The 576,716-nt window shown below is 49.1% G+C and overlaps 1 long non-coding RNA gene across 3 annotated transcripts; it reads left to right on the top strand.

Moving 5' to 3' along the window:
- The first annotated feature begins 100,052 nt into the window (after positions 1–100,052).
- LOC146788774 (uncharacterized) lies at positions 100,053–326,318 on the top strand. 3 transcript variants are annotated; one of them, XR_014969979.1, is made up of 4 exons: positions 100,053–100,299; positions 245,543–245,606; positions 249,071–249,163; positions 325,254–326,318. It is a non-coding gene; the product is annotated as an uncharacterized LOC146788774 (long non-coding RNA). The 3 variants fall into 3 exon arrangements; XR_014969980.1 differs by lacking the exon at positions 100,053–100,299 and adding an exon at positions 153,248–153,272; XR_014969978.1 differs by lacking the exon at positions 100,053–100,299 and adding an exon at positions 224,746–224,842.
- The last annotated feature ends 250,398 nt before the right edge of the window (positions 326,319–576,716 follow it).

Here is a 576,716-nt window from a genome sequence, read left to right as displayed (position 1 = left end):
GAAATAACACCAGATTATGGCGCTTTGATAGCACGCAACCATAATAATGTTTTGTGGGCATGTTTCATCTTCCTAGAGCCTGGAAAGTTGGTAAGAAAGATACTGGATGACCAACTGTTTGATGATTACCCTTAGAAAACAGTCGTACTCTTTCAGGAAGACATACCACTAAGGACAGTGTCAGAACACCCACACCAAACAGTATGTTTGATTCAATAAAGGGAGCAGATCTGTCCCAAATACAAGACACCTTGTAGAATAAGGGTCCCCACAATGTTGGTATCATCCGCACTGTCGCACCTTTCCAGATTACATTGAAGGAAGGTACCCTCTTACCCAGAGTGAAGCAACATCCCCTGTCCAAGGAAGCAGATGAGGGCATTGCCCCTACTATAAAGGCATTTGTGGAGCAAGGAGTGATTTACTCTGGAGTGTCTCCTTGGAACACCCCGATTTACCAAGTCAAGAAAACTAAGGGTAATACTTGGCGTATGGTTCTAGACCTGTGCCCTCTGAATAACATAGTGGTACCAGAATTCCTAATTGTCCCTGACCCCTCCATCATCTTAACAAATATTCCCAAGGATGCCAGTTATTGATCTGAAGAATGTCCCCTTCAGCATTCCTTTCCATCCAGACAATTACTATCTGACAGTATTCTCAGATCGTAGCACTCGGTATGTGTACTCTTGTTTACCCCAAGGGTATTGCAAGCTCCCCAGCGTGCTCAATGGAGCGATAAAGAATGATCTGTCAAAATTTCAATTCTGCTGCAATATGTTGATGACATATTTATTTATAATCCCACTGGACAATAGTTTAGAAGAGACACTTTATCTCTTCTAACCCCTCCTGCCCAGAGAGGATACAAGGTAGAGAGAGAGAAGATTCAGTACTGCCAGGAGGAAGTCATATATTTAGAACAATTACTGTCAGTGGCATGTAACACCTGAAAGGGCAGCCTCTATCCACCAAATGACAGAGCCTGAAACTGTCAAAGGAATGCAGACGTTTCTGGGTGTCTGTAGCTATGTAAGATAGTGGGTTTTTGACTATAGCATGCTAACATTCCCCTTATTAACAGACAAGAGACAAAGAGGACAGGAATACATGGACGAAGGAGACTTTTAAGAAACTGAAAAGTGAAATAACAAATGCTCCGGTCTTTGCAACTCCGGATTACACCAAGGAGTTGTATTTATTCTGCCATTGCAACGGTCAGGTGATGACAGCTTTCCTCACACAGAAGTATCTGCTAAGGCACAAACCGATTGCATACTTCAGTGGGCTGCTGCACTCAGTCTTGAAAGGACACCATCCATGTGAGCAGGGTCTTGCCACCGCAGCCTTGGCAGTGCTGAAGAGCACCCCCATAGTTATGGGAGCACCCTTGACCGTCTACGTAGAACGTACAGTATTTGCCATAATTCAGAAGGCGAAAACCACTCTGACTACTCAGAGAGTGTCCTGATACGAGGTGATGCTGTCACTCCTATCTTTGAAGGCCGCAAAGTTTCACACTGTAAATCCTGTGACATTCTTTGCCCATCCAATTTAGACCCTGAGGAGGATTCACATGACTGTGCAACATACAGTCCCAACGAGTGCAGTCAATCCACAGAGGATCCAATGCCAGGCAGCATCGCCTTCTCTGTTGACGGTTTGTCCACGGTTGACCAGACTGCAGGAATTAGACACATAGGGGCAGCCGTAGTCGAGGCTCAACAGCACGGGTCCTCTGATTCCCTGCAGGCCGTTGAACAATTGACATTACCCGCACATCATTCCAGTCAGGCAGCAGAACTAACAGCATTAATAGTATCCCTTAAGTCCGGAGCAGGAAAAGTAGTTACCATATACTCAAATTCAGCGTATGGAACAACCACTGTGCGCTCAAGCATCATGAGCAGCAGCGGCCCGTGCAGGCAGCGGTGGGGCGATGGGACCGGGTGGGGGTGATTTCAACAGACGAAGGCGAGAAAAATTATTAATTTATTTCCCCTCATGGCAAATCCCCCCAACCCGGCCCGACCGCTATTTCCTGCACGGCCGCACCTGATCATGAGGTGGAGCAGCAGAGGGTTCCTTAAATATTATGGTAGTCCTGCGATGCATAGAAACCTCTTAGAGAGATTGCCATGTATCTGCACAATTGTTCAATCTGACAGCAGTATTACCCTAATCCCACCCTAAAAGTGATACGTTCTACCATCCCACGACCACAGTCCCTTCAAAGTCTTTCATCTGGACTTTGTGGATATGATTGATAGGCGCAGTAACTCCAGGTACCTCATCGTGGTGGTCTACCCATTTTACCAATGGATCGAAGCAGGACCATGCGCCAACTGTGATGCCAAAACAGCAGCCCCATTCCTAGTTCTGAAAGTGATTCCTTGATGGGGAATCTCAGAAGGTATAAGATGTGGCAATGGCCCTCATTTTTCCATTACATTATTTGAATATATTACAACACTATTAGGGATTAGGCACATATTATCCTCTGTGTACCACTCCCAAAGTAATGGTATTGTTGAATGACTAAATGACCTCTTGAAATGCAAGATCAGAAAATGATGTCCTAATTTCAACATAAATTGGTTATACTGTTTGCCAATAGGACTATTTTCCCTGAGAAATACGCCATGTTCAGACCAACACTTTGACACCCCATCAAATAGTGACAGAATAGTCTATCAATGTCCAAGTCCCTGCCACGAGGTGTAAAATTCAGGGAGAAAGCTCCTCACAAGCACTGAATGATGACATGCATATGTATTTGTGTGAACTGATGAAGTGTGCAAGGTTCATCTTCAAACCAAAGAAAAATAAAAGTGTGCCAATGCCGAGCTCAACCTCCCAGCTGTGTAAGTAGGAGATCAAGGGTTTGCACGCAACTGGATCCAAAAAATGGAGGGAGAAACGTTTTGAGGATGCCTACACAGTCACCACAGTCACACCAACTGCCTTCAAGGTAGACAGCAGGAAGTCCCAGCTACACCACAGCCATGTGCGTCTCAACCCAGCTACTCACCAAAAACAATAAACAATGCAAATGGAACAAGAGGGGGAACTAAAATTGTTGTCATGAAAGCACCCCATTGCAACTATGCTTTTTGGCTATTTTTTAAAAGGACAGAAAAAAAAAGATATGTATTTTTGTTTTCATGCTTCTTTTTTGTCACTCAGTTCCATACTTTCTTCTCTTTGCTTGCAAAGTACCCTCCAATTCCAATGTTTTCGACATCCGGAGAGAGTTCTCTAATAAAAATGTGACCCATAACGCCCACGCTAAATTGTAAGATAACATGTGGTATCAGCACATGTCAGAAATAGGTTTAAAGACCACAAATGAGTTGTGCTTCATGTGCTCCTAATTCCCCATGTGAATGGTTCAGATAGACTGCACTCACAAAAGAAGTACCCCCAGACATAGCTCAATGTTTATTACATCTTTACTTGTTCGGAATTAAGGCTCAAATGTGAACACATTTCAAAATAGTATGCTTCCTAGTTAATGTCACAAAAGGTGACTCTTTACCAGAAGGGCTATACTTTTTCTCAGATAGACAGGGCATCAGGGAAGAAATATCATGCCTGAGAAAGACAATTTGCCCCACCACTGTAGATTGGACCCAGATGGTCCTAGTTCTAGGATTTCTACGAGTAACGCGCCCACCAACTGAGTGTAACAAGTATTTTAAAAATCCATTACCCCTAGACTGTGTTGGAAGGCCAGGCTTTAGAGTAACAGAGTCAGTCTTTGCCCATGATCAGTGGCATTCCAACATTGGATTTTCCTATTGGGCCATATCTTTATGGAATGGCACCACCCCAGTTTAGACATGGCCATATGCAAATCAGTCTTGACCCTGTGCCTCATGGGAACAGTCCAGCCCGAACTGCCAAGCCATGTCTTCCCTGGACCGGAATCAAGCATCCTAGGACCGGTTTCTGGCTATCAGCCGTCATCAGCCAGGATAGCTTGACTCCAGTGGCGTAGTGAGCACGGGTCCCACGTCTGGGAATACCCAGCCCACTTAGGGCGTCCATCATTTGTTTGTTGTAACGCTTTTCGCCCTAAGTGGGATGGGTATGCCCAGACGTGGGTCCCGTGCTGACTATGCTTGGCTTGGCAGTTCAGGCTGGACTGTTCCCTTGAGGCACAGGGTCAAGACTGATTTGCATATGGCCATGTCTGAACTGGGGTGGCGTAGTGGGCAAAAGAACGATGGATTTAACCCAGATCTCTTGACTGGGGGAGAATGTCTGCATTGTCAGCATTCCGTCCATCATTTGTTTGTTGTAAATCAATGGTTAGAGCGGCAGACCCTGATGCAGAGGTTTGGCCCAGGACCGGGGTTCAATTCCCCGCCCCGGCGGGTCTTGGGCTCAAAATTCCACGGACCCGATAATTCTCGCCTCGGTGTCTATTCCAATCATGGAGTCCCACTCTGCAACTCTGGGCAATAGCTTGCTTAATCTCCACAACGGCCCCCACAACACTAAAGGATGCCTGGCCTCCACCTTGGGGGTGCCCAGGAGTGGACGCCTCACAGGGAAAGCCAGGATGGGTTCCACAGCGGTATTCGTACAAGCGCCTTGATACCCTCGTGGGTGAGTAGTGCGCTATACAAGTATCAAATTTACATTTATTTTTTACATTTACAAAGAGCAGTCAGGCTTCACTAAAGGAGCATGTGTTAAGCATTTCAGAGCACCAACATGGACGATAAGTAATTGACATGACTCGAGGACAATCCAACACATGTTTATAAAAATAACACAGATTTTTCTATAATTTAGACAACAAAATGAATTAAATTGGATACATATACCAGAGTTATGGATTTTAGAACGAATCATTAAAAAATGCACTTTGATGATGAAACTTTAACATTATGGTCAATACGAAAAGGTACTGGTGACAATTGGTAACTTGCAAGTCGCGTTACGTTGAAGTTACGTTGGCGGTAAGACGATGCAGGCACCAGGACCAAGCCACAACAGTCAGTTTGATTTTACCCGGCCCGTGAGGCCCGGGTGCAGAGTTGTTCTGGTTGTTCTTGGTGCTGAAATTGGAGCCGCAAGGGTGCTGGAGATAAAATTGATGGAAAATCTTGAAAACAGGCTCAACAGCTGTGGTCAATTGAAGGTGTTGCAGGGTTCCCACTTGATGCAGCATCGAGCAAAGTGGGTGGTAACTGGACTGGTCATCAACAAGTCTTGAAAGCGGTAAGGCCAGAGAATCGGTACTTTGGCATCCTGAGGTCCGGGGAACACAGTAGCCGTGTGAGACGTGTTTGAAAGCAGTACTACATTTCCCACAATGCACTGGACTATCTACTTTTGGGCAATCCCTCAGAGGGCTCGATGACAAGAGATTTGTTAGGTCTGGGTTGTTGTTTTTACCTGCAGTATGCAGGGGGCTAGTGCTCTTAGTTTAAGGGAGTCTGGAGTTGCCTTTGGATTACAGAGTGGCCCCTGTGTCTGAGGGAGCCAAACCTTGGACCTTGGCGAGTCGTAGTCGTGCAATTCTAGGAGCGTTGCCACTGGTGCAGAGTATCATGCCTTGGATTTGTGCAGCTCTGTTTTCGCAGACTCGGTCTCTTCTTTGTCCTCTTGTTGCAGTCTTCACAGATCTGAGGTTTTGGTGCCAGGAGTGCCCCTTAAATCCTAGATTTAGGGGAATTAGGGTAGGGCTGTGAGTGCAAATGGCCAATGGGGTTCTTGCTGTAGTGGCTAATTTGCCAGTGAGGTAGGTCATTTTTACTACCCCGAACCCTCTATTTTGCCACTTCTAAAAATGGCCGAAACCTTCCTTTGCCATACATACTGGGTAGCCCACCTTAGGGGTGTGCCTACCCTTCTGGTGGTGGACACCCTCTGACTATCCCGTTTTTCCACCAGCCTGGGTGCAAATGTGCCCGTGGCTGGGGCAGGGTGTCTTCCTACTTTGGGAGTCGGCCTGCATGCATATCTGAGACGGTGCATCTCTTGAAGCTCACCTCCTTGATGTGCCACTTCACTAGCCATCCTGTCAGGCAAGGAGGTGTCACCTCCTTCCTAGCCAGGTCTTTGTCTCTGACTCCTGGGAGTGTTCACGTTGCATGGCAGGATTCAAATTCTTGTCTTGGAGGCAGCAAGTTCAGGCTGCCAGTCAGAGCACGGGAACGGCTGGGGAAAGCAGGTGGGCAACCTCTAAGGTAGCCACCTGGGTGCATGTCACATTTCACCTTGACATGGGAATCATATCAGGGGTGAGGAGGCACATTGTTTACACAAAACATTACCTCATTTGATGATACCATAATGGAGCTGGCAACTTTGAGTGTGCCCGGGTGCCATCCCATGTTATCCTATGGACCACTGACACTTACTGCAGTCCTTTATGGAAAGGATTAATATAGGGCCATGTAAACATACATTTAATCCATACCTTTAGTATCCTGCACCCTGCATCTTGGGTGTTAGGAGTCCTTACTTAGGAGTGAATGACATATATTAAAGAAAGTGCTGTGACTTTGCCAAACAGGGGGAGGGCAAAGTCGCGATGGAGCAGTTTACACTGTTACTCCAATCCAATTTAGACCCTGAGGAGGATTCACATGACTGTGCAACATACAGTCCCAACGAGTGCAGTCAATCCACAGAGGATCCAATGCCAGGCAGCATCGCCTTCTCTGTTGACGGTTTGTCCACGGTTGACCAGACTGCAGGAATTAGACACATAGGGGCAGCCGTAGTCGAGGCTCAACAGCACGGGTCCTCTGATTCCCTGCAGGTCGTTGAACAATTGACATTACCCGCACATCATTCCAGTCAGGCAGCAGAACTAACAGCATTAATAGTATCCCTTAAGTCCGGAGCAGGAAAAGTAGTTACGATATACTCAAATTCAGCGTATGGAACTACCACTGTGCACTCAAGCATCATGAGCGGCAGCGGCCCGTGCAGGTAGCGGTGGGGCGATGGGACCGGGTGGGGGTGATTTCAACAGACGAAGGCGAGAACAATTCTTAATTTATTTTATTTCCCCTCATGGTCATCTGGCAAATCCCCCCAACCCGGCCCGACCGCTATTTCCTGCACGGCCGCACCTGATCATGAGGTGGAGCAGCAGAGGGTTCCTTAAATATTATGGTAGTCCTGCGATGCATAGAAACCTCTTAGAGAGATTGCCATGTATCTGCACAATTGTTCAATCTGACAGCAGTATTACCCTAATCCCACCCTAAAAGTGATACGTTCTACCATCCCACGACCACAAAGTCCCTTCAAAGTCTTTCATCTGGACTTTGTGGATATGATTGATAGGCACAGTAACTCCAGGTACCTCATCGTGGTGGTCAACCCATTTTACCAATGGATCGAAGCAGGACCATGCGCCAACTGTGATGCCAAAACAGCAGCCCCATTCCTAGTTCTGAAAGTGATTCCTTGATGGGGAATCTCAGAAGGTATAAGATGTGGCAATGGCCCTCATTTTTCCATTACATTATTTGAATATATTACAACACTATTAGGGATTAGGCACATATTATCCTCTGTGTACCACTCCCAAAGTAATGGTATTGTTGAGTGACTAAATGACCTCTTGAAATGCAAGATCAGAAAATGATGTCCTAATTTCAACATAAATTGGTTATACTGTTTGCCAATAGGACTATTTTCCCTGAGAAATACGCCATGTTCAGACCAACACTTTGACACCCCATCAAATAGTGACAGAATAGTCTATCAATGTCCAAGTCCCTGCCACGAGGTGTAAAATTCAGGGCGAAAGCTCATCACAAGCACTGAATGATGAAATGCATATGTATTTGTGTGAACTGATGAAGTGTGCAAGGTTCATCTTCAAACCAAAGAAAAAGAAAAGTGTGCCAATGCCGAGCTCAACCTCCCAGCTGTGTAAGTAGGAGATCAAGGGTTTGCACGCAACTGGATCCGAAAAATGGAGGGAGAAACGTTTGGAGGATGCCTACACAGTCACCACAGTCACACCAACTGCCTTCAAGGTAAACAGCAGGAAGTCCCAGCTATACCACAGCCATGTGCGTCTCAACCCAGCTACTCACCAAAAACAATGAACAATGCAAATGGAACAAGAGGGGGAACTAAACTTGTTGTCATGAAAGCACCCCATTGCAACTATGCATTTTGGCTATTTTTTAAAAGGACAGAAAAAAAAGATATGTATTTTTGTTTTCATGCTTCTTTTTTGTCTCTCAGTTCCATACTTACTTCTCTTTGCTTGCAAAGTACCCTCCAATTCCAATGTTTTCGACATCCGGAGAGAGTTCTCTAATAAAAATGTGACCCATAACGCCCACGCTAAATTGTAAGATAACATGTGGTATCAGCACATGTCAGAAATAGGATTAAAGACCACAAATGAGTGGTGCTTCATGTGCTCCTAATTCCCCATGTGAATGGTTCAGATAGACTGCACTCACAAAAGAAGTACCCCCAGACATAGCTCAATGTTTATGACATCTTTACTTGTTCGGAAATAAGGCTCAAATGTGAACACATTTCAAAATAGTATGCTTCCTAGTTAATGTCACAAAAGGTGACTCTTTACCAGAAGTGCTATACATTTTCTCAGATAGACAGGGCATCAGGGAAGAAATATCATGCCTGAGAAAGACAATTTGCCCCACCACTGTAGATTGGACCCAGATGGTCCTAGTTCTAGGATTTCTACAAGTAACGCGCCCACCAACTGAGTGTAACAAGTATTTTAAAAATCCATTACCCCTAGACTGTGTTCGAAGGCCAGGCTTTAGAGTAACAGAGTCAGTCTTTGCCCATGATCAGTGGCATTCCAACATTGGATTTTCCTATAGGGCCATATCTTTATGGAATGGAACTGATGTCAGCCCGGATGCAATAGGGAAATGTAGACCTACCTCTGACAAAAACATCTTGTGTTACACTTAGGTAGATAGCACTGTAAGTCTCAGGACTGTCATGAAACTAACTTCTGCCTCCATATATTTCTGGGGAAATGGCACCATCAATATAGGCCAGAATACTGCTTGTGGGATAACAGTATTCCACGCTAACATGCAGGGGGGCACCTCAAGCCTCATGGATTTGCTCTGGCAGTGTGGAGACCTACTGTACGCCCAGTTACTACCAAACTGGGGAGGGAATTGTTCCATTATGGAAGAGGTGTGGCGCCACGGCCAGGGCGACTGACTCCGGAAGATGGGGATCACGGTTTGATCCCCGGCACCGGCAGCAGATTAGCCCAGCACCATGTGACTCTGGGCAATAGCTTCCTTAATCTTCCCGACGGCCCCCAGCACCTAGAGACCCTTACGGGTGATTGTTCGCACTGTACAAATGTGGATATTATTATCATTGTGACTTTGCATGCTCCAGTTTTGGTAATTCCTGGAATAAACATATTGACTTTGCATAAACACCCCTTGAGCCATTCAACTACTTTGCTACACCATAGCGAAAGTAAGAAAACTGCAGAGTATTATGGCACATCACCTGGAAGGATGTTAGCCCAAGAGTATCACCTGTTCAACAATGCCAAACTTTTCTTTGGGATCATCTTGCCATTTTGTCGAGCTAAAGCAACAGCTCTTTGGCTCCAGATTACACAGTGGGAGCTCCTCAAAGTCATCAACACTACCAACGATGGCTTCAACGTCATAAAAGAAGAACTATGTGCCATAAGAATGATGGTGCTACAACACCGTTATGTACTTGACCTTATGACGGCCATATAGGGAGGGGTTTGCAAGAAAATAGGGACTGCGTGCTTCACCTTCATTCCAGGAAATGATGCAGAAAATCAAACTTTGTCAGAGGCAATACAGACACAGCATAATTTACAGACTAAAATGACAGATAAAGGAGGTGCTCCAGATAGTTGGCTCACTGGTTGGTTTGGCTCGCAGCCATCCTGTATGTTGGTGGCCTTGTTGCCCACGACTGTGGTCTTACTACTGATATACTGTTTGATGCAAGTAATTCTGGCATGTGTTAGGAGAATTTGACACTTTACATCGCTGTTTTTACACCGCGATGCAATCACAACGCGGTTGTTACAATGACTGCATTGTTACAACGCAGTGCCATTACAACGCAAGTCATTACAACGACTTGCACTAGATGGCTTGCTGGACTTAGGAATAGTATGATTTACTACTCCAACTCCAGTGTGTGCAACACCAGGGAAGGTGTTGGAATATTAAATCATACCATTCCTTAGTCTAGTGCGCCATCTAGTGCAAGTCATTGTAACGACTTGTGTAGTAATGACACTGCATTGTAATAACACAGTCGTTGTAACAACTGCGTTGTGATTGCTTTGTGGTGTAAAATCCATGATGTAAACGTTGTTTCCCGTGTTAGGAGAATAGGCTTCAAGGAAGGAGGAATGTTTTCAGTTAGCACACCAACACAAGTAGTAGAAAGTGTATCACCAGGTATCAAGGATAGACCAAGAGCTAAATGAAGTAGTTGAAATATCAACTACAGGGGGAGCGTTGTAGGAAATGTAAAAAATTACCACGCTGTTGAAAATGTGAAACATGAAAATATTGAGCCGCATCAAGTGCAAGCAGATACCACACAGCTGTTTGTGGTTAAAAAACAGTTCAGTCCCAAATCCTACACAGACACAAGCAAGGTAAAATTTAATTCAAGGATGTTGTGGAATTAGAAACTTGAAAGGGTTTTTAGTTAAAAGCCAACTCATGTCTACCACACTCGAAAGCATTTATGGCATCAGCACACAATTCCCCCGGCACACACCATACCTTCAAACAGATTGTACCCTGACTAGACAATGGGTTCATAATCTAATTAGCCCATAGCATACAGGTGCTTGATTAGACAATGGGTTCATAATCTAATTAGCTCATAGCATACAGGTGCTTGATTAGACAATGGGTTCAGGGAAGAAACGAAGGGGCAGATTCACAAGCCCCTTGCGCCACTTTTGCGTCATTTTTAACACGGAAAAAGTGGCGCAAAAATGGCGCCAGGGTCTTGTAAATCTGCACTTAAGTTCTGAGCACATGAAGATCTCAGGCACACAATGCTGCCAGCACACACTTCAAGTCAATTACATCTACCATGAAACGCGCACACATTCATACGTCAAAGAATGATATGTCATGAAGCATTGTCATGAGTACAACGAAGAATGTGTAATTGTTCAGGAATTCGGGGTTATGAGGTCACATGTCTGAGGATTTTGCCACATCTTAAATCTGTATCTTGCAAGTCCGCTATTATTTACTATGTGTTATAATGTATTCTATTAATTTGTATAAAAAGGTCTGTCTGCGAACAAGCATTTGAGAAACACCGCAGCGATGGCCCGAGCAGGGCTGAGGTGCGTGCAGTCTTATCGTTTTTCTCCCTGTTGCACAGTTAGTAAATACTGTCCTTGCATTGCCAAGAAGAGTCTGTGTGTTTATTCCAGTATTGGGAATTTTTGTCACGCGACAACACTCTTCATCATCCTCTACTCAGGAAGTTGTTATTGGCAGGGCCGTCAGAAAGGGGGCAGAGGAGGCCTAATGCCCCAGGATCCGTGGTTTCCATGACCACACGGTCCTTCTGAAAATTTATTTATAGAACTGTAAGGATCCCTGCACTATTTAATAATAAAGAGGCAACGTACACAACCAGACCACTAGATAACGGCAGAAGCCATGTTTTTATGACTTCTTAAAAGCAGGTACCTGTTTTACTTGCCAACATTGGAAGAAATGCTTGAGAATAATGCCCGACAACTGATGATTTACATATAGCGATCAGGGCATTCCCAAATATCTGCAAAGATCATTAGAGCCACAAATTATAATCCTGAGAATAGATTCAAGTGCACAAACAACAGAGAGAAGGATCCACCAGAAACCCAAGTATGAAGGCAGCAAAGGCTGAGCTACTAAACAGTTCACCCACTGGACTCAGCACATCCCAAATAACATGATTTGGGTCAAAATAAATCAATCTATATTAGAGCACACATCAAGTCAAAGTCTCTTGGGCAAAGTTCATGACAGTCTAAAAGTCCAGTAAACAACTGTGTCCTTTATGCGTTGCAAAACATTTGCAAATGGATTGTAGCATATGTAGCATTCTGTCAGTCACCTTTGCACTCTAGTATCGATTCACACATCCACTGGCTCATTCTTGCACTCACCCCCTCACACCACCATCATAAAGCATACACTCAACAACATATGCGAGATAAGTTAAACAAATATGAGTAGAACGAAGACGACTTGCTGCTATCTAAAAACAGCAGACATTGCTTGCAAAAATGAAACTAAACAAAGCAGCTGCTGTCCGTCTTGCAGTGCTATTTTACATAGTCTTTTGCTCTTTTAAAGTTCCACCATGTTGTCACATTCGGAACTAATGTGTTGGCCATATTGGAATGGTAAAACAATGATACACTATGGATACCAGCATTCGATAATGGTCACCTGGTTTAGAGGGAGAAGCGTCCGAGATGCGGCGCACCCCAAATGACAGTGGAGCTGTGGTATGCTCTTAAAGATTAAAACAATAACAAGAGAAGCAAAGAAATGAACAGGCAACTAAAACAGGAAGAAACTGAAAACGAAAGGACTGGCCCATCAGCCCTGATACTGACGTGCCCTCGTTTGCAGGTGGATGTACACATGTGATCAGAAACCACCGTCATTCACAGGGCAAGAGAGTCAATGACAGATGTGGACTGCACGCTACGCGGTCAGTACATAGCCATGGAGGGAGCAGAGTGTAACTAACTCTCATACAGATCAGTGGCAACAGAGGGCTGAGCCAAAGGCTCTCTCATTTCTGTATCCGTATATATTTATACATATACGGACGTATGCGCTGACAAATGACTTATTTCATTATAAGATCCTGGCAGACAGCTAAGCCTGCCAGGCCTTCAGAAAAGATTCTAGCAAGAAATATTCCGCTGCAAGTCTTCAATCCCTAGGGTTTGTCAAAGGGGGTCGACAACATCAAAATCCTTCCGTACGAAGGTACTCTGTGAGATTTCATGTAACAAAGCACCTGACTACAGACTTTTACATGGTGCAAAAACAATACACCATTAAAGGCTTAGTGGCTGTAATGTGTGTTATATAATAAATAAATTAAGCCTACTGCCTTTGATGTAACATTTCACGATAAACAGAGCATCTGAAATACCTCTTCCTAGTGAACCAATCCGGTATACAGCTGTCATCGTTGGCTTGTCACCATAATCAAATATGGCCACCTGTATTGAGTTTAAGTTTTTTCACAAAATAACCATCAGACATACAGTCATAAAATTGCAAACATATGCAGCATAGTTTTCCTAGCAAAATGCTAAGGGCCAGATGTACGACCCTATTTTGCATGCGCAGATGAGTTTGCGAACCGTTTGCGCATGCAAAATACAAAAGGGCCATGTACGATCCCTATTTAGCGAGTCACACTTTATTTGCGACTCGCTAAATAGGAATTGCGAGTCCCTATTAGGAAGAGGCCTTTGTAAGAATGTTTTGCGACCGCAATTGCGGTGGCAAAACACTCGCAATTTACCGCCTTCTTCAAGAGGGTGGTAAATCACTCGCAAATGGGACCCCTTCCCCTTTGCAAATGCAGGGGGAAATATTTTTCAGGGGCATGCAGTGGTCCCAGGGACCACTACCTGCCCTTAAAAGATTAAACGAAAACGTTTAATTTTTCTTTTTTTAAATGCGGCCCGTTTTCCTTTAAAGAAAACGTGCTGCATTTTTAAAAAACTGCTTTTTTTAAAAGCAGTCCCTGACATGGAGGTCTGCTGAGGTCTGCTGAGCCCAGCAGGCCACCATGCCTGGGAGGGCTAGCCATTCCCAATGGGGTTGCAAATTGCGAGAGACTCATTAATATTCATGAGGCATGCAATTTGCGACCCCATTGGGAGTCGCAAACAGTGTCTCAGACACTGTTGCAAACAGCATTTTGCGACTCACAAATTGTGACTCGCAATTGAGCGCAATTTGCGAGTCGCAAAATGCTATGATCGTACATCTGGCCCTAACTCTCCTTAGAGGGTATAAAAGATTTTTACAGTGCAATTCTTCTACAGCCGTGGTTTGTCTGGGGACGTGGGAGGTTCATCCATTAAATGCCTATTGAATTTATTTACAGTTGTCAAAACAATATAAAATCCCTCCCAAAAGAGCGTAACAAGGATTACCAAACTGAAAATTGTCTATCTCCATAGTTTGTTCCAGTAGATTGCAAACACCAAAACCCTTGCCTACTTCTGCTATCTGTGAGATTCTTTGTAACTAAATGCCTGCCTACAGGCTTTAGCGCAATGTCACAGTCCAATCTTAAAAGAACATTTCCTTTAACACATGTTTTTTCATAATAAGTAAATTCAGGCTTGCTTGCTTTGTTATAACTTTTCATTATAAGCAGATCACACTTAAGGAATCTGATATAACCATCCTCAGTGAACCAATAAAGCTTCTATCCTTTACCAATTGCTTGACACCATAACCAGCACCGGGCTACGTAAGTAAGTAAGCGACTTATAAAGCACACGAAGGACTGAAGGCGTCTTGGCACTAGCGACAAACGAGCCAATCCAATGGCAAACCTAATGTGAGAAGGAAGACGAGCCAGCTCTTTAGCTGTTTCCTGAATAGAGTTAGCTCGGATTGAGTTTAAGTTTCATGCGTAGAGAATTCCAGAGTTTGCGCTCTGAGATGGAGAAACGTCTGCCTCCCCAGCAGGCCCTGGTACATCTGGGGACAGCCACCATTTTAGCCTCTGAGGATCGAAGCACGCGCTAGGAATGTACATGGGAATGTTTTCCTGAAATGTTCTGGACCGCCTTGTGAAGCGCTTTGAGCGCCATACAAAGCGCTTTGAAATCGACCCGCTCACGAGGTGGCGGCCAGTGAAGGGTAATGATGGCTTGGGAAACCGAGCTGAATTTTGGAATTTTCATGATCAGACGAGCTGCGGCTTTCTGGAGTCTTGAGTGTTCTCAAAAGACGTTGTTGGACGCCCACATTTAGAGCACTGAAGTCGTCAACCCTAGAAACGACGAAAGCAGTAACAACAGATTTTTAGAGCTCTTGGGGGATGAAGGGAAAAACTTCCTCAAGACTCTGAGCAGGAAAAAGCAGGATGAAGTGACCTGACTTATTTGGTCGAAGAATTCGTTTTTTGCCAAAGAGAACACCTATGTTTTTGGCTTTATCAACTGAGCATGGAAGTAGGCCAGTGTTGAGGCCACCAGGAGGCCGACCGAATAGATGTATCCTTGCCAAACAGAAGCAGCTCTGCTTTGTTTGACTTTAACTTTAAACAATGTTCTCGCATCCAGACAGCATTTTGTTCCACACAGTTGTCATAGTGCCAATATCGGCCACACTCACCAGCCCTCCCGCAGCAACGTACAGGTAGCATAAATAAGCAGACAAGACAACTTTTTTGTGGAGAAAATTGCTGCAGGTTTATTAGCACACCAAATATGCCAACATAGTGGGTAATCTTACAGGCGATCCAAAGGCAAGCCGCCCCTCGCGGCCTACCACCTGATGGGCCAACTTGCATCGTGGTCTTAGCCAATCTGTGCTTAGCAGTTGTGGTGAGGGGATAGCCCCTCCCACTTCCGGTGAAACATTGGTCCACCATATAACTCACGGCCCCCCCGTACGAGGGGCAGAGCGTTCAAGCCACCCCCGGTTGTACAGGTTTCCAACCGCCCGTAGGACAGATGGGGCGGCGTTGCAGCCCAGGGTCCACCGCACAGACTTCCTGGGGATATTCGGCCTCAGCACCCTTTGTGGTCCTGAAGAGGATACCCCTGAGTACCTTTCCGCCTCTGGATCGCCCTGTAACTCCGCCTGCAACACAAATAAAAAGATTAGAACATCCTTCACCCCACCCTGATTACACCGGGTAAGCAGTAGGGAGGGAATCGGCGTCAGGGCGAGGGGACAAAGAGTCCGTCAGGTGGGCGGGGGAGGAATTTATACCTCTCCCTGAACCCCACCCCGGCTGGATGTGATGAGCGGGACGACAAAAAGGGGTCTCTGGACAAGACAGTAGGCTGCCCAGTGTGTCATCTTGTCGCACTAAAGGGAACGCCCACTTATGAGGGTCCCCTGCGGTGACTTTGTCGGTCAGCCCGCAAACTGTTTGGGCACCACTTCAACATCACACGAGACTAGGCCCTCAATCTGTGTGTCATCCGCATATGAAATCACAGAGAAACCAAATGACCCAATCCGGTTCACCAGCGGGCCACGGAGATATTAAAAAGGGTGGGACTTAAAGAAGTACCTTGAGGGACCCCCACAAGGGAGTGAAGAAGACTCAGACGGAAGGTAGCCCAGAGATACCACTTGTTCTCTATCCGCCAGGAGGGCAGGAGAGGCTCCTCCGCTGAGGCGGAGAAGCGTTGTCCCACTGCTCTGGAAGGCAGGGGAGGCTCCTCTGCTAAGGCGGAGAAGCGGTGTCCCGCTGCTCTTTGAGCAGGAAAAATAAAATGATAATAAAGTTATTATCATTTTATTTTTGGCAGATTCAAGGCTCGGTTAGGGCGGGGCTGGAGGCACAGGGGAGGTGTAGTTTGCACACTCCAAGTGCCCATGACTACTTGGCCGGCCATCTGGGGCCGGCCAAACAGCCATGCGCACTTTGCATGTTCCCCATCTGGCTGCATTATACAGCAAGGTGGGGAACATGCCCCAGTCCCCATCTGAGCACCTTTCCACAGTGCTCAGACCAATCATAACACTGCATTGAAGCGTTGTGATTGACTTAGGGGAGCCAATGTTTTGATTGGCTATGGGGAGCCTGGGTGCTTCCTGGTTCTGGACTCACCGAAAAGCAGAGAAGAGACGTGACCAGCAGAATAGATAAGTGGGGTTTTTTTTGTACACCTCCACACCTCACCCTCTATCCTCACTCCCTGCCAGCCGCTACTGCAGGAAGGAACGCAAAAGAGAGAGGTCAGAGTCTGTGACCCCATGGACTCCAGCTGCTCGACTAGCACAGAGTGGTTGACAGTATCAAAGGCGGCTGATAGGTCCAGGGGGATCAGAGCCGCACCGCCCCCCCTGTCGGTCAAGAGTCTGACTTCTTTCATAGGGGTCCCCAGGGCAGATTCAGTACAATGATTGGACCTGAAACCGAACTGGGACCCATCCAGGATCTGGAGGCTTTCAAGGACAGCCATCAGATCCGTGCTTAATGCGTTCTCATGGAGAAAGGCAAGAGACGGTTTTTCACATCTAAGGGGTCAAGAGAGGGTTTTATGAGCAGGGGAATATCTGGCAGCCATCAGGCATACCGGTATGAAATTACAAATATGTAGAAAATGACAGCTGAAAAAAAATGTATTACTTCTCCTGAGGCTTGAGCCGGGAGAGAGAGGGGGCCATTACCTTATCAAAAGAAGCTGTGAGGTTTGTGATACCATTACGCTACTGTTTGTATTGTTCTTATCTTTGCACATTTTGCACACGGGAGGGAGAAGCTCCCCCTGAGTCGTTTTATTAAAGCTTTTTAATCCTGATTTTATTCTTGATTTTAAGGGGCTTGGAAAATAAAACGCACATTTATCTATTTTTTACTAAGTGCTCTCAGCAGCAGGGGCTCACTCCGCTGACCTGTGCGCTCTGTCTCCCGAGTGGACAGTCATTGGGGTGTTGAGCTCGGGAGCGGAGGCAGCCATCTTGATAGGACGGAAGGGGTCAGTCTAGTTGGTAGCTCGCTTGCCTATTTAGGGCTACGCTGGCGCGAGCGTGCGCAGCGGGCACGCCGCAGGCGCGCCAAAGGCGCGCCTAAGGCAAGCCCGTCTGCCCCCGTCCGCGCTCCGGCCGCGCTCAGCGCACAAACCCCTGGTTTAGTTTTACCAGGAGAACGTAGGCAATACTCATATTCCAGAGAGGCCTTACTGGAACTGAGAGGTACGTCTAAGAAGGCGGCTTGCATGTGCCTGGTTATGGATGCAAGGGACACATTTTCTTCTGGGGCATGTTTAAACTGTAAAATGATACTCCCCAAGATTTTGCACCAACAGATTAAGACTAAGAAGGTCCTTATTCCTTGTGCCAGTATTTCTGATAAGACGATTAGCTGTATTTTGATTAATGCCAGGTCATTGGTAAAGCATAATCTCGAATGTGCCAATCTGTTGGAAGATAATGGGATAAAGCTGGCATTCATTACGGAAACCTGGACGGACGAGGCGTCCGGACCTGACCTAGTCAAAGCCACCCCACCAGGTTTCCAATGTGAGGTCTTGAACAGACCTATTAGGAAAGGAGGGGAGCTGGCCATCATCTATCATAATTCCATTCAGGGGATTTTCAAACCGGTAAATTTGCCCACATGCGAAGCCCTTTCCTTTAACCTTAATTTGACACATCACCACTCTTTTAAGGGCACGCTAGTATATAGGCCTCCAGGAGCCAGACTTTCCTTTTTTTCTTCCTTGGGGAATCTCCTAGAAGAAGCCCTTCTGGGCGATGCCTACACTATTATTGGAGATTTTAATTTCCACTTGGAACTCTCCAATGACCTGGAGACAGCCCGGTTAAAGGACTTGATGGAAGCAGCGGGGCTCACACAGCATGTTAAAGGACCGTCTCACCAAGCTGGCCACACCTTGGACGGGGATTTTTCTAACTTCCCAGGTCTGTCCTTGGTTGGTCTATTGCCTTTGGTCTGGTCAGATCATGCCGCGGTGTTGTTTAATCTTAACCTGATAAAGCATAAGATTAATGGCAGAAATCGGAGAGAACAGATCGAAACTAGAGCATGGAATAGGGTGGAGGCGGGAAGCCTGCATATCGCTCTGACCTCCTCAGGAGCCCATATTCCAGCTGGTTCGGACGATGCAGCAGCCTCATACACAAGATGGCTTGCGCAGGCATGTGAAGAACTAGCTCCACATAAATGTATTACGCCTAAAAGATTTCTTCCTTCGGCTCCTTGGTATTCAGAGGAGTTAAAACGGTTAAAATGTACGTGCAAACGACTGGAGCGGAATTGGAGGAAGGGGTATCTCGATAAGGAGAGGCTGCTATACAAATCTAGTTTGCACACTTATAAGCAAACGGTACGGTTGGCCAAACAGAAATACTATGCAGTCCAAATAGAGTCGGCCAATAACTCCTCTAGAGAGCTCTTTCATACGGTCTCCATGCTGGCCACTCCCAAGCCAGCTACTATCCTGTCCAGCCCGGAGCTTTGCGAAGAGATCGCGTTGTTCTTTCAATCTAAGGTTACTAAAATCTACTCTAGCCTCTGTGATCCAATAGACAAGGCCTTGTCTGAAGGTACGGAATTGGTAGAATTGGAACCTCTGGAAGAATCCTTGCAGGTCTTTAATTCACTCACAGTGCAAGACACGTTGGAGCTTTTAACTGGTGCTAAATCTGGATCACCTTTAGACCCATGTCCTGTGAAAATCATCAAAATGGTCCCGGACCCTATTGCTCGATATCTAACCCCCATTTTTAACGGTATGTTTGAGGGTGGGCAGTTTCCTAAACAATGGAAGACGGCCTCCATACTACCTCTGTTAAAAAAGCCCAGTTTAGACCCTCAGGATCCGAATAACTTTCAGCCTATTTCCCGCCTGCCTCTGCCTGCCAAGTTGGTTGAAAAAGCAATGAATAGACAACTCAGTGCCTTTCTTAAGAAAACTCATAAGTTAGATCCATCCCAATATGGTTTTAGGGAAGGACACAGTACTGAGTCCGCTTTAATTAAAGCCACAGAGGATATTAGAGCTGCAGTGGACCAGGGAGGTAGGGCAGCCTTGATCCTGTTAGATCTTTCAGCCGCATTTGACACGGTCCATCATGGGCTTCTGATGGACCGTCTAAGGAAATGCGGGGTTCAGGGCAAAGCCTGGGAGTTGATTAACTCCTTCCTCTCGGACAGAAGCCAGATAGTTGCACTTGGTAAATTTCATTCAGAATATTTCATGTATGGTAGAAGTAGGACATTGGATGGCAAGCAATTGCCTAAAGTTGAACTCGGATAAAACCGAGGTGATGTTGTTTGGAAACAACCCTAACTTCTGGACTCCCTCTTGGTGGCCGGCTTCTCTGGGGCCCCTCCCTACCCCAGTGGAGAAAGTTAAAAACTTGGGTATCCTGTTAGATGTGAAACTTTCCATGGGTCCCCAGGTCAAGGCGGTTGTTTCCAAAACAGGTTACATCTTAAGAACATTGAAAAAATCCTGAACCTGCTGCCACCAGATAGCCGTAGAACAGTGGTCTCGGCCTTAGTTTTATCAAGGCTGGACTACTGTAATAGTCTATATTTAAACATACAGCAAAAACTCTTGCACAAGCTTCAGATGCTCCAAAATGCTGCGGCCAGACTTATCACGGGTACTCCAATGTGATCAAAAAGCTGCACTGGCTCCCGGTCGGGAACCGGGTTCAGTTTAAATCTCTATGCCTGGTGTTTAAAGCTCTGCATGGAGAAGGGCCTGACCATCTTAAAAAGCATTTTCAATGGTACACCCCACCGCGTCTGCTCCGTTCATTGGAAGCAAAGTTGATCACAATCCCGACTACTAAAAAGGCCCATTGGGGCGGTCGTAGTTTCATTTTTGGCGCAGTAAAATCCTGGAATAAACTGCCCTTTCATCTAAGAAATGCCAAAAATCTGCTTCATTTCAGAAAGGACCTGAAGACGTGGCTTTTTATAAATTAACCCTCCCTCTCTTGGTCTCGCCCTTGGAGAAGTCGTTTTTAGCGCCAGGACACCTATCGGGTAATCGCGCGCTTTAAAAATCACCATAACATAACATATAACTCCTCTCAACAGGGCCTCAGGCGAAGCATCACAGTGACAATCTTTTACTTCAGGGTCTGTTCGAGTGAGTGACGACATCAGGACACGCCCACTGTGGCAATGTGTGGGATTATTTGTAGCAAAATACTTGTCTACACTTGTAACAGAGGGATAACAATCCAGTGTTGGAGTCCTATTGGCTTTAACAGATGCTTCCTTCCACAATAAATAAGACGGGCGGCCTGCTGCCGGTGTCATAACTTTTGTCAGTAAACAGACCAGACCTGTGGCATGAGACAGAACTTTCCCCCGTGCAGCATTCACGCAGCAGCTTGTCGCCATAACATGAAGCCCAGTGCTTTGAGCGTGACCTTTCCCGTAAGGCACCATCAGGCACATGCTCATGGAAAATGTACGAGTTGGATTGGCCCAGGGTCACACGGTGCAGCTCCTCAGCTGTTCTTTGCATTCTTTGCAAGATATGAACTATGTCTTAAGTCAATTTTGCTGAGGGCGCAGCTGTTTGTTTGCAGAGAGGGCGCGCCCAAGAGCGGGGCGGGGGGGGGGGGGGGGGGGGGGGGAGGCGAGAACCTCATTCCACTGGCACACTTGTCTGGCAGGTGAGTTTAGTGAACCAGTGGTGGCTGGGGGCGGTCAGGGGGCGTCTCAACTGATCCAATGTGCACTTCATCCATTCTGCCTTAAACCCAGGAGCCCATTGCATTCTGGGACGTGCACGTTCCATTTGTAAGTGTGACCTCAAAACTGTTGTTGGGTGAAAGCCAAGCCTGAACAAAAGTATCAGAGTTGAAACAGGGCAGCATGGCCCCTGCTACCCCAACAGGGTTGTGCTTTAGACAAACCCGGCCAGACGGCATGATTTGGGGGGTGGGTCTGGTCTGGCCAAGTGTACTGGTAAAAAGCCTGTCACCTCTAGTGTGAAGTGAAGCCTTCCTCTAGGAGGGAGCCAATGACGTCAGAGGAAGCACCAGTTTGAGCTCGTGAAACAAGGAGACGGGGGAGCTGAGGTCTGGCCTGGGGCACAGCGGCCCCACTGTGACAGGGGATAACTAGACATACATGGATGAACACTCCCAGGGCGGATCCCAAACCTTTCTTCAAAAGGTAGAGCTCGGCAGGTTCCCCTGTCCCTCTCAGCAATCACTACATTTGCTCAGTTGGTTTCACTTTAACCCAGTGACCCCTTCGCACTTTCACAAATCACATGCAGTGAAGGGATCTGTCTGCCGTCGTCTCCATGGTTACCATCCAAACTGGGATACTCTAAGTGGAGAACAAGAAGCTGGAATCTCGAATCCTTCTGGCCGGGGGCCTTGAAAATATTAACAAGCATTTACAATGCAATGGTCTCGGCATTGGTAAAGTTAGAGCTATTGGCATTGCTCATGACATTATTTTTGTTTATGTTTTTGTTTTTAAAACATTTAAAGAAACGGCATTGTCATGAGCAATGCCAATAGCTCTAACTTTAACAATGCCGAGACCGTTGCATTGTATATGCTTGTTTAATTTTTTTTATTTTGTGTATCTTTTGCTGGTTTGGGAAGAGTGGATCTGGCCACTGTGTTTCCCCAAACAGCGGTGTTTGTGCAGTTCCCCCTATGTATGCCAGTCCCGATAGTCACGACCAGGCGCGCAACACCCATTGGACTCAAAGGGCTTCAGCCCCCCCCCCGTCGTGTGTGGCAGCCCGGGCTGAGACACCTTCCCGGGCAAAAAAGCAGCCGCACCCGAGCACTTCACAGGTCTTTAAAAGACCATTTGCATGTTAATGAGGCTTCGCTGTTGTTTCACCCCTTCTAAGAGCCACTGCAGCTCCACTCTGCCTATTGCTTAAAGTTCAGCCCCCCCTGAAATTTTTGCTCAGCCCCCCCCGAAATTTGGCTCTAGTTGCGCCTCTGGTCACGACTGTGACCTAGGGACGTGGGGAAGGAATAAACGGGACTCGGCAGGGCTCACGCTCCGGCTGACAGCAGCTGAAGCCGCGCGTTCGCAGTGCATGCTGTAATTGTCAGCCGGCTGAGAGTCAGCGGAGAGGTGGTGGAGCTCCCGGGGGTGGCAGCAGGGACCCAAGGGGACAAACGGCGAGAGGAAAGGGCCGCCCCCGGATGATGCCCCGTTGCACATAACCACATGGCTCTGGTCACCGTGCAGAGGTCGCCTACCCCCAGCACCACCTCCAGCCCCTGCGTGTCGGTGATTCGGGGGCGTGTTTTGCTGTTGTCTCCTCCCTGAGACTTCTCGCAAAAAACACGCCCCCCGATCCGAAAAGGACGGGGCTAATGGGAGTGACTGACCTCTTCTCCAGTGGCTGGCCAGCATTTACGAGGCCAGCCAATGGAGAACAGGGGAGAAGAGGGGCGGGTTCAAGCCCCTCTTCTCCAAGTCATTAAATCTCCGGACTTCCGGTCTGCCGACCGGATGGTCCCGAGACCTAAAAAGGCCAGGAGACCAAGAGGGGCCCAAGGAAGACCACATGGCCAGGAGACCAGGAGAGGCCCAGAGAAACACCACAAGGCCAGGAGACCAAGAGGGGCCCAGAGAAACACCAAAGGGCCAGGACACCAAGAGAGGCCCAGAGAAACACCACACGGCCAGGGGACGAAGAGGGGCCAAAGGAACACCACAGGGCCAGGAGACCAAGAGGGGTCCATAGAAACACCACACGGCCAAGGGACCAAGAGGGGCCCAAGGAAGACCACACAGCCAGGGGACCAAGAGGGGCCCAGAGAAACACCACAGAGCCAGGACACCAAGAGAGGCCCAGAGAAACACCACATGGCCAGGAGACCAAGAGAGGCCCAGAGGAACACCACACGGCCAGGAGACCAAGAGGGGCCCAGAGTAACACCACATGGCCAGGAGACCAAGAGAGGCCCAGAGGAACACCACACGGCCAGGAGACCAAGAGGGGCCCAGAGGAACACAACACAGCCAGGAGACCAAGAGAGGCCCAGAGGAACACCACACGGCCAGGAGACCAAGAGGGGCCCAGAGGAACACCACATGGCCAGGAGACCAAGAGAGGCCCAGGGGAACACAACACAGCCAGGAGACCAAGAGAGGCCCAGAGGAACACCACACGGCCAGGAGACCAAGAGGGGCCCAGAGGAACACCACATGGCCAGGAGACCAAGAGAAGCCCAGGGGAAGACCACACGGCCAGGAGACCAAGAGGGGCCCAGAGGAACACAACACAGCCAGGAGACCAAGAGAGGCCCAGAGGAACACCACACGGCCAGGAGACCAAGAGGGGCCCAGAGGAACACTACACGGCCAGGAGACCAAGAGGGGCCCAAGGAAGACCACATGGCCAGGAGACCAAGAGGGGCCCAGAGGAACACCACACGGCCAGGAGATCAAGAGAGGCGCAGAGAAACACCACAGTGCCAGGACACCAAGAGAGGCCCAGAGAAACACCACACGGCCAGGGGACCAAGAGGGGCCAAAGGAACACCTCAGGGCCAGGAGACCAAGAGGGTTCCAGAGGAACACCACACGGCCAGGAGATCAAGAGAGGCACGGAGGAACACAACACAGTCAGAAGGCCCAGAGGAACACCACACGGCCAGAAGACCAAGAGGGGCCCAGAGGAACACCACACGGCCAGGAGATCAAGAGAGGCACGGAGGAACACAACACAGCCAGAAGGCCCAGAGGAACACCACACGGCCAGAAGACCAAGAGGGGCCCAGAGGAACACAACACAGCCAGAAGACCAAGAGGGGCCCAGAGGAACTCCACACGACCAGAAGACCAAGAGGGGCCCAGAGGAACACCACACGGCCAGAAGACCAAGAGGGGCCCAAGGAAGACCACATGGCCAGGAGACCGATAGAGGCCCAGAGAAACACCACACGGCCAGGAGACCAAGAGAGGCCCAGAGACACACCACAGTGCCAGGACACCAAGAGAGGCCAAGAGAAACACCACACGGCCAGGAGACCAAGAGAGGCCCAGAGAAACACCACACTGCCAGGGGACCAAGAGGGGCCAAAGGAACACCTCAGGGCCAGGAGACCAAGAGGGGTCCAGAGGAACACCACACGGCCAGGAGACCAAGAGGGGCCCAGAGGAACACCACACGGCCAGGAGATCAAGAGGGGCCCAGGGGAACTCCACACGTCCAGGAGACCAAGAGGGGCCCAGAAGAAGACCACACAGCCAGGAGACCAAGAGCGGCCCAGAGGAACACCACACGGCCAGCAGACCAAGAGGGGCCTAAGGAACACCACACAGCCAGGAGACCAAGATGGGCCCAGAGGAATACCACACGGCCAGGAGACCAAGTGGGGCCCAGGGGAACACCACACGGCCAGGAGACCAAGAGGGGCCCAGAAGAAGACCATACGGCCAGGAGACCAAGAGGAGCCCAGAGTGTAGGAGAGTAGGATTTGCTTCTTATTGTTCCCCCCACTTTTTACTGATGTTTCACTGTTTTTCAACTTTAGTATGGCTGGGGCCCTGCTAATCAGGACCCCAGCCTAGCTGCTTCCTCTCTGAAATGATTCCCAGTATTTTAGGTACACTCCAGATTGGAACCTGGGGTACCCTTATAAGTCCCTAGTATATGGTAGACTATGTACCCAGGGCATAGGAACCCTAGAGGCCTACCAGGGGCTGCAGCATGTATTATGCCACCCCTGGGAAGCCTTCCAAAATGGCACCACAGGACTGCTACTGCAGCCTGGGTAAGGTGGTGCATGCACCACTTACTGAGCTTTAGGTTCACTATATATATCTCAATATCACTGCACATATAAACCAATCAATCACCCCTATGGCAGGCCTTACTAATCCTGAAGGAAGGGTGCTGGGTTTTATGTGAGAGGGTGCCCATGCATGAGCAGAGCCCCTCTGCAACCTTCGAAACCTTTATTCTGGGGTTGTTTGTGATGCAGCCAAACCATATACTCTTAAGTGCATTATAACCAAACGGTAAATGCTAACTTTGTTGCCCTCCTGCTGCTGAACGAAACTCCGGCAGGGGAGGCCTGGACAATAGGTTTCCTGTCACAAGGAGGTGTCAGCACCTCCGAGACAGGCTTAAGTGTATTAGGGCTGGGTGGGTGCACTCCAAGAGTGCTTTGAAGTTCAGCACGTGGGACACAATTGGTGTCCCTGTCCATAGTCCAGTTCAAACCGGTTGCAGGGGCTACCAGCCCCTGCTCTGGCGTGAAACTGGACAAAGGAAATGGGTGTAGCAACCCCTCTTTCCTGACCCTCCCATAAGTGGGTCCCCAGAGTATGTCCAACCCCTTCCTTGGGTATAAAGAAGGAACCCCTGACTACAGGACTTTAGATTACACCTTGACGAAACTCTGATACTGAATCCTGGAACTTCAACGATCTACCCTGAACTAGATGACTGAAGAATCACCCTTGAAATAATGGAGTTACTCCCCTGCTTGGCAGGCACCAAAGACGCATCTGTCCGGTTTGCATCTCCGAAGCTCCCGCCGGACTCCAAAGAATTTTGCAACACAGGAGGTAGATTTCCGTGGCCTCTGAGGTTGATATTTGTACTCAGCAATTCTGAGGCCTGTATCCCTTGTGGGAGACCATGCAACCCGAACCCCTGGGCGCCTTGACTATTTGCAGAAGCATCAGCTTTCCAACAACTCCTACAGCTAGGCTTTGTGATACTTGTAGCCCTGACCCCAAGCAGTATTTGCACTGACGATTGCCTGCCTGCACCCCACGAGTGTTACGTGAGCTGGCCCTTTGTGTTTTCTCTTGAGGTCCCTTTGCGACCCATGGTCCGTCAACTGGTGGGTCCCTGTGAGGGTAACTTTAACTTTAATTGAGCTTTCCTGGTTGCTCCAGATGTGTCCTGACTCTCCATTGCTTGGGGTGTCCCCAAGGCCTTGCTGAGCCGCACCAAAGCATCTTTTCTCTTCCTGCGTGGGTTGCTGTTGCCAAGGCTTGTTGGGTCCAATCCAGGCACCAACACCGCAGCACTCGACATACTTTGTGGGTCATCTCGACTCCAGCTCCTGGTTGTCATCGACGCCTTCTGGTCCTCGTGGCTGCAGAGTCGAGCTTCACCTCTTCGCACCTGAAACACCTGGCATTGGTGGGCATTCGTCTATTGTGCCCCTGGTCACTGGCCAGTGACCCAGACTCTGGCCCCTCTGCCTTCAGATTCTTCTGATCTTGGATCCAGGCTTGGATCATGCCGGACACTCTTCTTCATCCCGGCAGCAGCACTTTGCAGCAGATCGCCATTGAAATCAACGACGATTCATGACACCATTTGACACCTATGCGCCCGGCTTCCCTGGGTGAGGTAACTCGAGTACTCCAGTGCTCCCGTGGGTGTTGATCCTAGAACCCCCTAAGTCTAAAGGGGTTTGTTCAAAGTCCTCTCCTAAGTGTCCTTAACTTCTAAAATTCCAACCGTGACTTTCCTATAGAATAGTCCACACTGCACGCATCCCCCGTGGTTCTCCTGTGTCACTACCTTAAATGTAAGTCCGTTTTTATATAGCGCAGCTACTCACCCTTACGGGTCTCAAGGCGCTGAGGGCCGTAGTGGAAATTAAGTGAGCTATTGCCCAGAGTCACACGGTGCTGAGCTGAGCTGCCACCGGAGCCGGGGATCGAACCGTGAACCCTGTGCTCCGAGGTCAGCTGCCCTGGCCGCTGCACCACACCTCTCCACCTTGGGTGGTTCCTTTGGGTCCCAGCGATTCTACGTGCTCTGGGCACTGTGTCTAGTTAAGTCGTGGTTCTTATACCACTTTCTTAATATATGGTTTGGTCTGCCCCTCTGGCCCATTGTATATTGTGCTATTTACTGTCGTTTTAGAACTGTATTATTGTGTGCCTTGCTCTCTAACTTCATAAAGGGGTTAGTAGGGAGGGTTTAGAAATAAATACGTATATTTTATATATATACCTTGTGTTGTTCTCCTTTCATTTAGTAATTCAAGAGGTTATAATCTGGTAAACCAAGCTGCTTTACACTCCTTCAAGACTTAGCCTAAAGGCTGCTCTCCATAGCTACCACTAGAATCGCTTTCAATAAAGGTTGTCTTTGAACCTATCATCAATAAGGGTTGTTTGGACTGGTGCAAGGTGCCCACTATAACTAGTGGACAGCAGATGCCAGGCCAACTTCTCACATTGGTGTGCAGCGGTTGGATTCAAGCTTGCTATTGTTTTATCAGATACTCTCTTTGAGTGACTAACTGAAAACCACTATAGGTACATAGGTACGTATAAATGAAGTTTAGAATACAGTAAGTTCTACTGAACTTAGAGTTGTGTGCCAAGGGCTTAGCACACCCTTTCTTCAACTCAAGAGAGTGTATTAGGCCTCACTAGAGTAGGTAGGTGCATACACCACACCACACTAGTCATGTCTTCAAGGGCAGACCACAGTGGGTCTCTCCCCTCTAAGTGTGATCATATGACATACCAAGAGTCGAGGACAATGTGTTCCTCAAGGAAATTGAAGACAGGGAAAAGCCCAACAGCACAACATCTCATACAGATGTTGCTTGCAGATGCCTTAGGAAGACCCCAGGGTCTGATGAGTTAGGCAAGATGGGTGGGGCAGCAGAAGGGGAAAGGCCAAGAGGTGACAACACCTGTGACCAGGACTCTGAGGCTGACCAGGAGGATCAAGATGATTCTAACCTGGAACATCCAATCCATCCTGAAGGTGAGGAAGAAGGCCTCAGTGGCCCTCTTTATACACCACCTAGAAGGGTTGGTGGTATGCCAAGAAGATCAAGATCTCCTTCACTAGAGTCTAATCATTCTGGTGCATCTGAAGGGACCTCTGTCTCTCATAGGACCATTTTCCCCCAGAGGAGGGAGTCCTCTTATGAGAGAAAATGCAGACTAATCCAGTTTGAGGAAGCTATGCTTAGGATCAAGTGAGAACAGTTAGCATTGGACAGGGAATCCCTGGAGCTCCAGAGAGCTTCACATAAATGGGGGCTAGAGCCCCATGGTGGCAGCAACAGTGTCCCTAGAGGTAGAGATCATACTCATGACCATAGGAACATGAACAAGATTGTCCCACCCTACCAGAGTGGGATGACATCCACAAATGGATAAATGCACTGGAAAGGGCCTGTAAAGTACAGAGGGTCCCTCAGGAGCAGTGGGCAGCAATCTTGTGGCTCTCCATTGCAAAAATAGGTAGAGACATGCTCCTCACTGTTAGCTAAGAGGATGCTGACAATTACAACGTCTTGAAGAGTGCACTGATAGATGGGTTTGGCCTAACCACTGAACAGTACAGGTTGAAGTTCAGAGATACCCAAAAGGTACAGACTCAGGACTGGGTTGACTTTGTAGATTGTGCTACTAAGGCTCTGGGGGGCTGGTTACTTGGCAGTAAAGTGTGTGATTTTAAAGGATTAGACAATTTGATTATGAGGGAGCAGATCCTTCATAATTGTCAAAATCAGCAGTTGCATCAGTACCTGGTGGACTCTTATCTGACCTCTCCCCAAGAAATGGGTCATAAGGCGTACAAATGGGTCAGAACCAGGGTGAGGTAGAAGGTTCAGAACCAAGGTGGTAACTCCAAGAAGCAGGATTTCAAAAACTCTGACAAGGGTGGGGACAAGGGTAAAGACGAAAAGTCTTCTCAAGGGCCCCAAAAATCTGCATCTGGTGGGGAGTCCCTATCTAACAAAGGAAAAGGCCAAAAGAAACCATGGTGTCACATCTGTAAACCGAAAACCCATTGGACAAGTGATTGTGGAGAGGTGTGGCTCACTGGTTAGAGGCGGCAGATCCGCAAGCAGAGAATCGGCCAGGGACCAGGGTTCAATTCCCGATGCGGCAGGGTCGTGGACCAGGGTCAAAACGGACTCGATAATTCTCGCCTCGGTACCTACTCTAACCAGGAACACACTCGGCAACTCTGGGCATTAGCTTGCCTCATCTCCACAACGGCCCCCCACATTCGCCGGGGATGCCTGGTTTCACCTTGGAGATACCCAGGAGGGACCATCTCACAGGGATAGCCAGGACGGGTTCCCCAGCGGTCTACAGCGCCACGACGCCTCAGGGCAGCAGTGCGCTTTAACAAGACACATACATTTACATTTACATTGTACCATGTCCAAAGACTCAACTCCAGCCACCATTGCCCCTAAGGCAACTGTTCTCCCTAGTTCAGCTCCAAGTGGTGGTACTCAGAATAAGGGTGTAGTAGTGTTAACCCTGGGTTCTGAGGTGGACTCTGGCCTAGTCAGAGTTCCAACTCAGGCTGTACTGATCTGTGATTTAAGCATAGATATGTCCTCCTTTGTGAGTCCCAGTCATCTGGGCAAATACAGACAGCAGCCTTTGATAAATGGAAAAGAGGGTTTGGCATTCAGGGACACAGGAGAAAGTGTTACCATGGTGACAAAAGATCTTGTGGCTCCTGAGCAGATCATACTTGGTGAGATGTACCAAGTGACCAATGCTAGCAATGTCAGGACAGACCATTCCTTGGCTGTTGTTAATTTCTCCTGGGGAGGGGTAACTGGCCCTAAGAAAGTTGTGTTAAGTGCAGACATCCCTGTTAAATGCTTGCTTGGCAATGATTTAGAAACCTCAGCTTGGGCTGAAGTGGAGCTCAGGACACATGCAGAAATGTTGGAGATCCCTGCACATGTCTTTGCTGTGACCAGGTCACAGTCAAAAATGTCAAAAGCTGAACAGGCCATGGATCCTGGAATAATGGACCAGGCGCCGTCCAAGAAAAGGAGCAGCAGCGGTAAGGCAGTGTCTTCCCCCTGGCTCAGGAAGCAGATCAGTCTCTTGAGGGACATGATCTCAGGCCTGAAGAAGGAAATATCCCAGATGAGCTTGAACCTGACCAGGTTGAGTTCTTGGGGACGGGGGGCCCTTCCAAAACAGATCTGAGCCAGGAGCAGCTGACCTGCCCTTCTCTCGAACCCCTCAGAAAGCAAGCTGCTGATGAGGCTGCTAGGAATGCTAGTGGAACCCATAAGATATATTGAGATGATGGACTCCTATATTCAGAGAGTAGAGACCCCAAGCCTGGTGCCTCAGGAGGTTGTTTATACCTCTGAAGTTCAGGGGCTTCCTATTGACACACTAGTCCATGATATTCCATTAGCAGGACACCTCGGCCAAAACAAGACTTGGGACAGAATTGTCCCTCACTTTCATTAGCCCCACATGTCTGAAGACACCAAGGAGTTTTGTCGCTCCTGTGTCACCTGTCAAGCCAGTGGTAAGGCAGGTGGTACAACAAAGGCTCCCTTGTAGGAGAGTAGGATCTGCTTCTTATAGTTACCCCCACTTTTAGCTGTTTCACTCTTTTTCGACTTTAGTCTGGCTTGGGCCCTGCTAATCAGGACCTCAGCCTAGCTGCTTCCTCTCTAAAATGATTTCCAGTATTTTAGGTACACTCCAGATTGGAACCTGGGATAACCGTATAAGTCCCTAGTATATGGTATACTATGTACCCAGGGCATAGATATCCCAGAGGCCTACCAGGGGCTGCAGCATGTATTTTGCCACCCCTTGGAAGCCTTCCAAAATGACACCACAGGACTGCTACTGCAGCCTGGGTAAGGTGGTGCATGCACCCCTTACTGAGATATAGGTTCACTATACCTCTCAATATCACTGCACATATAAAGCTATCAGTCACCCCTATAGCAGGCTTTACTAATCTTGAAGGCAGGGTGCTGGGTTTTATGTGAGAGGGTGCCCATGCATGAGCAGAGCCCCTCTGCAACCTTCAGAACCTTTTTTCCAGGGTTGTTTGTGATGCAGCCAAACCATATACTCTTAAGTGACTTATAACCAAACGGTAAATGCTAACTTTGGGATGGCAACACGGAAACATGTTGTGTTTGGTGTCAAACACCTTGGAATCATACCCCCACACCAGTAACTGGTGTGGGAGTATTATCCCACCCTTCTAGAGGGAGAGACATGACAGCACCGGCATACCCGGTACCAGCTAACAGAGCCCTGGCATCACAAATTGTATGCTGCCAGCCACAGACACGGGTCTGCCCACCTGCTGCTGGACAAAACTCCAGCAGGGGAGGCCTGGACAATAGGTTTCCTTTCACAAGGAGGTGTCACCACCTCCCGGACAGGCTTTAGTGTGTTGGGGCTGGGTAGGTGCACTCCAAGAGTGCTTTGAAGTTCAGCACTGGGGGCACATTTGGTATCCCTGTGCATAGTCCAGTTCAAACCGGTTGCAGGGACTACCAGCCCCTGCTCTGGTGTGACACTGGACAAAGGAAATGGGTGTAGCCATCCCTCTTTCCTGACCCTCCCATAGGTGGGTCCCCAGAGTATGTCCAACCCCTTCCTTGGGTATAAAGAAGGAACCCCTGACTACAGGACTTTAGATTACACCTGGACGAAGCTCTGATACTGAATCCTGGAACTTCGACGATCTACCCTGAACTAGATGACTGAAGAATCTCCCTTGGAGTAAAGGAGTTACTTCCCTGCTTGGCAGGCACCAAAGACGCATCTGTCCGGTTTGCATCTCCGAAGCTCCCGCCAGACTCCGAAGAATTTTGCAACACAGGAGGTGGGTTTCTGTGATCTCTGAGGTGGATCTGTGCACTCAGCAATTCTGAGGCCTGTACCCCTCGTGGAAGACCATGCAACCCAAACCGCTGGGTACCGCGACCATTTGCATAATCATCAGCTTTCCAACGACTCCTACAACTGAGCTTTGGGTTACTTGTATTTCTGTCCCCGAGCAGCATTTACACCGAAGATTGGCCGCCTACACTCCACGAGTGTTCCGTAAGCTGGCCCTTTGTGTTTTCTCTCGAGGTCCATTCGCGATCCCTGGTCCGTCAACTGGTGGGTTCCTGTGAAGGCAAATTTATCTTTAAATGGGCTTACCTGGTTGCTCTAGACATGCCCTGACTTTTCGTTGCTTGGTGAGTCCCCAGGACCTTGCTGGTCTGCACCGAAGCATCTTTTCTCTTCCTGATTGGGTTGCTGTTGCCAAGGCTTGTTGGGTCCAATCCGGGCACCGACACTGCAGCACTCAACATCCTTTATGGGACAGCTCGAATCCAGCTCCTGGGTGTCCTCGACGCCTCATGGTCCTCGTGGCTGCAGAGTCAAGCTTCACCTCTTCGCACCTGAAACACCCGACATCGGTGGGCATTAGCTTATCATGCCCCTGGTCACTGGCAAGTGACCCTGACTCTGTCCCGTCTGCTTTCAGGTTCTTCTGATCTTCGATCCAGGCTTGGATCATACCAGACAATCTTTTACTTCCCCGGCAGCAGCACTTTGCAGCAGATCGCCATTGAAATCAACGACGATTCCTGACACCATTTGACACCTATGCACCCGGCTTTCCTGGGTGAGGTAACTTGAGTACTACGGTGCTCCCGTGGGTGCTGGCCCTATAACCCGCTAAATCTAAAGGGGTTTGCTCAAAGTCCTCTCCAACCGTGACTTTCCCATAGAATAGTACGGGGCTGGCAGCTGTGTTCCCACACTGCACACGTCCCCCGTGGATCTCCTGTGTCACTACCGTGGGTGGTTCCTTGAGGTCCCAGCGATTCTACGTGCTCTAGGCACTGTCTCTATTCAAGTCGTGGTTCTTATACCACTTTCTTAATATATGGTTTGATTCTCCCCTAGGGTCCATTGTATATTGTGCTATTTACTGTTGTTTTAGAACTGTATTATTGTGTGCCTTGCTCTCTAACTTCATTAAGAGGTTAGTAGAGAGTGTTTAGAAATAAATACATATGTTATATATATATATACCTTGTGTGGTTATCCTTTCATTTAGTGATTCAAGAGGTTATTATCTGCTAAACCAAGCTGCTCTACACTCCTTCAAGACTTAGCCTGAAGGCTGCTCTCCATAGCTACCACTATGATAGCTTTCAATAAAGGTTGTCTTTAAACATATCATCAATAAGGGTTGTTTGCACTGGTGCAAGGTGCCCACTATAACTGGTGGACAGCATAAGCCAGGCCAACTTCTCACAGGGCCCAGAGGAACACCACACGGCTAGGAGACCAAAAGGGGCCCAAGGAAGACCACATGGCCAGGACACCAAGAGGGGCCCAAGGAAGACCACATGGCCAGGACACCAAGAGGGGCCCAAGGAAGACCACATGGCCAGGAGACCAAGAGGGTCCCAGAGGAACACCACATGGCCAGGAGACCTGGAGGGGCCCAGAGGAACACCACACGGCCAGGAGACCAAAAGGGGCCCAGAGGAACACCACACAGCCAGGAGACCAAGAGGGGCCCAGAGGAACACAACACGGCCAGGAGACCAAGAGGGGACAAGAGGAACACCACACGGCCAGGAGACCAAAAGGGGCCCAGAGGAACACCACACAGCCAGGAGACCAAGAGGGGCCCAGAGGAACACAACACGGCCAGGAGACCAAGAGGGGACAAGAGGAACATCACACGACCAGGAGACCAAGTAGGACCAGGGGAAGACCACACGGCCAGGAGACCAAGAGGGGCCCGGACGAACACCACATGGCCAGGAGACCAAGAGAGGCCCAGAGGAAGATCACACGGCCAGGGGACCAAAAGGTGCCCAGAGGAAGACCACAGAGCCAGGAGACCAAAAGGGGCCCAAAGGAACACCACACGGCAAGGAGACCGAGAGGGGCCCAGAGGAATACCACACGTTCCGGAGATCAAGGGAAAACACCATATGGCCAGGAGACCAAGAGGGGTCCAGAGGAACACCACATGGCTAGGAGACCTGGAGGAGCCCAGAGGAACACCACACGACCAATAGACCAAGAGAGACCCAAGGAAGACCACATGGCCAGGAGACCAAGAGGGGCCCAAGAAAGACCATATGGCCAGGAGACCAAGAGGGGCCCAAAGGAACACCACACTGCCAGGAGACCAAGTGGGACCCAGAGGAACACCACACTGCCAGGAGACCAACAGGGGCCCAAGGAAGACCACATGGCCAGGAGACCAAGAGGGGCATAGAGGAATACCACACGACCAGGAGACCAAGAGGGGTCCAGAGGAAGACGAGACAGCCAGGAGACCAAGAGGGGCCCAAAGAAAGATACAGCAGTGAGGCTGATCCCCAATGCCTCCAGATGTCCTTCAGCTCACCCTCTTCCATGACTGCATGGGCTCCCATCACGCAGAGGACCCATTATACATCAATATGCGTTACACTGGAAGCTGTTCATGTGCTGCCCCTAAGTTCAACTCTGGTCGCGTTTGTCCCTAGGATCAGGAAGGCCAGACGTGGAGGTTGCTTCTTTCCTTATTGTGCCCCAAATCTGTGTATCTTTTGTCCAACTGCGGCCATATGGGATCTGGTCTCCTATATTTTAGACGAACTTTTGAAACTTTGCTCATTTGCCAATAATAATGTACTTTATGGTCCAACACATTTGCTTAACTCACCTGTTAGCGCCAAGAAACCTGTAGGTGAGCGTGCGCTCCTCAAATATGATTATCATAATATAATATAACAACATGATGTACAACAGGATGAGGAAAAAAATGGTCTTCTTTTTTTTCAATACTTTTTTATTTTTATTTTAATTTAAGCAAAACTACAGCATTAAGGTAGGGCAGAGTTGGTGGTGGTAATATAACAATCGCATATAAATGGACATCTTCCCTAGCGAAAAACAGAAAGGGAAGCGAGAGTGGGGGTTAGGGGCGAGCGGGTAGATGAGAGCAAAAGGGGAGGGGGGTAGGGAGGGAGAGGAAGAGGAAGAGGAAGAGGGGAAAAGGCGAAGGGGGAGAGGAATGCAGACCCAAACGTCATAATACTTTAGGACACCCCAGACAGCACATCAAATATACAGGATTCAAATATGAAAGAATAATGAAGAGGTGGACGGATGAAGTAAGAATCCCGGGGCAGGAGACAATTAGTCCCATCAGCGGTGGCCGCACCTATGTGTGGAAGGGCAGTAGCACAGGGGTGCAGGGGTCTGGTGGTGTCCCACACATATGTGTGGAGGGCAGTAGCACAGGGGTGCAGGGGTCCGGTGGTGTCCCGCACCTACATGTGGAGGGCAGTAGCACAGGGTGTGAGAAGGTGGCCTGATATATGCTGTCCACTAGTTCTAGTGGGCACCTTGTATCAGTCCAAACAACCCCTTATGGTGATAGGTTAAAGACAACCTTTATTGAAAGCTATCCTAGTGGTAGCTATGGAGAGCAGCCTTCAGGCTAAGTCTTGAAGGAATGTAAAGCAGCTTGTTTTACTAGTCTATCATCTCTTGAATGACCAAATGAAAGGACAACCACACCAGGTATAGATTTAAAATATATGTATTTAGGTTAAAACACACCCCTCTAGTCTCTTTATGAGACTGGAGTTCGAAGTACTTAAGTTACAAGTGAGCAATCATCAGTAATAGCACAAATACACGTTTGGGCCCTAGGGGCGTACCAAACCATATACCAAAAAAGTGGTATAAGAACCACGACTGAACTAGACACAAGGCCTAGAGCCTGTAGAATCCCTGGGACCCCAAGGAACCACCCAAGGTAGTGACACAGGGGACCCATGGGGACTGTATGCAGTGTGTGAACACAACCGTGGGTTCCCGTTATCTTCTGTGGGCAATGTGGCGGTTGGAATTTTAAAGATTAGGGACTCTTAGAATTGAGTCAGGACCAAACACTTTTGGACTTAAGAAGTTCGAGGGCTAGCACCCACGGGAGCACTGGAGTACTCGAGTTACCTCACCGAGGGAAGCCGGCTGCATAGGTGTCTTTTGGTGTCGGGTCGCGTCGTCAATTTCAATGGAAGCCTGCAAAGAACTGCTGCTGCCGTGAAGAGGAGAAGTGTCCGAAGAGATCCAAGCCTGGATCTGGGATGGAAGGAACCTGAAAGCAGAGGGGACAGAGTCTGGGTCACTTGCCAGTGACGAGGGCAGGATGGACCATTGCCCACAGATGTCGGGTGCTTCAGGTGAGTTGATGGGTGTCTTGACTCTTCAGCCACGAGGTCCAGGATGCCTCGCCGAAGTCCACGAGCCGGATTCGAGCTGTCCCACAAAGTCTGTCGAGTGCTGCAGTGTCGGCGACCAGAATGGAACCAACAAGCCTTGGCAATGGCAAGTCACTGGAATTCAGAGAAAGGACTGCGGTGCAGACCAGCAAGGTCTGAGGGACTCACCCAGTGACGGTAAGTCACGGCACATCTGGAGAAACCAGGAAAGCCCAAGCAAAAGAGGAGTTGCCTTCGTGGGGACCTGCTAGCCAGCGGGCTAGTGATCGCAAAGGAGCCTCGAGCGGTCGCACTTGAAACTGACCCACGGGTCACTCGTGGAGTGGAGGCCAGCAATCTTCAGTGCAGGAGGTGCTCACGGCTGGGGCTACTTGAAGCCCAAAGCACAATTTCGAAGAAGCCCAGGAAGATGCTGTTGCTGCAAAAGATTACAGTGTCCAGGGGTCACGGTTCCACGTCACCCACGATAGCCACGGACCTGAGCTTTGCAGTGGACTCAGAGTAGCCTCGCAAAAGTCTGGAAATCCACCCCTGGTGATGCAAAGACTTTGGCGTCTGACGGGAGCTTCAGCGATGCAGACCAGTCAGTTGCTTCTTTGGTGCCTGCCAAGCTGGGGAGTCACTCCTTGACCCCAAGGGAGATTTCTTCAGTCTTCTAATCAGGATAGAACGTCGAAGGTCCAGGATGTACGTTGCAGAGTTTTGTCCAGGGTAATATATAGTCCTAGGATCTGGATTCCTATACTTATAGTAAGTTTAGGGATGGACTAACTGTAAGGCCCCACCTATGGGTGGGCCTGGAAAGAGGGTTGGTTACACCCATTTCCTTTGTCCAGTTTCATACCAGAGCAGGGGCAAGTAGCCCCTTCAACCGGTTTGAACTGGACTATGCACAGGGACACCAAACGTGCCCCCAGTGCAGGACTTCAAAGCACCAGAGAGTGCTCCCGCCAAGCCCCAATACACATCTACCTGTCTGGGGAGGTGGTTACACCCCCCTTCAACAGGAAGCCTATTGTCCAGGCCTCCCCTGCCGCAGTTTCAGTCAGCAGCAGGATGCCAGACCCGTGTCTGTGGCAGAGGCATCCATTTTGTGATGCCAGGGCTCAGGAAAGTCCTACCAGGTTTGACCAGTGTGAACATGTCTCCTCCTCTAGAAGGGTGGAATGCTACTCCCGGCACCAGAACTGGCGGGGGGGGGTTAGTATTCCAAGATGTTTGACACCAGACATGACATGTTTTGATACAGCCGTTCCAAAGTTAGCATTTACCGCGAGGTTATAATGCACTTATGAGTATATGGTATGGCTGTATCACAGAACAGCCATAAGGAAGTATTTCCGAAAGCTGCAGAGGGGCTCAGCTCATGCTTGGGCACCCTCTCACACAAAACCAAGCACTCTGCCTTCAGGATTGTCAAGGCCTGCCATAGGAGTGACTTATAGGTTTATATGTGTCTGTATATTTATGTGGATATAGGTAGCCTATACCACTGTAAGGGGTGCAAGCACACCCTTACCCAGGTTGCAGTAGCAGACCTGTGGTGCCATTTTGTAGTGCTTCCCAGGGGTGGCATAATACATGCTTCAGCCCCTGGTAGGCCTCTGAGGTACCTATGACCTAGGTAAATAGTATACCATATACTAGGGGCTTATAAGGCACTCCAGAATCCAATTAGATATATACCTAATGTACATGCAAACCATTTTAGAGAGGAAGCAGCTAGGCTGTGGGCCTGATTAGCAGGACCACAGCCAGACTAAGGTCGAAAAACAGTGAAACACCAGCAAAAAAGTGGGGTACCCATGTGAAGCAGATCCTACTCTCCTACACAGGGGTGCAGGGGTCCGGTGGTGTCCCACACATACGTGTGGAGGGGCAGTAGCATAGGCGTGCAGAGGTCCGGTGAAATGCTGGGGAGCAGGGGATGGTGTTATGTCCAGTATAATGCGGCCTCACCAGTATTGATTGTGGTAACTGGGTACAGCGAGTGGGCAACCCTCTGGGGGTGCTGACCGGTGAATCATCCAGCTGTGGAGTCTCACGAGGGGTCCCAGATGTCTTTGGGTCTGGAGGCTCAGGGCATGTGGGCTCAGCTGATCCTGACAGTAGATCGCACTGCGAATCCACGAGACACGATCTTAGGCGCTGGCTTTCGTCCCCAGTGCATGGCCACTCTTCGCTTTGCCTGGGGTAATAGTAGGGCCGCTAATCCATGAGTTTCAGGTGGGAGGTCCCGCACGTAACCCAGGAGGCACCGCAGTGGCCTCTGGGCATTTGGTAGCTTAGGGCTTGTGTGAGAGCGTGGGTGATGGCTTGCTTGCCAATATTTGCCATCAGAGGACAGGTCCACGAAAGGTTTAGGATCGTGGCCTACGGGGTCGCACATCTCTTGCAACTGGCGCCCTGTGCGAGCCCATGTGACGTACAAGATGGAGCCAAAGGATTGTTTAATAAATGATCCCAGGGTGGTAATGTTGCATACACCATAAGGGCAAGCCACAGAATTGTAAAAGTTAATTAAGCTCCAACTAGTCTCCTCCTTTTTGGCGGTCAATCTCAGTATTCCTGGATTTGTGGTTGACACAGCCTGTATCTTACAATTGACAGCCACAGATATATAAACGGCGAGACCACCCTTGGGCCTTCCACTCACAGAGGGGGTAGCTGGGACAAAAAAAGGCCTTATAGCCTTCAAGAAATAGGCCACAATCCACCAACCATGTTTCCTGAAGGCAGATTACCGAAAATTGCTTCACGAATTGCACCCACATTGGAATCTGTTAGTTAAATCCAAAGAGGGGCCGACACCAGTGTCAGACCCTCGGTTTCAGAGGATGAGTGAGCCAAAAGAGTATGCTGTTGTCCTGGTGCTATTCTATTTGACCGCCCACCAGGTGAGGCTGCCGCAGGAATATTATGAAATGTGTCCCTAAGGGGTCTGGTTTATAAAAAAGGCCCAGTGGTAAAACCCTGATGACAGATCCAGAAGAGGGAGCAAGGCAGGTGTCTCTGGATAAAAGCCTACCCACATTGTGAGGGTTATCAAAGTTTACGATGACACAGTCGCCCAAACCCATTTCACGCGAGCTCCCAATCCAACTCACCCTACGGGCCATGAGGATGTTTCTAGTCGCACGGGCACCCATGGTGGTGTTATGTGTAAACCAGTGAGTTAATTTATTTATTAGCTGCCTATAGTCTTCAATAGCCCCTTGGGGGAGGGACGGGATGCTCTCTAACACCACTACAGAGGGGGTGGATTCTGGGGGCAGATCAATAATTGGGAGACTCGTTGTTTGAAACTCCAATCTCTCTCGATTCCTGACCCTTGAAGGAATAGAGGAGCCGACTCTTGGGAGGACTGACCAGTGGAAGCAGGTATATCAGCACTTCTGGGCATAGGAATATTAGAGCTACTCTTATCTGAGGTCCCTCTATTTACAACGGGGCTGGCAGATGAGCCTAGCCCCGTTCCCATTCCCCTGATTGCTGAATGATCTGTACTGGTCTTTGAACTAACTGCCAATATAGCCTGCGGTTTGCAGCTAACTATCCCCTCTAGTTTGAATAATCTAGCTTCTACTGAGCTTATTTTTTGCAGGATAGGATCTAGTAAGGTTGTCATCATAATTTCTAGCCTGCCCCAAAAATTCCCTTCCTGTTTGCTATCGTCAAGCTGTTCTATCCCCGTATGGGCCGCAGGGGTAGGATGGCCCTTGTTGGATTGGGTGGGATGACGGGTGATTTATTCTGTCCAGTTCTCTGACCGGGTTTGCCTTGTTTCACCAATCCACGGCTTTTACTTTTTAGAGGGGGGGATTCATTGGTACGACCTCGCCTTGATCTAGCTTTCTGCCCTCTAGTTGTACCTTTGAGTTTGGCAGGGCTGAGTTCTTGGTCAGAAACTGGACAGGAAACAATACTTATCACTGGGTTTAAAGCAACATGTGGGGACTGACTAGTCTGAGGTTGAGATACTTCATGATTAGATACCACCAAGGATTCAGCAATTCCAGAAGATAAAGAAAGTCTATTCTGCGAGGATAGTGCTTCAAGAGATGGCTTACTCTTGTTAACGAGGGCTGATTCTGCCCTCAGTAAGAAAGCATCTAAAGTTCCAACCACACTTTTACCAATACTAGGCTGAGGCTTACTCATAGTAGCCGTCTATCCGCACACAAACCTATTATCAATTCCCCGTTAAGATATTTCACAGCTGATAAGACAAGTACAATATGCAGAAAATACAATACTAGCTCGTAAATCAAAAGTTGCCAAGTGTTGCAAACTATCCTATATCCTTGCTTTATCAAAAGAAAAAAAAGTGCAACATACATTTGATTATGTACCAACAATAATACGGATAGGGGCGTTTTTGGAGAGCGTATTGACCCTGAAGTGCAGCGTGCGGTACAGTGTCCTGGATTAATGGGGGGGCTGGATCGGGGAAGTCCAATTAAAACAAGTTTAATAAAAAGTTCACTCACAACTGGTCGTATTTGGCCATAGAACATGTGAGTTTTACATGTAGAGTTAAGGTGCGGTTACTGCAAACACACAGATGAAAGGGGCGGCGAAGAGACAAGCTCACAGTACCTGTTTTGCCGACACCAGATGAAGAACAATGCCCAGGGCCTGAGATGAAAGGGGGATGGCCCTGCCCTGCGTCTTCCTGTCAATGATGGGCAAGGATGGGCCCGCCCTTGGCCCGGGCTTTGCCCGGGCACGGCCAGTGTGTCCCACGCTGCGGGAGACTTGCGGAGTTTAAATCGCGCCACCAGGTGCGCTGGTGGGCATCCGCGCGGAACGACAATGCCGGGAATTCTGGGTGATGTAGTTCTAAAAAGCCATTCCCCTCACGCCGGCAAAGACAGAAGCAAGCCCTGCAACGCTGGCCGTTTCCTTCACGGCGGTGATGGTATGGTGCTGGTGGTGGTATGAAGCAGTGCCTTCTGTGCTCTTGCCCCAAGTGTAGAACTGCTGTTTACGTGACGTGACGTACTTGCACCACGTGTGGCATAGATGGTGTAGAACTCTAAAATTAATGGGTCGCATTCTGTAGTTGGAGAGAGGACAGCGATATTTCCACTTGTCCTCTGTAATTGCAATGCCCAGGGCATCTTTCCAACTCGCTCGTGCGTTGGAGGCGCGCCTCGGGTCATATGGTCTGGTACTTACCCATGTCCCCTACTCTAAAACGACCGACCCTGTGATTATGGATAACATTTCCCTCACCCTCAGAGTAACACTTGTGAGACCACACAGATAGTTTTACTTTTTTGATTAGGGGGGAGTAACCCCCCCCCCGGCCGTGTTTATTAACATTTAACAAAACAAATGAAAAAACATTATATACAGAACCTTTACGCAGAAAGTACAGATACATTTACAGATACATTTTGACAGTCAGATATTCCACGGCTAACCTTAACACAGTCTAATACAGAAGACACTCCTGCCGTAAATCTATCAATACATGTTATTTACTTTCTATGTGTCCCCTCTAGAGCCTACGGCTAAGTCAATGACTGGCAGCTCCCCCGGTCTCCATGTACTAATAAGGTTGCGCTGGGGGTTACAGCTTATCGGATGGATACTTTCCCCTAGGCCCCCACTACGCCCTGTGCCTTACATTCCATTACGTGGTGGCTGCAGACATCTGCATAGTGGCGCCTTAATGCGCATGCGCATGCGGGGGTGGCCCCAGGCCCACTGGGAAGGATGACTCCCCTGGCCCCCGCACCCTGACAGCCTACCTACCGGCTGTCACTACCCCCTGGAGTTATATGGTGCTGACCGTTGAGGACCGAAGACTATGCTTACCCATCATGACCTTACCGCCTGACCAGAGACACTCTAAATACGACAATATCTAATTAAAAGAGAAATTCAAAGTTGTGCTTTATTTATACTTTACTACAGAAACGCGGATACCATTGCTTTTGTTCCCTGCCAATACTTTGGTAAAAAAGGGGGCAAAATAATCGGACACAATACCCAACCCTGAAAAAACCAACCTTCAAACAATACCTGTCTTAGGGGATGGTGGGTGGGCAAAAAAGAAAGACACGTTACGGGCCCGCAGCCGGCCCGGGGATCCTATCTTTGGGGAGCAAGAACAAGAGACTGTTCTGCTCCCCACCACCTCTTTTAAAGAGGGCGCCCAGGCCGACCGGCTGAGACCGGTCAGCCTGGACGCTAGCAAGACGTTTCTGCGCCGGAAGCACTGGAGTGCTTCCGGCGCACAAACAAACCTGACAGCGTAATGGCTGATGCGGGGGGGGGAGGAGGAGAGCCGCGGCCTCCCCCCTACCCCACCCTTCGGGGAGGCTGGGGACTGGTGCGACCGCCATAATGGCGGCGCGCCCTAGTCAGCCCGCGCCTTCTCCAGAGTCCTGCAGTGTTATACAGTCTGGGGATCAGTTTGCAGCGGAGGCAGAGGTGGGCTTGTGTCGGTGTGGTGCGTGGTGGCAGCGGCTCAGGGAAGGTGGCCTACAGTGTTTGACATCCGGGTCACAACTGCTGATAGAGTCTGATGAGTTTGGCGCATCTGCGGTGCCACCCCACGCCCAGCCACGCACTCCACTGTGTCAGCGATCCCCACCGACTTTTATAGTGCTGGTAGCAGCTGTGTGCAAGGGGCCGGGAGAGGCCTCTGCTGCTCTGTGAGGTGAAACTGTCCTGAGTAGAGCCAGCAGTGTAACTACTGGTCCTGGGTGCAAAGTGCTTAGAGGTGTAAGTCGGGTGCCCCAGACCACCCTGGTGCAATGGGACAGTCAGACTGCTCTGCGAGGTGGCTTACCAGCCCACACTAGGGATATAAGATTGGAGCGCAGTGAGGGGAACCCGCACATTATTAAAGAGATGAAGGAATTCGGGCAGTACTACCATCTTGTCTGTCGCAAACGTCTTGTTGAGGAGAGGGGGAGTCTGTTCCATGTCGGGATTTTCCCTTCGAGCCACGCCGTGGCCCTCCCAACTTTTCCCTCCACAATTCCTCAATATCTCTGCTCAGCCAAATTCCCAGGTAGCGCGCCGGTTCCCTCGCCCAGCAAACTGGAATCTCCGAGGGAACTATGGAGGTGGCTTCTGTTAACGGAAATAATATGGATTTAGCCCACTTGATGCATATGCCGGAGAGGCCACCACACTAAACGATCTCCCGGATAATGGGATCTAGATGAGTGTGAGGATTGCGTATATATAAAGCCATATCATCTGAGTACATCGAGACGATAAGAGTGCGCATTGTAGAATGCAAGCCTCGATGCGCAGTGTGTTGGCTTAATTGCGCCGCCAAAGGCTCCATAGCGATCGCAAATAGGATCGGCGATATGGGGTAGCAGGTGCCTCTGGTTACAGGAAACGGATCAGATAGCATGCCGTTAAGGCGAAGTCTGGCCGTGGGACGTGTGTATAATAATTTAATGAGGCGAACATATTTGGGGCTTAAGCCTAAACGGGTTAGGGGAAAGAAAAGGTATGGCGACTCCAGCAAGTCAAATGCCTTAGTGGCGTCCAGAAGGGAAGCGAGCGCAGGGAGGTCGAGGTCTATACTATGGATGACAGAAAAAGGGTAGATAAATGATGTGCGCTAGACTGACCCGGCACAAAGCCCGATGGATTGGGCATACGATGTCAGGTAGGAGCATCAGCGTGATTGGCAATAATTTGGCCTGGATCTTGTTTTCGGCGTTAATCATGGAGAGCGATCAGTAAGAGTCACAGCGATTCGCTGGCCTGTCAGGTTCGAGTATTGAGACAATAACAGCCTCAAGCAGCGATGGGGGGAGCTCACCAGCTGAGAGAGATGCTTCAAACATGTGCTGTAAGTGCGGTATAAGCAAGGGGGCGAATTCTTTGTAAATGGAGGCGGTCAGGCCATCTAAGCTAGGTGCTTGTCATAGCTAGGCTCTGTATAACACTCAAGATTTCCTCCTCAGTGAAAGGGGAGTCTAGAAATTCCAGATGAGAGCAATTGAGCCAGAGAAGTGTGGTGAGGGCTGTCCAGCTGTCAATCGTTGGCTTCAGGGTGTCTGGGGTGGTTGGTGAGGGTTCTGCGTGTTGACTGTCTTCGCCAAATTTGCCGTAGATGTTCTTCATTTTGTGGTGGAAGAAGGTGCGGAGTTTGTCGCAGAGGTCTTGTGAGGGAGGGATGTCTGTAGACCCGCTGATGGGTTGGGCGATCTCCTTGATAATTCTGAAGAGTTCCTTGTTATTTTGCACGTGCGTGGAGATTCTGTCTTTGATCAGTGTCTTTCTCGTATTTCTGATGAGTTGGTGGTGGGCGTTGGTGGCGGCTCTGATGTTGTTGTGGGCTTCTGTGGATTTGGAGTTCCTCCAGGCCTTTTCGAGGCGGCGGCATGTGCGGCTGGACTCTCGGAGTTCGGTGGTAAACCATCTGGCTTTCCTGCCGTGTGTGTTGTTGTTCTTTTTGAGGGGGGCTATGGTGTTGGCGCTGTCAGAGATCCATCTGTGCAGGGTTCGAGCTGCGGTGTTGGGGTTGTCGCTGTCTGCGATGGTTGGGGTGGAGTTGCTGAGTGAGGAGGTGAGCTGGTCATCAGAGATTTTGGTCCAGTTTCTTTGTGGGAGCAGGTGCTGGGTTCTGTGGGTGGTGGCTGTTCTGAAAGTGAAGTGGATGCAGCGATGGTCTGTCCACTGGAGTTCAGTGGTGTGGCTGAAAGTCATGGAGTTTCCTATTGTGAAGAGGGGGTCAGGGGTGTGTCCTTCTGAGTGCGTTGGTTTAGTCACGATCTGGGGTAGTCCTATGTTGTGGAGGTTGTCCAGGAGGGATATGGTGTTGGGGTCTAGTTGGTTGTCGAGGTGGAAGTTGAGGTCTTCCAGCAAGGTGTAGTTGGTGGATGCGATGGCTTGTGGGGTGATGATGTCTGTGATGGAGTTGGTGAATGGTCTGCTGGGCCTGGGGGGTCTGTAGATGAGGGTTACCCTGAGGGTGGGGGTAGGGCTGGCCTGTATCTTGAAGTGAAGGTGTTCCATCAGGTCTGTGGGCTCGTCGGGGAGTGTGCTCAGGCGGAGGGTGGATTTGTGGACGGTGGCGATTCCCCCCCCCCGGGAGGGTGGGGTGGTCCTTCCAGGAGATCTTGTATCCTTCGGGAATGGCAATGGCAATGTCAGGTCCCGAGGTGGTGTTGGTCCAGGTTTCAGTGACGAATGCGATGTCTGGGTGGTGCTGGCGAGGAGGCCCCAGATTTCAGTGGCATGTTTGTGGAGGGATCGGACGTTGAGGAGGATGCATTGCAGGGTCTTTGGGGCAGTTGCGTTCTTGTGGGTGAGTTGTGCTGGATTTGTGGTCTCGGAGGTGCCGCAGGAGTGGCGGCAGCGGTGACAGCTGAAGGGCCCGGGGGTGTCCGCTGGTGATGCTACCTTGCAGTAGTTGTTGCGACCTGGGCTGAGTGCGTAGAGTGCCGCTGGGTTGTAGCGTTGACGGTCCGGAGGTCCAGGGTTCCTGGCGCTGGTCGCGTTTAGGTCACGTACGGGCACAGACAGGCTTGCCTTTGGCACGCCTTTGCCGCCATTAAGTAGGGGTCGGGGAGGGCTGGACAGCTAGGAGGCGGGAGCGGGGAGGGGAACTGGCTGGGTTGGTCGCACAGGGGAGGGGCCACGGGGCAGCAGCAGCGGAAAAAACGGACGAGAGGTGCCCAGAAAAAGGAGCAAAAACAGCACAAAGTATGAAAAATAAAAAAAGTGATAGAAAAAGTGATAGGAAGAGAGTAAGAGGCTAAAAAAGCGAAGGTGAAAGTAGAGAAGCTAAAGAAAGAGGTAGGCAGAAAAATGGAGTGAGAGAAGGGGTGAGAGGTCCACTGAACCACCAGGGATGAGGCGCAGGTATAGCCTGCAGGTGAAGGAGGGCCTCGAACACCAACACTTGAGAGGGCAGGGGCTCAAGAGGGCCTCACTTGATAGTGGAGCTGCGAGGGTTGGAGAGTAATTTCACTGAAAATGAGTCAGTGGTCTTGCTCGCCTATCCCCGCAGCGGCCACCATTAAGTAGGGGTCGGGAGGGCTGTACAGCAGGGTGGCGGGAGCAGGTGACGGGAACTCGCTTGGGCTGGTCATGCTAGGGGGGAGGAGCTGCGGAGGCAGCAGCAGTGGGAAAAACAGGCGGGAGTGCACAGCGCAAAGTATGAAAAATAAATAAAAGTGATAGAAAAAGTGAAAAAGTGATAAGAGTGATAGGAAGAGAGTAAGAGGCTAAAAAAAAGGAAGGTGAAAGTAGAGAGGCTAAAGAAAGAGGTAGGCAGAAAAACAGAGCAAGATAAGGGGTGAGAGGTCCATTGAACCACCAGGGATGAGGCGCAGATATAGCCTGCGGGTGGAAAAGGGCCTAGCACACCAACACTTGTTAGTGCAGGGGCTCAGGAGGGCCTCACTTGATGGTGGAGTTGCGAGTGTGGGAGAGCAATTTCACTGACAATGAGTCGGTGGTCCTGCTCGCCTGTACCCGCAGCATGTGTTTCTGTGCACCAGGTCACCTCAAGGCACCCTGTGGTGGCCGTTGTGAGATGCAGTTCTTGTAGAAAACGTATCTCTCTTTGTGTCATGTGATATAAGCTTGGACTAGACTCACCATGTGCATGTCATTGAGGCCTCTCACATTCCAGGAGAGGCAGCGTATCGTGGCAGTCGTGTTAGAAGAAGGGCAAGACTGGTAGCTATGGGAGTGGAGCTCGAAGCATGAATCATGTGAAACAAGCAAAGTAGAGGCAGTGGCGGTTTGTTAACCTCTGCACTAGGTAGTGGCGCATCTGGTGTGCTCGTGCGAGTGGCAGAAAAGAGGGCGCATCGTGTATGAAAGAGCAAGGGATCTGGGGGAGAGGAAAACTGGAAAACCCATCAAATTCAAATAAGAACCAGGCAACCCACCCCCACCCACGTCCGTTCCTGAACACAGTGGAGTTCAACATCCTAGCCCCCTACCCCAAACCCTGAAGGAACAGTATATATGGAAAACATCCCTGTGGGCAGAGACCAGCCGAGCGAACTTCCCAATCCAGGTTCGACCGGGTGGCTGAAGGGGCAGGAGTGCCCTGCGAAGTCTTCCATGGGTCATCAGAGTATACAGTAGATAGGCCAGTGCTTTCGCGGCCCAGTGGACTGGATCAATCTGGCTCAACCCCGGCGACATAGAAAGGTCTGCAGCTGGGCATGATATGACCAAAGCTAGGGGGAGAATTTATTTAACATCGTCCGCATACTCCCCTTCCTCTTGCAGCTGCGAGGAAGCACGCGCCGATATAGATTCCCTGGTCAGAAGTTTAGCGAACTTGAATGCTGTTTTCAGATCTGTAAAATGGTATGGCTTGCCCCTATGTGTGATGTGCAGTTTGGCAGGATACATCAGGACGAAGGGGACGTCAATTGTTTTTGAAGTAGTCGCTTAGTTCCCAGGTCAAACAGGATGACTTTAGAAGCCATCACAGAGTCATTGGATGATCATCCAACTACTCTAGAAGTCATTTTCACATCATGAGACATCATCAAGCTCTTGAAGTCATCAGCAGAGTTTAGAAACTTGAGCCTGATGACTCAGGAATGACTTGAAAATGATTATCTGATGACTTCACAAGGTGTGACTATTCCTGATGACTTCAGGAGGGTTTCACAATGAGTATCCGATGACTTCACAAGGTGTGACTATTCCTGATGACTTCAGGAGGGTTTCACAATGAGTATCCGATGACTTCACAAGGTGTGACTATTCCTGATAACTTCAGGAGGGTTTCAAAATGAGTATCCGATGACTTCACAAGGTGTGACTATTCCTGATGACTTCAGGAGGGTTTAAGAATGAGTATCCGATGACTTCACAGGGTGTGACTATTCCTGATGACTTCATGAGGATTTAAGAATGAGTATCTGATTACTTCATATGGACCAGTTGTTATTGATGATGATTTGAAAATAAACATCCAAAACTCCACAAACATCATTTCTTTTTAACATGATGAAATTGCTCCTGGTGTTTTAAGAATGATTTGACGATTACCCCAAGAATATACCCACTATTTTGGTTTCATTTTTTGTCAGACAGGTCCAACCTGCTGACTGCTTTCAGAATTATTAGCTGATTATTACTACTCAGTGAACACTATTTAGGTATTAAACAAGTGTTCTTTAAATGGAAATTAGCATACAGTGTGCTGCACAAGACTATGAAAAAAAGCCACAGCTAAATATGTTGATTTTTTTAATTTTACATCAGTTTTATTTATAATAATCCATATAAACAAGTATTTTGTAATAAAATGTTCGAAACATGGTAATTGTGATTCCACTTGATCAATTCTAGGTAGGGCCAATGGAATCAAGCAGCAATGGAGTACGGAATTATCGGGCATTATTGTCTAAACCACGCAGCTGGGTAAAACAAAGTATGAATTCAAAGAATGCAAATTATACAGCACCTTCTGTGAATTTGCGAAATTTGGCTCCTTGACATTTTAAAAAGAGATTACAGGCTTGGGCAACTTGGAACGTTACATACATTTGTATTGTGCAAAGTGCGATACTGCAAAGTAATAAAAAATATAGCAGCTTCTGCAGAATTCTGAAGCAGTGAGAAACCATTCCTACTATGGCGACTTTTGGTGGGTGGTCTCCAGCAGAGACCCTCCCTGAAACATGTTTGATAATCAGATTCTGAGTCTAACATTATGCACCATCTCCTTCTACCGAGCTAAGTCACTTGCTCCTACACCCTTATAGACTTTGCTTCCAGAGCCGGAGCGTCACCCCACTCTCCACCTTTTCACTGTCAACTGTCCAACCGTGGAAAACCAAAGGTTGGAACACCCTGTGGCTGGAAAAAAGCCTAATGTGCAGATTTCAGGTTACGTGGCTAAAACTTTGCCTTGGTGAATTTTCTCGACTTTGTGGCTGAAGGGTGAATATTCACCTGCCTCTATTTTCATCACATAGAGAGATTGATACAAAGTGCATTACGGAGCTTTAAGAACTATACACCTACTCACCCACCAATTACAAAGCCCTTTACTAATCAAAAGTGAAACCGATTGACTTTATCACTGCTTGCAATTCATACTGCATTTTCAATCTTTCACATGAAAATAGTCTGTCTAAATCATGTGCATGTACGTGTATATAAGGGGGTGTAAAATCTGCATAATTGTTTTATGATTAATTACACAAAATTATGGCAAAATTACACAAAATTGTGTTAATTACTTGAAATGCAAATCCATACTTTGTATGTTGTGCTGTTTTTAGTGCAAGGACGCATTTACACAAATGCATCGTGAGCAACGGCTACTCGCGTTCTGTTGTCCACATGCGTTTGCGGTCAGTTTTTTACCACAAATTGCATGTGTAATGGTGCATCATTTCAAGCAGCAGGCGTAAAATTCCACAAAATACGTAATTGATGGCAACCTAATTTTTACTTTGCCCAGGCCTAGTGTATATATTTGGTATTTGTATAACACAAACCTGGGCAACAGTTTGAAAGGCAAAAATACCGTCAAAAGATTGTATGGGAGGGAAAGAGAGTTTCTGGCAGCACGAGACTGTAACTTATAGAAGACAACATTCCATTATTTAGAGGCAAACGGCGGCCTTTACTGAGCTCCTGACCCGTATGCAAATATTCCGACAGAGATGGCTGGTTTCCTGTTCTGTCAGCCCAGTCAGCCCAATGCTTGGCGTCGGGAATTGCGAGGGAATTTCTGCACGTGGCTGATTCTTTCATCCTCTTCAGCAAGAACAGGGAAAAGATCAGAACCTTGGTTTAATTAACAAGGACAAGTATGAAATGATGGCGAGAGACACAGGTTGTTGTGTGAACTCTACGAGTAACTCATGATATTAATTGCTTCCAAATGATGTATTCGGTAAAATGTCTAACCCCAAGAGCAACTCTCATTCTGGAACCATGAACCGACCTGGAAGGACAGGGCCCTCAGAACTCCTGTAAAAGCCACAGCGCACAAGGTTCAAAATCTTGAAGGCCACTCTCCAGGGCTTCTGGGAGCTGTTTGAGGCCACTGAGCGTGAAGAGTAGTAACCCCCCAAATCCAAACAGAACCCAATCTTCATCAAGAGGATGCTGATCCTATTTGAAGCACAGCACAGCCTAGCACGGTGGAGCGCCCCCTATTGCGACCCCAACCTTTTGACACGCTGGCCTCTGCGGCCAGCAACTATGCGCGAAGCTGCTACGAGACAGAAGAGGCCATTGAGAGGGAAGGGTGTCAGCGGCACACCGTTTCACTCCTACGGCTGCTTTCGTCATCAGCGCAGTGGGGCCGAGGCTCGCCGTTACATTTGGAAACATTAATAACACTCGTATAGCAGTCTAGGGTCATGTGATAGCCCTTGACCATGGAAAGTATAAACCGTTCAACGAAATTCGAAATACATTTAATTTATGGACGGAATGCTGTGCCCACAACTGTACTTTATAATATTTAAGTCACTGGAAGAAATTGGTACCACACAAAGCGAGAGCCACCAGATCAAGTGCTTTACATAAGTTCCAAGGTGACTACTACGCACTTGATGAGGGTACGACGTTCTATAAATTAAAAAGTGGTAACGCTATTCTTTTTAGAGCAGTCACTGGAAATCTTTATGTTGGAAGCATGCTACAGTGTTTGAGAATGAGACATGCTATTCCTGTAGAGTATGACTATCTGTGGCTTCACTCAACATTTTATCTTTTCTGAAATGCTTGTTGCATTCTGGGGTTTTGAGTCATTAAAAGTGAAACTATCAGTTCCAGACGTAATATGCTGCACATAAAAAGTCAGACATGCATATCTTAATTGGTACATAAACATAAGTGCCAGTAGACCAGATCCAGAAAGGAGACTCCCGATTTTTTGAAGGCACAAATGACTATTGATGGAGCAGGATTTCACAAAAAGAAACCTGCTCGAATGAACCTCCCCATAATAGGTACTAACAGTAAGTAGAAATAGAATATTAATGTGCATTTTACACTACACGTGGGAAATCTGCTTTGCATATGCATGTGCTAACTCAGAATAATACGTAAATAACCAGAGATGTAATAAAATGGTGTTTAGAATAAAATGAGAAAACTTACACGGCCAGGCCGCATGTGCATTTAGTAAAAAGCATGGTGTGTGTTGCTTTAAAACTAATAAATAATGCTGTTTTCCTGCGTAAGCTATGCTAGGTTAACATATAACATGAAGCAGAGCTGAGACGGGTGGTAAGCAGTGAAATTGCATTGTCACATAATTAATAAATGTCTGTTTTTCGTTCATTTAGTATCGGGTGAATCCTCCATCTTGCTAAAGTTGGCAGTGGTGCGGGTGGGGGCCATGCGAGAGAGCGAGTCTATGATGGCAGATCAGCTGAAAGCGCTGAGCACAGCAGAAAGGGCTTGACACAGTGAAGGCCAGAACATTCAACTTTCGCCAAGAAACAGAGCGAACGTGGGAACCATCAATTATGACAACGGATGTCCAAATGTGTTTAATAAAATTGTAATATTTGTATCCCACAGGTACTTATGAGAGAGAACTAAATGCCGGCTTATGTAAAAAGTTTAAGAACAATGGGGTAGTCAAAAAGTAGATGAGCACTTGGTGGGGTGACACCCCACCCCCAGAAATTAACCAACCCCTTAGCTAGAAAAGTGAAGATTTGCAACTGTTGTGGGATGGACTTGTGTTCTTTAGGTAGAACAAGGGGTGCATTTTGGGGTGTGGTTAACGCTTAGGCTGGAAGGTGTGCGAGAGGGAGATGCGTCGCTGTCCGTCGGTTTGCAGAGAGGCCTAGCTGTTTCTGTCCTGTCACGTTCCCGTCACTTTAAGTCTTAGCTCCCTGATTCTACTCCAGGGAACCCCCACCACGTCTTAGGCCTGCGGGATGGTTTTCTCTATCGATTTCTTATAGGTTTGTATCTTCTGAACTGTATCCTGCCTAATTAAGATGCAAATGTATTTTGTCTCTGAAAGTTTGGACTCTCCATCTATCCACTCCGATATTTGATCTATGTTGATAATTTGCCTGTACTTTATATCTCAGCATAAACAACAGGGGTATACCAAATTAACCCTGGGTATGGGAATGTAATTTTATAAAAGAAAAAAAGGCATCAAGGAATCAATACTAATCAATTTAGTGAGTAGAGCACATTTAATTACCCTCTCAAACATATTTGCTATTCATAATGAGTATATCAAAATCAATTTCTAACACACACGGGCAATGGCGCTTATTCAAAGAGAAACAAATAACAAATATCACAAAATCTCATACATATCAGTAAAATCAAACATAAAACAAATAACAATAACCCTAAGAAAATGATTCACACTAGTGTTCCCCTTGTACTTCCAGGCGAACCACTTAGAGGTAGTCAAACAAGAAACACTAAAAGGCTTATATACTAATTGGCCTAGTTCTAGTGTGACACAACATCAATATAAGAATCACTATCAGTCCAGTGACTCCTCCTTCAAAGGGTCGACGTGACCACGTTTCAGCCTTTTCTTCTTAGGCCTCTTCAGGACAGGGGTTATATAAAAATGGTCAAAAAACTGGAGAGCTCTAATTCTCTTGTGCTGTAGAAATAAACGTGAGGCCGGTCCGCTGGCAATCTCTCGCTACGCTACAATTCTCTGCGGTCGCTCGAGTGCATCTGTACCACGAAAGACGCACTCGAGCGACCGCGGAGAATTGTAGTGCAGCGAGGGATTGCCAGCGGATCGGCCTCACATTTATCCTGTTTAAATCGGGAACCTTGTGGACGGATCGATCTGAAGGAAAGCTTTGGAGTTGGTGGGCTCACCTATTGATAGGGAGGTATTGTACCAGGAGCAATGTCATTTCAAGTGTCGACGTGACCACGTTTCAGCCTTTTCTTCTTAGGCCTCTTCAGGACAGGGGTTATACAAAAATGGTCAAAAAACTGGAGGGCGCTAATTCTCTTGTGCACCTGAATATACTGAATATAAGGCCGCTTTTATTGTTGCCTGAAAACTGCTGGATATACAAGGAGCTTTGCAGTGCCAACCAGCAGTACCAAAACTACCCCCCCCCCCACCATTACAGCCTCCCAGGGAAACGCCTGATGCCCGGTCCAGCCAGTCGGGCCTTGCTACCACCCTCCAATGGTGCCCCTCATCTTCACATAGAGCCTCTCTCATGTGTATTTAATTTCTTTTATAGTGTTACTCATCCCAGTTATGTAGGGCAGGGTGTCGGAGTGCGTTACGTCACACACACATTATATACAGACAATGACTCATAAATGTAAAAGTCAGTGTATAGGAAATGTTGCTTAAGGTAATGGGGGTTACGAGGTGTAATCATTCTTTCATCCATCATTCGGTCTTTCACCATTCATTCCGTCCTTCCATCTGTGTGCCCATCCATGTCCATATTCAACCATTGACAAACCTATCCATCATGTATCCTTTCATCCATCATTTCACTCATCCATCCCTCCATCCACCCTTTTACTCATCCATCCATTAAGCCTTTCACCCTATCCATCTATACTCATCGATCCACTCTTCCACCCATCCATCCATTCATTCATCCATGCAGCCATGCTTTCACTTACTCATTCATCCACTGAGTCACTCATTCTTCCACCCCTTCACCCATTCAGTCATCCATCCACCCATCCTCCCTTTCTCTCTCCATCCCCCTTTCACTTAGCCATCCATCCTTCCATCCACCCACCCATCCATCTACTCATCCACTTATGACTCCATCCACTGTCCCTAACACTCATCTATTCTTTCTCTCATTCATCCAACCTTTCACTCCTTCACTCATCTATCCATCCTTTTGTCCATCTACCCACCCCTTCACTCACTCATCCAGCCTTACATTCACCCTTTAACTCATCCGTCCATCCATTCACCCTTTCTCTTATCAATTCATCAATCCATAAATCATTTCACTCATCTATCCATCCATTCACTCACCCATCATCCACCCTTTCACTCATCCATCCATCCATCCTTTTACCCATCCATCCTTTTACCCATCCATCTACCATTCCACCCATACATCCTTCTATTTACCTTTTCTCTCATCCATCCTTCCACTCTCCCATCCATTCATGCTTTCTCTCACAATCCATCCATCCTTTCATTCATCCATACACCCTTTCACTATTCCATTCACCTATCCACCCATCCCTTCACTTACTTACTCACTCACCTTTTCACATTAATTATGAGCTGAGCCTTTGTCTGCAGAGTTGCAGACAGAAGAGACCCATCAAGAACTCCACCCTCGCTGTAGTTCCTAAAGCAAGGGGTGGGGTGGGGGAGGGCTCACTCTGCCCCTGCACATAGGCAATCTGAAAAAGTGTAAGGCATGAGTCATGTATGATGCACAGTGCCAGGATGTGTGGCGACTGTGACATAGTGTTGTTTCCAGAGCTTTAAGTGGGATGAATAAACTAGGGGGGGGAGGTCTCACCAAAGGGGGTGTTCGATGTAATTAAGGGCGCGGCTTAAAACATCTAAGCTAAAAATCTGTGTTTAGCATAGTGAGCAGCTCGACTGGTATTTTTGTTGCTTCTGTCATTGCATCCAGATATATAATACAAGTAACGTTACACCTATAACAAGCCAGAACCATTGGCTTTGTCAATGGTTGTTAGTTGCATAAAATTAAAAAGCAGCAACCATGGCTTCCTTGAATATAATCTTGAAAATGCGTCCGTTCTACAAGGACGAGACTCTGAGAGAACTATCATCCTTTCCTTTGAACTTCTTTCACCCCTTCCTTTGGTGAACTGGACTCTCAGGTGGCAGCAGCCTGGGCGTCTTTGTACATTTCTTCCAGGTGACAGAATGCCCTGCCCTGGACCGAGGCTGGAGGAGGCCACCGCATGCTGTGCCAGCCCAGACTGACCCATCGCCATTCTGTATGTGGCAATCAGCCCCACACAGAATGACAATGGGCGGGGGGGGGGGGGCGGGGGGGGGCTGCTCTTGTGCTCAGAGGGGTGCGAGGCGCCCCATCAGGGGGGCTGAGGCCTCTCGCAGGGGAGCAGCGCTGCTCTCGGAAAGGCCCAAAATTACGGATGAAAGGCGTCCGTAAAAGGGATTCTCACGGACAACGGACGTGAGGTCCAAATTATTGACGGTCCTTGAAATGTACCCTCGTCGCCAGGTCGTGAGACGTCAGCAGTGAATAGTCACTGAGATGGTTCACCTGTGAGTTTACTCTTTGTGCAACAAACACAGCTCAGCGGAGGTGCTGAAAGAACCAGTGATGGAAACCAAGAGCTCTCGCCTCATGGGTAGGGGCAACTACTGGGGCAGGGCATGGGCGGACGCGGTCCCCGGGCTCTAAACCCCTGGGGGAGACGGGGAAGGGGTACCTCTGGGCTCTGACCACTTGTGAGGGGCGGCCGGGAGGTCATCTGGGCTCTGAACCCCTGTGAGGGGCAGCCGGGGGTCCTCTGGGCAATAAACCCCTGTGAGGGGTGGCTGGGGGGTCCTCCAGGCACTAAACCCCTGGGGGGAGGTGCTCTGAGCCCCTGGGGGAGACGGGGAGGGGTACCTCTGGGCTCTGACCACTTGTGAGGGGCGGCCGGGAGGTCCTCTGGGCTCTGAACCCCTGTGAGGGGCAGCCGGGGGTCCTCTGGGCTATAAACCCCTGTGAGGGGTGGCCAGGGGTCCTCCAGGCACTAAACCCCTGGGGGGAGGTGCTCTGAGCCCCTGGGGGAGACGGGGAGGGGTACCTCTGGGCTCTGAACACTTGTGAGGGGCGGCCGGGAGGTCCTCTGGGCCCTGAACCCCTGTGAGGGGCAGCCGGCGGTCCTATGGGTTGTAAACCCCTGTGAGGGGTGGCCGGGGGATCCTCTGGGCTCTGAACCCCTGTGAGGGGCAGCCAGGGGTCCTCTGGGCTGTAAACCCCTGTGAGGGGTGGCCGGGGTGTCCTCCAGGCACTAAACCCCTGGGGGGAGGTGCTCTAAACCCCTGGGGGTGACGGGAAGGGGTACATCTGGGCTCTGAACACTTGTGAGGGGCGGCCGGGGGTCCTCTGGGCTGTAAATCCCTGTGAGGGGTGGCCGGGGGGTCCTCTGGGCTCTGACCCCTGTGAGGGGCAGCCGGAAGGGCCTCTGGGCTGTAAACCCCTGTGAGGGGCGGCCGGGGTGTCCTCCAGGCGCTAAACCCCTGGGGGGAGGTGCTCTGAGCCCCTGGGGGTGACGGGGGAGGGGTACCGCTGGGCTCTGAACACTTGTGAGGGGCAGCCTGGGGTCCTCTGGGCTCTGAACCCCTGTGAGGGGCAGCCGTGGGGTCCTCTGGGCTCTGAACCCCTGTGAGGGGCAGCCGTGGGGTCCTCTGGGCTGTAAACCCCTGGGAGGGGTGCCCGGGGGGTCCTCTGGAATCTAAACACCTGTGAGGGTCGGCCGGGGGGTCCTCCAGGAGCTAAACCCCTGGGGGGAGGTGCTCTAAACCCCAGAGGGTGGAAGAGGAGCTCTGGGCTCTAAACCCCTTTAGGGGTGGCCCTAGGGCCCTCTGGGCTGTAAACTCCTGTGAGGGGCCAGCTCTGCTCCCTGAAAGGCCCAAAATTACGGATGAAAGGCGTCCGTAAAAGGGATCCTCATGGACAACGGACATGAGGTCCAAATTACGGACAGTCCGTGAAATTTACCCTCGTCGCCAGGTCGTGAGACGTAAGCAGTGAATAATCACTGAGATGGTTCACCTGTGAGTTTACTCTTTGTGCAACAAAAACAGCACAGCGGAGGTGCTGAAAGAGCCAGTTGTGAGGAGTTGGCCTGGTATCTGCTGTCCACTAGTTATAGTGGGCACCTTGCACCAGTCCAAACAACCCTTATTGATGATAGGTTTAAAGACAAACTTTATTGAAAGCTATCCTAGTGGTAGCTATGGAGAGCAGCCTTCAGGCTAAGTCTTGAAGGAGAGTAAAGCAGCTTGGTTTACCAGATTATAACCTCTTGAATTACTATGAAAGTAGAACCACACAAGGTATATATATAAAATATATGTATTTATTTCTAAACACTTTCTACTAACCCCTTTATGAAGTTAGAGAGCAAGGCACACAATAATACAGTTGTAAAACGACAGTAAATAGCACAATATACAATGGGCCCTGGGGCAGGACCAAACCATATATTAAGAAAGTGGTATAAAAACTATGACTTGACTAGACACAGTGCCTAGAGCACGTAGAATCGCTGGGACCCCAAGGAACCACCCAAGGAACCACCCAAGGTAGTGACACAGGAGACCCACGGGGGACGCGTGCAGTGTGAGAGCACAGGCGCGAGTCCCGTACTATTCTATGGGAAAGTCGCGGTTGGAATTTTAGAAGTTAACGACACTTAGGAGAGGACTTTGAGCAAACCACTTTAGACTTAAGGGGTTCGAGGGCCAGCACCTACGGGAGCACCAGAGTACTCGAGTTACCTCACCCAGGGAAGCCGGGTGCATAGGTGTCAAATGGTGTCGGGAATCATTATTAATTTCAATGGCGATCTGCTGCAAAGTGCTGCTGCCGGGAAGGAGAGAAGTGTCCGGTGTGATCCAAGCCTGGATCGAAGATCAGAAGAACCTGAAATCAGAGGGGACAGAGGATGCCCACCGATGTCGGGTGTTTCAGGTGCGAAGAGGTGAAGCTTGACTCTACAGCCACAAGGACTAGGAGGCGTCGACGACGACCAGAAGCTGGATTCGAGCTGTCTCACAAAGGATGTTGAGTCCTGCAGTGTCGATGCCCGGATTGGACCTAACAAGCCTTGGCAACAGCAACCCACACAGGAAGAGAAAAGATGCTTCGGTGCGGACCAGCAAGGTCCTGGGGACTTCACAAGCAATGGAGAGTCAGGGCACGTCTGGAGTAACCAGGTAAGCCCAACGAGAAGTAAAGTTGCCCTCACAGAGACCCACCAGTCGACAGACTATGGATCGCGAAAGAACCTCGAGAGAAGACACAAAGAGCCAGCTCACGGAATACTCGTGGAGTGTAAGCGGGCAATCTTCAGTGCAAATGCTGCTTGGGGTCAGGGCTATAAGCAACTCAAAGCTAAGCTGCAGGAGTCGCTGGAAAGCTGATGCTTCTGCAAATGGTTGCAGTGTCCAGGGGTTCGGGTTACACGGTCTTCAACGAGGGATACAGGCCTCAGAATTGCTGAGTGCACAGATCAACCTCAAAGACCACGGAAACCCACTTCCTGTGTTGCAAAATTCTCCGGAGTCCGGCGGGAGCTTCGGAGATGCAAACCGGACAGATGCGTTTTTGGTGCCTGCCTTGCAGGAGAGTAACTCCTTTACTCCAAGGGAGATTCTTCAGTCATCTAGTTCAATGCAGATCGTCAAAGTTTCAGGATTCAGTATCAGAGTTTTGTACAGGTGTAATCTAAAGTCCTGTAGCCAGGGGTTCCTTCTTTATACCCAAGGAAGGGGTTGGACATACTCTGAGGACCCACCTATGGAAGGGTCAGGAAAGAGGTGTGGCTACACCCATTTCCTTTGTCCAGTTTCGCGCCAGAGCAGGGGCTGGTAGCCCCTGCAACTGGTTTGAACTGGACTATGCACAGGGACACCAAATGTGCCCCCAGTGATGAACTTCAAAGCACTCTTGGAGTGCACCCACCCAGCCCTGATACACTAAAGCCTGTCTGGGAGGTGGTGACACCTCCCTGTGACAGGAAACCTATTGTCCAGGCCTCCTCTGCCGGAGTTTCATCTAGCAGCAGGAGGGCTGACCCGTGTCTGTGGCTGGCAGCATCCATTTTGTGATGCCAGGGCTCTGTTAGCTGGTACCGGGTATACCGGGCTGTCATGCCTCTCCCTCTAGAAGGGTGGGATCATACTCCCACACCAGTTACTGGTGTGGGGGTATGATTCCAAGGTGTTTGACATCAAACATGACATGTTTCTGTGCAGCCATCTCAAAGTTAGCATTTACTGGAGAGGTGTGGCTCACTGGTTAGAGGCGGCAGATCCGCAAGCAGAGAATCGGCCAGGGACCAGGGTTCAATTCCCGACGCGGCAGGGTTGTGGACCAGGGTCAAAACGGACTCGATAATTCTCGCCTCGGTACCTACTCTAACCAGGAACACACTCGGCAACTCTGGGCATTAGCTTGCCTCATCTCCACAACGGCCCCCCACATTCGCCGGGGATGCCTGGTTTCACCTTGGAGATACCCAGGAGGGACCATCTCACAGGGATAGCCAGGACGGGTTCCCCAGCGGTCTACAGCACCACGACGCCTCAGGGCAGCAGTGCGCTTTACAAGACACATAGATTTACATAGATTTTTACTGTTTGGTTATAATGCACTTAGGAGTATATGGTTTAGCTGCATCACAAACAGCCCCGGAATAAAGGTTCCAAAGGCTGCAGAGGGGCTCTTCTCATGCATGGGCACCCTCTCACATAAAACCCAGCACCCTGCCTTCGGAATTAGTAAGGCCTGTCATAGGGGTGACTGATAGGTTTATATGTGCAGTGATAGGGAGAGATTTATTGAACCTATATCTCAGTATGGGGTGCATGCACCACCTTACACAGGCTGCTGTAGCAGTCCTGTGGTGTCATTTTTGAAGGCTTCCCAGAGGTGGCATAATACATGCTGCAGCCCCTGGTAGGCCTCTGGCGGACCTATACCCTGGGTACATAGTATACCATATACTAGGGACTTATAAGGGTACCCCAGAATCTAATCTGGAGTGTACCTAAAGTACTTGTAATGAATTTAAGGGAGAAAACAGATAGATTGGGGTCCTGAACAGCAGGATCCCAGCCAAACTAAGTCAAAAACCAGCAAAACACCGGTAAAAAAGTGGGGCAACCATCCAGTCAGATTCCACCTTCCTACATACCCCCTCCCCCCAAACGAAAGGAGATAAGGCTAACCTTGGCCAGTTGAGCCTTCTATTTGACTAAGTGGCCAATTAAGGAAGAACATGCACTAGCATGGTTACCCCCTCTCTTATGGTCCACTATGCAATCCCTAACCCCAAGGGTATGGGATGATCTCCACCATTTGGAGTTACTACCTGCAGTGTGTTTTGGCAAAGTAAAAGGCTGGTGGGGTGGCTGAGTAAAGAAGTGAGGCCCTAATAATGTTGGTCTCAGCTTCCTCAGGTCACTCGTCACCATGGAGGCCTTTCTTTACATGACTGAGTTTATTTGGTCCAACGGACACCGGCATACCTGAAGGACACCTGTGATGTCCTCAAACTTATACAAGATATTAATGATGATAACACTGAGAAGATCAATGTACTGCTCACCCTCGATGTTGTGGTGTTATACATGAACATCCCGCAGGATGCCACCATCGAGGTCGTGGGCAACCTCCTACGAGAGACCCCCCTTCCCAGCAACACCCCAGCGGAACTCGTCATCGATAGCATTACCATGGCCCTGAAGAACAAGTTCTTCCAATATGAGACTATCATCTTCCATCAAGTGCAGGGCACAAGTATGGGGAGCACTTTCACGGGCGGGCTTCTATATGGCGCATTTTGAAGACGTCAACATCTTTACTGAAACCAACCCCTTTCATTGAAATATGATTACCTGGAAGAGGTATATCGATGATGTCATCATCTTTTGGAATGGGTCTGCCCTCCTGCTGCTGACCGAAACTCCGGCAGGGGAGGCCTGGACAATAGGTTTCCTGTCGAAACCACCTCCCCAGAAAGGAGGATGTGTATTGGGGCTGGGCAGGAGCACTCTCGGGTGCTTTGAAGTCCTGCACTGGGGGCACGTTTGCTGACCCTGTGCATAGTGTAGTTCAAACCGGTTGCAGGGGCTACCTGCCCCTGCTCTGGTGCGAAACTGGACAAAGGAAATGGTTGTAACCACCCCTCTTTCCAAACCCTCCCATAGGTGGGTTCCTAGAGTATGTCCAACCCCCAAACTTAGTATAGGTCTGGAAACCCAGTCCATGCAACTTTAGATCACCCTGGACGAAACTCTGCAACATAAATCCTGGACCTTTGACGTTCTATCCTGACTAGAAGACTGAAGAAATCTCCCTTGGGGTCAAGGAGTGACTTCGCTGCTTGGCAGGCACCAAAGAAGCAACTGACCGGTCTGTATCACTGAAGCTCCCGCCGGACGCCGAAGTCTTTGCATCACCAGAGGTGGATTTCCAGACTTCCACGAGGCTACTCTGAGTCCACAGCAAAGCAGAGGCTTGTGGCTATTGTGGATGATGTGGAACCATGACCCCTGGACACCATGATCTTTTGCAGCAACAGCATCTTCCTGGTCGTCTTCAAAGTTGCGCTTTGGGCTCCGAGTAGCCCCAGCCTTGAGCACATCCTGCACCGAAGATTTCTGGCCTCCACTCCACGAGTAACCTGTGGGCCAGTTTCAAGTGCGACCACTCGAGACTCCTTCACGATCACTAGCCGGTTGGCTAGCAGGTCCCCACGAAGGCAACTCCTCTTCTACTTGGGCTTTTCAGGTTGCTCCAGACGTGCCCTGACTTACCCTTGCTGGGTGAGTCCCTCAGACGTTGCTGGTCTGCACCGCAGTCCTTTCTCTGAATTCCAATGACTTGCCATTGCCAAGGCTTGTTGGGTCCAATCTGGTCACCGACACCGCAGCACTCGACACACTTTGTGGGACAGCTCGAATCCGACTCAGGGACTTCATCGACGCCTCCTGGACCTCGTGGCTGAAGAGTCAAGACACCCATCAACTCACCTGAAGCACCCGACATCTGTGGGCATTGGTCCATCCTGCCCTTGGTCACTGGCTAGTGACCTAGACTCTGTCCCCTCTGCTTTCAGGTTCCTTCCATCCTAGATCCAGGCTTGGATCTCTTCGGACACTTCTCCTCTTCACGGCAGCAGCAGTTCTTTGCAGGCTCCCATTGAAATCGACGACGCGACCCGACACCAAAAGACACCTATGCACCCGGCTTCCCTGGGTGAGGTAACTCGAGTACTCCGGTGCTCCCGTGGGTGCTAGCCCTAGAACTACTTAAGTCCAAAAGGGTTTGGTCCTGACTCGATTCTAAGTGTCCCTAATCTTTACATTTCAACTGCAACATTGCCCATAGAAGCTAACGGGAACCCACGGTTGTGTTTACACACTGCATACAGTCCCCGTGGGTCCCCTGTGTCACTACTTTGGGTGGTTCCTTGGGGTCCCGGCGATTCTACAGGCTCTAGGCCTTGTGTCTATTCAAGTTGTGGTTCTTATACCATTTTTTTGGTATATGGTTTGGTACGCCCCTAGGGCCCAAACGTGTATTTGTGCTATTACTGATGATTGCTATCTTGTAACTTAAGTACTTCGAACTCCAGTCTCATAAAGAGACTAGAGGGGTGTGATCTATCTTAAATACATATATTTTTAATATATACCTGGTGTGGTTGTCCTTTCATTTGATCATTCAAGAGATTATAGACTGGTAAAACAAGCTGCTTTACATTCCTTCAAGACTTAGCCTGAAGGCTGCTCTCCATAGTTACCGCTAGGATAGCTTTCAATAAAGGTTGTCTTTAACCTATAACCACTAAGGGGTTGTTTGGACTGATACAAGGTGCCCACTAGAACTAGTGGACAGCATATATCAGGCCACCTTCTCACAGAGGTGTTCTAAACCCCTGGGGGTGGAAGAGGAGCTCTGGGCTCTAAACCCCTTGAGGGGGTCGGGGAGCCCTCAGGGCTCCTGCCCACTGCTCAGCCTGTCCCTGCTCCCCAGCAGGGTCTGTCATATGAAGTCCCTGTACATACATACCTTCTGGGTCAGGCGCCTGGTTTCCAGGTATCCCAGGTACCCCTGGTGGTATGGGGTGAAGATAGATTCCCCCCACTATAACCCCTGATGGTGAATCTCCCTGTCCCCGTCTGTCAGTGAGGCTGGAGGTCTCGGCCAGTCTGCGTGTGAGGCTGGCACAGGCGCACGTGCCCTGGGCGTGAGCTCGTGGCCTGCACACTCAGCTGATCCCAACCGCACTTCGTGGCTCTTTATAGCATCCAAAGGTCAAACCCTTGGAGTTTATTGGCCAGTCCCAGGCAAGGGGCCAAGGGCATCAGCTGAGAGAGTATTTATCACTCAGTAATCGATACTCATCTCAAGGAGACTCAAGCAAGCACTGGCAGCTGCCAGGAGACTGGAGAAACACCCTGCCTGGCTGTGAACGTTGACCCCCGCCCATTCTGTGCATCCCAGGCACCCTGCTAATCCTGCGCGAGGCCACGCAGCTGGAGATCACTGGGGTGAATCAGGGTGACACTGGTGGGGACCCCTTGGCGTGCAGCAGGGTGCTCCCAGAACTAGCGCTTAATTTGAGAGCGAGGAAAGGCAGCGGAGGGGTTAAGAAGGAGGAACAGGCCCGGCTCCATGAATCTTTATTTGGGTGGGCCAAGGGTGCATTCGGATGGGCCACTGCGTGCCCGATTTGTCTTTTATATGTCTAGGCAGGCCTGCTTCAGGGCCCTACTTTATCTCTCTTTAGTCTTACGAGGCCCAGTAAAACGCACTCTTTTCCAAGTCTCTTTCTACATGTTATCACTCTCAAAAAGTGCTTTTTTTTCCATGTAATGTCCCTTTGACAGGAAGAGAAGGTTTCTACGTTGGGAGTATCAGGCAAGTGACACTACTTGGGCTCCCTCTGTGCGAGCCTTCGGGAGAGACCCTCTTCATTACAAGCTCCCCCTGACCCCTGACTCCGCAGCGCGCTCCCTTATATGCTCCCTCTGTACGTTCTTCAGGGGGAATCCCTCTTCATTACTACCTCCACCTGACCCCAGACTCTGCAGCGGACTCCATTACAGGCTCCCTCTGTGCGAGCCGTCAGGGAGAATCCCACTTCATTACTACCTCCCCCTGACCCCTGACTCTGCAGCGCGCTCCCTTATATGCTCCCTCTGTGCGAGCCTTCAGGGAGAATGCCTCTTCATTACTACCTCCACCTGACCCCAGACTCTGCAGCGGACTCCCTGACAGGCTCCCTCTGTACGAGCCTTCAGGGAGAATCCCTCTTCATTACTACCTCCTCCTGACCCTGGACTCTGCAGCGCACTCCCTTACAGGCTCCCTCTGTGCGAGCCTTCAGGGAGAAACCCTCTTCATTACTACCTCCACCTGACCCCAGACTCTGCAGCGGACTCCATTACAGGCTCCCTCTGTGCGAGCCGTCAGGGAGAATCCCACTTCATTACTGCCTCCACCTGACCCCTGACTCTGAAGCGCACTCCCTTACAGGCTTCCTCTGTGCCAGCCTTCAGGGAGAATCCCTCTTCATTATTACCTCCACCTGACCCCGGACTCTGAAGCGCACTCCCTTCCAGGCTCCCTCTGTGAGAGCCTTCAGGGAGAGTCCCTCTTCATTACTGCCTCCACCTGACCCCTGACTCTGCAGCGCACTCCCTTACAGGCTCTCTCTGTGAGAGCCTTCAGGGAGAATCCCTCTTCATTACTACCTCCACCTGACCCCAGACTCTGCAGCGTGCTCCCATACAGGCCTGATTATCCACTTTTCTACCACCCCTCTCCAGTGCATCTTATCTCACAGCCAACCTTGGGCCCCAGCCCCATATCAGCCACTATCCGGTTCCAAAAAAAAAGATTAGTAAAATCACCTTCAAACTTGAAACATTGAATATAGCAGTAAATGTAATTAGCATGCACTTTAAAGTATGCTCCACAGTTGTCCTAATCACCCCACTGTTAATTAAATAAACGAAAACAGAGAGGTCATGACAGGGCCCGCTTTCGTGTTATGTTATGTTATGTTATGTTATGTTATTGATATTTGTAAAGCGCGACAAATACCCGAAGGTGTCCTGGCGTTGTCTAGAATATCCTTGAATTCCTGAGTCAGAGTGACTTAGGAGATAGATGACGGGATTACTCATTGAGGAAAAGCCAAGTCTTAAGTTCCTTTCTAAATGACAGAATATCTGTCATGATCCTCAGATAGAGAGGCAGGTCGTTCCAAGCCTTGGCGGCACCATAGATAAAACTTCTGCCACCCCAGCGAGCTTTCTTAATGCGCGGGACTCGGGCCAATTTAGCCTCTCTTGACCGCAAGCTTCTTCCCGGGACATACCATTGTAGTCGGTCCTTTAGAAATTCTGGACCTAGGCCGTGCAGAGCCTTGAAAGCCATAGACAGTGCCTTGAAGCGTATACGGCTTTTGACAGGGAGCCAGTGCAGGGTTTTTCTTTCCAAAGTAACCGGGGTAAATCTCGAGGAGCCTGTAAGTAATCAGACTGCCGCATTCTGTAGAATCTGTAGTTTACTCAGTGCTCTTTGCTGCACGTTCAAATAGAGTCCATTACAGTAATCCAGTCTAGCCAAAACCAGCCCCCTGACCACCATATGCCTACTATAGTGGGACAGCAGGGGTAACACTTTCCTCAGCATTCTAATGATGTACATAGTTTTTGAGGTCACCTCCTTTATTTGATGCTCTAACGTCAATCTGTTGTCGAGTATTATGCTGAGGTTTTTTGCCTTTCCAGCTGGAACTGGAAGCGTGCCCATAGAACCGGGCCAGCAGGCAGGGGTCCAGAAATTGGAGGTATTGCCGAACAGAATTACCTCTGTTTTGTCCGAGTTCAATTTAAGACAGTTCTGGGCCATCCAGCTCCCCACTGCTAGCATACACTCCCGCAGACGTCCTTCCGTATCAGCCTCCCCCCCTGGGATCAGAGAAACCACTATTTGTGTATCATCTGCGTAGGAGGTGATACCAAATCCATATGAGCTTATAACAGGTGCCAGTGCGCTCACATAAATGTTAAAAAGAGTAGGGCTAAGCGATGACCCCTGAGGGACCCCACAAGGTGCAGAAAATGGTTTCGACTGGAATTCCCCCAGAGTCACCACTTGTTTTCTGTCTGCCAAGAAGGAATTAATAAGGTCCCATGCATTCCCACCAATCCCACACGCCTTTAAGCGACTAAGGAGTATTGAGTGGTGGACCGTGTCGAATGCCGCGGACAAATCAAGCAGAATCAGCGCTGCCTTACCTCCCTGATCCACCGCCTCCCTAATCTCTTCAGTGGCTTTCATCAATGCAGACTCTGTACTATGACCTGGCCTAAAGCCATATTGAGTGGGGTCAAGCACCTGGGTGTCATCCAAGAAGAGACTGAGTTGTCTGTTCATGAGTTTTTTCGACCAGCTTGGCCGGAAGGGGAAGTCTAGCTATTGGGCGAAAACTATTGGGATCATGAATAGGAAGTGTTAGACGGACCGGGAGGGTCGGCCGAGGACAAAGGGAGAGGTCTCCGGGGAGAGCCGTCTCCAGCGCTCGTACAGACGAATAACTTCCCCCCCACAGAAGTACATCCACACAATGATAAGGTTTAACGTTCTTTATAAGCAATCTTTAGGTACGATAGAATGGTACAAGGAGGTCAGGACTCAGGGGTCCCCTCGATTCTAGTCTCTTGGTTGGGAAAGGGGGTAGCGGGACAGTCTTGTTACCAATCAGGTAGATGCGATGGTATGATGGATAGCTCACAATCCTCGAGCTCGGCGTTCGAGATGGACGGACCGCGGCAGCGCCAGCAGGTCCCGGTGAAGGTGGTAGTTACAACGGTCCGCGGCAGCGCCAGCAGGTCCCGGCGAGGATGGTAGTTACAATGGTCCGCGGCAGCGCCAGCAGGTCCCGACGAGGATGGTAGTTACAACGGTCCGCGGCAGCGCCAGCAGGTCCCGACGAGGATGGTAGTTACAACGGTCCGCGGCAGCGCCAGCAGGTCCCGACGAGGATGAAGGATGCAGAAGGTTGCGGCAGCGCCAGCAGGCAGGATGATAGTTCACAAGGCAGGACTACGGCAGCGCCAGTAGTCCGTCAAGGATGAGTTCTTCACGGTGTCTCTCGACTCCAGGATACAACTCCCTTCCTGCTCTGGAGCTGCCCCAGTTATAGGTCTGGCGCCCTTTGATGTCCGGACCCTCGCACTTGGAGGTCGGGAGGTCCGGGATGAGGGAGTCCAGACACCCAGCAGGGGGGTGGAGCCAGCGCCCGGGGGAGCTGGGGGCGATCGGCACCTGGCGGGGGAGAGCCATCGACACTTCTTTCTCCCATTGACCTGCCAAGTGGTCCGTTCACCTCCTGGGTGGATGGTGGTGCCGGGATGTCGGGGCCTGGCCAGGCCCAGGGTTAGGGTCGAGCTGAGGCCATGCGGCCTCGTGGTGCAGTGTCCAAGATGGCGGCCGGGCCGGGCGAGGGAGCCGGTAGTGGTTCGGCCCCATGATACAGAGATGTCCGGGGGCAGGAATCCCGTCTTGGGACGGGGTGCGGGTTGCTTCTGTGGGTAACACCTGGGGGGCCGGGGCTCGGGCCCTGTCATGTGGGGAGGGGGCAAGCCCTTCATGTGGCCTGTCCAACATGCGTCCCCCCCAGCTGAAGGCGGGGAGAGTCACCCATCCTCTTGGGGACTCTCCTCGTCGAGGCGGAAAAAGCGTGACAGGCCATCCGCGTTGGCGTGGTCTTGGCCCGGTCGGTGTTCCACAGTGAAGTCCATCCCCTGCAGGGAGATGGACCAACGCAATAGTTTGGGGTTTTCCCCCCGCATCTGCATTAGCCACTGCAGGGGCCGATGATATGTTTGCACCCGGAAGTGGGTACCGAAGAGATAGGGCCGGAGCTTTTTGAGGGCCCACACCACTGCGAAGGCCTCCCTCTCGATGGTGCTCCAGCGCTGTTCTCGGGCCAGGAGGCGTCTGCTGATGAAGGCCACTGGTTGGTCAAGTCCCTCGGAGTTCAACTGGGAGAGGACCGCCCCGATGCCATGGTCGGAGGCATCTGTTTGTACGATGAATTCCCGACTGTAGTCGGGGGCCTGGAGCACAGGGGCAGTGCACATGGCGGCTTTCAGCTTCTCGAAGGCCGCTTGACAGTCTGGGGTCCAGTTGAACTTCTTCGGGTGGTTTTTGGATGTGAGTCCCGTGAGGGGCCCCACAATCCTGCCATAGTCCCTCACGAACCGCCGGTAGTAGCTGGTGAGCCCCAAGAAGGCTCGGACCTCGGTCTGCGTGACTGGAGGCTGCCAGGACTGGATGGCAGCGATCTTGAGTTGTAGAGGGGCCACCAGACCGCTTCCCACCTGGTGTCCGAGATAGGTCACGGACCCCTGACCAATTTGGCACTTGCCAGCCTTGATTGTAAGGCCGGCTCGTTGGAGGGCCTGCAGGACCTCTCGGAGGTGGTGGAGGTGGTCGGACCAGTGGCGGCTGTACACAGCGATATCGTCCAGGTAGGCGGCGCTGAACTCCTCGAGTCCCGCCAAGACCTGGTTCACTACTCGCTGAAAAGTAGCTGGGGCATTCTTCATGCCGAATGGCATGACTTTGAAGTGGTAGTGGCCATCGGGGGTAGAAAAGGCGGATCGTTCTTGGGCCCGGGGTGTGAGACCGATCTGCCAGTAGCCCGCTGTCAGGTCGAAGATGCTGAGGTAGCGGGCAGCCCCCATGCGGTCGATCAGTTCATCCGCTCGGGGGATGGGATGAGCGTCGGTTCTGGTGACAGCATTCAAGCCCCGATAGTTGACGCAGAATCGGAGCTCAGGAGTGGTGCCGGGGGCAGCAGCTTTGGGGACCAGCACGACCGGGCTGGCCCAGGGGCTGTCCGAGGGCTCGATGACCCGAGCGTGAGCATCTTTGATACCTCCTCTTGGATGCAGGCCCGTACCCGATCTGGTACGCGGTACGCCCGGTGTCTGATAGGGGGACTGTCCCCAGTGTCCACGTCGTGCAAGCACCAGGGGGTGACCCCTGGGGTAAGGGAAAACAAGGTCGCAAACTGCAGCAGGAGGTCCCGGCAGCCTTGGCGCTGTTCCGGGGTGAGGGCATCTGAGAGTAGGACCCCGTCCACGGAACCATCTTTCTCACGAGTCTTCAGGAGATCAGGGAGAGGCTCGGAGTCTTCTTCCGCTCCACTGTCTGTAGCCATCAGGAGGCTGAGCTCCGAGCCCACAAATTGGGGTTTGAGTCTGTTGGTGTGGAGGACCCGGAGGGGGTTCCGTGGAGATTCCACATCGATGAGATAGGTGACGGGGCTCTTGCGCTCGACCACTTTGAAGGGCCCCGTCCACTTGTCCTGCAAGGCACATGGCTCGGTGGGGGACATCACCCACACTTGTTGGCCAGGTTCGAATTCGATGGAGGAGGCATTTTGATCGTACCATTTTTTCATGTCCTCCTGACTGGCCTCAAGGTTCGCTTTCGCCTTTTCTCTGAATCGCCTGGTCTGATTGCGTAGGGTCAGGAGGTACTTGAAGACGTCTGGAGGGGTCTTTAGGGGGGCCATCTCCCAACCTTCTTTGACTAGGCTGAGGGGCCCTCGCACAGGGTGCCCGTACAAGAGTTCGAAAGGGCTAAAGCCGAGGGACTTCTGGGGGACTTCTCGATATGCGAAGAGGAGGCACGGAAGTAGCACATCCCACTGGCGACGGAGGGGCTCTTCCAACCCCCCAATCATTCCCTTGAGCGTGCGGTTGAACCGCTCGACTAGTCCGTTTCCTTGAGGGTGATAGGGGGTCGTGAATCGGTAGGTGTTGGACCCGGCCTCGTAGAATGGCCCTCCGTGCCCCCGCACCACCGAAACCTGGTGCCTGCAGCCCAAGCACGCGGCCCAGCCGACCTTTCCCACCAGGACACCCGCACCAACCCCGGACATCCCCGTCCATGGCCTCTCTCCTTTCGGCCACCCCGGGCCCGCGTGCCCACTCCCTGCAACAAGATGGCCGCCCGGCTCCAGCGCGACCCGGGCCTCGAGGCGCCACCCCGGCTGGAGGACATCACGCTTCCAGGGGATGAGAGAGGGAGGAGCAGTTTCTATCGCACCTCTGAACTCCCCTGGGACGATGGGTTTCGATCGGCCCTCCGGCCTCCCTGCGGGCTGGCTCCGTGCCTGCTGGGTGTCTGGGACTCCTCCCGACCCGGCCCTGAAAGGATCAAAAGACAATAGCAGGAAACCCCGACAAGCGGCCCCCAGGTGACAAGACCCCTGCCTGCGCAGACTCCGGACATCAAAGCGGGGTCGACCTATAACAAGGGGTGCTCTGAGACTGTCCGGCAGATTCGACGCTGGAACAACGAGAGCCTGCTGACGTGGTCGCGGCTCCTGGAACTTGAACCCACCTGAGCCCTGCTGAGTGACTCGCGGCTCCCTGAAGATCGTAAGACCTCCGAACTTGTACCTGAGCCCTGCTGAGTGACTCGCGGCTCCCTGAAGATCGTAAGACCTCCGAACTTGTACCTGAGCCCTGCTGAGTGACTCGCGGCTCCTTGAAGATCGTAAAGACCTCCGAACCTGTACCTGCGCCCGCTGAGTGACTCGCGGCTCCCCCAGACTCTCACGGTCCCGCCGGACCCCGACTCCGACCACGTATCCCCCAGCTCGAGGATTGTGAGCTGTGCGCCGGATACGTCCCTGCTTGGAACCGTTACCAGAGACAGTCCCGCTACCCCCTACCTTTCCGAGACTCTTGAGCCCGTGCTCACCTTGTACATATTTGCAGTGATACCTATTTGATAAAGCTTGTTTCTGAGAATACCCAGTGTGGTCTCTCTGTGTCGTGTGGTGCCAGAAGTACGATCCTAGTTGCGAGATTCCTCCCCCTGGGGAATCTCTCGCCAGTGCCCGGCTACAATACTACACTGGTGGGACTCAGGGAAGTCAGGACCCCTTTCCGGGCTCCTCTGAGGTCGCCGTCTAACAGTAGGTGACCCCGCACTGTTGCCAGAGGGACTTCATATATTTCGAAATAAAGTTTGTGCCTCTGTCGCTGACGACTTCTCGGGGGAAGCCCACCCGGGAGAAGATCCCCATTAAGGCCCGGCCGACCACCGGGGCTGTTACAGTTCGCAGGGGCACAGCCTCGGGCTAGCGGGTGGCGTGGTCCACCAGTACCAGGATGAACCGATGTCCTTGTGCGGTACGGGGGTCCAGGGGCCCCACAATGTCTATTCCCACCCTCTCGAACGGGGTGGTGACAACTGGGAAGGGTTGCAGAGGTGCTTTAAGTTTGCGGCCGCTCTTCCCGCTGGCCTGGCACGTGGGGCAGGACCGGCAGTGGTTGAGGACGTCGTTTCTCATCTTTGGCCAGAAAAAGTGGGTCACCAGGCGACTGTAGGTTTTGTCCTGGCCCAGGTGTCCAGCCAGAGGGACATCGTGGGCCAAATTTAACAGGAAGTCTCTAAAACGGAGGGGCACCACCAGCACTCGACTGGCCCCTAACTCTGCGATTCTCTGTTCACTGTACAATAGGTTGTTGTCCCAATAGATCCAATGGGCTCCGGTGGTGTCCCCTGCGCTCTGGGCGAGGGCTTGCTGGTGGAGTCCCTCGAGGGAGGGACAGGTCTTCTCTTCTTGACGGAACTGTTCCTGGGTGGGCCCCCCTTCTTGACGCCACTGAGCCAGGTTGGGAAGGTCCTGGGGCTGAGCGAGCCCTTCGGGGGTTTGCTCTGGGGGGTCGGTATGGTCGGTGTCCTCTACTGGAGCGATCGGGGGAGGAGGTGCTGGCCATTCTGGTTCTTCTGATCGGGGGATGGCCCGGGCGGCCATGGACCGGGTGGTTACGCACGCCCAGTCCGGGAGGCCCAACATCCCCAGGTGCTCTCTTCTTTCTACGGCGGCCCACGGGGAACTCTCAAGATCATTCCCCAGGAGACAGTCCACGGGGGCATCATCTCGGACCGTCACCTTCAACATGCCGGAGACTCCTCCCCATTCGAAGGGGACGCAGGCCATCCGACATAGACTCTCCGAGTTGTCGGCTGAACGGACGGGGCAGAGAATGTTCGGCAGGATCTGCTCTGGTTTTACCAGGTGACAGCGGACGGCCGTCACACTGGCCCCCGTGTCACGTAGTGCTTCGGCCCGGCGTCCATTAATGTTCACCCACTGACTATATTTTCTGGTGTTGGCGGGTAGGGGAGCCCGCGGGACCATGTCTCTTCCCCCTAGGCATGCTAGAACCATGGCGGCCGGTTCCCACTCTTGTCGTTCCTGTTCGCATTCTTCCTGTTCTTCGGAGATTTGTTCTCCCCCCAGGGCGGCGGCAGCTACCTGGCGGGGTCTCGGAGTTTGGTTCTGTGGACAGTTCGGGTCATTGGCGTAGTGGCCGACTCGCTCTCATCGGTGACACGTGACATTGGCTCGGAACCCCGGGCGCATCGGGGGGTTGCCCCGGCTGGCCGGGGGCGGGGTGCTGGCAGCGGGAGCGGCCGGGACGGTGTCTCTTCCTGTCCCTGACCTCCTCCTCCTCCTCGGGGACGGTGCTGACCTTGATTGTTCCGGTTCTGTTCGTGCGGCCCTCTCCGGCCTACTCGGGTGCTTTCCCACCGGTCAGCTTCGGCGGCGAGTTGCCGTGGGTCAGTCAATTTACTGTCGAGGAGGTGCTGCCTGAGCTCGATGAAGCAGTTGTTAGAGAGGTGCTCCCACACCATGAGATTAAAAAGTTGCTCGTAGGTCGTTACGTGGCTTCCCTTGATCCAACCCTCGAAGGCTCGGCTGAAATAGTTGACATATTCCACCCAAGTTGTACCCGGGATCCGGGTGCAGTCTCGGAACCTCTGGCGGTACATTTCGGGTGTGAGCCCATATCGGGTGAGGAGGGCAGCCTTCATGTGATCATAGGATGACATCAGATGGTCTGGGAGCTGTAACAGGGCATCGCGGCCTTCATTGACGAACCTCCCCCATAGACCGGCTCCCCAGTCACTTCGATCGATCCGGTGGGAGGTCATGGCGATCTCGTAGGCCTTGAACCACTGTTGTATGTCGTCCTCTCGGACATACTCTCGAACGACATCCTTGGGGATGTGGACTTTCTTTTCTGTCGCTCCTGGGGTGCGCGGTTGCTCGGGCACCTCCAGTTCTTTGTTCTGCTTCCGTAGGTCTATTTCTGCCAGTTTGCGCTCGTGCTCGTACGCTAATCTCTTTTCTTCGAGCTCTCTCTGCCTCTGTTTTTCTTCCCGTTCTTCTCGGAGCCGCAGATGTTCTAGGTTCAGTTTTTGTTCGGCTAATTTTAGTTCACCGTCCATTTTGAGCCGTGCCATTTCTAACTCATGTAGTCTGTTTTTCTCTCTCTCTTGGATCTCTTCCTGCGAGAGGCCCGTTCTTCGCTCCTCGGGAGCCGTGGTGTTCCTCTCTGATGCTGCAATGTTTTGGTCCGGGGGTCTGGCGGCCCCGGTTTCTGCCCACGACTCAATGGCGTGCTTGAAATCGTCTTTAGTACTCAGACCGGTGGTAGCAATGCCTAGTTCAATGCAGAATTGTTTCAACTCACGATGGCTGTACTCTTCCAATTTCTCCATTTGGAATTTCTCGGTGGATCCGCTCTCTTTGGTTGTCATTGTGGTTTCGTCGTGGGGTGAGTTACTCTCTGTACGATTACGCGTTGATTCGGATCGCGCCGCTGCCACCAATGTTAGACGGACCGGGAGGGTCGGCCGAGGACAAAGGGAGAGGTCTCCGGGGAGAGCCGTCTCCAGCGCTCGTACAGACGAATAACTTCCCCCCCACAGAGGTACACCACACAATGATAAGGTTTAACGTTCTTTATAAGCAATCTTTAGGTACGATAGAATGGTACAAGGAGGTCAGGACTCAGGGGTCCCCTCGATTCTAGTCTCTTGGTTGGGAAAGGGGGTAGCGGGACAGTCTTGTTACCAATCAGGTAGATGCGATGGTATGATGGATAGCTCACAATCCTCGAGCTCGGCGTTCGAGATGGACGGACCGCGGCAGCGCCAGCAGGTCCCGGTGAAGGTGGTAGTTACAACGGTCCGCGGCAGCGCCAGCAGGTCCCGGCGAGGATGGTAGTTACAACGGTCCGCGGCAGCGCCAGCAGGTCCCGACGAGGATGGTAGTTACAACGGTCCGCGGCAGCGCCAGCAGGTCCCGACGAGGATGGTAGTTACAACGGTCCGCGGCAGCGCCAGCAGGTCCCGACGAGGATGAAGGATGCAGAAGGTTGCGGCAGCGCCAGCAGGCAGGATGATAGTTCACAAGGCAGGACTACGGCAGCGCCAGTAGTCCGTCAAGGATGAGTTCTTCACGGTGTCTCTCGACTCCAGGATACAACTCCCTTCCTGCTCTGGAGCTGCCCCAGTTATAGGTCTGGCGCCCTTTGATGTCCGGACCCTCGCACTTGGAGGTCGGGAGGTCCGGGATGAGGGAGTCCAGACACCCAGCAGGGGGGTGGAGCCAGCGCCCGGGGGAGCTGGGGGCGATCGGCACCTGGCGGGGGAGAGCCATCGACACTTCTTTCTCCCATTGACCTGCCAAGTGGTCCGTTCACCTCCTGGGTGGATGGTGGTGCCGGGATGTCGGGGCCTGGCCAGGCCCAGGGTTAGGGTCGAGCTGAGGCCATGCGGCCTCGTGGTGCAGTGTCCAAGATGGCGGCCGGGCGAGGGAGCCGGTAGTGGTTCGGCCCCATGATACAGAGATGTCCGGGGGCAGGAATCCCGTCTTGGGACGGGGTGCGGGTTGCTTCTGTGGGTAACACCTGGGGGGCCGGGGCTCGGGCCCTGTCATGCGGGGAGGGAGCAAGCCCTTCATGTGGCCTGTCCAACAGGAAGGTTGGGTTTTTTTAGTAAAGGTAAAATCGATGCTAGTTACATTGCCTTGGAAAGAGACCGGTTTCAAACATAAGATTGAATATACCTGTAAGCCTATTCGCAATCGGACCCGAGGCTAATTTAGCCACCTTACTGGGGCAGGGGTCAAAAGGAGAACCTGGGTTAGTCTCCATCAAAAAATTTTGTGTGTCCAGTGAAGAAACTGACCGGAATTTATCAAAGGTCGGGCAGGAAGCGCGATCTAACCTCGGGCCCTCGCTGCTCAAGTCCATAATACCGGTACTTCCCTCACTGAAAACCCCAAAAATGACTTCCACCTTAGCCAAGAAAAATTCAGCCAGGTCTTCGCATAGCCGTTGGCTCGGTTGAACCGGCCTCGGCTTCGGTGCTGCCAACATAGCCACTGTGTTGGTGCGAAAGTCCTTTTTGGCACCCCACTAATGCCTTTCTCTGTAGATAACTTTACTACCACCCTCCAACAGTGCCCTTCATCTATCTGTAGCCCCTCCCCCTCATGACTTCCTCCTCAGACTCCCTAACTACCACCCTCCACCGGTGCACCACATCTCTCCATAGCTCACCCCCACCCCATGACCTCCTCCTTAGATTCCCTCACTGCCACCCTCCACCAGCACCCCTCATCTCTCTGTAGTTCCCCCCCACCCCATGACCTACTCCTCAGATTCCCTAACTGCCACCCTCCACCAGCGCCCCTCATGTCTCTGTAGTTCCCCCCACCCCATGACCTCCTCCTCTGACTCCCTCACTGCCACCCTCCTCCAGTGTTCCCATCTTTCCGTAGCCCCTCCCCCTCATGACCTCCTCCTCAGATTCCCTCACTGCCACCCTCCACCAGCACCCCTCATCTCTCCGTAGCCCCTCCCACCCCATGACCTCCTCCTCAGATTCCCTCACTGCTTTCTCCACCAGCGCCCCTCATCTCTCTGTAGTTCCCCCCACCCCATGACCTCCTCCTCTGACTCCCTCACTGCCACCCTCCTCCAGTGTTCCCATCTCTCTGTAGACCCTCCCCCTCATGACCTCCTCCTCTGACTCCCTCACTGCCACCCTCCTCCAGTGTTCCCATCTCTCTGTAGCCCCTCCCCCTCATGACCTCCTCCTCTGACTCCCTCAATGCCACCCTCCTCGGTGCCCCTCATCTCTCGGTTGCCCCTCTCTCATATGCATTTCATTTGTTGTATAGCGCTACTCATATCAGTGCAGGGTGTCACAGTACTTTATACCACACACACATTATACGGAGACAATAAATCAGTCTACGGGGAATGTCACATAGGCCAATGAGGATTACAAGTGTAGGAGTCACATGTCATCCATACTGGTGGGCAGTATATTTTACGAGGGTTTGGTCTGGAGAAGCACAAACTCAGGATTTAAAGAGTACTCCAGTGGTTGGGGGTTGGCTTTACTGATAAAAATGTATAACTGCCCAAACAAACTCTTTTTAGCAACATTAGAATAATGAAAGACTGGAGACGTTCTATCTATATCACAAAAAAAGAAAGCGAAGTTTGTCTGCAGCTCTTTGATGACAGTTCATAGGTCACTGTCCTATGTTGGGATAGTAACTTCTGAACTGCAAGTAACACAAGGATATCTGTGACAAAGGCAGTAACCCACTGAGCTATCCGCATACAATTCAGCTTATCTGCATTTAAACACTACCAACAGACAAATGGTTGCTGTCCAGCAGGATCATTAATCACCAGGTATCTGAATATTTTTTATTGTTGTTGTACATCGGTGGCAGATTCACTGCGAGGGCCAAGGCTCATGTTTGGGTGGGCCTGGCCACCCGGCCCACCCGCTGGAACCGGGCCTGAGGAGGAAGGCGATGGAAAGGTAGTGACAATGGATTAAAATATGAAAAGCAACATCAAGTGGAACAAAGGGGCGGGAAGCGCGGGTGAAGGGCGTAGGAGGCACAAGAGGGATACCAGACTAGCAGCAGCCTTGGTGTCCGCTGACCCCACATTCAGCAGCACCGGCCGTGGCTTCCGAGACAATCTTTGGGCTCCGGCACTTACTGCTTTACAAAACAAGGGGCATATCAGCAACAACCGGCGATAATTATCGCTAAGCACACCTAGCACTAGGATAATTATCGCCGGCTAGCGTGGATTTTTATCGCTGAGATAGCGTGCTATTAGCAACGCTTATATCAAAAGCGATAAAAATCCTAGCGCTAACTGCCTAACATGAGATTATCGCTGGAAACCCAGAGATAATCTCACGTAGTGTGGCGTTAGCTTGCTGATAGGGACTCACAAACTTAGCCATGATATCCACCTTCCATAGGATATCATGGCTAAGTCAGTCCTGAAGCAGGCATAAGGAAAGTAGCGATAACAGGGGTTATCGCTACTTTTCCTGCCGCTATGCTTCATAGCGTGGGGCTTGATGATAGGAGAAATGTCGCTTAGCGACATTTCTCCTGTCATGTTAGGTCAGAAACGCCCACTTTGCATCTCATTAGTGATGCATGGCTGGGCGTTAGGAATCCAGACGCTAAAGCAAGGTTTCACGCGCTAGCGTGGCCTTGCTAATTAGGCGATACAATTATCGCCGCTTTTCGGCCGAAAACGGCCGCAAAAGCGGCGATAATTTTTTATCGCCAGCTTGTAAATATGCCCCTAATCCCTAGCAGCTATGGTGTTCGGTGACCCACTCCTCCCTGGCAGTACCGGCAGGGGCTTCCGAGACAATCTTTAGGCTCCGGCACTTACTGCTTTACAAATCAAGCCCTAGCAGCCGTGGTGTTCAGTGACCCACTCCTCCCTGGCAGTACCGGCAGGGGCTTGCGAGACAATCTTTGGGCTCCGGCACTTACTGCTTTACAAATCAAGCCCTAGCAGCCATGGTGTTCGGTGACCCACTCATCCCTTGGCAGTACCGGCCGTGGCTTCCGAGACAATCTTTGGGCTCCGGCACTTACTGCTTTACAAATCAAGCCCTAGCAGCCGTGGTGTTCGGTGACCCACCCATCCCCCGGCAGCACTGGCAGGGGCTTCTGAGACAATCTTTGGGCTCCAGCACTTACTGCTTTACAAATCAAGCCCTAGCAGCCTTGGTGTTCGGTGACCCACCCATCCCCCGGCAGCACCGGCAGGGGCTTCTGAGACAATCTTTGGGCTCCAGCACTTACTGCTTTACAAATCAAGCCCTAGCAGCCTTGGTGTTCGGTGACCCACCCATCCCCCGACAGCACCGGTAGGGGCGTCCGAGACAAGCTTCGGTCCCTGGCACTTATTGACACCTTCAGCCCTGGGTGCACCCGTTTGCACCCCGGCTCACGGCACACTGTCACCACTGAGAGAGAGTCCTGTCTTTGCCTGTCCATGCCTTCTGACAGTGATGAATTTTGGATGCCAAGGTGGTAGCCTCATTGCTCCACATTCATTTTGAGTTTTTTTAGTCGCTGTTTCGGTTTCACAAGGTCAGCCCTGTCAAGGGGTGTCACTACTGTGGTTCTTTTTTGGTATTTTTAGTCACTGTTCCTCCACTCCCTGCGGTTTCTTGCTTTGCCTCAGGTCACACGGCGCGCACACGTCAGTCTTGACCTTGTGCTCACTATTGACTGAGCTAAAAATAAGTTACTTTTACTATCCAACGATGATAAGAAAGTAAAACACGAAACAATCTTGGGAATGTAAACCGCGCCTCCTCCTCGTGCCTCGACCTTGTGTTGGAAGGTGTGGAGAGGCGAGTCTAGGAGCTGTGTGGGACTCGAGGCGCTTCACGGGGATGTCCAGGAAGGAGAGAGCGGGGCCCGCTGCTGCTTCTTACACTTTACCACTTGTGATGGTGAAAGCACAGCTCGGGCTCGTGGGGGACGTGCCAGAGCGAAACAGGGGTTTACCGGGCCCCAGATGTACGAGGTGATTAGTTTACACACGGATGTGCACGTACACAAGTGCACATGCAACTACAGACGCTCACACACACACACAAATATACACACACCCCCACCCCCCGCCAGGGGCACAACAAGACCCGAGCTTCAGGGGTGGGGGGCGGCTAAGACTCCCAGCCAGGGCCAGCTCGAGCGCTGGAGGCGGCCCTTAGGACAGTCGTTTTTTGGCGCGCTCCTCCCCCATAGCCTCCTTCTCAATGAATTCCCTCACCACCACTCTCCAACAGTGCACCTCACCTGTCCACCGCCTCTCTCTGACATACATTTAATTTTTTATAGTGCTACTCGTAGTTCACTCACACTCAGTCCTGTGATCTGCATGGTACACCTTCTTTGCAACAGGCACATTAACCCTCTGAGCTACTTTACCATGAGCCAAAACTGCTACTAGACACAATTCTGAACTCTCACTAGTAAGAACAGCAATCACCAGTCATCTGGACATTTTTTATTGTTGACTGCTGCACAAAGAAAGTCATGTGCTTTTAAACCAAAAATTATTGTTAAACACATGCCCTCACCAAAGTCAATGCAAGGTGCGGCTGCACCAGACACACTGCCCTAAAGCCAGTCCTGCTCCCAGCAATAAGCATCACAAGTATTTCCAGAAATGGGGTGAGAGCTTACCTCATACCCGCTAACAGAGGAAAAAAGTTCTATGTAATTGGGGTGTGATACTTCCCCAAAATTCCAGCAAAGCAAGCAAAACAAGTTAACAGATTTCTTGTAGGTGGTTTTAGGGTGAGTAGACTTCTCCCCTGAGAATTCTTTGAAACTTTTGGGATCACATTTCTAGAACGCCGCAGACCCTTATGGGCACTCATGAAATATTCCAGGGAAGCCTGGCCTTTCCCAGGAGTAGATCTCCTTTTTTTAAATTACTTTCTATATACCAAGGTCATCATTTTTTCATGAGTGAGCCCCTTATGCCAAGGAGTACCTTCAATGTGACGGTGCCAGGAATTTACCATGGATGCGTCAGCCACAGTCATGGGTACCTCTAAAAATTCCCTCCGGTATACAAGAGTCAGCATTTTGCCATTGAACCCTCCCCCCTATAAACTGAGTACTGGAAATCGTATGAGAAGAGTTACCGCAAATATCAGTTCCAACATTGTGCTACGGATCCACCCCAAATGCTAAGAATTAAGTGCAACATGTCAGGGCCTTCGGCAGGTGTGGTAGTGCATGATCTCTGTCCCTGTCGCTGAGCATGACTGGGCTGGCAGCTTCCTCAGACAGTTCGAATCCCCACAGCCAATGATGGTGTCTTCGTAGAAGCCCGTCAGGGCCTGCAGGTTGCCGTAAGTAACACCTCCGATCCATATTCTATTAGTGCCCTTGTCCATAAGGCAAGAATAACCTCCAGTATGCCAGACCAGCTGCACACGTGCACGCATGACACACATGCAATGACACACTGCCACTCACACACTCATTCTCACTATATCTCCTGCACTCTTTCGTTCCTTTGTACTTTGTCCCACACACAGACACACTGCCACTCACACATTCATTCTCACTATGGGCCTCATGTAGGTAGCATACCAGTTACCACTTCTAAAATACCGAACGATACCGAATCGGTATTTTAGAAGTGGTAACTCGTATGTAGGTAATGAGTCGGTATTTTTTACCGATTCGTTACAATTCGGTAATTACCGAATCGGTATTTACCGATTCGGTAATGAGGCATACCTTCCCATTGAGGGGAAGGTATGCCTCATTACCGAATCGGTAAATACCGATTCGGTAATGGTGGAGAAAATGCAAGGGTGGCAGGGTGTCACATTGACACCCTGTTGCACCCCTGATTCGGCCATGTGTGCACATGTGGCACACATACATGCCCTAAGGGCATGTATGTATGCCACATTGCACACTGCTACGCGCTTCCAAATGCATACACACATACATTAATTATTAAATACCGACTCATAAACACACACACACACTCCCCCTACATATCATTTCTGAAATCGGAATTTACCGATTCGGTAAAATTACCGAATCGGTAAAATTACCACATCGGTAACATTACCGATTCGGTAATTTTACCGATTCGGTAGTTTTACCGATTCGGTAAATTCCGATTTCAGAAATTGACCCCCTACATACCAATAGCCAATATACCGGTTGGTAACGGTATAATTACCGAAAATCGGCCGTTACCGACCGGTATATGGCTACCTACATGAGGCCCTATATCTCTTGCACTCTTTCGTTCCTTTGTACTTTGTCACACTCACACACAGACACACTGCCACTCACACACTCATTCTCACTATATCGCTTGCACTCTTTCGTTCATTTGTACTCTGTCAATCACACACTCACACACAGACACACTGCCACTCACACACTCATTCTCACTATATCGCTTGCACTCTTTCGTTCATTTGAACTCTGTCAATCACACACTCACACACAGACACACTGCCACTCGCACTTCCATTAGTCAATCTGCTTTTATTGTGTTAGAAAAGCTCGCCCTGCTACTGGTCTTAACTTTTAGTGAAGCTTTTTTTTTTTTTTTTTTTTAGAGTTTTATATAGTGCGAACTAGACCTGAAGATATCGGGTATCAGAGCGCTTTACATAGCACTAGTTTCGCTACACAAGGACACATTCATTTTTGTTAGGCACAGGGAGATTAAGTGATTTGCCCAGAATCACAGGATGTTGAGCGTCGTTGCCGAGACTCGAACCCGGTTCCCCAGCTTCGACGTCGACCGCTCTAGCCGTAAGGCTACATCCTCTCCCCAAGCTTATTAAAACATATTCTCTAGACGCTATTCAAAAATAATAACATATTGCCTTGTCAATGTTGTTACAAGTATGATGTGAATGAAAAGTGCATTTCCTTAAAATAGCTGTACGGGGCTTATGTTTGGTTTCATGTAGTTTCAAAAAACGGCATACAAGATGGCCGTCTGGTGAGGAGCTGCGGCCGGGAGCTTCCGGCCAGGGATTGCCGTTTTGGGCTTTAATCCCTAATCTCCCCCCACCCCATACCCTCTTTACTCACCAGGGTCGTGCTCAGACTTCTGTCATCATCTCTCCAATCTCCTTTCCTTGATTCGAGCTCTTCGGAGGGAATCGGGAGCATTTCCATGACCGGCGGAGCCCGAGCAACATGGCCGATGTCTGGTGGAGCTGCAGCGACAGCTAAAGGGAAGACTAGCTCCGGTGCACCGCCTGGGCCGTCACCTACCCAGCCGGACATCTGGCATAGTTTCTATGCGTTTTCTTCGCTGCTGTTGCCTTTTACTCCCCCTGCATACTGATGAATCGATGATGGCAGGCCGTCGAAGGAATTCAATCTTGGCAATGCAGATTCTTGGTGGTGTTTCTCCGGTTGGTGGGGATGAGGTTTCACCGCCCGATGCCTTCCGGACTCGACACCTGCCATCCTGCTTCACCTCCCGTGGGATGTCCGGGACTCGCTAGTCCTATTGTCAGGTACGGGGGTGCAGTCGCGGGGAGAATTCCGACTCTCAGCGTGATGCCCCCGGGCTCTTCCTTGCTTTCACAGCCTGAGAGGTGCAACCTCCTGGACCGCTTTGCTGCCTCCCTCTATTTGGGACAGCTGTCCCCGGCACCTAGGCGTAGTTCCCCAGACATTTGGCATGCAGCTCGACCGCAATGCTGCCCTTCCGACCCAGGGCCTGTCCATCCGGACATACTGTTTGGGTTCAACACCCTCGACGACTCTGCAACCCCAGCAACCCTACACGTTGGATTGTTTGTCTGTGTTTGGCGACCCCCGAACCCCTTCCACTCCTGTTCCCGTGACTGCACCCCCGATCCGTAGTTCCAGCGCCCTCGCTATTTTGCGGAGTTGATCTCTTGAGCTGCATTGCCATTTTGTGACTTTGCTTACGGTGCCCATATCCCGGGTCATCCATTTTGGAGGATTCATCCGCCTCACCTAATGCCGGACTACACACTTTTGTCCACTGACTATACCTTTACTCTGTCCCGCCCCCCCCCTCCCCCCGGTCTCCCTCCTTTCCCTTTCAGTCACTGTGCTTCCAGATATGTTGACTTCTGACCCCCGTTTGAACTTTCTTATTGTCTTTTGGTCCCCCTAGAGCAACTCCATCCCTACCTGTACCTCCTGGCGCGATCCTCCGTCCTCCCCTTTTTTTATTTTTCCCCCTTCCTTACATACCCATTTGGACATGTCTATATTTTGTGCTAAGTTATTGTAACTGCTGTTATTGTGCAACACTGTTTTTAATTTGTAACTCGCTGTTCCTTATGTAAAGCGCTTTGATACCTCCGGGTCTAGCCAGCGCTATAGAAAACTCAAATAAATAAAATAAATGTGTGAATCAAGCACTTACAGTATTGGAAAGGAACGAATCCACTTTCTAACATGTAATATCACAGCATCCAACTGATCTTATGAAATGCCTGACTTCTTCGGCAACCATGGATTTTATTCAGTAACACTTTGCATTTTGGGGTTTTTGAGACCCAACTTACAATGTAAAAAACAAAACCTAGAAGTCCCGGAATGAAGCGTTGTGGTGAATGGACAGCCAGGAAGGGCTGAGGGAGTCGCACGATCCTCAGTCCATCACCATACCCCAAAGCCTCAGCCCTGGTCTGTCCCCTCGTGCCATCCCACAGTCTCAGTCCACTCTACCCCATTGCACCAGCCCCGCTCTTGCAGATGGAATTAAGCAGGCATTTTGCACTATGGAAAGAGCAGGTATTCTGTGGGTGCCTTTCTAGAAATATGTGTAGATTTATGAGAGTTGTGCAATGTTTCTATGTGCCGAGTAAGACGTGTGCTCATGTAAATGCTGGGTGATGGTGAATAGTGTGAATGGATGACGCATGAGTGGAACGAGTGTAGGGTAAAACAAATGTGCCAAGTTGAGTGTCGGGTGAGCTGCATGAATGCCTGGAGAGGAGTGCCTGCAGAGTGAGAGGAGGACGTGCAGGATAGTGTGAGCGGTGTAAAAACAGGGAGAGCAGTGTGCCTGTGTGTGGTGAAGGGTGATCTGTGACTGAGTGGTGAGTGCATGGTGAGAGAAGTTTGTGCAGAGTGAGTGCTGTGTCCCTATGAGTTTCAATAGACCATTGTCCCTGTGTGCAGGCAAGATGAACAGAGTGCCTAAATGAATGCAGGATGCAGGGTGAGAGGAGGAAGTGCAGGGTGAGTGTTCTGACTCCAGGGTGAGTGCTGTCCTTGAATGCATGGTGTGAGTGCAGGGTGAGTGCTGTGCCCATGTGAATGAAGGAGGATCTGTGTGAGTAACTGGAGTGCCTATGTGAGTGTGCAGTGAGCAATGTGACAGTGTAAGTAGGGTGAGTGGAGTGACTGCAGGGTAAGTGATGTGACATACGAGTTTGGGTGAAAGTGCAGAGTGGAAGAAATGACTGCATGGCGAGTGATGTGCTTGTTTGACAGATTACACAGTGAGCAGTGAGAATGACAGGTGAGTGAAGTTCACATGAGTGTAGGTTGTGTAATGTGCTTGTGTACGTGCAGGGCAAAAAGCGTGAGTTCATGGTGGGTGGTGGGAGTGCAATGTGATCACTGTGAGCGCATGGTGAGCGATGCGCTCATGTGATTGCAGCTAAGTGGATGGAGAATTATGTGAATTCATAGTAAGGGGCAGGAGTGCAGCGGGATCGCAGTGAGTGCAGGGTGAGAGGTGTGCTCATGTGAGTGCAGGGTAGGAGAAGGGTGAATGGCATGAGTGCATGGGGAGCAGTGTGAGTGCAGTGTGATGACAGTGAGTGGTGCAGGGTGAGAGGTGTGCTTATGTGAGCACGGTGTGAGAGGGCGATGAATGGTGTGAGTTCACAGTAACAGAGTGAATGCACTGTGGTCACTGGGAGTGTACTGTGAGTGGTAAAAGTGACGAGTGAGTGGAGTGTCATGTGCATGCAGGGTAAGCGGTGTGCTCAGGTGAGTTCAGGGTATGATTGGGGTTAATGACATGAGTGCATGCTGAGCAGTGTGAGTGCAGTGTGATGACAGTGAGTGGTGCAGGGTGAGAGGTGTGCTTATGTGAGCACGGTGTGAGAGGGCGATGAATGGTGTGAGTTCACAGTAACAGAGTGAATGCACTGTCTGTCACCACTGGGAGTGTACTGTGAGTGGTAAAAGTGACGAGTGAGTGGCGTGTCATGTGCATGCAGGGTAAGCGGTGTGCTCAGGTGAGTTCAGGGTAGGATTGGGGTTAATGACATGAGTGCATGCTGAGCAGTGTGAGTGCAGTGTGATGACAGTGAGTGGTGCAGGGTGAGAGGTGTGCTTATGTGAGCACGGTGTGTGAGGGCGATGAATGGTGTGAGTTCACAGTAACAGAGTGAATGCACTGTGGCCACTGGGAGTGTACTGTGAGTGGTAAAAGTGACGAGTGAGTGGCGTGTCATGTGCATGCAGGGTAAGCGGTGTGCTCAAGTGAGTTCAGGGTAGGAGAAGGGTTAATGACATGAGTGCATGCTGAGCCGTGTGAGTGCAGTGTGATGACAGTGAGTGGTGCAGGGTGAGAGGTGTGCTTATGTGAGCACGGTGTGTGAGGGCGATGAATGGTGTGAGTTCACAGTAACAGAGTGAATGCACTGTGGCCACTGGGAGTGTACTGTGAGTGGTAAAAGTGACGAGTGAGTGGCGTGTCATGTGCATGCAGGGTAAGCGGTGTGCTCAAGTGAGTTCAAGGTAGGAGAAGGGTTAATGACATGAGTGTATGCTGAGCCGTGTGAGTGCAGTGTGATGACAGTGAGTGCAGGGTGAACATGAAAGTGAAGGGTGAGCGGTGAGACTGAGGAGGGAGTTGTCTGAATGCAGGATGGATTCCCAGACCCCTGGAGTAACTCAGCATTGTATTGACGGCTGGCGTAGGGTTCAAGATATAAGTTAAACTATTGTTATTCCTGCATCGATGACGGACGGAGGGCGGAGGAATTAATGTGCTGATCCTGCAACAACCTTTCAGCCTCCTGACTAGGGTTGCCAGCTGATGTCCCTGGTATTTTTTGCACTTCTCTGAGCCTGCTCTGTTCTAGGGCTGCTTTAATGATTAAAGGACACACAGACAGAAACGCCATGTTACAAATCGAATACAAATGAAAGGAATAGGCAGGGTGGGGACACAGGGGGTCCTAGAACCAGTGGGAAAAAACACAAACAACGCCTCCTTAACCCGTCCACAAAATGCATGGAAAGAGTCTTTTAAAGACCAGTGGAAACCTTAGGAGTGGTGGAGCTAAGGCCCCAGACACTGCCCGGCCGAGTCCACAGCAGCTCAAGATGCAGCAGCCCGGGCTGAGACACACGACGGGGGCGAGGGGGCTCTGTAGCCCTGTGGGCGTGGCACCCCTGCACAGTGCCACAAGGGTGTCTTCTCAGTGCTGTACTTGGAGGTGTCTCTGTAGGGATAACCTTGAAGAGAGATGACACCACTGTATCTAACTATAGTTTTAGGGGTGCCCCAGAACTATATAAAAACATACGATGTACCCCCCAAAACTGAGTAAAATATCCTAATGGCGACCCCTCGAGCTGGACCCTCCCCCAGATGTGCCCTAAGGGTGTGACCCAACGAGCTAGGCAACGTACTCCATGTGTGCCACCAGAGCTGGACGGATATCCAGATGTGCCACCCAAAGCATGGCTCATTACCCCAGATGTACCAAACGGGGCTTGGCTCATTTCTCCAGATGTGCTGCATAGCAAAGCTTGTCTCATTATCCCAGGTGTGCTGCCACATACCAAAGCTTGCCTCATTACCCCAGACATGCCACATACCAAAGCTTGTCTCATTACCCCAGACATGCCACATACCAAAGCTTGTCTCATTACCCCATGCGTGCCGTCACATACCAAAGCTTGTCTCATTACCCCATGCGTGCCATCACATACCAAAGCTTGTCTCATTACCCCAGGCGTGCCGCATACCAAAGCTTGTCTCATTACCCCAGGCGTGCCGCATACCAAAGCTTGTCTCATTACCCCAGATGTGCCACATACCATAGCTTGGCTCATTATCCCAGGTGTGCTGCCACATACCAAAGCTTGTCTCATTACCCCAGGCGTGCCACATACCAAAGCTTGTCTCATTACCCCATGCGTGCCGTCACATACCAAAGCTTGTCTCATTACCCCAGGCGTGCCGCATACCAAAGCTTGTCTCATTACCCCAGATGTGCCACATACCATAGCTTGGCTCATTATCCCAGGTGTGCTGCCACATACCAAAGCTTGTCTCATTACCCCAGGCGTGCCGCATACCAAAGCTTGTCTCATTACCCCAGGCGTGCCATCACATACCAAAGCTTGTCTCATTACCCCAGGCGTGCCGTCACATACCAAAGCTTGTCTCATTACCCCAGGCGTGCCGTCACATACCAAAGCTTGTCTCATTACCCCAGGCGTGCCATCACATACCAAAGCTTGTCTCATTACCCCAGGCGTGCCGCATACCAAAGCTTGTCTCATTACCCCAGGCGTGCCGCATACCAAAGCTTGTCTCATTACCCCAGATGTGACACATACCATAGCTTGGCTCATTATCCCAGGTGTGCTGCCACATACCAAAGCTTGTCTCATTACCCCAGGCGTGCCACATACCAAAGCTTGTCTCATTACCCCATGCGTGCCGTCACATACCAAAGCTTGTCTCATTACCCCAGGCGTGCCGCATACCAAAGCTTGTCTCATTACCCCAGATGTGCCACATACCATAGCTTGGCTCATTATCCCAGGTGTGCTGCCACATACCAAAGCTTGTCTCATTACCCCAGGCGTGCCGCATACCAAAGCTTGTCTCATTACCCCAGGCGTGCCATCACATACCAAAGCTTGTCTCATTACCCCAGGCGTGCCGTCACATACCAAAGCTTGTCTCATTACCCCAGGCGTGCCGTCACATACCAAAGCTTGTCTCATTACCCCAGGCGTGCCGTCACATACCAAAGCTTGTCTCATTACCCCAGGCGTGCCGCATACCAAAGCTTGGCTCATCGCCTGATCATTAGAAGACCTGTGAATCGAGAGTGTCTAGCTGGCTGTTCAGATTAGTTGGGATCAACAAACTAACGGGGGGTGAATTGCTCGCAGCATCACGCTCATACCTGCACTTTAAAAAACGCTTATTTGCACATTCGAAAGGGCTTTCCTTTCCACCTCTTTTTTAAAAATCGAACTTTTTATATTGTATTGTATGTTTTATAATTGTATTGCTGTTCGCTGTAACAGTATTTAGGGTGTGCTGTAATCCTCACCTGCCTACTCTCACGTTATCGGATCGCGCTGACTTGCCTGTTTCCAGCGCCATTTTTTGAACGTTAGCGCTCTAGCCTTTTCGCGCCTCTGTCTATTTCTTCGATGGAGACGCAAGTACGCAGCGCGCTGGCGCAGCGGGCGCGCCGATGGCGCGCCGGAGGCCGCGACCTGCTCGCGACTAGCGCTAGCCATGCTGTCCAAGTTGTACCAAACGGGGGAATCGCCTGGACGAGAGAGGAACTGTTAGCCCTCGCGGCGGGCAACTGCCCTATGCGCCACAATTTGTTTGTTGGGACTAGAAAAAAGAGGAAAGGTAAAGTGGGGGAAGAGATATGCAAGGTTTGCAATTTCGCTTTTATGCCTTTGTTGAAGCCGTCTGAGTCAGCCGTACCCTTTCTTCAGCTGGAACAGAGAGGTGGGGACAGTATTAAGGCGGGTTATATTAATTGTAGGTCCCTTCCCAAGCATGCTGACGATATATGGTTAAGTATGAAATGTGAAGCCTGGGATATAGTCTTTCTGACGGAAACTTGGCTGAGAGAAAGTTCTCAGCCGGATATTGCGTTGGCAGTTCCCTTTGGATACAGACTTGTGGCTGCAAATCGAGCTAGGGATCGAGTGGGAGGCGGGGTAGCGATCATTGTACGGGATAAGTGGGACGTCTCCTTCAAGAAGTTGGTCCCATTGAGGCCTTATCCTTTAATGTCTCCTGCCCTTCCTACCCCATAATGGCGGGCCTACTTATATATAGGCCACCCTCATCTCCTGTTAGGTATTTAACTGGTTTGTACGAGTGGATTAGTAGCTCAATTTTAAATTTCCCCTCATTCACGGTCTTAGGGGACTTTAATTTCCATGTGGATGATAGTGAAAGTGTGGATGCCAGTAAACTTATTAGTACGTTCCAGGGGTTTAATCTTGTACAGAAGGTCCAGAGTGCGACTCACAGAGGAGGTCATATGTTGGACCTGGTGTTTACAAATGACCTGTCCCTGGTAATGAGTTCTCCTCAAGAAGTTACCTGGTCTGACCATTATTTTATTCCTTTTTCTTTCAAAAGAAACTATAAACTCAAGACAGGCCCTCACGCTATGATTGAGACTAGAGATTGGCGGAAGGTGTTGCCCACTACCTTCACTCATAACTGGGGAATGTTTTCTTCCCACCTGACGGGGGACGTCAATCAGGATGTTTTAGCTTTCAAGAAGCAAGTAACCCAAACTCTAGATAACATTGCTCCAAGGGTGTTGAGGAATACTGTTCGTAATCGTCCTTCCGCCTCTTGGTTTACCGATGATCTTAAAGCTAGAAAGAGTGCCTGTAAGAAGCTGGAAAGAGTCTGGCGACGGAATTATTCCTTAGAAGCCAAACTCATTTATAAAAACGCCATTAGGACTTTCCATCGGATTAAGCAGTCAGCCATGAGAAATTATTTTGCCGATCAGATTCGAGCGGCAAATAATTCAAATAAAGAAATCTTCAAGATTGTAGAAGGTTTCACTAATCCCCGGGTCTCCTTAAGTTCCATACCTGTGTCTCAAATCTTATGCGAGAATCTGGCAACCTTTTTTTATGAGAAAATTGCAGAAATATATTCTTCATTTCCTCCTTGCAAAGAACCGGAGTCAATTATGAGTAATGGGTATGGAAATCTGGCCTGGACAAATTTTGCCATTTTTGAAGACATTCAATCTCTGGTTGACCTTGAACTTGTAAAATCGGGTTCTCCGGCAGACCCTCTCCCTGCCAGATTCTACAAGACTCTTGCTCAGGGGCTAAATCCGGTCCTGAATATTATCTGGAACCAGTCGTTGAAAACTGGAAACTATCCAGCGGATTGGAAGAAAGCCTTGGTTAGGCCCATCTTAAAAAAAGAAGGAGCCGATCCTTTGGTATTAAAAAATTACCGCCCCATATCTTTACTCTCAGCTCCAGCTAAGGTTTTGGAGAAGGAAGTACAGAGGCAACTCTCGAGATTTTTGGATTCCAACAACCTGTTGCATGACTCAATTTCAATTTCAATTTATAATCTTTATTCGGTTCTTAAAAAGACACCATAAAAGCACAAATACAATATAAATATACGCAAGTTAAAAAACACAGCAAATGATAATCAAGTTAAAAAAAAAAATATATATATAAATATTTAAAATTTCTGTACTCAAGTAGAGGGCCAGGGGATTTATAAAATTTGGAATGTTCAGATCACGTTTGGGGACCAATGTCTCTGGTATTCCTCAATCTGGTTGCAATTCGAATAAAGTTTATCGTGCAAAACAGGGTGTAAGCGTCCTCCGCTTCCTGTAAGAATCTCAGAGCCAATTTTGCGTGTTTGAATTTTAGCTCTTTCAGGATTCCCACCAGGAACTTGCGTCTTGGCATTGTATAAAAAGGACACAGTAAAACAAAATGAAGGGTATCCTGCGGAGATCTAAGATCGCAGCCGCAGGTACCCTTCTCCTCTATTGTATGAGTGAACCCAGATGGCACTGCAAGGATATGGTGTAACATGTTAAATCTGAAGCGGGTCATGAGGTAGCGATCCTGCGCGTTATACATGACCCTCAGATAGGGTTCCATCCCTTGCTTCGCAGTGAGGTCGTTGTACAAGTGATTAGTGGCTTTGTGCTTCTCCTTTTCAGCCCTTGACGTTTTCAGATGTGTAAGAAAAAGTTTTTTCACCAGGGTCTTACTCTCCCGGGACAGAGAGTGTGGGGCTAAAAAGTATTGTGGGCAGCCAATCTCTATTAACGACTTCTTAACAAATTTCAGCCAAGGGATTTCGTGTCCTTTATCTCTTTTGAGGCAGTCCTCGATAATCTGTCTCGTAAGGGCCGCCTCAGGGTTGGTCCATGCTTTCACCCATGCCAGGAGGGGTTTGGATTTAATTTTGTCCTCTAAAAATGGTTCTCCTACCTCTTCATGTATGATGTGGGCCGAAACGCTCTGTGGGACTTTTAATATTCTTCGTAAGAATTTATTTTCTTCAGTCTGGAGCGGCTGTACTTTTTTGCCCAGAAAGCCCCACACTTCTGCCCCGTAGCTTACTTTCGCACAACAGATGGATCTGTATAAGGTCATAATTTGTTCGGGGGACCATTTACCTAATCTTTGCCCATACCCCATGATTGCCCCAACTGCACTTGCCAGTTTGGAAGAGTGCTTCTCAATCAGGGGTTTGAACGATAAGGCGTAGTCAAATAGCACCCCCAAGTATGTAAAAGACTTGACCTGATCTATTTTGTGTGACCCAATGTTGTAGGTAAATGTTCCTTTTATGGATTTCCCCGATGACATAATGTAGGACTTTTCCAGATTTGTGGCCAGGTCCAGTTTCTCCATAAAATTGACAAACCCGTCGATTAATTTTTGCAGTCCCAATGGTGTTCTGGAGAGCAGGACCGCGTCATCGGCGTAGAGTAGTACGGGCACTGCTCGATGACCAATTTGGGGTGAGTCAACTTTGAGCTTGAGGAGATCCTTTTCCAAAGCGTTGATATAAATAGAGAAAAGGAAGGGCGCAAGGATGCATCCCTGTCTGACTCCACTATTACAGGTAAAGGGATCGGTCTTATTGCCTTCCTGACTGTACCTTACACTTGCAGAGGTGTTCCGATGTAGGTTTTGTAAAGTGTCGACTAGGGATTGGTCCACACCTAGCTCCTTTAGCATGGCCCAGAGCTTTCTCCTGTTTACGCGGTCAAAGGCCGCAGAAAGGTCCATAAACCCCATGTGTATTGACCCCCTCCCGGCGATGGTATATTTTGCAATCAGGAGATATAAATTTAGGCATTGATCGGTGGTAGATCTGCCTTTCCTGAAGCCGTATTGAATTTCTGAGAGGATTTGTTGCTCCTCTGCCCAATCTTGCAATCTCGATAGGATGACTCGCCCCAAGACCTTAGCTGACACATCAATGAGGGAAATGGGTCGATAGCATTGGGGGTCATCACGGTTGCCTTTTTTGTAAATAGGGACTATGGTCGCCGTTGACCAGGACTGGGGGAGGCCTACCTCCCCTGCCTCATTTAACACCCTCATCAGTAACGGAGCCCATAGTTCGGGTCTACTTAGGAATAGATCTGGTGGAATTCCGTCCGGGCCCGCGGCTTTGTTTTTGCTGAGTCCGGTGATTCCTAATTCGACCTCCTTCAAGGTGAACTTTAGCTTTACTGGCCGGTGGGCCTCCGCTGACTCCTCCTGGGGTTCCTTGTTTGAATGATTGTATAAACCCTGGAAGTGTTTCTGCCATTGTTCCGGCAGAATGGAATTCATGATTTTAGGAGCCCCTTGATCCTGAAAGAGGGGGGCATTAATCACTTTCCAAAAGGCGATAGAATCTTTTCTTTCTGCGGCGTCCCTTAAGTCTTCCCAGGCCTGATTTTGTATGCTTTGCTTGCGAGCCTTCAGAGCTTTTTTATATTCAGCTCTGTTCCGTGCCACCTTCATTTTATCCCTTGGTTGGGCATGAAGACTATCCTTCAGGTTTTTCAGCGCCTTTGTACAATTTGAATCAAACCAACGGGGGTTTAGGGGCATTTTGTTTTTAGTTCCTGGGGTGTATAAGGAATTACTTACAGCCTGTGCGATTTCTTCAAATGCCTTCACCACCTCAGCTCCAGTTACACAGAGGTCGAGACATTTATCAATTGCTGCTGGGGCTTCGGAAAATAGTTTTTTATAAAAACTGTCCGCATCAATTTTGGCCCATTTAATTCTTCTGCCCTGGTCGACTACTCTTTCTGTAATGGGAGGTTTCTTTTGAGTTGGAAAAACGAAACCCTCCATTTTAATGATTACCGGGTTGTGATCACTGAAACTACTGGCCTCTATAATGATTGTGCTGATGCTTCTTTTTAGATTGGGAGAGACTAGTGCGAAATCGATGTAAGAGTGACAACCTCTTCCTTTGAATGTTGGGGTTAACTCTCCTTTGTCGTTGAGTGTGGCGAGATCTAGGATTTGTATTAGGTTGTACCTTTTCATAAGTCTTTCCAAACCCCAGCCCTCAGTTGAATGGGTGAAGTGAGGGCCTTTCAAGATCGTACATCTAGACCAGTCATTATTAAATGGCATTAGTTTCTCACAGAGATGACAATTAAAATCTCCCATTAGTATTATATCCGTGATGTTTGGTGTCATGGTTAAAAAGCTCAAACAGTTTTCTAATTCATTTATGGCTATTCCCTTCTCCGTTATAGCCGGTGCATTGTACCAGTTCATAAGCAGAAATGATAGACTTGGTGAAGTGAACCTTAAAACTTGGAGGTTAGCTGTGACCCATTTGGTGTTAGACCAGGTGCCCTTGATATCTAAATTGACATAGATCGCGAGCCCCCCACTTGCTCTCCCCGAGATGGCTTTTTTTGCAGGGACAAAAAAGCCTTTGTAGCCTTCCAGGATGTAAGCATGGGATTCAGTGGCCCAGGTCTCTTGCAGGCACAAGATGTGAAATTTACTTATATAGCTGCGCCAGTCCTGAGATGCGAACTTGGCCGCTAGCCCTGCAATATTCCAGGTAGCTATTAATAGGTTGTCATGAATCGTGACCTTGGGTGTTCTTTTTCCCTTGCCTAGCAAAAGCTTTGATAGGCTGTCCGTTGCGGGTGCAACAGCCCGGCTTAATTGCGGCCTGTAGGGGGTGGCGATTCTTCTGTGGGTAAGATGGGAATTGTCTAATGAGGGATTTATCCACTCCCCTCTACCCCGGTTAGTGATCAATGGTGTGTTGCTGCCTCCTAAGAATTGCACAGGATCCGGAACGTCAATTTGGCCCTGGTCGCCTCCATCTTTTATCCCAGTAGATGGTAGGGTGGGCTCCTTCCTATGTTTAATTTTTGAAAATGAGCGGTCCAGTCTCAGTCAGTCCACCCCTTCAAGTGTACTGAACCTATTCCAGTGAGCGTACTGTGTAATGGGGGAATCATAAATTGGGAATACAGTATTTGGCCTTTGCCATTGCAGTAGGCCGGTTTGAAAACCCAAGTGCGATATTCTGTCAGGGCCGATATTCGGCCTGGGCCTTTGGGGTGCGAAGGGGTAGAAGTAGGATAGGCGAACCGGGTGGATTTGTGAACTTATGTGACTCGGGGGGGCGTTACAGATAAAATTCACGGCCGCCCTGTCTCTAAAGTTGACTGTAATGATGTCCCCTGCGATGGTCTTAATACCTTTGCCAATCCACTCACCCCTTCTCACTGCAAGGATTTCCCCGTGGATGTTAGGGGGTAAGGGTCGATGTGTTTGCAGCCACTGTATGCATTTATTTTTTAATTCAGTCTGTGATTCCCGTTGGCCCTCCTTTAAGGGGGGAATTCCTGTTAGGACGACTACAAGGGGCAGAGCCTCAGGCGGGAGATTGATAGTCTTGAAGCATGTTGCAGTGTTCTTATCGTCAGAAGTTGACGCTATATCACGCCGTGGAGACTTAGGAACCGCCTTATGGATTAGGGCCTTGTTCTTTTCCATCGTTTGTAAAGATGCGGATGGAGGTTTATTATTGCCCATGGGTATTTGATTTTTATTTTTGCCTGCTTGCGGGGTAGAGACAACCTTTTGTTTTTCCTGGGCTCCTTTCTGCGGGACACTGGTGTTATTTAGTTTGTCCCCCCCATTGATTACTAGAGAGGCCTTATCTCTTGGTGGGCTACTTAATGTAGGGTCCTTTCGATTTGTCAAATCCCGTTCCTGCACAGGATAGGTTTTCGGGCTGGTCCCCTTATTATTGACCAATGAGGTCAGTCTATCAATTTTTGATATGAGGGGTTTTAACAGCACCGAGATAGAGTGCTCCAGGTCTAATTTAAGATCCGCCACCATGTTGGTTATCCAGCATGGTATTCCCGGTGTGGATGGGTTTATGGGCGTGATCAAGTTGTGGTTACTGGGTTTTACGTGACCTTTTTTCCTCACTTGTTTGTGGACTTCCTTATTCAACATTGTTTCCGCGAGGGATATGTCGTCATCATTAGTATTTTGTTGAGTGCTTGTTTGTGCACCATGTCTAGCCCTGCTGATTTCGGCGGGTGGCTGGGCGCAAGGAAGGTCAACAAAAGATGGTGGGGTAATGGGCCGGCTAGTATCCATCTCCTCTACCAGGTCTTTGGAAGCTTCTGACAGGTTAATCAATGAATCCTGGGTGTCTTGAATGATAGTTACCGGGGGTAAGGACATTCTTCTCTCGGTGTTGGCTATGGCATCGGAAACCGCCCCTATAGTCCGTTTAAGCATCTTGTCAATAGCAGTAAAAGTCGGCAGTGGAGATGAATGAACCGATTTGGTTTTTGAGCTCGACCTTAGGGTAGGCATCCTTGTTTTCTTGGTAGGTTTCCTCATTACGACGAGTGCTATATTAGATGGTAACGGGCAGATATAAATTGTGTCAAGGGAATGGCCAGTGATCCAACTGGCTGTCGAGGAACTAATAGCAATATATTATTAATGGGGGGGCAGTTTTAAGGGGCTGGCCCAGCCCAGCCTCTTCTGGCCCCTGAGGGCCACAGAGGGCCCGCCCTTTGCCCGGGCTTCGCTCGGCGTCCCGCTCGCGTCCCGCTAAGCGTTACCGCGCTTTGTTTGTAGGGGGAGTTGCGGCCGGGGGCGTGGCTTGCTGGGGGTGCGGCCGTACGCACCTGTGCGGCGCAGGGGCTCCTGGTCTCTGTGGTCCCTGCTTCACTCGCCCCAATTGCCTTGCACGATGGTTTCTTCCTCCCGGGTGCTGGATGCTAAGTTTACACCTGCTGCCTCAACCCCACACCTGAGCGCCGCGCAGCGGCACCCGCGAAGCGGGTGCTGCAAGCTGTTGAAGCGGAACTCAGGTGGTCAGTCCCTCCTGGGATACGGGGAGGCTGCGAGCGCCAGTAGCGGTTTCCTTTGGTGAGTAAGTCCCACTGAGCTCTGGGAGGGTTCGCTTTTCTACAGTGCTTGGACGGCCGGGGGCGTGGCTTGCTGGGGGTGCGGCCGTACGCACCTGTGCGGCGCAGGGGCTCCTGGTCTCTGTGGTCCCTGCTTCACTCGCCCCAATTGCCTTGCACGATGGTTTCTTCCTCCCGGGTGCTGGATGCTAAGTTTACACCTGCTGCCTCAACCCCACACCTGAGCGCCGCGCAGCGGCACCCGCGAAGCGGGTGCTGCAAGCTGTTGAAGCGGAGCTCAGGCGGTCAGTCCCTCCTGGGATACGGGGAGGCTGCGAGCGACAGTAGCGGTTTCCTTTGGTGAGTAAGTCCCACTGAGCTCTGGGAGGGTTCGCTTTTCTACAGTGCTTGGACGGCCGGGGGCGTGGCTTGCTGGGGGTGCGGCCGTACGCACCTGTGCGGCGCAGGGGCTCCTGGTCTCTGTGGTCCCTGCTTCACTCGCCCCAATTGCCTTGCACGATGGTTTCTTCCTCCCGGGTGCTGGATGCTAAGTTTACACCTGCTGCCTCAACCCCACACCTGAGCGCCGCGCAGCGGCACCCGCGAAGCGGGTGCTGCAAGCTGTTGAAGCGGAACTCAGGCGGTCAGTCCCTCCTGGGATACGGGGAGGCTGCGAGCGCCAGTAGCGGTTTCCTTTGGTGAGTAAGTCCCACTGAGCTCTGGGAGGGTTCGCTTTTCTACAGTGCTTGGACGGCCGGGGGCGTGGCTTGCTGGGGGTGCGGCCGTACGCACCTGTGCGGCGCAGGGGCTCCTGGTCTCTGTGGTCCCTGCTTCACTCGCCCCAATTGCCTTGCACGATGGTTTCTTCCTCCCGGGTGCTGGATGCTAAGTTTACACCTGCTGCCTCAACCCCACACCTGAGCGCCGCGCAGCGGCACCCGCGAAGCGGGTGCTGCAAGCTGTTGAAGCGGAGCTCAGGCGGTCAGTCCCTCCTGGGATACGGGGAGGCTGCGAGCGCCAGTAGCGGTTTCCTTTGGTGAGTAAGTCCCCATGTTGCATGACTCCCAATCTGGTTTCAGAGCCACTTTTAGCACTGAGACCGCGCTCCTGGAGACTACGGAGATTCTGAGAGAAACTGTGGACAAGGGACACTGTGCTATGCTCGTGTTATTAGATCTTTCTGCGGCATTTGATACTGTGTCCCATAAAATCTTAATGCACAGATTAAAGAACATTGGTCTATCAGGAGCAGTTCTGTCGTGGTTTCAGTCTTTTTTGGAGGGACGCTCGCAGCAGGTGGTCTTGGGTCCGCACTCTTCACAAACAAAAATGCTGTCATGCGGAGTGCCTCAGGGCTCTGCATTGAGCCCAACATTGTTTAATGTTTACTTGGCTCCCTTAGCCCCTATAATTGAGAAACATGGCCTACGTGTTGTCAACTATGCTGATGACACTCAGCTCCTTTTCTCGTTTCATGAAAAGGATGAGGGAAGGATGTTGAGTGTTAAGAGATGTATGTTGGACATAGTATCTTGGATGTCGGACAACTGTTTAAAGTTGAACACAGAAAAGACGGAGGTCCTATTTTTCAATAATCACTCTCCACTGTCCTCAGACTATTGGTGGCCGACCACCCTAAATCCCGCGCCGTCCCCAGTTAGGGTGGCTCGGAACCTAGGCGTTAAGATGGATACAGAGCTTTCAGGAAAGGATCACATTGCTCAGCTCTCCGCAGTTTGCTTTTGGAAGCTTAGAATGTTGCGCCGTCTTCTTCACTTTCTGCCTGTAGACTGTGGTCAAACGGTGGTACATGCCACCATTACTTCACGTCTGGATTACGCAAATAGTCTATTTATTGGACTTCCAGACTATCTGATAGCCAGGCTTCAGCTAATTCAAAATGCAGCAGCCAGATTAATCAGAAATATCCCTGTCCGCCACAGAATTTCCCCTCATCTGGCCAGTCTACACTGGTTACCCATAAAGAAAAGAGTGATTTTTAAGGCGATGGTACTAACCCATCGTGCCTTGTATAACACCGGCCCTCCATATCTCAGAGCTAGAATTCAAAGGTACGTACAAAACAGATCTCTAAGATCTAACAATTTGAATCTTCTTAAGGACCCTAAATTTAGAAGGGTCAGAATGGGTGGTCGGTCATTTTCTGTCCGGGCACCTACCATTTGGAACTCCATGCCAAAGGATCTTAGAGCACTTGAGAAAGAAAATGTTTTCCGAAAGACCTTGAAAACCTGGCTCTTTCTCTTGCATTGATTCTCCACCCTACTGATCACAGCTCCTGTTTTTTTTTTTCTGTTCAGGTCCACATGATTGGTAACAGCGCCGGGACACTTCCGTTGAAGGTAGCTGCGCGCTATACAAGCTTTTATAACATAACATAACATAACAACATAACCACAGGCGTGCCACATACCATAGCTTGGCTCATTATCCCAGGTGTGCTGCCACATACCAAAGCTTGTCTCATTACCCCAGGCGTGCCACATACCAAAGCTTGTCTCATTACCCCAGGCGTGCCACATACCAAAGCTTGTCTCATTACCCCAGGCGTGCCGTCACATACCAAAGCTTGTCTCATTACCCCAGACGTGCCACATACCAAAGCTTGTCTCATTACCCCAGGCGTGCCGTCACATACCAAAGCTTGTCTCATTACCCCAGGCGTGCCGTCACATACCAAAGCTTGTCTCATTACCCCAGGCGTGCCACATACTAAAGCTTGTTTCATTACCCCAGGCGTGCCGCATACCAAAGCTTGCCTCATTACCCCAGGCGTGCCACATACCAAAGCTTGTCTCATTACCCCAGGCGTGCCGTCACATACCAAAGCTTGTCTCATTACCCCAGGCGTGCCGCATACCAAAGCTTGTCTCATTACCCCAGACGTGCCGCATACCAAAGCTTGTCTCATTACCCCAGACGTGCCGCATACCAAAGCTTGTCTCATTACCTCAGGCGTACCGCATACCAAAGCTTGTCTCATTACCCCAGACGTGCCGCATACCAAAGCTTGTCTCATTACCCCCGGCGTGCCACATACCAAAGCTTGTCTCATTACCCCAGACGTGCCGCATACCAAAGCGGGGATGAGTCAGTCAGAGTGAACCGGCAGGCTCTGTGGGTAACCAGCAGGGCCAGGTTCTGGTGCTAGTAAGATATCACAGTGAGTTAAGTGTCTGAAAAAGAGGACTTTGAATTGTAATTGTATTTATGTAGCGCTTACTGCCCCTGGCGAGGCGCCGATCGAATACCGTGCAGCTCAGGGCTCTGAAGGCGGTGGAGATGCTCAGTGGACTGAGCGCTTGCTGCTGTGGTCTTTGTAAATACGAGGTGCGCCATAACTGAGTGGTGCAGTCAAAGGGGCGCTTCCGGTGCAGTCAGGGGGCCGCTTTTGGTGCAGTCGTGTGGTTAACACGCAGGCTGCGGGATCGAATCCATTCTCAGTACATAGCTCAGAGGATTGAGCGCCTGCTGCGGAGGTCCGTGCCGCCGTCACTCGAGGGTTCCCTTGCAGTAGAATAGCTCAGTGCTCTGGGCGCCTGCTGCATAGGTTTTGGGGAAATCCGTGGGTTCCAATGTCTAGCTCTTTATCTAACCGGTCGTAATAAACCCATGTCGAACTCGAAATGCCGGGTGTGCGGAATCAGACTTTCATCCTCCCGAGTTTCTAGTAAGGTAAATACAGCCTCCTCCTCACAGGTGGACCCCTTGAGATCCGCTAACTCCCTGTCACCCGAAGCAGGACATGAAACCTGTAGGCGAGGTCACCCGAGCCAGGAGCTCTCAGCTCTTTCCTTACCCTGTGGCAGGGAGGCGGGGCAGGGCCAGGGAGGGCCTTCATGCTATCAGGGAGGGGTTGCTACAACAGCTCCCTGGCACCCAGAGAAGTGCAAAGCTGAGCTCGGAGCACGGAAGGATGAGCAGTTCACCGACAGGCACAGTGACAGGTAAAGAGAGCCCTAACCGGGAGGGGCCCTATGGGGGGGGCTGATGGGAGGGGACTTGTCTAGACGTGGGAGGGGCGGGGGGGGGGGCCTTGGGGCCGTCATGGGCGTTGAGGTGGGTTACCATCAGCGTTCTCGGAAGCGCCTTAGTGTGTTATGATATTTCCAGTGGTATAGCGCACAGGGTGTCATTTGTATGGCTTTGTAGCGCTCTGAGCTGCGCATGAGGATTGTAGTGCACGAGGCATAGCGTATTATACCCCGGTCAGAAAGCGCATTATCAGACTAGTATGGCTACACTAGGGCATAGTAAGTGGTCTCATAGAAGAACCGGGAATCCACATGGAAACAGGGCCTGGTAGGGGGCGGCAGAAGTGTAAAATGATGCCTGTCAGAGACTGTTTTTTTATTTTTTATTTTATGCGTTTTTATATAGCTCGGACTTTACCCGAAGGTGTCAGAGCGCTTCACAATAGGAACAGCAGCGTTACATGAGAAGACAATTACAAGTGGGTATGATACACAAGCAAACGTTACATTACATGAGGCAAAAGTGACAAATGTGCATGTATCAAAAGCAAACAAAATACAAGAAGAGGTAGCGTTCCAAGAGGAAAAAGTGAAATTTGTGCAAGTTATATAAGCGTACAAGATACAAGTAGAGATATAAAGCTGCAATAAATGGCAGACACACAAAACACAAGAACACACTGGGAAGGCACTTCTATAGGCATGGAGAACAGAATTTCCTATAATGGAAGGCAAGCGCGCAACACCCATTGGACTCAAAGGGCTTCAGCCCCCCCCCCCGTCGTGTGTGGCAGCCCGGGATGAGACACCTTCCCGGGCAAAAAAAGCAGCTGCACCCGAGCACTTCACAGGTCTTTAAAAGACCATTTGCATGTTAATGAGGCCTCGCTGATGTTTCACCCCTTCTAAGAGCCCCTGCAGCTCCACTCTGCCTATCGCTTAAAGTTCAGCCCCCCCCCGAAATTTTTGCTCAGCCCCCCCCGAAATTTGGCTCTAGTTGCGCCTCTGATGGAAGGACTTCCTTCAGAAAAGAGAGGGCGTGAATTAAATTTGGAAGTGTCTTTGAAGGAGGAGAGCTTTGAGGTCAGTTTTGAAGGCCTGGGAAGAGGGGGTGGTCCGGAGCTGAGGCGGAAGTGAGTTCCAGATTCTCACCGCGTTGCCTGAAAAGGATTGGGCCATCGATCGTTCCTTCTTGAAAGTGGGAGGTTCAAGCAATACATTTTCTGCATTACGTGATGGTCTGGAGCCTCCAGAGAGTTTCAGTTTATCCGCCAGGTAGCGAGGGGAGGATGAGTGCAAGGCTTTGTGGGTGATACAGGCAGTCTTGTAGATAGATCTTGTCTCGATGGGAAGCCAACGGAGGGTGGATAAAATGGGTGTGATGTGGTCGCTTCTTTTGGCCCCATATATGAAACGAGCTGCTGAATGGAGAACAGATTTAAGGGGGGACAGGTGGGATTTGGGGAGGCCAGTAAGAAGAGAAATGCAGTAGACCAATCTGGAGAGAACCAGCGATTGGACCAGGGTTTTAAGGTCGTGCTCCGGGAAGAAGCGACGAATCCTCCAAAGAAGGCGCAGTTGGTATCGAGCAGACTTTGCAATGGATTGATGTGGGAGAGTAGATTACGTTTTTTGTTGAGTATGACACCAAGGGATTTTGCGCTGTCGACAATGATGGGTTTATTGTTAAGTAGATTCATCTGATCCATCCATGATTGAACCGGGGGAGGAGAAAGTGAGGAGGAGAGGAGGAGGAATTCAGTTTTGGAGGGATTCAGAATCAGTTGATGAGTTAACATCTAGTTTTGAATGGAGTCGAGAGTAGAGCTTAGGATGGAGAGATCGTGAGTGGAGGCCACCTTGAGGTAGATTTGAGTGTCGTCCGCATAGAGATGATAGTGGATCCCGGATTTACTTAGGAGATTTCCCAACGGTTCTAAATAGAGATTGAACAGTGTGGGTGCAAGTATAGAGCCTTGAGGAACACCTTGACCGACCGCCAAAGGAGATGAAAGACTGTTCGCTATTTTGATCATTTGGGATCTATCAGAGAGGAAGGAGGCAAGCCATGGAGGGCACCACAGTGCCCTCCATGCTTATTCCCTGTTGAAGAGTGTTAAGGAGAGTTTTGTGATTGACAGTGTCAAAGGCTGCAGAAAGGTCAAGAAGAATTAGAAGACAAGACTCCCCCAAATCGAGTATCCGCAGCGCGTCATCAATCACTAGCAGCAGGGCTGTTTCAGTGCTGCAGTTTTGAAAGAAGCCAGACTGGGAATTGTCAAGAAGATCATTGTCCTTGATATGGCGAGAGAGTTGTTTCGCTACACATCTTTCTGTGATTTTCGCAAGAAAAGGGAGGTTAGTGATGGGGCGGAAGGTGTTGAGGTCGTTCGCATCAGCGGTGGGTTTTTTAAGCAGAGGGGTGACCTGCCCAGGTTTGAAGGAAACAGGAAGGGAGCCTTGACAGAGGGAGAGGTTGACGTGAGTCGTCCAATAGGAAAGAGAATGGGTATAGAAGTCAAAGGCAATGAAGGGATGGGGTCAAGAGAATGGTTGGAGGGCTTTGTATCGAGGATGCATTTGAGGAGGGCATTTTCAGAGATGGGGTCAAAGTTCTGCCAAATGGTTAAGGATTTGCGCTCCTCTGTAGGGGTAGGATGAATGACCTGATCCACAAGTGATTTCACTTTTTCGTCAAAGAATATAGCGAATTCCGCTGCTTTCTTAGTAGAATCGTCCAACTTGGAGGTTGGGGAGAGCAGTTTGGGTTCTTGATGAGGTCGAATCATTTTTTGGGTCTATTTAGACCTATGCTGGGTCCTACCATGTGTTAGTGGCCTTATTGCCAGTGGCAGACCTACATTTGCCCCTACCAATAACTTCCTATGCTCAACCCTTGGTAACGTGGCTGCGAGCAGACAGGCTTAACTTCAAAGACAGGTATGTAAAGCATTTAAAAACACCATTTCAGTAAATAATTAAGACACAACACAAAATAAAATCCAACACCAATTTATAAAAAATAGTTAATATGTTTATCTTTTAAATGACACCAAAACGAAACAACAGCCTTCTAAAGACAGGGTGACCGGTCACTGCTGAACACAAACACCTCCCCAGCCAGGAAAGAACCTTCTAAAGACAGGGTGACCGGTCACTGCCGAACACCAACACCTCCCGAGCAAGGAAAGAACCTTCTAAAGACAGGGTGACCGGTCACTGCCGAACACAAACACCTCCCGAGCCAGGAAAGAACCTTCTAAAGACAGGGTGACCGGTCACTGCCGAACACAAACACCTCCCGAGCCAGGAAAGAACCTTCTAAAGACAGGTTGACTGGTCACTGCCGAACACAAACACCTCCCGAGCCAGGAAAGAACCTTCTAAAGACAGGGTGACCGGTCACTGCTGAACACAAACACCTCTGGAGCTAGGAAAGACCTTCTAAAGACAGGGTGACCGGTCACTGCTGAACACAAACACCTCCTGAGCCAGGAAAGAACCTATGAGAAATCAGGGCTGGGGATCTGAGCAGAAACTACACACTCCAAAGGCCAGAGGTCGAAGGGCATTACACAAAGTACAGGAACTGTGATGCTGCGAGAAACGGGGCTGGGTCAAAGGGTGGCTAAAAAAATAAACTTTTCTGTAACTTCTTATGTTTGGTGCCACAAGGTCCCAGTCTCTGACAGAGGGCACTGCAAACATGTAAACCATTATTTTAAACTTACATCACACACAGTATAAGAAAGGCTGCTGTAAAAAGGTTTAGGATGAAAAAGTGATTCCAAAATATAGATTTCAGTAATACTCAGACTATACGTAGTGCACATATTTTTTGTAAATGTCTTTTATAAGCACGCACTTCGCAGCTTCGCAGGTAACGTCCTCACAGCACCTCTCAAAAGAATGAACGTGCATCATTGGGAAGCATTTTTTTTTTATAACTGTCTTTTAAAACCAAACTTCACAGCTGTAAGCTCCAATACAGAACCTCTCAAAAGGAAAACATATGTGTCATCAGGAAGCTTCAAGTGATTCTATCAAAGCCAAGACCGGCTTCCAAGCACCCTTTGCATTTGCAGACTAAAGTTGTCACATTTACATTTCTTTCATGCAGCAGCAGCCTGGCAGGAAGGCTCTTTAGCTGTCTGCCTTCCCTCGGTTTCACCCTGACAGGAAGGCTCTTTAGCTGTCTGTCCCTCCCTCGGTTTCACCCTGGCAGGAAGGCTTGTTTAGCTGTCTGTCCCTCCCTCTGTTTCACCCGGGCAGGAAGGCTCTTTAGCTGTCTGTCCCTCCCTCGGTTTCACCTGGGCAGGAAGGCTTGTTTAGCTGTCTGTCCCTCCCTCGGTTTCACCCTGGCAGGAAGGCTTGTTTAGCTACCTGTCCGTCCCTCGGTTTCACCCTGGCAGGAAGGCTTGTTTAGCTGTATGTCCCTCCCTCGGTTTCACCCGGACAGGAATGCTTGTCCAGCTGTCTGCCCATCCCTCGGTTTCACCCGGGCAGGAAGACTTGTTTAACAGTCTGCCAGTCCCTCGGTTTCACCCGGGCAGGAAGGCTTGTTTAGCTGTCTGTCCCTCCCTCGATTTTACCCTGGCAGGAAGGCTTGTTTAGCTGTCTGTCCCTCCCTCGGTTTCACCCTGGCAGGAAGGCTTGTTTAGCTGTCTGTCCCTCCCTCGGTTTCACCCGGGCAGGAAGGCTCTTTAGATGTCTGTCGCTCCATCGGTTTCACCTGGGCAGGAAGGCTTGTTTAGCTGTCTACCCGTCCCTCGGTTTAAATCGGGCAGGAAGGCTTGTTTAGCTGTCTGTCCCTCTCTCGGTTTCACCCTGGCAGGAAGGCTTGTTTAGCTGTCTGTCCGTCCCTCGGTTTCACCCTGGCAGGAAGGCTTCTTTAGTTGTCTGTCCCTCCCTTGGTTTCAACCGGACAGGAATGCTTGTTCAGCTGTCTGCCCGTCCCTCGGTTTCACCCGGGCAGGAAGACTTGTTTAGCTGTCTGCCAGTCCCTCGGTTTCACCCGGGCAGGAAGGCTTGTTTAGCTGTCTGTCCCTCCCTCGATTTCACCCTGGCAGGTAGGCTTGTTTAGCTGTCTGTCCCTCCCTCGGTTTCACCCTGGCAGAAAGGCTTGTTTAGCTGTCTGCCCGTCTCTCGGTTTCACCCGGGCAGGAAGGCTTGTTTAGCTGTCTGTCCCTCCCTCAGTTTCACCTGGGCAGGAAGGCTTGTTTAGCTGTCTGCCAGTCCCTCGGTTTCACCCGGGCAGGAAGGCTTGTTTAGCTGTCTGTCCCTCACTCGGTTTCACCATGGCAGGAAGGCTTGTTTAGCTGTGTGTCCCTCCCTCGGTTTCACCCTGGCAGAAAGGCTTGTTTAGCTGTCTGCCCGTCCCTCGGTTTCACCCAGGCAGAAAGGCTTGTTTAGCTGTCTGCCCTCCCTCGGTTTCTCCCTGGCAGGAAGACTTGTTTAGCTGTCTGTCCCTCCCTCGGTTTCACCCGGGCATGAAGGCTTGTTTAGCTGTCTGTCCCTCCCTCGGTTTCACCCGGGCAGGAAGGCTTGTTTAGCTGTCTGCCAGTCCCTCCGTTTCACCCGGGCAGGAAGGCTTGTTTAGCTGTCTGTCCCTCCCTCGATTTCACCCTGGCAGGAAGGATTGTTTAGCTGTCTGTCCCTCCCTCGGTTTCACCCTGGCAGAAAGGCTTGTTTAGCTGTCTGCCCGTCCCTCGGTTTCACCCGGGCAGGAAGGCTTGTTTAGCTGTCTGTCCCTCCCTCAGTTTCACCCGGGCAGGAAGGCTTGTTTAGCTGTCTGTCCCTCCCTCGGTTTCACCCGGGCAGGAAGGCTTGTTTAGCTGTCTGTCCCTCCCTCGGTTTCACCCATGCAGGAAGGCTTGTTTAGCGGTCTGCCCGTCCCTCGGTTTCACCCGGGCAGGAAGGCTTGTTTAACTGTCTGTCCCTCCATCGGTTTCACCCAGGCAGGAAGGCGTGTTTAACTGTATGTCGCTCCCTCGGTTTCACCCGGGCAGGAAGGCTTGTTTAGCTGTCCTCCCCTCCCACGGTTTCACTGGGGCAGGAAGTGCTTGTTTACCTGTCTGTCCCTCCCTCGGTTTCACCCGGGCAGGAAGGCTTGTTTAGCTGTCTGCCCTCCCTCTGTTTCACGCTGGCAGACAGGCTTGTTTAGCTGTCTGCCCTCCCTCGGTTTCACCCGGGCAGGAAGGCTTGTTTAGCTGTCTGCCCTCCCTCTGTTTCACGCTGGCAGACAGGCTTGTTTAGCTGTCCTCCCCTCCCACGTTTTCACCGGGGTAGGAAGTGCTTGTTTAGCTGTCTGCCCTTTTCTCGGTTTCACCCGGGCAGGAAGGCTTTCTTTAGCTGTCTGCCATCCCTCGATTTCACCCTGGCAGGAAGGTTTGTTTAGCTGTTTGCCCTCCCTCGGTTTCACCCAGGCAGGAAGGCTTGTTTAGCTGTCCTCCCCTCCCACGGTTTCACTGGGGCAGGAAGTGATTGTTTAGCTATCTGCCCTCCCTCGGTTTCACCCTGGCAGGAAGGCTTGTTTAAGTGTCTGCCCTTCCCTCGGTTTCACCCTGGCAGTAAGGCTTGTTTAGCTGTCTGCCAGTCCCTCGGTTTCACCCTGGCAGGAAGTCTTGTTTAGCTGTCTGCCCTTCCCTCGGTTTCACCCTGGCAGTAAGGCTTGTTTAGCGTTCTGCCCTTCCCTCGGTTTCACCCTGGCAGTAAGGCTTGCTTAGCTGTCTGCCCTCCCTCGGTTTCACCTGGGCAGGAAGGTTTGTTTAGCTGTCCCCCCCTCGCATGGTTTCACCTAGGGCAGGAAGTGCTTGTTTAGCTGTCTGCCCTCCCTTGGTTTCACCCAGGCAGGAAGGCTTGTTTAGCTGTCTGCCCTCCCTCGGTTTCACCCTGACAGGAAGGCTTGTTTAGCTGTTTGTCCCTCCCTCGGTTTCACCCGGGCAGGAAGGCTTGTTTAGCTGTCTGCCCTTCCCTCGGTTTCACCCTGGCAGTAAGGCTTGTTTAGCTGTCTGCCAGTCCCTCGGTTTCACCCTGGCAGTAAGGCTTGTTTAGCTGTCTGCCCTTTCCTCGGTTTCACCCTGGCAGTAAGGCTTGTTTAGCTGTCTGCCAGTCCCTCGGTTTCACCCTGGCAGGAAGGCTTGTTTAGCTGTCTAGGCTTGTTTAGCTGTCTGTCCCTCCCTCGGTTTCACCGTGGCAGTAAGGCTTGTTTAGCTGTCTGCCCTCCCTCTGTTTCACGCTGGCAGACAGGCTTGTTTAGCTGTCCTCCCCTCCCACGTTTTCACCGGGGAAGGAAGTGCTTGTTTAGCTGTCTGCCCTTTTCTCGGTTTCACCCGGGCAGGAAGGCTTTCTTTAGCTGTCTGCCATCCCTCGGTTTCACCCTGGCAGGAAGTGCTTGTTTAGCTGTCTGTCCCTTCCTCGGTTTCACCCGGGCAGGAAGGCTTGTTTAGCTGTCTGCCCTCCCTCTGTTTCACGCTGGCAGACAGGCTTGTTTAGCTGTCCTCCCCTCCCACGTTTTCACCGGGGTAGGAAGTGCTTGTTTAGCGGTCTGCCCTTTTCTCGGTTTCACCCGGGCAGGAAGGCTTTCTTTAGCTGTCTGCCATCCCTCAGTTTCACCCTGGCAGGAAGGTTTGTTTAGCTGTTTGTCCTCCCTCGGTTTCACCCAGGCAGGAAGTCTTGTTTAGCTGTCCTCCCCTCCCACGGTTTCACTGGGGCAGGAAGTGCTTGTTTAGCTATCTGCCCTCCCTCGGTTTCACCCTGGCAGGAAGGCTTGTTTAAGTGTCTGCCCTTCCCTCGGTTTCACCCTGGCAGTAAGGCTTGTTTAGCTGTCTGCCAGTCCCTCGGTTTCACCCTGGCAGGAAATCTTGTTTAGCTGTCTGCCCTTCCCTCGGTTTCACCCTGGCAGTAAGGCTTGTTTAGCATTCTGCCCTTCCCTCGGTTTCACCCTGGCAGTAAGGCTTGCTTAGCTGTCTGCCCTCCCTCGGTTTCACCTGGGCAGGAAGGTTTGTTTAGCTGTCCCCCCCTCCCATGGTTTCACCGAGGGCAGGAAATGCTTGTTTAGCTGTCTGCCCTCCCTCGGTTTCACCCAGGCAGGAAGGCTTGTTTAGCTGTCTGCCCTCCCTCGGTTTCACCCTGACAGGAAGGCTTGTTTAGCTGTCTGCCCGTCTCTCGGTTTCACCCGGGCAGGAAGGCTTGTTTAGCTGTCTGTCCCTCCCTCAGTTTCACCTGGGCAGGAAGGCTTGTTTAGCTGTCTGCCAGTCCCTCGGTTTCACCCGGGCAGGAAGGCTTGTTTAGCTGTCTGTCCCTCACTCGGTTTCACCATGGCAGGAAGGCTTGTTTAGCTGTGTGTCCCTCCCTCGGTTTCACCCTGGCAAAAAGGCTTGTTTAGCTGTCTGCCCGTCCCTCGGTTTCACCCAGGCAGAAAGGCTTGTTTAGCTGTCTGCCCTCCCTCGGTTGCTCCCTGGCAGGAAGACTTGTTTAGCTGTCTGTCCCTCCCTCGGTTTCACCCGGGCATGAAGGCTTGTTTAGCTGTCTGTCACTCCCTCGGTTTCACCCGGGCTGGAAGGCTTGTTTAGCTGTCTGCCAGTCCTTCCGTTTCACCCGGGCAGGAAGGCTTGTTTAGCTGTCTGTCCCTCCCTCGATTTCACCCTGGCAGGAAGGATTGTTTAGCTGTCTGTCCCTCCCTCGGTTTCACCCTGGCAGAAAGGCTTGTTTAGCTGTCTGCCCGTCCCTCGGTTTCACCCGGGCAGGAAGGCTTGTTTAGCTGTCTGTCCCTCCCTCAGTTTCACCCGGGCAGGAAGGCTTGTTTAGCTGTCTGTCCCTACCTCGGTTTCACCCGGGCAGGAAGGCTTGTTTAGCTGTCTGTCCCTCCCTCGGTTTCACCCATGCAGGAAGGCTTGTTTAGCGGTCTGCCCGTCCCTCGGTGACACCCGGGCAGGAAGGCTTGTTTAACTGTCTGTCCCTCCCTCGGTTTCAGCCAGGCAGGAAGGCGTGTTTAGCTGTATGTCGCTCCCTCGGTTTTACCCGGGCAGGAAGGCTTGTTTAGCTGTCCTCCCCTCCCACGGTTTCACTGGGGCAGGAAGTGCTTGTTTAGCTGTCTGTCCCTCCCTCGGATTCACCCGGGCAGGAAGGCTTGTTTAGCTGTCTGCCCTCCCTCTGTTTCACGCTGGCAGACAGGCTTGTTTAGCTGTCTGCCCTCCCTCGGTTTCACCCGGGCAGGAAGGCTTGTTTAGCTGTCTGCCCTCCCTCTGTTTCACGCTGGCAGAAAGGCTTGTTTAGCTGTCCTCCCCTCCCACGTTTTCACCGGGGTAGGAAGTGCTTGTTTAGCTGTCTGCCCTTTTCTCGGTTTCACCCGGGCAGGAAGGCTTTCTTTAGCTGTCTGCCATCCCTCGGTTTCACACTGGCAGGAAGGTTTGTTTAGCTGTTTGCCCTCCCTCGGTTTCACCCAGGCAGGAAGGCTTGTTTAGCTGTCCTCCCCTCCCACGGTTTCACTGGGGCAGGAAGTGCTTGTTTAGCTATCTGCCCTCCCTCGGTTTCACCCTGGCAGGAAGGCTTGTTTAAGTGTCTGCCCTTCCCTCGGTTTCACCCTGGCAGTAAGGCTTGTTTAGCTGTCTGCCAGTCCCTCGGTTTCACCCTGGCAGGAAGTCTTGTTTAGCTGTCTGCCCTTCCCTCGGTTTCACCCTGGCAGTAAGGCTTGTTTAGCGTTCTGCCCTTCCCTCGGTTTCACCCTGGCAGTAAGGCTTGCTTAGCTGTCTGCCCTCCCTCGGTTTCACCTGGGCAGGAAGGTTTGTTTAGCTGTCCCCCCCTCGCATGGTTTCACCGAGGGCAGGAAGTGCTTGTTTAGCTGTCTGCCCTCCCTCGGTTTCACCCAGGTAGGAAGGCTTGTTTAGCTGTCTGCCCTCCCTCGGTTTCACCCTGACAGGAAGGCTTGTTTAGCTGTTTGTCCCTCCCTCGGTTTCACCCGGGCAGGAAGGCTTGTTTAGCTGTCTGCCCTTCCCTCGGTTTCACCCTGGCAGTAAGGCTTGTTTAGCTGTCTGCCAGTCCCTCGGTTTCACCCTGGCAGTAAGGCTTGTTTAGCTGTCTGCCCTTTCCTCGGTTTCACCCTGGCAGTAAGGCTTGTTTAGCTGTCTGCCAGTCCCTCGGTTTCACCCTGGCAGGAAGGCTTGTTTAGCTGTCTAGGCTTGTTTAGCTGTCTGTCCCTCCCTCGGTTTCACCGTGGCAGTAAGGCTTGTTTAGCTGTCTGCCCTTCCCTCGGTTTCACCCTGGCAGTAAGGCTTGTTTAGCTGTCTGCCAGTCCCTCGGTTTTACCCTGGCAGGAAGGCTTGTTTAGCTGTCTGCCCTTCCCTCGGTTTCACCCTGGCAGTAAGGCTTGTTTAGCTATCTGCCTTTCCCTCGGTTTCACCCTGGCAGTAAGGCTTGTTTAGCTGTCTGCCAGTCCCTCGGTTTCACCCTGGCAGGAAGGCTTGTTTAGCTGTCTAGGCTTGTTTAGCTGTCTGTCCCTCCCTCGGTTTCACCCTGGCAGTAAGGCTTGTTTAGCTGTCTGCCCTTCCCTCGGTTTCACCCTGGCAGTAAGGCTTGTTTAGCTGTCTGCCAGTCCCTCGGTTTCACCCTGGCAGGAAGGCTTGTTTAGCTGTCTGCCCTTCCCTCGGTTTCACCCTGGCAGTAAGGCTTGTTTAGCTGTCTGCCTTTCCCTCGGTTTCACCCTGGCAGTAAGGCTTGTTTAGCTGTCTGCCCTTTCCTCGGTTTCACCCTGGCAGTAAGGCTTGTTTAGCTGTCTGCCAATCCCTCGGTTTCACCCTGGCAGGAAGGCTTGTTTAGCTGTCTAGGCTTGTTTAGCTGTCTGTCCCTCCCTCGGTTTCACCGTGGCAGTAAGGCTTGTTTAGCTGTCTGCCCTTCCCTCGGTTTCACCCTGGCAGTAAGGCTTGTTTAGCTGTCTGCCAGTCCCTCGGTTTCACCCTGGCAGGAAGGCTTGTTTAGCTGTCTGCCCTTCCCTCGGTTTCACCCTGGCAGTAAGGCTTGTTTAGCTATCTGCCTTTCCCTCGGTTTCTCCCTGGCAGTAAGGCTTGTTTAGCTGTCTGCCAGTCCCTCGGTTTCACCCTGGCAGGAAGGCTTGTTTAGCTGTCTAGGCTTGTTTAGCTGTCTGTCCCTCCCTCGGTTTCACCCTGGCAGTAAGGCTTGTTTAGCTGTCTGCCCTTCCCTCGGTTTCACCCTGGCAGTAAGGCTTGTTTAGCTGTCTGCCAGTCCCTCGGTTTCACCCTGGCAGGAAGGCTTGTTTAGCTGTCTGCCCTTCCCTCGGTTTCACCCTGGCAGTAAGGCTTGTTTAGCTGTCTGCCTTTCCCTCGGTTTCACCCTGGCAGTAAGGCTTGTTTAGCTGTCTGCCCTCCCTCGGTTTCACCTGGGCAGGAAGGTATGTTTAGCTGTCCTCCCCTCCCACGGTTTCACCGGGGCAGAAAGTGCTTGATTAGCTGTTTGTCCCTCCCTTGGTTTCACCCAGGCAGGAAGTCTTGTTTAGCTGTCTGTCCCTTCCTTGGTTTCACCCGGGCAGGAAGGCTTGTTTAGCTGTCTGCCCCTCCCTTGGTTTCACCCTGGCAGGAAGGCTTGTTTAGCTGTCTGCCCTTCCCTCGGTTTCACCCTGGCAGTAAGGCTTGTTTAGCTGTCTGCCCTCCCTCGGTTTCACCCTGGCAGTAAGGCTTGTTTAGCTGTCTGTCCTCCCTCGGTTTCACCTGGGCAGGAAGGTTTGTTTAGCTGTCCTCCCCTCCCACGGTTTCACGAGGGCAGAAAGTGCTTGTTTCGCTGTCTGTGCCTCCCTTGGTTTCACTCGGGCAGGAACGCTTGTTTAGCTGTCTGTCCCTACCTCGGTTTCACCCGGGCAGGAAGGCTTGTTTAGCTGTCTGTCCCTACCTCGGTTTCACCCGGGCGGGAAGGCTTGTTTAGCTGTCTGCCCTTCCCTCGGTTTCACCATGGCAGTAAGGCTTGTTTAGCTGTCTGCCCTCCCTCGGTTTCACCTGGGCAGGAAGGTTTGTTTAGCTGTCCTCCCCTCCCACGGTTTCACCAGGGCAGAAAGTGCTTGTTTAGCTGTCCGTCCCTCCCTTGGTTTTACCCGGGCAGGAAGTCTTGTTTAGCTGTCTGTCCCTCCCTTGGTTTCACCCGGGCAGAAAGGCTTGTTTAGCTGTCTGCCCCTCCCTTGGTTTCACCCTGGCAGGAAGGCTTGCTTAGCTGTCTGCCCTTCCCTCGGTTTCACCATGGCAGTAAGGCTTGTTTAGCTGTCTGCCCTCCCTCGGTTTCACCTGGGCAGGAAGGTTTGTTTAGCTGTCCTCCCCTCCCACGGTTTCACCGGGGCTGAAAGTGCTTGTTTAGCTGTCTGTCCCTCCCTTGGTTTCACCCGGGCAGGAAGTCTTGTTTAGCTGTCTGTCCCTCCCTTGGTTTCACCCGGGCAGGAAGGCTTGTTTAGCTATCTGCCCCTCCCTTGGTTTCACCCTGGCAGGAAGGCTTGTTTAGCTGTCTGCCCTTCCCTCGGTTTCACCCTGGCAGTAAGGCTTGTTTAGCTGTCTGCCCTCCCTCGGTTTCACGCCCGCAGGAAGGCTTGTTTAGCTGTCTGTCCCTCCCTTGGTTTCACTCGGGCAGGAAGGCTTGTTTAGCTGTCTGTCCCTACCTCAGTTTCACCCGGGCAGGAAGGCTTGTTTAGCTGTCTGTCCCTACCTCGGTTTCACCCGGTCAGGAACGCTTGTTTAGCTGTCTGCCCTTCCTCGGTTTCACCCGGGCAGGAAGGCTTGTTTAGCTGTCTGTCCCTCCCTCGGTTTCACCCGGGCAGGAAGTCTTGTTTAGCTGTCTGTCCCTCCCTCGGTTTCATCCGGGCAGGATGGCTTGTTTAGCTGTCTGCCCTCCCTCGGTTTCACCCGGAGGCTTGTTTAGCTGTCTGTCCCTCCCTCGGTTTCACCCTGGCAGGAAGGCTTGTTTAGCTGTCTGCCCTTCCCTCGGTTTCACCCGGGCAGGAAGGCTTGTTTAGCTGTCTGCCTTCCCTCTGTTTCACGCTGGCAGAAAGGCTTGTTTAGCTGTCCTCCCCTCCCACGTTTTCACCGGGGTAGGAAGTGCTTGTTTAGCTGTCTGCCCTTTTCTCGGTTTCACCCGGGCAGGAAGGCTTTCTTTAGCTGTCTGCCATCCCTCGGTTTCACCCTGGCAGGAAGGTTTGTTTAGCTGTTTGCCCTCCCTCGGTTTCACCCAGGCAGGAAGGCTTGTTTAGCTGTCCTCCCCTCCCACGGTTTCACTGGGGCAGGAAGTGCTTGTTTAGCTATCTGCCCTCCCTCGGTTTCACCCTGGCAGGAAGGCTTGTTTAAGTGTCTGCCCTTCCCTCGGTTTCACCCTGGCAGTAAGGCTTGTTTAGCTGTCTGCCAGTCCCTCGGTTTCACCCTGGCAGGAAGTCTTGTTTAGCTGTCTGCCCTTCCCTCAGTTTCACCCTGGCAGTAAGGCTTGTTTAGCGTTCTGCCCTTCCCTCGGTTTCACCCTGGCAGTAAGGCTTGCTTAGCTGTCTGCCCTCCCTCGGTTTCACCTGGGCAGGAAGGTTTGTTTAGCTGTCCCCCCCCCCCAATGGTTTCACCGAGGGCAGGAAGTGCTTGTTTAGCTGTCTGCCCTCCCTCGGTTTCACCCAGGCAGGAAGGCTTGTTTAGCTGTCTGCCCTCCCTCGGTTTCACCCTGACAGGAAGGCTTGTTTAGCTGTTTGTCCCTCCCTCGGTTTCACCCGGGCAGGAAGGCTTGTTTAGCTGTCTGCCCTTCCCTCGGTTTTACCCTGGCAGTAAGGCTTGTTTAGCTGTCTGCCAGTCCCTCGGTTTCACCCTGGCAGTAAGGCTTGTTTAGCTGTCTGCCCTTTCCTCGGTTTCACCCTGGCAGTAAGGCTTGTTTAGCTGTCTGCCAGTCCCTCGGTTTCACCCTGGCAGGAAGGCTTGTTTAGCTGTCTAGGCTTGTTTAGCTGTCTGTCCCTCCCTTGGTTTCACCGTGGCAGTAAGGCTTGTTTAGCTGTCTGCCCTTCCCTCAGTTTCACCCTGGCAGTAAGGCTTGTTTAGCTGTCTGCCAGTCCCTCGGTTTCACCCTGGCAGGAAGGCTTGTTTAGCTGTCTGCCCTTCCCTCGGTTTCACCCTGGCAGTAAGGCTTGTTTAGCTATCTGCCTTTCCCTCGGTTTCACCCTGGCAGTAAGGCTTGTTTAGCTGTCTGCCAGTCCCTCGGTTTCACCCTGGCAGGAAGGCTTGTTTAGCTGTCTAGGCTTGTTTAGCTGTCTGTCCCTCCCTCGGTTTCACCCTGGCAGTAAGGCTTGTTTAGCTGTCTGCCCTTCCCTCGGTTTCACCCTGGCAGTAAGGCTTGTTTAGCTGTCTGCCAGTCCCTCGGTTTCACCCTGGCAGGAAGGCTTGTTTAGCTGTCTGCCAGTCCCTCGGTTTCACCCTGGCAGGAAGGCTTGTTTAGCTGTCTGCCCTTCCCTCGGTTTCACCCTGGCAGTAAGGCTTGTTTAGCTATCTGCCTTTCCCTCGGTTTCACCCTGGCAGTAAGGCTTGTTTAGCTGTCTGCCAGTCCCTCGGTTTCACCCTGGCAGGAAGGCTTGTTTAGCTGTCTAGGCTTGTTTAGCTGTCTGTCCCTCCCTCGGTTTCACCCTGGCAGTAAGGCTTGTTTAGCTGTCTGCCCTTCCCTCGGTTTCACCCTGGCAGTAAGGCTTGTTTAGCTGTCTGCCAGTCCCTCGGTTTCACCCTGGCAGGAAGGCTTGTTTAGCTGTCTGCCCTTCCCTCGGTTTCACCCTGGCAGTAAGGCTTGTTTAGCTGTCTGCCTTTCCCTCGGTTTCACCCTGGCAGTAAGGCTTGTTTAGCTGTCTGCCCTTTCCTCGGTTTCACCCTGGCAGTAAGGCTTGTTTAGCTGTCTGCCAATCCCTCGGTTTCACCCTGGCAGTAAGGCTTGTTTAGCTGTCTGCCCTTCCCCCGGTTTCACCCTGGCAGTAAGGCTTGTTTAGCTGTCTGCCATTCCCTCGGTTTCACCCTGGCAGGAAGGCTTGTTTAGCTGTCTGCCCTTCCCTCGGTTTCACCCTGGCAGTAAGGCTTGTTTAGCTATCTGCCTTTCCCTCGGTTTCACCCTGGCAGTAAGACTTGTTTAGCTGTCTGCCAGTCCCTCGGTTTCACCCTGGCAGGAAGGCTTGTTTAGCTGTCTAGGCTTGTTTAGCTGTCTGTCCCTCCCTCGGTTTCACCCTGGCAGTAAGGCTTGTTTAGCTGTCTGCCCTTCCCTCGGTTTCACCCTGGCAGTAAGGCTTGTTTAGCTGTCTGCCAGTCCCTCGGTTTCACCCTGGCAGGAAGGCTTGTTTAGCTGTCTGCCCTTCCCTCGGTTTCACCCTGGCAGTAAGGCTTGTTTAGCTGTCTGCCTTTCCCTCGGTTTCACCCTGGCAGTAAGGCTTGTTTAGCTGTCTGCCCTTTCCTCGGTTTCACCCTGGCAGTAAGGCTTGTTTAGCTGTCTGCCAATCCCTCGGTTTCACCCTGGCAGGAAGGCTTGTTTAGCTGTCTAGGCTTGTTTAGCTGTCTGTCCCTCCCTCGGTTTCACCGTGGCAGTAAGGCTTGTTTAGCTGTCTGCCCTTCCCTCGGTTTCACCCTGGCAGTAAGTCTTGTTTAGCTGTCTGCCAGTCGCTCGGTTTCACCCTGGCAGGAAGCCTTGTTTAGCTGTCTGCCCTTCCCTCGGTTTCACCCTGGCAGTAAGGCTTGTTTAGCTATCTGCCTTTCCCTCGGTTTCACCCTGGCAGTAAGGCTTGTTTAGCTGTCTGCCAGTCCCTCGGTTTCACCCTGGCAGGAAGGCTTGTTTAGCTGTCTAGGCTTGTTTAGCTGTCTGTCCCTCCCTCGGTTTCACCCTGGCAGTAAGGCTTGTTTAGCTGTCTGCCCTTCCCTCGGTTTCACCCTGGCAGTAAGGCTTAATTAGCTGTCTGCCAGGCCCTCGGTTTCACCCTGGCAGGAAGGCTTGTTTAGCTGTCTGCCCTTCCCTCGGTTTCACCCTGGCAGGTAGGCTTGTTTAGCTGTCTGCCTTTCCCTCGGTTTCACCCTGGCAGTAAGGCTTGTTTAGCTGTCTGCCCTCCCTCGGTTTCACCTGGGCAGGAAGGTATGTTTAGCTGTCCTCCCCTCCCACGGTTTCACCGGGGCAGAAAGTGCTTGTTTAGCTGTTTGTCCCTCCCTTGGTTTCACCCGGGCAGGAAGTCTTGTTTAGCTGTCTGTCCCTTCCTTGGTTTCACCCGGGCAGGAAGGCTTGTTTAGCTGTCTGCCCCTCCCTTGGTTTCACCCTGGCAGGAAGGCTTGTTTAGCTGTCTGCCCTTCCCTCGGTTTCACCCTGGCAGTAAGGCTTGTTTAGCTGTCTGCCCTCCCTCGGTTTCACCCTGGCAGTAAGGCTTGTTTAGCTGTCTGTCCTCCCTCGGTTTCACCTGGGCAGGAAGGTTTGTTTAGCTGTCCACCCCTCCCACGGTTTCACCGGGGCAGAAAGTGCTTGTTTCGCTGTCTGTCCCTCCCTTGGTTTCACCCGGGCAGGAAGTCTTGTTTAGCTGTCTGTCCCTCCCTCGGTTTCACCGGGGCAGGAAGGCTTGTTTAGCTGTCTGCCCTCCCTCGGTTTCACCCGGGCAGGAAGGCTTGTTTAGCTGTCTGTGCCTCCCTTGGTTTCACTCGGGCAGGAACGCTTGTTTAGCTGTCTGTCCCTACCTCGGTTTCACCCGGGCAGGAAGGCTTGTTAAGCTGTCTGTCCCTACCTCGGTTTCACCCGGGCAGGAAGGCTTGTTTAGCTGTCTGCCCTTCCCTCGGTTTCACCATGGCAGTAAGGCTTGTTTAGCTGTCTGCCCTCCCTCGGTTTCACCTGGGCAGGAAGGTTTGTTTAGCTGTCCTCCCCTCCCACGGTTTCACCAGGGCAGAAAGTGCTTGTTTAGCTGTCTGTCCCTCCCTTGGTTTTACCCGGGCAGGAAGTCTTGTTTAGCTGTCTGTCCCTCCCTTGGTTTCACCCGGGCAGAAAGGCTTGTTTAGCTGTCTGCCCCTCCCTTGGTTTCACCCTGGCAGGAAGGCTTGTTTAGCTGTCTGCCCTTCCCTCGGTTTCACCATGGCAGTAAGGCTTGTTTAGCTGTCTGCCCTTCCTCGGTTTCACCTGGGCAGGAAGGTTTGTTTAGCTGTCCTCCCCTCCCATGGTTTCACCGGGGCTGAAAGTGCTTGTTTAGCTGTCTGTCCCTCCCTTGGTTTCACCCGGGCAGGAAGTCTTGTTTAGCTGTCTGTCCCTCCCTTGGTTTCACCCGGGCAGGAAGGCTTGTTTAGCTATCTGCCCCTCCCTTGGTTTCACCCTGGCAGGAAGGCTTGTTTAGCTGTCTGCCCTTCCCTCGGTTTCACCCTGGCAGTCAGGCTTGTTTAGCTGTCTGCCCTCCCTCGGTTTCACCCCCGCAGGAAGGCTTGTTTAGCTGTCTGTCCCTCCCTTGGTTTCACTCGGGCAGGAAGGCTTGTTTAGCTGTCTGTCCCTACCTCAGTTTCACCCGGGCAGGAAGTCTTGTTTAGCTGTCTGTCCCTCCCTCGGTTTCATCCGGGCAGGATGGCTTGTTTAGCTGTCTGCCCTCCCTCGGTTTCACCCGGAGGCTTGTTTAGCTGTCTGTCCCTCCCTCGGTTTCACCCTGGCAGGAAGGCTTGTTTAGCTGTCTGCCCTTCCCTCGGTTTCACCCGGGCAGGAAGGCTTGTTTAGCTGTCTGTCCCTCCCTCGGTTTCACCGGGGCAGGAAGGCTTGTTTAGCTGTCTGTCCCTACCTCGGTTTCACCCGGGCATGAAGGCTTGTTTAGCTGTCTGCCCTTCCCTCGGTTTCACCATGGCAGTAAGGCTTGTTTAGCTGTCTGCCCTCCCTCGGTTTCACCTGGGCAGGAAGGTTTGTTTAGCTGTCCTCCCCTCCCACGGTTTCACCAGGGCAGAAAGTGCTTGTTTAGCTGTCTGTCCCTCCCTTGGTTTTACCCGGGCAGGAAGTCTTGTTTAGCTGTCTGTCCCTCCCTTGGTTTCACCCGGGCAGAAAGGCTTGTTCAGTTGTCTGCCCCTCCCTTGGTTTCACCCTGGCAGGAAGGCTTGTTTAGCTGTCTGCCCATCCCTCGGTTTCACCATGGCAGTAAGGCTTGTTTAGCTGTCTGCCCTCCCTCGGTTTCACCTGGGCAGGAAGTTTTGTTTAGCTGTCCTCCCCTCCCACGGTTTCACCGGGGCTGAAAGTGCTTGTTTAGCTGTCTGTCCCTCCCTTGGTTTCACCCGGGCAGGAAGTCTTGTTTAGCTGTCTGTCCCTCCCTTGGTTTCACCCGGGCAGGAAGGCTTGTTTAGCTGTCTGCCCCTCCCTTGGTTTCACCCTGGCAGGAAGGCTTGTTTAGCTGTCTGCCCTTCCCTCGGTTTCACCCTGGCAGTAAGGCTTGTTTAGCTGTCTGCCCTCCCTCGGTTTCACCCCCGCAGGAAGGTTTGTTTAGCTGTCTGTCCCTCCCTTGGTTTCACTCGGGCAGGAAGGCTTGTTTAGCTGTCTGTCCCTACCTCAGTTTCACCCGGGCAGGAAGGCTTGTTTAGCTGTCTGTCCCTACCTCGGTTTCACCCGGTCAGGAACACTTGTTTAGCTGTCTGCCCTTCCTCGGTTTCACCCGGGCAGGAAGGCTTGTTTAGCTGTCTGTCCCTCCCTCGGTTTCACCCGGGCAGGAAGTCTTGTTTAGCTGTCTGTCCCTCCCTCGGTTACATCCGGGCAGGATGGCTTGTTTAGCTGTCTGCCCTCCCTCGGTTTCACCCGGAGGCTTGTTTAGCTGTCTGCCCTTCCCTCGGTTTCACCCGGGCAGGAAGGCTTGTTTAGCTGTCTGTCCCTCCCTCGGTTTCACCGGGGCAGGAAGGCTTGTTTAGCTGTCTGCCCTCCCTCGGTTTCACCCGGGCAGGAAGGCTTGTTTAGCTGTCTGCCCCTCCCTCGGTTTCACAACACAGGAGATTCCCTCCCTTCCACTTCGCCCGAAGCAGTTCAAGTTTAGGAATTAACCATCCACGATGGGTTTTTTTTCTCACAAAAAGTACGGAACTGTGTTTTTAAAATGTATAACTGAAGCTCAGCTCCCCATACTTCGACCACAGCTAAAGGCCCAGATCTCACCTACTCCCACGAGGCCATCTTTCTGAGTAGAGGTGGGCGAGGCACTGAAGGCTCGAGCCAGGCTGGAGCCTGAGGAGAAGCGGGGCTCTGACTCGGCTCGAGGTCCTGTGGGAACCTCGAGCCTATGACAAGCCGAGCTTTCATGTCACTTCTGCATAGCTGCCTCCCTCTATGGGCAGATGTGGCCTTGCGGTCAGAGCTGCCGACTTTGGTTTGATTCTGGACTTCAGTTCAACATCCTGTGATTCTGAGCGAATCTTCCCAACTTTTCAGACCTCTCAACAATGAATGTGACCTTGTGTAATGTGACTGGTGCTCATGTGAAGCGCGCGGATGCCTTCAGGTCAAGATCGCGATATAAAAAGACCCGCTGAAAGAGGTAACAAGCATTTACAATGCAATGGTCTCGGCATTGTTAAAGTTAGAGCTATTGGCATTGCTCATGACATTATTTTTGTTTATGTTTTTTTTTTAAAAACACATGTTGTAAACAAAGAAGTAAGGGTACGGAATCGATTGAATTTAAGAAGTAGGGGCACGCCGTACCCTGCCGATCCCAACCACTTCGATCACTGAGTACATACTAGATATGCAAGGAATATTACATCAATTTAAACAAACGGTATTGTCAAAGTTGAAAAAATAATAACTCCGAAGCATCAGATGTGCATTCTCAATGTGAAGGGCTGAACACTGGGGCGGTGTGTTGAGAGAGACCCTTCTTGAATCTAGTCTACATGTGCCTGGAGAGCATGGGGCGAGTGTACATTACCCTGGACAGGTCATGGGTCCGGGCCTGCCTGGACAGGCGCTTGAAAGACCAAGTGGTGTAGAGATTCCTATCCAGCAAGCGGCTTGTAAATAAGCCCATAGTCTTTCAGCAGCAAACCTCCCCGCTTGCTGTTACCAAATCGCGCTTGACCTGCACGTATACTTAAGGGATACATTTTTTTTATACAAATGCATGGCCTTTCGTGGATAATGTATGGAGAGGTTCACACCATGAGCAACAACATATGATTCAAATCGAACTAATCTCCCTTCAGCCAAAATTAGATGCCGAAAAAACAGAGAACAATGCGCGCTGCGGTAACTTTGCCCCTAGTGTACAACTCGCTGGAGGTTGTGTTTACACTAAGGGTCCTTCAGCTCTCCTCCCAGCAGTGTGGACCCATCCCCCACCCTGCAGGGCGCAGAGGTGCCGATAAGGGAACAATGGGAGCCGGGCCAGGCAGACTGACAGACTGAGTGCTGGCCAGACAACAATGTGGGCCCGTCGTAAAAAGAGCCCAAACAAGCACTCGATGTCAGATAAAAGGCCGGCCGTGTGGTTTTGTTGACTTCAACATGGGACACGGGTTTGTGGCGCATTGTGTGCAGTTGTTACCAGCGCAGGTACAATACCGTGCGCTTTGCCCTGAAACAGTAGCCTCCCAAACAAGTACACCACTGCCTGTCTGGAATATGGCGTTAGTCGGACACATTACTAACCAATCAGCAGAAATCGAGCAAAAAGCGTTACAGCACTACAGTGAAAAAACAGAAATTTATGTCATAGACTGTGACACGCGTGCACACTTACTTTTTCTCTCTACACCTCTCTCCTTTTTTTCTCATTTTCTCCTTTATTATACTGTGTAGTTTATGGAGATTCCGTGATAATTAACAATGCGTCCTAACTAAATGCACCACTATCTAGAACAGGAGGCCGAGGCAGAGTCAGACGGTTCTCCTTTGTAAGTGTCTGCATTCCTGGAAAGAGAAGGCAGTTTGTTTTCCCACTGCGTCACTCACTATTCCCCGCCTCCGTTCTGTGTGGATTTGTACCTCATGAGCATTGCTAATCAAGCCCTTTTGTTTACAGATCACCGAGTTCGTATGTAAGGGTGCAATACCTGCAGGCTTAGGCCTTGGGAATTCAGCTCACCACAGGCAGCGCGCCGTCTGCAGTAATTCCCCTCAGACAATCATCCACGCTCTGAATTAATGCCCGGAGTTCCCGCCAACATCTCTCTTGCACTAAAGCCCCTAATTTCTCGCGACTGACAAATGACGTGTCCCTGCTGAACCCTCCAAACCAGTAAATATCCTGTCCTTGTTTGTTGTGCGGGCAAAATATCTATTTAAGCAGCTCTCGCCTGACCTGAAACAGTAGCCTCCCAAACAAGCACACCGCCGCCTTTCTCCGACGCAGAGCAGAAATGCCTCGGAGAAAGGCAGCGTCCTTTTCGGATTCGGGGGCGTGTTTTGCTGTTGTCTCCTCCCTGAGACTTCTCGCAAAAAACCCGCCCCCCCCGATCCGAAAAGAACGGGGCCTAATGTGAATGACGGACCTCTTCTCCAATGGCTGGCCAGCATTCAAGAGGCCAGCCAATGGAGAACAGGGGAAAAGAGGGGCGGGTTCAAGCCCCTCTTCTCCAAGTCATTATCTCTCGCGAGCGAGACTGCGCAAGCGCAGCCTTCGCTAGCCGAGACCTAAAAACATAAGGAAAGACACATCAATACCCATTAACTGGCAGATCGGTGCAAAGTGAAGCCAAGAAACCTGGATACATCGCAGCTTCCCAGGATACACTTTGTGATCTTAGGCAAATATTTAATTTCAAGGACTTCATGTCTTATTTCAGAAACTTTATCATATTTTAGGTGATGTTTGTTGCATGAGTTACACAGCAAACATTTTCCAGGCTTGGCTTGTCCACAGGCTCTACGATCCAAGCAAGACCTTTGGCTCGGCTCCTGCACAGGCTCTACCATCAAAGCCACCGCTCGGCTCGGTCTGACTCGGCTCATGCACAGGCTGTACGACCCAAGCCAGGCCCTTCGCTCGGTTCTGACTCGGCTCATGCACAGGCTCTACGATCCAAGCCAGGCCCTTGGCTCGGTTGTGGCTCGGCTCATGCACATGCTCTACGATCCAGGCCAGTCCCTTGGCTCGGTTCGTGCTCGGCTCGTGCACAGGCTCTACGAGCCAAGCCAGGCCCTTGGCTCGGTTGTGGCTCCACTCGTGCACAGGCTCTACGATCCAAGCCACGCCCATGGCTCGATTCTGGCTCGGCTCGTGCACAGGGTCTACGATCCAGGCCAGGCCCATGGCTCGGTTGTGGCTCAGCTCATGCACATGCTCTACGATCCAGGCCAGTCCCTTGACTCGGTTCGTGCTCGGCTCGTGTACAGGTTTTACGAGCCAAGCCAGGCCCTTGACTTGGTTCTGGGTCCGCTCCTGCAAAGGCTCTACGACCCAGGCCAGGCCCATGGCTCGGTTCTGGCTCCACTCGTGCACAGGCTCTACGATACAAGCCACGCCCATGGCTCTATTCTGGCTCCGCTCGTGTACAGGGTCTACGATCCAGGCCAGGCCCATGCTCGGTTGTGGCTCGGCTCATGCACATGCTCTACGATCCAGGCCAGTCCCTTGGCTCGGTTCTGAATCAGCTCCTGCACAGGCTCTACGATTCAAGCCACACCCATGGCTCGGTTCTGGCTCAGCTCCGGCACAGGTTCTACGATCCAAGCCAGGCCCTTGGCTCGGTTCTGGCTCCGCTCATGCACAGGTTCTACGATCCAAGCCAGGCCCTTGGCTCGGTTCTGGCTCCGCTCAGACACAGGTTCTACGATCAAAGCCAGGCCCTTGGTTCGGTTGTGGCTCCGCTCGTGCACAGACTCCACGATCCAAGCCAAGCCCTTGACTCGGTTCTGGCTTGGCTCGGGCACAGGCTCTACGATCCAAGCCAGGCCCTTGACTCGGTTCTGGCTCGGCTATTACAAAGGCTCTACGATCCAAGCCACGCCCTTGGCTCGGTTCTGGCTCGGCTCGTGCACAGTCTCTACGATCCAAGCCACGCCCTTGGCTCGGTTCTGGCTCGGCTATTACAAAGGCTCTACGATCCAAGCCACGCCCTTGGCTCGGTTCTGGCTCGGCTCATGCACAGTCTCTACGATCCAAGCCACGCCCTTGGCTCGGTTCTGGCTCCGCTCATGCACAGGTTCTACGATCCAAGCCAAGCCCTTGACTCGGTTCTGGCTTGGCTCGGGCACAGGCTCTACGATCCAAGCCAGGCCCTTGACTCGGTTCTGGCTCGGCTATTACAAAGGCTCTACGATCCAAGCCACGCCCTTGGCTCGGTTCTGGCTCGGCTCGTGCACAGTCTCTACGATCCAAGCCACGCCCTTGGCTCGGTTCTGGCTCGGCTATTACAAAGGCTCTACGATCCAAGCCACGCCCTTGGCTCGGTTCTGGCTCGGCTCGTGCACAGTCTCTACGATCCAAGCCACTCCCTTGGCTCGGTTCTGGCTCGGCTCATGCACAGGCTCTATCATCCAAGCCACGCACTTGGCTCGGTCCTGGCTCGGCTCATGCACAGGCTCTATCATCCAAGCCACGCACTTGGCTCGGTTCTGGCTCGGCTCGTGCACAGTCTCTACGATCCAAGCCACGCCCTTGGCTCGGTTCTGGCTCGGCTATTACAAAGGCTCTACGATCCAAGCCACGCCCTTGGCTCGGTTCTGGCTCGGCTCGTGCACAGTCTCTACGATCCAAGCCACGCCCTTGGCTCGGTTCTGGCTCGGCTCATGCACAGGCTCTATCATCCAAGCCACGCACTTGGCTCGGTCCTGGCTCGGCTCTCCCTGTTAATTTGTTGGCTCACCCATCTCTAATTTTGAGCAGGGGTTTACTCCGCAAGCACCTCTTATGCTTCTACATGCAGACAAGCCCAGACTGGCCCCCGGTACACACAAGGGTGAGAAGGAAATGATTGGCAGGTGGAATCAGTCCCCCTACCCTTTTGTCCCCCCCCCCCTCCTCGCGAGCCCAGTACTTTTCTCAGATCTCAGAGATCCTTGTTCTTTCTTGTTGCACGAGGAGGCATCATCCAACCTTCCAAGAACATCCTCCCAGACAATTCCCACGTATGCTATTAGCAGGGAGGACATTACAGGATAGAGAAAGAGGCGATGCGGCGGAAAGAGATGGTCCTTACAGGTTAGAGAATGAGACAACACGGCGATACAAGGTGCTCCTTACAGGCTAGAGAGAAAGATATGATACAGTGATGGGAGAGGCTCCTTACAGGCTAAAGAGAAAGAGATGATTCAGTGATACAAGATGCCACTTACAGGCTAGAGAAAGAGATGATGTGGTGAGAGGAGATGGTCCTTACAAGCTAGAGAAAGAGAGAGTGTAGTGAGAGGAGATGCTCCCCATAGGTTAGAGAAAGAGACAATGCGGTGATACAAGATGCTCCTTACAGGTTAGAGAGAAAGAGACGATGCAATGATGGGAGATGCTCCTTACAGGCTAGAGAAAGAGAGAGACGATGCAGTGAGAGGAGATGGTGCTTACAGGCTAGAGAAAGAGAGAGGCGGTGTGGTGAGAGGAGATGGTCCTTACAGGCTAGAGAAAGAAAGAGATGATGCGGTGATAGGAGATGCTGCTTACAGGCTAAATAAAGAGATGATGTAGTGAGAGGAGATGGTCCTTCTAGGTTGGAGAAAGAGAGGATGTGGTGAGAGGAGATGGTCATTACAGGCTAGAGAGAGAGATAATTCGGTGAGAAGAGATGCTCCTTGCAGGCTAGAGAGAAAGAGGCGATGAGAGGAAATTCTTCTTACAGGCTAGAGAGAGAGAGACAATGAGGTGAGAGAAGATGCTTCTTACAGGCTTGAGAGAGATGTTGCGGTGATGGGAGATGCTCCTTACAGTCTACAGAGAAAGAGGTGATGCAGTGAGAAGAGATGCTTCTTACAGGCTAGAGAGAGAGAGTGAGAGAGAGACAATGAGGTGAGAGGAGATGCTTCTTACAGGCTAGAGAGAGATGTTGCGGTGAGAGAATATGCTCCTTACAGGCTAGAGAAAAAGAGGTGCTGCAGTGAGAGGAGATGCTCCGTATAGGTTAGAGAAAGAGGCGGTGAGAGGAGATGCTCCTTACAGGCTAGAGAGAGAGAGGAGATGTGGTGAGAGGAGATGCTCCTTGCAGGCTGGCGAAAGAGACAATGCAGTAATGGGAGATGCTTAAAACAGGCCAGAGAAAGAGATAATGCATTAATGGGAGATACTCTTTATAGGCTAGAGAAAGAGACAATGCAGTGAGAGGGGATGATCCTTACAGGCTACAGAGAGAGAGAGAGAATGCGGTGAGAGGAGGTGCATCCTTATTGGTTAGAGAAAGAAATGATGCAGTGAGAGGAGATACTCCTTACAGGCTAGAGAGAAAGAGATGATGCGATGAGAGGAGATTCTCCGTGGAGGCTAGAGAAATAGACGATGTGGTGAGAGGCAATGCTCTTTACAGGCTAAAGAGAGAGAGATGATGCGATGAGAGGAGATGCTCCTTACAGGCTACAGAGAGAGAGAGAGATGATGCGATGAGAGGAGATGCTCCTTACAGGCTAGAGAGCAAGAGAGACGATGCCGGGAGAGGAGATGCCCTTTATAGGCTAGAGAAAGAGGTGATGCGGTGAGAGGCGATGCCCTTTATAGGCTAGAGAAAGAGACGATGTGATGAGTGGCGATGCTCTTTATAGGCTAGAGAAAGAGGCGATGAGGTGAGAGGCGATGCTCTTTATAGGCTAGAGAAAGAGGCGATGCGGCGAGTGGCGATGCTCTTTATAGGCTAGAGAAAGAGGCGATGCGGCGAGTGGCGATGCTCTTTATAGGCTAGAGAAAGAGGCGATGCGGTGAGAGGCGATGCTCTTTATAGGCTAGAGAAAGAGGCGATGCGGCGAGTGGCGATGCTCTTTATAGGCTAGAGAAAGAGGCGATGCGGTGAGAGGCGATGCTCTTTATAGGCTAGAGAAAGAGGCGATGCGGTGAGAGGCGATGCTCTTTATAGGCTAGAGAAAGAGGCGATGCGGTGAGAGGCGATGCTCTTTATAGGCTAGAGAAAGAGACAAGAGACAAAGTGGTGATCGGGGGGCTCCCCCTCCCATTATTTCGGCCGGGCAGCAGCGGGGGCAGCTTTTGTAGTTCTCATTTTGTTCAGTCTCAGCCCAGCTCTTCTCCGACTCGGATTTGTGAGCCTCGTGTAAACTCCTTTTAACTTTCCTTCAGATCCCCCATGTCTGGCTGTTTCCACTACACCCCCTCCCCCTTCACCCCAGTACCTTTGCTCTCACGTATAGCAAGAGGCCTTTGTTCCAAACCATAGCAGTCAAACACTGACGCAGCCCCCCCCCCCCCCCTCCGAGTGACGCTCTTGAAAGCAACGAGCATTAGTTGAGTCCAGGGGCGCAGCCGGTGGGGGCCCAGAGGTGGGAGGAGCCTGGCCACAACAGGCCCTGGGGCCCTTGACTCCACAGTCCCCATGCTGGAGAGGACCCCTGAGGATGGATGAGCAGTAAAGATGCTTTACATTCTGTTCGCATCTTGTCACATTTCTTGTGCGTTCAGGGACAGCGTCCAATGTCAGGCTCCGTCTTCTGACAAATGGCTGCTTCTGTTTTTAACACAGGGATTGGTGTTTATTTTCTTGGCTCTTCCTGCAAAGTGAGAGGATTTTGTAAAGTGAAACTTGCGACAATCTTGCTGGTGTGTGAGGACTGGCCGGAGGATGCTTTCTTTAACACAACAACATTTAAATACCTATAAATCAACTGTACAAATATTTCAAAATAAGTAAACAGTTAGGAAAGCAGAAACAAAGCTCTTTTTTTATATTTCTGAAGTTGATGTGTTCAAAGAATTTAATAGGACCGAAGCACATCAACGCTGCGGGGGTGGGGGTGGAGGGGGGCGCGGGGGGGGGGGGGCGCAAATGGCGAATATAAGATGAAACCCAGTTTCCACACATTATCCTTTGTGTGCCATATAGGTTTATTATTAAACCTATGTGCCTGTGCATATTTAATGGCCATTTCATGGAACAAGGCTGTATGGAAATGACAATTGTTGCAAAGTCATCCTGTGTCCTGGGCACCCCCCTTTTCTTTTGCTGACTGGTTCTGGTGGTATCTGTCTCTGACTGTCCCTGGGCTCTGCCTAACCAGGCCCAGGGCTCGTGCTATGGAGAAAACACAGTGAAAACACACACCTACATTAGGGTACACTATGTGTTAGGGTGCCCCTTTCATCGGCATGACCTAGCCTATACGTCCCTAGTACATCATAGGGCAGGGGATTGAAACTACCTTTAAGTCCCTGGTATATAGTAGTTCATGGCATTTTCGAGGCCAGCGGCCCTTTCTGCGCTGGCATGTGTGCGCTGCTGAAGCCTGAGGTCAGTTTAAAAGCAGCCCTGTGTCGCAGCACTGCTGTTAAAAAGTAAATTATGCCCAAAGTCGACTTTCGTGGTAGGGGCACTTACAAATTGATAGTCTACAATACGTTGGCATATCAGGTACCCCCAGGGTCTCCCCTAGGTGTCCCAGGGGTGGAGGCGTGTCAGGTACGTATAAGGAGGACCCTTATAAAAGAGAGTTTACCTGCCCTGTGGATATAGAGATTGCACATTTCATTTCCCTCATTGTAGTAAAGTGCCTCCTAAAATTCACTTTTGTGCTGGGGCACTGCGGAGTGAGGATCTACACACTGTTGTGCATATTCAGGCCCCCTAAAGTCTCCCCTAGGGGTGCCAGGTGTGGGGGTCATGCAACTCTCAGCAGGGTCCTTCAAAAGAGGTTGTATACGCCCTGATGTTGGAGAGATGACACCTTTCAGTGTTCCCACGTTAGATCCCCGGCCACATAGGTTTACATTGCAATAGTTTACAAACTCACAACTATCGCTTAGGATTACCCCAAAAATATGATTCAAGGACTTCGGAGAATGGCATTGATACGTCCAACAGTATGCCGCTGCTCAATTTATACAGAAAAGAAGTCATAAGACGTTCTTGTCCGTAAGCCAAAATGCAGCCTTCGTCCCCTCTGCCCTGATTGGTCAGAGTTAGGCTCTGATATACAAGTATGCCAGAGCAGGGAGCAGGGGGGGTCGTAAACCATGAGCTTCAAAGGAAGAAGGGGACAGGCAGAAAAGGCCAGGCCCATCTACCCCCATTCCCTCTGAGCCCAGCCAGATGGCAGGCTTAAGGAAGGAATTTGCAGATGTCTGAGGGGGGGGGCGCTTTTGAAATGAGCCACACTAGAGGTTGGTTTAGCTAATTCTTGCTCCTCTGCCGAAACTTCAGCCGTATTGAATTTTGGAGGAATAGTGCTTTCCGGGACACCATTAGGCCACACTTTGGAGGAAGTGGTCATGCTCTGGTGTGTTGCCCTGAACCTCATTGGTCATGAGTGCCCTCCTGCTTGATCCCAGAGAATTCTGACTAAGTATCTGAGAGGAGCAGATCCTCTGAGCTCTGCTGCTTGAAACTAAGAGAAGAAGAAGGATTGCCAAGCTGGAAACTTGATTGTCATCACCAGGCCATGCATTCTGACTGACTTCACCTACTGCATTATCTGGAACTGCAGCCGTTCGGATGTACGTTGCTTCAAGAAGAATAACTAGTGGAGTCCCTGAAAGCTACAGGTTAACAGAGCTCACCTGCATCAGCTCCACCAAGAGTCCCCTGCCTGGAGTGCATCCAGTAGACTTTTGAGGGTTTTGAGAAGGTGCATTGTGGGAATTGTGGTCCCAAACTTTCCAGGACTATCTTGGAGCTTCCAGTCCCTTAGATTGTGTTTTGGACCCTTTAGACCCTTAAGAGGAACGTCGGGAAGTATTTCAAGAAGTTTGGAGAAGTTTGGAGCAACTTTGAAAATAAAAACTCCATAAGGTGACTAAGTGCTAGAAAGTGTTAATTCTTCAAAAATTCATATCTCCGTTTCCCTACATTGGATGTTTGTCCTTTTGGTGTCATTTTTATTGTGTGTTGTGTCTTAATTATTTAATGATTTGCCATTTTTAAGTGCTTTGCATACCTGTCTCCTCGGTTCAGCCTGCTGCTCACAGCCAAGCCACCAAGGGTTGAGCACGGGAATACTTTACTGAGACCTGGACTGAGCCCTAGACCATGTTAGTGACCTTACTGCGAGTGGCAGATGCACATTTGCCCGTACTAATGACCCACTTTCGAAACAACAATGCACTCCTACACCCTGCTTTAGTGGCAGTGCAACTAAATGCAACACCAGCTCCGTATCACCTCCACTTCACTCTCCTTCTGAGTGGGTGCGGCTCATTTGCAGCACTTGTTCGTCGTGTGATGCTTGGATTATTCAGAATCCACATGAAATCAGTGCTGTAACCGAGATGACAGCGCCCAGACTGAACATTGCTCCAGCACCAGTGCCTAGAAGGGCCACAGGAGCTTGAATAGCACTGTGAGCTTGTTGTTAAGCAGTCTGATTCTCTCAGTTGTAGGAGCCAGTCTCCGAGCAGCAGAATCCACTGAATACCATTAGTGAACTAAAGAGGCAATTCATTTGTCAGGGGCACCCTATATGTGAGCTCTATCCTTAATTTACAAGGAGCAACATTATAGTCTATTAAGTCAAACACATGAGAGATTTTTCTGAAGCAAACACTCTCACCTATTTCAAAGTTTTCTCGTATGCAATAATGAAAACTATAGAAGCACAATAAAACTAAATAATTGCCTAGGATCACACAGTTTGGTCAAGTGGACAAGCCGGGATTGATTCCAGGGTTTCTTACTTCAGACTGTGTAATTCAGCCACAGGAGTGAAAAAGGGAAATTAATGTTTAATGCTTTACATTTAATTCTTGATGCATGATATTAGAAGGGAACATGGACACCAGGCAGAAGCCACTTGAAATCTCAACTCATTTTGAGCTCCAGGGTTCAAAAAGAACTCAAGCTGAAGACAAGCCTGAAATTTGGCTTGAGCCTCCAGTGGCTCACTCATCTCTGTGTTTAACTCTAGATATTCTGTGCCTACAATAGGCTGAGATGCTCTTGCAAGAGGAGATATCTGTTTTTAAAGTGAGGATATCTTAGCTTGCACTGCTGCCATCCATCTTGTATTTGTGCTCTATGTGAGGGGAACTTGCACTGCTTCCAAACGCTGCATATTGTATGTGTGTGTTTACACACAGGCTTGGACTGCTGCTGTAGATGCTGTCCATGTTCTGTGCATGCAACGGAAGCATGCATTGTTTCTGGCCGGATCGGTATATGTTCAATGGATGTGAGGAAAGCATGGACTCTTTCCATGTGCTGTCCCTGTTTTGTGTGTGGAAATCTTGCTGTGTGTGAATCAAGCTTGCACTCATACACCCCAGTACTGTTCCTTACAATTGTACCATATCTGAATTTTTGCTTGCTCGTTGTATCTAAGAGAGGCGTTAAATGACGCTGCTCATAGCCAAACTTGTTCCATGTATTTGAAGGAAGCTTGCAGTGGTCCTGCTTTTCCACACTTTTGCCATGTCTTTAAGAAACTTGCACTGGTTGGCACTGCAGTACCACATTTGCACCATGCCTTTAAGAAGCTTGCACTGGCCATGCAGTAGTACACTTGTTCCATGTCTTTGAATGAAGCTTGAGCGGGCCTGCAGTTCCACACTTTTCAATGTCTTTAAGAAGCTTGCACTGGCTGGCACTGTAGTGCCACATTTGTTCCATGTCTTAAGAAACTTGCTCTGGCCCTGCAGTAGCACACTTGTTCCATGTCTTTCAATGAAGCTTGCAATGGGCCTGAGGTTCCACACTTTTTCCATGTCTTTAAGAAGGTTGCACTGGCTGGCAGTGCAGCACCACATTTGTTCTATGTTGTTAAGGAGTTTGATCTCTGGCTGGCACTAAGGTACCACACTTGTTCTCTGTCTTTAAGAAGCTTGCACTGGCCCAGCAGTAGCACACTTGTTCCATGTCTTTGAATGAAGCTTGCAGTGGGACTGCAGTTCCACACTTTGTCCATGCCTTTAAAAAGCTCGCACTGGCTGGCACTGCAGTACCATACTTGTTCCATGCCTTTAAGAAGCTGGCACTGACCCTGCAGTAGCACCATTGTTCCATGTCTTTGAATGAAACTTGCATTGGGCCTGCAGTTCCACACTTTTTCCATTTCTTTAAAAAGCTTCCACTGGCTGGCACTGAAGTACCACATTTGTTCTATGTCTTTAAGAAGCTTACTCTAACTGGCCATATAGTACTGCACATGTTCCTTGTCTTTAAGAAGCTTGTACTGGCCCTGCAGCAGCACAGTTGTTCCATGTCTTTGAATGAAGCTTGCAGTGGGCCTACAGTTCCACACGTTTTCCTTGTCTTTAAGAAGCTTGCACTGGCTGGCACTGCAGTGCCACACTTGTTCCATGTCTTTAAGGAGCTTGCACTGGCCCTGCAGTACCACACTTGTTCCATGTCTTTGAATGAAGATTGCAGTGGGCCTACAGTTCCACACTTTTTCCATGTCTTTAAGAAGGTTGCACTGGGTGGCAGTGCAGTACCACATTTGTTCCATGTCTTTAAGAAGCTTCCTTTGGGTGGCATTGCAGTCCCACACTTGTTCCAAGTCTTTAAAGGAAGCTTGATCTAGCTGGCCCTGCAGTACTACGCCTGTTCCTTGTCTTTAAGAAGCTTGCTCTGGATGGCACTGCAGTACCACACTTGTTCCATGTCCTTAAGGAGCTTGCACTGGCCCAGCAGTACCACACTTGTTCCATGTCTTTTAATGAAGCTTCCAGTGAGCCTATAGTTCCACACCTTTTCCTTGTCTTTAAGAAACTTGCACTGGCTGGCACTGCAGTACTTCTTTTGATCCATGTCTTTAAGAAGCTTGCTCTGGCTGGCACTACAGTACCACACTTGTTCCATGACTTTAAGCAAGCTTGCACTGGCCATGCAGTGCAACTCTAGACTTATGGTTTTGAAGGAAGCTCACAGTTGCCCGGCAGCACCACATTTGTTCTGTGTCTTTGAAGGAAGCTTGCACTGACTGGCACTGCAGTACCACACTTGTTCTATGTCTTTGAAGGAAGCTTGCACTGACTGGCACTGCAGTACCAAACTTGTTCTATGTCTTTGAAGGAAACTTGCACTGGCCCCGCAGTGCAACTCTCGTTCCATGTATATGAAAGAAGCTTGCAGTGGCCCGACAGCAGCACATTGGTTCTATGTCTTTGAAGGAAGCTTGCACTGGCTTCCACTGCAGTACCACACTCGTTCCATATCTTTGAAGGAAGCTTGCACTGGCTGTCACTGAAGTAGCACACTTGTTCCAAATTTTTGAAAGAAGCTTGCACTGGCTGGCCCTGCAGTGCCACACTTGTTCCATGTTTTCAAGAAGCTTGCACTGGCTGGCCCTGCAGTGCCACACTTGTTCCATGTCTTTAAAGGAAGCTAACACTGGCTGTCCCTGCAGTACCACACTTCTTCCCTATCTTTGAAGGAAGCTTTCACTGGCCTGCACTCCAGTACCATACTTGTTTCATGTCTTTGAAGCTAGTTTGCACTGGCTGGCACTGCAGTACCACACTCGTTCCATATCTTTGAAGGAAGCTTGCACTGGCTGGCACTGCAGTAGCACACATGTTCCATGTCTTTGAAGGAAGCTTACACTGGCTGGCACTGCAGTACTGTACTTGTTTCATGTCTTTGAATAAAGCTTGCACTGACTGGCACTGCAGTACCACACTTGTTACATGTCCTTGAAACACGTTTGCACTAGGACTTACTACACTACTTTTTCAATGTATGTAAATGAACCTTGCACTGGCCCTGCAGTGCCACACTTGTTCCATGTCTTTAAGAAGCTTGCACTGGCTGGCCCTGCAGTGCCACACTTCTTCCCTATCTTTGAAGGAAGCTTTCACTGGCCTGCACTCCAGTACCATACTTGTGTCATGTCTTTGAAGCTAGTTTGCACTGGCTGGCACTGCAGTAGCACACTCATTCCATATCTTTGAAGGAAGCTTGCACTGGCTGGCACTGCAGTAGCACACTCGTTCCAAATCTTGTAAGGAAGCTTGCACTGGCTGGCACTGCAGTACCACACTCGTTCCATATCTTGTAAGGAAGCTTGCACTGGCTGGCACTGCAGTAGCACACAAGTTCCATATCTTTGAATGAAGCTTGCACTGGCTGGCACTGCAGTACCACACTCGTTCCATATCTTTGAAGGAATCTTGCACTGGCTTGCACTGCAGTACCACACTCGTTCCATATCTTTGAAGGAAGCTTGCACTGGCTGGCACTGCAGTACCACACTCGTTCCATATCCTGTAAGGAAGCTTGCACTAGCTGGCACTGCAGTAGCACACTCGTTCCATATCTTTGAAGGAAGCTTGCACTGGCTGGCACTGCAGTACCACACTCGTTCCATATCTTGTAAAGAAGCTTGCACTAGCTGGCACTGCAGTAGCACACTCGTTCCATATCTTTGAAGGAAGCTTGCACTGGCTGGCACTGCAGTACCACACTCATTCCATATCTTTGAAGAAAGCTTGCACTGGCTGGCACTGCAGTACCACACTTGTTACATATCTTTGAAGGAAGCTTGCACTGGCTGGCACTGCATTAGCACACTCGTTCCATATCTTTGAAGGAAGCTTGCACTGGCTGGCCCTGCAGTGCCACACGTGTTCCATGTCTTCAAGAAGCTTGCACTGGCTGTGCCTGCAGTGCCACACTTGTTCTATGTCTTTAAAGGAATCTAACACTGGCTGTCCCTGCAGTACCACACTTGTTCCATAACTTGTAAGGAAGCTTGCATTGGCTGGCACTGCAGTACCACACTTGTTCCATATCTTTGAAGGAAGCTTGCACTGGCTGGCACTGCAGTAGCACACTCGTTCCATATCTTTGAAGGAAGCTTGCACTGGCTGGCACTGCAGTACCACACTCGTTCCATATCTTGTAAGGAAGCTTGCACTGGCTGGCACTGCAGTAGCACACTTGTTCCATATCTTTGAAGGAAGCTTGCACTGGCTGCTACTGCAGTACCACACTCGTTCCATATCTTTGAAGGAAGCTTGCACTGGCTTGCACTGCAGTACCACACTCGTTCCATATCTTTGAAGGAAGCTTGCACTGGCTGGCACTGCAGTACCACACTCGTTCCATATCTTGTAAGGAAGCTTGCACTAGCTGGCACTGCAGTAGCACACTCGTTCCATATCTTTGAAGGAAGCTTGCACTGACTGCACTGCAGTACCACACTCGTTCCATATCTTGTAAAGAAGCTTGCACTAGCTGGCACTGCAGTAGCACACTCGTTCCATATCTTTGAAGGAAGTTTGCACTGGCTGGCACTGCAATACCACACTCATTCCATATCTTTGAAGGAAGCTTGCACTGGCTGGCACTGCAGTACCACACTTGTTCCATATCTTTGAAGGAAGCTTGCATTGGCTGGCACTGCAGTAGCACACTCTTTCCATATCTTTGAAGGAAGCTTGCACTGGCTGGCACTGCAGTACCACACTTGTTCCATATTTTTGAAGGAAGCTTGCACTGGCTGGCACTGCAGTAGCACACTCTTTCCATATCTTTGAAGGAAGCTTGCACTGGCTGGCCCTGCAGTGCCACACGTGTTCCATGTCTTCAAGAAGCTTGCACTGGCTGGCCCTGCAGTGCCACACTTGTTCTATGTCTTTAAAGGAAGCTAACACTGACTGTCCCTGCAGTACCACACTTCTTCTCTATCTTTGAAGGAAGATTTCACTGGCCTGCACTCCAGTACCATACTTGTTTCATGTCTTTGAAGCTAGTTTGCACTGGCTGGCACTGCAGTGCCACACTTGTTCCATGTCTTTAAGAAGCTTGCACTGGCTGGCCCTGCAGTGCCACACTTGTTCTATGTCTTTAAAGGAAGATAACACTGGCTGACCCTGCAGTACCACACTCGTTCCATGTCTTTAAGAAGTTTGCACTGGCGGGCCCTGCAGTGACACACTTGTTCCATGTCTTTAAGAAGCTTGCACTGGCTGGCCCTGCAGTGCCACACTTGTTCTATGTCTTTAAAGGAAGCTAACACTGGCTGGCCCTGCAGTACCACACTCGTTTCAAGTCTTTGATGGAAGCTAACACTGGCTTGCCCTGCAGTACCACACTCGTACCATGTCTTTGATGGAAGCTTGCACTGGCTGGCCCTGCAGTAGCACACATGTTTCATGTCTTTGAAGGAAGCTTGCACTGGCCCTGCAGTAGCACACCTGTTTCATGTCTTTGAAGGAAGATTGTGATGCTCTTGAACAGTTCTGTATGTCTTATGCGTGTGAGCCAAAGGTGCCTGCTGCTCCTGCGCCTGTGCTCTATCTATTTTTGTGTGTTTTAGATCTTACCAAAATACTTTTTTTGCTATCGCACCATCATCATGTTTTCTTAAAAATAATCTGCAATCTTGTTTAGAAAAAAATTGCTTTATGAAAGCCCACTTCACTTGTTCATCAGCCAGAGTGTCCTTCACATATTAGTTCAGCCTTTTCAGAACAGCATCCATACGACTGGGCGGTGAATCTGCCCTTCAGCCGTTGGCTTTGTTGCCAATGTTTGGCTCTGCCTAGTAGACAACGCTGGTCTTTAGGATGTCAGGGAGTCTGAGCAGCAGTAATGTGTCTGCATACTCTGTGTTACTCTGCACCCAGAGGAGTCAGACCTCAGAAGATAGTTCCTTTAGTGCACCACCCAGCAGCTCAGCAGCAACTGCAGACGTCTGCTAGTTGAGCAAAGAGAGTACCAGCAGCTCTGCTGCCATTGCTACAGAGGCCACAACTTTCTTATGCAGAGAACCAGACGTCACTGCTGCAAGCTTCAAAACTAGGCCACTATTGTGAAATGGAATTCTGCAAACTCTACCATCCTCTTCAGTCCAAGATGGAGAACAGCTTTACGCAGAGCAATGTACAACGAGTATGCAGTTCCTAAATGTGTGTGAGGCAGATACCATTGGCATCACACCCATACCAAAATAGGTCGGAGGAATGTGAAAATTCAGGAGCCAGAGCCCTCGCCACCCGGTGGGGGTGGGGGGGGGGGGGGGGTGATGCTTCATCGCCAGGCAGCTCCTTGTTGGGCCGGCGCTGCAATACCCAATGGGCCCCTCGAGTGAGCTCTCTACCGGAGATCTTTTAAGACGTTTCTGCCACGATGAGCCTCAGGTGAGGGTGTTAAAGTGTAGATTGAAGAATCTAAAAATGGCAAGGGGCCGCCTGATCATGATTGTATGATGGTGGAGGATCCTGCCCGATCTAAAAAAATATGTGAAAAAGAGGCAGAAAAAAATGCCCTTCGCATCTCAAGGGATCAGTTTTAAAAGAGGTCAACATGTGGTCACAAATAATTTAAGGCACTTTGCCAGGACCATTCAAAAACCCTAATCTACATGGGATCGGGACAGTGGTTCGGACTGGTCAGGTGTCCAATCCGAAAACCACCCAGAAAGTGTGGTGAAACGGATGCCTTCCGTAAGCTAGTCAAATGATGGCAAGATAGACCCTATCGGAAAAGAATCCGCGCACCTCAGGCATTGCAGATCAAAACCACAATAACTCATGGAATGTAAACTCATTACAACACCCCCCCCCTTAAAATATGGAAGGAAAGAAAATATCAGTGGCAAGTACTATCTTACCAGTTATGGAATATATTTCCATACTTGCTGGGAGCCCGCCTGCTCCTACCCCTGTTCTTCACCCTGTCAGCCACTGACTCCCACACATGCGCACTACAGTCACAACTCTGCTGACGCGCCACTTCACCCTCATTGTGCAGTCCCAAAAGTTTCTTTCCACCCACTCTATGTTGTGTCACTTCAACTCTAGTGTCCACTCTACCGCCTTCATCACCATAGACATTCACAACTTACCCCCGGTACAATGTTGTCAACCTTTTCATCACAACTCTGCACACAATCCATTCTATCTCAATTTGTCATACTTTTTCATTTAGTGACCCTTCTAACATTCCACATTTAACCATCTTGCGTAACAACGCTGCTGGCAATGTCCTTCCTCACCGTGCCATATTTGGCCTCAACTTTATGGAGTATCCCAGGTTTGGGCACTCTCACCGAATCTCTTACAACAAACATGGGTTCTTTAACATCCATTTGACATCACACCATGCTTTAGTCTTCATCTGCTTCTCTTGCCCTCGCTGCTCACAAGTGTCCACATCATACTCCTGCCTGCTATTACCACTTCTTTTTCTGTCCCACCATGGACACAACTTGGAAATAGGATCTTTTCCTTTCAGTAATTTAAACAGACTAACTTCCGTAACGGTATGAGGTGTAATGAGATACATCAAGAATTTTTCCCTTAACAAATTCCATTGTCAACCACTCTTGTATTCTGTTACCACATAATCCTTTAAAACACAGTTTATTCTCTCTAGTAATCTAAAAATGTGAGGTTCACATAACATGGTAGTGACGTGGTGTATTCCACATTGTTTGAGAAAACTCTCCATTACTCTCGACTTAAGCTGAGTTTCATTATCCGTAATTAAAACATGAGGACATCCTTCTCTAGCAAAAGTCTCCTTAAAAAACTCAATTAAAGCTCAAGCGGTGATTTGTGCAAGACACCTTACCTCTGGTCACTTGGAGTGATAAGCTATCATCACTAAAGCAAACCTAGCTTCTTGAGGTAAAGAAGAAAATGGGCCAGAAAGGTCAAAGGCTATTTTCCCTACAGGAACTTTGGCCATGGAACAGGTTTCAAAGGTTAACCTTCAAGGTTTTCTCACCATTAACACATTGATCACACTCTCTTACGACCCTGTCTGCCATCCTGTCCATGCCCCGCACCACCAACAAGTTGTGATGTCTCTTCAGAGCTGACTTGGCCATAAGCTCCTCATGAGCCAGATGCAAACCCACTTTTATATATCAACCTCTCAGGAACCCTCTTGCCTTCTTTGAATGATAATCCACCTTCCACATTCAATTCTCCTGAAAACTTCCAAAATAATAATAAGTCTGGAGAAATCAACTCCTTCCTAGGCCAACCTTCCATCGTGCAATTCCTTCCCTGTTGCCATAGCGTATCCCTCATTTCACTCTCTGCCCACTTCTCCTCCATGATGGCATCAAACGTCCCAGCAACCACAACTTTTACACTGCAATCCTGTGCACTCTGCTCACCCATACACACATTCATACCTTCCAACCAGCAAGGCAGCCTTGGAAGCAATTGTCCATCATGTTCCAAGTTCCACGAACAACTTCGGCTTTAAAACAATACTCTTGCAGCCTTGAAGTTAATCTGACAATGCACACAGCAGCGATCCACTCTCCACCAGGTGATAATATGTTAATCATCAGTTTGTGATCTGTCCTTAATGTGAATCGACTTCTCCACACGCAATTTCTGAAATGTTCAATAACCCACATGCACGGCAACAACCTCTTCAATCACAACATAACTCCACCTAGGATCATTTAAGGTTCTGGATGCAAAAGCCTCATTCCACGCTTCTTTTCCACACCTCTGTGATAACGCATCACCTACTCCATACATGCTAGCGTACTGATGCATTCCTTGTCAAACAGAAAAGCTGCTACGTAGGTACCGCCACTATATCTCTCTTAGCACACTGAAATGCAAGTTGCTGCTTTTCAGACCAACCAAATTCCACATTTTTCCTTGTCAATTCCTTCAAAGGTTCCATTTTGGTGGAAACAATCCTAATGCATTTTCTGTGATACGCACACCACCCCATGAATGAGAGAAGCTGCTCTCTATTGTCTCGTGCAGGAGCATTGGTGAAAGCATCTACAATAGATTTCTTGGGAACACCTCCATTATTCCACAAAGAATGTTATAAATAATCCACAGAATTGTGGAACAATTTGCATTTGGAGCTCTTGAGAGTTTTTCTAGCCTTTTACCTATTTCATTAATATGTTCTAAATGTTCTTGTTCATCCTTTTAAAATATCAAAATGTCATCTTGGCAACACTTCACAAAGTTGTCCACAGCTCCGAAAATATGGAACGTGGCCCTTTGGAACGCTGATGCCGCAGAAGCTAACCCAAATGGCATAATTTTAATCGATACCATCCCAGCACGTAAGGAACGCAGTTAAACGTTTCGAGTGTTCTGTAAGATCAATCTGCTGGGAGGCAGATCCTAAATCTAATGTGGGAAATATTTTAGCACCTTCGCTCCAAGCATACATACCACTTCATTGATATTAGGCAAGGGATGGCAATCTACTACCATATTAACATTTTGGGCCAGATGTACAAAAGGTCCATTTTAATTTCCTTAAAAGTGAATCCCAAGAAATCGCTATTTAGGAAATGCAAAATGGAATGTACAAAAATAGAGATTTCCCAATAGCGATTTCTACAGAGTAGAAATCGCTATTACGGAATCTCTATTTAGGAAATGCTAAACCATTCATTCCTCATAGGAAAGAATAGTTTTGTATTTACAAAGTTGCGATTTCCTAAAAGAAAATCTCAAACTTGGAAATGCAAAACCAAGGTTGCCTATGGGCCTAAGGCCCCCCTTTATGCACCACAAACATAAATAGTGCACATGTAAAGCGTACAAAGGCCCTAGGGGCACGTGTGCTCTTTATGCACTTTTTGGGGTGCTTTTTTTTTTTTTATTGCACTTGGGTACCATCGACTTGGAGTGATGGTAATAGCATTTCCTAAATGCCCATATCTCATTTATGAAATGCTTTGTGCACTTGCTTAGAAAATCGCAAATACTCAATCCCTAAGATTCTAGGAGCTTCTGGGAGGTAATAAACCGCCCATTGTTCTCAAAGGATGTAAGGGGTATGGATTCAGTGACAGCTGGGGATGTATGGGTATCTCACTTTTCAAACATGTTTAACCCGAAGGGAATTACCCACCAGAAGGTAAGTCTAGATGTCCCATTTGACTTAAGTTCCGCACATCAACTGAGTTCTTCCCTGACAGTAGCTGAGGTAGAGGAAGCTTTGGAGAAGGGGATATGCTTGAAAGCCCCAGGTCCGGATGGGGTTCCCCTCTATTTGTTTAAGGCTAATCCTCCCCTCTGGGCACCCTTCCTGACAAATGTTTTCAGAGCAGCAATATTTGGACCCATTCCATCATCTTGGAAAGAGGCAATAGTGGTGCTGGTGTTTAAAAAGGGAAACAAGGATGACCCGGCCTGCTATAGGCCTATTTCTCTAATAGACGCAACTGTTAAGGTTTTGGGGAGGGTTATTTTGGCGCTTCTTGAGGCTTGGGCGGATTCCACTGGGCTTCTGTCCCAAACACAATATGGGGTGCGGAGGGGCAGGGGGACGAATGAACAGTGCTTAAATTTGGCATTGATCATGGGCACGAAGGCAAGGAGGGGGTCACCTTGCCTTCGTGGACTTTTGATATGCTCAATAGAGAGAAATTGTGGGTCCAGTTGGGGGAAATGCGCTTTGAAGAGCCCCTTATTACCCTCTTATGTAGGCTACACGCGTCCACTACAGTCACCATACGATTTGGCCCTGGGGGAGAGAGGACTGAGGCTATCGCTTCTACTGACGGAGTTCGCCAGGGATGCATACTGGCCCCTTTTCTTTTTCTTTTATATACAAATGGGTTAGAGTCATCTCTGGTAGAGCAGGCCCTTGATTTTCCCAAGATTGGAGGCAAGCCGGTTCCTTTGCTATCGTATGCCGACGATACAGTCCTAATGGCTTTAACAGCCAACAGCCTGCAGAAATCTTTGAATGTTTTTAATGATTATATGACAGCACTTGACCTAATTGTAAATTTTACCAAATCCTATGTAATGGTGTGTGGCCCGAGTCAAACCAAAACTAGAAAATTCATAGTCAAGGGCAAGACCATTGACAAACTGTCCAATTTGACATATTTGGGAAATCTTTTTAACAATAAATTGAATTGGGATCACCTCATCACGGCCAGGGTACAGCACACTAGCCGGGCAGCTGAAGGCTTATTTTGTTTCGCCTGCAAGTTGGGTCATAAGCCGGTTGCAGAACTAGTTACCCTATATAAGGCAAAATGCTTGTCTGACGCAACCTACGGGGCAGGTGTGTGGGGGCATCAAAAAAGCACCCAGCTTCAAATCTTAGAAAATAAGTTCATAAAAAGATTGCTGATGACCCCAAAAACTGCCCCCACGGCCTTTTGCCACTCTGAGGTAGGGTTGGGTTTGATTGAGGACCGAATTAATATTGGTCCACCCGTCCTCTGGGTCAGGATTTGGTTGTCAGAGACAGTTCTCAAGGGATATTATCAGGGTCTGCACGGCTATGTATAATCCCTTGGCCATTCCATGGCTCCGATTTGTTAAATGTAAATTTTAAGAAATAGGGCTAGGGTATTATTACGACTGCCCTGCCAGTATCCATGCAAACTCGAAATTGATTATAAAAGATGCATATTTTGCAGAGTCAACTAAATATCATCAGCAACCGGGTTTGCTAGGTCAGTAACCTTTACACCAACACTTGTATCTGTTTTTTACTAAGAACACATAGTATCGATTTCTTTTGACTAGGTTTCGCCTTGGCACGTTGCACTTTCTTGTGGTCTTCCTCAACCCGGCTGGCTGGTGTGAGAATCTCACCCGATGCCCTTGAAATAATTCGGCCGTCAAAGCACCTTGCACTTCATGCTATTTTGCACACTCTACAAAGAGCCACGGGCAAGGTTTCTCGTCCCAATTTTAAGAGAAATGCGCCCTACTAACTACCAGGAGGGTTTTTATATCCCACGCTCTCTGTCTACTGTGGCGATTTGCACTGCTGTATTAAACGTCATTAGATCCGCACTTGCTATAAGGAAACGGTATGGATTGTAAATGTAAATTGTGTTTTATTGGTTTTAAAACAAATTCCTTTTAAATCTGTCTTTTAATCTCCTCGATTTTAAGTTGCCGAGGTATGACCAATATTATGGTATAAATTGGACATGAAATTGAAAGATATTTGTTTGTAAATTACTTTTATGGTCCATCTAATGAACCAAATAAAGTTATTTTGAATTTGAATTTAATCCCTATTTGTGATTTCCTATTTAGTGAATTGCAAAATGCAGTTTTTACTGGGTAGAAATCACATTTTGCGATTCCCTGTCTGCATTTGTATAGTAGGAAAGGCTGTTTTGCATTTTTTAATGGGCAGAATTTGCGATTTGGCCCATTAAGAAATGCAAAAAGCTTTTGTACATATGTCCCTTAGTGCTCTCAAATTTATACACAATCTAAGGGGCATATTAACAAGCCAGGCGATAAAATTATCTCCGCTTTAGCGGCAGAAGACTGCCGCTAAAACGGCGATAATGGGCTTGATAATATGCTCTATGGAATTCCAATTGAAGCCCATGTTAGGCGTCCTTCACATCTAACATGGGTTTCAATTGGAATTCCATAGAGCATATTATCAAGCCCATTATCGCAGTTTTAGCGGCAGTTTTCTGCCGCTAAAGCGGCGATAATTTTATCGCCTGGCTTGTTAATATGCCCCTTAGTTTGTAGTACACCTTGCAAGACAAAACTATGGGAGACACCCATTCAGATGACTCAGTCTCATCAATTATGCCTTCATCCACCATTTCATTCAACATATTCTTGAGTTCTTGTCTCACATTAATTGGTAGCCCCTAGCTTTTGATTAACAAGTATCGCACCTTTCTCAATTTTAATTCTATGAGAAAAGTCAGTCAGCTGTCCTAAAATGTCATTGAATACTTTTGGAAATTTCTCAATTATGTAAGATTCCTTAAACCCATCCATAATAACTGCCACTGATTATTTACATCTGGGATTCAAAATGATTCCCAACTTCCAGTGGTCCATCCACTCTAATACATAGCCTCCCTTTTCAGCCACATTCAACTTTATATTAGCACTCCTACCTTTAAATTCACTCTTGAACCATTCAAAACCAATGATATGACTAGTGGCACCGTCAAATATTTCAGCAATTATATCAGAACTTCATAGTTTCTTAAGATCTAAAACACATTCCAACTTCTCCATATAGTAGTTCTTGGTGATGATGGTGCAGGGTGAGCCAGATTTAGCCACGAGCTCCAGTTCAATTACCAAGATCACGACTTTACATTTAGGAGGTTTCCTGATTAGCGGACTCTCCTCGCCAACACAGCATTCATTGACAGCATCACAGTACCGCAATTTTCCATGTTCTTACCACACTCACCTTTACACTTAGAATCCTCATTGCTGGTAATTCAAAAAACCTTCCCTCTCTGTGGCATAATATATTTGTTTACATCCTTACACGCATGGGCGAAATGACCCACGCGTCCACACTTTTTACACTCCTGCCTTATTGAAGGACACCACGCAAACAAAGCAATAAGATTATTATCACCGAATCTGCAACGCACACCACCCATCCCAACATTCTTCACACAGGTCCCAGTGTTGTGGCGAACATTGTTCACGCGACACACATCAGTTTTACCCACATTACACACTTCTTCAGGACTGTTGATATTTACACTCCTATTATTCATCGAAGACACGTCCACTTTGCTGATTACTCTAATGCCTTAGCGGTGTCAATGGCATTCTGCAATTTGGAATCACCCATGACTCACCGCTGTTCCTATATGTTTTTTTTAACTTTTGACACGTACAATTATTCTATCCCTTCTCATTTCATCCGTCAGAGGACCAACATTGCATGCCAGGGAAAAGGCCTTCAATGCAGTGAGAAACTCATCAAAAGACTCCCTTCCATCAGAGCCTGGGAATAGCATTCACATCTATTCACTGCAATGCTCATAGTGAGTTTGACCTGATACTCCATCCTCAAAAGTGCCTCCTCATAAGCATCAGTATTTCCTGACCTTGCAGCGTTACAACTGGTGGTAAAGTTCTGAATACGACTTGACCCTCAAACCGCAAACAGTGGAGCAACATGATTTCTTCCACCTCTGCTCCCATTGCCCTTTCCCCATCAGTTGCCTTCATCTACGTCATAAAGTCTTTCTTCCATCTTGTCCATGGAATGGGAGGGTCTCCCTTATTCTGTAACAAATTCATAGGAGGCTAAACCTGCATGATGTTTATTTCACTCCCCAAAGAAATAAAGGAAAAATACCTTCAGAGTCCAGGCACGTACATACATATAAGCCAAGGAAAAGGAGCTGTGTTGTTTTACTAAAAAAGAAACTGAAAATATTATCTAATAAACACAACAAAAAGGTCCCTCTTGCAATACCACTGCAGTTTACTCCCCTGCTGCCCAGAATCCAATAGAATAGGTAGTAGTTTCTGTAGGAAGGTGACACTTTTTGACATGGCCACCTCCACGTTTTGCCCACTGGTACTGATGTTGTTGATTGGTAGTGCCCTGCCAACCAGTCCCCTTGCAAGAGCTCTTTCCCTAAAACAAGGCAAATGCTAAACTGTTACCTAACTGGCAAAGACTTTAGCACCCCTTTAAGCCCTTGGTAAATGCTACCTCTGGTACCCAGGGCATGTGTACTAAAGAGGGTCCCTCAGGGCTGAAGTATGCTACCCTAAGGGACCCACACACAAACTGCATGCAGACTGCCACTGCTGGATACGTGAAATGATGCAAGCCGTTCGAAAAACACAACATTGACCACTCCCTATTTGCAATGCCTAAGTACACTGCACGCACTATATGTAAGTCACCCCTACAGCAGGCCTTAGAGCACAAAGGCAGGGTGTAATATATTACATGTTAAGGCACACCTGCCTGAGCAGAAATGCCCCTGTGATGCCTAGATCCATTGCTAGACATCACAAGTGTGAAAGATATGTACTGAGCAGTGGTCATTATGAGTTACCCAGGTGCATGATGGCTACACTGAAAATGCTGATGTTTGGTATCAAACATCGTGTCATAATAAGTCTGTACTGATGCCAGTGGAGGATTTATGAAGACATGCATCCAGTGGACACTTTAGAGGTGCCCTCTGTATCCCTACTACTCACCTGGTGGGTTGGCTGACTGGTATCGTCCAGCATGCCACCAGAGATGAGATTCTGACTCCCTGCAGGTGACAGCCCGTGCTCTCAGAGGCAGGAAAGAATGCCTGCTCGACGGAAGGTTATCATACCTCCTCCAGCAGGATGGCTAGTGAATTTAGCATATCAATGCCAGAGGCTTAAACGCCTCTGCCACCTTTGATATGTGACCCTGGCTTTCCCCCAGACCTGTGAAACACCACCCCTTGCCCCGAGGCCCATTTGGCACCAGATCAAGCAGCAAATAAGATGTTAAGGAGACGTGTTCCTCTTAAAGGCTAGTCACACCTCTAAGGTGGGCTACCTGAAGTGCACAGCAAGAGAAGGGTTTCACCATCTTAGTTTTGGTGAAACTAAAGAATTCTGGGTCAGGGTTATGCCCACTTGCCACAGGAGGTAGTCTTATATGGTTGTTGTCACCCTAGTGGTAGGTAGCCCATTGGCTGCAACCAAATACTCCTCTTAATGCCACTAAATTGAGTCTTTTGGGGTCTCCTTGATGATCAGAGCCTCAGATTCAACTTCCTGGGAACTGAAGAGAATACAGATGAGCCAGCACTGCAAGAACTAAATTGGGGGCAAACCCTTCCTGTCTGCTTGCTCCTTGACAATTGCAAAGACCGGATGTATGACGTTACAACGCATACTTTTACAACGCATGCACTTACAACGCAATTTTTACAACGCAACATCCACTACAACGCATTCCATTACATCGCATGACACTACAACGTATTTTTAAAAACTACCTTTACAACGCATTCCATTACATCGCATACCACCTTTACAACGCATACAATTACAACGCATAATATTACATTGCATTTAAGGTAAGTATTGGATAGTATAGGGGTAAAAATTACTATTCTAACTCCAGGGGGTGCAACAGTAGGGTAAGTGTTGGATAGTATAGGGGTAAAAATTACTATTCTAACTCCAGGGGGTGCAACAGTAGGGTAAGTGTTGGATAGTATAGGGGTAAAAATTACTATTCTAACTCCAGGGGGTGCAATAGGAGGGTAAGTGTTGGATAGTATAGGGGTAAAAATTACTATTCTAACTCCAGGGGGAGCAACAGTAGGGTAAGTGTTGGATAGTATAGGGGTAAAAATTACTATTCTAACTCCAGGGGGTGCAACAGTAGGGTAAGTGTTGGATAGTATAGGGGTAAAAATTACTATTCTAACTCCAGGGGGTGCAATAGTAGGGTAAGTGTTGGATAGTATAGGGGTAAAAATTACTATTCTAACTCCAGGGGGTGCAACAGTAGGGTAAGTGTTGGATAGTATAGGGGTAAAAATTACTATTCTAACTCCAGGGGGTGCAACAGTAGGGTAAATGTTGGATAGTATAGGGGTAAAAATGACTATTCTGACTCCAGGGGGTGCAACAGTAGGGTAAATGTTGGATAGTATAGGGGTAAAAATTACTATTCTAACTCCAGGGGGTGCAACAGTAGGGTAAGTGTTGGATAGTATAGGGGTAAAAATTACTATTCTAACTCCAGGGGGTGCAACAGTAGGGTAAGTGTTGGATAGTATAGGGGTAACAATTACTATTCTAACTCCAGGGGGTGCAACAGTAGGGTAAGTGTTGGATAGTGTAGTGTAATATTATGCGTTGTAATGGTATGCGTTGTAAAGGTAGTATGCGATGTAATGGAATGCGTTGTAAAGGTAGTTTTTAAACATGCGTTGTAGTGTCATGCGATGTAATGGAATGCGTTGTAGTGGATGTTGCGTTGTAAAAATTGCGTTGTAAGTGTAGTGCGTTGTAAAAGTTGCGTTGTAAAGGTTGTTCCCCGCAAAGACCTGACTCGGCCTATAGCTGTGCATCATCCCCATCACTTGGAGGACTCCCCAGCACGTCAACAACCAGCTATCAACTCCCTTGGGGTGGAGAAGCCATCTTACTACATCTTCAGGCATTAACCACATCTGCCTGGTTCACTTTGTTGCTGGCCATCGGGCCCAATGAGGGAGCATCACTTCAGGAGGAAGCCTTCGTAGCTCTAGGTGGTCAGCCCCATCGCTCTGCTGAGTTTTGAGATGCTAGACCCTCTAGGGGCCTCCACTGCATCAATACCCTGAGTGCTGGGGCAATTGTATCAGCTAAGGCTTGTTTGTCGTCCAGACACCACCACTTTGGAAGCCTTTGTTTTTCATGAGGGACTTTAGAACAGATGAGATCCTTGACCAGAGTGGCCCTGCTGTCTTGTTCTCCTTTCTTCTGAGAAACTGACTGACAACTATGAGTGCCTCAACCTCCAGTGGCCAGTCAGCCAAGACCCTCTGCCCTGAGCTCGCTCCATGGCCTGGGGACGTGACTCCTGACTGTGTCATGTTGGCCTAGGGGTCCTCTTGACCTGAACCTCCACCCAAAAAGTCCCTCCTGGCAGCCTTTGATTTACAGGTACTAGAGGCTACCAATCAGACCAGCCCGTCTACACCCAGACACCCGAAAGCAGCTAACCTCATACTGCTGGTGGGACTTTGGACCTTGGCACCCAAGCACCTTAACTCCCAGAGAGCACCTCTGACATTAGACCGCAAGTATATGTTTGCTCTGTATGTGTTCGCTCCTCAAACATCACCTTCCGTATTCTCAACTATTGAGAGTTAAAAGGATTGTCTCAGGCCCCACAAAAGAATCAGCACAAACCAACAACATGTTACAGAGATTTAGACAAAGAGGATACCCAGAAGACATACTAACACAAGCCACAAAACGCAGTAAGGGAAAAACAAGACAAGAACTACTGGCGACACAACCCAGATCAAAGGAAGATCGAATAACATGCGTATGTAAATATTCCACCATGAGTCAGCACTATAAAAAAAAGAGTAAAGAGACATTGTATGTTACTAAAACTGGAAGAGGATTTTAGGAACATATTTGACCAGGAACCAATTTTAGCGTATACCAGGAGTAAAAATATAGGTGAACTAATAAGACACCCCATTAAGGATGTTTTACAAATTCCGTACAACGGCACCATACCATGTTGGAATTGCAACAGTTTTAATAACATATTCAAAGGAGCTCACATCACCCACCCTATGAAAGGGTATAAGATAAAACTACGGGTCAATGCCACATGCGATACATCCAACATAGTCTACATGCTCAAGTGCCCATGTGGGAAAGCCTACATAGGTCAAACAAACGTAAATTGAAGACTCGGATGAATGAACACAAGAGTAACATCAGGACTAAACAAATGAAGTCAGCAGTGGCAAATCAATTCATCGAAGCGCATCGTCACATCAGTGAACTGAAATGTTGTGTGTTAGAGATCATAGAAAACCAAGAAGGAAAAGACACTCGTAACATTTTATTACAACAAGAGAATTATTGGATTTATCATTTGAACACCCTACAACCGAATGGGATGAATGGAAGAGTGGAATTCCAATGTTACTTATAACTGACGCATAAACAGGATTGAACTCAGCCTAGGCGCTGACGGACATACTTGTAAAAAGCCTTGAGGATGTTAAAACATATATTTGTTTACTTTAAGATTGTGAGAAATATACAGTAGCAGTGTCCTCTAGACGCAAATGCAGAAGGTGCAAGCGCTTTTTACATAGGTTTCTTTCAAGACTGCTGGATTGACGTGTAGGTCTTGACTTTTCACTTATTAAGTTGCAATGGCACTATTATTTATAATGACATGACATCTGCTCTCAGAGCGCATTTTTGAAAAAACTCTCACCACAACTTTATTAATTTGCAAAGCCGTTCACATTAGGCATACGATAGTCCACTTTAAATTTCTAGTATAGGACGTAAGCGCGTAACCCGACAGCTACCATTTAACAGGAAGTCACGGCAGTGTACTAACAAACGTGGAATGCCGCTGCCCGCGTCCCACGCAGAGGGACATCAGCAGGGCAGCCCTCTAGTGGCCACCCGTCGGAGCCTCCCCCCCCCCCCCCTGCTCCGCCTCTCTCGTGAGGCCGCGCCTCGGGGAGGGGAGGCCCCCAATGGGTCTGGTTTGTGGAGGCGTGCATCGGGGTTGGGCGAGGCTGACCCCCCCCCCTTTATAAGCGTCTCACCCTCTCTGATCGCCCTCTGCTTCCCGCGCTCCTCCTGGCCACGCGAATTTGTTGTCGGCGCGGTCGTCGTCAGGGTTGTCGTCGGCATTTCCCACTACCCTTGCCACCGTTTGGACGTGGGACCTCCTGGAGCTGTTCTGCGGTGAGTGCATTTCTCCTCCCCACCCCTTCGGGGGCAAGGCTGCTAAGCCCGGCCATTGCTGTGGCTACGGCCGCCTGGGAGGGGGGGCAGGACAGCTCCAGGGGGCTTAGGGGAGCAGCTCCCTTCGCCGGTTGTTTCAGCTTTCTTTAGACCGGAGAGGGGATGGGGGGGGGGGGGGGGGCGGAGGCTCCATGCCGTCTAATGCGGCCTACCTGACTCCAGGGCCCTGGCACTCACTGGCCAGTTGTAGGGGGGGCGGCGAGCACCTCATGGCCACCTCCCGGCCTTATTCTGTTCGAGGCCGAGGCCTGAGCCTCATGTTGCGTGTGGGGGGAGCAGCGAGCGTCGCATGGCTTTCCCCCGCAGACCATTCCTGGCAGTGCCGATCTCATGACTCCGTTGGAGCAGTCACGGGGTGGCCTATCCTGGCACTAATGAACCTAGTGTTGGTATGAGAGTGGCGCGGGGTGGCACACTAGGGCAGTCCTTGGACGCATTGCAAGCGGATGTGTTTTAGAGCAGTCCATGAATTATCTTCGCAGGGGGGTGGGGGGGCGGCACGCGTCAGGTTGCTCCCACCCTTCGGTGCGCACCCAGCTCCTGGGCCCCGGTCCGCAGGGACTTGTGGTTGTGTGGGAGGGGAGGGCAGCGAGTGCCAGGTTGCTCCCCCCTGATGTGGCTCACCAATGCTGTGTCCCGGCGTGGGGTGCTGGGGAGGAGGGCGTTGAGCGGCGCAGTACTTCCCCCTCCGATGCTGCCCCCGCTCTTCCTCCTTCAATGCGTGCAGCCGCCATCCTTTTGAGAGGGCGGGAGTAGGCGCCTGGGTCAGATTGAATGTGCACCTTGTGCACTGATGCAAAGGACCCACCCTGACAACTTTCTACACCACGTGTGCAGGAGTGGAGCCGGAGTGCAAGTGCCTCCGGTGGGGGCTAGAGACTGCGTGGACCGGCCTTTAGCTGTAGACCATTAGAGTGCATTATGTCACGGTTAAACTCTTTCCTATCGAGGAAAACAACAGACAATGCTTTCCATTGCTGTTCTGCTGTCCTAGCGGCAGTAGGTACCATATGGTCGGGTCGGTGTTTGAGCCTAGACTTAGCACATGACCTTGCTCGCTTATTTATCCAAAAGGCAAGACTCGAGACTATACGGCTGTGCCGGTTTAAATTCTCATAGTCGGACAGCCCTTTAACCTGATTTGCGACTGCGGTAGCGCGCCCCTACAGCCAATGAACAGCTAGGTTTCCCGGGTACAATATTCATCTAAAAAAGTGTTTTGTGTTCTCATGTGCTCGTGTGACCCTAAAATAGCCGGGGAATCATAAATCCAACCGGCACTTTGAATTTCTTTTCTTTTGATTTGAATAGAGGGGGGCCTGACTGTTGTGAGGGAGCGGTGCGTACCAAGCTGGGCGGTCGCATGGGTCCCTCGCCCCCCACCCGGTCTGCCTGTAGGTTCCAGCCTTTGTCCCAGCCCTGGTCTGCTCTAGCGGGAGTAAGGATTGTGGCCCATCTCGAGTGCTACTTATTTATCTTATGTAACTACAACCATTGACAAAGCAACAGTCCTGATTTGTTGTAGGTATGATGTTACTTGTTATATTTACAAGTCTGGCGGCACACTAGTCAAAGCATAGATCCTGAGCGTACGTGGGCGACGGCGACGGGAGCCTCCCCAGAGCTGTGGCGGAGTTACAGGGCGATCTGGAGGCAGAAGGGTACAGTAAGGGTACCTCTGCGACAGGCGGTACAGTAAGGGTACCCCTGTCCGGCACAGTAAGGGTGCCCGAGCCAAGGTCCAGGAGCCAAAGGAGGTTCTGGGAAGACCACGATGGCGCCCCGTTAGTCCTTCGGGCGGTTGGGGGGCCTGACCAACCGGGGGTGTGCAATAACACGCTCCGCCCCCGTTAAAAGGGGCGGGAGTATTACACAGATCACGTGATCCAAAGGAGGATCTGGAAAATGTGCCGCACTGCCGGGCATCGACCCACCGTGCGTGCTGGCTCGTTAGGCGGGCGGAGCAGCGAGGGGCTGCTTGCCCTGGATCGCCCGTAAGATAACCCACTTATCGTCATACGTATGTTGTATGAAATAAACCTGCAGCAGTTCTTCACCCATAACGAATGTGTCAGTGTAATCTTTGGGTGACGTCTGTGCATGCGTGTTGAGTGGAGCGGATGACGGTGTGGTCACTATTAGTTTGCAGAGAGGAGTACGTAACTAACACTACCAGTAAGTCCGGCGGTTTTGGAGAATGTGAATGCAGCATTTGAGGTCACGCAATGGACTCAGTGAATCACGTATTTTAAGCCGTAACTGTAGGACTAAATAACTCTCACCACAACTTTATTAACACGCAAAGTGTTCACATTAGGCAAACGATAGTCCTCTTTCAATATCCAATATAGGACGTAAGCGAGTAAATCGACAGCCACCATTTAACAGGAAGTCACGACAGTGCACTAACAAACGCAGAATTATTTTGAAGAGAGGAGCATGTAACTTATACGGCCAGTAAGTTAGGCGGTTTGGGAGAGTGTCCATGCAGCATTTGAGGTCACGCGATGAACCCAGTGAACCACGTATTTTAAGCCGTAACCGTAGGACTCAAATATCAGCCGGCATGAGAGGGACGCGTCTAACACAATATAGGTACCCCGATTTAATAAGCATGAAACTCGCGCAGATATAGCAGCATGTTATATACAGTATGCACAAAATCTAGGCACTTTAGACACATCATGAAGGTTAGGTGGTCATATAAATTCAGTGGAGATTCCCCATCATTAAACAATGATTAATTTTGATTTTGCAGACAGTCCCCTGATGAAGGCTTCAGGCCGAAATGCATAGGGATGATGGAACGATGTTGGATTAATCAACCCAGGAATGTTGCATTTTGGGAAATGAAGTTTCAACAAATGATTGTGTAAAAAACAATTAATACAAAAAAGAATTCTTGAAAATAACTTTTTGACAAGTGTATTTATTTAAATATGGATAAGCTGACCTTTCAGCTTTTTTGACCTGTGCCCAGGGAAACACCCCATGGATATGGGGATGCTACCACATTACAATGCTGTTCAGCAGGGAGCGATACCCAGGAGCACGGCACACACGATAAACCTTGCATCACAAAACGGCAGTGCACGTTCCACCATACAAGTGCCCTCCTAAAGAATAACATTACAGCATTCGAGGTTCATAATTCAAAAAACATGAATTTTGTATTTTTACTGTTTTCTTGTAAAATTGATAACTCCTAAAGTATTTACCTGATTCTGGAGTTCTGGGTGTCTAAATTCCTATACAATCTGTGTTATTTTTAAAAAATTCCTCTCGGATTTCTTCTTGAGTGTGTGTCTCATTTACTGACTCTGTGTGTACAAGAAATGCTTAACACTCACCTCAGATCAGCAGTAGCTGCTTTCCCACACTACCACAAATAGAGCACTTGGGATTATTAAAGTAAGCCCTATAGCCCAATAAGGGTTGTGTGGACGTTTTGCATCGTGTGCCCTTACATTGGCACTGCTGCATAAAAAGCTGTCTTCCTACAGTTTGCACCAATCAGAGTGCATGATACACTAGAGCAGGTCCTTCCATGCTCTCAAGCAATCATCCAATGAAAATGCACTTCCTCGCGCTCCGCACAGTATGAGGTACGCTCCAGCCGGTCCTCCTGTGCTCATGAGCGTGTTTCAGGTGACGCACTTGAAACGCTGCTCTTGCCAATTAAAACAGTGTGCTCAAGCTGGTAACGCCGTGCTCTCCAGCGATCCCAAAATGGCCACGGTGGAAAAGAAAGGTAAGCCAGTCTCCAGTAGTAGTAGTAGTTCATCTACTGTTATCACCAAACGGTTCCTTGAAAGTATACACAGGCAACCATCGTCACACATTTAAATCGAAGATGAGTCCATTAATTGAGATGGTATCGTTCCCGTGCCACTTTGACGACAGATACACCTTTACAACTTGTCGCCAAGTGTTGCAAAGTAATAAAATCCAAGATAAAGGTGACAGCTCTTTCTTAGTGCAGGACAGCACCTGCTTTCAGCCAGGCAGTCAAAAGAGAAATGAATCTAAACATTCTTCACTCTAAAAGGGAACCGTGGAGACAGTCCCTCAGTTAAACATAAACAATGCATGAACCACAATAGCTAATTGAATGTAAACTTATTACAACACCCCCATTCTCCTGTTCCACTAACATGTTCTCCCCTCACCCTGTCCCCTCCATCCCCAGGGGGTTCCACCTAAATGGTTTGTTCTAATGTTGGGGTTATGAGGTCCTGGGCCAGCTGTGAAGAAAGTGTTAATGTTCCTATCTCATTTTCATGTTGTTGTGATAATAAACCACAATTCAACTTTAATTGCACCGGTGCGATCCTTTCAACACTTCCTATTACAGATATGAGCAGAAACTGAAGTTCCTGCCCAAAAGGTATTGCAGATAATGAGGTCATTTCACACACCATGTTGCTGCATGTGGAAATACTACATCCAGAATTACCATAAGTTTTTCTGGAGACAAATTGACTAGGTGACAAAAAACGTACGGAAATTGGTGTGGAAACACAGATCATTTTTGTTACTGTGCATTGCATATGGGATAGCTTGGATTCCCGTATAAGTGGTAGGGATAATTCCTCAAGCAAAATTACCTCACGGGTATTTCCAACAGCCTAGAAAAGTGGGCTGTATGCATTGGACTTGTGATATGTTCTGCCTAACGTGTCTTCCAATGCTCATCTATTCAAAGGTCAAATATATTCTGTGCTGTTTTGTATGTAAGATGTGTGGTGGCTAGTAGTATTAACAATCTGTAGTATTGTCATGTTATGTCTTTATGTTCCCTTTCACCTTATCGCTAGCTGCTCAGCCAGTGTGAGTGTTCCGTGTAGAAAGTTAGTGTGAGTGACATGAGTGGAATGCTTGGGTGCCTGCCGTGAGTGTGGTCAGTCGGAAGATGGGCTGAGCAGCTAGCTGGCTGCTCCTGCTGGGGCTTGCTGTAACTTCTACTTCTGGACTTAATAAATTGCATCAAACTCAACTTGGCTACATCATCTATGTCTCCTGAACACGTGGGGCCAGCACACTACATTTTGGCGACGAGCTTGATTAAATTTATCCTCGCTCTACGTGCCAACCAAGAGGAGTTAAGCTAAAGCTGATGGGTCTAAGAAGGAAGGAATTTGAAACAAGCAACAAGAAAATCAAGATAAAGAATCTGGTCAACACGCCTCGCAGCCCCACCAGTGTCCACTACACCGGACAGCCCCGGCGTGCTGTGCTCTGATGCTGCTTCTTTCATCTCCTGGATATGTGTTACTAAAGCATCCTACATCTTGTTGGAAATTTTACGCTTCATGAAACGTCTTTAGTTCCTCAAGAATCCAGGTAACCTGTTGCTGCATATGTGTTACTGTCTACATCATCACATTTAATGGAGTCATAGGGGATAAACGTTTGTGCGCTACTTCAGGCTCAAGGAAAATGCTGGTGGCATTACAATCTGCATTACGTTTTTTTTATGGTCTTCCTTTTTTTATGCTGGCGTGCTCAGCGTGCAGCCATCTTTAGGTTGGAGGCTCCTGCTTTTCAACATTGCTTGTGTGGTCTGTGATTTGCTGTTCTTCCAGTACTTTGCCAACCACGTTTTCAATAAAGATTGAACAATGTTGAAGCTAACCGGGAACGGTCTTTACTTCTGGCTTCTTGCTTGTTTCTTGGTAGTTAATGGTGATCAGCTTGAAGACAAAGGTACTTTTCTCTTGGTTATTACTACAACAATTTTCATTCAAGCCATGTCCTGGCCGGAATTCACTTTTTGGTAGATTCGAGGTTTGGGTCAAGCTTCGTTTTTAGGTCTCGCCTGGCGTAGGCTGCGCACATGCGCAGTCTCGCTGGCGAGATTTAATGAGATGGGGTATTTTCTGTAAGGGGCATTAAGCTCCGCACCTCTTTTCCATTGGCTGGCGTCACCGTTTATGCTAAACGGTGGCCAGCCATTGGAAAAGAGCTTGTTGTGATGTTTTCGCTCGGCTTTTTCTGCCGTCCCACTTGGACGGCCTCGCCCGCTTTCCTGCTGTAGTAAAAGGTTTATCATCTTTATGGGGCCAAACACATGGCCCCAAAAAGATAAGAAACCTTTAAGCAGGCGAGGCCACGGCATAAAAAGCGAAACGAAAATGTCATGGCGAGCCCATGTCTATGTCCATGCTTTCAGGGTTGCCTCGGAACGCTCATGCTCAGTAGCCCTGCTTGTCCTTTTTTGATGTCCATGCCTTAAACTCTGCTTCGTAATGCGCATGCTTACCCCTCCACGGCCCTGTGTTACTGAGGCAGCAGTTGTAGACATTCTTTGAGCAGACATGAAACAAAAGCAACCCGGTCTGGGGCCGCCCGGTAGCGACTGCAACTGCAGCAGCGAGAGCGGTGCCAAACAGTTGGGGGTGCGTGGCGGAGGCGGGGGGGCACACAAGCCTTAGGAGCCGGAGGAGAGCAGCAGCCCAGTTGCCTGGGCCCCCGAGCAGGAGGCCGCCCAGCCCGACGAAGACGATGAAGAGGACGGTGAGACTAGCCCCGCAGTTCCCGGGAAAGAGGAGGAGGATGAGGTAGATGAGGAGTAGGACAAGGAATCCGCTCCCTGCCTGAAGATACCCCCGTACAGCCCTCCGCGCCTCCTGCAGCTGCCCGCAAGACTTGGAACCTGTACGGGCCTGGCTGGGCAAGCACTACAAGAAGGTGAGAGTCCTTAATTCACAGAGGGCTTGTAATACCCGGGGAGGTGGGGTCTTGCATCTACAAAGGATATCAACAAGTGCCAAGAGAGCCCGTGGTTTTGTGAAGTTGAGGGAGGTATGACTTCAGTAGAGCAGCTATTCAATAGAGCGCAGGAGTTTCATAATGGCCCCACATTACCTCCCAAGGAACTGTCTGATGCACGCTACAGTTTAATCGCACATTCATCACCTCCCACCAGCATTACATCACAGAACCTTAAATCAAAGTTCAGCCTAACTACTGCATACCACGACCAATGGCAGATCCTATGGGAGTGATGGCAACGGGAGCCCAAACCTATGCCAAAGAGACTTATATCTCACTTATTATACACTGCATACCTGGCCTCCTAAAGCACCAATGAGAGTCAGTGATATCAACCTTTAATATTTTCTGTACATGCAATAGGTCTCGCATTATTAAAGTTTGAGCTATTGGTGTTGCATTATTTAGCAATGCCAATAGCTCAAACTTTAATAATGCGAGACCTATTGCATTGCAAATGCTTGTTTTCAAAGGATTTCAACACTCGTAGGAGACTGGACTTCAAATGTTGCTACAAGCATCTTCAGTGGGCGTCATCTATTCACCATTGGGCTATTCCTTCTTAAGTTTGTGTGACACTCTTTTGCATCTTAGTGCTCTTTGGTGATTTGGACCGCCTGTCCCACTAGATCGGGGTGACAGGCACACCATTGACATTTTTGTCATACAAGTTTTTGGTGCATGTCTACATGATTTAACGCTAAAATGTTTTCTTTCATAGGAAAAAGAAACTTATGAATTTACAGTGAATTGTTATTGCTGTATGCCAATATTGTTGTTTTGCATTCCACATGTACATTTCTGACATTGTATCCTTGCCTAAGGGATGGGAATGGGTCTTAGTCCCATGTCTCTTCTTCACGTTATTGTCACTGATTAAGGGGTGTATTCCCTTGCTACGTTTGGTATGGGTGTCAGCCCCATTTCCATGTCATTAGTCTCCACATCTTTGCTGTTAACCCTCTTGCTGTTTGGGTTATGGGGTGTTCACCCCGTTTACATGTGTTGGGCACTTCTTTGATTTTTGGGTGTGTTTGAGGTGTCAGTCCCGCCACCTCGTTGTACGTCATGTTGTGTGTAAGTCGCCCCATGCCTCACCTTGCTGTGTCCAGTGTGTAAGCTGCCCTGCGCCTCACTTTGCCTTTTTGTTTGTAAGTCGCCCAGCACCTCACTTTGTCCTGTTGTGTGTAAGTCACCCCGTGCCTCACGTTGTCAAGTTGTGTATAAGTCTCCCTGCGCCTCACTTTGCCTTGTTGTGTTTAAGTCGCCCTGCGCTTCACCCTGTGCTTTTGCGTCAACCTGTTGTGTGTAAGTCACCCTGTGCTTCACGTTGACGTAATGTGTGCGTGTGTCACACTGTGCTGCACCTGTGTTCTTTTCTTGTGCTGCACATGTTCTTGGGTGCTAGTCCTGTGCAACATTAGTCTTTACCCTGCTTAGCCTATGGGTTAGTCCCATCTTAGCATGGTCCCTTACATGAGGGGTGGCGTTTTGGCCACAGTCTCCTTAGTTGAGGAGTACTTCCTTGGATGTCATCCATCCATTGTGTGGAGTCTTGGGGTACGTTTTTCTCTTTACTCTTTTCACGTGTGTCTTGCTCACTTGTCATTTGTGAGTTCTTCTTGTGTTATTTACCTTTTCTTTGTTCACTATAAAAGGAGGAGGATGGTGTTAGTATGTGTTTCTATTCTTTCATCCTTCTTTCCTCCTTTGTTTGTCTGTTTTTCCTCTCGTGATGTGGTTTTACCATTCATCCCAGGGTTTATGGACTGCTTTCATCTTTTGTACATTGCTGTGTATAGTTGTTTTAATTTTAATGTGTTTCTATTTATTTTTCAATATAAAAGGGAGAGGATATGCAGTATTCTCATGTTATCCTTCATTAGGATTTCCAGTCTTAGCCAAGTAATTGTGCCTAGCTCATTGCCACCACAGTGCACAATCATGGAATGGAACGGAACAGTATTTGTTGTGTGCACTTAGCCCAAAGGCGGCAGAGTGCTGAGTCCGGAAAGAAAGCATCTTCTGAAACCAAGAGAGCTGCAATCACAGGAGGAAAAAGAGACAGGTTTTCAGTTGCTTGGGAAAAACCCCAAAGGAGTCCAACCTCGCAATGTGTGCCAGCTGAGTGTTTCACAATTCAGCTGCTGTGACTGAAATGGAATGACCGCCACGCCAGGCTTTGCAGAATCTGGGGATGGACACCTTCCTAAGAGATGTGGATCAGAGCTGTCTTCTAACAATGGAGTGCTGTTCTCGGATGCGCAGGTCCTTGATGATGGCGAACCAAATAGACCATGCAGAGTGCTTTATATATCACTCGCTTCCTGACCGGCAGTCAATGGAGGAAGGGAATGCCTTCCCTCACTGAAAGCTGTGTAGGTCCATTTAGTGCCGGACTAGCCGCATTCGGGATGACCTGCAGTCTATTCTATGAGGTCTTTTTGATGTTAAGGTAGAAAGCGTTGCAATGGTCTAAGTGCGATGTAACTAAGGCAAAGATCACTGCTGCTTTGAGTTCAGTAGGAATAAGCGGGAAAATGTTTTCAGGGTTTTGATAATGAAAAACAGGAGCTAATTGGTCCTGCTGACCAAAATGTTAAAGGTGAGGGTGTTATCAAAAAACCCCCGCATTTTTTACAGATTCAACTGGTGTAGGTAGGGGCACACAGGCCTCTGGCCACTAGTGTTCTGACCATACTGAATGCTGTACCTCAAAGACCAAGATCTCAGTTTGCTCAGCATTCAATTTTCAGCAGTTATCCTTCGTTCAGTTGCTAATGCCTTTCATACAGAGTTTGAAACTATTTTCTACCAGTGGCAGATCATCTGATATGTAGATGATGATTTTGGTGTCTTCCGCACAGGATAACCCTTAAAAGCCAAACAAACGCACCAATTCAGCTGGGGACAACATTCAGGTTGAACAAAGAGGGGCTGAGGGGGGATCCCTGCGGAACTGCACAGTGGAGCTGCGATGCCTCTGCTCTGAAATCAGCACGAGGTCTGGATGTTGCAAACTGCAATCCTTTCAAATCAAGGCACCAACTGATGCCACTTTAACCCTCTCTGGCCAACCCAAGTGATGTCTATATTAGATAATCCTAGATTCCTGTCAGTGCCACTCTTTCTAGCACTCTCTCTGACCCAAAACACAAAACTATGGCCCAGAATCAAGACTCTGACCATTTTGGAGACAAGCAGGAGCAGTACACTGGAAAAGGCTGCAGGAGAAGGGGCAGTTTTGAAGATGAAAGGCAGCTAAAATTGAGGAGAGCAAGTAAGATATCAAAGGACATATTAGATTTAATGGTGGAGATGTGCAGGGAACTAAAATTAGGTAGTGACTTTAATTTTAAAAAAACGACCTTTGTGATTGGCTTTCAAAAAATCAAAAGAAGTTATGTTGCTTGGGATATGTTTGGAATTGCTAACAGTCAACTACAGCTGCTACACTTAATGGGAAGTTAGTATGCTGCTTAGAGACAGTCATGTGAACTTTTCACCTACTTATACACAGAGACTACTGGTAACATGGTTACTATGGTAACAGGGCTAAAAGAGTGTGGGGGAAGGGAACAAAAGGGACTGCAGTGTGAAACTGAGAAGCAGACTGGTGTAAATAAATTGCTCAGTAGAGAGTGCATGTGTTGTAATTGGTAATATTTTAGAACACCAAATTAGAAATGCTATGCATTAACAGCAAATTGTTGAATCTGCTGTTAATTGGGAGCAGATTCAACAATCCTCTAAGGACTCATGTCAATCTGCTGTTCCTTCACAGATTTACAATGGGACCATGCTGAGCACAGAGGTGGATCAGCAGATGCACACAAAATCCTACCGGATTGGGCATCTTTACAGGAAACATGGAAGGGGTTACAAATAGTGACCATTTAGGAGTGGTATAACAAAAATAAAAGATGAAAGGAAATCTTTGATTTGCTAAGCATAGGCGTATGAGTAAGAGCACATTAAGAAGGGCGGCCATTTTAGGTGTTTTCTATTGAGAGGGGAGGAGATTGCCATAGGTCTGACTGGAGAAGTTGGACAACTGCAAAGAGATTTTACAGGCATGTTAATTAGGTTGTACTATACAGAAGAATACATTTTGTTTTTAAAAGTGTGAGTGTATGTACACTGAAAGAAAAAGCGTAGCCTCTGCAAACTCCAGTAAAAGGCAAAATAGAAGGGAGCTTAGTGGAGAGCATTAACTCAAATGTAGTGAGCAAGAAACGAGGCAGAGGAATTGCTATACTGAAAATATAAATATTTTAGAGAGCCAGAATGAATGAATGTGTTGGAAATTAGATGTGTGTGCTTGCTTATAGTATGTATTTTATTAGTATGTAATCTGCAGCTAGTCACACACTCAGGCAGGCACTTACACACCCGATTACACTCCCACAAAAGAACATATGTACCCACCACTCATATAGCCAGACAGTGACTGACACACTCAGTTTTTCACCCTTAAGACCATTCATATACCCATTTACTCACCTATACATCCACTTTCATAGTCATTCACACACCCATAAAGACACTGTCAAACCCACTCACACATCTATCCACCCATTTGTGTATTCAACACTCAGTCAGTTACACATGTACTAATACACTCATACACCCAGTTATACAGTCAGTCAACCACTCATACAGCCAGTTGCACACACAGTTACAGTCAGCTTTCAATCCATAGAGCCAATCACATATCCATTTAGAAACCCATACAGTCACCAACACACCCAGTCATACACCAACACAGCTATATACACATCCAGTGACACACCAACAGAGCCACAGATACATTCACGGATATATCCACTCAAACACTCACACACCCAGTCACCCACTCATACAGCCACTGATATACCCATTCATACACACATACTAAAGCACTTAATCAGCCTGTTACACACTGACATAGGTACTTATGTAGCTATTGATTTGCTTATAGTATGTAATTGTAATACTCTGTTTGTGCCACATGCCTGCTCATGCTTTCATGAACAGGTCTCTTTAAACATTCTGAGATGGAAAGCCATGATGTATGTGGTGTTGGAACTGTTGGAACATTGTGAAGGGGTCGACAGTTGAACTGATTTATTGTGGATGAGCTCCTGCATGTGCTCACCCCACCACTGAGCAGCTCTGTTTATAAATAAACGTGTGCGGAGCGCTGCCCCTGATGTGTGTGGAGTGGGACGTCGGGCAGTCGTTGCTCCTGCCAGGACTGGACTGTTCTTCACCTTTTTAAAAGAAAGCCCACAAGAGTGCTTTATTTTCCAGCATAGTGCAAGTGGAGCGCTGCTGTGTACTCCTGGTTTATGCATCTTAGCGTGTGGTGAAGCTCTACCACCTATGCCGTTCTTTTGATTTGGAGTCGCTGGTGGAGGATTGAGAACGCCGCAAGCATGCACAAGGCAGTGCCCCCGGGGCACAAGTGGGCGCCTGCTCCAGCTCGCATGGTTTACAGTCTGCGCTGCCCCGGATCTCGAAGCCCCTCCTGCCTGCAAGTTAGAAGCTCTCAACCCCGCAGAGACCGACACAGTTGAAGAAACAGATGGCGGGAGAATGGAGTGACGTCAGTGCCATCTCCTCACAACGATGCATTGCCTGTGTACCAGGACCGGCCCAGGTACACCTAGCAAGTCTGCCTGCCCCCGCCCCCAGGACTGCAGTGTAAGGTGAGGGGCGGCACGGGCTCTTGATGTGAAGCAGCCTGCCCTGATCTACCGAAGAAATTTCACAGAAAAACAGTCAATGGTTTCCTATGTAAGAAAATTTGGTTAGCGGTAAGTATGGTTGTGATAGCTTTTCAGGGTCAGTGCTGGCCACCAAGATCCAGCACTGGGATCTCTCCTAATAGCAGGTGAGCATTTTCGATTTTGTTACTCGGTTGATTTTAGGTGAATATTTTAAAGTTTAGAAACTCCACACAGAAGAATTTTCAAGTGAAACCAGTCAATGTTACCCTATGGAAGAAAAGTGAGTTATTGGCTGTTGGGTAAGTACTCGACTGGCAGAGTTAAGGTTCTGGGCATAGACTCAGGGGTCTCTCAGGGTCAGGTAAGTATAGTTGTTACACCCTCAGCGGCACAGGGGCAGCCGGGTGCAGAGTGAGGTAGGCCCAATGTTATCCTATGGGAGGTAGGGGGCCCGTGGTTGGTGACTGCTGGCTAGCAGGCCACGCGGCTGTGGGAGCTGGGCTCCTGGTCACTTGCTCAGGGCAAATGGGGAAGTAGGTTAGAGTAGAAGTTGCACTGCCAGGGCCACTCGGGCGGCTGGGTGCAGGGTGTTTTTGAGCCTTCGGGCGCTCAATGGATTGCAATGGAGAAGCTCAAGAACGAACAAAGGCTGCAAGCTCGGGGACGAAGATTCTTCAGGTGCGACCACCACTTGGAGAGGTAAGTTGGGTAGTTGGAGGATAGGTAGGTACCCAGGAGTTGGGCACAGGGGACCGCAGGGCGTCGGGTGCAGGGGTGCCTTTTGGTGTCTGGAAATCTTACCCTCTGTTGATCGTGGTTGGTGGGGTCCCTGTTTCTGAGGCTGCAGGCGTCGTCAGAAGCGTCGAGGTGGGTCTTTGGGTGCCAGATTCGGGGTCACAGTCGCCGGGGGACGTCCTTGTGGTCTTTGTCCACTCCGGCACAGGCCAGGCTTGGCAGGTGCAGAATGTGCAGGGTTTGCGGTTGCTGGCTGCTGCCAGGGGTCAGTTACTTGCTTTGAGCAGTACCACTGCTCGTGTGAGTCCCAGATGCTTAGAGTCACAAGGTAGCCAGGTCCTCCGGAGTTTGAGGTTGCTAGCCACGGGAGATGCCGGGATTTAGCAGGAGCAGGTTCGAGGGTAGACAGGCCGGTAGGGCTGGGGCCAAAGCAGTTGGTGTCTTCCTCTTGTTAGTAGCTGCACTGCAGGTCTTCTTTCTCCTTGATCTTCTTTGCTGTTTCGGAATCTGGATCTAAGGAAGGAAGGTTCAGGGTGCCCCTAAATACTAGATTTAGGGGCGTTACAGGTAGGTAAAGGGCAGGGACCAATGGGTCCCCGCCCTGGGGTGGGTACACCCCCTATCCTGCCACTCTCCTGTGGGAGGGGGGCAGTAGCCTAGTCCTGATTGGGCAGGGCTTCCCATCTTCAAGATGGCGAGAGCCCGGAGATGTGCTTCACCTCGCCTCCCCCACCTGAGGGGTGGGGTTGGCAGAGGCTGGCACACCCCCTTTCTTTCCTTGGGGTTTCCGGCCTATCTTCCCACCAGAGTGGTGGGTCAGAACCAGTAAGGGCCAGTTGCTGAGTAGAGCAAGTGGCCTGGAGAAGCTCACAAAGGTGGCATGCCTTTGAAGCTTCCCCTGCCCATCCTGGGGGAGGAGACTTAGCACCTCACTCAGGATGTGCATTGTAGCAGGCCCCGGAGAGCAGATGGCTCTCTACCCAGGGGTCCAGCAACATGTCTGCTGTGTGGCAGCCTAGGCAGCCCCTCAGACAAGACGTGGATTGTGGGTTAGGTTCAGGGGGCATCTCTAAGATGCCCTCTGTCGTGCATCTTACAGTAAATCCCACACTGGCATCAGTGTGGGTTTACTGTGCTGAGAGGTTTGATACCAAACTTCTCAGTCTTCAGTGTAGCCATCATGGTGCTGTGAAGTTCGTGTTGACGACCTCCCAGCACCATATACTCTTAAGGGCAGCACTGCAATTACAGTGCCCTGGAATGGACCTGGGTACTGTAGGGGCACAGGGCTCATGCACCTGTGCCCACACCACTGGCATAGGGCACCCAGCTAGAGGGGTGACTGAGGTATGCCAGGGCAGTGTGTGTTGTGGGCATGGCACACAGGGATGTGTGCCATGTCGACTCTTTGTTTTGTTCTCCACCAAGACACTCAGCCTGCAAAGGCAGTGTGTGTTTCAGGGTACAGGGCCTCTAAGGGTGGCACAATAAGTGCTGCTGCCCTTAGGGGCCTTCTCTGGTCACAGGGCCCTGGGTACCTAGGGTACCATTTACAATGGTCTGACATGTGGCCAGAGATGCCAATTGGGTTTTGGCTGTTAGGCAGTTTTTAGGGAAGGAACACAGGCCCTGGGCACCTGATTGGCAGGAGTTCAGGGCACAACAAGGAAAAGTGCATCAGTTATGAGGCAAAAAGTGGAGGGGTTACTGCAACAGAAACCCACTTCCTTACACCATGTTGTAGTAGCATGGCTTAAAGCAACGTGGGAGGCAGTGGGTGGTGGGAGGAGGAGAAGCAGTAAGTGTCTCTACTGCAGAACTGCAGACTTCGGAGCTTAGGTACCAGGTTCTAGTCTCAACATCGGTTCAACAAGCTGTGATTCTGGGCAAATCACTTAAGGCCTAAATTAGAGTTTGGCGAATATCCCGTCCACCATATCACAAGTCTATTATATCCTACGGCACTTGTAATATAGTGGACGGGATATCAGTCACGTTTGTGATGGAGTAACTCATCAGCAGAACTCTGAGTCAGGCTCTTAATGTCCCCGGCCTTAAAAAGCAGAAAGAATGTGAACTGCTTGTGGAATGCGACTGGTGCTTAATGAATGCTCTAAAACAGAAAGAATGTGAACTTGTGGATTTTAACTGGTGCTCATGTAAAGCACTGATACCTTTGGGGCAGGTTGAGTTTGCTAAATAATGGAAGTAGTACCTTAATAACAGCGCGAGCCGTGGGTGGACATTAATTAAGATTAATTCATCAGTACTTGGTCCATGCTCCACACAAGCAATAGGAAATGAGTCCTCACACGCACTGCCCAATCAGAAGGCAGCAGAGAAGAGTGATAATGATGCCAACCAATGGTAGGTAATGGCCGGGCTAAAAGCCCCTTTTTTAGAGATACAAGAAATCGTCGCCATAGCGACAGCACATGCTCGCTGCCTGCAGGTAAGACCTACAAGTTAGGTCACTGATCATGCAGTTATATGGTAGCTGCAGGGTGACTGGTTACAGTGGCAGGTGAGCTGTGGGGCCCTGCTCCTCTCTTTCAGTCAGGAAGGCAGAGAACCACTGACACTCCATCCTAGGACCAGCCAGGCCTCGGGCACACACTTTACAGCGGTGCCCCCCTTCTGAGTCGATGAAACACAACCATCGGCTGCTCAGGGCCTGGGCCAGCCACATGCACTGTGCCCTGCAGTGACACACCCCACACACACCTCCTCCTCTGCAGGCGTGATGCGTCATCCTGCCATAAAAAGTACGTGTTTGTGAGTGTTTGTGATATCTGGGTAAACTAGGGTCCAAGGTCAACCCTAATTAATCGAGATGAAGTCATGATAATTCGTGACAGCAGGAAAGCTCATGTTTGCTTTCCTCACCTTTTACTTCACCTCCTTGCTTTTTCCAGAATGTTGTTTTTCTCAGACCAGAGCACATTAACCCTGCATTGCTGTGCTGTGGCCACGGCTCAGTGGTGGGTTCTGTGTGGGTTCAGATTGTGGGCTGGTGTTTCTACAGGGCCATAACTGACAGGTGTGGGGTTGAGGCTGAGAGCAGTGCGTGTTTCTCACAGGGCCGATCAGTGCGTCTTTAATGTGTTCCGGGTATTAGAACATCCAATCCTTGGCCTCTTTGTGGAGTGCACAGAGAAATGGTGCGATGTGCGCTTGTAATTGTGATTATATGTGGAGGAGGTAAAAAGCTGCTCAATTATTGACCGAGTCAGAGTCAAAGTGTTTACAGTTTAATGAGCGTGTCGTGTGTGTCGTGTCGTGTGTGTGTATCGTGTGTGTGTGTGTGTGTGTCTTTCTGTCTCTCTGAGGACCGGTGGACTTGTGTGCCTGTGTGTGGGGGAGGAGTTGGGTACGTGTATGAGATGCAAGGAAGTATGTGCAGAAGGAGAGAGAGAAAAGAGGGGGCAGAAGAAGAAAGCAATGAGGTGTTAAACATGAAAATGGAGGCTTTCTGAATAAGGTGGGGGGGGGGGGGGGTGCGTAAGTGCTGCAGAGGAAAGAGGTGTGAGTGGGGGAACGGGTGTGATTCCCACCTCGGTACAACACTAATACTTCCACCTCACTAAAGGTAATTCGGGCTCTCCTCTTTCCAAAACTCAAATATTATTCATTCTAATTATTCTCAAGAGTGCTATTACTGTTACTCACGTATCTAATACTGCTAACAAACATTGGTAAAGCGAATAAGTCTAGCTTGTCTTTGGCACATCTCCATTGTTCTGTGATACGCTTGGGTGCAATAACAGAAAACTCACAGAGAGGCACTCGAATAGCAGTCAGGTGGAGTGCTGCTTGAAGCACAGTATTGCAGTTTGCAATACACTACAAGTCCCAGAATACAATTGTCTGTTGGGTATAAGGCTATAAGTTTCTGAAAATATTACAGCAGCTGTGTTTGCTATACACATTTTTCTTCCCTCTTTTTTTGTCGCACAGCTCTTATTAAATTTTTCACTACCTTGCTTTATGTGTTTTTTGCCTGACTCATCAGTCAGTCAGTCAGTCAACACCTTATTTCGATTTATAAAATCACAAAAGTTAATACATTGTACATAGATGTGAGAATATATAAAAATATAGCCAAGTAAACATACCGGTGTGTTACATGGATTTCAAACACTCCTTCCTTCAAAAAATACATAATTGAAGAATAAATAGTTAAAAAGAACTAAAACAAACCAATTTAGAGGGTCAACCCTGAAATACTACCTCCTAGGGTGACAATTTTTCCTTAATTCGTATACAATCAAATTTGGTTCATTAGAAAATCATACTAAAAAAATGCATGGTACATAATCAATCATCAGAGGTGAAACTATTGAGCATAAAACATCTGCTGGCAGCTCCCCTTCTTTGAACGAATCACCCAAACCCAGCCCCAGAACTTAGCGACAGCAATCACAATACGGTCTTCAGTGGACGTTTTTAAAATCCTGAAAGCCTCGCTACTTGACCTAGTCTCTAGGTTTAAACATACGGGTTTCAACCATCTAGACCTGGGTTTTCTATAGGCTGGACAAGCAAAAAGAATGTGAGCCAGTGATTCGTGAGGGTTAAGACAAAATAGACAATTGCTACTATTCGAGCTGCACCAGTTGCTGGTAAATACATTAGTAGGGAGCGAACCCACCCTAAACTGCTGATACAGTTTTCTGTCTTTATGGGTGGTTATCAGATCCCAATACCCCTCATATTTCACTTCGTGCTTAAGATCGAGAAAGTCTCTAGACAGGGAGGGGCCCATTAGGGCAGCACATCGCCTCATAACTAGCATAGTCCAATATGCTGCCTTAAATTCATTTTTTGACGAAAAAACATTGTCAGCTGGGGAAGCCCATAGACGAATCATTCCCATATCACAAAGAGTGGACTTTACTCGTTTTAGCCACATGATTTTGCTCATACCAACAGCCTCCCTAACTTCCATTAGGGCTTGGGCATAATGCGAAAGCTCTGGTGTAACCCATAGCCTTTTCCAATAGGCCACAGGCCTACAGTGTGCCACATCAAGGGCAACAGTGGGGTGGATTGCGGGAGGCCAATCAAAGACCTTAAGAATTTATTTTGCGCTGTTACCAAAGAGTCTATGTTGCCGTAACCCCACAATTCAGCCCCATACAGTATCGAAGCGCTGATTTTTGAGGAATACATTTGTAATGCCGGAGCAATGGGTTTAGTATGGGATAGTCGCTGTTCCTTTAGCAAAGCTCCTGAAAGTTGGGCATGCTTGACGGAGAGCAAGTCTATTTGGGGCTTCCAACTTAATTTATTACCAGTGGTTATCCCTAAATAAGTAAAAAACTGGGTTTGTTCCAGAGTACCTTCCCTTATCTCTACTCTACCCTTGATAGTCCTGTGTTTATGGAGGACCATATATTTTGTTTTGTCAACATTGACTACAAGGTCATGGTCCGGGCAGAACTCCTCAAATCTTGAGAGGGCACGCTGAAGGCCCTTTCGTGTCTTGGAAATTATAAGGGTATCGTCCGCAAACATAAGCAACGGGATTTTCATCCCTGCTAGAGATGGTGCATCCGTGGGATAATTGTTGAAATATTGCACTACCCCGTTGATATATAGTGAAAAGAGGGTTGGTGCTAGAACGCACCCCAGTCTAACACCCTTCTCTACTGGGAACGTTTTGGTAGTACTCCCCTGCGCATCCCATCTCACCTGCGCATAATTGGCAACATGTAGCTTAAATGCCAGAAGATCTCGTTGCATTCCCAGTGCCAAAAAGGTTCGCCACATCTTGGTACGGGGGACAAGGTCAAAAGCCGACTTAAGGTCGACAAATGCTGCATAAATTGTACCTCCCCCTAGTAATACAACACGCCAGTATATCAGGATGAACCTGAACACCTGATCAATAGTGCTAGTACAAGCACGAAAACCCGCCTGCAGAGGAGACAGAATATTACATTCCTCAATCCAAGCCTGGATTCTGTTCAGTACCAACCTAGCCGCCACCTTTTGTATATAATCTATAAGGCTTATCGGCCTATAGTTTCCAGGTTGTGAACGGTCCCCTTTCTTATAAATGGGGAGTAATTCCGCTCCTGCCCAAGTAGTGGGCACTGATGCTCCACTTGCAATAGCATTCACAAGTAACTGAATATACTGTACCCAATTTGAAATATCATGAAGGAACAGGTCGGCGGGAATACAATCGGGCCCAGGCGCCCTCCCTCTGGGCACTAAAAGTAAAGCATTTTCCACATCTTTCTTGGTGAGGTGCAATGTAGAAGTGGGAGATAGCATATCAAATCAATCTTGCTCGTCCCCGTTACGTGCAAACTGAGCCTTGAAAAGCGATACCCACTGATCTGGATCTACAAAGTTTGTAGGTACCTTACTAGGTACCCCACTCCCCCATTTCACCAAGTGCCAGAAGGTAGTCATATTTCTACCTAAACAGGCCTTAAGCAAATCTGACCAGTGTTGTTCATCCTAATCCCTTTTGGCACGCTATTGGGCTGCCTTGTAATCAACCCTGGCCCTACGAATGTCATCCCTGTTTTTTGACCTGATTGCACGAGCTAGGGTTTTATAGGTCATACGACATGAAGTGTTATACCATGCTGTAGCCTTAAACCCCGAATCAATCAGGGTTTTTTTAGCTTTGGAAGTAAAAAAACCTTTAAGATTATTAAATAATTCCTGGTGGACCTGTACAACAATGGTGTTAAGGTCCTCCAGTGAAGCACATGACTGAAGAATACCCCGGGCATTAACCATCATACCACTCATTTGCTTCAAGTGCTCCTCTTTTTAATCACATTTGCCCATTTGACTCGTCTGGTGTCATTTGTCTGTACGGCCTCCACATAATCTTTCTCTGGATCCTTTCCAATTTCATTTAGGGAACATGCGGGTTGAAGCGAGAGCACTAACGGATTGTGGTCACTCTCTATGCGTTCACAGACCGCCATATCAATTAAATTGGACCAGAATGCCTTATTAAGCAGGAAAAAACCAATGTGACCACTACGTAAACCAGAGCTATAGGTATGCGAGCCCTGCTTATGTGAGGCCGATCTCCCATTAACAGCTCGGACTCCCTGTTCCAAACAGAGCACTTTTAGCTGTAAAGCCGCTCTTGTCCATTTTTTAATTGGGGGAAGATCCAACGATGGGATAGACCACTGGGCATCCTCCTCTGCACTGATGTTTACATCATAAAGGTCCAGAGGTTCAAACGTACAATTAAAATCACCAGCTATTATCAAATTATTGTCACCTCTATGTTCTGTTAAAAGTATCAATAATGGGAGAGGCTTTCCCGCCTTGCAGACCCCTTGAGTAGACATTAATGAGAAGCAGGTCAGGTACATTTACCTACTGTGACCTAATTATAAGGATGTCCCTGGAATTAATATAAATCTCCTCCACCTTATAGTTGTTTGATTGTCTGACCCAGGTTGTAAGGCCCCCCCTCGGTCTACCACGCTGCCCACCTTCCGCAACCTTTGCAAAATTTAAGTAACCCTGTCGAAATACATGCTCCAACGCCCACGTCTCTTGAAAAAACAGTATATCGTGGCCCTCGATGAAGGCGGACCACTCCACTGAAACAGTTTTTGGTTGGAGACCCGCTACATTCCAAGAGACTAATGTGCGTCCTTCATTAGCATATTGATTACAGTTATAACTCTGCAACTTAGACGAACCACTCGCCTCCTCTGGGCCACTTACACCTACATTCAAATAATTACCTGCAGGTTGGATGCTACACTCCCCTGCCTTATCCACCATGGATACAACTTGGGTACTGACACATTTTTACCATACTGTATGGGTGGGGATGGACCTCCTGCGTTGTTAAAACCTAAATCCCAATCTCCCTCACCCAACTCAACCATAGGGGCAAAGGCTTATTAATGCCCATACATGAACCTAGTCAGTCAATATCTTCCAAGTTGGAGAAAAGCTCAAATCTATTGTGTGTGGGAACCGTATAACCGTAGGGTCCTGGGGGTGACGCGACATTCCTAAAGTCATCTCTTCGTTTTACATTGGGTGGAATATTCCGATAGAAGAAGCCTAGCGGCAATATGTTAATATTATCGCTGCTTATGTGTCCCGCCCCAGCCCTGTCTTAAATGGTTCTGACTAAGCGCGGAGACCCAAAGCTCAGGACCACTCAATCACCTCTAAAGATTTTTGGGGTTTTCCCTACCCATGGAATTCTACGTATCATTTTGAATTCTGTAAATAAATGGTTACCCAACCCAGTTCTGTTATCCAACAAATGGAGGGCCTTATTCTTAAGTGATGACCAGTGCTCATCACTACTTGAAGAAGGTACTGGCACATTCGATAAAATAATGGTGTATGGTGTAGCTTCAGGGGGAAGATTGGGAGTTTTGTTAGGACTCACTACACCTGCTGGTAACGGCCTTGAGACTTGGCACTCTACTCGCCCACTACGGGAGGTGACATTGGTTGTAGGTGCATGAATACTCTGTGAGTTTACTGTAGGAGCCTTTGTTTTAGTCAGGGTAGGGCGACGAATCACATCAGTGGAAATGCTAACTTCAGGGACACTCGCTAATCTGTGTCCAACCGGTCTGTCAGACACACCCTCTCTCACCATGGGGCTGTAGTAAAAACATATTGCTCAATCTTTGCTAATCTTAAATCAATGCTCGACAGTTTTATCAACGGCGGGTCGAGCATACCGCAATTTTCTCTTCCAGTTTAGCAAAGATGACATCCTCAGGATCATTAGGTACCTGGGTTTCAGTATCCCCAGTTCTTACGGAGATCGAAACACCCTCGCTTCCCAAGGTAGTTGCTTTAGTTTTTGTTATCTTGCATACCTGGTGTGTGGTTTTGGGCAGGCCGCGTGCCTTCCTTTTTTTATTTATACCCTCCCCACCTGTGTGTTGTAACGACTTTTGATGGCGAGTAAGTATCTTAGCAGGGGGTGTGGGTAAAAGAGAAGGGATATTAACTGCCACAGACAGCTCGCTGGATTGGAGCGCATAGGATGGGGAGTTTACCATAGGCATGCAATCGGGTACTATGCCTGGCTCCGGGATGAGTAATGGTGGAGGTGGAAAAGCCTCAAGGGAGGTTCTACGTGGATCTAGTGAGAGTCTCCTTTCTGTCAACTCTATTTCATGTGTTAAAACAGACTCTGCCCGTGTCCAACGTACCCACCACCCCTGGCCCCCCGCCCCCTTACGTTTAACCTTACTTATAATACTGGTGACAGATACTCAAGAACACTTCAATAAATAGTTTTCAACAGAAATGCTGACCAGTATAGCGGGAGTACAATGAAAGGGGGGTGGCCCAGCCAAGTCTCCTCCTGGCACAGACGGGCACAGACGGGCCAGTCCTTGGTCCGGGCTTCTTCGTGGTGGGAGAGGCAGCGCTTTAGGCGCGATAGACCACGCCTCCCCCCTCACTTGCGGCAGCTGTGTGCGGTCTGGTGCACCCTGGGAACTGGAGTCCTCACCCCGAGTGCAGCACAGGGCTGTGGGGAGTAATTGTGGAAAAGCGTCCCTAAAAGTTACTGAAGCAGGGCGTCCCCTATTCCCGACTTTGGCCTCTCAGCAAGGCTCGAAACGGCAGGTATGTCCCCCCAACTAGTCACAGTTCACTACTGCCTCAGCTCTTCCCAACAGCCTCCCAGCACGCAGCACACAACACACTCCTTCTCACATTTTCTGAGTTTACAGAAGTCTGGCTGCGGGTTGCAGACTATCTGATAAAGTTCAGGGATGTCAGATCACAAGGTTTTGCGGGGCTGTGGGGTTGCTTCAGCCACAACACCTCCTGTTTCAGTCCCAAGAGCAGCTCAATTCTAATTCTAATTTCAGAGCTTGCGGGATCACACGCTTCTTTATGCCTCACTGCTTGCAGTTGCAATTGTAATTACAGCCATTCCCTGTTCTCTGTAGGGGTCACAGGGGCCACAAGGGCCTCAGGAACCACAGGGAGCCTGAGAGGCTCTCAAACTGCTGGCTCCAGTCCCCCCTGCATAGGGTGACCAGACGTCCCCGTTTTCCCAGGACGGTCCCCGTTTTTGGGGAAGTGTCCCGTGTACCGACACTTTTCTCCAAGTGACTCAAATGTCCCTGTTTTCAAACAGTGTCCCGGTTAAACACAGAAATGTCCCTGTTTTTCATTGTTCCGGTTGAGCATGCGCGCGCATGCTCTCTTTGCACTGTTTACAGCATGTGTTGTCACTGTAGCAAGAAGGGAAATCCTTTGAAGAGAGACATTTTACACGCAGCGCTACCTACGTCATCGTGCCAGCCAAAGTTTCTACTTTAGATAAAACAATGTTTCTTCGTCCTGTAGTTTGTATTCATAGCCATACAAACTTTTCAGTATCCCTTATGCATACCGTGCAAGGGTTAATGCATTGCTCATTGCATGTTTTATTCCTAACCAATTGATGCATGCTCTGTGTTCTCCATATCAAAGCTATGACTTGACCTTTTGACTGACCTTTCAGATCACGGCAAAATGTTTAGCTGGAAAGGACTTAAAGGAGCCGGGTTAACGCCTGTGGGAGAGGCGAGCAGCGCTGCTCGAGCTTTTTGCTCAGGTCTTCACACTATTGCACTATGAGATGATACCAATGGCTAGAGTGCACTATACATACCCCAGTAAGGTAACATGACATCCCAGCAGTGACCACGCAAATGTAGGAGGAGTGTGTTGGTCGACCAGCCTTTGCGACCCTTAAGACATAAAGGCAGTAATACCTGGAGAGAAGTGTTTTTTTTTACATTGGTCCATGGCTGCCACTTGGCAATTTAGCATTCCGCAGTTTACCTCCCATGCTTTTCTGTCATGAGCAATTAAGCAACATTGGTTGTACTTTACGTGGTGCTGATGCTCAGCTATAGAAACGAGCATTGATAAAGCTAGTAAATCTGGCGTTTGCTAGCCTGTGATGTTTTATTAATTTTTGTCAAATATATGCTATAGTCCTTCAAAGTGTAAATGTAATAAAAAGTACTAATGCTGCTGTGTAAAGGAGAGGGGTGCCAATAAAAGACCGTGGATTTGTTGTCTGTAATGCTTCCTCTCGGTCTGTGGAGGGAGCTGTCATTGTAGTCCCTTTTCTATGTCTATGACAGCTGTCAAATTGTCCTACTTTTATGTCGAGGGATACTGCAAACCATAGTCCTACTTCTATGTCTATGACCTGTCCCTGTTTTTTGTTTTGAGAATCTGGTCACCCTGCCCCTGCATGATATAGGATGATGTAGCAGCTGTTGTACCATACGTTGTTCTGCCCCACATCCACGTCCACATCCACGTTTTCATGCAGCGTTTTCAAATAGCTCCGATACTCCGGGTCTCAATTCACTGTTCAGGTACGCGCGGTCCTCCTCTCTGCAGTACAAGGCAGAGACAGACCAAACGTCACTGGCCCAACCGTGGGTTTTCGGCAGTCACCGCCAAACCGAGCCGCCAGCTCCAGCCACCAACCGCCAGCCACCAGGCCGATCCGGGCCGACAGGGGAAGCCCGTCTCCGCCCCGCCCGTCTCGGCACATCACCACTTGCTCCTCGCTCCTCACTCTCCGCTCACCGCCAATCGCCGATGTCAGCGGCGGTCAAAGCAGTAGAAGGGAACGGCGGGCGGGCGTGGAACGGCGAGCTCCTTCTCTGCTCCTCGCACTCAACCACAATGGCCACAACCTCTACGGGCCCACAAAAACCTGGACTCGTCAGTCATAAACTGCACAGCTGTGGTTTGGGGATTTCTGAACAGTACAATGCTTCCCGGCTCTTTTGTGGCACACTCTGCTGAGACAGACTTCACAGCTGCTGTGACAAGCAGCCTGTAGTTGTGTGCAGTGCAGCTCTGTTATGGAGGTGCACTGTCTAGCGGTATGCTGCACAGCTTAACTTTGTGAAACACCCCACCCATAATCTATTCTACAGAACATTGTCCATTTTTAGGTCGAGCCTAGAGCCAGCGCGCATGCGCTGCTCTGCGAGACTTCTTGTGGTTGAGTAGCGAATAGAAGCCCCGCCCACTCTACGCCCATATTTACCATTGGTTTCTGTTGTTGTCTGTCCCAAATGCTGCCGTCTGATTCATCAACAGGCTTGTTGCTCCCTCCATAGTACGGCCTTGTCTTCATTTGTCACCTCCCATGCCGACTGGCCCCTTTACCTCTAGAGTTACACGGTCCGTGTTATTTGGACTGTGAGCACAACTTTTGGTATTCAGTCTCCCCACCGCCCATTGTCCATACATTCTCCCCCTGCCCGCCCTCCCATTGTCTATGCCTTTTTGTCCCCACCCACCCACTGTCCTTGCTTCTCCACCCCGCGAAAAGAAGCCTGCTGCGCCCCTTTACATTTTCTGTATTTGTATTTCAAATCAAATCAAATCAGGTGTTTGTTAAGCGCAACTACTCACCCGTAAGAGTCTCAAGGCGCTGGTGGGTGTGGGGGGTTCGCAGGTTCCACTCCATTTAGGAGGGGGTCTGTTAAAGAGCCAGGTTTTGAGGTTTCTTGTGAAGATGGGGATCGATATTATCTGTCTGAGGTGGAGCGGAAGGTCGTTCCAGGCTTAGGGTGCAAGGAAGGAGAAGGAGCGACCTCCCGATCTGGTCTTTCTGGTGTGGGGGACCACGGCGTAGGAAAGCTGGGCTGATCGTAGGGTCCTTTGGGGTGCGTGGAATTTGAGTCAACTATTCGGGTATGCTGGTCCGGTGTCGTGGGGGGCCTTGTGAGTGTGGGTTAGCATCTTGAAGGTGACTCTAGCTTCGATGGGGAGCCAGTGGAGTGTGCCCAGGTGCTAGGAGATGTGGCAGTGTCTTGGCAGGTTGAGGACCAGTCTTGCGGCGGCATTTTGGATGTTCTGTAGCTTGCGGGTGAGGTTTTTGTTTATTCCGGCGTAGAGTGCGCTGCCGTAGTCGAGTCTGCTGGTGACCAGGGCGTGAGTGACAGTCTTTCTGTGTTCGAGGGGGATCCATTTGAAGGTCTTACGTAGGAGTCGGAGGGTTCTTTTTGAAACGGAGATTTGTGTTTTTGTTTTAGTTTAATCTTCGTGTGCAAGCTCCCGTTGCCACATTTTTATGGGATGGTGTGTTTTTTTGTACCTAATCTTTCAGTAAGTGCATTTTTTGTCACAGTGTGCAGTATTTTTTTTTTTTAAGTCCGACAACGGGTTACATCTAACATAAACAAAATGAGCACAACAAACGTGTGTAGTTTAAACCAGGCACCTCGGAGAAACAGCAGAAAAAAGATGTGTTTATGGATAAATATTGGAGAGGCTCCTTGTGACCAGGAACCGGGTAAAGTGGTAAACAACACTTAACACACAGCAGCACTGCAAGCCGTCTGCCATGCTAATACAACCGCTGCATTGTTTATCAGACTCCCGAATAACCACGGACGAGCACCCTGGATTAAGCAACGTGAAACAGAGTCAATAACGCTTTTTATTTGTAATGGATGTGGGTGACTAGCACCTAATATCCACTGTGCCCCCCACTAACACAGCCCCCCAGGAAACACAAGTTTGGACGTTTTTTGTTTCCAATTTAGAGAGACCATACCTGAAATTAGTCAAGTCCTAGTTAAGGTAATATTTTCATTAACACACATTACTTTTATAATTTTCTGATGTATGTCAAGGGGCGTTTGAGGATGGTTTGATTCATGTTATGGACGCAGGGAGGGGGTGTACTACCCAAATCATTTTTAGGGACGTTTTTGATGGCATAGTGTAGGTTTCTATGTCATTTCTTAAGGCATACATTCATATTCATGATTTTAATAGCAGAATACAGTCATGCAGATCAGAATTAAAGGTCTGTTCATTTCCATCATTTTCAGAACGAATGAGGGTGACCTGAAGAAGTGTGTGTGGGGTGCGGGGAGGAGGGGTGTCTGCTCTTGCCCCTCCCCTCGAGTTTTCCATCATCGGATGAAGGGAGCTATTGAAAGGCTCTCTGGTCGCTTTACACACTCCTTAAATCATAAACTGCCCCAAAAACAATAATGCGGCATGAACTGCGTTTTCCTAAAATACAGAAAACAAGCAGCTCGTTCACCCATGGAAGGAATGAGCGAAATGTAATAAACGTGGCTAATCACAGATGCATTCAATGTTTGTTTGCAGTTAGCAGACTTTTAAGAAAATAAATCTGAGTTCACGTCTTGTCTGAATGTCGGCATATTAGGGGTTGTGTGGCAACAGAAAGAAATGAAGGTTTTTTTTTTTAACTTCAGTCATTCAAGTTCCACAAAAGCAACAATGAATCCCTCCCCCCACTCACTCATCATCTGAACAATCCCTGGACCTGCTCTTAATAGTGTTTCATGTAAAAATATAGGGGCAGATTTATGTTAGACTTGCGCCACTTTTACGCCGCCGTTGCGTCACTCCTGTGACGCAGCGGCGGCGTAAACCCTGCGCCACGTTTCGCCCCATTTACATCGTGACGCATCTATGGACATGCATCACGGTGTAAAGCCCTGTGCCACATTAAACCTGCGTCAGGTTTAATGTATGCAGGGTGGGCGTTCCGTTGGAAAAAGCCTCGGAAAAGTGACGCTGCTGCGTCAAAACCTTGCACCTGCTTGAAGCAGGCGTAAGGCATGACACAGCATGTTAGGTATGGGCAGCCCCTAAACATTGCTGGAGTTGCGTCGTGCTTGCGACACGACTCCAGCAATGCGGCGCCCTTACGCCATCAGATGCGTCACGCATCTGTTTATCCTTGCGACACGATGCGCTGCATTGTAAATGCGGCGCATCTGTGGTGGCGCAAGGGTAAACTTGCGTGACGCATCTTTCCTGGCGCATCCCTGCTGATTTGCAGGGATGCGCCAGGAAACATAAATCTGCCCCATTGACCCTAGTCACAGTACACTTCTGCAAGAATGTATGCAAGCCCAGGTCTGGTGCTAAGGACTGTCTTAACTCCATGGCGTGTGATGAGACCCACCCTCTGACCCTCATGCTGCTTGAAGCCCTCTTCTGACGCTGCAGCGCTCTGCTAAATCATGCAGTGCCATGCTTCGGTGAGAACTCATGCCTTTCAAGAATAATCTAACTCCATGCCCATACACTCACTCAACGTCATGGCCCCCTAAGAACCTACCCAATGCCACGCCTTTGGAAGAAAACTCCAATACCAAGCAGTGATTTCTCAAGTTAGACTGCAATGTGGTATATAACCTTTGCACTGTACAAATAAACATTTGAATTTTGTTAGATTTGGGGGTCTCTAGTAGTCAAAGGTAGGTACCTTTGACCAATTAGGGGCCCTTGCGTCTTGTCAGTGTAAAGGGGTACACTCCTAAAATAACCCCTGCTCATCGCCTTGGTAGCTTGGCACGAGCAGAAAGGCTTATCTCAGAGGCAGTGTGTAAAGCATTTGTGAACACATACATTAATCAAGTGACAACGCTACAGATGGACACCACACAAGTTTTATATAAAAAATAAGTATTCTTTATATAGACTTATCACAAGACCACAAACGACAAAATTCCACAATACTGTAGTTAAAATGGTAGAATTAGCTCAGTTCTCTTTAGATGTTAAAATGCGACACTTTGAATTAAATGTACCTTTGGATGCGGAACGCCATACAACGAAAGTGTTGCAGGGAAAGTGATGTGTCGGTTCCTTACACGCAGGAACGGTGATGCGTCAGTTTCTTACTGCACTTGTGTGGCGATGCAGCCCGCAACGCCGTGATGCAATGAAGATCCTGTGCAATGAAACAAAGATGGTGTCTTCTTCTTGATGCAACACGATGCGTGCACGCCCAACGGGCGTGCGACGACTCAACGATTCTTCTAAGCCACGACAGGCCCTGCGACACGCTTCTCCGGAAATGCGAGACGCTTCGGCGATGCGACAACTGCAGCGGCGACACCTTTGTTCAGTGATGCGACGACAGCGGCTGCAGCGGCGACACTCTTCTCCGGTGATGCAAGATGCTTCTGCGATGCGACAGCTACAGTGGTGACACCCTTGTTCAGTGATGCGACGAAAGCGGCTGCGGAGGCGACACGCTCCTTTGGTGATGTGGGATGCTTCTGCGATGCGACAGCTACAACGGCGACACCCTTCTTCAGTGATGCGACGACAGCAGCTGCGGCGATGACACTCTTCTTCGGTGTTGCGAGACGCTTCTGCGATGCGACAGCTACAGCAGCGACACCCTAGTTCAGTGATGCAACGACAGCGGCTGCGGCGGCGACACGCTTCTTCGTGAGTCGCACTTCCAGCTCCTTGTGACACGCAGTCACTCAGAAAGCCCAATACAACTGCAGGCACTTCCAAATAACTCTTGGGGAGCTGGTGGTTGAAGTCTGTTGTCCCTGAGACTTCAGCAGGTGGCAAGCTCTTTCTCAAGCCCTTGGAGATCCTTCACAAGTTGAATAAAGTACACACAGAGTTCCTTTCTCCTCTCTTTGGCAGTCAGGCAACCACTGCAGAACAATGTCTCAAGCTTAGGGATAGTCTGTCCTCAGTCTCTCAGTTTCCTCTCCTCAGCAAAGGTTTCTTCTTGTTTCCCAAAAGTGATCTAAAGTTCTGGGGTCTGGGTACCCCTTTTTATACACAGTTTATTAGGTATCGCCTGAGCTAGCGCTTGCGCTGCTCTGTGCGAGACATTTTGTAAGTGGGATTTTCAAAGTGCTACCCACAGTCTTTTGGCTGGCCTAAAGCTTGAGTGCACGATCACATGCACGTGCACAGCTGGCATCTAATGGCTCCTCAGCTCCCACTCCCCCCTCCTTTCTCCAAAGCTTTGGCCCCAGCCACCATCTGCCTTTCTTATCTACGAGCCATCATGGCTCATTAAGTGCTTTCCTACGAGCCGTCATGGCTCATTAAGTGCTTTCGCGCGCCAATGCTTGTTTTAAGAATGCAGCAATACTTCTAAAATACAGCAGAGGGCGCCATTGTTCTTTCTTTTAATAGGTCTCACCTTTTGTTGGTTAGCCTGGCCGCACCCGCCCACTTCCGCCCTGCTTGTACTTCCTGATAAACACATGTAAAAGCATTCACGTCCAGGAATACAAAATGCTGCGTGTGCAATTTGTTTTTATTACCGCCGTTCCTCACTACTCGTGGATTCACAGGGCTGCCTCCAGACCCAGTCTCTAAATCTCCCCTCCAGGCGTGGCTGCAAAAAGGTAAGTATTCAGCAAATGTTAGACTTGCCTATAAAATATACATCCCATTTACTACATGGCCAACAACAAACCAATGGAAAATCTACATTTCCGCTGGCTGCTCAGTTTCTGTCTCCTTTGCCCGCCGCTCTTGGTACAGCCTCACTGATTGCCACAGTTACCTCTTGACGTGAGTCTTACGCCCACCCCTGAGTTACAGGCGTCAGTAGTAACCAGAATGACTGCTTCGCACCCTCACTCTCCCTGCTGTTCTTCAAAGGTCTGCAGATCACAGGTTTATGTCCCAGCAACGCAGGCTCTGCCATCCATCCTTCGGTGATGGGTAAATCGTGTACCATTAACTTGGGTAAAAGTAACACCTATTATTTATAAACAGCCGATTGCAGTATGAAACGCTATACGAAACGCGTTATTTCCGCTGTGCAGAGATCTTGACCACATAAACGAGAATTAATTTCCTGCATATTACTGAAACAGCAGGGGTAGGTCGAGAGACCATGTAAGGACTGCAAATAGGATATGGAAAGGGGCAGTCAGCACCAGCCCCGCAGTCCTTGCCTCCTGCAAAATTGCAGGCTGGAACTCAGAGTAGCTAATGACCATTCACCAGAGTGATGTCATGCCTCCAGGTGCACAAAGCACTACAAATGGACTCGGCTTGCTTGAGAGGGAACAGGGTGTGATCAAAGGCGCGCATTCCTTACGTCCTAAACCCAAATTATGAAAAGTATTCAGGCTGAATGAGGATGAAAACATGAATAAATAAATAATCCGAGTCTTCAGATTATGAGAACCTAACCAAAAGGGTGTGAGGAAAGCACTTGTTTCCCGAAAGAACACCCAAGCAAAAGAAAGAAAGGGCAATTCCTTTCTTTAGTCCCCTCACTCACCAGGGTTTCCCCACGGTGACATGCTTCATCATTGGGGTCCTCTCAGTCCTCTACGGGCTGAGGCGTGCTGCGACTTACGGATTTACGTAGGAGCACTGAACAAGACTATGTGTTGTGCAAGTGTTGTGGTGTGGAGTGGTTTAAAGTGAGTTAAAATAATCAACTAGTGGGCCAATATAAATTTTAATGTTGCTCCTAGCTAATTAATTAAAAAGTGGGTGATATGCTAGAGAAAACTACTATAATGGGTAAGTGTACCTAGCATACGGTCCTCACACCCTTTTGGTTAGGTTCTCATAATCTGAAGACTCGGATTATTTATTTAGTCATGTACACAATGGGAGGGTGAACCTAACCGTTAAAAAACCTCTCTTTCCCCCTTCTTTTTGATATACGATGAAAACATGAAACCATTCTACACTTCAAAGAGTTTTACTTTGAAGTCCGTTGGCCACAAAAGAAGTCCCCTGGTAAAAAAAAAAAGAGTGCACACTTCTAACTTGCTCAACGTCAAGCACGTCTAGTCACGTGGCAAAGAGCTTCTCTCCACATGCTGTGCGTAAAAGCGAATGATGCACCCTGCCTTGTTCCACAGTGTGTTCCAATAATGGGAGATGGAACATGACAAAGCCCTCTAGGCGCACTCTCTCCGCCAGCTCTTTACACATTACTAACGCTCCGAGAGGGGCATGATGTCTCTCTGTGACAGGGCTGTTCAAAGGCACTTTCCTCATGACACCTACTTAGTCATCGGTCAACGTATCTGTCTCGGCGTTTATCTTATCTTCCCCGTCCTGCTATGTGGCTTAGTCTCCTATTCTCGCTGTTTCTCCCTGGGTCTTTATCTGTGCTTTTTGACATTTCTTTCTGTCTGGCCCTGCTTTCTCATTTTCCAGGCTGCACAGACATACCTGCACTGCTGCCACCTGCGTGTCTACCCATCGGCCTCGTGCCCGTCTAATCAACGTGCATGTCTCTCCATTGTACACCGTTTCGCTTGCCTTTGTCCATCTGCTCTCACTGCCTGTCTCTCTAGTGTTCTCTGCCTCTTGCATTGTGGGTCTCACCACACAGGTTTCTGAGTCGCAGTCGCTGTCTCTCCTCACTGTGCTTCTATGCATCGTTCTCAGTCTCTATCCTTAGCTGTTTCTCAGTCGCTTACTTTGCCTGCTCACTCCACCAAATAGCAGTCGGTTTCATTAGTCCAATAGGTCTCCCCTTTGAGACCTTATAAGCGTTTAGCCATGCAACAGTTAATGTTGTTGCACCAAGGATATTGTGCTGCATAACTAAACACTTATAAGGTTCCAAAGGCGAGACCTATTGGCTATGCCAATGCTTGTCTTTGTTCTCTGAAGGCAGAGAGGCCTTTGCCTAGTCCAAACCTGTTCTGGTCAGTCCTGGAGCACTTTGTTGACATGACTCTTTCTTTCCTTTCACAGTGCAGGGCAGAGACATCAGACGCACCACAGGAGGTGGAGCCAGAATTGTGGAGGGAAGGCACAGCCCTATTCAGGTCCCAGGTGCAACTCCTCCTACCCATCTACATGCAGATCTTTCTATTCAGCCCTGTGCTGACTCACCCTGTCTCCTGGAATCCCCCAGTCCCTGTCACTCAAACTCCAGACAAGGAATACACAACCTAGCAGAGGCAGGCTTGGATGGTTAGACAAGAAAATACCTACTTTCTAAAAGTGGTATTTTCAAACACAGAATGTTAAAACCAACTTCACTAAAAGATGCATTTTATCATTCTGAGTTCAGGCATACTAAACACGAATTTCTACCTAGTTCCCTTAGTCAGTTAGGATTATAGGATGTAATAATCAAACTGCCCATTCTGGCCTATGGGCAACAGATAGCCTTGCAATAGTGAAAAACAAAAATGGCTGTAATTCACTATTAGGACATGTCATACACACCAGGGCATGTCCTACCTTATACATACAATGCACCCTGCCCTAGGGCCTACAATAGGGGTGTCTGATATGCAGAAAAGGGAAGGTTTAGGGACTGACAAGTAGGTGCACTTGCCCAGTCAGCATGGCAGTACCAGACTGCACACAGGCTCTGCAGTGGCAGTCCTTAGACATACTGTGACAGGCTGCTTCTGTGGGTGGCACAAACAGTGCTGCAAGCCCACTAGCAGCATTTGGATTACCAGCCCTGGGCACTCCTGGTGCACTGTACTAGGGTCTGACAAGTAATCCAAATAAGCCAATCATGGAATCACTAATCCATACATCAATTTACAAAAGGGAGCACTTGCACTTTGGCACTCAATAGCAGTGGCACAGTGCCCAAAGCATCTAACACCAGCAAAAACATGAGGCAATAGCAAATAAATGGAAGGGAGACCCCCGCCAAGGTGCCAGGTCTAACAGGTGTCCCCTCCAGCTGAAATATGGGGAGAACTACCATACCTCCTGGGCAGAAAAATCTGGACAGACCATCAGCATTGGCGTGCTCTGTACATGGGCGGTGTTCCACCGTGAAATCCATCCCCTGTAGGGGAATGGACCACCTCAACAGCTTTGGATTCTCACCCCTCATCTGCATCAGCCATCTGAGGGTCCTGTGGTCTGTCTGAACCCGGAAGTGAGTCCCAAACAGGTATGGTCTCAGCTTCTTCAGTTCCCAGACCACAGCAAATGCCTCACTCTCAATTGCACTCCACCTCTGTTCCTGTGGAAGTAACCTTCTACTGATGAAGGCTACGGGTTGGTCTAGGCCCTCCTCATCATTCATCTGTGACAAAACAGCCCCCACCACATCCTCTGAAGCATCTGTCTGAATGATAAATTCTCTGGAGAAGTTGGGTGCCAGGAGCATGGGCGCCGTGCACATGGCAGTTTTCAGGGCCTCAAAAGCTTTCTGACAGGTGTCAGTCCAAATCACTTTCCTAGGCTGCTTCCTGGATGTCAGCTCTGTCAAGGGTGCAACGATGCTGCCATCCCCCTTGACAAACCTCCTGTAATACCCAGTGAGTCCTAAAAAGGCTCTCCCCTCTGTCTGGGTTTTGGGGGGTTCCCAAGCCAGGATGGTTTCAATCTTGGGCTGTAGGGGCGCCACCTGGTCTCTCCCAACCTGGTGTCCCAAATACACCACGGAACCCTGCCCGATCTGGCACTTGCTTGCCTTGATCGCGAGGCCTGCCCTCCACAGCGCCATCAACACTTCCCAGAGGTGGCACAGAAGTTCTTCCCAAATGGCACTGTACACTGCAATGTCATCCAGGTAGGCGGCAATGAACTCTTCCAGTCCAGCCAACACCTGGTTGACCAACCTCTGAAAGGTGGCAGGGGCATTCTTCATCCCAAAGGGCATAACCCTGAACTGGTAGTGCCCATCTGGTGTGGAGAATGCTGATCTCTCTCTTGCCCCATCAGTCAAGGCGATCTGCCAGTACCCAGACGTTAAGTCAAACGTGCTGAGGTACCGGGCAGTCCCTAACCGATCTATGAGTTCATCAGCTCTGGGGATGGGGTGCGTGTCAGTCCTCGTAACTGAATTGAGCCCTCAGTAGTCCACACAGAACCAGAGTTCTAGCGTGGCACCCGGTGCGGCAGCCTTTGGGACCAAGACCACGGGCTGGCCCAAGGACTGTTAGAGGACTCAATCACCCCTAACGCAAGCATCTTGGAGACCTCCTCCTTAATGCAAACCCTCACCCTGTCAGTAACCTTGTAAGTTTTGTGATCACAGGAGGACTATCTCCAGTGTCCACATCATGGATGCACCAATCAGTGACACTGGGAATCAGGGAGAACAGATCAGAACACTGTCCCAGCAACTGGCGGCAGTCATTCTGTTGCTCAGGGGTCAGGGTGGAAGAGAGGTTTACACCATCCACTGACCCATCTTGCTCTGTCGCCGACAGTAGGTAAGGAAGAGGCTCAGACTCCTCCTCCATTCCAGCATCTGTCGCTAAGAGCATTCCCACTTCGGACTTCTCCAAGTGGGAAACATCCTTAACAACGAAGTTTTTATAACGACTTACCTGAACAACGAATCCTGAACCACGACTTTCCTAAACCACAACTTTCCTAAACCGCGAGTCTCTCCCCTCCGCTCCTTCTGTCCTGACACGATCTTTGCCCCCTTCATCCTGCAAGCTTGGTAATGCGTGGCACGTATCTGCCAAGGGATTTCCCATGAATCATCCCATGAACTTTGGGCTTCTGGGTCATGTAGTGGCTATGTGTGATTACAGACATCGGGGAATACGCTAGGCCGAAATTGTATTTACACTATCTTAAAATGACCGTCATAATTATTGAGGCGAAGTTCATTTACTGTGCTTACACGATGAAGACGCCGTTCATAATCAATCAATCAATCATGGAATTTATATCGCGCACTACTCACCCGGAAGGGTCTCAAGGCGCTTGGGGGAGGGGGTCTGCTACTGCTCGAACAGCCTGGTCTTGAGCTGTTTCCTGAAGGCGAGGTGGTCCTGGGTCAGCCGCAGGTGGACGGGCAGGGAGTTCCATGTCTTAGCCGCCAGGTAGGAGAAGGATCTTCCTCCGGCGGTGGCTCTCTGGATGCGAGGGACGACGGCGAGGGCGAGGTTCGCGGATCGTAGCTGTCGGGTGGGCGAGTAGTAGAAGGTCAGGCGGTCGTTGAGGTACCTTGGGCCCAGGTCGTGGAGGGATTTGTGTGCATGGGTGAGGAGTCTGAACGTGATCCTCTTGTTGACAGGGAGCCAGTGCAGGTCTCTCAGGTGGCTCGAGATGTGGCTGCGTCGGGGGGCGTCCAGGATGAGACGGGCGGAGGCGTTCTGGATACGCTGAAGTCTTTTCTGAAGCTTGGCTGTTGTACCGGCGTAGAGGGTGTTTCCGTAGTCTAGTCTGCTGGTGACGAGGGCCTGGGTGACAGTCTTCCTGGTCTCGGTCGGGATCCATCTGAAGATCTTGCGGAGCATGCGGAGGTTGTGGAAGCAGGATGAGGAGACGGCGTTGACTTGTCTGGTCATCGATAGGGAGGAGTCCAGGATGACGCCCAAGTTGCGTGCGTGGTCCGTTGGCTTGGGTGCGGTGCCCAGGGCCGGGGGCCACCAGGAGTCGTCCCATGCGGAGGGCGACGGTCCCAGGATGAGGACTTCTGTCTTGTCCGTGTTCAACTTCAGGCGGCTGATGTTCATCCATTCGGCGACATCTTTCATCCCTTTGTGTAGGTCGGCTTTGGCGGTGTCGGGGTCTCTGGTGAGGGAGAGAATCAGCTGGGTGTCATCGGCGTAGGAAATGATGTTGAGGTTGTGTTGGCGTGCGATGGCAGCGAGGGGTTTCATGTAGATGTTGAAGAGAGTGGGGCTGAGCGATGATCCTTGCGGGACGCCGCAGATGACTTCGGTGGCCTCAGAGCGGAACGGAGGGAGGTGTACTCTCTGTGTTCTGCCGGAGAGGTATGAGATGATCCATTCCAGAGCAATCCCCTGGATGCCGGTGTCGTTGAGGCGTTGGACTAGGGTGCGGTGGCAGACAGTGTCAAATGCTGCGGAGAGGTCAAGGAGGATGAGTGCCGCTGTTTCACCTTTGTCGAGCAGGGCTCGGATGTCGTCGGTGGCTGCGATGAGGGCGGTCTCGGTGCTGTGGTTGGCTCTGAATCCGGATTGCGATGGGTCGAGGGATCCCTTCGTCTCGAGGAAGGCGGCCAGCTGCTTGTTGACGACCTTCTCGATGACTTTGGCAGGGAATGGAAGGAGCGAGATTGGGCGGAAGTTCTTGAGGTCGGTCGGGTCCGCTGTTGGTTTCTTCAGTAGTGCGCTGAGCTCGGCGTGCTTCCAGCTCTCCGGGAAGGTGGCTGTGTCGAAGGAGGCGTTGATGATGTCTCGGAGGTGGGGTGCGATGGTAGAGGCGGCCTTGTTGAAGACATGGTGGGGGCATGGGTCGGTCGGAGATCCGGAGTGGATGGTGTTCATCATGCGTGTCGTGTCTTCGGGGGTCACTTTGGTCCATGTCTGGAGGATAGCGGCGGGGTGCGTAGGTTCGGTCAATGGGTGCGGGGGTGGAGCGCCGAAACTGTTGTGGATGTCGGCGATCTTGCGGTGGAAGTACGAGGCGAGGGAGTCGCAGAGGTCCTGCGAGGGAGTGATGTCGTTGTTGCCGGTGCTGGGGTTGGAGAACTCCTTGACGATGTTGAAGAGCTCCTTGCTGTCATGGGCGTTCTTGTCCAGTCGTTCCTTCAAAGATTTCTTCTTGGTGGTGCGGATGAGCTGGTGATGTCTGCGGGTGGCGAGTTTGAGGGCGGTCATGTTGTCGGTGGTCTTGTCGAGGAGCCAGGCCTTCTCGAGGGTGCGGCAGGCCTTCTTGGAGTCCTTGAGTTCGTCGGTGAACCAGGGGGCCTTCTTGCTTCTGGGCCTGGTGAGTGGGTTCTTCAGTGGGGCGAGGTCATTGGCACAGGAGGTCAGCCATTGCGTGAGGTCGAGGGCTGCTGTGTTAGGGTCCGTTGTCCTGACCAGTGGGTTCTGGCTGAGGGAGGTGGTGAGCTGGTCGACGGTGATCTTGCTCCAGTTTCTGTGGGGAACCTGCTGCGGGTGGTGGTGGACCGTGTTCTTCTTGAAGCTGAAGTGGACGCAGCTGTGGTCAGTCCAGTGGAGTCCGGTGCAGTGGCTGAAGGTGACGTGCTTGCTGGATGAGAAGAGGGGGTCGAGCGTGTGGCCGGCGTAGTGGGTGGGGGTGTTGACCAGTTGCTGGAGTCCGAGGTTGGCGAGGTTGTCCAGCAGGGTGGTCGTGTTGCGGTCGTTGTTGTTCTCCAGGTGGAAGTTGAGGTCCCCGAGGAGGATATAGTCGGTGGAGGGGAGGGCGTGAGGGCTGATGAAGTCCGTGATGTCTTCGCAGAACTGTGCGCGTGGTCCCGGGGGTCTGTAGATGAGGGTGCCTCTGAGGGTAGTCTTGGGGTCGGTGTGGATCTGGAAGTGCAGGTATTCGGCGGTGTTGAATGCGTCGGTGGAGTCAGTCGAGATGCGAATGGTGCTTTTGTGAGCGATGGCGATGCCCCCTCCGGTCTGGTTGTTGCGATCCCTCCTGATGATCTTGTAGCCGTCCGGGATGGCTATGGCGATGTCGGGGGCTGAGGAGGCGTTCATCCAGGTTTCCGTGAGGAAGGCGACGTCTGGAGATGCGGTGTCGAGGAGGTTCCAGAGTTCCACGGCGTGTCTGTGGACGGAGCGGGTGTTGATCAGGATGCACTTGAGGTGGTTGCTGTTGTCCGTCTTGGTGGGCGTGGTGCTTGTTCGGAGGCAGGAGAAGTTGCAGGATCGGCAGACGAAGGGTCCATGGGTGCGTCGCGGGGACGCTCGGTAGCATCCGGGGGCTCGGGCGGTTTTGAGTGCGATGAGCGTAGCGAAGTCGTAGGTCCTGCGGGGGGGCTGGCGGGCGCGGGGGCCAGGGCGTCTGGCGCTGGGCGCGGTCCAGACGCGGACGGGCGCAGACGGGCTTACCTTTGGCGCACCTTCGGCGCTCAATCGGCGCTCCCGCTGCGCGCGTCCGCTGCGCGGTCGCTGGGGGGGCGTCATAAGTAAGGAGCCGGGAGGGAGGGTCCGCTGGGAGGCGGGAGGCTGGGTGGCCAATGGGCAGGGAGGAGAGGCGGGACTGCGGGGTCAGCGGCGGGAAACCAGGAAGGCGAGTGACCGGGGCAGCGGCGGCGGAGAGGAGGCGAGGAGAGTGGCCAGCAGCAGCAGGAGGAGAGCGGCGAGAAGCAGAGGTCAGCGCTGGTGAGGAGGGAGCGGCGTGAGCGGGATCGGCACCAGCAGGTGCAGCAGTGCGAGGTGAGCGACCGTCTGTGTGGGGCACAGGGGTCACTTAATTGGTGATGAATGGTCTGATGGGGGCCAACAGATGGATGTGCGTCCGTTTATTTATATGTTACCATGAAGATTTCATCCCAGGCTCTTTGGCAGACCTAGGCATTACCCGATTGCCATTGGCGGAAGCTGCTTGGGGGCCGATAGACCAAGTTTATATTTCCCTACATCCCTGGTCAGTGCCATAACACGAGTAATAAAGTAATTTCAAATGAAGGCTTGGGCACACACTACAAAGTACCATTTAAAAAAATATTCCATTAATAAAACTTTATCATCTTCAAATCAACTCTCATAACTTTTGTTTTTAATGTTTCTTTTCTAATTTTTTTTATTTTAAAAGTGATTGTATCATATAATATGACAACATGTGTTTCACAGTACACATCACGTCATTAGGGCATTATTCCTATACCTGTCTAAATATTTCAAAGCAGTTCTGAGAAAAGTGAAAAAGTAAAAGAACTCTTAGCACAAAACACAAGAAAGACTACTATTTTGCTTCACACACAGAAGTATTGTTATTACAATAGTGCCATCTATTGGCCAGTGTTAGAAATGGGATTGCTGGTTGGCTAAGGCTTGCGCCACAGCCAGGCACAAACCACCACTCTAGTCAGGGCAAGGGAGTTACACGCCAAGCATAACCCCTGCTCACCCCCTTGGTAGCTTGGCACGAGTAGTCAGGCTTATCCCGGAGGCCATGTGTAAAGCATTTGCGCATGCACACAGCAACAACATCCCAGGCACACCACAAAAGGAACTCCACACAAGGTTATATCAAAAATAGCCTTTGTATTCTCATAACACATTGGAATAGTAATCACACAATATACACTGTGCCAACTAGCACTGGGCAATTTTTACAAGGGATTATGTACACATGACAGGGCCACATGGACCACTGTCAGAACCATCACAAAGTGAACTTAGTAAATGTAGAACTTATCATAAACATAGAACACAACCAGTAACTACTGGCACAATAATGAACTCAGCATTATCACAATAGACTCAGGTATAAAACCTATCCTGTATACATCACAGGGGCATAAACACATTATGCAATGTCTCACAAGTCTAACGCATTAGACCCTAACCTCCTAAGTATAACTACATTAGGGGCATAACTCACACAGTGGAACATAATCGCACTAGCATAAACCATGGTATGCAAAACAACCTCATAATCATAAAAGACCACATTTAGAGGTATAACACAGGGTGCGTAAAACATACTGCATGAATTACATTTCCTAGCACCAAAATAACATTAGAAGTCTAAACGCATTAGACACTAACATCCTAATCATAAATCACATTAGGGCCTGGCGCCCTACACAGCTCACAGTCCCCCTGACCAACTGGCCTTCTCAATAAGGGGGCTCAAATGCCCTGTGTCCAGAATGTCAAGGCACGCTGCCTAAGCAGCGCAAGTCAAGGGTGCGCACTGTTGCACAGACCTAAACGTTGCAGCTGCCCACTACTTGCTGGGCAGCTGGGAAAGATGGCCAGCAAAAACAAGCACTGGCACTAAACGTGCATCTCAAGTCCCACTGGGGCTCTAAAAACAATATGGCCCCTACTCTGCTCCAGGCACCGACAATGTGCCTCTGGGAGCTCATCTGGGGCCGCCATCAGGCCCCACAATACACTGGCGCACACGGGCTCTCCTTAGACAAATGCACCAACATTAGAGCCACACGGGGCTCTAAAACAATCATGGCCACAACTAAGTAAAAGTACGGGCCCACTGGCCCTCAGGACCCCCCCTGGGGCCTCTAAACAAAGATGGCCCACGTTGGAGCACACGGGCTCTCCTTAGAAATATGCGCCAAAAAGGACTTGCCCCATTGAACTCTGCCCCCTGGGGCTCTCTTGGCCATTGCAGAAACTGCCCCAAAGTGTGGGAGCGCACTGGTGCTTTAACCTAAACATGCCCCATGTTGGAGCACCCGGGCTTGAAAACTAAACATGGCACACGTTGGAGCGGCCCGCTGCCAGACGGGGCTGCTCAGACTCTGTGCCTCTAATGGCACCAACACAAAGAGTCGTAACCACCATGGAGCCCCACTCACCGGCTCTGCTTTATGGTGCGGCAGGACTCTCTTCACACGCGGGGCTTCCCTTACTCATGGGAACCCCGCGCTTGCGTCAGCGGCCTCGGCCGCCACTTCTCAGTTCACCCGGGCCCCCTCCTGGGACCCGGGACTCCTGCACAGTGCCAGTGGAGGCAGGGTAGGCTCCCGTCCTCCGTTCTTCGCTGGGGCTCTCCTCTGCTTCACGGGAGCCCCGGGATACTGCACGGTGCCAGTGGAGGCGGGGTAGGCTCCCGTCCTCCGTTCTTCGCCGGGGCTCTCCTCTGCTTCACGGGAGCCCCGGGATACTGCGTACGCATCACTCGGCTGGCCCCTCTCACTAGCGGCATGTGCGGGACTTCCTCTGGAAAACCAGAAGTCCCGCCCGCCCTCAGGCACCATGTTGCCTGACTTCCTCCTAGCCGCAGCGGTGATCGTTTTCCCAGCTCAGGTGCTGGGTGGGCACCCACAAACACCAAAAACATGGGGTGGGCACCCGCAGCAGTAGTCAAACGCCAAAGCGGCCATGTGGGGTGGGCACCCACCACCCAAATACAATAATAAGCGGGGTGGGCACCCGCAACCAGAAATCACGGGGGAGTCCCCGCGCTGGGGACTCCCTCTCTCTCCCCACAGGCAGCACGGCGCTGCAAAGCTGGCTCACTCTTCCTCTGAGCAAAAATGGGAATCCAGCACAGCGCTCACGAGGCGCTTAGAGCTCCAGAAGATCCCTTTTCCAAGGTAAAGGGGGCAATGCAGGGCCCAGGGAGGCAAGCCCTCCTGGCGGCCTCCCCCTGGGCCCCAGCAGCAGCACACAAACAGCACACTGAACATCTTCATGGGGCCACAGCCCCCTCTTTTATACCACATTTCCTTTGTCTCCAAAGGTGCAGGGAAGGGGCGAACCAGATGCAACTGGTTCCTGAGCACTTTGTTTTGCTCAGCCCCTATCCCTATTCACAGGACAGGCCAGGGACATTAGACGCACCACAGGGGGTGGAGCCAGCATTGTGTAGGGAAAGCCCAGCCCTATTCAGGTCCCAGGTGTACTCCTCCCTGCCATCAACATGCAGATCTCTCCACTCACCACCGGGGCAGACCCATCCTGACTCCTGGAGCCAGACACACCAGACAATCACAAGCCAGACAGTCACTGCACATTTATTACACAGACATGCCAGCTTCTAGAAGTAATTGCAATAGTAGTGTGCCAACAAGGGATTTTGTTTTAGGAGAGTTCAATTTCTTTGTGCAAAGCAAATTAATTTTTATATGAGCTCAAGACTGATGCTCAACCATACGTTATTCAATTGAATTTAATCAAAGATATGCAACACACACGGGGTTTCTTTTCAAGTGAAAAAATCACTGACTTTTTATATAGAAACAATTGATAAAAAGGAGTACAGAGAAAAAATAAATGTGCAATGCGACATGAAGGGAGAAAAACAACCAAATATTATCCACAATTCATGACACAACAAATATCCAATCCAATAAAGTGAACAAAGATCTATCTCATTGTCAAGAATTCCTGTCATGCGAGGGGAGGAAAACGGTAACCAGCGAAAACGGACTACATCTCCCAGGATGCTTAGCGGTTGAGAGGTTATGTAAACAGGAGACCTGTTACATAACTCAAGGAAAACACGCCCTTATGTAAACAGGAGAGCTGTTACATAACTCAAGGAAAACACGCCCTTATGTAAACAGGAGAGCTGTTACATAACTCAAGGAAAACACGCCCTATAAAGGGAGGAACCGGGAGGTACAACGCTGTCGGATATTGTGTTTACACCGACGTACCTGCTTCGTGAAGAGCAGTGTTCCGGAGTGGTGCTCCAGTAAGGCAAGAACGGAGGTAGGTCGAGTCGTTACTCCCTGGGCCGTGTCTTGCCCCATCGTCACCTGTGAAGGACCCGGAAGCTCTACTGGTCAACCTTTGAGCTTCGCTTTTTGACTCGGCAGAGTCAAGGCGCAGTGGCGCTTTTGCTGGTTAGAGTCGTAACTCCCAGCCCGACCAGAGATACAGGGACTGCCAGCTGTAACGCACACCAGGAGGTGTTTGCGGCGTTACAGACTCGGAAGTCCACAGGATCGATCGAGCGGCTGCTCTCGGTTCAGTCTTCTTGCTTTTGAGTGGGGTATCGGTGACGCATCACCAGGAGGTGACTCCGCGTCCCGGTGCAGTCTGAGGAAGAGGTTGAGCGGCTGCTCCCTTCAGGTAGAGACCCCGGCTGGGTGTTTCCCTGACTCCTCGATTCTCCCCAACACTCTTCGTGCCCCTCACAGCCTACCGATTGGCATTGTCGGCCATTTCATTTCTGCCCTTTGTTGGCATACGCCGGGATCGGCGTATATGCAGAGGACGGTTAGGACCATCTGTGCTGTGGGCTGGTAACGTACTTAGCCTGGAGGATTCCAGTGACTATGGGGCCTATGCATCAACAATGCCATTTGCGATTCCTTATTAGCGAAAAATAAGGAATCGCTAATAAGGAATAGCAAAAGGCTATGCATGTAGGAATCGCTATTCAAATAGCGATTCCTTAATATTCCTTATTACCGAATCGGTAATACCGAATCGGTAATAAGGAATACCTACCCATTCATTCCTATGGGCTTGGAGGCCCATAGGAATGAATGTAAAGCCAGTCTGTATTAGCGATTCGGTATTACCGAATCGCTAATAGCGGGAGCACTTTCAAGGGTGCCAGGGTGTCAAAAGGACACCCTGTTGCACCCCTGAAAATGATATGTGCACATATGTTGCACACACACATGCTCTAAGGGCATGTGTGTGCGCAACATGAAACTTTGAAAAATGCACAAAAGTGCATTTTTCAAAGTTTTTGCAAATTACCATGCAGTTCATCTTCATGGTAATTTGCTCCCCCTATTAGCGAAATCGCAAATTTTTTAACTTTGATGCATTGCATTTAAGGAATCTCACTTTGGGATTCCTTAAATGCAATCGCTATTTAAGGAATCGGTATTTAAGGAATCCCTATTTAAAGAATCGCTATTTAAGGATTCCTTAAATAGCGATTTCTGCTTTTGGGTTGATGCATTGGGATTGGGTATTTTTTACTTAATACCGGGAGCTATTACCGAATCGGTATTTTACCGACTGGATTTTGGGTTGATGCATGAGGCTGTATAACTTTTGTTTATTCTTTGTATTAGTTTTGCCTTCATTAAAATAACTAACCCTTCACAAGTGGTTGCGTCCTCCTTATCGTGTCTGTTAAACGATCCTGAGACGTTCAGGGCGTTACACTCATGTTTGGAGAACAATCAACTGTGCATGTATGCTGTGGAAATGGATAATGCAGTCGACGTTTCGGTCTGTTAGGGCGTCAATCGGTCAGACCATCTTCAGGACAGTTGAAATTTCAAAAGAAGACTCTTATGAATTATTGCATTCGTATAGAGGGGTTATCGTTTCCTCATTGATTTTGGTTGTGCTTGTTCCGGTCTTAGTTGGGTAAGGATATACCATTTGAATTCAAGTACCGTCCGTCGATAGGAACTCGAGCCTATCGACGGACGGTACTTGAATTCGCCTCGACTCTGACAAAATCATTCTTCTGAATTAAGAAACCCAACCAACGAAGGACCAACTGGCCTTCCTTGTTACACAAGAACAGGATAATCAGAACACTGACTTCCATTATTGCCCTATTCCGCCACAGGCATTCAAATGGTATATCCTTACCCAACTAAGACCGGAACAAGCACAACCAAAATCAATGAGGAAACGATAACCCCTCTATACGAATGCAATAATTCATAAGAGTCTTCTTTTGAAATTTCAACTGTCCTGAAGATGGTCTGACCGATTGACGCCCTAACAGACCGAAACGTCGACTGCATTATCCATTTCCACAGCATACATGCACATTTGATTGTTCTCCAAACATGAGATAGATCTTTGTTCACTTTATTGGATTGGATATTTGTTGTGTCATGAATTGTGGATAATATTTGGTTGTTTTTCTCCCTTCATGTCGCATTGCACATTTATTTGTTCTCTGTACTCCTTTTTATCAATTGTTTCTATATAAAAAGTCAGTGATTTTTTCACTTGAAAAGATACCCCGTGTGTGTTGCATATCTTTGATTAAATTCAATTGAATAACGTATGGTTGAGCATCAGTCTTGAGCTCATATAAAAATTAATTTGCTTTGCACAAAGAAATTGAACTCTCCTAAAACAAAATCCCTTGTTGGCACACTACTATTGCAATTACATTTGCCCAAGCCCTCAAGGGTATATTGGGTGTTACCCCTAGATTTAAGTAGCTTCTAGAAGTGGCACTTCTACACGAGACACCTAAGACGCCGCACACATCATCGCGCAGCATTCAATCTCACGAGTTCGCACATACCAAACTCGACCCTGCACTCCTCTCACATCAGGACTTAACACGGTCACTCAGATCCCCCATGCATTCCTATGGGAGGGCAGGTCAGTCTCACTAAAACATACACAGAGCGCATGCACTTTACACTGGACCCCAGTGCTAAAGTGCTCAGAGGCCTAAAATCACCAACACCAGGTTACAGAAAAAGGCAAGGAGAACGCAAAAAGTTTCGGGGTGAACCTGCCAGAAGGGCCAAGTCCAACAGCCAGTCACAAGGTGTTTTTTTTCGTGGTTTAGGAAATCGTTGTAAAAAAAAGTTGTGATTTGGCATTGCTCGTGGTTTAGCCTTCGTGGTTAAGGAATTTGTGGTTTAAGCAGTAGTTGTTTAATCATACATCCCTCCAAGTGGGGCTTCAGGCGGTTGACCCGCAAGGGGTTCCTGGGAGACCGCAAGTCCACCAAGTAGGTAACAGGACTTTTGCGCTCCACCACCTCAAATGGTCCGGTCCACTTATCTTGGAGTGCACAAGGCTCCACTGGGGCATGACCCACACTTTCTGACCAGGTGTGGCATTCTGGTCGTACCACTGCTTCATCTCCTCCTGGCTGGCTTCCAGATTCGCTTCAGCGAGTTGCCTGAAACGCCTAGTCTGGTTCCTGAAGGCCAGCATGTAGCTATATACATCCTGGGGACGTTTCCTGGGAGATTGCTCCCAGCCTTCCTTGACCAGACTCAGAGGTCCTCTGACTGGGTGGCCATAGAGAAGCTCAAAGGGACTGAACCCTAGAGATTTCTGTGGCACCTCACGGTATGCAAACAGTAGGCATGGTAAGAGGACGTCCCACTTATGCCTCAGATGTTACTCAAGACCCGTAATCATACCTTCTAGGGTTTGGTTGAATCTTTCAACCAACCCATTTCCTTGGGGGTGGTAAGGAGTAGTAAACTTGTAGGTTACCCCACACTCCTGCCACAGGGACTTCATATACTTGGAAATAAAGCTGTATCTCGGTCAGACACTACCTCTTGAGGGATTCGCAATCGGGAGAAAATACCCATCAGTGCCCGTCCCACCACAGGGGCTGTCACTGTCCTCAGAGGTATGGCTTCCACCAAGACCAGGATGAACCTGTTGCCCATGGCTGTCTTGGGGTCCAGTGGCCCCACAATGTCAATACCCACCCGTTCAAAGGGGGTGCTGACATGCCTGGCAAGTCTGACATGTCCTGAAATGAGTGTCTGAACTCTTGCACATTTGGGACCAATGACAGTGGGTGACAAGCCTCTCAAAGGTCTTGTCCTGCCCCAAATGTCCTGCCAATGGCACATCATGAGCCAGCCCCAGTAGGAAGGCTCGGAAAGGCTGGGGTACCACCAGCACACGGGCTGGCCCAGGCTCAGCGACCTATGCTCACTATACAGGAGACCATTCTCCCAGTAGATCCAATGTGATCCAGACTGATCACCTGCTGCCTGAGTTGCAGCCTGCTGCCGCACACCCACAAGAGAAGGGTATTCCTTCTGCTCCTTGCACAACTCTTCCCTGGATGGTACTCCTTCTTGCTGCCAATGAGTCAGCTTAGGCAGGTCCCCCAGTTCAGCTACCTGTTCCCCGGTAGGCTCCAGGACATCCCAATCAGGGTCTACCTCCTCCTGGGCCGTGGGAACTACGGGGGCTGGTTTCCCACAACCCCTGCCTCTTCTCTTTAAGGCAGGCACCTGGGCCTCCCTCTCAGGCTCCAGGTCCTCTTGAGACCCTTTACTGGCTGCTATGGACGGTGTGGTGACAAATGCCAAGTCAGGCAGACCCAACATCTCCAAATGAGCACTTCGCTCCACCTTCGCCCAAGGTGAGCTCTCCAAATCGTTCCCTAACAAACAGTCAACAGGCATGGCTGGCCTCACAGCTACTTGAAGAGTGCCCCCCACTCAAAGGGAACCTGAGCCACCTGCAGTGGCTCTCTGTGTTGTCAGTGGCAACAACTGGGAAAAATGCATTGGGGACAACCTGCTCTTGAGATACCAGGTGACACTTGACAGCTGTCACACAGGCCCCTGTCTCTCTAAGAGCCTCCACTCTATGGCCATTGATGGTCTCCCACTGCCTGTACTTTTTAGTGTTATCAGGCAGTTGGATCCTGGAGACCACCTCACAGTCTCCTAAAGAGACAAGGGACATCTCTGTGGGCCCCCAACCACCTTGGATACCCATCTCCTCCCCAGGGCTACACTCGCCATCTGCCGGGGTGGAGCACCCGTGGCTGCTGTCTTTCCAAACTGTGGGCACCGGGGATCATTAGACTTGTGGCCCACATCTCCACACTTGTAGCATCTCAGGGGTCCCCTATGAACAGGGTTACCTGTCAGGGCCCCATGCTTTTTTTCCGGGGGAGGCTGGGAACCTTTCCCTTGGGAATTACTTTGGGGCCCTCTGTGAAACTCCCTCTGTTTACCCTTGTCCTCCCCACTCTTCTGCTGGGGACCCTGCCCAACCTTGGCTGAGTCTCCCATGTAACCCTTGTGGACCCAGGTGCTCACCCAGCGATCCGCCTCCTCAGCAAGCTTTCTAGGGTTAGTCAGCCTACTATCAATCAGGTGCTGGCATAGCTCTGGAAAACAATTACTTGACAAGTGCTCCCATGCAATTAAATCAAGGAGCCCCTCAAAATCATTCACTTTGCTACCCTTCACCCAACCATCCAACACTCTGCAAAAGAAAGTTACATATTCTACCCATGTGCTTGACTCCACCTTCTTGCAATTTCTAAACCTTTGTCTATACAATTCAGGAGTCAACCCATACCTGGACATCAATGCATCTTTCATGTAGCTATAAGAATTATGGACTTCAGAAGACAAGTCTAACAGTGTGTCCCACCCCTCACTAAGGAACCGCCCCCACACCCCAGCTCCCCAATCCTTCTCAGGGACCCGGTGGGAGGACGTGGCTACCTCATATGCCTTGAACCACTGCCCAATATCATCATTCTTGTAAAACTCTTTCACCACATCTTTAGGAATATACACTCTAGCTTCCACAGGCATTGACGGTGTGCTGCCACCAGAGGGAGTAATCTCTAAGCTCCTGGCTTTCAATTCCAACTCCCTCAAACTTTTCACAGGATCCACCTGCATTCTCTTTTCTTCTAGGGCCAATTTCCTATTCTCTAACTCCAGTTGCCCACTCAATTTGAGCTTGGCCAGCTCCATTTCATGCATCACACATCTCTCCCTGTCTTCCAACTCTTATGGGGACAGGCCTTTGGCAGAAACACTGCTGCCTACTGGGGACGTTGCTCTCCTCCCCCCTGGACCCAATGGTCCATCCAGCTGCCCCTCAAACCCTTCCTCATTTTCAGGGGTACTCCTTGTTGCGACACAGGCCCTCAGCACCTTTTGGAACTCATCCTTCTTGGAGAGACCGGTCACTGCAACTTTAAATGCGCATGCGCATTTGTGAGGAAGAAGTTGGCGATGAAGCAGGAAGAGGGAGCCCCGGGACGCCGCAGCTCAGGTAAGTCATTTTCCTTACTTTTAAACATTTTAAGTGATTTTAAAAGAGGGCTGGAGGGAGGCGGGTGGCGTGTAGTGGGGCTACGCAGACTGTGCGAGTGTGCATAGATTTGGCCCCACTAAGAGATGCTCCGCGTAGTTCCACTATGCCCACTACGCCCAGGGTTAATCCAAAACCGAGCTTTGGTGCTAAAGTTTGGCAAGCACAACCATCTTTCAAATTTGGGTAAGCGGAGCATTTCTTTAACTACGCGCAATTCCGTGGAGTACAACTCTGTGAAACTCCGCCCACCCTAACTGATGAAGGGCTACTGCTGAAGAGCTGCATGGCATGAGTACAGTGGAGGCAGCATATTATCTTCAAGTACATGATCAAGTAATATGCCCAGGACTTCTTACCGTGTTAGGGGAGTGGGGCCTACTGGCCCACTCTCTGAAAGGCCTGCTGCTCTGTGCTTAGTTCGCCCTTGGCCTAGAGCAGAATGGATGTGGAGCTGGTAGTTTCATGCTTGTTTAAATGCATCTCACCGGTTTGATTGTGAGCCTGTAAGTGCTACAGTACATGGAGGCAGTGCATGAATGTTTGCTTCTATGTATGCGAGCCTTTTTTTTTTTTTTCTGCCGAGTTTTATATAGCGCAAACTTGACCCAAATCCAATCAGGTATCAGAGAGCTTTACATAGCACCAGTTACGATACATGAGGACACACATTAATGTTTTTGTTAGGCACGGGGAGATTAAGTGATTTGCCCAGCATCACAGGATGTTCAGCATCATTACCGAGACTCGAACCCAGTTCCCCAGGTCCGAGGTTGAGCGCCCTAGCCGTTAGGCCAACTCCTCTCCCCTTGTCTTGCCTTGTTGTGCATGCAAACTTTCGAGCTGATCTGTCAAGCAGGGGCTGAGATATGGGGGGGGGGTGGTAAAAAACAAAATACGATTTCCCGTGATAATTCCATAGGAGCTTTGAATACAACTACAGCCCGAACGCTGGACGGAATTACACCAACTTTGGCAGGAAGGTAGATTTGGGAAAGCAAATATGGGTATCTGGGTGGAGCCTAGGCACAGATCTCCTGGTGATGATCCCAGACATCTTGGGACCAATATACATGACAGCGTCCCATTGAAATGCATTGTAGTGAATGGCAGTCTTTGAGGGTCACCAAAAAGGAGAAATCATTTGTTGATGGTACCATACTAAGTTTAAGAATTGTGGCGTGTTCTAAGGGGATTCTACCCTGTGAAAAAGCCTTCTGCTTGGAGTACATTAATCATGTTGGAGAGAAAACAGTCTTCTCATGATTCTATATCAGGACCGGAGGCGGGGATTATGCATTTCTTTCTTCACTCTTTATTGTACAGCAAATTCAATTTTAAGTAAAAAAACACATAACACTACACCTCAGATGAACCCCAGGGAGAGTGTCAATAGCAGCCGTAAACCAATAGTAACGCAGCCCGAATGTCCATATAGATCCATGCATCACAAAATCCTTCCTTGTTCTTCACTGCTGCGTCAGTCAAGTCCCTTAATTCCCTAACTGCTCTTGGGGGTAGTGGTTTGAAAGGGATTCACTGTATGTTGTATACTCATTGGATGCCCGTTGCTGCCCTTGTTACTTGTTGCAGCCCGCTAGCTTGCCTGTTTCCTGCCACGCAGTATCCTGCAGCCCGAGAGTGCTTCTCTGGTCACCACACGGACCCCTAGATGGCGCTGCTTCGTGCAATGATGGGTTCCGTCCAACGCCCCTAGGAGGAGGTCTCTCCGGCGCTCCCAGTGCATCGCAGGTGGGGGACAGAGCAACCGCTGCCCCCGACAAAGGGGGTTCGTCTCTTACTCAGTGGTTTCCTCCCCAACCCTCACTTGACACCGCGATCACCGTAAGACTCCTGGACTGCCCCTCCCGACACCACCTTGTGGCTGTTTTGGTGTATAGCATAATTTAGAGCACATGCAAGGGGGCTGTCCAGCCTAAATAAAGGGCACATCTTTTGGCTCTGGTGCTCTCGCCCATATTATACAATCCCATAGTGACTGTGATTATTCCCGTCTTCACCTCTGAGGAGGAATGCTGCCCCCAGCAATGCATTCCACCAGAGGGTGATGGGCTCCTCTCTCAGGCTATCGCCAAGGACAGTCGCACACCTGCAGGACAGCGTAGCTAGGCTTCCGTCCCACATATCCAAGGGCACTGGGATTCTTAGGGACATGGGGGCAGGGCCTAGTGGGGTAACCATAACGTTTGTCCAGAAGGCCCATAAACGTGACACGGGCCACCTGGGAGGTTTCAATTGCCTGGGACAGACCTCCCATAAGAGTGCGTGCATGCTGACACTAGCACCCTACCGGGAGGAAGACTTCCCAGGGATATTTGCAATGAGGTCAACACGGATCTTGATTCTGAGGAGGGATCCCCCAAACAAGGGGAAGGTGACACGTATGACAACGGGTCCTCTGACGAGGGTCAGAACTGGGAGAGGTATTGGCGCCCCAATTCAGCGGCCTCAGGTTCCTTTGAAGGGGACTCCACTCCCAACTACATGTTTTAACCCGACGGCATCTACCATCCCAGATCCTCTGAATGGCTACCGGACAGAAAGGCAGCACTATATGTAGCCAACAAGATCCTCCAACCTCTAGACAAGGAGGTACAGGCCCATATGCGGGCAGAACGCTCTAGACCTACTCTAGCGGACAGGGTGACGGCTACCCCAGACATTGACCCCAAGCTCTGCTCTTTTTTCTCGAAATATATGATGGATCTCAGGAAGGGGATTGACCTCTCCTGGAGAGCAGGTAAGACAAGCTATTAGACGGGTTAGGGTCCCTGACCAAGATTATCAAACTGACTGAACAGGGCAAACAGACTGGGGACCCTCTCCCCATGGACATTGTGGTGGGTTGGGCGCTGCAGGAAATATGCCTTCAAGGCAACGCCAACTGCGCCCTCGCCGTGGAATGGCAAAGCTCCTTACTTGTGAAGATAGAGCCCACATCAGGGGAGCTGTTTTCGTCAGAGGAGGGGCTGTGGTGGTGGCGCAGGGCAATATATTCGGCAAGCCCTTTGACAAGAAGCTTGGTAAGTTTGTCACTACCTTCTTGACGCTGGACAAAGCTCAATCGTCCATAAAAAAGATCTTCCCTGGTAAGGATGTCGCAGGGTCGGAAGAGGCAGGGGCGGCTCCTCCGGCCATTCCTTCCACCAAGGCCCCAACTGAGCACAAGCCCACCATAACAATGGCTGAAACAACGGCCACCAGGAAACCTTCTACTCCTCCAGGGAGGTGGCAATGGCCAACCGCAGCCGAGGAGGGGCTAACGCTTCAGGAGGTTACAACATTAAGCACTGTCCTTTCCCTCACTCACAAACTCGGTGGGAGGCTGGGATTGTTTGCACACAAGTGGGCAGAAATCACTTCAGATCCTTGGATCCTGGAAACGGTATGTGGGAACCACATAGAGTTCTTTGGAACTCCAGTACAGGTGTCAAGGCCACGACTTTTGATTTTTTTCCAAACAGGATTCAGAGCTGATAGACCAGGAGGTGCAGGAGCTGCTCGCCAAGGCTGTCATCAGAAGGTCAGTACTACATCCCAGAGATTTCCCCGCAACCTCTTCTTGGTAGAGAAGAAGAATGAAAGGTTCCGTCCAGTGATTAATCTCAGAGACTTTAATGAGTGGCTGGTTTATCGCAACTTCAAAATGGAGGGTATCCACCTCCTGAAGGATCTGTTGCTACAAGATGAGTGGTTAGCGAGCCTAGACCTCAAGAAGACCTCAAGGACACCTACCTCCCCATCTGGATCTTTCCTCCACATTGTCGTTTCCTTCAGTTCGAGTGGAGGGCTCAGATTTCGAGTTTCAGACACTCAAACCTGTGGTGGAGGTGCTAAGGATGAAAAGCATCAGGCTAATCATGTACTTTGACAATCCCCCTGATGGATCAGTCATGCTCCCGGCTGATATCAGATGCTCCCGGCTTTCTGCACAGATAATAAACTTTCTGGGGTTCAACATCCTGCACATAAACAATCAATATTGGAGATTTGCACCTTCTATGTGTGCTGCACACATGGAAAGAGCAAAAACATGGAGAAATGAATAATTTCTCCTTGTATCACTATTCTAATGCCTGATATTCCATGCTGTTAGTTTTGGGCGCTGCCTCAGCCTTGTGAATCTGGGGCAGCGTTAAAAAGCAACGTGTGTTGCGGTGAAACGCCCACAGGTACACCCAATGCATGCCTCTTTGCCACAGAGGACTGCGGCGGAAAGTGGCATATTTACAAGGTGGTGTTAAGCCACGCTAAGTGGCTGAGCGCCACCTTGTAAATATGGAAACTGGCGATACGCCACCACAGTGTCAACAAAAAAAGTGACGCTCTGATGGTGATAGGGGCTTGTAAATATGCCCCTAGTGAGTGAGAAGTTGGTTCACAATCTCTCGCTTTGAATTAGTATGTTGTATATTTGCTTCTAGTATATTGTATATTTGCTTCGAGTATGTTGTATGTTTGCTTCGAGTATGTTGTATATGTGCTTCTTATTACATGGTATAATTGGTAGTAAAAAAGCTGCAGATTAAGAGTTAAACGTTTAGTTCAAATGGCATTAGAAGATATGAAAGTATTCACGTGTGTATATATGATGCACTGGTCTCAAAGAGTGTTTTTCTTTGAATTCTAGGTGTTGTAGGTCCGTTACACTGCTTTGTCAGACAGCTACAGAAGCACATATACATTCAGTCACCCAGAAACTACTTGTACATGCAGCAGATTCAAACATAGTGGTAGTCACATCAATATTGGTCTCTTTTCCGTAACACAGGCACCGAAGTGTTTGTTTATAGCCACTACATAGATTTTTTGAGATTCATAGCGATACTAAAATAGACAGTCACATATCCGCACATCGTCTCATGTCACTGCTACAGGTGTACTCCTACAATTTTTCAAGTATGTTGGCAAGAACTAACACAACCTTCTCCTTGATGTAGAGAAATACAGTTGGACTTGGCCCTTTTTGCAGGGTCATCCCTAAACTTGTTGCCTTCCTCCTGTATTTTTTCTGATCTGTTGTTGGCTGTTTTATGACTCTGTGCGCTTTACCACTGCTGATCAGTGCTGAAGTGCATATGCTCTCCCTATTGTAAATTGCTATATTGACTGGATTCCATGATTGGCTTATTTGGTTTACTGTCAGCCCCTAGTACAGTGCACCAGGAGTGCCAGGGCTTGCAAATACAAATGCTGCTAGTGGGGCTGCAGCACCGGTTGTGCCACCCACAGACACAGCCTTGTAAAATTGGTCTAAGGTCTGCCATTGCAGAAGCTGCGTGCAGTCTGGTACTGTCATGCTGACTGTGCAAGGGCACCCCCTTGCCAGTCCCTAAACCTTCCCTTAACTTCATATTAGTCACCCCTATGGTAGGCCCAAAGGCAGGGTGCATTGTAAGCATAAGGTAGGACATGCCCTGATGTGTGTGGCATGTCCTAATAGTGAATTACAGCCATTTTCGTTTTCACTATTGTAAGGCTACCTGTTCTCATAGGCCAGAATGGGCTGCTGGAATTATTACACTCTATAATCCTAGCAGACTCAGGGAACATGGTAGAAACTCGAGTTTGATATGCCTGAACTCAGAATAATAAAATACATCTTGTAGCAAAGTGTATTTTAATGTTCTGTGTTTGCAAATACCACTTTTAGAAAGTTGGCCTTTGCTTGCCTAACCATTTCAGCCCGCCTCTGCTCTGATGTGTATCTGCCTGTCTGGTTTGTGTGAGTGACAGGGCTGGGGGATTCCAGGAGACAGTCTGGCTGCCAGGTGGTGAATAGAAAGATTACCCCAGGATGGGTGAGAGGAGTCCACCTTGACGCTGAATAGGGCTGTTCTCTGCCACCACAATGCTGGCTCCACCTCCTGTGGAGCGTCTGATGTCTCTGCCCTGCACCCTGAAAAGACAACCCAGAGTCACCACAACAAAGTGCTCAGAAACCGGACTGAACAAGGCAAAGGCCCCCTGGCCTCAAAGAACAAAAGAAATGCAGTATAAAGATAGGAGCCCTGCTCATAAGAAATCAGATCCTGCTTGAACCACGAAGAACCTCTGCCCGACTAGAAGGACCTGGGAAAGCAGAAGGAGGAGTACTGTCCCTGACCTGGGGGACTGGCCTGCAGTGGGTGCCTTGCTGAGAAAGGAGAAGAAAAGACTGAAAGAGACTTTGTAGAACTTGTGCTTCAACCTAAATCTCCAAGGGCTTGTGGGTGAGCTTGCCCCCTGAACGGAATCCCAGGAATATTGGACTCCTCCTGCCTCAAGAGCCGCTGGACATTGCCTTGAAACTTGCCCCGCCGCTGGAGCCGCGATCTAAGTGCGACCCGAAACCCTATTCGTTCTGCAGCCGTGTCCATGGTCGCCCCGCACCATGTGGCTCCGCTCTGCACGAGCTGTACCCGAACTGTCCACTGCCGGGCCGCCCTTACCCCGCTGCACCCTCCCACGTGAGCCGCACTGCTCGCCTCGCCGCCCCTGCCGCTGGCAGCTAAGGACCGGAGCGCCCCGCAGGGAGAGTCTGCCCCGTACGCCGAAGCGTACCGACTGCCCCGTACTGCGCCGCTGGGTTCGAATTGGCATCCCCGCTCCAAGGCAAGACATGCATGTCGCGCCGCACCGTGAAGCCGCTACAACCCGGACCGTCCTCTCCACCCTGCAGCCCCGCCCAGATGCCCCGAACCGGGGTATCTAACCAAGCCAGGCCACACCGGAGGAGAGCCAACGCACGCTCCTGGAGCCCTTCACCTGCAGCATCATCCGCGTCGACCCCTACGAACTGCAAAGGTACTGTGAGAGTCGCCTTGACTATGTGCGCATCGGACCCGAGAGTCCGCAATGTTAACTAACTCTTTTGGGATACGATCTTCCCCGAAACGAACCGCACAGTTAGCGCGAAGTGCATGATACACAAAGATACGCATATCATTAACCAGAAACTCTCCTTCCTAAGATAGTATTGTGGCCTCCTGTTAAGAAACGTTATTTGGGTCTTGTACTAAGCCTTTTTATATAAAGAATACTTATTTTTATACAACCCTGGTGTGGTGTCCATGTGTGATGTTGTCGCTGAGTTGCTGTGTGTATTTACCAATGCTTAACCCATAACGCTCTGAGATTAGCCTTGTCTGCTCGCGCCACTCAACCTAGAGGGTGAGCAGGGGTTATTTTAACGAGTAAGTCCCTTGACCTGACTGGAGGAGAGAGTCCCTGCTTGTCACAAGTATTTACCTGTACCAACCAGAGACCCCCGATTCTAACAAATACTCTTTTAAACTTGGATGATGCCTGGTAGTACAGGTCCTGTGTGTGCACTTTCACTTGGAGCTTGATATGCCATGTAAAAGCTGTTTGTCAAGTCTTAAATCCAAGTTTCAGTATGCACACCTCACATGTGAGAGATGTTGTAGGTGTGCTATAAACCATGCTGGTTTGTGCTTAAAAGATGAGATATGTTCTTTTCCGTTCACTAAGTTACTTGTGCACTTGCATGCCCCTATGCCAAGTACTACGTGGAGTATGCCATCCCTACAGCAACTGACATAATTGTTCAGAAAAACATAAAGCACATATAGATTCAGTCATTCACCAGATGCTATTAATGCATGCAGCAGGCTCAAAGGTAGTTGCAGTCACAGCTTTGTAGCTCTGTATTGCCTAAGACAGGCACTGAAGTATTTCTGCCGCCACTTACATACACATTTAGACACCCATAGAGGTTTTGTAGCAGGCAGATTTATACTAGGACATTTACTTGAGGGCACTGTGCTTCTGCATTCTCTCAGATATGTGGGCAAGTGTTGACACAATCTTCTCAACCATGCAAAGAAATAGTATTTCAAAATGGGGGATGGCTCTTGGTGCAGACCCTGTCTGCGCACTGTCGCTGCAAGCTTCACTTGGCATGGTATAGGTGTTTCTGAAGTCTCAAACCCACGTTTTAGTGCACATAACACACTTCTAAGATATGCTGTACGTATGCCATAAAGGTTGCTGTTTAACTCCTAAGAGATTAACAGATGTCCTTTTGAGTTGAATAAGTAACTTGAGCACTTGTAGGCCCCTATGCGAAGTACTAAATATAGTATAAACCCCTAAAGCAATTGATATACATGTTCACAAAAACATAGAATCTCTCTGCAACCTAATCAGACAGCTACAGAACATATACATTCAGTCACTTACTAGAAACTGCTTATACTTGAAGCATAGCCAAATGTAGTTGCAGTGACACCCACATAGCTCTATTTTTCTGTTAGACTTGGGAGTCTCTGGTTGGCGCAAGGATGCCCTTGTGTCAAGCAGGGACCCTCTCCTCTACGTCAGGGCGCAGGATACCCCTTTTGAATGACCCTTGCTCACCCTCTAGGTGCGTGGCGTGAGCAGCCAAGGCTATTCTCCAGGCGTTAGTCAGTTAAGCAGTTCTAATCATACACACAATAAATACATCAATCCCCCCAGAAATGGACACCAGACTTCGATATGTAGAAAAATACGCTTCTTTATGTAAAAATAGGTATATATATATCAGCAGACTTATCACAAGACCAATAACGTTTTCGCTATGCCACCAGGTTGTAAAGCAGGCAAATGTTCTTTGTTCGTAGTTTCAAATGGATACTTTGTAGTCTCTCGCAAATGTTACTTGTGGTTCCAGTACTTACAGAGATCGGCTCCTGCGAACGGGGAAATAAGGCGTTGCGGGCCCCGAGCCCGATACTGGAATTCTTAAGAACGTGTAGTTGCTTTTGGGAGTCGGCACGGGAGGGTGCGACTCAGCAGTGATGGGGCACCTTTGGATCCTCTTGAGCAGGTGCGTGTAGTCAGGCAGGTGCGGCCCACGACCTTCAGCACGGCAGTGTGGGGGTCTCCTCAGCGGGGGCGGCGCGGCCTGATCTCAGGGCGAGATCGCGAAGCGGGGTCACAGGGCACGGTCCGTGCAGCTGGGGACCCGGCGGGGGATCACGATCGTCGGACAAGAATTCCGGCGGGAGGGGCGATAGCAGGCGGTGGCAGAGGTGCCGGCGGCCTAGCCCGGGGTAGAGGGCGACTCCGGTTGGAGCGAGGCTCTCAAGGGGGGCAAAGGCAGGCAGGCTCCCGAGTGTCACAGCCCTAGGAGGGGCGATGAGGGGCGCAGTCTTCCTCAAGCGGGATGCACACACGGCTCGAGTTTCAGGACGAGCAAAGGCACAAAGAACCCACTGGTCCTGGGGTTCAGTTCAGGGGGCAAGCTCAGATCAAGCCCTTGGAGAATGTTTAAAGCACAAAGCAGCAAAGTCTTTTCAGCAAGTCTCTTCCTCTTCTTTCTCAGCAAGGCAAGCAGCAGGCCAGTCCTTCCAGCGTCTTCTTCTCCTTCTAGTCGGGCAGAGGTTCTTTGTGGTAAAACAGGATTCTGATTTCTTTGGAGCCAGGCTCCTACTTTTATACAGTGATTCTTTTGTTCTTTAGCGCCAGGGGGCCTGGGCCTGGCCCAGTCCAGTTCTGGAGCACTTTGTTATGGTGACTCTGCTCTTTCCTTTCAGCAGCAGGGCAGAGACATCAGCCGCTCCACAGGGGGCGGCGCCGGCTTTGTGGTGGCAGAGCATAGGTCTATTCAAGAGTCAAGGTGTACTCCTCCCACCCATCTTGGTGTCATCTGTCTATCCACCACCTGGCAGCCAACCTGTCTCTGGGGATTCCCAACCCTGCTCCTTACTGTTGCCAGGCAGAACACACACACACAGCAGAGGCGGACTGAAATGGCCAGGTCAGTAAATACTAACTTTCTAAAAGTAGTATTTACAAACCCAGGATATTAAAATAAACTTGACTACAAGAAGTATTTTATTATTCTGAGTTCAGGCATACTAAACTTGACATTCTACCATGCTCTATGAGTCCACTGGGGTCACAGCGTGTAGTGACTCCAGCAGCCCATTCTGGCCTATGAGAACAGGTAGCCTTCAATAGTGAAAAACGAAAATGGCTGTAATTCACTATTAGGACATGCCACACACTCAGGGCTTGTCCTACCTTACACCTACAATGCACCCTGCCCGTGGGCCTACCATAGGGGTGACTAACATGAGGCAAAGGGAAGGTTTGGAGGCTGGCAAGTGTGTGCACTTGCCCAGCCAGCATGACAGTACCAGACTGCACGCAGGTTCTGCAGTGGCAGACCCTAGACACATTTTACTAGGCCGCTTCTGTGGGTGGCACAACCAGTGCTGCAGGCCCACCAGCAGCATTCGCATTTACAAGCCCTGGCACTCCTGGTGCACTTTACTAGGGGCTGAAAGTAAACCGAATAAGCCAAACATGGACACCAATCAATGTATACATTTTACCATAGGGAGAGCATATGCACCTTAGCACTGGTCAGCAGTGGTAAGGTGCCCAGAGTCATAAAACAGCCAACAACAGGTCAGAAAAAATACAGGAGGAAGGCAAAAAGTTTAGGGATGACCCTGCAAAAAGGGCCAAGTCCAACAAAACCCCCTTCCAGCCAAAACGCAGGGTAGACCAATCACCACCGTGATGGTCTTCCCTGCTTGGGGCGATAGAATAAGGACCTGGCCCGCAACTGCAGGGGCAGACTCCATTTCTACGCCAATCTGAACCTATCGGACTCCCTCTGTCCATACTCTCAGGGCCCACCAAGCCAATCCATGGGGAACCCTTCTCCTCACCTGTGGACACCACCTGTGCAGCACCTAACCTTAACTGGCCCACAGGTGTGTCCCAACAGACAGACAGCAAAATGCTACAGTGGCCACTGACAGTAGTCAGGGATGAGACCCAGGCCGTAGGCCTCTCAGGGCTCTCAATCCTCTGTGGCGCCAGGGAGCGGGGGGCCAGTAGCCCCAGGTGCTTGGCACCCTTTGTCCATTCTCCCCCTTGTCAGGTCAGGTATGACATCCTGGCACGGACCCACCAGCCCCAGGACTGTACCCGGCGGCTGGACCCAAGACTGGGGTGGCCTCTCCCACACCCGGTCCTTCTCCTTAGGGCTCTGTACCCTCCCACCTGGAGTGGTACCCCCTTCCAGAATTGCCAGGGCACCTGGGGCAGGTGTCCTGCGCAATTCACCCACCAGTTCAGGTGTTCTATCCTGCAACTGGGCGTCCAGGTCAGGGGGGACACCCTGAACCTGGCCCTCCAACCTAGGGTCTAAACCCTTCAGTTGAGCCGGGGTCAGAGGCGAGGACTCCCTCCCTCTGCACCCCCTTCCAGAGTACTGCCCACTCCCAACTGGCGTGGTACCCCCAGAAGCAACATGGGTCAGGACACTGATTACAGTAGTCCCACCCTCCAGGTCAGACAACACCTGAACCTGGCTTCCCAACCCTGGGACCAACCCATGCGGTTGAACGCTCGCCTGGCGCACCAGGACTTCCCGGGGAGCACGCATGCCCCCCCTGAGGGTGACACATAACTCCTGTGTCGTGCGACAGTCTGCCTGGCGCTGATCTCCCGACCCCTGTCCATCTGACAGTGCCTGAAGGTCCCCCAGGACAGAAGTGGTGTCACCATGGTCACTCACGGGTGACGCAGCCCTTCTGGCTGGCCCCTGACCCACTGGTTCTTCCACTGGGGACTCTTTCCCCCTCTCATCCCTCAATCTGGACCTCTGCACCCTCCCAACTGGAGCGGTACTGCCAGACACCAGAACTGATGGAGGCCTGCTTACAGACACTCCCAGCTCACCAGACACTAGGGGATCCCCCTCAACGGGCGGCCCATCAGGACAGCCTAGGCTCCCCGCCTGGTGTTCCCTTAAAGAACCAACCAGGCTCTGAGACTGGGTTTCGGGCACCTGGGGGCACGCAGCCCCACACTCCCTCCTTCTCCACTGAGACAGGACGTGAGCCCCTACACCCCTCCCACAACCATGGGACCTAGCTGGGCTACTCTGCACCACTTCCACCACTCTGGGTTGGAAGATACCTGAGCCACTCCCCACAGGGTCACTCCCCAATGCCTCTCCAGACCCTCTGGAATCCACCAAAAGGTCTGCCTCCAATGTGGGTTCTCTGCGGTCAGAGAACTCACCCTCACACAGGTGTTGGCATAGCTCTGGAAAACAGGGACTTACAATATGCTCTCCCACAATTGGATCACACAGCCCCCTAGCAGGGTTAACCAAACTATCCTTCACCTTACCATCCAGTGCCTCACACACGTACTCCACACCACTCTCCTGAGACTGGCAAGACAGTATCTGACTGTCTCTGTCCCACAACCCACACTCTTCTGGGCGGTCTTCACACTCACCCACCAGGACTTCAATGTTGGGGGAACCCCTCTCCCTGTACCTCTCAGCTAGAGTCAGTAGAGTGTCCCTCCCTCCACTAGGACTATGAACCCCTGCGCCAGTTACCCTATTCCCTTCAGGGATACTGCGCATTACTGGAGCTACCTCATGCCCTTGAACCTCCTGGTGTATGTTAACCCCCTCCTTCAAGTCAGGCGCCAAATCTCTGGGTGTGCGTACTACTCTCTCAGCACTGTAAAACTCAATATTGCTGCCACCAGAGGGAGAGCGGTCTAAACTCTTGATCTTGAGATCCAACTCCCTCATTTTTAGGTCATGATCCATTTGGCGTTGTTGTGCCTCCACGGCCAACTTCTGCTTCTCCATTTCCATTTGTCCTGCCAACTTTGCCATCTCCATTGCATGCGCCCGATCTGCTGCCCTGTCTGCCAGCTCCTCTGGGGACAGGACTCTGCTGGGCTCCCCAAGGTTGTCGGGTGGGATGATGTCCCCCGCATTCTGTGGGTCTCTTGACTCCTTCCAGGCTCTCAACGCCTTGGTGTACTGGACCTTCCTCTTGAATCCAGCATGGGGAACTCGGAGTTTTACACTGTAGCCTTTCAATTGCTCTACTGTGTATCCCTCCAGTTCCTCCCAATCCACCTCATCTATTCCAGAAATCACAGAGAGTGCTCTTCCAGCAGGGAGTGAGCCAGGCATGGCTGAAGCAATGGTCGATGTTTCAACAGTTCAAAAATGAAAACCTGTGGCTGCGTTACTTGGTCTGCTCTCACTATCTGGTGATTAATAATTCACTGCATGCAAATTATAAATGCAAATCCGAAATCCCACCGCTGCTACCAATGTTAGACTTGGGAGTCTCTGGTTGGCGCAAGGATGCCCTTGTGTCAAGCAGGGACCCTCTCCTCTACGTCAGGGTGCAGGATAACCACTTTGGAATGACCCTTGCTCACCCTCTAGGTGCGTGGCGTGAGCAGCCAAGGCTATTCTCCAGGCGTTAGTCAGTTAAGCAGTTGTAATCATACACACAGTAAATACATCAATCCCCCCAGAAATGGACACCAGACTTGGATATGTAGAAAAATACGCTTCTTTATGTAAAAATAGGTATATATATATCAGCAGACTTATCACAACACCAATAACGTTTTCGCTATGCCACCAGGTTGTAAAGCAGGCAAATGTTCTTTGTTCGTAATTTCAAATGGATACTTTGTAGTCTCTCGCAAATGTTACTTGTGGTTCCAGTACTTACAGAGATCGGCTCCTGCGAACGGGGAAATAAGGCGTTGCGGGCCCCGAGCCCGATACTGGAATTCTTAAGAACGTGTAGTTGCTTTTGGGAGTCGGCACGGGAGGGTGCGACTCAGCAGGGATGGGGCACCTTTGGATCCTCTTGAGCAGGTGCGTGTAGTCAGGCAGGCGCGGCCCACGACCTTCAGCACGGCAGTGCGGGGTCTCCTCAGCGGGGGCGGCGCTGCCTGACTTCAGGGCGAGATCGCGAAGCGCGGTCATAGGGCACGGTCCGTGCAGCTGGGGACCCGGCGGGGGATCACGATCGTCGGACAAGAATTCCGGCGGGAGGGACGATAGCGCTTCAGCACGCTCCAATAGCAGGCGATGGCAGAGGTGCCGGCGGCCTAGCCCGGGGTAGAGGGCGACTCCGGTCGGAGCGAGGTTCTCAAGGGGGGCAAAGGCAGGCAGGCTCCCGAGTGTCACAGCCCTAGGAGGGGCGATGAGGGGCGCCGTCTTCCTCAAGCGGGATACACACACGGCTCGAGTTTCAGGACGAGCAAAGGCACAAAGAACCCACTGGTCCTGGGGTTCTGTTCAGGGGGCAAGCTCAGATCAAGCCCTTGGAGAATGTTTAAAGCACAAAGCAGCAAAGTCTTTTCAGCAAGTCTCTTCCTCTTCTTTCTCAGCAAGGCAAGCAGCAGGCCAGTCCTTCCAGCGTCTTCTTCTCCTTCTAGTCGGGCAGAGGTTCTTTGTGGTAAAACAGGATTCTGATTTCTTTGGAGCCAGGCTCCTACTTTTATACAGTGATTCTTCTGTTCTTTAGCGCCAGGGGGCCTGGGCCTGGCCCAGTCCAGTTCTGGAGCACTTTGTTATGGTGACTCTGCTCTTTCCTTTCAGCAGCAGGGCAGAGACATCAGCCGCTCCACAGGGGGCGGCGCCGGCTTTGTGGTGGCAGAGCATAGGTCTATTCAAGAGTCAAGGTGTACTCCTCCCACCCATCTTGGTGTCATCTCTCTATCCACCACCTGGCAGCCAACCTGTCTCTGGGGATTCCCCAACCCTGCTCCTTACTGTTGCTAGGCAGAACACACACACACAGCAGAGGCGGACTGAAATGGCCAGGTCAGTAAATACTAACTTTCTAAAAGTAGTATTTACAAACCCAGGATATTAAAATAAACTTGACTACAAGAAGTATTTTATTATTCTGAGTTCAGGCATACTAAACTTGATATTCTACCATGCTCTATGAGTCCACTGGGGTCACAGCGTGTAGTGACTCCAGCAGCCCATTCTGGCCTATAGAGAGCAGGTAGCCTTCAATAGTGAAAAACGAAAATGGCTGTAATTCACTATTAGGACATGCCACACACTCACGGCTTGTCCTACCTTACACCTACAATGCACCCTGCCCGTGGGCCTACCATAGGGGTGACTAACATGAGGCAAAGGGAAGGTTTGGAGGCTGGCAAGTGTGTGCACTTGCCCAGCCAGCATGACAGTACCAGACTGCATGCAGGTTCTGCAGTGGCAGACCCTAGACACATTTTACTAGGCCGCTTCTGTGGGTGGCACAACCAGTGCTGCAGGCCCACCAGCAGCATTCGCATTTACAAGCCCTGGCACTCCTGGTGCACTTTACTAGGGGCTGATAGTAAACCGAATAAGCCAAACATGGACACCAATCAATGTATACATTTTACCATAGGGAGAGCATATGCACCTTAGCACTGGTCAGCAGTGGTAAGGTGCCCAGAGACATAAAACAGCCAACAACAGGTCAGAAAAAATACAGGAGGAAGGCAAAAAGTTTAGGGATGACCCTGCAAAAAGGGCCAAGGCGAACATTTTCCTACCTCAGTTACTAAAGTATTTCTGCAGCCACTTACGTACATATTTAGGTAGCCATAGAGGTATTAAAGCAGGCAGTTACATACCAGCACATTTACTTAAACATCTCATGGCACTGATAGAGGTGTACTCCTACACTCTCTAAGATATATAGGCAAGTATTGACATAACCTTGTGTACCATGTCCAGAAATAGTCTTTCAAACGCTGGAGATGGCTACTAGTGCAGACCCTATCTGTGCTCTCTCACTTCAAGCTTCACATGGTATGTTATAGGTCTTTTTCAAGTGTCAAATCCATTCAAAAACTCATGCACCCAGTCACTGACTCATTCAGACACTCATGCAACCACTTAGATATCTTCTCAATCAGAGACTCACTCAGACAGTGATGCACCCACTCACTCACCCAGTGAGAAGTTATACAGGTAGTCCCAGACCCACTTAGACATCTACTCAATCAATCAGAGACTCACTCAGACAGTGATGCACCCACTCACTCACCCAGTGAGAACTTATGCAGGTAGGCCCAGACCCACTAAGACACACACACACCCAATCACAAACCCATTGAGACACTCATGCACTCAGTCACAAACTCTTGCACTCACGCACATACTAATTTTCAAATGTTACAGGTAGGGAATAGAATTTTAAAATGTTTAGAATTTCACTGAAAAAAACAGGGACATTATAGTTGGAAAATAGAATTTAAAAACCTTAAAAATTCACTGAAAAAACAAATGTCACAGGGACGTTATATTAAGGCTCACATTTCACTTGTAGAAAACCAGTGAAATTCAGCAGTTATAGTTAACTGAGCTAACTACAACTTACGCTCCGGCAATGCACTACTTCTGACCTCACATATTACATCACTCATGTCATGGTCAGTGACATAACTGATGACATCTCAAATGACATCTCTGATCACATCATCCAGTGAGTGTGGGTGTTTTCTAAACGTTTCTGAGTTTTACAGACATATACCAAGATACTACAACACTTAAATAAGTATAATTTGTGTACTATTAAAGAGTAATACTATTTGTAACACATAATGTGTGGGGGACAGTGTGATTGTGTGTATCCATGTGTGAGCAGGTGTCGGAGTGACTCTATGAGTATGTAACTGATTGTATGAGTGAATGAGTAGTGTGTGAGTGGCTGGGTGAGTGAATAAATGTGTGTGTGACTGTGTGGGTTAGTGAGTGTGTGTGTTAGTGGAGTATAGGTGAGTAGGTGGTCAAGTGGGTATGTGAGAGGCTGTAGAGGTGAGGGAAGTGGTGTGTGAGTGGCCGCATGAGTAGGCACCTGGACACCTGGCTTGCCACTTGCCTGTGGCCTCCAGCTCCTGCTTGTTCCAAACTGGTCCAGTGACACCGCAGCTGCCTGGATTTTCCTGCTGGGGTTTTCTCACTCACCTTTTTTGCCACCAACAGAAGCCCTGCCCACACCAGAACCTACTTAATACAGGCTGCAGCACGACCAAGCAGCAGATGTGTGCCAATGACGAGCCCGTCTGTGCCCCTCCGCACCTGGACCGCACCCAGCGCCACGATCCCTGGTCCTCCCACCCCCGAAGATACGCCATCACCGAGCTCTACATCCTCGACCCTGGATGTCGCAACGAACACTACCACTACGCTGACCCACGCTAGGACCTTTCACCTACACCCACTGCTACTTCACCTGGCACAGCACACATATCAGCCCACTGACCAGCCCGACTCGAAACACACCACAGACACCACCTGAACAAAAACACCAACTTGCATGCACCCTTCTCAACACATGCTCACTATGCAAGCATTCCACTGAATTATGGGACCACATTGCTACCCTCGCACCCAACATAGTATTCCTCACTGATATCTGGCTCAACCACATATCAGCCCCAGACATTGATCCCCAGTGGATACAAAAACCCTTCACAAGGACCTCAACCACAAGCCAGGAGGAGGAACAGCCATCATCCACAAAAAGACCATACCGTGCACCACCATCACCAGTAAAAAGCCCACACCCATGGAACATCTCAACTTCAAGCTCCACACAGATGACAAGACAACCATCAGAGACACCCTCGCATACCGACCCCCAGGTCCGCATTACAGCTTCTGCAAGACCATCACAGACTTCATTGGGCCCCTAGCCTTAGACTCCAAGGACTACATCTTCCTCTGCGACATAAATGTCCACATTGACGACCCCGATGACAAAACCAACCTCACACCTCCTCAACAGTATGAGCAGGTTGGCATTGACCCAGATTGTCTATGGCCCTATACACACTGCAGGACACTCGTTTGACTCACTTTTCATCTCCAGTAACCGCATCAAATACAGTCATGTCACAGAACTCATATGGACCGATCACTCCATCGTCAAGTTCAGCATCTCCAGCCCCCGCACCTCTACCCCCAAGATGACCACTGCCCTCCACTGGAGGTGAAATACAATCTCAGAGACCAGCTGGGTGAATGCCCTCAACACCTCTAACCCTGCTACTGCCACCAACCTTGAACAGGGAGTGGAAACCTTCAATGGCTGGATCACCAACTGCGCAGATAGCATTATTTCCATTAAGAGCAACATCCAGAAAAAAATCTTCTAAAAAGACCACCTGGTACACTCAAGAACTCAGAACAGTGAAACGAGACAGCAAACAGTTGAAGAGGAGATGGTGCACCAGCAACAATACCTCCGACAGGGAAGCCTTCAAGACCTCTCTTAACCTCTACCACCGCCTGCTGAGGGCAACAAAGAAGACAGCCATTGCTGCACGCTTCAAAATTGGTGGCGACAACACCAAGGAACCTTTCAACATTGCTAATGAATTTTCCAACTCAGCTGCCAGCGAAAACAACATCACACCCTCACAGGAGCTGTGTGACACCCGTGCCCACTTCTTCCATGACAAGATCGCATCGATGTACAGAACCTTTTAACCCCAACCCACACCTATGGACTTCTTCAACAGACACTCCACCACCATAACTGACACGAACCACACACTGACTACCTGGAACGTCCTCTTCATCCAGGACACCACTTTCACCATGAAATCCATCCACTCGGGAGCTCCCACAGTCCCATGCCCACACCACATCTTCAACCTTGGAAACCAAAGGATCGGCCAGGAACTCATCACACTACCCAACAACTATATCACCACTGTAACATTTTCCGACACTGGGAAACACACCGAAGTTAGACCAATACTCAAATAGTTTTCCTCCAACCCCAGCAAACTCAAAAACTACCAGTCAATCTCCCTGCTCCTATTCCCAGCAAAGGTACTGGATAAGATTATCAATAATTAACTCATGACACACCTGGAGCAGAACCAGCTACTAGAAGTCTCACAACCCGGCTTCTGCAGCAAACACAGCACCAAAACCGCCCTGGCACAGCCACCAACGACATCCAAACCCTCCTCGACCGAGGAGAAACAGAAGTTTTGATCCTCCTTGACCTCTCGGCAGCCTTTGACACTGTATCCCATCACACACTATCGAATCACTCCACCACATCGGGATCCAAGGGGACGTGCTCAGATGGATCACATCCTTCCTCACCTCTGAACCCAAAGAATTCACCTGCGGTGTCCCCCAGGGCTCATTCCTCAGCCCCGCACTCTTCAACATATATATGACGCAGTTGGTCAACTTCGTCAGATCCCTTGTTTTCAACATAATTTTTTACTCAGACAAAACCCAACTCATCCCCTCACTCACCGACGACCCCACCACCACCAGGACCAACTTCCACAGATGCATGATAAACTTCGCCCACTGGGTAAAGAACAACTGTCTGTAGCTGAACACAGACAAGATGGAAGTTCTGATCTTTGGCAACAGCAGTGACACAAGGAAGAACTCCTGGTGTCCAATAGACCTAGAACCCTGTGATGTGGTCACGGGTGGGGCAAACCATTATGGCCGGAGCCCTGAGGGGTGTTGTTGGACCTCCCCACAGGGCTGTGTTTAGGTGGTCACTTTCGTGACGATTGGGGGTGGGAATATTTTGAAATAAAGAAGCCTGGTGCAAAAACCAGAGTGAACAGAGTACCTACGAGTGCTGGTCATTACTTACTTGTTGATCCATGGATGCAACATTTTGGCGACGAAGCGGGTGGTTCCTTTACTGCTGCGGATGGTGTGGCGCACGCCTCAGGGGTTTCCCGGTCCATGCGGTGGCGTCCGGGTGCCAGCTTCTCCGTTGTTGGTGCTCCTGGTGCTTCGCGGCTGATCTTTGCGGCTTGATCAGGCTCCGTTTGTTCCTGAGGGCGAGGCCTGCCATTTTGGTGCCTCACAGCTGATCTCTGCTGCCCGGTCAGCCGTGTGTTCCTGGGGGGGGCGTGACTTGCAGTGTTGGTGAGGTGTGCAGCGAGATAGTGGCCTGGCAGGTAGTGGTTTGCATTGCTGGTGGGCATAGGAGTGCTCTGGGGGCCATTTCCTCTAGCTGAGGGGGCCGTGGAGCATTATGCCTGCATGCAGTTTCCACTTGCTGGGGGAAGTGGCTAGTTTCGCCTGTGCAATTTTGACTGCCTGGAGTTTCCTCTTGCTGAGGGGGCCGTGGATCATTTTGCCTGCCTACAGTTTCCTCTTGCTGGGGGAAGTGGAGCATTTCGCCTAGACATTTCGCCTGCCTGGAGGTTCCTCTTGCTGGGGGGCACGTGGAGCGTTTTTGCCTGCCTGGAGCTAGTGCTTGCCTCACTTTCTGTTGCTGGACTTTGGATTTCGTCTTTGGTCAGGCAAGTTTTGCTGTTTTTGTTCCAGGGATTGCGCCAGTGTGGTGTTGGACTTTGAAGGGTGGCGTTTGCTTGTTGTCATTGTTCCGCTCTCCTGCTATGTCGGGCATTCCCCCTGTGGAACCATTTCTGCTGGATGGCCCTCCGTCGGCCCAGGCTGCCTGGTGGAAGGACTGGATGGATCGTTTGGAGACTTACTTTGCTGCCATTGACCTAGAGGAGGAACGACAGCATCCTATGCTGTTGCATTTAGGGGGACCGGCTATTCACCGTTTGGGTAGGTCGGTGGTTGAAGGGGGGACACCACATAGATATGGTACTTTGAAACAAGTCCTTACCGCCCATTTTGAGCCGCTGGCCAATCCATATTATGAGCGGTTTTTGCTGCGTCAGGCACGACAGCTGCCAAACGAGTCAGTGGATGCATTTTATGCCCATCTGCGTGATGTGACCAGTACCTGTACATTGCCCGATGCTGCAGATGAGATCATTACTGGTCATTACTTACTTGTTGATCTTTGGATGCAACAGACCCGAACCCACTCCCTCCAACCATGCCATAAACCTTGGAATCAGCACAGACAACAAGTTCACCATTTAAATCACAGATCAATGCCATCTCTGCCCGCTTCCTCACTCTGTACATGCTACTTAAGATCTTCAGGTGGCTACCCTTACACACCAGATGCACTGTGATACAAGCCCTTATCACCAGCCAACTGGACTATAGCAATGCCCTCTACGTAGGAATTGCCACACACCTTCTACAGAGACTTCAGACCATAGAGAACGCCGCAGTCAGACTCATCCTCGAGCTTCCCAGATGAATCCAATCTACATTACACTCAACCTCGGGAAACTCCACTGGATCCCCATACAGAAGAGATGCCAATGCAAGCTGCTGACCCACGCACACAAGGGTCCACGTAACCAAGGACACGCCTACATTAACCACTGCCTGACCTTCCACCAACCATAGAGAAGACTACGCTCCGCCTCCCTTTCACTTGCCCATACTCCCCTCATCTCCCAGAACAGAGGTGGAGAACACTCCCTCACCTACATTGCAGCAAAGACCTGGAACAGCCTCCACATGCACCTCTGGACCATCGCCTCAGTTCTGGTGTACAGAATTCCCTCAAGACCAGGCTGGTCGAATAAGTCCCAGGACTGACACGCACCTGGATACCCTATCGGTTGATTAGCCGTGCTTTATAAATCCTGATTGATTGATTGATATGGGTGAGTGAGTAGGTGCATAAGTGGTGTGTGGATGAGTGTGTGGGTGTGTCAGCGGCTGTATGGGTGAGCGAGTGAATGTGAGATAGGCTGTATGGTGGGTGTGTGCTTGTGTCACTGACTGTATAGGTGAATGACTAGATGTGTTAATATCTGTATGAGTAAGTGAGTGGGTGTGTGAATAACTGTATGGGTGAGTGATTGGCTGTATGAGTGACTGGTTGGGTGAGTGAGTAGGTATTTGAGTAGCTTTATGGGTAACTGACTGTGTATCAGTGGCTGTATGGGTGTGTTAGTGCATGTATGTCTGTATGGCTGGATATCTGAGTGAGTATTTTGGTGAGTGAGTGGGTACATGAGTGGGTGTATGGGTGAGTTAGTGGTTATGTGAGTGGCTGTATGAGGGAGTGGATGTGTGAGTGGGTGTGTGACTACTTGTATGAGTCTGTGAATGGGTTTGTGGGTGGTTGAGTGGGAGTGGGTGTATGTGAGGTTAGATAGGGATGTGAATGGGTATATGAGTGGTTCTGTGGATGCTGTCATCAATGATGTAATCAGTGATGCTATTTGAGATGTCAGCAGTGATATCAGTGACCATGTCATGAGTGATGTAATATGTGAGGTCATAAGCAGTGCATTGTGGGGACATAGGTTATGGTTAGCTCAGGTAGCTAGAACTGCTGAATTTCACTGGTTTTGTACGAGTGCAATGTGAGCCTAAATATAACGTCCCTGTAACCTTTGTTTTTTCAGTAAATTTATAAGGTTTTCTAATTATAGTTCCTAACTATACCGTCCCTGTAACCTGTATTTGTTAGTGAAAAAAATATAGATACATGCATATAAGAAGAAATTCTATAAAAAATAAAAATGTTTCAATAACATAATTAGGTGAAATATTCAGTAACAGTGTAACATTTTAAACTCTAAAAAAACGGTGAAATTCGCCAGTTATTATAACTTGTGTCTTAAGGTAACTATGCCCTATGTCCCCTGCCATGCAATAATAACGTTTTGAACTAAAAAAAATCACTGAAAAGTACCAGTTATAGTTAACCCCCACCATACACTGCTTATGACCTCACATATGATGTCACTTATGACATGTTCTATGACATAATTTAAGACATCACTGGTGACATCTCAAATGACATCAGTAATGGCATCTCTGATGACATCATCCAAGCTTTGTTTCCCACATATTGTTGCCTAAATTACTATGGCATTAGAGGTCTGACAGTAAGTACAAAATAGCTCAGCATTATGTGCAACATTGGCCCTATACCATACACGCTACAGGTAGCATAGTTTACGTTAAAAATCAACCCTCATTGAGTATGGTGTTCAACTGTGAAGAGAAAGCAAAATAGTGAATGTCAATACCTAAATAAACCCCCTACTTAGGACAGCTTTTATCTTCCTCAAACCCCTGACACAGACCAAACCTACATGAAGAAATTAACCACACTATTTTCACACAGTGAAACTCTCCTGAGAAACCACAGACTATTCAAAAGAATCTACTAAGAAGAGTGTACATTTCTGCAACAGCTGTAAAAAAAGACCCTATTTGCTAAAAAATAACCATGATCAGAAGGCAGTAAACATCTGTAGGAGGCTGGCTTAGTTCATGATGCTCACGTATGTAAGTGTAGCACCCTGCACTAATCTAGGCAACACTTATGGTGATTTTAGTGGTCTTAGACAACCTTAGAAATCTCTCTAAGTGGTAGTTGTGGAGAGCAGCCTTCAGGCTTAGTCTAGGAGGAGTGTAAAGCAGCTCGGTTCACCAGTATCGAACCTTTAGTAGAGGTTAAGTGAAAAAGAACCAAAAATAGATATTCACTACAGTTACTCACTAACACTGTACAATATCTCCTGCCCGGAGACATACTGACAATGCACACAATACTTTGAAATAGAACAATAAGCAGCACCAATACACAGGAGAGACCAAACCATATACCAATAATGTTGAATGTGAACCACAACAGTACTAGAGACAGGACCCAGGAGGCCTAGCAGATCTGGGGACCCACTATACCAACCCAGGTGAGAATCTAGGCACCCTTAGACAGTTGTATGCAAAGAGGATATACGACCACATACTCAATAGTATTCAATGTGTACGTCACATTTACTGTCTCGGAGAAAGAGGAGCGCTCCCAGTGAACCCTGAAGACACCCTGTGGAGGATAGACGTTTGAGGACCCACCCCACATGCGGGTACCCTCAGAATCAGGATACCCACAGCCACTGTCGAGCACAATCGAAAATTTCAGGATGAGACCACTGTTGCAGAAGGATGAAAAGAGTCTGTTGGAACCCAGGCGTGATTTTGTGTCGAAACGTTCCTGAAAGCAGAGGGGACAGAGTCTATGCCACTCTGGGGCATCCAGGAGGCACGGAAGACGAAGGCCACTCGAGTTCAATTAAAAAGGTTAGTTGATGAAGAGGCTTCAAGTACGGGTACACCGAATCAGTAGCTCTGTACCACTGCACACCAAAGTAGGAGGCTGGCTTAGTACATGATGCTCACTTATGTAAGTAGGTCAGTTGCAGGGCATGCTACGAGGGATGCTGGCCTCAATTAGACCAGAGAAAAACTCAAGCCTCGAAGGAATGGAAGACCGCCACCTGTGTTGCTGAGCTTTTCGGAGTTTGTTGGAGCCCATGTTTGGCAGACCGGTCGATCGTGTTGCGGTGCCTGCAGATTCATGAGAGTGACTCCTTTACTCCAAGGGAGATTCCTTTGGATGTATTTATATGTCCACAGGCCCAGGACGGAACCTGTATGGAGCACTGACACTGACGGTGCAGCGGGTTTGCAGGGCGATGAGGTCAGGAGCAGACAGAGTCTTCTCAGTTGCAGTCTCGGTCCCAAAGCAAAGGGCGATGCGATCAGTCCGGCACGGTCAGCACGACTCGGCCTGGATGTCCAGACAATCAAAGATGAAGTGGAGTTGGGGCTAAATCAAATCCCATGACGAATGTAGGGACTCACCCACATGTAAGCCCTTAATTACCCTAAGTTGAGGGTTAGGATGATTCAGGGGTCCCTCCCACAGGAGGGGCTGGACAATGGGGAGGATACTCCCATGTCCTTTGTCCAGTTTCATGCCAGAGCGGGAGCCAACGGCTCCCTGAGCTGGTTTGAACTGGAGTATGCAAGGAGGGCAACAAATGTGCCCGACCAGCAGACTATGTGGCCTAATACACTAAATCCTGTCTCGGAGGTGGTCCCACCTCCCTGTGACAGGAAACCTATTGTTCTACCTTCTCCAGGCTCTGTGAGTTCAGTCCCGGGAGCATGGAGGGCTTCCCGGAGGTGCCCTACCATGGCTGGACTCATACCTCCAACACCGGATACGGTGTTGGGGTATGATTCCAACATGTTTGATACCAAACATGCCCAGGTTCGTTCCAGCCAGTTTAGAGATGGTCATCGCATAATGATGCATGGCCTCTGTATATCGTAACGGCTGATTCACAAGTCTGGAGAATGGACTCCAGGGTTTACAGCGGTGGTCTGCTTATGAAGGGCCACCCTCACACTCAGAACCGACCACCCTGCCTTTGGGACTGAAAGGCCTGCTTGAGGGGTGACTTATATGTTTCAAGGGCAGTGATGTAAGATATAAGGAAGCTTATACCTGTCATGAGAGGTGCAAGCACTAACTCACACAGGCAGCAATGGCTGGCCTGTAGTCATAGTTTGGAGGGTCCCTTATGGGTGACATAACACATGCTGCAACCCATGGGGGACCCCTGCTGTGCCTAGGCCCTTTGTACCTTAGTACCATATACTAGGGACTTGTTAGGGTACACCAGCATCCAATTAGGAATGTATCAAGGTACTCATCAGAGCCAATTTAGGGAGGACACACTGTGATTGGGCTCCTGATCAGCAGGTTCTCAGACAGACTAGTCAGAAAAACAGTATGACACCAGCGAAAAGTGGGAGGAACCATGAAAGCAGATCCTACTTTCCTACAACACACTACTACCTGCACCCTTTGTACTGTGGTGAAAACTTTACAGATAGAGCTTCTACTTAGGAAAACAAACCATGTATATAGGTTAGAGCCCGGGGCACACAGCCTTCTAAGTTATATAGAAATTGTCATGCTGACACAATTCTGTCTTATAACTCAAGCCTGCTTACAAAGGTTAGTATCTAGTATGACTGTTGCCTTTAAGCTTATAATGAAAATTTTATTTTTAGCTTACAAGAAACAGGATTAAATGATTCTTTTAAGTTTCATTCAAATGTATCTTTCGTTAAAAAACACAACATGGCTACTCTTTAATCTGTACCAACCCAGATGATAATTTTAAAGTTTATGTAAAACTCAAATTACCCAGTTCCATTTGCCTTTGTGTTGTGGATCACTTTGATCTGATTGTCGTGCGTTTAGTTGATGCAGGGCGAGGTGCTCAGATCATGGCCTGACCTCATTTTCCTTATGAATGCCGAATGTTAAGGAGATTTTCATTGCACCTTTTAAAATCTGATTCCATGAGTATCGGAATTTAAAAGGTGCTATACGCATAGCTGATTCAAGTCCAGCCCTTTAAAATGAGGCATAACATGTGGAGTCTGTGTTTAACACACCAAAATCTGCGTGTTTTCCTTTTTACGGGTGTTCTCCCTCCACCCTATACATTTTGTCAGGTTTGAAATGCCAGACTTTACCTGGGGAAAACTCATATGGCGTAATAATTACCCTGGATTAGTAATTCAGATCCTTGAGCAAACCCTGACAGCCTCTAAGAACAGAGACAAAAACAGACGATAAACAGGATGCTAGTGAACCTCGTGTGTCTTCTGCAGATCACAGAGTCACCCAGCACACAGGCCTTCAGGTTTTCAACAGCTGGCACAGGTAAGCATGGTGGGCGGGGCAGGGCACAGCATTATTAGCTGATATTTATCTAACTATACCTATTCTGTCGTCTGTCCACTTAACCACGCCCTTGCCCACCACCCCATTGCGTTTATCTGTACCGGCCGTCGCTGACTTCCAATGCACACTCCGGTTAGGGGAAAACTCGGTGTTCCTGCTACATTTGTTTTTAAAGTCTAATGCTGTCCACAGCAAAGCTTGGACAGCATTAGACGGAAGGGGGAGGGCTGAGTGACCTGGGCATGACCTGTGGTGGGGAGGGGTGAGGCTCAAGGGTGCTCTCGCAGTAAGAGGGAGGTTCAGGAATCCGCCCTCCCAGCAGAGTGTGTTACAGTTGTTCTGCTGAGTTGTGCAGGTGGCTCTGCGGGGCATCTCATCAGGGGACTACCGAGAGAGAGGCAAAGCCGATCTTGGGCAGCAGTTCCAGAGGCCAACTTAACTCTCCACACACCACAATGCCTCCTGTGAACCACACATGCCAACAGATCTGATTCAGGTGGGAGACTCACGATTTTAAAAGCAAAAAATTAACTTCATTTAGCTGCCTCCCATCTACCTCTTCTGCAATACAAGTCAGTGAGGAAAATGCATTCTCCCGAATTTGTTTTCAAAATCTCCTACTTTCCTGTTGTAAAATGTTGCATGTGTGTAACAGGGGTGGGCAATAAATCCTGCTCTGCCTGAGGAGTTGGCAGTGTTTTGGCCATAACGTGGAGTTCCAACCAAATTCTGCCAACTGCCACACAGAGGTGTTTTTTGTCACACAGGACTCACCAACGGTAAGTTGGCGAGCAAGATTTGGCATCACCTAGTGTGATATTCAGTCACTAGGAGGGCACCTGTCTAGATTTCCCCATTGTGGGCGTTCACAACGGTTCGCAGTCAGAAAGATTCCGCTAGAGTAGAAAATCTACTCAAGTGGCAACAAAAGCAACTCAAGAAGCAGCACACACTGGAACGCTGCATGGGGCCATTCACAGTCAGAAAGCTGCTGCTCAAGAAGAAAATCTATTCAAGCGGCAGCAAAAGCAACTCGAGAAGCAGCACTCACTGGAGCGCTGTGTGGTGCCGTTAGCGGTCAGAAAGCTGCAGCTCGAGTAGACAATCAACTCAAGAGGGAGCAAAGGCAACTCGAGAAGCAGCACCCAGTGGAGCACTGCGTGGCTCCATTCACAGTCGGAAACATGACGCTAGAGTAGAAAATCTACTCGAGTGGCAGTAAAATCAACTCGAGAAACAACACCCACTGGAGCGCTGTGTGGTGCCGTTCGCAGTCAGAAAGCTGCAGCTCGAGTAGAAAATCTACTCAAGCGGCAGCAAAAGCAACTCAAGAAGCAGGACACACCGGAGCACTGCATGGTGCCGTTCACGGTCGGGAAGCTGCCACTCGAGTAAAATATCTACTCGAGTGGCAGCAAAAGCAACTCGAGAAGCAGCACACACGGGAGCACTGTGTGATACTGTTTGCGGTCGGGAAGCTGCCACTTGAGTAAAAAATCTACTTGAGCAGCAGCAAAAGCAACTCGAGAAGCAGCACACACTGGAGCGTGCGTGGTGCCGTTCGCAGTCAGAAAGCTGCAGCTCGAGTAGACAATCTACTGTGCTGTGCTGTGCTGTGCCCGGGCCCTAGGCCCTCATGCATAAATGATAACCACACGGATACACCCAGTTACAGAGTGGAAATGGCGCCCAGTACGCGTGCCAGGCCCTTTTTATTGGCAGGGTCACATGTCCTGTGACGGCTGTGCTGGATGGGTGTGGTGTGGGTGTAAACCAGCCGTGAGGGAGTGGCTCTGGCATGCAGACAGCTAGACTTGTGAGCAGCAGATCCCTAATGGGAAGACCTGGGACATGTAGTGTTGTCGTCCCCCCGTGAGCATAAGTGGAGTGGGCTGGCCTGACGTACGCCAGTCCAGTGTAAGGGTCCGAACAATGACCCCCGGGCTCTGGGCGTGGTTCCGTTCTGGGCTGGACAAGGAAGTAACTAATGCGTGTTTCTCCATTCTAGTGTCGGCACCACCCGGAATGCAATCGGCAATGTGTCACCCTGTGACCCAAGTCCCACAACCTGAGCAACATGGACGTAAGGGGGAATCATTGACCCTACATTCATCCATACCTCCACACTTGCAAGATCATAGACATGACACATCGGTGTAACAGTGAATGTTTAATGCACATTTAATGGAGTGTTGGAGCTGGAGCAGTACAGGGCCAAGGAAACCCTACTTTACATCGATAGCCCGTGGAGGGGCAGCCAGAGTCCTTCAGTGAATGACAATTACATCAGAAGAGGAGGAATTCAGTCTGCAGTCTGATAGCTGTGTCATTGGTGACCAAACAGAATATGGCAGTCCATGTTGAGGTCCAAGTTGAGTGTCGCAGTGTGCATCGGGGGACAGTGGAAGGTGATGATGCAGAGGGCAGAACGAAGCAGAAACAGGTCATATGGCGGAGATGAATGCTACCGCATCCTTCTGACCATGGAGGCAGATTAATTCCCATCTTTGTCCTCTGCTGTTGCATGTGCCTCACATATGGGTGGTGGTGTTCTGTCTCCAGCACTGTGTGGCAGTGACACCTCAGGGGCCGGAGGTGGAATGTCCGCCGCACTGTGTGACACTGACACATAAGTGACCTTGTTGCAGCAATGCCTTGAGGATGGTCTTGAGATCATTGAGGAACCCATCTACCTCTCGCTGGTGTGCAGCCGTGGAAGTCGCTCTTTAAGTCCGCGTCCGCTCCATGTTCTCCATGAACCTCCACATGAGTCCCAACTCCCGGGCGAGCTCGTTGGAGCCACTCTGACTGGACAGTCGTTCTTGTCTCAGAGTCAGGACTCTAGCGATGTCAGCCATGGTTCGTTGGAGAGCATGGAGCGGACTGTGGGTGTCCGTTAGGGACTGAGTGGTCCCTGATGGGAATTAAACACCCATGTATGGCATCTAGTTTGTCTCCCATGCGGTCAAACCCCACTTGCACCTGTTCAGCCAGCTTCTCCTGGCACCCCAACACACGATGTTGGAAGGCCATGTGTTCGTCGTGGGGGTCCTGGGAGGCAGCCGTGGTGGTGGGTGCTGCCTGCTGTGTGTTCTATGCAGGGGGTGGGTTCTGCTCGTAGCAGCTGGGCTGCCCTGCTCCTGGAGGTGGGGTGCGGAGGCTCTCCACGAGCTGTTGGAGGGCGTCGGAGTCGCAGGTGTGGTGGTCCTCTTCATCACCGGAGAAGAGATGTTTGGGCTGCTCTGCAGGAGGTGTTGGATTTCCCCCTGCAATCTGAAAGGGAGATGCAGTTTAACATTGTGTTCACATGTGTGTTGACGCATTGCACATGTTTACATTAAGACTGTATGACAGTGTACAATGGGGGTGTTTGGGGGATCTGCCTATTTGATGCGGGTCAGTGGACATTTCAACAACAACAACATCACAGATTGTGTTTGTACATGTAGATCATCATCTCACATTTCCAGTACATCATCATCTCACATTTCCCTGCTATGCCAAATGTGATTGGCCAGTGTCTGCACACAAGCGGCACCAGTTGTGTCCTCTGTTCTGTTGTGGACGTGTTGCGGTTTGTACCACATTGTTGTCAATCTTGCTGTGCTCTGCATGTTATGTGTGTGTGCTAAATTTTGGGAGAGTCGCCCCTGCAGCTCTGATTTGGATGCCCCTTATCCCTTTAATGCAGCGTGCCTTTGACTTCTGTGCTTATACAGTGCTGGGATGTTGCGAACTTGGCTACATTGGGCTCTTGGTGGGAGTTGGGGCATGGTTTGTCCGCAGCTGCTTAATTGTGCATGTGTGCCATTGTGCTCATCTCCCCCAGTTCCTGATTGTTACTCAACATGTTGCTGTTGTGTCCGGTCATGTTGAGCAGTGTCCGGTCCCCCAACTCCTGCCACCATCTCCCCACTGATGACTGTGGACACCATTTCCTCCATCTCATCCAGCTCCTCCTCTGGTGCTGGAGGCCCACCTCCAGTCTGCATTGCTACCTTCCGGTTGTTGCAGAGTTTCGGCTTGGTTTTGCGCTTGACATCATTCCAGCGCCTCTTGACCTCTTCCATTGTCCTCTTCAGCACTCCGACTGCATTCACCTTGTCCACGATGGTCTGCCGTATTCCATTTTTAGTTGCCAGTGACACAGTGACGGTGGCGAACAGTAGTTGATGGTGTTCTATCACCTCCGTTATCAGGATCCTGTTTTCCTGCGGACTGAGCCTTTTCTTCCTACTCTTCTTGTCCTTGAGCTTCCCTGACCCCGAGATCCCAGGCTGGTCATCCGGAGGGCTTGTGGGGTTCTGGTTGTCCTCTGCACTTGCTCCGGCTGACTCCATTGTGCTTCGCTGTTGTTTGGCTTTTGTATGTGGTTTTTTTCAACTTTTATAGTGCATTTTCCTGCATGTCCCATGGGGATTGCAGGCATGTGGCTGGTTTTCGCTGATTTTTGTATCGCGATTGGCGTCATCTCCACTTTTTTTGCGTTCGTGTTTCGTATTTTTGTTGCGCCACATTGATTTTAACACGTTCATTTGACGTGTTGTCGTGGGTCTATCGCATGGTGCTGCCGTGTTGAGAATACCACGTTAACACCGAGTTATTTACACGTGATAGACTGCGATATGAAGTGTTGCGTTAAGCTACTTTTGCAGAAGTTATCACATGTTCTTGAGAATATCCCCATATGTTTTTCAGCTAACTAACCTGACAAGGAAGGTGCTTTTGTAACAACTTTTCTTGGTGCATGGTATTTCAAAGAACAAAAATAAACAAAATAAATGATGATTGAAACTCAAGGTTTTAGTCATGAAGGTCAGATTGCTGAGATCCTTGTATGATATAGCTCTCAGGTCTGCTGATGTGTTCAAAACATGAATTTTAAGGATAGTGTGAAATACACTTCATGTCCAGTGTGATAATGTATTTATCAGATATCTAGATGGGTGCCTGGCACACTTAAGAAGTTTTACATGCACACTCAAAGCTTCCAGTGAGACCCAAGTTGCATTGTAAGTGGCACTATGAGCTTGTCCTGTTTTTCGTTTTTTTAATGAAATAGCACTTTGCATTCTGGGACTGGAAGTTTCTGTTTTTATCTTACTGCTCAAGCATGAAAGAATCGCACCCTGAAAGTTGTCTGATAAACAGAAAGGACCTCTCGAAGGATAAAGCCTCGAGGCAACTCTGCACATACTACCCTTCCCGGTTGATCGCAGGGTATTAGACATCATTCTGGTGTAAATACGGGTCACAGCTGAGACCCCTGGCTTGCCCCTTGTGACCCCTGGCACTGCCTTTATGACCCCTGGCCTCAAAGGTGGCAAAATCAGTGCCAAGAACACAGGGGCGGCTTCTCATTACTTATTTTCTGCCCATTTTTCATTGCATAAGTAGTTAATAAAAGTTTATTATTCACTATTAGTGCAATACAAAAAATGGAGCACACTTACCTGGAACGGGACCTTCGGTGGGGGGGTTTGGTGAGCAAACATGGGGGCACATTAACAAGGGCTTTATCTCTGCTTTTTTGGCTTGCAAAGCCAAAAAAGCGGAGATAAAACCAGCGCCCTATTTACAAGAGGGTGCTAACATGCATAATTGCATGTTAGCACCCTTTTCCCCAACGCCTCCCTTTGCATCTCCAATGAGATGCAAAGTGGGCGTTACTGGGCGTACCCAAGATGGACTACCTTGCATTTATCGCTGATGTTTACATCGCGATATTTACAAGGCAGCCCACATGATTTTAGCACACATCAGATTTTGGAGAAAATGACAGTTTTTGCCAAAATCTAACGTCTGCTAAAATCCTGACTTAGCCATTCCTAATATAGGGGGTGGATTATGCTGATACGACCCTGTGGGTCGTATCAGCAAGGTTATCGCCCTTTTGCAGGGAACATCACTGGAAAACCAGCGATGTTCCCTGCAAAAGGGCGATAACCTCGCTATCTCTGGAATTTTTATCGCCCTGGAGTAACACGTTGTTAATAACGCGCTACCAGGGCGATAAATACCAGAGATAGCCTGCGATAATACAATTATCGCTAAGCGCGGCCAGAGATAATTATCGCTGGCCGTTGTTAATATGCCCCATGGTTTTAAATGTATATTCTGTGCAAACTTGTGGGTGAGTGTGTGCTCATGTGAGAGAGAGCATGGATATGTGAGCGTGTGTCTGTATGTGAAAGCATGTGTGTGTTAGTGAAGGTCAGTGACTCCATGACAGATAGGGAGTGAGACTGAGTGGATGAGATTGAGAGTGAGTGGAAGAGGATGAGTGGAAATGAATAAGCTTGAGTGTAGGGTGGTCTCAAAGAGCATGAGTGTGAGTGAGAACCAGTGAGTATGAGAGAATGAGTGCGAGTGAGTGAAAGTGAGTGAGTGAGCATATGATGTGATGCTTGTGGATTTTGTCACTGACCCTGGCATACTGAGGGTAATTTTTGTCTTAGAGAGACACCCAGGGCAAAATACGGGCGTTGGCATATTTGAGGCAATTTGGAGCACGACAGACACATGTGACAAAATACTGGCATGGGTAATTCTTGGCTTAGAGGGCACCAGTGGTAAAATACTGACACCGACATACTGAGGTAACTTTTGACGGAAGGGACACCTATGGTATATGAGTAGCAAAAATTGTAAATTTCTGGCATATTTTATATACATTTTTGGTATGAGGAGCCACCCATGGCAATGACTCATGGGGGCACAATAGTACATTTTACAAAACAAAATTAGGTCAACTCCTGGGGAATGTCAGATTTAATTGTTTTAGCGCACCGTGAAAGAATTTAAATATTGAATGAGGGCCCTTTCAGCACCTCTGACATTTTATCAATTGTATGTGCAAATGATGCTTTAAAATGCACTACATCGCCCCATTCTGACTTTTTTTACTCTGGTACTGAAACCCACTTGAAGAGGTTTGGCTAACTCACTGCAATCCAGGGGAAGGATTATGCCACATAATTTCAAAGATGGAGGCAGCACGGTAATAGGTGATATTTAAAATGAACATTTGTCTGTGTTATGTTGTTCTATGAATCATGCAGTCATTATGGGACTTCAGTGATGTCAGTTGTTGTGATGTCAGAGTCCTTTGACATGCATCCCTGGGAAAATTCAGGGTGATGTCATTAAGGTGAAAGGGTCTGTGATGTCACTTCCGCTAGACCTGGTATTTGGGTGACTCGACATCCATGGTACAGCCTTGTTATGTTATCGGGTCCTCATTCCTGCTGTCAGTGTGAGAGAACACTGATAACACAGCGCACTTCATTGACACTGCAATAGACGCCTTTTTTTAGGTCTCGCCTAGCTATTGCGTTTACGCAACCGCTATGCGAGACTCTAGTAAGAGGGGCATTTCAAAGTGCTCCCAAAAGTGGATTGCATGGCGAGCACGCGCACAATCACGTGCATCGTGCCGCCATGCAATCCGTTTGGGGAAGCGCTTCACCCACTGGCGCCCTCGGCATCCTACTTCAAAGGGTCCGCTCCCCCGCCTGAAATGCGCTCCCCCGCCAAGCGCGCGCACCACGCTCCGCCGTGTCTAGCCGTGACACATTTGCTTCTTGTTTCTATTGGTTACTGTTTGTGCCTTTTAGAGATGCATGCTTCTGTTTCGTCCTCGTGTCTAATTACTCCTGCCTTTTGTTGATCTAGATCCTTACAGGCGACCGCCCCAGCTACATGTTTATTTCCATGTTCTTCAAGTAATGTGGATTTGTGCGTACTTTTTTTTTTCCCTTTGGATGAGGGCTTGTTAAAGAAGGCTTCGCTCCTCTTTGGCAGACGCTTTTTTATATTTTGCTTTAGACCTTGTGTTTACAATTTAACCAGGCATTGCTTTCCTGTCTTGGACGCTGCTTTTGCCAAGCGCGAAATATAATGAAGCGCGCACTTAGGACTCGGCCCCCCGGGCACCCGGTCACGCCCCTCCCCTTTGGTGGTTCTCGTCCCTGGAGAAAACGGGACCGCAGCAAGGAGTACTTCCGGGTCAGCGACGACGTGATGTCACTTCCGACCGCGGGGCCGGCGCCTCGAGGGGGGGAGAGGGCGTGGGCCTATTTAGGGCAACTTGCCCTTGTCCTCGCCCTCTCTTTCTGCCTGCGCCGGCCCCGGTATACAGGGGTCTCCGGTAATCTGTGCTGGGGCAATCGCCGTTATCACTATCAGACTCGAGTAGGTGTGGATGGTTTACAGGTTTTGGATGCGAGGTGGCGCCAAAGAGGATGGGCTGTGCAGACAGTCACCGCCACATTTATTGTACTAATCAAAATACACCATTGAAGAAATCAGCAGTAGTAACGGTGTGACCCGCATTTGAAGGATATAAAAATAGACTGCATAGACTTCCTTCCAAAAAATCACCGAGTCTTCAGCGGGGAGGTTTTCTTTTGGGAGATCACGGGGCCTAAAAAACGTCTTCGGTAGTATCAAGGGGTGATGATCTCGTACAGGCGGGCCTTGTCCCCAGTACAGGTAGGCAGAACGTTTAAAAGGGTTATACCAATGTTAAAGACAGAGAGATACAATACAGAATGCACGGTGCCATGGGGCACCTGGGCCTCTTGGGTTAGTAATCTCCGGGTGCACTTTGTCCTTTGATCGATGCTTGGTTGCTTGGTTATTTGACTTGCGTACGGTGGGTGTTCGAGAAACCACTCATGAGTGCAGGAAATATGCATCGAGGCCCAGGCCTGTTTTCGATAATGCAGCGTTCGAAATGACCAGCGATTAGGCGCGCGGCAGTATCGGGTCTACCAGGTGGCGGTGCATTGGTATTAGATAGGAACGAAAGACAAACATGCGCGTGGTGGCAATCTCCGCCCGGGCCGCTTCTCATCTCCCCGTGACATTGGTCCCGTTTTTTCCACTCGCGGCTCGTGAAAGCACACCCTGCCCTTTGTCTTGTCACACAAGCGCGAGGCTTGCGGGCTCCTGCTCTGTTAATGTTAGGGTTTAAGAAGAAGGGCCTGGAGGCGACTAGCGTGATATCTCCTTGCCCCACCTGATATAACAATACAAATATGACAAGCTGGCGTAGCATAGTCGCTGTGACAGTGGGATTGTTCTCATTGTGTGGTAATCTGAACAGCTGAGTGTGAGGTATGGTGCTCACTGAAAATAGACATATAGGAATCTGTTGACGCGCACAGGGTTACACACACGTGTCGGTTGCCATTTATGAAATTATATGTTGACCCCGCCCCTTGGGGGGGGCCACGGTAAATGCAAATAAAAAGCGAAGGTACTTATTATTTTACAGTACCTGTTGGCTCCATCGCGGGGTCCTCTCCCCTGTGGCTACATCGCTCCCGCCGAGGGAGTATGTTCATGTGCGAGGGGTGGCTTGGTGTGTACCTTACGTAGGTGGGTTCGTAGGACGGGAGTGAGCGGTCCTGTTTTACGTTTTGGGTCGGTCCCCCGTGATACGGGGCCCACCATGTGTCCCATTGGGGGCAGTATACAGCCGGGATCTGGCTGGCAAGTACTAGCACTACTAGGTGGTTTGGTCAGGTACAGGGTTCACCTAAGATCACCTTCAGGATACGGGGGGTCACGTACCTCTCTAGGTTACGCAGGGGCGTGGTGTTCTGCATCATCGTCCAGGTAGGCATCATGTGACTGGTTTGAAGATTAGTCGCACCCGTCAGGGGGTGGTAGTTGGGGCACATCATTCAGTTGACTTCAGGCAAGAAATCTTTCCTTTAGGGTACACCGCACCAGATAGACTTTCAGGTGGCACGTTAGTTATAGGGTTTGAGTGTCTAGGGCTACCAATAAGGCAGATGGGCGGATGCTGTGCGGGTAGCGTACTACCGGTAGAGGCTCATTAGGGATGCTGGTCTCAAGGAAACTCCCCTTGGCTAGGCAGAAATCATTCCTGTTTTGAATGATCGTTTTCCCTTGATTAAAAGTGATGCACATGGAGCTCTTATTCCTTGGGGTCGGGGTTGCGCTGTACAAGATTTTTGGAAAAACAGGGGCCTTTTCGGCACACATACAAATTAGAGGGCATCCCTATTTCGCTGGGTCGCTCAAGTACCTGCCAGGTGACCCATCTGGGAAGAGGATGAGGCCTGCTTAGAAAGTTAGGTCAGGGCAGTTGGCATGGATGGAGTTCACGAAGTGAGCCTATATTTGGCGCAAGGACACAACAGGTGGTGGTCACTTTTCATAGCAAAACTTAGGGTATCTCCTTCCTGAAGACTGGGTTAGCAAGGGGCGGGTGAGGGGTTCCCTTCTTCAAGAGCAGTCATTTGACATCCTTACCTGATTTTCGCAACACTGGCAGGGGGTAGGGCGCCGGGGGGGGGCCCCCCCTAGGGGAAATTGACTGGTACTGGCATCATGGCTCAGGGCGATGGGAGGCCGGACATGCCCGGACACTGGGTTATCCAAGGTAGGCAGGCCCCCTCCCGAGGGAAGTCTATAGCCTGAGCTAGTTAGATCGGTTCTTTAGCGGCGGGTGGACATGAAAAGGGGTATTCAGGGCCTTTCTGGGGATCACGACAAACTCAGACAGAGTTGGTACTTATCACTTACAGGGTTATCTCCCGCAGCGTTCGGATCACGGTGGTGGGCCACAAGAGTCAGACTCTGGCCCGCGACATGCGCAGCAGGATAGATGATTCACTGGCCAGGGCTTAGGTAGGGTGGTTGAAGAGAGTAATGGCCTAATGGTTACGGTTTGAGATGCTTACACTCAAGTTACAGGTTCAATGCCCATGGATTCAGTTCAGACGGATATCTTTTCGACATGGGTGATCCTGGGAGCACACACAGTGGCAGCGGGCGCAAAGCGTCGTGTGGGACTCCTGTCCCCAGAATGGGTTGTCTTGCATTGCAGGGGTAACAAGACGAATCAGGTCACTGGAATGAGACATGCTCTAGACCTGAAGTTGGTGAGGTTGCTGTGGGGTGGGGAGGGCGAAGGGCGGTCTGCCCTGGTCACCCTTGTGGCGGTAAAGAGGCCACATAAATTGCCTTTACATTGTTAAGGGGAGTCCTCCTGCATACTCCTTAGGCCAGCACTGAGGTGGAGAGACGGTAAGCTCACCCCAGAGAGAATGGGACACCGGCTGGGGGCAAGGGCGCCAGTTTAAAAATAGGGCATGGGGCTTCCGCTCCTGGTTATTCCCTACGAGCCCCGATGAGCAGTCTGGTGGTGGAGGGGTGGGCCCCTCAAGGGGCGGACCTAGACCAGATGACAGGGGCTCACCCCTCAAGGACGCAGGTGGGTTGCGCCTTGCGTGGTTCTCAGTGGGTTGGGGGACGCGAGCCTGAAGGCCCCTTAGTGCTGGAGCAATAGACAACGTTCTTCGTGTAAATAAATTGAGTTCTGCCCGACTTGCGGATGGAGCATGAAGATAGGGGCAGCTTAAATTTAAATATTAATTAACGATTGAATTTCATAAATCCATATCGTAATAAATTGTATGAATTATATATTATCATGTTTGTGTGTTGATTTGTAATAAACATGGCCTTTTTAACCCACAGCTCTGGTAGTCAAGCATCGCTTTGTGGGTTTGGTTGGGGGGCAGGGGGTACGAGTCCTATGCATTTTAGGCCGCGGACTGCTTAATTATGGTAACTTCGCCCCAGCGCACCTCACAGGTTAAATGTCTTTATTCTCTGTGGCTGAGGTTGAGTTTACATTGCAACTAGGCCTTGCTTCCTGTTCCGGAGAGTTCTGGAGGCCGCTCTTGTCCTCCGTTGTGCCCTCTCAGGCTCCGCAGTCCCGGCCATTGGAGGAGGGGGCAGGGTAGGCGGGTAGAGCCGGTGCCACTGCTGCTCCTTTGCTCTCGGAGATCCCACGGGAGTAAAAGCTGCTCATTCTGCTAACTTCCCGGAAGTGTCAGAGGCCGACAGGCTCGCTGAGTCTTTCTTTCACTGCTCTGTGAGGCCGACAGGCTCGCTGAGTCTTTCTTTCACTGCTCTGTGAGGCCGACAGGCTCGCTGAGTCTTTCTTTCACTGCTCTGTGAGGCCGACAGGCTCGCTGAGTCTTTCTTTCACTGCTCTGTGAGGCCGACAGGCTCGCTGAGTCTTTCTTGGTTGCTGAGTGAGTCTGTTACATGTTTGCAACATTTCTTCCTGAGCCTGTTTATTCTTAAATGTATGGTGACAAGAGGCTCCGATACGATTCTTTCTGTTTCTTTTGCTAGGCCATAGCACCGCCATTGGGGGAGGGGGAAGGGGAGAGCCGGGCGCTGCCCTTCAAGATGCTCACCCCCTGCACAGCTCAAGAGCTCGTAAAATACTGCCAGGGCTTAACAAGAGAAACAGAAAGAATCTGATCTGAGCCTCTTGTCACCATACATTTAAGAATAAAACAGGCTCACGGAAGAAATGTTGCAAAAATGTAACAGACTCACTCAGTAGCCAAGAATGACTCCGCGAGCCTGTCTGCCTCTGACACTTCCGGGAAGTTAGGGGAGGATTAGCAGAACGAGCTGCATTAACCCAGAGCAGTGAATGAAAGTCTGCGCATAAAAAGCAAGTTACATTGCTATATTGTTTAGAAAAAGAAGGTTTAAAACAATATTACACTTTGCCATGATTAGAATGTGAAGCATAACACAGAACTAGATGCAATTCGAGATTACAATATGATTGTTTGACACGCTTCATTTAATTAATTCTGGCCTGAGAGGTCCTGACAGTCTGGGGGAAGGGGGGCGTCCATGCTTTTTGCGGGGGATAGGGGGGCTCAAGTTTTGTATCACTACTGACCTGCACATAAACTTAATACACAAAAAGTTGTGAGCCAGCTCTGATCGTTGTGCCTCTCACAGAGCCCCCGAATTTGGAAATTAATTATCTGCTAACTCCAGGAACATGAGTGATCCACAGAGCACTGTCAGGGAAAGCCATAAACAGCAGCTAACTCAAAGAATCACTTCTAATCCCATTCCAGAGTGAGAGGATTGAAAGTAGCAAAACCGTCTCACCTCACAGGCAACACAAGTCAACAGTTAGCCAAGCTCTGCAAAAAATAACGGATCAAGGGGCTCCCTCCAGGCTTGCCACAGTTGGTTTCCCTTCAGAAATGGAGCGTGCGAGACAGACTTTGCTGGACCCCGAACAAGCCTGCCCTTCAAGGACGTGTGAGTGCCCCGAGGCTGGTGTATTCATTCCCCACTTAACTAGTCAGTCTCCTGTCCCTCCGTCCTCACTTAAGCCACAATTTGTGATACATTTGCTAGTTTAAGGCTTGTAATAACATCACTTTTGTAAATTAAAGTCCATACAAATAGTGAAAACAGCAAAACCGCAAATACTAAAATGTAGAGTACAGGGGGCACGAGCCCTAAACAAAAAATAAATACGTTTTAGAAATGCAGGGTTTGCAAATTAGCATAGGCAGTGTGCAGTAATGTCACAGAGAGGGACACTGCAAGCCTATTATGCCTCTCTTTAATGGCAATGGACCGAGATTCACCTAATATAAGCGCGCACATGAGCAGTGTTTGCCCTCATGTACATAAATAAGGAAGCTTAAATGTATTTTGGTACAACAATGTGGGAGAGTCTTAATGAAACATGGGGGAATATGTTCGCATTAACTTTTATTGGGCTGAGCAAGTTTCGATTGGGAGAAAGCTAAAATATTGTAATTCATGATATAGAATGTGTTGTGGGGGGCCGCTTGCGCTGGTGTGGACCCCCGATGCTCGCGCCGCCGCTGCAGTAACGGACACCACACTGTGTTCTCGTGTCGGCGCGTGACTGACCCTCAGGCCGCGCCCCTTTATTATTTATATCCAGGCGTACGCCACGAACGTGGCGTACGCGTTGCGTAATCACATAGCGCGCTCTAGCGTTAAACGCTAGAGCGCTAATTGTAACATCCCTCCCCAACTTGGACAACAAAATAAACTAAAGTCCATAATAGTCACTCACTTGCGTGGCAGGCAAAGTCTTTAAGGCGGCTGCTGGGCGTAGGATTCGCTCTCAGACCATACCTGGCAGTGGCACGAGTGCCGGAGCTGGGTGGGTGGTTGTTCGGGGCTTCACCTTCCGTGGGGGTATGATGGTTCTGCTCTGGGGCGCTGCAGGCCCCACTGGACGTCAGTCCTGGTCCCAACTCTGGGGTTGAGATCTCTTCCTCCCCTCCGTCCAGTCCCCTCGGGTCGCGGTCGGTGGCCTCCGGAATGCGTTTGAACCACGAGATGTTCCTGGTGGTCGACTCCGCCCCTCTTTCTGCTGTGACCATTGTACCCCGCCTCTGTGCCACGGTCCAACTGCCTGGTTCATACCGGGGTCTGAATTTTCCTCCTGGCCTTCTGTCCTTCACGAGGACGTTGTCCCCTGGTCTGATGTCGCGGTCTTGACTGCCTCTGGCTCGGCTTACTTGTCGGTTGCGGTGTGCTCGTCTTTGGAAAACCTCCTCCGTCTCGAACGGTGGGGGCGCCCACCCTGGGACTGTGGGTAGCCCATCGCGGCGGGGCCCATTGAGCATGAGAGACCACGGAGCTTGTTTGGTGGAGCAGTGGGGCGTGCTCCGATATTCTCCCAGGAATCGCTGGATTTCCCTCTCGGGGTCTAGTTGCTCTACTCCGGCTATTCGGATTACTTTATTCAGGGTCCTCATGAAACGCTCTACTTCTCCGTTGGCCTGTGGCCACTGGGGAGTGATTCGCCGATGTTGTACTCCTTGACGCTGAAGGAACTCCCGGAACTCATGACCCTGGAAGGGTGGCCCATTGTCACTCTTCACCTCCGAGGGCCGCCCGAACATGGCAAATATTTTCTCCAGCGCTGGTCCCACGAACATGAAGGCTGTAGACGGCAGAACTTCCACTATGGGATACTTCGAGAAGTTGTCCATGACCACCAGCGACACTTTTCCGTTTGGGAGGCTCCCGAAGTCTATACTAATCTTGTCCCACGGGTATCTTCCTGGTTCTTCTGTCACGATGGGGGCCGGAGGTTCCGGGCCGCTCGTCACCTGGCACGCGGCACAGCTTCTTACCACTTCATCCACCATGCCGTCTAGCCCCGGGAACCATATCTTCGCCCTCATCCGTGTCTTCATCTTCTCCGTCCCTTGGTGGCCCTCGTGAGCAATTGCCGTGGCCTGACGGCGTAGTGCAGTGGGCATGACGATCCTAGACCCTCGCAGGACGACACCATCACGGGTCATGCTTAGTTCATTCCGCACTCGCCACATCTGCTGCAAGTCCTTCATGTCCTCATCTGCCCACGAGTTGGCGGTGAGCAGGAAATCAACCCAGGACCCTTTTTGAAGAGCTCCCCGTGTCCTTGCCAGCACGGCGTCGTGCTCCCCAGCACGTATGATTTCTTGGATTGTCAGTATCCGCGGGCACGTTAGAGCAGCTAAGAGGTCGATGTGTGCCTCGGTCTCTTCTTCTTCTTCCTTCCCGCCCGAAGATGTCACCCCCTTTTCCGGGTGTCGTGACAGAAAGTCTGCCGGGTTCTTCGCACCTGGCCGGTATGTCACCTCCATCTGGTATTGCTGTAGGCCAATGGCCCACCGCTCGATCCTCGGGGGGGGTGGGGTGCTGTCCCTTTGAACAGGGGCACCAAAGGCTGGTGGTCTGTCACCACAGTGAACGGGTGTCCGCAGACATATAGGTGGAAATGCCGGCAACCCCATCGGATGGCTAGTGCCTCGCGTTCAATCTGAGAATACCGCTGTTCAGTCGGGGTGAGCGCCTTGCTGGCGTATGCCAGGGTGGCCCATGTTCCTGGTTCTTGCTCTTGCGTAAGGACTGCGCCCAGTCCCACCGGGCTGGCGTCGACAAGCAGTTCTGTTTTCCTGGTCGGATCAAAGTATACCAGGGTGGCCTGGTCCAGGAGCGTGGTCTTGATCGCATTAAAGGCGTCTTCTTCCTCTTGCCCCCAGCGCCATAGGGCCTCTGCTTTCGTGAGGCGTCGGAGAGGTTCCGCCGTGGTGGCCAGGTTCGGGATGAACCGCCCACAGTACGTGGCCATCCCGAGAAAACTGCGGACTTCCGACGCCGAAGTTGGTGGTGGGGCGTTCTTGATGGCCTGGGATTTTCTTGGATCTAGTTGAATGCCATGATTGGTAAACGTGTATCCGAAGAACTCGATGCTTTGTTGAAAGAACTGGCACTTCTCCTTGTGCAACGTGACTCCAAACTCTCTCAGCCTCATCAATGTGGACCGGACTCGTCGGTAGTGTTCATCCACGGTTGTGGCGTGTATCAGTATGTCATCACTGACGTTTAGCACTCCTGGTAGCCCCTGCAAGATGTCTCTAATAGGGTTCTGAAATATTTCGGCCGCTGAAGAAATGCCAAAGTTGAGGCGTCGGTATCTGCGTAGCCCCAGGTGCGTGCTGAATGTGGTAATATGCCTGCTCTCTTCGGCCAGCGTTAGTTGGTGGTACCCCGCGTTGAGGTCCAGTTTGGAGAACCACCGTGCTCCGTTAAGGTCTGCGATTATGTCATCCATCGTGGGTGTGATGTGCCTCTCCCTTTTGATGGCCTTGTTGGGCAGCCTCATGTCGATGCACACTCGAATCTTGCCTGGTTGCCGGGGCTTTTCCGCTATCACCATGGGTGATACCCAGGGGGTGGGTCCGGTTACTGTCTCTATGACCCCTTGCTCTTCCAACCTCTTCAGCTCCTCCTCTACCAATGGGCGTAGGTGGAAGGGAATCCTCCTGTGTTTCAGCGCTGTGGGTGTGACCGACCGGTCAATGTGGAGCTTGACTGGTGGTCGTCGGATGTTCCCCAGACCAGTGAACAGCTCTGGAAACTGGTCCAGCAGGGTAGTCGTCTGGGATTCTTGTACCTTCCGGAGGAATGCGATCAACCCTAGGTCTTCGGCTGCGTGCCCGCTGAGGAGGGTGTCGGCCTCTTGGTTGATCACATGTATGTCAATCGTTATCTCTGCGTCATCTGACTTCACCGGCACCGTCATCTTTCCTGCCAACGGCAGGGGTGTGTCACTCCCGTAGGCATAAATCTGGGCTTTTGACCGTCGGAGTTCCGGCTTGGGTCGGAGGCGATTGTATTGTTGCACTCCCATTACGGTGACTGACGCCCCTGTGTCGATCACTGCGTTTATCCGGGACCCGGCGACTAGGATGTCGCACCTCGGTTGTGGTCTCCTCGAACTCTTGAGGGCTCTGGTGAATGAGATCAGGTATGTCTCCCCTTCGTCATCATCAGACTCCGTTGCGTTTTCCTGCAGGGCCTGTGCTTGCTTGCCCCTTGGGTTGGTGGGAGAGGACAACGACAGCTGGGATAGTTGTCTCACCATGGCCTTCTCCGGCCTCTTTCCTCTCCGGTCTCGTTGCGTGGCGCGTTTGCGACAAACAGACGCAAAGTGGTTCATCACGCCGCAGTTGTCACTCACCTTTCCTTTCGCGGGGCACGGTCTGCCTCCGTGCTCATCATACCCGCAGTACCCGCACGGGGCTGCAGGCTTCTTTGCCGCCGGCCGGCGGGAAGCTCCGCGCGACTGTATTGCGTCGGCCCGCTCTGTCTTGACTGTTACTCCTGATCCGGCGCTTCTTGTGAGCGCCATCTCCATCTCCTCCGCGCGGGCGTCGGATAGATCATGGGACCGTGCCAGCACTAGAATGTCCGCCATCGGGATGTTCGGTTGGCGGAGGATGAGTGTCCGTAGCTTTTTGCTGCGTATGCCGCATATTATCTGGGCCCTGATCTCCTCCTTGGCTCTATCACCCACGAGGTGTGTGTCTGCCAGCACCCTCAGTCGAGCGTGGAATGCGTCCACCGACTCCCCTTCCTTTTGTCTCGCTTGGCGCAATTTGAAGTGTTCAAAGTCTGGGTTCAGCTGGGGGTCGAAATGCGCATTGAGGGCTCTCACTGCCGCATCATAGTCGTCCGCGTTCCCTGTGTTGGGGAGGTGCTTGAAGAGGAGATAGACTTCTTCCCCTGCGTAGTGGAGTAGTAGGGATCTTTTCACGGTGCCATCCGTCTCCCTGGTGCCCGCAAAGTAGTTGTCGAGCCGGCCAATCCACGTCTGCCAGCGTGGGGCGGCTGTGGCAGGGTCAGCAGCTTCACTAAACGGCGGCAGAACGCCGGACGCGGGGTGCAGTGGCACTGCCTGGGCGGGGCGCTCATCATCCCCCATGGCTCCCTGGGGCACAGCACAGCAGGCGGGACGGCAGCAGGCAGAGGAGGCTGCAGTGGCAGGAGATGCCCACTCTTGGTGGTGACAGAGGGCGTCAGGGTTCAGCCCGGGTGCAGCAGGCAACTGGGGCAGAGGGCTTCAAGGCCACTGCAGGGACACAGAGGTCTACAGTTCAATGGCAGGGATGTTCATCTGCCAGGATGGGCTGTGTTTGGTGCATACGTGCACTCACCGGTGATCAAAGGGGCCCAGCTGCACTGCCCGCGTGAGATCGAGCTTGATCCTTCTGGTCGGCCCGTCAGGAGCACGTGCGCGCGCGCGGGACTGCCGCGGAGCGCGTCGATCAGCTGGGGCACACGTGGTGTAATCTCCGCTCTCGTCGCCAGTGTTGTGGGGGGCCGCTTGCGCTGGTGTGGACCCCCGATGCTCGCGCCGCCGCTGCAGTAACGGACACCACACTGTGTTCTCGTGTCGGCGCGTGACTGACCCTCAGGCCGCGCCCCTTTATTATTTATATCCAGGCGGACGCCACGAACGTGGCGTACGCGTTGCGTAATCACATAGCGCGCTCTAGCGTTAAACGCTAGAGCGCTAATTGTAACAGAATGAATATAGTCCTCTCTGAATCTGACTGGCATGTCTATGCATTGCACAGATATTCTACACAGTAGTCTATTATTCTCCTTTTGCAAGAAAACATGCATTACAATTAGCTTATAGATGCCACTTGATCAGTTATTTAATTTACTAATGGGGAGTATTTTTATTTTGGTGCCCATGCATATTTTTAATCTCAGTGCCACCCTGATAGTTGGCAGCCCACTAGCGATTCGTTTGATATTTACTAAATACCAGGCAGTTAGGGATTACCTGCTACTTGCTACCAAATGGGTGTTTGGACACATAACGAACAAGAAAAAGGAAATTCGATGTGCTTTCACTAGCATAATTGAGCTGATTGATGGTGTCTCATCATTTCCATTTGTTTCAGTTGGCGATTTTTAATATGTAAATGTTCAATTCTTTTTGTTTGCCAGACTCTCGTGCTAGTGTCCAGCAGGACGTTTTTGGCATGTGAAGTGACAGCAGATGGCGTGGCACCCAGGATAATGTGCTGCATGGCTAAATGCTTATAAGGTCCCAAAAGCGAGACCTATTGGTTATGCCAGTGCTTGTCCTTGCTTGAAGGCGTGTTGCCCGCTGTGCGCTTCGCACTCTCAGCGCTGTGTCGTCAGTGATCTGTCCCGGATGCTTAGACGCACTTTATGACACACAATACAAACAGGTGGGTCGAGGGTGTCAACGCAGACAGCAGGCGACAGCTATAACGCCCCCTTTTGGAGCTGAGAGGCAGGCTGCAGCATCTGTCCACTGGTCCACAAACCCAGTGAGACCGGATATGACATACACTTGTAGCTATGCTACACTCTCCTCAGCTACCTGCTCCCCTCAGAAACGAATCTGTTGGAAGGACATGAAGGCAGGGTTCAGGCCAGAGTGAAGGAGGGGGAACCACAGAACGAGGGGTGCACTATGAAGAGATTAAGAGGGCTCGATCGATCTCTGCAAAGGTTGGAATAAGAATTAAGTGGAAATGGAATACTGGTCAAACACATTCCTGCCAAGCACTGCCAGCCTCACAGCAAGGGCACCAGGTGCCACCATAGAAGCAAGCAAGCAGCCTCCCACCCCAGCTGCTGCTGCGGGAGCAACATGTGGCAATAACCTTGGTTCAGTGCAACTGCACCTGCTGCACCATTGATGCTGCCCTCCTGAGGGCTGCTTGGCGAGTATTGTAGAGGGAGAGAGAAGCACGCGCATTATTGACAACAGTAATTACGATCGGATGATGATGGGGAGCCCAGTGTGGTGGGGGCTCGTGGAGCAGAGCGTGGGGTTATTCATACTAGGGAGAGGGGGGGGGGCTCGAAGGAGGAGAGGGGGGCCTTGAAACATACCTGGAGATGAAGGGAGGGTGTTGGACCTGGAAACCTCTGGTGGCTGTCATCAATGTCCGTTAGAAGTGTGCGGGCTGCAGCAATAAAGTGCCACACGTCATTACACTTCAAAACTTCAAACTAGAACATGTCACACAAGCAACATAAATACTTTTCAGCCCTGAAAGGGGCGTGGTGCCAGGCGGTGCCAGCTGCAGTCCGAGAGCAGAGATGGTGCTTCAGAGCATTAAAGCCTTCCGAACCGCTCTTGAGCGCCTGTTCAGCACCGGCACTTAATTGTCGACACTAGCACTTATGACAGAGTGCCACACAGTGGCGCTGTTTGTCTAACTGAGAGATGAACAAAACGGTTGTTAATGCAATACGCACTAAACATGACTAAAGCCCGCCGCCCACGCCATTCTTGGAGCTTTGGGGTCTCGACCAGTCTGAAATGTCACGCTTGTAGGGTGTGATGGTTTAGTAGTTGTGTTGGCGCTGTCATTGGCAGCGATGGCAGGGGCAAGGGGTGATGCAAGCTGCAGTGGCCTCCTGACGAGGGCCCTGGCACTTCGGTTTTTAACACAGTGACCACTTTTGACCAATGGTTTCCTCTGCTTCTCTTTACAGGGGGAGCTTCTCTGGACTCAGGAGATCGCACGGAGTCCACACTAAGCCAGAGACTGAAAGCATGGTGAGTGGATTCCAGCCATGAGACCTTCATGCCAGACAGTCCAAGGGGGCCTTCATGATCGGCTGTCAATGGCGCTGTCTACACACCCATCAAACTGTGACTGAGCCCCTCTTTTATGAGTGTGAGTGTGGTCCCTCCCTCTGACACTGTGTCAGCCTCCCAGTTATAGTTCAACCCACCTGTGTGTCCGTCACTACTCCTGACTGCATCCAAGCCCGTCCCTGTATGTCAGGGTCTGTGAACCCCTGCTCGTCTATTGATTGTGACTCAGTCTCCCTCAGCATGATTGATTCCCCCTGACTGACTTACTCCTGACTGGCCATCGCTCCCCTCCACGACTGCCTGCCTCGTGTGGGGGTCGCTTTAAACCACTTTTAAAAAGTGCATCATACTGGTAACACAAGGCAGGAGTTGCGCAGTCAATGCTCCTGTTAAAAGCGATCAGAGGTACAATAACGTGCATTTATTCTAGGCCCACGACACGGTTAACGCGGAGGCCTCCGAGCCAAGGGGACTAGTGTCCACTAGAATCTTCGAACACACTCAATAAATTACTGACACCTCCCAATCTATACTGGGTTTAAAAAAGAAAATTCTAAACAAATTCTTCATTGAGTAAGAAAGGTAAAACATTATCCAAACTTTGAGTTATGTGATTTGGACCTGCGTGGCCACCGTACATACTCTGCATGCTTCTCTACAACAGTGGTGCTCGACAGCACCACATATCATGGTATGTGACTATGAAGTCTCTTAATGTGACCCTGCTACTCCCACCACTCTCTACAACAAAGGCACTTCGCAGCACCACACACTTCATGGTTTGTGCCCACGAAGATTCGCAATGTAACCCTCAACGCCGCTTGACTACCTACAACAAAGGAGCTTGACAGCGCCACACACCATTGTTTATGTTCCTATGAAGGCTCATAGTGTAACCCTGATACTCCCGCCACTCTCTACGACAAAGGTCCTTGACAGCAGCCCCCACACATCATGGTATGTGGTTGCGAAGGTTCACAGTGTGATCCCCTATTCTGTGTGACTCTCTACCACAAAGGCACTTGAACGCGCAACACACCCTGGTTGATATACTCGTGAAGGCTCAAAGTGTAACTAACACTCCGCGCCACTCTCTATGACAAAGGAGCTTGAGAGCAGTCTAGATCCCACGGGGATCCATGTGTTCCGTCTGCTCGACAGGATCAAGAACAGACGGTTGTCAGTGTGTTGAAGGCAGAATGATGCTGTCAGGGTGTAAAAGGCAGGAGGATGCTGTCAGGGTGTGGAAGGAAGAAGGGTGTCACAGTGTTGAAGACAGAGGCTGTTGTCATGGTGTAAAAGGCAGGAGGTTGCTGTCAGGGTGTAAAAGGCAGGAGGATGCTGTCAGGGTGTGGAAGGAAGAAGGGTGTCACAGTGTTGAAGACAGAGGCTGTTGTCATGGTGTAAAAGGCAGGAGGTTGCTGTCAGGGTGTAAAAGGCAGGAGGATGCTGTCAGGGTGTGGAAGGAAGAAGGGTGTCACAGTGTTGAAGATAGAGGCTGTTGTCATGGTGTAAAAGGCAGGAGGTTGCTGTCAGGGTGTAAAAGGCAGGAGGATGCTGTCAGGGTGTGGAAGGAAGAAGGGTGTCACAGTGTTGAAGATAGAGGCTGTTGTCATGGTGTAAAAGGCAGGAGGTTGCTGTCAGGGTGTAAAAGGCAGGAGGATGCTGTCAGGGTGTAAAAGGCAGGAGGTTGCTGTCAGGGTGTAAAAGGCAGGAGGTTGTTGTCCGGGTGTTGAAAGCAGGAGGTTGCTGTCAGAGTGTTGAAGGCAGAAGACTCTTGTCTTGGTTTTGAGGGCAGAAGGCTGTTGTCACAGTGTTGAAGGCAGAAGGTTGATGCCAGTTTGTTAAAGTTTATTGTTACAGTGGTCTCTCTCTCTCTGCCTTTGTCTCTCTTTGTTTCTCTCTCCCTGTCTCTCTCTCACTTTTGTTCTCTCTCCCCCTCCCTGCCTCGCTCTCTCTCTCTCTCTTTCACTCTCTGTCTCTTTCTCTCTCCCTCTCCCTGTCGCTCTCTCTCTTCCCCTCTCTCTCTCTCTCTCTCTCTCTCTCTCTCTCTCTCTCTATTTGGCGAGCGGCCGTAGGCTTACCGACCGACATCGTAATGAGGCCCTACTTGTCTTGGGTTAGTCAGGTCACTCAGAATGCTATGTGTAATGTGTACACTTCTCTGCCGGGCTAGGCTGGCAAGGTCAGTTGGAGCGTTAGGGAAGAGATGTGTACACCTGAATGTAGTTACTGCTCTGCTAGGGTTGATGAGTTCACAGACACACAGAATGTTATGTGGTTATAACTACACCTGAATGTAGACTCTTCTCTGCTCAGCCAGGGCTGGTGAGGTGAGATTGAGTGCCAGATAGAGATTTGTACACCTGAATGTAAACATTGCTCTGCTCAGCTGTGCTTCGCAAGGTGGCACTGCATGTTAGGCAGTAATAGGTACACTTGGATGTACACACTGCTGTCCTTAGAAAGTGTTGTTGAGGTCCCTCAGAATAATATGTGGTAAAGTGCAGAGCTGATTGTAGAGTCTTCTCTCCTCGGCCAGGTCTTGTGAGGTAAGGTAGAGTGTTAGGTGGAGAAGTATACACCTGAATGTATAAACTGCTCTGCTAAGCTCAGCTTCTGAAATTCACACTGAATGTTGTGGTAGTGTGCACACTTTAACGTAGATGTTGCTCTGCTCCACACAGGTTGCATACAATGTTAGTTGTGTCACTGTGCTTGGGATCAGGGATCAGTGGAGAAAACCTGGGGGAGCATGAGGGATTCTCTTCCTGGTCAGCAATTCTACTGCCATACGGGTAATCTGTTCCTCTGATAGTCTTTAATGTACCTGGATGTGGCTGGAGATCCACTTGACTTGAGGTCCATCTCTTTATTACATACATCTTGAGTTTATCACCACCTGTTCTGTGATTTCTGTGTCATGGCTCTAGATATGAGTGCTATTTTGTGCACAGATGTTGTTGACTGTGATGCTCATGTGTAGCCAAGTGTACCTCTCTATATAGTCACTAATGTGGGTTCCTCGTCGATGTGGATGTTGCTTTAGGGTACTGTGTGATGATATGTCCAACACTGTGGATTATGGTATTCTTTTGTTCTTCGGCATTAATGTTACATCCTACACCTTAGGTTGAGCTTAGTATTGTAATCTTGGTACTAGCTTCTCTCCAAAACCCCTTCTTTTTCTGGGCTCTCGCTCTTGTATGCCCTGTTTAGTGTGATCTTCTCTTCTCTGTGGTTGACTTGCCAATTTCTGTATGTTTCGGGTATTTTAGATGTTTCTTCCTTCAGGGCACACTCTCTCCATTTGACTCTCTCTTGTTAATACAAAGCAGAGTTCCTTGGAGGAGGTGATTTCACAGCCAGCACGAGGGGTGCATGCCATGGCTATCCATCACAATGTTGTCCTTTCTCTTCAGGTTCATGGAGCACATCAGCAACATTAGTTTAACAGCTGGCCACGAGGAGTATATGAAGTACATGAAGGACAAGCAAAGTGGGAAACCAAGCAGGTAAGAGATGCTCATCCCTGACAATACTACATGATCTTATGTTAGGCCTGATACTGCCTGCAGTTCACAAACAATGATGACTGTTGAGCCAGAGGTTACATACACTCTGACTGTAGGGTCAGGTATTATTTCATTTCATTCTCAACTTTATTTCGGCAAAGAGCCATAAAAGCAAAATATACATAAAAACATTTCCAACAATTAAATACATATGCGCAGACCAATATTCAGGTAATACATAGAATGGGCCGAACAAGCAATTAATCTATCTCATTGGTTGTGCAATTACCGCATAAAAGTCGAAAAAGAGATTATAATTTAATTTAAAAAGCCAGATTTAAAACTTCTTCTAAAAACTTATTAAAAAGAAGGGATCAGTACTTGTCTTGTTAACTAATCAGGACTAAGGGAATAGAACCCGCAGCAATTCATTACAACTTACAGCCGATCTGTTTTCTAGTAAGGTACACATTAAATAAGAACCTACTTATACAAAACACTACCAGTTGGGTGGTATTTGACTTGAGTATGCGTTCTGCCTCTTTATAGGACCTGACCCCCATGTTTTTACATAAGGGTTTGATCCAACGGTCCCTTGATTTTTTGTAAACTGGGCACAAGAACAATAAATGGGCATCATCTTTTTTTGCTTTTTGAGAACAGAGGGTACACAGCCCACTGTCATTTTTGCCCCCCCCCCCACCTACAGGTGGTTGCAGTGGTTTGTAAAACCCTGTATCTATATTGCAAGTATAAAGTTTTTTCTAAGGGTGGTTCTATCTCATCCATAAATTGTTCAAATTCAGGAATATCCTTTAAAATCAAAAATTTCTGGGACAATGTGCCAATCGTTGAGCTATGGACTAATTCATCATTAACATAAGACCAAAAAGTAGACTTTACAAGCTTTTTAATAAAGGGTGTCATGTTCTGGGGCTCTTCCCATAACTGGGAGAGCCCCAGCCTGTTAAACCACTGGGAAATGTGCTTTAACCATGCAATTTTCTTACACCCAGCATTCTGGATTATTTCTATCAGCCCACTCTTGTAATCACTCAACTCCGGGGTTGTCCATAATCTAACCCAATACAATTGTGGCCTTAGTATTGCATGGTAGTCTGTCCTTTTGAGATTAATGTCCAAAAACACTGGTACTAGGGGAGTTCTCATTGGTATTTTAAGCAACCTGCGTATAAAATAGTTTTCATCTTTCTCAAAGTTGCTTTTACAGGAATGCCCCCATAATTCCGCTCCATAAAGTGCCGCTGATTGAGCCTTTGCCTTAAATACTTCCAAAGCCGGAGTAATAGCTTTAGAATGGCTGCTACCATGCATTTTTAAGATGGGCATTGAATTTTGTTTTAGAGATAGTTTACTTTTTTCCAGCTGCCCCTTCCAAGAAAGCGTACTGTCCAACGTTATTCCTAAATAGTTAAAACTCCCCACATACTCCAGTTTTTGGTCATTTAATGCCAAGTTTTTCCTAAAGGACTTCTGTGGATTTATGGACTTATATTTTGTTTTAGATGAGTTTATTTCTAACCCCTTCCCTGCACAGTAATTATTAAAGGAATTCACTAAATTTTGCAGACCCTTAGGTGTCTGTGAGATGAGAATCGTGTCATCGGCAAAGAGTAGTGACGTGATCACCTCATCTCCTAACTTCGGGGAGTCATGGTCACAATCACTTAAATAGGTAGGTATATCGTTGACATATAGTGAAAAGAGTGTGGGCGCCAGCACACAGCCTTGGCGCACACCCCGACCTATAAGTAAAGCCTTTGAAACTTCACCGCCCTTCCCCCATCTAACTTTGGCGTAATTCCCTGTATGTAATCTAATAAGTTCTTTAAGTAGCTCACCAGGGACCGCCATATTCTTAAGGTTGGACCACAGCAAATTACGTGGGACGAGGTCAAAAGCGGCCCTCAAGTCAATAAATGCCACGTACAAACTGCCCTTCCTTATGTTAATGTATTTCCAGCAGATGCACGTGAACCTGAATACTTGATCAACCGTGCTGGTTTTGGATCTAAACCCTGCCTGATATTTAGTTAATATCTGAGTCTCCTCTATCCAGTCTAAAAGACGATTTAAAATATGTCTGGCAAAAACTTTTTGTAAAAGATCTATTAAACTTATGGGGCGGTAATTGCTCGGGTCATAGCGATCCCCTTTCTTAAAAATTGCTACAATTTCAGCCCCTTTCCAGGTTTCGGGAATTGGTGTTCCTGCCACTATGGAATTACATAAAAAATTTATATAGGGCCCCCAAACTTCCATATCGTGCTTCAATAAATCACCAGGGATCTTATCAGGACCGGGGGCTTTGCCCATTTTGACGGCCTGTATTATCTCGGTGGTCTCCTTTAGGCTAAACCACAAGGGTGCAGTACTCGATACTAAAGTAAACTCTTGATCCCCCGTGGATAACCCCTCATCGTTAGTAGCATAGAGTTTCGAGAAATGGTCGCACCATGTTTTTTCATCTAAGTAAATATCCCTAGGTGATCTGCCCTTTTTATTTCCCTTCGAGATTAAATTCCAAAAAGTGCCCTGATCTCTCAGTTTGGCCGCATTTAAGAGATCAGCCCATAAGGCGTCGTCCCAGTCTTTTTTTGCTTGGGTCAAGGTTTTATTGTATGCCTGTCTTCTATCACTTATATCCTTGGGGTTCTTTGATCTAACAGCCTGGATCAAATGGGACTTAGCTGTGCGACAATCCTTATTATACCATTGGTTAACTTATTCTACATAATTATCTTTAGGATTGTTATCCTTTTTGTAGATTTTACTCAAATGAGGAGTTAGGGCGTCTACTAGTTTATAATGCATATCTAAAACACCCTGAGTGCCTAATAAGGGCATCTGACATGCTTCAATGGTATCAGTAAATGCATTATAAATTTTTAGCAACGTCTCTTCTTTAGCCAAGATGTAAGGCCATTTTAAAGCACGCCTATTATTTGTTATTTGGGGTTCCCCAAATGAGCTACTTAGTATAGTTTCTCCAACTAGGTTAGATATAAAAGGCTCGGAATCCAGCCATACTTGGAGTGGAAAATGATCACTCTCTGTCCTGTGATCTATTTCAAAATCGATTATTAAATACCATAGGTTCAGGGAGGCCAATATAAAATCTATATGTGACCTACAGTTGCCTTTACAAAATGTAGGGGCAGAGGGTCTGTCGTACTGAAAGTGGCCATTACATGCCCTTAAATCATGAGTTACGGACAGCTGTAGAATCTGGATAGCAGCTATAGAACTTTTTACCGATCCAGTAGAGTCCAAGGACAGGACATTATTTGCAAAATCCTGTTCATCAAATAAATTATCCAGACCCAACACTGGTTCGTATTTACAATTAAAATCCCCACCAACCACTACCTGTGCATCTGGACTTAATTTGTCCAAGACGGAATCCAAAAGCTCTATCACCTTGGATTCCTTATTAGATGGATGTGGTCTATTATATAAATTTATTAGGTGTATGGTACGCCCCTAGTCTCCATTTTTAATATCAATAAATCAGGAGAAGAAATCGATTATTGGGTAACGCCTATTTCTAGAGTAACCCTTACCCAAATCACCAACCCCCCTGACGCTCTCCCTCTTGCTGATGGGATTGCGCCACAACAAAATGTTTTATACCCTAATCTATGTGGAATTTCAACGGCCCAAGTCTCCTGGAGGAGAATAATATCGAACTTCTTAATATAGGAGCACCAAGCTGCATCCCGTAGGTTCCTAGTTATACCTGCTATGTTCCATGATGTTAGTCTAACAGGTGAATTTCCTTCTGGGCATGGTGAAAATACGTTCACCGATCTACCATGCCTGACTACACCAAATACAGGGCTAATTGGAGTGTTTATTTCATCTGTGGTAAATGTTATAGTATTATTTACCTCTTTCTCAGTGGTCCTAATACAACACTGTCCAACCTCGCCCAAGTTAAGGTTACTAGCTTCCATAATATTTGAGAACTCATCTGATATCACAGCTTTAGGAGTCAAGACAGGTGCAAGTCTAGCATCATTAGGTATTGAGGGAACCTCCATCTGTAGTTGTTCCAACTCTATAGCACTCAAACTCAACTCCCCTGTTTGAGTATCAACAGATACCTCTAGATCAGAATTGCCACCCGGCAAGAGTCAATCATTCTGATCCAGGGAACTCAGTGCCAGATATCTGTTATTAGTAGAAATCTGGAAGGTTGGGCATCTGTTGGGATTTTGGGATCTACTTGGAATATTAGCATGGGGGACCCTAGCTAACTGACTATAAAAGTACCCCAAAGGGTGCACACCCACACTATTTTCCCCCAGTGCCAATGACGCTGCTCTGAGTAACACAGTCGCAACATGTTGGGGGTGTCTAAAATTTATAATTATGCATTCACCTCTACAGGTTTTTCTAGCATTGCCAATCCAAGGAACCCGTCTAGTTAGTAGTATCTGGTCCGCGAAATTTGTTGGAAACCCACAATTTTTATTCAGCCAGGAAACTGTTTTGCGTTTAAGTGAGTTGTGGGATTCATTCCGTGAATTGGGTAGTGAAGAGTCCAGGGGTGGAACATTTGAAAGAACAACAACATATGGCTCACACTCTGGGGGTAAGTTAATTGAGTGAATTTTTCTCGATGAACCTAAGGGCAACGCTAAACTAGTTGAAGCCTCTTTAGTCGGGGTATTGTTATCTCTCGGTTGGCTTATCATATTGGGATGAAATCTCTTTACTCTCTCTATCGGCGACAACTGTGCAGCTTTTTCACGTTGTTCCCCCAGCTCCCTCTGTAGTGTACTTTGATCATTAGATATTTTAGATAAGAGACCACTCAATCTAGTCACTTCAGCTGTCAATGAATCAATCTTTTCTACAAGTGGCTGCACAACAGCTTCGAGTTTATCTTCGAATACCTTTGTTATTTGGGCCAAGAAGTCTGTATTCATATCTATGCTAGTGCCACAATTAATAGTCATAGTCTCCTTATGGCCAAACTCGTTACTCTGGATTGGGACAGTTAAAGACTTATGTAGTAAATCCCCCCCCCGCTTGAACTGCGTTTTTCTACATTTCCTTACAGCTCTCTTGACAGGAGAGTGTACAATTGGAACAACCGTGGAATCATGTAATAAATTCTGTTCTAGTACATCCTGGTCTACAACCATTAGTACAGGAGTCTCTGCCATCAAAGTATCATTAGCGGGGGATACAACAACATTTTCGCTACAGTTATGTTATGTTATGTTATGTTATCCGGATTTGTAGAGCGCACAGCTGCCCCAGCAAAGGGGCGTCCCGGCGCTATAAAGGACAAAATACCGGACACAGGTAATACCAAAGACAGGAGCGTAGCAGCACTAAAGATCCAGAGGAAAAAGGAAGGTTTTAACAGCTTTCCTGAAGGCAAAAAGTTCGTTGATTGTGCGGACATGAACAGGAAGAGAGTTCCAGAGCCTGGCCGCAAGTACTCTAAAAGAGCGGCCGCCGGTCCTAGCCCTCTTAAAGCGCGGGACTGTGACCAAGTGAAGACCTGAGGATCTTAGAGAGCGCGAGGGAACATAAGGCAGAATAAAGTGCTCCAGGATCTGAGGAGAAGAATGCTTCAGGATTTTAAACACAAGGCACAGAGATTTAAACTTAATCCTCTGAGCAACAGGGAGCCAATGAAGTTTGGCAATGGTCTTTTTGGCCGAGCAAAATCTCGGTAAGCCGACCAGAGCCCTGGCGGCAGCGTTTTGGACGCGTTAGATGTGGGAGAAGGTGGGACCGGGAAACACTCCCGGCCGAGTGATTTCCTTCTTTCATTATTATCTTGCTCACCACCTTAACTAAATAATTATCCATAGTTGATTTATTTTTGGACATTAGTGTGCAGAGAAAACACCTCAAGTAATACAAGGAGTGTTTAAGTCTTACAGACACTTTTTGAGAGTAAGGAGTAATCACCAGTTACACAAGCAGCAATCTAAACTCTGCAACTCAATCAATCAATCAATCAATCAATCAAAGCATTTATATAGCGCACTACTCACCCAGAGGGTCTCAAGGCGCTAGGGGAGGAGGGTCCGCTACTGCTCGAACAGCCAGGTCTTGAGTTGCTTCCTGAAGGCGAGGTGGTCCTGGGTCAGGCGGAGGTGGGTCGGGAGGGAGTTCCACGTCCTGGCGGCGAGGAAGGAGAAGGACCGTCCCCCTGTGGTGGCTCTTCGGATGCGGGGGACGGTGGCGAGGGCGTGGCCGGTCGATCGAAGCTGGCGTTTGGGAGCGTAGAAGTTGAGGCGGCTGTTGAGGTATCCTGGGCCTTGGTTGTGTAGGGCTTTGTGTGCGTGGGTGAGGAGACGGAAGGTGATTCTCTTGGTGACCGGGAGCCAGTGCAGGTCTCTCAGGTGTCCGGAGATGTGGCTGCGACGGGGGATGTCCAGGATGAGTCGTGCTGAGGCGTTCTGGATCCGCTGAAGTCTTTTCTGGAGTTTGGCGGTGGTTCCGGCGTAGAGGGAGTTGCCGTAGTCCAGACGGCTGGTGACGAGGGCCTGGGTGACCGTCTTCCTGGTCTCGGTGGGGATCCACCGGAAGATCTTTCGTAGCATGCGCAGGATGTTGAAGCACGACGAGGAGACTGCGTTGACTTGTCTGGTCATGGAGAGGGTGGAGTCCAGGATGAAGCCCAGTTGCGTGCGTGGTCTGTTGGTTTGGGTGCGCTGCCTAGGGCGGGGGGCCACCAGGAGTCGTCCCAGGCGGAGGGTGAGGATCCCAGGATGAGGACTTCCGTCTTGTCCGAGTTCAGTTTCAGGCGGCTGTTCTTCATCCATTCGGCTACCTCTTTCATCACTTCGTGGAGGTTGGCTCTGGCGGTGGCGGGGTCGTTGGTGAGGGAGAGAATCAGCTGGGTGTCGTCGGCGTAGGAGATGATGTTGAGGTTGTGCTGGCGTGCGATGTCTGCGAGGGGGCTCATGTACACGTTGAAGAGGGTTGGACTGAGCGAGGAGCCTTGAGGAACGCCGCAGATGACTTCGGTGGCTTCAGATCTGAACGGGGGGAGGCGGACTCTCTGTGTCCTTCCGGCGAGGAAGGAGATGATCCACTCCAGTGCCTTCTCCTGGATTCCGACGTTGCTGAGTCGCTGCACTAGTGTACGGTGACAGACAGTGTCGAAGGCCGCGGAGAGGTCTAGGAGGATGAGGGCCGCTGTTTCTCCGTTGTCAAGCAGAGCTCGGATGTCATCGGTGGTTGCGATCAGGGCGGTCTCGGTGCTGTTGTTGGCTCAGAAGCCAGACTGCGAGAGGTCGAGGGATCCGTTCGTCTCGAGGAAGGCGGCCAGCTGCTTGTTGACGGTCTTCTCGATGACTTTTGCAGGAAACGGGAGCAGCGACATGGGGCGGTAGTTCTTTTTTTTTTTTTTTTTTTTTTTTTTAAACCGTTTATTGCAATCTCAAGTATATACAAGTATGGGCCTACAACCTTCCGGCCGGCCGCTAGAGTGACAGGAGCACCTGACAAACTTACAAAAGGGCACTTGGCGTTGCAGAGAAGTAAATCAGGAGGCATCAACGACGTGGGCCACATGACTCTAAGCCCACAATACGGTTTCATTTTATACAAACACAACAACATAGAAAAACCACACCCGCAAGGCAACCCGCAATCGAGAGTAACCGCACGTGCTCCTCAAATGAGGGACCCCGACCATCCACAGGAATCTAAAGAGGGGGAAGGGAAACAAGTCCAGGACTGGGGGAACTCTGTGCCCGGGGCTGGGGGAGGGGGTCAACTAGGGGGACGGAGCCGGTGAGGCAGCAGGCAGCAGTGGTGGCTCGCAGATACCCCCGCGGTAGGCGTTCCAGGGGCCCCATATTTTCACCCACGCCCCAGGCTTGCCCCTCGCCACATACACCACCTTTTCTCGGAACATGCACCAATCCATATGTTCTTTCCAGGCCGACACCGCCGGGGGCCGCTGGGATCCCCACAGTTGAGCAATGTCACGCTTAGCTATCATATATCCCAGAGTCACCCATCGCGTCTGCGGAACCGAGTAATCAGTTGGTTCCCACACATTCAGCAAGCATCTCCTCGCTTCAGGCAACAGCGCGACATGCGTAACCAGACGCAGGACCTCATGCACACCACGCCAGAATCGCTCCACCTTCGGGCATTCCCACAAAATATGCAAAAAAGTCGCCAAAGCACCACACCCACGCCTACACAACCCATCCTCAGCATAACCCATACGCAGAAGCCTTGGCCCCGTCATGTAAACCCGGTGGAGTATCTTAAGCTGGACGAAGCGAAGGCGAGCCGGTATGGCCACCTCCTTCGGAGAGGCCACCGCGGAAATCCAGTCTTCGTCGTCCAACTCCAGCCCGTCGGCAACCCAAGCCTCACGGAGGCCGGTCAGCAGGCCCGAGCGGTCGTTAATCAATTTTTTGTAAATGAGGGAGATCGTGCTATCCGGAACGTGGCCATCCAGCACTCTATCCTCCAGGGGGGAAGACTCCGGGATGGAGGCGACGTCTGGGAAGACGGAGCCCAGCGCGTGACGGACCTGCAAGTACCGAAAGTATTCACTGCCCTGCAGCTGAAACTCCGTCTGCAGCGTCTCGAATGTTTTAAATCCCCCTCTCGTCCAGAGGTCCCCCACTTTACTGATGCCAATCGTGTCCCACTTCTCGAAGCCCTTCGAGGTCCACAGGGAGCCCAACCGCTGAGGCGCATACAACGGCGGCGCCCGGGTCAAACGGTCCTTCCACCCCATAGCTGCATTGGCCGCGTGCCACACCCGCACCATGACACGCGTGGGCCCCGTCAAGCGGGGATCCGGCGCTCCAGAGTAGAGCGCTCGATTGTAGTCGCCACCGGGCAGGAGCATCTTGTCCATTTCAAATGCCGGGTTCAGGGCGGGCCCATAGAGGCCGTGATTAATTGCAGCTAGCTGGGAGGCCCAGTAATACCGCTTAATGTCCGGGAGGGCAATCCCCCCGTCATACCACGGGAGCGTCAACTTCGCCAGGGCTATACGCGGCCTCCCGTCCCAGAACAGGCGGCGCTGTAGACTCTCCACCTCACGGAAGTAGCGCGCCGGGACTAGGTCCATAGTGTTCTGGAGAGCGTACAGGAAGCGCGGCAACGACATCATCTTAAACAATGCCGCCCGGCCGAGCGGCAAAAGCGGCAGGCGCCGCCAGCGCGCGACGTCCTCCTTCAAGCGCTGGAGGGGGGGAAGCAAATTTCGCTCGTAGCGGGCCTCCGGGTCCAGCGTGATATAGACACCCAGGTACCGAAACCCCTGTGAGGCAATCCGGATCGGACAGCCCCGCGGGAGGACGGGAGCCTCCCCGGAAAGCACATAGACACATGATTTAGCCCAGTTGATGACGAGGCCTGAGTTACGGCCAAAGGAACGCAGGACATCAACCAGGACAATCAGTGATTTGCGCGGGGAGGCTAGGTACAAAAGGATATCGTCGGCGTAAAGGGACACGCGGTCCTCATACTCGGGGGTCCAACGGAGACCGCGGATGGAAGGGTGCCACCGCAGCCACTCCGCCAGGGGTTCCAAGGCCAATGCAAACAGGAGCGGCGACAAGGGGCAACTCTGTCGCGTGCCCCGTCCCAGCGCGAATGGGGCCGAGACTCGTCCATTCACTACCACCTGCGCTAATGGGCCCGAGTACAACAATTTGACCCAGCTGATGAATCCCGGTCCAAATCCAAATTTCGCCAGCATCGCCCAAATGTATGGCCATTCGAGCGTGTCAAACGCCATGGTGGCGTCTAAGGACGCCAAGATGGCCGGCTCCCGCACAAACGGAACACGCGCGAGCACCCCGTGCAAGCGCCGCAGATTGAGGGCCGTGTTGCGATGGGGAATAAAGCCGGACTGGTCTTGGTGGACCAAATCGCCCACCACGCCGACCAGCCGGTTGGCTAGCACCTTGGCGAGGATTTTGGGCTCCGCATTCAAGAGCGAGATAGGCCGGTAGGATGTAACCCGGTCTCGAGGTCTCCCTTCCTTGTGGATCACCACGATTGTAGCCAGACGTTGGTCAGGCGGGAGGGAGCCCAGCGAGTGGGCCGCCAGGAACATCGTGCGGAGGTGGGGTGCCAGTACATCCGGTCGCAGCTTATACAACTCGATAGGGATGCCGTTCGGGCCCATGGCCTTGCCAGATGCGACCGAGCGTATGGCGAGGGCAATTTCGTCCGAGGTAGGAGCAGCATCCAACGACTCCCTGTCCTCCACCGAAAGGGAGGGCAGCGCGATATCTCGAAGCAGGGCATGGGAATCCGCCTCCGAGCAGGGAGAGACCGGGGAATACACCTCGCGGAAATACTCCGCGAAGCAAGAGACAATGTCTTCTGGCTCGGTGACACGTACACCATCCATCCTCTCAATCAGCGGTACCACACGACTCGCTCTCTCCTTTTTATCCAACCACGCAATCAATTTACCAGCCTTATCACCCACATCATACAGTCGCCCCTGTTGCTCTCTACAGAGGCCCCTGGCTGCCTCCGTGACGAGGGCCCTATAGGCCGCTTGCTTAAGGTGTAGAACATGCAGTGCAGCATCCGTCACCCCACTCCCCAGATCACCCTCTAATTCAGTAATTTCGGCCTCCACCCGGGTCACCTCCTCCTGCTCGCGCCTCCGGGCATGGGATATGAAGGAGAGGGCCTCCCCCCTAAGAACTGTCTTGAAGGCCTCCCACAGGGAGATAGCCGAAGGGACAGACCCCACATTCTCCTCAAAATACCGCTGCAAGGATTTAATCAAATCAGCACGAATGGTGGGGTCGCGCAGGTACCAGGCATTGATTGGAGCTACCCTGCCCTCCCCCCTCGGGAGGACACCAAAGTGCAACAGGAGCGGGGAGTGATCTGAAATACCCCGCGCCAGATGGCGCACCTCTCCCACCCTCCCAGCATAGGCCGCAGGGACAAGGATATGATCAAGCCGCGAGAGGCTACCATGGGCACCCGAATGGAAGGTGTATTGCAGCTGCGTGGGATGTTTTAAGCGCCAGCAGTCCACCACGAGCCAGACGTGAAGCCCGAGTGGGCCACCAAACGATAGCCACGCCGATTCATGGCACAAAAGGAATTACCAATAAGGTGTGTCTCCTGCAGAAAGACCACATCTGGCGAAATTCGTTTCAGATACTGCAGGACCACACCTCGCTTAATCCTATCCCCCAGTCCATTAACGTTCCAAGACAACAAAGTCAAGTCCCTACCCCCCATCACATACAGAAGCCATCATTCGTCCCCCCGAGAGCACCTCAAAAACACCAATACAGTAAAGGGTTTGCCTTGCGGTAAAAACGAACAACACCCCACCCCAACCCACCCGTCCCAACAGAACTCCCCCCTCCCTGCACCCCTGCATGAGCCCAAACAGCCCCCCCAAAGTGCAGTGTGCCTGTCGCCCCATAGATGAAAACACTAACTAGTCCCCCAGAGGAGGAGGGAAAGCCCCCAAGAGACCCCGTACGACCTCCACGGGAGGGGAACTTACACAATCAGTCAATGATGACAATAATGTTGTCCAGAGCAAGGCCTACTATTAGTCCCTCAGTCCTGATCCGGCAAGCCCTCCCCACCAACCGCGCCCCCCCCACCCCCCCGGCCCCGATCCCCGGGCAAAGTGTCCAACCAGTCCCCGGCCGCCTCGGGACGATCAAAAAAGTGCGTGCGGCCATCCACCTCTACCCTCAACTTCGCTGGAAAAAGCATCGCATACTTGAGGTTCAGGTCCCGTAGGCGACGTTTGACTCCGAGAAAACTCAGTCTCTGCTTCTGGACCGCCGGAGTAAAATCAGGATAGAAGTTTACGTCCATATTGTCGAGTCTGACCGGTCCTTGTTGCCTAGAAGTCTGCAGGATAGCGTCTCTGTCCCGAAAGTTGAAGATCCGGGCAATGAGAGGCCTCGGAGGGGCTCCGATCTTAGGTCTTCCTCCGGGGACCCTGTGGGCACGTTCCACTGTGAAGAGTTTACTCAGCCCCCGGGGCTGGAGACGTGTGAGGATCAGGTCCTCCACAAACAGATCCGCCGCCTCCTCCTCACGTCCCTCCGGCACCCCGACAATGCGGACATTGTTCCTCCGGGCCCGACCCTCGGAATCCTCCAGTCGACGATCCATCAGGGCGCTCGCCTGGCCAAGTCGGCGCACCTCCTTTTGGAGGGCCGCCACGTCCGTTGTGAGGCCCGAGGTGGTGTGGGCCAAAGAGTCGACCCGGTCATTCGTTTTGGACAGATCGGCCCTCACCAGGCCCACATCCACGAGGACCGAGTCAATCTTCTGCGCCAGAGTGTCAAAGCGCTGGTCCACTGAGGCCTTCATCTCGGCGATGGCGCCCATGACGTCCCGGAGGGTCAGATCCGCGGGCAGAGCAGGAGCATCAGTCGGGCCCACAGGGGACCTACGCGGCGCCTCTGGAGATCCCTTCTGGAGGGTGTAGCGGTCCATGCTGTTAGATTGAGGGGCTGCGCCACGGCGGGTCGATTTCACCTTTGCCCGGTCGCCATCTTGCTTCGTGGACATGGCTCCAGTCCCCAAATCGTGCCAATCTCCTTGAAACCAGTTCACGGGCTCCGGGGGGGGGGCGACCACAGCTCCGAAGGGCGGATCACAGCTGGCGGGCCGGCAGGGCAACCCGACGAAGCCACACCACCGCACGCCGCCTCGCGACCCTACCTCGCTTGGCAGCAAGGAGGGCGCGAAAGCGAAAGTGAAAGTGCGGGGTACGCGAATCGCCCAGCCTCGCCCGCCGCTGTTGTTCACTTTGTCTCCGGATCGCCCCACAACTCCAATCCGGGGGGCCGGCGTAGAGAAGGCCGCAAACCTCAATTGATGCTCCCGCCGGTGTCCGAGGTCCGATTTGGAAACGGAAAACGGGTGGCACCTCAGCTCGGTCTCACGAACACAGTCCCCTCGTCTAGGACAGGATATGGTCAGGATTTATGCAGGAGGTCGCGGAGGTCCTCGGGAGCCTCGCACCTACGCGGCCATCTTGGTTGCGCGCTAGGCTCCCGGGGCGGTAGTTCTTGAGGTCGGTGGGGTCGGCTGATGGCTTCTTTAGTAGAGCGCTGAGTTCGGCGTGCTTCCAGCTCTCCGGGAAAGTAGCGGTGTCGAAGGAGGTGTTGATGATGTCCCGCAGGTGGGGTGCGATGACAGCGTCGGCCTTGTTGAAGACGTGGTGAGGGCAGGGGTCGGTAGGAGATCCGGAGTGGATGGAGTTCATCGTGCGGACGGTGTCTTCGGTGCTGATCAGGGTCCAGGCGCGGAGGGTGGTGGTGGGGGGCGGTGGTTCGGTCGTGGCGTGCGTCGGTTGAGTGCTGAAGCTGTTGTGTATGTCCGCGATCTTGTTGTGGAAGTAGGAGGCGAGGGAGGTGCAGAGGTCTTGTGAAGGGGTGATGTCGTTGTTACCGGCGATGGGGTTGGAGAGCTCTTTGACGATGTTGAATAGTTCCTTGCTGTTGTGTGCGTTGTTGTCCAGTCGTTCCTTGAATGCGGTTTTCTTGGTGGCGTGGATGAGTTGGTGGTGTTTTCGGGTGGCGAGCTTGAGGGCAGTCATGTTGTCCGGTGTTGGGTCTCTGCGCCAGGTTCTCTCGAGGGCTCGGCAGTTCTTCTTGGAGCTCTTGAGTTCGTCGGTGAACCATGGGGCTTTCTTGCTACCGGGTCTGCTAGTCGGGGTCTTCAGAGGGGCGAGGTCGTCTGCGCAGTCGCTGATCCACTTCGTGAGGTTGGTGGCCGCTTGGCTGGGGTTCGTTGCGCTGGTGGGTGGGTTCTTGCTCAGGGCGGTCGCAAGCTGGTCAGCTGTGATCTTGTTCCAGCTTCTGCGTGCAACCTGTTGCTGGTGGTGGTGGATCGTGGTCCTTCTGAAGCTGAAGTGGACGCAGCTGTGGTCCGTCCAGTGGAGTCCGGTGGCGTGGCTGAAGGCGATGTCCTTGCTGGATGAGAAGACGGGGTCGAGTGTGTGTCCGGCGTAGTGGGTGGGGGTGGTGACCAGCTGCTTGAGTCCGAGGTTGGCGAGGTTGTCCAGCAGGGTGGTGGTGTTGCGGTCGTTGTTGTTCTCCAGGTGGAAGTTGAGGTCCCCGCAACTCAGCAACCAAACGTACTTGTGTAATGAAGTGGTTAAAAAATAAGCGAGATCACCCAAGCTTCCCCCGAGCATATAAGAAGCAGCTCAACCACATAAAAAGCCTACGTGAGCAGTGTAAGATAAGGAATTATAAATGCCCACGAGCTTGTCAATATATACTTAGCGTAAGTCTCACAATCAGGGCAGAAAAGCAGTGGAGATCATCCACAATGACTCCCCCCAGAAGCAACCCGGTCAGTGTCCACAAATCCCAACAGTAGGAGCAGGTCTCAATATCGGATAGCCTGGAGCAATGGCAGTCAGTTCAGCACAATCAGGGAATGGCAATGGAATCAATGTCAGCCGAGGGCTCCGACCTCGTCTTACCTCAACACAAGGGGGGTGGCCCAGCCCAGCCTCTACCAGCCCCGGACGGCCACAGACGGCCAGCCCATTGTCCGGGCTTCGTCCGGCTCCGCCCGCACGCGTCCCGCGACGCAGAGGTAGCCTCGGTCTTTTCTGCGCCTCCGGGCGCGTGGAAGGCGTCGGCGGCCGCTAGGCGACCTGGGAGCTGTAGTCTCCCCCTGCTCACGGCCGCGTGATGGCAAGGCGGCGGCAGGGGAGACACGCAGCGTTAGGGACCCAGTAGCGGCGGTAGGGCAGGCAAAACGGCAGCAGGACCCCACGGCTGGTAAGGCGACTCTGGTCAAAGGTTCCCGCTCCACCGAGGGAGCCTCGGTCTTTTCTGCGCCTCCGGGCGCGTGGAAGGCGTCGGCGGCCGCTAGGCGACCTGGGAGCTGTAGTCTCCCCCTGCTTACGGCCGCGTGATGGGAAGGCGGCGGCAGGGGAGACACGCAGCGTTAGGGACCCAGTAGCGGCGGTAGGGCAGGCAAAACGGCAGCAGGACCCCACGGCTGGTAAGGCGACTCTGGTCAAAGGTTCCCACTCCACCGAGGGAGCCTCAGTCTTTTCTGCGCCTCCGTGCGCATGGAAGGTATCGGCGGCCGCTAGGCGACCTGGGAGCTGTAGTCTCCCCCTGCTCATGGCCGCGTGATGGGAAGGCGGCGGCAGGGGAGACACGCAGCGTTAGGGACCCAGTAGCGGCGGTAGGGCAGGCAAAACGGCAGCAGGACCCCACGGCTGGTAAGGCGACTCTGGTCAAAGGTTCCCGCTCCACCGAGGGAGCCTCGGTCTTTTCTGCGCCTCCGGGCGCGTGGAAGGCGTCGGCGGCCGCTAGGCGACCTGGGAGCTGTAGTCTCCCCCTGCTCACGGCCGCGTGATGGCAAGGCGGCGGCAGGGGAGACACGCAGCGTTAGGGACCCAGTAGCGGCGGTAGGGCAGGCAAAACGGCAGCAGGACCCCACGGCTGGTAAGGCGACTCTGGTCAAAGGTCAGGTATTAAGTACAATACTGACTGTTGGGTAGAAGGTTCGGCACACTTGCTGAATGTAGGGAACTAACGGTAAACACAATGGCGTCTGTAGGGCCAGTGGTTGGGTCAGGTTCTGATTGTAGGACCAGAGATTGCACATAATGCTGACTGTGGGGTCCACGGACTAGGCTTAAGACCGACAGGAGGACTCTGAAGTTACGTAAAACTCCGAGGGTCTGATTCACAAGGGTAAACGTACAGTTTTATGTCACTTTACTATTATTTGCTATTCACTTACAAAGTGCAGTGACTCACCAGTCATAAAGATAGTACTTGTAAAATATGTTTGCGAATAGCAAACAATCGTAAACTTACAGAAAAGTGCAAGTTCACTTTGTGAATCAGGGCCTGATTGTAGAGTCAGATGGTAAGTACACACATACATGGAACCAGAAGAACAAATATATCACTCTTTGAGGGTAGTGAGGGATTCCAGTAAAGATGACTGCACAGTTTTTTTTCAGTGCAAGCTACCTCTAAGCAGTCTCACCACTAGCCATGCAGACAAATAGGCATGAACCCCTAAAGTGCAGTCTCCCTATTAAACGAGTTGGACAGCTTAGGTGTCCCTCCTTCGCCAGCAGCGACTAGCGCTGTGCAGGGAGCGGCATTCAGTGTGTTTGGAGCTCTCCAGAGGAGACCCATGACATAGGTCTATCACAACAAGTGAAATCGCACACATGCTTCTGTTTTAGTTTAAATATGGCTTAGTGAGTAAGTCATATAAATACATATAAAAATATTAACAGGAATAGTATTTGAAAATGCAATAATATCAAGAACTTCATGTAGACACTAAGGCGGTCATTAGGATATCAAAAACCACTGCCCGCATTGAAATTTCCCCCCGCCACATTACCATGGCGGGGGGGAGGACCCCGGCAGATGGAAAGACCATCTGCTGGTTTACCACCGGTAGGCAATCCGCCCAATTGGTGGTGGTGTCTTCGACATTGGGGGCCCGTAGCGGGCCCCCAGGGATTCTGGGGTGGGGGGTGCACATGGTTGCTGTTCCATGCACAACATGGCAGGCACCGCGCGGAACAGCACGACATGCATTCCGCGCAATGTCAAGAATGCAGGATGCGCCCGCCAGTGTGGCGGGCGCATCCTAATGTCACCAACGGGAACCCACACCAATGGCGGGCGGTCCCATTCTACGGAAGGATGGCAGGCGAATGAAGTCCGCCCGCCATCCTAATGATGCCCTTGAAGTAAAGTTATAATAAGTCTTAAATAGGATTAGTTGTAAAAAATGATCCAATCTTTGGGCGTGATTAACAAAGTGAAACTTACACTTTTACACTTACTAGTAGTAAAGCTACCACAACATGTGTAAACTTAGACATAATGTAGTACTTTGGTACTTTTGGTATTCAGAAACTGTAATTTTGCCACTAGTCAATTTAGTAGTAGTAAATTACTCTTGTAGTTTGTGAATAAAAAAACAGCAGCAAAGTTACTACAGCAATTGTAAACTTACACAAAAGTGTAAGTTTACCTTTGTGAATCAGGCCCTATATACTAATTAAAAATCATATTAATAAAGCATAAATGAAAATTGATCGAAATGACAGAAGGAAGAGAGGAAATAGGGAGAAAAGGAAAATGCAATAATGTTGGAAATAAATAATAAAGAAGAAATCATAACATAATAACACCGGGTAAATATTAATCACAGAACCATGAAGCTCAAAGCGAATCCTATGCGGCGTACTCCGCTGGATGCAGGAAAGGAAGCAACTCATTTTTGTTATTTAACCCTCACACACTGTCAGGGTTGAAAAGAAAGAAGTTCAAAGACTTCATTGTGCCACTACAGCCCAGAAGAAGACTATTCAGAAACGATCACCCGCTCAAAGAAGGTCACTGGTGATCACAGCGCGAAACAAGGCAACCCGCCTAGTAGTCCCAAAAGGGAGGAATGCTCAGTCGGTTGCCAGTCTAGTTTCTCGCGCCTGGGTCCGGGTGCGAGGTTTAGACCAGGTGTGAAGCGCTGCGGTTGAATTCCAAACCGCGCACTTCACCAACAGATTTCCCCGAGGATGGAGGTCTTCTGAAGCAGCTTAGTTTAGAGAGAGTTCAGGGTAGTTTGTTCATGCTAGGCTTAGGCGCAGGTAGTGCATTTCGTAGCGGCGGTTAGTTAGGTAGGACTTAGCTTTCCAGTCACAGTTTTTTCTTGAAAGAATAAAGAAGAATTTAAAAGGTAATCACTTACCGTGCACCTGCTGGTCCTGGGTCTTCCTGTTGAGTGACAACGGCGAACAGCAAGTATTTCCGCTTGTAGAAGAAATTAATAATAAGATTGTCACAGAAGATAACAAGTAAGAGAGAGAAGTAATGATTAATTAACGTCTTGAGGTAACTAAATAAAGAATATACTAAGACTTGTTTTTTGGTTTAGGAAAGCAGATGTAAATAACATTTAAAGACAAAAGAAGAGGAGCAAAAACCTTAGACTAGTTGGGTAAGGAAGCTAAGGAGAAAGATATTAAGGAGTCCTGGGATTTCTTGAGAAGTAGTAATTGTGTGTTTTCTATTACAGTATCTCCCAATAAGCAGTAGAAAGGAGAGAGAGTGCACGCAAGAAACAAAAGCGCTTTCTGAAGAACGAAGAGAGTGAGTGAGGAGAACAAATTAAAGTCTAGGCAGTCTCTTCTCTGTCCACTTTCCCTTTCCCCGGATGGGGTTCTCATGACCGCCAGTACACTTGGCGGCCGATTCCGATCCTGGAAAAAGGCTGTACGAATCGTTGTACGGAGCGTTTTCTCTGTACGACTCGTACCCGGTAAACTCTTCTTACAACCTAGGAAGTACGATTCGTACAGAAAGCCTTTTTCCGTACGAATTGTACAAAAGACCATACGGCTAAAAAAAAACAACGATTCTGATCCGGAACAGTACCCGATGTCCGGACGTATATAAGCAGCGGTTTCCGGCCCAGCAAGTACTATTCGTCCCTACAGCACTCCGTACGGCTCTTTTCTTACGGAAGCCAAACACAGCCGGAAAAGCAGAGTCCTATGCGAACTGCTACGCAACGCAGCCCCGGTATGCAACGTACACGCCATGAACCCCATCGTACGTGTCATCCCGGTCCTCTTGGCCTACGACCTGGTGCACCGGACCCAACGCACACGCCGCAGAAGGTGAGAACAACACCCAGGGGCCAGGGTGTTGGTGAGGGGCAGGAAAGATACCCCATACCCAAAGCCAAACCTATAATATGGAGCTCATACATTACCACCAGGGTCTGGTCACTTGGGGGGGCCTGTCCAGCAACCCCTGCGTACCGCAACAACGTAAGTGGACATGTACAGTGCGTTGCACACGTACCCCTATGGCACCATTCGAATAGTGATCATACGTACCCCTACGGCACCATTAGAATAGTGATACGGACTGTACACACACAATGAATGCGTGGGTATGGTGCGTTCCATACGTACCCCTACGGCACCATTAGAACAGTAATACGGACCGTACACACGCAATGATTGCGTGGGTACGGTGCGTTTCACACGTACCCCTACGGCACCATTAGAACAGTGATACGGACTGTACACATGCAATGAATGCGTGGGTGCGGTGTGTTCCACACGTTACCCCTATGGCACCAGTTGTACGGTGCGTTCCACACGTACCCCTACAGCACCAGTTGTACGGTGCATTTCACACATACCCCTACGGCACCAGTTGTACGGTGCGTTCCACTCGTACCCCATTACGGCACCAGTACATTTGGGATATGAGGCGTACACACACCAGGAATGTGGGATTACGGACTGGCCCTGCATGTTTCCTTCATATTGGTGTGTGTGTAGGTCCAGGCCAGCAGTGTACTGCTCCAAGGGGGTGTGTGGGTGGGTGCAGAGGATTCCCAGCAGTGGCCAGCCATATGGGGGTGGCTGCAGATGAATACCAGCAGTGGCCACACATATAGGGGTGGGTGCAGATGAATACCAGCAGTGGACAGAGATATGGGGGTGGGTGCAGAGGACTCCCAGAAGTGGACAGAAATATGGGGGTGGGTGCATATGACTACCAGCAGTGGCCTGCAATATGAGGGGTGGGTGCAAAGGACTCCCAGCAGTGGACAGAGATATGGGGGGGGGGTTTACATCATTATCAGATTACCACACCTACACACCTGTGAGCAGTTTAGTGTGTCCATGGAGGACATTCAGCACCGATGCCTGTCCAACCTGCAACTGCCGCAGTAGGTCCACAGACTCTTCACTGAGGGCAGCAGGGGTGACAGGGGCAGGGTGTGCAGTGCCTAGGCCGAAGGAGACATGGTGGGCCTCTGCACGGACAGAAGGGACGGGAGCAACTGGGAGGGCGGAGATTGTAACGGAGGAGGCGGGGACAGATGTGGGGATGCTGCCAGGTGGTGTTGCAGCCTCCGCCTCCTCGAGGAGGTCAGCGTCGGACCCGTGGGCGTTGTAGCTGGTATCGCCTCCAGACAGGTCCTCCGACTGACTCCCCTCGCCCTCCGTGCCACTGGCTCCTTCTGACTCTACAGCACTGGTGGCACTGTTGCTGGGTCCCTCCTCCAGGTCCGTGCAGGTGTCTCCCTCTGTTGCGGATGATGATGCTGGTGTACGATGCGTTTCACACGTACCCCCCGCACGTACCCCTACAGCACCAGTACAATGGTGAAACGAAGCGTACACACGCAATGATTGCGGGTGTACGGTGCGTTTCACACGTACCCCTACGGCACTAGTTGTACAGTGCGTTTCACAGGTAAAGGTATGCACTAGTTGTACAGTGCGTTTCACACATACAGGTACGCACTAATTGTACAGTGCGTTTCACACGTACCCCTACGGCACTAGTTGTACAGTGTGTTTCACACGTACAGGTATGCACTAGTTGTACAGTGTGTTGTACAGGTGTGCACTAGTTGTACAGTGCGTTTCACACATACAGGTACCCACTAGTTGTACGGTGCGTTTCACACGTACAGGTACGCACTAGTTGTACAGTGCGTTTCACACGTACCCCTATGGCACTAGTTGTACAGTGCGTTTCACAAGTACAGGTATGCACTAGTTGTACAGTGCGTTTCACACGTACAGGTACGCACTAGTTGTACTGTGCATTTCACACGTACAGGTACGCACTAGTTGTACAGTGCGTTTCACACGTACCACTACGGCACTAGTTGTACGGTGCATTTCACACACTTACAATGGTAATACAGGCGTACACATGCCAGGAATGGAGGGCTACGAGTCGCACATGGACATCCATCAAGTACTTATCATTGCATACTTTCATGTGCAGGCCCTAGGTGTGGCAGCCAGTGATATTGCCCAGGTCATCTCATCTAGTTGCACAATTGATGTGTGATGACCTGTGGACACATGTCATGTGTGATGGGGCACTATGTGGCACACATCACCTTGACACTTGCCACATGTGTGTCTGTAGTCCAACTGTGTCATGTACAGCAGCAGTGGGATGGCACAGTCATCAACACCCGCACCTGTCTCCTGATGCCAGGGACACTCTATCAACTGACATGTCACGATCAGCGTGCCCCTTTGTGACTATGTTAGGTATGTGTCATGTGTTCCCAATGAGCTTGCTGTCAGTGTTCCGTCAACTGCATCTGCTGTTGGTGCATCCAACATGGGTCTGTGTGGAGATGGGCATGGCACACATCTACGCACACCATGCCACATGTGGATTCCCACGGCTGTAGGGTCTGTGTGCATTGGACATCATATTTTCCCAGGCATACATGTCTGCGTTGTCTCAATGGCTGTGTTTTTCTGTTGTCACGTGTACCTCTTCATCGCAATGTGTTTGATATGTACATTTGACATTCCATGTGACCTGTGCGTGTGCCTTGCAGTCAGCTGTCTGGATAAGATGACATCCTTCCAATGCAGCTATGTGGTTGTGTGTCACTCCGGTGATATCTCTGGCTGTTCACTCAGACTGGCCCCCAGCTCATTTCAGGCCATGTCATGTAGACTTGACAATCAACAGGTGTATCTGGCTTTTTGTAGGAGTGCCAGCAAGCTGGCATATGTGCCCTAGATGTATTGCACACACCCGACTCCATGGTTACCTGATGTGTATTAGCAGTGTACCATGTGCTATGTTCATTGACATTGATGTTGCCCGACTCTCAATCTTCATTCTTCCATACAATATCTTGCGGGGCACCGCCTGTCCCAAGACCAATGCCAGACTTGGCTGCCATGAGGGTACGTGCCTGCATCCGCCGTTACAGATTCACTCGCCAGTTGATTGAGGACTTGACACTCAAGCTAGCACCACACCTCCAACCGCGACACAGGTATCCTACTGCGCTGACCCCCAAGATGAAGGTGATGGCAGCCCTACATTTTTTTGCCACAGGTACGTTTCAATTGACCATAGCTGATGTTGGTGGGATGTCACAGACATTTTGGAGCACCCTGATGAATTCATCAAATTTCCTACTCCTGAGGAGTTGACAGATGTCAAGGGTGATTTCTATGCCCTGGGAGGGATGCCCCATGTAATTGGGTCCATTGATGAGACACATGTGGCTTTGGTACCACCACAGGCACAGGAGCAAGCCTATCGCAATAGAAAACATTACCAGTCAATAAATGACCTTGTGGTGTGTCTTGCTAACATGCTGATTTCCCATGTCTGTGCAAGTTTTCCAGGATCAGCACACAATGCCTACATCATGAGGCATAGCAGGGTGCCACAAATGATGCTGTGGCTGCACAACGAACGAGCATGTCTTGTTGGTGGGTATACTCTGTTTGTCCTGTGTGTTGCTGTATCTTTGGCTCTTACGGCATCTCCTCACCCTCTTATTTACATGATGTTTCCATGTAGGGGACTCTGCATATCCCAACATGCCATGGCTGCTGACACCTCTCCACAACCCAAGAACAGCTGCAGATCACCGGTACAACAATGCACACGTGCAGACCAGGCGAGTGATTGAGAGGACGTTTGGACTCCTGAAGAGCCGATTCCGGTGCCTTGACAAAACAGGCGGGTCCCTCCCATATGCACCGGAGAATGTCTGCCAAATCGTCCTCGTGTGCTGCATGCTGCACAACATGGCAGTTTAGAATGCAGTGCCACTCATCCTGGATCCGGCTGAGCAGGAACATCCACCCGTGGAGGATCAAGGGCTTGGTCACGAGGCTAGTGATGAGGAGGAGGAGGATGATATCCGGAGTCAGCTCATACGCAAATTCTTCTCATAATGGTGAGTCACTGGGTATTAGTGTGCAAGCTTGTAGCATTGAGTGGCATGTGTTGCAATGTGTATGTCCAGCTGACTGAATGCAAAGTGACTTTTAATGTGTGTTCTGATGTGTCACTCGAGTGATGATGTCATGCCACACAGTTTTGCAGAGAGACTGTCTTTGTAATTTGCATGTGTCCAACATTGTTCATGTTTCGTAAATGACCATGTGTGCGGTGAGAATTGTTGTAGGTGACTTCTTGTGTGTCTGTCATTCCCAGGTTTTTGCGCCTGTTGTCTGCTCGTGTCATCGTTGTCCTCCTGCTATTCCTCATGAGGATTGCAACGTGTGCTGAATCAACGTACCATGCACGGACATGTGGAAATGTCAGTTTGGGTAAGGATTTCAGCAAGGCTTTTTGGAGGTGGTACGGGTTGGGAATGTGTGGGCCTGCTTCTGTGCATGTTGTGGTACCATGCATACATGTCTTCTCACCATGGAGAATATCACATGTAGCATCACTCCCATGACATGATAGTCACCCTTCTTTTCAGTCATCTGTAGTGGAGTGTGGAGTCTGATGAAGGCATCAATGTGTGTAAACCTTGCCTCTGAAACATTGTGGATGCTACGGGTGGACATAGTGTGGGACATCACAACAACAGGCTCTATGGAGAATTGCAGCCTCTCCGTGTGCAGCAGGATGTGTTTGGCTCATCCCCTTAACTTGTGTGCCAGTTCATTGGGATTTACATCATCCGTGTTGTGAAGGGGGGGTCCAGCGTATGTCCCACATGTTCTGTCAACTGACCTGTGAGTCTGTTCATATGGATGCATTTCCCTTTGTGTGTGTTTGTGGAATAAAGGTGTTCAGCACAATCCAAAGTGCCTCATCTCTGTCACTGCAGATCTCTTGCCAGTTTGCATGCGTCATCTATGGCATAATTGTTAAAGGTTTGAGCATATGTGTGTATGTGTACTTCGGCAACATGCATGCAGTTCTTCCTGGCTAATAATATCTATTGTGCATGAAGTACCTGGTTGTGTATGTATTTGTGCAGATTGCTCCCCACAACGGGACGTGAACGCCTGCTGAAGGTGTGTCTCCTGTGCGCAGCTCCGCATTTTGTTGCCTGATCCTGTGGCCGTCATTTCTGGTGATTGTTCATACATTTTCTCAGAGTGACCCATGAGTAACCTGACACGCCTTCCTTTACATACACCTGTTGCACTGTGCCTTTCTGACCTCCTTGTCTTTGTGTGCTACTTTTTGCCTAATTTCTCACCCCTTCCGCCTGCTGCTGCCTCACCTGCGGCACCGCCCCACCGAGTGCCCTGATTCTGCAACCCACACACCTCCAAAATGCTCCTCCCTTCCCCCTCCACCCATTCTAAATGCAGCCAGCAGCTTTTCTGTGCCACTGTTGCGCCAACGCCGTGCCAAAGGCAGGCCCGTTTGCGTGTGCAACGTGCACAGTGCACGACCCTCTGGTCTTTGCATGACCCACGTCACACAACAGGCTCATGCTGCAGCCAAGCTCCAAGCAATGTCCTCCAGACAATCAACCGCCTGCTATCAGGCAACCCCTAAGCGCACACACGACACCTTCGCATGCTGAGTGTGCAACTCCAACTGCCTACACAGCGCTGCCCAGCCTACCAGACCCTGTCAGAGCAGCCAGGTCATGTGCCTACTACTCCACACCCGCTCCTTCCACCAGCACGCCATTGGACTCTGTTACCTCCTCAACACAACAGCCCCACACATCACCTTCATGACAGTAACCTGGACAGAAGCATCCTCAGCACACGACTTCTTCATTGCCATCTAATGACAGATACAAGATCACCCGCAGGGACGGCACCAACAATCCCGGAGGATGAATTGCAATTTATTCCCAAGTACACCCTCAGAGTCATAAATCCGGTTTTGCACCAACCCCCTGGCAACCCTAAGAGTAACACTCATCTACAGATCTCCAGGCCTACATCCACAATTCCGCTAAGCCATCAACACGTACATCTGCACGCACGCCCTCACCTCCACAGGCTACATGTGGCTGGGGGCCAGTAACTTCTTGTTGGAGGAGAACCACACCACCATCCATCATTGGTCCATCAACATTTGAATCCACGTCTCCGACAAGCAACACACTGCCACACACCCCGCTACCAATCCCCCAAAGATGCTTGATGTAAGTCAACACAGACAAGCTGTGTGGGACACTCAAACCAACACCACCGCCACACCCTGCAACCTCATACACTGGCTCAGCAACTGATCCAACAATCTTGCCACATTGACGGACTTTCCTGTGAAGCACAACAACAGTTAAGCCACCTGGGACAAGGCAGACCTACTGGACTCATACAGATCTAGCCGGACTCTTGTGCAAACCTTGCAACAGAAAGAACCATCATTAACCTTACAGCCCTGGAAAACGCCACACACAGCCATCACCATATCATCAGCAAGGACAAGTGGAGATACTTCAGATAGTGCCGAGACACCCATACACACGACATCAAGGAGCTCATCAGCATTGTGAGTGAACTGACAGCAGATCTCCATCCTTGCAAGGTAGATCACATCCCTTGCAACTTTCTACCACTGCAAGCTCATGGCCATACACAACAGCCTTGGCACACAGAGGCAGACAGCACTATTATCCGCAGGACAAACCCCCCTCAGGTTCTGGACTCCCGTCAGCAACAAATACATCACCTGGCTCATGTGCACCATCCACTCTGGCTCTCCATCAGGCCCCTTCCCACACAACATCTCAACCACATCATTCCCCATCCTTGAAGCCCACGTCCAGCACGTCATGAATGTCTCCTTTGAGTTTGCCACATTCCATGGGAGCTGGAGGCATGCAGAGACCCAGGCCCTTCTTAAACAACGGACAGCAGTACCGCAGGATCTCCTGGTACATCACCCTGCTTCCCTACCCAGAAAATGTCATCAGGAAGACACTCAACGAGCAACTGACAAACTTCCTCCATGCAAACAGCTCCAGGCAACCGGCACCAGACCATCTTCCACAGTAATCACACCACTGCAACCGTCATCATTGCCACCACCAACGACAACTTTGCCCTGCTCAACAATGGTGAGCCCACCCCCCTTGACCTCTCAACGGCATCCTACACCATGTGCTACCACACTGTCAGCTCACACATCTCCAACCCTGGTATCCAGAGGAGGGCCCAGGATTAAATCAACAAGTAGCTCACCAGCAAGGCCCAGGGAGTCGGCCTCCACCCTGCAGCATGTAGTACACTGGGGTCATCTGGCACATGCCCCAGGGCTCATCTCTCAGCGTGACGATCATCAATGTCTCCATGACCCCCCTCTCTACCATCACATGCGCACACGACCTCATCATCATCTTGAATGCCAGTGATACCCAGCTGCTCCTCAACCTCACCAAAGACCCAGCCATTGCCAGATTCAACCTTCAAGAAGGCATTAGATCCGTTGACGAATGGCTGTACATCAGCCACCTGAGGCTGGACTTGGACAGGACTGAGGTCATCATCTGAGGATTGTCCCCTTACAGCTGGGTCAACTCCTTGTGTCCCACCGGCCTGGGCACCGCAACAGCACCAAGTGGCCACGCACGCAAGCTGGTGTTCATCATGGACTCATCGCTCACAATTACATGCAGCTCAACACCATCTGTACCTCATGCTGCAACACCCTCCGCATTCTGCAAATGATCCACAGATAGATCCACTCCAAGGCAAGACAGACTGTCCCCCAGGTCCATGACACCAGCCGGGTCAACTACAGCACCGCCCTCTACGGAGGAACTACAACAAAACTGCATGAGAACTTGTCCCCATCCAGGGTGCATCTGCACACGTCATCTTCAACATCCCCCGCCCCAGCCACATCACCGTCCACCTGAGATTGCTACAATGGCTCACTGTCTGCTGCAGGATCACCTTCAGACTCATCAACCACACTCAGGAGGCAGTCCACAAACCCAGACCCAAAACCGACCTTGGACGTCTGTCATCCAACACCCCGTTGGCCCAACTCCGTGAAGCCCACCTTGCCCTGGCCACCATTCATCACATCCACATAAAAACTGCATGCAGGAGATAGTTCTCCCACCTCGCCAAATAGACCTGGGACCTCAACATGACCCATGACCTCTACACCTTCATGATACTCTTCCAAATTGGTCTGTCTGAGCAGTATTGCAAGCCCCCCCTCAGCAGCTTGAGGCCATCACAGGTGAGTATTGGGCTCCATGTCTGTATTTGGTGGTACATTGTGACCCATGTGTGTCCTCGACCGGACTCAGATCCAAGTGTATGGATGGCTGGAGTTAGTTCCACACTCAGGCATACTTTGACATATCCCCACACGTATGTGTTGGACTCATGCTAAATGACTGCAACATAAAATTACAATTATAATTTTTTTTATTATAGGTCTGGGGCGTGATTTGTGCACAGAAAAAGGTGCAATACAGGGACCATAGAATCCAAAGTTCACAGGGGGAGGTGGGATCCTTGGCCTTTGAAGTCATCAGAGTCCAGCCAATCAACGAAGAGGGGCCCCCAAAAAGGCAAAAATAGAGGTAGAGACGATGGGGAAATTAATTCAGAACAAACAAAGGAGAACTCTACCCTATATATCAAGGAGGTACACAGTATCAACAAATATTTTTAGATGCCAGTTAGAGACACAAGGAGAAAAGAACAAAAAATCAGTAATAATATGCAAACATTTATTTCATTACTTTAAATGTATGTTGCGGATAAATATGATACAATAACGGTTATTTAATAAAATAGATACAGGGAAACAAAACGGATACAAATACAAAGTAGCAGATATCAAAATACACACACAGGTTCCCACTGAAAGGAAGCAAATTCTACTCATATACACCTTCATTCACACCCAATCACACACATACATCGAGGTATATATAAATGTGCTATTAATGCAACAACTGAATAAGTGGAAAAAACCAAGGACCCAGCCCTCAGGGAGGTCTTCACAAAGATACTCAAAGACACAAATAAGTATGGAAATAATAGATGGAATAAAAATTTCAAGGGAAGACGATGAATCTGAATATTAAGTCCAAGCTTAACAGTCAAGGGGGCGGGGCTCCTGGGACAAACGCCGACGCGCGTTTCGGTGAGACCGCTCCGAGGAGCGGAGAACCACCTTCTTCAGGGCGAGAAACACAACCACACAAATCAAGAACGGGACCTGAATTGATGGACGTAACAAAAAATCCAGGAGGTGACTTTAGCAAGATTTGTGATGATTTGAAATGATTTCACCAATTTGCAGGCAGAAAGAAATACAAATCCGGAAGAGTATAGTAACGTCAGATAGTCTACATTCCACGAATTAAAGAAAATCGATGCGGACAGGAAGTGCTGCAGCGAAGAAACCTGGTGTTTTTCAGTTCGCCGCTATATTCAAAAAACACTAATGATGTGTATCTTTGTATTCCGTGCAGAAGAAGAGATACTGCACGGAATCGACCAGATTCCACGATGGATACGTGAAGCTGGTAACAGGCAGCCGAGAATCGATAATAAGCTCAGTTAATCGGCGGGCGTTGCGCACGGATAGAGCAACGTCTCTGACACGGCGTCCGGAACAATGCAGTCACAAACGAGCAGAGTCCAGGCCACAGTGTTTGGCATCATTGGTCAGACTGTGACCAGCAAGTCCATGTGGCAAATGATGTCAGTCAATGAGGTGATGCTGTCGCACATGGAGGCCAGGTGCCAGGCCAGGTGACCTGGGAGATGTGGATGGTCCGCTGCCTCTCACGGTCTTTTCCGTGGATGACCCACCTTCCTCTGGAGACCCTCAGATGCAGGCCTTGACGATGCTTGGGACGCTCCGTCGGACGAATCCTCCTCCTCCTCCCTCCCTGTGGCTGGTGGTGGTCTTCGCCTGGTGGCACAGGGAGGGTTGCCCATGTTGTTGGCGATCCAACGGAGTGAATGGCTTATGTCCCTTTGCACCGCCAGGAGCTCAACCAGTCTTGCCTCCATCCGTCCTCGGTGTTCTTGTTGACTGGCGTAGAGCTCGGCCTGCTGGTTCTCCATCTCTGTGAGGGTTACCATTACCTGGATGAACTGCCAGGTGTCACGCCGGTATGCGTCCATGATGTCCTCTATGTGTGACATACCGGTCCCTTCAGCTGGCTGGTCAGGTTCTCACCTCCGCCTGCCTACACTCCCACCACCCCTGCCCACACGAGCCTGGGCTGCCGTTGTGGGCACATCGGGTCTACGGGACCCCTGAGGGATGGCAGTGGCGGTGTTGTCTGCCTCCTCCTGGGTGCCCGGCGCACCTTGTCCCTCCTGGTCAGAATGGCTCAGTTGTTCACTGCGGGCAGGGTTCCTCGGTGTCTCCTGGGATGTGGCAGGAATGGGGGTGGTGTTTGGCACAGATGTTCCTGAACCAGGTGCTGCAGGGGCTTGGACACCAGAGGGTCCAGGTCGGTCGGGGTCATCCGCTGAGTGTTGAGAGGCGTCGCTGCCGGTGGGATCAGGTTCCTCCCGAGCCTGGGACTGTGATTCTTCACCCCCATTGTTGTGGGGAGATTCATCACGTTGCCCTGTGTGTGAGAGACAGACAATGTTCATGCTGTTTCATGCAACATCCATGTTTCATACACATTCAAGTTGGCACTGTTCCTCCAGGTAGTTGTATGTGCCTAGCATTCTCCTCAATGTTCACTTGTGGATGGGTATGTTGCGGGGGACAGGTTGATATGTGCTCCTGAGTCTTTGACATGTAGATTTGTGGCTTGGATGCTTCTTCGGCTATGTATTGGTCTTGTTGTGTTACATGTCCATTGTGACAGTGGGTAAATCCATTGCCTGTCCTGGGGGTGTCTGCTTGTGTAAGGGGTGTGTGTGAGAGGGCCTGCTGGTGGGTGTAGTGTGATTTGGTACTGGGGCTCCCAGGTGATGTAGCTGTCCCCCCATGGAGCATGCTGCCATGACAGTGAGTGTGAGTTCCTGTCCTAGATATCTGACGTTGTTGTCTTGGTGTTTGTGTTTGCACTGGTCACAGAAGGGCCTTGTGCTGCCTACACCCGGGCCAAGTGTGAGCTATTTTGTCAGTACTCTCCCAATCCCTGTGCATTGCGCATGGTGCATGGGTATGTACCTGGCCCATATGGGATGAGGGAAATTGTGTCTGATTTGGAGTTCAACAATGCGTTTTGTGACACCCACCCTCCCAGCATACCGGACATCCAATCTTGGGTTGGTGCTTCGTGTAGCATGGGACATAGCATGGCCTTGCTTTCTCAATGGGACATACACATGTTATTGGCATTAGCGTTGTTTTTGACTGTGGTTCTGGCCGGTGAGGGCTTGGGGGTAGTTGCGTGCATGTGGTGTAGTTGGGGTGTGGATGCCATTACCCCCATGTTACATAAGTTGTTTGTGTACTCACCAGGCTCTGGAACTCCTTGAAGTCCATGTACTCCCTCCGGCGGAAGCAGGGCCATCACCTTCTCCTCCCAGGGATGGAAATGTACTGGTCTGCGGGGCCCACCCCCTCCAGTGATGTTGCTCTGGGCGTAGTCGTCATTCATTTTTCGCTTGACCGCCCTCTGCAGATCGTACCACCTGGCTTGGCATTCAGTCCTGGTCCTTCTGATGGGTGCAACAGCATTCACCCTATCGACGATCCTCTGCCACAGGCGTGATTTTTCGGCTATGCTGGTCTGTATGACCAATGTTCCAAACAGCTGTGGCTCGACTCTGATGACTTCATTGACAAGGGTCTCCAGCTCCTCCCTTGTGAACTTTGGATTCTTGTCTATGGGGATGGTGTGGGGTGAGGGTGTGGATGGTTGTGGGTGTGTGGGTCTGAATGTGAAGGTGTGGGTCTGAATGTGAAGAGGGGGTATGTGTGAAGGTGGTTGTGTGAAGGTGTATATGTTAAGGTGGATGGGTGCAGTTGTTGGTGTGTGCTCTCTAGCTGCACTGAGTCTGTTGCAAAGGCTCATGGTTTGTGTGTGTGGTCCCTTTTTATTGGTCGATTTGTGGGTGGGCCTCTGTTTTTATTTTTGGTGGGTGTGTTATAAGGGGTGGTTGTGAGTTTGCCCCTCTGTTTGCCTGTTTGGATATGGCCAGGTCAGTCATTTCCATTTTTTGTGCACTGCAGACGTGTTTTGTGGTATTGTGCGAGTTCAATAGACCATCCTTGTGCTATTTTACAGTGTCCGTGGTTCAGTACGGTACAGGGGTACGACTCGTACAGGCACACGCCCCCATGCGTTGTGTATGTACGGTGCGTACACCGACATTGCGTTTGTACGGTGCGTACACCGACATTTCGTATGTACGGTGCGTACAACAACATTGGTGCGTACAACAACATTGCGTATGTACGGTGCGTACACCAACATTGCGTATGTACAGTGCGTACAACAACATTGGTGCGTACAACAACATTGCGTATGTACGGTGCGTACACCGACATTGCGTATGGGGGCTGACATTTCTCTTACCTGCTCTAGCTAAAAACGCTGCTCTTTCTTGCTGCTATCTGTATATAATTGTGTGGGGGTCATTTTAAAACTTGCTCATAGCGTTGTTTTGCACATGGTATGTTTTTAACACGATCCCGGGGGAAATTTTAATTTGCTCATATCTATGCTTTTTGTACTCACTTCCGGTGTGCCAGAACAGAGGCGCCATTTTGTTTTGGCGGGCGCGCTCTAGCTCTTTGGCCACCGAAGGTATTTCAATGCACGCTGCGCGTTCACAGGTGCTTAGGGGCTGACATTTCTCTTACCTGCTCTAGCTAAAAAACGCTGCTCTTTCTTGCTGCTATCTGTATTTAATTGTGTGGGGGTCATTTTAAAACTTGCTCATAGCGTTGTTTTGCACATGGTATGTTTTTAACACGATTTTGGGGGAAATTTTAATTTGCTCGTATCTCCGCTTTTTGTACTCACTTCCGGTGTGCCAGAACAGAGGCGCCATTCTGTTTGGCGGGTGTGCTCTAGTTCTTTGGACACCGAAGGTATTTCAATGCACTGTGCGCGTTCGCGCCGAAGTCGCGCCAAAGGCGCGCCCGTCTGCGCCTGTCAGCGTCTTGTCGGCGGCCGGGGCCAGTTTTGCTGCTCCGCAAATGAGGCGCGCTGGGGATCGTCGACGTTTTTCGAGTGAGTCACTGAAAGGGCTGAGGGGCGCGTGTTGTGACATTCAGAAGTATCCCAATTTACGGGGAATGCAAAATTATGAGTGTGGGGTCTGTGGATTTCATCTTTGTTTGGAATCTACCCCAGCGTCTAAAGCTCCTGCCATCTCAGCAGCATTGTTAAATGTGCGTTCACTGAGGAAGCACTATTTGGAGGTTTTTGATTTATTAGAAGATAATTCGTTGGACCTTCTATTTATTACTGAAACTTGGCTGGATGGTTCCTCTGATCCGATAGTGTCTATGGCTATCCCTGCAGGTTATAAAATTTGTAGATTAGATCGCCCTGTCGGGAGAGGAGGGGGGGTGGCTGTTGTTTTTAAGGATAGGTGGGAGTTGGGCAAATGTGAGCTTTGCCAGTGGGGCGGTTGTGAAGCCCTGGACTTCAGTATTCATTTTTCAGCTCATTTTACGATGGGTGGGTCTCTGATCAATCGCCCACCAGGCATGGCCAAATCCTTCCTCCAGGCTTGTGATGAGGCTGTCTCATCGCGGGCACTTCGGTTCTCCCACTACCTAATTCTTGGAGACCTCAATATTCATCTGGATCAAGGGGATCTAAGGGATACGGTGGAGCTTCTTGAGATCTGCCAGGTAGCGCAGTTTTCGCAATGGGTCTGTCAACCGACCCACCAAGGTGGCCACATCCTTGATCCCATTTTTTTGACCTTTCCCATCAAAATTAAGGCCCCTCTGCCGGTTTCTTGGTCTGATCACTATTTAATCTCATTTTCATGGGAAGTAGCCTCTCCGTGCTCAAAGCCTATAGTTTCTCATAAACCCTCTTTTAAGAAAATCGATCCTGCTGACTTTGTAAGAGCTTTGAAGACGAAAAGACCGTCCTTGTCGCAGGATTTGGATGGGAGCCTCGAGGCCTTTCATAATTGGCTGCAGGACTCTCTAGCTGCGATAACCATTCCAACTTCTTCTAGAAGGTCGAGGGATTCTCCTTCTAAACCAGGGGCGTAACAAACGCCCCCGCAGCCCCCGCGGTGCGGGGGGGCCCCCAGTCTTCGGTAGGTGAAGGGGGCCCCCTCAGCTCTTCGGTAAAGAGCTGGGAGAGAAATGCTTGCTGTAAAAAGCAGGTGCAGTCTGCAGCCTGCTCAGAGCTCCTCGCGCTGACCCAGGGCAGGACTGAAGAGAAACAAAGTAACAAGTTACATTGTTTCTCTTCAGTCAGAGCCCGGCCGGAACAAGGATGGGGCCCGCACTCTTCAGAAACACCGGGGCTTTCGGGGAGAGAGGTGAGACTTGTAAAGAGCAGGACAGATCACATTCTGCAGCGTTGTCGGTAAGTCTAGCAGTTTTAATTGTGAAGTTTTAATTGAGTGCTCCTTCAAAAACATGCTATGTTGTGGGTTGATAACAAATGCCTAATATGTTTTAAAATGCAGCATTTACATTTCTACAGATAGGTTATCTGGGACTTTAATTAGTCCCAGCTGTAAATATCCTCCTGTCGCTGACCCTTTTCTTTGTCTCACACCACTAACAAGTGCAGGATATGTTACCTCCTGCCAGGCCCGGTTCTAGAGGGTGGGGTGGGCCGGGTGGGCCAGGCCCACCCAAACATGAGCCATGGCCCTCCCAGTGAATCTGCCACGGATGTACAACTACAATAAAAACTGTGCAGATAACTGGTGATTTACGATCCTGCTGCAGAGTAACCATTTGTCTGTTGGTAGTTTTTAAGTGCTGATAAACTGAATTTTATGGGAATAGCTCAGTGGGTTACTACCTCTGTCACAGATATCCTTGTGTTACTTGCAGTTCAGAAGTTACTATCCTATCATGGGACAGTGACCTATGAACTGTCTTTAAAGAGCTGCATACAAACTTCGCTTTTTTGTATTGTGATATAGTTTAAACTTCTCCATTCCTTCATTATTCTAATGTTGCCAAAAAGAGTTTGTTTGGGCAGTTATACATTTTAATCAGTAAAGCTGACCCCCAACCACTGGAGTACTCTTTAAATCCTGAGTTTGTGCTTCTCCAGTCCAAACCCCCGTAAAATATATTGCCCACCGGTATGGATGACGTGATTTCTACACCTTGTAATCCTCATTGGCTTATGTGACATTCCCCATAGACTGATTTATTGTCTCTGTATAATGCGTGCTGTTATGTAAAGTACTGTGACACCCTACACTCATATGAGTAGCGCTGTCCAACAAATGGAATGGATATGAGAGAGGGGCAATGGAGAGATGAGGGGCACAAGTGGAGGGTGGCAGTGAGGGAATCCGAGGAAGAGGTCATGGGGTGGGGAGCTACGGAGAGATGAGGGGCGCTGGTGGAGGGTGGCAGTGAGGGAGTCAGAGGAGGAGGTCAACGGTGTGGGTGGAACTACAGAGAGATGAGGGGCACTAGTGGAGAGTGGCAGTGAGGGAAGCCGAGGAGGAGGTCCTGGAGTGGGGGTGGAGCTGCGGAAAGATGAGGGGCACTAGTGGAGGGTGGCATTGAGGGAAAACGAGGAAGAGGTAATGGGGTGGGGAGCTACAGTGAGATGAGGAGCACTGGTGGAGGGTGGCAGTGAGGGAGTCAGAGGAGGTGGTCACGGGGTGGGGGGAACAGCAGAGAGATGAGGGGCACTAGTGGAGGGTGGCAGTGAGGGAATCCGAGGAGGAGGTCACAGGGTGGAGGGGAACTACAGAGAGATGAGGGGTACTGGTGGAGGGCGGCAGTGAAGAAATCTGAGGAGGAGGTCATGGGTTGGGGGGGAACTACACAGAGATGAGGGGCGCTGGTGGAGGGAGCAGTGAGGGAATCTGAGGAGGAGGTCATGGGGTGGGGGGGCTATGTAGAAATGAGGGGCACTAGTGGAGGTTGGCAGTGAGGGAAGCGGAGGAGGAGGTCATGAGGTGGGGGAACTACAGAGAGCTGAGGGGCACTAGTGGGGGGTGGCAGTGAGGGAATCCAAAGAGGTCACGGGTGGGGGGATCTACGGAGAGATGAGGGGTGCTGGTGGAGGGTGGCAGTGAAGGAATCTGAGGAGGAGGTTATGGGGGTGGGGGGAATTATGGAGAAATGAGGGGCACTGGTGGAGGGTGGCAGTGAGGGAATCTGAGAAGGAGGTCAGGGGTGGGGGGGAACTACAGAGAGATGAGGGGCACTGGTGGAGGGTGGCAGTGAGGTAATCCGAGGAGGAGGTCATGGGGCTCGGGGGGAATTACAGAGAGATGAGGGGCGCTGGTTGAGGGAGCAGTGAGGGAATCTGAGGAGGAGGTCATGGGGTGGGGGGGCTACAGAGAAATGAGAGGCACAAGTGAAGGATGGCAGTGAGGGAAGCCAAGGAGGAGGTCATGGGGTGGGGGAACTATAGAGAGATGAGGGGCACTAGTGGAGGGTGGCAGTGAAGGAATCTGATGAGGGGGTCATGGGGGGAACTACAGAGAGATGAGGGGCACTGGTGGAGGGTGGCAGGGAATCCGAGGAGGAGGTCATGGAGTGGGGGGAAATACGAAGCTATGAGGGGCGCTGGTGGAGGGTGGCAGTGAGGGAATCTGAGGAGGTGGTCATGGGGTGTGGGGGAGCTACAGAAAAATGGGGGACTCTGGTGGAGGGTGGTAGTTAGGGAGTCTGAGGAGGAGGCCATGAGGGGGAGTGGCTATGGCGAGATGAAGGGTACTGTTGGAGGGTGGTAGTTAAGCTATCTACAGAGAAAGAGGTCAAAAAAGAGGTCAAAAAGACGTTTGCACCAGCAATAAAGCCGGCCCTGTCATGGCCTTTCTGTTTTCATTTATTTAATTAACAGTCAGGTGATTAGGACAACTGTGGAGCATACTTTATCATGCATGCTAATTATTTTTACTGCTATAGTCAATGTTTCAAGTTTGAAGGTGATTTTACTATTGTTTTTTACTGGGAATAGTGAAAGTGGAACTGAATGGTAGCTGATATGGGGCTAGGGCCCAAGGTCAGGTGTGAGATAAGGTGTGATGGAGAAGGGTGGTAGAAAAGTGGATAATCAAGCCTGTAAGAGAGTGCGCTGCAGAGTCAGGGGTCAGGCGGAGGTAGTAATGAAGAGGGTTTCTCCCTGAAGGCTCGCACAGAGGAAGCCCGGGTAGTGTCACTTGCTTGATACTCCCACCTTAGAAACTTCCTCTTCCCATCAAAGGGACATTGCATGGAAGAAAAGCACTTTTTGAGAGTGATAACATTTAGAAAGAGACTTTGAAAAGAGTGCGTTTTACTGTGCCTTGTAAGAGTAAGGAGAGATAAAGGAGGGCCCAGAAGCAGGCCTGGCTAGATATATAAGCGATAAATTGGGCCAGCAGTGGCCCACCCGAATGTACCCTTGGCCCACCCAAATAAAAATTCCTGGAGCCGGGCCTGCCTCCTGCCCCCAATTTTACCATTCCCCGTCCCACCCTTCGTGTTAGTTGGCACTAGCTTGGTTTTATTTTACCTTTGCCAATGCTTGATTACTTGCTTCACAAGCATTGGCTGCCGCTGCATGGCTCCCACGTGCTGGCCTCACACTTCGGAGCTGAGGAGACCCGTCCCCTGTTGCTGTAGACGCCTCGGTGCTGTTGCTCCACCCTGGTGTAGGCTGCCAGCTCCTCACCCTGCTCCTAAACCTCTTACTCATCAGCTCACAGCCTCACATCTACAAAACCTCTTACTCATCAGCTCACAGCCTCACATCTACCGGGGCACATGAGCTGAGCTACCGGGAGCCGTTTGTGTTGGTCTTGGCGCTGTTCTGTGGTATTGCTTGCTGTGCTGGAAGGAGAGAGGGCTCCTTCCTGTCCACCTCTAAACAGGTGCCGGGGACTACAGAGAAAGGGGGCCGGGATTGACAACCCTTGTTGCATGTGACAATAAATGACCTAGTATTACATTCTCTCTATAATGGTGAGTTCAAATCAGAACATGCCAAATGTGGCCCTCGGGGTAAACGCACTGCTACTGGGCGCCAGAGACACACAAAAATCACTATTCGGCTCCCGGGCATCGGCTAAGCTTTATCCAAACAGTTCTGAAGTGCTGCTCACGTGGTATTAAGAAGTCTTTTCTTGCACTTTTTCGTCGAACAGCACGTCACAGAGACCGGTCTGTGTGCAACCCATTAATAAAACAAATTGCACCTCTGCCAGTGGCATAGTGTTAACTTTTGTTGAAATAGTGCTAAGAAACACGCTTATGCTGTTTGTGAGAGCTATAAAACACATAAATTGTACCTATTTCAGCTGTATGCAAGTTACCAACTGAAGCGTGTTACAATAGCGCTTAATGGAAGGTCCTTGCTCTTCATCTGATGTGTACATAAAATGAAAAGCATGTCACGCTTTGTTAGCCCTGGAGTCGTAGAAGAATATGGAAGGATTTGCTGTCTTCGTCTTTCTTTTCTCATCTTGGTCTCTTTCAATCTTACTTTCATTAATCTTGCACTTAATTTACTAACTTTTCCTACTTATGCCTACTGCTGATTTTTGTTTCTACTCATGTGTTGCATACTTCCTCTTACTGTGCTACGTAACCTCTTAATTTTACCTTTCTCTTACACCTCATATTTGTTCCCACTCTTACGTTTTATTATTCCAACATACTCTTGCTTCCACTTACAATTTATTACGCCTATTTCCTCCTGCTCTTACTAATTTCTCCTCTTACTCCTATTACGTCTTCTAACTGCTATTCTTACTTTTGCTACCGTATTTACCAATGCCCTTATTACCATTAACTTAGTCCTACCTACTCCTACTTGCATTCTTACTCCTGCATACTCCTACTTGAACCTACCTTCCACTACTTTTACATCTAAATACTTCAGCTCTTCTGCTTAGCCCTTCTTATGCCTATTCTGACTCATACTTGGGAGAGGAGTTGGCCTAACGGCTAGGGCGGTCGACCTCGAATCTGGGGAACTGGGTTCGAGTTTCAACAATGACGCTGAACATCCTGTGATTCTGGGCAAATCACTTAATCTACCTGTGCCTAACAAATATGAATGTGTCCTCATGTAACGCAACTGGTGCTCATGTAAAGCGCTATGATACCCGATACGGGTCAAGTTCGAGCTATATAAAACTCCATAAAATAAATAATAATAAAAAAAATGAACAGGATCTGCTCGGTCGCATTGGAAGGTAAACAAGCATTTGCAATGCAATTGGTCTCGCATTTGTGAGAGTTAGAGCTATTGACTTTGTAAAGGACAGTGTATTTTACCTATGTGTTTTCTGCTTGGAGTGGAGTGAATGTGTGTGGTGTCAAGTGGACATATGTGGTTTGGATTGGAATTGTTAGTTTTGGAATTGTATTGTGTGGATTGGATCTGTGTAGCGAAATAATGTAATTATGTGGATAGTAATTGTGTGGTATTGAGTGTACTGGAATTATGTGGAGTGGGATTGTGTGTCATGGAGTGGGATTGTGTGTCTTGGAATGAGATTATCTGGAATGGTATTTTGCGTTGTGGAGTAGTATGTAGTGGAGTTTACTTATGTGGTGTGCTGTTAAATATTATAGCATGATGTGGAATTTTGTGGTGTAGATTGGATGTATGTGGTGTGTTATGTAATTCTGTTGTTGGTTTGAATTATGTAGTTTGTTGTTGAATTATGTGGTGTGGAATGGAAATGTGTAGAGTTGAAATGTGTGACGTGGAAGTGTTCGCTGCTGGGTGAAAATTATGTTGAGTGGTATTATGAGGCATGGTGTGAAGTGTAGTTATGTGGAATGTTGCTACGTGACAGACTGGATTTATGTGGAGTGTATTTATGCAATATGGATGAGAGCATAATTATGTGGAGGTTAATTATGTGGTGCTGAGTGGTATTATGTGGAGTAATTATGTGTGATGAATTGTGTGGGGATGAATTGTGGAATTGTGAGACGTGTGGAATTATGTGGCATGGTGTGGTGTATAATTGTGCGGAGTGGAATTATGTAGCATGTTGCAGAGTTGTATTTTGTGGAGGGTAATTCTGTGTTTTAAAGTTGAGTGTAAATATGTTGTGTGACGTATAATTATATAGGTTGAAGTGGAATTATGTATACTTATATTTTGTTGTGTGGAGTGTAATTATGTGGTTTGGAGTGCTATTAAGTTGTGTGGAATGTTATTATGTGATGTGGACTTATGTGGTATGGAGTGAAGTAGAAATATATGTTTTTTCATTTTTAGGATTGTAATTATGTGGTATGGAATGTAGGGTTAAATTATTTATAGTTGAATTGTGTGGCATGGAATTATGAGATGTTCAAATGTGCTGAGTTTGGTAGAATTAGGTAGCGTGGATTTGAGCAAGCTGTGCACGCTAAGGCTTTTATGTCATGGGGTATAAAGTTGACGATTGTCTATTTTTCTTTGTAAAAATTATTTGGGCTGTTTCTTTACCTTCCGGTACATTTCTGAACAATTTGTTTAGTTAAATTGTAATGTTGCTTTGTGTGCGCATGCAGGGAAGAACGAGTGTATGCAAAAAATCATCCTATGTCTCAGTATTAACTTCCACACCTCTAAACAATAATCCCAATCCTAGAATGAGTTATCCGTTTGCTTTACAACAGTTAGTAAAACAAGGAAGTGCTTTGCGAGTCTGTAAGTAGCAAAGGTTTTAAAGGGACTTGTTTTTGTGCAAAGTATTGCTTTTCCCAGTTCAAGGAAGGGATAAAAAAATATCTTCAGATAATAATAGGGGTGACAGGATGGTGCGATAGCAGAATATTGATTTGGGTGGATCTGGCGAGGACTGCGGGCAGCAAGTGCTAGATACGCTATTTGCATAAGAAAATACTATATTTTTTTTTCGTTATCCGCCATTAGTTATTAGTAAGGAAGGGGGAAGAGAAGCGTTCACCGACAGCATTCGGTTAGTCTTAGGGACACAAAGAATGCTGTGGTCTGTGGTAGATGGCGCCCAGAAGGCATACGTATATGTATCAGGAGCTGCCAAAGAAAGGAAGTGGAAATGCGCTTTAGACGTTGCTGGTATTGATGGCTACTGTGCGGTTGCAGACTTCGCTGGGCTGACAGTTGGTGGGGAAATGCTACGTTGTCATTGTAGGTTTAATTCATGAATCGCTCATTCTCTCTGGTGTTTGTCCTTGGGGCACTTGTTGACTGGTGCTACATATGGGATCTGGTTTGCCTTTGACAGCAGGTATGGTTTAGTGGGGTACATAGTGTAAATTAATGTTGGCGTGAGGAAACAAAAATCTGACCCTTTGTACATTTGATATTATTGTGTGCATCATGCAGAGGATGAAAAGTAGCAGGAACGGCTTTGATGCCGTATAGGCTAGCAGGAAGAAATGTTTTGAGGTGGTCAGTTGCAGAGATTGTTCAACATTTTTAAAACTTCCATAGTGGCATTGGGGAGGCCAGCAGCTGAAAGGCTCTGTCTTTACTGGTAGGCAGTGGTTAGATGGTGACCGGTCATCAGTCTTTCTGTGGGTGATGGACAGGGGAGCAGTAGGCGGCGGTCACAGGTTTGCAGTGACATCCGAGGGGTGGTTTTAAAGGCGGGCAGAAAAGCATAATTGCGGGTTTCATAGGGGTGAGGGTAGAGTGTAATGGATGAGTTAGTAGCAGGCACGATGGAAGTGATCTGAGTTTGGAGGTGGTTAACTGAGAGGGCTTCGCTTGAAGGTGGCTCATCAAGTAGGAGGATGTGTTTGGTGGGCCGGCTGGAGGCAGTGTTATGTAACTTTGCTGGAGGGCGCAGCAGCATTTACTGATGTATGTAAATCGCTCGATGAGAGGGCGGATGTGACCAATAGAGGAACCAGAATCCTTTTTTTATGGCTGGGGTGAGCCCCTGCAGTATGGCGGGTCGCTGGCCTGAGGGCTCTTGACTGGCGAGGAGAATGGGGGGCCCCCTTCATGTACTTTGCAGGGGGGCCCCCTCAAGTTTCGTTACGCCACTGTTCTAAACCCTGGTTCACGGAGGATTGGCTCCACCTGAAGCAGGATTGTAAGAAACTGGAGCGTTCCTGGCGCCTTAGCAACTACTGCTTGGAGGCCAAGGGCAGGCTCAGGCAGGGCCAGAAAATATACTATAAGGCCATCTCTTTGGCCAAAAGGCAGTTTTTTGCTACTCGCATAGATCAGGCGCAAAACAATTCTAAGGAGATTTTTGCCATTGTTCAGAGCTTCATGTCTCCATTGGCTCAAAGTAGCACTATGCCCGCATCGGCTGCCTGGTGTGAGTCCCTCTCCAAATTTTTTCTGGATAAAATCCAAGGGATTAAAGATAGTTTTTTAAATCCCGTGGTGCAGGATTGCAGATCTTCTTCTATGGGCTCTCCAGTGCTTAGCCGGGTGGGTATCTCTTCTATCCATTCATTTGCTAATTTTTCCCCAGTTGATCTTTCCTGTTCGCTGAGAATATTGAAGGGCTTGAAGTCCGGCTCTCTGGCGGATCCCTGCCCGGCAAGACTTTTGGCTTCCGTGGCAGAGACGGTGAATGCCGAAGTTAATTATATCATCAATATGTCCTTGCACGTCGCCAAGGTCCCTAGTATCTGGAAGCAGGCTAAAATTCTTCTCCTCTTGAAGAAGGCTGCTCTTGATCCCTCGGTCCTGGGGAATTATCGTCCGATCTCTCTTTTCCCTAGCCTCTCTAAGGTGTGCGAGAAGATAGTTAACAGGCAACTCTCAGAGTATGTGGAGAGTGCGGGCCTACTTCATCCGGCTCAATCGGGCTTTCGCCCCTCCTTTAGCACGGAAGGTGCCTTAGTGGAGATATCGAAAGTTATTCGTGATTGTCTTGATGCCGGCGGGAGAGCAGCCTTAGTGCTGCTCGACCTGTCGGCTGCTTTTGATATGGTTCCCCACCCTCTTCTACTGGATAGATTGTCAGAGATTGGTATAACCGGCGATGCCTTGGGCTGGATTAAGTCCTTTTTGGAAGGCCGGTCTCAACAGATTTGGCTTCCCCCGGAGGCTTCCTCACCACACAGGGTGTGCACAGGGGTGCCTCAGGGTTCATCCCTTAGCCCCCTTTTGTTTAACATCTACCTTACCCCTCTGGTTAGGTTGGCGGAAGGTCTGGGGGCTAAGGTAATTGCCTACGCAGACGATACACAACTTCTGTTCACTTGGAATAAGAACTCGACTGTTGTGGCCCCCGTGCAATCGTGTCTCGCGGCTGTTTTCAACTGGTTGGCTAGCGCCCAGTTGAAATGCAACGAAGACAAGTCAGAGGTTCTGCTGTTTGGTAAATTTCCACCTGGGTTCAGAGATTTGATCTGGCCAGCTGAGTTTCCGCCTCCTCTGTCCAATAGCCAGACAGCCAAGAATTTGCGGGTCTGGTTTCATGGGAATCTTTCCTTTTCCAGCCAGGTCAATCGACTGGCAGGCTGTTGCTTTGGACTCCTGAGAGTTCTGAGAAGATTTTTTCCGCTTCTACCGCAGTCGGCTCGTGAGTCGGTTGTGCGTGCGCTTATCCTGTCTCGCCTGGATTACGCGAACGCCCTTTATGTGGGAATTCCAGCTTACTCCCTCAACAGACTCCAGGTGATCCAGAATGCAGCTGCCTGCCTTCTGGGAGGGATCCCGCCTAGGGAGAGCGTGTGGGGATACCTGCGTTCCCTGCACTGGCTCCCGGTCAAGGCGCGGGTGGTATTTAAATCCCTCACCATAGCCCATCGGGCGCTCCACGGCTTTTGACCGGCTTATCTGCAGAATCGTTTCTGTTTCTACGTTCCGGGGAGACTGCTGCGCTCTGCATCCCTTAAATTGGCAAAGATTCCTGGCTTCCAACGGCATCACTTGGGGGGTGCCTCCCTGTCTGTTTTGGCGGCTCGTGCCTGGAATGCTCTTCCCCTTGCTCTGCGTTCGACTGAGGACATTGTTGTTTTTAAAAAATTGCTAAAAACTCATCTCTTTATGTGAGAGTCAGGTTTTTTTCTCTTTGTTTCCCCTTTGCTCGCGCCGGGACACCCTTTGAGTAGCCGTACGCGCTATAAAATTAAATTACATAAATTAAATAACGTATGTACGGTGCGTACATACGCGATGTTGTTGTAAGATGCGTACATATGCATGGGGGGCCTGTACGACTCGTACCCGGGAACAACTTTTCCCGGGATAAGAGTCGTACAAAGTTTGCTTCGTAGCGGGTAAAGTCATTCCCCGTGTACGGGACGTTTTCCGTACAATTCGTAAATCGGAAAGCCGGTCCGGATCGTACTTGTTCGGTCGGACTGTATTTTTAGGCTTCGTACGGAAAAGTGTCCGGGTCCGTCTCGTACCACTTTTCCCGATCTGATTCGTACAGATAGGGCAGATCCGTATGTATTTTTCCCATACAAATCATACTTCATGGGTCGGACGGGACTTGTACGATTCGTACGGACAAATTTACGGATACAGGTCGTACGAAAAAAAAAAATACAGGATCGGAATCGACCCCCATGTGTTTCATCTTTCCAGCATCACGTGTTCTTGCAGGGGACCACCACCACGCAGTGGGACATATGCATCCATCCTGCTCGGAGTCCAAGCCACACCCCTCACACATTCTTAAGCTGAAATTCTTTTCAACAGGGCCTATTGCAAAGGTCCATAATGATCTAAATCTCATTCTAACCTTTTAAATTGTTTCATTGTTTCAAAGACTAACAGCATAATGTGCATTTCCATTAACGTTTTCAAATGTTTAAACTTATTGTCTGCATTTTTCATTGATTGTTTTTTCTTTAAACTAGGTAAAAAATTCATGAGGTTAATTTAAATCTTAAATTCTCTTATCCTTTTCTGTTTTGTTTATTTGTGTTCTGATGCCCACATCCCCACATTTCTCAGTCTTTCTTAGACCGACCCTCATTGCTGACTGGTGGGGCACTGATACTTTAAGCACCTCTTCGGTTTGCCTTTGGAAAGCCAACTCACATGCATGTTGTGAATGTGCAACTATATACTCAGATCTCAAGCGACCTTTCCACCCCCTGACCTACCTGGGACTTCATACACTGCTTTCCTCTATATCTCGCACCTGCATATTCTGTAGGATCCTGCTGACCTCAATCTTGTAACCTGTCAGTATTACGCACTCTCTCATATGCAAGCTGCAGTATTAGACACCGCACTCTTGCAATGTTGCTGTACTGCTTACACCTCTCTCAGTATACTCTTCACTCCTCTCTCCTGCAATACTGCAGTATTCTTCACTCCTCTCACTTAGAATACTTCAGAATGTTTTTTACTATGCTCTACTGCAATACTACAGTATTGTTCACTCCTCTCTCTTGCAATACAGCATTATATTGTTCACTCCTCTCTCCTGCAATACTGCAGTATATTGTTCACTCCTCTCTCCTGCAATACTAAAGTATTGTTCACTCCTCTCTCCTGCAATTCTGCAGTATATTGCTCACAACTCTCTCCTGCAATATTGCAGTATTATTCACTTCTCTCTCCTGCAATACTGCATATTGTTCACTACTCTCTTGCAATTCTGCAGTGTATTGTTCACTCCTCTCTCCTGCAATACTGCAGTATTGTTCACTCCTCTCTCCCGCAATACTGCAGTATATTGTTCACTCCTCCCTCCTGCAATACTGCAGTATATTGTTCACTCCTCTCTCTTGCAATACTGCAGTATATTGTTCACTCCTCTCTCCTGCAATACTGCAGTATTTTGTTCACTCATCTCTCCTGCAATACAGTAGTATATTCTTCACACCTCTCTCCTGCAATACTGCAGTACATTGTTCACTCTTCTCTCATGTAATATGGCTGTATTTTGTTCACTCCTTTCTCCTGCAGAATAATGTTCACACCTCTCTCCTAGAATATTTCAGTATGTTTTTTTACTCAGCTCTACTGCAATACTGCAGTATTACTCACTCCTCTCTCTGGCAATTCTGCAGTATATTGTTCACCACTCTCTCCTGCAATACTGCAGTATTGTTCACTCCTCTCTCCTGCAATACTGTAGTATATTGTTCACTCCTCTCACCTGCAATACTGCAGTATATTGTTCACTCCTCTCACCTGCAATACTGCAGTAAATTGTTCACTCATCTTTCCTGCAATACTGCAGTATATTGTTCACTCCTCTCACCTGCAATACTGCAGTATATTGTTCACTCCTCTCACCTGCAATACTGCAGTATATTGTTCACTCATCTCTCCTGCAATACTGCAGTATATTGTTCACTCCTCTCACCTGCAATACTGCAGTATATTGTTCACTCATCTCTCCTGCAATACTGCAGTATATTGTTCACTCCTCTCGCCTGCAATACTGCAGTATATTGTTCACTCCTCTCGCCTGCAATACTGCAGTATATTGTTCACTCCTCTTGCCTGCAATACTGCAGTATATTGTTCACACCTCTCTCCTAGAATACTTCAGTATATTGTTCACTCATCTCTCCTGCAATACTGCAGTATATTGTTCACTCCTCTCGCCTGCAATACTGCAGTATATTGTTCACTCCTCTTGCCTGCAATACTGCAGTATATTGTTCACACCTCTCTCCTAGAATACTTCAGTATATTGTTCAGAACTCTCTCCTGCAATATTGCAGTATTATTCACTTCTCTCCCCTGCCAATACTGTACTATATTCTTCACACCGCTCTCCTGCAATACTGCAGTATATTGTTCACTCCTCTCTCTTGCAATACAGCAGCATAATGCTCACTCCTCTATCCTGTAATATGGCTGTATATTGTTCACTCCTCTCTCCTGCAGCATATGGTTCACACCTCCCTCCTAGAATACTTCAGTATGTTTTTTACTCTGCTCTACTGCAATACAGCAGTATTGTTCACTCCTCTCACTTGCAATACCGCAGCATAATGTTCTCTCCTCTCTCCTATAATATGGCTGTATATTGTTCACTCCTCTCTCCTGCAGTATATTGTTCACTCCTCTCACCTGCAATACTAGAGCATATTCTTCACACCTCTCTCCTGCAATGCTGCAGTATTGTTCACTCCTCTCTCCCGCAATACTGCAGTATATTGTTCACTCCTCTCTCCTGCAATGCTGCAGTATATTGTTCACTCCTCTCTCTTGCAATACTGTAGTATATTGTTCACTCCTCTCACCTGCAATACTGCAATATATTGTTCACTCCTCTCATCTGCAATACTGCAGTACATTGTTCACTCCTTTCTCATGTAATACGGCTGTATTTTGTTCACTCATCTCTCCTGCAGAATAATGTTCACATCTCTCTCCTAGAATACTTCAGTATGTTTTTTGCTACAGTATTACTCACTCATCTCTCCTGCAATTCTGCAGTATATTGTTCACACCTCACTGCTTCAATAGTGCAGTATATTGTTCACTCCTCACGCCTGCAATACTGCAGTATATTGTTCACCACTCTCACCTGCAATACTGCAGTAAATTGTTCACTCATCTCTCCTGCAATACTGCAGTATATTGTTCACTCCTGTCACCTGCAATACTGCAGTATTGTTCACTCCTCTCTCCTGCAATACTGCAGTATTGTTCACTCCTCTCTCCTGCAATACTGCAGTATATTGTTCCCTCCTCTCTCATGCAATACTGCAGTATATTGGTCACACCTCTCTCCTAGAATATTTCATTACATTGTTCACAACTCTCTCCTGCAATATTGCAATATTATTCACTTCTCTCCCCTGCCAATACTGTACTATATTCTTCACAACTCTCTCCTGCAATACTGCAGCATATTATTCACTCCTCTCTCTTGCAATACAGCAGCATAATGCTCACTCCTCTATCCTGTAATATGGCTGTATATTGTTCACTCCTCTCTCCTGCAGCATATGGTTCACACCTCTCTCCTAGAATACTTCAGTATGTTTTTTACTCTGCTCTACTGCAATACTGCAGTATTGTTCACTCCTCCCACCAGCAATACTGTAGCATATTGTTCACTGATCTCTCCTGCAATACAGTAGTATATTCTTCACACCTCTCTCCTGCAATGCTGCAGTATTGTTCACTCCTCTCTCCTGCAATACTGCAGTATATTGTTCACTCCTGTCACCTGCAATACTGCAGTATTGTTCACTCCTCTCTCCTGCAATGCTGCAGTATATTGTTCACTCATCTCTCGTACAATACTGCAGTACATTGTTCACTCCTCTCTCATGTAATATGGATGTATTTTGTTCACTGCTTTCTCCTGCAGAATAATGTTCACATCTCTCTCCTAGAATACTTCAGTATGTTTTTTACTCTGCCCTACTGCAATACTGCAGTATTACTCACTCCTCTCTCCTGCAATTCTGCAGTATATTGTTCACACCTCTTTGCTTCAATAGTGCAGTAGTGTTCACTCCTCACACCTGCAATACTGCAGTATATTATTCACCACTCTCTCCTGTAATACTGCAGTATATTGTTCACTCCTCTCTCCTGCAATACTGCAGTATTGTTCACTCCTCTCTCCTGCAATACTTTAGTATATTGTTCACTCCTCACACCTGCAATACTGCAGTATATTATTCACCACTCTCTCCTGCGATACTGCAGTGTTGCTCAGTCCTCTCTCCTGCAATACTTTAGTATATCGTTCACTCACCTGTCCTGCAATACTGCAGTATATTGCTCACTCCTCTCTCCTGCAATACTGCAGTATATTGTTCACTCCTCTCACCTGCAATACTGCAGTATATTGTTCACTCTTCTCACCTGCAATATTGCAGTATATTCTTCACTCCTTTCACCTGCAATACTGCAGTATATTGTTCACTCATCTCTCCTGCAATACTGCAGTATTGTTCACTCCTCTCTCTTGCAATACTGCAGTACATTGTTCACTCCTCTCACCTGCAATACTGCAGTATATTGTTCACTCCTCTCATCTGCAATACTGCAGTATATTGTTCACTCCCTTCACCTGCAATACTGCAGTATATTGTTCACTCCTCTCTCCTGCAATACTGCAGTATATTGTTCACACCTCTCTCCTAGAATACTTCAGTATATTGTTCACAACTCTCTCCTGCAATATTGCAGCCTATTGATCACTCCTTTCTCCTGCAGTATATTGTTCACTCCTCTGCTTCAGTACTGCAGTATTGTTCACTCCTCTCTCTTGCAGTTCTGCAGTATATTGTTCACTCCTCGCACCTGCAATACTGCAGCATATTGTTCACTCCTTTCTACTGCAGTATATTGGCCACTCCTCTCTCCTGCAATTCTGCAGTATATTGTTCACACCTCTGCTTCAGTACTGCAGTATATTGTTCACTCCTCTCACCTGCAATACTGCAGCATATTGCTCACTCATCTCTCCTGCAATGCTGCAGTATATTGTTCACTCATCTCTCCTGCAATGCTGCAGTATATTGTTCACTCATCTCTCGTGCAATGCTGCAGTATATTCTTCACACCTCTCTCCTGCAATACTGCAGTATTGTTCTCTCCTGCAATACTGCAGTATATTCTTCACACCTCTCTCCTGCAATACTGCAGTATTGTTCTCTCCTGCAATACTGCAGTATATTCTTCACACCTCTCTCCTGCAATACTGCAGTATATTGTTCACACCTCTGCTTCAGTACTGCAGTATATTGTTCACTCCTCTCACCTGCAATGCTGCAGTATATTCTTCACACCTCTCTCCTGCAATACTGCAGTATTGTTCTCTCCTGCAATACTGCAGTATATTCTTCACACCTCTCTCCTGCAATACTGCAGTATATTGTTCACTCCTCTCACCTGCAATACTGCAGTATATTGTTCACCCCTCTCTCATGCAATACTGCAGTATATTGTTCACTCCTCTCACCTGCAATACTGCAGTATTGTTCACTCCTCTCACCCGCAATGCTGCAGTATATTTTTCACTCCTCTCTCATGCAATACTTCAGTATATTGTTCACATCTCCAGGGAGGACCTTGCTTGGCATATGGCGGGTCCAACTGGAATGGCGTGGTGAGCAAAAAAACGATGGATTTAGGCCCAGATCTCTATACTGGGGTGAATGTATGACATTGTTCTGCACTCTGTCCATCAATTGTTCTTTTTGCATTTGTCACCCCGAGTGGGATGGGTATGCCCAGACATGGGTCCCGTGCTCTCCGTGCCACTGGAGGCAAGCTATCCTGGCTGATGAGGGCTGAAAGCCGGAAACCGGTCCTAGGATGCTTGTATCCAGTCCAGGGACGACCTGGCTTGGCAGTTCAGGCTGGACTGTTCCCATTTGGCGCAGGGTCAAGAGTGATTTGCATATGACTGTGTCCAAAGTGGAATGGCATGGTGAGCTAAATAATCGATGGATTTAGGCCCAGATCTCTGTACTGGGGTGAATGTATGGCATTGTTCTGCATTCTGTCCATCAATTGTTCTTTTTGCATTTGTCACCCCGAGTGGGACGGGTATGCCCAGATGTGGGTCCCGTGCTCTCCGTGCCACTGGAGGCAAGCTATCCTGGCTAATGAGGGCTGAAAGCCCGAAACCGGTCCTAGGATGCTTGTTTCCAGTCCAGGGAGGACCTGGCCTGGCAGTTAGGGCTGGACTGGTCCCATTGGGCGAAGAGTCAAGACTGATTTGCATATGGCTGGGTCCAAACTGGAATGGCATGGTGAGCAAAAAAACTAGAGATTTAGGCCCAGATCTCTGTACTGGGATGAATGTATGACATTGTTCTGCATTCTGTCCATCAATTGTTCTTTTTGCATTTGTCACCCAAGTGGGACGGGTATGCCCAGACGTGGGTCCCGTGCTCTCCATGCCACTGGAGTCAAGCTATCCTGGCTGAAAGCTCGAAACCAGTCCTAGGATGCTTGTTTCCAGTCCAGGGAGGACTTGGCCTGACAGTTTGGGTTGGACTGTTACCATTGGGCGCAGGGTCAAGACTGATTTGCAAATGGCTGAGTCCAAACTGGAATTGCATGGTGAGCAAAAATATGATGGATTTAGGCCCAGATCTCCGTACAGGGATGAATGTATAACCATAGCTGCTTGTTTGTTTGTGCCCACCTGCTGCCTGTAACGCCGCAACTGCCTCCTTGAAGAACCCCTGGTGGGACGAGGATCCCAGGGGCTATGCCCCCACTTCAGTGACACCGGCACTGTCACTCACACTCAAGGGAGGACTGCAACCCCCAGAGTGCACCTCTCTATACCTCAGCTGCCGCGAGTGAGGGGGAGGCGTGACCAACACGCTTATAGCACAGCCTCTCCCACCGTGGTGTGGGACGCGTGCGGTACGTAGCCCGGACCAAGGGTGGGCTTGTCTGTGCCCGTCCGCGACAGGTCGCGGCAGGGCTGGGCCACCCCCTGACATGTGGGCGACAAGGCAATTACGGAGTTGGAGTCAGGGAGGACTCTTAAGGTACTGTTTGGGATACCTCTGGGTATACGTTTGAGAGTAGAATGAGCAAGCAAAAGGCCACGGGCTCTCTGGTAGGTGGTGGGGTTACGGGGACTCTGTATGCCTTTCTGACTAGAGCTGAATCATTGTTGACCCACCAGATTCAGCTCACAGAAAAAAAGACTTTCCCTGGACACCCTCGTGGCCCAGAAACTTTCGTCCATGGGTAGTATAGCAGTGATCAAATCCCCTAATGGAATGGACCATTCGTGTTTGGGCGTACCTGGTAGTAGCACAAACAGGGAAAGAGCCATTCTCAGCGCCTCACCACCTTTGTTAGTATGCCCGTCACAAGAACTCACAGTGGTACAAACTGTTTGTATCAGCCTTCCCCAGAACACTGCAGGGGAGGGGGCTGGGGCCAGACCGTCGACACTGTCTACTACAAGTAATGCAATTGCACCAAGCATAGGTGGGGGGGAGGCCATTACCCGCTCGAAGAGGGTCGCTAAACCTTGCCTTATTAGTACCACCAAGCCCTCAAATAGCGATGAACCACCAGCAAAGTGAACTAGGGATGGGGCCTCTCTTAAATCAACACTTAATAAGAAACAAAAAACCAAACCAGCGACACAAGTAACTAGGCCCTGGGAGACAGTAGACCTAGATGCCAGCCGAACGCCCGACAGTGGTGAATGTGCTAGCGCAGAGTTGGGGCTGATCTTGAGTATTGGAAAAGAGCGGAAACACTGATAACTGTCCTTTTGGGGCCTTTATTAGGCAGACTAAGGTCAATAGAGGAAAGATTGTCGTTACTCCTGGCTCAGACTAAGGCATCTACCAATGATGCTAGTCAGTATGCAGTGGAACATCCTAAACATCAAGTTGCACTAACAGTGGGCGAGGGGGGGGGGAATGGGATTAACGAACAGCCCACAGGTTCACAAGATGGGGACACCAGAGCGTCAAACCCAGACCCCCTGGCTGAAAATAGAAATAACACAATTACTACCACCAGGGGATACAGGGACCTGAGGGTGGGGACCGCAGGAAACATCGCAGCACAACAAACAGCCCACATTAACACAGTGGATAGAGCCACCCCATACCAACATCTCAGGGAGTCGTCGACACAAAGTGCACGATGTACCGTAGATCTGCCAGTTTTAGATTTACTTCCCGCATCATGTCCATATACCGTGGCTCTGACAGGTGCTCCAGCCTGCACGAATAATAGAGAAGAATCTACATCAATGCTAATTAACAAGACAGCTCATTGGTTGGGCAGGGATGTAGGTTTCAACATTACTGACTATAGGCACATTCTGATGGCCAGGAGAGTATCTTGGATTGGCAGCACCAGGAAAGCCTTCTCAGGGGACTGCGTTATTGTGACTTTAAGGTACCCCGAGCTCGTACGTAAGCTGATCTCTCAGAGTAAGGGGCTTTATCGAGATGAGGGGGGCTCAAGTATTAAAATGGTCCCACTGGGCTACTTTTATCGACACACGATGATCTCGAACAACCTGCAGGAACACATGGGGTGTCGGGTGGGAGAGTATGAGGGAGGTTTTAGAGTCCCGACATACAACCTTTACGCCCCCTCAGTAATGTCAGAGATTTAAATGACATTGATTGACTGGGCCTGCCCGGGGAAGTCAAAGGGGCTCATGCCCATGTAAGCAAAGCCATCTTCATAGTCCCAGGAAGGACAGAAGTGGCGATCACAGCTGGGGAAGCCGTAAGTCAAACCAGTTCAGACTCCAACGTAGCACGATTACAAGAACTTAGCGACCTAAATATGGAGGACGAAGTGCCCCACACCCGTCTGACATTGGTCAGTGCAGACAGGCACAACGAGAGAGAATTCAAGTGAGTTTCCTGGAATATAGCAGGGTTATCCTCTAAATTTAAGAATGAAGACTGGGTACGCTATATCAGGACATTTCAAATTATCTGTCTACAAGAAACATGGGAAGTGGTGAACAGTTCCTTCTATCTAGAGGGTTATAAGACCTACTTTGTCCCGGCCGGCAAGGCTCCATCAGGGAGAGCTAGGTGAGGGCTGGTCACATTCGTTGATCTCAGGTTACAGGGTAGATGGACTGACTTGGACTGGGATTCAGATATCGTGCAGGGGCTTAGGTTCTACAACAGAGGTCACAAGTTAATTCTTATAAATTTCTATAACGCAATGCCACCGGGGCAGGGCACTATAAGCTTGCAAGAGCTAGACAGCAGGCTCACTCAAACACAAGAGCGAGGGGGGATGGCTCCCCATCTGGTCTTAGCTGGCGACTTCAATTGTCACCTATGCCCAAATCTAAGAGTTCAGTGTGGGAACTGGTCTACATGCACATTGGTAGAGGGCCCGCACATGGAACATACCAAGGAGGGAAAGGCACTTAGCAAATTATTAAATGTGCATGCCCTCACACACACCATGGATCTGGTTGAAGTTTGCAAGGATAAAACGATCCACCACACATTTAAAGGCAGAGGATGTGCTTTATTCATTGATTTCATCTTTGTCTCCACGGCACTAAAAAAATGGGTGTTAGGTTTTAGAATTTGCTTGAGCATTTTTAGCGACCACAACCCTCTTGTCCTGTCTTTTGCGGAGCTAAATCTCTGTAAGAAGACACCTGTTGGGGGGGGGGGGGAGACGGTATGTGCCACAGATCAAGGTAGGAGGTTGAGATGGTCACAGGCTAACAGGGAAGTCTTTTACAGAGCACTGATGAAAGATGGTGAACAAGCCATTTTGAGTTGCTTAGACCCGGAGGTGGAGGGGACAGAATTAGTTAGGGCCTTCGAGGGTGTTGCCCAATTAATTGATGGTCTGCTCAGATCAACATCACATAGAACTAAATCGGAAGATCCAAGGTGGTTTGACCAACAATGCTCCCGCGCCTCAAGAGAGCTGAAAGCTGCTCTAAAATCTACCCCAAGAGATAAGGGCAGGGTGATACTCTGCAGGACAAACTACAAGTTAGCCGTTAAAGGCCGTAAAATAAAATTACAACACCAAGCCTGGGAGGATCTGAGGGAGGCTATGGCATTAAAAGACTCAACTGCCTTCTGGAAAGTCATAAATAACTTCTGTTTCCAAGAGGCAAATAAACCTAGGATAGCCAACAACATTCTGCCAGGGCAATGGCAAGAGCACTTTTTTGGGCTCTACAACCATTGCATAGATAGGATCCAGGCGGAGGGCAATAGGGGGAGCGGAACATCACCGAGATAAGATTTTCTTTGGGTGAGATCAAGGCACGGATTGAAGGTTTGACCCGAAATAAGGCCCCAGGTCCCGATGGGATTCCACCTGATCTCTTTCTGAGTAAGGTAGATTTATGGGCGCCCATACTGACAAGAGTCATTATCGCAGCAGTCGACACTGAAATTCCATCATCCTGGTCAACAGCCATGATAGTCCCCATTTTCAAAAAAGGAAATAAAGATAGCCCACTTTGTTACAGACCAATCTCCCTAATAGATGTGTCAACAGAGGTCTTACGGAGGGCTATCCTCAGCCGGTTAATGGATTGGGCTGAGGATGAGCACATTATAACTGACACCCAATTTGGTTTCAGGCCTGGGAAGTCAACAACCGATCAATGTCTTAACCTATATCTGCTTTCAGCCAAGTACACTATCGCCAGCAAAGGTACCGTGGACCTGGCATTTATAGACTTGACGGCGACTTTTGACCGTGTCAACCGAGGGAAATTATGGCCAATCATGGGTGACCTTGGTGTGGATCCGGGACTTATTAATATTTTAAAAACCTTGCACTGGAACACCACCGCCTAGGTCAGATATAATCAGGAGGGAAATACTACAGAACCTTTTGCATGTTTTAGTGGGGTCAGACAAGGCTGCATTCTGGCCTCTTTTTTGTTTACATTGTACATAAATAGACTTGATCGGGCACTTAGCACCTAAAAAGTTGATACACCCAGGATTGGCTCACGAGGGATCCTAGTCCTGCTTTATACGGACAATGCGGTCCTCCTGGCCCGCACATCCAAAGGGCTACAGATTCTGATAGATGGCTTTGTTCTTTTTATGGAGAATTTAGATTTGTCTCCCAACCTGTCAAAATCATACGTGATGGAAGTGGGCAAAAAAACAAGTAAAATGTACAACTATACCATTGGTGAACATCGATTGGGCAAGGTATATTCTTTAAAGTATCTGGGGATTTTATTTGACAGCCGTTTAAATTTTAAATATTTACTAGAGGAGAAATGTCGTATTTTAACTAGTTGTTCTGGGTCGCTCATGAATTTTGAGCAAAGGTTAGGTCGTTGGTCACCTGAGCAAATTTTGAGGTTATATACCTCAATGTGCTGCGCCAAAGTCCTGTATGGAAGTGAGGTATGAGGTTTTATTGATGCGAAGCAACTTCATATAGAGGAAAACAAGTATTTTCGGCGTTTGCTCAAAGTGCCACAGAGCACGCCATCCCATATTGTCCATGAAGAACTTGCCGCTCACTACATCAGGGACAGGCTGGGAGTTAAGCCCCTCATCTGCTGGGTCAAAATTTGGGCAAAGACAGAGGCATCATTTAGTAGGCAGGTCATTGCAGACTGCCTGGCCCGTGATCGGGGCTTAATATCCCATGGCTAAAGTACGTTAAAGACTCCCTCGACGAAATAGGATGCGCAGACCTTTTCACTAACCTCTCTAAAATATCCATGCAGGATAAGACTCTGGTTAAGGACAGGTTGTCCAAGCACGTTACAACACTCAGGGAAGACAGGGAGCTGACTAAGCCGTCAGTAATAGAACATCTTCTAACTAAAACATCCATGGGCATTGAACCTTATCTGTCCGACTTCCATAATGCCCATCATGGATTCATAATGACACGGTTTAGGTTAAATCTTTTGCACCACGTACTAGCTGACCAGGTAGGATATACACCGTCCACAGAGATAATAATACTGCATTTTATAAAGCGCGAACAGCTACCTCGCAATGGAGGTGTCCCGGCGCTAGACCATCGGTCTCCACAGGATACCCTTCACTTTGTTTTACTATGTCCTTTTTAGGTCTCGGCTAGCGAAGGCTGCGCTTGCGCAGTCTCGCTCGCGAGATTTAACGTTTCAGGAGTGGGGCTTTAACCCGCCCCTTTTTTTACCTCTTCTCCATTGGCTGGCCTCTTAAATGCAGATCAGCCATTGGAGAAGAGCTTTGTGTCTCCAAACAAGCCCCGTCTTTTTCGGATTCGGGTGCGTGTTTTTTACTTTCTTTCTCTCCTCTGGAATGTAAACATTCCAGCCAATGGCAAGAGGAGAGAAAGAAAAACACGCCCCCGAATCTGAAACTGCCGCTGCGTTTCTCCGAGGCATTTCTGCTTGACCTCGGAGAAAGGCAGTGGTGTCCAGGGTGATTCCTGCCTGAATCGGGAGGATTGGCATGTCTGCTGTAAGAACCGAACTCTCCAAGTTTTCCTTTCTGCTCAGCGTATTCCCGCCCCCATCTCCGAGTAGGGACCTTCCTCTCTGGCTCTCCTCCTCCCTGCCGCAGCCTCATTCTCTTGCCCAGCGTGGACTCGCTTGTTTGCAAGTTTTCCTCTGTGCTCAGCGTATTCCTGCCCCCATCTCCGAGTAGAGACCTTCCTCTCTGGCTCTCCTCCTCCCCCGCCGCAGCCTCGTTCTCTTGCCCAGCGTGGACTCGCTTGTTTGCTAGCCTTGTCCCTCACACGCCCCCGTACTACCCGCGTCTTCCCTCTGCCTCTCGCCACGTTCGGCCATCCCCCGCCGGCTTCCCCCTGCCTCTCCGCCCCCCAGTAGGAACCTTCCTGTGCGGCTTCTGTTTCCCCCGGAAGTTGTCGAGGTGGCACCAGAGTGGCGAGCACAGACTCTGAGGGGCCGAGAGGCTACAAACTAGCGGAGACCTGAGTGGAGCAGCGAGAGGGGCGGCCAGGAAGGGTTCAGGGATCCGGCGGTACTCCAGGAGAAAGGCTGCTCTGCATTACCAGGAGCCCGCAAGGTGAGTGGTTTCAGACATAGCGAAGAATAGAAGGTGTGGACAGACACCGGGCGTTGGGGCAGTAAGGCGGGAAGTGAAGGGAGTGGAAGAATACCGTGGTCGGGAGACATTCGGAGGTGGCGGGAGAGATTCTTGTAAGTTGTAATCCATTTGCTATGTTGCTCTCACTGCATAACGGAACGGGAGCAGTGGGCCAAGATAACGTGTCTCTGCGCGGGGGTGAGTGTGTGGGGGGGGTATTTTGTGCTAGTGCAGACTAAAAGGACCTCCTGGCTCATCAAGTGTCACGTGTGATGTGTAAGACCCATCTCGGACCACTACGATTATTGGGTATTCAGTATTCTTGCAGCAAAAGGCGTCATTGGAAAGAGGCAACATTCACGAGTTGGTGGCTGTGGCCTCGATCGTACATCAGCCGGCGCCTGACATTGCGACAGATCCCGCCCCAGCCCATCGGGCCTTTAAGAGGCACCAGCCTGGTCCCAGGTGACCGAGTCCATTCACCAGGGGTCTTGCTCGTACACGTGCAGAGTCTGAGGCAAGTTATCCCACAGTGACTTCATCCCTGGGCTTTCATTTCTCAAATCACTCCGTTCCGGGGATGGTAGCTCTTGTTTACTTCAGTTGAAACAATTGCTCCACCACCCCTAATCGGGCGACTTTTAGAAGGAAATCCCACACCCAAAAAAACAGTAGCCTGCCGAAGTGGCGTAGAACTTCCTGGCAACCTTGTCTTTGCTGCAAAATGTTTACCCTACAAATTGCTAAAAAAATCTTTGAGCATATTTAATTCCATCCTTACAACTCTGAAGTGGTGCCATTGCAACTGTGGGCACAGAATCCTAACTTGTAAAGTGCTGCGCGTTAAAAATAAATAAACAAGAAGCAGGGCTGTCTGAATGTCTCGGAAATAACCCGAAGCCACTTGACAGCTTTGAATCTTACAAAGGCAGGGAGGGATTAAATTCTTAAACTTGTGAAATGCAGGCTTTACTATGGACATGTGTTTTTTATAGTCATTTGCCACTGGTAATGAACTGTTCGCAATGACACATAAACCACTACACAGATCTTTCTGTGACATGCAAACAATTGTGAATCCCCTGTGAGCCATCTCAGCATTTCAGCCTTACTCGGTGGTGGCTTTTTTGACCGAATATTTTGCACGGCATGCAGAATTATCCTACATAGCCAGAGCCTGTCTTAAATAATCGGTCCGTGTGCTGGTGATACACACGTCTGTCTTGACATAACCTCTCCTGAAAAGTTGAACTTCTTCCTAAACCTGTGCAAAAATTTCAAGACTGTCCAACCTGCCACCACTTGAAACACGATCCTTTAAAATGAGTTTCTCCTCATCGAGCCCTCCGCTCGACCTCGCGTGTTGGCTTGGATCCATTTGTTGTAAACTGAAACAGCGATGTGATTAAGCATTTACTAAAGACATTAATCCCTTCCCTAGAGATCATGTTTTCTCCGTTATGTTGACCGAAGTTTGGACTCCATTTTGTATTGTCATGCTGCCACGTGTTCACCACGAGAAGAGTCCAACCTCTGTGTTAGTTGCTCTTGTAATCTGCCCAGTAACAGTCTATAAATAGCTCTTTTGTCCATCTGGCGCATGCCCAGACTTGACCACATCTGTTATCAGTTAGCCTTGCTTGACCATGTGTTCGGGGGCTCAAGGAGTGTGTTAGCTCCGCCCATGTATTGATTCAGTATCGAAAATGACCATAAATGGTAATGTTCTTCGGTCTCATGTTGTATCCACCCACTTATGAGCCCCTCTATTGTGTATAAAAGGGGACCATGTACGCAAGTTCTTTGTGCTACTCTATGCAATACTGAAGAGTGTTGTGTGGATTGTAGGACCACCCTTAAGGGTTAATAAATGCTGTTTTTGTACTTTGCAGTTTCCGTGCCAACTTCCTTATAGATTCCGTTACAGGAGAGCGAACCCTTGTGTCTTGCGGGCCTAGCTGGGGCCTGTATTCATCAATTGGCGCCCGTCACGTGGGGCTCATCGGCGACTCGGATGCTCGAAGGACTGGTCGCAACGAAGGTGAGGAGTTTGGCCGGGGACGTGATCACTGCCAGCGGCGTCTTAGCCCTGGCATCCCGAGGTTTTTCTTCCTTCCCTTCCGAGCTGACCGTCTGGGTGGCGCCGGTCATCGACTGAGACCTCTTCTGTCGGTCCTGCCGTGAGAGCCGTTTGGGCGATTTTGGAGCTTGGCAGTTGGAATCTGGACTCTTGATTGGTAAGAACCGTTGTACGGTACTTGCTCCGAGTTTTTGAAGCCTGGTTTGGCTATTTGAGTTTGATTTGTGATGACTAGTCATATTTTGTATTTGTCTTTGTGAAAATATATGCGTTGCAACACATATAGGCAGGTAATGTGGAGAGATTTCTCCGGAGCTGTGTAAACTTTGAACGGCGCAACGATTAAGTGCCATTTTCTTTATAATATTGCATATTTTGCATTATTCCTGAGCATGCCTGCTTTTAGCGCACTCCGTAAGTGGTGTTGCTGCTTTGGAAACCGGTTGAACCTCGAGGAATCTGCTCCAGCTCCCCCAGAGGGGACTCCTAATAGGGATATGTATGTGAAGCATGGTCTTTCTTCCATAATGTACAGCACAGTATGGAGGAAATATACAAAAAAAGATCCTGAGTTGCGATGGCCTTTGTATGGATCGTTTGATATACGTAAGATCGAGTATGTGGAACAGTGTATGTGTAAGCGACGTGCTCGTCAGGATATGTTTGAGTGTGTGCGGTTATGGGTGAAGGAAGTGCGTGAGCGAGAGAAGCGTGAGAAAGCGCTGTTTGATAAAGAACAGCGGAAGAATGATCATGTGCGAGCACAGGAAGCGAAGCGTCGGGAGGACAGAGAGCAGACGGACAGACAAGAGAAAGAGCGTAGGCTACAAGTTTCGGGTCAATATGTTGTTCGACAGCCACTTTATCCTGTCCTTAATAATACTGATGATGATTTTTATTTACTAGATCGCTCTCCGCCCCCTTATGTTGGCGCATCCGCTCCGCGGCCGCAAGATTCTGACCCGGCTTCGGGTAAGGTAGATACACGGTCCATGCTGTCGGCCGAGCAGATGGCTGAGCTTCGGCAATATTCCTTCCGTGCACTTAAGGGCAAGGTATCCATAGAGGAATTATTCCATACTTGGGGGTCGTGGCAGGAGAGAGATAAAGTGTATTTTCTGAGTCATTTCGCGGATGAAGTGATTGATGCTTTCCGGAAACGTTCCGGTGTCTTTGAGCCTGACGAAGTGTCTGCGGATGCCAAAGCATTGCGTAATGGTGTTTTCTCTTCTCCTAAGGCTCCAGATGCGGCTCGGCGGCTGTTCGCCTTGCGGGACACGGTGCTGGCCCTTAGAGAAAAAGCGCGCCAACAAGCAGAGGAGGAGAAGCAGTCGGATTCGTGCACAGCAGAGGGCCACCCATCCACCTCCCAGTCAGATAAGGATGACGTAGTGCATGTTAAACCAATGCGAGAGGCGGCGCCTTTGTATGTTCCTCCTAAAGGAGCGGGGACTAGCTCGGACATTAACTCCGCCGATGCTAAGGGATATTTCGTGTATAATTGGGTTTATACTCCGTAGCATAGGGCTGATGTTATGGCATTAAAGAATGCATTGCCTGACCCCCGCAAGAATCCAGCGGCCTTCTACGAAGAAGTCGAGGGGGCCTTGAATTCTTGCATCATGACCTTAGCAGATATAGACCTGTTCTTTGGCCTTATTCTACCACCGGATACGTGGCGATCTGTCCGAAAGGTAGATGATACAGTTGCCTTCAAGGCCCGGTGGTCTGAGCTTGAGGATGAGGATAGGGAACGGAAGCCCGCACAGAAACCACCCCAGAGTATTTTAGATCTCCCTGCTGCTATTGTGGCTAAGTTGAAAACAATTATCCCCCCTAAAAAGATTGACTGGAATATGTTAACTGCATGTAAACAGACAGCTGACGAGTCAGTTGCAGACTTCTTTACGCGCTTTGAGGAAACGTTTCATGACTTTAGTGGCCAGTCGCTTACTGACGAAACGGGCCGCCACCTTTTCGCGGATAAATATGTGGCCAATCTGCTGCCGGCAGTTGCGGCCCGTCTAAAAGCGAGTGAGAGTTCTTGGTCCTCCGCGACCCCGACGGCCCTCCTGACTATCGCTCAGTATTATGAGCGTCAGGAGCACGAAGCGAAGGGCCAGGAGGAGAAGAAATCGAAAGATCTAAAAACCAAGGTGATGTTGGCGCAAGTATATGGCCCGCCCCGACGGGGTAATAATAGAGGAAGGGGAGGATCTTATGGTCCCCCTTCGGGCCGATCTGATTTGAATAGGAACCAGTGTGCGTATTGTAAGCAATCGGGCCATTGGGCCAGAGATTGCCCAGTGTTGCGTGCTTCGCGTCAGGGGCATACTCCGGGTGGCCCGAGAGGTAGAGGGGGTTTCTCGAGCTTTAGAGGGAATTCTAACGATAATGTCCGTTTCGACACTGCTGGGCAGCACCGAGATAGATCAAATATTTTCGATCGCCAGCATCAGTATCACGTGTCGGAGATTGACCGATCGGGATATCATGATTCTCAGCATGCATAGGAATGCGTTGGATGGGGGTTCGAATCAGTTGAGGTGCCGGTCGATCAGACGGGTCCTTATGTATCGGCTGAGGTTTTAGGCTCTACCGATCAGTTCCTAGTGGATACAGGAGCGACACGTAGTGCGTTGTCTAGGCAATTGGTTCCGGGGGCTCCCCCATCCGGCTTAATGGTTACATCGGTAGGGTTTGACGGTACACTCTCCCGAAGCCCTCTTTCACAGCCCCTTACATTTAAGGTTGATTCTTTTTCTGCGCCCTGTCCGTTTCTGCTTGCCCCGTACACACCGGACAACATTATGGGCCTTGATATGTTAAAGCATTTTAGGGCTACGATCCGCTGCTCCCCTGATGGTGTGCGGGTGATATTAACCCCTTCAGCGCTGGGCGAATTCCGCCGCGGTGCTGAAGGGTTCGAGCGCGGGCGGGCTCATGACGGAACGGTTCCGTCATGAGCACAGCTCAACCGTGGCTCATGACGGAACCGTTCCGTCATGAGCATGGAAGGGGTTAAATGACAACTACCCCCGGTCTGAGCGGATGTGTGCGATATCAGAGGATGCGTTGTTAGCTACCCTCCCTCGTGCTTTGTGGGCAACTTCGGACACAGATGTGGGACAAATGGTGATTCCTCCGGTCCACATTAGTGTCCAGGAGGGGGCGGTGTTACCACGCCTCCCGCAGTACCGTATTTCCCAGGAGGGCGAGGAGGCTCTCATACAGATTGTGCAAGATTTGATTGCAGTAGGAGTAGTGGAGGAAGTTCCCTATAATATCTGTAACAGTCCGATTCTCCCCATTCTGAAAAAGGACACGGATGCTAAGGTCTATCGGTTCATAATTGATTTGAGAGAAGTAAACAAGATCGTGATACCTCAGTACCCAGTGGTTTCCGATATCACGACGTTGCTTACCTTGGTCCCGCCTACGGCGACCATGTTCTCAGTGATTGATTTGAAAAATGCCTTCTTTTCCATTCCCATTCACCCCGATAGTCGATATCTTTTTGGGTTCACTTTAAATAATAGATCTTATCGTTTTTGTAGGATCCCCCTGGGCTACACAGAAAGCCCTAGTATTTACAGTCAGGCTTTGAAACGACAGTTGGATTCTTTTGTTCTGCTCGAGGGGGTCGCCCTCATTCAATATGTCGATGACATCTTGCTGGCGGCTGACACCCTGGAGTTGTGTGAGAAAAGCACGTTATCCTTACTTTCCTTTTTAGCATCCCACAATCATAAGGTATCTAGGAAGAAATTGCAATTCTGTAGACCAAAGGTGACTTATTTGGGTCACCTTTTGTCTAAGGAGGGGCGTGCACTCACACCGGATCGTATTCAAGTAATTTTGGACACACCGAGACCATCCACGCAGAAGGATGTGCGTGCATTTTTGGGTCTTGTTTCTTTTTGTAGACAGTGGATATTGGGGTTTTCACACATAGCTAAGCCATTGCTAGCTCTCTTGACAAAGGACACACCTATCCCAATCCCTTGGTCAGATGAGTGTGATGCTGCTTTTCAGCAACTACGACAGGCCCTTTGTTCAGCACCAGTGTTAGGGACCCCTGATTATGCAAAACCCTTTTCGCTGTATGTGCATGAGAAAGATGGATGTGCATTATCAGTTTTAGTGCAGATGCATGGCGATAAGCAACGCCCTTGTGCATACTTTTCGGCTGTACTTGATCCTGTCGCCCGAGCATTACCAGGGTGTTTTCGCTCGGTTGCGGCGACAGCTGTGTCAATACGCCAAAGTGAAGGAATTGTGTTATCCCATAAGCTGTTGGTGTTAGTTCCCCATGCTGTTGATGCCCTGCTTAATCAAACAAAGACGCAGCATTTGACCAGTGCCCGTTTAACGGGATATGAGTTGACGCTCTTGGCTCCTCATATTACGTTGAAAAGGTGCGTAACATTAAACCCGGCCACATTGTTGCCATACCCCGAGACCCAGCCTGAGGCGCGGAAAGCGCATGATTGTATTCTTGTGACCGAGGAACAAACAAAGGGTCGTATTGATCTCCAGGATACGCCCTTTCCAGATGTAGATGGAGAACTGTGGGTAGACGGATCATGCCTGAAGCTACCAGATGGTACGACTTCAGCAGCATATGCAATTACCACGTTACAAACGATAGTGGAGACAGCACGCATACCACAGAAGTCAGCTCAAGCAGCGGAACTGATAGCATTAACACGAGCATGTGAGCTCAGTACAGGATTGTGTGTGAATGTTTATACAGATAGCCGCTATGCCTTCGGAGTAGCGCACGACTTCGGCCTACTCTGGAAGGAGAGAGGGTTTTTAACGTCACATGGGGTACAGATAATGCATGGAGAGTTAGTTCACAATCTTTTAACCGCATTGACATACCCAAAGAAAATTGCCATCGTTAAGTGTAGCGCCCATAGGAAAGTAGTTGATAAAGTTGGAGAAGGGAATGCGTTAGCAGACCGAGTAGCACGGGAGACCGCGATGCAGCCCGGTGCTACTGCCATGTATGTAGTAAAGTCACAGGTGGAAAGATGGCGTGATGCGAAGGAGGAAGTGCGAGAAATGCAAAGGACCGCTTCTGACAAAGAGCAGGAGCAATGGGCTAGAGAGGGGGAATTGGATGATGAAGGCTGCTGGAGAAATAAGCAGATGGATAGGTGGAAATTGCCTACGGCTTTTGTACAACCTATGGTTCAGATGGCACATGGGCTAGCACATGTTGGAGCTTCCGCAATTGTGAAATTGCTTACCCAAGTCTGGGAGCATCCAGAGATTGCTAGCACGGCAAAGAGGGTGGTGCAGACCTGTATGATCTGCCTGAGGTATAACCCAGGAAAGGGTACTCGAACTCCAGCAGGAGGATTTGTGACACCCACTGCACCCTTTGAGGTTCTGCAGATGGATTACATCCAGCTTGAGCGCTGTAACAATTTGAAGTATGTTCTAGTAGTGGTTTGCGCCTTCAGTAAATGGGTTGAGGCGTACCCTACGAAAGACAATACTGCAATGACTACAGCGAAGCTGCTGCTGAAAGAGTTTTTCCCTCGATACGGCGTCTGTAGACTTCTATGGAGTGATAATGGGCCTCACTTTGTAGCGGATGTTATAAAGTATGTCTTGAAGGGCCTAGGCATCACTCAGAAGTTCCATGCCGTGTTTCACCCTCAGTCTGCAGGACTAGTCGAGAAGTATAATGGTACACTGAAGCTGAAGATTGCTAAAATTCAAGCTTCGACGTCTTTGACTTGGCCAGACGCTCTGCCACTGGCATTGCTGTCAATTAGATCAGTACCGCACTCTCGAACTGGCCTTACACCATATGAAATTGTCTTCGGACGCCCAATGAATATTTGGGGTCCACCAAAGCCTAAGGCTGTGTATGATGTACCTTGTGTGATGATGGGCGATTATCTGGCACAGTTAACGGATAACTTGGTTTCTATTCATCAACAGGTCCGAGAGGCGCTCCCTGATCGGTCTACCGGTGAAGGACATGGTCTCCGGCCTGGTGACCATGTCATGGTGAAAGTCTTCGACAGAACGAACAGTTTGGAGCCGAGATGGGTGAGCCCTGAGCAGGTCCTCCTCGCGACGAGGACGGCTGTGCGAGTCTCGAACAGGAAGAATTGGATCCATTCCTTGCACTGTCGAAAGGTACCGCCCGGATTGGTGGAGCCTGCCGTGCTGACCGACCAGCGAGAAATCCTGACTGCAGAGACAGGCCGTGCTGCGAAGCCAAGTGCCACTGAGGAGCTCTTTCCGGACCACGTGACTCCTGGAGGAAGGCGATATCATCTTCGACCAAGGAAGTGAGTTTTCCAGTATCGGGACATACTGTCAGAACGGCCCTTGGGTTAGTGAAACGGAGAGCCGATGAGGCAAGGGGGGGGGATCAGCCCTGCATTAGTGTAGTGACACCCGTCTTGGCCCGCTGGTGAAGAAATCGACCGCTGCCCAAGGGGAAGAGTTCTGACAGACCTTTTAGTTTCAGGAAGATATCAGGGTACTGTTCTTTTGACATGGAGAAGAAGAAAATCCTTTGCGCATCGGGGTTCATGCTGACAGTAGCTATCGTTGGGATAGCCACATGGTTTGTGGAGGAGGTAACTCCTGCTCGGAAAATACTTGTGTTGACGACCCCGGTGCCTGCGGAGCACTACTTTTATACATTACCGTATCAAGAGTTGAAGCATCGACAGTCTTATTTGAATAACACTTTCATTCAGATGCTGCATCATACCCACGTTGCTACGAACGCTACGAACTGTTGGATATGTGGGATGATGCCAGCCCATCAGAAGAAAGGAGGTACGCCATTCATACCACTTCCTTTCTCTCATAATGGCTCTTGTAGAGCATGGTACACTTTGCTGTTTGCCACTCGGAAACCGACAGTGGGACGATTGCTTTTCAGACTCAATAAAGAATGTCATCAGGATAAAAATGGGTATCCGCAAGTGAATGGGACAATTTGGGAATGGGAAGAGTACCGGCCAGACAATGAATCCATTCCCTATATCTTCACGAACACCAGAGACACTGTGGGGAAGGACAAATTTGTGATCCAAGTGGCACAAGCTCAAGCGGACCTGTGTGTCCAGAGTGTGGGTTTTATTCCTGTTGGTGTCAGTGATTGCATCACTGTCTTGAACATTGATGGATTGAATAATAGTACCTTCCTAGCGTCCCATAATACCTACTTTGTGTGTGGAAATAAAGGTTATTACCGTTTGCCGGCTGGGTGGTCTGGGGTATGCTATGTATCATTCCTATTACCTCCTGTATTCCTAGCACCTGCATCTTATCATAAAGATTTGAAATTGTTGAATAATGTGACTGTAAATAGGTATAAGCGTACTCTATCGATTGATGATGTGGATCAGACTGATACCAGCTTGCAGCAGTATATTGATTTTAACTTAGGACTGTTTTTCTTTGTTGGAGCCGCTTTGAACAGTAGGAAGATCCGAAGATTAACAAGAGTGGTAGAAGCTGTGACAAACCAAACTGCTGCTGCTCTTGGGAATCTTATGGAAGAGTTGCAAATCACTAGAATTGTTGCATTGCAGAATCGTATGGTATTAGATGTCATGTTAGCCGATCGAGGTGGAGCTTGTAAAATTATTGGAAGTAGCTGCTGTGTGTTCATTCCTGATCATACGCCATCAGTTTATAACGCTATTAATAAGCTACATAAAATTGCAGCTGAAATCCACACAGAAAACGGCACTTGGTCCTTTTCTGGATGGTTTTGGGCATTGGTTACTGCCTGGGGATGGAAGGTCTTAACTGGTCTCTGTATCATTATAGCAATTCTGTTCCTTTTCTGTATGTGTGTTCAATGTGGTCCATTGCTCTGTTCCGTATGCGTTTCATTCTGCATCCCAGATAAGAAAGCTATTGCCGATGTTGCTCACCAGAAGCGTTTAGCTAAAGAAGTCGAAGGAATGATGACAATTGACATATATGATGATTATTCTGGTAAGCCGGATGTCTTCAGTAAATGCTGAAAGGGTCGTCTGTTGTAAACTGAAACAGCGATGTGATTAAGCATTTACTAAAGACATTAATCCCTTCCCTAGAGATCATGTTTTCTCCGTTATGTTGACCGAAGTTTGGACTCCATTTTGTATTGTCATGCTGCCACGTGTTCACCACGAGAAGAGTCCAACCTCTGTGTTAGTTGCTCTTGTAATCTGCCCAGTAACAGTCTATAAATAGCTCTTTTGTCCATCTGGCGCATGCCCAGACTTGACCACATCTGTTATCAGTTAGCCTTGCTTGACCATGTGTTCGGGGGCTCAAGGAGTGTGTTAGCTCCGCCCATGTATTGATTCAGTATCGAAAATGACCATAAATGGTAATGTTCTTCGGTCTCATGTTGTATCCACCCACTTATGAGCCCCTCTATTGTGTATAAAAGGGGACCATGTACGCAAGTTCTTTGTGCTACTCTATGCAATACTGAAGAGTGTTGTGTGGATTGTAGGACCACCCTTAAGGGTTAATAAATGCTGTTTTTGTACTTTGCAGTTTCCGTGCCAACTTCCTTATAGATTCCGTTACAGGAGAGCGAACCCTTGTGTCTTGCGGGCCTAGCTGGGGCCTGTATTCATCACATTGGCGAGCTGGATTAGAAACAGGCAGACATTGGCAGGGTTTCATCCCGGACAAAGACCCCATGTGCAGTTTCAAGGGAATGATTTCTAAAAATCTGCACTTTTAGCTAAGATTTCTTTGGAGGCTTCATTGATATGTTCCTTAACAGGTCCTCCAAATCCTCGTCCAATCTCTTGGGTTACAAGATGCTTACTATGGGAATTCTCCTCTGGCTGGTCTTCCCAAAATATATCTAGCCCTCTTAAGGCAGTTTCACATGTAGTGGTTTGCTTCCGCAAAGAGACAAAAAAATGTGCACTAATTGCAAGGCCATGATTACCCCCCACACTCCCCCTCCATCTTCTTTCCACAAACAATGCGCATACTCTTAACTAAATGTACCTTATGAGCTCAGATCGGTTCGCAGTACGGGGACTGTGGCACAGTCCTTTTCAGGAGTGCAGACAGAATTTGGAAATCTCTCTCTCTCCTAGCATTTGCACCTGTGCGCCGATATGCACCTTTAACTACCCTTTGAAAGAGACCCCCGATCTAGTCCTGGTATCTTTCTCTCTGACTTCACCTCCACATCCCGTCCCATTCTTTTCCTCCCCATTCCTTCCTCAGTTCCTTCATCCATCAGCTACCTTCTTGTGACATCTATGGAAATATCTTCTCCCCTTGATTTTACCCTCTCTGAGTCCCTCCAAACTCGTGATGAATGTACTCAGTTTAATATTAAGCAGTTTGATGCACAAGCAATATTTTGTGTGGTAATTTTATATAACTAAATGCCTGTCATTGTGTAACTTTTGTATTCGTCCTAGTACAGCACTCTAATTCCTACCTACCATGTTTGTGGGTGGCTCTATGCGTGGGTGGCTCTGTCTGTGTGTGGGTGCAAATGCAATAGGTCTCGCATTTGAGAGAGATTAAGCTATTGACATTGTAAATAACAATGCTGTTTCTTTAAATGTTTTAAAAACAAAAACATTAACAAAAATAATGTCATGAGCAACGCCAATAGCTCTAACTTTAACAATGCCGAGACCATTGCATTGTAAATGCTTGTTATTCAAAGCCAAGGAGCCTTGTTTTTAAAGTGAATTTTAAAGAAAACCAGATTTAAACACGCAAGAGCGGCCTTGTTATTTTTAAAATTGTCCTCAGATGCTTTGACCCTGTATTGCACTGTAAACATTTTAAGGGTAGCGGTCAGGCTTAGAGCAACTAGGGGAAATGGGGAGAATATAGGCTGACCAGGAAGTCACCCCGTGCTCATGGACTCACAAAGGAATTGGTTGAAGGGCGAGGCACCCACTTTTTGATATATCGAATGTGTATTATGGAGAATTTTAGATTGTTAAATTGGTTTTTAACTCTGATGCATTTTATCTGTACTTTTATGGTGTTTTTTTATACAGAATAAAGTTCTGTGATGGATTGATTGTATGACATTGTTCTGCGTTCGGTACATCAATTGTTCTTCTTGCAATACAGCTGTATATTGTTCACTCCTCTCTCCTTGAATACTTCAGTATGTTTTTCTTTGCTCTCCTGCAATACTGCAGTATTGTTCACTCCTCTCTCCTGCAATACTGCAGTATTGTTCACTCCTCTCTCCTGCAATACTGCAGTATTGTTCACTCCTGTCACCTGCAATACTGCAGTATATTGTTCACTCCTCTCTCCTGCAATACTGCAGTATATTGTTCACTCCTCTCTCCTGCAATACTGCAGTATTGTTCACTCCTCTCTCCTGCAATACTGTAGTATATTGTTCACTCCTCTCACCTGCAATACTGCAGTATATTGTTCACTCCTCTCTCCTGCAATACTGTTGTATATTGTTCACTCCTCTCTCCTGCAATACTGCAGTATTGTTCACTCCTCTCTCCTGCAATACTGCAGTATTGTTCACTCCTCTCTCCTGCAATACTGCAGTATTGTTCACTCCTGTCACCTGCAATACTGCAGTATATTGTTCACTCCTCTCTCCTGCAATACTGCAGTATATTGTTCACTCCTCTCTCCTGCAATACTGCAGTATTGTTCACTCCTCTCTCCTGCAATACTGCAGAATATTGTTCCCTCCTCTCTCCTGCAATACTTCAGTATTGTTCACTCCTGTCACCTGCAATACTGCAGTATATTGTTCACTCCTCTCTCCTGCAATACTGCAGTATATTGTTCACTCCTCTCTCCTGCAATACTGCAGTATTGTTCACTCCTCTCTCCTGCAATACTGCAGTATATTGTTCCCTCCTCTCTCCTGCAATACTGCAGTATATTGTTCACTCCTCTCTCCTGCAATACTGCAGTATTGTTCACTCCTCTCACCTGCAATACTGCAGTATATTGTTCACTCCTGTCTCCTGCAATACTGCAGTATATTGTTCACTCCTCTCTCCTGCAATACTGCAGTATTGTTCACTCCTCTCTCCTGTAATACTGCAGTATTGTTCACTCCTCTCTCCTGCAATACTGCAGTATTGTTCACTCCTGTCACCTGCAATACTGCAGTATATTGTTCACTCCTCTCTCCTGCAATACTGCAGTATATTCACTCCTCTCTCCTGCAATACTGCAGTATTGTTCACTCCTCTCTCCTGCAATACTGCAGTATTGTTCACTCCTCTCTCCTGCAATACTGCAGTATATTGTTCACTCCTCTCTCCTGCAATACTGCAGTATATTGTTCACTCATCTCTCCTGCAATACTGTAGTATATTGTTCACTCCGCTCTCCTGCAATACTGCAGTATTGTTCACTCCTCTCTCCTGCAATACTGCAGTATATTGTTCACTCCTCTCTCCTGCAATGCTGCAGTATATTGTTCACTCCTCCCACCTGCAATACTGCAGTATATTGTTCACTCCTCTCACCTGCAATACTGCAGTATATTGTTCACTCCTCTCTCCTGCAATACTGCAGTATATTGTTCACTCCTCTCTCCTAGAATACTTCAGTATGTTTTTTACTCCTCTCTGCTTCAATAGTGAAGTATATTGTTTGCTTCTATCTCCTGCAAAACTGCAGAATTGTTCTCCCCTGAAATACTGCAGTATATTCTTCACCACTCTCTCCTGCAATACTGCAGTATATTCTTCACCACTCTCTCCTGCAAAACTGCAGTATATTCTTCACCACTCTCTCCTGCAATACTGCAGTATATTCTTCACCACTCTCTCCTGCAATACTGCAGTATATTCTTCACATCTCTTTCTTGCAATACTGTAGTACATTGTTCACTCATCTCTCCTGCAATACTTCTGTATATTGTTCACATCTCTTTCTTGCAATACTGCAGTATATTGTTCACTTCTCTCTCCTGCAGTAAATTGTTCACACCTCTCTCCTAGAATACTTCAGTATGTTTTTTACTCTGCTCTACTGCAATACTGCAGTATTATTCACTCCTCGCTCCTGCATTGCTGTAGTATATTGTTCACTCCTCTCACCTGCAATACTGCAGTATATTGTTCACTCCTCTCTGCTTCTATACTGCAGTATATTGCTCACTCCTCTCTCCTGCAATACTGCAGTATATTGTTCACTCCTCTCTGCTTCTATACTGCAGTATATTGTTCACTCCTCTGTCCTGCAAAACGTTTCCTAATTTATTGGCCCTGGGGACCCCATCCTAATATAAATAAAAAAAAATTGGAAGTGGCCCCCCTCCCGAGGCCTTAATCAGGGACCCCATCTCCTGGGGTATGGCCTTTTTTAAATAGAAAAATTCTTTTGGAGGGGGGCTGCGTTGCCTCCTCCTCAGACCACTTATGGCCCAGGGGACCCCATCCCCCGGGGCCGGCCTTTGTTTTTTAATTATTTTTTTATTTATATTTTGGGGAGGGGTGCCACGTGGGCCCCCTCCGGGCCACTTGTAGCCCCGGGGACCCCATCCCCCGGGGCTGGCCCTCTCCGTTGGGAACTGTGGGGCGGTCCCCAATCCCCACACGGTCCCGCCAGCTCCCCGCCTCCTGCGAGAGCCGGCATTGCTTTTTCACACAGGGAGCTGCTAAGATGCAGCTCCCTGTGTGGAAAAGCAATCGTCTTGGTTTTTGGAAGACAGAGCAGGTTTCCTGCTCTCTCTTCCAAAAACCAAAGCAGTTTGCTATGGCAGCGCGGGGCTGGGGGTCCATCACGGACCCCCCTATTTTAATTTTTAGAGCCCCAGGGAGGTGGCGTTTAGTTCATGGTGGTAATCAACATACCTTGATAAAAGGCAAGAGCACAACACTGTTGTAAATTGTGGATATTCGTGTGCAAACGGGTATGGATCACCCAAGATCTGTAACCAAAATGGAAAATATATCAAATCGGCTACAATTTAAAAATATAGACATACGCATTATAACAAATGTCTATATTATAAAATGACCATTTTCGAATCTGAACACAGCTGATGGGAGCACATGTAAAAAAAACTATTCTAATCTCATATTTCAAAAAGTTACAAGCAAAACCATAAATAAATTGTTATAAGCATATATTAGTGAGAGAAAGAAGTGCACCACTGATATGAATTTTTTACTAAAAACATGTGTATAAAAGGACCTATTCTAGTCTCATATTCTTCCATAACTTCTAAACACGTCAGTACATGAATTGCGATCAACATACCTGTTAGAAATGGGGGTCTCTAGTTGGCCTGGGCTGGCGCCACTGTCCAAATAGGGACCCTTCTTCCTAAGTCAGGGCAAGTGGGCTACCTTCTTTGGCAACCCCTGCTCAACCCTGTGGTAACGTAGCACGAGCAGTTAGGTCTATCTCAGAGGCGGTGTGTAAAGCGCTTATGACCACGTGCAATAAGGCAGCAACGACACCACAAAAGGTACACAACTAAAGTAGGTATATAAAAATAATATCTTTATCCAACAATTTAACTAAAGACTTTTTAAAGCGTTTCAACAACTACAATTCACGTCCCCCCATAGGGACTCAAAAAGACAATAACATATTCACCCAAAGCGGGACACTGACTGAGTTCAGAGCCGGGGCCTATGCATCCCGGTGCGCATCAGACACCTGTCGTTGAAAGGGGACACAGCGTGCAGCTTCTCAAAGAAGCGGAGTTGGTGACACGCGGACTCCCAGCAACCACAAGTCTTGGAGGTTGAGGTCCGCAGCGTGCACCCACAATGATTTGGGCACTCGGTGACAGGCGGGCGCTCAGCGGCAGCAGCACGCGGCTGCGGCGGGCTGGTGGTGGCGATGACTCTCGTCGTGCAGCTCCGTGGTGGGCTCACAGTGGCAGCAGCTCTCTCTTAGCTGTAGCGGCCCACAGGACAATAGCCACAATCCTCAACAAGGGGGGACAAGGTGCATGTGCACAGCAGCAGCAGCTCTCTCGGCTGTGGCGGCCCACAGGACAAATCCAAAGGATGCAAAGTTTACCAAAAGTGCGGGCGCTCAGCGGCCACAGCTCTCTCTTAGCTGCGGCAGCCCACGAGACTAATTACGATGATGCAAAGTAGCAAAAGGGTGTGGGCACTCAGCAGCAACAGCTCTCTTCTTGGCTGCCGCGGCCCACGAGACAACTCATGATGTCAGGTTGCCAAGGGGATGGGCACTCAGCGACCACAGCTCTCTTCTCGGTTGCAGTGGCCCATGGGACAAATCACGATGCTGCTAAGTAGTGAAGGGTGCGGGCACTCAGCGGCTACAGCTCCCTTCTAGGCTGCAGCGGCCCAAGGGACAAATCACGATAATGCCAAGTAGCAAAGGGTGCGGGCACTCAGCGGCTACAGCTCTCTTCTTGGCTGCAGCGGCCCACGGGACAAATCACGATGATGCCAAGTAGCAAAGGGTGCGGGCACTCAGCGGCTACAGCTCTCTTCTTGGCTGCAGAGGCCCACGGGACAAATCACGATGATGCCAAGTAGCAAAGGGTGCGGGCACTCTGCTGCTACAGCTCTCTTCTTGGCTGCAGCAGCCCACGGGACAAATCATGATGATGCCAAGTAGCAAAGGGTGCGGGCACTCAGCGGCTACAGCGCTCTTCTTGGCTGCAGTGGCCCATGGGACAGAGGATGGTCTCATCCCGGCTGACACCACGGTGGACGCTCAGCGGCTACAACTCTCTCTCAGTTGCAGCGGTCCCCACAGGTTCAGCAAATGGCTCGGAGGTGCCGGTTCCGGGGGGCTCTCAGCGACGGCAGCCCACACGGATCCAGCGGAAGAGTTGCAGGTGCAGATTTAGGCAGGCTCTCAGCGGCAGCAGCTCTCCCTTAGTTGCAGTGGCCCCCACAGGGTTAGCAAAAGGTTCAAGGGTTCAGACCTAGGTGGGCTCTCAGCGGTGGCAGCTCTTCCCTAGCTGCAATGGCCTGCTTCGGTTTTAGCAGAAGATTTCAAAGGTTCAGAATTAGGCGGGCTCTCAGGGCAGCAGCTCTCTCTTAGCTGCAGCGGCCCGCTTCGTGTTTAGAAAAAGATTCAAAGAGGTCCAGTCCGTGGTCCTCACAGTAGAACTAGAGGCTCCGGATTACTCGATGGAGGCCTCACCTGCAAGTAGGATTCCTCGCACAGGAATTCCGACGGCTGGCGGGGTGAAGTCTAATGTCCCTGAGACTTCTGCAGGAGGCGCTCTCGATTTAGGCCCTCGGGTAGTTTCTTCGGCAAGCTTGGTGAAAGTATCCAAGTCCTTTCCTCGGTCCGCTCGGACAGAGTTTCGACAAAGTTCCAGCGCAGCATTTTATACCTAAAAAGTCTTTGTTCTCTAAGGTCACAAGTCACTGACTCCAGTCAGAACCAGTTCGGTGGGGTCGGGGAGCACTTGGTTTACGAGGCGACATCCTGCCATTCCAGAATGAGGGGGTCTGCTATCAGACACCCAGTGGGAGGTGAAGCCATCATTCACCTTGCCAGGCACAGCCCTGCTCGGATCAAAGAGTCACCCCTCCCCATGCTCTGAATACCGATCTCTCTCTCCAGCCAGGTCTGACCCTGCTGGCCCCGCTGCTCCAAAACCAGATGGCCAATACACATACTCGCAACAGCCTACAATAAATCTTAGGCCACAAACTACCACGTTTTCAGGAAAGGTATTTCCAAACATGTAACATACAAACTGTCCTTACCAAAAGGTGCCCCTCAATGTCCTGAGCACAAACATACCAAACTCGAAGTTCCTATTAGGTTCCTAGGGACAGATAGGATGATAGAAAGTAATCTTTAGCCGGCCCATCCTGGCCTATGAGAATGAATCGTTTCGCAGTAGCGACAGGGAAATGGCGGGTAACTCACTATTGAAACAGGCTACACAGATGTAGGTATTATAGTTATCCTTATTCATACACTTCGTTTATATACAGGGAGCATTCGCGCTGTGGCACGGAGTAGCAGTGGCACGGCGCCCAGAACATCTAAATCCAAACAATATAAATGATAGGGAGAGGAGAGAGGAAGGGAGACCCGCGCCAATGATGCCAGGTCTAATAATAATAATAATAATACTGATATTTGTAAAGCGCGAACAGCTACCTCACGAAGAGGTGTCCCGGCGCTATAGACCGCTGGGGAACCCGTCCTGGCTATCCCTGTGAGATGGTCCCTTTCTGGGTATCTCCAAGGTGAAACCAGGCATCCCCAGCGTCTGTGGGGGGCCGTTGTAGAGATGAGGCAAGCTTAATGCCCAGAGTTGCCGAGTGTGTTCCTGGTTAGAGTAGGTACCGAGGCGAGAATTATCGAGTCCGTTTTGACCCTGGTCCACAACCCTGCCGCGTCGGGAATTGAACCCTGGTCCCTGGCCAATTCTCTGCTTACGGGTCTGCCACCTCTAACCAGTGAGCCACACCTCTCTAACAATACCTTATCGAGAAGAGCACCACTATTGTAAGTTGTGGGTGCTGATACGCTATAAGGATATGGTCACCCAAAATCTGTAACCAAAATAAGAATACAGAATCAGCTGCCCATAGAAATGTAAGCATAAACGATATGGCTAAATTCTCTATTGTAAAAGCATATCATAAGAAAATAACAGGCATATTCCCGTCTCATATCTATTCAAAACTATCCGACAAGTCGATAAGGGAGAAAACAGTTAAGACCTTCAACACACACAAAATATTGTGGGAACTCTCAAGATCAGCTAACGTAAAAATACTCAAAAAACAAAAAAGTACGAAAACCGAAACGTCACATTACTGTTGCATGATCTCATAAGTCTATAGTGTGATGTGAGATCACATAATTTTATGCTCATTTCTGGCCTATTCACAATAGCGCAGGGCATTGTGCTTCAACCATATCATTGGAATCACATTGTGATTGGAAAATCGTACACCTCATGTTCCGAATGGATTAGGTCATGAATGAGCTGTCATGAAGGAAGTTAATAAGTTAGTTGTCAAGTCACATTTATATATATGGCTCAATCATAAAGAAAGAAAAAAAAGTAGTTCAAACATACTATTGTGACGCGCTATTTATTTGCAGGACAGACGCCATTTTGGAGAGTCCAGCGTGGTGTATTCAGCTATCGAGTATTGGATTCTAAAGGTATCTGATTGCGATGAACGTAATCATGCATCAAGAAATGTTGCAAGTTTAGTGCGGTGCAAAATTAAGTGGCATCCTAACGGCAATAATTCAAACAAACCATATTACTCAAATCGCGTTGTAATTAAAAAAAATCGTGCTCCTCACATCCGCATCGAATTAGAAGAATGACCCAACATAAATACCGTTAATAAGTGAGCTATCAAAACACATTCATGTATAGAGCTCGATCGTGAAGACCGAAAATTATGATTGTGGCAATCTGTTGGGGCGCACTATTTATATGCAGAACAGACGCCATTTAGGAAAGTCCAGCATGGTGTGCAATGCTATCGGGTATTGAGTTCTAAACGTATCTGGTTGCGATAAATGTAAAAACATACATCAAAGAATTGTAATGGACACTCCATGCCTTCTCTCCTATTGACGTCATGAACTCCCTGTTTCATGACTTCCTTGTTTCAGATTTATCAATAAGATGTCTCCCTATGAATGAAATGCATATGTTGTGAATTCCAATTTTTTACATCAAAAGTTAATTTGTTTTTTAGATGTTGTTAGCACAAATATAGCCCCAAAAAATCACTGTCACTTGTAAAAACTTTCTTTAATTTATATATTAATGTTTGCTGTGATTGTGTTAAAATTAGGTGCAAATGTAAATATAAATATTAATGTATGTCTTGTATGTATTTTATAGCCATGAACAAGACCCGTTGGGATGAAACGCGCCACGTCGGCTATGAATTTAGAATTTTGTTTTTAACAAACAAAGTCTGAAGAAAAACAACATAAAAGATATTCTTCCCAGTATTCTGAAGACTCATTGGATTCATTTGGGAGATCTTTTCTTGTTCCTCAATCATTAGATATGATCTAGTACTGTATTTCTTGAAACTGTATTTTTTGACCATAGGTGTGTGCTGAGCTACCCTGTACCTTGTGGTTTTAGTTTTTCCAAATAGGTGGGGACATAGGAAGGTCGCGTTCCCAGCTCTTTGCACCACTATCCATGCCCAAACTTCTAAACACCAGACTGACTGGAGCAGGCTCTGAGTGCCCTGACCTTCTGTCTCTTGTCCTGACACGTTTAAAGTTGACATCTTTCCTGAACGTTGACTCTTGACACACATTTGCATGTGTTTGCTAATGGTATAATAGTCCCTGAAATGGACTTGCTTACATTTATACTTCTTCATAGGCATATTATCAGGGCCTTAAGTTCACTGCGCAATATGTTGATGTTTGTTGTTGTCCACTTGGCGACAACCCTTCAAGGGTAGAATCAATAATGACGACCTGACTAGAGCTCCGGCATGGTATCATGGGTGAAGTTTATTATATAAATCATACAAATCCTTTGTTTAGACAGAGGAGTATTTTGTGGTCACTGCCAAGTTCGCTCCATGCTAGAATTCCAGCCCCGCTTAATCCTGTTTACCTTCCTGAGAAGGATGAATGGCTACTCTACCCAAGAACAGGCTCCCAGATGAAACATACCAAAGGTAACTGGGGAGTTACCCTAAGGTATTCTGGCAGATTCACACCCCCTAAGCCCACTAGGTTAGGAAGCTCTAGTTAGGAGTGTAGATATGATTATATATGTAGTTATATAGTCAATGTAACAGCACAATGGTTGAATTGTTTATCTTCTTTACCTTTCCCCTAATGCTGATTGCTCTGTTCTGTTTCCATTTATTAAACATTGCAGTGCACATATGTTACACAAGACTCATATCGCTTCAATAAATGATTGAAATGCCAACCTGAGTATTTCCTTTGTCTCCCTTTGGGCACGCGTGAGTTACCAACGAAAGGGACTGATCTGTTTCCATGATATCCTTAGGGAGTCTGAGTTGTCATGTTCTGCGGTTGCGCATACCATCTGGTACCTTGTAAGGTTAGAGGTACAGATGGTGCACTGTGAGCTAGCCAGGACGAAGGCCAACATATCCTGATGGTGTGCATGGACTCAGTCTTGCACAGTTTTTATGTTTATGTTGTCCAAACTCACAGTATTATTGATGTAGTATGAACCGTACAACAACGCTAAAGAGGTTCAAGTCCTGGTGCTGGACCAGAGGTATCACTTGTAGAGAAGTTTCGGAGTTGTTACAATGACCGCTGTGTGTTTGTGGAAAGTAAGGCTTCCGATGATCCTTACTGCTCTCTCTGGAGGCTGCCAGTCCCTGACAGCTGAGGTTAAGCCTTGTCACCATAATAGGAACAGCATCAACCACAAATTGTAGATATAAGGAGCACTAAGGGGTGTTCAAGAAGGTGTCAGGGAGAAGCGCAACTTCCTTCACTGTAAGGGGTTAATTCTATGAACAGGGGGCTAAGAGTATCTGGGGCCTGAGAGGCTGATTATGGTTAGAACTCCAAAGGAGACACCATAATGGAGAAGTAAGGTTACAGGTAAGTAGCTTTTTTCCTTCACATCCCATGGTGTAACTGCAGGCCTCCTTTCCAGCCTAAGGTGTAATGTTTACATCACATGATACAACTTTAGGCATTCTTCATCACACATGGTGTAAATTCAGGTCAACTTCACATCACATGTTCTAACTTCCGACCTCCTTCACATTCCATAGTGTACCTTCAGGCCTCCTTTCCAGCCTAAAGTGTAATGTCAACGCTCCCTCATTTCACAATGTGGGACTTCACTCCTTTTTCACAGCCTAAGGTGTAACTTCAGGCCCCCTTCACTTCCCATGATTTAACTTCAGGCCTCCTTCACATCCAACAGTGTAACTTCAGGCCTCCTTTACAGCCTAGGGTGTAGTGCCAAGCCTCCTTCGTTTCACACTGTGGGACTTTAGGCCTCATTCATAATGTATGGTGTAAATTCAGGCCTCCGTCACTTTCCATGGTATAACTTTAGGCCTCCTTCACATCCCACAGTGTAACTTCAGGCCTTCTTCACTTCCCTGGGTGGAAAGAGGGCCGACTGAGAAGGAGCATCACCGCCATGCTCCTAAGGGACTGGATCACAATCTGTGCAAATCCTGGGCATCCCTGGGAAATCGACTCTAGCGAACAACAAGAACAAAAATATGCCAAGAAACTGAACAAGAAACCAAAAAAGCAAAAATAAAAACGACTAACAAGCACGCTACTCCTGCCTCACTAGGACAGAGGGCAACCGAAGAAATGATGGATGGATGTACCAATGCAGCAATCGGAGTACCAGAACCAAGATCACAGCCATGCTGAAATCTTTGCCAGACCGAGGTGGATGCCAAACTGATGGCTGCCGCAGGACAGTAGTGGCACTCTGTGCTTCCACGCCAGAGCTACAGCCTAAGCCAAAGACAACCACCAATCCACTGACTCCCCTCTGGGCCAGATATGTCGGAATCACAGCCCCCAGCGACGATGGCCGCCGAGCTGCTGACCCACTCTAGACATGATATATTCATCTAGGCACGCCTGGGAGTGATGGCGGGTTTGCTGCGCCTGGGCACTAATTTGAAGTACCTCATTGGAGGCACACCTACAGACTCCATCGTGGAGGTGCGGTCGCTCCTTCGCCTTCTACACGCAGCAGCGGGGAATCTGAAAATGCTGCTTGTGCCTGTGACGTGAGGCCCAAAGAAGAGAGTCATTTACTCAATGGAAAATTGGCAACCGACACTGAGCTCGGATAAATCGGTCTAACTCTCAGGTCCCTTACAAAAACCCTCCAATTCTTGCCTCCTCAGCTCTAATGCTTCCTATTCTCGAAGAAAGCACACTGCCTCTTTGCCCTGCTACCTCTTCTCCCGCGATCACCAGATCACCAGTGAAACCAGGGCTGCCATTTTGAGGTCCTTCTGTGTCCCTCCATGTGCCCAAGGGACCCACCCAACTCACACTGACAGGGAAAAAGGAGCCCCCAGTCCCGGGAGTCTCCCATTTCCCCAACCAGATTAATGAAGACGATGTAGTCCCGCCTTGACCTCTTTGGCTTCCATCCCACAACAGCAATAGAAAGAGAACCAATCTGAACCTAGGCTCCTCTTCCACAATACACTCAAGCTTCCAGAACATCAGACATCTTGTGTTGGGCAGGATCCAGTCAAAAACAACCTCTACTTAGTGCTCTGAGCCACATCTTCATTAACAAAACACTGCCTGGAGAAAAGCTACCTTATACATCCCCCTCTAGATCACTGGGCTCCTCTGAATGGTTCTCCTACTTATGACTCAGCTGTCGCTTGTGCTTCTTGCAAGGGGGCGCATACCTCGATTTGTCAGTGCCTCCAGCCTGGTCAGCATCAACCAGTCAGACCTCGATATTGGATGTTATGAGGGACGCCTTGCCCGACCATAACACAGCACCACTAGTCCTCTAATCGCTCAACAAGGCCATTCCAGCCTGCTTCTCCAGCAACTCCATGCCCCCAAATTAAATTATCAGTCGATGCAACGGGCCATCTACCTGGCCACCCACACTGCTGCCCTGGGCTACTGCCACAGTGTAGGTTTCAGCTGCTGCCACGAGGAAGATGCAATGTTATTACAGCTGGCAGACGATACTGGGAAGGACCAGGACTTCTATGCAGCTTTGGCAGGACCGGTCACTAGCCCGCCTCAAACCACAGAAAGCCAACACAAAAGATTTCAATTGTCAGGCGGATACCCCTTGGAAGCATACTGCCCACAACAACCTTATTTAAACCTGCCATTGTTCGCTTGGGGTCCTGCAATGCTACAATCTGGTCTGGCACCAGATCTCCAACAAAACAAGCTCTTTTAACCTTAGAGAACTGTCCAACGCCACCAGCTTATCATATCATTGACTTTGGGTTCCTAATCCAAGTTCCTCTACCTCGCTTTCCAAATATTATTTAATGAGGTCTCCTTCGAGTCTTTGAGAACACAGTGAGCCTCGCAAGGTTGTGGATGACCAGATGATGAATATCTGTACCCTAGCAATGGTTACCTAGGTCACGCCTACTGATCCAGCGGTTCAACAACAACATATACTCCGCTAGCATATACTCACCTGGGCCCATAAACGCACAGTGCGTAAACCCCTGGGGTCAAGTTTATAATTTTCACAAACTGTTAGGATTAGTTTATTCAATACCTCAGTTCATCTATAAATAACCCTTCACAGATCAAAAGTTCTTTCCTCTGGTCAATGGACCGACCATAAGTTGAACTAGTTGATGGTGACATATAACATAAATCTAACTTTTATGTACTTCGAAGTTAAATAACCACAGACTCTGGAAAGTATAAAATATTTATCTAAAATGTCAGGTGAATGTGAACAATCTCAATACAGTGCAGTCACCAACATCCATTGGAGAGAAAATTCAATTTAGCAAACACAATGCAATTTGCTTCGGACTCATGCAACAATCAATGCTTAATGAGAGAGGATAGAAAGACAAGATGAAGAAAATTAGCAAATAATGGAAAATTATATATACCAAAAATGGTGTGGATGACCAACCCCCTGGCCAAAAGGCTGGTAGGGGTCCCCTCAGATAGGTCAGGTGACAAGGCTTCAGGACGTTGATACATGCATACGCAGGCTTCACTTTACCACATTGTTAGACCTGTCAGCCCTTTGGGTGGTCCCTCCTCATCATTATTTATTTTGTCCCACTTTTGCCTCAAACCCTGTTATGAATTTTTCCTTTTTGGGAACCACCAGACTTTTTAGTGTTGATGCAGGGTCAGGGAGCCATTTTCCCTACCCCTGGAACTTCTGTCTGAGGGCCTGTGACACAAAATGGTGGCCACCTGTGACATCATCAGAACCCACTGGAGATTTCTAGAACCTTCTGCAACATTCTGGAACCCTGTGACAGTTGGAGGCGGTTTAGAATGTTGGGAGGCCATCTCAGTGTGGCAGTTGGCATCTGACTAGAGAGGAGAGAGGACCAGTGCAGAAGGTGGTCGGAGTGAGGCAGCAGGGGTGGAAACCAGTGCTTGGAGTGGGGTCCAGAAACCCACCCTTGATGCTAGTCCCTACTGACCAAGCCCAGCCTAGAGCCTGTGTGGGACCAAGACCAGAAAAACCATTTTAAGGACCTAAATATTGTGAAGAGGCCTTAAAGGAGGAGACCAGCAAGTTCCTGACCTGTACAGCAGTGTCCTCCTGGAGTCCTGACGTCGAGAAGCCTGGAGACCTGGAGCCCGAGGTGGAGAAGCGGCGCTGACAGAAAGCAGACGTCGTACCCGGAGCCGCCAGAGGTCGAGAGAGGGCGCCGACGGAGGTCGTGGAGAGTCACCGGAGGTCGAGTAGGAAGTCACCTGAGGTCGAGGTGAGGCGTCGACGGGGGAGTGAAGTCCGCCCTCCGGAGTCGCCGGAAACCAAGGTGAAGCTCGCAGGAGGTCGGGAGTGGAGATCGCACTCCGGAGTCGCCTGAGGTCGAGGTGAAGCGCGCAGGAGGTCGGGAGTGGAGATCGCACTCCGGAGTCGCCGGAACCCGTGGTGGAGCCGACGGAGGTCGGGAGTGGAGGTTGCACTCCGGAGACACCCGGAAGCGGGGAGACCGTGACCCTGTGACGCCGGAACATGACATCGAGCCAAGGCCGCCCAGCGACATCGATCCGGAGCCGCCTCACAACACCGACCCGGCGTCAGGTAAAGCCGATCGACACGACATCGAGCCAAGGCCGCCCAGCGACATCGAACCGGCGCCGAGCGGAGCCGACCATCGTGAAAAGGGCAGTAAGTGGTAGAAAGGGCATCTGAAGCCCTGTGGAGCCCTAAAAGACCATTCTAGGGGCTAGAGGGGTGTTAGAAACAGCCTGGGAGTGCCAGGGGTGAACTGAGACTGGTGTAGTGACCTCTGTGAGGGGTTGTGTATTGTGGGGGAGCCAGATCCATAGGTTACCCTTATTCTACCTCAGTTCAGGCCCAGCCTTGACCAATCTAGGTGGGACACCCCCCATGTCATCCAAATGACCACAAGCCGTACTTGGGCATAGTGAAACCAGACTACCTCATAAATGTGATCTGATTTGCAATTGTTATTGATTGCTTATATTATTTATTGAAGGTGTTGTATTTATTGTCTGACAGTATTTAGTTGCCCTCTGTATTTATTGCACCCTTATTTATTCCTTGCTTATTTATGACCTGATCCTATTTATTGAAACCCCACTGTGGTATTATTTATTTGACCTGCTAATTCCAGGAAAAGTCTTATTGTATTGTATTGTATTTATTTTATGAAACCTGCAACTAAGAGAAAAAGATAAAGACAAACTACTTTCTTTCATAATTTTTACGGTGTAGTGTCGTTTTTGGAACGGATGAACGCATGGTTATTGTAAGGGTGTGACGTACGCTTAACACGGTGCCTGTACCCCAACCGCTCGAGCCAAGCTACCCATTGTGCTGGGAACCTGGTGACTGCTAACCCGGTTGCCCGGTTTCCAACACACATGTTTATGTAATGCGCATAATTTTTCACCAAACTTTATTAATAACTTGTTAGTGAGTTAAACGAGTGGATTGCTTTCTAGCAAGTCTCTTTTTCCTCGAGACAATGCTCCATCAATCCCCTCTCTGATGGCATTTTGAGCCATCACTAAATTACCCATCCCTTCCCAGATGCCAACTTCAGCAATTCTCAGTTTTCCTCTTCATCCCTCAGAATTTCATCAATTACTTCTTTTCTTTCTAATTCTTTCATTCTTTTTTTATAGCTTTCCTTTTATCTCTTCTAATTGGATTTCTTCAATTTCTCTCTTCCTTTTCTTTGCTTTCCCATCTATTTCTGCATGGAATCTTCTTTTTCCCTTGTTCCTGCAACATTTTCATGTGATCATTATTATTAGCACTATTGGCAGTATTACAACTACTGGTAGTATTATTTGACCTAGTAGACTCTTTCCAAAATCAGAAAACCATTTCCCTATAGAAGAGATGCTCTTTATTAGTCTTTCCCATACACCGTCAACCTTCAGTTGGGTCAAATCTTCATGAATCCTTGTAATATTCTTAATATACCCTTTAATTTCCTTACTTTTGTCAGGAATGTAAGTGCAACAATGTTGAATTTTCAACATACCACAGACTTCACCCTCTTTTGCCAATAAAATATCAAGAGCAAACCGATTTTGCAAAACCATAGACCTTATTGCAACCATTTCTGTGTTAATCATCAAGAATCCTCCAGCAGTATCAGTCGCAAGATGATCAACTACTGTTGACAATTTGCGAATTTTGTGCGAATTCAGAACGACTCCAACTGAGGGATCAATGCACCAAATATATCACCCACTATTTCAAAGAAACTAGTTATTTTTCTTTGTGTTAGTCCATTAGATATTTCATTGATTCCATTGGTTCTGTCCACATGATGGATTTTTGGAAATACTATTCCAAAGTAACAGCTACCATACCACCGTGCAGGTAACCTATAATAGGTATTTTTCCCACACACATAGTATATTCCTGGAAATACAGGATCAGTTCCCCCTTTTAGTCCCCATCCCCTATAATTAGGAAGTTGTGTTCACACTCACTGGAACCAATGAAAATGTTATTATACTCAGTCTTCAACCTATGGAGGCAGAATTTTCCCTTCTTCACAAAGTCTAGGGACATCGCAGCATCAGCCTTGCCCTTTGCATAATCTCCTTCTTTCCCAGCCCATGGAGGTACATGGGATTTCTGTTCAGCAGCTTCCTTTGTTAAATCCTGTCTCCTTTCTTCAACTAAATTTAAAAACTCTTTCTCTTCTTCACGCAATATACATGTTAGGTTATTCTTGTGTGCCTGTGCTATGTCTATTGGGCTCATTGTTAAGAAGAACTCGCCCATGAACTGTGCATCCTTACTGCTAAGTATTGAAATCATATTCTTTCGAACGGGTAGTTCTGAAAACACTAAATCTAGGTTTGAGTAAAAATACTGCAGCTTTCCGGTTACATAAACAAGCTTGATAGAACACTACATGACACACCATATGTTAAAGGTATATGGTGGTAAGTAACTCCTTCTGATACGAACAAAGGTAATTTCATACAGACATAACAATCACTAATATCGATTGTATCAACGTACTGAAACAACAATTTAGTAAACACATTTAAAGACGAATCATTACTCAATTCATCATGAAGATACATAGATTCACCTACTTGTTCTAATCTTGTTTTAGTTCTTTTTGTAATCGTATCTACTCTTTCATTCGTAACTGTATTATTCCTGTTATTCGCTACCATTAATAAACTTACCACCACAGTTAGAAATAACCATACTAATATTAGTATTTAAATACAACATAAGGAAACTTAAAGACATCTTCTTTTAAAACTTTGTTTCAGTTGTCCAGTGACTTTAACTTCTGCCATTCTATAATCTAAAGAAAATATTATTTTCTTTCTTTATTTGACTTTTCTTCTAAAGGGAAGAATATGGTTTATTTTGTTTATGGTGGTTTTAATTTGCTTTCATCAGTCTGGGCAACACAGACTCTCTGATTCTTCACGTAAATCTACATTTTCTAATTCCACTAGCATGATGTAGGTCCACTCAGGGGCCTTGTATTTTCTATTCAGAACTCTCAGTCTCGGGCTTCTTCGTGTGAACTTTACTATTGGCTGTTTAGGTTCAGTTTTGCTTGAAACCTCATTTACTTGCTCTGGTTCCTTCTCTGACTTTCTTAGGAAAAGTTTTAATCTTTTTACTCCACTTGGCCAATTATCACCCTTTCTGACTCTTTAGACCTGAACTGCACTTTCACCTTCTCCGTCTTTTTCTAAGGTTCTTTTATTTTCACTTTGTCTGGGCACAATCTGCTCTTGTTCTTCCTCACTTTCCAACTGTCTTTGTTCTGTATCTTCTGTATTTTGATCTTCTTCTACCTGTAGCTGTTCAGGTCCTATTGTTGTAATATCTTCTTTCACCTGAACCTGTTCTTCTACTTCTATCTGGTCCTGTTCAGGTCTTATTATAATTTTTTCTTCTTCTGCCTGAACTTCTTCTTCTATCTGGGACTGCTCAGGTTTCTGGGTAGCTTTGTTCACCTCTACCTGAGTGTGTTCTTCTTTCCCTGTCTTTTCCTTTCTAATTCCTTGTCTCCCTATATTATTTCTTCTTCTTGTTTTGCTAACAACTTCAGGTATCTCAATCACTGGTATCCACCCTTCCTGACTTGTACTAGGTTGCTCTTCATCTATTTGCCTGTCGGAATCTGTCACTCTAGATTCTTCGACTTCACTACCTTCAGCTTCTGACGTTTCAGTTTGTTCAGTCATTTGCTGCTCTTGTTGTTCAGGTGGGCTTCGTACCTTTCTGGTATGACTAGCATTAATCCAATTGGGTAAACCTGCACACTTCACTGCTGTGGTAGTGACCAGTATGACTTGACGTGGTTTATCCCACCTGGGTGCTAGACACAATTTCCTGGCATGTTTCTTCACTAATACCCAGTCTCCAGGATTCATATCATGTGCTTGACTTGGCTGTCTTGCAACAGCATCTTCTCCAGCCTGATGAGAGACAGAACGCACCAGATCAGCCAAACCTTTGCAATCGTCCAATGCCAGATCATCAGTTATATTCATCAATTTATTTCCAGGAATAAATGCTTGTCTCATTGCCCTTCCCATGATTTTCTCATGAGGACTCAATCCTGTTTTTCTGTCAGGAATGCTTCTAAGACCCATCAGTACAAGGGGCAATGCATCTGGCCATTTTAGCATTGTGGATGCACACGCTTTCTCTAATCTTGACTTGATTGTGCCGTTAAGCTGTTCAACCACTCCAGAGGCCTCTGGGCGATAAGCACAGTGCAGTTTCTGTTCAATGTTAAATGCAGAACAGATTAATCAGATTATTTCATTATTAAAATGAGGTCCTCTATCTGATTCCAAAGTGGCTGGAAAACCGAACCGCTGTATCAATTCTCACAACAGTAATTTAGCAACTGTCAGACTGTCATTTCTTCTAGTGGGGTATGACTCTACCCATCTCGAGAACAAGCACTCTATGACAAGGATATACTTCATTCCGTTGCTTGGAGGCAACTCAATGAAATCGAACTGCAGCCTGGTGAATGGTCCCTCTGCCTTTCCAATTGTTCCCCAACTAACCACTGTCTTTCTGCCTGGATTTTGCTGCTGACAGATTAGGCATCGTTGGCAAGGGCTCTCTGCGACTACCCTAAACTTTGGGTTATACCAATTTTGTCTGAAAAGTCTGATCATTGCGTCCCTATCAATGTGTGTTGTTCCATGATATACCCTTGCCATTTGAGAGAGCAAACAGTCTGGCATGACTGGTCTGTCATTTACACTCACACTTCATCTTCTGTCCTTTTTGTTCAAACTGACCTTATCCAGATTTATTTTTCTTTCTCCTCAACTTCTTACTGCAACTGTCTGACCTCATCCCATGTTTCTAATGCTGAGAAGAACATAAGTTAGCAGCTGGTTTCATCTCTTTCCATTTTCTTGTTGATTGACATTTTATTTCTTGCACAATATTGGGCAATCTGGTCGGCATATCTGTCACCTGCCGTCACATAGTCATTTCCTGACTGATGTGCAGCACATTTGACCACTGTTACTTCTTTTGGCAATTGTAATGCTTCCAACAACTCTTTTACATTTTTGCTATTTCTAATAGGAGATCCTGAAGAAGTCAGAAATCCCCTCTGCGTCCAGAGCTGGCCAAAGTCGTGCACAACCCCAAAACCATATTGACTGTACGTAAATATGGTTATTCTCCAATTTGTACCAATTTTGTATGCCTTTGTTAAGGCCACCAATTCAGCTACTTGTGCACACTTCACTCCTTGGAAACAGGATGCTTCACTGACCCCTGATATCTTACATACAGCATATGACCCATCCGCAAACAACACATGATCTGATTCAGTCAAGGGTACTTCTTTTATGTCTGGGTGGGGCTTAGTACACATCTCAGTCAAATCCAAACAATCATGATCAGCTTCATCTTTCACTTCTGCACAACACAGGTCTGGTAATAATGTGGCAGGATTCATCATTGTGCATCTTATCACTGTCACATTTTCTGCTCCCAAAATCACTCTTTCATACTTAGTCATCCGACTAGGAGTGAGGTGCTGTGTTCGAGTTCTTGTTAAAAGAATCTCAACTGAGTGTGGCACATAAACCTTAACAGGATGTCCCATCAAAATTGATTCACTTTGCTACAGACTCATACTGGTAAACACTACTGCTTTTAAGCAGCCATGTAAGGTTGAAGCCACTGGATCCAAAGTGGCAGAGAAATAAGTCATTGGACATTGGCTCAATCCATGCCTCTGGGTCAAAACTGACAGTGCACAACTCTCTCTTTCACAGCAAAACAGTGCAAATTCTTTTGAATAGTCTGGCATTCCCAAAGAAGGCACTTCACACAGGCAATTTTGCAATTTTACAAATGCTTCCAAACATTCATCATTCCGATCAATTGGATCTTTTGCTCTTTTCCGTGTCAATTGTATCAATGGTTTTCCAGCATGGAAAATCCATTTATCCATTGTCTACAATACCCAACCACTCCCAGAAACATTCTCATCTCCTTCTGTGTCTGAGATAATTGCATTTGTCTGATTATTTTTATTCTTTCTGGGGTCACTTTTCTAACTCCTCTTTCTATTTTATGCCCTAAATATTTAACTTCTTGTTGACAAAACTGCAATTTCTCTGGAGACACCTTGTGTCCTCCTTCGGCCAAATGGTTCAGTAATGCAATTGTGTCAGTGACACAATCTCTCGTGCCTTTCATGCCACCAATAGGTCATCAATGTACTGAACCAGAACTGAATTCCCGGGCATAACAAGTGACTCTAGACACTTTTCAGGATTTGATTGAAAATCGAAGGAATCTCTGTGTACCCTTGAGGAACTCGGCACCATGCCAAGACACGATCTCCAATCCAGAAGGCAAAGAGATACTGGTTGTCTGGGTGCAAAGGAATGGAAAACAATGCCTTACACAAATCAATTACTGTGTACCAACTTGCATTCCAGGGTATCTGATAAAGGATCACTGCTGTATTTGGCACCACTGGGCAACAAGGCACTACAATTCTATTAATTTTTCTCAAATCCTGCACTATCCTGTACTTACCACTAGGCTTTTTAAATCCCATAATTGGTGAATTGCAAGGACTACCCATTTTTCTTTCAGAATTCCTTGCTCAATCATATGGTCAATTACTGGAGCAACTCCTGCTTTTACTTCTTGACTCATTTTGCACAGTTGTGTATTTGGATAAACTACACCTTCTTTCACTACTATTTTCACTGGATCTACATTTGTCTTTAGCCCTATATCTTTTCCCGAAAAGTCTCACACCTCTGGGCTCACTGTGGTTTTCAATTCTTCAGGCAATTCACTTTCAGTCAGTAATGAAAACATCTCATCCACTTCCGTACCTCGCTTAGCTAGCATCATTTCATTTTATAGACAACATCCTCATCAGGTGTTTGGAAAGCAACACCTTCCGGAGTACAGTAAATTGTGCAGTTCATCTTGCACAATAGGTCTCTTCCTAGTAAATTCACTGGGCTTGAATCGCATACCACAAACCGATGCATGTCTTTAAAATGTCCAGTATGTACTTCCATTGGTTTTGTAACTGGTGTTCTAATCTGTTTGTTTGAGACGCCTACAATTTGGATAGTTTATCCCGAGAGGGGTAGGTTTGGGATGTCTGCTGCTCGCACAGTAGACCGGGTAGCACCAGTGTGCAATAGAAAAGGGATATCACTACCTTCCACTTTCCCATCTATAAATAGACCTGTCTGATCTACCGGCAAGGATGCACCAACACGCACTCCTTCTCCTCCCCCCTCAAGCACCGTCATTGCAAACAGTCTGAGTCATCCTCATCATTCTGTAACAAATATTGTGAAACCATAGAGGTATTCTTACCACTTTCTCCGTGAACTCCGGTGTTCGCACTGTATTTTTGAATGTTCACATGGTTTGGCATAGGAGCTTGTGGCACCTGATACTGTGGAGTAACTATCTGCTGCTGCTGTTCCTGGTTCACAACCACTTCATTTTGCATCTGCGGATTTAAATTTTGATTTGCCCCATTATTATTCTGGACAATTTTACACTTGTTCATCCAATGTCCATGCTTTCAGTACGCATGACAAGGAAAATTCTTCTTTGCTTCCTCTCTACTCATTCGTCCTTTTCATTTACCACTATTCGACCCTTGTTCACTCTGACTCTGCCCTTTTGTCTGATTATCAGTTTGAGAAATTAAATTTATTTCCTGCTGCTCTGCCAACTTCACCTGTGCCGACACCATTTTCTCTTTTAACTTTCTGTGTTTTGCTTCAAAGTCGCCGCTACAGTATTTTGCATGTTTCAATATTTCATCTATTGTCTTACTCTGCCAGCACAATATGTGCTGCTGAATCCTCTGACTAATCTCTGGTTTCAGACCATACACAAACCGATATACAAAATGGCTCATATCCTTATCACTAATGTTTTTAAATCCAATATACTGCTTGAACACCTGTAGTAACCTCTCATAATACACATGCACAGACTCTTTCGGCTCCTGAGTTATTCTGTCTATTTTTACCCAATCCATTTTTTAAGGAGGGATTTTTCCCTTCAGGAAAGTAATCACTTGGTGATATTTCTTCATCACCTCTTCTGATGGTGCCCCAGTTTTGGAATCCCTTGCGTACTCCTCACTCGGCCAATCAACTGTGATCTTACACTCCGTCCATAAATCAGTGGGTACCACAATTTCAAACAGACCATCCAAATCCTTCAACAAAACCTTTGAAACTCACAAATCTTTCCACCTGTTTGTACCATTCCACTGGTTTTTCTCTCAACCTAGGAAAATCATTGGTAAATGACAAAATATCTTTTCTGGTCCAAGGAACATGAACATATATACCACCAGGAACTTCTCTCATTCGACATACTCTCTCAATCTTTTCTGACTCCCTCGCGGGAAATGCAGATAATGCTTCTCTCGCTTGTGCTTCCTCGTTCTTTCTTGTCCACCTGGTCCTCAATTTGTCAATGTCTCCCCATTTCCTCAAAATATTCATCAACTCTTTTATCTGTAGTCTTTTACCGGAAGTGTTTATGTTTTCTAAATCTTTTTCAGTAAACTCCACTCGATATGGTTTCTGCAATAGTTTCAATATCTCTATATCTATTCCAATCTCTGAGGCAACCTCTGTTAACTTCTCATGAAAGATCTTTGCTCTTCTGGTTATGCTTTTGCATAAGAACAATAATTCCTCATCATTATAAATGTTCAATCTTTCTGTGCTCACATTACCAGCTATCATTTCTTCCAAATCTACTTTCAATCTGCTAATATCTAGGATCTTTGGATGTGAATTTTGTTTTTCTATTCCCTGTGGCCATCTCTCTAAATCCTCAGGAGTAACCACTGTTGAGCCTCCTGTTCCTGTAGGAACTGCAGACCCAATTGCTTTCAAATTTGCAGGTGAAACTCTCATTGGAGTTTCAGCTAAGGGTTCCATAATTGGGAGATCCATTAATGAAATGACTGAAGCACTCTCACTAGCCTGAAAGGAATTGTCACAGCGCGATGTTTTGGGCAACTCTTTTTATCTCCATATAATAGGATAACGGGACCAATGGTCACTGGCACTGTCAAGGCTTCGGCATTTAAATTCAACTGGATTATTTTCTGAACTATTTCTTCTCTAGTGAGTTCAAAGCTTCTCTCTCATTATCTTTTAACACCCTATTGACTGATGTATCATGCAGAATCAGTGGAACTAATGGTGTTCCTATCACTGGTGCACTTTGGGTAACCCTACTAGGTTCTTCTTGATACAGTGGAGGGTTTTTAATTAAAATATCTTCCAACAGTTCATCATTTGATTCGCCATATCCTGTCACATTCATGTGTTTCGTTTTTTCTTTACACTTGCTTCACGACTGCTTTTCAGCCATCAACACTGGATACAAACCCTCTGTTACTACAGCTCTTCGCCATCGCTTCATTTGATCTCCACGTGATTCATACGGATATTTAGGCAGAAACCGCCTGAATCTCCAACCACTTCTGAATTTCTCTAGTTCTAATGCCTCAATCTCCCATTCTTCTAAAGCCTCATATTGTGTCAACCTAGGATTTGGTTCTAACTCATTCGTTCGATTTCTCAAATTCTGAAGTATCCTTACATTAAATGTGTCATGATCTGGAAAAGCCAAAACACCATCACCTTTCGTGTACTCCACCCAATTCTCTAACCATACAGAAGTATGATATCCCCTTTCCATCATCATAAATGAAGCAGGCTTTTTCGGTGGTGGAATAGGAATTCCCTCTCTAGTCATCACAGGCTTGTCTTTCTTAAAGAAATTCTTGATTTGTTTTATTAGCGTCATTTTCTTTCTTTCTCCAAACATTCTAGACGGAAGATATAAGAAAGAATCTTCCATATACCTTCAAACTCTATTACCTACGTCTCGTCCTCTGTCAGCACGACTCACACCAGCAGTCAAATCAGGACTCAACATACAGTTTTTTCCTCAACCAATCCTTGCACTGCTTCTATCTACCAACCAATCAGAACTCAGACTTGCGCTTGTCATCTGACCAATGCTAGCGTGGCCTTTTTGTGACATCAGTATTGCTCCTCACTGCTGACCCTCTCTTTACAATCTGCTCCCTTCTCACGCCAGCTGCTTCAACCAATCCCAGCGCAACTCTTTGTGACGCCAGTATAGCTCCTGCGACTGACCCTCCATTCACAAGGTAATATGAAAACGTATTTCTTTAACTTTTCCTATTAAAAATCTATTAGTAACAACATAAAAACAGCATTACTCTGTCTGCTCCACTAACAAAGGGTAGATTTTCAACTTATTCCGGAGTAAAGAATGACTTCTTTTAACTACGAGTAAAAACCCCTGTTTACCCTTCAGTCAAGCTCGGGAGAACCTCTTACTACTTCAGTGATACCCCTTTTGGAAAATAAGGCCAAATTTCACCAGCGAACCCTCTACAATCACTCGCACCCTACTTTTATATGATATAGTCCCTAATATAACACTGCCAGCCCTGCATAGCTTCTCAGTATTATGACAACAGACGAGTAACCTTCTGCAGTGTGGCTTCTCTTACCACCCTCTATTCAAATTCCATTCCCGGGATTTCCAGGTAGCCTCTGTACCTGTGCTTCTAGACGACATAAAACAAGACACTAACTCTTATGTTAACCATAAATAAATAATCAATATTTATAACCAAACTAGTCAATAATAACCATAGCTCTGCTACCAGAAAACTGATCCAGCGGTTCAACAACAACATATATTCCACTACCATATACTCACCTGGGCCCATAAACGCATAGTGCGTAAACCCCTGGGGTCAAGTTTATCATTTTCACAAACTGATAGGATTAATTTATTCAATATCTCCGTTCATCTATAACTAACCCTTCACAGATCAAAAAGTTATTTCCTTTGGTCGATAGTTGAACTAGTTGATGGTGACACATAAAATAAATCTAACTTTTATGTACTTCAAAGTAAAATAACCACAGACTCTGGAAAGTTTAAAATCTTTATCTAAAATTTCAGGTGCATGTGAACAACCTCAATACAGTGCAGTCACCAACATCCATTGGAGAGAAAAATCAATTTAACAAACACAATGCAATTTGCTTCGGACTCATGCAACAATCAATTCTTAATGAGAGAGGATAGAAAGACAAGATAAAGAACACTAGCAAATAATGGAAAATTATATATACCAAAAATGGTGTGGAAGACCAACCCCCTGGCCAAAGGGCTGGGAGGGGTCCCCTCAGATAGGTCAGGAGACAAAGGCTTCAGGACAGGAATCAGGACAGGAGAGTGGACCTCTCTAAGATACTGACGGTTGCGCCGCACCACTCTCTGACGCTCTCTTCCTCCTCGAGTTTCTTCCGCAATCTTCAGATCTAACCCAATTGGATCAGGATAGAAAGTTCTGCTTCAGGTTCTGCAATCAGCTCCCTCCACCTGCCTAGGCATCTGCTCCGCTTTGCTCTGGTCCCTCCAGCACACTCCCGCACTGCTCTGCTCCGGTCCAGCACTCTCTGATCTGACTAACTAACTAAAGCTCTCTTAATTATACCTTTCATTTCTCCTTGTCCCACCCACTATAGTTTCAATATCGGGAAAATACGAGAGTTGATTGGACAGGCCAGGGGGGATCTTCATCACACCATTCTGACATGTCGAAAAAAACAGTTCAGTCATTGTTCGCAAACCCATCCTCTTACTTTTTATTCATAAATTACATTCCTATATACTAATTGTATCGCCTTTGCAACATTTAAACTTTATTTATGAATACAACTCTTCACAGTTGAACTCTGCATGGTCTTGTTCCCACGGATGTTTTCTTGTCCTTGGCTCCCATTCAAAATGCACTGTCATTCTCTCATGGCTTCCTCTCCAAGAAGTACGCGCGGACATTGCGTCACTCGGTTCTGTTAAGTTATACGAGAAAGTCCCCAATACGCACTAATGACAAAAGTCAGAAGACAAATGTTAATTTCTCAAATAAAGTGTTTGCACTGTATACCACCCACCTCTATTCCATCCCATTTTATTTATTAATACGTTTCCCCGCATTAGCATTAGTAAAATAGCTTGTTTTTATTTCAGATAAGCAGGTGCCATGCACGCAAGCCTTCAAGACTCCATTTTAGAAGCTTCTGCTCATGCGCAAGATTTTCCCTCCAAGCATTACATCGTCATTCTCCGTAGATGTAGTTGACGCATGTGCAAAAAAAATTCCCATTTTAAAGCGGTATTAGTCCTACTTCAATGTTATTCACGTTAATACATGCATACGCAAGCTTCACTTTCCCACGTGTTTATGTAATGCGTATTCGTTTTCACAAAACTTTATTAATAACTTGTTAGTGAGTTAAACGAGTGCATTGCTTCAGAGCAAGTCTCTTTTTACTCAAGACCTTGCTCCATCACTACTACCTCCCAAGTGGCATTAGCCTCCAACATGAAGACAAAGCCTATTGACACCAGCCTCCCCCCCCCATTGCCCCTTTCTAGATCTGGCTCCAGTGCTTTCAAAATCAAATGCCCCCAAATCTGTCCAAACATGCAATGAAACACCTGAATCACAGAACCTTGAGGAACTTCCCGGAGACCCTCTTTGCAGACCAATACCAATACCATTGCCAACACAAAGGCTCCCTCAAAACTGTAATTTATGGATCAGGTCCTTACTCAATTTTCTCCCATCTTTATCTCTCACCAGCATCCGCTTTGGACGCAAACTCAAATGCTCTTCCCCCTTTACCCTAACAGGCAACTTTTCTACATCCATTTACAACAATGGGAAAACCATGTTTCAAGCCAACAATATAATCCTGGACATTATCGACTTAATTTTTCTCACCCTCAGGCCCTCCGACGATCCTTGACGCTTCCCCTCTCTGTCCATCCATAACACCCTCACCCTATCTGCCTCCCTGTCTGTCCACCCAGACAGCACCTCTCACCTCGGATTCTCCAACAATCCAATAGGCCTCCCACATCCCATAGCTCATCGCCAATATCAGACCTTGAACATCCCCCTCACAGACCATCCCCACACCATTCCCCTCCTTCCTCACACAAGTCATTATCTCCCAAACCGGTTGCCACTGCCACCCTGTTTTATCCCCTCTGCCGGCCCATATTTCTCCCCCTTCCTCCCTACCTTCTCCACCTTCTGCCTTAACATCTCCCAACACCAGATACCAACAACCAGTGCCTTCCCCTACATGTACCTCAACCCCTCAGTCTGTCACTGACAGCCCACCCCATTCCTCCCACAATTGCTGAACATAACTGTCCTCTGTTCAACAAGATCCTTTCACCATTCTCGCACCTCTCTCCAAGAATAGACATGCTCGCATTGGCTCTTTTCCTTCTAAGTGACTCTCTGTCATCTCGTCACTGCTACCCTCATCACCTCTTGTGGACCCCCCATCCCCTCCAGCATACCGGAAGACAGCCGCCCAGACAGACCCAGACCCAAACAGACTCAATCATCCCTAGATAACCAAGACCCATTCTATCTCCAAGACAGTTACGCAGCTTCAAATTCCACTACCTCACCCTTTCTTCTCCCAGAGGCCTGCCGGATCTCCACTATCGTCTCTGACCTCACTCAAACACACACACATCGTCCCAGGACATGGTCATCCCTCTTAACTTGATACAAATCCCAACTACCGTCCCGTAACAGCCAAGACAGAAAGATAACAGCTTCTCCCTTAACTGCATGCTACATAATTGTCGGTCTGCAGTCCGACACTATCTAGAGATATCTGACTCAATCCTGACTCACAAACTTGGCAGCCTGATCCTCTCAGAAATGTTTCTCAATGTATCATCTAACCAAGCTCTAGACCTTCTTTTTCCTCCCAACTACTACATTGATGCCGCGACCGGGAAGATAGACACGTGGAGGTCTTGCACCTATTCAGTGAATCTCCCTAAGATGCTGTACCCTCCCAACGCCTCTTTTTCAGTCTTTTAAATGCATGTTGGTGGAACTGTCCACAACTACTACCTCCAACCTCAGATTGAATGTGATTTACCACTCACTGGGTCAAAACAATCCCTTCATCGAGAAATGCATGGACTTCTTCTCTTTACAACACATCAGCTCTGGCAACGATATCTTCCTTGGTGACTTCAATATCCACTGGGGAGGCAAGGGCAACAGTTATGTGGACACTTTTACCTCCTTTCTCAATGCCAATGATCTCCAACAACACATCTCAAAGGTGCCATTCTCAATCTGATAAGTCTCCAACTCACCCAATTTAAAGACATTTGACACTATTAATTCGACTGGTCTGATCACAAGCAGATTCCATTCTCCCTAATTGGCTCGCGTACCAAAATTCCTGCATGGAATCCCTTATCGAAAAATGTGCTCCCCTGAAATTCAATCTATCCAGACCAAAACCCCCCCAGACCCTGGTTCTTTAAAGAGCTTTATGAAGAAAGAAAGATTGTCAGAAAATGGGAGAAAGAATGGAGACAAGCGCCATCTCACCTGAGTCTGACTAAGCATCGCAAAGTGAGAAAACATTACATATACGGAATACTCAGAGCCAAATTCTCCCATATTAGAGCCCTCGTGAATTCAGAAAAGAACAGACCGAAGTGTCTGTTCGAGGTCATTGCAAAGATTACTAACCCCTCTACCACCTCGGCTCCTAAGTCATCAGTGGCCAGTTGCAACAACTTTGTGGATTTCTTTGATAAAAAAGTTGAGACATCCACATCTCGCTGCCAATCAATGACTCTCTTCAAACGGTTGGGACTCTATAATCTTGGTCATCTTTCTCTTCAATTTCCGAACAGGACTTACAATGAACAATCTCCAAAGTAAAACACTCAAACCACCATCAGGACGCCATCCCAGGCTCTATCAGCAAATCTCTTGCCACACATTTCCACTCCTTATGGATCACCACGGTGAACTCCTCACTCAAACGGGGCCTCTTCCCAGATCGACTTGAAAATGGGTCAAATCAACCCTCTCTTGAAAAAACAATCTCTCAACCCTGAGAACCTGAACAACTACCACCCAATCTCCACAATACTATTTATAGACAAAGTCATTGAATGTTGCATAGCATCCCAACTAGCCTCAATACACCCTCGTTGACACTGTACAATCAGGAGGTTTGCGACAGGGTCATGGTACAGAAACTGCGAATCTCCAAAGAGTTGAGGACCCCCTCTGAATCCTCGATTCAAGAAACTGTTGTATTTGACACTGTCAACCATCTGGACCTTCTTCGTACTCATGAACTTTGCATGGGATGTGGAGGCACTGTCGTCAACTAGTTCGCCTTTTACCTATCCAACCATTCCCAAATTGTGAAAATGGGCAACTCACTCTCGAGACCAGTTAGCGTTCACTAAGGGGCCCCTCAAAGTTCTATCCCCTACCCGGCCCTCTTTAACCTCTACCTAGAACATCAATGTGTGGTTCTCAGAAACTCTGGGATTCTCTTCCACCTCTATGCCTACGACACTAAAATACACTTGAAAACCTCTTCCTTGGGTGACTTTGCTCTGCTTTAAAAAACTCTCTCAAAGATTCAAAACTGGATGTCTGACCACGATTTAAAACAACCCAACCAAAACAGAACTTCCTTTGATCTCACCCTCGAAAGCAACAACCCCAATACAAGAATAGATGACTAACCTTCCGGCCCTGGATGGCTGCCGAGCCACTGTCCAGAGTGCCAGATCATCTGGCATCACCTATGATAATTATTTCAATCTTCACAGACACATCACTGCCATGGTCAACAACGCATGTCTCCAACTTAGACAGCTTTGGGGCAGCAGACAACTGATTCCGGAACAAGACCTCAAAATAGTGGTGTAGTTACTCGTGCTCTTTAGACTAGACTATGTAATTGCCCTCCGTTCAGCATTCCCAAAGTTCTCCTAGGCCCTCTGAGAGTAGCACTACATGCTGCAGCACGCTTTGTTTTAGGTCTCAAGAAATTTGACCACATCTCCCCAGCCCTGCTAACTCTCCACTGGTTCCCAATTAAAGCGCGGGCTGAATACAATATTGCTGGTATTACCCACATAGCGCTGCACTTTCCTCTCCCCCCTATCTTAATGAGAAACTTAAGCTTTTCGGAGCAAATGAGGGTTCCAGAAATGCCCAATCCCTGCCATTGGAACCCCCCACCTTCAGTCAAGAACGATACATAAACCAGTCTTTCTCTGGAAGTGCCACTATAATCTGGAACTCTCCGTCTCCATCCATCCATCTCCCCACCTGCCTACTAACCTTCAGAAAGGACCTCAAGCGCCTCCTTTTTGACCAACATCTTGGTTAATTCACCCTCGAAGAGACCTAAGTACTCTCTCTGATTGCGTCCTGACCTGCCCTCAATATATGTCCCAACCATCTTAACTGATACTTTAACTGTGTATTTCCTAAATGCTGTAACTTGTGGTTACTCCCGCACACAACCACCGAATTAACCGTCTTAGTTTGATTACTATTAATGTAACCTGCTATTACTCTTTTCGCCTGCATGTTGTAAAGCGCTTTGATGTCTTCATGTCTTGTCTGTGCTATATAAAATTGCAAAAATAATAAGAAAATAACATCCCATGTTGTAACTTCAGGCCTCCTTCACATCACATGGTATAACTTCAGTTCTCCTTCACATCCCATGTTGTAACTTTAGGCCTCCTTCACAACCCACGGTGTAACTTCAGGTATCCTTTACAACCCACAGTGTATCTTCAGGCCTCCTTTAAATCCTGTGGTAGATTTTTAGGCCTCCTTTACATCCTGTGATGTATCTTCAGGCCTTCTTCTCTGCCAGTGGAGTAACTTCAGGCTTCCTTTACATCCTGTGGTGTAACTTCAGGTCTTCTTCTCATCCTGTGGTGTATCTTCAGGACACCTTTACAAACCGTGGTGTATCTTCACACACAGAGCTACGTGAACTATATGCTTCGTTAACCCATGTCCATCGGAGTGTGATACAATATGTGTCTCGCACTATCCAAGCGGCTCCTGTGGGGGCTGCTCAACAACAGCCAGCACATAGCAGCTTGGCGATTAGTCCCCTCATGATTAATTCAGTGATGGGCAAACGTCCTCAAAATCGGGACAACCTGCCGTTCTGGGTTGCTGAAAGGTTTAAGCAACTTGAAGCTGTTTTTCTAACACGACACGGTTGAAAAACATAGAATTTTAACAATGAGTTTACCTAAGGGTTTTGTGCCCAATGTCGTAGATTGTACCACATAGGGTACGTTTTTTGCGGCATTGTATTTCCTTTTTTTTGGCACATCCTCTATGGCAGTCCTACCTACCGTTATACGGAAGGTACAGGATGAGCACGGCGTTGAGGCAGCCCTGGAGTTGGGGATGAGACTGATTGGAGTTTTCTCTATCGTCTCTATCATGATTGTAGCTAACAATCCGGGGCACGCTGTGAGTTTACAAATTAACAACAAACTTGAATTAGTTGTGGATGCTGATAAGCAGCATGAGTTGCCAAAAAATATAGCTCAAGTCTATAAATCATTGGGACCAATAATTTGGGGGTTCGACCTTTTGCTCAACTGCAAACGCAAACTAAAGCTCCAACTGAAAAGGAGGGGCGTCCATTCTTTCTTAAAAAAGAATTGGAACATAAATAAACAACAACAGCAGCCAAAGCAGGGGGCGCGTGCTAGTTCACCAACGCCTGTGTCTTCTGAACGTACATATGATTTGTGTGACTGTTCTAAACTTAAGTCCCCAGAAAGGTTTCAAGTTCCTAACTCAAGTTCTCCTCGTTCCTTGCAGGAATCGGTGGATCAAAAACGTCAGGATAGAAAACCAGGTAGGACCTCGCAACAGAGACTTGATCAGCCACGCCAGTTTGACGGTAAAGCCAAACCGGAGGGACAACCCCCATATCGGGGTCAATTTCAAAAGAAAAAAGTTGCTGCTGTAACGGCGAAATATGCCCCAGAGGTTGAGAACCCGTCTCCTAGATTGGAGATGTGCTGTGACACTCCTTGACAGCGCGGCCGAAGTTAACATAGTGCGAGAGTCACTGCTTCCTTGTCTGGAGGTGAAAGCAACTGACATCTTCATTACCATAGAAACAGTTGATACTAGAGTTGCACCCCCGGACAGACTATATGAAATTGTTTTACAAATTGAGGGAGATATTGAGCGTAAAATTAAGGGTGTCTTTTGGGATAACCTTACTTTATCTTATGAAATTTTGTTGGTAGAGGCGGACTGGCCTCATCCGCTTTGTTTTGAATTCTTCCAGAGGGGAGGATGTAATACTACAGAGCTTTTCGAAGTACGTCCCTGAAGAGACAAAACATGCGTATACGGAGGAATGGGCTTTGGCACTTGCGCCGGCCGTCTACCGTAATCAGGTGGGGTAGGATAGATTTTCACCTGCTCATGAAATTCCTTTGCGGTCAATGCCACAGCCTCAGGCTCAATACCCAATCAAACGTGAGGCAAAAACCACCGTTGGTGATATTTTAACACAGAGTATCAAGGTGTAATTGAACCCTGTGTATCCACCATGAATAATCATATCTAAAATCGGATGGTTCTAATCAGATAGTTTTGGATTACAGAAATTTAAACAATCATGTTCGTACATTTGCTGTACAGAACACTCACAGCTCTGCGTTGATAAACAATATTGTATGTAAAAAGTATAAAACAACATTGGACATTTCAATGGTTTATACAGTCACAATTTGGCTCCTGAGAGGCAAAGCTGGACCGCATTTACCCCCGTTGGCAATCAGAACAAATTCACAAGGTTGCCAATGGGCTATAAGAATAGCCCTAGTGCCTTCTACACGCGTGTTGTGTCTCTTTACACAGCATTTATCCGGATGCGCTCTCTTACGCCGATGACATTTATTTGACTGATAACGAGTTGATTCCGCATCTGGTGCGTGTTGATCACATTATTGTATCATTTGCTGACATAGGCTACAAATGTAATTTTTCAAAGTCTCACATTGCCTTTTTGGCTGTTCTCTTTTTGGGTTATGAACTAAATAACGAAGGAAGGGGGTGGCCCCCCACTTTCTGGAGAAATGTGCGCAGTTGCAACCACCTTCTACTCTAAAGAAATTACAATCTTTGTTGGGTTTTTTGAATTTCGAAAGAACGTACATTACGGATTATGTTCAACGTATCAAACTGCTCTATGCTTTGATACAACCAACGTATTCTTCTTCAAGCTGGCTTCCGGAACATACTTCAATACTTTGGTCATTGCACTCAGACCTGCAAGCGACCAATTTTCTGCTAACTTGTGATAACACGACTAACTTAGTTATACGGATTGTGCCTGGAAATTTGGGTTTCACTTACCTGACATTCAATGAAGGGGATGCTAGCCCCATTGCATACAAATCACATTTGTACACTCCTGCTGAACTGCAGTTTGCACCAATTGAGAAAATTCTTACCGCTGTGCAGATGACGTTCCTAAATGAACGCTCCTTGCACATGGCAAAGGCATTCTAATGGTTTCGCCGATTTCAGCAATAAAAACGGGCACCAAAGCCAGTGTACCCAATTCAAAAGCTTTACACCCTTGGTGGATTCAGTGAGCAAGTTCTTTGACGTCTTTTGATGTCACTTTCATCTTTGACCCTTGTGACAAGTTGGCCTGGTATATGCTGTCCACTAGTTATAGTGGGCACCCTGTATCAGTCCAAACAACCCCTTATGGTGATAGGTTAAAGACAACCTTTATTTAAAGCTATCCTAGTGGTAGCTATGGAGATCAGCCTTCAGGCTAAGTCTTGAAGGAATGTAAAGAAGCTTGTTTTACCAGTCTATAATCTCTTGAATGACCAAATGAATGGACAACCACACCCGGTATATATTTAAAATATATGTATTTAAGATAAAACACACACCGCTAGTCTCTTTATGAGGCTAGAGTTCGAATTACTTAAGTTACAATTCAGTATTCAACAGTAAAAGCACAAATACACGTTTGAGTCCTAGGGGCGTACCAGACCATATACCAGAACCACAACTGAAATAGACACAAGGCCTAGAGCCTGTAGAAGTGTTTGGACCACAAGGAACCACCCAAGGCAGTGACACAGATGACCCACGGGGTACGCATGCAGTGTGAGAACACAGCCGCGAATCGCCGTTAACTTCTATAGGGAAAGTCGCGGTTGGAAATTAAGAGTTTAAGGACACTTAGAGGATGACTACAAGCAAATCCTTTTGGACTTAGAGGTGTCTAGGGCCAACACCCACGGGAGCACCGGAGTACTCGAGTTACCTCACCCAGGGAAGCCCGGTGCATAGGTGTCTTTTGGTGTCGGGTCGCGGCGTCGTTTTCAATGGAAGCTGGCAAGGAAGTGCTGCTGCTGTGAATAGGAGAAGTGTCCGAAAAGATCCAAGCCTGGATCGAGGATGGAAGGAACCTGAAAGCAGAGGGGAAAGAGTTTGGGTCACTTACCAGTGACCAGGGGCACGATAGTCCAATGCCCAAAGATGTCGGGTGCTTCAGGAGAGTTGATGGGTGTCTTGACTCTTCAGCCACGAGGTCCAGGAATTGTCGATGATGACCAGGAGCTGGATTCGAGCTGTGCCACAAAGTTTGTCGAGTGCTGTGGTGTCGACGACCAGAAAGGACCCAACAAGCCTTGGCAACAGCAAGCCAAGTAGAAATTGAAGACAGACGTGGGTACAGACCAGCAAGATCTGGGGGACTCACCCAGCGAGGGTAAGTCAGGGCATGTCGGGAGCAACTGGAAAAGCCCAATCAGAAGAGGAGTTGCCTTCGTGGGGACCCACTAGCCAATGGGCTAGCGATCGCGAAGGAGCCTCAAGCAGACACTGGAAACTGGCCCACGGGTCACTCATGGAGCGGAGGCCAGAGATCTTCGGTGCTGTAGATGCCCAAGGCTGGGGCTACTCGGAGCCCAAAGCACAACTTCGAGGAAGACCAGGAAGATGATGGAATGGCAAAAGATCACGGTGTCTAGGGGTCATGGTTCCACGTCACCCACGATAGCCATGGGCCTTAGCTTTGCTGTGGACTCAGGGTAGCCTCGGGGAAGTCTGGAAATCCACATCTGGTGATGCAGAGACTTCGGCATCTGGCAAGAGCTTCAGAGTTGCAGACGGGACAGTTGCTTCTTTGGTGTCTGCCAAGCAGGGGAGTCACTCCTTGACCCCAAGGGAGATTTCTTCAGTCTACTAGCCGAAATAGAAAGTCAAAGGTACAGGATATATGGTGCAGAGCTTCGTCCAGGGTAATCTAAAGTCACAAGGACTGGGTTCCCATACTTATACCAAGTTTGGGTGTTGGACATACTCTAGGGACTCACCTATGGGAGGGTTTGGAAAGAGGGGTGGTTACACCCATTCCCTTTGTTCAGTTTCGCACTAGAGCAGGGGCAGGTAGCCCCTGCAACCGGTTTGAACTGGACTATGCACAGGGACACCAAGTGTGCCCCCAGTGAAGGTCTTCAAAGCACCAGAGAGTGCTCCCGCCCAGCCCCAATACACATCTGCCTGTCTGGGGAGGTGGTTACACCTCCCTGGGACAGGAAACCTACTGTCCAGGCCTCCCCTGCCGGAGTTATGGTCAGTAGCAGGAGGCCAGACCCGTGTCTGTGGCAGTGGCATCCATTTTGTGATGCCATGGCTTTAGAAAGTCTTTACCGGGTAGACCAGTGTGAACATGTCTCTCCCTATAGAAGGGTGGTATGCTACCCCCGCCGCCAGAACCGGCCGGAGGGCGGGGGACGGTGGGGTGGTGGTAGTATTCCAAAGTGTTTGACACCAAACACGACATGTTTCCGTGCAGCCAGTCCAAAGTTAGCATTTACTGCGAGGTTATAATGCACTTAAGAGTATATGGTCAGGCTGCACCACAAACAGCATCAGAGGAGGTACTCCGAATGCAGCAGAGGGGCTCTGCTCATGCACCCTCTCACATAAAAACCAAGCACTCTGCCTTCCGGTTTGTTAAGGCCTGCCACAGGAGTGACTTATAGGTTTTATATGTGTGTGCAATGGTAGTGATATAGGTAGCCTATACCACTGTAAGGGGTGCAAGCACGCCCTTACCCAGGCTGCAGTAGCAGACCTGTGGTGCCATTTTGGAGTGCTTCCCAGGGGTAGCATAATACATGCTTCAGCCCCTGGTAGGCCTCTGAGGTACTGATGCCCTAGGTACATAGTGTACCATATACTAGGGGCTTATAAGGCACTCCAGAATCCAATTAGATATGTACTTAATGCACATGGAAACCATTTTAGAGAGGAAGCAGCTAGGCTGGAGTCCTGATTAGCAGGAAAATATATTGTGAGGAGAAACGTCTTCTCACTGACAAGGGTGCACTTAATACACGATGAAACACATGGGTTTCTTCACCAATTTTCATTTATTGATCGAAACACAAATTATTTGATTCCATACGATGAGTTTCAAATGTTCATCAATTCATGTGGAAAATCATGTTCATACTTCATTTCCAATAAAGTAAAATATTCTCTTTCATGACAACCTTAGATGTCCACCCAATGCATTTCGGGTCAATAACATCTGACCCTTCTTCAGGGGTCTAAAAATAAATGAGACAGGACCATTAAGTTCACTATAACATTAAACTAAATGCATAAACAAAAAATCAATAACGAGTGCTAAATCATGTCAAAAATCAAATCATAAATGATCATACACTCTGATGCTAAAAAATAACCTAAAAGGTGCCTAAAAACTAGAGAAATGTGCAGCGCAAAAACCGGAAAGTGACATAAGCTATGGGAAACATGCACATGATCTGAAGAACGGTGAACTCAAATCTACTGAAAGATGATCTGTCCATGAGCGTATAAAAAGTGAAATACGATCAAAAAGATCGCATAAAAATTATAACTATCACGGTGTAGACTTACTGGGGACTAAGCGGTCTCCGTGGCTGTCAGGTTTCTGAACTCGACGGACGGCGTTCGCGCCAAAACAGGTAACGAGTCAAAGTGAAACATGATGGGTCAGGATTAGTAGACCAAATCACGTGGTATGGGACTGAACTAAAAACTACACTATGAATGGCTCTTGGGGGAACCAGTGAAAATAAGTGGCTGCGGGTGAACCAATCATTACGAGCGAAAGAAAAATAGAGCTGCGAATCAGCTGAAGGAATAGGCTAAATGTTCTGCGCTTACAAAAGGCAAACAAACGTCAGAAAATGTATGTGAGGAGTGTTCAATAAAGTTAACAACACAAAAAAGAAACAATGTATATATATAGAAAAATGTAAATATATAGAAAAATGATCTTAGGACCACATGATGCCTTATGACAATGCTGAATTATTGCAATGAAAATTATAGGAAACATGCATATTCTATGCGATCATTAATCCCAAAAGGGTGGGAACAGTTCAATTTCTTGATCCAATAATATTCAGTTCTTAGTCTTTGTTTTGTAGGATCCATGTCGCGGCGTTGTGAGATCGTTTCCAGTATGGTAAAACGTAGTTGGGATATTTGATGGCCAGCTTCCATCCAATGACATGCTACAGATGATTTCAAATTCTTCATCCTAATGTTACTCTTATGTTCAGTAATGCGAACTTTCACTTTCCGCTCTGTTTGTCCATAATATACTTTGACACAGGGGCATTTAATGGCGTAGATGCAATTGGCTGAGTCGCAAGTACTGGTATGATTGAGGGCTATAGCGTAACCCTTGGTAGGATGAGTGAATTTATTGCCAATTATTACATTCCCACAATGAGTACAGTTTTGGCATTGAAGCATGCCGCGCCATTTCTGTGTCGATTTCTTGGGAGTGTTCAACATTTCTTTAAGATTTTTAGAACGTTGAAAAGCAAAAGTGATTTTATCTTCATATAGGTTATTTAAATCAGGTTCCATTTGTATAATTCTCCAGTGCTTGTTAATCGTTTTCTGAATTTTGTGTGACTCAGTGGAATATTTTAACACACACGCTGTTTTCTTTGTTTCTTTAGAATTGATAGTGCGTTGTTGAAGAAGGTCATTTCTAGATAGCGATGATACTTTATCTAAAGATGCCATTAAAACACTTTCAGGGTAATCTCTTAATCTGTACTTCATTGTTTGTTTATCAAGAGTAGTTTTTAAATCTTCTTGGTTGGATACGATGTGTTTCATTCTGATGAATTGAGAGGTAGGTAAGTGTTTCTTCAGTGGTTCTGGATGAAAACTCTGGAATAGTAAACTGGAGTTTGTATCAGTCTTTTAATGTGGAGTTGAGTGGAAATCTGATTTTGATCAAGTTTCACAGTAACATCCAGAAATGCGATGGATTTCTCATCGATACAATGCGTGAATTTTATACGATCATTGTGCGTGTTCAAATTAGCAATGTTATTTTCAAGTTGTAAACGAGATCCTTTCCAAATTAAAAATAGGTCATCAATATACCGCTTGTATATTACAATGCCTTCATTCCAAATGGGGTTCTCAAGAATGTGATCTGTCTCAAATTTACTCATGAAAATATTAGCGTACGAGGGAGCCCCCCCGAATCCCATAGATGTACCGCTGGCTTGATTGTAAAATTTACCTTGCCATTCAAAATAGCTACAGAAAAGTGCAAACTGCATAAGTTCCATAATTAGCAATTTTTGAGAATCATCTAATTCACTGTTTAATAAACTCCATTCGAAAGCTTCCAAGCCTTCATTATGAGGTATCGAAGTATACAACGCAGTCACGTCTATGGTGCACAGTACATATGTTTCATTTTCATCAAGTTTGATTGATTTTAACAAATTCAAAAATGCTGTGGTGTCTTTGATGTAAGTGATGCTTTTTTGTACGATGGGTTGTAAAAATGTATCCACAAATTTTCCAATGGGTTCAGTGTTGCATTGTCCTGATTAGCAGGGCCATAGCCAGACTAAGGTCGAAAAACAGTGAAACACCAGCAAAAAGTGGGGGTACCCATGTGAAGCAGATCCTACTCTCCTACAACCCTTCCTTGCACACGCAAGAATTTTTACAGTACGAACAGGTCCGCAGTTTCTTCTTCCGCTTAAACAATATAAATGCATCATCTACACGGACAGTTCAGCGCAACCGGCCATCATTTCTAAACATGCTTCTACAGCCACATGTGCCATTGTGGCAGGTTCTATGGTTGACGGTGAATTCCGGTAGTCCTTGTTTCACACATAGTCTCTAGGAGACTGCAAGGCGCAGTTGGCTGAGTTACGTGCTTTGGTGTTGGCTCTTGAATTTGCTGATCCTACAGTTTCTACTCTAATAGTGTGCGACTCTTTCTATTGTGTACAATCCTATAGTGGTCTCAAAATGATTTCAGAGACTCAAAAGGTAGCGCAATTAAGCATAAAACGCTTTGGATTTGAGTGGTAGCTCTTATGGAAAGCTTGCTGCTCACACATGTTATTCATACTCTTTGCCATCAGAGTGTGGGAGCACATGCTGTGGGTAATTCTTTGGCTGATGAAGCTGCGAAATCTGCAGTAGCCACGTGTTCGGGAGAAGCAGTTACAAGGTCCATGTCTAAAATTGATGATGAGATTGTTGCGGAAATAGCGGCCACAAAATATTGGACGGCTTTCCCAAGCAGTTTCCCATCTAAATATTATTATCATATGTCTCTGAAACAAGTTCCTTTTGCAACAATACTGTCCATGGGGGATCGGCTGATCCCCAACGAGGACCGCAGACTTGCTTTGATTATTGCAGCACATGAGGGCATGGCCTCAGCACATGCTGGTGTTTCGGCCACTGTGTCCCGCTTGCAGCAGCGTTACTGGTGGCATGGACTGTATAGGCAGACTCGTAATTACGTTCTTTCTTGTGATGTTTGCAGCAAATTAAACAATCCACAGTTGCTCGACCGCACACATGCAGCTTTACATTTCAAATCAACCATTTGGTTGTATATATCTTGATTATTGTGGTCCTTTGACATCAGATACTGCTTATATACATATTTTAGTTGCAGTTAATTCGTGCACAAGGTTCCTCTGGGTTTGGTCACAATGCAGTGCTGACACTCGAAATGTCATCAGAGATTTGTGTATTTGTGTATTCGTGTGGTACCTTCCATTCCGACCAGGGTCCTGCATTCACTTCTAAGGCTTACAAGGAGGCCATGAGGTCTTTGGGGGTACAATTGCAATTTTCGTCACCATACCAGCCTGAGAGCAACTCCGTAGCGGAGCGAATGAACCATGATTTAAAGCAATCTTTGACAGCCAGAGTCTTAGGTACTGGAAGGGACTGGCTCACTCATCTCTATGGGGTACAACGGGCACTTAAAAATCTACCGAGAAGATCTCTGGGTGGGCGGACCCCATACGAAATGCTCTTTGGCATTAAAATGTTTATGCCTGACCTTGATGGTCTAGACTTTGCGGTGGCTGCCGCAACTTTTGACGTAGATAACCATTGTACTATGTTACAGGATCTATAGACAACTCGTTACACTCTTGCAAAAGCTGAGTTGCGATCACAAGATGAAAAGGCAGTGCTGATCCCTGTCACTGGCTGGCTACCTAAAGTCGGAGATCTGGTCCGGGGGAAGATTGAGAACAAATAAGAATTTGGTCCATCCTATTGGATACCAGTACCAGTACTTGGATTAAAGGGTACACGTACCATAATTTTGCCTCCATAGCCTGATCACAAAGAAAACCGATACATTTCTATTGAACATGTCAAATGACACCATCTGGCCGATTCTGAATAATATGCACCGAAACGTTCCACAAGAGGATATCACGCTTTCTACGATGACTCCACCAGCGATTACATCTGTTGTGATGCAAGAGATTGAAACTTCAGTGGATATACAGCCAATTCAAGTGTCTATGTCGCCAGCTCTATCTCCAACTGTTGGACACTGTTGGTTTCTACATGGACAGAGACAATTTTTCTTTGCCTTCTTCATCATCATCTTCTGATTTCACTATAGAGGAACCACCCAGCCGTCTGAGTATTTTTTATTATTAGTTCAAGAAGTATTATCTTATTCCTCCTTGGATCTACGTATGGATGGTGCTTATCATGGTGTTCCTCTTCATGTGGATTGGATTTGTGACAGTTTTTCTTCGTTTTTCTTTTTTTTTTTATTGAACAATATACCTGGTACAATCAATAATCGATACATTTTATACTTCAGTTCATACAGAGTTCCGACTAAGATCTAATTTCTTTACAAAAAATGGCAAACAATTGAAGAATCAAGGGGACAAGAAATAATCACCACTTACATTTCAAATCTCTTACAACCCTAAAAAAAAAAAAAAACTCAGATTCATCATAATGCTAAATATCCCACTTTAAGCAAATTTAGAGTCGAGAGTCTCTCCAGCTCTTAAGAGGGGCCCCAAATACTAATCCCCAACTTATTCATCTTCCTTACCTTCCAAGTATATAAGGAGGATTCGATTTTATGAATCCCCAGGAGTCTAGCCAGCCACATCTGGAAGGTTGGTACTACAACATCCTTCCAGCCTGCCGCTAATAGTATCCGGAGGACAGCCACAGATATAAAAACAAAGGCTTCGTCCTTCTTGCTGAGACCCAGTTTATTATCGACTCCTAATATCATAAGAGTGGGGGATAGATTAATCTTAACATCTAACAGCCCCTCCCAAAACTTCTCTATCTCTCCCTGAATTCCATTTAATTTTTCACATTGATGAAACATATGGATAAGGTTAGCAGGCCCTTCCAAACACATTGGGCATGTATCATCACCTCTTTTACCCCAATCATATAATTTAGCTGGTGTAAAATACAGATTGAATAGTGTTTTATAATGTTGGGCTCTCAGATTCGAGGAGCGAAACAGTTTCCCAGCCAGTTGCAATGCTTTATCTAAGTCAGCCTCAGGGTTTTGTAATTTCGACATCCAGGAGGTCTCAAATTTATCCAGATCATCTGGTATTTTAGATAATAGAGTTCTGTAAACCATTTTAATTTTGGTTCCACCTCCTAATAAGTACTCAATGAAATTAATTTTCCCCCCTGGAGATAACCGTGGTCTGATACTTTTCAAGGTTAGGTATATCTGTACAAATTTATACCCTTGGTTAGCCGAGATTTCACATTTCCGTTGTATATCGTCAAAGCTCGACAGATTGTCCCCTACAAATAAGTCACCAATTCTTCTGACTCCTTGCTGTACCCATATCCTTCCCATCCTATCATTACTAAAATGCGGAAAAATACTGGAGTTCCAGAGGGGTGTATAATAATTAATTCTAGGAATTGTCATTACTCTCTGGACTGATTTCCAGACTTCCCACACACTATCTAAAACCTTATATCGTTTTTTATTATAGTAGCGTCTGTCAGTTTTACGTAGCAGCAACCCCAAAGCTTCACTCCCCAGTAATAATTCAAAAATAGACGGCGGGTTCAAATTGCTAAAAGGAGTATCCATCAGATTTGTGGCAGAATTGAATAATATTGCCATCTGGCTAATTAGGCAAGCCAATTGATAAAATCTAATGTTAGGAATTGACAACCCTCCCTTTTCATATGGCAGAGACAAATATTTAATAGACCGCCTAATTTTGCCATATTGCCACAGAAAGTTCATAAATAATGCTTCAAGAGACTTTAGCATTTCCTCCCCAATCATATACGGGATAGAGCGAAAGAGATACAGTACTTTAGGTAGCATTGTCATTTTAAGTACGTTAGCTCTCCCTATTAAAGACAGATGAATAACATCTATTCTTTTTAGATCTGCCGCAATTGATACAATTAGCGGGGTAAAATTGTCTTTAATAATTGTATCAGTTGCGGAGCTTATCCTAACCCCCAGATAGACCGCTGCATCTGAATATCTTTGATCAAGCCTATCGATATTATTAGTACATATAATCTGGGTTTTATTTTCATTAAGCAGGTACCCTGAACATCGTCTAAATTCCAGTGCTATCCCTGTGATAGCGATCAAAGACGCTTCTGGTTCTGGGGTGATTATGGCTAAATCGTCTGCATAAGCCAATAGCTTGGTTTCATAACTGTTACAGACTATTGGCTTAATATCATCACATCGTAGTATTCTACGTACAAGTGGATCGATATACAATTCAAAGAGGATTGGTGAGCATGGGCAACCCTGTCGTGTTCCACGTGAAATACCCACGTTTTCCGAACTTCCTCCCATCATCTTAATTCTAGCCTTGGGGTCTGAATACATGGCTTTGATAGCTAGCACCATTTTAGGGCCAAAGCCCCTTCGATCCAATATCCCCCACAGATACTTCCATGTAACGCGATCAAAGGCCTTTTCTGCGTCTAGGAGGATCATGGCCATCCGTCCCCCCGTGACAGCCTGCACATCAAACAAAGCGATAGCCCGCCTAATGTGATCTGTTGTTCCTCGACATGGGATAAATCCATGCCGCCACGGGGAAACCAGACTACCAATGAACCTCCCCAACCTTTTTGCCAAGACCTTAGCGTAGATCTTAGTGTCTGCATTTATGGAGGATATTGGTCGATAAGACCCAGGATCTTCTTTAGGCTTACCTTTCTTATGGAACACCACAATATTGGTTTCTTTCCAGGATTCTGGGATTGCCCCAGAAAAAATTATGCCAATAAATAAATCCAACAGTAGAGGAGCTATCAAATCCTGTAAGCATTTATATAACTCCAGCGGGATGCTATCCGACCCTGCGGCTTTCCCTGTTGATAATTCCTGCAGTGCTTCGACCACTTCCCCTATTACCAAATCCTTCTCCAACATTGCTATAACATCATTAACTAGCTGTGGGCCTATGTCCTCAAACTCTAGACTAGAGATATCTGTTCTACTCTCCTCGCTATATAAGTTTTGATAATAATTTTTAAAAACCTTAAGAATATCCTCTGGTTCGGTATAATCCTGGTCCCCCTCTCGAATATTAGTTATCACATTCCTGCTCTGCCCCTGCCTAATCCTAAGTGCTAGAAGTTTGCCTGCTTGCTCTCCTGTCTCATACATCTTACCCCTGAAGATCTGATATTCCTCTGCAGTTTTCAGAGCTATCCATTTATGTAATTCAGCTTTGACGATAAGAATCTTCTGCTGGCTTTCAGCGGTCTCCCTCCCATGAACTATATCCATCATATGTACTTCTTCTGCTTCTGTCAAACAAGCCACTAATCTCTCATTTTCTTCCCTGGCCACTTTCCTTACCCTAGCTGAGTAACTAATAATTTCCCCTCTCAAAGCAGATTTAAAAGAGTCCCAGACCATATTTCTAGACGTACTATATCGGTTCATATCATAAAACTTTTGAGTCCAAATGCTTATATGCTCTACAAATTTAGGGTCTGCTAAAAGTCTCCTCTCGAATGTCAAGCTCGAATGGCCCTTACTGAAGATATCTATATCATACTCCATGATTAGCGGGTTGTGATCGGAGATCACTTTTGGTAATTTTTTTATGCCGACTCTATTCAGTTCAGTTGATGAGATAAGAAAATAGTCCAGTTTAGTATATCTCTTAAAGGAACATGAAAAATATGTAAATCCTGGGTTGCTCGGTACTTTAACCCCCCAGACATCCGACAGCCCATGTGATGTAATTAAAGAACTCAATGCTCGAAATACCTTGGGCTTATGACCCGTATAGCAGACATTATTACCTACATCAGTAAAGACTGCAGAGATATTAAAATCCCCGCAGACCACAACGGGGCCTGGCCAATTCGCCAGTTCTATCTCCAATTGATCAAATAGCTCGGGCTCATCCTGGTTGGAGCCATAAATTGATATATAGGATTTAATGCCTCTTAACCGACCTATCTTATTTTTGTTGGTAAGAATTCTCAGAGATCAATGTAACAACACAGCAATATTCCCCATAAATACAATGTCTTTACAAAATTGTTGCTTTTTTCTTTGTTTTTATTATTTAGTAAGAAACAAGAAGATTTTTTTTGTTGTATCAAAAATATATATTCATATTACATTTTCATATTTTTATATTTTCTTTGTTTGTGCTTTACAAAAATTCTGGAAAAGAGTGAATATACGTGATCAATAAGTATGAACAACAAATAAATTGTTATCAAAAACAAAACAATACTTGGATAGTTTACAGTGCCCCTCAACAAATAACAAAAATATCTACATTCACATCTTGCTAGCTATTCTTGCATACCAACATCCATACCACATACCAAGAAATATACAGACAAAAAGAATTATAAAAACAACACAACTGGATAGATCTCCTACAAATTACTTTTGTCGAGTTTTACTGTGATGACATTGACTTCAGACTGAATTTCTTTTCTCATTAGATTTAAGTTGATCCATTAGAGTTCGTTTTCCAGTTGTGAAGTAGCTGGTCTACGTACGTTTCGGTGATAGTATAACTAGGATCACCTTCCTCAGGACCATCAAAGAGTTAAAAAAGTAGAGGGGAAACTTTATTCTGTATGAGGATGATACATATACATAGTATATGTAGTAAAATATCTGTGCTAATTCCTCTAGGGTAGCTGTCCGGTAGGACTTGAACCGTTGTTTACACAATCTGTTTATAATCTTCCAACATGAAAATCTTCAGTGTCAGGATGTCTTGTATTGGTAATATTCTGTCCTGTGTGACATGTGTTAGCCCCGCACGTATGTTGTCTCCTAAGTTGAAGTGTTGCTTCCAGAAGGGTGTGGAAGACAAAAAGGTGTTTTCTTTTTTATTTTTTAGGCATCTTTTATCCAAGTTTACCACATGAGGCTTGAGATGCTGGATTTATTAGTTTGTTCTTCCGTAGTTCTGTGAAGCGTAACGTTCTTGTTGTCCGATGCAAAGGAGCCATAAATTGTACATATCGTGAATCCCAGCACGAGTTCCGCCAATGCCCACCTACCTAAAACATCTGACTGATGGTGTCTAGCCCCTCCCACCATTGATTTAGCCAATATTACAGATCAGGGTACCTAAAATATGCCCACTACCACGGATAGAGTAATTACACAGTTACACGCACAAACATTCATCATACGCTAGGGCCCATTTCACTAACATACGCTCTAATACTCTACCAGCAGCAAACCTGTGGGAAGAAAACTTCTAATACACCCTGCATCTATATCTAGGCGATCGGACCTGATTTAGTGGTTGTCTAACATAATATAAACAATCTATAAACAATGATCAAAAATATACCCAATAATTGACAAGGAAAGAAATTTCTCAACTCTTTTCCCATCTCAATGTCCCAAATTGTCTCACTCACTTCATATTTTCCCCCTTTCTCATGCATATTCACTCTCCTTTCCTCTACCATATCCAGGAAAGCTTTCTCCTCTTCTTTCAAACTGCAAGTTAAATTATTCTTAAAAATGTAATCTAATGTTAGTCCTTTTTCTTCAATAAAAATCTCACCAAAAGTGTTAGCTTCTTTAGCTGGATTCAGCTCTTTGTTCATTGGCAAGTGCCCAAAAATACTATCTCTGTTAGACATGTTATAATCTATTCTTCCTAACAAATAAAAAACACTACTTAAAATACTACAAGAAATACCATATGTAGCTGGTAAATGATGATAAGTAACACCTTCTGAAACGGATGCAGGTAATTGCATGCAAACATAGCAATCCCTCACTTCCATAGTTTTCACATATTCATATAACAACTTAGAAAAAACATTACTAGAAAAATTATTAATTGACCTATCTTTGTGTATGTAACTACTACTTCTAATTGGAACTACTTTTTGTGAATTCTTCTCTATATTAGTCATGTTCTCCGTGTCCACCCCAAATTCAACCTTAAAAGTAACTAATAAAACTAAAACACCCCATAGAAGCATTAATAATCCAGTACAACAGCAGCACATTTTGCACCATCTTTTAAAGAAGGCACATCTATTTTGATTATTCTCTATGTTAGCCATTCTGCTTTAACTTCTACTACTCCACTACTGAAATTAGAACTTTTCAAATCTTCAACGTTGGTTCCAAACTTTTCAGCTTTCCAAACGAATCTTTCTGTTCACTCAGTCCAAGTGAATCCCTCTCTCACTCAGTTTGGATACTCATCATTTTTCACTCCAATTTCTTCAACATCAAATTGTATCAAATCTCCAACACTCAAATCTTCAGTATCTGACTCTTCTCCAATGTCAGTCAAGAGTACTTTCAGGATTTCACCAGTATCTTCCTCAACCACTTTTCTCAAGACCACTTCCGGATTATCTTGAGTCACTGTTTCTTCTTTTCCTTCTTCAGACAGTGTCACATAAGACCATTCCGGTGATCTGTACTTTTGGTTGGGTCTTTTAACTCTTTTTATTTCTACTGGTTCTTTTGTTTTCTTTGATTCTTCTTCTTCAGCTCTTGAAGTTTGACTGGATACCTCATTCACTTGTTCAGCTTCCGATGTATTTGCTCTTATTATTCTGTATCTCAGTCTTTTCACTCTGTTGTTAGGCCAACGATCTCCTTTCACAACCTTTTTCGGCTTCACCTCTTTAACACTCTTTTCTCCAATCGAAGTTCTCTTTCTCAGAACTCGACCCTCTGTCTGTTCATTTTCATCATCCGATTCTGTTTCAATTGCCTTTTGCTTTCGTTTCTTAGCAGTTTTCTTTTCTTCCACAGATTCTTTCACCACTATTTGAGACTTCCCTATTTCTGTCCCTCCTCGAATCTCCGACACGCAATCTTCTTGCTGTCTACTTGTCCCTTCACCTAGCTCCTCATCAATGTTCCCTACACCTCCTCGGGGGTCTTCCGCAATCTGTCCCTCTCTATCTTCTTCTGACCCTGTTTCTTCAAGAATAATCTCAAGTGGTTCTTCAATCTCCTCCTCTTCTGATTCAGGAGTAGTCTCTGTGTGTTTTCTCTTTTCTTTTCTTTTTCCTCCACTGCTACTTGAAACTTCAGGCTCTTTTACAGAATCTGATCTTCCCTCTGATACTCGCAGTGAATCTCTTGAAGCTCTCCCTGCTTCTTTTCTCACTGATTCCGTATCTTCAGGATCTTCACCATCACTGGAATCTGACTCTTCATAATACTCTTCACCAGTTCCCTCTCTTGGGCTTGGAATTCTCAGAGTATGACTTGCATGTACCCAGTGTCTCACTCCAGCACACTTTACTGCAGTCGTTGTAGTCAGAATAACTTGTCTCGGCCTTCCTCACCTTGGAATCAAGCAATTTCTTCTTCTGTGCACCTTAATCCTCACCCAGTCTCCTGGACTTAGATCATGAGCTTGCTTCTTCTCAAGTGTGGTAGCTTCTTCTCCAACCTGGTGAAACACAGAATGAACTGCGTCAGCCAGGCCTTTACAGTAATCCAAAATCATGTCATCAGTTATTGTCATCAATTTATTCACAGGTACGAATGCATGGCGCATTGCACGTCCCATAATGATTTCATGCGGACTTAAACCTGTAGTTCTATCTGGAGTAGATCTCATAGTCATCAAGACTAAAGGCAGAACATCTGGCCATTTCATGCCAGTGGCTAGACACATTTTCCCAATTCTGTTTTTGATTGTGCCATTAATCTGCTCAACCACACCAGAAGCCTCTGGTCGGTATGCACAATGTAACTTCTGCTGTATTTTTAATGCTTCACAAATCAGACCAATAAGCTCATTTTGAAAGTGCCTACCTCTGTCAGACTCAACTGTGACTGGAAACCCGAACCTAGGAATCAACTCCCTCAACAGTAATTTTGCCACTGTCAATCCATCATTTCTTCTAGTCGGGTAAGCTTCCACCCACCTTGAGAACAAACAAACTACCACTAGAACATACCTCAGTCTGTTCACTTGGGGCATTTCAATGAAATCAATTTGCATTCTTGTGAAAGGACCTCCTTCTCTGCCAATTGTCCCTAGACTCACCACTGTCTTTTTCCCAGTGTTAAATTTCTGACAAATTAAACACCTTTGACAGATGCTCTCCGCAATTGTCCTAAACTTTGCATTGTACCAGGTCTGTTTAAAGGACCTAATCATCGCGTCCCTCCCCAGATGTCCCTGGCCATGATACATCCTTGCCATTGACGACAAAATTGAGTTTGGCATCACTGGTCTGCCATCTCTGTAGACCCAAACATGGTCTGTTTCTCTTGGAGCACATCCTGCCTTAACCCAATCTTGTTTCTCTTCTTCTCCTGCCTCATCTTGTAACTGTTTCACTTCATCCCACGTTTGTAGGACATTAGTAAACATCACAGAAGAGAAAGACATTTCTTCCTTCTCTCTTTCCCTATTAATTGATTGGTTGGTTTTGGCACAATACTGCGCCACATCATTAGCATACCTGTTGCCAACAGTGATAAAATCCTCTCCTGAAACATGTGCTGCACATTTTACAACTGCTAACTCCTTAGGCAGCTGTATCGCCTCAAGCAATTTTCCAATCAGCTCAGCATTCTTTATCGGAGTTCCACCCGATGTCAAGAAACCTCTTTGTAGCCACAATTGGCCAAAATCATGCACCACTCCAAATCCATACTGACTATCAGTCAACACAGTTGTTCTCAAATCCTTCCCAATCTCACAAGCTTTTGTCAATGCCACTAATTCAGCAACTTGCGCAGATTTTACTCCTTTCAATGGTGATGCTTCCATGACCTCTGAAACTTTGCACACTGCATATGCTGCACATAGCACACCATTATCATTTCTCAGGCATGATCCATCCACAAACAACACCTGGTCATTCTCAGGTAAGGGAACATCCTTGATATCTGGTCTCGGTTTCGTACAGTACTCAAGCACATCCAAACAATCATGATCATCTTCCATCTTTATACCCACATTCTCAATATCCGGCAAGAGTGTCGCTGGATTCACATTCATACATCTCTCAAGAGTCACATTTGATGCTCCCAGAATCACCTTTTCATATTTAGTCAACCGACTATTTGACATATGCTGAGTTCTGCTTCTTGTCAAAAGAATTGCCACATTGTGAGGTACGAATACCCTCACAGGATATCCCATTATGATTCCTTCACTTTGTTCCAGGCTTCTGCATGTTGCAGCCACAGCTTTTAGACAACCTGGTAACCCCACGGCTACAGTGTCAAGTGTCGATGAAAAATATGCAATAGGCCTTCTCAATTGCCCATGTTTCTGGATTAACACTGAAAGTGCACATCCATTTCTCTCACTGCAGTACAGTTCGAACTCTTTTTCATAGTCTGGCATACCCAGAGCTGGAGCTTCACACATTTTTGTTTTAAGCTCTTCAAATGCTGCCAATTGTTCTGCATCCAGATCCAATGGATCTGTCATATCACTTTTTGTCAATTTAATCAATGGCTTTGCTATCAGGGAAAAATTAATTATCCACTGACGACAATATCCCACCATACCCAGGAACATTCTCACTTCTCTCTGAGTTTTTGGAGCTTTCATTTCTCTGATTATTTTGATCCTGTCTGTAGTCACTTTTCTCAGACCTTTCTCAATATTATGTCCAAGATAATGCACCTCTTTCTTGCAAAACTGCAATTTGGCTGGGGATACCTTTAACCCTCCATCTGCCAGATGATTCAGTAAAGCTATGGTATCCACTTCACAAGCTTCACGTGTCTTTGATGCCACAAGTAGGTCATCTATATATTGCACTAACACTGAACTCTCAGGCATGATCAAACTTTCCAATGATCTTTTCAATAACTGATTGAATATCGAAGGACTCTCTGTATACCCCTGTGGGATACGACACCATGCTAAAATACGCTGGCCAAACCTAAATGCAAAAATCGGCTGGCTGTCATGATGCAATGGAATTGAAAAGAATGCATGACACAAATCAATCACTGTATACCACTCAGCATCATGTGGAATTTGATACAGAATCACTGATGGGTTTGGCACGATAGGACAACATGCCACCACAATCTGATTAATTTTTCTCAGGTCCTGCACGATCCTGAACTTGCCATTAGGCTTTTTCAGTCCCATTATCGGTGAATTACACGGACTACTCAGTAGTTCTCTTAGGACTCCTTGCTGAATCATTTTCTCAATTATAGGAGTTATCCCTTCAATTATTTCTGGTGTCATTTTGTACTGAGGAATGTTAGGATATGCAATTCCCTCTTTCACTGCAATTTTCACTGGATCTACATTATTCATCAATCCCACATCCTCTCCTGTAAAATCCCAAACCGCTCTTTTCACTGTGTCTCTCAGCACTTGAGGCAAATCCTCCGGATTGAACACTGGAAATGCACCAATTAATTCATTTTCTCTATTTTCTAGAGTCATCCGATAGAAAACATCATCATCTGGTGTCTCAAAAGCTATTCCATCTGGTGTACAGAAAATTGTGCAGTTCATCTTACATAATAAGTCCCTACCTAACAGGTTCACTGGACTCGTGTCACAGACAATAAATCTGTGCATGTCTGAAAATTTCCCTATCTGTACTCTCACTGGTTCAGTAAGACGTGTTCTGATTTGTGTATTAGCTACACCAACTACTTGGATTGCTTCATCCGAGAGAGGAAGATTTCTAACATCTGTTGACCTGACAGTTGATCTTGTCGCACCTGTGTCTACCAAAAAAGTAACACTCTCCTCATTTATTTTCCCATCTACAAATGGTCCTGCCTGGTCTATTTCTAGAGTTGCACCAAGTATGCACTCTTCTTCCTCTCCTCGGCACCGTCAATAATCACCTTCAGACTCACTCCCTTCACTCTTTAACAAGTACTGCTGTACCTTGTTAGTACGTCTTGGTTTGTTTACCTGCTCATCATTGAAGAATCCCGAATCCTGACTGTACTTTTGTACCCCTCTATTCTGCGGTAAGGGCGGTTTTGGCTCTTGACTCTGCTGCTGTCTCACAACTTTCTGCTGTTGTTGCTGCTGGATATTCCCTTCATTCTGCACCTGTTGATTTAAGGATTTACCTTCATTTAATGGTGGATTAGGACATTCAGATCTCCAATGTCCCAGTTGGCCACAGTTGTGACACGGAAACTTCTTTTTTGCTTCCTCAAGACTTCCCCTTCCTTTTCCTGCAAATCTTGGTCTATTCCCTGTATTATTTCCTGGATTATTTGCCTGTTCCACTAACTGTGCTTCCTGTCTTTCTGCAACTTTCACTTGTGCCCACATTGCTTTTTCTTTTAGCTTTCTTTGTTTTGCTTCAATTTCATCACTGAAATATTTTGCATGTCTCAGAATCTCATCTACTTTCTTACTCTGCCAATCCACTGTGTGTTCACGAATTCTCTCACCAATTTCAGGTCTAAGACCATATACAAATCGGTACACAAAATGACTCAAATCCTTGTCACCCAGGTGTTCATCTCCACTGAATTGTTTAAAAGCCAGTATCAGCCTTTCATAAAAAGCATGAACTGATTCTTTTGCTTCCTGTTGTGTTCGATCTATTTTAACCCAGTCTGTCTCTTTTGGAGGAACTTTACTCTTCAGGTATACCATCACCTGATCATACTTCCTCATTACTTCTGGATCTGGTGCCCCTGTTCTTTGATCTCTTGGATATTCCTCAGTAGGCCAACTCACAACTATTTTACACTCAGTCCATAAGTCTGCTGGAACAATTATATCAAACAGACTATTCAGGTCAACCCACAGCACTTTTGACAATTTCACAAACCTGTCTACCTGCCTATACCACTCGACGGGCTTTTCTCTCAATCGAGGGAAATCATTTGTAAATGATAAAATGTCCTGTCTGGTCCATGGAACATGTACATATCCTCCTCCAGGTATTTCTCTCATAGGAAACTGCTCCACTGGTTTCTCTTTTTCTCTCACTGGAAATGCTGAATAAGTTGTTCTATCTTCAGATTCCTCTCTCTTCTTATACCACCTATCCTTCCACTTTTCTACATCACCCCATCTTCGCAATAATGCCACCATTTCTTTAATCTGTCCTGTTCTACCAGAAGTATTCAAATTCTCTATGTCCTTCTCTGTGAAATCCATCCTGTACGTTTTCTGCAAAGCCTTTACTCTATCAATGTCAACTCCTTGCTCATTTGCTATCGCTCTCAGTCTATCATGTGTATTTCTTGCTCTCCATGTTATACTCTTGCACATAAACATTAATTCACCATCATGATGACTTTTCAGGATTTCTGTCGGAACTGTTCCTGTCACAAGCTCTTCTAATTCTATACGTAATTTAACCACATCAATAACTTGTGAATCTTTATCCTTTTTCTGAAGAACCTTCATCCAGTCATTTAAATCGTCTACTGTTATTTCTGCAGTTTTTCTCGCTGGAACCACTTTTTTCTGCGGTTCTAAAATTGGCATCCCTGAACAACTAGATTCACTAACATCCATTAATTCACTACCTGTGTCATGTCTTGTTTGTCTCAGGTCATTTCTCCCTGTTCTTTTATTTGAATCTCCTGAAGGACCAGCTGAATTTGTCAAATCATTTGCAATATATGGAACTACCAGCCCATTTTCACCTGCTCTCTGTCTGTCAAACATAGGAATTACCGGACCTATAGTTACTGGCACCGTAACAGCTTCCAGATTCATCGTTAACTCTCTAATTTTCTCAGTCAGTTCTGTTGTCGTCTTTGCTAATTGTCTGGCATTTTCCTCACTACCTCGATTCTCTCTCTCTCTGAAAGAACTACTTCTTCTTGATTCAGGTGTCATTTTTTCTTTCTCAACTGTATCTCTTATCGGAGAAACAACTGGTGTACTCTCTTCCGATTCTGATCTATATGGAGGTGGTCTCTTGTACATCATGTCATTCAAGACCTCATCCTCATACTCCCCATATCTTCTCCTATCTGACTCAGAAACCCTTTCTTCTGAAGGAGCAGAAGCTTCAACTGTTCTCATAGGATATAATCCATCTGACATGGTAGCATCTTGCCATCTTTTCATTCGATCATGATGTGTCTCACGATCATGTCTCCTCCCAAACATGTACCTATAGTACCCTCCAGACCTTTGCTTTTCTCGGTCATGAACTTCCTCTTCCCATTCCACTAAAGCCTCGAACTGTGTAGGTCTCGGCTTCGGGTCTAAGCATAACATCTTTTCCCGTAAATTTCTCAACACGGCCAGATTAAATGAACCATGTTCTGGGAATGCTAGAACACCATCTTCTTTAGTATACCTGACCCAATTCTGCAACCATATACAGGTATGTAATCCATATTTCGCAACCATGAAGGATGCAGGTGTTTTCGCTGGAGGTAGCAATTCACCCTCTCTTGTTTTAACCTCTTTATCCTTGCTAAACCACTTCTTAACCTTTCCAAAGAAGGTTTTCTTCTTTTTCTCTTCTTGATAATACATTTTAGCGAGCGCTTATTAAACTCTCTACTCTGTTAGGTTGTAATTCTCGCTAACGCACCAGTCCTGGAGCGTCTACGTCACTAAGCAGCTCTTCCAATCCGTGCGCGACTCACACTAACGCACCAATCCTAGCACGAACCCTATTCTGAGTCACTATCCAATCAGTGCGCGAACTTTCTAACGTCAGCAGCCGCTGCAGTCTCTGTCTCCTGTCTCTGTCACTCGTCTACCCCTCCTTTACAAAAACTCTCAGTAGACTTCGTGTGTCAAAATTTCTACAAAATCTATTAGTTACAACATAAAAACATCTCCATTGTCTGCTTCGCTAACCACAGAATAGTAAAAGAGAGTCTATTTCTCAAGAGTCAACAACTTTACATACATCTCATAACTGTTTCCTCTAGGACGTATCCAAAAGAGTCTTACAATCAATAAATGTATATGCACTCACGCACATTCATACGAGAAAAAAATATAGTACATACACACAGAATCCTGCTTCTTGAGAACAGCGCACAATCTGCCTCTGTACAGAATTATAACTCACAACAACTAAGCAGCTTACCTCTGCTCAGTTCTGCAAACAAGCTCAGAGAATACCTATTACTCCTCCCGCAATAAGCTTTAACGGCAATCCTTACGGATCCCTGGGACTTAAGACCAGAGTTTCACTACGATACACACTCCTTATATACCAGAAATTTTCTAATAGTAACATACAATGTCACTGATTCCGAACCCAGACAATGTGAACGCGCAACTTCAATTGTCACACGTAATTCCTTACAATTCCGTCTTTCCCGAGAACAGCATATACACCTTTCTCTGCTCTACTACGGAACTGCTTCCAAGTTCCAGAAGCACTACATATAACTCAACATTACGACTCCAACATATAGTATTAGTACATATACCAACAACATCAAAATAAATCAATAAACAATAAGCTAATTTACAAGCAATCTTATCTTATCAGATCAAGACAACCATCTAACCATCCTCTGCTACCAGAGAAATTGATACAGATCAGGGTACCTAAAATATGCCCACTACCACGGATAGAGTAATTACACAGTTACACGCACAAACATTCATCATACGCTAGGGCCCATTTCACTAACATACGCTCTAATACTCTACCAGCAGCAAACCTGTGGGAAGAAAACTTCTAATACACCCTGCATCTATATCTAGGCGATCGGACCTGATTTAGTGGTTGTCTAACATAATATAAACAATCTATAAACAATGATCAAAAATATACCCAATAATTGACAAGGAAAGAAATATTCAACACCATGTTTAAAAATTATATTGCTTTATCTAAAATTAGTCAAAGTAAAATCAGAATAAATCATTTCTCATAGTTACCTATTCTAACTAAGTGTCAGAACGGGTCAGGACCAGTCTCTCGGTAAAGTCTTTAGGACCAGGTCCTCAGCATCAGTCCTCAGCAACGCAAGTTCACGCGGCAAAGGCGACGAAAGAGAGTGGGGAGAGCCCTCCCTAAGCTAACAATTTTATAATGGAAAATACAATGAAAACACACATAATTTCGACAAGTAAAACTGTATCGCTGAGCAGAACGAGAAGGAAGGGATGTAATTTTGCAACATCTTGAAATCTCCGCTCAGGAAAAGTCACAATACGTAAATCACGGAACAGGAACCTAGAATTAGAAACTATTAAAGTATCCATCTCGTTCATTTCCCTCGGCAACTCGGCTTCAGCACAGTGTTCTTGCAGAAGCCCTTTGTTCACCAAGGACAACTCATTTCTTTTGGAGATCCTCCAAACTTGCTGATGTCCTCACGGAAATTTCCATTCAAGGACTACGGTCAGTTGTCTTCAACCGAATTCCAGCAGGGGTCTCCCTTGTCACATCACAGATTTCGCCTGCACCACAGCTCAGCCAGGCTTCAAATTATTCTCAGTTATTTCATAAAGGCCTCCATAGGCCACAATAGACCATCTTTAATTAAAGAGACAAAATAAAGATTACTACATCATAATGATTAGACAGTGTTAACCCCACTAATACCCTTATGTGTATGCATTTATCTAGCTTTGCAACATAAAAAGCATTAATTCAAACAGCGTTTTGTGCTCAAAATAAATAGCACATAGCAACGTTTAAACATGAAAACTTGCACGTTATTGTGAATACAAAAACAGCACACACAAGCTTGCCCCCATGTAACTTTCTCTTGTGTTAAGACAAACGAGTTGATTAGTGTAACACACTTGCACAAGACAAATAATTAATTGTTAATTATTAATAATTAATAAAACGCATAGACATGCCAGAGCTTCAAAAGCCCCAGAATTTTCAAAATGAAAACCCTGCTCCAGCACCCCCATCCTGTCCCCACCCCCCCCGGACGCCTCCAAGAGGCCTCCATCCCTCCCCCCCTACCCTGACATCGTCCCACCACCCAATTGAAGCGCTCAGACCTTAGTCCGTGCATATGATGCGCACAGCGCCAGAGGCCAGGGTCCTAAATAGACCAACATCCAAAATTTGACATTTTCACCCATACATATTCAAGAATCCAAAACCCAAAACCACCAAATATGAAGTACCATAAGATGCCACACTTTTCCCCCTACACCCCAACAGTTTTTTTTTATTCCCCCCCCCACCATGAACCATTACATCAACCATTGTTAAGTATACCAGACCCACTTTATTTATCCAGGGAGTCCAAATATTCTTTAGCTTTTATTTCAGATGTGAAATACCGCGTAAGCCCCTGGTTGATGACCTTAAGTTGTGCAGGTTTAAAAAGATAGGCCTGGAGATTGTTTTCCTGGAAGGGTTTTATAAGTTGTCTCAGTCTCCATCGCCTTTCTACCGTAGAATGAAAAAAGTCTGGCCGCACAAAGAATGAGACCCCCCCGCTTGATCTTTTCGCATCTGGTCTGGCTTTATCTGAGATTGTTTGGCGGAGGAGGAAATTGCCGAAAAATACTAATTTGGCACGTGGTCTAACCCCCTCCTTTACAGGCACACGTATTTTAAACAGGGTGCGATGCGCTCTTTGTATTTCTACTGCCCAGTTCCACTCAGATAATTCGGGGAAGGCAGCCTTAAAAAGATCAATTATATATGTCCTGGCATCGGACCCCTCCAAACCCTCCTGTACACCCAACACCCTCAGGTTATTCCTTCTTTGTCTATTTTCGAAATCTTCCAGCTTCCACTGGATATCTTGAATTTGTGATCCTTGGGCCATCACCAGGGCCGTGGCACTTGCAGTTTCTGATTCCGTTGCAACAATTCTGTCTTCTAGGTTTGTTACTCTTTCTCCTGTATTGAAACATGTTTTAGAGAGCTTTCTGACTACCCCCTGCATTTTCCTCATTGTTGCCTGAGTTTTCAGGCTATCTTGGCGTGTTTCCTCCCTGTGTGCCATAATACCTTGATAGATTGTATCCAATGTAGGTGGGGTATCATTAATCTCATTCGACACTACTGGCGATGTGACCGAAGGTGGACCGGATAAAGGGACATCTGTTGAGTAATCCCATTTCAGATCTTTCTTCCCCCTACTTTGTGTAGCGTTTTTTATAGAAGATTCTTTTTTTGCAGTCGGGGGGTTGTCGACATCGCTGTCTACAGAATCTGATTCCAAGCTACTAGCTTCCGGTGATGTGCTCGGGGCATCGTCTGACCATTCTGCCCCCTCTGAAACCGAGAAGAAACAGTCACTAGTTTCCTTGTCTTGTTCACCTCTAACCTTATCTAATGACTCTGTTGACTAGGGGGCATATGTATCAAGCAAATTTTTAGTCGCAAACGCTGCGATTCGCAAAATACAGCGTTTGCGATTACAAATTCGCAAAACGGGATGTATGAGCCACATCCCAACGCAAATTTAAGGAATCGCTAATTTAGCGATTTCTTAAGTTTGCGTAGGCATTTAAGAAATCGCAAATTGCGATTTCTTAAATGAAATGTAACACTCACCAAAGGATTGCGATTAATCCTTAAGAAATCGCAAATTACCACCAACTACTAGTTGGTGTTAATTTGCGATTTCTCTTAAAAATGCATGTTTTGTAATTTTACAAAGTGCCACGTGACGCACATACATGCCCTTAGGGCATGTGTGTGCGCCATATGACCACACATGCTAATTTCAGGGGTGTATCAGGGTGTCATCTTGACACCCTTGCACCTTTGAAATTATTCTCAAATAGCGATTAGCAAATTGCGATTCGCTATTTGAGAATTACTTCCCATTCATTCCTATGGGTCTCCTGGCCCATAGAAATGAATGGGCAGGTATTCCTTAATTGCGATTTCGCAATTTGCTAATCGCAATTAAGGAATTTTAAGAAATCGCAAAAAGTTTGCAATTTTTTAAATACATCACGTTTTGCAATTCTCAAATAGCGATTCCTTAAAAATCGCTATTTGAGAATCGCAAATGGTGATGTTGATACATATGCCCCTTAGTCACTTCATTCATCTCCGGTATAGATGTCGGAGTTTGCCCTCTTTTTTGATTCTCATACTCCCGTGCCATTCCTGTTTTACCTTCTTTTTCTTTTTTACTGCCTTCATCGCCATTGTTGCCATCCGTGTACGCTCCTTTACCTATTTTAGACTTGCGTGTTGGCTCTACAACCTTTACAACCTCCAATGCCACCAATCCATCAGGGAGGGCTGAGGGTGAGTTATCTACTCCACCAACAGTAGAAACAGCATGATTCTCTTCCAATACTTCTGCTCCGGTAGACTCTCCTCCTCCGATTTCAGCTAAGGAGGTGGGGGGGATTTCTTTCTCAGCTTCCCCCTCATACACACATGTTAAAATACTGTTATCTGTGCCAGGGGTGTCCTGCCCCTCCACCCGGGCATCTTCCCGACTCACCTCCCTATTCCAGGCGCCATCGTTAGTTCCAGCTGCTGTTCCTGGAGCAGCACCAGCCGCTGCTCCAGCCCGTGTTTCATTCGTGCGCCGAAAGAGCTCCACTACAGTCGAACCCGCAGGGCGGCTCTTGTTGGTGGCTCCGCCTCCTCGCCTCGATGCCGGTGGATCAGGCGAGACGATCGAACGCTGACTGCAGGAAGAGTTTACCGAGGCCGCCGGATCCACCGAAGGATTGCCCCGTGTTTTTCGAGCCGCCACCGCTCTTCCAGCATCGGAACTTGCCGCGACCTTGGGATCCATCATACATCTGCCGCTCAACTTCTGGGATGATGACACGGTGAGGTATTCCTCTATGAGTCGCCTAGCCAAACGCAGCACGATTCTTGAACATAGTAGAGAAAGTTTTCTTCGAAGATATCGCATGGGGGAATAGGGAGGGAGGATGAAATCCAATAGTCAAATCAGGTGTTTTTTTCCATTATTTAGTATCTGTATAGGTGTATATTCATAGCCTCAACCCGTCATGACCTGCTAGCGATGCTACCGGCCTCCTAAGCGGCCGCCATCTTGCCTCCACCCCGTGACAGTTTTTCTTCTTTTGATTAATGGTCACTATTTGCCTGAACGCTTTACAGTCCAACAGGTTGATGGTGTTCTGGTCCCATTACAGTCATTAAACGTGTTGAAAAGAGACAAATTCCGCGTAAATATTTCGGCCTTTCCTGTGGTTAATGGGATTGTATGGGATAATTTTCCTTACGAAATTCTGGGTCCGACTGAGACTATACGCATGCCATACGTCTTTCGCGTATCCTTGGGTGACGTCATCACACCGGGGATGCAATCTAATGACTGGGACATTAATGCGGCACATTATTTATTTTCAGATTTAAAATATTATACTGCATTTGAAACTGAATATTTATATTTGAATTCTGCTAATTACGGTAATTTGTTCTGTTTTCAACATTATGGCCATCATTATTTACACAAAGCAAATACTGTCAGAAATCCAGTCAATTATACCCAATGGGAACATTGTCCAGTACCAACATTCAGTAGTTCTCAGACACAAAGGGATAAGTTGGTTTATTTTACTGGGTGTAACCTGTCTGATCCTTATTATTATAAAATAAATGCCCAAACACACACAAAATGTATGTTGACCCATACTAAATTGGTATATTCTTCATCATTCATAGTCGAATTGGCAACCAAGGGTTATGAGTATTGGATAGACATAGTTGACTTAAAGTCAATATGGGGTATCAAAGATTGGCAGGTCCAAGGAACTGAATCATTACATCGTGCTTGTTCGATCCCGTCTCAGTTGTTATTCCTGAACCAGACTGTCTAACAAACCACATGCTTTGGCTTAGCCACTGCTAAGCAGTTGAATTCTCCCTCTATCCCGTCTTTGACACTTTATGATAATTGGAAAATATTTTCAAATTACTCTGTAAAGGACTTGAAGGAGTTGGGGCAAAATGGTACACTTAATTACTCACGTGGTGACCCATTGGACTGGCTAATATGCCCCTTTAATTATAACGCATGCCAGTTACGATTTTCCAATCGGTCCAAGGGTTTCACTCTGAGTAGACCTGACCCCTGTTTTGCTCACACACATTCGGTTACGACATACTCAGTGGGCAAACTGTGCCAACAATGTTTGGAACTATAGTCATTGTCAGCTGTAAAACAGCATCTGTCCCGACTTTCAGCTGACATTGATCTGGGAGATTTTCTCTTGGGTCCAAGATCCCCATGTCCCAAACGCTTTGCCTATTTGGCCTATAATGAACTGTGGAAACTTTCTCAGGCAAAGGCAGCGTTCAGATTACGACAGCTTGACCAAGACATTTGCGTAAAGTACTAGATGTGGTTGGTAACAGCATTAACACTTTGGGCCCAATTCACAGAACTAACTTAAGACAAAATCCTAAACTTACTACCATTTTCGTATTCACAGAAGGCACTTACTCATTTTGGTATTCACAGAAGACCCTTACTCACTTCGGTATTCACAGGAGTTAGGAGTCCTAACTTTAGGACTCCTAAATGCCTTCTGTGAATACCGAAAGTCTTAAAATTAGGATTTTTCTCAGTTTAGGAGTCCTAAAGTTAGGACTCCTAACTTTACTACTACTAAACTAAGAAAAATCCTAATTTTAAGGCTTTCGGTGTTCACAGACGGCATTTAGGAGTCCTAAAGTTAGGACTCCTAACTTTACTACTACTAAATTGAGAAAAATCCTAATTTTAAGACTTTCAGTATTCACAGAAGGCATTTAGGAGTCCTAAAGTTAGGAGTCCTAACTATACTACTACTAAACTGAGAAAAATCCTAATTGTAAGGCTTTCGGTGTTCACAGAAGGCATTTAGGTGTCCTAAAGTTAGGACTCCTAACTTCTGTGAATAACAAAATGAGTAAGTGCCTTCTGTGAATACCAAAATGAGTAAGTGCCTTCTGTGAATACCAAAATGGTAGTAAGTTTAGGATTTTGTCTTAAGTTAGTTCTGTGAATCGGGCCCTTTATCTTCACGGATTTACACATTGGACAATATCGTATCATCTGTAATTGACATTGCACAATCCGATGTGTCTGTGTTATATCATGCTCAAAATCAAATGCGTTCTGTCATGCAATTCAGCTGGGCTTTACAAACTTTAAAAAATGGGAAAGTGCCTTAGGATTCTTTAAATAGTACGGCTTTATTTTTGCCTTTTAATTTGACCGACAAACAAAAGTTAATGTCTATGAAAGATTCGATGTACACAATGTTAAATATTGAAAAATTGGAACAGCTTCCTTTGTCAATAGCGGAAACTGATTCTTTAGTATGGTTGATGCATGGGGTGGTTTCTTTACCTTATTTCTCTTTTTCAGTTTAGAGCCTGTAAAAAACATTTTCCTATTGGTAGGGTGGGTGGAATGTGCATAGTCGCGCTACGCAAAGCTCCACGATATGGTAAAAAATCTCTGTGAGCACGCAAAAGTTCCGCGAACACACGGAATTGCTTGTTCCGTGTGTTTGCGATGCTTTTTGTGCTCGGGGAGAAATATCTTGCGAACGCGCATTTTGAAAGCAGGAACAAGCAAAAAATTCTGCAAAGCTGCAGATTGCAGAATTTTTGGCAATTCTGCGTTCACCGCGGAACGCGAAATTCCGCAAATTCCGCAAAGTCCGCGAGTGGAACGGAATTTACCGCCCAGGACTATGAACCCTTGGGTAGTACTTTCTTAAACGATTTATGGAAATTACCATTTACTTACCACTGTTTACGAGTGGAAATGGAAGTTTTCCTAACAGGGGAGGGTTGTGATTCAACAATGGGACATGCATTAATCTGCAAACAAGTCCAGCTTCATGGCGAGTGCAACGTTTCTGCACCTAATTTGACTTGTTTTTTAAAGGGAACACCAGTCCCATCAATAATTCCCACGCTCACTTTGCTTTCTAATGGTAGTTATCTTATTTTGAATAAACACAACTGCTGCAGCTTACAGGCAGGCATTCCAATATAGATACAGTTTCCAACCGTGTTACATGTTGTGGCAATGTTCTATTTCCACCCTCGCATGGTGCTGTAGATAGTACTCTCTGGCCTTCCATTCCCACTTTTAAGACAGATTTCAACAAGTTAAGCAGCCTCAAAGCGCTATTATTCCAACAAGAAGTGGCTCTCACATCAGCACGAGAGACCTTCGAATTGCAGGTGGCGAGAACATCTAGTGAGATTCAGTCATTTTTAAATACAAATCTCCCACTGCATTTTGGGGAGTTAATTCATGCCTCTGATAGGGAAGGACTTGCTCATTTTATTAAGCTTGTGGGCTCTGGCCTTGTCACGTCTTTTCAGACAATTTTTGGAGTAATACCAGCATTTATACATTCTATCTTTTCCAGCGCATTTGGAGGTTTTCCACTTATCCTCTTGCTAGCGTGTGGTATGCTGGTGCTCCTGCTCCTGTTACACAATGGATGTCCATCCTGCAGTGCTCCACAGACCAGAACAGTTACGTCTGTACCGTGATAAACTCCGAATGCTTATTGAGTGCGTGCCACTGGCGACGCTGAAAATGGGCTACTTTCTCACCTTTTGTTTTGCCTACTTTACTTGCATTCAACCTGTGTTCTATTGCAGTCGGTGCCCTTTCTATTGAGCCTTGGATGTCTGCCTCTCCACACCGTCGAGAGATGTCCCGGATTATGTTCTGTTGGTGGGTCCCTTGTTGGCCCATGACCAGGCCTGTTCGGGTGACATGCGTATGCTCGGTGCTGCTGCACTTGGAGTTCTTAAATTATGGGATACTTGTGAGGCAGCGGAACTCCTCCTACAAGAAAGCTTTATTGAATATCACGCAAGTTGCCCGATGGCACTGTTGGAGGATCACAAATGCTCATTTCACCTCTTGAATTGGATGGCATCTCTCTTTTCTTCCAATGATAATGACAAACTTTTGGAGAATCGGGTATTCCAGGGTGCAAATTATCTTATTACATTTGAAGAATAGGCAATATATACATTTTATTTTCTTCCCTAAAGCTTTGGATACAACATTTGTGTTGCCGAATGATGCGCTTTGACTCTGCTTATGATTGACATCTGTTGTCTAGGCACTACAACCTGGCCAAGGGGAAGGCGTGATGTGGCTGATGGGGACATTACTGACATTGTTACCTTAGCATAAGCTTAGACGCCATGATGGTGCTTTTGCGCACAACACTGTATGCTTGTGTTTTTCGCAACTCTGTTTCTGCCTTTCACATGAAAACACTTCGCTGTGCACCTTCTCTCTATTCCTGGAGTTTAGTGTGAACATTCTAAACAAGGTCGGTAAACAATGCCACTTGTTAATCTGTTCTGTTCAGGCCCTAGCGCCTAGACATAACATACTGGTGCAGCTGCTATAGGCGGGAACTCATATTTTGATACTATGGAAATGCGCGCTTAGGTGGTACACACTTGGAGAGGGACCTTTCCATGGAGAAGAGCTGTATGCACCTGTGATGTAGAAATACGGTCTATGTCCTGAAGTATGGGGTCTGCTGACAAAGCCCAGAGATCTTATATTCTATAATAATAATTCTATTTATCAAGGGGAGGGCGGGAGCTTAGGCACTGTGGACCTTTCTCTGCCGTGAATAGAAAATGACTTCTCCTGTCATGATTTATGGCCTAACTGCTATGCTAACCATATTGGTATTATGCATCTTCCTGCTTGTTGTGGCACGTATACTACATTTAAGAGCACGTTAGTTAAAATAAACATTTTAAACTATATTCGTGTTTCTGTTTGATCTTATTGTGGGCGAGTACGAGTTGGTGTGCAGAAAGGTGTGTCTTGTTTCCACGATTCCTGAGAGATCAAGGAGTGTTGGGTTCTGGGTTGTCCAATCATTTGCTACTCCCGTTGTGTGTAGGAGAGCAAGTGAGACAGTATAGCTGGTCAGTCCGGAGCTTGTGGGTACTAAGGTGGTAGGAAGGCACAGTCCCTATGCACTAAGGTCCTATAATCCTGCGCATAGTTCTACGGATGTGCAGAATCCCTGCAACACCATGGTGTAACCTCAGACCTTTTTCTCATCCCGCAGTTTAAGTTCAAGCCTCCTTCACATCATGTGGTGTATCCTCAGGCCTCCTTTATATCCCATGGTATAACTTCAGGCTTTCTTCTCATCCCGTGGTGTATCTTCAGGCCTCCTTTACACCCTGTGGCGTAACTTCAGTCCTCCTTTACATCCTGTGGTGGCTTCAGGCCTACTTCTCAACCCATGGTGTGCCTTCAGGTCTCCTTTACATTCCATGGTGTATCTTCAGGCCTCCTTTACATCCAGTGGTGTATCTTCAGGCCTCCTTTACATCCCGGGATGTAACTTCAGGACTTTTCCTCATCCTGTGGTGTATCTTGAGGCCTCATTTACATCCCGGGTGTATCTTCAGGCCTCCTTTACATCCTATTATGTTACTTTGGGCCTTCTACTCATCCCATGGTGTCACTTCATGCCTCCATTACATCCTGTGGTGTATCTTCAGTCCTCCTTTACATCCCAGGGTGTGACTTCAGGCCTACTATTCATCCTGTGGTGTATCTTCAGTCCTCCTTTACACCCCAGGGTGTGACTTCAGGCCTACTATTCATCCTGTGGTGTATCTTCAGGCCTTCTTTACATCCCATGATGTATCCTTAGGCCTCCTTTACAACCCGTGGTGCAACTTCAGGCCTCCTTTACATCCAGTGATGTTTCTTCAGGCCTCCTTTACATCCTGTGGTGTATCTTCAGGCCTCATTTACATCCAGTGGTGTAACTTCAGGCCTCTTTTACATCCTGTGGTGTATCTTCAGGCTTCCTTTACATCCTGTGGTGTAACTTCAGGCATCTTTTACACCCTGTGGTGTATCTTTAGCTCTCCTTCACACCCTATGGTGTATCTTCAGGCCTCCTTTACACCCTGTGGCGTAACTTCAGTCCTCCTTTACATCCTGTGGTGGCTTCAGGCCTACTTCTCAACACATGGTGTACCTTCAGGTCTCCTTTAAATCCCATGGTGTATCTTCAGGCCTCCTTTATATCCAGTGGTGTATCTTCAGGCCTCCTTTACATCCCGTGATGTAACTTCAGGACTTCTCCTCATCCTGTGGTGTATCTTGAGGCCTCATTTACATCCCAGGTGTATCTTCAGGCCTCCTTTACTTCCTGTTATGTTACTTTGGGCCTTCTAGTCATCCCATGGTGTCACTTCATGCCTCCATTACATCCTGTGGTGTATCTTCAGTCCTCCTTTACATCCCAGGGTGTGACTACAGGCCTACTATTCATCCTGTGGTGTATCTTCAGTCCTCCTTTACACCCCAGGGTGTGACTTCAGGCCTACTATTCATCCTGTGGTGTTTCTTCAGGCCTCCTTTACATCCCATGATGTATCCTTAGGCCTCCTTTACATCCTGTGGTGCAACTTCAGGCCTCCTTTACATCCAACAATGTTTCTTCAGGCCTCCTTTACATCCTGTGGTGTATCTTCAGGCCTCATTTACATCCAGTGGTGTAACTTCAGGCCTCATTTACATCCTGTGGTGTATCTTCAGGATTCCTTTACATCCTGTGGTGTAACTTCAGGCCTCCTTTACACCCTGTGGTGTATCTTTAGCTCTCCTTCACACCCTACGGTGTAACTTCAGGCCTCCTTCACATCCCATGAAGTAACTTCATGCCTTCTTTACATCCCGTTGTGTAGTTTCAGGCCTCCTTTACATTCCATGGGTATATGTTCAGGCCTCCTTTACATCCTGTGGGGCAACTTCAGGCATTACATCCCAGGGTGTGACTTCTGGCCTACTATTCATCCTGTGGTGTATCTTCAGGCCTCCTTTGCATCCCATGGTGTAACTTCAGGCCTCCTTTACATCCCATGATGTATCCTTAGGCCTCCTTTACATCCTGTGGTGTATCTTCAGGCCTCCTTTACATCCTGTAGTGTAACTTCAGGTCTCTTTTATATCCTGTGGTATATGTTTAGGCATTTTCCTCATCCCGTGGTGAAACTTAAGGCCTCTTTACACCCTGTGGTGTCTTTTTCTCATTGTGTGGTGTATTTTCAGGCATCCTTTATATTCAGTGGTGTAACTTCAGGCCTTTTCCTCATCCCGTGGTGTAACTTCAGGCCTCTTTACATCCTGTGGTTTAACTTCAGGCCTCCTTTACATTCTGTGGTGTATGTTCAGGACTCCTTTACATTCTGTGGGGCAACTTCAGGCATTCTCATCCCGTGGTGTATCTTCAGTCTTCCTTTACATCCTGTGGTGTAACTTCAGGCCTCTTTTACATCCTGTGGTATATCTTCAGGCATTTTCCGCATCCCGTGGTGAAACTTCAGGCCTCTTTACACCTTGTGGTGTATCTTCAGGCCTCATTTACATCTTGTGGTTTATGTTCAGGCCTCTTTTACATCCAATGGTGTAACTTGAGACCTTCTTCTCAACCCATGGTGTACCTTCAGGCCTCCATTACAACCCGTGGTGTATCTTCAGGCATCCTTTATATCACGTGATGTATATGCAGTCCTCTTCTACATCGCGTGGTGTGACTTCAGGCCTTCTTCTCATCTTGTGGTGCAACTTCAGCCCTCCTTTACATCTTGTGGTGAACTTCAGGCCTCCTTTACATTCCGTGGTGTATCTTCAGTTCTCCTTCACATCCTATGGTGTAACTTTAGGCCTCCTTCACATCCCACGGTGTAACTTCAGGCCTTCATCACATCCCACAGTGAATCTTCAGGCCTCCTTTACATCCCATGGCATATCTTCAGGCCTTCTTTACAACCTGTGGTGTAACTTCAGGCCTCCTTTACATTCTGTGGTGTATCTTCAGAACTCCTATACATCCTGTGGTGTATCTTCTGGACTCCTTTACATCCCATTGAGTATCTTCAGGCTTTCTTCTCATCCTGAGATGTAACTTCAGGCCTTTTTCTCATCCTGTGGTATATCGTTAGGCCTTCTTTGCATCCCGTGGTGTATTTTCAGGCCTCCTTTACATGCCGTGATGTAACTTCAGGCCTTCTTCTCATCCCATGGTGTTACTTCAGGCTTCCTTTACAACCTGTTGTGTATCATCAGGCCTTCACTACCTCCTTTGGCGTATCCTAAGGCCTCCTATACAACCCGTAGTGTAACTTCAGGCCTCCTTTACATCCCATGTGTATCTCCAGGCCTCCTTTACAACCAGTGGTGTAACTTCAGGCCTCCTTTCAATCCCATGGTGTATCTTCAGGCCTCCTTTACATCCTGTGGTGTAACTTCAGGCCTTCTTCTCATCCTGTGATGCAACTTCAGGCCTTCTTTACATCCTGTGGTGTAACTTGAGGCATCCTTTCGTTCCGTGGTGTATCTTCAGTTCTCCATCACATCCTACGTTGTAACTTTAGGCCTCCTTCCCAGTTTGTGGTGTAACTTTAGGTCTCCTTCCCATTCCGTAGGGTATCTTCAGTTCTCCTTCAGATCCTATGGTGTAACTTTTGGCCTCCTTCACATCCCACAGTGTAACTTCAGGCCTCCTTCACATCACTTGGTGTAACTTCAGGCCTCCTTCACATCCCATGGTGTAACTTCAGGCCTCTTTTAAATCCCATGGTTTATCTTCATGCCTACTTTACACCCTGTGGTGTAACCTCAGGCGTCCTTCACATCCCACAGTGTAATTTCAGGCCTCCTTCATATCCCACAGTGTAACTTTAGGCCTCCATCACATCCCACGGTGTATCTTCAGGTCTCCTTTACATCCTGTGGTGTATCTTCAGGCCTCCTTTACATCCTGTGGTGTAACTTCAGGCCTCCTTTACATCCTGTGGTGTATCTTCAGGCCTTCTTCACATCCCACGGTGTAACTTCAGACCTCCCTCACATCCCATGGTGTAACTTCCAGCCTCATTTACAAAGGTGTTTTGGATGTTCAATTCATTTCGGGATCTCTATCCCTTCTTCTGGGGTCACTGTGGAAAATATAAACAACAATGAGAGGGGAGGAAGTCTCACAAATCCATATGTTTTATGCTCAGTTCAAAGACCACATAATAGTCAAGCAAACTCGCGTTAGTGATTAAAATACTTCCAATGCCCAAAACATGTTTTGATGATCTCAACAACAACGTTGTTTCCTTCAAACACGGATATTTTTGACATTAAGCATCTTAATCTTCTTGACTTTTTTCTTACCTTTCACCTCAAATTAGATATGACGTCTCTCCTTTGAGGCATGGGAAGTATTTTAATCACTCACATGAGTTAGCTTCACTCTTTTGTTGTGTTTGAACGGAGCATAAAACATGGATTTGGCATCCAACACACCTTTGTAAATGAGATCTTCGTTTGTAAAATAGGCCACTTTATTCTTTTTATAGTTGTTTTCATGTCCACTATACAATGTATTAATGCAAACTCTTTTATGAATGAACATTCAGCAGTGACACATATCACAAATGAATTGTCACATTAAAAAAAGCATATTGTTTATAAAATTTTAGTGATATAGGATTATTTTGTATGAAAGCATTATTGATAGATTCCAGAGCTGAGTGGACAGGTTAAAAGTGACCAGGGACACTTTCAGAAAGGCATACTATATTTTCATGTGTTAGGCAGTCACATACCCCTGGCCAGCACACCAAACATTAAACAATGGAGCATATTATAAGGAACGTGTGATAACCATTGCAAAAGTAACTTAACGCAACCTTCAACATCGCAGTCTATCGCGGGAAAATTACACTGTGTTAACTCACAACACGGCGGTACCATGCGATAGTCTCCAGTTAACTCGTCAAATGACCGCGTTAATATCAACGCCACACCGCATAAATGCAAAACACGAACGCAAGAAAACTTGCGATGAGGCCAATTGCGCTACGAAAACCAGTGGCCGGCCTGCACACCCCACGCGTCTGGCGGGAAAATGCACTATAAAAGCTACAAAAACAACACACCAAAAACAATACAACGTGCGTAGCAACATGGATGCACCTTGACCGAGTGCAGAGGCCAACGAAAACCCCACAAGCCACACAGACCACCAACAATGGGGTCAGTGAAGGCCAAAGAGAAGAGGGAGAGGAAGACGGAGTGCAGTCCGCAGGCAAACCAGACCAGCGTCACGGAGGTGACAGAACACCCCCAGCAACTGACCCACAATTACGCTACAGTGAAAGCAGTTGGAATGTTGAGGAGGCCAATGGAGGAGACCTGGTTGTAGGAGAGCAGGATCGGCTTCACCTGGGTACCCCCACTTTTTGCTGGTGTTTCACTGTTTTTCGACCTTAGTCTGGCTGTGGCCCTGCTAATCAGGACCACAGCCTAGCTGCTTCCTCTCTAAAATGGTTTGGATGTACATTAGGTACATTTCTAATTGGATTCTGGAGTGCCTTATAAGCCCCTAGTATATGGTATACTATGTACCTAGGGCATAGGTACCTCAGAGGCCTACCAGGGGCTGAAGCATGTATTATGTCACCCCTGGGAAGCACTCCAAAATGGCACCACAGGTCTGCTACTGCAGCCTGGGTAAGGGTGTGCTTGCACCCCTTACAGAGGTACAGGCTACCTATATCACTACCATTGCACACACATATAAAACCTGTAAGTCACTCCTATGACAGGCCTTAACAATCCTGAAGGCAGAGTGCTTGTTTTTTATGTGAGAGGGTGCCCCTGCATGAGCAGAGCCCCTCTGCAGCATTCGGAGTACCTCCTCTGATGCTATTTGTGGTGCAGCCTGACCATATACTCTTAAGTGCATTATAACCTCGCGGTAAATGCTAACTTTGGACTGGCTGCACGGAAACCTGTCGTGTTTGGTGTCAAATGCTTTGGAATACTACCCCCGCCAGTTCTGGTGGTGGGGGCAGCATTCCAGCCTTCTAGAGGGAGAGACATGTTCACACTGGTCTAACCCGGTAGGACTTTCTAGAGCCCTGGCATCACAAAATGGATGTCTCTGCCACAGACCCGGGTCTGGCCTCCTGCTGCTGACCGAAACTCCGGCAGGGGAGGCCTGGACAATAGGTTTCCTGTCCCAGGGAGGTGTAACCACCTCCCCAGACAGGCAGATGTGTACTGGGGCTGGGCGGGAGCACTCTTTGGTGCTTTGAAGTCCTGCACTGGGGGCACACTTGGTGTCCCTGTGCATAGTCCAGTTCAAACTGGTTGCAGGGGCTACCTGCCCCTGCTCTGGCATGAAACTGGACAAAGGAAATGGGTGCAACCACCCCTCTTTCCAAACCCTCCCATAGGTGGGTCCCTAGAGTATGTCCAACCCCCAATCTTAGTATAAGTATGGGAACCCAGTCCTTGAGCCTTTAGATTACCCTGGCCGAAACTCTGCAACATATATCCCGGACCTTCGATGTTCTATCCTGACTAGAAGACGGAAGAAATCTCCCTTGGGGTCAAGGAGTGACTCCCCAGCTTGGTAGGCACCAAAGAAGCAACTGTCCGGTCTGCAATTCCGGAGCTCCCGTTAGACACCGAAGTCTCTGCATCACCAGAGGTAGATTGCCTGACTTTCCCAAGGCTACCGTGGGTGACGAGGAACCGTGACCCCTGGGCACCGCGTACCATTGCTGGTACATCAACTTCTTGCTTTTCCCTGAAGTTCTGCTTTGGGCTCCGAGTAGCCCCAGCCTTGAGCACTGACTGCACTGAAGATCTCTGGCCTCCACTCCACGAGTGACCCGTGGGCCAGTTTCCAGTGCGACCGCTCGAGGCTCCTTCGAGATCGCTAACCCGTTGGCTAGTGGGTCCCCACTAAGGCAACAACTCTTCTGCTTGGGCTTTCCTGGTTGCTCCAGACGTGCCCTGACTTACCCTTGCTGGGTGAGTCCCTCAGACCTTGCTGGTCTGCACCGACGTCCTTCTTCTCTTTCCACGAGACTTGCCGTTGCCAAGGCTTGTTGGGTCCCTTCTGGTCGCCGAAACTGCAGCACTCGACAGACTTAATGGTACAGCTCGAATACGGCTCATGGACTACGTCGACGCCTCCTGGACCTTGTGGCTGAAGAGTCAAGACACCCGTCAACTCACCTGAAGCACCCGACATCTGTGGGCATTGGTCCATCCTGCCCTCGGTCACTGGCAAGTGACCCAGACTCTGCCGGCTCTGCTTTCACGTTCCTTACATCCTAGATCCAGGCTTGGATCTCTTCGGACACTTCTCCTCTTCATGTCAGCAGCACTTCTTCGCCAGCTTCCATTGAAATCGGCGACGCGACCCGACACCAAAATACACCTATGCACCCGGCTTCCCTGGGTGAGGTAACACGAGTACTCCGGTGCTCCCGTGGGTGCAAGCCCTAGAACTGCTTAAGTACAAAAGGGTTTGGTCCTGACTCGATTCTAAGTGTCCCTAATCTTTAAATTTCCAACCGTGACATTGCCCAAAGAAGCTCACGGGAACACGTGGCTGTGTTCACACACTGCACACGGCCCCCATGGGTCCCCTGTGTCACTACCTTGGGTGGTTCCTTGGAGTCCCAGCGATTCTACAGGCTCTAGGCCTTGTGTCTAGTTCAGTCGTGGTTCTTTTTTGGTATATGGTTTGGTATGCCCCTAGGGCCCAAACGTGTATTTGTGCTATTACTGATGCTTGCTCACTTGTAAATTAAGTACTTCGAACTCCAGTCTCATAAAGAGACTAGAGGGTGTGGGAGCCGGCCTCGTGGCGTGGTCCTGTTTCCCCGCGCTGAGCCGCACGAGGTCCCGTGCGCCTCGGAGCTCCGCCATTTTGGACCATACGTCACGCCACCTGACCTCCTGCGTGACCCTGCTCTACCCGGCCTCGGTCCCTGCGAGGCCCGACATCAAGACGCCAACCCCTGGCCCGGGGGATACCATGTGAGCCCTTCCCACTCTCGGCGGAGGGCAGTATCGATGGGACCCCCAACCGTCCTTTCACACCTAGGTGCGATCACTCCACAGCTCTCTGGGGCCTGGCGCCTCTCCTGCTGGGCGTCTGGCCGCGCCCTACCCGGTCTCTCCGCCCTCCTGGGCGCAAGGGTCCGTACATCAAAGGGCTCGAGACCTATATCTGGGGCGACCTGGCAACAGGACAGCAGTTGTATCCTGGAGTCAAGAACCCTGCTGATCGGATCGCGGCTGACCCTACGGAAGAAGACTCACCCTGAACTTACCCTCTGAGCCCTGCTGACGACGTCGCGGCTCCTTCGTGCTTGTAAGACCTTCATGAACCTTTGGGGCCCTGCTGACGCCGTTGCGGCCCGACCTTGTTGAACTTTACCATCAGAGCCCAGCTGACCTCGTCGCGGCTCGACTGAAGCGGACCTACCATCGGAGCCCTGCTGACTGTGTCGCGGCTCGCCCTAACGGAACTATGACCTGAGCCCTGCAGACGCCGTCGCGGCTCCCCCAACCACCTGAGCCGCTCTGAGGACAGCACACAAGGTTTGGTGCAGAGCCCTCCCGTACCTGGTTGGTACTAAGACTGTCCCGCTACCCTACCCCCATAACAGAAATTGAGACTCTATCGGATCCTCCTGATCCTACTGTAAATATTGAGCATACTACTTTTTGATAAAGAACCAAGTCCTGCAACTGATATCGAGTCCTGTGTGGTGGTGTTACGAGGCCTGGTACGAATCTAGGAGAAGGACCTCCCCAGGAGGCTTCTCAGCGGCGCTCGGCTAGAACTTTGCGGTAGGAAGGTGCCCCGGAATAGTCCTCCCCGACTACCCGGTGGTCCTCCCTCCAACATTTGGTGGCCAGCGACGGGATCCGAGCCAGACGCAATCGTACAGGCGAGTAACGCACCCACTACCCGACCCAACGGAGAAAGGAAAAGGGACCATGGATGGCCAAGAAGCAACCATGGCCACAACTTTCCAGTTGGAAAAACTGGAACAATACACGCTTAAAGAACTCAAACAATTCTGCAAGGATAAAGGGATCCCAACCACAGGATTGGGCACCAAGGAGGAAATGCAGAAGGCCCTGAAAGCCTGGGCAGAACCCGAGTCCACACTACCCCGAGCCGAAGGGACCTCAGACCGGGACGGAAACCGGCAGACCCTGACCCCGGCAGAGGGAGAGCGAATCATCCCGGAAACCGGCCTTTCCCACGAAGAAATACGAGAACGGGAAAGGGTCCGGACACACGAGATGGACCTCGCTCGACTCCGGCTGGACGGCGAACTCCTACTGGCAGAGAAGAAAATCGCCCTGGAGCAACTACGGCTGCAAGAGGAAATCGAGGAAAAGAAACGGCATCGAGAACTTGAGGAGAGACGGTTAACCCTCGAGCACGAGAGGGGCCTTAAGGAACTTGAACTAAAGTTGAAAGCGGGGGAGACCGGCACCCCCGGGGCCCGGGACGCGGTGCCCCCGACCGAGCCAAAGGTCCACATCCCCAAGGATGTCGTCAAAGAGTACTATAAAAATGACGACATCCAGCAATGGTTCCGAGCGTACGAAGTCGCCATGACCTCCCATCGGGTACCCCGGAAGGATTGGGGTGCCGGCCTATGGGGAAGGTTCCTCAGCGAGGGCCGGGATACCCTGCTGCAACTTCCCGACGCAGTAATGACCTCCTACGACCACATGAAGGAAGCCCTGCTCACACGCTATGGGCTATCAGCCGAGATGTACCGGCAACGCTTTAGGGACTGCAAGAAGCTCCCTGGTACCACCTGGGTCGAATACGTCGACTTATTCAGCCGAGCGTTGGAAGGCTGGATAAAAGGGAGCAAAGTCACCTCGTATAATGAACTATTTGATCTCATTGTCTGGGAGCACCTCGCCAACAACTGCTTTGTTGAACTAAGCTAACACCTCCTGGACAGTAAACTGACCGAGCCCCGGAAGCTCGCCGCCGAAGCAGACCGGTGGGTCAACACCCGGGTCCCCCGGAACCCCGTGGGGGACTACACACGGAGTAACACGGGACCCCCCCGCCAGTGAGGTGGAGGGGGGGGGTCCCACCGGGGCCGAGAATCCCCGGTCGGACAGCCCCGAAGCCCGCCTCGAGGTCAGGCGACCAACCACGCTTCTCCGACCCAGGGCCGAAGAGGGACCCCTAACACCCGGACGGGACCACGACCGACAGTGACCTGCTTCGGGTGTCAACAGACCGGCCACTATGCCAGCGACCCAGCCTGCCCCGTGAACAGACGGAACGGGACCACTGGGCCACCTCCCCGACAGATAGCCGCCGCAGCCCTGGGGGAGGGGGAAGACGAGGAGGAAAACCACGACGACGGGTCCCCCGAGTGGGAACCAGCGGCCATGTCGCTTGTATGCCTGGGCTCCCGAGAAATGGTGCCCCGAGCCGGCATTCCAAGCAACACCCAGAAATACCAACAGTGGGTCACCATCAATGGACGGCGAGCTGAGACCCTCCGGGACACTGGGGCCAGTGTGACCGCTGTCCGCTGCCATCTGGTGACCCCCGAACAGATTCTGCCGCATGTCCTATGAGCTGTCCGGACGGCGGACAACACCGAGAAAATGTGCCGGATGGCCAGAATCCCCTTCGAGTGGGGGGGAGTGTCCGGCACCCTAAAAGTGACTGTCCGCGACGACGCACCAGTAGACTGCCTCCTGGGGAACGACCTCGAGAGCTCCCCCTGGGCACAGGTGGAACGCCAGGAGCATCTGGGGATGCTAGGGCTTCCGGAGTGGGCCTGCGCCACCACCCGGTCCATGACCGCCCAACCACCCGCTCCCCCGGCCCCCGAGAACCCAACGGGCCCTGAACTGACACCCTCCGCTGGCACGGAAGAAACGGACCAGGAGGCCGGGCCATCCGAACTCTCTCCCAACGAGGCACCCCTCAGCGAGATCCCCGAGCTGGCCCAGTGGCGCCACGACGGGGGCCCCACCCGCGAAGAATTTCAGCAAGAACAAAAGGCCTGCCCTTCCCTCGAGGGGGCCCGACAGCAAGCAGCCGCACAGGCGGCAGGGGACCCCATGGGAACCCACTGGGTCTATTGGGACAATGAACTGTTGTATAGCGAACAGAAAGTAGCAGAACTAGGGGCCGGCCGGGTGCTGGTGGTCCCCATCCGATTTAGAGAATTCCTCTTGAACCTGGCACATGACGTGCCCCTCGCCGGGCACCTCGGGCGGGACAAGACTTACAGCCGCCTAGTGACCCATTTCTATTGGCCACGAATGCGAAGAGACGTGGACCAGCACTGCCGGTCCTGCCCGACCTGCCAAGCCAGCGGGAAGACTGGGGGGCGAGTGAAAGCCCCCCTCCAACCGTTCCCAGCCGTACACACCCCGTTCGAACGAGTAGGGATCAACAACGTGGGGCCCCTCGACCCCCGAACAGCCCTGGGACACCGCTTCATCCTGGTGCTGGTCGACCACGCCACCCAGTACCCGGAGGCCGTCCCCCTCCGAACTGTGACAGCTCCCGTGGTGGGCCGGGCCCTGATGGGCATTTTCTCCAGGGTGGGGTTCCCCCGAGAAGTGGTGAGCGACCGGGGTACGAACTTTATTTCAAAGTACATGCGATCCCTCTGGCAACAATGTGGGGTCACCTATAAATTCACAACCCCTTACCACCCCCAGGGGAACGGACTGGTCGAGCGGTTCAACCGCACCTTGAAGGGGATGATCAAGGGCCTGGAAGAGCCCCTGAGGAGGAGGTGGGATGTCCTGCTGCCCTGCCTCCTGTTCGCCTATCGGGAGGTACCACAAAAGTCCCTGGGCTTCAGCCCCTTCGAACTCTTGTATGGGCACCCCGTCCGAGGGCCCCTCAGCCTGGTCAAGGAAGGCTGGGAGGCGAACGTCCAAGACGCCCCCCCGACGTATACCGGTACCTCCTGACCCTGCGGAACCAGACTCGGAAGTTCCGGGCCCTGGCGGAGGCCAACCTCGAAGCCAGTCAGGAGGACATGAAGCGTTGGTATGACGAAAATGCCTCAACCATCGAGTTCAAGCCGGGCCAGCAAGTCTGGGTCATGTCACCCGTGGACCCCTGCGCCCTGCAAGACAAATGGACCGGGCCCTTCAAGGTGGTCGAGAAGAAGAGCCCCGTCACCTACCTGGTCGACCTGGAGTCCCCAAGGAACCCCCTCCGGGTCCTGCACGCTAACCGGCTCAAGCCCCACTTTGCACGAACTGAACTAAGCCTCCTGCTGGCTACCGACGATGGGGGCGTAAGTGACTCCGAGCCCCTACCCGACCTCCTGGGGACCTCGGGCCAAGACGGCTCCTTGGAGGGCGTCCGCCTCTCCTCCACCCTGACACCAGAACAGCGCCATGATTGCCAGAAGCTGCTGCAACCCTTCACTGCCCTCTTCTCCCTCATGCCCGGGGTGACCCCCTGGTGCGTCCACGACGTGGACACTGGGGACAGCCCCCCTGTACGACACCGCGCTTATAGGGTACCTGACCGAGTCCGAGCCTGCATACAGACCGAGGTCGCCAAGATGCTCGCCCTCGGGGTCATCGAGCCTTCTGACAGTCCATGGGCCAGCCCGGTAGTCTTGGTGCCGAAAGCCGCCGCCCCCGGCACTGCCCCCGAACTCCGGTTCTGTGTCGACTACCGGGCCCTGAACGCAGTCACCAAGACCGATGCCCATCCCTTGCCCCGAGCTGACGAGCTGATCGATCGCTTGGGGGCCGCCCGCTACCTGAGTACCTTCGATCTCACCGCTGGGTACTGGCAGATCAAGCTCACTCCCGGCGCCCAGGAACGATCAGCCTTTTCCAACCCCGACGGGCACTACCACTTTCGGGTAATACCCTTCGGTATGAAGAACGCCCCCGCGACCTTTCAGAGACTCGTAAACAAGGTCCTGGCCGGACTAGAAACCTTCAGCGCGGCCTACCTCGACGACATTGCCGTCTTCAGCGACCACTGGGCCGCGCACCTCGGACACCTTGGGGAGGTTCTGGCCGCTCTCCAAAGGGCCGGGCTCACCATCAAGGCCAGTAAATGCCAGATCGGTCAAGGATCTGTGACCTATCTGGGCCACCAGGTGGGGAGTGGCCAGGTGGCGCCCCTCCAGTTGAAAGTTGACGCCATCCAGGCCTGGTAGCCCCCCGCAACCCAAACCGCTGTTCAAGCCTTCCTAGGCCTCACCTGCTACTACCGGCGATTCATCAAGGACTATGGCAGCATTGTGGGCCCCCTTACAGAACTCACTTCGAAGAAACAGCCAAAGGCGGTGCACTGGACGTCCCGCTGCCAGACGGCGTTTGATGCCCTCAAGGCGGCCATGTGCGCTGCCCCTGTGCTATAGGCCCCCGACTACAGCAAGGAATTTGTAGTCCAGACCGATGCTTCGGAGTACGGGATCGGGGCGGTCCTCTCCCAGCTGGATGCCAAAGGTCTCGACCGACCAGTGGCCTTTATCAGCCGCCGATTGCTGCCGCGAGAACAGAGGTGGAGCACCATCGAGCGGGAGGCCTCCGCTGTGGTATGGGCCCTCAAGAAGCTCCGGCCCTACCTCTTCGGCACCCACTTCAGGGTCCAGACTGACCACCGGCCCTTGCGGTGGCTCATGCAAATGCGGGGCGAGAACCCCAAATTATTACGTTGGTCCATCTCGCTGCAAGGGATGGACTTCACTGTAGAGCACAGGCCCGGCAACGACCACGCCAACGCTGACGGCCTGTCCCGATTCTTCCGCCTCGGCGAGGAGAACCCCCAAGGAGATGGGTGACTCTCCCTGCCTTCAGCTGGGGGGGACGCATGTGGGAGCCGGCCTCGTGGCGTGGTCCTGTTTCCCCGCGCTGAGCCGCACGAGGTCCCGTGCGCCTCGGAGCTCCGCCATTTTGGACCATACGTCACGCCACCTGACCTCCTGCGTGACCCTGCTCTACCCGGCCTCGGTCCCTGCGAGGCCCGACATCAAGACGCCAACCCCTGGCCCGGGGGATACCATGTGAGCCCTTCCCACTCTCGGCGGAGGGCAGTATCGATGGGACCCCCAACCGTCCTTCCACACCTAGGTGCGATCGCTCCACAGCTCTCTGGGGCCTGGCGCCTCTCCTGCTGGGCGTCTGGCCGCGCCCTACCCGGTCTCTCCGCCCTCCTGGGCGCAAGGGTCCGTACATCAAAGGGCTCGAGACCTATATCTGGGGCGACCTGGCAACAGGACAGCAGTTGTATCCTGGAGTCAAGAGCCCTGCTGATCGGATCGCGGCTGACCCTACGGAAGAAGACTCACCCTGAACTTACCCACTGAGCCCTGCTGACGACGTCGCGGCTCCTTCGTGCTTGTAAGACCTTCATGAACCTTTGGGGCCCTGCTGACGCCGTCGCGGCCCGACCTTGTTGAACTTTACCATCAGAGCCCAGCTGACCTCGTCGCGGCTCGACTGAAGCGGACCTACCATCGGAGCCCTGCTGATTGTGTCGCGGCTCGCCCTAACGGAACTACGACCTGAGCCCTGCAGACGCCGTCGCGGCTCCCCCAACCACCCGAGCCGCTCTGAGGACATCACACAAGGTTTGGTGCAGAGCCCTCCCGTACCTGGTTGGTACTAAGACTGTCCCGCTACCCTACCCCCATAACAGACATTGAGACTCTATCGGATCCTCCTGATCCTACTGTAAATATTGAGCATACTACTTTTTGATAAAGAACCAAGTCCTGCAACTGATATCGAGTCCTGTGTGGTGGTGTTACGAGGCCTGGTACGAATCTAGGAGAAGGACCTCCCCAGGAGGCTTCTCAGCGGCGCTCGGCTAGAACTTTGCGGTAGGAAGGTGCCCCGGAATAGTCCTCCCCGACTACCCGGTGGTCCTCCCTCCAACAGAGGGGCGTGTTAACCTAAATACATATATTTTAAATATATACCTGGTGTGGTTGTCCTTTCATTTGATCATTCAAGAGATTATAGACTGGTAAAACAAGCTGCTTTACATTCCTTCAAGACTTAGCCTGAAGGCTGCTCTCCATAGCTACCACTAGGATAGCTTTCAATAAAGGTTGTCTTTAACCTATCACCATAAGGGGTTGTTTGGACTGATACAAGGTGCCCGCTAGAACTAGTGGACAGCATATATCAGGCCAACTTCTCACATAAGTTTCACAATTCTGATCCTGGGCCGGCTATAAAGCTTCTGATACAGACTGTCACACGGCCACTTGAAAAGCCTTCCTGGCTTCCGTTGCAGAGAAAATTGAAATCTCCCAAAACTCTGCTAATGAAATATATTCCATTGTTAAATCCCTTATGGATCCCCCCTCCGCCCCCGCAAGAGGGTCCTAACCCGCCAACATCAGAGGATGAGTGCAATGAGCGGGCGGATTTGTTTGACAAGAAATGACGGATATTTAAGCCGCAGTTCCTGTGTTAGCATCAAGGATCCCAGTAAGGACTCCCTTATATCTGCTTTTCATCTTATTGATGCTGCGATTTTCGATCTTTTTTTCAGCTCCATCATTTCTGGGTCCCTGTGCACCCCGCGCCTCCATGGGTGGCCTCGTTTTATTTCCCGCTTTCAACGAGCTTCTTCATTTATTGATCTCGCCTGTCACTGTCCACAGACATGGAAACATGCCATGGCTCTCCCCAGTGCTTTAAATGGGGGGGAAAAGTGCAGGTACTCATTTGAATGTTGCGAGTGGGCGGGGCTTGAGGCGGGGCTTAGGGGAAGACCTGCTTCTTGACTCATATACTATACACGAGAAATGTCTTTCAATAAATCAAGAAGGTTTGTTTACTCATTACACAACGATAGCCAAACGTGGTGATATTTACATTTCCTTGTTTTGTAATATTTGCATCACTCCTGTTAATTGCTGTTGCTTGGCACAATACCATATATTCTCGAGTGACACAGAAAGAAACAAGCAGACGTGCACACACAAGCATGCCACACATTTCCTTTGATATACCTTCCAAGAGTGTCTCTATTCTCTCCCCCTTTCTCTCATATTTTGCTCACACAGAAACAATCACAGGCAAGCAGACAAACAACAGCAGACACTTAACAAAAGAATCAGGTGGGATTAAAGCCATTTGAACCTGGTTACCTCCCACGGCCTTTCTGAATAGCGTTGTCACCGGCTGCCTCGATTTCTGTGTTTGCAACACAGCATGACGGTGAATACCCCCGCGGTATGCAAATGAGCCCAAGCTGAATAGTTCAGCGGGGGCTCGGCTCAGGCCTACAAAAGTGCCTTGGCTGTCAGAGACAGGCCGCCAGCACCAGGGTTCATGAGTACCAGTACTCTCCTCGGCAGTAGAGAAGTGCCGGTACTCATAGTGATAAAACTGAGAAGTGCTGTACTCAGTACCCGTGAGTACCGGTCCATTTAAAGCACTGGCTCTACCCTTATAAAAAAATTTTTTTTTAAAGTATTGGCATAGCCAATAGGTCTCGCCTTTGGGACCTTATCAGTGTTTAGCCATGCAACAGTTGATGTTGTTGCACCAAGGATATTGTGCTGCATAACTAAATACTTATAAGGTCTCAAAAGGGGAGGGGCAGAGAAAGGAGGGCTTTTAACTCATTACCAGATGACAAGCAATGAAAAGACGTCCACAGCTGGAAGGGGGTGCAGGAAAGGCACCAATGAAGGACACGGGACGGGGAGGGGCAGAGGCTGTACAGAGTGCCAAGGGAGTGACAGTCACAAATGCAGATGAGATGAAACGTACCTGACACGACAAGACCTGGTGCCCACCCTTAGCGTGCCAACAAACGATGCCATATTAGTAGGGCAAAGAACACAGTCTATGACCCAGTTCTGGCAGCGTGTGTACATTCAGTCACACTTCTAATAATGATCGTAGGGTCATTTTCGGGTAGCAGGAACTGCAGAGGAGGCAGGGGCGTGAAGGGCTCCAAGGGCTTGCAGAAGTCAAGTTAGGGGGCGCTAGGGACCACCCCTTGAGAGCGCACACGCCTATACTGAGAGCACACAGGCTTCACGTCACAACATGCGCAGAACAACACGTGTAGTGAAGGCCTCAGAGGCCTGGACCCGGAACAGCCTGGCCTCGGTGTGTGGCGCCTCCTTTGCAGCCCCCGCCCCATCCCTTCTCATTTGGAGTTCTCACGTACCTGTGAAAGGTCAGGCGTTCCCTTCACGCCACATCCCGCCCTTCCGCGGAACCAAACGGGCCTGATGGAGCGGGCAGCTGGCCAGCTGCAGGGAGGGGGGCCGAGGAGCCTTCCTGCCCTCTCTGGCCATGTGCAGGGGGTGCCGTGGCAGGCAGAGCGAGTCCACCCCTGGGCCCCATCTGGCACCCTAGGCTCTATGGAGGAGCCGGAACGACGGGCCACTGGCGCAGCAACATTAAGGGACACCGAAGAAGAGTTTTTTGCAAGAATTCAGCGCTAGTACCGGGCTCATTGACGTGCGTTCAGTGATGGCTATTCGGTAAACAGGCAATAAAAATAAACAAGTATTGAAAAAGTCATTTTTTACGAGCTTGAGTTTTACAAGGAGGCGGTAGCACCAGGACGGCAGTCGCGGATGTTGACTTCCCATAAACAGAGACCCTTGCACTGCTGCACGTGCAGGGCTCTTTGTGTGCACTGCTGCTGCACGTGCAGGACTCTCTGTGTGCACTGTTGCTGCACGTGTAGGGCTCTTTGTGTGCACTGCTGCTGCACGTGCAGGACTCTGTGTGCACTGTTGCTGCACGTGTAGGGCTCTTTGTGTGCACTGCTGCTGCACGTGCAGGACTCTCTGTGTGCACTGCTGCTGCACGTGCAGGACTCTCTGTGTGCACGGCTGCTGCACGTGCAGGACTCTGTGTGCACGGCTGCTGCACGTGCAGGGCTCTCTGTGTGCACGGCTGCTGCACGTGCAGGACTCTCTGTGTGCACAGCTGCTGCACGTGCAGGACTCTCTGTGTGCACGGCTGCTGCACGTGCAGGGCTCTTTGTGTGCACTGCTGTGTTACAATCTGGAACCGGCCTCTGTAATATTGAAACTGTGCTGCCGCTACCTGCTCCACAGCTCTGCTGCATACATGTATTTATGTATTATTTAATTGTTGTCTTACATAGCACAGACATCATCCAGCAGTGTTTAAGCGTGCTCTACCTAGGTGGGCGCGAAAACAAATATTATTTAAAATACATGGTTAGTTACCAACACAAACAGTACATAGGGTGAGTCGTGGTGCACCATATTGGCTGGAGTGCAATCTGGGAATTTAAAGAGGATTACAATGCAAATGGATAACAATTGCGTAGTTTTGCACAAACTAGTAAACATGGCATATCAAGTAAATATAGGTGGAGTATAAACTAGGATGAAGCCTGTGTGGGCAAAATATGGTAAAGTATAGACATCAGGAAATAGATATGGTGGATTCATTGCATCTTTTACATCCAGTGACAGCCCATCCCAGCGGCTGCTAACGAATTCTGCCCCGTAGCACATACATAATGAGTGGTGTGCGCGTGCACTTCCAGGAATGCAAGGAATGCAGGTGGCACCCGGCCGCGTTGCTGCTCGCTCCCGAGACCCCTAGGCCATGGGAGTCAACGTTTAGAGAGAAGGCGGGACATGCAACCGCCTTTGGCCAATTGCGGGCTTTCAATTTTTGAAAGCCACACGCAATGGCCAATAACTTCAGCTTTTCAGCAAACTCGTGCATGTGGCATTTTTTAGCCACACGCACAAGTTTGCTGAAAAGCTGAAGTGATTCCAAGAGGTCATTTTCTGGAGCAGCACATGCGCGCTGCGCTAGGCTCGACCTAAAAACTACTCTGGATCCAACGTACTTGGGGACCTACCTTCCCCTTCCACTCCTGCCCCTGCAGGTTAAAGTTTTGGAAAAAAACGTCAAAATGTGTGAAAAAAGTGATTTTTTCAGCTAAAATTGAGGTTTGCAGGGGATTCTGGGTAAGGAAACGTTGGGGGATCCACGCAAGCCATACCTCCCTGGAAGCCGTCGGGTGTCTAGTTTTCAGAAATGTATGGGTTTGGTAGGTTTCCCTAGATGGCCGCCGAGCACCGGGCCAAAAACCCAAGTGACCCCCCTTGCAAAACCAGGTGGTTTTGCGATAGGCCATTTTGATGTCGCCTCACTACGTTTTGGGCCATTGCCTGCCGCGGGTACTTGGGCCTCCCACACAAGTGAGGCACCATTTTTACCGGGAGACATGGGGGAACGCTGGGTGGTGGTAAATTTGTGTGAGCCCGGTGATGCCACAACTTTCCCACACCAAAGTGTGTGCAAAAAGTGATTTTTTCAGCTAAAATTGAGGTTTGCAGGGGATTCTGGGTAAGGAAACATTGGGGGATCCACGCAAGCCATACCTCCCTGGAAGCCGTCGGGTGTCTAGTTTTCAGAAATGTATGGGTTTGGTAGGTTTCCCTATGTGCCGGCTGCGCTAGGGCCCAAAATCCACATGTAGGCATATTGCTAAAAACAACTCTGTGCCCAGTTGGCTTTCTGCCACCCGGGGGGGCATCGGGGGGAGGGGGTTGCCCCGATATGCCCCCAAGGGGGGCAGAAACACTGTGGCTATTTTTTGGGGGGTGGGGGCATTGGTATGCCCATTCTGGGCAGCCCCCACCTCCACACATAAAAAAGCCAGCGTAATCGTTGGCGTCTAGTGGGCTTTTTGCCCCCCAAGGGGGGCAGATTGAGGACTACTGCCCCATCAGCCCCCCCGGGGGGCAGAAGGTCCACTAGATGCCAGGGATTTTTTTGGGCAAATTTTAATTAGGGTGGGGGCTGTTCAAAACGGGCATGCCAATGCCCCCACCCTAATTAAAATTTGCCTAAAGAAATCCCTGGTGTCTAGTGGGCTTTTTGCCCCCCGGAGGGGCAGATAGGGGTCTACTGCCCCATCTGTCACCCGGGGGGGCAGGAAGGCTGTAATTTTTTCGGGGAGGGGGTGGGGGCATGGGCATGCCAGTTTTGGGCAACCCCTACCCTAATTCAAATTTTCCCCAAAACACTCCCTGGCGTCTAGTGGGATTTTTGCCCCCCCCGGTGGGGCAGATTGGGGGCTAATGCCCCCATCTGCCCCCCAGGGAGGCAGAAAGTCCACTAGGCGCCAGAGAGTTTTTTGGATAAATTTTAATTAGGGTGGGGGTTGCCCAAAATGGGCATGCCAATGCCCCCACCCTAATTAAAATTTGCCCCGAAAAATCCCTGGCGTCTAGTGGGCTTTTTGCCCCCAGGGGGGGCAGATTGGGGGCTACTGCCCCATCTGTCCCCCACGGGGGGCAGGAAGGCTGTAACTTTTGCAGGGAGGGGGTGGGGGCATGGGCATGTCAGTTTTGGGCAACCCCCAACCTAATTACAATTTGTCCCAAAATAATCCCTGGCGTCTAGTGGGCTTTTTACCCCCCCAACAGGGCAGATTGGGGGCTGATGCCCCAATCTGCCCCCCAGGGGAGGTAGAAAATCCACTAGACGCCAGGGAGTTTTTTGGGCAAATTTTAATTAGGTTGGGGGCTGCCCAAAACGGGCATGCCAATGCCCCCACCCTAATTAAAATTTGCCCCGAAAAATCCCTGGCGTCTAGTGGGCTTTTTGTCCCCCAGGGGGGGGCAGATTGGGGGCTACTGCCCCATCTGTCCCCCACGGGGGGCAGGAAGTCTGTAACTTTTGCAGGGAGGGGGTGGGGGCATGGGCATGTCAGCTTTGGGCAACCCCCAACCTAATTAAAATTTGTCCCAAAATAATCCCTGGCGTCTAGTGGGCTTTTTACCCCCCCAACAGGGCAGATTGGGGGCTGATGCCCCAATCTGCCCCCCAGGGGAGGTAGAAAGTCCACTAGACGCCAGGGAGTTTTTGGGGCAAATTTTAATTAGGGTGGGGGCTGCCCAAAATGGGCATGCCAATGCCCCCACCCTAATTAAATTTTTCCCAAAAAATCCCTGGCATCTAATGGGCTTTTTGCCACCCGGGGGGGCAGATTGGGGGCTACTGCCCCATCTGTCCCCCACGGGGGGCAGAAAGGCTGTAATTTTTGCAGGGAGGGGGTGGGGGCCTGAGCATGTCCGTTTTAGGCAACCCCCACCCTAATTCAAATTTGCCCCAAAATAATCCCTGGCATCTAGTGGGCTTTTTGCCACCCTGGCAGGGCAGATTGGGGGCTGACGCCCCCATCTTTCCCCAGGGGAGGCAGAAAGTCCACTAGACGCCAGGGAGTTTTTGGGGCAAATTTTAATTAGGGTGGGGGCTGCCCGAAACGGGTATGCCAATGCCCCCACCCTAATTAAAATTTGCCCCAAAAAATCCCTGGTGTCTAGTGGGTGTTTTGCCCCCCGGGGTGGTAGACTGGGGGCTACTGTCCCATCTGCCCCCCAGGGGGGCAGGAAGGCTGTAATTTTGGTAGGGGCATGGGCATGCCCTTTTTGGGACCCTCCACCCTAATACAAATGTGCCCCAAAGCAATCCCTGGCATCTAGTGGGCTTTTTGCCCCCCCGGTGGGGCAGATTGGCGGCTAACGCCCACTTCTGCCCCGGGGGGGGGGGGGTAGAAAGTCCATTAGATGCCAGGGAGGTTTTAGGGCAAATTTTTATTAGTTTGGGGGCTGCCCAAAATGGGCATGCCAATGTTCCCACCCTAATTAAAATTTGCCAAAAAAATCCCTGGCATCTAGTGGGCTTTTTGCCCCCCTGGGGGGCAGATTGGGGCTACTGCCCCATCTGCCCCCCCAGGGGAGCAGGAATGCTGTTATTTTTGCGGGGGTTGGGGGTAGGGGCATGGGCATGCCCGTTTTGGGAGCCCCCACCCTAATTCAAATTTGCCCCAAAAAAACTCCCTGGTGTCTATTGGGCTTTTTGCCCCCTGGCATGGCAGATTGGGGGCTAATGCCCCCATCTGCCCGCAGGGGGGGCAGAAAGTCCACTAGATGCCAAGGAGTTTTTGGGCAAATTTTAATTAGGGTGGGGGCTGCCCAAAACGGGCAGGCCAATGCCCCCACCCTAATTAAAATTTGCCTAAAAAATCCCTGGTGTCTACTGGGCTTTTTGCCCCCCCGGGGGGGCAGATTTGGGGCTAATGCCCCCATCTGCCCCCCAGGGGGGGCAGAAAGGCTGTCATTTTTGCAGAGGGTGGGTAGGGGCATGGGCATGCCCATATTGGGCAGCCCCCACCCCAATTTACAAGAAAGAATAAATCCCTGGTGTATAGTGGGCTTTCTGCCCCCCGGGGGGGCAGATTTGGGGCTAATGCCCCCATCTGCCCCCCAGGGGGGGCAGAAAGGCTGTCATTTTTGCGGAGGGTGGGTGGGGGCATGGGCATGCCCATATTGGGCAGCCCCCACCCCAATTTACAAGAAAAAATAAATCCCTGGTGTCTAGTGGGCTTTTTGCCGCCCGGGAGGGGGGGCAAAAAGACTAAATGGCACAAAAAATATTTTGGGGGAGCAAAAGCCCTTGCCTAAGGGGCCGCTCCCCCCTCCCTGGTGTCTAGTGGGTGGATCCCTGCTTGGGAATCGCCCTCCTGGGGTGATCCCCAAGCAGGGATCCACTGGGGAGATTCTCCCCTTTCCAATGATACCTCTCCCGTCTTTCTATGTGCCCAGGGGGCTGAGATATCCCCCTGAGCACATACAAAGTGAAACTGAAATGAGCCTAAAGGCTCATTTCAGTTTCGGTTTCTTTGCAATGAAGACAGCGCGACGTGCACGTTGATCTTCATTGCACAGAAACCAGGGAGGGGGCCTCGGGAGCTGGGGAAGCTCTTTCCCAGCTCCCAAGGTCAAAGGCATTAAATAGAAATCCCTCTGCTGTCTGCAGCAGAGGGATTTCGTGCCCCTGGCCTCGTGACGGAATGGTTCCATCATGAGCACAGGGGCACCGATGCTCATGACGGAACCATTCCGTCATGAGCATCGAAGGGGTTAAGTCCAAAAGGGTTTGGTCCTGACTCGATTCTAAGTGTCCCTAATCTTTAAATTTCCAACCGTGACATTGCCCAAAGAAGCTAACGGGAACCCGTGGCTGTGTTCACACACTGCACACGGCCCCCATGGGTCCCCTGTGTCACTACCTTGGGTGGTTCCTTGGCGTCCCAGTGATTCTACAGGCTCTAGGCCTTGTGTCTAGTTCAGTCGTGGTTCTTTTTTGGTATATGGTTTGGTATGCCCCTAGGGCCCAAACGGGTATTTGTGCTATTACTGTTGATTGCTAACTTGTAAATTAAGTACTTCGAACTCCAGTCTCATAAAGAGACCAGAGGGGTGTGTTTTATCCTAAATACATATATTTTGAATTTATACCTGGTGTGGTTGTCCTTTCATTTGATCATTCAAGAGATTATAGACTGGTAAAACAAGCTGCTTTACATTCCTTCAAGACTTAGCCTGAAGGCTGCTCTCCATAGCTACCACTAGGATAGCTTTCAATAAAGGTTGTCTTTAACCATTCACCATAAGGGGTTGTTTGGACTGATACAAGGTGCCCGCTAGAACTAGTGGACAGTATATATCAGGCCAACTTCTCACATAAGTTTCACAATTCTGATACTGGGCCGGCTATAAAGCTTCTGATAGAGACTGTCACACGGCCACTTGAAAAGCCTTCCTGGCTTCCGTTGCAGAGAAAATTGAAATCTCCCAAAACTCTGCTAATGAAATATATTCCATTGTTAAATCCCTTATGGATCCCCCCTCCGCCCCCGCAAGAGGGTCCTAACCCGCCAACATCAGAGGATGAGTGCAATGAGCTGGCGGATTTGTTTGACAAGAAATGACGGATATTTAAGCCGCAGTTCCTGTGTTAGCATCAAGGATCCCAGTAAGGACTCCCTTATATCTGCTTTTCATCTTATTGATGCTGCGATTTTCGATCTTTTTTTCAGCTCCATCAGTTCTGGGTCCCTGTGCACCCCGCGCCTCCCTGGGTGGCCTCGTTTTATTTCCCGCTTTCAACGAGCTTCTTCATTTATTGATCTCGCCTGTCATTGTCCACAGACATGGAAACATGCCATGGCTCTCCCCAGTGCTTTAAATGGGGGGGAAAAGTGCAGGTACTCATTTGAATGTTGCGAGTGGGCGGGGCTTGAGGCGGGGCTTAGGGGAAGACCTGCTTCTTGACTCATATACTATACACGAGAAATGTCTTTCAATAAATAAAGAAGGTTTGTTTACTCATTACACAAAGATAGCCAAACGTGGTGATATTTACATTTCCTTGTTTTGTAATATTTGCATCACTCCTGTTAATTGCTGTTGCTTGGCACAATACCATATATTCTCGAGTGACACAGAAAGAAACAAGCAGACGTGCACACACAAGCATGCCACACATTTCCTTTGATATACCTTCCAAGAGTGTCTCTATTCTCTCCCCCTTTCTCTCATATTTTGCTCACACAAAAACAATCACAGGCAAGCAGACAAACAACAGCAGACACTTAACAAAAGAATCAGGTGGGATTAAAGCCATTTGAACCTGGTTACCTCCCACGGCCTTTCTGAATAGCGTTGTCACCGGCTGCCTCGATTTCTGCGTTTGCAACACAGCATGACGGTGAATACCCCCGCGGTATGCAAATGAGCCCAAGCTGAATAGTTCAGCGGGGGCTCGGCTCAGGCCTACAAAAGTGCCTTGGCTGTCAGAGACAGGCCGCCAGCACCAGGGCTTCATGTGTACCAGTACTCTCCTTGGCAGTAGAGAAGTGCCGGTACTCATAGTGATAAAACTGAGAAGTGCTGTACTCAGTACCCGTGAGTACCGGTCCATTTAAAGCACTGGCTCTACCCTTGTAAAAAAAAAAAAAAAAAAAAGTATTGGCATAGCCAATAGGCCTCGCCTTTGGGACCTTATCAGTGTTTAGCCATGCAACAGTTGATGTTGTTGCACCAAGGATATTGTGCTGCATAACTAAATACTTATAAGGTCTCAAAAGCGAGACCTATTGGCTAAGCCAATGCTTGTTCTCTATTTATTCCAGAAGAGGCTAGTTTCATGTTGCAGATATTCCTGGAGTACTCACCTTTCCTCCAGGCTCCCTAGGAAGGCCTTTGTAACATCCACAGAACAAAAACAAGCATTGGCATAGCCAATAGGTCTCACCTTTGGGACCTTATAAGTGTTTAGTTATGCAGCACAATATCCTTGGTGCAACAACATCAAGTGTTGCATGGCTAAACACTTATAAGGTCCCAAAGGCGAAACCTATTGCCTATGCTAATGCTTGTTTATGAATGGATCTCATCCGGGGAAACGTGGCTTGGATCAATCAATCAATCATGGTATTTGTAAAGCGCACTACTCACCTGTAGGGTCTCAAGGTGCTGAGGGGGGGGGGGGGATCCGCTACTGTTCGAAGAGCCAGGTCTTGAGCTGCTTCATGAAGGCGAGATGGTTCTGGGTCAGCCGAAGGTGGGTGGGGAGGGAGTTCCAGGTCTTGGCCGCTAGGTAGGAGAAGGATCTTCCTCCGGCGGTGGTCTTGCGAATGCGTGGGACGGTGGCAAGAGCGAGGCTGGCAGAGCAGAGCTGGCGGGTGGGCGTGTAGAATGTGAGGCGGTTGTTGAGGTAAGTGGATCCCATGCCGTGGAGAGCCTTGTGTGCGTGGGATAGGAGTCTCAACGTGATCCTTTTGCTGATGGGGAGCCAGTGCAGGTCTCTCAGCTGGGGGGAAGTGTGGCTGAAGCGGGGGGTGTCCAGGACGAGTCGTGCTGAGGCGTTCTGTATGCGCTGGAGTCTTTTCTGTAATTTGGCTGTGGATCCAGCGTAGAGGGTGTTTCCGTAGTCCAGACGGCTGGTGACGAGGGCATGGGTGACCGTCTTCCTGGTCTCGGTGGGGATCCAACGGAAGATCTTTCGGAGCATGCGCAGGGTGTTGAAGCAGGAAGACGAGATGGTGTTGACTTGCTTGGTCATCGTGAGGGAGGAGTCCAGGATGAAGCCCAGGTTGCGCGCATGGTCCGTTGGCTTGGGTGCGGAGCTCAGGGCCGGGGGCCACCAGGAGTCGTCCCAGGCGGAGGGGGATGATCCTAGGATGAGAACTTCCGTCTTATCTGAGTTCAGTTTCAGCCGGCTGAGCTTCATCCATTCCGCGACGTCTCTCATTCCTTCTTGGAGGTTGGTTCTGGCGGTGTCGGGGTCGTTGGTGAGGGAGAGGATCAACTGGGTGTCGTCGGCGTAGGAGATGATGTTGAGGTTGTGTTGGCGTGCGATGGCTGCGAGGGGGCTCATGTAGACGTTGAAGAGGGTGGGGCTGAGCGATGATCCTTGCGGGACGCCGCAGATGACTTCGGTGGCCGTGGAGCGGAATGGGGGGAGGCGGACTCACTGTGTTCTGCCGGCGAGGAACGAGATGATCCACTCCAAGGCCTTGCCTTGGATTCCGATGTTGCTGAGGCGCTGTACTAGGGTGCGGTGGCAAACGGTGTCGAAGGCTGCTGAGAGGTCCAGGAGGATGAGGGCAGCTGTTTCCCCTTTGTCGAGCAGGGACCTGATGTCGTCGGTGGCAGCTATGAGGGCGGTCTCGGTGCTGTGGTTAGCTCGGAAACCGGACTGCGAGGGGGTCGAGGGATCCGTTGGTCTCGAGGAAGGCAGACAGTTGCTTGTTGACGGTCTTCTTGATGACTTTGGTCGGAAAAAGGAGGAGCGAGATGGGGCGGAAGTTCTTGAGGTCCGTGGGGTCCGCCGTGGGTTTCTTCAGGAGGGCGCTGAGCTCGGCGTGTTTCCAGCTCTCCAGGAAGGTGGCAGCTGCGAAGGAGCTGTTGATGATGTCCCGGAGTTGGGGTGCGATGATGGAGTCGGCTTTGTTGTAGATGTGGTGTGGGCAGGGGTCAGTAGGGGAGCCGGAGTGGATGGTGTTCATCGTGCGGGTGATGTCTTCGGTGCTGACCGTGGTCCAGGAGCGGAGGGTGGTGGTGGGGGGTGCCTGATCGGTGATAGGGTTCGTGGTCTGTGCGCCGAAGCTGTTGTGTATGTCGGCGATCTTGCGGTGGAAGAACGAGGCGAGTGTGTCGCAGAGGTCCTGCGTGGGTGTGATGCCGTTGTTGCAGGCGCTGGGGCTGGAGAGCTCTTTGACGATGCTGAAGAGTTCCTTGCTGTTGTGGGAGTTGATGTCCAGGCGCTCTTTGAATGCGGTCCTTTTGGTGGTGCGGATCAGTTGGTGGTGTTTGCGGGTGGCGTTCTTGAGGGCTGTCATGTTATCAGTAGTCTGTTCGTGGCCCCAGGCTTTCTCGAGGGTGCGGCAGGTTTTCTTGGAGATTTTGAGTTCGTCGGTGAACCAGGGGGCTTTCCTGCTGCTGTGTCTGCTGGGAGGGCTCTTCAGTGGTGCGAGGGCATCGGCGCAGTTGGTGAGCCACTGCGTGAGGTTGCGGGCTGCTTCGTTGGGGTCCGTAGTGTTGGTGGGGGGGTTCTGGCTGAGGGAGGTGGTGAGCTGGACGGCGGTGATCTTGCTCCGTCTTCTGCGGGGAACCTGTTGAGGGTGGTGGTGGGTCGTGGTTCTCCTGAAGTTGAAGTGGACGCAGCTATGGTCTGTCCAGTGTAGTTCGGTGGAGTGGCTGAAGGAAATGTGCTTGCTGGAAGTGAAGATGGGGTCAAGCGTGTGGCCGGCGTAGTGGGTGGGGGTGTTCACCAGCTGCTTGAGTCCGAGGTTGGCGAGGTTGTCCAGCAGGGTGGCGGAGTTGCTGTCGTTGTTGTTCTCCAGGTGGAAGTTGAGGTCACCTAGGAGGATGTAGTCTGAGGAGGTGAGGGCGTGCGGGCTGACGAAGTCTGCGATGGCTTCGCTGAATTGTGTGCGTGGTCCTGGCGGTCGGTATACGAGGGTGCCTCTGAGGGTGGTCTTGGGGTCGGTGTGTATCTGGAAGTGGAGGTGTTCGGCGGCGGTGAGGGAGTCGTCGGAGTTCGTCGTGATTCGGATGGAGTTTCTGTGGACGATGGCGATACCTCCTCCGGCTTGGTTGACGCGGTCCCTCCGGGCGATCTTGTAGCCATCCGGGATGGCTGTGGCGATGTTGGGAGCTGAGGAGGCGTTCATCCATGTTTCTGTGAGGAAGGCGACGTCAGGTGATGTTGTGTCGAGGAGGTTCCACAGTTCGACAGCGTGTCTGTGGACGGAGCGGGTGTTGAGCAAGATGCACTTGAGGTGATTGTTGCTGGGGTCTGGCTTCGCGGGTGCGGTGTGGGTGCAGGTGAAGTTGCAGGCGTTGCAGGTGAAGGCTCCGTGGGTGCGCTTCTTGGTGGCTAGGTAGCAGGCTGGCTGTCGGTCGGTGTTGAGAGCGAGGAGGGTGGCGGCGTCGTATCTCTGTCGTGTTGGCTGGGTCCGGCGAGGACCAGGGGTTCAGGGTGCTCTAGCTCCATGCACGGTGCTGGGTGAAGCGCTCCAATACCTTCGGGTCGCACTCGCGCTAGATATTAGGCCATTAAGAGCCCTCTCTTTATCCTGACTCGCAAAGGACGGGATGCGTGCTCTGCCGCCACTGCCTAGTGCATGGCTCCCTGGTCTAGGATTGGTCGGTATTACAGCAATTAGGCATGCCAATTCACCCAATGATTGAGCTGTTTTGATAATTAAAAGGTGCAAAGTGGTGAATGGTGCCAAGCAAACCAGTGCGAACAAATGCACGTGACTTGCTGCTTAATGACCATTCTGTATATTAACGTTGCGCATATTGCACCTGTCACCATCCCTCCCCTGGCCATGTGTGTTCTTGGGCATGTGTTTGTTCCTTGTCTCACAATGGTTTGTTTTACAGTTCCGCTCTCGCCAGATTACGATTGGACGCGGCTAACTAACGGAACAGCGAACCACATCGGACGTACATGGCAATTCCCATCATTTTAGGGAGTAAGTACGGGCTGGTGTGGGGGGGGGCCCAGAGTTGCATCCGTTGTCCGAGGAGCATGGCGTTGAGTACCTCAGGGGAGGAGCACTTGCTCGGCACGCGGGAGGTGGCGGGATCGATGCCCGCACTCTCCATTTAAAGAAAAAACAAAAAAAAAAACTTTAAATTAAGTACTCGCAGCGACAAGGGTGTGGTCCGACCGCTGCGCTACCGCCGAATGGTCAAGGTAAATAGGGTGCTATGTAAGGCGCTCCAATACCCTCGGGCGAACTCGCGCTATATATATAATATGCAACAAAATCAATTAAGATAGTCCTGGTTCTCGGCCGCAGAGTAGCGGGATCGATGCCTGCACTCTCCATAAAATTTGCAAAATTTTAAAATCACGTAATCTCCTTGACGGTGGTGTGGTCCGTCAGCTGCGCTACCGCCTTTGGTGCGGGAAAAGTTCTGCAGCTAGCTCAGTTGGTAGAGCGGGAAACACTTAATTGCAACGTCGTGGGTTCGATTTCAACGTCGTGGGTTCGATCCCCACAGTAGGCGCGAGGACTTTATTTGCAGGTTTCGAGCCTCGTGGTCGCGTCCACTCCTGTGATTCTGGGCAAATCACTTATCCTCCCGTGCCTGAATCGGAAATGTACAGACGGTGCCATTTCAGGCGCTCTAATACCCTCGGCCGAATTCACGCTATATAAATATGCAATAAACAACAATTAAGTAGCTTTGGGGCCCGTGCCTCCAGGTGCAGGTCCAGACCTCGGCAGTCAGGTAGCGGCTAGCGAGGAGGTGGGGCGCAGGGGGGCCGCCGCGATTTGACCCTTCAACGCCGCGGCACCCGCATGCATGCCGCGGCTAGACATTTGCGGTGGGAGGAGGCCCCCCCCACAAATCACTAATCTTCCCGGGCATGAATAGGTAAACACGGTGCTCAACGTGCAGCTGTTCACTGTGTTGCAGGAAACCAGGGTTCGAGCCTCGAGGTCGCGTCCTGTGATTCGGTGGGCAAATCACTCAATCTCCCCCTGCGCCCGAATAGGTAATGTAAATACGGTACTCAGGTCTCAGCGCTCCTAGACCTTCGGCTCCAGTCCGCGCGCCTTGCTGACTGAATGTCTAATCTAGAAGGTGTCGCTGCTAGAAGGTGTCGCTTCTAGTACACAAGACTGACACTAGTGACAGGCTTGCCCATGTGGCAAATAGTACGCCACCGGTTGGCACTGTGGCTATGCTGTACCAGCATTAAGCCTGAAAGTAGTGGTATAGGGAGGAGATATGAGGGAATTAATTTCCGTTGCCATGTGCGGCACTGTTGACTAACATTAATTCATGGATGAGCATGTCTATTTAACAACAGTCCCACAAGATCGTTGTCAGCACAGTTTACTGCATGTGTGAGCAGCTAGGACAGGAATCATGCTTCGCAGATGCCCCCACACATGCCAAGTGGAAGTGCGTCCCAATTATGGAGTTAACTGTTGGAGCCATCGAGTGAATTCGAATTATACCGGCAGATTGCATCACGTGTCCCTCGTCGCCAACCTTTTGTTGAAAGGGGGCTTGGGTAGTTTGTTATTGTTGTTGTCTTGACATCCAACCCCTATTGCTTAAGGCCTCGCGCTCCCAAGTGCATTAGTCCTTGGGCAGGGCGGACCAGAGTGGGGATAGTCCTAACGTAGAACGGTCATTGGGCTATGTTAGTAACAGTTAAACACGGGACGCTGCCGACAGTCTAAAAGAGGTTGCTATTAGTCCGCAACTCTGCCCCTCCAACATGCTTATGTGGGCTGTGACCTGAGCCCGGTGCGGTTTTGCTCGCAAGTAAGGGCCAGTCTTAGGCCTTCACCTGTCACTCATAGTTGCACAGATATGGGAGTAATCACACATATCTAACTAAACCTAGCCACCCAGGTGGGTGCCTAGTTCTGGGAGGGCAACACAACCGAGATAGAATGGTAGTTTATTATCTAATGCAAATGGAAGCCTGGTTTAAGCCATTAGATGGGTGTAGATATGGGTGTAGCTCAGTGCCCCAATCGCATTGAATACGGGGATGCGCTGACATAGCGGCAAAAGAATAAGTGGTCACCACATAGCGCCTCACTAGGACCAACATCACGGCACAAAGTTACCGGTGTGATTCGACCAAGTGGTTGCGGGTGCGCCGCTCGCGAGCGAATTGCAACTTGGCGCTGGGGACAGTCTGCCACAAGCCGGGGCGGCCTGTATATAATAGAGATGACCCAACAGGCTTGGATCTATGCATTTGGGTTTAAATTCACTGTTGCCAGCTGAATAAGAATACAGGGTCCCATAGAACTGCCTGCGGTGGAAGCGCGCTCGTACACCAATTTCCAGTTTTGCGCAATCTGGTTCTCTAGGTACATTTTGCCGTGATTAGCTCTAGGTAGGTGGTTGTGTGTCACTCTGCCTACAGCTGGCATTGCAGTACGCCTGCCTTGGGGGTGACCGGACAGGGTATTTGTCCCTTCACTTTGAGGAGCAATTCATTCAAGGATTTCTTCATAGAACTGTCTCAAACCCACCAATAGTTCATTGTTAGGCCGATTACTTACTGCCCACCGGTCCGTGTTCCAGACCGCCTCATGGCGCCCAAGTTAGAACTTGGACCATGCAGGTTGCAATTATTCAATACAACTTCTGTCTGGGCAATCAACCCGATCGGGTTGCAAGTGATCACTCAGTGGTCATTACCTGGGAATCCAATTTTCACTGCATGCGAAGAGGGGTCCCGCAGTGAGGAGCAGTGGGAACTGCGGGAATAACCTCTGTCTTGGATGCGGCCTGGAATTTTGGTAGGTGCATCATTGCACAGGGCAGGCTGTAAGCACAGCGCCCTTAAGGGTGTCAGGCAGAGAACATTAGCATGAGACTACCCACATGCCACGTTACTTACTATAACGTTGGCCGCACGGCAACGCGGTGCCCGCGGCACATGCCAGGGGTGAACTTGCCACTCACTTAAGGGCGACACCTAGGCTAGTCAACACAGAAAGGTGACAGTCCCACCATTTCAGAATGGAAGCATCTTCTACAACTCACAAGCCTCGTTAAACCACCGGCACTGGGGTGTTGTAGGGGTAGTGGGATCTTGAAATATACACTTTGGGGCCATGTGAGAAGCCGCAAAACACCAGCCGGCAGCACACCGAGCGGAGCACCAAAACCAAGGGTTAGGCCCGCAGGAGGACCAGCCGAAGGCACCATATAGAAACAGGTACAGATGTACACTTAGGGGGCATTTCCCTGCAACCAAAGGCAGTTTTCGGGTTGCTTCAATACAGACCTATCCACCCGCGCTTTAGCCAGGGCGGCATGTGGGTGGTATAGTGTCATATAGCAAGTGTGCGGTCGTTCAAAAAGTTTGGTAAACACCACATCGAACCTCATCGGCGTCAGGGCATTATTGACCATGCAGCATTCGCAACATTCAGGATAGGGCCGGCATTTGCACCAAAGTTTCCGGCTGGTTCCCACAGACTTGTCTGCCCCCAGGGTTATCCTCTATGGGTTAGAACTTGAGAATAAGGGGGCATCTCCTGCTTCGGTGTCCCGAATAAGTCAATAGCCAGGCTGGGGTGGAGGCACCGTGCAGGTCCTGTCCACCTCTGGTCCCCCCCCCCCAGGAGATGGGATCAATCTAGGTGGGACCACGAAGTCTTCGGTTCTTGGGAAGCTTCCAGCGGTAGGGCATTTAGCAACAGATAAAGTATCAGCGAGTGGGTAACAGACATCTGCTCTCCAGCAGCACCGTGCCCTGGGAGCACGCGTGTTGCCCAAACTCTGAGGACCACCCATAAGGGGGCCGAGTAGCAAGAAACAAGTAAATAGGTTTCATAGGCGGGCCTCGGGCCTTACAACTGGGTGAAATCACCATCAGTTAGGGATAGGCCCAGGTAAGAATAGGGCATTCCTAATGTCCGGAGGACCATTGCGGTTGGTGGTATCCCCTAGCGGAGTCACCGGTCGCGTTCTGCAGCTGCAGGAAACTGGGAACCTGGTTCACAGACACTTTTACCCCGCTTAGGGGATGCGGCCAGCCAACACTTGGTGCTGCCGTCCTAATAACTGGGGTGTCAGCGGGCCAAACACAAGGGGACATTGGGTCAATAGAACATTTGGCACGCCCAGGGTGCCACCAAAACTCTACTTCAACGGAGCAGGAATTTGGCACCGCAGGTGATGCTCTGGGCTGGTGGGGGGGCACCCCCCTGCCACCCTCCTACCGGGAAGCATGATGGGAGGGGCAAGTATGACTTAGTCAATCCTCAAGGCCTGAACCATACAGACAGCGCGCACTGCTCAAACCAGACAGATTCCCGAAACTGGTATGCCTAGGGGGTGTCATCACTGAGGGATCTATAGGGGCATAATTCTCATGAGAAATAAGGGATGGTGGGCAGGGGCAAGAGTCGCCCCTTGCCCATGGTCACGCGCTGTCAGCTAGGAGCACTCCTGTGCACCAGGTTTAGCATATAGAGGGGACTGTCCAAAGGTTACGTAAATCCCTTCTTGCCACAATAGCCAAAGCAGGCAGGCGGGTGGGTGAGTGGTCACCCAGCGAGTGGGCTGCTGTCCCAGAGATGGGCACGCAGGTTCAGGCACACCCAGTGCGGAGGGCGGCTGCTAGGTGAGGTCATCAAATTGATGGGGCTTTGCGAGCCTGGGTGCCGGCTTCCTCCCGACCAGAATTGTGAAGAGGTGTAACTTTCCCGCAGGGGGGCGAATAGTTCTTGGCACATCTTCACAGGCCCAACGGGTCCTTTAATTCAGCAGACCCTATCCGACCCAGGATAGCGTCTAGGGCTTGGGGACATAGATGGGGCCATCTACACCACCAGGAGCTATAGCTCACGGGTAAATCTTGTGCCTGAGGTTGTAAAGGATCTCACAGGACAAGGGTTGAGTCCCGCCAGCGCTGTCAAAGTGTCATAAGGTGGCAACATTTCAAACTCTCCTTTCTGCAGGGATGGTTCCCTTCCAGCTAGTTGCAGGAAGCCCTAGACAGGAGAGGTTGCAGGTAAGACTATAGCGGGTTGGTGGGGTGCCCTGGTTGCGACGGTGAGCCGCCTCCAGGGCTGTGGCGGAGTTACAGGGCGATCTGGAAGCAGGCCGGTACAAAGGGTACCTCTGCGCGGCACCATAGGGGGTGCCTGAGCCAAAACCGAGGAGCCTCAGGGGAGGATCCCGGAAGCCGTGTCGGCGCCCACTAGTCCTGTGGGCGGTTGTGGGCCTGTACAGCCGGGGTTTGCTAAGCGACGCTCCGCCCCGTGAGGGGGGGCATGAGTAGAAGTTACCAACGGCACGTGATCGTAGAAAGAATCACTGGGATGGCAGCAACGGTGGGTATCGCCCCCGCGCTGCCCGGCTCATCAGGCGGGCAGGCGCCCAGTTGGTTGTCTGCCCTTGGATCGCCCGTAAGATAACCCACCCATTACATATTCCGGAATTATGTAATAAACCTGCCGCATTTGTTACCCAACCCAACAGTCTGTGTGTGTGTTATTTGGGTAACCTACTCTGGGGGAGGGGAGACAGAGGGGTGCCACTTGGGGTACTATGCCGCCGACCGCAGCCCCCGCAGGGGGCCACTCAGCGGTCGGTGCCCTAGTGCCCCCGGGGCACCGGTCACCCCTCCCCACCCCCTCCCATAGGGAGGGGGCGGGGACGCCGACCGCGCCCCCCTCCTCGTTCCGGCCGGAAGCAACGTGCAAGCGTGTCACTTCCTGGCCCCTGTGGGCAGCGGAGGCTATTTAGCCTTCCCCCACCCTCCTGGCGACCTCTTTGTCGCCCACCTCGCCACATCCCTCCCTACCGCTTACCCGGCGTAGGCGTTGGGTGGGGGGGGTTTATGAGCGTTGTAATGTTTTCTTTCTTCGTTGCAGGCGGAGTTACAGGGCGATCTGGAAGCAGGCCGGTACAAAGGGTACCTCTGCGCGGCACCATAGGGGGTGCCTGAGCCAAAACCGAGGAGCCTCAGGGGAGGATCCCGGAAGCCGTGTCAGCGCCCACTAGTCCTGCGGGCGGTTGTGGGACTGAACAACCGGGGTTTGCTAAGCGACGCTCCGCCCCGAGAGGGGGGGGGGCGTGAGTAGAAGTTACCAACGGCACGTGATCGTAGAAAGAATCACTGGGATGGCAGCAACGGCGGGTATCGCCCCCGCGCTGCCCGGCTCATCAGGCGGGCATGCGCCCAGTTGGTTGACTGCCCTTGGATCGCCCGTAAGATAACCCACCCATTACATATTCTGGAATTATGTAATAAACCTGCAGCATTTGTTACCCAACCCAACAGTCTGTGTGTGTGTTATTTGGGTAACCTACTCTGGGGGAGGGGAGACAGAGGGGTGCCACTGGGGGTACTATGCGGGCTAACTGGCTGTTTTCAGGTCCCGACTCTATCACTGCCCCATTAAAGAGTAGGGCGGAGGGGCAGAGAAAGGAGGGCTTTTAACTCATTACCAGATGACAAGCAATGAAAAGACGTCCACAGCTGGAAGGGGGTGCAGGAAAGGCACCAATGAAGGACACGGGACGGGGAGGGGCAGAGGCTGTACAGGGATCACACAGAGTGCCAAAGGAGTGACAGTCACAAATGCAGATGAGATGAAACGTACCTGACACGACAAGACCTGGTGCCCACTGTTGGACAGGCCACACGAAGGGCTTGCTCCCTCCCCGCATGACAGGGCCCAAGCCCCGGCCCGCCAGGCGTGACCCACGAGAATCACCCGCACCCCGTCTCCCGACGGAACTCCTGCCCCCGGACCTCCATGTATCACGGGACCAAGCCACCACCGACTCCCCCGGCCGGGTCAAGCCGCCATCTTGGGCCCTGCGCCACGAGGCCGCGTGGCCTCCACCCGACCCTAACCCTGGGCCTGGCCGGCCCCGACATCCCGGCACCACCATCCACCCAGGAGGTGAGCGGACCACTTGGCAGGACAATGGGAGAACGAAGCGCCAAGGGCTCTCCCCCACCAGGTGCCGATCGCCTCCAGCTCCCCCAGGCACTGGCTCCACCCCCTGCTGGGTGTCTGGACACCTTCATCCCGGACCCTCCGACCTCCAAGTGCGAGGGTCCGGACATCAAAGGGCACCTGCCCTATAACTGGAGCAGCTCCGGAGCAGGAAGGCAGTTGTATCCTGGAGTCGAGAGACACCGAGAGAACTCAGCCTTGACGGACTACTGGCGCTGCCGTAGCCCTACCTTGCGAACTATCGTCCTGCCTGCTGGCGCTGCCGCGGCCTTCTGCAACATCCATCCTCGTCGGGACCTGCTGGCGCTGCCGCGGCCCGTTGTAACGACCATCTTCACCGGGACCTGCTGGCGCTGCCGCGGACCGTGCACCGACCATCTTCACCGGGACCTGCTGGCGCTGCCGCGGACCGTGTATCGACCATCTTCACCGGGACCTGCTGGCGCTGCCGCGGCCCGTCCCAGCTAGAACACCAAGCTCGAGGATTGTGAGCTACCCACCATACCATCTCAACTACCAGACTGGTAACCAGACTGTCCCGCTACCCCCTTTTCCCATCTTGAGAGACTTGAATCGAGGGGACCCCTGAGTCCAGACCTCCTTGTACCATTTCATCGTACCTTAAGAAATTGCTTATAAAGAACGCTAAATCTTCTCCTTGTGTGGTATCTGTCTGTGGGGGGGAAGTTATTTGTCTGTACGATCGCTGGAGACGGCTCTCCCCGGAGACCTCTCCCCTTGTCCTCGGCCGACCCTCCCGGTCCGTCTAACATTGGTGGCCAGCGGCGCGATCCGAATCAACGCGTAATCGTACAGAGAGTAGCTCACCCCACGACAAAACCACAATGTCAGCCAAAGATAGCGGTTCCACTGAAAAGTTCCAAATGGATAAGTTGGAAGAATATAGCCACCGAGAACTTAAACAATTCTACATGGAACTAGGCATTGCTACCACCGGCCTGAGTACCAAAGACGATTTGAAGCGCGCCCTTGAGTCGTGGGCAGAAACTGGGATCGCCGGACCCTCCGACCAAAACAGTGTCGCACCAGAGGGGAACGCCACGGCTCCCGAGGAGCGGGGAACGGGCCTCTCGCAGGAGGAGATCCAAGAAAGAGAAAGAACCAGATTACATGAGTTGGAAATGGCACGACTCAAGATGGACGGTGAACTAAAGTTAGCCGAGCAGAAACTAAATCTAGAACATCTGCGGCTCCGAGAAGAACGAGAAGAAAAACAGAGACAGAGAGAGCTTGAGGAAAAAAGAATAACACTCGAACACGAGCGCAAACTGGCGGAAATAGAACTTCGGAAACAGAATAAAGAACCGGGGGTGCCTGAGCGACCGCACACCCCGGGAGCAACCGAGAAAAAAGTCCACATCCCCAAGGATGTTGTCCGAGAGTATGTCCGAGAAGACGACATACAACAGTGGTTCAAAGCCTACGAGACCGCCATGACCTCCCACCGGATCGACCGGAGTGATTGGGGAGCCGGACTATGGGGGAGGTTCGTCAACGAAGGCCGCGATGCCCTATTGCAGCTCCCAGATCACCAAATGTCGTCCTACGACCACATGAAGGCTGCCCTCCTCACCCGCTACGGCCTCACACCCGAGATGTACCGCCAGAGGTTCAGAGATTGCACACGGATCCCGGGTACAACTTGGGTGGAGTACGTCAACTATTTCAGCCGAGCCTTCGAGGGTTGGATCAAGGGGAGCCATGTAACGACCTACGAGCAACTCTTTAACCTTATGGTATGGGAACACCTGTCGAACAACTGTTTCGTCGAGCTCAGGCAGCACCTCCTCGACAGTAAATTGACTGACCCCCGGCAACTCGCCGCTGAAGCTGACCGATGGGAAAGCACCCGAGTGGGCCGGAGAGGACCACACGAGCAAAACCGAAGCAACCAAGGCCAGCACCGTCCTCGGGGAGGAGGAGGAGGCCAGGGGCGAGGGAGAGACACCCTCCCGGCAACACCCGTGGCCAGCACCCCGCCCCCGGCCGGCCGGGGCAACCCCCCGATGCGCCCGGGGTTCCGAGCCAACGTCACGTGCCACCGATGCCAGCGAGTTGGCCACTACGCCAATGACCCGAGCTGCCCGCAGAACCAAACGCCCAAGCCCCGCCAGGTAGCTGCCGCCGCCCTGGGGGAAGAACGACTATCAGAGGAACAGGAAGAGTATGAGCCGGCCCAGCAAGAGTGGGAACCGGCCGCCATGGTTCTAGCGTGCCTAGGGGGAAAAGACATGGTCCCGCGGGCTCCCCTACCCGCCAACACCCGGAAATATGGCTAGTGGGTGACCATTAATGGGCGTCGGGCCGAGGCCTTACGTGACACAGGCGCCAGTGTGACGGCCGTCCGCTGTCACCTGGTGAAGCCCGAGCAGATCCTGCCGAACATTCTCTGCCCCGTCCGCTCAGCCGACAATTCCGAAAGTCTGTGTCAAATGGCCTGCGTCCCCTTCGAATGGGGAGGGGTCTCCGGCCTGTTGAAGGTGACGGTCCGGGATGATGCCCCCGTGGACTGCCTCCTGGGGAATGACCTTGAGAGTTCCCCGTGGGCCACCGTCGAAAGAAGAGAGCACCTGGGGATGCTGGGCCTCCCGGACTGGGCCTGCGTAACCACCCGGTCCATGGCCGCCCGTGCCGTCCCCCGATCAGAAGAACCGGAATGGCCAGCACCTCCGCCCCCGGTCGCCCCAGTAGAGGACAACGACGAGGCCAACCCCCCGGAACCAATGACCGAAGAGGACGCGCAACCCCAGGACCTTCCCAGCCTGGCTCAGTGGCGCCAAGAAGGGGGGCCCACCCAAGAACAGTTCCACCAGGAGCAAAAGACCTGCCCCTCCCTCGAGGGACTCCGCCAGCAAGCCAGCGCCCAGAGCGCAGGGGACTCCACCGGAACTCACTGGGTCTATTGGGACAACGACCTGCTATACAGCGAACAAAGAATCGCAGAGCTAGGGGCCGGTCGAGTGCTGGTGGTACCTCTCCGCTTCAGAGACTTCCTGCTCACTCTGGCCCACGATGTCCCCCTGGCTGGACACCTGGGCCAGGACAAAACTTACAGTCGCTTAGTGACTCACTTTTTCTGGCCGAAGATGCGGAACGACGTCCTTAACCACTGCCGGTCCTGCCCCACGTGCCAGGCCAGCGGGAAGAGCGGCCGTAAGCTGAAAGCCCCTCTGCAACCCTTCCCAGTGGTCACCACCCCGTTCGAGAGGGTATGAATAGACATTGTGGGGCCCCTGGACCCCCGCACGGCACAAGGACATAGGTTCATCCTGGTACTGGTGGACCACGCCACCCGCTACCCCGAGGCGGTGCCCCTACGAACTGTAACGGCTCCGGTGGTTGGCCGGGCCCTAATGGGGATCTTCTCCCGGGTGGGCTTCCCCCGAGAAGTCGTCAGCGACCGAGGCACGAACTTTATCTCAAAATATATGAAGTCCCTCTGGCAACAGTGCGGGGTCACCTACCGATTCACGACCCCCTATCACCCCCAAGGGAACGGACTAGTGGAGCGATTCAACCGCACCCTCAAGGGGATGATTGGGGGATTGGAAGAGCCCCTCCGTCGCCAGTGGGATGTACTACTCCCGTGCCTCCTCTTCGCCTACCGAGAAGTTCCCCAGAAGTCCCTCGGTTTTAGCCCTTTCGAACTCCTGTACGGGCACCCTGTGCGAGGGCCCCTCAGCCTAGTCAAAGAAGGTTGGGAGATGGCCCCCCTAAAGACCCCTCCAGACGTCTTCAAGTACCTCCTGGCCCTACGCAATCAGACCCGGCGCTTCAGGGAGATGGCCAAGGCGAACCTCGAGGCCAGTCAGGAGGACATGAAAAGATGGTATGATCACAATGCCTCCTCCGTCGAGTTCGAACCTGGTCAACAAGTGTGGGTGATGTCCCCCACCGAACCATGTGCCTTGCAAGATAAGTGGACGGGGCCCTTCAAAGTGGTCGAGCGCAAAAGCCCCGTCACTTACCTCATCGACATGGGGACCCCCCGGAACCCCCTTCGGGTCCTCCACACCAACAGACTCAAACCACACTTTGTGCGCTCAGAACTCAGCCTCCTGATGGCTACGGACAGTGGGGCGGAGGAGGACTCCGAACCCCTCCCGGATCTCCTGAAGACTCAGGAGAGCGACAGTTCCGTGGACGGGGTCCGGCTCTCCGATGCCCTCACCCCAGAGCAACGCCAGGGCTGCCGGGACCTCCTGCTGCGGTTCGCTACACTGTTCTCCCTCACCCCCGGGGTCACCCCTTGGTGCTTGCACGACGTGGACACCGGGGACAGTCCCCCTATCCGACACCGGGCCTACCGCGTGCCAGATCGGGTACGGGCCTGCATCCAAGAGGAAGTGGCCAAAATGCTCACGATCGGGGTCATCGAGCCCTCGGACAGCCCCTGGGCCAGCCCGGTTGTACTGGTCCCCAAAGCCGCTGCCCCCGGCACCACACCTGAACTGAGATTCTGCGTCGACTACCGGGGCTTGAACGCTGTCACCCGGACCGACGCTCACCCTATCCCCCGAGCGGATGAATTGATCGACCGGCTGGGGGCCGCCCGCTACCTCAGCATCTTCGACCTAACAGCGGGCTACTGGCAGATCGGTCTCACACCCCGGGCTCAGGAACGGTCCGCCTTCTCTACCCCCGATGGCCACTACCACTTCAAGGTCATGCCCTTCGGCATGAAGAATGCCCCCGCTACTTTTCAACGTCTCGTGAACCAGGTCTTGGCGGGGCTCGAAGAGTTCAGCGCCGCCTACCTGGACGATATCGCTATATACAGCCGCCACTGGTCCGACCACCTCCTCCACCTCCAAGAGGTCCTACAGGCCCTCCAGCGGGCCGGCCTCACGATTAAGGCCGGCAAATGCCAAATTGGTCAAGGGTCCGTGACCTACCTCGGGCACCAGGTGGGAAGCGGGCTGGTGGCCCCGCTGCAACTTAAAATTGCTGCCATCCAGTCCTGGCAGCCCCCCGTCACCCAGACCGAGGTCCGAGCCTTTTTGGGGCTCACCGGCTACTACCGGCGGTTCGTGAGGGACTACGGCAGCATTGTGGGGCCCCTCACGGGTCTCACGTCCAAAAACCAGCCGAAGCGGATTAACTGGACCCCCGACTGTCAAGCGGCCTTCGAAAAGCTGAAGGCCGCCCTGTGCACCGCCCCTGTGCTCCAGGCCCCCGATTACAGTCGGGAATTCGTTGTACAGACAGACGCCTCCGACCACGGCATCGGAGCGGTTCTTTCCCAACTGAACCCCGAGGGTCATGACCAGGCGGTGGCCTTCATCAGCCGACGTCTCCTGGCCCGAGAACAGCGCTGGAGCACAATCGAGAGGGAGGCCTTCGCAGTGGTGTGGGCCCTCAAAAAGCTCCGGCCCTATCTCTTCGGTACCCACTTCCGGGTACAAACCGACCATCGACCCCTGCAGTGGCTGATGCAGATGCGGGGGGAGAACCCAAAACTATTGCGCTGGTCCATCTCCCTGCAGGGAATGGACTTCACCGTGGAGCACCGACCGGGCCAAGACCACGCCAACGCAGATGGCCTGTCACGCTTTTTACGCCTCGACGAGGAGAGTCCCCAAGAAGATGGGTGACTCTCCCCGCCTTCAGCTGGGGGGGACGCATGTTGGACAGGCCACACGAAGGGCTTGCTCCCTCCCCGCATGACAGGGCCCAAGCCCCGGCCCGCCAGGCGTGACCCACGAGAATCACCCGCACCCCGTCTCCCGACGGAACTCCTGCCCCCGGACCTCCATGTATCACGGGACCAAGCCACCACCGGCTCCCCCGGCCGGGTCAAGCCGCCATCTTGGGCCCTGCGCCACGAGGCCGCGTGGCCTCCACCCGACCCTAACCCTGGGCCTGGCCGGCCCCGACATCCCGGCACCACCATCCACCCAGGAGGTGAGCGGACCACTTGGCAGGTCAATGGGAGAACGAAGCGCCAAGGGCTCTCCCCCGCCAGGTGCCGATCGCCTCCAGCTCCCCCAGGCACTGGCTCCACCCCCTGCTGGGTGTCTGGACACCTTCATCCCGGACCCTCCGACCTCCAAGTGCGAGGGTCCGGACATCAAAGGGCACCTGCCCTATAACTGGAGCAGCTCCGGAGCAGGAAGGCAGTTGTATCCTGGAGTCGAGAGACACCGAGAGAACTCAGCCTTGACGGACTACTGGCGCTGCCGTAGCCCTACCTTGCGAACTATCGTCCTGCCTGCTGGCGCTGCCGCGGCCTTCTGCAACATCCATCCTCGTCGGGACCTGCTGGCGCTGCCGCGGCCCGTTGTAACGACCATCTTCACCGGGACCTGCTGGCGCTGCCGCGGACCGTGCACCGACCATCTTCACCGGGACCTGCTGGCGCTGCCGCGGACCGTGTATCGACCATCTTCACCGGGACCTGCTGGCGCTGCCGCGGCCCGTCCCAGCTAGAACACCAAGCTCGAGGATTGTGAGCTACCCACCATACCATCTCAACTACCAGACTGGTAACCAGACTGTCCCGCTACCCCCTTTTCCCATCTTGAGAGACTTGAATCGAGGGGACCCCTGAGTCCAGACCTCCTTGTACCATTTCATCGTACCTTAAGAAATTGCTTATAAAGAACGCTAAATCTTCTCCTTGTGTGGTATCTGTCTGTGGGGGGGAAGTTATTTGTCTGTACGATCGCTGGAGACGGCTCTCCCCGGAGACCTCTCCCCTTGTCCTCGGCCGACCCTCCCGGTCCACCTAACACCCACCCTTAGCGTGCCAACAAACGATGCCATATTAGTAGGGCAAAGAACACAGTCTATGACCCAGTTCTGGCAGCGTGTGTACATTCAGTCACACTTCTAATAATGATCGTAGGGTCATTTTCGGGTAGCAGGAACTGCAGAGGAGGCTGGGGCGTGAAAGGCTCCAAGGGCTTGCAGAAGTCAAGTTAGTGGGCGCTAGGCACCACCAACGCTGAGATACCGTTGAGAGCGCACACGCCTATACTGAGAGCACACAGGCTTCACGTCACAACATGCGCAGAACAACACGTGTAGTGAAGGCCTCAGAGGCCTGGACCCGGAACAGCCTCGCCTCGGTGTGTGGCGCCTCCTTTGCAGCCCCCGTCCCGTCCCTTCTCATTTGGAGTTCTCACGTACCTGTGAAAGGTCAGGCATTCCCTTCACGCCACATCCCGCCCTTCCGCGGAACCAAACGGGCCTGATGGAGCGGGCAGCTGGCCAGCTGCAGGGAGGGGGGCCGAGGAGCCTTCCTGCCTCTCTGTGGCCATGTGCAGGGGGTGCCGTGGCAGGCAGAGCGAGTCCACCCCTGGCCCTGGGCCCCATCTGGCACCCTAGGCTCTATAGAGGAGCCGGAACGACGGGCCACTGGCGCAGCAACATTAAGGGACACCGAAGAAGAGTTTTTTGCAAGAATTCAGCGCTAGTACCGGGCTCATTGGCGTGCGTTCAGTGATGGCTATTCGGTAAACAGGCAATAAAAATCAACAAGTATTGAAAAAGTCATTTTTTACGAGCTTGAGTTTTACAAAGAGGCGGTAGCACCAGGACGGCAGTCGCGGATGTTGACTTCCCATAAACAGAGACCCTTGCACTGCTGCACGTGCAGGGCTCTTTGTGTGCACTGCTGCTGCACGTGCAGGACTCTCTGTGTGCACTGTTGCTGCACGTGTAGGGCTCTTTGTGTGCACTGCTGCTGCACGTGCAGGACTCTGTGTGCACTGTTGCTGCACGTGTAGGGCTCTTTGTGTGCACTGCTGCTGCACGTGCAGGACTCTCTGTGTGCACTGCTGCTGCACGTGCAGGACTCTCTGTGTGCACGGCTGCTGCACGTGCAGGACTCTGTGTGCACGGCTGCTGCACGTGCAGGGCTCTCTGTGTGCACGGCTGCTGCACGTGCAGGACTCTCTGTGTGCACAGCTGCTGCACGTGCAGGACTCTCTGTGTGCACGGCTGCTGCACGTGCAGGGCTCTTTGTGTGCACTGCTGTGTTACAATCTGGAACCGGCCTCTGTAATATTGAAACTGTGCTGCTGCTACCTGCTCCACAGCTCTGCTGCATACATGTATTTATGTATTATTTAATTGTTGTCTTACATAGCACAGACATCATCCAGCAGTGTTTAAGCGTGCTCTACCTAGGTGGGCGCGAAAACAAATATTATTTAAAATACATGGTTAGTTACCAACACAAACAGTACACAGGGTGAGTCATGGTTCACAATATTGACTGGAGTGCAATCTGGGAATTTAAAGAGGATTACAATGCAAATGGATAACAATTGCGTAGTTTTGCACAAACTAGTAAACATGGCATATCAAGTAAATATAGGTGGAGTATAAACTAGGATGAAGCCTGTGTGGGCAAAACATGGTAAAGTATAGACATCAGGAAATAGATATGGTGGATTCATTGCATCTTTTACATCCAGTGACAGCCCATCCCAGCAGCTGCTAACAAATTCTGCTCCATAGCACATAAATAATAACGAGTGGTGCGCGCGTGCACTTCCAGGAATGTAAGGAATGCAGGTGGCACCCGGCCGCGTTGCTGCTCGCTCCCGAGACCCCTAGGCCATGGGAGTCAACGTTTAGAGAGAAGGCGGGACATGCAACCGCCTTTGGCCAATTGTGGGCTTTCAATTTTTGAAAGCCACACGCAATGGCCAATAACTTCAGCTTTTCAGCAAACTCGTGCATGTGGCATTTTTTAGCCACACGCACAAGTTTGCTGAAAAGCTGAAGTGATTCCAAGAGGTCATTTTCTAGAGCAGCACATGCGCGCTGCGCTAGGCTCGACCTAAAAACTACTCTGGATCCAACGTACTTGGGGACCTACCTTCCCCTTCCACTCCTGCCCCTGCAGGTTAAAGTTTTGGAAAAACGCGTCAAGGGTCAACTTTACGAGCATCTTGAATCCCACAGTGGTTTTCATTCCTCTCAGTCATGCTTCTGCCCCTGTCCCAGAGGACCTCAGAGAGACCCTTGACGGGGGGGTGGGGTGATGACTCTGGTACTGTTTCGTCTTGGTTAGACTGATGCTTCCAACACTGCATCCTCCCATTGGTTCCTCAGGATACTTAGGGAATATGATATCTACGGTAATGTGCTTTGATGGTTCGCCTCTTTTCTGGAGACATTCTCATCTAAGGCAGCGTCTAAATTGTTTGTTTTTAAGTCAGAGCCCCCTGCTCTTTATATCTATGCCGCCCCCCCACCATCCCCCCAGATATTGTCTCTCCATACTCTCATATGCAGACATTACCCAGATAATCACTTCCTTATCCGCTGACTAGGGCAAGAATCCCTTGCAATTTAAATCTGGTTGAAGGCCCATTGCACAGTGGACGGGCACCAAATGCCCACACCTTAATGCAGTAAAAGAAATGGTTTAATTGTGGAGAATCAGCCCAGTCCCTGGAGCCCTCTCTGGTGGCTAGAAGCAATGGGTCCTTTGACAGCTCCCACCCCAGCTTTCAAACACGTTGCAGTCTGGCTGCAGTTTCTGTCTCCTCAGGTGTTTGAGGAGAATCCTCTGGGCTCTCCTGAATTCCATCCGAAGACCCTAGTTCAGGTGCTTATAACCTGGCAGCGAGACGATGGCATCATACTCAGTCTGGGAGTGACTGATGCACACTGAAAAGACTCGAAACTCTTCACAACTCTGCTGCTCGCCTACTGGGTCATATCTCCGGGTGTCTCAGGCTTCTCCACACTGTGGGACCTTCATTGGCGACCAGTTCACAAACACTTCGAATGTAAAGCGCTTTCTTTCACCTATAGAGGTTTGATGCAAATAAGCCCATGGTAAGTTAGGTGACCCGTTCCCCTTACTGCCCCAATAGAACCCTGCACTCCTTCAATCAGAGATTAGCCTGGGGCCCTTGAGCCAGTCGCATTAGACGGGGCCCCTCCTCCAGATCTCTGGCCCCTAAATGATGGGTCCCTCTTCTCCATCTCCTACTCCTCAGCCATTCAGAGAGAACTTCATACCTGCCTTATCTTTCATTTGCACATGAACACTCAGGTGAACAAGTCTTACTTGTGTCTCAGACTTCCACACCTCCCTTTGAGGCAATTCCACGGCTCCTGGAAACCCGCTGAAAGGGATATAACTTGAGTGGAATTTGCCATTCACGCCATTAACCGCTTTGACACATATCCTGCCTGTGTCCAGGTCGAGAAAGAAACACCCGAAACCTTTTATAAGGACAAAAGGGATGAGAACAATCTCTGAAGGGATCCTATCACGGTTCAGGGCACCACACTCGAAACTATTCTACATATTATATTGGGTGGAATAAAGACCCAGCTAAAGTGGAAATGGGCTTGTAAGGAGTTTTTATTGTAACCTAGAGTTACTTTATTAATCTTCATTTTTAGAATGGGCAACCCATGGTATGCTGAATATATGACATGGATTTTTATTTGTAACAGGCTTTTGATGAAGTGATATTCATTGCAATATCTATTGGTGTATGGATTTAAAAAGTCATTCATTCAGTCATCCACTGTGACCCCAGGTGGAAGATGATACCTGCACGAGACGCTGGTGGTGATGAAGATGTCTGCAGTGTGACAGGGACAAATCTCACGGTGCGCACAGCAGGGAGGGTTCTTAATTTGCCATAAACTCTCTCAGTCAAGAATGCTTTATTCGAGAAATTAATGTCATAAAAGTAAACATACTATACAGCAATACATTTCATTGAGACGTTGTTTAAAAAATCAGAATTTTAAAAAAGCATTCTTAATATTGACCAGGAAACCAAGGCCTAGAATTAAACAAAAACTAAAACGTTGCATAAATGTAAAGTGCAAATAAGCAAATACAGTCAAGTATAATAATCCCCACTTATGTTGTTCATATTATCAGCCAGAGAATTAAAATCTAGAATGCATACAATATAAACACAATATATAAAGTGCAAAGTGCAATAGTAGAGTCAACTCAGTCAGGCACAATAGTCCCCTTTTGTTTCCTTCTTGATATTAACCAAAGGGCCGAAGGCCCAAAACCATACAGTACGGAAGCATTGTAGAAAGTGCAGAGTGTGAATAGGGCCAACACGATCAAATATGATGATCCCTGTGTATGACTCCCGGGGAGCCTGAAAATGCAAACTTATAAAGGCATACTAATAGCTAAAAAACAATTTTTTCCTGCACCTAATGGCTCCTGATAAAAAACTTGCAACCCCGAAACAGACAATGGGGGAAGGTAACATTTGAAGGTACAGTAGGGCAGGCCTAACGTGGGCAAAATGACAGTCTATGAGCAATGGTAGTATGAATTTCTTATTTAAAGCGACATAGTAATCGTAAAAGAAGATAAAATGAAGGGTATCCTGTTCGGAGAAGTTGTCACTGGGATAAGGTTTTATAGTACCAGGTTTAGAAAACCCTTGAGGGACTGATAAAAGCCAAGGGACCATTAGCAGACAAAATCTCGTTAATACAAAGCGGTGAAAGGGATTGCTGACAATTTGTAGGTATGGTTGAACTTGGAGGTGTAAAGGTAATGTAATATAGCCTCTCACCGTTGGTTTTAGCAACTCCTTTTCCTCCCTTAATCCCTGGCGCTTAAGCAAAAACTGTTGTTTGATGTTTCTAATTTTGAGTTTGTCCAGATGTTTGGGGCTTGAGAATAGGCCAGGGCAACCTAGCCAGTTTGTCAGATCCCTTGGGTGCTTTAGCCAGGGAATGTGTTTGGCTCTGTCTAGCGCTAGACAGTCAGTAATTATTATTTGATTTAAATTTATTGTAGGACTTGCCCAGACTCTTAGCCAGCGCATTAAAGGGGCTACTGCAATCTGGTCTGATATATACCCACCCCTAATTCTTCATGTATTATATAAGCAGGGGTGGAATGCAGGACTACCAACATTTTACGTAAGAACTTATCTTGATCATACTGAATGTCTCTTCCTTCCTTATATCCCCAAATATCACTGCCGTAGGTTACCATTGGGATGCATTTTTGCTTATATATCTTCATCAATGCCAAGATAGGTTTTGACCCTAGTCTCTGAGCAAAGTATAGTGTTGCCCCAGTTGATCTAGTGAGAGTATTCTTTTTGGGCATAATTTGTGGGTGCCATGATGCACGATCATCAAAAAGTACCCCCAAGTAAGGGAAAGTTGGGACCTTTGTTAGTTCTGCACCTCTACAATAAAATGTGATCATTTTTGGGACTTACCAATGGACATAGTGTGCGATTTCTTAAAATTTGTTGAAAGATCTAAGGAATCCATAAAAGCTATAAAAGCATCTAGTAATGATTGGAGGCCCACTGCCGTTCTAGCTAGAATGACTGTGTCATCCGCGTATAAAAGTGCGGGAATTTTTTTGTCATCAAACCTGGGAATATGTTTACAACTAGCTGTTTAATAATATTTATAATAATATAATATTAAGTATATATAATGTAAATAAGAGGGGTGCCATGATACAATGTTGGCGTACCCCTCTTTTCACATCCCAAGCGGCTGTCAAATCCCCATTGCTGTTGTATCCAACAGCTGCTGTGCTATTCTCATGAATAGCAGGTAAAAAATTCCCAAGCTCAGGTTCGAGACCCATAATACTTAAAATTAACCACAGTTTTGATCTATTAACACAGTCGAAGGCTTGAGTCAAGTCCATGAATGCCAGATGTATTATGCCCTTTTTGGCAATGGTGTATTTCCCTACCACTAAGTGTAAATCTAAACATTGGTCCAAGGTCCCTTTACCTGGTCTAAAACCAAATTGCAGGTTGGAGATACCATTTCAGTCATCCAGCAATGTCGTTAGGCGGTTGAGTACAGCTGTACCCATTATTTTGGCTGTGGAGTGAAATCGGCCTGTAACATGATGACTGCCCTCCCCCAGGACGCTGGGTATCCATATAAACTCACGGCATTAAAAATATTTGTCAAGATACTAGCCCATACATTTGGGTCCGCTTTATATAAAATGGCGGGAACCCTGTCGGGGCCTGGGGCCTTTCCGCCAGATGTGGTTACAATGGCTTCATAGACCTCCCCTACGCTGAAGTGGAGTGGTGTACTAGTTTGTCCGCCTTCACTATAATCTTTTGATTCAGCCAGATTTACATCACTAACAATGTTTCCAAAATGCGATACCCATTTATCTGCTGGGATTAAGCAATCAGTATCAAAATTGGGAGTTTCGGAGAGGAAGGGACTATTAACTACCAACCAAAATGTAGAGCTATTTTTCAATACACCGGTCTGTTGTAGAGCGTCCCATGCCTGCTCCGTTAGCTCATTCTTCCTGTTCTGGACTGCTATCTCATGGGCCTTTCTTTTATCCCTAACTTATGCTTTATCTCTAGGGGTAGATTTTAGGGCCTGTACAAAGCTCCATATGGGTCGCTGAGCATGCTCCATTAAACCATCTTAGGGCCTTCGGGCGTCTGGTCCCACCAATAACTGTGAGATCAGATTGTATTTGTTTTGTTAGGTTCCCGAAGGCTGTTAAAATAGAGCTGTTCTGCATTTCCGGGTCTTGACAGGACTCGATTTCAGGGGCACAGGCTGTGTATAGATTTTTTCAACAGTTGTCTGGGACTATAGTTTCCCACTTTAGCCTGCGGGCCTGATCTTTGGTACTAAAATGTGTGTTTGTCAAACAAGTAGAAGGTTCTACAAATTCAATAACAGGGGATAGTATGGCAACAGTGAGTGGGTTATGGTCACTAAGACCTGACCAAGTAACCGTTAAATCCTCAATAAATAAAACTAATGGAGCAGACATTAAAATATAATCCATGATGCTAAATCTCCCATTCCCAACATATGTGGGTACCAGCGTCAAATTGTCTGTTTGTTGGAGGCAACATAAATTTTGATTTGAAACAATACCTTCTAACAAAATTCCTGAAGGAGTATGCTCAAAATGGTTTGATGAAAAGTGAGACTCCCCCTGGCCCTGGTTTATAAAACAATTTAAATGACATTGGGGAATATTAAAATGCCTCAGGATTATTACATAATAATAAGAGTGTTTGGTCTCCTCGTAACAATCCAAAAACTCGTGCCTTCTAGAAAAGGAATTGTAAAAATGTATCACTAACATAGAGGCACGTTTCTTAAAGGACAATTCGACAGCCAAAACATTTTCAGATTTACAATCAACCAGACGTGTCCTACAGGGGAGCTTTAGTGAAAAGATCAGGAGTAGACCCCCTCTAGCTCTACCCATATTTGATGAAATAGCACATTTATAAAACGAAATAAAACCATCTAAATAAAAACAGTCATTAGCATCCCACGTTTCCTGGAGGGCAATAATATGATGCATCGAAAGAAAATGTTCCCAGAGAAGGTTGCTTCTTTTAGACTTTATACACGCTATGTTCCAGGAAAGAACCTTTTCATGCGTAGCCATGGTGGGAATTGGAATAGAGAGGGTCGCCGGGGTTGTGGTGGGAATGTCATCATGGTCCAGGACCGATGATATGTGAGTGTCTTGGGTTATGTGTACCCTGATGTATTTTATCTTCTAACTCTAGTCAATCATTTTCATCCAGATTTTGGAGACTAGCTCAGGGTTGAAACCTGTTGGTCATTGGTAAATTTTTATCTATATTAGTTTTATAAACAGACTTGTCAGATTTCCGAGATATCTGCCATCGCTATAGCGTAAGGCGACTGCGCTGGCTTGGGGGGTAGAAATGTTGTAGCGAGACTACTCTCATTAAGGACTTTGAACTGCTCTGGTATGCACTGCCTATTAACATTTTATCTTTCTCTGGGTCCTGAAAATTGACACCTATGCAGTCTCCTACACCAATCTTTTTTGTTTGATGACCCATCCACCCACTCTTCTGGCCATGATAATGTGAGATGATATGCTCTGGCCATTAATGACATTTTTAGTGCACCAAAGAGTCACTTTATGTATTAAATCCTGGGTGGATTCCTTCGTTTCTTGTGAGATAGAGGGAACCGCCAGTAGAAGTGCTACTAACGGGGCAGATGCAGGGGGCAGATCAAGGATGCTTTGGTTCGCTACTTTAAGCATGCTGTGGTTTTGTTGGATACGTGTAGGAACAAAAGCCCTCTCGGGATCAGATGGACTACTCGCCTGATTGTCTCAGAATTCTGGACAGCAGGGCCTGCCGCCTCGCTTGTGTTTGGCTGATTTAGACCACTAGGTATTCCCTCAATCCCTGGAGCATTTAGACATGTGTCAGATTGAATTTGATTCTTGTTCCCAGATAGAGTTGCCGCCCCTACCCCCAATGGTTTTGACACAAGTGTCGAAGCGCCCTTATTGCAATTGGTGATCAAATTTTGGACTAGTTTCTCAAACGTTTCTACTTTTCGCATTATTGGCACTAAAAGAGCCTTTGTCATTGACTGAAGCTTTGTGAATAAAGAGTCCAATACCTGCTCCTGGTTCACACCAGATTGAAAGGGCGGTTGTGTCCGTGTTTGGGACCGTGGGGATTTCCTTGAAGATTTGTTACCAACAGTTAGTTTCCTCTTGGGCGGTGGTGAGTCAGAGGCCCCTTCATTTCTCTCTAATATTAGCTGACATATTAAGTTCATCGGGGATAAGTATTTGACTTATAATCTTCGCTCTGTCAGAGCAATCTCCTGGGTACTTGTATGTGCAGCTTTCATCAAGGAAGAGTCAACGCCTGCCCCCGAGGCCCACCCCGTGACGCTGGTGTTTTCCTTTCACCCATTTCTAAAGCCCCCAATGCCTGTAAAGTCTCTGTGGAGAACTTAGATAGTCTGGGTTAATGGGGTGGTTAAAAGTACCTTGTATTTTTGTTGATTTCTGTCCAACGTCTCAGAATCCAGGGTAGAACTTGAGGGATTTGTGATAACTGCCAAGTGGTCTGGCCCGGCCCCGCCTCTTCTGGTCGCTGACGGGCGCAGATGGGCCTGCCATTGGACCGGGCGCGGCCGGGCACGCCCGGGCACGTCCTGCGCTGCGGGAGCCCTGCAGCGATTTTATAGCGCCTTCGGGCGTGTGATGCGGGCGTCGGCGGCGATGTCAGCGGCGATGTCAGCTGCGAGGGAGCCTGGGACCTGCAGTCCTGCCGCGATCCTGCTTCCCCCTTGGTGATAGCGGTAATGGTGGAAGAAGGGCTTCCCTCTCATCTGATCACCTCTATGATCTTTACATACTTGAGAGCCTTATCGTAGAAATAGTTAGTAATTGGCGGCCCGAGTCTTATGTCTTCGACTGTCCTCGCAGCTGCAGAGGGGTCCGAGCTGATAGAGATGTCTTGTGAGCTGAAGGTGACTTGGTAGCACTTTCTGGAGCTTGGTGTAAAGTTCACAGGGACCTCCACCTGTTCCGCAGCCAGAATCGTTCCCAGCTTCAAGGAGTCACTCTGGATAGTTTCCTTGGTGGCGTTATTCTTCAGCTCGATGAAATATGCAGTTTTTGTTTCCACGTCCACCAGGACTATGTCTGTTCTCTGCTGGGTCCTTCCGTCGCCCGTCTTGGGTGTGGACTTAAACTCCATTTGGATGACGACGCGATGCCAGTGTGTGTCTCTGAGGGCCCTTTGGATCTCCTTAAAAAGTTGGAGCTGCAGACCCCTCTCATCCTTGAACAGCGCGTCCCAGAGCTGTGTGACCAGGACCACCTCCCTGGAGAGAAGCGCCAACTTCAAGGCCTCCCCCATCTTCTTGCACATGTCTAGCGTGGACCACTTTCTGCGTGCATGACCAATATGCAGTCTGAGTCGGTCAAGGGCAGCGCCTTGTAGACTCCCATCGGATAAGGGCTTCAGGAGCTCGAGGGGCGCAGCTGGACATGGTGAAGCACATCCGTCTAGCAGTGTTCCCCTTTCCATCCAGCACCGCAGCAGTTCTGCCCTCTCCCTAATGGTCTCATAGGCCCAGGGGGCGTTGGTCACCGCCGCGTGGCACTTTCCCACGCACCACCACCAGCACTCCGCGTAGGCCTCCGGCTTCTGGTGCAGGTCAAGGTTGATTTGTCTGCAGAGCTGGAGAAACTGGAGGAAGAGCCCTAGCTCCTCGACGCTCGCATTGCTGTCAAGCGCCTCACGGTCATGGCGCAGTGGCCGGAGCTCCCCAATGAGGCCCTGTCTGGTTGTCACTGCACTTTGTCTCTCCATGAGGCGAGACGTCAGAGACGCAGATTTCTCCAGGTCCTCGGGGGATTCCACAGCTCTGGGGTCTTCCCAGAAGCTCTTCAGATTGAGACAAGCCTCGGCGAGAATGCCCACCATGTCCAGCTCGCCTCTGTCTCTGCTGGAGGAGCCGCGCTCTCCGGCTGCCATTCCAGCCTCGGGTCGTCTGTGAGGAGGGTGACGGCGCAAGGACTGTGCACCACACCTTTACACATACACACACCCAGTTTCTGTGGTGAGCCGTCGCGCCGCAGATGCTGTTTCCTCGAACCTCATTGTAAAGGAAAACCGGAACCATCACAGAAAATAAAACCCCCGTCACCTGCCAGTGCACACGTCATCATCTTATGGTGAGACTGAACCTAACAATAAACAGGTGTTGTGTAATATGCGGTATCCCCTCGGGATCCGGTATCCCCTGGTGTTCGGCAGCCTTCAAAGGTCCTGCCTATTGGACAGCTTGGACGAGCCCCCAGTAGCCCCGACCACCCCATGAGAGGTGAACCTCGGCTCCAGCAGGCAAACGGAGCAGCGCGCCGAGCAGAGCTGCTGGTAGAAATGCACGCATTAAATAAAGATCGGTGATTCTTAAAAAGCCATTCTTACGTCTTGGAGACAGGAGAGGAAACAAAGAAATAATGCTCCTGAAATTAGCTCACATTACAGTTCTTATCTACATATTTTTATTACGTTCATGGAGAGTTATTTTTGGAAGCACGATTTAAAAGTGATTTACAGTAAAATCTTTCTTGAAATGTTATTCAAGTTTATGTGCGCTAATATGTCTGTGGTGTGTGAGCATATATTTGTGTTTGTACGTCTGAGAAAAAGCATGTATGCCTTTGTGCCACTTTCATGGTGAGCTGTGGAGGGCACACATGTTGGTATATCTCCTTACTTTTGTTCAAGCACCTGCCTTTGCTTGTTTCTGTAAGTGTCTGTGCCTTTGTCTTTCATGGCACGTTTCTGTGTGTTTGCATGTGTGCATGCTTGTGGGTGCATTTGTTAGGGCATGCATTATGTGGATGTGCATGTGTTTGGGCAACTGCATGCTTTTGTTTTGTTTGTGTGAGTGTATGTTTGTGCCCTTACCTTCCACGGCAGGTCTCTGTGTTCATGTTCGTGTTTGCATCTGTGTGGGCATGCAATGTGAGTGCGTGTGCTTGCATGTATGCCTCGTGTACAGACTTCATTGCTGCAATGTATCTTTCAAAGTTAAAATATAAGATTCTGAATTATACCCTGAACTGCCCAGTTCTGGTAAATAAGAGCAAATAACAGTATGAGCCTTTGTGAGACCGGCCTCACGGCGTTGCCCTCCCAATCATCCAGCCACCCTGCAACCACCCTCAAGACACGACATCTCCGACTCCGGCCGCCCCAGCCACCCAGATCCGAGGGCCGGCCAGAGCCCTGACAGACTCGACACCCTACCACGCATGTCCGACCGAGGGAGCGGGAACCCTCGAGCCAGACCCAGAGGCGCCAGCCCAGTCACACCTCGGGTCGCCTTCCCCGGGAAGACTCGATCGGCCACCAGGCCCCTGGGGAGCAGGCGCCTCCCCTGCAGAGCGTCTGGGGTCCCTCCCAGACCCACCTGAAAAGACCAAAGAAGTGAGCGGGAGGAAATCCCGCCGAACCCCCTCCGTCACCCCAGTCCCCCCTCTGCGAGGACTCCGGACTTCAAAGAGCAAGCGGAGTATAACAAGGGGTGCCGGAGGAACGAATGCAGAAGAAGACCTGGAACCATCCGAGCCTGCTGACGCTGTCGCGGCTCCTGAACGCTGAAGTCACCTGGGCCTGCTGAGTGACTCGCGGCCTCTCGCTATTGAACCATCTGAGCCCTGCTGACGAGGTCGCGGCTCCCGAACACTGAACCACCTGGGCCTGCTGAGTGACTCGCGGCCCCCAGCTATTGAACCATCTGAGCCTTGCTGACGGAATCGCGGCTCCCGAACCCTGACAACCTGTGCCTGCTGAGAGACTCGCGGCGCTCCCCTTGAGGACGACTCGGTAAGAGATCGCCCAGAGACACGACACCCACCAGCTCGAGGATTGTGAGCTATCCGCAGGGTATTTCGCAGAGAAACTATCTTTAAAGACTGTCCCGCTACCCCCATTCCCCACGACCGATTTGTGGTACCTTGTGCCACTGCTGTACTGCTTGCACATTGGATCATAAAGATCCCTTGAAATCATCGATAAAAGAACCTATCGTCCTACAAAGAATACGTGTGGTGTCACTCTGTTCGTAGTGTTAGCTCAGGGTGTGCGCGCCTGGTTCGGCCTACGTGGGAGAGGTGGGTCAAAGGGGTGGGCAAGACGGGCATCGAACCCCCCTCCGGCGAACGCCTTTCCAACATTTGGTGGCAGACGACGGGATCCGAGCCGACACCGAAAGAGAGCGTGCAGTGAACGACTGACGCACTACCAAACAGAGATGGAAGGAGAAACCTCCCTGGGTGCCGCAGGTACCGAAATAAGCTCACCGTTTCGAGAGGATCAATTGGACTATTACACACATAGAGAATTAAAACAGTTTTGCAAGGACCTTGGCATCGCTACCACCGGATTTAGCACAAAGGAAGACTTCCAGAAAGTACTGAAAACCTGGGTCGAGACGGGGGCGCCCCCGACCCAAACGGAAGGAGACTCTGCCCATGAACCACCAAGCATCCCGGTGAGAAACAACGGGCCAGAGGGGAACCTGTCCCCCGAGGAGCTAGCGGACCGAGAGAGAAGCCGCAACCACGAACTTGAACTGGCAAAGCTAAAAATCGAGGGAGAAATAAAACTGGCAGAGAAAAAGTTGGCCGTCGAGCAGTTACGGCTACAAGGGGAACTCGAGGAGAAGAGACGCCAAAGAGAGCACGACGAAAAAAAACTCCAGCTAGAACATGAACGCAGCCTGAAGGAGATCGAGTGGCGGGCTAAAAACGAAAAGTCACAGCCGCCCGGGAATCCACCGTCCGCTCCCACCGGGGAAACCAAAGTCCACATCCCCAAGGATGTGGTAAAAGAGTATTACAAAAATTACGATATCCAGCAGTGGTTTAAGGCCTACGAAGTCGCCATGACCTCTCACCGAGTCCCGCAGAAGGATTGGGGGGCTGGCCTATGGGGCCGGTTCTTAAGCGAAGGAAGAGACACCCTGCTAGATCTGCCCTCCACGGTCATGAACTCCTACAGCCACATGAAGGAAGCCCTCGTGGGCCGGTATGGACTCACCCCCGAAATGTACCGACAACGGTTCCGAGATTGCAAGAAGATACCGGGCACCACGTGGGTAGAATACGTGAACTTTTACAGCCGAGCCTTGGACGGGTGGATCAAGGGCAGCAAGGTCTCCACCTTCGAAGAACTGTTTGATCTGATTGCCTGGGAACATTTAGCAGCCAATTGCTTTGTAGAACTGCGCCAACATCTCCTGGACAGTAAACTCACCGACCCTCGGAAGCTGGCCACTGAGGCTGATCGTTGGGTGAATACCCGGGCCACCCGGGGCCCCGTGGGGGACTACGGCCGCCACAGTCAAGGCCCCCCCCGCCAGAGGGGCGGAGGAAACCACGGCCGACCAAGAGACTTCCCCGGGGGTCCTCACACAGCCCCCCCAGCAGCCCACCAGCGGCAGGTTCAGCCCCGTCCCCAGCAAGCACCGGAGCCCCAGGACGGCTAGGTCCACGAGCTAGGATCACCTGCTTCCGCTGCCAACAGCCCGGACACTACGCCAATGACCCCCAGTGTCCCCAGTATCAGCGAACCGCAACGACCAACCCCCCGGCCCGGCAGATGGCCTCCGTGGCTCTGGGGGAAGAGATGGAGGACTCCGAAGAATGGGAACCAGCGGCCATGGCCCTGGTCTCCCTTGGTGATCGTGAAATGGTCCCCGGGACACCCTTGCCCGCCAACACAAAGAAATACCGACAGCAGGTGACCATCAACGGCCACCGAGTCGAGGGCCTCCGCGACACCGGGGCGAGTGTCACCGCGGTCCACCGCAGCCTAATTTCAGAAGACCAGATCCTAACCGGTGCCCTCTGTCCGGTCGTATCCTCCAACAATTCTGAGAGCCTCTGCCAGATGGCGCTGGTGCCTTTCGAGTGGGGAGGGGTCTCCGGAGAATTGAAGGTAGCGGTCCGAACATCACAGCCCGTAGACTGCCTCCTGGGCAACGACCTGGAGAGTTCCCCGTGGGGGCAAGTAGAACGAAGAGCCCATCTCGAGATGATGGGCCTACCCGAATGGGTCTGCGCCACCACGCGCTCCATGACTGCGCGATTGCCTCTCTCCGAGGGCGGTGAGGCCCTCCCACCGAACACTGTCCCCGAGAACCGGGACACCCTACCAGAAGCGGACAACCCTCCTTCGGAGGGAGAAGAAGACACTAACCCGGGAGAAGGGCCGGAACCTTCCGCCCCTGAGGCCCTGACTGAGCTCGGAGAACTGCCCGAGATGGCCCAATGGCGCTGTGAGGGAGGGCCCTCCCGTGAAGAGTTCTGCCAGGAACAGGCCACCTGCCCCTCCCTCGTGGGACTCAGACAACAAGCCGAAGCCCAGGCCGCCGGTGACCGAACCGGAACCCATTGGATCTATTGGGACAATGGCCTCCTATACAGCGAACAAAAGTCCGCCGAGCTAGGCGCAGCCCGAGTACTGGTGGTACCCCTGCGTTTCCGAAGCCTCCTCCTGGGCCTGGCCCACGATGTACCCTTGGCAGGACACTTAGGCCAAGACAAAACATATCAGCGATTGGTTACCCACTTCTATTGGCCCAAGATGCGAGCGAATGTAGAAGTACACTGCAAATCCTGCCTCACGTGCCAGGGCAGTGGGAAGAGTGGCGGAAAACGCAAAGGTCCCTTACAACCGTTCCCCGTTGTGAGTACCCCGTTCGAGCGGGTCGGCATCGACATCGTGGGACCCCTGGATCCAAAGACCGCCCAGGGCCACCGCTTCATCCTTGTCCTGGTGGACCATACCACCCGCTACCCCAAGGCCACTTGGACACCGGCGACAGCCCGCCTGTGAGACACCGAGCCTACCGGGTGCCTGACCGGGTCCGCACCTTCATCAAGACCGAGGTACAGAAGATGCTCACCCTTGGAGTAATCGAACCCTCCGACAGCCCCTGGGCCAGCCCGGTGGTTCTGGTCCCGAAGGCGGCTTCCCCTGGGGTCGCCCCCGAACTAAGATTCTGTGTGGACTACCGGGGGCTCAATGCGGTCACCCGAGCAGACGCTCACCCTATTCCCCGCGCCGACGAGCTCATCGACCGCCTTGGGGCCGCCCGGTTCCTCAGCACTTTCGACCTGACCTGCGGATACTGGCAGATTGCTCTCACGGAGGGAGCGAAAGAACGCTCTGCCTTCTCCACACCAGATGGACACTACCGCTTCAGGGTCATGCCGTTCGGGATGAAGAACGCCCCAGCCACGTTCCAGCGGTTGGTGAACAAGGTCCTGGCCGGACTCGAGGAGTTCAGCGCAGCGTACCTTGACGACATCGCCGTATTCAGCTCTCAATGGCACGAGCATCTCCAGCACCTCCGACAAGTACTAATGGCCCTGCGCCAAGCCGGACTTACCGTGAAGGCCAGCAAATGCCAGCTCGGGCAAGGCTCCGTGGTCTACCTGGGGCATCAGGTGGGCAGCGGCCAGGTCGCCCCCCTCCAACCGAAGATCGACGCCATCAAGTCCTGGGAGCCCCCCACCACGCAGACGGAGGTCCGGGCCTTCCTGGGCCTTACAGGGTACTACCGGAGGTTCATTAAAAACTATGGTAGCATCGCGGGGCCCCTCACGGAGTTGACCTCCAAAAAGCTCCCGAAGAAGGTGCAGTGGACCCCCCCGTGCCAGCAGGCGTTCAACGCCTTGAAAACCGCCATGTGCACCGCCCCCGTACTCAAGGCCCCCGACTACTCCCAAGAGTTTGTGGTCCAGACCGACGCATCCGAACACGGCATCGGGGCCGTCCTCTCGCAGTTTGACGACAAGGGCATCGATCAGCCCATAGCCTTCATCAGCCGAAGGCTGCTGCCGCAAGAGCAGCGTTGGAGTACGATAGAACGAGAGACCTTCGCCGTGGTCTGGGCCCTCAAGAAACTACGGCCCTACTTGTTCGGAACCCATTTCCGAGTACAGACGGACCACCGGCCCTTGCGGTGGCTAAGGCAGATGAGGGGGGAGAACCCCAAGCTACTACGATGGTCCATCTCTCTCCAAGGGATGGACTTCACTGTCGAACATCGCCCCGGGACGGATCATGCCAACGCCGACGGCCTGTCCCGGTTCTTCCGCTTCGGCGAGGAGAACCCCCCAGTGGATGGGTAGTTCTCCACGCCTTTCAGCTGGGGGGGACGCGTGTGAGACCGGCCTCACGGCGTTGCCCTCCCAATCATCCAGCCACCCTGCAACCACCCTCAAGACACGACATCTCCGACTCCGGCCGCCCCAGCCACCCAGATCCGAGGGCCGGCCAGAGCCCTGACAGACTCGACACCCTACCACGCATGTCCGACCGAGGGAGCGGGAACCCTCGAGCCAGACCCAGAGACGCCAGCCCAGTCACACCTCGGGTCGCCTTCCCCGGGAAGACTCGATCGGCCACCAGGCCCCTGGGGAGCAGGCGCCTCCCCTGCAGAGCGTCTGGGGTCCCTCCCAGACCCACCTGAAAAGACCAAAGAAGTGAGCGGGAGGAAATCCCGCCGAACCCCCTCCGTCACCCCAGTCCCCCCTCTGCGAGGACTCCGGACTTCAAAGAGCAAGCGGAGTATAACAAGGGGTGCCGGAGGAACGAATGCAGAAGAAGACCTGGAACCATCCGAGCCTGCTGACGCTGTCGCGGCTCCTGAACGCTGAAGTCACCTGGGCCTGCTGAGTGACTCGCGGCCTCTCGCTATTGAACCATCTGAGCCCTGCTGACGAGGTCGCGGCTCCCGAACACTGAACCACCTGGGCCTGCTGAGTGACTCGCAGCCCCCAGCTATTGAACCATCTGAGCCTTGCTGACGGAATCGCGGCTCCCGAACCCCGACCACCTGTGCCTGCTGAGAGACTCGCGGCGCTCCCCTTGAGGATGACTCGGTAAGAGATCGCCCAGAGACACGACACCCTCCAGCTCGAGGATTGTGAGCTATCCACAGGGTATTTCGCAGAGACACTATCTTTAAAGACTGTCCCGCTACCCCCATTCCCCACGACGATTAGTGGTACCTTGTGCCACTGCTGTACTGCTTGCACCTTGGATCATAAAGATCCCTTGAAATCATCGATAAAAGAACCTATCGTCCTACAAAGAATACGTGTGGTGTCACTCTGTTCGTAGTGTTAGCTCAGGGTGTGCGCGCCTGGTTCGGCCTACGTGGGAGAGGTGGGTCAAAGGGGTGGGCAAGACGGGCATCGAACCCCCCTCCGGCGAACGCCTTTCCAACAGCCTTCTTTTAAGTTTTTTAATGGATGGAGACATGCAGATTCATGCTCTCCTAACAAACATTTGCAATGCCATAGGTCTCACATTTGCAAGGGTTAGTGCTATTGGCGTTGTAAATTACAATGTCTTTTACCTATGTGTTTTGGTATGGAGCGTGATGGGTGCATGTAAGGTTGTGACTGAGTCAGTTACCTATAAAATAGTTTGCTTATAAGCAACCAGTTAAGGTGAAGCAGCCAGTGTTATAAGCCATACTGTGTCTGCAAGAATAGTTAATCATGTGTTAGATGTTAATGGTAGACTGGTGGATGATAGGCTTGGTTGATGGAGATAATCATACTTGCGACTGCACCGTAAGAACCTTATTTGTGTTAATATACCCTGTGACAAACTGATGGTGAGAGCAACAGAAATTACACAAATTCACATATGCGCACTGGGATTACCTGACAGCAATTTTATTATTGGTAAATCCAATCAACAAGTACTGTATTTTCCAATAAATAAAAATATAATACAAATGAAAAAAATAGAGCTGCTATTGGCTGAGCATGTTTTTAGTAAATGAAGGTAAATACAATTTCGTATTTGAAATAAACCTATCGGATGAGCTTGTTTTAGGTAGACTGCAAAGAAATAGCTTTGCAAAATCAGATTTTGGGGTAGAGTCCACAATGTAAGAAAAGAGTGCTTTTTTAGGTCTCGGCTAGCGAAGGCTGCACTTGCGCAGTCTCGCTCGCGAGACTTAATGACTTGGAGAAGAGGGGCTTGAACCCGCCCCTCTTCTCTCCTCTTCTCCATTGGCTGGCCTCTTGAATACTGGTCAGCCATTGGAGAAGAGGTTTGTCTCTCCGAACAGGCCCCGTCCTTTTCGGATTCGGGGGCGTGTTTCTTCGAATATTTTTCTCTTTTTTTCGATTCTTTCGATGGGCGTGTTTAAACACGCCCCCGAATCCGAAAACACGCCCCAGAATCCGAAAATGCCGCTGACTTTCTCCGAGGCATTGCTGATTCACCTCAGAGAAAGGCAGTGGTGTGCTCGTCCTCTCCCCCTGCTCTCGGGCAACCCTGCTCACCTCTGGTGCTGATCTTGCTGAAGATGTCCCTATCGAGTGGTAAGACTGTTCTTATCTTCTTCACCCCACCGACATCTTCACTCGGCGCTGATCACACCACGCTTCCCGCACCTCTAGCATGCTTTTCAACCCTCAGCATTAGTGCGTGCCTCTACTTTTTGTGAACTCGCTTCCTATGCCTCACGCAGTGCTCTGCCACTGTTTACGACTGTTGTTGTGGTTTCCGCTGGCGTATACGCTACTTTGAGGCGCTTGTTTTGTTTTCCACAAACAAAGACGTAAAGCTGTCTCGCGCAAGCTCGCGCATGTGCAGCACCAGGCCTCAATCTGCCTAACCTCAGTAGTTCATAAATAATGTAAGCACTTACAGCATTCACGACAGCCAATCCCACGGCTCGACATAATCGGGGGAGTAGGTGGGCTGCGTGATGTTTGAAATAACCTAGGATCGGAGCATCGTTGGCACCTTCACCAATCCCAGCGTGCTGCACAGGCTCCAGAGGCGCTGATTGGCCATGGGGTCCGCACGTGCCCCTGCGGTGTACAAAACACTCACCGAGCCTTTCCCATTCTCCGCCAGTGGGCGGGCGCCACGCAGCGTGGAGCGGGCCCGGTCTGGCTGGTGGAGGACCCATGGTGAGTCAATCACGGGCGGGGGATCCAAGCTGCGGGATGACAGCCCGTCTCGGTCCAGCTGTCCACTGGGGTGCCCCGGGGGAAGTCGGTCAATGAGAGGGAACTGAGCAACGACTGACAGCTGCCCGACTGCCCTAGCTGCCTGCACTGCTGCCCAGGTAGGGGAGCTCAGGCTTGTTGTGGGGACTGACAAGTCGTGTGGTATCTTTAGGTGTACTCCACTTGTATGTCACCAATTGGATGGCACCGTAGGGGTACTTTGCAGCTACCTGCTCCTCGCCTGGCTTTTAGGCTGAGCAGGGCGGTTCTCGTTCTGCATGTCACTCATGCGCCAGGCTACACTGTTAACATTTGGAAATATATTATTTATCCTTCATGTGTTTGCAATTTTTATATTAAAAATGGATTTTTGCGTGGAATATGATACTTATAGAGTCGGACCCTATTCCATTTTCCTGTATTGCAGTACATTTAATGTTAACGTTTTGAACAGTTAAATATTTTGATGCTGTTTTAAGTACATATTTTTGTCTAACTATTTTGGGTGGATGATACCTATTTTAAGTGTATTTTTTTTTTTTAAAAAACCTTTATTGTACATAAAAACTCAATACAAACATGGGCCTACAACCACCAGGGCCGGCCGCTAATGTATACATGTTCAATAACATCAAGGCAGCGACAGGCCCCCTGGGGCTCAGCCGAATTAACAAATTACTGAGTGCACCTCAGAGGTTATCAGGATACATAAATTTTATAAATACAAACAAAAAGAAATAAAATAAAAACAAAAAACAAGGCGGAAACCATCGAAAAAGGGCGTCTAACCACAGCCGGGGGACCACACAATACATACTCCACCCTCAGGTGGTCAATGAAGATGATCAGGGGGGAGGGGGGGGCAACGGGAGAGCCAAAACCATCCACAGGTAAAATGTAATAGTCCGGGAACCTCAGGATCAGGGGGACAAAGCAGCATCAGATGTGTCCACGAGGGGGGGTGTGCAGATATTCCCTCGGTACGCGTTCCACTGACCCCAGATTCTACCCCACGCCCCCGGCTTACCCCGAGCCACATACACAGTCTTCTCTCTGCACATGCACCAATCCATGTTCTCCTTCCATACTGACACGGTGGGAGGCCGCCGGGAACCCCAAAGCTGTGCGATGTCCCTCTTAGCAATCATGTTCCCAAGGGCCGCCCACCGAGTCTGAGCCGCATTATAATCATTAGGCTCCCACACATTCAGCAAACATCGGCGAACCTCAGGCAACAGAGCGAGCCCAGTGACACATTCCATGACAGCATGCACCTGGCGCCAATACTCCGCCACCTCACAGCACTCCCAGAGAACATGGAGAAAAGTGGCGCTGAGCCCACAGCCACGCTTACAGAGCCCGTCTTCAGAAAAACCCATCAAAACCAAACGAGGGCCCGTCACGTAGACACGGTGGAGAATTTTAAGCTGGACAAGACGGAGACGCGCGGGTATGGCCACCTCATTAGGGGAGGACAGCGCAGACTGCCAGTCCTCATCGTCCAGTTCCACACCATCCCCGATCCACGCCTCCCGAAGACGCACGAGGAGATCCGCCCGATTGTTTATTAGTTTTTTATAGATAAGGGAAATAGTACTGTCGGGCAAGTGACCGTCGAGTATATGGTCCTCGAGTGGCGAAGACACAAGGACTGCAGTCTCAGCCCCGAAGACCGAGAGCAAGGCGTGCCGAACCTGAGCGTACCGAAAGAACTCCCTCTCACTCAACTCGTACTCACTCTGCAGCGCCGCAAAGGATTTAATCGCACCCTTCACCCAGAGGTCACCTACTCTGCTGATGCCAATCGTGTCCCAATACTCAAAGCCTTTCGTCGTCCAGAGGCTACCCAATCTTTCAGACGCAAACAAAGGGGTTGCACACGTCAAACGATCATTCCAGCCCATGGCCACATTCGCATCCTTCCACAAGCGTACTGCAATCTTAGTGGGACCGGTTAAGTTCCTCCCAGCCGATCGAGAGTAAAGCGCTCTGTTAAAGTTGCCGCCAGGCAACAAAAATCTATCCATTTCGAAAGCTGGATTCGGACCAGGTGTGTACGTTGCATGGTTAATAGCAGATAGCTGGGAAGCCCAATAGTACCTCCTGATGTCCGGGAGCGCAATGCCCCCGTCATACCAGGGGAGAGTCAGTTTTGCAAGAGCAATACGTGCACGACCGTCCCAAACAAGTCTCCTCTGTAAGCTCTCCACTTCCCGGAAGTAGGCCGCCGGAATAATATCAAAGGAGTTCTGAAGTGCGTAAAGGAATCGGAGAAGAGACATCATTTTAAAAAGTGCTGCACGACCGAGGGGAGACAAGGGAAGCTTACGCCAACGGGCCACGTCTATCCTCAATCTCCGAAGTGGAGAGAGGAGATTATGCTCGTAGCGGACAGCCGGATCCAACGAGACGTACACCCCCAGGTACGTAAAGCCGGAGTGAGAAGCCTTAATGGGAAAACGAGAAGGCAAGAGAGGAAGGCCACCGGATATAGCATAGACACAAGATTTGGACCAGTTAATGATCAAACCAGAGTTCTTGCCGAAGGAAGTAAGGATGTCAAAGAGCACATTGAGTGACTTACGTGGTGAGGTGAGGTACAAAAGAATGTCGTCCGCGTACAACGAAACACGATCCTCGAAGCCAGGGGCCCACTGGATCCCTCTTATCGACGGTGCCCAACGAAGCCAAGCAGCGAGCGGTTCCAAAGCCAGAGCGAAGAGCAGGGGAGACAACGGACACCCCTGCCTAGTGCCCCTCCCAAGGGCGAAAGGCTGGGAAACCCGCCCATTTACGACAACCTGTGCCAACGGAGCAGCGTATAAGAGTTTAACCCAACTAATAAATCCCGCCCCGAAGCCAAACTTTGCCAGGGCGGCCCAAAGATACGGCCACTCTATCGTATCAAAGGCCATCGTGGCGTCCAAGGAAACCAAGATGGCCGGCTCTGAAAGATATTCCGCCCTAGCAAGTACGCCATGTAGGCGCCGCAAGTTAAGAGCCGTATTCCGGTGCGGGATAAAACCGGATTGGTCCGGATGCACCAGATCACAAATAACAGTAAGCAGGCGATTAGCAAGAACCTTGGCAAGGATTTTCGGCTCGGCGTTCAACAGAGAAATAGGCCTGTACGAGGCGCAACGGTCCCGAGGCTTACCTTCCTTGGGAATCACGACTATAGTGGCCAGACGTTGGTCATCGGGGAGAGAACCAAGTTCAAGCGACTCCGAAAACATACGACGGAGAAATGGCGCAATTTTATCCGGTTGCAATTTATAGAGTTCAATCGGGAGTCCGTTGGGGCCCATAGCCTTGCCTGAGCGAAGGGAGCGAATCGCGGTAGCAATCTCGCCGACCGATAATGGGGCATCTATCTGCTCACGCTCATCCACCGACAGGCAGAGCAAAGCAATATCCTTCAACAAGTGACGAGAGTCAGCCTCATCTCTATCAGACACCGGGGAGTACACAGCACGGAAGTAGTCAGCAAAACACTCCACAATCTCACCAGGGTCAGTCACACTTACTCCATCCGACGTCTGAAGCACGGGGACCACTCGATTCACTCTCTCCTTCTTATCAAGCCAAGCAATCAATTTACCCGCCTTATCCCCAGCATCATACAGTCTACCCTGCTGTTCCCTATACATTGTCCGAGCAGCATCCATAACAAGGGACTTATATTCAAACTGCTTCAGGCTGAGGGCGTGGAGCCCGTCCTGAGTGACACCCGTCTCCAAGGCAGCCTCCAACCCCGATATCTCAGCCTCCAACGCAACCACCTCCCCGTTCTTAGCTTTCTTGGCCTCAACGATCAGGGATAGGGCATGTCCTCGGAGAACCGTTTTGAAAGCCTCCCACAAGGACACTGAGGACAAGACGGACTCCTCATTCTCAAGAAAATACTGATCAAGCGACTTAATGAGACCATTGCGAATCTTGGGGTCACGCAAGTACCAGGGGTTAATGGGGGCGATCCGCCCGGCGGATCGCATCCCGGTATCAAAGAGGAGCCACAATGGGGAATGATCGGAAATGCCCCGGGCCAGGTGCTTAACCTCCCGGACCCGGGTGGTCTGGGCCGCGGGCATAAGAAAATAATCTAGTCTGGAGAGACTCCCGTGGGCCCCGGAGTGGAATGTGTACTGACTATGTGTCGGATGTATCAACCTCCAGCAGTCCACCAGACCGAAAGTTTCCAAGAACCCGCCGAGCCACGCCTGGGCGGCAGAGAGGGCTCTGGGAGGGTAACGATCCAACTCGCCAGAAATCACGGAATTAAAATCCCCACCCATAAGCAAGAGACTATCAGGAAGTTCAAGTAACATACGACCCACATCAGAGAAAGTGGAGGTCTGGAGGCCCGGGGGAACATAGACCGAAACCAATGAAAGGGTCTGCCCCTCCCACCGTCCGGTCAAGGACGCATAGCGCCCTCTATCATCAAGAGTGACTTTGTCAATCTCAAGCGGGAGGGAAGATCGCAGCAAGATGCCCACCCCTCTGGATCCAGTGGTGAAGCCAGAATGTGCAACCAGTCGGTAGCCCCCCCTGTTCATAGCATGACAGACATTGCCCACCAAGTGCGTCTCTTGAAGAAATACCACATCAGGGGCCAATCGGCGCAAATATTGCAACACAACCCCACGTTTGATACGGTCCCCAAATCCGTTGACGTTCCAAGACATCAGTTTCAACCCGTCCCCCCCCATCCCAACACAAGATGCTGGAGTCCCCGGGCACGCAGCCAGACACCTGAAACTGAGAAGGAACCAACACACCGCCTTGAAAAGAAAAAACACACAACCCAACAACCACTTCTACCCTCCCACCCCCACACCATTGCAACTCCCCCCACCCTGCACCCCTGCGGACTATACAGCCCCCCCAACTTGCAGTGTGCCTGTCGCCCTAACAATCCCATGCTACAAAAAGACCCTAGAGGAGGAAAGGGACCCGTCCCCGCCCTCACCCAAACGAAACATTAATAAACAAAATATACAATTGAAGTAGAACCCGGCTGAGCGCAGAAGGAAATGTCAAAGTGGAGGACCAAGAATCATTCCTGCAGAGGCCCTCCGCCCTCGGCACCACCAGTACGCCCAGGTCGTTCGCCCCGGTCCGGCAGGGAATCCAACCAGTCACTCACGTTGTCAGGGCGTTCAAAAAAGATAGTCCGATCTTCATATTCCACACGAAGCCTGGCAGGGAAAAGCATAGAGTATTTGAGTTCCAGATCTCGAAGACGGCGCTTCACCCCCTGAAAGCCCATTCTCTGTTTCTGAACGAGTTGGGTGAAGTCCGGAAAGAAGTTAACGGAGGAGTTCTCATATTTAACTGGGCCGTGCACCCTCGAGGCCCGCAGGATCGCGTCCCGGTCTCTGTAATGAAAAAGTTTTGCAATGATAGGCCTCGGGGGAGCTCCTGGTCGAGGCCTACCGCCCGGGACACGATGGGCACGCTCCACGGCGAAGAACTTGCTCAGGCCTGAAGGAGCAAGATGAGTGAGGATGAGATCTTCGACCATGAGATCCACCGGACGATTGTCGGAAGTCTGCGGCACACCTATGACGCGGATATTGTTGCGTCGTGCCCGGCCTTCGAAATCCTCCAGCAGCCGGGATATCGTGTCGTTTGCCGACTTTAGATCGCCAAGAGCTGCCTGAAGGTCCGATACATCCGTAACAAGAGTGGATGTCCTCAAGTCCAGCGACTGAACCCTCTCGTTAGTCTTAGAGAGATCTGCCCGAATTAACGTAACATCAATGGCAACCGTGTCAATTTTACGGGCCAAAGCCTCGTACAGCTGGGCGATGGTCTCCCTTATGCCGTTGATGGCGCCCATAACGTCCTGCAGCGACAATTCCGTGGGGACGGACGGGCCACCACCGGAGTCCTCCACGACGGCACTGGCCGGCCCGGGGGATCCTTTACCCTGGGTATAACGATCCATGATGTTACTCTGGACTGGTCCCCCACGCTGGGATGTCTTGGTCTTCCGCTTCTCGGGATCCCCCTTGCCCGCCATGTTGAACGATGCTCACCGGAGGGGTCCGCCCGGACAGATATCAAAGGGGCGCCAGCAGATCAGACACAGACAGTCCGAGAGCCCACTCGGAAGAGATGAGAAAAAGGCACAAATCAGTCCAGTACACAGGCAACAGAAGAGAGCTAAGGCGCTGAGCGAAGGCCGGAGGACGCCCCAGCCGCGCGAAGTAGCTCCTCGATCAGGCCACGCAGAAGTGCAAAAGCGAAACTGAAAGTGGGGGCACGGCCACTGGCAAGGCTCCGATGCCGTTGTTGTTCAACTACTCCCCGGCCCCACAGTTCACCAAAGCACCGGGCACAGCTTCCAGGCGGGCCTCCAAAATGCAAGACGCTGTATTTCAGGTCTCCCAGGTCCGATTTACATTCTGAAAAGAGTTATGGATTCAGCCAAGGTTCATCTTCCAGAATCGGTCCACAAATCCAGGATAATGTCAGGATAAGTTACGAGGAGCGGCAAGGGTCCGGGGAGCCCTGCGCTCACGCGACCATCTTGGATGCGCGCGAAGCTCCTCCCCCTTAAGTGTATTTTTATTGTGTATTTAGAGCAGACGATTGTCACGCCATCATAAACACCTTTTAATAACTGTGTGTGTGTGTGTGTAGGTGGCTCTGTGGGTGGCTCTATTTCTGTGTGAGTGGCTCTGTGTGGGTGGCTCAGTTGTTTATTTTACAGAGTTTTATATAGCGCTAACTTGACCCGAAGGTATCGGGTATCAGAGCGCTTTACATAGCACCAGTTGCGGTACATGAGGACACATCATTTTTGTTAGGCATGGGGACATTACGTGATTTGCCCAGAATCACAGGATGATGAGCTTCTTTGCCGAGACTCAAACCCGGTTCCCCAGATTCGAGGTTGAACGCCCTAGCCGTTAGGCCAACTCCTCTTCCTTTCTGTTCTGTGTTCTAAAGGTGGATAACGGGAAGACAATATCAACAAGGAGGAGGGACTTGGAGCTATAGAAAAAGGTCCTGAACCAAAGCTCCTAAAAGTTATACATTTATCCAATGGATGGTTACAGTTCCTATAGTATGAGAGAAAAGTGACTAGCTGCAGGTAAGCTGTCAATGAAGGGGAAAGTCTCCGAAGGTAGGGTGAGTGTGCAGAGTGAGGAGTGGGTACTCCTGGTGATGTTCCTGTGTGCCCTCACACACCCTCGCGGATGTATAGCATCATCATTGGGCACGGTTGCTCCTCGTGGGGGTGGCGCTGCAGTCCCTCACGGGCCCTTGGTTAGGGGCTCTCTGATGGAGTTCTTTTAAGGAGTTGCCGCATTTGTGAGTGAGGGTATGTGGGTTGAGATGTGCTAGTGAGTGCGAATTTTAAAAATGAAACAGGGAACTAAAATCCTTTAATCATAAGTTCCCTGGTCCAACCTAAAAATACTCGGGGATGGAGATGCACTGTAGTGCTGTTCAGAGAGGGAAAACAAGACCAAATAAAAGTCCCACTTCTCTCGACCCGATTGGTGTGTTAACAAAAGTGATTTAGTGAAAAGGTTAACATGTTTCGCGCTATAGAACGGTCCCTAATGGATCCTAAAGCGCTTCGTCAGGACCGGGAAAGTGTGTTAAAGAATGGGTTTCGGGTAAAGACTGCCCATAATCCCACTTACTACCTAGGTCTGGTATGCTTGACAGATAGTGTCCAGGATCCGTCGTTATGCGTCAATCCTGTTCACAGCCTACAAGGGGAGACAAAATAAGGGAGGAAGAGAGTCAAAAAGAAAAAAGGGGGGGGGGGGGGAAAACAAGGATAATACCTTAAATAAGATATATATTCTGTATATCTTGTGTGATCGGAGACGCTGGTGCACAGTCAGTGCTATGATGCCTCATGCAAGACGGGGACGTCAACCGATGTGCGTATCTATAAAAGTCAACCGGGGTGGTGGGAACGTGCCCCCCGGCGTTGAGTGAACATGGAGATGATCATGGGCTCGCTGGGCTCCAAACTCATGTGGGTGACATACAGGGAGTGAGACTGAACCTCGTAACCTCTCTGGTGACTACATATGGCGGTGGTTGGAAGGAGCATACAAGTACGATGTAAAAGTGGGGGTGTCGTGCTCATCATGCCTAGTGTCCGCACGGTATTAAAGGAATAAGAGCCTAATTAAGACGAGGTGGCACGGAGTGAGATGGTGATAAAACCCCGAGAAAGCCTAGGTGGTGCGGTGACTCGAGGGTCACCCCGTGCACATCTCACGAAAAGAATACTATAAAACCAAACACATATTACATAAGTGCATCGCCAGCCTACCCTCTCCTCCTTGATGATGGGCTCCGTCAGCAATGCCGCGGAGTAAGGCTGAAAAAACACATGTAAAATAGCTCTATGACGGGAGACAGAGATTGTATGGAAGTTGATGGGGGTTCCGCAATCAACGAGCAGTAAAGAGAAAAAGAGGAGTACTTACAAATCTGTACGCCTTACGTCTCGGGGAACCTACCCGTGCGGTTGCACTGCCGGTTACACGGTTAGTGCGGCTGCAGAGTAGTTAAATAGTGGAAGCGGTGATGCCACGGGCCCTGTGTGATGATGTTGCGTCGATGCGCCGGAGGGCTCGGGCGAGAGCGGCCGGGGTGGTGCATGGCTGTCGCGGCCATCTTGGAGTGGTGTCAAGACAGCGGGAACAGGATAGTAAAGGGAGGGTGCCTTTGGCCCCAAAGGTGGGGACTGAGATCAAAGTCAAGCAAGGTGATGCTTAACACAATGAAGACATGATCTATAATGCTACGCAAATGAATATGGTCATAGATCTGTAGTGTCATGGTCATGTTCGTGCTAATGACAGACCGAACCGGTAGTCACAGGGGTGGAGTGCCCGTGCCCACAGTGAATGGGCGAGAGGGAGAAAGATGTCAACTGGAGGGAGACCGTATTGATAGTTTAAAATGCTACGGGAATAAATTATATCTTAATCGATAAATTACTGTTCGTAAGAGTACTTATTACAATACAATACAAAGGACAGCTAGGTACCTACAGGTCCATGATGGAAAGATGGGTAATGTACCTATGTCAAAAAAATATGTTTATAAAAACAGTTTTTTAAAAAAAAAAAGGGGGTCTGTCCACTGAGACGTGAGGTATGCCTCGCATGTAACGTGATGTCTCTGTGTCAGTGAAGTCGACACTGTCCCTATGTATCTTTCCGTCTAAGCGGAGCTCATATCACTGCATTTTAAGGCAAGCAGGAAAAACAGAAAACAATGCAGTAACGATGTTACCCACCCAGGTGTTGGGACGCTGGTTATTGGTACGAATGATGAGCATGACATAAGCAAGACTCAGGGTGAGGTGGTCCATCTAGGAGGTGGTTTTTTTTGGGCTGTAAGTGGTTCCTAGTGAGTCTACCTTGGGAAACTTAACAGCCTTGATCTCATTCTAATAGATTGTAAAATGTAGATTCAGGGTTGGACATATAGTTGTTAACATACGTTTGTAGGTATTTTACATATAGACCTATGTTCTGAATACCAGGCTCTCTGCTCATGATAGGGGAGACTCTAAACAAACACCCTCATGGTGTATATTATCTAGAGAGTTCAATCCAGGGAATATCCTCATTGAGTCCCCTTTTATTGCTTTGTAGTTTGAACACCCATCGTTGCTCCTGTCTGAACAGTGTTGATGGTGACCAATGTGGGTTGGATTCAATTATGGTCCATCGTAAGCTGTCGGGAGAGTGATTCTTTTCCAGAAAATGGCTTTGTAGTCTTGTCGCTGTGCGCTTGCACCGAATTGTACTTTTGTGTTCCCCAATTCGTGTTTTGATTGTTCTTGTGGTCATCCCAATGTATCGAGAACCGCAGGGGCAGGTGATCATGTATACACAATTTTTTGTGTTGCAGTTGGTGTGTCGTAACTGTTTCCATGGGCTTGGTAACCCTAAGTCAAGTTCCTTGGTACTGCTTGTCAATGGACATGCTGTGCAGGACCCGCATGGGTAATGTCCCGTAACCGGCGGAAGGTTCCATAATGTCGGTTGCGTTTTTGTGATGTTCTTGGGACGTGTGTGCACTAAAATGTCCTTCAGGTTTTGTGTTCTCTTAAAGGCGAAGAGGGGTTTTGGTCCTGGTTGGAAATCACCCATCTCTAGGATCTTCCAATGCTTCTTTATTATCCTTTGGACTTTGTTCGAGTTAGGGGTGAAGGATGTAACACATGTTAATATGTCTGTGGTGCTCTTCTCTTTGATTTCTAGTAGAGCCCCTCTGTGATTGTTCCTTGCCCTTTTGCGTGCCTGTTTTACAATTTTCTTCGGATATTCTCTCCTTATCAGATTTTCTGTTAGAGTGTCAGCCTCCTTCTCAAATTCTCTGATGGTATTGCAATTGCAGCGTAAGCGGAGGAATTGTCCCACCGGTAAGTTGTTTTTTAGAGATTTCGGATGGTGACTTTGGAATAGGAGGAGGCTGTTCCTATCCGTGGGCTTCTTATAGTTGGTGGTCATCAGGCACCCTTCTTTTAGGGATATCAGCAGGTCGAGGAATGGGATAGATTCAGATGACAATGTGCCCACAAATTGTAAATATGGATTGAGAGTATTAATCCAAAGGAAGAATGTGCGGCACGTCTCTTCATCCCCTTGCCAGAAGATGATGATGTCATCTATGTACCTGCGCCATAGTAAGATGTTGTTAGTATATGGGTTGGTCTCTGTTAGGATGTGTTCATCTTCAAAATTGGCCATGTATAGGCATGCCAGGCTCGGCGCAAAGGTGCTCCCCATGCTCGTGCCCTGCATTTGATGATACAATTTATTCTCAAAGCCAAAGTAATTTTCTTTCAATGCTATCGTAGCACAGTCACAAATGAAAGTGATGGGGGTAGTCGATGGCCATGGGTCGATGTTGCGCAGGGCCTTGTCAAGGACCGTCAGAGTAGCATCTTGGGGAATGTTGGTGTACAATGATTCCACGTCTAGCGTGACTAAAAGGGTGATAGATTCTGGTGTCTCAAATCGTTCAATCAGGTTCAAATAACGGGAAGACAGCAGGTGGTTGACCTGTGTGCAATGCTTGAAAGGTGGCTCATTCTGTAGGTCCTACAAAACTAGCCCGTTCATGTTATCCATTACTGGAATGAAGACTGTCTGCTTATGGATAATTTTTTTTTAAAGAAGATATATATATATATATATGCAGTACACCTCTAAGAGCACAACATGTAGACCAGTAGCTCCAGCAGTAAGCATTAATACTACGAACTTAACAAATAGAGCAGGCACACTGAATATGTTGATGTCACTGCACTCCTCTTGGCATCACAACAATGACAACATCCAACACTCCACATTACACTGTATGCTGCAAACTCTTCAAAAATAGCTCAGACATTTCTTATAACTCGGTAATCAAAGATCTCGCAATAACATGTACAACAATTAACAGTGCATACGGAAGAGGCTTTACATGAGTGCAGAGCTGTGTAGATGCAACATCCTCTTGGATGTCACTGTGCAAACAACATCAACTTTCACTAGCAAACAGGGCACTCAACTTGAGCACAGAACAATGAGCACATATCCAACACAAGTGAAATATAGCAGTAGAGGCTGTTCTGTGACACATCAATGGGTGCCGCAGTTCTTTTGTATTCTGCGCCAAGCTGGACTGTGAGTGCCGGCTTGGGTTGAAGTATTCAAGTCATTATGGTATGATTAGCGCAGCATATCTAATGAAGGTACGATTAGCTATTGTGTATTCGAAGGATCGAAATCCCCGTTATGTTTAGCATGATAAAAAGGGCCGAGAACTGAACCGCCTCCATCTTGGATTGCGGCCCTTTTACTTGGGAGTCACGTGGCCTCTTTCGCACACCATCTGCTTTCCCCTTTTACATGCATTTATTAGGAGACAGGCTGAGTTGCTGAGAAGCAAGGTCACATCTGCTAAAAGGGAGTATCAAGCGAATTCCTCTAGACCTGGGACGAGAAGGGAGTCACCCTTTCGACCTTCTCTGTAAAGATAGTATCCCTTTGTATGTGTAACCGAAACTAGAAATAGGCATGAGCTCATTAGGGGCGCCAGGACTAACTGGTACTTTTCCACATATAAGGTTTTGTATGCTGTACTGATAATGTATAAAAGTGTGTTACTGTCAAGGAACCAGCAGTCTTCCTCGGCGCACCTGATGGGTGAGGATCGACGAGGCTCCTCTATATAGAGATCTATGGTGGCTAATAAACGTTTGAACCTTCCACGTTGCCAACTGCTCCTTATTCTACTTAATATTGCGGGCCAATGGTAAGTGTGGCCCTTGGAATAATTATTTGAATACAACAGTTGGCGACCACGAAGGGACCCCGTGACAGGGTCTTCCCCCCCCGTATTCGGGTGGTGGGATTGGGGGCGTCCTGATCGGTTGGCGGGAGAGGAGCCTGAGGATTTCTCCCACCCTGCGCGGCTTTTCGGTTCGTCCCCTGCTGCTAGTCACCCTTCTCCGGGGTCTTACGGGCCTAACCCGGAACATGGGCTGATTTGATCAGGAGGAGTTGGCAGCGGAGAATGAACATTTGTATCTGGGTGCACCCGGTGAGTATAGATTGATTTGGTTTGACGCACGCGTTGTAAACGGTGCATTATTTTTGTTGAAGCACGCGTTGGAGACGGTGTGCTATTTGATTGACTTAAGAGCATTCGTTGAGAACGATGCATTTTTGATTTGAACACTGATTGCTTTTGTTTGAAGCTCGCGCTGGACAGCGGTGCGTTGATTTGAAGGCACGCACCGGAGGGTGGTGTCTTGCTTGAACGGGTTCGCATTACAGTGGTTTGACTCGAAGTACGTACAGATTGTATTGATTTGATTAGAAATAGCGCGCCGGAGGAATATAGACGGATTGCACGTGGAAGGACCTGTGACCTAGACTGGGTAGCCACAGGGCATACTCCCGACGGGGCAAGTCCTCGTTGGGGGGCTGGTCTTAGTGGTGAGCCAGGAGGGTGGCCGGAATCCCGCGTGCAGTTTGGTGTCTGGACTGTGAACCAGAGTCGACGGGCTTGGTTCTCTGATACTGATTGTATGTTGTGAGTGAGTTGTGCTGATTGTTGTTCTATGTGTACATGTTTGAAAACTAACCAAAATGTCCTGTTTTAGTAAACTGAATTGTTTTGGCTGCTGCTGCCGCACAAGTGACTCCAGATTAGCTGAGAGCCAACCCGCCCCGCCGGAGGGCAGCCCGAGCCATTTTATGTATGTCAAACATGGGATCTCTCCTTTATTGTTCTGCACTCTGTGGCACAAGTATACCAAGGGAAATGAGGAGTTACGATGGCCCAAGACGGGTTCGTTTGATGAGAAGAAAATTGCGTTCCTACAGGAACAATTGTTTTCTAGGCGAAGTAGGCAGGCCATGTTCGATGCTCTAATTGCATGGCAGAAAGAGGCCAAACAACGGCGAATAAGGGAAGAGAAAGTAGCTAGAGCTAAGGCAGGACAGAACGTTACTCAGAAAGCTATGGCCTATGACCGAGAAAGGGTAGAAAAGGGATTGGATTGCATGAATCGCGAGTTTAGATTGAAGGTTGATAAGAGCTATGTGACCCGCCCGAATGCGGAAGATGAAATAGAGGATTTGTTGGACACCAGGCCACCGCCCCCTTATGTACCGCAGAGGATATATCCGGAGGTGTCAGGGGCCTCGGCCCCGGCCCCGAATATGTCCCTGGGGGCCTCGGCTTCGGCTCCCCCGGCCACTACTACCCCTCCCTCCCTGCCGAACCTCTCCCGGTTGCCGACATCTGTGTCTGAAGTTATAGCCATGCTGCCAAATTTATTGACGGCAGCTGCAGCCGGGACCCCTCAGCTGTTGCCGGGGTCAGTGTCTTCCCCTTCTGTTCTGCCCTCCTCCTCCGCTAGTACAACGCCGGTAACAGCTGTGACTACTCCAATACATCCGGCCAGTCTAGCGGAGGGTAGGAGGTTGTTCACTCGTTCTGCCTTGGGAACGGAAGAAAGGGAAACTATTGCCACACAAGCGTCCCAGTGGATGCGACATCCTATTTATACTCTTGCTGATATTTGGAGTACCATGAGAGACTACGAACCGGTGATGCAACAGCATGCCCTGGATCCTATGGCCAACCGTCTTATTTCTGTATGGGAACAGGTACACCAGGGAGGGAGAGCTCCGGCCATATTGTATGATATCCTTGATCAGATTCACAAATCCCAGTTGACGCCTGAAGAAGTGTATGGGAAGGTGCAGACTTTGGTTTCTTATAGAACTCGTTTGCAGTCCGCCCTTCCCGCCGGATCCTCCCAGTTCCCTATGCGGGAAGTACACCCTATCTTCCATCCGGAAGTTACCGAGGTGGTGGATGCCCAGGGTGTTGTTACCCGCCCGGGAATAGCCGCCCGGTTCCAGGAACAATGGGTCTATACCCCCTGGAAGCGGAGTGAGGTATTGTCCCTAAAAAGCCAGTTGCCAGATCCTAGAAAAAACCCCACTGCATATTACAAGGAACTGACCGAGGCCGCCTCGTCGGCAGTAATGACGTTGGCGGATATTGAATTATTCTTTGCCTTATTAGTACCGGTGGACATTTGGCGCCAGGTACATGACCAGGACCATGTTACGGAATTTGTTGGGACATGGGACCAACTGAGAAATTGGGATAGAGATCGTAAACCGGGGAACAAGCCCCGACCTGAGATACTGACCTTGCCCGAAAAGATAATAACCTATATGCATTCCTTGATCCCACCCAGGAAAGTAGATTGGGATAAGCTGACGGCTTGTAAGCAAAAGAAGGATGAGAGTGTATCCGATTTTTTCACAAGGTTTGAGGGAGTATTCATTGATTTCAGCGGACAGGACTTGGCCACGGAGGGGGGTGTGCGCTTATTTGTTAATAGATTCGTGACCAATTTGCTACCTGAGGTATCGGCCCGGTTACAGGCAGCTGAGAGTACCTGGACGACCACCACGCCTTCCACGATACTAAGCATGGCTCAGTATTATGAGCATCGGGAAAATGAGAGCAAGGATAAGACAGAAAGAAAGTCGAAAGAGTTGAAAACACGAGTGTTACTGCAGCAAGTGGAGAGGGGTAGAGGACGAGGAAGAGGGTTGCAGAATTTCGTTCCGAGAGGGGCGGGACCCGCGCAAACGTCTGGGCGAACGGATCTAGGCATAAATCAATGTGCTTTTTGTAAGGAGGAGGGGCATTGGAGAGCGCAGTGCCCGTTGTTGTACGAGCAGAATACTGCTTCAAGGGGTCGTGGACGGGGAAGAATGAGTGGGCACCGAGGTGGATACACAAGACAAGAACAGGCAGCACGAGGTGAGAACAGTCAGAAATATTTCGACCAAAGCCAAGGTAAACAGTACTACCATGACGGACGTGTGACGAACGAAGACACCGGATATACTCAAGCATAGGATAGCCAAGGGCAGAGTAAGGGGCATGTGTCAATCCCGATAGATCAAGCTGGACCTTATGTCCATGCACAATTACTGGATGCATCAGGTAAGTTTTTGGTTGACACAGGGGCTATGAACAGTTCTGTTTCACATGCCCTGGTCCAAGGGGCCGCTCTGTCTGGCCAGACTAATGTGTCCGTGGGGTTCTCTGGAACTCCGGTGGTGAGCCCCATTTCTAAGCCACTTTCCCTTACTGTGGGACCGGTAACGATTGAATCGCCTTTCCTCCTCACCTCCCAGTGTGGGGAAAATCTCCTGGGTATGGATATATTAAAAAGATTGCATTCCCATATCTTTTGCTCCCCCGATGGAGTTTACCTGACCATTAGGAATACCTCTATCCCCTCCATTCAATGTTTTTCAAAAACGGACTCCTTACCCCCTGAGCTTGCAAAACTCCTGAGGGATCTTTGGGCCCTGGGGGACACTGACGTAGGGTTCCTACAAATCCCCCCAGTGTCCATCACTTTGAAACAGAATGCCATATTGCCGAGGATCCCACAGTACAAAATAGCCCCCGAGGGGGAACGCGCTTTACTGGCCATTATTTCTGATCTGATTAAAACAGGGGTGGTGGAGGAGACGACTTCCAACATCTGCAACAGCCCCATTCTTCCGATTCTTCAACGAGCCCCTGTCTCCCAGTCCCCTGATTATGCTGCTACCTATCGATTTGTGATTGACCTGCGAGAGGTTAATAAGATTGTGGTACCCCAGTATCCTGTGGTACCAGATATTAATTCCATTTTGACCATGATTCCTCCCACTGCAACATTTTTCTCGGTGGTTGATTTGAAGAATGCTTTCTTTAGTATTCCTATACATCCAGATAGCAGACATTTGTTCGGTTTCTCATTGGGGGGCCGCAGCTTTAGATTCTGTCGCGCCCCCCAGGGGTATACCGAAAGTCCTAGTATCTACAGCCAAGCCCTAAAGAGAGTATTGGATTCTTTGCAATTGCCACCAGGTAATGTCCTATTGCAATATGTCGACGACCTCCTTATGGCCTCTGATACAGAACATGGTTGCCGCGACGCCACGGTTACCCTGCTACGACATTTGGCCACTCACGGTAACAAGGTGTCGCTCTCTAAATTTCAATATTGTCGACCGGAGGTGACCTATCTCGGTCATCTCCTGTCGAAGGAGGGAAGACGGTTGACTTCTGAGCGCATCGCAACCATAACTAACATGCCTGTCCCTCGCACGCAACGTGATGTCCGCGCTTTGCTTGGTATAACCTCCTACTGTCGCCAATGGATTGCTAACTATTCTCTCTTGACTAAACCTTTCTTGTATCTAACTACGAAGGATGTGCATGAACCTTTACCTTGGACTGATGAATGTCAGACTGCCTTTTCCGCTCTGAAAACTGCTCTCTGCTCTGCTCCTGTGCTTGGCACCCCTGACTACCGGAAACCTTTTGTGCTCTACGTGCATGAGGTGGACGGTTGTTCTCTTTCAGTGTTGACACAGGACTTTGGTGGTAAGCAAAGGCCTTGTGCATATTTCTCGGCGGTTTTGGACAATGTCGCCAGAGCACTTCCCAGTTGTCTGAGGGCTGCAGCGGCAGTGGCCATAGCAATCAGACAATCGGAAGGGCTAGTCCTGAATACGGATCTGACAGTGATGGTGCCTCATGCTGTGGACGTATTATTAAACAGGACACAGACGCAGCACTTAACTAGTGCGCGTCTTACAGGGTACGAATTGACCCTGTTTGCACCTCATATAACGATCAAAAGATGTGTTAATTTGAACCCTGCCACGTTGTTACCCCTCCCTTCGGGAGACGGTGGACAAGACATACATGATTGTATCTTTCGAACTGAAGAAGAAACCAAGGGCCGGATAGATCTAACTGACACCCCACTATCTGATGCCCAAGGGGAATTGTATGTTGATGGGTCATGCTTCCGATTACCGGATGGTACGACAGCTGCGGCTTATGCGATCACTACCCTGCAAACGGTAGTTGAGGCAGCAAAGATACCATACCGGTCGGCCCAGGCGGCCGAATTGGTTGCATTATTCAGGGCCTGCGAGTTGGGGAAAGGCATAAGGCTAAATGTCTACACCGACAGCCAGTATGCGTTCGGTGTGGCACATAGCTTCGGGAGGTTATGGGCGGAAAGAGGATTCTTGACATCCCATGGCGAGAAAATAAAGAATGGACCATTAGTTGAGCGATTACTAGTCGCATTAACATTGCCCAAGACCCTGGCTATAGTCAAATGCAGTGCACACAAAGTTATAATTGATGATGTGGGGAGGGGAAATTTCTTTGCGGATCGAATCGCCAAGGAAACGGCCCAGTCTGACACCACTTCTATGTTTGTAGTAACAAGAATGATAGAAGCAGGGGTTTTTAACAACACCATAGATAGTGTGAAAGAGCTACAAAAGGAGGTGACCCCGGAAGAGCTGACATACTGGCAAGAACAGGTGGGGAGGCTTGATGAGAATGGGTGTTGGACTGACTTGTCAGAGAGGTGTAGATGGTTACTGCCAAACGCATTTGTAAATGCGGTAGTAACCATGGCACACGGACCTTCGCATGTGGGAGTTCAGGGCATCTGTGCCATATTGGATCCTGTCTGGTACAATGTTAACATCTATAAGACAGCTAGGAACATGGTCCAACATTGTATAATTTGTCTCCAGCATAATCCTGGGGTCAGTATTCCCGTCCTGGCGGGTAGTTTTGCGCCACCCACTCTGCCTTTTGAAGTACTCCAAATAGATTACATACAGCTAGAGCGAGTTAACAATCTGAAATACGTGCTAGTGGTGAATTGTACTTTTAGTAAATGGGTGGAGGCGTATCCCACAAAGGAAAATACTGCTCTGGCAACTGCGAAAGCTATGGTAAAAGAGTTCTTTCCTCGATATGGGTTGCCACGGGTGATTTGGAGTGACAACGGGACACATTTTAATGCTAACCTAGTCAAGTACGTATGCAAGGGTCTGTCCATCCGGCAGAAGTTTCACGCAGCTCGACATCCTCAGTCAGCAGGTCTGGTGGAGAAATATAATGGGATTTTGAAGTTAAGATTGGCTAAACTTCAGGACACGACAGGATTAAAATGGCCCGATCTCCTGCCCCTGGCCCTGTTGTCTGTAAGAACTACTCCCCATTCACGGAGCGGCATCTCCCCTTATGAAGTAATTTTTGGCAGACCTGCCAACGTATGGGGAGTACCCCGGCCCAAATCTTTCAGGGACATTGACCATCCTATGTTGACTGACTATTTGTATGCTTTGACTAAAGATCTTCGTTCCATTCATCAACAGATATCTGCCGTACTGCAGCCCCTGCCGGAGGGTCCTGGACACAGCGTAGAACCGGGACAGTGGGTCTTGGTCCGAAACTACCAACGGAAGTCGAGTTTGGATCCGCGCTGGTCCCGGCCGTACCAGGTGCTCCTGGCTACGCGAACGGCGGTGAAAGTCGAAGGGAAGCAGCACTGGATCCATATCTCCCATCTTAAGCGAGTTCCCCTCCCATTGCCAAGGGAGCAACTTGACCAGGAGGAAGGCCTGCTAACTCAAGGCGGACCCAGCACTGAAGAGTCTCTTTCCCTGGACACCCGCAGAGAGGTTGACGGGCGAGGGGAGAGTGCTGGGAGCGTGGAAACCCCTTTTTGTGGCCACCCAATTGCCCAAAGTGAAGCTTCTGGTCGGGAGCCCGGCTCCTCATCTGACCCCACTGTGCCCACCTTGTTTGTTAATCCTGAAACCCCTGGTCGGGATCGATATCACCTGCGGCCCCGGAAATAGACAATCCCAGGTCTAGCCTCGGAAAGTGAAGTTTGAGGCCCCCGCAAAGACCTGAGGATTGTTGGAACACTGGACTGAACTCGTTGAGAGCATGGAACTTTGAGTAGAGCTCTGTTCAGAACGAAGATAGAGACATTGATCAGTTGGTGGGGTCCAGGTGGAGTTTCTTTTCAACACGGGTTGCGTCAAGTGTGACCCCAACGCGAGAAGTTTTTATCCTTTTACCTTTTGTTTTTTTCTGAACAATAGGAGTCTGCCTGTGAGGCTCTATACGGACACAGGAAAGAAGCACCCTCCGGCCGGTCGGACTGCTTGTAGACCCCTTTTTCCCGAGATTATATTGGACTTCTAGTGAGAAATGTACCCTTTTGCTCGTTTTGTCCCTGAAGAAGGGCGTCCCATAGTACCCCGTACCCTTCCCCCGCATTTGCCAATGTTCTCCTCATGGAGCTTGCGTGTTAAAATTGTTTTCATTTCTATATTGATTATATCATTTGTACTATGCTTAGGTTTGTTCATATATCTAGAGTTCCGTCATCCTGTACACACCTTGATAGTGTCTACCCCTGCTCCTAAGGAACATCATTTCCAGACCTTTGCCCCTCATAAGGAAAGACACCGACAGACATATGTACATAATGCCTTCATTGAGATGCTGCACCAGACTCATAGCTCCACAAATGTTACTGATTGTTGGGTCTGTGGTCTTCTCCCGTCAGTGATGCATAAGCAGGATTTGTTTATATCAATGCCCTTATCTTATTTAGGTAGTTGCGAAGCCTGGTTCAAAATGTTATCCATGCTGTACGAACACTACACTATAGATGAACGTCGATTCTCAGAGAAGGATTATGCTTTGATTTTAGCCTATATAGAGAAACACCAAGGTTTTACTCCTAATGCCGAGGGAACGGATGGTACCCTTGATCCTACCGCCTGTATGAATGTATACACTGATCATGAAAATGATACCTGGTTGAGGGATGAAGTACTGGATTTCATGACTTTTAACTTTACTGAGTATTTTAAATACTTCCAGGAGCGAAATGTCTCAGATGAGAAAATCATTCCGGTCCCGGTGTTGAATACATCCTCCTCCTTCTGCGTGCAGGGTACTGGACATTTATTCGTAGGTTACAGTAGATGCAATTACACTTATAGATTACAGACGTTCAGCAGCCCCCCAACACTCACCCCTCCCAATGTTTATTTTGTGTGCGGTGAAAACGCATACACTTGGCTACCCAGAGGATGGGCGGGTAGGTGTTACTTATCTTTTCTTTACCCACCTGTTTACATAGCTCCTTCTGATTATCATAAGTCTCATTCCTTAAATCGGCGGAGCCTGAAAGCTGAGGCCGCCAGTAATGATGCCACTGACCAGACTGACACTCCAGCCCAGGAGTGTTGCGCCGACCCAGTGACTCATTGCTGCGTTGGCTGCACCAATAAGCATTTATTATAGCACAGCTGTTGCAAGCCGGCCCGGGGCATGGCATTCACGTGATTGCAACAGTGTATCCATAATCACTTAGTGTGCGGCAGTTATGTTTTTTTTTAGTTTGCCGCTGCTGCCCACCATGCCGCAATAATTATTTTGGCGCCTCCTCCATAATTATCGCCGGCGTTCCCTGGACAGTGAGATGGGTCCACGCTGAGTCTTGGTAGAGGCAGCTGAGGTTATGCGCAAGCCACCGTGACCTGCGCCGTGAACCTTCGCACCACCGCAGGCTTGCCTCGGCCTCCTGAGGCTCACCAGGCCCACCAGCGTTGGCGACAGCTGAGTCAGTTTTGAGCCTGCTGCCGCCCTGTAGCGATAGCTGCTACGGGGGGGAGGCACCTATTGCCATGGCGCCGTCTTCGCCCGTCGCCTGCCTTGAATTGAAGTAAGTAAAAACTCTGAACTGGTAAAACTATCAGTGTTCTTAAATAAAATGGATGTCCCTTTACTCATTTTATTAGGTCAGATTTATAACGGCCGAGCAGTCAAGAAAGCGATTGGGTAAAGCTTGTTATTTTATTTACGTTAGACAGAGCAGAAGAAATTAAAGAAGAACACCTACTCAAAATTTCGGTAGTGGAGTCTGCAGTGCACCGTGGCTACATTCCGTACCACAGCGAACGTTGATGTGTGCTTTCAAGTGAGGAGACCCATTGAAAACAGTCCTTATCCGCCTCCCTCTCTGTTTATCCCCCACTACAGCAGTCATGTTATTCTCTGTGCTTGAGGTGAGCAAGTGGCAAGCAAACTGCGCCATTTTTTCAAAAACATAATTTAACCCTATTACAATAACTGACCACAAAAATTTACAGAAACATTCTTTTGTTTGCAGTGGCGTGGCACACACTGTAAATGACTGGTGCAGACCTGAGTCCTCGTTTTGTTTAACAGTACCATCAGCTTAGAAGAGAACTAGGTGCTTCAGTTTCTGGTGCTGTGCTTTCCAGCAGTTTTAACATCTTCTTAGAATGTCTTGTTGCTCAAATGGGTTTAACTGCTCATATTTATATGTTTTCCTGGTTTTCATTGCTTGACAAAGTGCCACTCATAGTTGTTGAAATGTCACACATAATTACACTGAATTTATGGAAATGACACACACAGCAATCTGAAACCTTGGCAGCTATTCGGAGTGTGTGCCACGCCTTGTAAGGATGAAAGAGGCGTGTGAAGGTAATCATTCATCAGTAAAGCTGTTGGACCTGGCCCTTTTGGCAGGTTCCCCCCTAAACCTTTTGCATTTATCCTGGCCTTTTTCCCTATGTAGTGTTACTAGTTTTAGGCCTCTAGGCACTTTAGCACTGTGTCCCAGTGTAAAGTGCGTGCGCTCTGTGTGACATTTTGTGAGACTGGCCTGCCCTCCCATAGGAATGCATGGGGGATATGTGTGTCCATGGTAGTGCCTGATGTGAGAGGAGTGCAGGGGCGAGTTTGGTATGTGCGAACTCGTGAGAATAAATGCTGCGCAATGGTGAGTGCAGATTTATTGTGACTGGTGGAGAAGTGCCACTACTAGAAGTTGGCATGTCTGTGTGCTGTGTGATGTGAATTGCCTGTCTGGCTTGTGATTGACAGGAGCTGAGAGGGCTGGGGAATTGCAGGAGCCAGGATGAGTCGGCCCGGTGGTGAATGGAGAAATATGCATGTAGATGGGAGGGAGGAGTTGCACCTGGGACCTGAATGGGGCTGGGCCTTCCCTTCACAATGCTGGCTCCACCTCCTGTGGTGCGTCTGAAGTCCCTGGCCTGTCCTGTGAATAGAGAGGGGAGCTGAGCAAAACAAAGTGCTCCTGAACCAGTTGTATCTGGTTCTCCCATTGCCTACACTTTGAGATAAAGGAAAATGTAGTATAAAAGAAGGGGCTGTGACCCCATGAAAATGTTCTGTTTTTGGATCCTGAACCTGTGGGGCGTGCTGCTGCTGGGGCCGGGGGGGCTGCCAGGAGGGCTTGCCTCCCTGGGCCGTGCATTGCCCCTTCCTCTGAGGACTGATCATTTTTCCTGAAGAGTCCCCTTCCTCTATGGAGACTTACTTTTGATGGCCCTAGCGCTTGGTGAGCGCTGTATCTGCAATCTGCTGAGAAGCGCTTTATTTTTATGGCAGAGCGCTTCCCTGGTTTCACCGAGCGCCTCTCTCTGCAGCCTGCAGCACTGGGCTGCGATCTTCTCAGAGGGAATCCCCAGCGTAGGGATTCCCCCGCATTGTGTCCTGTTGCAGGTGCCCACCCCGCTTATTTCTTTATTTACGTCACGGGTGCCCACCCCGCGATTTGCCTGTTTCACGTAATCACCGCTGCGGCCCGGTCCTTCCAACCAGGAAGTCAGGCACGTCTGCCTGGGACATGGGCGGAGCGAGGAGAGGAAGTCCCGCCCCGCCACCAGAGATCTGGCCGGAGCCTCGCAGGCTCTGTGATGAAGTCCCGGGTCCCATGAGGGGGCCCGGGTGAACCCCAAGAGAAGAGAAGGGGTGAGGCGGTTTGGCGGGGCAACCGTGGTGAGAAGGAGAGCCCTGCATCCAGCAGCCCGTGGTAATGGAGGCGGAGTGGGCACGAGGCACATTGTCGGTGCCTGCCCCCACCGCATGAGAGAAGAATGCCGCCGCCTTGGAGGAGAGCTGACGCAAGGGAGGACGACCGGAGTTTTCAGGTCCCCACCGCGCAGAGAGACTTCCTCCGTGATAGAGTCCCGGTGAGTCAGGGGCTATTTGGTTGGTGCCGCCCGAGGCATGATCCCGGTGAGTGGGGGCTCCCTTTGGACACAGTGTGGGGGCAAGAGCGGTCCCGCCGTTGAGGGCCGCTCCCACGTGGGCACGATTGTTTTAGAGCCTCGTGTGGCTCCAACGCTGGGCATAGTTTTTTATAGAGGGCCCAGAGGGGCCCATGTCTTTCTCCGTGTCCTGGCCTATTTCCTGAGTGGCCCCCGCCTGATAGGGGGTCACTCCAACGAAGGGGGCATATTTTGTCTTTTGGTGCTAAAAGGGCCCAGAGGGGCCCGTGCTGTTCCCCGTGCCCCTACCAGTTTGGTGATTTTCCCAGCTGCCCCACCTGACAGTGGGCAGCTGTACCGATGGGTACAATATTGTTTAAGAAGCCCCAGTGAGGCCCCAAAGGCAGAGATGTGCCAGGGCCCCTTTACTATATTACCAGCTGCGCTGAACCAGCGCGGGCAGCTGCAACACATCCACACATTTGTTCTAAGGGCCCCAGGAGTGCCCAGGCCTCATGTTAATATTTGCAGCTGCCCAGCAAGTAGTGGGCAGCTGCACCGTTTAGGCTATTCTTTCTTGGGGACAGGCCTTTTGAAGTTAGGAGTGAGATGCACTCCTTTGCCCCGTACTTTCCCAGCTGTGCAGCACTTAGTGCCAGCTGCAACGTTTAGGTCTGCCCAATGGCGCACCTTGACTTTCGCTGCATTGGCAGCGCGCCCTGACTTTCGGGACACAGGACATTTGAGCCCCCTTCTTTGGGATGGCCAGTTGGCCAGGGGGGCTGTTGGGATTGTTAGAGTTATAGGGCGCCAGGCCTTCTGTGATTTTGGGTGCTAGGATATGTGATTTCTGTAGAATGATTTACGCACCTATGTTGATGCTTCTAACTGTGCGTTATGATTATGAGGTTGGTTCGCATATAATGGTTTATGCTAGTGAGAGTTATTCCCTAAGGTAGTTATGCTTAGGAGGTTAAGGTCTAATGTGTTTAGACTTGTGAGAGAATTGCATAATGTGTTTATGCTGATGAGGTTGGCGTACAATGCGTTTGGCGCCTAATGTGATACTGTGCATAATGTGGTTTATGTTACAGGCTGATGCTAAGTACAGTGGTTACCAGTAGTTACTGGTTCTGTTTATGATAAGTTCTACATTTACTAAGTTCACTTTGATGGTACTGACAGTGGTCCAGTTGGCCCTGTCAGGTGTAAATAATCCCTTGTAAATATTGCCCAGTGCCAGTGGACACAGTGTATAATATGTGCTTACTATTCTAATGTGTTTTGATAATACAAAGGCTATTTTTATATAACCTTGTGTGGAGTTTCTTTTGTGGTGGGCCTTGGGTGTTGTTGCTGGGTGCGCGCGCAAATGCTTTACACATTGCCTCCGGGATAGGCCTGACTGCTCGTGCCAAGCTACCAAGGGGGTGAGCAGGGGTTATCTTTGGCGTGTAACTTCCTTGCCCTGACTAGAGTGGTGGTTTCTGCCTGGCTTTGGCGCACACCTTAGCCAGCCAGAAATCCCAATTCTAACAAAAGTCAATACCTGTGAGGGACAAAGGATGTGGTATTTTAGGTCATCATATAGCGGGGAAAGCGAGGACTGTAAGGAACGTCCCACTGGCAGGCCTCATGGGGCAGCACGTGCTGCACCCCTTTGAGGCAGGGAGCGTCACAGCGGATACTGCAGGCGCCCCACAAGAATCAGACCAGCGTCTAGGCGGAGGATCGGCCCAGGAAGAGGGGTACAAGCATATGATTTCTCTTTTCTTAGTGTCTCCTCAGACATATTCAGCTGTTGCTCTCACTGTATCCAGTGCAACACCTTATGCCTCAGATCTACCTCTGAATCTTTCATGCTCTTTTTAAGTGCCGGAACGTGATCCAAGTTGATAGCGTAGGGGGTGGCTTGGGGAGGAAGATGTAAATGCGGTTGTTGGATAAGATGCTCTAGATTATCACCCATAGGTCCAAGACCAGGATTTAAAAGTGACTGGCTGTTTCCAGTTCTGCTAGACATAGAGCGCTTTTCGCCCACCTCCCTAGCCTGTGATGCAGTATGGATGGAGTTTGCAGGTGAAGGCACGGGTGCTTCAGATGGAAAGGGATCCTGGGGTGAAGGAACAAGTCCTGGCTGTGTATACCCTGCTGGACTGACAGACAGGTCCCTGTGTGAAGCCCTGGTCTTTTCCAGCCCCTGGTCCAGGCTGTAGCACGATCAAGAGTGTCTTTCCGAAAAGTGTGCCATTCCTACTACTTGCTACTGACCAACACACTTCACTGTGGTCCTGGAGGCCCCACTTCCCCTATATGATGAGGGCCAGTGGCCAGCACTGAAGAAACTATGTGAGGTCTAAGGATGCAGAAACGCCACCTCATTGCCTCCAACTTAGGACTGCTCCCCTTCCCCAGCCAGAAATCAAGCAATGCTGTTTAAGTTGTTCACACTCAGACACACCGTAGGTGTAGTGGAAAGCTGTTCTCTTTGGCACTAACACACTACATGCCCTAACCGAACAGGTCTCACAGACCCCCCAAAAAGTTTTATCCAACCCCAAGTAAAGGCACTCTTTTTTTCGGCAGAGAATTATTTGGAATTATCAGACTTTTTTTAATAAAGCAAGAGAAAGGCAGAAAAGAGAGAGGGGAGGGAAACAAATACAGTAAATCTCTGGCAATGAGAGAAAGCAGTGGTGAAAAAGAACCTGCAAGATTGAGGTAAAGAAGTCCGAGGTGGAAAGTGGTGGAAGAAAGAGGCGGGAGGTGGAATCTAGACTTGCCAACGTTGGTATTTGGCACCCCAGCATAAAGCTCGTTCACCAGAGTGGGCGAGTGATGGGGTCGAATTGCCGGTAGTAGTGGCCCAGCTCACAGCTACTTTGGCAAGTGTTGAGGTAGTCAAGTGGCCCAGGTCCTGAACGTAAACAAGGGAGCAATGTTCTAGTACTAGTTACCCCGCGCCTAACCAAACTGTGTGATCCTGGGTAGATCGTTCTATCTTCCTGCTCCAAAGGCTAAGATAAATAACAAGACTCTACATACCAGTTTGTGTGCTAGATTTAAAAAAAGGCCACACCCCCCAGCACTGCACAGTTCAAAATAAGGGTATTACGGGCCATATGCCCCAATACTGCATAGCTCAAAACAAGGCCATATCCCCCAATACGGCACAGTTCTAAAAAAGGTAATTTCAGACCATTTCCCCAAGCGCTGCACAGTTCAAAATAAGGTCCTTTCAAGCCATATGCCATAGCACTACAATATCCCACAGCACTCCACAGCTAAAACGATGGTCAATTCAGGTCATATGCCAGAAGAACTGCGCAGTTCAAAGGTAGGCCATTTCAGGCCATACTCGCCAGCACTGCTCGGCTGATAAGGTCATTTCACGCCATATCCCAAAGACACCGTACAGTTGAAAAGAAGGTGATTTTAGACCATATCCCCCAGCACTGTACTGTTCCTAAGAAGGTCATTTCAGGCCATATTCCCATGCACTGCACTGTTCACAAGAAGGTCATTACAGGCCATACCCCACCAGCACTACACAATTCAAAAGAAGTTCATATTAGGCCATACCCCCCAGCACTCCTCATTTAAAAAAATATATCTCACCATATCTCTCAGCACTGCTCAGTTTAAAAGACGGTAAGTTTAGGGCAGAATGTTAAAACAGACCTCCCAATTTCAACACTGTGCGCAAAATGACTTTTCCCGAAATGCACAGGACAAAAAAACACACATGAGCTCTTGTAAAGCACACGGTCGTTTCAATGGATGTCTTAGCGCTGTATAAAAAATGTGTGCAACTCGACTCAATGATACTCTTGCTATCGACCTTTGAAGGATGAAAGACTGAGTGCACTTGTATTAATGGGATGAAACATTTGCCCAAACATTTATAACGTGAGTAAAAATACAAAAATAATGAGGCAATGCTATGCCAACATTGTGCCGCATAATACAGCATACTTTGCCTTTTCTTGCTGCATAATATAGTCAACCCTGCCACATAATTTGATCCATCCCTGCTACATAATTCCAGTGGCCTTGAATATTAGCAACTGAAAGTAATGAGCAAACAGAGCGTAGAAGGGATTGCGATCAATGAACCTCTCCACTATAACATACAGACCCCCGGTTTCTTCTCATTAGCTTTGGAAGTGGGTGGTTTATATAAACAAAAGCTGTGTTTCATTTAGCTTAAAATTTACAGGTAGTATTTCTAAAGTGTCATGATATCATTAATTGTGGCTGCGAAGGGAAGTAGCGTAACAAAGGCCCCAGCAGCCCCCATGATGTGGGGGGTCTCCTCAGCACATTGCCCTGGCCTGAGAGCTCCTGACTGTGGTTGGAGGGGGCCCCCTCCATGTACTTTGCAGGGGGGCCCCCTCAAGTTTCGTTACGCCACTGCATGATGGGAAATGATGGAGTCAGTAAGAAGTAAGAGATGTCCATGTGAATGCATCTAATTAAGATAATATTGGAACAGATACAGTTGTCTGTGCCTAATTTAATGTGAAAGGGCTAGGACTGAGTCAGCTAGTCATGAAATAGTTTAATGGTTATGGGTAACCAGTTATAGTGAAGCAGCAAGTGTTATAGGCCGTATGTTACTGTCCTTGCATGTGGTAAATGTTAGTGGAAGACTGGTGGCCAAGAGTTTTGGTTGAGGGAAGATGGTCATACCTGTGACAGCAGCATAAGTGGGTTATTTGTTTATACCTGGTGAAAACCCCGAGAGAGCATGAAATCACTGGTGTTACAGGAGAGAGCTTTGATCACTCTCAATTCCAAACATGATGTATAGTATTCCCCCGCCCCCAAAAAATCTAAAACACACGAATAACAAAGGAAAGCTGAAAAGCTTTAAACATGCTGACTCAGTAAATGAAGGTAACTACAGTTCTGTTTTTAAATAAACCTCCTGTTGGCTGAGTGCCTTTTGTGCAGAAAGGGCAGCTAAGCCTGTAATTGATTCGGTTACTGATAAAATAGTCTGACGGTTATAAAAAACCAGGGTGAAGCAGCCAGTGTTGAAAGCCATACTTTACCATCTGTGCAAGGATAGCTAAACATGTTAGATGTTAATAACAAACTGTTGGCTGATAGGTTGGACAGTCTTGACTTCAACAGCAGCATAACGATGCAGGGACTGCAGCATAATGAACTACAGAGGGAAACGCAAGAGGAAGCCAGTGCCTGACAAAACAAGCAACGCAGGAGCTGGATGGAATTTTATGAATTTCGTGCAGCGGACAGTAGACGGTATCTGAAGGGCAGGAGGAAATGCAAGAGGATCCTTGTGCCTTCTGCACGTCGGCATGGGCTGGATTGAAGTGGGCTGAGCTCAGTGTTCAGAACCGGAGGGATAGATACATTAAATGGTGTCTTAAAAAACACTTCTGAATATGTTTTACAGACTACAGAACACCAAAAAAACTGAGATCCTTCAATTTTGAGCAGATCAGTCCCTGGCGAGTATACATCTGAAGTTGTCCAATACAAGTCGTAAAACTATGCATTTAGCTCGGTTTTGGTGCACTTTCGTTCACCCAGTCCCACACATCCTAAGCATCTCAATGCAAACAAAAAGAAAATAGTTATTGAAATCACAATTTGGAGTGTACCTTCTTTCGACCTAGAGACATTCCATCCCTGAGGATAAAAACGTTTATAAATCTCCAATCGTGCTTTCATCCATAATGACAATCGCTTGTGGTTTGCGTTAAACGTAACGGGTGTTTTTAGCAAAAAGATAACGTGATCGTTTGGTGTAGAATTCACCGGTAGCCTTCTAATTCACAGTTACTTATGTAAAACACTTACACACCCCCAGCTTTGCTTCCAAACCCAATTTGTGCATTATACACAGCTGTAAATACTTTATATGAAATATTTAACAATGTATGAACTCATAAAAAAAAATGTGTACTATTAATTGTAATTACTTTTATTTGAGTCTAAACATTAGTCTCCTATTTCTTGTACTTGTTCGAAGCAGCTTTAGACAGGCATCCCGAGACTTAGCATCTACTTTGCCAATGGTAGTGCTGGTAAATACAGGCAAATGCAGCGGCCATCTTGGAATAGTATTGATTTTACTTTCTTTAATTCATAAACTCGTTTAAGAAAACTTTTGCCCGTATTAATTCAAAACAACCATGGTTCTAAGAAGACCTTTGTTTGCAAATAATGAGAAAATGTGACCTGACCATTTAGCGACATGCTCGGGTGTATTCACTCCTTTCTGTTTACATGGCAATATAAGGGCTACTTGAGCTTGACACTGAACTGCTTGCTGCACACCAGCAAGTAGTCCCATCACCTGAAAACTTTAACATGTCCTGGCTTTTTAGCCAGCAGTATTGTGCATGTGCCATGCACGGAATTTTGAGTCCCATACCCAGTGCTTAATGGGTAAAACAATGAGGGCTGGTGCCCAAAACTCGCCTCAGAAGCCCTCGTTCTGCACTATTAAATGTTAGCTCGCCGAAAATTACATTCGCATAGTCTTCAATCTACCTCATACCTCGTTAATCCTCTACCTGACAACGTCTTCCCCTTTATCTCATCCTTGAAGGTTCCTGCTTTCCCAGTGCCCCAAAGCAGAGTATGATGGGAGCATGTCCATCACTACAGTTAAAAAACAAGCCTAATCCCCCTTAAAAGGAAGCCAAAATCTAACTAGTTCCTACTAAAAGAAGCCGCAATGACAGTCGACATTGACATTTGCAAAAAGACAGATAATAATTAGAAAACAGGCAGAGGAGCAGGAGGCAGCACTAGCACAACTGCGGCATTAAGAGGAGGCGGAAGGGAGGAATGCTAAATTAAAATGCAAGCAGGTATCACGCCAAAGCTGCACACAGGCAAACAGCAACAGGGCAGGAAACCAAGAAGAACACAGTCCCCCAGAGAACAGATAAAGAACCTTAATGTAATACAACAGTATTTAGCCCCTACTGCGTGGGAGGAACGGGAGAGAAAAAGGAGGGACAAAGAGGCAGGACTGACCACTAACAATCAAGAATGTTTTAAGGACACTGAAACAAACCAATCAAAAGTAGGGGGATGCCTTTAAGCGCACAAGAGAAGTTACAACAGGTTTCGAATGCTCGACCTAAATATGAGCTGTTCCACACAAAACCAAATGAGATGCATATTAAATGTTTCATAGGGAAATTATTTAGATGATTTGTATGAAAAGAGTCGAAAAGGAGAGCTTCCTTTTTATCAAGTATGTTAGTGGCTCCAGGTGTTGTGGTCACAGAGTTTCTTGTGAAGTATTGGCATTTAGCCATGAACTTGTAATGAGGGCCTTTCTAGTCTGCTGTCAAACATTAACTTGTTTGATCTGATTTTCACTCTGTCTTAAGTTTTTATGGGAAAGTACTGCTCCAGTCACTCCTTCAGAGCCCCTCCACATGTGGGTCATAGATGAGGTCCCCAGGCCAGCAAAGCGCAGCTATTTACAAGATGCAAGAGGAATGAGTGAGAAATCCCTTTCATGCTGCACAAAGCTTTCTCATATTTCAGAATCGTGGGAGCATGTGTGACCTTGGACTTCCATGGGCATGTGCAGAGCCAAGGAGTTGGGCGCTTTATGTGAAACTAGATATTCAAAGGTAGTGCTGCCTGTTGCAATCTGATTTGGTGGGCTTATGCTCCTGCAAAAGAAACCTGTATTTAATCAACAATTCATGAATTAGAATCAAGTTGGAACTACTAAACCTTGTATCGTGGTGTCTGCACAATGAGAAGGCATTGTGTAAGTCAATTAGTCTGGCTTACAACTGAAAGTACCTCTAGGCTTTCATCCATGCAGTCACTCATCTGCACTCACATGAAAGTAGTCACTCTTTATCATACAGTCAAGCATCTGGCCTCACCTTACCAACCTATGAAAACCTCATTATCCGACTGTGCTCCACAGCTCATTCATCACAAGCCCAGAAGACTGACAAATGAGGAAGATGATTGGTGTGCGTGAGGCCTAACTTTGGGAACGACCTGGACTCTTTTTAAGAGAAACCTGGTAAAGTGCCTTCAGTTCAGAAAACACCTTAGAACCTGCCTTTTCAGAGATGCATTCAATGTTGACCCTTTAAAACATAGTCAATATAAAAACCAGACATAAATGTCCTCCAAGATCTTTTCCTAGGATTACCAGTGACGTGTCTACTAATGTGTACCATATCGAGGTGGTCCAATTCTTTTCATCACCATATAATTCTATTCCTTTCACCTTCTTTACTTCCATAGTGCTCTAAAGTAGTCATAGGGCAACATCTAAGAGCTTTGTAAAACTATTAAATGTATAAACACATCTGCACTTTAGTTGCGTTTCCATACCTAAATAAAACTATATATGTCCTATTTATCTTGCTTGCAGTGGGGCTCAGACTCAGTAATTTGCTTGATTGGCCAACAAGTGTGGAACCTGCTTTGTCCATCCACAATTCTTTGCTGCCAGCCTGATTGGATAGAGTTGGAACTGCGCTACCCACAGTCATCCATTCATGGTGGTCATGTGATAATTGCTGGTGTCGCTTACACAGGCGGGGCCAGTGCAGGAACAATGAAACTACAGGTATTCCTGCTGACCCTCCTCAAGCACAATAACATGTGACACCAATGTGTGCTGCCTCAGCCTTCCCAGAAGGCACAAGTGACTTACAGTCTTTGACACTTGTCATCATCCCTAATGATTGCCACCATCCTTCATAACATTAACTCAGCAAATCAAGGCTGAGCCCAAGTGCATGTCTGTGCAGCATCTGGCGAAAAAAAGCCAACACAAGGAAATGATGGACGGAGCACTGAAACTTTTCAGACACTCACCCCCAGTCACAGATTTGGGTTGAATCCATCATCCTCCTTTGGCTCACTTTGCCACCTTAGTTTGGACCCAGCTATATGCAAATCAGTCTTAACCCTGATCCTCATGGGAACAGTCAAGCGCGAACTGCCAGCCCAGGTCCTCCCTGGACCTGAAACAAGAATCCTGGGACCAGTTTGGGGTAACACCCCTCATCAGCCAGGCTAGCTTGAATCCAGTGGCAAAGTGAGCAAGGGACCCACGTCTGGGCATACCCTGCCACTTAGGGCGAACAAAGACATGACTGGTCTCTTGGTGTTGAGTGGATAGGAAGCAAGCTGGCACACAGGCACCTAATGATTGACAGCACAGCAAAGCAGTACAAAACTAAAATCATCATTTTAAATTGGTGCTGATTTTACTACTGAACTAGTAGGCTGCATGGGCTGGGCCTTTTCATGCACAGTGGCAGTGCTCAGACAGGAAGAACAGAGGTGTCCCAGTGACCACCAACCTCGCACTCGGCCATGGTCACTTATGACCCCTGCTGAGGGTATAACACTGGTGTGTAATTAGCGCAAGAGATCGACATAGCACACCTGCAGCAAGTGTTGCATCTGTTCCAGGCAGATTGCGTCAATCATAGTGGAGATGCATATGTCCCATCTAAATCACGCAAAATTACCCTCTGGAAGAATGGTGGCAGCATATTGTTTTTTTCTTTAATAATGTGTCTTTAGACATGTCCAGCTTCTGCTACAGCTGCGCTGATCTGGTAAATTGCATCCTTTGTTAGCATGCTCATTTTCAACGAGTGTTAATGTTAACCCATTAGCAGTGAGTAGCTTGTATTTGCCTTTGAAAGGCTATCTCTGTCGTCTCACCTACTTGGCTGTTGATACCTTACAACAGAAAAGTCAGCCAGGATATCATTTTCCTTTTTTCATTTCACAAGCCTGCCTAGTAGCACTATGACATATGATACTATCAGCCATTCCTGCCTTTTCAGACCACAGCACTGCGGTCCATGTAGTTTTCCTTTTTATACTTTTATTAAGGGCTCATAATCCTAGCAGTCAAAGTGCTGTTGGCTAAAATGTCAGAATTAGCTCGTGTTGTTATACAGACCTTGAGACAATTGTCAGCTATGTTTAAAAATGAAATCAAAGCGATTTAGATCAGTGGTTCGTAACCTGACGTCCCAGAACCCCTGGGGATCAGCGAGGCCAACTCAGGGGGTCCATGATTGTGTTACGAAATGAAATAACATTAAAATAAATACATTAAAAATAATAAAGTGTATACAAAAAAGGAAGCACAATTGAAAATGTTAAAGTTTATATTGGTTGTGAATTAAACAAAATATTTCAATATTTGAGAATTTGTTTGGTATATGTTTGTTTTTGTATTTTGGTGCATTGTTTTGAGATTCAAATCATGAAAATTGCTTAGGCTGGGGGGACCCCGTCTTCCAATAATGACTCCGGTGGGGTCACCACATTCCATTAATGATTTAGTGGGGGTCCACAGAAGTCAAAAGGTTATGAACCCCTTATCCTAATAACTTAAAAACGGTTTGTTTCACACATTAAACCAAAAGTAAATTCTGCTCACATATTTTGTGAGGGTTCACTCACATCATGCATTAAAACAAGTGTAGGCAATATAAATCGTTTTGTCCTTTGTGTAGTGGAAAGTATAATACTAAGCTTCATAACGCAATAAAGGTCCCACATGGACAGCAGCAGCTCAACCTTTCCTAAATCTGGAAGAAACTGGCATGATATCCCTTTATAGAGGGGGTACTGTGTTTTGATGCTACTTTATACATTCGTTAGATTGTTGTTGTGACCATTTTTAGGTCTCGCAGGCCTAGCGTTGCAGCGCGCATGCGCTGCTCGCTCTGCGAGGCATATGTTAGTAGGTTTTAGAAGTGGAGTTGAATCCCCGCCCATCTTTTTTATTGGCTGGTGTCATCGTTTATGGTAAACGCAGGCTTCTTTGTTACCTCCCTGTCTCCTTTTGGGACCTCCCATCCGGACTGGATCGTTTACTTGCCGTGTTACACGGTGGGCTTTATCTTGTGGGTGAGCACTGTTTTTGTACTGAACTGATAGGGACAATGGCGGGTGCAGCGCTTTGAGCTCTAAACTGTATGTTTTTAATTACTTTAATGAGCGTGGTGCCCACTAGGGACACCACACTCACTTTATTTATTCATATTTTACATTTATGTTGAGTGTGGCGTCCACTTCAAGGACACCACGCTCTGCTTGTTTTTTTGTTACTTTAAAACTAATCGTGGCGCCGGGTTCAAGGACACTGCGCTCGGTTTCTTTATATTCTTTTTAACTTTAGCAGTGAGCGAAGTGCCCGCTTCAAGGACACCGTGCTCAGTGTTAAAGTTATATAAAAAAAAACAAAAAACGAGCGGGGTGTCCTTGAAGCGTCGCCGAGCTCAGTTTTAAACCTAACCATTTGCAATTCAATTGGACCTATTGCATTGCAAATGCTTGTTAACTTTAGTAATGGGCGGCGCCCGCTTCACAGACACCGTGCTCTTTTTTTTTTTTTTTTTTTTTTTACTTTAATGAGTGTGGTGCCTAGACACAGCACGTGCCCTCGGCACAGCAATTAGCAGCTGCACTTCCCCGCCTTCCGTCGGTGGGCCAGCCCCAGCGAAAGGGGTGCAGAGATGCTGACTCTTTACTAGTGGTTAACTGTGGGTATCCAGAAGACCACAGTGGCTGGTGTGGAAGAGATTATTGCTGGTAAGTAGGTTTGTCACTAAGGCAGACTCACGTGGACGGGACTATCAGCCACACACTTGGTTCTTTAATGTGATCTGCCGCCGAGAACCACCTGCTCTTCACCTTCGTCACGAGTTGTCTTCATGTCCGGAGCTGGCTCTCCAGCTCCCCTTGTGCTGGCATCACGGCTTCCGTGAGCATAGGGAACAGGCCGAAGTCCATGTCTGTAAGGTGCTGTCTCGGTCACGCCTTCCCCAACCACCCGCTTCATGGCCTGCGCCACTTATCCAAGAACTACGTATTTCCTTGCAAGTGCTGCAGTTGTATAACCCGCTTAAAAAAAAAATTCCCTCGATAGTTTAGAATGGTACCCTATTTGCTGTAATTTTTTTTGTATACCGCAGACTTCAGATCTAGTATTCTGTGTGTATTCGTTGGATGGAACTCAAATGCACGTGACCTAATCTTCTAGCTTTGCAAAGAATTTGGTCCCTAAGGTGAAACATGCATTTTGGGTAGTCCTTGCCATTTACTACTAGCCTGGTTCTACTCCAAGGCGATGTTCCGAATTTGAATGCGTTTACGTTTTTTGCCAACCCGGCCCAAAGTACCATCTTGATGATTCCTCAATTTCACAATATTGTCTGTATTACTGAACATGGTATACACTAATTTGACTGGTTCTTTGTGACACCGTTATCGTGCTTTGAAAGGGATGGACTGTTGGGGCTGTTTTTTTTGTTTTCTCCAAGGGCCACGAGGAGTCGTAATACTGAACAGTGGCAGGTATTTCCCGATAAATTCTTCTACGCACCTGGTACTGTATAAGCTGGTTACTTATGTGTGCCAGTGTGTATCTGTGTGCATGCATGTCTGTTTGTCTGTGTGTTACAGTCCATACCCATGACATGTTTCTCTCTTCCAACGAGGGGACCAGGCAGGACAGAAACAGCCCCACAGCTTCACCTGCCAGGTGCGCTTTACACCTCTTTTGCTTCTTTTCACTGGAGGTTAAATGCTCTGGAAATGTAAGTGTTTGGGTAGTGCACAGATAGACATGATTTTTTATTTACAATAGATTACCCTTATAAACTCCTACGAACTGATTTTTACCTCTACAGGTGGGGTGAGTAAACTGGGGTTAAAACTCCCTCTCTCCTTCTATTCAGAACATGCTCTATGGGGCGACGATCCCTCGGTCGCTTCCGGATGTTGTGCGGGCCCCCTTTTTGGCGTGGCGTGCCGCCCTCCGGCACACCCATTGGTCGAAGATACTGACCCTGGTTACACCACTTTGGCATGGTACTTGGCTGCGGGAGGTATCGGGCTTGAAGTATTTGGCGCTTGGGATCTTCTGGGGATCTCCCGCTTGGGTGATGTCTGGCAAGGGAACCCCATGTGTTCCTTCCAAGAGCTCCGGGACCGGTTTTCTTTACATTCTTCGCAATTCTACAAGTATCTCCAACTGCGCCACGCAATCCAATCTCACGTCCTTCTGGACTCCAGGATTCCCGACCATAGCCCGCCTGAGGCTCAGGTGATGCTGGGATGTCTTGGGAGGGGAGGAATATCCCGTATTTATCGGTCCCTGGTCAATAACATCCCGGTGGATTGGAACGGATTGAGGCAGCGGTGGGAGTCCTGGGTGGGTCCTCTGGATGAAAATGATTGGAGGGAAGCCCTTATGGCACCCAGGACGATCACCACTTCGGCTAGATTGCGGCTTATCCAGCTTTACTATCTCCACGCCGCATATCTGACCCCAGAACGCCTATATCGTGCGGGCCTGTGTCAGGCTGCTTCATGCGCTCGTGCGGGGTAGATCCGGCGGATTTCTTTCATATGGTCTGGTCTTGCCCACGTCTGGGGAACTACTGGGCTGAGATTGAAATCAAATTAACTGAGGTCCTAGGATGGGAGGTCCCCCATGACCCTAGGCTGGCTCTGTTGGGAATAACGGATGGGTTGGACGGTTCCCGTAATGAAAAATATTTCCTAACTACTGCTCTGGTGGTGGCTAAAAGAGACATTGCAGCCGCCTGGAAGCAGATTGACCCACCCAAAGGGGCTAAATGGAGAAGAGGTGTGGACTGGTGCGCAGCACAGGAACGGACGTTGTACACTGCCCGGGGCTGCCCCAAAAAGTTTGACAGAATATGGGGGAAATGGCTCGGGGGCTTGTTTTAGGGGGGGGGGAATACGAGGGACGGGAGCGGAAGGTTGGGGGAGGGGGTGGGGGATCTTGCGATTGATTATCAATGATTCTGTGATAGGTCTTGTTGATGCCAAGTTAATCAGATTGTTGTATGTGCTTTTTGATTTCGCTGTCTATAAGAAAATAAACATTTGTTTATCAAAAAAAAAAACTCCCTCTCTCATGCCAGGGCAGCCACTCCTCGACTTCATTCATCACTGTAACTTCCCCCTTCGCCCTCTCTTGGGCTCCACCATTCCCTCGCTGGCTAATAACTATCTCGACTTGCTTCCTTCCACTGCAGCGCCTCTCTCACCTCTTCTCCTTTCTGTCTCTCCTTCCTCTACACAGCCATCTGCACCCCATCTCCCTTCTTCTCAATCCAGTCGCCCTTTTTGCTTCCTTCTACTTCCCGAGGGTTTGATGGCTCAGCGAACTAATGCGTGCACCGACTGCAGGGATGTGTGTTAGACCCGATGGCCACAGGCTCAAATCCGTGTGGGTCCCCTCGGTTCATCAGCCTCCCAATGTCAATAAATCCTCTGTAATTAATCCAACACGGCAATTAACCCCCCATTGTCCAACACACATATATATCACTGTATTCAAATCCTGTGTGTTTCAATAAGACGATGTATTGAAGAAAATATTTGCTTTGTCTCAAGTCAACTCATGGTCGACTTCTGCCTGGTGTTTTTTTCACACATACCTATGTACAGCGCCCTGAAACCCCGCAGTGATGTCGGTGCTATAGTAAATACAAATACAATAACCGCCGTTAAGTGGAATTAGAATAAACATCTGTTATGCGGCGCCTGAATACCCAGGGGTGAACATATGCTACATCCTCCCCTTTTACTTTCCCTTACTACTCTCTTCTGTTTGTCTTCTGCTTTTAGTTCGTCCCGACCCTGCTTAGCCACTCCGGTTCTGCTTTCTCATTCTTACGCCTTTCTTTTCATAATTCTTTCAGTGTTTACTTAATCCTTCCTTACCCCCGCCAGTCCTCCTACACCACCTACTCCGGCCTTTATTACCCTCTGTAGCAATTCTCTCCTCACCACGTTCTTTCCTTTATGAGTCCCTGCCCCCCCCTTCACACACGCCGCCCCTCCTTCTCTGTGCCCTCCCGTTCCATGCAGTGCACTCTACCTGGGCCGCCCCTCCCTCCCCGGCAGGTGAGCTCTGGGGGGGCGCGGGCTCTCTTACAAGCTGTGGTGATCCCAGGTGCTTAGTCACGCCGATGAACCTTCATTGTGCTGTAATGAACGTGGCACTGTGTCCCATCTGGGCCTGCACACACCGGCGCACCAGGGATAGGCGTGATCTCACTTTCCAGGTTTATTGTTGTGGTGACAATGCATAGAAGTGGCTCCTGCAGGAGTGGAATAGGGTAAACTGTGTGTCTGGGGGTGTAGTGATACGCCACCGCCCTTCTGATGACCCAGGCAACCTGAGCATGTGTAGTGTAAACTTGGCGGGGGGAGATGAAGAGATACCTCCCCGCTCCCTGTGATAACTCAGGCACCCTGGGCATGTGTTGTTTATAGTTGGCGGGGGGGGGGTGTAGTGATACTTCACTGCATCTTTGAGGTACCTGACTCAGACACGTACTGTGCTGCAGCCAGCTCCCAGGAAGGGAAGGTTTGTGCCAAGACTGCCAGGACCTCCTGCATTGCTCGCAGGCCTGCGTCTGCCTTGAAGGTCTGCAGAGCACGCATTGGAGATACTGAGACTGCATGTCAACAGGGCTGCAAGTGGAGAAGGTGGCGAATCCCTCACGGAGAGAGGTGCAAGCCAAGGTCCAGAGAAGCTCCAAAGGAAGAAGGAAACTAGGATGGCAGAGATTGCTGAGCTCTGGCGCAAAGGGTGAAGTATGAGCTAAGGTAAGGCCATAGAGCTGTGGCACACAACTGGTAGGTGCCAAGGTGGCTGGCTTTAGGTGGGTGTAGCTTGTGTATTTCTTTTTAGAACCACATACCTGCTCCGCCTTTACCATTTTTACCACAATATTGCCACTATCTCCCCCGCCCTTGATCTCTGCCAGTAAGCTCAGTTTTGGTTGCAATCCCTGCTGGGAAACACAGCACATCCCCACTGGGCAGCCACAGGCTAAGAATTGTCCACTGAGCCAACTGAGAACTATTGTAGTGAGTTCCGATACTTTTAAGACACCATAAAGTGTTTAACAGGACACAAGGCTCAACTAATATTGGGTACTGGTGTGCTTGTGCCTCTCCCAGTAGGCAGTGTACGTTAAAGGGTTATTTGTAGCCACAGGAGGAAGGCAACATCGCCTCTGGCTTTTACTGCAAGATGACTGTGATCGGGCGCCGCATAAATCAATGGGAGATGGGGCCTCCTGATGCCCATTGGAATAACTTGAGGAAAAAGATCCCAGCTTGTGATCAGGGAAATCCGGGGTTCCAGTGGTGACCCAAAAGAGGAAAAGGAATACGCCAAAGCAGCCAGGCCAGCCACTGGCACCAAGACCTATATCGGTATCTCCACACTAAACTCCAACAATTACACTCCTGGACTTCTCATGCTTCCCTAGGGAGGCCAAGGAGGGGCTGCTACAGTCAAAGATTACATTTAAGTTTACCTTCTTTAAAGATGCTGGGGGAGTCTTATATTTAAGCAACATGAACATCAAAGGACTTCCTGTATCCCTAAGCCCCACAGTACTGGCTCAAAACTCAGCTACCCCCGGCGGTGGGTTTCACATCCAGCAATGGTACCAGGATACTTAAAGAAATCCATAGGTCCCCTGTTAAGCAGAATAATTCAGATAACCTGGATATGGTGCCGGTAGCTCGAGCCAGCCTGAGAGTCAAAATCAGCCCTTTATGCCTAGAGCTCTTAGAACACTCTGAGCTGACCGAGGCAACAGTGACGAAAAATGATATCCCTCTGACACCAGAACATTTCTCGCAGCCAACACGGTCGACCGCTGGGGGGCAGGACGACCTGCTACAGTTAATAAACCAACTTGAAAGAGGAAGAAAGTAAATGTCAAATGCTCAGGACTGACACACAGCTAGGGCTAGGAATGGGATCCCATAACAATTGTTCAGCTCTGCCGAATCGTGCTGTGGCTGCGATTATCACCCCACTGCGTTTAGCCCTCAGGAAACAGCTGATAATTTGGCTGGTACTGACAACGAGGACTCATTAGCAGCTTTGAATGATACCTTATATCTCTACTCAAAAGAATGGGAGAGGAAGCTTGCCTCATTGGGCAACGAGTCACCAACAAACTCCAGCCCTAACCCAAAAGGAAGCAAAAACTCACAAGGGGACTTATGGTCAACCATTTTAAGAATTCTGCAGAGCTCAGAAGAGGTACTCAATTTTCAGGCAAACAATATGGACATACAAATTAGCCTCCTGTATACTCTAGCAATGTATGTGTCAGGCATTGATGAGAAAATTGCAAACTGAAAATTGTAAACCGAAAGACGGCACAGGCTGACACACAGGGAATAGGGCAGAGGTGTGGCTGCTCTCCTGTCCTAGACAAGCTGTCAACACTTCCGGTGATGATGTCAAATCTACTGGTTGACCTCAAAGACATGATTAAAGACAGGCCCCAAACAAGGATAGTACCCCTGAACACTAGGCAGGCCACGCAGAGGCACAACCTCCAGCGGAGTCAGAGGGCAGCCACCTTTACGGCTGGAACAATGAAGGCCTGGGGACTGCTGGATCCAACACTGGGGTGGCACCTTCACCAATGGCAGGGTCACCAGAATTTAACAAGACCCAATAAAACATGGACGGCCCACCAAAACAGCAGGGAGCAAGCAATAAAAAGGGTCGCGACAAAAAGCTCCTCCGGACTAGCAGGTTGGCAGTCAACCCAGTCTTCAATAAAAAACTCAGGCCACACTCCACCCCCAAGGACACAGATCTCTTTGAAAATGCCCTGTGAACGGATAGAGGTAACATCCTCAAGCTCATTCGGACAATGAATGGTATGAAGGAGGCCGTCTCACATTATATAGTGTGAGAAGTTGGCCTGGTATATGCTGTCCACTAGTTATAGGGGGCACCTTGCACCAGTCCAAACAACCCCTTATTAATGATAGGTTAAAGACAACCTTATTTGAAAGCTTTCCTAGTGGTAGCTATGGAGAGCAGCCTTCAGGCTAAGTCTTGAAAGAATGTAAAGCAGTTTGTTTTACCAGTTTATAATCTCTTGAATGACTAGATGAAAGGAGAACCACACCAGGTATATATATAAAATACATTTATTTATTACTAAACACACCCTGCTAGTCTGTTTATGAGGTTAGAGGTCAAAGCACATATGTTACAATTAAAATATCACAGTAAAGTAGCACAATATACGATAGGCGCTAGGGGCGAACCAAACCATATATTAAGAAAGTGGTATAAGAACCACGACTTGACTAGACACAAGGCCTAGAGCCTGTAGAATCGCTGGGACCCCAAGGAACCACTCAAGGTAGTGACACAGGGGACCCACGGGACGTGTGCAGTGTGAGAATACCGCCGCAAGCACTGTTAGCTTCTATGGTGAAAGTCACGGTTGGAATTTTACAGATTAAGGACACTTAGAGGTGGACTAGGAACAAACCCTTTTGGACTTAGATGGTTCTAGGGCCAACACCCACGGGAGCACCGGAGTACTCGTGTTACCTAACCCAGGGAAGCCAGGTGCATAGGTGTCAAATGGTGTTGGGAGTCTTGGTCGATTTCAATGGCAAGATGCTGAAAAGTGCTGCTGCCAGGAAGAGGAGAAGTGTCCGAAGAGATCCACACCTGGATCGAAGATGGGAAGCACCTGAAAGAAGAGGGGACAGAGTCTGGGTAACTTCCTAGTGACCAGGGGCACGATAGACGAATGCCCACCGATGTCTGGTGCTTCAGGTGCGAAGAGGGGAAGCTTGACTCTTCAGCCACGAGGACCAGGAGGTGTCGACAACAACCAGGAGCTGGATTTGAGCTGTCCCACGAAGGATGTCGAGTGCTGCAGTGTCCGTGCCCGGATTGGACAAAACAAGCCTTGGCAACAGCAACCCATGCAGGAAGAGGAAAGATGCTTCGAAGCGGACCAGCAAGGTCCTGGGGACTCCCCGAGCAATGGAAAGTCAGGGCACATCTGGAGCAACCAGGGACGCCCAATTAAAGTTAGAGTTGCCTTCACAGGGACCCACCAGTCATTGGACCAGGGATCGCAAAAGGACCTCAAGAGAAAACACAAAGGGCCAGCTCACGGAACACTCGTGGAGAGTAGGCAGGCAATCTTCGGTGCAAATACTGCTCGGGGCAGGGCTACAAGTAACCCAAAGCTCAGCTGCAGAGGTCACCTCAAAGCTGATGCTTCTGCAGATCGTCACGGTGTCCAGGGGTGCGGGTTGCACGGTCTCCACAAGGGATACAGGCCTCAGAGTTGCTGAGCACACAAATCGACCTCAGAGACCACGGGAACCCACCTCCTGTCTTGCAAAATTCTTTGGAGTCCTCAGGAGCTTCGGAGATGCAAACCGGACTGTTGAGTCTTTGGTGCCTGCCAAGCAGGGGATTAACTCCTTTAGTCCAAGGGAGATTTTTCAGTCATCTAGCGTTGTGTAGATTGTTGAAGTTCCAGGATTCAGTTTCAGAGTTTCATCCAGGGATATCTAAAGTCTGTAGTCAGGGGTTCCTTCTTTATACCTAAGGAAGGGGTTGGACTAACTCAGGGGACCCACCTATGGGAGGATTTGGAAAGAGGGGTGGCTACACCCATTTCCTTTGTCCAGTTTCGCGCCAGAGCAGAGGCTGGAAGCCCCTGAACCTGTTTGAGCTGGACTATGCACAGGGACACCAAATGTGCCCCCAGTGCAGAACTTCAAAGCACTCAGAGAGTGCTCCCACCCAACCCCAATACAAATCAGCCTGTCTGGGAGGTGGTTACACCTCCCTGTGACAGGAAACCTATTGTCCAGGCCTCCCGTGCCGGAGTTTCGGTCAGCAGCAGGAGGCCAGACTTGTGTCTGTGGCTGCAGCATCCATTTTGTGATGCCAGGGCTCTATTAATTTTCTACGGGGTATACCAGTGCTGCCATGTCTCTCCCTCTAGAAGGGTGGGATCATACTCCCACACCAGTTACTGGTATGGGGTATGATTCCAAGGTGTTGACACCAAACACGACATTTTTCCGTGCAGCCAGTCCAAAGTTAGCATTTACCGTTAGGTTATAGTGCACTTAAGAGTATATGGTCAGGCTGCACGATTGACAACCCGGGGAAGAGATTCTGAAGGCTGCAGAGGGGCTCAGCTCATGCCTGGGCACCCTCTTACATATAACCAAGCACTCTGCCTTCAGGATTGTTAAGGCCTGCCATAGGAGTGACTGATAGATTTGTATGTGCAGTGATAGGTGAGGTATAGTGAACCCATACCTCAGTAAGTGGTGCATGCACCACCTTACCCAGGCTGCAGTAGCAGACATGTGCTGTCATTTTGGGTGGCTGTCCAGGGGTGGCATAATACATGCTTTAGCCCCTGGTAGGCCTCTGGGGTACCAATGCCCTGGGTACATAGTATACCATATACTAGGGACTCACAAGGGTACCTCAGGATCCAATCTGTGGTGTCCCTAAAGTACATGCAATCAATTTAGAGAGGAAGCAGCTAGGCTGGGGCCCTGAATAGCAGGGTCCCAGCCAGACTAAAGTAAAAAAAACAGTAAAACACCAGCAAAAAGTGGGGGTAAACATGTGAAGCAGATCCAACTCTCCTACAACACCCCCAACCTCAGGTGTGGTAGCATTTCATAACGAAGAAGGCCCCTGCATGGACATGGGTCACAGTATGGTATATCGTGGCAATAGTCCCTGGGGTTACAACATGATTTGGAAGGACACCCAGGAACATGTGTGCGCCAGTAAAGGTAATTCACACATGGAGATATACGAAGATCCTGCAGGCCAGTGCGAGTGGTAACTCCGGACCAGGACACCAATTCTGGGGTACCCATCAGGACCCCCCCCCCCATGAGATCCACACCCCACGGTTGTAAGGGGCAATGTTGGTGTGGCTGTATTACCTCTGTGGAGTCCTCATAGTGGCATGGTCCCGCTATCTCATGTGCTGGGATGGCTCATCATATGAGTTGAAGGATGGGACAGAAGGACCTAGGGTTCAGGGTGGATGTGCATCATTTTTTGCCTCTAAGTTTCGGATGTAGGTATCCCAGCACCCATCTCGAGCATCCCCCTCCTCCATGTGTAAGTGCCACTGCAAGGACATCCAGGTCAGCTTTTACCTATTTCAGCAATGTGGAGAGCCAACAATATGTATCGGCAGCTGTATGGGTCTTCCAGGACATGATGATTTGCATTTGAAAAGTATGATGGCTAGATCAAGGAATCCATGAAAGTACTTATCTCCCTTAGTCTTGGATTTAAGACCGAGTAGGCATGATTCCAGGAAGGGCAGGACCAAGTGCTCCAGCAAAGTGGAGGTGATTCTCTGACTTCTCCCCAGGCCTACTCCATCACCGGGCGCTCCCAGACCATGTGGTTAAAAACCTGCCTAATGTGCTCTACATCTGGGGCATGCAGAGGATGCTCTAGGAAACATGTGCTTGATGCGTTTCGGTGTGAGGTATGCCTGATGCAAATAGTTACAATATGTGTAATAGAAATGTGGATTACGTGAAACCTCCTTTATATGTTGTAACACCCGGGTCCAGAGACTGTCTGTGAATTGAGTCTCGAGGTCCGTCATTCATCGGTCTTTGGCCCTGTCATCCGACTCACAGTGGGAAGAGTGCAACACAACATGACCATAATAATTTTCTGTGCGACAGGTTTGCGTGCAGTGGTGGTGTAGTGCTGTAATCCCATGCTTTACGGCATGATATATCAGGGAATGGCCTGCCACAATGCCATAAATGTCCATAATCTCAAGAAAGAGAATTAGCTATTGATCCTGGTTAATCGTGTGTTGAACTCAGACTCTGGTCGGGGGTGACCTAGTACATGGGACTGCATTGCCCTTCCTTCTGTGTTGGGGGGCTGCGGGGTATCTGGTGAGACTCTTCCTCCTCCGGGGGAGTTTTCTTTCTTTTCGTAGACTAGGGTTATGTCGGGGCGACAGGCACACTGCGAGTTGGGGTGGCTAGATGTTCTAGTGCAGGGGTGCAGGGTGGGGGGGTGTGTCATGGGAGTTGGGGGGGTGGTGGTGGTGGGGGAGTTGTTGTTGTTTTAGGTTAGTTTTATACCAGGTGATCGATGTTCTGTTTTTTGCTCTCGTGGGGGGTGGGGTGATCGCTGTGGTTGGGATGGGGGGTAGGGGGTTGCATATCTTAACATGGAATGTCAATGGTTTGGGGGATCGTGTGAAGCGAGGGGTGGTGCTACAATATTTGAAACGTCTCTCTCCTGATATCGTCTTCTTGCAAGAGACGCATTTGGTGGGCAACTCCTGTCAGGCTTTGAATAGACGGGGGTATCGTTTGGTGGCCCATTCCGGCTTTACTACTGGGTCCAGAGGGGTAGGCATTCTGGTCCGAGCCTCTCTCCCGCTGGAAATTGATGAGGTGAAGCACGATGACCGGGGGCGTTACGTAGTGCTGGTTGGCCGGTGGGAGGGTAGAACCTTAGTTTTGGTTTCAGTTTACGTCCCCCCTGGGTTGCAGACTACCACCTTCGCGGATCTGGGAGGCCTACTGCTTGGGCTCCCTGAGGGCCTGTTGCTGGTTGGTGGGGATTTTAACTCTGTTATGTCTGGTAGAGAGGATCGTCACCCGCCCAGAGACCTCCCTGGGGCGCATTCTTGGTTGGGTGGTTTTATTGACACTATGGGACTGGTTGACTGTTGGCGAACGATGCACCCGGGGTTGGCTCAGTTTACGTTTCACTCTGGGGCCCATGGCTCCCTGTCTAGATTGGATTATGTGCTGATGCCGGCCGCCCAAGCCCCAATGATTGGAGAAGTTAAACATCTTGCTCGTGGCATCTCGGATCATTCCCCGGTACTGCTCCGTTTGGATATTGCCTTGGGGGCTGGGGGGAGGGTGGCACCGATTAACCCCTGGTATCTCCGTGACCCCACAGTTCGTGCCCAATTGGTGAAGTCCCTAGACCGGTTTTTCACGGAAACCAGGGTTCCGTCGCGTCAGCCCTGACATTGTGGGAGGCCTTTAAGGTGGTGATCCGTGGGCAGGCGCTATCCCTGATCTCCCTTGCTAAAAAGCGTAAAAACGAAGAGGTAGCGCGCCTAGAGTCGGACATAACTAGTATGGAAGGGGATCTTGGGCGGGGAGTCACGAGGGAGAAACTTCATGCCCTTAGCCTTAAGCAGTCGGACTATAGAGCGCTGGTTACGAATGCTGCGAAGCTCGCTAGTCGGGAACAGCAGGGGCGCTTGTATGATGTGGGTGACAAGGCTGGAAAACTGATTGCGTGGCTGGAAAAGAGCGAAAGAGTGAATCGAGTGGTTCCGGTGATTGTGCGTGCTGACGGTGTGCGTGTCACGGATCCCGGAGAGATAGTTACTTGCTTTGCAGATCATCTGCGTGACGTCTATACGTCGGTTTCGGATAGGCCGGAGGACGACTCTCGCCAATTGTTACGAGATATCACGCTGCCATGCCTCTCCGTCTCCGACAGAGATTTGATGGACGCGGCATTGACGAACGATGAGATAGCACTGGCGATTCGCGCACTCCGCTCCGGAAAGGCTTTGGGCCCGAATGGTCTGCCGATCGAGTTATACAAGCTTCGTCCTGAGACGCTGGCGCCTCATCTCCGGGCGATGTTTAATGCATCGCTTAAGGTGGGCTCCCTGTCGCTGGACCAACGGCTTGCAACTATTGTGGTTCTCCACAAAGAGGGGAAGCCGCGAGACGGCTGTGCATCGTATAGGCCTATCTCACTCCTGAATGCCGAACCAAAAATTCTTGCGAAGGTCCTGGCAAATCGACTGATTACTGTAATTGGTGACCTGGTTCATCCGGATCAGTCTGGTTTTATTCCGCATCGCAACACCGCGCTGAACCTGCGGCGCCTACATGGAGTTCTCGCAAGGGTCGACTGTATCCAGGAGCCCACCGTTTTGGCGTCCTTGGACGCCACGATGGCGTTCGACACGCTGGAGTGGCCGTATCTTTGGGCAGCACTGGCCAAGTTTGGCTGTGGACCCGGATTCATTAAATGGGTGAAATTGTTGTATGTGGAGCCGTTGGCGCAGGTGGTGGTGAATGGTAGGGTGTCTGCCCCCTTTGTGCTCGGGAGGGGCACCCGCCAGGGTTGTCCCTTGTCCCCACTTCTTTTTGCTCTTGCGCTGGAACCCCTAGCGGCATGGCTGAGGTGGGAACCTTCTATGGCGGGTATCCGGTGGACTCCGACGTTCGAAGACCGTGTGTCACTCTACGCGGATGACATTTTGCTCTACCTCACCTCGCCGCGGAAATCACTGACGGTGATGTTCGATGTTTTGACCTCCTTCGGCCGCAATTCTGGGCTTGTTATTAATTGGGCTAAGTCCTGTGTATATGTGTTGGTTGGCGACCCCCCTCTTCTCCCTCGCGGCTGTCCGATTCAAATCTCTCAGGCTGGATTTAAATATTTCGGCATTCACGTCTCCCTGAGTTCAGCGGATCGTTATTCTCTGAACCTGCTGCCGCCGCTTCAGCGGCTTCGGGCGGACGTAGTCCGGTGGCGGAGGCTTCCGTTATCGCCGCTGGGCAGAGCGGCCTTATTTAAAATGATTTCTCTGCCACGTTTTTTGTACGCCCTACAGAATACGCTGGTCGTGGTGCCTGCACGATATTTTCGGGAGGTGGAAAGCCTGCAGCGACAGCTGGTGTGGGATGGGAGACCACGCATCGCTCTTACTAAGCTGACTCTTCCATGGTACGATGGTGGCATAGCTCTTCCTGATATCAGACGGTATTACTGGGCGTCCCAGCTGGTGGCAGTGAACCATGGGACGTATGGCCCGGCTTTGAACCCCGCGTATGAGATGGACAAGCTACTGTTGCCGGGTGGGGATTTCAATCGAATGCTTTATTCCAAAAAGGGACGCGCTAAACTCACGGGCCCCACGAACAACGCTGTACGTGCATGGCACGGCGCCACTGCCGCTATGGGCTGGAAGGGTCGCCTGACTCGAGCGACTCCGCTGTATGCTTCTGAAGAGTTGGGCGGGCTGTGGCGCACTAAGGGATTTGAGAAGTGGGACACGATTGGTATTAGCCGCGTTGGGGATCTGTGGGCGAAGGGCGCTTTTAAAACGTTCGATGTCCTTCGGGCCGAATATAGCCTGAGCGATAGGGAATTCTTTTGTTACGCGCAGATTCGCCACGCCCTGCTTTCTGCCTTTCCGAACCCGGCTGCTATCCCTGAGGCCTCCCCTTTGGAAGACCGTATACTTGATGGTTACTTGCCAGATAGCACCATTTCCCTGATCTATAAAAAAATGATTAATGCTCGCGCTGACCTCCTCACCCGCCTGCGAGAAGTATGGGTCGCAGATGGCCTAGAACTGGATGACGAGGACTGGGTTGCGGCTGTAGCCTCGCCGAGAGAGGTGGCCATACCCGCTCGCCTCAGATTTGTGCAGTTAAAGATACTACACAGGGTCTACGTTACCGGTCCCCGCTTGCTTCGCCTGGGATATTCGAGTGATGGTTTATGTAGGCGTGGCTGTGGCCTGCTTGGTACTTTTCTGCATATTTTGTGGGAATGTCCAGTGGTTGTCCGGTTCTGGGCTAGGGTGCATGCAGTGATGGAGGAGGTCACTGGTGTGGCCCTACTCCCGGAGGCGCGGCGCTGTGTGCTGAATGTGTGGGAACCGACTGATTGTGACGCGGCCCAGGAGCGCTGGGTGACTCTGGGTAATATGATAGCCAAAAGAGACATTGCGCAGCTGTGGGGCTCGGGTAGGTCTCCTACGGTGTCGAAGTGGAGAGAAAACATGGACTGGTGCATGTTCCGGGAGAAAACCGTGTATGTTGCTAGAGGCAAACCCAAAAAATGGAATAAGATGTGGGGTCCGTGGAATTCTTACCGTGGTGACATATGCACGCCCCCCCTGGTGATTGCCTCCGACGTAGCCCTGTCCCCTTAGCTCGGACATTCCTGTTCCCGCCTGGAATCGGTACATGTGTATATCCCTGCCCCCCTCCCGCCTCGCTTAATACTAGCTTTTGCTTATAGTGCCGCTGAGAGGAGGCTGCCCCCCCCCATGGGAGAGCAAGTTCCTGCCTATATAGTTTTCATGCCTGGTTTTAGTTTTGTTTTGTGTTTTTCATTTTGTAAAATGTTAATTCAAAGCCTTCTTGTTGTATGGAGTCTTGTTGCGGGCAGATTAGCCGCCCTCTGTGCAGGTTGCTCATTTGCTTGCTGTATTGATTCTCCTTCTTGCACACTAGCGGCCGGCCTCGGAGGTTGTAGGCCCGTGACTGTACATAACTGCTGTGTCAAATAAAGGTTTTGAAAAAAAAAAAAAAAAAAGAAAGAGAATTAGTGCAGCCACCATAAAAGGGTCACCCATTTGGTCAATCTCTGCCTCTCTCCAAGGAGACATGTCATGGTGTTGTTGGGTCACCTCCTGGAGTGCCAGCAACTGCCAAAAGGGATCAGTATGGAGGATGGGGCCCGTTGCCTTGCTCGTGAGCATGCCAGCAAACATGTACTATCTTCATTTGATGCGTCTCATGTGGTGGGCGAGCCCTGGGCCCATCAGTCACATATATATATGTGTCCACTCAAGGAGCCTGTGAAGGGTTGCTCTCTCTGTTCAAGGGGCTGTGACCAGCCAGTGCATCGGCCACTGCAGCTGAGCTGCTGCATAGTACAACTCATAATTGGGGCCGCTCTCAAGAAGCAGGCGCTGGAGTATGAAGAGTGCCGCCCATCTCCTGCCTGAGCCCCATATCAGCTCCAACAGACCATGGAGGTCCTGAACAAAGCGCTTGGTGAGGGAAAGTGGAAACGCTGCAAAGAAGTACAGGAGTCATGGTAAGATAATCATTTTGGTGATTACCACCCAGCCCAGCAGGGAGAGACAGCTGCAAGGACAACCAGAAAGGGAGGGATTTATGGATATAGTCTGGGGTCCTACCCATGTCAATGTTGCCCTCAACAAGGTCCTTGTCTGAGTGGGAGATCTGTACACCCAAGTACATGAGCGTGTCAGGGTGCTTTTCCAGCCCAAACCGTGGCTGGGCCCTCCTGTTATGCTCAGAAACAGGAGAGATTGGGAACAGGCAATACTCAGACCAATGTACTTTGAAGCCTGACACGATTCCAAATCCCTCTAATTTCTCTATCAGGGCTGAAAGTGTGGCAGTGGCATCATACAGATAAATAAGGACATCATGTGCTTATGAAGAGATGATATGAAACTTGTCATCTACTAGGAGACGCCAAAGCTGCGCTTGCAAGTGCAGGCAGCAGGTCATGGGCTCCATGGCCAGGGTAGAAATCAACAGGGACGGGGGCAACCCTCACTGGTGCCGCTATGTATGTCAAAGCTGTGAGATATCAACTGTACCTTCCTGACTCTTGCTTTCTGGTTCTTATAGAGAGTGCATATCTAATTAAGGACCCCACCAACTGTTCCCCTGTCTTGTTCGAGGCAGCTTTCATCAGATTAAGTAGTCGTCGTATGTTGAGAAAACTATTGCATTCTGGAATAAACCCACATTGATCTGCATGCACTAGGGTGTTTGCAACAGGAAGCAGCCAATTGGCCAGGGCCTTCACTAATATCTTCTAGTCTATGTTTAAGAGGGAGAGCGGCCAATATGAGGGAGGGGACTTCGGGGGTGATCCCGGCCCAGTTTTGACACCTCTATCAGCATCTCACGGAGCGAGTCTGGGAGCTGACCCTTCTTCCATGCTTACTTAAAATCTTCCAAGAGAATCTGGGAAAGGTGTGCACTGAAGGTGGCATAATATTCTAGCATGACTCCATCCGTACCTAGAGTTTCATTTCATGCAACTTGGGTGATAGCCACCCGTATCACATCAATTTGAAGGGCCTCATCCAGTTCCGCTCATTGGAGCGGAATCAATCAGGGTAACGGTAGCCCATGAAGAAACCCCTTGATCCTGTTAACGGGTTGGCTGTCCACATACAGAGAGTGATAGTACTTTGCAAAAGTGGCATTAATGGCCACTCGTGTATTAACCACCGTACCATACTCCAACTTGATTGCTCCTACTGATGGGAGTGCCTGGTCCTCTGTAACCAGCCATGCCAATAGCCTGCCCGAGCGATCCCCCTCCGCATGGAGACGGACAAGGCAGTGACTATAGTCATGTTTCCCCTACAGCGCCTCTAGATCCCTGTGACTCTTTGTCAGCTGCTTGTGTCTTTCCGTCCCATCGTCCCATCGTCCCACCATGATACCTCGGTCTCAAGTAGTTTCAACTCCCGTTCCATGTCCAGAAGGTCCATGTGGAGGGCCTTACGTACCCCCTGACGTCGTGGCAATGCATTGCCCTCTGATGACCACCTTGTGGGCATCCCACTTCAGCGCCCTGGAGGGTGTGGTGCCCTTGAAAAGTTAAAAAAATTGAGTAATATGTGTTGACAGGGCCTTCCTGAAGGCGGGCTCTGAAGTGCCTTGGTCTGGATCATCCAGGCCTGTAACGTCATCAGCAGTGGGCAGTGATCTGAGAGGGTGCGCGCTAAGGACTCCGTCATAATTATCTGCGTACCCAATAGTTCATTGCAGAGAAAAAGATCAAGTTTAGTTTGGAGGTCATGGACAGTAGGAGAGTAGGATCTGCTTCACATGGGTACCCCCACTTTTTGCTGGCGTTTCACTGTTTTTCGAACTTAGTCTGGCTGTGGCCCTGCTAATCAGGACCTCAACCTAGCTGCTTCCTCTCTAAAATGCTTTCCATGTACATTAGGTACATCTCTAATTGGATTCTGGAGTGCCTTATTAGTCCCTAGTATATGGTATACTATGTACCCAGGGCATAGGTACCTTAGCGGCCTACCAGGGGCTGCAGCATGTATTATGCCACCCCTGGGAAGCACTCCAAAATGACACCACAGGTCTGCTACTGCAGCCTGGGTAAGGTGCTGCATGCACCCCTTACTGTGGTATAGGCTATCTATATCACTTCCATTGCACACACATATAAAACCTATAAGTCACTCCTAAGGCAGGTCTTAACAATCCTGAAGGCAGAGTGCTTGTTTTTTATGTGAGAGGGTGCCCCTGCATGAGCAGAGCCCCTCTGCAGCATTCTGAGTACCTCCTCTGATGCTGTTTGCGGTGCAGCCTGACCATATACTCTTAAGTGCATTATAACCTCGCGGTAAATGCTAACTTTGGACTGGCTGCACGGAAACATGTTGTGTTTGGTGTCAAACACTTTGGAATACTACCCCCCGCCAGTTCTGGCGGCGGGGGTAGCATTCCACCCTTCTAGAGGGAGAGACATGTTCACACTGGTCTACCCGGTAAAGACTTTCTAAAGCCCTGGCATCACAAAATGGATGCCACTGCCACAGACACGGGTCTGGCCTCCTGCTGCTGACCGGAACTCTGGCAGGAGAGGCCTGGACAATAGGTTTCCTGTCCCAGGGAGGTGTAACCACCTCCCCAGACAGGCAGATGTGTATTGGGGCTAGGCGGGAGCACTCTCTAGTGCTTTGAAGTCCTGCACTGGGGGCACACTTGGTGTCCCTGTGCATAGTTCAGTTCAAACCAGTTGCAGGGGCTACCTGCCCCTGCTCTGGCGCGAAACTGGACAAAGGAAATGGGTGTAACCACCCCTCTTTCCAAACCCTCCCATAGGTGGGTCCCCAGAGTATGTCCAACCCCCTATCTTAGTATAAGTATAGGAACCCAGTCCTTGAGACTTCTGATTACCCTGGACGAAACTCTGCCACATATATCCTGGACCTTCGACGTTCTAGGTCAACTAGAAGACTGAAGAAATCTCCCTTGGGGTCAAGGAGTGACTTCCCTGCTTGGCAGGCACCAAAGAAGCAACTGTCCGGTCTGCAACTCTGAAGCTCCCGCCGGACGCCGAAGTCTTTGCATCACCAGAGGTGGATTTCCAGACTTCCCCGAGGCTACCCTGAGTCCACAGCAAAGCTGCGGCCCGTGGCTATCGTGGGTGACGTGGAACCATGACCCCTGGACACCGTGAACTTTTGCCAGTACATCATCTTCCTGGTCTTCATCGAAGTTGTCCTTTGGGCTCCGAGTAGCCCCAGCCTTGGGCATCTACAGCACCGAAGATCTCTGGCCTCCACTCCACGAGTGACCCGTGGGCCAGTTTCCAGTGCGACTGCTCGAGGCTCCTTCGCGATCGCTAGCCCGATGGTTAGTGGGTCCCCACGAAGGCAACTTCTCTTCTGATTGGGCCTTCCTGGTTGCTCCAGATGTGCCCAACTTATTCTCGCTGGGTGAGTCCCCCAGACCTTGCTGGTCTGCACCGACGTCCTTCTTCTATTTCCATTTGACTTGCCGTTACCAAGGCTTGTTGGGTCCATTCTGGCCGCCGACACAGCAGCACTCGGCAGACTTTGTGGGACAGCTCGAATCCAGCTCCTGGTCATCGTCAACGCCTCCTGGACCTCGTGGCTGAAGAGTCAAGACACCCGTCAACTCACCTGAAGCACCCGAGATCTGTGGGCATTGGACTATCGTGCCCCTGGTCACTGGTAAGTGACCCAGACTCTGTCCCCTCTGCTTTCAGGTTCCTTCCATCCTCGATCCAGGCTTTGATCTCTTCGGACACTTCTCTTCACGGCAGCAGCACTTCTTTGCCAGCTTCCATTGAAAACAGCGCCGCGACCAAAAGACATCTATGCACCCGGCTTCCCTGGGTTAGGTAACTCGAGTACTCCAGTGCTGCCGTGGGCGTTGGCCCTAGACACCTCTAAGTCCAAAAGGGTTCGCTTGTAGTCATCCTCTAAGTGTCCTTAAGCTCTTAATTTCCAACTGCGACTTTCCCCATAGAAATTAACGGCGATTCGCGTCTGTGTTCTCACACTGCATGCGTCCCCCGTGGGTCCCCTGTGTCACTACCTTGGGTGGTTCCTTGTGGTCCAAGCACTTCTACAGGCTCTAGGCCTTGTGTCTAGTTCAGTCGTGGTTCTTATACCACTTTATTGGTATATGGTTTGATACGCCCCTAGAGCCCAAACGTGTATTTGTGCTTTTACTGTTGAATACTGACTTGTAACTTAAGTACTTCGACCTCCAGCCTCATAAAGAGACTAGAGGGGTGTGTTTTATCTTAAATACATATATTTTAAATATATACCTGGTGTGGTTGGTCATTCATGAGATTATAGACTGGTAAAACAAGCTGCTTTACATTCCTTCAAGACTTAGCCTGAAAGCTGCACTCCATAGCTACCACTAGGATAGCTTTCAATAAAGGTTGTCTTTAACCTATCACCATAAGGGGTGGTTTGGACTGATACAGGGTGCCCACTATAACTAGTGGACAGCATATATCAAGCCAACTTCTCACATGGACCAGGCAATAAAACAAGCCACTGGTGTCCGAATGGTGCAAGCACCACACATCCAGTCGTGTAAGTATTTTGACACCCTGACACACATAGTGCCATTCAGCAGAGGGGTGGAGCAGTCTCGGGCAACATCTGGAACACAGTTAAAGTTGCTGCCTGATGTGCTGAGATTGTGTGGGTCCCGAAAAAGAGCTGGGGGTGAGGAGACCTAAAATAAGTAGAGTGAATAGTGTTGGGGCATAAACAACCAACAGCATTAGGGGGGCACCGTCCATATTTCCTTCCACCACCACGTACCTACCCTTGGTGTCAACTCTGTGTATGTCTTTCACAAATTGAATCTGGGATGTCGTAGTGCCATACACCTGTCCCCTCCATTTGGCATGTACTTTTTGTAACTCTGCCGGTGTCAAATGCATCTCTGGCAAAAAAGCTATGTCTGTGCAGCACCGCTTAAGATACGGATGAACCCAGTACTTCTTTGTGGTAGTGGCCATGCCCTTCACATTCCAGGTCAGCAAGTTATAGTGTGGGTGTAGGAGAGTAGGATCTGCTTCATATGGTTACCCCCACTTTGTGCTGCTGTAACACTGTTTTTCGACTCTAGTCTGGCTGGGGCCCTGCTATTCAGGACCCCAGCCTAGCTGCTTTCTCTCTAAATTGATTCCTAGTACCTTAGGTATACCACAGATTGGATTCTGGGGTGCCCTTATAAGTCCCTAGTATATGGTATACTATGTATCCAGGCATAGGTACCCCAGAGGCCTACCAGGGGCTGAAGCATGTATTATACCACCCCTGGGAAGCCCTTCAAAATGACACCACAGGTCTGTTACTGGTGGTCACTATATCTCACCTATCACTGCACATAGAAACCTATCAGTCACCCCTATGGCAGGCCTTTTCAATCCTGAAGGCAGGGTGCTTGGTTTTGTGTGAGAGGGTGCCCCTGCATGAGCAGAGCCCCTCTGCAGCCTTCGGAATCTCTTCTCAGGGGCTGTCTGTGATGCAGCCTGACCATATACTCTTAAGTGCATTATAACCAAACGGTAAATGCTAACTTTCGACTGGCTGCACGGAAACATGTCGTGCTTGGTGTCAAACACCTTGGAATCATACCCCCACACCAGTAACTGGTGTGGGAGTATGATCCCACCCTTCTAGAGGGAGAGACATGATAGCACCGGTATACCCGGTACCAACTTAAAAGAGCCCTGGCATCACAAAATGGATGCTGCAGCCACAGACACGAGTCTGTCCTCCTGCTGCTGACCGAAACTCCAGCAGGGGAGGCCTGGACAATAGGTTACCTGTCACATGGAGGTGTCACCACCTCCCAGACAGGCTTTAGTGTATTGGGGCTGGGTGGGTGCACTCTGAGAGTGCTTTGAAGTCCTGACCTGGGGGCACATTTGGTGTTCCTGTGCATAGTCCAGCTCAAACCGGTTCAGGGGCTACCAGCCCCTGCTCTGGCGTGAAACTGGACAAAGGAAATGGGTGTAGCCACCTCTCTTTCCAAACCCTCCCATAGGTGGGTCCCCTGAGTTAGTCCAACACCTTCCTTGGGTATAAGATAGCAACCCCTGGCAACAGGACTTTAGATATTCCTGGACGAAACTCTGAAACTGAATCCTGGACCTTCGACAATATGTTCAACGCCAGATGACTGAAGAATCTCCCTTGGAGTAAAGGAGTTACACCCCTGCTTGGCAGGCACCAAAGACGCAGCTGTTCAGTCTGCATCTCCGAAGCTCCCGCCGGATGCCGAAGACTTTGCAACACCAGAGGTGGATTTCCAGACTTCCCCAGAGGCCGAACCGAGTCCCCAGCAGAGCTGAGACCTATAGCCCTCGTGGGTACCATGGAACCGGAACCCCTGGACACCGTGCACATTTGCAAGTGCATCAGCTTCTCGACGTCCCCTGAGGCTGTGCATTGGGTTACTTGTAGCCTAGACCCCGAGCAGAGAATCCACCAAAGATTGTCAGCCTGGCCACTCCGAGTGACCCCTTGGCCTCCATTTTGTGATTCCTCTCGAGGTCCCTTTGTGATCCCTGGTCCGTCAACTGGTGGGTCCCTGTGAAGGTAACTTTGACTTTCTTTGGGCTTCCCTGGTTGCTCCAGATGTGCCCTCACTCCTCCTTGCTGGTGGAGTCCCTCGGACCTTGCTGGTCGACACCGAAGCATCTTTCTCATTTCTGCATGGGTTGCTGTTGTCACGGCTTGTTGTGTCCAATCTGGGCACCGACTTTGCAGCACTCAACATCCTTTGTGAGACAGCTCAAATCCAGCTCCTGGTCATCCTCGACACCTCCTGGTCCTTGTGGCTGAAGAGTCAAGCTTCACCTTCTTCCCCTAAAACACCCAACATCGTTGGTCATTCGTCTATCGTGCCCCTGCTCACTGGCAAGTGACCCAGACTCTGTCCCCTCTGCTTTCAGGTTCTTCACATCTCTGATCCAGGCTTGGATCTCCTCGGACACTTCGCATCTTCCCGGCAGCAGTACGTCTTTGCCAGCTTCCATTGAAAACGACGACTCGACCCGACACCTATTGACACCTATGCACCGGCTTCCCTGGGTGAGGTAACTCAAGTACTCCGGTGCTCCCGTGGGTGTTGACCCTAGAACTGTCTAAGTCCAAGAGGGTTGGGTCCCAGTCCACTTCTAAGTGTCCTTTAACTCTAAAAATCCAACCACCACTTTTCTCATAGAAGCTAAAGGGAGCTCGCGGCTGTGTTCTCACACTGCACACGGCCCCCGTGTGTCCCCTGTGTCACTACCTTGAGGGGCTCCTTGGGGTCCCAGCGATTCTACAGGCTCTAGGCCTTGTGTCTAGTTAAGTTGTGGTTCTTATACCATTTTTTTAGTATATGGTTTGGCTCGCCCCTAGGGCCTAACGTGTATTTGTGCTACTTTACTCTCTATTTGAAGTGTAACTTATGTGGTTTTGCCTCTAGCCTCATAAAGAGACTAGAGGGTTGTGTTTAGGAATAAATACATATATTTTATATATATACCTGGTGTGGTCTCCTTTCATTTAGCCACTCAAAAGATTATAGACTGGTAAAACAAGCTGCTTTACATTCCTTCAAGACTTAGCCTGAAGGCTGCTCTCCATAGCTACCACTAGGATAGCTTTCAATAAAGGTTGTCTTTAAGCTATCATTAATAAGGGGTTGTTTGGACTGGTGCAAGGTGCCCACTATAACTAGTGGACAGCATATACCAGGCCAACTTCTCACAGTGGGGTAGTGTGGCCTGTAGATGTGACCATTAGGTATGGTGGTAAGTAGTGATGCATCACATTGTACAATTCCCATTCCCCAAAACTCTAGTGTGAAGGCCCCCCCAAATGTTCGATCAACAATAAAGAGACCAGTGCAGTACTGGCCCATGCTACAGAATCATTTGTAGAAAACTTGATCTGTGCATCAAAAGAAAACACAAGATTTGTAACCCCTCCGACCAGGACTCCGCTGAGTGACTAGCCATAACCATCCAACGAATGAACAACAACCAAAGAGAAATATGTAATAAAATACATGTCCTGTTTAGAGAGATCAGGGCTCATGGACACAAATGTCGTCTCCAATGATGTGGGCTTCCAATCCTCTCTCGCGGGGTTCTAAGGTGTCTCCAGTAGGTACTGGTGAGCAGCACACCACTTCTCACACAGCAAGCAGAGGCCACTGTTGTGTAGTTCCTACAAATCTATATAGGATCTGCGTGTTTAGATAACATAAACTAAGGGATTGGTGTCCAGACTGATTCCAGGCACCCCCAAAGGATATGTTATTTTGTAGACCAGCTAGCTCACAGTGCCACTACCAGCCCCTCTTACCAAGGAGCCAATAGTTTCTGGCAACTATTGAACATGACAACCCTGACCCCTCAGGGATCATGGAAACAGTGCAGTACTTTTCACTCAGTCACTCGTGCTTACTTTGCCTCAGAGAAATAAACAAAATAAACGTTGGGGACGTTTTCAATAAGTATTTATTGAACCAGCGTCATTCTAGTATAAAATACGTGTGCTGCAACAACCATGAGACAGAATCAGATACATACGATTATGAGCACCAGTAGAGTAAAGAAAAGGTAGAATTTTACCATAGTGCTAAAACAATGACTATATGCAGGCATATAGATACATAACAGTAAAAATGCGTACTCCTACAATGCAAACCCTAACTAGATGTACCTAAGTTTACCTAGCATAGATGTAGGTTAATAGCCAAGAATCCCCATTTGGATAGAGCCAACCCCATTACCTGATGTGGGAGAGCAAAGGACCACGTCTTGGTCTCGAGATGGCCATCCCGCAAGAGATGTCAGACTACTGCGTGCCACAGTGTCTAAGTGCAGGGACCTCAGCGTCTTGTGTCAGCATTTCAGAATTGAAGTCTGTCTCCTCTGGTTTGCCCAGTGAAGATGTAGTGCTTATATACCCAAAAGGTACCCTCAGGGGTTCTACCTAGAAGTATACCATGGGCATGTTGGACAAGGATGACGACAGAGATGGTACTTATACAGAGTAATTATGCAGAAGAGGGTAATCCTGCTGTGATACTGAGAATCTCATGCATAATACATGAGGCTAGTTTTCGGAGAAAACCACATGAAAGTCATGTAGCACTTATCCAGGTAAAAGGTCAGCGCCCAATATGTAGAACAATGGTAGGACAGATGTAGGTGAAAGGTCAGATAACTACTTAGGCCTATATTGGGGTTCATAACACCAGGCAGCCATTAGTATCCGACTGTGAGAGGGGCACGGTCTGCCCGTAACTCCTCAAAGAGTTCTGGCCATATTTCAGCACCACTTGCCCTGCCTATGATCGCATCCTGGCCGCCTGTGCCAGGAAGGGGCAGCTCTGGGTCCCCTGCTCCTCATGCGCTTCAGTTGCAATGTCAGCCATTTACCAGCGTTCCGGTCCTCTGATGTGGGCTTCGCTATTCCCTTGGCATGTAACCAGGCTTATGCGTTTCCAGGAGTCAAGAAAGAATGGGCTCACTCATCATCCATCACCTTAAGTTTAGCAGGATAGAGAAGAGCATACTTAAGGCCTAGCTCCTGGAGGAGTTGCTTGACCACAGTATGTGACTTGCGAAGATGCTGCATGTCCACAGTAAATTCTGCCCTCAAAGTGCCAGGGACCTTTCATCCAAAACAACTTCAGAATCAAGTCTCTGTCTCTATTATTAAGATGTTTTGCAATTACAGGACCCTGATAGCAGTGACCTCCCAGGTAGACAATGTGCTTTCTCCACAAAGAATTTGGGTACATTGCCTGTCAACACTGTGGTCATCAGCCACTGTTCGAGGAAGAGTTCTGTACTCAGGCCCCCCCAAGCATGCCAGAAAGCCCAAGAAGTGGACAGCATTATGCCTCGAGCAGCAATCTGCATCCTCCAATGTGGAGAGGTCACCTCCACCCTAATGTCCTTCAGTTGGATTTGGAGCTCTTGCAATGTGGGTCGCATCATGGTTAATGTGGAGTCAGCATCATCCACACAGTCCACCAGTTTCCTGTGGTCCATACAGAGCAGGTTCACATCCAAGGAGACTGCCTTGATCTTGGACTTCAGCGTTGCTTTTGTGTCCAGAATTACCTGCAACATCTTTTCAAACTATAAAGAGTGACTGTAGAGAGTGGCCCAGAGTGCCGACCCCATTATCAGGAGGGGCGGAGGGCCCTCTGAATCCCCAATGACTGAGGTGGGGTTCTTAGCAGATTTTGGCTTCACCATCATACCCACATTGGTATCATCCCAAGTGGATGCTCAAGCAGATTCGAGACAGGGTGCCACCGCAACTGACTCTCTACCACGTTTGGGCCGCGGTAAGCGCCGTGCAATGCTGGAGCAACACGTGGTGTCTGCCAGGCCACCTCATGGGAACTGAATGTAAATGCTTGTGGAATGTTATCAAAAATGCGAACAAATACTATAATCTGCTACCAAATAAAAGGCAACTTTAGGTGGTCAATTGCTAAAGGGTAACCCATGAAAAGTAGGAGATTTTAGATATTACACCTCATGCAAAGTCGTAATATTTGGTATCCCTATAGTAAGAGATGTTAGAAAACTCAAGAAAGGGTGCCAGTTGGCAGACACACACTATGCTCACTAAGCTAACATAAGACCATGTCCAATTGAATCCTGGTAATTTATAAACCTTGATACAAAATATTATAGTCGGTATGGGCCATTAAATCTGGTATCCCCCAAAGGAACCAGATGTGAACGTTTGCGTGATGAAATCAAAAATGTGAAAAGAGACTGCAATCTGGTATCAAACCAAAAGGCATCTCCAATTGGTCAATGGCTAAAAGGTAACCCTTGAAAAGTTGTAATAGGATGTAAGACTCATGGAAGGGTGCCATTTGGCAGAGCAATACTGTGCTCGCTCACGCAGTCAACACAAGACCATATCACATTGAATCCTGGTAAGATCTAACCCAAGAAACACTTGGATACCAAATATTATAGTCGGTATAGGCTATAATATTTGGTATTCCATAAAGGAACCCGATATAAAACCTTGTGCAATGATGTAAGAAATGTGAAAAGATACTGCAGTCTGCTATCAAATAAAAGACAATTTCAAGTGGTCAATGGCTAAAGGGTAACCCATGAAATGTAGAGAATACAAGATATTACAGCTTGAGTGAGTCATTATATTTGGTATCTCCCTAGTAAATGGTTTTGGAAAGCAAAAGGCAGGGTGCTATGTTGCATAGAAATACTGTGCTCACCCATCCAACATTCCAACATAAGACCAAGTCAAATTGAATCCTGGTAAGTTTTAAACCGAGTAACACAGGGGATGCCAAATATTATAGGCGGTAAAGGCCATTGTATTTTGTATTCCCTGATGGAACCGGATGTAAAATCTTGTGGAATAATATAAAAACATCAAAAGTTACTGTAGTCTGCTATCAAATAAAAAGCAACGTCAACTGGTCAATGGCTAAAGGCTAACCTATGTAACGTAGGGGATACGTGATATTATAGCAATGCGTGAGCCATAATATTTGAAATCCCTATTATAAACGATGTTGGAAAGCAAACAGAAGAATGCTATTTGCTATAGAAATACTGTGCTCATCCATCCAACATAAGATCATGTCAAATTAAATCCTGATAAATTCTAACCCCAGAAACACATGGTATACCAAATATTATAGGCAGTAGAGGTCATTATATTTGGTATGCCCTAAGGGTACCAGATGTAAAATCTTGTGGAATGATGTAAAAAATGTGAAAAGATATCAAATAAAAGGCAATTTCAAGTGGTGAATGGCTAACGGGTAACCCATGTAACGTAGGGGATACGATATATTAGAGCAATGCCTGACCCATGATATTTGGTATCCCCATAGTAACCAATGGTGGAAAGAAAAAGGAAGGGTGCTATTTGGCATAGAAATACTGTGCTCACCCATCCAACATAAGTCCATGCCAAATTGAATCCTGCTAGGTTCTAACCCCAGAAACACAGGGGATACCAGATAATATAGCTGTTATAGACCATTATATTTGGTACCCCCTAAGGGTACCGGATGTAAAATCTTGTGGAATGATGTAACAAATGTGAAAAGTAACTGTAGTCTGCTATCAAATAAAAGCCAACTTCAACTGGTGAATGGCTAAAGGGTAACCTATGAAACATAAGGGATACAAGATATTACAGCAATGTGTGAGGCATAATATATGGTATCCCCATAGTAAACGATGTTGGAAAGCAAACGGAACGGTGCTATTTGGCATAGAAATACTGTGCTTACCCACCCAACATAAGACCATGTCAAATTGATTCCTGGTAAGTTCTAACCCGAGAAACACAGGGGATACCAAATATTATAGCTGGTGTAGCCCATTATATATGGTATCCCCTAAAGGAACCGGATGTAAAATGTTGAGGGATGAAGTATAAAATGGTAAAAGCTACTGTAGTCCGCTATCAAATAAATGTCAACCTCAACTGGTCAATGGGTGAATGGTAGTCCATGAAATGTAGGGGATATGGGATATTACAGCAATCCGTGAGGCATAATATTTGGTATCCTCATAGTAACCAATGTTGGAAAGCAAAAGGAAGGGTGCTTTTTGGTGTAGAAATACTGTGCCCACCCACTCAACATAATACCATGTCAAATTGAATCCTGGTAAGTTCTAACCCGAGAAACACAGGGGATACCAAATATTATAGCTGGTATAGCCCATTATATAGGGTATCCCCTAAAGGAACCGTAGTAAAAAGGTTATGGAGTTATGTATAAAATGGTAAACGCTACTGTAGTCTACTGTAGTCTGCTATCAAATAGATGTCAACCTCAACTGGTCAATGGCTGAATGGTAACCCATGAAATGTAGGGGATACAAGATTTTACAGTATTGTGTGAGCCATAATATTTGGTATCCCTATAGTAATCCATGTTAGAAAGCAAAAGGAAGGGTGAACTTTGGCATAGAAATACTGTGCTTACATAAGACCATGTCAAATTGAATCCTGGTAAGTTGTAACCCGAGAAACACAGGGGATTCCAAATATTAGAGCAGGTATAATCCATTACATGTGGTATCTTCTATGGAATCCAAATTTAAAATGTTGTGGAATTAAGTAAAAAATGTGACAAGATACTGTAGTCTACTGTCAAATAAATGTCTACTTGAACTGGTCAAAGGCTGAAGGGTAGGCCATGAAATGTAGGGGATACGAGATATATGAGCCATAATATTTGATATCCCCATAGTAAATGATGTTGGAAAGCAAAACGAAGGGTGCTATTTAGCATAGAAATATTGTGCTCATCCATCCAACATAAGACCATGTCAAATTGAATCCTAGTAAGTTCTAACCCGAGAAACACAGGGGATACCAAATATTATAGTTGTTATAGCCCATTATATATGGTATCCCAAACAGGAACCGGATGTAAAATGTCGTGAAATGATGTATAAGATGTGAAAAGATACTGTAGTCTGCTAACAAATAAAAGGCAACTTCAACTGGTGAATGTCTCAAGGGTAGCCCATGAAACGTAGGGGATACGGGGTATTACAGCAATGTGTGAGCCATAATATTTGGTATCCCCATAGTAACCGATGTTGGAAAGTTAAAGGAAGGGTGCTATGAGGCATAGAAATACTGTGCTCACCTATCCAACATAAGACCATGTCAAATTGATTCCTGGTAAGTTCCAACCCGAGAAACAGAGGGGATACCAAATATTATTGGCGGTAAAGGCCATTGTTTTTGGTATCCCCTAAGGGAACCGGTTGTATAATCTTGTGGAATGATGTAAAAATGTGAAAAGCTAATGTAGTCCACTAACAAATAAAATACAACTTCAACTGGTGAATGTCTAAAGGGTAGCCCATGAAACGCAGGGGATACGAGATATTACAGCAATGTGTGACCCATAATATTTGGTAACCCATAGCAATCGATGGTGGAAAGCAAATGGAAGGGTGCTATTTGACATAGAAATACTGTGCTCACCCATCCAACATAAGACCATGTCAAATTGAATCCTTGCAAGTTCTAACCCTAGAAACACATGGAATACCAAATATTATAGCTGGTATAGGCCATTTTATGTGGTATCCCCTAAGATAACCTGATGTAAAATGTTGTGGAATTATGTACAAAATGTGAAAATATACTGTAGTCAACTGTCAAATAAATGGCTACTTCAGCTGGTCAATGGCTGAAGGGTAGCCCATGAAATGTAGGGGCACAAGGTATTACAGCAATGTGTGACCCATAATATTTGGTATCCCCATAGTAACCGATGTTGAAAGCAAAAGGAGATATTTGGCCTAGAAATCCTGTGCTTACCCATCCAACTTAAGACCATGTCAAATTGAATGCTGGTAAGTTCTAACCAGAGAATCACAGGAGATACCAAATAATGTAGCTGGCATAGCCCATTATGTATGGCATCCCCTAAGGGAACCGGTTGTAAAATCTTGTGGAATGATGTAAAAAATGTGAAAAGCTAATGTAGTCTGCTATCAAATAAAAGGCAACTTCAGCTGGTCAATGGCTAAAAGATGACCCATGAAACATTGGGGATACTGGATATTACAACAATGCATGAACCATAATATGTTGTATTCCCATAGTAATAGATGTTAGAAATCTCAAGGAAGGGTGCCAGTTGGCAGAAGAATACAGTGGTCACCAAGCCAACATATGACCTTGTCCAATAGAATCCTGGTATGTTTTAACCCTAAAATCCTAGTTGATACTACATTTTATAGGCTGTATGAACCATTATATTTGGTATCCCCAAAATTAACTTGATGTGAAAGCTTGTGAAATACATTCAAAAGTACTAAAAGATACTGTAATTTGGTGTCAAATAATAGACAATTTCAACCTGAAAAGTAGGAGATATATCATATTATAGGAAAGAATGAGCCGTATGGTATCCACATAGAAAGAGACTCTGGAATACACAAGAAAATGCTGCGATATGGCAGAAAAACACTGACTTGTTTGTGGACTTGAGTTAAATGTCACTAATGGTGATGTGCAGGTGGCGCCACTTTTCGAAATACAACACGGCAAGTCGCCACCCCCTGGATGGATCATCACTCTCAGTCTCAGCCTGGGCAAGGGGCGGTGCACTGCTGGGTGGTCTAAGGGTGGTTATCACTCTCCAGAGAGGATATAATTGTCAGAGTCTGTTTGAGAACCTGAGCCATGGCATGTCTCCTGGCTGAGTACCTGTGTGCCAGCTTTATTGTGCACTGCAACCTGAGTCTGAGGCTGGCACTGCACCGTGGGATGACAAATTGTGTTCTTTATTGTGAGTGAAGAAACTCAACCTCGAGGGCAGCATTGCATAATGCAGGCTGACTGGCTGCACAGTATGCACAGCACTGCCAGCAGGCAGCCTGCAGCTCGCGCTTTTGCAATGGCCTGTTACTATTTGCGGTTTCTTGTACCTCATAGTGCCGTTGTGTTAGGAGGTGCTAAAAATGTATGACTACGCATTTTAGTATGTGATGAGGACTACCACACTAAACTTCATTGGTCTTACTACTTATGCATAATACTTGGCAGAGCTGTGCCTCCAAAGTGTTTTTATTACCCACCCCTTCCATTGGCCATCTTACCCCATACCCATCCCTTCCCTCCCTCCTTGTGCCCCCTGCCTTTCCTTCTACCTCACCAGCAATAAAAATAAGGGTTAAGACCATATCATATCTCCTTTTTAAGTCTAGCCTAGAGTCCACGTTCATGCGCTGCTCTGCGAGGCATGATGTATATACAATATGGACTTTAACCAAGCCCATCAATTGCCATTCATTCTTTTTGTGCCTTTCAGAAATGCTGCCTTTTTATTGGTGCATTGCTTGTAATTGTCACTCCTTTGGGTGCTTGGTTCACACTCAGGCGATTTCACTTATTATTCCTTCGGATAGGCCAACACGTGTTCATGGCTCCTTCTGGTCGCCCATCGCAACGTGCGCTTCCTCTGCTTTTTTCCCATTGATCAGCACGGCACGCATCACTTTATGCATTCTTCTGCACGGTACGTTGAGCTTCAACTTTAAGCATGGACGCATTTGCACTATAAACTGCATGCTTCAAACAGATGGACATCTTGACCGCTGCATGTTTCTCTTCCTTTCTTTTTAACAGATGGCGATTGTGAGTCACGTGGGGGGGGGGATCTGCCAATGTGGTTGTTAGACCTGGCATCTTTGGCATGGTTTTCCCAGATTTTTTGCATCTACCGCCTGCATTTCTGATGCTGTGCTGGACTTATTTTTTGCTGGCTTAGATGCTTTGGGAACTTTGCCACTGCTGATCAGTGTCAAAGTGCAAGTGCTCCCTGTATAAATTGCTATTGCAGTTGGTTATCCCTGATTGGTATATTTGATTTACTGGTAAGTCTCTAGTACAGTGCACTGCGTAAGCCCAGGGCTTGTAAAGTAAATGCTCTAGTGGGCCTCCAGCACTGATTGTGCCACCCACATGAGTAGCCCTGTAAAAGTATCTCAGACCTGCCACTGCAGTGTCTGTGCGCAGTTTGAACCTGCCATGTCAACCTGGCAACCCGACCTTCCTTTTTCTTACATGTAGGATCACCCCTCATTTAGGCCCAAGGTACCCCCCATGGGCAGGGTGCAGTGTATGTGGAAGGTAGGACATGCACTGGTGTGTTTTATATGTCCTGAAAGTGAAATACTGCAAATTTAGTTTTTCACTAGTGAAATGCTATCTGTCACATAGGCTAACATAGGAGATGCTTTATAACATCTTAAGCATAACTTTTCATAGAAAGAGAAATGGAGTTTAGGTTCTCAAAACTCAGTATTTGTTAATACATCTTTTGAAAATGTCACTTGTAGAAAGTAGCGTAAACACAAAAAGATGATGGACGGAGAGCTGAAACTTTTCAGACACTCACCCAAGTCACAGATCTGAGTTGAATCCATCATGGTTCTTCAGCTCACTTCGCAACTCCAGTTCAGACCCAGCCATATGCAAATCAGTCTTGACCCTGTCCTTCGTGGGATCAGTCCAGCCCGAACTACCAAGCCAGGTCTTCATCAGCCAGGCTAGCTTGAATCTAGTGGCAAAGTGAGCAAGGTACCCATGTCTGGGCCTAGCCTGCCAACTTAGGGTGAACAAAACAAGCACAAAAAGATGATTGACGGAGCACTGAAACTTTTCAGACACTCACCCCAGTAGCAGATCTGGGTTGAATTCATCATCGTTCTTCAGCTCACTTCGCCACCCCAGTTCAGACCCAGCCATATTCAAATCAGTCTGGACCCTGTTCTTAAATGGGAACAGTCCAGACTGAACTGCCAAGCCAGGTCTTCCCTGGACCGGAAATATGTATCCTGGGACCAGTTTAAGGGTAACACCCCTCATCAGCCAGGCTAGCTTGAATCCAGTGGCAAAGTGAGCAAGCGACCAACGTCTGGGCATACCCTGCCAACTTAGAGCGAACAAAGCAAGCGCAAAAAGATGATGGACGGAGTGCTGAAACCTTTTGGACACTCTCCCCCAGTCACAGAGCTGGGTGGAATCCATTATTGTTCTTTAGCTCCCTTCGCCACCCCAGTGTTTGCACTTTTAGAAAGTAGGAATTTTATAGTTTAACCTTTTTGTGTGCCTCTGCTGGTTTGTGTATTGACTGTCTGGTTTTGGAGTGACAGGGGTTAGGGATGTGCATTCACTGTAGACAGCCACCAGGAGGGATTGAGGTGTGTCCTGCCTTTCCTGTGAGACTCATTGCAGGGATGAATAGACCTTAGCTGCCTTTAGAGTGGTGGTAAGAGTTTCCCTTGCACCTAAATAGGCTGTGTCTCCTTTGCACAATGTTGTCTCCACCTCTTGTTGTCCTGCTGCACCAGAGAGGACAGAACTGGTTTAGTCTGGGCTCAGAGACCATTTTCACAAAGACAAAATGGGATACAAGTTGTGGACCTTAAACCCCAGAGAATTAGATCACTTTCGGACTCAAGAGGAAACTTTGCCAAGAAGGAGAGCTGGAGAGCTGTGAGGAGGAGTACTGCCCCTTTGATGTTTGCTTTGCTGGGTTAGCCTGCAGTTGCTGCTTCTGCCAAGGAAATGACAAAAACTGCAACCTTGCTGAGAAATCTGCTCAAAGAAACATCTCTGAGGGCGTGTGGGTGCTAGCCTCCTGTTCTGAAGTCTCAGGGCCACAAAGAGTTCACCTGCAACCCACTGACCAGCACCTGGAATCCTGTGTGGACTCCTGCATTCAAAAGAGCACCAATTCCAGTTCCTGGGCCCTGAGAATTGTGTGGTTGGTCCTGCAACACAAAGAAAACCAACTCCAACGCTGCCATCGCCGTCGTGACATGCAGCGAGGCCCAGGGCACCGCCCATGAAGTGCACAATGCACTGCCCCATCTACACCACAGTTCCAACTTTCGACGCCTTCAATTATCGGTCTTTCTGACGCCAGCGCTCACACCGACGCCGTCCCCATCAGCGCCTGCATCCCGTTATCGCGGAGTCAATAACTGAAAAGGGTTCATTTACGAGTCCATGACTTTGCATCACCTCACAGGAACCAATGCCTCACCGCCAAATCAACTGGCTTCTCCTGTCCTGGGCTCGACGCATCGCCTCCTCATGGACATGATGCCTTGCCTCCCCATGGCAGCAAGGGAATGGGCCTCAACCTTGGCACCGATGCCTCACCTCCATGACACCGTGCATCATCCAAAGACTTCGTTGTAAGGTACTGCTGCTTGGGGGTCCGTGTGACTCCATGCATCTCGCTGTTGGCGCCGTACTTTGGATTATTGCCTGTCACAATGTCATAATAGGCCTAGGTGGAGTTATTTGTTTTCTACAAGTTCTATTTTTCAGATAACTGTTTTATTTAAAGTCGTATTTTAATACGTGTAGGTTGGATTTTTGTAGTTTTGGTCTTGCTTGGTTTAGATAAAGGTACTTTATTTTTCGAAACAAACACAAGGAGATGATGGACGGAGTGCTGAAACTTTTCAGACACAGTCCCCCAGTCACAGATCTGGGTTGAATCCATCATCATTCTTTAGCTCACTTTGCCACCCCAGTTCAGACACAGCTATATGCAAATCAGTATTGACCCTGTGCCTCATGGGAACAGTCCCGCCCGAACTGCCAAGCCAGGTCCTCCCCGAACCGGAAACAAGCACCCTGGGACCGGTTTCTGGGTAACACCCTTCATTAGCCAGGCTAGCTTGAATCCAGTGGCAAAGTGAGCAAGGGACCCACGTGTGGGACTACCCTGCCAACTTAGGGCGAACAAAGCAAACACAAGAAGATGATGAATGGAGTGCTGAAACTTTTCAGACACTCACCCCCTGTCACAGATCTGGGTTGAATCCATTATCATTCTTTAGCTCACTTTGCCACCCCAGTTCAGACACAGCTATATGCAAATCAGTCTAGACCCTGTGCCTCATGGGAACAGTCCAGAGCGAACTCCCAAGCCATGTCTTCAATGGACCGGAAACAAGCACCCTGGGACCGGTTTCTGGGTAACATCCTTCATCAGCCAGGCTAGCTTGAATCCAGTGGCAAAGTGAGCAAGGGACCCACATCTGGGCAAACCCTGCCAACATAGGGCAAACAAAGAAAACACAAGGAGATGATCTATGAATTTTTTGAAACAGGTGTGGCGTCCATTTCTGGTGTTTTCACTGTGTTACTGTGAGTTTGGGTACAAATACTTTCAACATTGCCTTTGGGTTAAACCAGTCTGCTTGTGCCAAGCTAGCAGGAGTTATCTAAAGTGTTTATCCCCCGTACCCTGACTAGAAGCAAGGGTCTGTACTTGAACAAAGGTGCATACCGCTGCCAACTATAGACTCCCAGTTCTAACCGTGCTCTTATGTTTAGACCTGAGAGACCAGTCACCTGAAGCACAAAAGACAAATAGAAATGTTACTCAAGATATTTAGACTGAGGGTGTTCTGTGCCTCGCTTGTGAGTATAGACTGCTTCTGGAGAGCTGATACTGTACGTCGTTTCAGAGATGTAACTATTAACACACATGATCCCTTGTTTCTCCAAGATATAGTGTGGAGTGGTTGGAAAATTTGTGATCTGTTATGAAATCACAACCCACCATGTAAGATGCATTGTGTAGTTCACCTTAAAGGGCGTTGTAGTCATCTCTTCCCTGCAAACATTCTACAAGGCACACAGTGAGTACCAAAGAAAGTTATATTTTGCGCCTCTTCATCCCCTATACTCTTTGCTAATTTTCCGATAATGCAGATAGTCTTCAGCTCCTCTAGACTTAACCCCTTCCATGCTTATGACGAGCCCAGCTCGTCATGAGTCACAGTGGAGCTGTGCTCATGACGAGCTGGGCTCGTCATAACGGCCGAGGTCCGCCCACGCACGATTGATTCCCCGCCTGTGCGGGCGAATTAATCAGTGGGCCGTTACCCCCGCGGCAAAGGGTTTAAGGCAGCATCCTGCTCTTGCCTTGTTCTTGAAACTGAATCTGGAAGACAAGACCTTTTTCACGCTGAACCCCCACTCCATAGCGTGCCTTGCACTGCGGCTACAATCTGTCCACAGTAGTGATGATGTGGCTCTTGGCTCAGTCTGTTGTCAGGCAGGCTTCCCTCTCCCCCCACCTCTTCCTGAGTGCGCTTTCTGTTACCCTTCTGACTAGCCATCTGTTTTCTGCACCACTGCCCGATAGCCATGTGAGCAAATTAAATCCACACATTTCTTCTCTGTTTGATTTTGCAAATAGAAGAGCACAGGTGATATCTAATGCAGATTACCTGCTAGGTGCACTTGTTGGTCTTACCGTCAAATAAGAAGCTGGTTATTTTTACAGTGCTTGCACGTGTTTACGGTTTATAGCGCTGTGAATAACAAGTGATCATCATTACCCAACTCACTTAAGGGATTTTAGATTAGTGGCCATGCCACTATCAAACCTGTGACTACGAGGTTTATAATAATGATAATGACTATGACAGTTTTATATAGTGTGTAATGCCAGAGGTTTGCAGTTGTAGACGCTGTAATACCAAGCGTTACACAATTTAATGCTCCTCATTTTATCTATGGTGGATGGATGCAAGGCTGAGCTGGTCCTGCTGGAATTCAACCTGGCAGGCGACACAGTAATATTGGCAGGGAACACGTAACCTACTGAGCAGACACACTAACTAGGGTTTATCGTGCAGAAAGACTAGAATCCCACCTGAATAAGTCCATTTCTCAGGTAGTACTGTAATAATAAAATTACAAGACTTCCAAGCCCTCAGGAAGAAAGTGTAATTTATTGTTTTTGCCAGTTGATCTAAGTCACTAGCGGCGAATGACCATCCCAAACACACCAGCCGTAAACACACAAAGCAATCACATTGGCATCGAGGCGGGTCAGCATCATTATAAAAGAAACAAGACTGCCACCAGCGAGATCCAACCCCCCATCTCACATCTCAAAAGTTAAACAAGGCAATTACAGATTGAGAATGCAGCGAGGAAAAGATCAGCATTAACAGTAACTCTACTCTGAGATTCCTCGATGGAAAAGATGATGCTCTTATGGACAGTGCCTAATGTCCTTCTGCTACAAGCTCTTAGCTGTTGCCTTTATAAACCACGTAGTGGAATGCCCAACGTGTAACTCAGCATGTACCATTTAGCATGTAACATGTAACACAAAGACCATCATATGTCTCTGGTCTACCTATAACTAGCTTTACAAGCCATTGAACATTATCGGCTGTGTTAAGTTCGCAGGTTTGAATCCTCTGTACTATCTGTACGTTCTGTATTTCATTTCTGTCCTCCCTGTAAGTTTGATGTGGTTAGTTGACGGTGGTTATTATATAGGTTTTATACACATTGTCATACACATGTTAATGTATTGACAGATGGATTTCGGAGATATGTTACTCTCTACACATATTGATTTCACCAACATGGGACAAATAGCCTAATATCCTTTAAACCTCATAGCTGCTTGGTTTAAGTGAGGTGAAGTGGTGTCTGCCTCAGATACCTTACTTGCCCTTCTGGTAACTTCTGTTTAAATGATACAAGTATACGGTTATGTTTCACATATTGCATACATCAATTACCTGTTGACTGTTTGTAACTATGGGTTACTCAATCAAGGCTGAGAGTCATTTCTAAAATGTTTGGTCAATTATCACACGGCTAAGGCGCCTGATAGCTATACCCGTTAATGAAAAATCTGTTTATCCTTCAGCGGTGCCTCCTTTCAAGGTCAGTTCTCACCTATTGTTGTTCTTGTCTTAGTTCATAGATTGGACAAATGCGTTCAATTACACTTATCTGGCTCCCACGGGAGGGAAGCCTTCTTCCCATATCAACATGCCAGTTCACTGCTTTACGGCGTGGGTGGGTGGGAGTGGGATGGGGTGGGCGGGGATGAGGGTTTGTATTACGTTTTTTTCCTTTATGTATGTATGTTGTTATTTTTCTTTGCCGGGTATTATTATCATTATTGTATTTATTGTCATCACTGTCATAATTGTTCTCATCTTCCAAATGTAAGGAAATGCAGTGTGTTCAGGGTGAACACAGGTGGCTCCTCAGATGACAGCGCGATCTATCTGGACACAGTCCCAACCAAGTTATCACCAAAGTTGAAGACAGTGCCAGCGTCAGGACCATTTAATAATCTAACGCAGGTCAAGAAAGGTGACTCATACCTGACAAGTTGGAGAGTCATCTCGACTATACGTTACAAAAGGTGTCCACTAGACAGGCTACTACCCTCTATGAATGTACCAAGCTTCTCCGATAACTATGGCTCCACATAATCTCAAGATAGTCTTGTTGAACGTTAAAGGGCCTCAACCACCCTATCAAAAGAAGGAAGATTCTCGACTACCCTCCATAAACAGAAAGGTGATATCATCCTATTGCAGGAAACAAAAATTGCCGCTAAACAGTTCAACTCACTTAGAAACAGGTTTTACAGAGTGGTTACTGGTTCTGAAGCTGTGGGTAAAAAGAACATTGTCCTGACTTTAATAGCTAAAAAAGCCAATATAGATCTAATGTCTAGCTCTACTGATACACAGGGAAGGTGGGTAACAACAAAACCAGTTAAAGACAACACGGAATTCTACATTACAAACATCTATGCCCCAAACGGGGATGACCTGACATTTTGGGATAACCTCAGTAAGCAGATTGATACAATTCCAGACTCTGCCATGCACATAATAGCGGGCGATTTTAATCTTCCCATGGACCCAGCCCTTGATAGGGATTCACGTTGCCCTTTTCGGGTCAGTAAATCGCACAAAGCCCTTATCAATCTATGTAATCGATTCAATTTGTTTTTTTAATAGGCACTAGCACAGAAATATAATGCAGGCTGGTGATATGTGACCGAGGTGGCAGCCTTGTTATTGTATGTATAAAATGAAAGAATCTCGGTTATGCACTTACAGTGCCAGTGAAAAGTTTTGAGAACAGATTTGAAAATTGTTCATTGTATAAAATCTGAAATGTTTTATTTCTCCATTTTCCTCTCCTGCTTTTTCTCATTGCCTTTTTCTATCCGTCTCACTATAATATTTTCTCCGTATTGATGTGTTCTAATCATTTAGTTTTTTTTATCTCTGCCATTGTTTCCCTTCTCTGTTGTTATCTCTCCTCGTCTTTTAGTGTACAATCTGATTCCATCACTTGCTATTGTAATTGTAATTGTATCTATATAGCACTTACTACCCCTGACGAGGACTCAAAGGACTTTTCGGCGAGTAGCAGGCTACTCCAGAACCAAAACAGGATTAGTGGTGGATCAGTATAGGGAAATATGAGCATAGTATTAGTACTCAAAGGCACGAGTTAAATGAGCGAAGGACATGTGAGTCTGTTACTTGGATTGAATACAGTAATGGAGGGCTAGAGGAGGGAAGAAAATCAGAAGTGTTAGTTGGGAGATCATATTAGTAAGTTGAGGTCTGGGATGAGTAAAGGAGAGATGGAGGAGGGAAAAGCCTGTAGTAAGGGATTAGGGAGAAAGAATCAAAAGTAAAAAAATGAGGTTTGGAATGAGTCAAAGGAGAAATAACATCAGAGAGAATTTAGTAGGGTTGTTTGGAAGATCCTAGTAGTAAACTGATGTTTGGGGTGAGCCAGGAGGTGTAGAGGACGTCCTCCTGGCTGCCCACTGCCCAGAACAAAGTCATCAGGGACAGGGATGTCGTGCCCCAGGAGATGAATGAGACTTGTAGGGCTACGTAGCTGCATCTTTTTCCTTGCTTTCAATACCTGTGTATCCAAAACAACCAACTGTGTGTGGCTTAAGAGAAATCTGTTTGTTGTGCATTGGACTCATTTCACACACTTACTTCTTGTTTACAAAACTACCAATATCATACTCCTTGGATGAAAGGTGGACTAGCGAGAAAGGACTGCTTACAACGTATTTTATTAACACAAAAAACACTTAATAGGTCCAGGTGGCAACTTCTGAATATAACTTCTGATTATAAATTAATGAACTCTAATCGTGTTTCATTGTATTTAATGCATTTTTTTCAAACTGAAAAAAGCAGGAATTTGCGGTATCAGATCCACTTACAAATTGCAATAGTCTGTTATTTAACATAAATCACAAAAGACAAACAGTAAATATAAGCCCTGAACAGAATATACAAGCATAAAACAATGAATTAGATATTTCTTGAGATGCATTCCAATCCTTAATAACACACAAAAAGGCACAAGGTGCCGCGACAGGATGATATTTATCTTTTTAAGAGTAAGAAGCTGATCTATTTGAAAGTCTCAAGAGTAATGTTCTGCCAGCATTCAGATTGTGGCTAGACACAGCCTCTCGTCCACCAGGGCATTATCACTATTGACCAAGAATCTGACTGGTTGCAAATTTAAAAATGGCAAAGTTTCATAGATAGCATTATCATAATCTAAATGTATCGATATAAAGGATTCATGGAGGTGAATCAAAAGGGTTTGCTGTTCATTTCATCTAAACAGCAGCAAAGACAAGAAATCTAACCCTGATTAAGGTGGTTAATATATTGAAAAGGGTGTTAATCTTGCACCCCAAAACAGTACTTATTCAGTTTAGTGCTTTAGAAGCACTACAGAAGAGCACAGCTGAGCGTCCGGGTATTCTGTGCCTTTTTAGGTCGAGCCTGGGCAGCTCTGCTATTAGGCTTGTTAGTCGCTCCTTAGTACCGCCTTGTCTTCATTTGCAACCTCCCATGAGGACTGGTTCTTTTACTTCGGTTGTTACACAGTACTTCTTCTTTAGTCTGTAAGCACTATTTTCTTTAATGAGTTTCTATTACTGCAGGAGTGACCCCCGGCTTGTTCATTAAACTCGTATCAAACGGGAAGCTCTTCAGGGGCCATGGGAGACAGAAGGGGCAACTCAGCGATGCCTTCAAGCATTTAGAATGCAATAGGTCTTGCATTTGCGAGAGTTGAAGCTATTGGCAATGTAAATGACAATGCCTTTTATTTGTGTTTTAATAACCAAAACATAAATAAAAGGCAGTGTCATTTACATTGCCAATAGCTCAAACTCGCATAAATTAGAGACCGATTGCATTGCAGATGCTTGTTAAAACAGGGACGGAGCGGCACTTTAATCATGAAAAAAAACTTGTATTGTCATCTGTTGGCCTGCTGCAGAAAGTTTTCATGAAGTACGTGCAGATGCATGCTGTTCTTATTAATCGGGTGTGCATACAACCAAATGCGCCCGCTTTGGTATTATCTATGAAAGCAGAGGGCTAATATGCTTACTTCTACCCATCACAGGAACTTTGGCTATATACACAACCGATAACTACAATGTATTATTGGTTATTGCCAACTGATACAAGACTCAAATATGGAATATCCAGTCTATAAAGCCTCCTCCAGACTCATATGCAAGACAGGATTCACAGGACTGCGCCATATAAATTCCAGCAACCTTCACACCTTTCTACACAAGGGATGGGATGCATTATGCCAACAAGGATGTAGAGGTACTAAACCGTGCCACCAGTCAATTTACTGCCTTGCACAATGCCCTTGCAAGCACATTGCTCTAGTGTCTCCATCCATTGCAAAATCAGACCTGTAGATCACTTCCCCAGCCTAATCACGCCAGCTCCACCACACGTTATAATCACAGTCTTCAAGCTCAAAAACATTTTACCATTTATGAACCCTAATCTTACAGGACTGCAAGATAATTTGAAACTGGCCATGCTTCACATCAGTGGTGAATGGAAGTCAATGAATGCACACTGACCCACACTGCCAACCGTCCATGTAACAGACAAGCATTCTTTGCAAATACCTGCTCTGCCAAGTACCACGCATCAGCTGTTAGACTAACGCATCTCAGTGTGGTGATCCGTGTCACCGCACTGAAATGCAAAGTCACACATTATAGTGCCCCCTCAGCTGTCAAGCCATAGCCCTGCTATTTTATAATGTACAGTCATACAAGCGTAAGTGGCAGCACGCAGAGGGCGCTGTTCCTGGCAGGCTTGTGGGCTCTGGTGCAGTTGCAAGAGCTGCACAGTGTTACAATGTAACTCTTAGGACACGCGTGCAGCATTAGTGTTCACTGACGTCAGGATATCGAAGTCAGCGCCTGTCCCGGCCAATGGCTACAAAGACGTGTTGTTTGAGGCATGCAACTTGAAAGCTTTCATGGGCTGCTGCCTGCACTAAGGGCTGCTGGGGCAACAGCAGTGCAGATGGCATTTTGCACCACGTGGCGGTCTACCAGCAATGGACTACACCAAACCGGCGGCTCATGTTCCTGCTGGCACACTGACACACTGCTGCAGCTGGCACTATGGGAAAGAGCTTGCAGCTGCAGTGCACGCACACGGTATCACGCAACCGGACCCGACCCCACCGGGCACGCCTGAAACGTGTGTGCTCAGGTCCCAGCTGAGCCAGAATCCAGCGGCGTGAGAAATCCTTGCCACCCTCGAAAGTAAGTGTGCCTAAGTTCAGTATAGTAGTTGCTAATGGCACGATGGCCAGCCTCCATCCAGGGGGGCATCTGTAAGGTGATCTGCCCTCAGCAGCATTTCATCCATGGCTAAAGAACTGGCAGTTCCTCCTTAGGGCTGCAGAGCAATGCGTACCATAGTAAGCCCCTGGTGGACCTCTGCGCACAGACGAGCTGTGCGTGGGGCCTGATGTCGTTGTCAACAACTTCTACACTCCATGGTCAAAGGCGCTCTGCACAGGCAGAAAACATGCCATAGAATGATTTGTATACACTCCCAAGCACACATTCCACTTCACATCATGTTCAAAAAGAAGGATTTTATTTTAACAAGAGCTGTTGCCTTTAGGAGCGCAGTTTCTGTGTGACAATGTTCACCCTGAGTGCCTGGAGCCATACTTTGTACAAATCTTGTTTTACACACAGTAACCATAGCTCAGGCTTGTATGAAATAAGTAAAAACAGGGACAACATCCACACATAAAGAAATTTAACTCATGCCTTGAAGTCCAATTGACATACAATGACACAGATTTGTTTGATCAGTAATAATAAAAAAAAAAAATCTACAGTGCTCGAGGTGTCACCATCATTGGAGCTTTGCAGCACTATAAATAACAGCACACCACCCCACACAATCAACAACAGATAGAAATGAAGAACAGAGACCAAATCAATTCATGGGCCTTGCAGATTTCACACTGATCCTTGCAGCAGGGACTTGAACCTACATAGCTATATTACCCGGTGCCTATTTCAGTTTAGTACTCCGTGCCCCATGCATTGGAGGTCAAGTTAAAGGCTGCATTTTATTTTCCAAAAACCAGTAGTAGTAGTAAATAGCAATAAAAGAAGGCAACATAATTTTACAAAATGTAGGAATGATAAAGGTTAAAAACAATAGTTTTACATGGTAATTATTTAATGTCAAACTAGCGGCTCCAACTGTTCACACTAGTATATAATATAAGTGAAGTACACCCAGTATGGTTTGTGTACGGGTGAGTGACAATTATTTATTTATTTTATTTATTTAAAAAGTTTTATATAGCGCTGGCTAGACCCGAAGGTATCAGAGCGCTTTACATGAGATAGGACATTAAATAAGAACATTTTTACATAGTTACATCTGTTATAGTTACAGTTACCAGCAAATGCTGGGGAGAAAAACGAGAGTTTAACAGAATAATAAGATATTAGAGCATAGCATAACCAAGACACACGTCATAGGAGTGGTGGTATATTCGCAAAGATAATGATAAATGAGTCGGGGAGAATCGATAATCTATAGAATTAATTTAATAGAAAGGCATGGAATGTGAAAGAAGAAACAGGTCCACGTAGATGTGATTGGGCTCTGCCTTTAAACTATAAAAGTTATCGAACAGCAATATAGTGCACAGCATGTTCATTTGCAAGAAAGATGAGATATCGAGGCAGACAAACAATGTCACAGAACAGAAATACTGATCTGTCTTCATAGTTAAGGATTCCTGCCTAGGACCATTCCTCAGGCGGAACGCATTTCAGTGTGGCGGTCCCTCCTCTGTATTGCTTGATTCTGCTTGTGAGAAAGTATCACTCATAGTCGTTCAAAGGTCACTCATAATTACTCTGACATTATGAAAATGTCACTCATAGCAATTTTAAACATTGGCTCTATGAAATACTTGTTAAAAATTAGAATGTACAATCCATGTAATAAGAGCTTATTTGTGTAATTTAGCAATTAACTGCGCGTTCATACAGTATTGCATGTCTCCGTTTTCTCCTTGAAAATGTATTCCATTCTTTCACTCCGTTCGTGCCTCGAAAACGTATTCCATTCTTTAACTCTATACATGCCTCGAAAATGTATTCCATGATTTCACTCCGTGCATGCCTCTTAAACTTATTCCATTTTTTCACTCTATGCAAAATGAATTCCATTATTTCACTCCGTGCATGCGTATATTTATTTATTTATTTCACGTTTCTTTCTTTGTTCTCCTCGAGATTTGCTTCCTGTCTCTTCATGTGCAGCATTCATTGACTCCTATATTAATTAAACGTGGGTAATTAGTAGCCTAATCCTCCATTTGCTATCCAGTGAAATCGTGCATCCCCGCACTCAGCCGAGCAGAGATCGACTGCTTCTGTCTGATCTTGCCCGGGCTGAGTTTACTCACCGAAGAGAGCCGAAGAGCAGGGGATACCGGATCCCAAGGGGATACCAGATATTACACAACACCGGAACAGGAAGTGCCTTGGATGCGCGAACCATGCAGGTGTTTACAATAGTCCGCAAACAGTCGCGCGGCTGTGCCTGTGATTATCCTACGTGCCGCTTGATAGGAGGGTATGCAGGAAGGTGTGCAGCACAGGCACAAGTGATTGCATTAAGTCGTTGATTACAAGGTACATTTATAAGTATCCAATTTAAACCCCAGGTGAAACCCCACTGAGAATTGAGGTGGATTCTTTCCATGCTTTCCTAGATGCCGCTGACCTATCAGAAGATGTCTTGTTCATCTAAGGATAGTAAGATGACAGACAGGTAAATGATTCCTCTGCTTGTCCATGAATATCCACTCATGGAAAAAAATCCTAATCCAAGGGGTTCACCTTCTTCTTACCCTTAACCTCCACCTCTCTTACCATGAATGGTTTCAGTCCTCCCACACTGCATCTTTAGCTGCTGTTGGTGAGAAATGACTGGACATGTCTGGACACATTTCAGTGCAGTTAAGGATATGCATGTCCATTGTTCGAGCCTTTCCAGTGGGATTGTGTGGTGTACGATGTGGTAAGTGGCTGAAAGGTCAAAGGCTATTAGGACAGTTTTGTTGTCTCAAACCTAAAAGGAGTAGCTTTTTCCTTCTATTGGTAACACTACTTTATGTGCCTCTTAGTGGTGAAATCCTGATTGTTGGTCATGGCAGAGTTGGAAAAATGTCATCTTATCTTGAGATTGTCTTGCAGCCCCTTCTCCATGATTTTGCTGATAGATAGGAACTTGGAGATATGCCTGTAGTTGGGCCATGATTTTTGAGTCAGCAGATGTTTTAAGGTTTGACTTGCGGGCACAGCTGTCACTAGTAATTATGTAAGAAACAGACAAGGAGCTTCATCACTTCGGAGTAAGGACTTTGGTTATGTTGTTGCTAAATGGGACCCGGGGGGACCGCGGCGCGAGCCGGGTGTCCCCCTGGGAAGGTTCGCGCGATGGTACAGACCACGCAGCGAATCACGAGTTAGGTAGGGGGCGGGGCTTAGGTTTTCACCGTTGGAGAGGCGTTTAGGCGGGAAACGAGCGCTGAGGCAGAGAGACGGTCGTTTTTTGTGCCGTTTTTTGCCTCATTATTTATTTAATTTGTATTTAACTAAAGAAGCTGGTCATGGCTGACGACCCAGCTGTTCAGAATGCGCTCCGTGTTCTGTATGAGGCAGGCCGGGTGGACTTACTGGCCCCTGGTGTTCCTGACTTAATGTCTTCAGCTGTGAGGCGCCCGAAGAGAGTGGCGGCGAAAGGTGTGAGCGACGCAGTGGCAGCTTGTCTTCCTGTCAAAGGACGCGTGCAGGAGATGGCCACCAGAGGTGAACTCGCTCCTTTTTCAGCAAAGGATCCACGCGGCAGGCCTGCTCGTTTGAGCTCCCATTCCCGGCTCCGGACAGCGCGCTGCGCCTCTGCACCAGCAGTCACGGTGAGGGAGTCCGGGGACGTCTCTGTGACTCGGGTGGGACGAGCTCGTCGTCGAGTCAGCGCCAGGGGAGGCGCGGTTTCTAGAAGCCTGCCTGCATCATCACGCAGAGGTATAGGTGGGAAGGGGAGGGGAATGTCTAGTGAGGGTGCTGACATTATGTTTATTGAGTCCCCTTCTCCTGCAAAACGGGCGTCTTTGAGGGGCGCAGAGTATTTTTTGAACAGACCCGGTTACTTTTCTGGGCATAATATTGACATTGCTCCTCCTGTTTTGTAATTGGGACGCTCTGCAGCTTTGGTGGACTATCCTAGCGATAGTGGTGGGGAGGACGAGGTTTGTCTAGACAGGTCATCTTTTTCTATCCCTTCTGAGGCTTGTGGGGGACGCCTAGCGGAGGGAACTTATTTCGGTAAGCGTTTTTCAGTTTCTGGGGTGTCCCCTTTACCTAGGGGCCCCCCTGGGTCCAAAGGTGTGTATGCTCTCACATCAGCAGTTGGCTTGGGGCAAGTTACTCCTTCTTGTCTCCCCTTGGGTGAAGATGTGTCAGAGAATGTGGCTACGGTGGTACAGAGGTCATCGGAAGATGCTGGGCCTTTACAAGAAGATACTGTTATTAACTCTTCAGACATTGTCTCCATTTTCCCGGCTTCTCGCCCCCCTCCTTGTCACCCGCAGGTGGATTTTGATTCTCCTTTTGTTCCTCAACGTGGTCAATGGATTTGGGTTGAGCATGCTGTTCCTGACTCATCGGAGGCGGATGCTTGTAATCATGTCTCTGGTCATGGTAAGTTATCGCATTCTGGCACGAGCGGCGAGGAGGCGGTAGGTTATTCAGTCCAGCAGGCAGCTCAAGGTTTTCCTCAAAAAGCAATTTAGAAACAGGTTTCGCCTTTTGGTAACGTGTCATTTTCATCAAGCGGATCAGGTGCGGATCTTAATATAGCGGCCGGGCTCTCTAATCGGAGGCCTGTGACCAATTGGGAGTTTTACGATGGTGGGGTGGGTGATGGCGAAATGCCAAGTACAAGCAAGGATGTTTTGGAATCTGCAGAGGTGCAGGGTATTCAAGGTCTGGGTTATTTTGATGGTACTGAAGATGTTTTTCCAGAAAAGGATTGTGGGGGTAATGGTTGTTGTTCCGAACATGTTCCTTTCGTGCCTTCAACGGGTGCGGGGGCAACCAATTCTGCTAGTGTCTTACAGAAGTCAAGTGCGGATTTCACGTCGGACCAAGAGCGGCATCGCGATTATCAGCGTCGTGATGATCCTCGGGAATTTCAGAAGCGTGCTGCACAACTAACGTCAGGTAAGCCTCATTGGTGGGCTGCTTGGTCACAACCTTGGGTAGGCAAAATTTTGCCGGGCTCGGTGGGGGTGGACGAGTCAAATACATCTAAGGTGTTGGGGGTTGGTTTTGGTGGGGATACAAGGGACAAGGCTTTTCGAACATCTATTTCAGGTAATGCGGATAGATCCAGCAAAAGGTCTTCGTTGGGTAGTGGGGTTGCTGAGGTTGGGCCTGCTGGTTCAAGTCAGGTGAAGGCTACTGCTGGGACTCGGCAGAAGCTTCCTTATATGGGTCTTGCCATGCCATTAGGCATACATCTGTCAGTTAACACCAAGAATAAGATTTGGCTGCATGAATTTGTCGATATTTTTAAACTCCTTCATAGGGATATTCAAGCCAGAGAGGGGTCCAAGGAGGAGGAGTGGGAACTTTCTAGGCGGCCCAGGGTCCCAAAGTCTATAGAAAATTGGACTGCAGCTTTTTTGATATATATGTGCAGGAATTTATATAGCGCAAATCACCAAGCGGTCTCTAAGCGCTTGCTTAGGGAACCCGTCCTGGTATTCCCCTGTGAGATAACCCGGCAGGGCATCCGCAAGGTGAAAGCCAGGCATCCCGCCGCGAGGGGCCCATGTGGAGATTAAGCAAGCTGTTGCCCAGAGTCGCAGAGTGTGTACCCATGAATCGAGTATGCACTGGAGCGAGAATTATCGAGTCCATGGACAATTATGGACTCAAGACCCAGCCGAGCCGGGAATTGAACCCTGGTCCCGGGCTGACCTCTGCTTCCAGGTCTGCTTCCTCTAACCAGTGAGCCACACTTCTCCATGCTAGCGTGTATTGTGAGAGCTATCCGGACATGGCTATTTCATTGTTTAAATATATGGACACCATTCGTAAGGCACATTTGCAGTTTGGGGGCTATGCATGGCTTAATTATGATGAAGAATTTAGGGCGCGGATCAGTATGTTTAAAGATAAACCGTGGGGTGAGGTGGATCAAGAGCTTTGGTTGCAGTGGATGTCCTCTGCTCAGCCGGTTGCGTCAACGCACACTGCAAGTGGTCTGCCGATTATATATCGGCCCTTTCTGCCTCGCCCCGCTCCAGTTGGGGCGGGGGTTACAGGAAGGGGTCACTTGCCGACGCCAGGGGCCTGCTGGAATTTTAACCGGGGCTCATGCACTAGGCAATTCTGTAGGTTCAAACACGAGTGCTCCCAATGTGGCGGTAGACATGCCATCACCCAATGCTTCGCTAAACAGCCTCAAGGGGGTTCAGGGAGTTTTCCAAGGGGTGGAGGGGGATTCCCTCAACTTATGCCAAAGGGCTCATACCCCAATTAATCTGATGCGTTTGCTGCCTTGGTTGGAAGTTTATCCTGATTATGAAGCTGCGTCCAAACTGTTTTGGGGTTTTAAAGAAGGTTTTCGCATTGGCTACCAAGGGCCTCGTGATCACCGTTGGGCTGAAAATCTAAAATCTGCTAAGGAACTGCCTCAAGTGGTGCAATGGAAATTGGAGGCTGAAATTCAAGCTGGTCGTGTAGCTGGGCCTTTTATTCAATGCCCCTTGGAGAATTTGATAATATCTCCGTTGGGGGTAGTCCCTAAAAAACGGGTTGGTGAGTTCAGAATGATTTTACACCTGTCATGGCCGGAAGGCCAATCTATTAACGATTTCATTTCCCCTGAGGATTCCAATGTCTCTTATGCGTCCGTGGATGACGCTTTGAGATTGGTACGGGAGGTAGGGGTTGGTGCAGAATTAGCAAAATGTGATATTCAATCGGCCTTCCGTTTACTTCCTATCCATCCATCGGATTTTGAATTGCTAGGTATGTTTTTTAATGGAGCTTTTTACGTTGACAAAGTACTTCCTATGGGGTGCTCAGTGTCTTGTGCCTTGTTTGAAACGTTTAGCACGTTCCTACAATGGTGTTTTTCGGTGAGGAGTGGCCACACACATGTCTGTCATTACTTGGACGATTTTATGTTCATTGGCGATGCACAACTAAAACAATGTCTTAAAGGTCTCGAATTCTTTCAGGACTTGGCTGAGGAGTTTGGTGTTCCGCTGGCTCCTGAAAAAACGGAAGGTCCTTGCACTAAGCTCGTATTTTTGGGCATAGAGATAGACACGGTAACTATGATGGCTAGTTTGCCAACTGCAAAGGTAGTAGAGATCAGGTCTTTTCTTTTGGAGGTTCTTGGTAAGGATAAGATTGAGCTTCGGCAAGTACAACGGCTTTTGGGCTATCTGAATTTTGCTTGTCGGGTTGTTAGGGCAGGCAGGACTTTTTGCAGAAGGTTGGGTTTTGCGATGTCCGGAGCCTATCTTCCTCACCACAGAATTCGTCTTACCAAAGCCATCAAGGAAGATCTTCGGGTGTGGTTAACCTTTTTGTCAGATTTCAATGGAGTTTCTTTATATTTTCTTGGTGACAATACTATTTGGCAGATACAGATTTTTTCGGATGCCTCTGGAGCACATGGTTTTGGTCTCTTTTGGGAGGGTCGTTGGTGTGCGGAGGCATGGCCACGCCATTGGCTATCACAAGGGCGCAGTATTGCTTTCCTTGAGTTGTTTCCATTAATTGTGGCCCTGATGGTTTGGGGTGTGGAATTCAGTAACAGATGTGTAATGTTCCACATTGATAACATGGCTGTGGTTCAGCTCATAAATAATCAGAAGGCCAAAGATCTAAGGGTGTTGAGGCTTTTGCGTTTTTTCATGTTACTCAGCTTAAAATGCAATATTGTTTTTCGTGCAAGGCACATTCCAGGTGTCAATATTTCAATTGCAGACGCCCTGTCTCGTTCTAATTGGCAGAAATTCCGCAACTTGGCGCCTGGTGCAGACACCTACAAAACTCCAATCCCGCAAGACATCTGGGTGCTGGGGGAATGAGAATCATCGATTTGGTCGAGAAATCGATAGCCCCTGCTACTAGACGCACTTATCTGCAGGCTTGGTCTGAATTTTTAACTTTTATGAGATCACACTGTTTTGAAGGTCCTTTATTGGATTCCAAGTTTTGTATGTTACAGTTTGTTTTATCTTTAGTCAATAAAGGTTTATCACACACAACCATTTCTGGCAAATTGGCTGGGATTTCTTTTTATGGTCAGCTATGGTGGGGTCAAGATTTAGTTGGGGATGTTTTGTTGCGGCGGATGCTCAAAGGTTTGAGCAGGGAGCGGACACAGTCCGGGCCTTTACGAGAACCTATTACTTTTGGATTGTTACAGCAGTTACTAGTTCAATTGCCTTTTTGTTGTTATGACCTTTGGGAAGTGTCACGCTTTCGTCTATGTATGATTTGGTTGTTTTTTGGTGCCTTTCGGGTTTCAGAATTATTGGGGCTGCGAGGACAAATGGGGATTCGGTCCAGTGAAATTGATTTTCAACGTGGTGTGTCAATCAAGTTATTTTTGAAAAAGTCTAAAACTGACCAGTTGGGTAAAGGTGTTTGGGTTAAGTTGAGTGGGAGTGGGGTTCAAGGATGTTGTCCTATTTGGGAATGGGATTCATTTGTAAGTTCCCCTGATTTCATACATGGGCCCATATTTTTGCATCAAGATGGGTCAAAAATTACTGATGCTCATTTATTGGCTGTTTTACGCAAATCCTTGAAGAGGATTGGGAGGGACCCCTTACTTTTTGGGACTCACTCATTTAGGATCGGGGCAGCTACGGAAGCGGCTAAATTGGGCTGGGACTGGGAGGACATTAAGAGGATTGGTAGGTGGAAGTCTGCATGTTGTTCTCGTTATGTCAGACTATGATGGCTTATCCGTTTGCTTTGATACAGGCTAATTTTTACTTTTCTACCTAGGTCGTGCCATCAATTCTTTTTCCTCAAAAATGCGTACTTGGATCATAGGTCATTCCTTCGTCAAGTGGTCTGCTGTTTTTGCAGAACGTCAGATCTACGGCAGGTCGCTCGGACTTCCTAGCAAAGGCCACGAAGTTCTATGGAAGGGTAACGGTGGGATGAGGTGGAGCAAGTTGTTTTCTACGCTATCTGAATTATCAGCTGACAGAGGTTTTCCAGACTTGTTAATAATACATTTAGGTGAGAATGATCTTGTACCTTTATCTGGGTTATCGCTCTTGAAACAAATGCAATTGGATCTAGCAGTCATCAAGAACAATTGGGTGGGTACGTCTCTGGTGTGGACCGAATTTATTTATAGACAACAGTGGAGGGGGGCCCGCAATCATTCAGCCATGGAAAAAGCTTGCAAAAAATTAAACCGTGCGATGAAGATTTTTTGCAATGCAATGGGTATTCAGGTTTTGTCTCATGATAACATTACCAGTGTCGAGTTTCATCTTTTTCAGGAGGATGGGGTTCATTTATCCCAGTTAGGTCAAGCCTACTATATGATGGAATTCAGGGACTTGCTGGCGGGTTTTTGGAATGAGAATCTTTGGTGTGATCATCTTTTAAAGTAGAGTATGTTGTTTTTTGAGCAATTTTCTTTTGGGGGTGGGCCAGGAAAACTCTTTGGGTTTTCCTGGGTGGCGGTTTTTTGAGGGTTTGGATAGTCTGGAGCGGGCTTACCCTTCCCTCTGGGGCGGGGGGACGGTGGAAGAAAAGCTGGACAGGTAAACCAAAATGGTCAAAAAGGAAATGATGCCATTGGGGCAGTACATGGGGTAATTTATGGTAAATTTTGGTTGGGGTATTTTTGGAATTGTTTGTGGCAAAAATGTTTGGGAAGCAATTTGATAATATTTACATTGTCTCAATAAGTGGTTCTTAGTTACCTGTCCTAATAAAGTGACCTTTTTTGCTAAGTCAACATTTGGTGGTCTGTCTTATTGCGCGATGGGACCCGGGGGGACCGCGGCGCGAGCCGGGTGTCCCCCTGGGAAGGTTCGCGCGATGGTACAGACCACGCAGCGAATCACGAGTTAGGTAGGGGGCGGGGCTTAGGTTTTCACCGTTGGAGAGGCGTTTAGGCGGGAAACGAGCGCTGAGGCAGAGAGACGGTCGTTTTTTGTGACCCTCCCTCCCACCCTCTTTTTTCTGTAAAATAAAAAAAAAAAAAGGAAACAAAAACAAAAAAAAAAAACAAAAAACAAAAACAAAATATTAATCATAAAAAATATATATATATATATATATATATATATATTAATGAATTTTTTGATCTTAAGTCACGTTTAGGACAGGTGACATTTTGTTTCATTTCATGTGTGTTTCTTTCATGCGGTTTTTTGAGGGTTTGGATAGTCTGGAGCGGGCTTATCCTTCCCTCTGGGGCGGGGGGACGGTGGAAGAAAAGCTGGACAGGTAAACCAAAATGGTCAAAAAGGAAATGATGCCATTGGGGCAGTACATGGGGTAATTTATGGTAAATTTTGGTTGGGGTATTTTTGGAATTGTTTGTGGCAAAAATGTTTGGGAAGCAATTTGATAATATTTACATTGTCTCAATAAGTGGTTCTTAGTTACCTGTCCTAATAAAGTGACCTTTTTTGCTAAGTCAACATTTGGTGGTCTGTCTTATTGCGCGATGGGACCCGGGGGGACCGCGGCGCGAGCCGGGTGTCCCCCTGGGAAGGTTCGCGCGATGGTACAGACCACGCAGCGAATCACGAGTTAGGTAGGGGGCGGGGCTTAGGTTTTCACCGTTGGAGAGGCGTTTAGGCGGGAAACGAGCGCTGAGGCAGAGAGACGGTCGTTTTTTGTGACCCTCCGTCCCACCCTCTTTTTTCTGTAAAATAAAAAAAAAAAAGGAAACAAAAACAAAAACAAAAAAAAAACAAAACAAAAACAAAATATTAATCATAAAAAAAAAATATATATATATATATATATTAATGAATTTTTTGATCTTAAGTCACGTTTAGGACAGGTGACATTTTGTTTCATTTCATGTGTGTTTCTTTCATGCGGTTTTTTGAGGGTTTGGATAGTCTGGAGCGGGCTTATCCTTCCCTCTGGGGCGGGGGGACGGTGGAAGAAAAGCTGGACAGGTAAACCAAAATGGTCAAAAAGGAAATGATGCCATTGGGGCAGAACATGGGGTAATTTATGGTAAATTTTGGTTGGGGTATTTTTGGAATTGTTTGTGGCAAAAATGTTTGGGAAGCAATTAGATAATATTTATATTGTCTCAATAAGTGGTTCTTAGTTACCTGTCCTAATAAAGTGACCTTTTTTGCTAAGTCAAAATTTGGTGTGGTCTGTCTGATTGCGCGATATTAGCAAGACTGTTGTAACGGGCTTTTAAAAGTGCTCCCAAAAAGCGGATTGCATGGCTAGCACGCGCACAATCACGCGCATCGTGCCGCCATGCAATCCACTTTTTGGGAGCACTTCAAGGGTCCGCTCCCCCGCCTGGAATGCGCTCCCCCGCCCCCGCCAAGCGCGCACGCCACGCGATCACTCCTTCAAAGAACATCAAAGAACATGTGCTTTGCTGCGCCCCTTTGACTTACAATGTGCTGTCTCTCCCGCATTTCACTCGAAACTGCTCTTGTACTGATGCTTGCAATCTGCCCAAGATCACTACAGCGTGACAAAGGTGGAGCGCCAAGATCACGGAAGTCTGATCGATCCTGAATTACCAACATCACCATAACTTTTAGTCAAGTGGAACACGATCCTCTATTTTAGGAAACAAATAAGTTGCGTGCTCATTTTGCGGTCACTCTGACGTGTGCTTACTTTGTTCTTTCGTAGTGATGTCACAGCTTCATATGTATCAATTCCACCCTGTTCTTGGAAGTAATAAAATGACTGCAAAGTCAATGTTATGTTATTTTGTATTTATGTAGCGCCAACCACCGTTGTTTATCGCAGCACATTCTCACTTTTCACTCGAAACTGCTCTGGTACAGGTCTGATGCTTGCAGTCTGCCCAAGATCAAACAGCGTGGCAAAGGTGGAGCGCCGAGATCACGGAAGTCTCATCTCAGCATTGGCGCGCTTGGTTTACATGCAGTCTTTCTACCCCCCATTACTTTTCATTCGAAACTGCTTTTGTACAAGTCTGATGCTTGCAGTCTGCCCAAGATCAAACAGCGTGGCAAAGGTGGAGTGCCGAGATCATGCAAGTCTCATCGATCATGAATTACCAACAATTCTGTTCACTCCTCCCGCCGTGGTGGTCTCATGTCTTCCCAATGTCGTGCCTTGTTGTGAGGGTGTGTTAAGATTACTCTCTATTATCTGCGTGTTGTGTTGTTCTTTGAAGTGTTGTGGTTTGGCCTGGCTTTGGGGGCGGGAGTGGGGTAGCTCTTGGCCGGGTAGCACGTGCATGTATAAACCGCTGGTCAGTGGATCAGAGCCTCTCTTGATTCACACATTACTATGATTTACACATGGATCCGTCGCCGGTCAACAACCAGCGCCCTTTGTATCCTCAGCTGTTCGTGCTTTTGCAGCGATGTCGTTTGTTATCTCATTGGCTCACTCCAGTGTTACAGAAAGGGACATACATACAACACGTATCCAGGCTTCCACTACGATGATGTCATTAGTTATGCATCAGTGAAATGTGCAGCAATATTTTCACTTCTAAGATGTTATCACAGAATCACAATAATTATGTAAATACATTTTTCTTAACCCGAGGCTACAGCGATAATACAGGTTTTGATGTTTTCACTGACACCGTCAGTGAGTCACGTGACATCTACTTCCAAGTTGGTGAGTCATCAGTGATGTCACATAGATACGGACATTAACTCTGTAGTGTTGTGATATGTGATGTCATATTTGAGCAGATAGGACAGTTATCATTTCAGTGACGTCATCAGTTGTGCCGCAGTGAAATATGTTAATGTTCATTTTAGTGAGGTTACAAGTAAAAAATATATCTGTGTTTTCCCTGTGCTAATTTTTTAATCACGTCATCAGTTCCATTACATTTGGTCTCAGTCTCTCTGTAGTCGCGGCTCCCCCCCAAACACCAGGAATCAACTTGCTGTAGGACCGTATGCCACAGAGCGATATCTCACTACAGCGCATTGCATTCCCTTTCTGTCTCCCTGTCCTCTCCCTGCTCTCTGTTGCCCAGCCTTCTTTCTCTGTTCTGCTGTCCCGCCTTACCCTGCATGGGGGAGGATGCGCGCTGTGGGGGGCACTTTCACAGTTGTGCTGTCTCGCCTTATCTTTGTTTTAATCTCTCCCTTCCTCTTGTCTTCCTCTATTACCCCACCCCCTCTCAGAGTTTATCTTGGGTGCCACTGCCACAGATGTCTTACGGCAGCTCCAGACACGTGCAGTAGTTATTTGAACCTGGCTTGGATACATTGCACTAGAGTTATGTGTACATCTCTAATGCAGTGCACTAAACTAAGAACTGCACACAAGATGCAGAGCACTATAGAAGTGTGCACAACCCACTGTAACAAACGTATTTTTGCAGATCATGGACCTACTAAAGCACCCTCAAGTGTGCATATTCATGCCCATATTAACTGAACCAGTTCGGGTTGTCACAACACTCGACTTGTGGGCACACTTCCCGCACAGTAACTAGTTTATACAGCTCCAGATGAAGTTGATAGTGAGACGGCTTCCTAATGTATGCATACAAGTGTGTCAAATTACGATGGTACCAGGTCCAATTCTAATACTGGAAAAGTATCTGAAAAAGTAAGATGCTTTAAAAAGCTGTGGAAAAACACAGCATGATGGATGCACTGTGTAATTTCAATGTGTTCATTCAAAACGTGTTATGTAAAGAGCTGCATGATCTACAAAGAAAAGTATTTTCCTGGCTAAGAACATGACGGATTATGTTCATGGCATGCTCATTGCTTGTGTAAGCCTCACCACAAAGGTCTCGGCGTCTGTGCCAGGGCCACACAGACGTTGTTACGGGCTTCTTGCCTTAATCAGTGTCCCATCAGCACCGCCAGGGACCCACAGCAATGGTCGGTGTCTTAATACGGACAAAGTGATCACCTGGCAGCCAGGGCCCAGCATGTGTGGCCCTAAATCTACTTCAAGCCATGCCTGCAATGAACAGCTTTGTACCCAACTCCATGCCTTCACTGTGCCACTTCATGCCACGCTCACAGAAGGAATAGTAGATTTTGGACCACACACTTCAGCATACAATGTGCAGCTTCGTAGAATACTTTGGGCTGGGTGTGTAGATGTGTAGCCTACTCCTGGGCCTGTGAAGATCTGCTTTATAGCCCACACCTTTTCAGCAATATGCTGCTTTGTAGCGCACTCATACTCAATGTGCGGCTTTGCAGCTCACTCGTCTCCCTGTGTTTTGCGTCTTTGTTGCCTACTACTGGTTATGCGATGTGCAGTTGTGTTGCCCGCGCTGAGGCGTGTGGTGTGCAGCTTTATAGCCCACTCCAGGGACTGAGAAATATCACTCAAAATATAAGTCTTCCTAACACATTCCAGAAAGGCGACCGACAGCCACCCATTTACTATGGAGTTTTGCCACAGAAAACAAGCATTTGCAATGCAATAGGTCTTGCATTTACACGAGTTTGAGCTATTGGTATTGTAAATGACAATGCCTTTTATTATGTTTTTAAAAATAAAGCATAAATAAAAGGCATTTTCATTTACAATGCCAATAGCTCACACTCGCGTAAATGCGAGACCTATTGCATTGCAAATGCTTGTTATTACCAGTTCTCTAATTTGGGCTCTCAACCCAACAGTTCGCTTTTCCTCCAATTCCTTGTCTGTGTAATGCAGTCTACAAGAACCCTGCATCATCTTGGTCTTTGTCAAATCAACATCATGCTTTCATGCTAACTGCCATAGGGCATCATAAGCCCGCTTTGCCTTTCTTGTAATGTCTTTAGCTATAAATAACAATTCATTTGGGTCATATGTCTCAATTCTCTGCAACGGCAAATTCCCTTCAACCACTTCATCTATTTCCACCTTCAATCGAACCACATCCAACATTGGCGCTTATATTGCACCCTGCAACACCGTCTGATTTCTTTCCCTTCCTACATCTTCTCTGTCGCAACTCTGTGATCTCCTCGGTATTGCTCCTTCTTCCCTCTGCGCTGCTGTACTCTCTTCTCTATCCCAGCTCCTACTCCTCCAGTGATTACCTGCACATACAACCTGTGGGCCAAACAGTACTTTAGATGGTTCTGTCCTTGACATTTCTTCTCTTGGCAACATTGACTATCTCACTGGTTGAACCCACAATCGGAGATCTGACCTAGAATTCGCTAAAATTCCTGTTGGTCTCCTTTCTGACCCACTGTCCATTCTTGATGGATCTGCAGTAGCAGGCAATGGAGTACTATAAGCCACAGGTACCTGGCTCAAACCTGTTCCCATCTGTGTAAGGCTTCCTCCAGATATTGTCTCTTCCTTATCACCTGTGTACTGTTGACTGTCAGCTCATCTCTCTTCAGGAGTATATATGGGGACTACTGGTCCAATGGTGACTGGCACTGACAGAGCATCTGGTAACTGCATATTCCCTGCAGGTTGAGCTGGTTCATAATTGGGATATCCCATTCCCCCTGACCCTCCTGGAATCCGTACCATTGCTATTTTTCCCCTGACTCCTGTTGACTATTTCTCCAATCCCACCTGTCCTGCTCCTGCTGCCTCTTCCGGTGGGTGCGACCTCTCTAACTCTGACTTAGAGTCACAAGGTGGAGGTCGATCTGCTAAGAGCCTGTCCAGGAAACTATCATCTGTATCACTGTCCTCATCTGTCTTACTCTTTTTCTCTGACTCGCCTTCTAACAATCGAAAGGGGTACAAACGCTCTCCTTTTATGGTGTCTACTCTCCATCGTTTCAACTGTGCATCCCATCTGGCATCATGATATGCCTTCATCGCTTTCCTCATTCGTCCCTGTGATGCGTCTAGTTTCTTTGCTAATGCAGCTCTCACCCAAGCGTCCAAAGTTTCAAATTGTGTGGGTCGAGGTGGAGGTTTAAGGGCATTCATCACCCCCCTCAGCTGGTACAGAATCTCCATACGAAAGGACCCATAACGAGGGAGAGCCAATTCCCCTTCCTTCTCAGTAATTTTATGTCAATTCTGAAGCCAAATGATCATATGCAAGCCCACATTTGTTGCCATATAATGAGCAGGGGTATCCTCCGGTGGAGCTTCCGCTCCAACCCGAGTCACCACCCCTCTGTCACCTCTGCACAATCCCTCAACACCCGAAAACAACATATCATGAAAATCGATCGATTTGCAACCTATAATTCCAATATTCAGCTACAGACATAAAGCAACCAATCCCAGCGCGGCGTTACACCAACCGACCAATCCCTGCACGGCGCGCACTGACGTCACTTCTCACTCCTCGCAGCGGCTCACCCGCCTTTACAATTACACTTCGAACACTCGCTCACACATTCACTTCAACAAGTAACTGTATAACCAAAGTTGTTAACCAAGTAACCGGTCCTACCACAGTCACAATAACTTACAGTTACATAAACAAGTAATTGTCTGTCCTCTAAAAGATCGATAGAACACTCACACAAGAACACGCATCCGCTGTGATCTCCGACCTGCGTTGATCACTTAATCACTGCAATCTACCCCTGGTACCTGGGGTTTCTCACAGCAAGTTATTCCCACACTCACACAAAGATCCCTAACACAAGTGAACAGTTGATAGCGCTTCACAACTCCCACAATTTACTAAGACAATTACATTTCAATACTATCCTGGGATCTTGGACTTCTCTTGAGCCCGTTCACCAAATTACCTGATCCGCACGTGTTCAGACCAGTACCAGTAACCACAATCACTCTACATGCATCCCAACTCCGCAAAACATCACACAAATAAAACACACCGCAATCTAACACTCCTCACAAAACCTGTCATATTCACGCCGCTCTCTATTTCCGCCGTCGCACCGTCAACATCCGCCGGTCTACGCCACTCTTCGCCGATGTTCCATCCGCTGCCTCCGGACCTCTATTCTTCCTACCCTACACCTTTTCCCCTCACCCTTTAAAGGTAAACCATCCTCTGCTACCATTTGATTACACTAATTTACAACCCTGTCTATTTCTTAGAATTTAGCACCGATGGTCTTTTATTTACCTACTAAAAGTGGTGGAGGGGAAGAAACACTTCATAACAATACTTCAATATAGCATACCTGAAAGGACCACAGACTCCTTCTTTAGGTTTGTCAATTTATTATAAGGCCAAAAATAATAAGATGTATACACATCGCAAAATCAACATATACAGGTATAGGAAAATCAATACAGAGCTGATTCTACGAATATAAGTAATTCGGCATAATACAAATATAATTGTGAATTCCAGAATCAGGATACAACTCAGGATAGAAGCAGAGTCTAAATCTCTTTTCATGGGAAATAAACCAGATCTGTCCCTACACTGTACTAATAGGAGATGCTATCTAATCACGTGTTGACTTCCTAGGAAGTATTCACGTAAAATGGGTTGACGTGCTTAAGGCTAGGAGCTCGTTTTCAGATGCTCCTTTCTCTCCGAAAGCTAGTAGAAGTCTGGGGTCTCTGTCCCTGCACATCATACAATGTAGAATTCGATTCTCTGCTTAATCCTGGTAAAACTTTCCATTGCAACTTTTTCTATTTGGGGAGGTTCACACTCTATTAAATAAAAATCTTTGTTCATCTTGTTGACCTTGGTTCTCAGACCAGCCAGACACGAAAGAGATCCTCCCTTCTCGCTACCAACCGTTTTCAAAGCATCCCTTGTATCTGTTTCCATCTGAAACTAACGAGTTGACATTCCTCCACCTGCAGTGGGATGAGATCACAGCTACTTCTTGAAAACAACATGCATTTAATTCTTTATTTCTCGAAGTCAAGGAGGTGCAAAAACGAATACAGTCTTGGGCCTATGAATCCGGGCAACTTAAACTACATACGGTTACATTATACGGTTATAAACTGTCTTACTTGTTGTATATTCAAGCATGACAATACATATATGATCATAGTATAACATTTCACTACAATGAATGTTTGTATGAGTCTACTGAATACATGTTAATGATCATAAAACACTGCAAACAATATAGATATGTATAGGTGCATGGCAACCATGAATATAATGCACCCATACACAATAGAGCGCTGAAAGCACCCTGGTTCAACCAACAGCTGACAGCACAAAGAAAAAGATGTAAGATCCTGGAACGCGCCTGGTGTAAGTTTCACAATTCTGATCCTGGAGCAGCTATAAAGCTTCTGTTATAGACTATCACCGCCACTTGAAAAGCCTTCCTTGCTTCCGATGCAGAGAAAATTGAAATCTCTCAAAACTCTGCTAAAGAAATATATTCTATTGGTAAATCTCGCACCCTCCCACCCCGCACCAAAAGGCTCCTAATCCACCAATATCGAGTATAAGTGTGATAAGCTGGCGGATTTCTTTTTCAAGAAATTACGGATATTTAAGCCGCATTTCCTGATGAGCATCAAGGGTCCCAGTAAGGTGTCCCTTGTATCTGCTTTCCATTTTATTGATGCTACGAATTTCGAGATGTTTTTCAACTCCATCAATTCTAGGTCCCTGTTGCACCCCGCGCCTCCCTGGATACTGAAAGTGGGTAGCCTCATTCTATTTCCTACTCTCAATGAACTTCTTAATTTATCGATCACGCCTGCCACTGTTGACAGACATGGAAACATGATATGGTTCTACCCTGGTTAAAAAACACTACTCTGGTTCCAACGTACTTGGGGAACTACCGTCCCCTTCCACTCCTGCCGTTGCAGGCTAAAGCTTTAGAATACACATCAAGGGACAACTTTAGAGCATTTTGAATCCCACAGTGGATACCTCAGAGAGACAGACCCTTGATGGGGGTGAGACTCTGGCACATTTCCGTCTTGCTAAGACTGATGCTTCCAACACTTCATCCTCCCATTGGCTCCTCAGGAGACCTAGGGAATATGGTATCCACGGAAAGGTCCTTTGATGGTTCGCTTCTTTTCTGGAGAGGTTCTCATCTCAGGCAGCTTCTAAATAGTTTGTTTCTAAGCTACAGCCCCCTGCTCTTCAATATCTATGCCCCCCCCTCCTGCGGACATTGTCTCTCCATACTCTCTTGTGCAGACATTACCCTGATAATGACTTCCTTATCCCCAGACTCGAGCAACAATCCCTTGCAATTTAAATCTGGTTGAAGGGCCATTGCACAGTGTATGGGCACCAACTGCCCGAACCTTAATGCAGTAAAAGAAAGGGTTTAATTGTGGAGAATCAGCCCAGTCCCTGGAGCCCTCTCTGGTGGCTAGAAGCACTGGCTCCTTTGACAGCTCCCACCCTAGCTTTTAAAAACCTTGCAGTCTGGCTGCAATTGCTGTCTCCTCAGATGTTTGTGGAGGATCCCCTGAGCTCTCCTGAATTCCATCCGAAGACCATAGTTTAGGCGTTTATAACCTGGCAGCGAGACAATGATATCGCACTCAGTCTAGGAGTGACTGATGCATCACTGGAAAGACTCAAATTCTTCACAACTCTGCTGCTCACCTACTGGGTCATATCTCCAGGTGTCTCAGGCTTCTCCAAACTACGGGACCTTCATTGGCGACCAGTTCACAACAAACACTTCAAATGTAAAGAGATTTCTTTCACCTATAGAGGTTTAATGTAAACAGGACCCTGGTACCTTAGTCCTCTATAGAGCCCTACACTCCTTCAATCAGAGATTAGCCTGGGACCCTTGAGCCAGTCGCATTAGACTGGGCCCCTCCTCCACATCTCTGGCCCCTAAATGATGGCCCCCTTTTCTCCATTTCCTACGCCTCAGCCCTTCAGAAGAGAACTTCATACCTGCCTAATCCTGATTTGAATATGAACACTCAGATGAAGAAGTCTTACTTGTGTTTCAGACTTCCAAACCTCCCTTTGAGGCAATTCCATGGCTCCTGGAAACCTGCTGAAAGGAATGTGACTTGAGCGGGATTTGCCATTTGCACCAGGGATCACTTTGACATATATCCTGCCTGTGTCCAGATCGAGAAAGAAACACCTGAAACCTTTTATTACGACATAAGGGATGAGAACAGTCTCTGAAGGGATCCTATCATGCTACAGGGCACCACACTCAAAACTATTGGACATATATATTGGGTGAGAGCAGTGGTCGAAGTGGGCGGCATCAGCAGGACATGGCATGCCCCTGCTTTTTTAAATCAATAGATTCTGTTCCCCTACTTCTTAGGTCGAGGTTGAGCCAGCGTACAAGTGCTGCTCTGGTGGTGATCTGTTGTACTACAGTACGGGAGAGAAGCCCCACCCACACCCCGCCCATATTTTTAATTGGCTTGTGTCTTTGTCCTTCATAAATGCAGTCTTCTGATTCTAAAATAGGCTTGTTAGTCCCTCCTTAGTACCGCCGTGCCGTCATGTGTAACCACCCATGGCTACTGGCCCCTTTACTTCGGTTCTTACACGGTACATGTTATTTTTAGTGTTATAAGCACTATTTTCTTTATTGAGTGTGTCCTATTTCGGGCAGGATGACGTCCTTTGTTTACATTCAGCGCACTGTGTGCGCTTTCACTTTTGAGGCTGCTGGGACAATTGCGACCGCTTGTTTTTAAATCCCATCTCGGTCCGGACGTGCTGCAGTCAGGTTGCACGGGTGATGAAGTGACATGTTAGCTTCTCTCGAGTGCCCGCTGAAAGGTAGAGGGGCAATTGATGAATCGCCCAGGGTAATCCAATCGGCCAGTTTGCTCACTCCTAATTGAGTGAAAACAGAGATGGTGAAATGCTTGTTCCGAGTTAAACACCGAATATCTTGTGCACGAAGCTCTAAAGTTTAGGCTAATTCTTACAGTGTGCAGTTCTTGTACCCTATATGACGTGCCAATCTAAGCGTACAATTAGCGAACTTTTGACAGGCATGCAGTTGTCTGATAGGTGTTCAGTACTGTTTTGTTTTCTGTTAACCTGCTGTAAGAAACTGGCTCTATATATACTGCACCAAAGTGAGGTACAGTGTGTATAGAGTCCAAGAGTCCCCAAAGGTAGGCAGAGGTTAAAGTTAGATAGAACCTTACTCTCGAAAGTGGTAGCTTGGTCGAGCAGTAAGGCAGTATCAGAGGACAGTGTTAAGCATTTGATGAACACACTCAGTCAGCAAATGAATTCACACACTCAAGAACTGAACTCTAGGCCAATTGTTGTTGTATAAAAAAATATACTGTTGTTTTTTTTCTAGAACCGAGCAAGCCTGGCACAGGTAATCATATAAATACTTTGCAGTAATATGATACTTTGTTTGTAATACAGTTCAAAAATGCAGTAGAAATTATACTGGTTTTGGTTTACAGATAATGTAGCAGATTGCAACACTTAGCAGGTATAGTACATTGGAATGAATGGACTTATTCAACAAATTGCAGGTAAGTTACATTTTCTAACTCAGTGCTGGATGCCTAGATTCCGCACTGGGACATTTCCTGAAAACAGTTGAGAAAATGCGTTTTTGTTATTTGTGTGATTTTTAAAGAATATTTTCAGATTTCAAAACTTCACACTTGGAAACTTTTTGGAGCAGTACATTGAAATGAATGGGCTTCAACAGTAAATTCAAGTTTTCAAAACTCCACAAACTCGTTTTTTCGAAGAAAATTGTCAATGTTATTCTATGGAAGAAAAACAGGTTATCGGTTTGCAGGTAAGTAAACGACTGTGGGAGTTAGGGTTCTGAGGTTAGACTCAGGGGTCACCCAGGGTCAGTGATGCACTGAGATTGCACCCTCAGTAGCACTAGGGCGGCCGGGTGCAGAGTGTGAGGCCCAATGTTATCCTCTGGAGGATAGGGGGCTTCCGGTTGGGGGCTGCTGGCTGCTGGCTAGCAGGCCACACAGCTGTGGTAGCAAAGCTCCTAGGGTTTAGCTCAGGGCAAGTTGGGGACCAAAGTAGTACCAAAGGTGCACCCTCAGCGGCACTAGGGCAGTCAGGTGCAGGGTGCTGTTTTGAGGTTGGGTGCCCTGTTGTTTTCAATGGAGAACCTCCGGGACAAAGAAACACTGCAGGCTCGGGGGCGACCACCACTTCGAGGGGTAAGTTGGGATTTTGTGGGTTGGTTACTCACCATTGGTTTGGGCACAAAAGGCCGTGGGGGGTGGGGTGCAGGGATGCCTTTTGACGACGGATTTTCTTACCCGCTCTGGTTGCGCTAGGGGGTTCCTCTGGATTGAGGCTGCAGGTGTCATCTGGAGGCTTGAGGCAGGTCAGGGGTCGCCAGATCTTGGGTCAGGATCGCTGGGGGAACCTTCTTGTGGTTTTTTGGTTCACTCAAGCTCGGGCCGGGGTCAGCAGGTGCAGAGTGTGGTGGATTCGCGGTCTCTGGCTGGCACTAGAAGCTGCAGTTTAAACACGTCCGGTGTTCTCGGGACATGGAGTCCTTGAAGTGAAGGCAGGCAGATCCTCCGGGGTTTTTGAGGTTGCTGGTTGCAGGACACACCGGGATTTTGCAGAAGCAGGTTCGAGAGGAGACAGGCCTGTAGGGCTGGGGCCAAGTCAGTGGGCGTCGTCCTCTTGTTATCTCTGCTCGGCTCTTCGGTCCTACTTCTTATCTTCTTTTCTTGTGGTTTCTAATCTGAGGAAGGAAGGTTCAGGGTGCCCCCTAAATACTACATTTAGAGGTGTTACAGGTAGGTAAAGGGTAGGGACCAATGAGTCCCTTCCCTGGGGTGGGTACACCCGCTATTCTGCCACCATCCAGTGGGAGGGGGCAGGAGCCTGTCCCTGGTTGGCTGAGTCCCCCCATCCTTAAGATGGCAGGGACTCGAGGTTGTTCTTCACCTCGCCTCCCCCACCTGAGGGGTGGAGTTGGCAGAGGGGGGCACACCTCTTTTCCTCACTTGTTTTTCCCGCTGGTTCTCCCACCCAAAGTGGGGGGTAGAACCAGTGGGGACCAGTTGCTGAAAGCAGCAAATGGTCTGGAGAGGTTCACAAAGGTGCTGTATGGTCACAGGTCCTTTTCCCACCGCTCGCCAACAATGTAGGACCTGGGGTCACCGGGCCCTAAAGGCGTAGCGTGACTCGAGCGGTTGGGCACCCGAAGGCTTACGTGTGACGCAACCATACAGCACACACATCCCCTGAAGCAGAAAGCGCACACAATAATTGACCCCACACAGTAGGTTCGCTTAAAAATCAATCAAGTTTATCTAGTTCAAATGTAATTCATTAGATTCTCACTGGCAGTATCATTATACATTCAAAGGCATTTCATTACCCTTTAAATTGGCAACATCTGACTACAATAAAACGGCAGGTTCAAAAGCATGGCATTATACGTTAAATTGGCAATACCTGAACGCAGTGACCAAGGCAAGGTTAAACACAGCACCGCAACTAAACGGCACTTCAATTAGCAATTTAATCGCCCTGAAAACCAGGCTCCAGGAACATAGCGCCGCACCTACACATGAATAGCGCTCCAGGGCAGTCCCGCCTAGCGCTTTGCTTAGTGAATCAGGGGCACTTTAAATCTGGCAGTTCCACATAGTGGGTTGCTCTGCAGCTCCTTGGCGCTTTAACTAGGGCAGTTCCACATGGCGCTCTATCCCGGTCTAGTCAGCGCTTCGAAGGGAAGCGGGGGCCTGGTGGGGAATCTCCCAAGGGGAGGGGCGAACTCGGGGCCTCCTTACGGCCTTCCGCCCGCCTCCCCCAGGGGTTACCTTGGTCTTTGGCCTTCTGTCGGCCCTGGCGACGGGTTCTCTGCTGGGAGGGGGGGGGTCCCTCCTCCTTACGTGCCTCGCGCTACTCAGCGCTTCTGCCCGGCGGGGACCTCGCGGCGGGATTCCAGGCCGCCCGGCGATGTCCGGGCCGAGGGCCTCCCTCACGGACTTCTGGAGTGGCACGGGGGACAAGCGCGGGGCTCCCGGTCGGGTCAGACGTGACCGGGGAGCTCCGCTGGCCTCACCGGGGGTTCGGGGGATCTTCTTGCGGCTGCAGGGGTCCGCGCTCGCAGCCGCCAATGGCAGTGCGGTCTGCGGGGGCGCGGCCCTATCCACCAATGGCGCTGCGGCGGGGGCGGCGTTTGGCAGTCCGCCCCCGTCAGGTGATGCGAGTGCTTGGCCTCAGGCCTACGCGGCCGCGCTGGGTCCAACGAGGCCTTCCCGGTGCCGGGGATCGCGATTCTTTGGCTGCGACGGCAGCGGCGGGGCCCCGGGCTTCTCCGCGGGCCCCGGTGATGACAGGGGGGCAGTTTCCCGGCCCTGGGCCGCAGCGGTGAGTGCACTTCGAATCCCCACTCCCGGGGGGGGCAGAAATTAAGGGGTGACTTCGGCGACCAGCGCCTGGTACAGGACGGACTAGGGGGGATCCCAGGCAAGGTCAGGGAGCGCAGGGGTCACAGCGCTAGTACCTGGTTGATCCCCCAGCAGTCCAGCAGGGAGTTTTGAGGAGAAAGTTCCAAGATTAAGTTTCAGCAGGAATTTCAGCAGGCAGTCTCAGGAGTAACTTCTAGCAGTCGTTTCAGCAGTAGTTTCAGCAGTCTTGGTGGCGCAGCTGTCTCTGGCGCCCTTAGGGGTTCTGTTCCTGGGGGTTAGGGATGGAGTTGGTGACTAGTTCCTTTCTAGTCAAGCTTGGCAGATGGCCCCTGGGTTTCCCTATCGCTGGGCTAGATCAGTGGGTAGTACAGGATCCCTCACTCACTTAAAGGGCAGTGCCTAAACCCTGTCACCTTCAGAGGCATAAGTCCCTGCCTAGGCCCTACCGCCTAAAACTCCTGCGTGGGTTCCCCAGGTCTGCTTTACCCCAACTAACTAGAAAAAGTTCCCTCCCTCTGTTAAGTAGCCCTAGGTCAGGTGACCACCTCCTAAGGCGGCAAAAGTAAAACCCCACCCTTCTTCTAGAAGGTTCCAGCACATTCCAGGAGCTTCCCCACTCTAGGTATAGGACAAAAAAGGCAGGCTGGTGTCGCAACATTGTTGTGGGGTCCCAGCCAGCTCCTGGCAGCTAGGGTGCTACTAGAAAGGCCACTCCGCAGTAGCAGGGGCCTGTGGCAGCCATCTTAGGGGAAGGGAGCACCTGCACCTTAACACTGATTGGCAATGAAAAGGCGCCCGGAGACCTAAGTCCAACACAAAAATGAGGGTGGAAAAAAATGAGGCACGATGAAAAATACAGGGGGAGACCACCCTAGGGCTGACTGGTCTAACACGCGTCCCCCCCAGCCGAAAGAGGGGAGAGCTACCCAACCTCTAGGGAGTTCTCATCGCTAAGGCGGAAAAACCGGGAGAGACCGTCAGCATTGGCGTGGTCAACTCCGGGCCGATGTTCCACCCGAAAGTCCATCCCCTGTAGGGAAATGGACCACCTCAGCAACTTGGGGTTTTCGCCTCTCATCTGCATGAGCCAGCGAAGGGGGCGGTGGTCCGTCTGAATCAGGAAGTGAGATCCAAAGAGGTATGGCCTCAACTTCTTCAGAGCCCAGACCACCGCGAAGGCTTCCCGCTCGATGGTGCTCCATCGCTGTTCCCGAGGGAGGAGTCTTCTGGAGATGAAGGCCACAGGTTGATCTTGGCCTTCTGTGTTGAGCTGCGAGAGCACCGCACCTATGCCGTGCTCTGAGGCGTCCGTCTGTACAATAAACTCTTTACTGAAATCTGGGGTTGCGAGTACTGGAGCGGTACACATCGCTTGTTTCAGCGTTTCAAATGCCTCCTGGCATGCAGCTGTCCATATGACCTTGCGAGGTTGTTTCTTGGACGTCAATTCTGTCAAGGGGGCTACGATGGTGCCATATCCCTTGACAAACCGGCGGTAATACCCAGTGAGGCCGAGGAAAGCTCGGACCGCAGTTTGGGTCTTGGGGGGCTCCCAGGCCATGATGGTCTCTATTTTGGCCTGGAGGGGTTGCACCTTACCTCCGCCCACCAGGTGTCCCAGGTACACGACAGATCCCTGTCCAATCTGGCACTTGCTGGCTTTAATGGTTAAGCCAGCGCGTTGCAGCGCCTGCAATACCTCCTGGAGGTGTTGCAGATGGTCCTCCCAGGTGCTACTGAAGACAGCTATGTCATCCAGGTATGCCGCTGAGAAGGACTCCAGGCCAGATAGTACCTGATTCACTAACCGCTGGAATGTGGCCGGAGCATTTTTGAGCCCAAAGGGCATCACTCGGAACTGGTAGTGGCCCTCGGGGGTGGAGAATGCTGTTTTCTCCCTTGCTCCATCGGCCATGGCAATCTGCCAATATCCGGACGTCAGGTCAATGGTGCTGAGGTACCGGGCTGCTCCCAGCCGGTCCACCAGCTCGTCTGCCCGTGGGATGGGGTGAGCATCTGTCTTCGTGACAGAGTTCAACCCCCGGTAGTCCACACAGAACCGAAGTTCTGGCGTCGTACCCGGTGGGGCCGCTTTCGGCACCAACACCACTGGACTAGCCCACGGGCTGCTGGAAGGTTCTATCACCCCCAGCTCCAGCATCTTTGCCACCTCACGCTGGATGCTATCCTTCACTCGGTCGGAGAGCCGGTAAGACTTGTTCTTCACCGGGGGGCTGCCCCCTGTGTCCACATCATGGGTACACAGATGAGTGATTCCAGGCGTGAGGGAGAACAACGAGGCAAACTGTCCCAGGACATGGCGACAGTCCCTCTGTTGCTCTGGGGTCAAGGATGGGGAGAGGACTACACCTTCTACCGAACCATCCTTCTCTTGGACCGCAAGAAGGTCAGGAAGAGCTTCACTCTCTTCCTCCTCGCTCCCATCCGTCACCATGAGGAGAGCAAGCTCCGATCGCTCATGGTGCGGCTTCAGGCGGTTGACGTGGAGCACCCGATGGGGCTGACGGGGGGTCTTCAGGTCAACTACGTAGGTGGTCTGGCCTCGTCGTTCCACAATTTCGTATGGACCAGTCCACCGGTCCTGGAGGGCACAAAGCTCCCCAGGTTCCATGACCCACACCTTCTGTCCAGCGTCCAACTCTACCGTCCGAGCGTTGCGGTCGTACCACTCCTTCATGACGGCCTGGCTAGCCTCTAGATTCTCTGAGGCCGCCTTCCACAGCTTGGCCATCTGGCTGCGGAATGCCAGCATGTAGCTGACAATATCACGGGAAAGCTTCTGCGAAGTCTTCTCCCACCCCTCCTTCACTAGGCTGAGGGGCCCCCTAACGGGATGGCCATAGAGCAGCTCGAAAGGGCTGAACCCGACTCCCTTCTGCGGCACCTCACGGTAGGAGAACAGCAGGCAAGGGAGGAGGACGTCCCACTTACGCCTCAAGCCCTCTGGCAGGCTCCGGATCATTCCTTTCAACGTCTTGTTGAAGCGCTCCACAAGTCCGTTAGTCTGGGGGTGGTAAGGGGTGGAGAACCGATAGGTCACTCCACACTCCTTCCACATGGCCTGCATGTAGGCCGACATGAAATTCGTGCCCCTGTCCGACACCACGACCTTGGGGAATCCCACTCGGGTAAAAATCCCCAACAGTGCCCGCGCCACCACCGGTGCAGTGATGGTCCTCAGAGGAATAGCCTCTGGGTACCTTGTGGCGTGGTCCACCAAAACCAAGATGAACCGGTGTCCCGCTGCGGTCGGAGGGTCCAATGGCCCAACAATATCGATACCGACCCTCTCAAAAGGGGTCCCGACCACGGGGAGCGGTTCCAACGGGACCTTCAACTTAGTCCCAGTCTTGCCACTGGCCTGACAAGACTTGCAGGTCTTACAAAAGGTGTCCGAGGCAATCCTCATCCTGGGCCAATAAAAATGGGGGACTAACCGTGCAAAGGTTTTGTCCTGGCCCAGATGTCCGGCTAAGGGTATCTCGTGCGCTAACTCCAGCAGGAAGGCCCGGTAACGTTGGGGGACCACTATGGCCCTCGAAGATCCATGTACCGGCACCCTGGGCTCACTGTATAGGAGACCATCCTCCCAATACACATGATAACCTCCCAGTTCCTGACTGGCCACTTGGGCTCCGGCCTGCCGCCGCATGCCTTCAAGAGTGGGGCACGTCCTTTGTGCCTGACAAAACTCCTCCCGGGTAGGTCCTCCTTCCACATGCCAGTCAGCAAGGGTCGGCAAGTCCTCCACAGGAACGACATCTACCTCCGCGGACTCCGGGGGCACCTCTGCGGCCTCCCCATCCATCTCACGGGGCATGTCCTCCACCACCTTCTTCCTTCCATGTTTGGCTTTGGGTTGGGCCATGATTCCAGGCTCCAACCCAGGGTGAGTTCCATGCCGGGCAGCCATGGACCGCGTGCTTACGCAAGTCCACCCTGGCAACCCCAGCATCTCTGTATGCGCTCGAAACTCCACTTCTCTCCACTCGGTGTGCTCCAGGTCGTTCCCTAGCAAACACCCCACAGGCAAGGCAGGGCTCACCGCAACTCTCAGCAGGCCTTTGACTCCTCCCCACTCAAAGGGAACTTGAGCCACCGGATAGTGACTCACACTGCCGTCAGCCAATACGGCCGGATGGAACTCCTCTGGGATTACTTGCTCTGGGGACACCAGCCGCCTCACGACAGTGGTCATGCTGGCCCCTGTGTCCCTCAGAGCCTCCACCCCCTCCCCGTTAATTCTCACCTTCTGCTGGTATTTAGCAGTATTCGGGGGTAGGGACACTACGGGAACCATCTCTCTATCCCTGAGTGAAACCAGGGCCAGGCCTGTCCACTCCCCTTCCCTTCCCTATCTAAGGGCAGCTCCATCCCAAGCGCTACACTACTTACCCCGGGGCTCTTCCCGCCCGTTGGGGCTGGGGGTCGCTTGCGACACTTGGGATCTCCCTTGTAGTGTCCAATCTCCCCACATTCGTAGCACCTCACAATCCTTGGCTGCTGACTCCTGTCAGGGTAAGTGGGTTTTGGGGAATTGGACGGGGGTGGGGTTCCTACTCCTTTCCCAAACTTATTTTGGGGGCCTTTTGAGAACTCCACCTTTTTATCTCCCCCCTCTCTCTTCTGGGGGAAACCCTGTCCGCCTTTCGAGCCATCTCCCCCGGGGCCCTTGTGAGACACCCGGGTGCTCACCCAAATATCTGCCTCCTCCGCAAGCTCACGGGGGTCCGTTATCTTGCGGTCCACCAGATGTTGGCGCAGCTCCAGAAAGCACTTATCCAAGAGGTGCTCCCGTAAAAAAAGATCGTACAAGCCCTCGTAATCCTGTGCTTCACTGCCACGCACCCAACCATCTAGCGCCTTACGGGCGTAATCAAATAAATCCACCCACGTTTGCGTGGACAGCTTATGGCTGCCACGGAACTTCTGCCGATACCTCTCGGGGTTGAGGCCAAATTTCTTAAGCAGGGCTTCCTTCATGGGGGCATACCTGACCTGATCTGCCTTTGCTAAATACAAAAGGGTGTCCCTGACATCGGGAGGTATGTAGCGATACAGGCCACCCCCCCAGCTAGTCTCAGGTACCCCATGGGCTGTCAAGGCCACCTCGTATGCCTCCAGCCACTTGGCGATGTCATCCCCTCTCGTGTAACTGGCAATCACGTCTTTGGGCAAATAGAATTTTGACTCCTGGGGAGTCTTTGGTACGCTGCCACCATCGTCCCTATTGGACGCATTCAACTGGAGAGCGCGCAGCTCCAACTCTTTAAGCTGAAGCTTGTGCGCCAGCTTCTTTTCTTCCATTGCCCATCTCTTGTTTTCTCTTTCCTGCTCTAACTTGGCTAGCTCCCACTTCAACCGCCTCTCCTCCCTCCTGTCCTCATATTCCTCTGGCGACGCGCTTCTCCTGGACCCTGCCCTACTGCTGGCCCCAGAACGTCTCCCTGGTGGCCCATTTTCGGACACATCCCCATTGATCAGGTCTAGTACCTCTTGCGCGCTCTCCTCCTGAGGGGCATCCTGCGCCTCCTGTCCCTCATCCCCTCTTCCCTCTGGGTGGGCTTCTACCCATGCCCTTAAGGCGGTGCGGAGTTCCGGTCCTTTGACCTTCCGCACCCCAGGCACCCCCATCTCCTGCCCGAATTCCCTCAGTTGCCTCACAGTGTACCCCTCGAGGTCAGCTAACCGGAACTCCATCGTGACAGGCGGGGACCTAGATACTAAGGAAGAAGAGGAAAAAAAAATCCTAGGATGTGGGGGACAGTTTCCGGCTACTGGGATTCTACACCCTCAGTCTGGACAGTGGAATTCACTCCATGCAGTAATCAACAGTTGAAGAGCTTTAACCACAAAAGGCGTCTAATTGCGGCGCCCTCCGCTTCACTGGAGGGTGCTGTATGGTCACAGGTCCTTATCCCACCGCTCGCCAACAATGTAGGACCTGGGGTCACCGGGCCCTAAAGGCGTAGCGTGACTCGAGCGGTTGGGCACCCGAAGGCTTACGTGTGACGCAACCATACAGCACACACATCCCCTGAAGCAGAAAGCGCACACAATAATTGACCCCACACAGTAGGTTCGCTTAAAAATCAATCAAGTTTATCTAGTTCAAATGTAATTCATTAGATTCTCACTGGCAGTATCATTATATATTCAAAGGCATTTCATTACCCTTTAAATTGGCAACATCTGACTACAATAAAACGGCAGGTTCAAAAGCATGGCATTATACGTTAAATTGGCAACACCTGACTACAATAAAACGGCAGGTTCAAAAGCATGGCATTATACGTTAAATTGGCAATACCTGAACGCAGTGACCAAGGCAAGGTTAAACACAGCACCGCAACTAAACGGCACTTCAATTAGCAATTTAATCGCCCTGAAAACCAGGCTCCAGGAGCATAGCGCCGCACCTACACATGAATAGCGCTCCAGGGCAGTCCCGCCTAGCGCTTTGCTTAGTGAATCAGGGGCACTTTAAATCTGGCAGTTCCACATAGTGGGTTGCTCTGCAGCTCCTTGGCGCTTTAACTAGGGCAGTTCCACATGGCGCTCTATCCCGGTCTAGTCAGCGCTTCGAAGGGAAGCGGGGGCCTGGTGGGGAATCTCGCAAGGGGAGGGGCGAACTCGGGGCCTCCTTACGGCCTTCCGCCCGCCTCCCCCAGGGGTTACCTTGGTCTTTGGCCTTCTGTCGGCCCTTGCGACGGGTTCTCTGCTGGGAGGGGGGGGGTCCCTCCTCCTTACGTGCCTCGCGCTACTCAGCGCTTCTGCCCGGCGGGGACCTCGCGGCGGGATTCCAGGCCGCCCGGCGATGTCCGGGCCGAGGGCCTCCCTCACGGACTTCTGGAGTGGCACGGGGGACAAGCGCAGGGCTCCCGGTCGGGTCAGACGTGACCGGGGAGCTCCGCTGGCCTCACCGGGGGTTCGGGGGATCTTCTTGAGGCTGCAGGGGTCCGCGCGTGCAGCCGCCAATGGCAGTGCGGTCTGCGGGGGCGCGGCCCTATCCACCAATGGCGCTGCGGCGGGGGCGGCGTTTGGCAGTCCGCCCCCGTCAGGTGATGCGAGTGCTTGGCCTCAGGCCTACGCGGCCGCGCTGGGCCCAACGAGGCCTTCCCGGTGCCGGGGATCGCGATTCTTTGGCTGCGACGGCAGCGGCGGGGCCCCGGGCTTCTCCGCGGGCCCCGGTGATGACAGGGGGGCAGTTTCCCGGCCCTGGGCCGCAGCGGTGAGTGCACTTCGAATCCCCACTCCCGGGGGGGGGCAGAAATTAAGGGGTGACTTCGGCGACCAGCGCCTGGTACAGGACGGACTAGGGGGGATCCCAGGCAAGGTCAGGGAGCGCAGGGGTCACAGCGCTAGTACCTGGTTGATCCCCCAGCAGTCCAGCAGGGAGTTTTGAGGAGAAAGTTCCAAGATTAAGTTTCAGCAGGAATTTCAGCAGGCAGTCTCAGCAGTAACTTCTAGCAGTCGTTTCAGCAGTAGTTTCAGCAGTCTTGGTGGCGCAGCTGTCTCTGGCGCCCTTAGGGGTTCTGTTCCTGGGGGTTAGGGATGGAGTTGGTGACTAGTTCCTTTCTAGTCAAGCTTGGCAGATGGCCCCTGGGTTTCCCTATCGCTGGGCTAGATCAGTGGGTAGTACAGGATCCCTCACTCACTTAAAGGGCAGTGCCTAAACCCTGTCACCTTCAGAGGCATAAGTCCCTGCCTAGGCCCTACCGCCTAAAACTCCTGCGTGGGTTCCCCAGGTCTGCTTTACCCCAACTAACTAGAAAAAGTTCCCTCCCTCTGTTAAGTAGCCCTAGGTCAGGTGACCACCTCCTAAGGCGGCAAAAGTAAAACCCCACCCTTCTTCTAGAAGGTTCCAGCACATTCCAGGAGCTTCCCCACTCTAGGTATAGGACAAAAAAGGCGGGCTGGTGTCGCAACATTGTTGTGGGGTCCCAGCCAGCTCCTGGCAGCTAGGGTGCTACTAGAAAGGCCACTCCGCAGTAGCAGGGGCCTGTGGCAGCCATCTTAGGGGAAGGGAGCACCTGCACCTTAACACTGATTGGCAATGAAAAGGCGCCCGGAGACCTAAGTCCAACACAAAAATGAGGGTGGAAAAAAATGAGGCACGATGAAAAATACAGGGGGAGACCACCCTAGGGCTGACAGGTCTAACAGGACCTATGAGAACAGCTGTCGCCTCGAGACCGGCTCCGCGTGCGGTGATCCTGGGCAGATAAGTTGGTGTCCTCGGACTGCCACAAATTAGGTGTTTGGCCTGAGGGTGACGCACTGAGTGTCAGAGGAGGGCTTCAGTGTGGAATCCGGTCAGAATTTAGGAGTCCAGTTGATGGCCGGAGCGTCTGAGCGGGCGCGGATCCTAGTGCCCTGACCCAGGTCACCACATCTCCCCCCTTTGTCACGAAGAAATGACGAGAAAGTGAAAGACAGAGATCTGTTGATGGCGATCGATGCAAATCTGCCCTGGCACTGGTCGGTGAGCTTCCCACCATTACATTTCTTCTATTAGTCTTTTTGGCCGTCTGCATGTTCTTCCCAGGCTGGCCTCTGTCTGTCGCTCTTCTGCTGGTCCTTCTCCATTGTCTCTTTCATTCCGGTTTTGCTCCTGCTCTTCTTGTTCTGCTGTTTCCTTATGTTGGTCCTCCCCTTTCTTCTCCTTCAGTTCTTTGAAATGTGAGCTGTTCCGTGTTATCCTCTGATGTTCTGACTCCGCCGTGATCATTGGGCCCTACACTTTAGTAACTATTAGCGGATCTTTGGAGAACATGCTGTCAGATTTCCTTTGTTGTCGTTGATGCACTATCACCGTGTCTCCTTCCTTTAGATCTGACGAGCTGGCGTGCAGCTTCGAGAATCTGCAGGCCCCAGTTAGGCAGCTGATCATGTCATTTAGGTGTGGCCCTGGGTGACGTTCTCTTGCGATTGAGGTGTTTGGGATCCTCATGTCCACGCAGATGCGGATTTTTGATGTGTTCTTCTTTGGAACTGTCACAATCGGAGACACTCGAGGCGTTGGCCCTTCGGCAGGTTCAATTATATCTTGCGCTAGTAAGCTAGTTATTTCCTCTTCTACTTGTGGTTGTAGGTGAATTGGTATTCGTTTATGATGTTGGGCCACCGGCTTGATTGCTTCATTGATATGTAATGTTATCTGTTTTCCTTTCAGCTTACCAAGACCTTTCAGTATGGCTGGGTACTCTTGTAGGATGTTCTCCGTTTCTGACATGTGGTATGTCATTGCTAGTAGCCCCATCACCTGTGCCGTCACATTGCTTAGCAGGCATGGCGCTGGGATGTAACCCTTGAGCACATGTATTTCTTCTTGGTAGGACCTGCCTTTGTACGTTAAAGTTTCTGTAAATTTTCCCATATTTTCTACCTTGTTTTTGGAGCCCCCTGTGATACACATCTACGGTCGACGGTGATAGCTGTGGTTGCACTCTCATTTTCTTGTATTCTGACATGCACATGATGTTGCATGTTGCTCCACTGTCAAGCACGAATTTTGCTTGGTGGTCCCCTACGCCGATGTCCACAGTGGCTGTTTTCTTTATTTGTTGCTTCTCCACTAAATGAACGTGCTCTGTCCCATTGGCTTCTCTTGGTGCGTCTGACATTAGATATAATTAGATATAGTCTCGCCTCCCTCACAGGTGCTGCCGTTTCTTCTGCTTCATCGGAGGAGCTGCGATTCGGCATTTCCATGTGTCGGGCATACCTGTTGCTGGTCATCCGTAGTCTCATTGTTCTGCCTCTCTCATTTCTAAATTGTCTGGTCATGCACCTGCTTGAAAAATGATAATCCCTGTTGCACTTCCTGCACTTCTGGACCATTGCTGGGCAGGCACCGACGTGCGGTAATTTGAGGCCACATCGGTAGCATGTTTGTTCGCCCTTCTTTGGTGGGACTGGCACCTGGAATTCTTTCTTTTTGAAGTTCCCAGTGACGCGATTGTGAGAAGGTGGCCTGATATATGCTGGCCACTAGTTCTAGTGGGCACTTTGTATCAGTCTAAACAACCCCTTATGGTGATAGGTTAAAGACAACCTTTATTGAAAGCTATCCTAGTGGTAGCTATGGAGAGCAGCCTTCAGGCTAAGTCTTGAAGGAATGTAGAGCAGCATGTTTACCAGTCTATAATCTCTTGAATGATCAAATGAAAGGACAACCACACCAGGTATATATTCAAAATATACACCCCTCTAGTCTCTTTATGAGACTGGAGTTCGAAGTACTTTGTTTACAAGTTAGCAATTATCAGTAATAGCACAAATACACGTTTGGACCCTAGGGGCGTACCAAACCATATACCAAAAAAGTGGTATAAGAACCACGACTGGAATAGACACAAGGCCTAAAGCCTGTAGAATCGCTGTGACCCCAAGGAACTGTGTCTGTGGTACTGAAAATTCCGGACCCATGTTAAAAAGGTTGTCGTATCATGACGATTTTGGTGTCAGCGAACCGCAAATGACGAGTGCGGTATGCATGAGTGTTTTTGTCATGTTACACCAATGGATTCACTGTGTATTTGAAGGTTTTGTTCTGAACCCTTGGGTTCCATTTTTGTGCATGGCAGCCATTTTGTGGTTGCCCTTTACATAGGCCCTGACTGTGGCTGAACAAGTATTTAGGACACATACACCTTAGCTTGGGTTTGTGCTGACTCGTGCATGACCTGGCGAAAACTGACTCTATGGCCTGAGGCCGACCTTGCCAAGCCAGTTCCTTCCCTTTAGCTGATCAAGATTAAGGATCAGAGCACAGGACATTGTAAATATTTATTACACACAAACATGCCTTATCCTATTCCTATCTGTTTCTGTTCCTGCTTTTATGGTCTGTTTACAATGGGGAGGTGACCATTTTTATTATGGGTTTGTCTAGCTTGTCTAAAGAAGAATGTTGGTTTTGTCCGGCTTTTTACCTTTGTCAACTGTAACCTTTATGAAACCCTGTAATTATAATGTTTTGCTCATATCCTGCTAAAACCCCAACGGCTACTCACCTGTTGCCTCTCTAGCTTTTTCATTTGTTTAGGAAAGTGACTGGTACAACTCCCTTGCATGCCTAGGGCATAATAAATGGTATAAAAGGTCTGAGCTAAGACCATTCTGGAGGCTGCCTCATTCAGTTGCTTTAGGTGCTCCTGGGCGACGTAGCCTCACTCATTTGAGTTAATAAAGATGTCTTTTCATATTTCAGCTTCTTTGCCAAGTTCTTTGTTATATTACCCTGAGAATGAAAATTTCAGTTACCACAGTTGGCGCCCAACGGGGGCATCATCAGAAGTGGCTATCTGGAGGAGTGATCTTGTCAGAGGACAGAAATCTACTGGGGAGAACAGGACAGAAATCCACTAAGCAGGTACTCTGTGCACAGAGGTTCTGGGGGATTCTTTGTCTCTGCAGCCCAGTATATCTCTGATCTTTCTGACTTTGACTCTCCAAAAGATGTCACTTCTGACTGAGAACCAATTTGGCGTAAGTTTTTGGCGTAAGTATTTTTAAAAAAAAGACTGTTAGGTCATTTAGAACGTGGCAATTAGAATTTGGACAACTATTTGTTTGGTATAGCTTTGATAGGTTTGTATAGGTTTGTATACGCGAATTGCAATTTGTGTAGGCAGGTAATGAAGAGACTTTTTCTACATCTGCTTTAGTTGAAGTATAAGTGGGTCGCTCCCAGTCCTTAGTTCTTTGGTTCTTTGGTTCTTTGGTTCTTAGTTTTTGGTTCTTGGTTCTGCATTGGTTCTTAGTTTTGTTCTTTGGTCCTTAGTATTGGTTCTTAGTATTGGTCCTTAGTTTTCTTTGAAAATTGCAATTTTCAAAAACCGAGGGTCTCGTACATTTGCGAGTGTATCGATAGAGATAGCCCCTTGAAGTTTGAAGCTCGGTTAGTGAGCGAAGATGCCTAATCATAGCAAATTTGGTACTTGGTTTGGTTTTCGTTGCAACAGGGATTCCCGATTGGAGAATTCATGTCTGATACCTCCGATTGGAACTCCAACTTATGAGCTCTATTCTAAACACGGCGTGGGCCCCATCACGTTTAATAAAGCATGGGTCCGCTATTCTTGGAAATAAAGGTCTGTGAGGCTGTTTTTTGCAGCTTTTTTAGAAAACTATTGAAAAAAAAGTTTTTTTTTCTTGTAAATATGACTTACAATTAGTAACAAATGGTTTGGTTTAAGCACAGTCTGTGGGCTGTCCCTTGTTCCTGTCCTAAGTGTTGGCTTATTGGTTAAAAAGTGTGCCTTTTCCTTAGATTGTATTAGATGTTCACAGGCAAACTTTTCAGCTGCAGTATATTTGATAGGAATGTTCATTCAGCCAGCACTTTCCCAGTTAAACACGGGTGGAATTTTGCATAACCGTCCTTTTAAATGAAAGTGGCGCAAAAATGTGACGCGTTTCAAGTTGGGCTTATGCGCTTAGGCTTGTGAGTTAATGTGTCCAAAATGATAGGCAAGGGATGCAGCTTGCTTTTATATGTGGAATTATCACAAAAACGAATAATTGGTTTGTTTTTTTAGAGAAAATTATTTTTTTTAAAGAAAATTATTTAATCATGGAAAAATTATTTTAAAAAAACAAGTGCTTTTCAAAATCGTTTTTTAATATTTATAAAGCTTAATACTCATACTATGACCTCCTAGCATTAAAATTTGATTTAAGTTGTGTTGCATCACTAAAATGACAAGCATTCGTGTGTACAATTTTCCCTTGGCGCAGGCGCAAACAAGCTCATTTTTATAAAGTATAAGTTATTATTTCCAATGCCTGACTCATGGGTTATGTAATAGACATTCTGGTAATGCATATTATGCAAGAAAATTGTAGGATATTCATTTTTTATTGCCTAAAATATCAAAGTCGAATTTGGGTAAAAGCACTGTTTAAACTGCATTTTCTTTCATTCAGAGTACTTTTTAAAGTGTCTCAGGCTTCAGTAAATGCATACATTTAGGTTTGATATATATTTGCAGGTTGTGCCTTCTTATGATTCAATGAGTCGATGTGCCAGTACAAAGGCTTGTTTTAATATCAGGGTTGAAGGTTCTAACTTCAGCTGGGCCTACTGAGACGTTCATTCATTTGAGGTTGATGAAATGTGTACCATTGCATAGGATTGCAACAAGCATTTATTCTAAAAACTGGTATGTGTGTTATTAAATTTAGTGAATTATTCACAGTAAATGTAATTTAATAATCTGGGAATAAAGATTTGTTTTTTTAGCGCCTAAAAAGGAGAAATTACTTTTCAAAATAGAGTAAATTATTGCAAGTTAGGAGGAATTAGGAAGGCCGTCTGGCTTTGACAAATTCAGAGTGGCAGAAGCTGGGGGCTAGGAGAGCTGCAGAGGCTGGCTTAAGTCACGCTGCTGAGATGCTATCTTTAGTTTTCCCGTAAACAATGCAGTAGGCTGTCACGTTGACATTTATGACCTTTTAAATTAGGGCCTTGTCTCTGTGAAATGAAGAATGACCTTACGGGCCTCTAAAAAGTGGGGTTTCTGGTTATTCCATAAGAACATCAATAAAACTAAAAAGCTTAATTCCAAAGGGAAAATATAGAAAAAGGGTTTCTTTGAAAGTCCAAACATCATGTTAAATGCTTTGCAGAACTGATACATTTGTGTCTCCGCTCTAAAAAATAAAAGAATGCCTGCTAATTGCTTTTATTTGACAGAAAACGAAGTGTTGCATTAAGTCTTAGACAGAAAATAAGATGCAGCCCTTTTCTAAAATTTTGAAGGCTACATGCCTAAGTGAGAACGATTTGCCAATTAAGAATTATTTTTCACAGTGGAAATTGTAGGTGCCAAATTAATATGGAGTGTCAGTGTAACAATTTTTACTTTTAGAAAGGTAAAACTAAGGTGACAAGAGGGTAACAGTTAAGTAATGGACATTTATTTTTGTGTATTTGGTCCTATCATGAATTGTTCTTGCTGGTCCTGTATGTTAGAAGAGAGACAGTAAAGTTATATTTGACAGCAGATTTCCATTGCCTGGTGATCTACTGTCAAAAGGAGGGTAAGGATTTTAAACCTGACAAATTAAACAGGCCCAAATACTGGGTTTTGGGCTGCAGGTTTACAGTGCATAAAGTACATGACATGGTGTTGTGTGTCACCGCTTATTCACATATGCTATTGTTTTGTCTATGCTTTTTTGTGCTTGATATACAGCAAGTATATTTGATGGCTTGACGTTTTGTGCGTTTGTATTATTTTTTATGCATGTTTTTTTTTTTTTTTTTGTTGCTGCTTTTGATACTATTACAAGTTTACCTGTGTTGTGAGGGGATGGTCATGACGATGCCCATCGCTACGCAACAGTTGGTTGAACTTGTTCTGGTTACTAAATTCCACAGATAATGATATTTCATGCTGTGAACATGAGAGACAACACTTCACCAGTGCATGTCTATTTGGCTATAATGGTATTGAAGGAAAATAAAAAGAGATATACAGGATCAAAAAGTGTCACTTGCTCCCGCTTCCCTTAAAGGAACAGGCAGCCCTAAAATTATGTATCCTGATTGGACGTAAGGATAAAATTATAGATCTGTGACTCTTGTACATGGTGACCTAATTTCTATATTACATTACTCAGTTTTGTTCTGCTTCCTAAGTAGTGTATGGCTTTCATTAGCTAAGGTTACCGTATATGGTGTAGCGGCCAGCGGTAGAGTTACATTTTTAAACTATTGTGATTTTTTTTTGTGTATCACTCACACTCTTGGTATTGTGTCACATGCTTGACTATCACCCAAGTAATTTCTTGTTCTTCCTATACATTTTTCTTTTGTCACTACTCCCCTCACCGATGTCGCATCACGCCTAGTTATTGGGGATTTTACCTGTGACCTAGTCCCATTTCTCTTTTTCATATTTCTTTCACTAGTCAGTTTTTTTTTTATTAATGTTGATGTATTGTTCAGGTTCACACTTGTATGATCAGACTTTTTAAAGAATTTTCTTTAGGCCTACTTTGATGTTTCCCAGCCTAACTGTCAGGGTAGTGACGGACTGGTTAACTGACTCAATATTATAGTAAGATAAGTTTTCCACCTCAATAGGAGACACCTTCCGTTTTTTTTTTAATATGACAAATTCAATGCCTATTCTAATTTGGTTTTTAGTTCCTTTTTCTGCTGCTTTAATTTTTGATGGACCAGATGTATTTTAAATAATGGAAATACCAGGACTCTCTAGTTCTTGTCTTTTGTTTCCACATCTTGATCATTAGCTTTTGTATTGCATAGTCCACCTGATGCACAATTATTAAAGGAAGGTATCTACATGTCTCTGATAAAATGTATCTTGTGATCTTTCTTTTGAGGTGTTCTAGATAAGGAATTTAGAAACACCTATATGTAATCATTGAGAAAAAAATGTGTTTGCCCCATTAGACATTGCCACCATATGTGAAGACATCCATTTAGATAGAATTCTCGTGTAGTTACCTACCCTTAGATGATGGAGGCTCTCACACGGAAACCAAATTGAAAAGCTTAGAGGCACTGTTTTGCCTACTGCCTTTATATTTTGTTAGACGGCGACCTCAGAGGAGCCCGGAAGGGGGTCCTGACTACCCTGAGTCCCACCCGTGTAGTATTGTAGCCGGGCACTGGCGAGAGATTCCCCAGGGGGAGGAATCTCGCAACTAGGATCGTACTTCTGGCACCACACGACACAGAGAGACCACACTGGGTATTCTCAGAAAACAAGCTTTATCAAATAGGTATCACTGCAAATATGTACAAGGTGAGCACGGGCTCAAGAGTCTCGGAAAGGTAGGGGGTAGCGGGACTGTCTCTGGTAACGGTTCAAAGCAGGGACGTATCCGGCGCACAGCTCACAATCCTCGAGCTGGGGGATACGTGGTCGGAGTCGGGGTCCGGCGGGACCGTGAGAGTCTGGGGGAGCCGCGAGTCACTCAGCGGGCTCAGGTACAAGTTCGGAGGTCTTACGATCTTCAGGGAGCCGCGAGTCACTCAGCAGGGCTCAAGTACGAGTTCGGAGGTCTTACGATCTTCAGGGAGCCGCGAGTCACTCAGCAGGGCTCAAGTACGAGTTCGGAGGTCTTACGATCTTCAGGGAGCCGCGAGTCACTCAGCAGGGCTCAAGTACGAGTTCGGAGGTCTTACGATCTTCAGGGAGCCGCGAGTCACTCAGCAGGGCTCAGGTAGGTTCAAGTTCCAGGAGCCGCGACCGCGTCGGCAGGCTCTCGTTGTTCCAGCGTCGAATCTGCCGGACAGCCTCAGAGCACCCCTTGTTATAGGTCGACCCCTCTTTGATGTCCGGAGCCTGTGCAGGCAGGGGTCTTGTCACCTGGGGGCCGCTTGTCGGGGTTTCCTGCTATTGTCTTTTGATCCTTTCAGGGCCGGGTCGGGAGGAGTCCCAGACACCCAGCAGGCACGGAGCCAGCCCGCAGGGAGGCCGGAGGGCCGATCGAAACCCATCGTCCCAGGGGAGTTAGAGGTGCGATAGAAACTGCTCCTCCCTCTCTCATCCCCTGGAAGCGTGATGTCCTCCAGCCGGAGTGGCGCCTCGAGGCCCGGGTCTCGCTGGGGCCGGGCGGCCATCTTGTTGCATGGAGTGGGCACGCGGGCCCGGGGTGGCCGAAAGGAGAGAGGCCATGGACGGGGATGTCCGGGGTTGGTGCGGGTGTCCTGGTGGAAAGGGTCGGCTGGGCCGTGTGCTTGGGCTGCAGGCCCAGGTTTCGGTTGTGCGGGGGCACGGAGGGCCATTCTATGAGGCCGGGTCCAACATGCGTCCCCCCCAGCTGAAAGCCGGAGAGAACTGCCCATCACCTTGGGGGGTTCTCTTCGCTGAGGCGGAAGAACCGGGAGAGGCCGTCAGCGTTGGCGTGGTCCGTACCAGGGCGGTGTTCTACGGTGAAATCCATCCCCTGGAGGGAGATTGACCACCGCAGTAGCTTGGGGTTTTCTCCTCGCATCTGCATGAGCCATCGCAAGGGCCGATGGTCAGTTTGGACTCTGAAATGAGTGCCGAACAGGTAGGGTCGTAGTTTTTTGAGTGCCCAGACCACGGCAAAGGCTTCGCGCTCTATGGTGCTCCACCTCTGTTCTCGGGGCAGCAGCCGCCGACTGAGGAAGGCGACGGGCTGGTCTAGGCCTTGATCATTCACTTGGGACAGGACGGCCCCAATGCCATGCTCGGAGGCATCGGTCTGGACTATGAACTCCTTGGTGTAGTCGGGAGCCTGGAGGACGGGGGCAGTGCACATGGCCTTTTTTAGAGCATCGAAAGCTTCCTGGCAGGCAGCCGTCCACTGCACCTTCTTTGGCTGTTTTTTAGACGTGAGTTCAGTGAGAGGGCCGACCAGGCTGCCATATCCCCGAATGAATCGGCGGTAGTAGCCCGTGAGTCCCAGAAAGGCTCGGACTTCCGTTTGGGTGATGGGTGGTTCCCAGGCCAGGATGGCGTCGATCTTTGGCTGTAGAGGGGCGACCTGGCCACTCCCGACTTGGTGCCCCAGGTAGACTACGGATCCTTGCCCGATCTGGCACTTGCTGGCTTTTACGGTGAGGCCTGCCTGGCGCAGGGCGGTTAGCACTCTCCGGAGGTGCTGGAGGTGCTCACTCCACTCTGAACTGAAGACAGCGATGTCGTCCAGATAGGCCGCGCTGAATTGTTCTAGCCCGGCCAGGACCCTATTTACCAGTCTCTGGAAAGTGGCCGGGGCATTTTTCATCCCGAAGGGCATCACGCGGAAGCGGTAGTGCCCATCGGGGGTGGAGAAAGCAGACCGCTCCTTGGCCCCTTCGGTGAGCGCAATCTGCCAGTAGCCGCAGGTGAGGTCGAAAGTGCTGAGGAACCGGGCGGCCCCTAGTCGGTCAATGAGCTCGTCGGCTCGTGGAATGGGGTGGGCATCGGCTCGGGTAATGTCATTGAGCCCCCGGTAATCCGCGCAGAACCGGAGCTCGGGGGCGACACCGGGGGCTGCGGCCTTCGGAACCAGGACCACGGGGCTGGCCCAGGGACTGTCAGAGGGCTCGATCACCCCCAGGGTCAACATCTTCGAGACTTCAGCTTGAATGCAGGACCGGACCCGGTCAGGAACCCGGTAGGCTCGGTGTCTCACCGGCGGGCTGTCCCCGGTGTCCACATCGTGAACACACCAGTTGGTGACCCGGGGGGTCAGGGAGAAGAGGTCGGAAAATTGTCTGAGGAGCTGGCGGCAGTCCGCTTGTTGCTGGGCAGTGAGGGCTGGGGAGAGGTTCACTCCCTCCACGGAGCCATCCTGTTCCTTGACACACAGGAGGTCCGGGAGGGGATCCGACTCATCTTCGGCCCCGTCATCGGTGGCCAGCAGGAGGCTCAGTTCTGTCCGCACGAAGTGAGGCTTGAGGCGGTTCACGTGCAGGACCCGGAGGGGATCCCGAGGCGACTGGACGTCCACCAAGTAGGTGACTTGGCTCTTCCTCTCAACCACTTTGTAGGGCCCAGTCCATCGGTCCTGGAGGGCGCCAGGCTTCACGGGGGCCATGACCCACACCTGCTGGCCCGGCTGGAACTCGACCAGAGTAGCATTCTGGTCGTACCAGCGCTTCATTTCTTCTTGACTCGCCTCCAGGTTGGCCTCGGCCAGTTCTCGGAACCTCCTGGTCTGGTTCCGGAGGGCCAGGACATATTGGAACACATCTCGGGGGGTGGTCTGGGGTGCTGCCTCCCACCCTTCCTTAACCAAACTGAGGGGACCTCGGACGGGGTGCCCATAGAGTAATTCAAACGGGCTGAACCCTAAGGACTTCTGGGGGACCTCCCGGTAAGCGAACAAGAGGCAGGGGAGCAGGACGTCCCACTTACGCCGGAGGGGCTCTTCTAGGCCAGCGATCATCCCTTTCAAAGTCCTATTAAACCTCTCTACTAGGCCGTTCCCTTGGGGATGGTACGGGGTGGTGAACTTATAGGACACCCCACATTGTTGCCACAGGGACGTCATATACCTTGATATAAAATTAGTGCCGCGATCGCTCACGACCTCGCGGGGGAAACCCACCCTGGAAAAGATCCCCATCAGGGCCCGGCCCACCACGGGGGCCGTAATGGTGCGTAGGGGAATAGCCTCCGGATAGCGGGTGGCGTGATCTACTAGGACCAAGATGAAACGGTGACCTTGGGAGGTGGGGGGGTCCAGTGGCCCCACGATGTCGATTCCGACTCGTTCGAAGGGGGTACTGACGACCGGGAAGGGTTGGAGGGGAGCCTTGCGCTTCCCCCCACTCTTCCCACTGGCTTGGCACGTGGGGCAGGACTTGCAGTGTGCCTCTACCGCTGCTTTCATCTTAGGCCAATAAAAATGGGTCACGAGACGGCTGTAGGTCTTGTCCTGACCCAGGTGACCGGCGAGGGGGACATCGTGGGCTAAGCCCAGGAGGAAATCTCGGAAGCGGAGGGGTACTACCAGTACCCGTCCGGATCCCAGCTCCACCGATTTCTGCTCACTATACAGGATGTTATTCTCCCAATAGATTCGGTGCGTTCCGGTCTGGTCACCTGCGGCTTGGCCCTCGGCCTGGCGCCGCAGCCCGATCAGGGAAGGACAGGTGGCTTGCTCCCGGCAAAATTCTTCCCGGGTGGGCCCGCCCTCGTGGCGCCAATGGGCCAACTCGGGTAGATCCCCCAACTCGGGGACCGGGGCGGGGTCGGATGGGGCGGGTTCGTCGCTGGCGACGGACCCTTCCGATGGGGGAACGGGAGGACCCTCGGCGGGGACGGTACGGGTTTCTTCGACCGGGGGGCCCTCGACTTCTCTCCGGGGAGTGAGTCGGGCTGTCATAGATCGGGTGGTGGCACACACCCACTCGGGGAGTCCCATCATTCCTAGGTGGGCCTTGCGCTCTACGTGCTTCCAGGGAGAACTCTCCAGGTCGTTCCCTAGGAGGCAGTCGACCGGCTGGGAGGTTCTTACGGCCACCTTGAGTTTACCTATCACCCCTCCCCACTCAAATGGCACCAGGGCTACCTGACACATACTTTCCCTATTGTCTGCGGATACTACGGGGCAAAAGACATTGGGGAGGATCTGCTCCTCGGGAACTAGGTGCCGGAGGACACCGGTGATACTGGCCCCGGTGTCCCGCAGGGCCTCTACCTGGTGGCCATTGATCTTGACGAGCTGCCCGTATTTCTGTGTGTTGGAGGGTAGGAGGCTACCAGGGATCATCTCCCTATCTCCCAGGGATACTAGGGCCATAGCGGCGGGTTCCCACTCCTCGGCTTCCTCAACCTCCTCCCCCAGGGCTACGTTGGCTATCTGTCTCGCAGGGGTGGTAGGGGTGACTTGTGTGGCCATGGGGCACTCTGGGTCATTGGCGTAGTGCCCGGGTTTCTGGCAACGGAAACATGTGACGGTCACCCGGTGTCCTCGTCTCCCAGGGGGCCCTGTTACTGGTGGGGGGGGCGCCGGGAAAGGTGGAGGTGGTGTCTTCGGGGGGCTAGGCTGGGACTCTCTCGGCCCTCCCTGGTTCCCTCCCCCTCTCTGGCGGGGTGGTCCCTGACTGGTTCGGGGGTATTCTCCTACCATGCCCCGGGAGACCCGGGTGTTGGTCCAGCGGTCGGCCTCCACAGCCAGCTTCCGGGGATCCGTGAGCTTGCTATCCAGCAGATGTTGACGTAGCTCTATGAAGCAGTTCGCAGCCAGATGTTCCCATAACATGAGATCAGTGAGTTCGGCAAGGGTGGTGACCTTGCTGCCCTTGACCCACCCATCGAAGGCCCGACTAAAAAAGTTTACATACTCCACCCAGGTGGTGCCCGGGATCTTCCTGCAGTCCCGGAACCGTTGGCGGTACATTTCTGGGGTGAGGCCGTATCTTGTGAGGAGAGCCTCTTTCATGTGGCTGTAGGAGGTCTGCAGGGAGAGGGGTAGGTCGAGCAGGGTGTCCCTTCCTTCGCTCAGAAACCGCCCCCACAACCCCGCCCCCCAGTCCTTCTGTGGAATCCGATGGGAGGTCATGGCGACCTCGTAGGCCCGAAACCATTGCTGAATGTCATCGTTTTTATAATATTCCTTGACCACATCCTTGGGGATGTGGACCTTCTGTTCCGCTGGGGGGGCCGTCTCTCGGTTTCCCGAGGGCCTCCCGTCCTCATTTCGGGCCTTGAGCTCGAGTTCTTTTAAGCTGCGTTCGTGCTCCAGTTGGAGCTTCCTTCCTTCGTGCTCCCGTTGGAGCTTCTTTTCTTCCAGTTCGCCTTGTACGCGCATTTGCTCTACCGCTAGCTTTTTCTCCGCTAACTTCAATTCGCCCTCGATTTTGAGTTTGGCTAACTCGAGTTCATGACTGCGGCTTCTCTCTCTGTCCGCGAGTTCTTCCGGGGATAGGCCCCCGTCTGGTACAATGCCTCGCACCTGATTGTCGCTGCTTTCACTTGGAGGGGGTTCGGCTTCATCGGGGCGCTCCCCCGTGCCTTCCGGGCGGGAGGCCCCGGTCTCCACCCAAGTTTTCAGTGCTTTCTGCAAGTCTTCCTTAGTGTTGAGGCCAGTGGTAGCGATTTTAAGTTCTTTGCAAAATTGCTTTAGCTCTTTGTGTGTGTATTTGTCAAGAATTCCTGTCATACAAGGGAAACACGCCCTTATGTAAACAGGAGAGCTGTTACATAACTCAAGGGAAACACGCCCTTATGTAAACAGGAGAGCTGTTACATAACTCAACGGAAACACGCCCTTATGTAAACAGGAGAGCTGTTACATAACTCAAGGGAAACACGCCCTTATGTAAACAGGAGAGCTGTTACATAACTCAAGGAAAACACGCCCTATAAAGGGAGGAACCGGGAGGTACAAGGCTGTCGGATATTGTGTTTACACCGACGTACCTGCTTCGTGAAGAGCAGTGTTCCGGAGTGGTGCTCCAGTAAGGCAAGAACGGAGGTAGGTCGAGTCGTTACTCCCTGGGCCGTGTCTTGCCCCATCGTCACCTGTGAAGGACCCGGAAGCTCTACCGGTCAACCATTGAGCTTCGCTTTTTGACTCGGCTGAGTCCAAGCGCAGTGGCGCTTTTGCTGGTTGGAGTCGTAACTCCCAGCCCGACCAGAGACACAGGGACTGCCAGCTGTAACGCACACCAGGAGGTGTTTGCCGCGTTACAGACTCGGAAGTCCACAGGATTGATCGAGCGGCTGCTCTCGGTTCAGTCTTCTTGCTTGTGATTGGGGTATCGGTGACGCATCACCAGGAGGTGACTCCGCGTCCCGGTGCAGTCTGAGGAAGAGGTTGAGCGGCGGCTCCCTTCAGGTAGAGACCCCGGCTGGGTGTTTCCCTGACTCCTCGATTCTCCCCAACACTCTTCGTGCCCCTCACAGCCTACCGATTGGCATTGTCGGCCATTTCATTTCTGCCCTCTGTTGGCATACGCCGGGATCGGCGTATATGCAGAGGACGGTTAGGACCATCCGTGCTGTGGGCTGGTAACGTACTTAGCCTGGAGGATTCCAGTGACTATAACTTTTGTTTGTTCTTTGTATTTTATTTGCCTTCATTAAAAGAACTAACCCTTCACAAGTGGTTGCGTCCTCATTGTCGTGTCTGTTAAACGATCCTGAGACGTTCAGGGCGTTACAGTATTCTTCCAGATGCTCCACCTGGAACACTCTGTTGGCGTTGGTTTCTGCGGAGCTCATGGCGCTTCCTTCTGCCATCTTTGTTGGTCGTGCGTCCGTTGTTCACTGTACGATCTCTAGGTGATGGGCCCGAATCCCGTCGCTTGCCACCAATGTTAGACGGCGACCTCAGAGGAGCCCGGAAGGGGGTCCTGACTACCCTGAGTCCCACCCGTGTAGTATTGTAGCCGGGCACTGGCGAGAGATTCCCCAGGGGGAGGAATCTCGCAACTAGGATCGTACTTCTGGCACCACACGACACAGAGAGACCACACTGGGTATTCTCAGAAAACAAGCTTTATCAAATAGGTATCACTGCAAATATGTACAAGGTGAGCACGGGCTCAAGAGTCTCGGAAAGGTAGGGGGTAGCGGGACTGTCTCTGGTAACGGTTCAAAGCAGGGACGTATCCGGCGCACAGCTCACAATCCTCGAGCTGGGGGATACGTGGTCGGAGTCGGGGTCTGGCGGGACCGTGAGAGTCTGGGGGAGCCGCGAGTCACTCAGCGGGCTCAGGTACAAGTTCGGAGGTCTTACGATCTTCAGGGAGCCGTGAGTCACTCAGCAGGGCTCAAGTACGAGTTCGGAGGTCTTACGATCTTCAGGGAGCCGCGAGTCACTCAGCAGGGCTCAAGTACGAGTTCGGAGGTCTTACGATCTTCAGGGAGCCGCGAGTCACTCAGCAGGGCTCAAGTACGAGTTCGGAGGTCTTACGATCTTCAGGGAGCCGCGAGTCACTCAGCAGGGCTCAGGTAGGTTCAAGTTCCAGGAGCCGCGACCGCGTCGGCAGGCTCTCGTTCCAGCGTCGAATCTGCCGGACAGCCTCAGAGCACCCCTTGTTATAGGTCGACCCCTCTTTGATGTCCGGAGTCTGTGCAGGCAGGGGTCTTGTCACCTGGGGGCCGCTTGTCGGGGTTTCCTGCTATTGTCTTTTGATCCTTTCAGGGCCGGGTCGGGAGGAGTCCCAGACACCCAGCAGGCACGGAGCCAGCCCGCAGGGAGGCCGGAGGGCCGATCGAAACCCATCGTCCCAGGGGAGTTAGAGGTGCGATAGAAACTGCTCCTCCCTCTCTCATCCCCTGGAAGCGTGATGTCCTCCAGCCGGAGTGGCGCCTCGAGGCCCGGGTCTCGCTGGGGCCGGGCGGCCATCTTGTTGCATGGAGTGGGCACGCGGGCCCGGGGTGGCCGAAAGGAGAGAGGCCATGGACGGGGATGTCCGGGGTTGGTGCGGGTGTCCTGGTGGAAAGGGTCGGCTGGGCCGTGTGCTTGGGCTGCAGGCCCAGGTTTCGGTGGTGCGGGGGCACGGAGGGCCATTCTACGAGGCCGGGTCCAACATATTTGTATTGCTTTTTGAGAATGACAGTGTATTCTAGACCAAAATTGTCCCATGGCGTGTGGCCACTACTTTGAAGATCGCAGGCCACCTGTTTGCAGTCCCCTTGTTATACAATGAACTGTTTAAAGCATCGCACTTGCTTCATCAGAAGGCGTTCAACATCAGAAAAGAAGGAGGAGCTGGTTTTGCCACAGAACCAAAATTTCAGTGCAAAAGAGCGCCTGTCATGTGCTGGTAACCTCTGACAGTGTGCAGTCCCTTGAGCCCCTTGCCCTGAGTTTTTGGCCACACACCCCCCCCTTTTTTTTTCCTTTGCTCCAATGGAAGTGCAGTGCACCGGCGGATCCAAGATTGACAAAAGGCACTACATTCTGGTGCCCATGAAAGAGCAGCCTGAGCGTCCTCTGACACTGAATGATGAGTGTTGGAGCCTGAGAATGGTCCCGGGTCTGCACGAGATGACCTGTGCCCTTGATCAATGGAGAGCACACTACCTGTAGTGCCTGCCGCAAAGGAGAGATACTGGTGCACTGCCTTGAGACATCAAGACTTTTGAATGAGCTATGAGTGTTTGCCAGGAGGACACTCCAACGGATCATGAAAGGCTTGAATGAAGAGGCCCATGCGAAAGAAAACAACAAAAGAAGATTTGATGGACAATAGAAGCCTGCCAGAGAGGCTTTTTGAACGGACTCTGGGCATAGTTGGTTTCACAAGAGGTTTCCGTGTGATTGTATAGACTAGGTGTTAGGTGACTGATTGTTTTGCTGGCATTGTTTTAAAGTACTATTCTGTTTAGTAAAAGCAGAATAAAGTCAATTTTCTGTGGAAGAGTACCCCCTTTTCACCTCAGAGCACTGATGAGGGTCACCACTGTTTCACCTGAACATACAAAAATTACTGAAATGCATAGGAGCCCTAAAAATGTTACTAGATAATTTTAGGATTTGCTTTTTGCTTAGGGTTGTGAAAAATTATTATTTCATTTGTAATAGTGGTCACTACTTTCTCCCGTTGTCTATATGTTCTTAATATTGTGTTTTCTAGTGTTTTTTTAAACATGACGTTGTCATTTATGGGTGGGATTGTTTTTCTCTACTCAATTGACTTCTGCACCCGCTTTCCAACCTATGTCTTTTCCTACTACTGCTTCTTTGCACTCTTTTCACCCTTTTCCTGAACATGAGCAGGTTAGAAGATCAGAATTCGTACGCAATTCTTTTGTACAGCTTCTGCATCAACACTAGTTAGTAGTGAACATCACTAATTGTTGGGTGTGTGATCTTATGCCACCTACTACAGATAGAGGTATTCTTTATTTTGTCCTGCCATATGTGGCCTTTGCGCTACTACATGTGTAAGGAGACGTGTCCCGAGAGAGTTGCTAAGTAATAGGATTATGCTCTAGCAACATCTTGATGATCTGATGAATATAGACCTGGATTCAGATTAGCGTGAGTATAGGTTATTGCCTATGTAAGGGCAAAAGGAGGGTCTGTGGTTCCGTGAATTCTGAACCCGTTCAATAAAGGTTGTCGTATCATGACGATTTTGGTTTCAGCGAACCGCAAATGATAAGAGTGGTATGCATGAGTGTTTTCGTCATGTTACACCAATGGATTCACTGTGTATTTGAAGGTTTTGTTCGGAACCCTTGGGTTCCATTTTTGAGCATGGCAGCCATTTTGTGGTTGCCCTTTACATAGGCCCTGACTGTGGCTGAACAAGTATTTAGGACACATACACCTTAGCTTGGGTTTGTGCTGACTCCTGCATGACCTGGCGAAAACTGACTCTATGGCCTGAGGCCGACCTTGCCAAGCCAGTTCCTTCCCTTTAGCTGATCAAGATTAAGGATCAGAGCACAGGACATTGTAAATATTTATTACACACAAACATGCCTTATCCTATTCCCATCTGTTTCTGTTCCTGCTTTTATGGTCTATTTACGATGGGGAGGTGACCATTTTTATTATGGGTTTGTCCAGCTTGTCTAAAGAAGAATGTTGGTTTTGTCCGGCTTTTTACCTTTGTCAACTGTAACCTTTATGAAACCCTGTAATTATAATGTTTTGCTCATAGCCTGCTAAAACCCCAAAGGCTACTCACCTGTTGCCTCTCTAGCTTTTTCATTTGTTTAGGAATGTGACTGGTACAACTCCCTTGCATGCCTAGGGCATACTAAATGGTATAAAAGGTCTGAGCTAAGACCATTCTGGAGGCTGCCTCATTCAGTTGCTTTAGGTGCTCCTGGACGACGTAGCCTCACTCATTTGAGTTAATAAAGATGTCTTTTCATATTTCAGCTTCTTTGCCAAGTTCTTTGTTATATTACCCTGAGAATGAAAATTTCAGTTACCACAGAACCACCCAAGGTAGAGACACAGGGGACCCACGGGGACTGAATGCAGTGTGTAAACACAACCGCGGGTTCCTGTTATCTTCTATGGGCAATGTCGACGGTTGGAAATTTAAAGATTAGGGACATTTAGAATCGAGTCAGGACCAAACACTTTTGGACTTAAGAAGTTCTAGGGCTAGCACCCACGGGAGCACCAGAGTACTCGAGTTACCTTACCCAGGGAAGCCAGGTGCATAGGTGTCTTTTGGTGTCGGTTGCAATGGAAGCCTGCAAAGAACTGCTGCTGCCGTGAAGAGGAGAAGTGTCCGAAGAGATCCAAGCCTGGATCTAGGATGTAAGGAATCTGAAAGCAGAGGGGACAGAGTCTGGGTCACTAGCCAGTGACCGAGTGCAGGATGGACCAATGCCCACAGATGTCGGGTGCTTCAGGTGAGTTGATGGGTGTCTTGACTCTTCAGCCACGAGGTCCAGAAGGTGTCGACGAAGTCCATGAGCCAGATTCGAGCTGTCCCACAAAGTCTGTTGAGTGCTGCGGTGTTGGCGACCAGAATGGACCCAACAAGCCTTGGCAACGGCAAGTCACTGTAATTCAGAGAAAGGACTGTGGTGCAGACCAGCAAGGTCTGAGGAACTCACCCAGCAAGGGTAAGTCAGGGCACGTCAGGATCAACTAGAAAATCCCAAGCAGAAGAGGAGTTGCTTTCGTGGGGCCTGCTAGCCAACAGGCTCGTGATCGCGAAGGAGCCTCGAGTGGTCGCACATGAAACTGGCCCACGGGTCACTCGTGGAGTGGAGGCCAGAAATCTTCAGTGCAGGAGGTGCTCAAGGCTGGGGCTACTAGAAGCCCAAAGCACAACTTCAAGGAGGACAAGGAAGATAGTGTTGCTGCAAAAGTTCACGGTGTCCAGGGGTCACGGTTCCACATCACCCACGATAGCCACGGGCCTCAGCTTTGCTGTTGACTCAGGGTAGCCTCGGGGAAGTCTGGAAATCCACCTCTGGTGATGCAAAGACTTCAGCGTCCGGCGGGAGCTTCAGCGATGCAGACCGGTCAGTTGCTTCTTTGGTGCCTGCCAAGCAGGGGAGTCACTCCTTGACCCCAAGGGAGATTTCTTCAGTCTTCTAGTCAGGATAGAACGTCGAAGGTCCAGGATATATGATGCAGAGTTTCGTCCAGGGTAATCTAAAGTCGCAAGGACTGGGTTCCCATACTTATACCACGTTTGGGGGTTGGACATACTCTAGGGACCCACCTATGGGAGGGTTTGAAAAGATGGGTGGTTACACCCATTTCCTTTGTCCAGTTTCACGTCAGAGCAGAGGCAGGTAGCCCCTGCAACCGGTTTGAACTGGACTATGCACATGGACACCAAGTGTGCCCCCAGTGCAGGACTTCAAAGAACCAGACAGTGCTCCCACACAGCCCCAATACACATCTGCCTGTCTGGGGAGGTGGTTACACCTCCCTTCAACAGGAAACCTACTGTCCAGGCCTCCCCTGCCGGTGTTTCGACCAGCAGCAGGAGGCCGGACCCGTGTCTGTGGCAGAGGCATCCATTTTCTGATGCCAGGGCTCAGGAAAGTCCTACTGGGTTTGACCAGTGTGAACATGTCTCTCCCTCTAGATGGGTGGAATGCTACCCCCGCCGCCAGAACTAGCGGGGGGGGGGTAGTATTCCAAAGTGATTGACACCAAACACAACATGTTTTGATGCAGCCATTCCAAATTTAGCATTTACCGCGAGGTTATAATGCACTTAAGAGTATATGGTATGGCTGTATCACATAACAGCCATAAGGACGGATTTCCGAAAGCTGCAGAGGGGCTCAGCTCATGCTTGGGCACCTAAGCAGTTTGGGGTTTTCACCCTTAATTTGTTTTAGCCACAAGAGGGGCTTATGGTCTGTCTGAACAAGGAAGTGAGTACCAAACAAGTATGGCCTTAACTTCGTCAGAGCCCAAACCAGAGCAAAGGCCTCCCTCTCATTGGCTGACCAACGTTTCTCTGTAGGGGTCAGCCTTCTGCTTATGAAAGCTACTGGCTGATCCTGACCTTCATCATTCAATTGTGACAGTACAGCCCCTACCCCCAATTCAGATGCATATGTTTGGACAATGAACTTCTTGGAGTAGTCAGGACTCTGCAGAATTGGAGCAGTGCACATGGCCTGCTTCAGGTCATCAAATGCCTTTTGACAGCTAGCTGTCCAATGAACCTTTTTGGGCATCTTTCTAGAAGTTAAGTCATTCAAGGGTGTCACTATTGATCCATACCCTTTGACAAATCTCCTCTCACCCTCTCACACAAAACCAGGCACTCTGCCTTCAGGATTGTCAAGGCCTGCCATAGGAGTGGCTTATAGATTTATATGTGTCTGTATATATATGTGGATATAGGTAGCCTATACCACGGTAAGGGGTGCAAGCACACCCTTACCCAGGCTGCAGTAGCAGACCTGTGGTGCCATTTTAGAGTGTTTCCCAGGGGTGGTATAATACATGCTTCATCCCCTGGTAGGCCTCTGAGGTACCTATGCACTAGGTACATAGTATACCATATACAAGGGGTTTATAAGGCACTCCAGAATCCAATTTGCTATGTACTTAATGTATATGCAAACCATTTTAGAGAGGAAGCAGCTAGGCTGTGGTCCTGATTAGCAGGGCCACAGCCAGACTAAGGTTGAAAAACAGTGAAACACCAGCAAAAAGTGGGGGTACCCATGTGAAGCAGATCCTACTCTCCTACACAACCCCACCCCAAAAGCAGGGACATTAAACTAACCTTGACCAGTTGAGTCTTCATGTTCTAAGTGGAAATACCTAGAGAGTCCATCTGCATTGGCATGGTTACTCCCAGGTATATGTTCCACTGTGAAGTCCAGCCCTTGTAGGGAAATGGACCACCTAAGCAGTTTGGGGTTTTCACCCTTCATTTGTTTTAGCCACAAGAGGGGCTTATGGTCTGTCTGAACAAGGAAGTGAGTACCAAACAAGTATGGCCTTAACTTCGTCAGAGCCCAAACCAGAGCAAAGGCCTCCCTCTCATTGGCTGACCAACGTTTCTCTGTAGGGGTCAGCCTTCTGCTTATGAAAGCTACTGGCTGATCCTGACCTTCATCATTCAATTGTGACAGTACAGCCCCTACCCCCAATTCAGATGCATCTGTTTGGACAATGAACTTCTTGGAGTAGTCAGGACTCTGCAGAATGGGAGCAGTGCACATGGCCTGCTTCAGGTCATCAAATGCCTTTTGACAGCTAGCTGTCCAATGAACCTTTTTGGGCATCTTTCTAGAAGTTAAGTCATTCAAGGGTGTCACTATTGATCCATACCCTTTGACAAATCTCCTATAGTACCCAGTCAGGCCTAAAAAGGCTCTCACCTGAGTCTGGGTAGTTGGAGCAACCCATTCCATTATGGTTTGGATTTTGCTCTGTAACGGCTGAACCTGGCCTCCACCTACAAGGTGGCCCAGGTACACAACCTGACTCTGCCCTATCTGGCACTTGGTAGCCTTGATAGTTAGGCCTGCTTTTTGAAGGGCCTCCAAAACATTCCTCGGGTGGACCAGGTGATCCTCCCAGGTGGAGCTAAAGACAGCAATATCATTCAGATATGCTGCATTAAAGTCTTCCAGGCCAGTAAGACTTGATTCACCAACCTTTGGAAAGTGGCAGGTGCTTTCTTCAAACCAAAGGGCATTACCACAAATTGATAGTGCCCACTAGGGGTAGAAAATGCTGTCTTTGGCTTTGCATCATCAGCTAGTCTGATCTGCCAGTAGCCAGCTGTCAGGTCAAATGTGCTTAGAAACTTGGCTGAGGCCAAAGTATCTATTAACTCATCTGCCCTGGGGATGGGCATCAGTCCAAGTGACTGCATTGAGACCCCTGTAGTCTACACAAAACCTCATCTCTTTTTTTCCACCACTGTTGTGAGGTTTAGGTACCAGGACTACTGGGATAGCCCAAAGGCTAACTAAGGGTTCAATCACACCCAGATCCAACATCTTTTGGACTTCTGTCCTTATACAGTCCCTGACATGGTCAGGTTGCCTGTAGATCTTATTCTTCACAGGTAGACTGTCCCCAGTGTCCACTTTATGAGTGCACCAGGTGGTCTGACTTGGAGTCAGAGAAAAAATATGTCTAAACTGACTGAGAAGTTTTCTGCAGTCAGTTAGCTGCTGGGCAGTGAGGCTGCCTGTCAAGGCTATACCATCAACTGACCCATCATCAGGGTTCTGTGAAACCAGGTCAGGGAGAGGGTCACTCTCTTCCTCCTGTCCTTCATCAGTAGCCATGAGCAAGCCCATGTCTGCCCTGTCAACATATGGTTTAAGTCTGTTGACATGAAGTACCCTGTGGGGACTCCTAGGGGTTCCAAGGTCTACCAAGTAGGTAACCTCCCCTTTCTGTTAAACAATAGTGTGGGGTTCACTTCACTTGCCCTGGAGAGCTGTTGGGGCCACAGGCTCCAACACCCACACTTTCTGTCCTGGCTGGTAAACAGTCCGTACAGCCTTTTTGTCATGCCAGGCTTTTTGCAGTTCCTGGCTAGCCTCAAGGTTTTTGTTTGCCTTTTTCATGTGCTCAGCCATCCTGGAGCGGAGACCAAGTACATAGTCCACTATGTCTTGCTTTGGGGGCTCGAGAGGTAACTCCCATCCTTCCTACACCAAACACAATGGACCCCTGACAGGGTGACCAAACAAAAGTTCAAATGGGCTGTAACCAACCCCCTCTTGAAGCACCTCCCTGTATGCAAATAAAAGGCAGGGTAAGAGCAGGTCCCATTTTTACCTAAGCTTCTCTGGGAGTCCTTTGATCATACCCTTTAAGGTTTTGATGAATCTCTCAACTAAACCATTGCATTGTGGGTGATGGGGTGTGGTGAACTTGTAGTTCACTCCACACTCCTTCCACATAGCAGTCAAGTAACTAGACATGAACTTTGCACCCTTGTCAGTGTCAAGTTTGTCAGCAGCGCAAGAGAGAAGGACAAGCCACTAACCTTATCACACCCGCCAGCGGGGACGACAGCAGGTAGAAAAGCCTCCCTATTCGCCAGGGCACAACCTCCCACAGTGTAGGGAACACACCTATGGAAAACAGCACCCCGGGGAACAGGGAAGGGGACAAAAGATAAGGCAGTACTGT

This window comes from Triturus cristatus, chromosome 10 (assembly GCF_964204655.1).
Source record: "Triturus cristatus chromosome 10, aTriCri1.1, whole genome shotgun sequence".
Taxonomy (NCBI): domain Eukaryota; kingdom Metazoa; phylum Chordata; class Amphibia; order Caudata; family Salamandridae; genus Triturus; species Triturus cristatus.
Note: the sequence above shows the minus strand (reverse complement) of the source record. Positions and strands in the feature narration are given on the sequence as shown.